Source organism: Lemur catta, chromosome 2 (assembly GCF_020740605.2).
Source record: "Lemur catta isolate mLemCat1 chromosome 2, mLemCat1.pri, whole genome shotgun sequence".
Taxonomy (NCBI): Eukaryota; Metazoa; Chordata; class Mammalia; order Primates; family Lemuridae; genus Lemur; species Lemur catta.
The window spans coordinates 32708147-33280290 of NC_059129.1; the positions used below are offsets into that span (position 1 = coordinate 32708147).

Sequence of the window (572144 nt, forward strand, 5' to 3'; positions counted from 1 at the left end):
TTGTATGAACATACCACAATTTGTTTACCCATTTGCCTGTTGATGGACATTTGAGTGGTTTCCAGTTTGGGGCTATGACAAATAAAGCTGCTGTGTACATTTGTGTACAAGTCTTTGTATGGACATATTCTTTCATTTAGGAATGGAATGACTGGAGCACATGTTGCGTATATGTTTAATTTTTTAAGAAACTGCCAAACTGCTCTCCCTTTTACATTCCTACCAGCAGTATGAGAGATCCAGTTCCCCCATGTCCCCACCAACCCATGGGATGATATGATCAGTCATTTATTTTATTTTAATAATTTTGATAGATGGGTAGTGATATTAATTGAAAGACTACTCTAACATTCATTATAGTGCAGGTCTGCTGGTGATGAATTCTTTCAGCATTTATGTGTCTGAAAACTTTTTTTTTTTTTGCCTTTTTTAAAGACATGTTTTTACTGGGTAAAGAAATCTAGGTTGACATTTCTTTCTTTTCAGTATTTTAAAGATATAGCTCCACTATCTTCTAGACTATTTCCTGATGTCTTCAGTTATTAATATCTTTGGTTCTTTGTATATAATGCCTTTTTCACTGGATATTTAATTTTTTTTCTCTCTGTTACTAGATTTAAGCAACTTAGTGTAATATCTTTCATGTTTCTTGTGTTTGGGATTCATTGAGCTTCTTGGATCTCTGGTCAAGCCATCAAATTTGGAAAACTTTTAGCCACTGTTTCTTTTTTCCCCAGATTTATTCAGGTATAATTCACAAATAAAAATGGTGATTATTAGATGTGTAGCCATTATTAGATGTGTGGATTGCAAATGTTTCCTTCCATTCCATACATTGTCTTTCACTCTGTTAATTATTTCCTCTGCTGTGCAGAATCTTTTTATTTTATTTATTTTTTGTGACAGGGTCTCGCTCTGTAATCTGGGCTAGCATGCAATGGCATCATCATAGCTCACTGCAACCTCAAACTCCTGGGCTTGAGCTATCCTCCTGCCTCAGTCTCCTGAGTAGCTGGGACTACAGGTTCGTGCCACCACATCTGGCTAATTTTTCCAGTGTTTTGTACAGACTGTCTATCTCTTACTCAGCTTGTCTCGAACTCCTGGCCTCAAGCAATCCTTCCACCTTGGCCTCCGAAAGTGGTAGGATTACAGGGGCGAGCCACCACACCTGGTCAGAAGCTTTTTAGTTTGATGCAAACCCACGTGTCTGTTTTTGTTTTTGTGTTTATGGTGTTTTATACAAAAAGAAAAAACATTGCTAATGCCAACATCAAAAAGCTTTTTCCCTACGTTTTCTTCTATTCGTTTTATAATTTGGGGTCTTACATTTAAGTCTTTTATCCAGCAGTCCCCAACCTTTTTGGCACCAAGGACTGTCTCATGGAAGACAATTTTTACGTGGATAGGGTTAGGAGGGGAGGCGGAGCTCAGGTGGTGATGCCAGCAATGGGGAGCAGCTGTAAATGCAGATGAAGCTTTGCCTGCTCACCTGCTGCTCACCTGCTGTGCACCACCCACCCCTTCCTAAGTTTCATGGAAGACAATTTTTCCACAGATGGTGTGGATGGGGTTGGGTACAGCAGAGCTCTGTAACCCGGTCCACAGCCCAGGGGTTGGGGACCACAGCAAGTTTTACCCATATGAATTGATTTTTGTATATGGTAAAAAAGAAGGGCCCAGTTTTATTCTTCTGAATGTGGATATCCAGTTTTCCCAACACCATTTATTGAAGAGTCTGTCCTGTCTCCGTTGTGTGTTCTTGGCACCCTTGTTGAAAGTCAATTGACTGTAATTGTATAGATTTATTTCTAGGATCTCTGTTCTTTTCCATAGGTCGGTATGTCTGTTTTTATGCTAGTATCATGTTGTTTTGATCACAGTAGCTTTGTAATATAGTTTGACATCAGAAAATGTAATGTCTGCAGTATTGTTCTTCCTCAAGATTACTTTGGTTATTCAGGATCTTTTGTGTTTCCACGTGAATTTTTAGGGTTGTTTTTTCTATTTCTGTGAAAAATGAAGTTGGAATTTTGATAGGGATTGTGTTAAATCTTTAGATTGTTTTGGGTAGTATGGACATATTCACTAATTCTTCCAGTGGATGAACATCGGATATCTTTCCATTTATTTGTGTCTTCTTCAATTTCTTTCATCAATATCTTTACAGTCTTCACTATATAGATCTTTCATCTCTTTGGTTTATTCCTAAATATTTTATTATTTTTGATGCTATTGTAAATGGGAATTTTTAAAAATTTCTTTTTTGGATAGTTTGTTGTGAGTGTATAGAAACACAACTGAATTTTGCATGTTGACTTTGAATCCTGCATCTTTACTGAATTTGTTAATTCTAAAATGTTTTGTTGGAGTCTTTAGGTTTTCTATATATAAGATTAGCCATCTGCAAACAGAGATCATTTTACTTCTTTTTTTCTTATCTGGACACCTTTTATTTCTTTTCTTGCCTAATTGCTCAGGCCACAACTTCCAGTACTATGTTGAACAGAAGTGGTGAGAATGGGCATCCTCGTCTTATTCCTGATCTTAGAGGAAAAGCTTTCAGCTTTTCACCATTGAGTATGATGTTAGCTGTGGATTTGTCATATATGGCCTTTATTATGTTGAGATACCTTCCTTCTATATCTAATTAGTTGAGAGGTTTTTTTTTTTATCATGAAAGAATGTTGAATTTTGTCAAATGGTTTTTCTGAAACTATTGAGATAATCATATGCTTTTTATCTTCATTCTGTTAATAGGATGTATCACAGTTATTGGTTTGTGTATGTTGAAACATCCTTGCATCCCAGGGTTAAATCTCATCTGCTTGTGGTATATGATCCATTTGATGTGCTGTTGAATTCAGATGACTAGTATTTGTTGAAGATTTTTGCATCTATGTTCATCAGGGATGTTGGCCTGTAATTTTCTTTTCTTGTAGTGTTCTGTCTGGTTTTGGTAATGTTAACCTCATAAAATGAGTTTGGATGAATTCCCTCATCTTTAATTTTTTGACAGTTTGAGAAAGATTGACATTAATTCTCTTTAAATGTTTGGTAGAATTCACCAGTGAATCCATCTGATCCTGTGCTTTTTTTTTTTTTTGAGAACTTCTGATTACCAATTAAATCTCCTTTACTCATTATTGGTATTGGTTATGTTTAGATTTTCTATTTTTTCATGATTCAGTCTTTGTAAGTTGTATTTTTCATAGGAATTTATCTATTTCTCCTAGGTTATCGAATTTGTTGGTGTATAATTATTCATAGTAGTCTCTTATCACCCTTTGTATTTCTGTGGTATCAGTTGTAATATCTCATTTATAATTTTTTTATTTGAGTCTTCCACTTTGTTTCTTGGTAAGTCTAGTTAAAGGTTTGTAGATTTTGTTTCTCTTTTTAAAAACCCAACTCTTAGGTTTATTGATCTTGTGTATTATTTTTATAGTCTCTATTTACTATTGCTCTAATCTTTATTATTTCCTCTTTTCTGCTGACTTTGGGCTTAGTATATTCCTATTTTTCTAGTTCTTTGAAACATAAAGTTAGGTTATTTATTTGAGAGTTTTCTTTTTTTTAACGTAGGTATTTATCACTATAAACTTCCCTCTTAGAACTGCTCTTGCTGCATCTCATAAGTTTTGGCTTATTTTGTTTCTACTTTTTTTGTCTCAAGGTACTCTTTGATTTCACTTTTGATTTCTTCTTTAACCCATTTGTTGTTCTGGAGTATGTTATATAATTTCCACATATTATTGAATATTCCAATTTTCCTCTTGTTATTAACATCTACTTTCATACAGGAAAAGATACTTGATATAATTTCAATCTTCTTAAATTTATTAAGATTTGTTTTGTGCCTTGGGTTTCCTGAACAATGTTCTGTGTATATTTGAGAAGAATGTATACTACTGTTGGGTGCTACTGCTACTGTTGGATAGAATGTTCTGTATGTGTCTGTTAGGTCCATTTGGTCTATAGTGTTATTCATGTCTGCTGTTTCCTCATTGATTTTCTGTCTGGATGGTTTACACATTGTTCAAAGTTGAGTATTGACATTCCCTATTATTATTGTATTGCTATCTGTTTCTCCCTTTAGTTCTATTAATATTTGCTTTATATATTTATGTGTTCTTATGTTGAGTACATATATACTTATAATTGTTATCACCTCTTGATAAATTGATGCTTTCATTATTACATAATGATCTTCTTTGGTACTTATGACACTTTTGACTTAAAGTCTATTTTTTCTGATATAAGTACAGCCAAACCTGCTCTCTTTTGGTTATCATTTATGTGGTATTTCCTTCACTTTCAGCCTATTTATGTCCCTAAAGGTGAAGTGAATGGCGTGTAGGCAAAGTATTTTTGGATATTGATCTATTAGCAAGTCAGCCACTCTATGGTATTTGATTGGAGAATTTAATCCAATTACATTTGAAGTAATTATTGGTAGATAATTATTGCCTTTTGTGAATTGTCTTCTGTTTTGGAGTTCCATTGTTCCTTTCTTCCTTTCTTGCTGTTTTCCTTTGTGATTTGTTGATTTTTTAATACTGTTATGATTTTATTCCTCTTTATTTTTTGTGTATGTACTAGAGATTTTTTTTTATAGTTACCATGAGGCATATAAAAACATTTTATAGTGATTATTTTAAGCTGATGAAAACTTAATTTTGATTGCATACACAAACCATGTTTATTTCTTGCCCTCCAACATTTTAAGTTATTGGTGTCACAATTTACATCTTTTTATGTTGTGTATCATTGACAAATTATTGTAGCTATAGTTATTTTTAATCCTTTCTCTTTTAACACTTATTCTGGGATTAAAAGTAATTACCACCATTATAGTATTAGAATATTCCGAATTGACTTTATACTTACCTTTATGAGTGGATTTTATACTTTATTATGTTTTCATGTTACTAGTTAGTCTTTTCATTTCAACTTGAAGAATTCCCTTTAGTGTGTCTTGTAAGGCAAGTATAGTGGTAATTAACTTCCTTAGCTTTGGTTTGTCTGGAAAAGTCTTTATCTCTCTTTCATTTCTGAAGTACAGAATTACTGAGTATAATATTCGTGGTTGCCTGTTTTTTCTTTCAGCACTTTGAATATATTATCTCACTCTCTCCAGCCCTGCAGATTTCTGCTGAGAAATCTGCTAATAACCTTACGGAGGTTCCCTTCTATATAAATGAGTCACTTTCCTGTTGCTGGCTGCTTTCAAAATTCTCTGTCTTTGACTTTTGATAATTCATTTTAATGTTCCTCAGTAAACATTCTTTGAATTGATCTAGTTTAATATTCTTTGAGCTTCATAAGCCTGGATGTTCATATTCCTCCCAAGATGTGGGAAGCGTTCAGCTATTATTTCTTTAAATAAGCTTTCGGTCCCTTCCCCTCTCTTCTTAAACTTCCATAATGTGTCTATTGGTTTGTTTGATGGTGTCCTATAAATCTCATAGGCTTTCTTCACTCTTTTTCATTCCTTTTTCTTTTTGTTGAGACAGGGTCTTGCCGTGTCTCCTGGGCTACAGTGCAGTGACATCACCATAGCTCACTGCAACCTCAAATTCCTGAGCTCGAGCAATCCTCCTGCCTCAGCCTCCCCAGTAGCTGGGACTGCAGGCACATGCCACTGCCACCATACCTGGCTAGTTTTTCTCCTTTTTTGTAGAGATGGTACCTCGCTGTTGTTCAGGCTGGTCTTGAACTCCTGGCTTCAAGTGATTATCCTGCCTCAGCCTCCCATAGTGCTAGGATTACAGGCATGAGCCACCATGTCCAGCCCTCTGTTTTCTGTTTTCTCCTCTGACTGGATAATTTTAAATGATTTGGCTTTGAATTCACAGATTCTTTCTTCTTTTTGATTGAGTCTGCTGTTGAAGCTCTCTCTTTAATTTTTCATTTCACTTATTGTATTCTTAAGCTCCAGAACTTCTGTTTGATTCTTTTAAATAATTTTTATCTCTCTGTTGAAATTCTTGTTTTGTTTTTATATTGATTTTCTGATTTCATTGAGTTGTTTATTTGGGTTCTCTTGTGGTTTGCTGAGTTCCTTAAAACAATTATTTTGAATTCTTTCTCAGACAATTATGAGATCTCCATTTCTGTGGGTTCAGTTACTGGAAAACCATCATGTTCCTTTGGTGGTCTTGTTTCCTGGATTTTTCATATTTGTTGAAGTCTTATATTGCTGTCTTGACATTTGAAGAAGTGATCACCTCTTCCTTTCTTTACAGACTGGCTTTGTCAGAGAAAGATCTTCACCACTCACCCAGCTAGAGATTTAGGGGATCTCTCAGACCTTTATTAAAAAAAATTGTTTAGAGACAGGGTCTCATTCTGTCACCCAGGCTGGAGTGCAATGGCACAATCATAACTCACTGCAGCCTTGAACTCCTAGGCTCAAGCAATCCTCCCACCTCAGCCTCCCAAATTGCTGGGATTACAGGTGTGAACCACCACACCTGGCCTCTCAGAACTTTTCTGTTGATGCACCCACTCCATTCTCCTTATTCTCTCTTGAAGAGAAAGTTTTAGTATTGTATGCCTTCTCTCAATTCTGCAAAGGAAATATGGGTGCTGAGAGTATCCTGGTTTTCTCAGGACAGTGCTCAAAAGTGTTCAGGGTTAAGCACCTTTTCCCAATCCAGCAGAGTTGAGCCAGCTGTCTATATGTGCTTGGGCATGATCTGCAGAGGCTTGAGTGTGCTGTCTATAGGAGTGTGCTCAGGGTAGCAGCTATAGGGAGGGAGGAGCATATGAAATGCTAGGTGAGAACATGAACTAGTTGGGGTGATATGCAGGTGATGTGTCCTACTAGGTTCATGAATAGACCTCTTGATGGAGTCAGTGAGCTGTTTAGTAGAAATCACAGCCCTTTGTTGATTTATGTGTCCCCGTTGCTTTTCACCCTGCTCCTTTCTGCCCCCAGACTATTCATCTGTGCCAATCCTTTCAGTGTTCTGGATGGAGTGAGAAAGAAGTGGGCCTCTTGGGAAGCATTCCACATGGTTGAAGAATCCAGGCACTCACTATGCTTTCACTTTCCCCTGTGGGAGAAATTGCTAGCCAAGAGATTCTCTTCGTACTGAGCTGTGCCACCTTGAGGGTATGGTGACATGGGTAAAGTGAAACTGTCCTTCTTGCTCTTTTCAATGCATCTATTTTCAGTTTTTTGTTCCAGTGGGGTGCTGGGGCCTCCCCGCTAGACTTCTAGGCTCCCACAAATGTACTCTTGTCTGTGGGTGGTTGGCAAAATCAGTATTTCTGTGGGAGAATGAGTGCTGAAAACTCCTATTCTGCCATCTTGCTGCTGTCACTCCCCCCACCTCTTTTTTAAAGACATTTTTAAAGAGCCATTTTAAGTGCAAAGCAAAATTGAGTGAATGACACAGGGAATTACCATATACCCCATGCCTCCACATATGCACAGACTTACCCATTATCAACATCTCCCACTAGAGTGGTATATTTCTTACACTTGGTGAACCTACATTAACACAACATTATCATCCAAAGTCCATATTTTACATCAGGGTTCGCTCTTGGTAGTGTATATGCTATGGTTTTGGAAATGTATCCATCATTATAGTATCATGTAGAGTATTGTCACTCCCCTAAAAATCCTCTGTGCTCTCCCTATTCATCCCTCTCTCACCTCTAACCTCTGGTGACCGCTGATCATTTTATGGGTTTCCGTGGTTTTGCCTTCTCTAAAATGTCATATAGTTGGAATAATGCAGTATTTAGTCTTCCAGTTTGGCTTCTTTCACTTAAAATATGTACCCAGAGTTTCTTTATATCTTTTCATGGCTTGATATCTCATTCCTTTTTAACACTGAATAATATTTCATAGACTGAATGTATCAGTTTTATTTATCCACTCACTTACTGAAGGAGATCTTGGTTGCTTCCAAATTTTGCCAACTATGAATGAAGCTTCTATAAACCTCCATGTGCAGATTTCTGGGTGGACATAAGTTTACAAATTAAGAGTATGTTTTGTTTTGTCAGAAACCACCAAACTGTCTTCCAAAGTGGCTGCACAATTTTGCATTCCCACGAGCAGTGAATGAGAATTCCTGTTGTCCCACATTCTTGACAGCATTTGGTGTTGTCAGTGTTCTAGATTTTGGCCATTCTAATAGGTTAGTGGTATCTCGTTGTCATTTTAGTTTGCATTTCCCTAATTACATAAGATGTGGACATCTTTTTAAATGCTTATTTGCCATCTGTATATCTTTTTTGGTGAAGTTGTCTGTTAAGACATTTGTCTCATTTTTTAATTGAGTTGTTTTCTTATTGTTGTGTCTAAGAGTTCTTTGTATGCTTTTGTAACAGTACTTTACCAGATATGTATTTTGAAAATATTTTCTCCTAGTCTATGACTTGTCTTTTCATTCTTTTGACAGTGTCTTTCACAGAGCAGAACATTTTTAAATTTTATCAATTCTTTCTTTCATGGATTGTGCCTATTGTGTTTTGTCTAAAAGGTCATTGCTAAGCCCAAGGTCATCTTGATTTTCTCCTATGTTATCCCCTAGGAGTTTTTTTTTCTTTTTGTGTGTGTGTGTGTGTGTGTGTGTGTGTGTGTGTGTGTGTGCTGTAGTTGTTTTGTTTTTCGTTCCTTTTCTTTTCTTTTCTTTTTCTTTTTTTTTTTGAGAAGAAAAGAGGAGTTTATTAATTTGGTGACAAATGAGGAGGTTGGCAGACTCCCATCTCAAAGTACCAATGTCCTATTTCTAAGCAGAAGTATAGAGTTTTTAAAGGTTCTGATTAATCCCATAATCCCATCTTTGGCTAAGCCAATCTCATGACCTCCACCTGGACATTTCCCCCAAACCATCTCCTGTGACACAAAGGACACTCTCCTGCCCCTCCTGACCACTAGCCTGAGGCAGGGATGTAGGGTTTAATTCTCCAAAAGGGTAAGGGAGTTTTGAAGAGACAGAAAACATTTTTACCCTTTTTTAGGCCACTCTCTGTTACCTATTCCCCACTGTCAATTTTACCCTTCCATGTCTGTGGGAGGAGGAGCAACATAGTCATCAAGCTACTTCCTGCTGAATTGTGATGATGTATTAGACAGAAGGTACAATTATCAGGTGAAAAGGGGCATAAGCAACAATCACAACTGTGAGGACTGACAAGGTGAAACGGACATGATTTCTGAATTTGCAGAAGCCGTCTCTTGGATCACCTACAGGGTACAACTCATAGCTCTGCACTCAGAGGTCCCAAGTTTCCTTTCTAACCCAGCCCTGTACTGGACATTGTGTGCACTTTCTATTCTAGGTGTAGGGCTTTGTTTACTTGCTGGGTTAGCTCTGCTACAAAGGAGAGTCTATTATCACTCTTGCAAAATGTCCAGGGCTCCCCAGAGTGTGCTCCTGGGTCCTGTTGGCAATGGGATGTCTGTTGACATCCTCACTGCAGGAGGAGGAGCTGCTGAGCTGTCTCTGCTGCTGTCTGTCCACAGCGTCCATCACCAGCATGCCGTTCTCTATCTGCTCAGCCTCTTTCCCTGGACTGCTGATGCATGTTATCATGTCATCCTTGGAGGCCTGTCCTTGTTCTGTTCTGGCATATGTGTGCAGGAACTCAGCAAAGGCCCTGTCTTAGGCCAGCAACTCCTGGTAGGAGCCCACCTCGGAACCTCAGACATTCTGTCTGTTTGGGTAGGACAAGCCTCTACCTAGCCTGAAAATGTATCTACTGATATAAGCCCAGGCTTCCAAGTGACGCTGTCAATCATCAAAAGGGTGGACCCCCACATGTTGGGCTCCTTGTGTAGCGGGTCACCTTTCTGTCCTTGGACCACCCCAAGCACATAAACAGTTAGTTATAAATGGGGTCCTCTCAAATGAGGTCCCACCAAATCCATCAAGCCATCCTCCTCCCAATGTGTGTATCCATGTAGGCACCTCATAACAGGCTGAACCAAAGCTTTGAGTAGGAGACAAGTCTATGAGAATTCTGCCTCCATTTAGCTGTGCCATCCCAATGTCAGAACCACCATCTTTCCTTGTAAAGGGGGTCTAAATCTAGCTAGGTTATCAAGGCCCCGAGGAAGAGATCATCTCCAGCAGCCTCGTTAGCAGCTCTGCCAGTTGCCTGATTTTTTTGTCATGCTAGCCGCCCATTTGGGCTCAGCCAAAGCTGTATTAAGGCCATTGTTTTGGTGGAATACTTAATATCCTTACTCACTTATGGTAGCTTTCTTCTTGCCAATGCTGTAACGATGTGCAGGCTTGCTGAGGCCTAAACTTCAAAGCACATGGCAGTCTCCTGTATACTTCACCAGGCCCTGGTATTCACCCAGCAGAAGCTTGGCAGCACTGTCCCATCCTTGCCCTCCCCCCCACCACCCCCCCCACCCCACCCCACCCCTGCCTCGGTCCAGAGGTGAGATTCTGCCACTTCTGAAACAACCCCTGGTGGTGTTCCTGCTGCTCACACAGGTCCACCTCCTGGGCCTGCTGTGATGAGTTTCTCAGCAGCCACTTGTCTACAGCTGCCTCACTGCCACCCAGCCCCTCCCCTGCTGTCCCCTGCCTGGCTTGCAGAGCACTGGGTGCGGCTGGTGCTGGTGATCAGGGTGGCAGCCAGGGGAAGGGGCTCCCTGGACTACTTCTGTCCACACAGCTGATGCCAATCGAATCCCCACTGTCAATTTTGCCCAGAGCTTCCATGGGGATATTTGGAGGCAGGAGGCTCTGGGCCCCCTCCTTCACCACCTGAGTCCTAGACTTAAAAAAACTATTTGCTTTCCTGAAAGCTTGCTGCCACCCGGAGTCCTTTACAATTTTGGGCAATGTTCCTTTCAAGATTCTTCTTCACAAAATGTCAGTTTGGATGGCTTTTTCACCAATTCCTTTTGACTGTCTCAAAGGACACTTTAGCTGTTCTTGCACATTCAAGCCTGCCTATCTGATGTTACCGCAAATTGCCCGCCACAGCTATGGGCTCCCTCTGTCCCAAATCAAGTTTGCTGCTGGGAAAGACCATTCCAAACCCTGAGTCATAATTTACTGGGTGTGGGACTGAAGAGTTAGTTCAGGTGGCACCCTCCCTGGCCCCTCCCATGGTGCCAAGATGGCGGCAGCAGGCGTTCCTTCCCCCGGCTGTGCACTGCTGGGCAGCAGGCTGTGTGCACCGGTCCTTGCTCCTGCCAGGTCTGCCACTGGGCGGTGGCCCTGCCCAGCACCTGGCCCTGGCCGGCTGTGGGTGTTCCGGTGGGTGTGGGAGGACCTCATTTATCAAAGATCATACAAATACAGATCATTTTGTATACCATAAACAATGAGTTTATCTCAAGCAGAGAGCTTGATACTCAACATCTTAACTCTATAGTGGCAAGTTGATCATTTGAGCTCTGAATTTTAAAAGAACCAATAGCTCAGAATAAACCATCAACCACCACTTTTCCTCATACTCCGGACAAGTGGTATCACAGTGATCTTTAGACATAGGTACAAAATCTCACGAAAACTGACAAAAAATCAAACACAAACCATATATGGAATGCCCAGCACAATCTAAAATGCCATGGCCTATCAATGAAATGGGAATTTTCATTTAACAGCCACTTCTGCTCACACTCCAGCACACACATTGGATTACAATAACATCATTCTCTTTACACAGAGGTTCATAGTTACAAGTTAACCATTCAGCCAAAAGTTTTCCCAAGGGACTTTGAGATGGAGCTTCCTTACGTTGCAACAAAACTCACAAATAACAAACAGACAATACAAGGGATACAAAAATGCCAGGGCCTATCAAACAAATGGGAATCCAAAGGGGCCAAACACCACCCCAAATGTCACCTCAACTGGTGCCTCAAATGCCCTAGCACAGGGCTGGAAGGTTCACAAATGGGAATCAAAGGGGATAAATGCCACCCCAGCTGGAAGGTTCAAAACCCTCTCCAAATGGGTGGCCTAATCCCCTTGCTCCCTGGGAAACCCTCCCAAAATTGTGGCCTAGTTCACCTGTTCCCTGGTAACCACAACTGAGCTCCAAATTCAAACCAGCTTCCCTAGTTCAACTCAAACTCATGAAAGCCACCCCCAAAAGGTGACTCAAGACAAATGAAACCAACTAGAATTTCTAGAAATCCCCCAAACAGGTGGAATCAGGGTCTTGGGGTGCACCCCAGGGAACTTATTCAAGAAACAAATGATGAAGGTTGTCTGGAAGTTTCCAAGTCTATTTCTTTCTCCTCAACTCAGTTCAGGTAGTGGGGAGCCATGTCCACTTTGGGGAGACAGAGACGGGTGTTCTCTGGAGCTAAAACGGGCTCTGGCAGCTGCAGGGGCCATCCCTTGCCCTCTCACCTCAAAAAGAAGTTGCTCCTGCCTGCAAGGTGATATTCATAGAATGAGTTAGAAAGTATTCCTCCTATTTCTACCTTCTGAAAGAGATTGTGGAGAATTGGTATAATTTCTTCCTTAAATGTTCGGTAGAATTCACCAATAAATCCATCTCAGTCTTGTGCTTTTTTCTTTAGAAGTTTATTAATTATTGACTCAATTTCTTTACTAGATATAGGCCTATTCAGATTGCCTATTTTTTCTTGTGTCAGTTTTGCCAGACTGTGTCTTTCAAGGAATTGGTCGATTTCCTCTAGGTTATCAAGTGTGGGGCATAGAGTAGTTCATAGCATTCCTGTATGATTCTTTTAATGTCCCTGGGATCTATACTGATGTTCCTTCTTTCATTTCTGACAATAGTAATTTGTGTTCTCTCTTTTTTTATTAATATTAGTTAGTGTGGCTAGAGGCTTATTGATTTATGTATTTCTCCTTCAGTTCTATCAGTTTTTGCCTGATGTAGTTTGATGCTCTGCTGTTAGGTGCATACACATTAAGGATTTTTATGTCTTCTTGAAGGGCTGGCCCCTTTATCATCGTGCCATGCCCCTCTTTCTCCATGATACATTTCATATCTTTAAAGTCTACTCTGTCTGTAATCAATACTTCCACTCTCTTTTGATTTGTATTTGCATAGCCTATCTTACTCTGTCCAATTATTTTTAATCTATATATGTCTGTATACTCAAAGTGGGTTTTTTGTAGACAACATATAGTTGGGTCTTGTTTCTTTGCCCATTATGATAACCTCTGTCTTCTAATTGATGCCTTTAGAGCACTGATGTTCAAAGTGATTATTGATATACTTGGATTAATATCTACCATATTTGTTACTATTTTCTATTTGGTCCCCTCATTATTTGTTTCTGTTTTTGTTTTCTATGCTTTTTCTGCCTTTTGTGGTTTTAACTGAGCATTTTAAATGATTCCATTATCTTTTATTTCTCAGAATATCAATTATACATCTGTTTATGTTTTTAGTGTTTTCCCTAGAGTTTGCAATATACATCTGCAAGAAATCCAAGTCTATTTGCAAATAACACTATACCACTTAATGGGTAGTGTGAGCACCTTCCCCCATCCAAGTACTAACCAGGCATGACCCTGCTTAGCTTCCGAGATCAGATGAGATAGGGTGCGTTCCGGGTGGTGTGGATGTAGATAGCACCCTCTGATAAAAAAAAATCCAAATTCCTTCCTCTTGTCCCCTGCATCATTCCTGTCATTCATTTCACTATAGATAAGCTTACATAAGCATATATATGTGATATATACATAAGCATACATAATTTAATACATTGTTGCTTTATTATTTAGAATAAACTATTATGTTAGATCAGTTGAAAATAAGAGAATTAGAAGTTTTTATTTTACCTTCATTTATTCTTTCTTTGATGCTCTTCCTTTCTTTTTGTAGATACAAGTTTGTGACCTTTGTTAGTTTCCTTCTCTCTAAAGAACTTTTTAAAGTAATTCTTACAAGGAAGGTCTACTAGCAACACATTCTTTCAATTTTTGTTCACATTAGAAAGTCTTTATTTCTCTTTCACATTTGAAGAATAATTTTGAGGGTATAGAATTCTGGGTTGGTGATTTTTTTTCTCAATATTTTATTATATATATTTCACTTTACTCTCTTCTTGCTTCTTGCTTGCATGGTTCTGAGAAGAAGTTGGATATAATTCTTCTCTTTGCTCCTCTTTGGGTAAGGTGTTTTCCCCCTCTGGCTTCTTTCAGGATTTTTTCCTCTATCTTTGTTTGAATATGACATGCCTAGGTGTAGAGGTTTTTTTGTTGTTGTTTTGTTTTCTTGGGTTTTTTTGTTGTTGTTGTTGTTTGTTTGTTTTTTTCATTTATCTTGCTTGGCATTCTCTGAGCTTCCTGGACCTGTGGTGTCAGACATTAATTTTGGGAAATTGTCAGTCATTAGTGCTTCAAATATTGCTTCTTTTCCTTTCTCTTGTTTGCCTCCTTCTGGTATTCTCATTACATGCATTTACACCTTTTATAGATGTCCTACAATTCTTGGAATTCTGTTCTGTTTTATTTTAAAGTCTTCGTTCTTTTTGATTTTCAGTTTTGGAGGTCTTTGTTGATGTATCATCAAGCTCAGAGATTCTTTCCTCATTTGTGTTTAGTCTGCTAACAAGCCCATCAAAGGCATTTTCCATTTCTGTTACAGTGTTTTTGATCACTATTGTTTATTTTTGATTCTTTCTTAGGATTTTCATCTCTCTGCTAATATTGCCTGTCCGTTCTTACATGGTATCTACTTTACTACCCATTAGAGCCCTTATCATCTTGATCATAGTTTTAAATTCCCTGTCTAAAAATTATAACATCCTTGCCATGTCTGATTCTGATGTTTGCTCTGTGTCCTCAAACTGGTTTTTTCATTTTAGTATTCTTGTAATTTTTTCTTGTTAGCTGGACATGACATACCAGGTAAAAAGAACTGCTGTCAGTAGGCCCTTACTAATGTGATGGCAAGGGGTAGGGGGCAGGGAAATCTTCTATAATCCTAGTATTAGGTATCAGCCTTTTAGTAAACGTATCCTCTGGACTGCAAACTTCACAAATATTTCTCAGTGTTTTCCTCCCCCCTTAGGATGGCTAGAATGAGCTAGAGCCGAGCATTTCTCTTCTCCCTCTTGAGTGCCTAGAGTGAGCTGCAGTTGGGTATTCCCTTCCCCCAGATCAGTTGGGCTCTGATAAAACCCCAGCGGTTTAGGTTGTGGTTAACTAGTCTCTCCTGAGGGCAGACCTTGTTAAGCAGAACAGAATGCTCTGGCATATTTCAAGATAGTTCCTTTACCCTCACTCTACCAGAAGCAGGAGGAGACTTATCTCTGATAAGCACTGTGAGAAACTGATGGAGATCCTGGATGTAAAGCTCACAAAGCAAAAGCGTGGGGGCTCCCCTGTGATCTCTGGAGTTTTAACTCTGAGACCTGTTTCTCTGCCTAAGACTCCAGCAATTTATCAATTACAGCTCAGGTTTTCCTACTCCGCAATGGTTCCCTTGGAGGTTGCTGTTCACAAGTTTCTGCTCTGTTAAGTTGTTACTCTCTGTATCTGCCTGTCTTTCTCCTCAATTTTGGGGTCAGCAGTTTGCACTGTGATTTCACTTCTCTTATGGACCTAAGAAGAGTTGTTGATTTTTCAGTTTTTTTCAGCACTGCTTATTAAGACTGAGTGGCAACTTCCAAATCCCTAATCTGAAGAACTGGAACCTATGTGTCTTTTTGTTCTTTAATCCTTCATTATTGCCTTCTTTTGTGTTATATAGTGACTTTCCAGTTGTTGAAAGAAAAACTTGAGACAAATTAAATTTAGCAGAGTTTACCTGGGCAAAGGCTAATTTGTGAATCGTGCAGTCCCCAGAACCAGAATAGGTTGAGAGAAGCTCTGGAGCTGCCACGTGGTTGGATAACATTTATGGACAGAAAAAGGAAAAGCTATGTGCAAAAAATGGAAGTGAGGTACAGACAGCTGGATCGGTTGTAGCTTGGTGTTCACCTTATTTAAACGTGGCTTGAACGGCTGGCTGCCTGGGATCAGCCAAACTCTGTGACTGGTACCAGAGAAGGTTATAGTCTGTTTAAACAGCAAGCTACATTACAATTCGCTATGTATGAAGAAACCTTTAGGATGAACTTAAAATATGTAAGGAGGCAGCTTTAGGCTAAACTTAATTTAACAATTTCTCCCTTTTGGTCAACCTCTTAATTTAGACATTGATACCACTCTGCCACCATCATAAATGGACTTATTTTGTCTCAAATCTCACTGAGAAATAGAACAATAAGTTGTAAGATGGGAACCAAGAAACAAAATAATAGGAAAAAACCTGCTTACTTCAATTTACTTTTTTAGAGCACAGACAGCTTCCTTATTATGTTGGAATCTCATATTTTCAGGAGGAAGAAAATATTGATCTATTTTGGGATCTATCTGCTTCCTTAAAGTTTCAGTTTGATTACATAGAATTTAGCACGAGTAACTCCATTTTGGTCTGGTCTGTCGGGGCCCAGTGAATGAGCTCAGTCCAGACCAATGGCCTCCCATGATTTTGTTGCACACAGTATACCATTTTAATTCCGTGGTCATTTGTTTTACTAACCTTTTCTGAGTTATTTTCTTAATGGCTTCCCTAGGAATTGCAAGTAACATCTTAATTTATAACAATCTAGTTCAGATTAATACCAACATAATTTCAATAATGGATAAAAACTTTGCTCCTTATATGTCTCTGCATATCTCTGTTTCCTCTTGCTGTTATTTTCACAAATCATACCTTTATATTTTGGGTACCCGTTAACATAGGTTTACAGTTCTTGCTTTATGCAGTTGTCTTTTAAGTCAGACAGAAAAAAAGGAGTTACAAGCAAAACATACCATTCATACGGTCTTTAGTTTTGCTGCATATAAAATTCTTGGCTGACAGTTTGTTTTCTCCCTCAGCACTTTAAATGTATCATCGTATTTTTTGGCCTTTATAGTGTCTAATGAGAAATTGGTTATTGGGCCGTTGTCTGTGTTCCCCAGATTAGTTCAAAGAGAGACTAATGGATATCCCTAGGATAGAGAGCTTCTGATTTCCCAAAACTACAGTCGTGGGTGGCAACGGAGTGAAGAGGCCCTTAGCATGTCAGGTAAGGCCAGGCTGCTCTGTGTTAGGCTGGCTGCAGGCCCCCCACCACCTGCAGCTGGGCAGGGTCATCATGGCTCAGAAGGTAGCACAGGTGTTGATCGTCCACTGAATTTCTTCTTCAGTCTTACTGGCTCTGTGGTTTTCAAAAATTTTCCTCTAAACTTTTACCTTTGGTTTCCAGTGTTGATTCTTGCCCCTCTATTTGTACATCTTCAACATTATTTTAATGGAAACTTGGCAGATGGCAAATGAAGCATTATCTTTTAACATTGTTTATATCTTCTTGAATGTTTTTTATACCACAGAAAAATGATAAAGTAAGGAAAAACACAGAGAATGTTACTGTTGACAGGAGAAGAGAAGATGGCTCCCAAGAATAGCTGTGCCTCTTTGCTTTGTGGAATGGCAGACAGGAGGCTTGTCAGGAAGGGCCAGGTACGGAAATACATTTGGAAACTAAGGAGCTTCCAAATAAAACCAGTAGTCATTCCAATAATCAGGTTATGTTGTGAGGATTTCTCATATTTACATAAGTTTTTACACTAAAGGTTTCTATCCTTACAAGTGAGTGTAAACTGAGTCTCAGGCCTTTCAATATGGTGACATGTGTTAATATGTAATTACAGCAAGGACACTTGGAAAATGGCTCAGACTCTCACAAAAATTCTGAAGCCTCCAAGCTTGCTGAGAGAAGGCAAGGACAGTGGTTTTGCAAAAGTGATTCAACTGAAGAAAGTTTGCTTTTTTTTTTTACCCTCTGGTAAGGGAGTTCAAAGCATATTTTATTCTGAAAGCCAAGCAAAGAAAATTCCCTCCAATGATATGGATATTTGATTTTATACTTCTCTGGCAAGATAAACTGTTCTTTTGTGTGGGCTGATGCTCAAACTCTTCCTTCCAACATTCTATTTGGGTTTAATAAGATAGATTACCTTGGAGCTTCCTGGAGTCAAAACAAGCAACCAACAGAGGTTGCTGAAGTCAGAACTGCAAGGTCTTCCAGAAATCACAGGGAAAATTCAAGTTTAAGAGCAAAACCACATGAGTTCAACTTGATTTCAACCCTCACATTTCCTGGAAATCATTTATGAAAACCCAGGTTTGGCAATGAATCTGTTAAATAATTGAGCTCAGGTTGAGATTAGCAATGTGTGTGGTGGGGCGGGGGGTTGTGGCTGAGAGTGTGAGTGGCCTGCCTGCTTAGGTGTGTACATTGTTAAAGGCCTTAAAATGAATCTGTTCCAGGCTGTTCATACACGAAGCAAGCTTTCGGTATGGAGTTCTGATCCCACGGCCACCACCTCTGTCTATTTGGACTTTGGAAATCTCTATAAAGTTTCTTCTTAAATTCTTTGAAAGGTCAATGGATACAAAGGAAACAAAGGCAAAGTCCGCAGTAGGATTTCTTTCAATGCAGGCAACTGAGGCGCTATGCTTTGTCTGCATGTCACCTGCCTGTTTATCCTCTCCGGGACAGCTTTGGTTTTATTCCCACCTTCGAGCCTGCCATTGGCATGAAACTCTCTCATTGGCCCGGTTCCTGCAGGGCCAGGCTGATTGTGGGTCTACATGACACCAGAGAGCAATGCTGGGTGAGTCCCAGTGTGTGAACAGAGGTAAGGATCCAAGATAGGCTGCAATTTTCTCTTATGTCACTTGGATGCCATAAAGGCAGAACTTAAACTGAATTCAATGTCCCCCACCTCTTTTCAAACAGAGGCCCAGAGGTTATGCCTGCGTCATCCTCTCCTTCAAGCCACGTCAGTACCAGGCCCTTCCTCAGTCTCTCTTGGGTCTTCCCTGGACTCTACGTCCCACCCTCACTCTCCGAGTTTGGGCCACCATCACTTCTCCCCTGGATTAATGCAGTCTCATAACTAGTTTCTTAGCCAAGTGGGCCATGCCTTTGGGCCTTTGCACATGCTCATTCCTCTTGCTGGAAGGCACTGTCCCCGTACTTCCTGACTAATTTCCTTTCTGACAGGAGGGGCAGCCTGTCCTGCCCCTCCAAGGATTCCTGTACAAAAACTATAGATGAGGTCTTCCCCTGATGCTTAAGTTTATGCATGTACTTGACTGTACCACACGACCCCCAGATTAAACCTATTTTTTTCTGGTTGTGTCTGCGAGGCTGTTTCCAGATGGGAGGAACATATCAATCCGTGGCTCAGGGAAGCAGGTCACCCTCCCCAGAGTGGGTGGGCAGCATCCAAGCCGTCGAGGCCCTGAATGGAACAAAAAGATGGAAGGAGGGATTGCCCTTTTCTTCCCCCCTGCTGAGATGGGACCTCTCATCTCCTCTTGCCCTTGGACTGAGACTTAGACCATCAGTTCCCCTGGTCCTCAGACCTGCAGACTCAGACTGGAATTTGTACCAAAGCTTTCCTGGGGGTCCAGCTTGCAGGAAACCTATCACGGGACTTCTCAGCCTCCAAAACCTTATGAGCCAATTCTTCATAATAGATCTCACTTTATATAGATAACTATACAGGATCAATTTCAGGAAGGTGGTTACATCAGGAGACAGAGGGGACAGGGAAAGATAGAGTAGGCTGGGGCATTAGCAGCTTCTCTAAGGTTTTATTTCTTAGAAATAGAGACAGAGATGGAAATACAGAAAGAGAGAATGAGAGAGTGCAAGTGTGTGTGAAAAAGAGAGACATCTCAGTCAAAATATTCACATCTGTGAAGTCTGGGTGATAGGTATACTGCTGTCTGCTGTTTTATATGTGCTTGAAATAGTTCATAATTAAAAATGAAAATGTTTCAAAATGAGCAGTGCTCTGTCTTTTGTATCGCTGTGATCTTCTGTGATGAATCCTTCCAGAGGGCTCCCGAGCCTGGGCTGTAATTGCAGGGTTTCTCGTCTCTTCTTTCTATGCAACTGTGAACTGCCTGTGTCTTGTTTATGTCTCTATCTGTGTCCTATCTGTCCCGCAGACACCAGCTAGTGACTTGAATGAGCCTCTAGGCATCTGCGGTACAGGGAAGGCTGCTGCTACTTGGTGGCGTTGGCAGTCGGCAGGTGTGGGTGGAAACCTGCGGGGAGAAACGGGGGGTGGGGGGGCTGTGCAAGGAATCAGGCGGAACCCACCCATCCCAGGCCAGGAGGGGGAAGTGTTGACGCTGTGGAGACCTTGGACCAAGCCAAGGGGACTGACGCTGCGGCTCTCAGGGAGGAGACGGGCGTGCCTCTCAGCCCGAGGACAGCGCAGCTCTGTGGCACCAGGAAGCGGCTGAAGATCACCTCCCAGCTGGCTTATCAGGGAGGACGAAGAATTCTTGGACGGCCAGAAAAGCTAAAACAAAAGCATATAAACACAGGGCATACCTGATTTTGACAAAGGCATGAGAACCAAGGCCAGCAGGGTGGAAGGAGGAGGGAGGTCGCAGAGAGAAGAGAAGGGAGGCACGAGAGCCCCGCACCGCCCGGCAATCTGAATATCCGAGCAATGGGAGGTCATTTGTTTCATTTGCTTATTTATTTATTTAGCAAATATTTACTGAGCACCTACTATGTGCTGGGCACAGTGCTAGGTGCTGGGAACGCAACGATGAGCAGTATAAGCTGTCGTATGGCTAAGGAAGTTTATTTTAGCCACACAGCTGAGGTCATTTGTTCATCCAGGGTCACAGATGGGCACAGCCTGTCCGCACCCCGCACAGCGTGACCCCATTTCCTCCCTTATGTGATGGCACTGCAGACACACCCAGTCCCCCCGACACACACACTCCCCAAGTTCTCTTTTCTAGGCTGGACACTCCACCCTAGAGGAGAAGGCGGTGGAGGGGTTGGAGGCCGGCGCTGGAGGGACACGGACCAAGAAGAAAGCCTTCCATGGGGCTCCCGGACCGCAGGGGCTCAAACGCACAAAAGCCTGGCTGGAGCCTCCTCATTCCGGAAGGCTGGGAAGAGCTGAGGCTGAAGGAGCCCCTGGCTGAGCCCTCCTCCACGTGGCTCCTCCACACACTGTGCCCGGGCCTGGCTGGCATTGCTCTCTGAGGTGCAGGGCTTTCTGCCTGAGGCCCCGGGGGAGAAGCTGGGACCTGCCGGCTGCCCCGGCTGCAAGCTGAGGCTCACATTGCTACAGGAGGCTTGGCCAGCCCCGTCCCTCCACCTCCTGGGGACTCTGGCTGCTTTTCCTTTTTCTGAGGCTACTCTTTGTGCTCATTTTTTTATAACAACTCTATTGAGGTATAATTGACATACCACACAAGTCACTCCTTCTTGGTGCTATTTTTACTCTCCTGTCTCCCAGAGTAATCTTAGGGAAAAGGCGGGGAATGTCATTTATTCTGCAAACTCCACTCCCACCCCTTTGCTTCCTGGGACAGCCTGGTGGCCACGGCTTTGTCAGTGAAAGGCAGGAGGGAAGGTCATCAGGGAGCCGCCTGCTAAGCTGGGGCACCTCCCCGGGAAGGAGGGGGGAGGTGTCTGCAGCCCCACACAGGTCTCTGCTGCTGGGTGTCAGGGACACAGGCTGCAACTGCAGGTGACAGCCAGGGGACCACCTCCAGGAAATGCCTCCTGAGGCCCAGGAGCTGGGAGCACTTCAGAGGGCCCACCCCAGGGAGACGGCCCAGCGCTCCCAACTCAGCCTGCTGAGCTGCCTGAAGCTCATCTTCCCTACTGATGGCGCCCAGGGGCGGCCGCCCCCCACCGGCTGGCCTTTCCTCTGCCATTCTGATTCAGTAAGTCTGGGAGGAGCCCGAGGCATCTGTATATTTACAAAGCAACTGGTGATGTGGTTAACTGTATCAATCCCCATGTCCATCACTGGAACAAAGTGTCACTAAGACAGCGGCCCTCAAACCTGAGGGTGAGTCACAATTACCCGGGGGCTCGTTGCTGTGTCCCCCTCCAGGGTTTCTGACTGCGTAGTCTGTGGCCTGAGGCTGTGCGTCTCTAACAGGCCCTCAGGGTCTAGTTGACGACCACACTCTGAGAGCCACTTTGCTAAGAGGACAGGCCTGCTTCCCTGGAAGTCACCTGAATCGGCAACAGCAGGAACTCACTGCCCTAGTTGCTGACCCTGTCTACAATTAGAATCACCTGTGAGCTTCCACAGCCCCTGACGCCCAGGTGCCTCCAGAACAACGGGTCACCCCAGGGAAAAGGGATCACCCAGAGCAGGCGACTGTCTGGGGGAGGGGCCGAGACAGCGATATACTTTGTAAAGCTCCCCAGGCAGTCCCCAGGTGCCACCAGAGTGGCGAGCCACTGGCTGGGAGAGGCCTTTGAAGCTCAGCTAGCTTTGAGCTGTCTTGAGAGCAGAGAGGAAAGATGGGGAGGGAGGAAGAGACCAAGGTCACAGGAGCCACACTCACAAAGGGTCTGAGCCAGCGTGTCGTCTCAGCACAATCCTGGAGCTCCCCTGTAATCAGCAATTGTGTCTGTCTTCCTGGTCCTAGAAAATTCAGCAATGACAGCAGGGTCCTTGCCCTGCAGGCAGCCAGGTCCCAGCACAGCTGCAGGACTGAGTGCTGAAGACCACCCAAGCCAGCAGAGCCTCTGGCTGCACTTGACCTACACTTGGGCTCTGAAGCGTGGCCCCAAGTGTGCAGTGCCAGACCTAGGGGTGGGCAGCAGGGAGCTTGTAGCCCGGCTGTTTCCTCTGCTCCAGCCACTGCCCAGTGATTGAAGCCCAGGTGTCCTGGCCTGTAAAACCAGGGACATGGCCTCGAGTCCATGACACCCAATCATTTGTCACTCAAAGCCAAGCTCCTTGCTGTGGGCAGACCTGCCAGATTTGGCAGAATTCATGGGCACAACTTTCTAATTGTGCATATGGCTGAACCACAAGCATTAATCTGAAAGAAAAGCTTTTGAAATTCATTTATCTCCAAAACTGTGGAAAAAATTCCAATACGACTCAAAGGTATGTGTACATCATAAGGGAGAGCATTTTTTTTTTTCTACCTTGAATATTATCCAACTTGGGCCAAAGTTGGCCCAAAGCCTGAAGCCTGAAGTCCTCAGGCTTCATTGTCATTATCTCTGTGTGTCAGGGATCGGGGACATTGAGCTTTGTTGTCGGTCCCCAGGTGAGCAGTTTATTGTGCAGAAAACTCCTGGAGTGAGTAGCCTGGGAGAATGAATATTCATAACTAAGTACTGGGTTATAATAAAAAAATCTTAAAACCACAGATCAGAGAGGATAAAATGTAATTCATTAATGCACTGGAATTTGCCAGAGGGCCCCTTTAACAGAGAGAAAAGCATAAAGAAAAGCGTGCTTTATGCCTGGAACACTCTATTTTCAGGATTTTTAAACAATAACAAATGCTTAATGATTTGACCTCCTATGTCACCCCTAAGAAGGTATATAAAATACAACGTTTAAAATAGGTTACCCTAAAAGACTTTGGGAGCGCACACCCAATGCAAACTTCAATTTATGGCTGAGGACAAGCCATTTGGAAAAATGTGTGATAACATTATTGAGACATGAAGAAAATATGAGATGCTTCGTGGAGCTTGGAGACGGGAGGCCAAAGTTTTGGTCCAAATTTGGGTAGGATCTCAGCTAATGCCCTTACCCAAGTCGTATAACTTTTTGGTGCTTTTGTTTTCTCATTTATATAAGAGAATGGGTGTCTTTTTCTATCCTCGAGAAGCTCAAATAACATTAAAAATTCCAAAAGCTTAAGTGAAAGCTATGCGGTGCCTGAACGCTAATGCTGGGAAGAATTTGGCAAAAGGACGCTCGAGAGGATGACACCATTAGCTTGGGTGTCTGCAAAGTTTTTTAAATTATAGCATCTGCTCCTCAGCCAGAAGATATTTCATCTTCCTCACCATATGCTCCCCAGGCCGCTGGTTCCCCCTCTGCGCCAGTCATTGCTCCTCAAAGTCCCACCACCCAGCCACGTCCCCTGGTGGCTTTCACACCTGCTGCTTCCTGGCGATGCCCGCCTGTCATCTGAACAGATCCGCTGCCCGTCAGGGTCACGGGAATGAATCTCATGACCCATTTGTCAATCAAGTCACAGATAATGAACCGAATCTCTCGTCAAAAGCAAAAAAAAAAAGAGAACTTTTATTTTTTTCTATTGCATAAATAATGGTAAATTAGACTCTTTTTATACAGATTATATATTTACAGACAAGTTTGGTTAAAGAAAACATCTGGTTAATATGGCAGTCAGTTTTCTTTTATACACTGAGATAACATATTAATAATATATACTTCATTTGATCAGTAAGTTGCATGCCAAGTTATTTTATATTAATATTTACATTTTATATAAAGATTTTTCTTTTGACTAGTCTGCTGACTCTCTCGCATCACGTAATAGCAGAAATCATCAACTAATACTGAATGGGAAAAAAGGGAATGTGAATGAGGTGGAAGGGAAGGCTGTGATCCGTGATTTCAGTATTAGTGGCCCATTCTGGGTATGAGAGCTGCTGAACTCCCCTCTCCTGGCCGTAATCATCCTGTGCTTCTGTTTACACCCGGCACGTTGGGGGCAAGGATTCCAGTCATTTCCTGCTGTGCTTTGGGAAACTATGCACACACGTCTGAAGTCTAATGACCTCTAGGATCAAAGCGACACTCCCACGCCCACCCACCAGATGACAGTTTGTCAACCCACTGCCCAGTTAGACTTTCTGAGTCTGACTTCCCTCCAAGGGCATTGCCTTTGGTTAGTCCTTGGAGAGATAGTTTCTTCCTGGATTCAGATTTGGGGAACAAACCAAACCCCACTAAGAAGCCATTCAAGGACCCCTGAAAGCTGATTTTCAGGTAAGAAAGAAAGAATATTCTTTGATGTTCCTTGGAGATGCTGGCTAGTGCCAGTCTCCTACAGGAGCCAACAGGGTCCTTTCTTGGCCAATCTAGGTCTTTCCAAGGAAGAACAACAGGGCTTGCTATAAAAACAATCACTGAGACATCAGTCTACTTTAGGAAGAGGGAAAGAAACCCAAGAACCTAGGATTTTATGTTGGCACGGGGCAGAAGGGCTGGAGATTTTTGTGATCCTGCAGCTGCTCTCCTGCTGCCTTCTGCATGCTTGGGCCACACCTAAAGCATGCACCTGTGCTCAGCATCACTTATCCACCATCTAAGGGTGACTGCAGGTGGCCGGTCCCCAGAACTATCCATCTAATTCCCGAAAATCACCAGAGATCATGACTCTCTTCCTTCCTCGAGATACAAATAATTACACACCACTATCGACATATTCTGGAACTGCTGTTGCAGTGGCCAGAGGACAAAAGGAAATAAAGAAATGACTGGAAATTGTGCTCTTTATTCAGTAGCTTTCAGTTGGGCTTTCTCAGATGGAGAAACAAACATGTTTTCCCGGAATCTGGTTTTTTGTTTCATCTGCTTTACTCATGAATTCTGAGTCACGTGACCCGTGGCGAGGTGACTGGATCCCTTTATTTTCACACTGGCTGAGACAAGGACACAAAACCCATCTTTGGGGCTCCCTTGAATCAGCAAGTCCTTAGGGAATAAAGAAAACCTTTTGCCTAAAAGGTGTGACACATTTGACATATAGACCAATGGCGTTGTTTCATCTGCAGACAACGGACACCAAAAGAGATACTTTAATCACAACTGTCTCTTGGGACCTGGGTTTGAAAAAAAGAAGCTGCCAGTCCTTAACACACTTCATGAGGGAAACGGGGCCCTCTCAATAGTGAACATTCACTCCAATGTGTTTCACACGGAATGTCACAACGGGAGGGTTCTTCTGGTTTCTCTTTCCTCTGGCTTTAGAGATGAGAACCCTGAAGCCAGGGAGGAAAGCCACTCAGCAGAACCGGGCTGGTGGGTGGGACAGTCCTTCCCAGCCTGTGCCCTTCCCAGCTGGTAGATCTGACCACACTTCAGGTTCTCTGCTCTGCTCTCCTGGCCTTGGTTCAACAGGTCTGAGAGCCCCGGGAGAGGCATTCTGTGCTTGACAGATGTCAGCATCCTCTGAGGAAATGCACAGAGCATGTCATGTGGACCAGGCTGATGGGCAGCCCCGTGGCACTCAATCCCCTGCATGTTCCCAAAGTAGGCCAGCTATCCAGGGAAGACATTCAGAGACCAGCATCTGCAGCCCTTTAAAAACCTTTTTTTTTTTCCTCTCTCAGATCCAAGGATGGAGCAGCATTACTGCTGAGTTTTGCAGTCCCTGGAATATTCCTTCCTAGTTAGCCCGCTCTTCTATCCAACTGGAAAATTCCAGCCTCTGCATCCTTTTCACTTGGACAGTAACTTCTAACAGTGTGAGCAGCACTGGTTTGAAAGCCTGAGGAAAGGGGTGGATGAGACCATGCCCAGCACAGCTCAGCTGACACACTGCCCGGGGGAGGGTAGGGGCAGGGAACTGGGCAAGTTTTGTCCAGTTTCAAAAGACTGTCTTTGTGGGACTGGAAAAACCTGATTCTGATTTCAAGCCAAATGAATCAAATTAATTTTGCCTTGAAGACTTCTTGAGCATTATTATCATGTCCCTTGGGACCATATGAAGAGGGTCCCAAGCCAATACTGAGTAGAAACCATAGCTGTCAAAATGACCATGTGCCTTAGTAACGAGCATAGGACACTAGGAGAGATGCTTGGCTGGTCGGTGCACTTGACCTCATTCCTCCAAACCAGCTATGTACCACAAGGCCACAAAACTGAGGACAGTCCCCTGAGTGACTCAGTCAAAGCAAGTATGAAGTGAGCTGAACAGTTCTGACACTTAAATTGTCACGAAGACCAGGTCTGTAAGCAGCAGCCCAAATCCTCCTTTACTTTGCCATTGCTTTAAATAATTCTAATTGAAAACCCTAGCTGTTGAATAATGCTTCTGTTCTATTGCAGATAGAATTTTCCCTTCTAGGGGACTTGAGTAATCAGGTGGTGAGGGAAGATGGTTCTGGCAAGGCCTTCAGGTAAGGGACTCTGAGCGCCATGGGGATCTCTGAAAAGGCCAACAAGAATGTTCTCGTCTGAGGTCGTTTCAGACAGATGTTCTCCCGGGATCGCAGCTCTGCAGAACTCCTGGTCATACAACTGGCATGTGCTGAAGTCTAGAAGCTCAATCTCAGCTCATCTGCATCATCACAGTCCCTCCTTGCAGGCGGCTTCGAGACCCGCCCTGTACCTCAGTGGCACAGGATGAAAATCATGATTCCATGAGCGTTTGGAGAACTAGTTGCAGTAATGACCCAGTACGGCTGAAGACCTCCAGTTGGGAGGGGCAGAGCTCAGCAGCTTCCTCGAGGGAGAACAAGGGCTCAGCTGAAATGGGGTTCCAGGGCCTGCAGCCATGAGAGGCCAGGCCAGCCCAACCCGGGGAGCTGTTCTTGGTGGTCACACCCTTCGTTTTCCGGCTGTGCCCTCATAGGGTCCCAGGGAGACTGCCAGCTACAGGTTAAGAGCAACGTGCAAATCTCTCTTTGATTTATGACCTGAGTCTGGACTTAAGCCCAGTAGGAGGCATTTGAAATGAAAGATAAATTTTTCTCTCCAAGTTCTTAGATAACATCACCTTATGATTCTGTGGATGGGAGGATGGGAGGGGCATTATTGTCAAAATGCGCTGCCCATCTTTCATAGGTTCTTTTGGAGAAGCACAAGATAGTAGACCATTTGTCATGTGACATCTGAGACAGGAGCAGGTATCAAGAAAGAAGATTTTTTTTTTCTTTACACACCTTGTTCTCTACAGATAAAACACCTGGACACTTCTGAAACCACTGGGCTTGCCTGAGACCACATGGAAACCCCAGTTCCCTGAAGTTCACATTTCTGGCTTGTGGGGAGCTTCTTAACGTGCAAACAGATGCTTTTAAAGACTGAAGGCTTAAAATATTGTTTGCCTTCCAGATGACATTTCTGCCTATTTGCTTAGATTAAGGGGTCCTTGCTCTGGGCCTTAGGAGGTAAGGCTAGGGCTGGGGTGGAGAGGATACCACTGGGCTTATAAGTAGCTCCTGTTCTACTGAGTAAATAGAAGGACAAATTCAAACCTAAGAGAAAAAGGCAGAGAAACCACCCAGATTCTTTGGGGGTAATTTCTCCTCCCGGCAGGATGTGGATGCAGGGAGTCGGGTTGAAGTCAGGCAGAACTGGAGTGTTCTTTAAGAAAATGTTCCCTATTTTTGTATGCCTTGGCAAACTCAGGGTGGAATGCATGGGTTGTCATGGCAATATCCATTTTTTTTTTCTTTTTAACAGATTGGTCACGTGGGACCCACACACATTCTGGAAGTCACTGCTAATAGTTCTGACACTGGGTCCTGTTCAGGGCTCTGTCTGCGTCTGGAAGCCGGGTGACAGCTTCTTCGAGGGTCAAGGGATCCAGGGCCCACTCCCCTTTCTCTCCCAAGCAAAATGCCTCTGCCTCTCTGATCACTTGTGCTGTCGGGGGCCACCTGCTCTTGCAGCAAGAATGAGCCGAGCTGGGTTTGCCAATCGCTCAGCCACCCCATGGCTGGCAGCCCAGGTCACTGGCTCCTAAGTCTATTATCACCTGGGAAGACAGAGTGAGGGTTGGGCTCCTTCCTCTCAGTTCCTGCAAAGGTCATCTCCAGCTGGGGTCACATGGCACTCCTTGGGCACAAGAGACCTGGACCTTCTGGAACTTTCAGTCATGAGCCTCATAGCCACTGTGATGGGCACATTAGGTGGCATGGGGCCCTGGCATAGGATTTGTGTGAGCAGAGCTGGAAGTGGGATGGCTGACAAAGAAACCTTCCATATATCCAAGACAGATTGTCCAAGCAAAGCAGCTAGGGTGCAAGTCACAGAGACAAACTTTGAGCCCCAAAGTCTAAGGAATGTCACTATCTCAGTGCTGTCTCCACACACTGTGACCTTCAGCCTCTGGGTACCACGTGGGAGGTCACCATGGTGGGAGGTCACCATGGCAGGAGCTTAACTCCTAGGCTGTCAAACAGAATGCTGTGGCTTCCTTCTTCCCCTCTCTCCCTAGCAACACAGAGGAATGCATTACCCTGGATTTTCTCCTGGGCAGGGTGGGCTAGCTTCCAGGTCACTGTGAGAGGGGAAAAGGGTCAGCTTTAGGGAAGGACTGCTGACCTTTGTAGAAAATAAGCTGTGGGCATCTCTCAAGAATTCCTTTCATCCCCACCCCCCTGCACAGTGGCTAATCTCTCTGCCAATAAAACCTAATCCCCACATCCTTTGGGATCTCTGTTCTCCAGCAGGAGGCTGAAAACCTTGCAAAAAAGCAGGTTTTGAAGAAGTCCTTTTTCTGTCCTGAAGTCCAGCTGTGGCTGCAGTATTGCAATCCCCACTCATGGGGCAGGGCTCCTTCCAGAATCATCCCTGGGATTTCTACCCAGCCTACTTAGGGTCCCGCACCCTTGTCCCCAGGAGGACATGGTTAGTGGTTTAGGGGTCAGTGAAAGATAGGGAAATATGGCCCTGCACATTCTGCTGTGCCCTCCCATCCACGTCCCGCTGGGAGAGGGCAAACTGCCCTGGGCCGAAACTAAGGATGAAGTCATCCAATATATTAGTATCATTCTACACGGACCTGCTCTAGTTTAGAATTCTGATCCTAATGGGCCCATGGTGAGTTAGCCAAGGGGAGTGACAGAAGGGGCAGACATGCGGTATACACGGTGGCTGGTGGCCGGGCAGGTAAGGGGGGATGGGCCAGACTCCAGGAAGTTGTGCAGAGGGGCGCTCCATCCCCTGGGCTCTTGGGAACTTACATCTGCTTCCTCCTCCACACTATGGCTCAAACCCTAGTTTTACCTGTGCTCATCAGAAATATTCACACTCTCCCACAGAGGGAAAGTTTCTCCAGCTGCCCCCAGGCTGTGGCTGGAGACACCTGCAGAGGTGGACTAGAAGACCCTAATCGGAGACCTTGGGTGCTCCAAGTCTGAGAAGGCGGTAGGGGGAAAGCTGAGAGGGAAGACGGGAGAGCAGAACACACACTGCACCAGAAAGCCGACCCCCTGCACTGAGACAGGAAAGATTCTGGTGCCTCTATACTGGAAGAAAGGGCAGAAAGGAGAAGGGAAAAAAACATGTAGCTTTAGGATGTAATCAAGAGAAACAGGAGCAAGACATTCCATTACAGAAATAAAGACCTGAGCTTGGAAAAGAGTACAAAGGGAAATATTACATCTAGAGATTACTGGCTAATCTGACTATGCAAGCTTGGCTTAATAGTGGTGGCTGATATGGCATCTACGAGAAATCAGGAAATCACAGACTTGAAATGGTGTTCAGTTCCCTTCCCCAGCGGAAGCCTTCTGCAGGCAGGATAAGTTACCTGTCCAGTTGGCGAAGCTCATTGACATCTTTTTCCCTCCTCTTTCTTGTGAAAATGAGCCAGCTGCAGATCTGAATGCCTGAAAACATTATGTGAAATACAGTCGTTGGAGCCCTCCATCTTTCTGCTTTGGATTGGATTTCTCCTTTTAGCTGGGGAAGACTAACGAAGTAAATTCCAGGACGAAGGAAAGGTAAGATGCACGAGGACCTTAACTTACGGAGGTCGTCCTGCAGAGAGGTGGTGGCTCTCCGGGACTCCAGATAGTGGGTTGTGGGCTGCCAACACCTCACCACCAGTCTCCAGCCCCCTCTCCCCCAACCTGCTTCACCCCTGCCCCAGAGAAGCAGGGATGAGTGTGGGAGGGAAGACAAGCTCATAGCAGGTGTAAGCGATCAGGGAAGAATGACGTCACATATGAAGAAGCCAAGTATATTTGTCTGTCTATGTGTCTATGTTATAGAGATGCCCACGGTTTACGCTTCTTTTTCTCTAGTGGCAGCACAGGCGGGCAAAGCTGGGAGGAAGGCTCTCTGCAGATTCCAAAATGCTGGTGCGGGATGGGCTCTAGGAACAGAAAGCCGAGTGCCGACGGAAACTGAGAGCTCCCCAGCTCTACCAACGGGAGTCCTGCAGAAAAGGCAGTAAGAACGGAAGCAACGGGGGTGCAGCAGCAAACCGCCAGGGGCTGCACCCCGCTTAATGGCTTTCCCCTCATGCCTTGGGGGGGTCTCCAATGGGTGGAGGAAGGAAGCCAGGGCGAGATGGCAAGTCCCCTCTTCTGGGGCAACCCGGAAGTCAGCCTCTTGGGACTGAGGGTTGGCCTCAGTGGGGGGGTCTCCTGTCGCCCCCTGGGTTGAAAGAATGGGGTATGGAGGTGACTGCGTGTTCACTCCTCTCTCTCGCTCTCTCACCATGACACCTGGATGGCCGTTGGAATTCCGAGATGAAGATGATATTTTTTAGAGTTACTACTGGTGGTTGAAGCAAAAATTCGGAACTCCTGGCTATTTATTGCATTAGGAAACGAAAACCATTAAAGCATTGAAGACAGCCCTTTTGTGTCCCTGCCAAGGAGATGAAGTTGATTTGCAACCCCAGCTGCGCTCAAGCTTGGGTTCTTGCCTGCACTGTCCCCGCGTCCGCGTCCGCATCCACCCGTAGGTCCGCGCCCGCCGCGTGCAGGAAGAGTCCAGGGCAGCGCGGGGCCGCGGCCGCTACTCCATCCCGCTCCGGAGGATCTGATTGGCCGCGATCAGCATGACGCTTATGATGAAGGCCATGGCGAAGGCGCAGATGAGGCTCTTCCGCACGCAGGTCTGCCTGTTCTGCTTCTGGGAGTGCACTGGGGTGGGGGCGCACAGGGCGGGGACACAGGGGGGTGACGTGGGGGGAGGGGTGGGGAGGAGAGAGAAGAGAGAAAGGACACAGTGAGACACGGTGGCACCTTCTCCCCAGCCCGAGTCCCGCGGGATGAGACTTGGTCAAATCAAGTCGACAGGCACTTGCGGGACGGCTGTCTCGGAGCCCGCACATCAAGCCTTCTGGTAAAAGGTGTGACATGGGCACATTCTTATTAATGTAACAAAAACCGTGTCTGATGTGATGTTCACAGTAAGGCATAAACTTCCTGATGTAATAGAGCCAGAGTGACTTTCGGAGCCTGCAAGTATGGAACATTCCAGAGTGAGTTTCATACAAGGCACCATCCTGTCATTGCTGTGTCCATTTCTGCAGCGGATACCTACAGTGCCGGTTCGGAAGCTGCCCTGCACGTTTGTGTGGGGCTGGGCACAACTTACCTTTCCTGGGCTTGTTCTTGGGTGGCTGCTTGTCTAAAGGACTCTACTGCAGATATCCACACGGTGGCTCTGGAGTGGGGTCCCTGGGCAAGCAGCATCTCCAGTCACGTGGAGCTTATTAAAAATTCAGATTCTTGGCCAGGCCCCATCCCAGATCTAGTGAATCAGAGGCCCTGAGGCCCAGAGGTCTGTGTTTAACAAGCCCCCGGTGTGATCTTGGGTCCTGTAAAGTTTGAGGGGGGGGACCGTGCACTCTGTGGACAGCACCAACATGAGGACAGGGAGGCACAAACCCTCTCAGATATTCTGGGGCACGGAGTCCTGTCCCCAGAGCCTCCCTGTGGCCCCAGGGGCCGACTGTGGGCCTGGGGGGAGGGGTCGTTCTCTTAATCTTTCTGTTGTGCCACGTCTCACACCCTCATTCTTAAAAGGCCCATAGGAAACCATGCATAGAGCTCAATCAAAAGGCATTAATTAGCGGGTTACCATTAATAATATGGGCCAGAAACAGGAAAACGGAAATAACAAGAAAGAACAGTGTTGATGAAGCTCGTGGAGCTGGAGCAGGTCTCTTCCCCGGCGCTGCTTCTCAGAAGGGAGCCTGAGCTCTACTCCAGCGTCAGAATTTCTTTCCCTTCTTCCTTCCCTCTACACCTCCTCTCTCCCGCTCTGTCCTGCAGAGGCCTCTCCTGGACTCCGGGTTCACCACTTAGCATGCAGAAGATATTTGTGCCCTAGAGGTGGGCAGGAAGCCACCCACCCCAGCGCTACTCACTAGAGCAGCGGCAGTGCCATCTGTGAGTCTGATACAAATGGGTTCTCGGCCCCGCTGCACAGTTGCTGCATCGGATCTCTGGGATGGAGGCCGAGAACGTGTGTTTTAACAAGCTTGCTGGGTGATTAGGCAACGGCTGGGCCCCACATCCAGAGTGTTTGATTCAGTAGGCCTGGGTGGAGTTGCTGGGGACAGGAGAGGTGTGTGTATTTGTGTGTGTGTGTTGGGGACATTGGGTCTTGGGTGCTGCAGAAGATGATTCTTTAGATTTAGCTGTTAAAGAAGATGGGCAAATGAAGATGGTCAAGGTGGTGTCCACGTGCCTTTGAAGAACACAAAAAACATTGAATCTCAAGTACCTCTTGCCCTTGACATTTAGTGGCTCCTCCAAACCCCTGGACGTAACAGGGAAGAAGTAGGAAGGTGGCCGTGTTTCCAAAGGCAAACAGAGCTTTCCCTGGGAGAAGGGGCCCCGGGGCTTGTCACGGGATCTTTGAAAATGGCAGGGAACAGGACGGTTTCTCCAGGAAGCCACACTTCACCGAGAGGCAGGGCCCTGCCCCCCAGCACGCGCTTGTTGATTATTTCTGCCATCATCTCTCAGGTCTTGTCTTGTTATCTTTAATCCTTCCAGATCCCCTGGACTTCTGCTTCCCTTGGGTGATTTAAAGTATCTGTGGCCTAGTTCTCTACTTGCTGATTGGGTGCAGGTCTTAGATGCTCTAAGTTCTTACCTGGAGGAAGAAAACACCCCGAGTGCAGAGATGGGCTTCCTCCCAGGAGGAGGCAAATGTCAAAAGATGCCAAGTCTCAGGAAGGAAAAGGGAGGTGGCGTTTAAGAAGACAAGGACTGAAGCAGAGAACAAGGCGAGGATGTGGAAGTGGCGAATCCTAACACTTTCGGGCCCATGTATTCTGGGAAGCGTCTTGCACAGAAACGCCTCTGAAAGCAGGCCCGTGCCATTCTGTCCCCAGGGCTGCCTGGAAGCTTTGGGGAAACTGAGTGACTGGGCTGAGGGAGACACGTTTTGCTGGAACCCTTCTTTGTGAAGGTCAGTCAGAAAACAAGGTTGCAGGCAACAGGATTACCTCCCAGGAAAGCGGCTGCAACTTTGACCTAAAAATCCCTCAAAGCAGTGGGAGCGGAGAGAAGGGAGGAGGAAGCCCCTGGGGAATCTAGACCCATGTCCCGTAAGCAGAGAGGAGCTTCTAGCTCATTAGCTGGTCACGGTGGCTCCGAAACAGTCTTTCATTTGAGCCTGTAATTCACACCCTGCACCTTGATGACAATAGTTTTACACGGAATTCTGACATCCCCATAAATTGTGTGGCTAAGTAAAAAGCAATGAGTTTGGAGCCAGACCAAAACCTGAATCATGATTATCCCTCATATTAGCTGTGTGACTTAAAGTAAGTTAATTTCCGCTGGCCTCAACTTCCTCGTCTATAAAATGGGGGTAGTAAGATCTACCTTGTTGTGAGGGTTAAGGGCACAGGAAGGTACTGGAAAATTGCTTGTGCCTAACAAATGCTAACTCCCTTGTGTAAACTTTTAAAAAACTCCTGTTTCCTTATTGAACGACCACCTCAGCAGGCTGGGTGCTGTGTTACATGTTTTGGGTTTGTGGGCAGAAACTGCACCGTGGCAGATCTCACGTGTGCTGGGTGTGTTGTCTTCATCTGATAGTGAGGAGCCTGAAGCTCTGAAAAGTGGAGTCAAGGTCATTTGGGAAGTGGTGGAGGAGAGATTTGAGCCCAGAGCGTACTGTAATAACCAGGTTCAAAACTTGTGCACAAATTCTTCTTCCTTCTTTTAGGTAGAGTCTCGCTCTGTTGCCCAGGCTGGAGTGCAGTGGCCCAATCTTAGCTCACTGCGGTAACATCGAAATCCTGGGCTCAAGCAATCCTCCCACCTCAGCCTCCCAAATAGCTGGAACTTGGGATTACAGGTGAGTGCCACCATACCTGGCTAATTAAAAAAAATTTTTTTTGTAGAGACAGGGTCTCACTATGTTGCCCAGGCTGGTCTCAAACTCCTGGCCTCAAGTGATCCTCCTGCCTTGGCCTCCCAAAGTACTGGGATTATAGGTGTGAGCCACTGTGCCAAGCCCACAAACTCTTCTTGATCTGCTTAGCAATAGAAAGATCCAAAGAAAACGCACTTCAGACCTTGGTGTGGTTGACAGAAGAGTAACCTAGCACTAAGTCATGTGTTTCCTCATAATAATTTAAGGCCTGTCTTTGGCTATCATTTGCACTCCACTATATTTTTGCATATTTATTTATTTTTGGTGTTTATTCTTTGTTTCCCCAAGAACACTATAGGTCAGCCTGGGCTACACTGGGAGTCCAAGATCTGACTTCTCCTAATCACCACTTAGGAGCCCTGAGCAAGCGACTGAACTTCTCTGAGCCTCAATTTCTCTCTCTGCAAAAGGAGCTGCTCTGCACAAGAATTATTTCTGGAAGATCGAGGAGCTCATCAAAGTGAAAGCTATAAATTGCTCTAGAAATGCAAGCTTTCGATCTCACATCCCCTGAGGGCAGGAGGAAATGTCTGCGGTTCTTTCCTCAAGTTCTCTGCAGCCTGTACCACAGGGCTGAGCATATCTCAGATGCTCCCAAAACTTTGTTTTTGTCCCTTCCCTCCTTCATTGGTTCTGAACTGCAGCCAGACTCACCTTTCTAAAGCAGCACTTGTAAGCATTCCCGTTCCCCGCAGCCTTCCTGCACAGGCCCCCTTTGCGGGTTGCTGGGAGAAGCCTGTTCGGCCCCTACACTCAGCATGTAGGACCACAGCTCGCTTTTATTCACTTTCCCTCCTCCGCTTCTAGATCTTCTGCCTCCCCTCTCTCAGCCACCTCTGTTCCAGCCAAGCAGGCTCCCTTGCTGTTCCCTCTGACCTTCCCTCTCTTTTTGGGGGGCCCAGCTCAAACCTGACTTTCCCACGAGGTTTCTTCTGAACATGCTGCTCTCTAAGGGCTTGCCGCCTCCTTTTATGTATTCTTTGTAATGGTCTAGCTTTTAGTATTTATTTGTTTTTAATTAAGATATAGTTTCATGCACCATAACATTCACCCTTGTAGAGCATATAATTCACTGGTGTTTAGCACCTTCACAAGGTTGTGTAACCATCACCAGCACCTAATTCCAGAACATTCCCATCACCCCTCAAAAAAACCCCATACACATTAGCAGTCACTCCTCACTCCCCTCTGTCCCCAGCCCCAGGCAAATACTAATCTACTTTTGGTCTCTGTGGATTTGCCTATTCTAGACCTTTTATATGTGGCCTTTTTAGTGTGGCTTCTGTCACGTAGCATAATTTTTCAAGATCCCTGCATGTTATATGTAGCGTGTATCAGTACTGCATTCTTCTTCTATGACTGAATAATATTCCATTGTACGGATATATCACTTTGTTTATCCACACATCAGTTGACAGACAGTGGCTTGTTTCCACTTTCTGGCTATTCTAAATAATGGTGCTGTGAACATTCAGGTACAAGTTTATGTGTGCACATAACGTTTTTAATTCTCTTGGGTACAAACCTAAGAGTTGAATTGTGGGGTCACAATTTATGCTTAGCCTTTTGGGGAACCGACTCCTTGTTGGATCTTACTGGACATGTCCTGCTGCTGGTTATCTTTTGTATGTTTGTCTGCCCACAGGACTTGCATGTTCTTTCCAGCACAGAACTCAACACACGAGGAGCCCAGAAAGTATTTGGGGATGAAACGTGGGTTGGGGAGGCTGCCGCAGAGGACACACAAGTGGGGTTTCCTGTTTCCCTGAAAGCTGGTTAACAGGCTCCGTGCACGACAGATTTGTTAGCGGGACCTGGGTTTGCAAGCTCTAGCGACAGACCGGTTCTTTCCCCTTCTTATTTTAACAGTGATTCACACTGCTGCACTCGGCACATGACAGACAGTGGCTCTTGGATTTTCTCCTGGAGACAGTAGTCTGCACAGACTTTGCCACTGGACCAGCTGGGTGACCCTGGAAATAATGGATTCATCAACCCTCTGGCTTCTATCTCGATGTTTGGAAACCGGGCTGCATGTCTTCCCGGGCACTGGCTCCCAATGCCAGAAATCAGAATCAACCATTCTGATTCGCTGCTCCACGGCAGAGCTAGCGAAGTGATATTTCTGGCAGGGATTTGGGGGCTCAGGAATGTTAAAACACAGAACAGTAGCCATCTCAGCACAGGTGATTCTCCCGCTAAGCCAGAGCTCCCAGCTCGGGGTGCTGTCATTGCTTTGTGATCCTTCCATGTCTAACATTTCATGACTCTACGGAATTGGCTATTGACATAGCCTAAAATGGAACTAATTAAGAGAATTTTCTGTATATCAATCATAGCAGAAATGCCCGGGCGCCCAAATAAGACCTGATGGGAGAGATGGAGGAGGTGGCTTCTGTGGGAACGAGAGTGAGCCTGGTGTGTTCCATGATGCTTCTGTCGAGTGCACGAGGGGCCACTTTGACTTGTGGGCACAGAAGCTGCCCGTTCCCCACCACGGAATCTCACACCCCTTATCCCAGGTGCGCTGGACGCCAGACAGCTGTGTCTTGCTTTGAGGGTCTTGCCATAGACCCTTGCACAGTGGCCAGGCTTTGTTCTGGCTTTTCCAGCAGCCCTTCCCCTTGTCCTAATGACAAAATTTGCCTTTTGTTTTTGGATCTGCCCCACTCCATCCATTGGAGTCCAGCCTAGTCCATGACTTCACCTTCTCTGCTGTCACAAACCAGACTAGGGAAGTGTCGTACCCAAAAGTACGACTTGGTCCAGGGTAGGCACAGGAGCCAAGCAGGTTTGATCGGAGTTCTTCTTGGAACAGAGATAAATCCTAAGAAAGACAGTCCTGTCACGTTATGAAGAGAGAGCCTGCCCAAGACCAAAGCCAACAGGGAGGAATAGAAGGACAGAGAGAGGGAGAAGGAGAGAGCAGGGAAGGAAGAGAGGGCAGGAGAGAGATGTTGCTTGAGCTCTTTTAAGTCTGGGTCACCAGCAGTTCATCCACTTGACTCCCCTATTATCTGAGCCAGTGCTTTTTAGTTTAAGGGAGTCTGTATTGGCTTCCTCTTCCTTGCAACCCAAAGAGTCTTGACAAATATCCTTAATAGCTCCAATGTTGGCAGTGACTTGACTTTAGGAATGAATGTGTCAAGAAGAAGTCTCCAACCCTGTACATCTGGTCCCTGCCCCATGAAGATGTGGCATTCTAGCGGCAGCATGTCCTCGGCAATGTCTCCATGTAAAAAAATAACAAGAAGATAACTAGAGCTGGGGACTGGCTAGTTCTGTTTTTTGTGTGTTTGTTTACCATGCTTACTGATGTGTTAAGCTTTTGCTAAATATGGTCATGTAGGACCCCATTTGATCCTCCTAACAACTGAATGAGGGGGTCATATCATGGTTCCCGATGCACGGATGAAGTCAGCGAGGCTCCCGGTATTTACGTAAGTGCCTTACTCAGGTGAGCACGCGGCAGGCAGGGCTTTATTCCAGGTGGGGCCTGAGTGCAGCACTGGACGCTAACCCAGCTCTGTCTCCGTGTGCTGATCAAAGACAGCTCTGCAGGTCTCTGTCCCGTGTCTCGGAAGCTCATCACTCCTTAGAAAACTTTCCTACAGGTTTGCTGTGAAGGATCCCGCACAGAAGAAAAATTCCTTTTTCATCTGAAGTCCCAAATCTCTTTGAAAATTCTTTCCTGTCTCACCACTGGCTGCTGACCTCAGCTGCAGCTTAACCTCCTGCATCAGCCCGAGGAGAGAGGTGTTATTTCAGGAAGGGCCCCGCACAGGCGAGCTGGGAGCAGATGGCGTGGGTGACACATTGTGCCCTTTTCATTTGGATGGACACGAGATGCTCATCGTGCATGGCCGGGTGAAGGGGCCAGGTCTGCACATCCAGGTGTGCATTTGACGGCCTGGCAGGAACGCTGTGACTTCGGCGGGGGTGACTGAGCTGGGGACCTTGGATTTGACCGCAAAAGCAAAAGTCTTTCTGACCTTCCACTGAGCCCAGAAGTTTTTGTATCTCAATATGACCATCATTGTTCAGTCTGTGAATTGGACAGATGGGAAAAATGAGGCTCAGAGAGGTTAAGAAACATGCCCAGGGCCACACAGCTAGTTGGCACAGAGCTGGGAACCGAACCCACACATCTGGCCCAGTGACCTTTCCAGGGCTACCCGGCCTGCGTCAGTCGCCTCCCTGACATTTGTTTCTCGTGTCTGTCACGTGGAAGCACTCAGTGATTCAGAGCAGCCCTATTTATTCCTCAGTTGATGATGTTGCTTTCCTTCCTTCTCCCGTGCGTGTTGTCAGAATGTCTAGAAAAATCTGACAGCTGGTATTCCATTTAGGGACAACACTTGGGGGATGTGTCTTGAGAGGGCTCACACACAGATCTTGCTGCACTTCTACTCAGCTTCCAAAGATAGTACGATTTCAGTGGCAACACCATGGAAAGCGAGTACGGATGACGAGGTGCCGTTCTGTGTGAAGACTCTGAAATGCCTAAGCCGGATGCACGACCCAGGGTGACAAATGAAGAGGCTGTGGCAGGTAGACCCACCTTCAAAATCCTTAAGCACCATTTGACTTTGGACAAATTACTTCACCTTGCTGAGCCTCAGTTTCACCATTGGTACCACGGGGGCCACAGAACTTATGTCTCAGAGCCATGCTGAGGGGTCGCGCCCACGTGTTGACAAACAACCAGGACGTGGCAGGCACTGTGGACACTCTTCCTCCCCCCCTCTTCCTGGGCTGTATGAGTATGGGGTAAGCAGTAAACACACGGGAGGGACGCACCATCAAAGCTAATGCATAGTCTAATTTGTCATCAGAACACTTGATAAGGACCCCGTGACTGGCAGATGGATGATGCAACCACAAGACCACGACATCCCATATATCCAGCAACTGGAGCCAAATAGCACACATCGGTCTCTTGGTGTCACTGAGCCGATACTCTCCAATAACAAAACGTCTGGTGATTAAAAGTGGTGGAACTGAAGCAAAACATCCTAAAACTCTCTTATTTCTCATGGGTGGTGATGGGCACTCTGGGCAGACACATACTCTAGTGTCTAACATTTTGGTGAATAAATGGTTATTTTTACAAATAATTAGGACACAAAGATTGTCAACTAACACAGACGTACATTGAGCATAATTTATCTTAATAAAGGGATTCAGAAATATCTGAGGGGCTGGGAGTGCATAGAAGTCCTACTTTTAACCAAATATTCTCCTTGGCCTGGGGATGCCTAGGCTTCTAACTCGTAGGTAATGCCAGAGACTCCCGAATTCAGTGGGGTGAGATGACCCCGTGTGCGCAAAGCACCCGACACAGAGGGTGGCACGGGGTCAGCACCAGCCTCCATCTGGGTGATGTCCCCTCTGGGAGGCAGGTGTGAAGGAGGGAAGGGTCCACTGCAGAACCCCTGAGTTATGTTCTTCCAGTCTCTTCCCTCCATAAGGGCCCCGTAGGGCACCTCTTCTAGTGCCCTCGCAAAACAGGTTCTATGCACGATGTGAGCCCCTGATTCGGGGTTTCCTGAAGAAATCAGGAAAGCTTGCCTTCTGTCTAGCTTGGAGTTTCTTCCTCTAGTCTTTGTCTTGGGAGCAAATGGAAAAGTTGTTGCTTATCTACGACTTCAGGGTCCTGCCTCTCATGAAGATCCTAGCAGGCTGCCATGTTGGAGGGGTTCAGTGTGGTGTGTGTGTGTGTATGTGTGTGTATGTGTGTGTGTGTGTGTGTGTTGTTCGTGTTGACCTAAAAATCAAGCAAGTAAAGATAACAAAATCAAACCCAAATAAAGACTAAAAGGAGGATCCCAGTCAAAAACCTTTCCCGTCAAGAGTGTCACACCCTTTGGGATCCTGGTCTATTTTTTTCCTTTATTTTTTATTCTTCTGTTCGTGTAGAAGGAATAATCAATATTGCCTGACTTATTGAAGGGAATCTGAACACCCCTTAGAAGAAAAACTATCAGACCCAAGATTTAGAAAAGTGAAAAATAGAATCATCACTGTAAAATGCTACTGGTGGCATCCGCGCATCCTCTCGTTAATTTCTAATCGAGTCCGTGTCACGTGTGCCGCCCACAGCAGCATTTCCAGCTTTTTCCAGGCTCCAGAGTCTCAGTCCTGAGCCCGACTTTGCCGAGCTCCCAGCGGCTGATGCGGGCATCTGTGACTTCCAGCTCCGCCACCAGACGGGTGCTTCTGTGCCCTGCTCTTTCCTGGCCCAGAGGCAGGCGTGCCCTCCGCCTCCCGAGGGCACCTTCGCCTGCACCTTTGTTCCTTCTTTGTGATGAATGCTTCCTCTCAGACCAAACGGGCAGGGTTCCCACCCCACAGTCACTCAGCTAGGGCTGCAGAGCCCAGCTTGCGGGGGCGCTGCTTGGCATGGTCACCTGCCTTCTCCGACGAGGACGGGAAGGAAGAGCTGCGGGGATAGGCGGGGAATTAGTGAGAGCGGAGGCCTGACTGTGGCGCCGAGGCCAGGGGGAAAGGCCCCACTTGCTCTCTTCCCTCTCGTCGGTCAGTCTGGGGTCACAGGAAGCTTCAGTTTGAAAGAGTTCCATCACGTGAAAGAAATAAAGGAAACCACCTGTCCCTTCACAGTTAGATGCTAGGTTCACCAAGACTTGGGTGGAGGAAGTGGACAGGCAGGGAGGGGGATTCTGAGATGTTGGTGAGGGCGCCGCTGAGGTGGCTGCAGTGTGGGCTGTGGGCAGGATGACAGGGAAGAGGTGACAGTTTGGGGGAGATGTGGAGGCCCCAAAGGGCTTGAGGCTCAGAGGAGGAGGAGATTTAGGAGGCAGAAGTGATGCTACTGTGCAGTCAGGCCTTGATAGAAGGGAGGGGTTCAAGATGCCAACAGGTCTCTGTCTGTGGCCAGTGGACGTGAGAGCAAGATGGAAGTGGGGCGGCCAAGGTCGGCCCAGGGTCTGGGATGGACTCCTTCAGTCCCAAGACATAAGGCCAGGGGACTCAGGGCCTGTGTATTCATCTCTTCCTAGACACTTCTGCCCAAAATACAATCAGGGAGGCCCTTTCCTGAATGTGGAGGGGGCCTAGGGCATTAAATATTGCACCTGTGACTTCTGTCATACCCAAGATTGGAAATTTCTTAAATCTAAACACAGCCAATGAGCTTGCATTTGCAGCCAACCAGCACAGACATAGTATTTTTAAAAAATTTCTCTGACATGAAAATGTGCAAAAGGGAATATGTACTCAAGGTCACAGAGGTCATGCAAGAAAGCAACGTGCTAATTACAAAATGATGTTCCTTTTCTTAAATAAGATAATCAATTTTAAGTCACTTAGTACAGTGCCTGGGACTTATTAATTAACCCCCAAATGGCAGCGATTGGCAATGTCATATGTACTAATATTGAAGCAGACCCAGCAAGACTTCTATTTGGAAGCCCCTTCGTCAGGCATTTATTTTATTAATATATGAGCTTTTGAGAAATAAAAAGGCATTGCTTAGAATTTAGATTATTTCCCAGTATAGTCTGACCTTTCCCAACTTACTAAGACATGTGACATTTCTCTGAGTAAAACACTGAACCACAAACAAAGGCTCTTGTGGACGATGCGAGGATGGGCAGAAACACCCTTTCGCACCCATCTCGAGAGCACTGGCCGACAGTCGGGGCCGGAGCCCCACGTGCTGCGACACAGTCCGTCAGCCGGGAGTGCAAGGGGACTGGGAGGCCAGGCCTGCTGTTTCCCCAGGTTTCAGTCCAACCCCCGCCCTCCTCACCCCTGCTCACCCTCCCAAGCACCCTGCGTGGCCTGCCGGAAATGGCATTGGCTGTGACCATCCGATCCTGTACTTGTATGATTGGTATGCCCCAGCCCTGTCATCACAGCAGGGAGACCAAGGCAGCTTCTGGACCACAACTGGGTTTTGTTTGACGCACACTGAATTTTTGTTTGTTTAAATGTGGATGGCTTTAGAAGGGGCCACTGTTCTCTACTTTGCCCCAATCGTCACTACTTCCCCTTGTTTGTAACCTCGGAGTATAAGCCATCTCTTGTTTCCTCCTGTCATGGCCTGTAATCCCGGCACCCTGTTGCAGTGGCTCACTGGGCCGACGGGGGCCTGAGTCCAAATGAGCTGTCCCGACCCCTGGGACCAGCTTAGCACTGAGCATCCTCCCTGCCACACTGCTCCCGGCTCCAAGGCGGCAGCTCTGAGACCAGTCCACCGAATGTTGTCCTGGTGTCTATGTGACAGTCTTACCAACTATGTATACTGATTTGTTTAAGTGTTCAGAGAAAAGGAAAGAAAAAAATAGTTTGACCTCCTTGAGAAATGTCAGCATTGAACAAAAATGTTGCTGATAGCCTGCTATGATGTTTTAATGTAATTAAAAAAAAAACTTCTGTACATCAAAGCTGTGAAAGCATCTCTGATTTTCAAAGTTGGAAAGAGGGATTGAATTATTTAGCTTCCCGGGAACTCCCTACTGATTAGGAGATAAGGTAGGCTTTTTCCCCCCTTAAGTTTTCTTCCATGAGCCCAGGAAAAATGGCATTTGATCGATCCCCTTTTTGGCTTCAGGAGAATCTTATTTCTTCTGCAACCACTTGGTTGAGTCCTTGCAAGAACTCTGTCCCTGGCCAGTGCATTTGGGAGCACAGCGGTGGGTCACCCAGTCTAAGGATTCTGTGCAGTAGGCGTTAGTGTCCTGATGTTCACAGATGAGGAAACGCGGAGAAGGTACACCCTTGTCCAAGGTCACACAATTAGCCAACGGCCGTGATGTGAGTTTGCCAACAGCCCAAACAAGCTCTTTCCACCACCCCGTGCAGCCCCCACCAAGGAGAGGCAAACACCGTAAAACCACACATCCAACCACAGACCTCAGAGAGTCACTAGAGAAGGGACAGGGTCCATGGAGGTCCTGCAAAAATGCAGAGTTTAGGGGAAAAAAATACAATAAAAAGTACCTATTGCATCTTTTCAAACAGGATCTTTTAACCTCAGGCCTGGATTTTTGGTTTCAGCACAAAGCCACTTCGCCCGGGAGAGCATAAACACGTTTTTCATACGGAAAATCCAGTGTATTGGCCTATCCTAGCCCGGGGAGAAAGCGGAAGCAGGGACACCTACCTCCTTCAAACTCTGTCTGGCAGTTCCCCGAGGTCTCATTCAGGCTTTCTTCCTCATTGATGATGATGTTCTCAATGTCCTTCATCGTGAGGTGGTCCCGGAAGGCGTGGTAGAGAATGTGCTTCAGCTCTTCCAGAGTTACCCTCTGCATGTCAAACTGTGAAGAGAAAGAGCAGTGAGATGGTCGTGGGCATGTGGGGAGGCGAAGTCAGCTTGGGCAGGACTGGCAAGCCCGACAGCTCCTCTGCGGAAACTTGTCTCAGCTTTTCAGGATATCAGATGAGCAGTTTTCCATCCTGTTCCGCTCCAAGCGTACTTGTGAACTTGCAGGGACTTACTGGGAATACAGTGAGTGGAACGTATCCCCCTCAATTTAGACTCTTGAGGAAAAAATGCCACCTGCTGCTTTGGTTTCCTACTGGGCCAGCCATCTGCTGTTAACCCTCCACATCTCATGTCCCTTAGTGTGGTGTCACCCTTCGTACAATGCATATGCTTCTAAAAATTTGATCATCTACCAAGAAACCAGCGATTCCCATCTTGCTTTGAGTATGTGTCTTGTTCTAACAAGACAGAACACAAGTTCAAAGCTATGTTTATGAACAAGAGCTGCTGAAGGGAAGGTGGAGAATTCCCGATTCTATCCTGCCCCTCCCAGGAAGAGGATGTACTTTCTGTGATACCATTTTATCAACCAAGATAGACCCTAAGGTTAAAGATACAAAAGTTACCTAAGGGTCCAGGGTTCTAGGCCTGGCTGGCATGGCAACTTCCCAGATTCCCAGGGCTATAAGAAAAACCACACCCTTGCTAGACTCCCTGACAATAGCAGTTATGAGGGAGCAAATTGTTAGACTCCTCCCAACTCTGATTTACAATCCAGACCACTACAACTCTGCATGGACAGAGGACTGGCCCAAACACTTCTTTCCCCATAAGCAAGTTCCAGCCAGCTAATAGAGGCTGTGTACAAACTGCTTTTGTGTCCTATAGTTCACCTTTTGGTGAAAAGAGCCAACCAAGTTCCACCTCATTTTAATGCTAAAACCCTGCCCCAAAGTGAACACAGGATGTATGTTACATATATGTTTAGTCGTTGTGCATGTGCTTGACTCCCCTCATAAATATGTATAGCTTTGCCCCCAAACCTGCTGAATATGTATGACTCTATTGTGTAATACAGACCCTATGAGGTGTAAAACCAAACCTGACCTTTCCCTCTTTGAGGCGAGAACAGCTTTGGTCCACGCCGGAGACTATCTCTTCCCAGTCTGCAAACTGATAACACTAATACAGCTCTCCTTTCTACTCTTAAGTCATCCTGGTGGTCTTTTGAATGACATCTCCTACTCCATTTATGTCCAGTTTGGTCAAGTCACTTTCTTGGCCAATGAAATACGAGTAGAAGTCACATATGCCACATTCAGTTAAAAGCTTTAGGAGTCACTCTGTGGTTCTATCATTTGTTCTTTTCCCTCTACTATGACAATAGGATGCCCCAGAAGGGGCTGCTCCTTCTGCCTGGGTCCCAGAATGAGAGCACAACGGAGAACACCTGTAGCTATCTGAAAAGGACAGGTCATATGAGGAATAAATACTCTGTTTTGTTAATAACCATAAAGATTTGGGCTTGTTTCTACCGCAGCATAACCTAGACCATTGCTGTCTAAGTCAGAAAGACAGAAATTAGTACATGGACGTTAAATGATCACATGTACCCTAAAACTATGCACGTCAATTATGCATCAATTAAAAAAAAGAAATTAGTACACAGAAGGGAGAGGCTATCATGACAAAAATGCTAAAATATGATGTATTGTTTCCAGAGCCAGGACGTGGAGAATGAGAAAACTGTGACTGGAGGCTGGAAAGGTAGCAATCCGTGTTATACAACAGCAAAACGTTTGGTAAAACTGTTGCCTGTCATTAACTTGGAGGACAGATATATATTGAACCAGTTTGTGGCTTTAGGTAAAAAAAAAAAAAAGTTTGGGGAACAGCATGCTCTGGTTGCAATTAGTTGCATCCAACAGGGTACTACGAGAAAGAGATGAGCTCAGGAAAGAATTGTCTGGTTTGCAAATTTGGAATAAAAACGACCCAGAAATTCCTGGTCTTGCAGGATTGAAAGAAGCAACTGTTTCTCATTTCTGACTAGTAAGAGACAAAGTTAAGACAATGCTTTAAATAATAATACAGGCCTATTAAAACAAATCAGTGCCCCTTGTTAAAACCTCTGAATATGTTGAGTGACTCTCCCTGGAAGCCTGCTATTATGTTTAGAGAGAGGTACGTCTCAAAAGTAATTGTGGACGTAGCTATTAGCATCAACCGATCGGAGTCAGATAAAAATATGACTAAGTTTTTGAGAGAGCTGTACTGGCCAAGAGCCAATGGCCTTGGATTAAAAGACACTATAACGCTTCAAAACTTAAAACGATCCTATGGGCACCAGCAATTATGAGGATAGGCCACCCATGAAGACAGGCCTCAAGGAGGGCATATTGTTCAATGCCCTTGTCTGATGAGGACAAGAAGACTGGAAAGGACAGCTCTTCCAAAGGGTGAAGCTGGAAATCCTGGACAACAAGGATACCAAGAGCAATTTCCAGGAAGCAGAACTAGGGTCTAATCAAGGAACATTCCTCACCACAAGGTCTGTCCAACAGATTTCAGAATTGCTCTGAGCCACCGACTGCTTCGTTTCTCCCATTTTTTGCTTCCCACATGGGAATGTTTTTGGTGGTTGGCCTGACCCTGGTCCACCACCATTATGTTGAGTGTGTGTGTGGGGGGAAATGGGGTAATTTGTCTTTTTTAGTTCCCATGTCTCCAGATCAAGAAGAGCTACACTGAGTTTTGGTGCACATGAGATTCTAATCTTGGATTTGCTGTAATTGGATGGGACTTTTGGGGTGTCTCCCTTGGGGAAAGGATGAGTATATTTTGTAGCTGAAGGGAGGGAAATGAACATTTATGAGCAAGAGTGTGGACTGTAAAAGGGTGCATTGTTTTCCATTATGGTTGACCCTTGAACTGCACGGGTCCACTTATTTCTTCCGCCTCTGACACTCCTGAGACAACAAGGCCAATCCTTCCTCTTCCTCCTCCTCCTCAGCCTACTCAACATTGAAGATCTTTATGATGATCCACTTACACTTAATGAATAGTAAACATATTTTCTCTTCCTTATGATTTTCTTAATGATATTTTCTTTTCTCTGGCTTACTTTATCATAAGAATACACTATATAAAACATATAACATGCAAAACACGTGTCAATCACCTGTTTTTGTTCTCGGTAAGGCTTCCAGCCAACAGCAGACTATTAGTAGTTAAATCTGGGGGAGTCAGAAGTTACATGCAGATTTTCAACTTTACCTCTAACCCCAACTGTATTTGTTTTTCCTCCCTGTGAAGGATTGTATCTCCCTGCCTGTTGACACAAGGCTTTGGCCAATTAAATGAGAGTGAAAGTGATATATGAAAATGATGAAAGTCTAGGGGGATGTTTCAAAGCCACTGTGTATTTTGCCATTTTTTGTTTTCAAAACAGTTACGCCAGAGAGGGGGCTGCTCCTTTGTCCTGGAATGAATTCAGCATGAGCAGACCCTCAGCCAACCCATGAAGAACATGCGATTTGAGTAAGAAATAAACCCTTGTTATTAGCCACTAAGACTTTGGGGTTTCTGCCAAGGATGAAATCAATGTTTAAGTTAGTCTGGACCATGAAGAAAGAAAGTTTTAGACATTTTTTTTCCCTTTGCTTTCTTTATTAAACGATTCCTACCTTGCTTTAAGTAGGCACCTTGTTCTAACCAATTAAACTGGGTCACTGAATCTTGCTGGAACACCTACATGATTCCAGTTTAAAGCCATTTATATGAGTACAAACAACTGAATGGGAGGTGTAATGTGGGCTTGTTTTCTGCATGAGAGTTTAATGACCACAGAAGTGACTTTTGATACAGATTCAGGTGCAGCCCATGGGACAATCGCCCTTACCCTGGGTAAGGGCGCACGGTGGTGTTAGCCTGGCGGCAGGGAGAAGGCTGGCAAAATGCACAGAAAGAATATTGGGACCCCCTGCCACAATTACAGATGAAGAATGACAAATTCAATGAGATTCTGAGAAAATGAGTAACCGTTTCCCGGAAGAATAGTTGCAGATTGTGGTGCCCGGAAAAACTCTGACCAGTTCAGAACTTGCTGTAACTCAGAAATCAGGCAAAAAGACTGGCCAGGGGCTATGAGAAGAGAAGGAAGGATGCAGATTCTAGAAAACTATAGTTTTGGCTATATGGATCACATTTTATTTTATTTTATTTTTAAATTTTTTCTTTTATGGGTCAAGTTTTATTGTTAGGCTGCTAATATCTAAACAAACTTAGGCAGCATTCCATCTGTTTTCTATATTGGTAGAATATCAGTCTCTTAAAAGTTTGAAAGAAATGACCATAAAACCATGTGGACACAATGCCAACAAATATTTCCCCCGTGGCTATCAGTCTATTTAGCTCATTGAGTTTTCTTGAGTCAATTTTGGAATTTTGTATTTTTTTGGAAAACCAGCCAAAAGATATTCATTATCATCAGTAAGTATGTAACTATCCACAGTAGCTCCACAATTTCAAATTCCTCTCAATAGTTATTATAGCCCATTTCTCATTTATAATTTCGTTTCTCTTTTGTAGGTTATGATTTTTGTCTTTTTTCTTCTATTTTTAGTAGAGCATAGAAAATGTGGCCCATATATCTGTTATTTTTAGGAACCTAAGGAATTTTCCACTATAGTAGAATCTCTGTAAGGTCAATTATATAAATATATTTATCTTTATTAATTATATTATGTAACCTCATAATTATAACCTTCTTTTTTCTATAATCTTATTTTTTTGGACGACTTGATTTGTCAAAAACCGTGAGCAGCATATTACAGTCTGTGAAGAGAACCGTATCTCCAGAAATTGTTCTTACAGCCCAAACATTTTGTAAATGACGCTATTCTTTGGTGCAAAAAGATTTATACACCAATTCAGCAAACAGTTATTGGGGCGACTGCGGCAGACACTGGGGCGTGTACGAAGGTGAGCAAGACATGGATCCCGCTCTCGAAAGACAAGGCAATGAGCAATCTTATTTCAGTTGGTACCTGTGGGGGCAGGGGAAGCCCAGGATGGCCTCGCACCACCTGGGGAGGGGAGCAGGACACAGAAGGCTGCCCGGAGAACACGCAAGTGATCAAAGACCTAGAGGAGAAGGAGGCTGAGTTCTCCAGGTGAGTCGGGGAATATGGGAGGAGGACGAGGAGGGAAGAGGGGCACGTGGGGCAGGGGAACAGCCATACCAAGGCCCAGAGGTGCAAAGCTTGGCAGGTAGGTTGAGTGGCAATGTGTTGGGCTCCCCTGAGACTTGGAGCCGTCAGCAGAGGGTGGGAAGGAAAAAGGTGGGTGCTGTGGGATGGGCGCTAATTGATAAAGGCCCTGCCTGCCACAGTGAAGAGCTTGGCTACTTTTTGGTTTGTTTTTATATTTTTATTTTTACTTTTATCTGTAGAGATGGAGTCTCGCTATGTTACCCAGGCTGGTCTCAAACTCCTGGCCTCAAGTGATCCCCCTGCCTGACCTCCTGGGTAGCTGAGACAACCAAGAGTGTGCCACCATGCCTGACTTGTGTTTATTTATTTTTTGTTATGGTAAAATACAAACAACATAAAATTTACTATTTTTATCCTTTTTTAAGCGTAGAGTCCTGTGGCATTAAGCACATTCACGCGGTTGTGCAACCACAACCATCCAACTCCAGAACTTCTTCCGTCTTCCCCAATTGAGACTCTGCTCGCAAAACACTCTCTTTCCATTCCTCCCCCACCACAGCGAGGACCACCACCACTCTACGTTCTGTCTCTAGAAATTTGACTTTTCTAGATCCTTTATGTAAGTGGAATCATATAGTATTGGTCCTTTTGTGACTGTCTTATTTCACTTAGCATAATGTCTTCAAGGTTCATGCATGTTGTGGCATGTATCTGAATTTCCTTCCTTTTTAAGACTGAGCAATACTCCATTTTATGGCTAGACCATATTTTGCTTATCCATCCACCCACCAGTGGATGCTTGTGTTGCTTCTATGAATACCTTGTGGCCGCTGTGACTAATGCTGCCATGAATGTGGCTGTGCAGATATCTGCTCCTGTCACTGCTTTTAACTCTTTAGGGTGAATATGTAGAATTGATTAATCATATGGTAATACTGTGTTTTTGTTTTGTTTTTAAGCAATGGAGCTTGGTTTTATCTTTTGGGTTTTATCTTTATCCCCTCGAAACTCTTCCTCAGAGAAATTACTTACCAAGTTTGAACTTGAGAAAAATTACCCTTTGCTGGTACCAGGGGCAGGACCACCAGACAGGGGCCATCAGTGTAACAGGTTTCGAGACCAAGTGGACCATGGGGGCAGACAGGATCTAAGAGCCATGTAGAAGAGAGGTGGGGAAGACTCTCTGGCTCCTTGTGTGTCATGTAGGAAGGAGAGTGGGCCACTCGCGATGACACCCGAACTTTATGAATGGGAACAGAGAAGGAACAGACTTAGAAAGAAAGGTGACAAGTTAAATTTTGGATGCGTTCCTTGGAGGTCCCTGAGGGACAGCCCAATAGAACAGCCCAGGAGGCAGTAGGATGTACAGATATGGGCTAATGATGTAGATTTGGAATTCATTTCATACACCTGATGAGAAAAGTCATCAGAAGGGAGGATACCACCTGGGTAGAGCGTGTGGAGTATGAAAACTCCCAAGGAAGGCATTCAGAGGACATGAAGATGAACAGGTGTGGACCCCGTTACAGAATGCACAGAGTATGCCTCTTATCCACACACCATCAGTCACTGAAACATAGTTAAGTGGAATTCTGCCACATTTTTGTCTCTTGGTTTTTAAACTTTCTTTTTTTCTTTCTTTTCTTTTTTCTTTTTTTTTTTTTTTTTTTGTTTAGACAAGGTCTCTCTCTGTTGCATGGGCTAGAATGCAGTGGTGCTATCATAGCTCACAGCAACCTCCAACTCCTGGGCTCAAGCGATCCTCCCGCCTCAGCCTCCCAAGTAGCTGGGACTACAGGCACGTGCCATGACACCTGGCTTGGTTTTTAAACTTTCTGTGCTATATTTTAGAGGTGTGTTTCTCACAAGGAAGACAGAGTTGGATTTTTTTTTTAAATCTGATTTGAAATTTTTTGCCTTCCAACGGTGGAGCATAATTCCATTTTCATATATTATTAGAAACATGTTTGCCGGTGCTTTTGTTATTTTATCTCCTGCTTTCTTGTCCTTATGGTTTAACTTTCCTTTTGTCTTTTGTACAAAGAACCTACAGGTGTCCCAGTTTTTATTATACCAGCAGATGTTTTTCCATTTATCAAATGCATTATTCAAGCCACCAATTCTTAAACTGTCAAATTCAAAAAACTAAATTTCATTCTCCCATCTTCCCTTGTATGTGATAAGAAGATTCATTTACCTTTTATTTCTGTACCTCTTAGCCAACACTTTTCAGTCGTTGTAAGTTTAATTTGAGATTTATTATGACACATTTTCTACCATTTGCATCTTTTTCTAGAATAGTATTTGGCTGCTACACAATTTTGTAACAAAATTTCTAACAGTTGCTGCTACTTCATTATATTTAATTGACTTCAATGTTCACTTCCATTTTTCTATGACTGCCCTGACTCTGAATGTCTGTCACCCAAATATCTGCTAGAGAACTTTTAAAACTAGAAGATAATGAAGCACTTGTGAACATTAGATTTTCTGAGTTCTTATAATTCCGACAATACCTTTTTTTCCTTCTCTCATTACGGACAATTTAGTTTGTCATAAAATTCTAGAATCACACAAATTTCCCCCACAAAGCTGTGCTGAAACTTCCCCAGTTGCCTCTGTTGTTTAATGCCGGGGAGGAGAAAAGAGGCTGATGGTGATTCAAGTTTTTTCTCTGAAGATCATTCATTTCTTTCTCGACACTAGTTGGAATATTTCCTTATCCTTGAAATTAAAAAGAAGTCTTCCACACCACGTTCAGGTTCACGTGTTTGCATTCGCCTTGGCCAGAGGTGGCCGAGGGCTTTTAATTTTTACACTGGGGCATTTTCTGCCTCCTGCCTGCTTCTGGGAGACCATTTTGATTATTGCTTTTCTCTTGTTCTATCTAGTTCTTTCCTCTGAAAAACAAATTATTCTTAATTAGGTTTCTATTCTTTGTTTCTATATTTTTCACCTTTCCTTTAATAATTTTCACCTCTTTGCTTTGTATTTCACATCCCTAATGTTTCTCTGCATGGTTAATTCTCCCTACTGTCTCTATTAAAGGTTTGAATTCTGTGGTTTCCTTTTGGTTCATTGGATATTCAGGTTATTTAAGTTCATTCCCTTTGTGCCCCAGACTTCTATTGTTGCTGCTTTAAAAAAAAAAAAAAATCCCAAATCCCTTGCATTACCTTTAAAGATTAAAATATGAAAGAACACCAAGCAGACATCTCCTACCATTTTCACCGGAGTGAATTTTCAGAGGTAATTTCAGAGGTTTCTCCTCCGTGTCTATTTTCCTCAGGCCCCGCTAAGTTTTAATCAATCTAATGCTATCGCTGCTGTTGTTTCTGAAATGAGCAATCCAGATGCAAGATCCATTAGCTGGAGTTGCTGTCCCTTCAGGCATTTCCTCTGGTGCCGCTGGGTTGGGTACAGACGGCCTCTTGCTCAGGTAGCGCGATTCTCTTAAGGTAGGGAGACCGTTGTTCATCCTTGACTAGTTTAGCCTAGTCATCCTCACGGTGTGTTCCCTGGACCAGCAGAACCTAGAAACTGGTCAGAAATGCAATTTCTGCAGCCCCACGCAGACCTACTGACTCAGAGACCTACTGACTCAGGGTGGGTCCCCACACCCTGGACTTGACAAGCCCTCCAGGGGATTCTGATGCTCACCCAGGTTGTACAAAAGAACGTAAAGGGCTAGTGTAGAAAGGGGACCCTCGGCCAGCACATGCCGTCCCCAGGATGCTTCCCACGGCGGTGACAAGCGGAGCCTTCCTGCTCCACTCTCGGCCTGAATGCATGCTGGGACCCACAGCCTCTACGCATTACAGAAACAGAGGGTTGATTAAGGACAGGCGGCGCGGTGGCCCTGACAGGCGAAGATCATTGTCTCAGGGGCCCCTCTGGTTTTCTCTCCTGGGCAGCTACTGTGTCCAGGAGTCAGGTGCAAACGGTGGAGGTGAGTCAAAGGATTTCCCCTGCCTTTCTGGGGTCCCCTGTCCTAGACTGACTCAGAGGGAAGAACACGTGGTGCCAACTGCAAGCTGGCCCCTCTTGGCCCACCCCCCTGCCAGTTCAGGGGAGCCTCTCTGGGGCAGCATCGGCCCTTGTCCCCAGAACTTGCCGTCACTGCTGTTCCCACTGGGAATGACTTTCGCCTGTTTACACGTCCACTCTGCCGGCCCACGCTGAGCCTTCGTGGGCAGCCGCTGCATCTTGCTGTTCCCACCAGGGCCTCACCCCGAGCCTGGGCCCGGGGGGATGCACGACAAATGTTTGCTAAATGAATAAATGTGGGTCCTCCATTGGTTCCGGAGTACAATCCTTCCCACCTGCCTTCCCTCTGCAGTCAATGTCCCCCCAAATCTGTGACAAGGCCCTCTGCAACGGGACTTCTCATGTCCCCAGGCTCTACGGTGTCGCGGTGGAAGAGCAGAGAACTGAAAGTGTTTTCCTGCCATGATAGGAACCTCAGGGGTGCTGAGTCCCCAGGGAAGTCCTGGATTCCTGATAAGATGAAACGTCAGGCTGCTGAAAGGCCAGAGCTCGCTGTCGGCCGCCTAGGGAGGCCTTTGCCTCCATCCCTCGTCCTTGGCTCACACAGAGACCTGCACAGCTGGGGCAACATCTGCCCTGACCAGACTTTCCAGTGAATCCAAACTCATTTCAGCTTTCACAGAAGGTGTGGAATTAATTTGATACCACGGTTCTTTCTCCTCTGGAGAGAAGGATGGATAGAACGAGCCCCAGAGGGTTCCACAGCCCTGTTCTTTTCTCTGCCCTTCTACAAGGGGCACCACCGTCCCTACAGAAAGAGGAAGAGGGAGAGGGGGAGGGGGAAGGGAGGGGGAGGGGAGGGGGAGGGGGAGAGGCAGAGGGGGAGGGGGAGGGGAGGGGAGAGGGAGAGGGGGAGGGGGATGGGGAGAGGGAGGGAGAGGGGGAGAGGGGGAGGGGGATGGGGAGAGAGAAGGCTGCCCGGAAGATCGATGGGTCAGAACTTCTCAACCAGGCAGCGGAATCCGTTACAGTTCACCGCAGTAGAGACCCCTCTAGTCTGGGGCATCGGACAAGACCCTGAGCAGCCGGAGTCCCACCTACACGATTGAGCGATCTCACCCATTTATCGTGGTGCCGCAGAAAAACACAGACATTTTCTAAGTGGACTCTGAGCTCCAAAGTGACAAGGTCAAGCAAAGTCATTAGATCTACATAATTTTCTTCCGGAGCCTTCCGCTGCCCCTTGGCCCCACACCTCAGCACCGCAGTCTCTCCTATCTAACAAGCAGCCAGACCCCTCCCCAGAGGTGTGTCCCGCCATCGGCCTGCCGATGGCACTGTCCAGATGTGCAGTACGGGGACACCGGCGGAACCAGAGACTTCCAGAGCCTTCCTCACTCTGAGATTTTCCCCACACGAAGAATCAAACAGTGAGACTGAAATGAGAGGTCTTGAGACCCCTCCACGCAGAGAACAAAGAGAGACACATCTGGCCCTTTGGCCGAGACTGCCTGGCCAGCTGAGTGGGTGGGCAGAGAAATGGGAGGTGGGCAAGGCCGTGAGAACGTGCACCAGCCATGCAGAAGACAAGCCGGGAACAACAAAACACCAAAACAATCGGTGCCAGGCCGGGGACGAATTCATCTGGACTCCCTCACTGGTGTGGGGTGACAGGAGGACAGCGGGAGAAGGAGCCTCCTGTGTTCCTTAGCCCTGCAAGGGGTCAGCTCGGGTGGGCACGGGCACTGGGCTGTGGCACGTGGCTCAGCCTCCGCAAATTCCCCCAGGAACGCAGCGGCGACTCAGGCAAAGACGGAAACCCGCGATCACACCCAAACTAAGATTGAGCACCTATTTACTGCCACAGTCTGGAGGAAATTTTCCACTCACAACAAGACCTACAGAGCAGACTCAGAAGCCGTGGCTGACTTTGAAAAGCTCTGCCCTCAGAAAGGGAGCCAAACACCGTTCCGAGCAAAGGCAGGGGGCAGGGGTCCGCAGTCTCTGCTCGCGAAGGAGCTCCCGACCCCAGCCACAGCCCCTGGGGCCAGTGGTCCTCCACCCGCTCCTCCTCAAAGGAGGCCACCAGCAGGCCAGGCTGAGGGACACTGAAGGGCCTTACTGCCCACCCAGCATGTGACGAGGTGAGGTGTGAATCTGTGGGTCCCACCTGTGATCTCACTTCCCCCGGCCCCGCGTGCAGGGGCTCACCATGCCGAGGGGCGCTGCAGTGCCCGGAGATACTGATTTCCTATAAAGCACAGCCCCCGGCGCAAGCCACCAGCATCAGCGAGTGCTCAGATGCAGGAGCCTGCCTCCCGCATCCCGGAGGAGACGCTGGCCGTGATGCGTGTACGACAGATGGTGCGGCCAGAGTCCAGGTCACGTCCACTGTGTGTGGCTTTTGCCCTGTCTCAGAGCCTGGGCTCCGTGGAAGACAGTGCTCCACTGCAGGGGGACGGGGGCTGCACTTCAGTTTGGCCTGCCTCTTAATGAAGAGCTGCAGATACAGAGGCCTCACCTGGGAGCTGAGTTCACAGCAGGTGTGAGAAGGGACCCCTGAAGGGCTGGACCATCCGGATGGCAAATCCCTCCTCCCCAGCTAGACTGGCTGATGGCAGGTCAGAGAGGCCAGACGCAGGGAGAGCTTCCTCCGGGCCAGGCACATAGTGGATGCGGCCTCATTTAAGCCTCCCTGGGGAGGTGAAGGCCAGATTATACCCATTTTACAGATGAAGACACTGAAGCTCAGGGAGGTTAAATAACGTAGCCAAGATAAGGCGCGAGGCAGCGAGACAAAAGGCTCAGGACAGCTGTGCGCTCGCATTCCGCTGCCCCTCCCACCGGGTCGCACGCTCGGCTGCTTTAACCTGAACGTGGATTCGGGGTGTGTGCCCCCCTCTCCCCGATGCTGCTGCAGAAACTTGCTGGCCACATTCTCCTGTAGCAGGGAGGGAGCCACAGGCCAACCCCAGGCCCCGACCGGGCTGCGATGTTTGTCTTCTCTTTATGCCTTTCTTCCACGTACTCAGCGACTATATATTGAGGACCCGCGAAAGGCCAGGTGCTGTTCTAGGCACCGAGGACACGTCAGGGAACGAGGCAGAGAGAACCCCCGGTCCTCGTGGAGCTCACAGGACAGGTGGGGAGACAGGAAATACACGCACGGCGAGACGGGATAGGCAGCAACGTGAAGCAGGAAGGAGGCTGGTGAGTTTGGGGGGGCTTGTGATTGTATGATAAACAAGGAGGTCAGGGCAGGTCCCACTGAGAAGGTGGCTTTTGAGAAGAGGCACACAGGAGGGTGAGGGTGGATCCGTGCGGATTTTGGGGAGAGGGCATTCCAGGCACGGGGAAGGGCAAGAGCAGAGGCCAGGGGCGGCAGCCTGCCCAAGGGCACACATGGCCACGGGGAACTTGCATCTCTGTGAGAGGCAGAAAAAATGTTTCTCCTTTTAAAATGGAGATAATCGCTGTGCTGAAGCGCCGTTCCCCCGGGGAAAATTACAGGTATGGTTTTGGAGGACAGGTCAAAGGACAGGCCCATCAGCAGCTCTCTGCTCCCAATTTCAACCGCCGCCCTGGTGGGAGCCTGCGCCACGGTAATGACTCCCTCGAGCCCTGCAGTGCAGGACGTGTGAGGGCTGCGGAGAATGGAGTCGTCCTGGAGTGGGCTTCGTGGTGGGCTGAACGGCGGCCCCAAAGACATCCACATCCTGACCCTGAGAACTGGAAACGTGGTACCTTACGTGGAAAAGGGACCTCACCAGTGTGATTGAGTCGAGGACCTTGAGAAGCCAAGAGTCACCTGGATCACCTGGTGGCCCCAAACGTAACTGCAAGGGCTCCTGAGGGGGTGAAGGCAAAGAAACAGATTCTGCCCTTGAGCCTCCGGGAAGACACCTTGACCTTAGCCCAGTGACACTGATTATGGACCTTTGATCTCCAGAAATGTATGAGAATAACTGTGTGCTGTTTAAGCCACAAGTTTATGATAACTTGTTACAGGAGTAATAGGAATCTAATAGAGGTTTATTTGGATTTCTGTTTATAGAGTAAAAGCCTTTTGCCTGGAGCTCACTCTGTCTGGAAAGAACTCATGCCATTGTCGGGAGTCTGCACACAGGGTCAGCTGTGGTTGGCTGGGGGCGGGTGGCACAGCTACTGGGCTGCCTGGTTTGGGCCGGGGTCAGCTGTGAGTACCCCCATCGTACGGTGGCACGCAGGCAGAGGTCTCAGCAGGGGGCACCGGGGACTGTCTGCAGCGGCAGTGTCTGAGGGTGGTGCAGTGGGAAAATATTCCTGTCCTCACAGCAACTCTTGACAATAAACAGCCACAAAATCCCCCTTTGCACATCCAAAAGGATGCACTGATGGCCCCAAGAAGTTCTCTGTATGAGATTCAACGTTAGCACAGGCACACGTGATAAGTCTGACTGGAGGTGAAGGCTTAAGGAAGAAGCCATTGTCTCCCTGTCTCTCTGTCCGTCTGTCTCTCTCTCTCTGTGAATAAGTTCTTAGTAGGAATAAACAGAGAAAAAAAAAGTCCATGACCTGGGTTCCTGTTCAGATACTATCAGGTAGTGGCTGTGTGACCCACTGAAAAGGTTCTAAACTTTTCTGTTGCTTAGTTTTCCCCTGTGGAAAACAGAGATGATGTTATTAATAACAGACAGTTGTTATGTGGCTAGAACTCTTTTTATTCAGAAATGTGCAGTCCCTTGTACACCACACATTTTGGTTCCCTGACCCTTCATTCTGTCGTGGCCCACACACGAAAAGTTAAGGGGCACCAAAGTCATTCAGTCAGTTATCACAGAGGCAAGAGCCAACTGGTGCCCTGATTCCATGTCCTGACTTCTTTTGTGACACCTTAGCTGGTAACGGTGGCAGTTCCAGAAAAGGGGATGCATCAGAGGAGTCCTCTGCCTCCCCTTGCAAACAAATGCAAATGGGGGTTCAGAGCATTTGAGCAGCTGGTTGATGGAAATGTCCTGAGTTCAGGGACTAATAGACTCATAATCTAGGATGGATTCTGCCACTAACTAACTGGGTGTCCTTAGACAGTCATTTCATAGCTTGGAACCTATTTCCTCATCACTTTAATAGATAATTATAATAATAAAAGAATATGAATAGTAATAATATGATAATAGTGACAATAATAATAAGAATACCTGCCTTATCCACCTCATAGAGATTTGTGAAGATCAAAAAAGAACTGTTAATTGTCTTTAATAAAAAATGCAAAGTAATACAATTATAAGGCATAATTTTGATGGGCCTGTTAATGATGTGATCGCCAATTTCATCTCTGTAGTCAGGTTTGTAGCATCCGTCTCTGCTCCAGGCTGGAGGCTGAAGTTGCCCAATACATAATTTTGTCTGAGAACAGTGAAATTTAAGCTCCTCGTGGCTAAAACATACCTGCTTTTTTCTCATTTAAAGAATGCCATTTAGGCTTTCAGGCTTCTCTTGACAGCTTCCATCTGGCATTCAGCAAAGCAACAGGATGAGATGTCACTGCAGTACTTGTCTCAGTCTGGAGAGTTCCCTTTACCACACCCGTGACCTTAGACAACTCATTCTTAGTGAGTATCTCCAGATAGAGAGGAAGGCCATTTCTGACGGGGGTTTGAAGAGGAGGGAAAAGACAAATAGCAACTGATTGCAAACCCAAACAAGGAAATGTAGATTTGCTCGGGCTGAGCAAATGAATGAGGTTGGATTCACCTTGATTCTGTCTGCAAGGACTGTGCCCTTTCTGGTTAAGGGCTCTTATTCAGAAACAAGGTCCCCAAAGCCAAGGTGACCTGCTGAAAACCCTTCAGTGACTCCAAGTTCTTCCACCATAGAGTCTGAGTTCCAAAACATGGCTTCCCAAGTGCTTCTGTCATCTGGCCTTGCCACTTGGTCCTGTCTCGTCGTGACCCCGACATCTGGATCCCCGCAGGCCTAGCATCCCCAGCTACTCGGCGGCTGCTCCACCCATGAGGTTGTTCCCGCCTGTTCCCTCTGCCTGGATCGCCATTCTCTGACCTGCATCCTCCAAACCAGCTCCTCCTCCAGGCCTCAGCGTTCCTCTGCCAAACCGTCCTGAGCTCCCTGGGATGGAGCGTGCTTCCCTGCACACGTGAGCCACGCTGTTCTAGACAGCTTTGTCATGGCACCTATGGCAGGGTGTGACAACTGCCCACTGACGTCTTTGTTTTGTCCATTAGACTTTACGATCCTTGAGCATCGCAGCCATAATCTGTGGGCAGTTTTCTCTCTAGGGTGCCTGGAAAGCATCAGCCCTTGGTCGATATTTGTGGAATAAAAGAATGAGTGCACATTGTCTTGAGAAATGGGTCAAACAACCAACGCATTGAGGAAAATCCCCACTTACAAAGAAAAACATGTGGCAAATGAAAACACTCAACAAAATGGGCCATGATTACATGCAGACATTAAAGCCAGAAGAGGAATTATATAAAATCCAGTGACAATTACAAGACTTAAAGCATGGAAAATACTGGAAAATATGGGATGTAAAATGGATTAAAAAAATAGGTGACCAAATAGAGGCTAAAGAATGAGAAGACCAAACTCAAATGAGTCAGGCTAAAAGGAGAAGAGAAGAGAAACGAGTGTGCAGGAGTAATCGAAAGGAGCAGCGATGCGGGGAGTATGTCCTTTCTACGCTACAGAAATATTAACATCAGTGGTTAAAAATCAGGAAAACTAAAGCACTTTGTTCTGAGATTTAAAAGTGAAACTAAAGTGGTTGTTTTTTCATTAGAACCCCAAATTAGTGGGAGTATCCTTGCACCAGTTTTGGTTCCCAGAGGAAACCTGGCACAGTTCAGAGACCTCCTCCATCCAGGAGACCACCAGACGGGAGTGTGAGGTCAGGCCCGGGGCCCTCTGCTCGCCAGCCCGATCGCAAACGCAGACTGTGTTTAAGCCGCCTGCCCCTTTGCTGTAGTGCCTGCACCCAGATGTGGTGTGTGGGAGTGTGGGCCAGCGCTCTGTTTTAGCAGCTGATCACAAACGCACATGTGGCTGAGCGGCAGGGCCCTGTGTTTGGTGCCCACATCACTAACGTGGCACTTGGGTAAGTCACGCTCCCTTCTGTCTGCCTTACCAACTCATAAACAAGGCATGCGGTTAGAAACTACAGCCCTCTGTTTTAGAAACCAGATCACAAACACGGCTCATGGTAAGTGGTAGAAATTTTCATTGTAGGAACCAGACTGTGGTGAAGCCGTAGCCTCTCCCTTTTAATAAGCAGATCACAAATACGGCAGGTGGCGTTGCCTCTCAGAGCACAAGTGGAGCACTCGGCTAAGCTGCTGAATGCTGCATCTACTGGATTCAATTACACATTCCCACCTCATCTTTCTAAATTTTATTTGTTGTCTATGAAACTTTAATTAGCTAAAGAAAAACAAACACTATATAGAAATAAGACAACAGAGGCCATAAAATCACTAGCCCCATATAAGCATCTAAAAAAGCAGGTAGAGATCACATCTAGGGAGTTAGGGAGTCAAGGCAAAGAAAATTCTGGAAGAAACACAGCAACCCTACCAGAGTTGGCACTGTGAGGGCATCAGAGCAGGAATGGGGTGGATCAAGGACCTTCCATTTTGAAGCTCTTTGCCACTGCGGATCATCACATTTGGGGAGAGCCGGGAGTTATAATTTGGAATATTGCAAAGTAAATATATACTTTGCCCACTTTGTAATATATTCCTGCCCCTGGGTGTTGGACTTGGCCAGGTGACTTGCTTTGGGCAATAAGATGTTAGCAGAGATGGCATGAGCACAGGCAGTTGGACATACCCTCTTGTCCCAAGTGCATCTCAGTGAGAAAACTTTCCCTGAGTTTCTGTTGCCTGGGTCCAGAGCGAACACATGGAACAGACCTGACCCAGCTTGCTCTAGAAGCAGAGCCACCCAGCTGAGCCCAGCCTGGATCAACCGGGCCTCCACCTACGTGCAGATCCATGAGCACCTGTATAAATGTCTCTTATGGTACGTCACGGAGCTTGGGGGTGGTTTGTGGTGCAGCAGCCATTGTGCAACATTAACCAACACACTTGGCATTTCCAAGGGCAAGAGTAACCACACAGTGAGGGCAGGACACAGCACAAGGGAAGAGGGCACACAGCTGGACCTGGATCTGGAGTAGAGGTCAGGTCCAACAGAAAGCACAGGAAGAAAAGCTGGCCCCAGCTTCACTGTCTCTGCCCTTCATGGAGAAGCCGCCACACAGGGGTGAACCTCCCCCATGGACCAGCCTGCACTCCTGGCTCCCTCAACACTCAGGAATGTTCCTGGCTCCCTGAGACTCTTCCTGTTTTATGGCAAATTCTATCCCATTATTTATCTCTCTTTTGCAAAGGATGGATGCACTGGAAGAAATGAATACACCATTTGAAATTTGTGAAAGAGATTCAAGACATAAAAATTGCAGGAGAACCAAGCACTATGGAGACTGATGGAAAAAAACTTTTGAAAAAGATTTATAGGAAATAAAAGGAAATTTTACACAGCAATTGCTTTGTGTTTCCTATAGTATTCATATATACATATCTTTGCTGATTAGAAGAAAGCTATTTAATACATAAGAAACAATGTTTTAAAAATCAAGTAATACCATCGCAGAAATGACAGAAACAGTGAAAGGCAAAATTTATAGCTGAGAAAATGGACTCAGGGATGCAGACGGCAAAGTAAATGTCATCATTTCTGCCATGCAGAAAGAAGGATTTGGGGATGAAAAGATATGAGAAGAGATGATGATATGAAGAACATAGACTAGAGAGGTACAGAAAATTGTTATTTCTAAAGAGGGGTCATGAAATAGAACAAAAAGATAACCAGAAATGTAATAGATTTAAAAAAAAAACACTTCCTGCAAATTTAGCTTTCCAGATCTATAAGGCTTATTGTTAACCAGGTAACATAATTTAAATGATGTCTATACTTAGGCATATCTTGATGATTGATGTGTATGAAACGCAAGAATAAATTAAAAAGCTGTGCAAACATCTTCGCATAAAAAGTGAGTTAACTGCAAGGTAAGAAAACCCTTCTTGGACATGTCCTTGTACTCCAGCTTCTAGGACACAATGGAGATGTCATTGAGTTTTTAGGGGAAAGGGCTTTTACTTAATAATCTGACACCTGGCAAGGTTATGATTCATCCACAAGGCAACAGAATATAAATCAGCTATGCAAGAGCTCAGAAAGCATAAAATCCACCACCCTTCCTAAATAAATTATTTAAAGTGCATATCAACCCATTAAAGATGAATCAAAATAAGAAGTTCAAGAATGAGGGAAAACAGAGGATAAAGGGACTGTTTCTGAGAACTGAAATCATCCAAATCTAAAATTTAATTTAAAATAAATGCTGTAAAACATGGCTATAGAACAAAATGCAAATAAGGGGGCTACTTCTTGAAAGGAAAGACATAATATGAAAAACCAATAATTTAACCATAATAAATTAGATCTAAATCCCATATTACATAAACAAAGATCAAACCACAGGAGCAGGAAGGAGAACAAGGGGGGGAAAGTGCTAATTTCATTATTTAAATGGGGGCAGAGTTCTCATTTAATTGCACTGATTAGTAGATTAATGTTAAATGACAGTTGTGGTAAAAGGCATATTTATCATGTTTCTGATTTTAATGGATCTGACTTTAGCAGCTGTATAAAATTGTATTATCTCTTCCAGATTTTGGTCTGTAGAAAATAGTTCCAGGAAATAAGTGCTCTTCCAAAGAAAACCAAAACCAAAAAACAAAGCAAAAACAACAACAAAAACCTCCCATGGTAAATGTGAATGAGAAATAATGGCATATGATTTCTCTTACTGGAAAGGAAAAACGTGTATTAGTATAAATGTTTCTGGGCAGTCTTGTAATTAAGAGATCAGTTTGCTTTTTTCAGTCTAGTGTTCACCAGTAATTCAAGCAGGAGAATCTTTTTCATGTGTTAATACTATTGTAGAAGACATCGAGGTTGTCCCCTAAGACTCATCTTGTTCCAGATGGGCATGTGACCCAATTTTGGCCAAAGAGACATGCTTTGGTGCCTGCTGAGGGCCCTTGGGTAGCATTTTGTCATTCTTGGGTGGCGGGGGAGAGTGAGAGAGAGCCACCCTCTTTAAACCCTGGGTATCGCTGCCGAGATGTGATGTCTGGAACTGCTACAACCATGTTGTTCCCATCATGAAAAGAACATTGTTCTGGTTATCGTTCCTAATGACCTACCCATTTTATTACGCACATGATTCTGTGGATCAGGAATTCAGGAAGGACCCAGTGGGGTCAGTCTTTCTCTGCTCTGCAATATCTGGGGCCTCATTTGGAAAGGCTCGAAGGCTGGGGCAGGATCATCCGAAGGCTTGTTCATTCACAAGGCTGGCACCAGGGCTGGAGGATTCTGAGATGAGAATGGCCCACTGTGGCTCCCCTCCATGGCCTCTCTGACTGGCCAAGCTTCCTCCCAGCATGGCGGCCGCAGGGTAGCTGGATTTCCTACATGGCATCTCAGGGCTCCAAGTGCGAGTGTTGCAGCAGACAGGCAGAGGCTGCACGGGCTCTCCTGACCTGGCGTTGGGAGGCTGACAGCATACGTCTGCTGCAGCCCATTGGTTACAACAAAGTCACAAGCCCACCCAGATTCAAAGGCTGGGAAGGTAGACCCTCCTCTCTACAGGAGGACTGTCAAGGTCACATTGCAGGGGAATGTGCGGGTTGCAGCCATCGTTGGGGGACACAATCTGCAAAGAGGTCAGAGGAGGGTCAAAGAACCTCTTGTTGAGCCACTGGCTCACCTCACCCTGAGTTCACCCCAACTCGAGCCTTCCATTTTGTGAGATACCTTCTTATCCCTGATGCCAGTGAGAATTGGTGTTTTTGCAACTTGCTGCAAAAGCATGCTAACAGCAACAGTCGCGTGCTAACACCCCGCAGAGCCAAGCGTATGGAGAAAATTTGTCCACACGGTGGTTCTTCAGACAGTCACGTCAGAGAGACCTGCGACTGCATGGCTGGTCTTCTTGGGCATTGACTGACCCTCTCAGAGCCGAGCCTCAGTTTCCTTATATGTACAATGGGAATAATGTTACTAACTAACAGGATTGTTGTGAGGCAGAAATGAGTCAGCATCTGTAAAACGTTTACTGTTGTGCCTGGCCCAGAGCAAACGCCCTACAGAGGGTGCCTCCCCGAGCACCGTTCAACCATGAAACACGTGATAGCATTTTAGGGGTAAAGTCACATGCAGGATATATCCTTTCTACACTTGTAGGGGTGTGTGTGTGTGCACGTGTGTGTGTTTGTGTGTGATATAGTTATTGAAGTCATCATCCCTCTTTCTTTGGAAAAAAATGCCCTTTTAAAGGTAAAAACATCAGGGAAGGCTGTGTCACAAAATGGTAGCCTAGGCATCTTCATTATCTCAGTGGAGACATTCTGTTTAAAAACAAAACAAACAAACAAACAAACCAGAAATCCTTCCAAACAGTTAGGCAACAAGCAGGGGCTGCATGGGAAGGACACAGGGGCTGCCAAAGCCTTGTAGGAGAGGACGCGAAGGCTAAGGCAGAGCTGTCAGGCCCCAAGGGCAGCCACGCTCCTTGGTACACCTGGAAGCAGAATGCGGGGCCTCCCCAGACGCCACCCCGGGAAGGCAGGCGGCTGTTCTCCATCCTCCTCTCTCTCTGGGACTGTGAGGCCCTCGGCTCTTCCTGCGTCTCTGTTCACTTGGTGGGAAGGATCATCCGGTTCACGCCTGCAAGCAGTGGATGCAGTCACCGAGGACCAGTTCCAACACGATCAGCACATCTCCTGGACCATCCTGGTCAGATGTCCACCCCAGGCTCTGGCGGATTAGCAGGGAGAGTCGCGTGGCTCTCCCTCACTTCGGGACGCTGCAGGGAGCTGGATATATCAAACCCCACGTCTGCCTCTGTCCAAATGACCAAGCCTAGTCCTGGGCTAAGTATCTGAAGGGCAGGATTCGCCTGGTGCGACACTGCAGACGCACAGCCTGGGCACAGGCACCGGTGACTGGCCAGCAATGCCAGGCTGCCCTGCGGGGGCTGCCCTGCGGGGGTCCACGGGGGCTCTGCATTGTCATATGAGCTGCCTCTGACCTACTGGGGCTCCTTCCAGACGTCTCCTCTGATGGTGATCGCTGCCGTGTTGTCTGGGCTCTCAGAGACTCGGGATCCGTCCTCGTGGGGACTCTCAGGCTTGTATCATAAAATCAGGGAATGAGTCTGAGCTGCGGGATTTTGCTCCTGTGGCTTAGCCGATTTCTTCCTGGGATGCTGGCAGCATGGTTGGTGGCAAAGAGCAAGAAGTCCAAGTTTACAGTCAATTCTAAATTAAGAAAACCTCAGCGCAGCCTGGAATCCAGCCAGCGAAATGCGCCGGTACATTAGTTTCTCTGCTTCCATTTGCAGCGCTGGCGGGTGCCTGCAAGCTGTGCTTGTTACGGAGAGCTCTGGTAACACGCTAATACACCCAGCGAGGTGAAAATACATAATGGGGCCTCTTGGGGATTTCCTGGCTTTGAACCCCATCACTATTAGTACTTCTGTCAGTAATTACCCCGAAGAGTCCACAGATCCTTTTCTGCACCCTTAGCATTGCCTAACTTTGGCATTATACCTCCTGTAATTACATTTAGGTTGTAACATAACTACGTTAGATCGTAACTGCATTTTATCCTGATAATACTCTAACTTCTTTATCTGCTTCGAAATGTTTCTTGGAAAAATCAGTGAGGGAAAAATCCTAGACACCCAGAACTCTAGGGTGGTGAGAGGTTGTTTGATTTTTTTCTCTGCGAGGCACTCACTTTTGGTAGAGACGTTGGGAGGGGTATTGGACTGTGACACCCTCAGAGTAAGAACGTGCAGAGTTCTGGGCCAAAGGATTTCCCCATCTTCTTCTTTCTCTCCCTCACCCGTGTTTAATGCGGAGACAGTCCCCTTCCCCTCTTTAAATATTTCTTTCCTATGGCTCCTGGAGACCTCTCAGAAGCTGGGGCGGCTCACAGGCTCACTGCGCCACTGTGCTGGTTCGCAGATACAGAACCAGCAGCCAGCTACACCAGTGCACCCCGCACGAGTAAACAAACAAAAAAAATTTAAAAGATGAGTGTCTTTTTCATTTAAAAATGAGTGTTATAGCAATGTGAATAGTTCACCTTGGTCCTTCTTGGTTGGAGCTGCTCTGGGCTCTCCCATTCCTAGAACCTTGGTCCAAGCCACCTAAGTTGTGAACGCTGCCCAATGGTCCAAGGGCTTTCCAGTGGGCAACAGAGACTTGGCAGTACTGGGATGATGGAGTTGATGACAACTTGTCCTGAGTCACTTGTAGCAGAGATGGCTTGTTATCCACTCTCCCTTTCATCCTGTGTTGTTGAGGATGGCTATGTGCCCGGCCTCACTTATAGATGTATGCCAAGGTAGTGGATAGAGTTTTAGGGGAAGATCTTAAACAGGCATTTACTCAGTTAGTGGGCACCATTTTTCCTCCCTCCTTTTGCTTTCTTCCTCCTACCCCTGATGGCTGGAGCTGCAGCAGCCATATTGAGACAATGAGGGAAAGACCAAGAGAACTGCAAAGACCTGAGCCCTCACAATCTTGAACTGCACAACGAACAGCAAAAACTGCCTCCTCGGATCATCTCATTAGATGAGAAAAATAGATCCTGTGTGTTTCTGTCATTGTAATTAGTCCTCTTTATAGAGAGTCAACTGTGATTTCTATCTCATTCACAATCTGTTGTCCTTTTGTAAGAATCAAAAAACTAGACTTGAATGAGTCCAGCCCCGCTGGCTATTTACTTGAGTATGACCAAGGGGGCTTTATTTTTCCTCCTCTGGTATCATAGCCATGGTCTGGGAGTAAAATATAACCTGCTCAACCCTTATCTCTATTCCTTTTGCTGTCAGTGAGTAGCAACGAGAGGTCTAGCTCCAGAAAGACTTGGAGAGGAAAGGAAAGAAAATCTCAAACTGATTCCTGATAAGGCTCTTTTGGACAGGCCAAGAAGGATCTCATTCTTGGAATCACTAGGGAATCCAGCAACTCTGAATCCAAAGGGTCCTTATTAACTGACTCCTATAACAATTCAGAGCAAACCGGGGAGTGTGCCAATCACCCTTCACTAAACCCTGACCAAAGGCAACAGAGAGCCCCAAACCATGTTCCCTGTCCCCATAAAGCCCACTTCTCAGAATGACAAGGGCTTCCGGAATTTTCCCCTTTGCCAGCTCTTAATTATTGGGTGCAGTAGAAAGATATAACTGAGATACGTTTCTGGCTCCATCACCTGCTATTTTGTGAACATTTAGTCAAGTTAACAGTACGAATTTGTTAAGTAGAAACATGGTATTGTTAACTAGTTACAAGTACAGATTCTTGAGCCAGAATTCCTGGATTCAAATGTTGGCTCTTGTCTCTCTGGCCCTGTGACTCAGGGCAAGGTACTCACTCTCCTGTTCCTCAGCAACAAGACGTGGATAGTAATATTAACAGTAATGCTGCAAGACTGTCACGAGGACGAAGTACACAGTGCCTGACGCTAATATATCATGAGTAATACAAGTCCTGTATCATTTTAATCTGCACCAGAGAGCTAAGCTAAGTGGCTCAGGGTGAAGCCAAGCCTCAGTTTCCTCATTTGTAAAATGGGGCGGAAGTGGAGCCAACACATTATGTGCACGTTATAACCATAGTCACAGGCACGGTGAGAGGCTTGTTCACGGCCCGCACTGCGCTGTGCACAGGGAGGCCCTCCCTAAACGTTAATATACCCCCATGTGTCCCTTTTCTGTCCTGCAAGTGACTGCAACCTGCATGCAGATGGCGTGAGCGATTCTGTGTAGTGCGCTTTATTTTCTGGAGTGGTATTTAAGGGAGAGGAAGTGGGGTAACAGCAGCAGAGAAGCAGCTAGGATGCACGTTACTCAAGAATTGATCTCGGCGACTTTTTAGTCGCTGTGACGTTGCTGGGCATTCTGGCCTTCAGAGAGACGAACCCGGAAGTTGGAGGAGTTGGGTCACTGTTGCTCAAGGAGCACACTGTGACACGTGTTTTCTTTCTTGGTAGGGCAGGCTACAACGGGAGGAGGGCTGACTTTCCTAGGGTGGAAAAGCTGTGTTTCTCAATCTTCGGGATTCTTTTTAGGATGTGATCTACTTCCTCCCCTGTCAGACGCAACTGCCGTCACCGCAGCTGGTATCTGCTCTTCCCAGGGAAACGGTTTCAAGCAAGGCCAATTTCGTCTGACGTAGGCTTACCTGCCTCTTTTGTAATGACTCAAAAATGTGTTGCTGCAGGATAAAACCTGGGTGCTAAGTTTATGCTACACTCATCCTGGAAAAAAACACCCTATGGACAGACAATTTCTCAAGGATAAATTTAGTATCAAGCATTAGAATTTCCTTAAGCAGGTAAATAACAAATGGGGAAATAATTTAGTCATTTAAATTGGAACAAAGTCCCAAAATATCTTCTTGTTATCACTTTGATGAATCAGATTCCAGAGTTCTTAGGGAATATATCAAAGTCGCTAATTAAAGCTTTTAAGATGATGGAAAGGGATTAATATTAAATGGGCTAGAACAACAGAAGGAACTATCACACTTGGTGGGAAGGGCAGAAGGAGAGAAAAGGAAGAAAACCTGTCTCGACTAAGAAACGATTGTGAAATGGCATCGTCGCTGAGAAATTTGTCCAAAGCAGGGAAGAAATAGCATCTTATATCAAATTCTTTCTTAACTGAAGGATCTATAATTTATTGGAAATATTACATGTTCTAAGCCAGAGAGGACACACTCCCCCATCTGAGCTCTGTGATGTGTCTTATCTGTTCGGTTTCACGTGGCTCCTGTCTCCTGAGAAAACGAGCTAAGTCCAAAAAATAATGTCTCATTAACCTCCACGCCCAGAGATTGGCCTCCAGTGCAAACAGGCTCTTGGCATCTTGGCTTTGTCCATGGTCCCCTCCTACCTGCCCTCCGCTGGGGGCTGTCTGGCTCCACCCCTTTCCCGTCTCTGTCTCCCTGAATCCTAATGCAGAGGTTGGTCAGCATCACCGGGGAACTTGTTAGAAATGGACACACTCAGGCCCCGCCCAGAGACTCCCGTGGTGGAGCCCAGCACCCAGACTCCGGGTGATTCTGACACCTCACTTCTGTTGCTCTCCCGGCTTCTCCTGCTGGGTTAAGATGGACACTGTCCTCCTGAAACCCATCTGCTTCTGACTGCCCTGAATGACGCCACCTCACAGGAGGACGTGAGACACCCAGCACCACAGATACCCTGTGAGGTTAAATACCCTTCTCACTGAATAGCCACTGACGCCAGGGTCCAGGAAAGTCAAAACCTCTCAAACGATGTAACTTGCAATTCTGATTCTCCTATTTTATGGAGATCGGCAGACCCGTGGGAGATGCCAGAATAAGCCCTGTCCGTAGTCATGAAGGTAATGACATTGATCCTTCATGAGGAGAGAAGGAGCTGTCAGTGCTCTGCTGAGCAGGAAAGGCATCAAACACTGCTCCTGGGACGCTGTATTGACCAGGGTTCCCCAAAGAACCAGAATGGATATGGTGGAGATAGATGTATGCATATACACACACACATACAGGTATGTGTGTCTCTGTGTGTATATAGTTTTTGTTCTATTTGGGCCTTCAAGTGATTGGATGTTGGTCCACTCAGATGAGGGAGTGCAATCTGCTTCACTGAGTTTATCTCATCCAGAAACAGCCGCACGGACACACCCACACTAATGTCAGACCAAATATCTGGCACCTGTGGCCCCGTCAAGCTAACACATAACATTAACCACTGCAGAGGTGAAATCCGTTTCGGGTATGACAGTTAGGGTAAGTACCCTGGGAGAATGGTACTTTAACCAGTTTTTCTAAATTGTTCTAGTCAAGAAAAGAGTTCAGACTGCATCAGATGAGCCAGAAATGAGCAATCCTCCCACAATCAGAAGATGGGATAATAGAGCATCTTCCTCAGAACTGCAGCAACTCTGAGCTTGCTAATCACATTGGGTGCCAGCAGCCACATTTAAACTGAGTGGCCCCTTTTGCTAAAGAACCAAGTTTGGGATTCGACTGACACCTAGAAGGCCAACGAGGAAGACCAGGAAGCACCGCCCATTCTGTGCCCTGGAGTTCATAACCTAGGACAGAGCTTTCCTCTCTGAAGGATAAACGGGAAAAAAAAACCCTTAGAATATTTCAAAGAAAATTTCTGTACAATAAAAGGAGAGATGCTCTGTAGAGGCAGAGAAAAAGTACAGCACTGAAGAGGGTTTATTACAGAAACAAGCTGGAAACACACTTGCTTTGTGTCCTCAAAGACGTGCCCACACGTACACACAAAATATCATCTATGAAACAAGATCTGTGATAATTGAACACTGGGATGCAACTTTTTTTTAAGTTGAGAAAAAAAAGAGAAGACAAAATTCAAGGATACTAAACAGATCATAGAAAAAACCTTGGCACTGGAGGCAATGAACAGCGGGATCAGTGATGCCAAAACCCAGTGAAGGGTGTAGGAGCCGGACGTGGAAAGCTCACCAGAAACGCCGCCGTGGGGAACAGAGATAAAAATTATGAGGTAGCTAATCTGGTCGGGGGATATTTGTCAATAAAAAGCACAGCTGAAGAAGAAACCAGAGGAGAAGCCGCAGCCAGGAGTCCAGCAGAACACAGAGCAGAGCTTACCACTAGTCACAGAAATTCAGGGAACATGAGGTCCTGCAGGGTGGCCAGACGCGATGTCAACACACAAAAATCCATATTTTTGTTATCATCAATGATAACTCATTAGAACATATAATGGGAAAACACATGCCATTTGTTACAGAAAAAAATTATCAGGTACCTAGGAATCAATCTAAGGAGAAACTATAAAACAGTTCTAAAGATCAGAAAGTCTGCCGCAAAAGGAAAGCAGCAGTGTAGTCAGGGATGAAAAGACTCCGTATTTAAAATACATCCTTTATGAAATTAATAAATAATTCAACTCAATCCCAGTCAAAATCCTAGCAAGATTTTCATGGAATCAGTAAGTTGATCCTAGGACATACATGACAAAGAAAATAGGCAGGAAGAGCCCAGATTTAAAAAGAAAAAAACCCAAAACAAAGGGCAGAGACTTGTGTTATCAGAGAGCAAGACATACATGCACCTATGCGGTACTGTTCAAAAAGAATAGAGTCTCTAGATCAACGGAATGGGCTGGGAGTTCACAAATACTCCCAAGTACATATGGGAAGGTTGCATGAGGGTTGTAGTCAAATCACTTAGGCTAAGGAAAAAACATTCAATACAGTTGGGACAACTGCCTATTTATTTGGGATGTAAAAAAGCTACCTACTTACAAAAATAAATCACAGATAGATTAAACACTCACAGAAACTCTAAAACAGATGTAAATAGAGTAGAATGTATTTATATTGCAGAGCTGAACACCTTAAGACAGCAATAACCAGAAGAAAAAGATGAATAGCTTGGGCTAAATGAAATTTTAAAAGCTCTGCATGAGGAAAGCCACCATAAAAAATTAAGAGACAAGCTACAGACCAGGAGAAAATGTTTTCGACATTCATAATAAAGAATGGATTAACATCTAGCATACATAAAAGGAGTAAACATTTACAAGGAAAGGGATGGACAATCCAAGAGTAAACTGAATAATTGACTGATGAAGAAACACGAGTGGTCAATATAATTACATAATAAATACAACCAGCAAAAAGCTGCTTAACCTTGTTAGTAATCAGGGAAATGCAAGTTAAAACTAGAGGATGCCATTTTTAATCTATCATTTTTAAAGATGATTTGACCTTATCTATTAAAGTCGAAAATGTGTGTGGCCCACAACTTGGCAGTTCTGCTTCCCTGAATCTCCCCTCCAGGTACACCCAATACCTGTGCACTTAGAGGCAGGAACAGGTATGTTTCCTGCAAGATTCTTGTGAAAGGAAAAAACCCTGGAACCAAGTGTCCACCACAAGAAAACTGGCTAAGTAAAATATCCTCAACATGGAATCTATGCCGTAGTTTAAGAGATATGATTGCTTAAAATACTGACATGCTGAGTGAAATGGAAAGCAAGAATTGTTAAATGATTATGGTCCTATTTGTGGAAAAAGAAAAAAAAACATTCAACAAAATAGTACTGCGGTGGGGGGATTATAGATTTGTGAAGGATCCATCCTAAAGTGATAAGAGTCGTTAGTTAGCTCTGGAGAGTACCAAGGTTGGCAGGAAGGTCATGAAAATGAGGTGTACACACGTGTAACAGCACAGTTAACTCTTAAAAGCATTGATTAGCTAACAAAGCACAGAATGAAATCTGTTTTGTCAATTTTGTTTACTACTGTATCTGTGCACTTAGAATAGTGCTTGGCACACAGTGAGTACTCCATATGTATTTGATAAATGAATGCAAAAACACAATACCAGTTGTACGCATCAAAATACACGCACTCAGAACAAAAAGACAAACTTTGGACCAACAGACACACATTAAAATCCTTTGGATGATAGCCCATAGGGGTGGAAGTGGAACAGAAATAAAAAATAGAGAAAAAAGAGAATAAATAAGTAAATAAGGGCTTTGCATGGATCTAAGATTATGTGGTGCCACAAATGAACAGAATTAATTCAATTCTGCACCTGATGCAGAGAAATGAACAAACAAATGTGTCTCTGAACTGGTGGGAAAGTAAGAACTTTTCAGATGGCAAACATTAAGGGCAAGGAGGAATCCAGTTACTTAAGGAGAACTGGGAGCTGGCTTGATTCCTGAGAGGGTCTGCCCAAGACCCACGACGGTTTTAGTGCCCTGCAGAACACCAGGGGTAGACGGCAACCTGTGGACCACACAAGGTGGAATCCCAAACCCAGATGAAATGCTTCTGAAACTCATCCACGTTGTTACAACAGGATTAGTTCATCCCTTTTTGTTGTTGAACAGTATTTCATGGTACACGTTTACCACGATTTTGTTTATCCATTCTCTTCGTGATTGACATTTGGTTGTTCCCAGTTTGTGGCTATTATAATCAAGGTTGCCATGAACAATCTTGTACCCACCATTTCATGGACCTACATTTTCACTTCTCCTGGGAAAACACCTAGGAAAGGAATGCTTGGGTTGTAAGGCAAGTGTGTGTTTAGCTAAGAACTGCCAAGCAGTTTTCCAAAGTGATTGTAACATTTTACATTCCTACCAGAAATGTATGAGATGCCCATGTACTCCACATGCTTGCCAACATTTGGTATTGTCAGTCTTTTAAACTTAGCTTTTTCTCATCGGCAAGAAGTGGGTAACTCGTGGCTATTTTCATTTGTGATTTGTCTGAGACAAATGATGTTGTCTGTCTTTATATTTATTGTGCTTATTGGCCACTTAGATATTTTCTTTTGTGAAGTGGCCAAATATTAGTTCACATTCTTTATTGGATTGTCTTTTTATTACTGAGTTACAAGATTTCAAAAATATATATTCTGCTTATAAGTGTTTCCTTGGGCAGATACATTGAAAATATTTTTTCCTAATCTGTGGCTTGCCTTTTTCATATTCTTAGTGGGTCCTCTTAAAGAGCTGAAGTTTAAAGAAAAAACAGTTTTTTAAGGTAGATCATTTGTAAAATCTGGTTTGACAATCTTTTTTAAGAAAATTATTTCTTTATTTAATTGGCAAGTTAAAAATTATATGTATTTATGGGGTTCAACATGATGTGTGGATATATGTGTACTATGTGAAATGGCTAAATCAAGCTATTTGACATACACATTGTCTTGCAGACTTATTTTTTGTGGCGTTAATATTAAAATCTACTCTTTGCAATTTTCAAGTATACACTTATATTGTTATTAACGAGAATCACCATGATGGACAATAGGGCTATTGGAATTATTCCCCCATCTTAACTGAAATCTTGTGTCCTTCTGAAGTTTTAAATGTTGATGAAGTCCAACAAGTCCATTTTTTCATGGTTTGTGATTTTTGTGTTCTGTCCAGGAAACCTTTGCCTACCTCCAGGTTGTGAAGATATCCTCCTATTTTCTTCTAGACCCTTTATAGTTTCTAGCCTTTTGAGTTTATGAATCACTGTAAATTATTTTGTGTGTGTGTGTAGGGTTTGAGGTAGGGGCCAAACAGATGGTAGAATTTCAACTTAAATTTGGATCCTTGATATTTGCTTTAAAAAGGTCTTCATAAAACATGGGCTAGAAGAAAACACCCCAAACTCATGATAGTGGTTTCCTCTAAAAAGGCATGCAAGGAAAGGGCATACAAAAGGGATATCAAGAAATCAGTAACATGTTATTTATTTTAAGAGTAAAGAAAGGTCAGAAGCCGTTATAGCAAGTTGGTGATGTTTGTTAGTTCTGCATAGTGGCTATGTTGGTGTTTGTTGTAAAGGCACTGTTCTTTTTCCTATTATAAAAAATTGTCATAATTCAAAACAAGAAAAAGAGTACACTACACTATAGCAATAAAAATGTTACTTTGAACAATGCGGATTGGCAGTGTCATGCTAGACAGTGCAATTGGATGCAGTCGAAATTGCCAAACTCTCTCGGAAGATCACAGAAATTTCTAAACTTGGAAGAAGCTATGTGGCTGAATCATTCGCTGTGAATGTCTATCACTTAGGGGGTGATATCTGTCATAAGCTTCAAGAAAAACAATATAATGTGAAGCTAAACTTAATTCCATTAAACTATGAAAAGAGATTAATAAAAAAAGCACAAAACCTCAGAATTTTCTGATAAATCTCAAAATTATGCTGCAATTCAAAACGATGCTGAAGCTGTCATTAGCACAAAAGTTAAACTCAACTTTTGGGCTAATAAAGAAGAAAGTAATATATAATTGTATGCATCCATGTGGGCCCTGTCAGGTAAAAATAAATAGGTGCTCTAGGGCCGTTCCCAAAGTGTGGTCCCTGGGCCACAGCATCACCTGTGCACTGATTACAAATGCAGATTTGCAGGTCTCACACCTGACCGGGATCTCAGGAGCTGCAGCTCAGGAGTCCATGTTTTATGAAGCTTTCCAGGTAATTCTCTGCTAATGTTGGAGAATTACTGCTCTAGTGGAAATTTGATGATTCCTTTTTAGACAGCACCAAAAGTTCCTTTCTGCATTGAGGGGTCCTCTGTCTTATGAACCTTGGCCACCTCCACTTAGAAGCCCCAAAGGCCATAAGTGTCACCAGCTTGCCAGGCAACTGGGATTTAGGCACGTGATCCAGGCTTCGCCATTCAGATGGGCCACCCTAGACTTTTCAATCTGGATCTAGTGCTGCAAAGAAGCTGTTTTGGAGGTTCTGTCTGACTTTGGGCAGCACCCAAAGTATCGTGGTACCGAGCAGACACTCCAAGTCCAGGGAGACAGCAAGGGTCTCACCAGAGCAGTTGTGTGGTGACATTTGGACAGTGGTACTAGCTACCCTCACTTATTTCCTACGCCTTCCCCAAACCTGGCCCACCAGCCTTCCTGTGAACTCTGTGAGCTTCCCAGCTCTTTATAATAAATTCCTTTTCAGCTTGATTGGCCAGAGCTGATTTCCATAGCTGAATACATCCTGACGCCATGTGCATTTAATGCAGGGCTTTCACATTTGTTTTTGCTCCAAAGGCTCTTTCCCAATTGATGTTATATTTTAGGGTCAAAGATGTTTTAGCTTTTAAAAACAATACTTATATATGTATGAACATGTATACATCTGTATGTGGAGGTAAAACATCTGGAAAAAATAGATCAGAGTCTTCACTGGGCTTTATTTTTCACTGATCTGTATTTTTATAACATATTTGTTTTCCCAAGAATATGCCTTAATGTTCAAAATAACAATGTTACAGCTTTAGACAAGATGGTGCGGCGTGCGTGTGTGTGTGTGTGTGTGTGTGTGTGTGTGTGTGTGTGTGTGTATGTGTGTGTGGAGTCTGTTGCAAATTGTAAACTTGTCCAGGCTTAAGTGTAGAAACTACGTGTTATTGAAATGGACTATAGCCTACTTTTAAAAAAAAAGAATCAGAATTCGATTCTGATAGGCCAAAGCTATCTATTACAGTTATTTGTCATTAGTAGAAAGGAAATGAGTTAAATGATCTTAAAACCAGGCAATAGCTACATGTATTTTGGTGCCTCCATACTCTGGAATCTTTTATGGCTATGAAATACAATTTTTGAAGAAACATTCATTACGCATCTTCCTGCCTCTGGCACCATCAAAGCAAATGCCATGTTGCTCCAAGTTAAGAATTCAATATAGGGAACGTGTCAGACTCTTGCAAAATGGAAATTCAGCCTGTGAGTCAAAGAAGTTTCGAAGGAAGGGCTGTAAGTTCTGAGGCTGCTGCTCACCCATTCTGGCTAAGAGCTGCTGCCTCGGGCATCTCCGAGGATGGATCCTCTTGCAAATCAGCAGGGGAGGTTTGCCCACATCCACCCGCTCATTCTGTGTCCAGCCAGCCGGCAGGCGTCCCCTCACCGTCCCTCCCTCTCTCCCTCGCTCTCTCCCTGGAGCTGCCTGCGCTCACTTAATCAGGCCAGCGGCCCAGGCTGAGGCTGACCGCCCCAGGCAAGGGCTCTGCAATCCTTCATTAGTTTTAATGTAAAATAAATTGTTTAATTTACTCCTTCCGAGGGAGACAGGCCCAAGGACCAAGGTATCTTTAACCAAGACGTTTGATGAACATATAAACCAATAATCAGAAAAGGAAAAGGGCAGGATGAGCAGTGGCTTAGCTCCTGGTGGTCCGGGGGCTCGAGTGTGCGCACGGTGTGCATGGGAACCCGGGTGTTCTGTATTTTCTGTTACCGAGGAGGCAGGCCAAGAGTTGCAGGATGCTGGCACATAAGAAATCAGGCAATGGTGAAAGGTTACAAAAAATTTAAACTGAACAAGCTTCCCTGAGTTCCAAGTGGCGGGGCTCCTCTGCTCGGCAGCGCTTTGCATTTGTCTTTTGAGCCCCAGACACCGAGTCAGCCCAACCCACTGTGTGGATGTGCTCCCATCACTCAGCACCGGCTTTGAAAGGAAGGCTTGAGGACTGCTCCATTCAGAGGCTCCTGTGACCTTTGATTTCTGCTTCAACCTCTGACCCCCAGTTTATATTATGACACTTGGCTATATTAACTTGAGACCCAAGCGCAGACTCCTGTATCCAGGTGTACTCCAAATTCATCTGACCCCTGCCTCCTCCTCTCCTACCAGCCTGGAAAGAGTGTGCATCCATGAAGGATGTCAAACCAGAAACCAAGTAAAACATCGCTCTTCCTGGCAACCTGGCCCTGCCACGTGAGTGCATTTGGATGCCCACAAAAAATGACGTTTGCTAAACGGCAATGGATCACAGGTCACCATGGTGTCACCTACCACTGCCAGGAGAGGCAGTTGAAAGTGAAAGAAAGATGGGAAACAGGGAGCGAGAAGAGTCTTCAGAGTAAACTTCCAGGGAGCGCTCCGCCGACGGGGGCGTGATGCTTGAGCCTCGGTGGCACTCCCGTCACTGAAGCTACACATGGCGTTTGCTGAAGGGACATTTACAAGCAGATCATGAGTCCACGGAAAACTCTGTGTGATCAGGAGACCAACAGTGAGCCACAAAGGAAAACATCTAGTTCAAGGTAGCTGGCTGGGTGCGGTGGCTCACCCCTGTAATCCTAGCACTCTGGGAGGCCGAGGCAGGAGGATCACTTAAGCTCAGGAGTTTGAGACCACCCTGAGCAAGAGCGAGACCCCATCTCCACTAAAAATAGAAAAATTAGCTGGGCATTGTGGCACATGCCTATATCCCCAGCACTTTGCAAGGCTGAGGCAGAAGGATTGCTTGAGCCTGGGAGTTTGAGGTTGCTGTGAGCTATCATGATGCCACTGTGCTTTATGTGGGCAATTGAGTGACACTGTGTCCCCCCTACCAAAAAAAAAAAAACCCAAAACACACACACACACACACACACACACACACACACACACACACACACACAAAAGAAACCAACAAGGTAGCCTATGTTATTAGATTAACGTGTGGATCCTGAAAGGACCACTTCCGTCAGGTACACAGAGAGAGGATGAGGGAGGAAGTGCAGGAGGGCTTCTCCAATACCCAGTGCCAGGAGCTGCATGGTCAGCGCTGCACCTGGAACGCCATTTTGCGTGTATGAAGCAAACTGGTGTGTGCGTGCGCACGTGTGTGTGCGTTAAACTTATGCAAGTACAAGTCAGTCAATTCACACTAATTGTGCTCTACTTGTGGGAGGCACCAAACAGTGTGCAAAGAAGAGAGACACCCTCCCTGCCTTTAAGAACATATTGCTACGCCCATGATTTAGAATCAGCTCTCTTCACTTAATTTTCTCATCCTTTCAAAATCTCTTTTTGATTCCCTTCTGGTATTATTCAGAGGAAAGTCAGATTTGGGCCCCTCCCTCAGAAGGATGCTGTAGGCTATCAAATCTGTGTTCGAAAGTAATGTCCGAAAATTTTGATTGGATTTCCTGCCTCAAGGACTTCACTTTAACCTGGTGCGGACCTTTTCAGGTCCTTGATGGCACTGAGGGAAGTTTCCTTAGAGGCTACCAGGGTGGCCAGTCTACGCAGATGGAAATCCTTCCCCTTCCAGGACAGGCAGAAGCAGGGAACGGGCGAGCTTCACCTTCAAGCTGCCGGCTTGTGAGACGTGCCTGGTTTCTCAGCAGTTAGCACTAACTTTCTCTAAGACGTGGCCTTTTGTTCACTCCCTGACCTTTTGGGCTGGACAGAGAGCCCTGAGCCTATTCATAAATCATAAATCAGCAACGGTACCTGCTGTGAGCAACCTGAGACCCAGGGCTTGCTCCCCCTTGAACAATCTAGGGCGGGGCTGAAATAAGATTGGCAGGTGCTGTTAAGGCCCCGGCAGTCTGTGCTAGACTAGACAGACAGATCTACTCCAGATTCCAGATCTCTGGTTGCTAGAAAGAGTCAACCAATCTTGCCACGCTCACATATTTGGATATACTGTCCTGACCAGGATCCACATTCTCCAGTGCATCTCTAAACAGAACAGGAATCTGAAAGTTACGTGACCCAAGTGAGCTCTTTACTTCCACTCCCAGCCTCTTGTTGATCTCAGGAAATGGTACCATCCTCCAACTAATTACTAAAAAAAAGCCAAAATCCTAGTCTATCCTCTGTGCAGCTTCCCGTTGGTTTTGTTCTTCATAGATCCACTACTGAGGTCAGTTTATCTAACGTTTAAATCAGATTCCCCTCAACTCGATTATAATCCTTCTAGTAGCTTCTCATTGCAAATAGAAAAAAATGAATATTTTTTTCCTGTGGTAGGTAGAATTCTGGGATAAGCCCCAATGACCCACACTTTCCTATAATCCCCTTCCATGTGTGTGGGATGCCACCCCCTGACTAGGTTACTAATCAGCCGACTCTGAATTAATCCAAATTAACGTGAAATGTGTTCCTGCTGGCCAGGAAGAAAGCACACGTCCACGCTGTGACATGCCTGTGCACCACGTGGCGAGGAACCGCGGGCAGCCTCTCGGAGCTGAGAGCAGTCCCTGGCCCACAGCTAGTGCGTGACAGGGACATCAGTCCTGGAGCCACAAGGAGCTGAATTCCGACAACAAACTGGAATGAGCTTGGACTGTGGCCCTGAGCTCCAAATGAGTACCGCAGTGGTCGTGTGGCTGACACCTTGACCGCAGCCTTGTGGAAGAAACCCTGGGCAGAGGACCCACCTGAGCCTCCCGGCCAACAGAAACTGTGACATAGTAAGTTGGTGTCGTGTTAAGCTGATAAATTTGCGGCAGTCTATTATGCAGCGACAGAAAACAACCACACCGATATACCTTGGTTCTCAAAGCCCTATCTTAACATCTGGTTCTTTGCTGCCTCCCTGCCTTTATCTGCTCTTACTCTTCCCCCTCTCGTGCCAGGCAGCCATGCAAACAGCGTTTTGTCACAATGCCACCTTGGAGGGGTTACACCTGGCAGGGGCACGGAGGGGGCTTCTGGAGCATTGGTAACATTCCACTGGGTGCTGTCTGGTCAGGTGTATTGAGTTTATGAAGATTCACCGAGCCATACATTTGGGTCTGTGCACTTTTATTTTATGTTAGATTCAATTAAAAGTTTACTTAAAGTTATCTTTGCAGTATAATATTTAATGACATGACAGAATGCTCACAATTTAATATTTCTGTGAAAAAAGTCCAAATCAAAATTACCAATTTTAGAAAGAACAGCAAATAAAACTTCAAGGTATACTAATAACAGTTTTCTGAGAAATGAATAAAGCTTTTACTATTAGGCAATTTTAATTATGTATTAAATATTATATGTGTATTATGCAATACACATATTATATGTGTATTGTGCAATACACATATTATATGTGTATTGTGCAATACACATATATGCATTATATATGTCATATATTTCCCACTTTTTGCTGTATGTTTTTTATTTAGTAACATAAACATGCTACAGGTAAGAAATGTGAATAGATGTTGGAAAGGGATTTGATAAAATGCAATTTTCAGTTTTGAGTTTTAAACCTTCAGCAAGCGAATAACGGCATGAACAGAACACGAAACATGACTGAGAACATCTAACAGAAAACTCCAGCTGGCAACCTCCTGGATGCTCAAGCCCAGTGGTTGTCCAGCTAAAGTCAGGGACAATACAAGATGCCTTTCAACTTCAAACTAATTTAACATTATTCTGGAATTTCTAACCAATATAGTATAGACATAAAGTGGAGGCGGGGGAAGGTATACTGTTTGAAGAAAGGAGAAAAATTTACGTTATTTGCAGATAATTTATCTAGTAGAAAATCTAAGGGCACTTACAGTAACATTACTTGAACTGACAGAGAATGATCTAACACAAAAATAAACATACAAAATCAATAGCTCTCTTACACATAAGGAGGAATTTGTTAGAAAATGTGAGGGAAAAAGAGCCCATTTACAATAACCTAAAAACTACATAATATATCAACATATCCTTAGGAACATAAAAGGCGCTTCAGCCCACCAGAATTTGACTATCTGTGGATCTGAGTCTGTGTGGTGGGTTGTGGGACAGATGGGGACTGCTTTGTCTATTACTCCTTTTGTTTGTTTGTTTGTTTGGCGTTCCTTTAACCATTGAAGATCCACAGTATTCGTGGACAGCTATGTCAGGGCCGTGAGAACAAACAGCTATGCCAAAGGCAGGCTTGCAGGTTTGCAAGTATCTGAACACTTCTCTGATTCAGCTCTTAATGATTTGTGAAAACTATTTACATATTTTAAAAATCCACTTCTGTTTTTAAACATATATAATAGACATTTCTCCTTTTTCATCATTTATTTTAACGTATGGTCTTTTTATGTACAAAAGAGTGTTTTAAATTTTCAAATCTATTACCATTTATTTTTTGCTTTATTTCTGCTTTCAAAGTATTTCTGCTTACGAAGTCTACCCCATTCTAGAATCAGAATAACTAGGAGGAGGTGGAAGGAATTGTTTGCCCTATTAATATTAAAAGAGGATATCAAGTGATAATATTTCAATGTGCTTATAGCCTGAGAACAGATGTACCCACCGAAATCTAAGCTGATTCTAAAAAGGAGACCAGGAGAGGCCAGCTCAGAGGACCAAAGTGTCGTCTGAATCACTTCCTCTTAGCTCTGATCATCTTTTTAAAGACAAGTTGGGTGGGGTGGCGCGGTTCACTTCAGCAACCTCCATGCGTCACCCCCACGAGGGGGGAAGGGGAGAGCAAGTCCCCTGTCTCCTAGAGTGGGAACAGGAAACCCTGCCCAAAGGGTCTAAATATCACAGCTTCTGGAGATCTGCACAGCGAAGAGTTCATCAGACGTTTTTGAGACGTAGGAAAAAGACTCCTTTAAATACTGCCATGTGGGTCAACTTCTGGCCTTGGTTTTTAATGCTGTTATATTTGCCCTTTGATATTTCTTCATATAAAACATAACAGGTAATCGATATTTTTTAATGTGAATTTGAGGTCTGGAAAGCGCAGATGGTACTACTTTGCCACCATCTTAACCTGGAAGTAATTTTATATTCTTGAAACGTCAGCCCTTGTGTACCTGACAGCCCCCGTGCACCTGAATACTCATGAGGCAGTCCATTTGCACTCCACCTCTCAGGTTATTAAAAGTTATTGGAAGGAGAAAATGGAATCGTATAATACGGTTGGAAGATGCCATAGAAAGGTGAGTGAGGGAGACTGCAAGCTGCTCCCAGACAGTGTCCTGGGGACGAGGACGTCACCATGTCCACGGGAGACTCCTGAGGTTGCCCCGCATTGCCAAAACCAAGACACCACACCCAAGTGGGCAGGGGTTAGTGCACCCTAGGCAACATCCCGGGGCAGCAGTTACCTCGGGGGAGAAAAAGGACAAGAAATGGGCATGGGCTTTACTTGGATCTGTAATATTTTATTCCCTAAAAAAACAAAGAGTGCCCCAAAGCACGTACAGCAAAATGTTAACATCCGTTAACCGGGCTGTTTTTAAATTATTTTTTATACCTGTTCTATATGTGTGAAATGACTCATAATGAAAAATTAATTTTTAAGCAAAAAAAGCTAAAAGAAAGATAAAATATTATTAGTGGCTGTCTTTGAATAATAGGATTGTTTTTGCCCTCCTTCCTAATTTTCAATATTTTTCAGAATTTTTATGTTGAGTCTTTGCTACTTTTATAGTTAGGAAAAAACAAAGTCCACTTTCAAAAGTCATGTAACTAATCGACTGCGATAAGTAGAAATGTGACGAGATGGAAAATGGGTCAAGAATGATGCTGATAAGATGGCAAATGGTGAAGCACAAAATGTGGTTAAATCACATTAATTTGTACTTTATTTACTCTGAATTAGTTAGCGGGCAGTTGGCTTGGGCCTGGCACGATTGGTGAAAGAAAAAGCCTTTGCTTAGGATGAGGCGGGATTCTATTTTTAATGCTGATTGTATCTGTTTCCTTGAGGCAGGGGACATGCTTTCTGCACGTTTGGTTTCTGCTTCCACTCCAGGGACTTCTGGGCCCCTGACTGGCTGACAACACACACCTACTGAAGGAATGATTAAGCAAAAAAAGAAAAAAGTGAGCAAGACTGCAGAGAGATTTTCAGTCTACTTAGAACAAACTCTTTTAATAGCTGTTAGCTCATTAAGTGCTGAAATGTAAATATTGTAACTAATTAAATACAGCTTTATTTATTTGTTTTAGCAAGACCCAGCTGAACATCAATTAGAGAATAAATTTTTAATGAATAAAAGATCTTAAAAAAAAACATCCGTGTATTTGCCAACACTGACTGACCTCTTTTTCCCATTAGTGTGAATTATCATCAAGCCTCCTCTCCCCGGTATCTGCTGTCTGTGGGGCTTTCTCAGACCAAAACTGGACACATCCAGCTCCCCCCACTACCCCAGACCTGCACCCACACAGCTGAAAGTGACCGGGGGGAAGCACCCCACCAGGTTGCCTGGTGTTGCCCCACATTCACCACGCCCACCTTCAAGGGCCTCCCCCAGCCCTCACTCCCTGTGCAGGCTCTGTCCCCGCCCCCACAGGCCACACAATCCACAGCTTCCCCCCATCCTTCTTAAGTGACGGCTTGAGCTTTCTGCTTTGCTGAAATACACTAAAGCAGGTAGAAGAGGACCACCCTGCTTCCCTGAGCCGGTACACCTGCCCTCTTCTCCTGCCAGGGTCCCCCTTCCTTGGGGACCATAGTTCAGCCCCACTCATTTCTCCAGGAGTCTTCTCTCTGTCCTGCATCATCAGTTTTCCCATCTGCACACAATCAAGCTGTTATATGTTTCTTACAGGAACAAAAATGAAAACGAGGACCTGGCTTGATCCCATGTCCCTTCCACCCCCCGCCCTACTCTTTGTCTCTCACATACAGGAAAGAGCTGACTGTGCTTATGATCTCCAAAGTCTCTTCCCGCAGCTCTCAGGAACCCCCTTCCACCGCAACACCCCAGTACTCTTGTCAAAGTCACCAACGACCTCCATGCTGCTAAGTCCAGTGGTTCATTTCTCACTTGCCTTATCAGCAGGGCGACAATCTGTTAGAGCTTATTGTAACGTGAACACTGAGAGTGAAAAAAGACGCTATGAATAACTGTGCCGGCGTCACAGGAGCACACCAGAGCTGTGTCCTTCCTGCAGATCAGGAAGGAGGGATGATTAGCTGCCCCATGGGAGTTTTGACACCTTGAAATTCTCCCTTCGTTTGTCATCCAGGACACCACACTGCTGGCATCTGCACCTTCTGTTCCCTCTCCTAGAATGCTTTTCCCTCCAATTTCCCATCATTTACTCTTTCCCTTCTTTTATGTCCTCTCTCTCAAATGTTACCTTAGCAGAGATGTTCTCAGATCTGCCAAACGACAACTCCCTGTTCCCTGCATGGCCCATCACCCTTCCCAGTTTTACTTTCCCCACAGTGTATTTCATCCTGTACCATAATCTATATCCGGACTATCTACACAACTTTCTGTAGTGATGGAAACGTCAATTCTGCGCTGTCCGATATGGTAGCTCCCAGCTACATGTGGCTTTTGAGCACTTGAAAGTGGCTAATGCAATGTAAGAACTAACTTTTAATGCTTTTAATTTTAATTAATTTAAGTTCAGTTTAAATATCCATATGTGGCTTGTGACTACCATCTTGGACATACGCCTGTAATTTATTTATCCCCAACCAGTTTGTTCAGAGCTTGGTCCTGTTAAATATGCTCTTCCTGCAAACTATACCCACGATCGCCTTAGCCCCTCACTAGAATGTAAGCTCCATGAGGGCAGATGTTTTTACTGGGCCTGACATGATAGCTGTTCAAAAACCATTTGCTGAATGAATGTCCTTTACCTCAAGTTTATCATTTTAAGAGCTAAAATTTGTTTTTATTTTAAACATTTTTAGAAATCGTTCTAAGCTCTGTGTAATACAACCTTATTTTAACTTAGGACCCGAATCTATTAAATGTTTCCTTGCTATTCCAATGTCACTTTTCGGTACATAAATTGCTATGTTGTAATAAACTGTGTCCTCAGAGACTGTTAATGTCATCCCTTCATTAACTGCACCAGATTGCCGCGTTTTTATAGCCTGTCTACTAGCCGACTGTTTATCGTTAAGTTTTTCTTGCTGCTGTCTCTACTTTACGCCTTATTTATTTTTCAACAAAAATTACTGGATAAGGTTTGGGGTACTTCCATTCTCCCACAGAGTTAAATGCATGAGGTTTTGTTGTGGAAACATTCACAGTCTGTTCAGAGAGGTGAGTTGCCTCTGTACACGATTGTCCTGAAAATAATATCAGTAACAGCAAAGAGGGCAGTTATTGTGATTCTCCTGTATAGACTAGAATATGAAAATCAAAAACTTGAAACCTAAGACCATTAAGCTGGAATTAAAACCCAAGTGTTTTCCTCCAAAATAAATGTTCTCTCATCTAACTCAATTCTTCTCAAAAGTGTGGTCCAAAATTTATCAATTAAAAATCACCTTTAATGCTTGTTTAAAATGAGCATCCCTGTGCTCCCCACCAGACGTGCTGGGCCCAAATCTTGGGGGGCAGGGCCTAGAAATCTACATAGTATTAAGTTTGAGATCCACTCTGTTGTGTTTACTTTCTGAAGAGAAGTATGATAACTACCATGAGCTTTTATTCTATAGGGGAAAATGATACCAAATCATAAACTTGTAACAGGTTTTCTGTCCCAAATCAGATGAGGATTTTAAGCACCGATATGTAAGTTCAGTGAATCTGACTATACTGTAAGCAGAGAAGTGACCAACAAAAAAATGTTTCAGTCATAGATGATGAGTCAAGAAATGCTTCTAGATTCTTTCACTGGCTCTTGGAAACAGAGAGATCCACCTATCACGTCTTAAGACCTAAGAGGATATCGTTGCCATGAGGTCCAATAACGGAAACTCTGCAAGGTGATTATTCTGTGAGATAAACAAGTTCATCTGCAGCAAAAGCAGATGCACATGCACCATTGCTATGCTCACACTTTCTGGCTTGGGTTCCGGAGCACGGGACGACTTTGTGATTTACAGCCACAGTTGCTGTGTGGGCTGGGATGGCTTTGGGTATTGGTGTTGTATACATTCACCAGTCACTGCAATAATTGGGTTTGGAATACAAGAGAACAACTCTATTTTTCTGTGATTTCCCAGAGCCATTTCTGGTCAGAAGAGATTCTGGCAAAGCTTTTGGTGTCTACAATGATTGCTGAGACTTTGGGTAACGCAAGGCAGGTCTGAGGGAAACAAAGGTACGAGGGGAAGGCTGAGGAGAGAAGAAAGGCCCAGCGTGGGACACAGGAGCCAAGTCCATCAGGGCCAAGCACAGTCAGGAGAGCTGTGTGTTTGGGGTGGGATGGGTGACTGGTACATGAGCTCCCTAGGGACTGGCTGCACCAGCTGAGTCAGCAGATGGGCAAACGCAAGGAGCAATGCAGGAGTCCAGAGACCTAGCAGAACTGGAACAAACCACCCCAGAGTGTGGGCCACGTTCAAGTTTGCCACTGGTACCAGGGATCAGCTTACGGGGAAACCTGGATTCCCAGGCAGGAATTGCAGTCAAGGAAGGTCCTGGGGTGCAAAGCTGTAAATCATTTTGCCTCCGGGAAAACATGGGAGAAAGCCAGCGGATGGCGTGCTGAACTGTGGTATAATGAAGCCAGTAACTGAGGATCTGGGTCACAGGGCACAGTGGTCAACTGAAAGTCTGTGGTGGGAGGTCATGGCAGGAAGCCCAACGCTGGGACGAGAGGTGGAATAACATGCCCCCAGTGCTCTGTTCAGCCATCGAGTGGCGTCTACCCTCAGAAGCTCAGTATCTGGAGAATGGGTCAGTAAGGAGCCACCTGTCCTGTCTTCCTAAGGTGAGAAAGAGGTGGGCTAAGGGAGCCCAGGTAGGTTCTTATACCACACACTGGAAGGGCTCAAATTCCAGGAATTCCATATTGGTTACTGTCATCTGGAGACCCCATGGGGAGAATGTGGTCTCTTGGCACTTTTGTGATTTCCCGCTGAGTCCACTGCGGTAAGGAAAAGGTAGTGCCCAGGGACCCTGGTCAGTAGCATGGGTGTGCCCAGCCATGAGCACAGGCCCAAGGCCAGCAGTCCACAGGAAAGCTCTACCCCAGCCTCCACGAGACCTATTTATCAGATGAGAGGTTTGGGGCATTTGGCCAAGAAACCACATAAGTGACTCACTCTGCTTTATGGGAGGTTAATTTTTGATAGTTAAAAAGGAACAAGAAAAAGAATCTTGCTGTGGTTTGAATATGGTCTGTCTCCACCAAAAGTCATGTTAGATTTTGATTCCCAGTGTAACGGTGTTGGCAGGCAGTGGAACCTTTAAGAGGTGTTTGGGTCCCCAGGGCCCTGTCATGAGGGGGTCAGTGCTGCTCTCGTGGGACTGTGCTAATCTTGAAGGAACGAGTGAGGCCTCGCTCTTGCAGGCCTGGCACAGTGGCCGTGAAAGTGGGCTGCCGTAAAGCGCAGCTGCCCCTCATGTTTGGTCCCTTCTGCACGTGCTCACTCGCCCTCCTGCCCTTCCCCAGGCTGCGGAAGCTTTGCCAGGGCCATCATGCCCTTGGATTTCCCAGCCTCCAGAACCGTGAGCCAAATAAACTTCTGCTCTTTACAAATTACTACTATAGCAACAGAAAATGGACTAAGATAAGTCTTTTTTATAAAAAGTTCCATAAATGAGACTACAGAGCTAACTTTTGGGAACTCCTTGCAATGCATATTACAACCACCCTCCCTGTGAAGCAGATACAAGAACCTCTGCTTAGTAGGGGCAAGGATGTGATTTAGAGACGTAAAGCTGAGCAAGAAACCCAAATGAATCCACACACAGTGTTTAGAAAAACACAGTAAAAAGTTCAATGTTAGCCATTTTTATCACCCAAAGTTGCCCAGTTTGCCAATGACAGAACCAACATCTGGACCCAGATCTCTCTGACAAGGAAACTCCGGCTCTGACTCACCTCGCTAGGACTGTCACCAATTACTACGTTTTATTCATAGTTTTGCTTATTGGGGCTGGTAAAAGATGAAATAGCTCCAAGGATTAGGTGTGTGGGCATTTGCATTTTCGCTTATGAGACATGTTATGTTATACCTTAGCCTCATAGGTTCAGATAACTTATCCAAGCAATCAGTTAGAACCCCAAAACTGAGACAGTAATTTGTGCTTCATTCTTGCTACAGAATGAGAACAACATATTCAAGAAAAAAACCATATAAACATATCAATAGATGCTGAAAAGACATTTGGTAAAAGTCAGCAGCCATTCCTAACAAACATATTAATTAAAATAGGGCTGGAAGAAAACCACTTAAATTTATTAGAGACCACCAGAGTCCGATAGTAAATATTATTTGAAATGTTGAAACGGTGAAGCTATTTCAAATTGAATCAGGCATTGGACAGGTGCATTTGCTTTAGCTATTATTCTTTCAGCATTGTTTGTAGGTTCTAGTGAATGCAGCAACACAAAATAAAGAAGAGTATAAACACAGGAAAAAGAAATAATTTTTTTGTTAAAAATGTCACTGCTAAAAATAACAAATCAGTTGAATAAATAAGAGAACTTAATAAAGTGGCCAACCTACATATAAGATAAGGATTTAGTTTATCGCATTGTTTTTTCCCTATTCTAGAAATAAAAACCTAGAAATGGAGTGGGAAAAGTACTTAACTCAATATAATGACGTCAAACTATAAATTACTAATGAATAAATTTGACAAGAAAGTCAAAGGACCTTTATGAAAATAAAACAATAAAATCAAATTGATGGAGAAATGAAAAGACGTGTCATATTCTCAGATATAAACAATGTCACAAAAATGCCAATTATCCCAATGTTAATATATAATTTATTGCAATTGCCCATTGGAACTGCAGTGTTTTTAATTGAGTGAAATTATTTTAATGTTCATTTGAAAGAACAAATGCCCAAGAATAGACAAGAAAATCTGAAATAAAGCACTAATTAGGGGGCATTTGTTTTATGAGATAGTGCAACGTGTAAGCACATACTAGAAAGCCATTCTACCACGGTGGCTGTCACCCTTTAGAATGTCCCGGAACCTGCAGCTTGTTAGAACACACATGGCTGGGCCCCACTCAGGGTTTCTTATTCAGTAGGTCTGGAGTGGGGCCCAAGTATTTGCATTTCTAACAGATTCCCAGGTGATGCTGGTGTTTCTGGGACAGGGAATACCCTCTGAGGACCACCACGAAAACAAATCAATGTAATGTTGGCAAAAAAAAAAAAAAAAAAGACAAACCAGTGGAATACACTAGAGAAGTCAGAAATTAGCCTAATATATATGAGTATTTAATAAATGACAAAGGATATCCATGAAGTGTGACTGAATAAGAAATGCGAGATGCATAAGTTTGTATAATGTGGTCTCAAAAAGAAAATACAAGATGAGTTTTCGTGGATCAGATGGGCCATATGAGACAGCTGGTATGGGACTGTCCAGAGGACCTAGAGGGGACAAGAAACCTCAGTGCTGAGAAGCTACAGGTACCACCAAGCCCCTAGAGGCTGAAGAAGAGAGAGGTGGCCAGACAGAATGGAGGTGGACTTAAACCTGACTTGGGAACTGCAGGGGCGTGGTCCTGAGCAAAGGAGGGCAGGGGGTGTCCTTGAAAACATGAAAATGCCCAGGTGAGAAAGAGATAGTTTTAACCATCTGCTCAGTCCAGACAGCCAAGACACCAGATAGTCACAACAGTGCCAATCAATAGGAACGACCCTTGTTCTTCCCTCCACCCTGCCCCCAATCCCTGTTAACCCAGAAACCACAGATGAGGCAGGTGAGGAACAGGAGAACCAGCTGAGAAAAGTGGGACAAGTCAGCAAGCCCCTTCCCACGACCTGGGGTGGGGATGGAACAGTGCAAGAAACAGCGACTTCCAATCGGATCTGCAGTTTTGGTCCCGGCACGTTAATGACTGAATAGAGAGCCCATTACGTGAATTTGAGTGACCAGAACATTTTCATTGTCTATGAGTGACCAGAAAAATCTCCCCATGCTTTCACTTGATAGCAGGGGAAGAATAAAACTAAGAGACATTTGGGAGACAGAGTTGCTTTATTTTAAGAGTATTTTTGTTCAATTTCAGAGTTACATAAAATCATAAAATGTTTAAATGAACTGCAGTTGAAAAACAGTTGAGATGCGTTTGTCTCTCCCCATTAGAAGAAGGTTATCAGTGAGCTCTGAGGAGGGGACACCATTTCTTGGGGGCCATTAACATCTGCAGAGTTTTAACACCCTAAATAGACACTAAGGATACAAGAGTGAACAAACAAAATGTGTGTGTGTAGATGGATGGATATAGATATATTAATACATATGTAGATACATAGCTATAGATACCTATTTCACTGTTCTCATAGAACTTAGTGCAGTAGAGAAAAATAATGCACAAATAAATATAATAGGTCAATAATAGGAGCTATAAAATATAGTAGGATGAGAGTATAAAGTATTGGGGGGGTGCTATTCTAAATCGGAGAGGGTAAAAGTCACCTAGAACAAGCTTAATGTATCGAGGATGGGCAAGCTGGCCCGTGTGGCTAACGCGTGAGTGTTGAGTTGCACCTTGGGAGACAAAGTTAGACGTATGCACGTGTGGTGGGCTGAATGACAGCCCCTCAAAGATGTCCCTGTCCTAACCCCTGTGCTCCAGGTACCCCTCTGATTCTCGCATGCTCTAGGGGTAGGAGGAGCACCTCAAACTTGACTCACACAGAGTTTCCCGCCATTCTGGGGAGGGCAGGCTTACAGCTAGATCGCATTTGGCTGTGAAGCGAATTCACAGCCATGCCAGAACACAACGTATTTTGGCTCTGCCCATCTATGCTCTGGACACACATCTATGTACTGTAAGCCAGAGCCTTGAAAAACAGAGGTGAGAGATTTTCACATTTCCCAACAATTGTTCAAGGTTGATTAGTTTGATCTTTAAATTGAGCTCATCAAGCTAAGGTGAGATTGGGGAAGAAATTAACCTGACACGGTGCTAATTCCACATGCTGTAGCATTCTCCCGGGGCTGATTCGATTTCCTCTCCCAGCTTGTGTCCTGGCTCGGGAGGAGCAGAGCGACTTCATCACACTGCCTGCACTTTGCTCAGCCTCTTGCTGGCTGCGCCTCTCAGACTGCCCGGAAATGTGGGAGATGCCCAAGGCCCAGCCCACCTCTGCCCGCATCCTTCCCTTCCCTCTCTTCCTTTTCTCCCTCCCTCCTCCTCCCCTTCTCTTTGTTCCTATGCCTGGGGATCCTTTCCGGTTCCATGTTGATGCCTTTGTATTTATTTCTCCACTCCAATCTTCCCCTGAATTCTACATTTGTATACAAACCGCTTGCTAAACTTCTCCATCTGGGCATCTAAGGACCATTGCAACTGTAAGTCCAAAATACAATTCTTAAACCTCTCACTCTCTAAAAATAGAAAATAAATTGAATGAAATAACCAACTATAAACCCCCCACGCTCCTTCCCTCCCAGCCTTCGTATTTCAGTAATGGCAATTCTGTTCCACCAGTTGCTAGAAGTTATCCTTGCTGTTTTCCTCACACTCCTGCAGTCTAGCTCACCAGCAAGTTCTGTCGTCTCTACCTTTGAACTGTCCCAGATCTGACCCCTCCTGACTGCCTGCCACGCCGGCCCATAGTAAGTTCTCTGACTGGTCTCTACGCTTCAAGTTCTCCCAAGGAGTTGCCTTCCACCTGGGAGCCAACACGACCACGGACACACAGCTGGGTGGCTCTCCTTTGCTCCACACATCACCAGATTACAGTTCACTATCCATCCCTACAAGGACACGAGGCTCTACCCAGCTCTATGTGATTTGGGCCCTGTATCGGTATCTTATGGCTGCTATGGCAAATTATCACACACTTAGTGGCTTAAAACAATGAAAATTTATTCTTTTACAGTTTTGGAGGTTGGAAGTCTAAAATCAAGGTGTCGGTGGGCTGCATCCCCTTTGGAAGTTCCAGGGCAGAATCCATCTCCCGGCCTCTTTCAGTGCCTCAAGGCCACCTGCATTCCTTGGCTCGTGGTCCCTTCTCCCATCTTCAAAGCCAGCAGTGGAGCATCTTCTGTCCTCTCTGACCTCTGCCTTTGTCCTTACCTCTCCATCTGTCTGCCCCTCCTGCCTTCCTCTTACTGAGACCCCTGTGATTACACTGGGCCACCCGGTAATCCAGGGGACTCTCCCCGTCTCAAGGTCTTTAGCTTAGTTACCTACGCAAAGTCCCTTTTCCATGCGAGGCAGCAGGCAGCACTGTCACCGGTTCCAGCGGTTAGGACACGGACATCTTTGAGAGGCTGTCATTCAGCCCACCACACCTGCTGGAGTCTAACTGTCTCCCAATGCCCACCTCAACACCTGGCCTTAGCCACGCTGGTCATCTTGCCCATCCTAGACATTAAGCTTGTTCTAGATGACTTCTAACCTCTCTGATTTAGAATAGCAGCCCCCGATACTTTATACGCTCATCCTACTGTGTTTTACAGCTCCTATTATTGACCTATTGTACATTTATTTGTGCATTATTTTTCTCTACTGCACTAAATTCTATGAGAATAGTGACATGTGTATCTATAGCTATGTATCTATAAGTGTGTATCTCTATCCATCCATCTACACACACACAGTTTATTTGTTCACTGTTGTATCCTCGGTGCCTAGAAAAGTATGGGGTACAAAATAGGTACTCCAGTACTGATGCTGTATGATAACTGAATGAACCCCTGTTTAGCTGACAGTGCAGGATGACAACAGGAATGAGAAGCTACCTTTAAGGGTCTCAGAACCCAGAAGTATTTTAAGTTTCTAAGTTGTAAACATCTCTCTTTCCCTTCCTCCTACTTCTTGGTAGGCATACAACGAGTAAAAAGTAATGTCCCTACGCACTTACCACACACAGCACAGGGGACAGCCAGCATCCTGGGAGGTGTGAGCTCCCTGCTTCCCTTCCCTCCTTCGAGGCCTTGGACAGGGCGGAAGCATTATCCTACCACACCACCAAATGCCACCAAAGTCCATGGAATGCAGAACTGGGCAAAGGCCAGCTGGGGGTGATGTACTGAGTCTGTAAGGTCACCATACTCCAGCTTGGGCCAGGTCAGTGTCTAGGTGGTGGTGGTGGTGTATCCTGGGCACAGTCACTTTTTAAAAATAACATTGTGTTTCTTTTGAAAAGTGAGAACTGTCAGGACAGAATGAACAGCTCAGAGAAGTGCTGAGTTCAGCACATAAACTACAATCAAAACAAATAAACAAGAGTGCGATGCCCTGACTTGGCGCACACAGATCTGCCAAATGTTTTTCACTATTACACATCCCTGGATCCCTCCCTCTAAGACCCTGCTGTATCCTTCCCCCTTCTTTGGGGAGAAATTCCCAGGAGCATTGCAAATACCGCCCTACAGCCTGAAAATCAGGAGGCAACAGCAAAAGTAACAAATCCATTTCCATAGTAACAGGCTCGGGACTGTTCTGACTGCCAGTAGAATGAGTCGATTTGATTCCTTCCAGCAAACTTATCTACAATTTTAAAATGTGAATGGCACAGAAAAGTTAATCTGAGGGGTCAGAGAAATAGCTCACTCAGAAATTTGCAGTGGTTCCAAGTCCTAACAAACAACCCAACACAATTTTAAGACAAATCTAAAAGAAAGTAGTAAGTTTTCTCTGCTCTGTAAGGAGTGATTCATCATTTCACAATGACCTACAAAGCCCTGGCCCCCTGAGGTGAACGTGTCCTTTGAAAGCTTCATTATTAAATCCAACTGGGTCCATAGGACAGCTCAAAGTCATGGCAGCCCAAGTGGAGTAGGCTGGCCTGAAGTGCCCTGGAAGGGATTTTGACAGATCCAGCTTTCACCTTCAGTGTCCTACATTTCAGGCACCCCTGCCTCCCCTTGGCATGCCCCACCCCTGTGCTGAAAGGAATGAAGACAAAGCGTCATGTGTTCGGTCATCCATGCAACTAGTCAACAAGCGGCTACTGCACACCTTCCATTTTGTGGTATAGCCTTCTGCACTGAGGATCCCGGCTGAGAAAACGTGCTCGCTCTTGAAGAATACATATTCCACTAGGGCACAGAGACATGTCACAGAACCATACAAATGTGGACATGCCAAAATGGGGCTAGGTCCAAAGTGCAGTGGGAACTTAGGGGAGAGAGTGTCCAGCTCAGCTAAAGTAACTTTGAGCTGCATGTCAGAGGATGAGTGAGGTTTTGCTAAGGGGAATTCTAGACAGTGTTTCAGATATGTGCAGGTGTAGAGAGGAGGGTGCATCTAGAGAGCGCCGAGGGACTGTGTGTGTGGGGAGGGGTGTGCAGGAGGAGATCTGTGAGGTTGGCAAGATGCATAAGTTTCCGCTCATCAGGATCTTAAAATTCTACTAAAGTGTTTGGCCTTGATCCATCAGGCCTGGGGCACCAGGCACACACCCCCGATGTTTCTTCGGCTGGCAAGTCCATGCTTATGTCTGTAGTCTAGGAAGAGAGTGCTGGAAGGAAATCTGGAGGGAGGGAGACCAGAGTGGGGGCTCTGCCCGAGTAAGAGCAAGAGGTGGGAATGTGTGGACTCAGGCAGCCGCAGTGCAGGGAAGACACACTTGGGGACTTAGTCAGCAGAGCCTGGTGAAGGCTGGAGATGGAGGGTGAGCGGGAGGACAGCGTGAGGGGCTCACCTTGAGTGACACAGTCAGTGCTGCCACCAAGCACGTGTGTGCTAGATGCGTCTCACATCAGATGGCAGAATGGGTGGGTGGGCGTGAAGGCACGCTGGTCCGTTCAGCGTGGGACCTGCCGAGTGTGACGTGTCTGGAGAGACTTGTCTGGTGGATACGTGTGCTGGGAAGGTGCCACGGGGGGCCTGAAGCATAGGACTGAGATCGGGGGCTGTGAACAGGGCTGGAAGGCTCGTATGAATAGAAGCCCAGGTTGAAACCACGGGCTTGGCAAAGCCTCCCTGAGTTTGGGAGCAACATGATATGAGAAGGACGTGAAGGAGCACAGCCTGGGGCATAGAAGCATTTAAGATGCTGGAAGAAGAAGAGAGGACCGAGAAAGAACAGTCAAACAATTTAGGATAATCGGGAGGGAAAGAAAAGCATTTTAAAAGCTAAAGGACTGCTAATGGGTATGGATTTATTCTGGGGGGTGATGAAAATGTTCAAAAGTCAGCCATAGGCCTGGCCGCCCAGCTCTGTCACATCTGGCATACAGGGGTTATCTGTGGACTCACCTATTGTTCTGTTGTCACAGATTTAAATACTGTAACTTTCCATTATGTTTTAATATCCCATTGGTCAAGTCTTACTTATTCTTTTTTATCATCACTCAACCAAATTTTTTTCTTCTTCATATTCTCAAGTTTTTACTCTTTATTCCGGATAGAATTAGACTACATCTGTCATTTCAATAAAAGTTCCACTGGAATTTTGATTCAGAGTACATTTATCTATGCATGAATTTGAAGAGGAAATAATAACCTGTATCTTTATGTATTTTGCTTTCTGAGAGCATAGTATGCTTCTTCATTTAATCAACTCTTATTTTAGTCCTCAGGAGTTTAATTTACATCAGTTCTTCATATTTCTTGTTAAAGTTTTTCCTACATGTTTTACACTTTTATTGTTCCCAGAAATAAAATCTTTTTCCATGTTTCTAACAGGTTATTAATACATACTAGAAACTCACTAATATTTATGTTGTATTCAGCTAACTTGAATTCCAGGATTTTTTTTTTTCTTTTTCTGTTTTTGGTGAGACAGAGTCTCACTCTGTCGTCCAGGCTGGAGTGCAGTGGCACCATCATAGCTCACTGCAGCCTCAAACTCCTGGGCTCGAGCGATCCTCCCGCCCTGGCTTCTCAAAAGTGCTAGGATTCCAGGCATCAGCCACTGCTCCCAGCCTTGAATTCCATTTTTAATTCTAGTATTTAACAGTTGACAGTTTGATCTCATTTTAATTGTTTTTCTTGTTTTGATTTCATCAAATTGCCTACGACCTGCAGAAAATGTTAAATAGTTAGAATGATAAGGATTTTTCATCCATTTGACAAGTGACTTGTTTTATTTCTGGTTTCGGTAGGATCGCCTCCCATGCATTAGCCTTGGCTGGGCTGGTTTTCCCCACTCCCTGGTGAAACTTCCCATTCTCCATCATGAGGTATATATCATTTACCCTCCTGCCAGGTGGCCAATAAAATCCTCTCAAAGAGCTGCGACAGAATGACAAAATAATATGATGGGGAACAAACGACCTTTAAAAGAAGGGACCTGAGAAGAAGAATTCCACCTTCCAGAGACACACAGACTGAGGCCTGGGTTTGTTCCAGCCAAAATATTATTCGAGTTCATGCTTGACTCCAGCTGAGGACAGATGTAGTACGTAAATAGCTCCATTGCATCATTACCTTAGATTCTAAACTAGTTGGAAAGATGCTGCAAATTTCAATTGTTAATAAACTTGGAACCACACTGGCCATAAAAATATCTTAATGTGCTTATTTCCTGAAAATAATCATCTCAGTAAGCTATCTAAAACAGGAGTGGGCTGCCCTATATAATGCCTGCTGTGTCTCAGAACCAGTAGAATGCTACAAAGGGCACCAATTATTCTGAAAATGACACACACAATATCTTTCAACTTTAATAATATATGTCTTAATTTTTTTAATGTCCATTCATTTGGAGCCATTGACCAGATGTGAAGATATGACCTGACTGGCAATGTCACATTTTTTTTGCAGGGCACCAAGCCTCATGCATAATACAATTTCTGAGAATCTGTGACTCTATAAACTCAACAACTGAGGGCTGATTTGTCACAAAATATCAACTCTCTTTATTAATTCAGCATGTCTCTGGAGAACTTCTTTCTCTCTTACAAGCTCAGCACTTCCTAATGTTTAATAAAAGATTAGGTTTCCAAAAAATAGCTGAGCAGGTTGAAATGGAATTGTGCTTGCAAGTCCTAACGCAACAGTTCCCAAACTCTCACTAAAAGACTTGCGAAAGAACAAAAAACAACAAACACTGGAATTAGACCAGAATCCTGAAGGAATTCACAGCTAAAGGCCCATGGCGCTGGATTAACAAATATTACAGAAGACCTTGTGCGGGTCCATTGGGCCTCCTCCCTCAGAGGATGACAGGAAGAAGGAAAAGGCTGTGAGAAACCCTCGGCATCTCCCTCAGGCCCCGAGAGCCACAGACCGGACTGACAGCAATGCTGGGCACACGCCTCTGTTTTGAGGCAGCCAGGGAGCTGTCAGCTTCTGCTCACCTTCACTCCCTCCTTAGCCTCTTTTTCTGCAGAAGCTGCAATTCCCGAATGCTCCCAAGCAGACAGGACTGGCGAGCTTCCTGGAAGGAAAGTCCTCACCTGCAAGCACCATTTGTGTGCCGAAGAGGAGAAAGGTACGTGCTGGAGCAAGGGTTTTCCTGGACTCTACCTTTTTCTGTTCCCAGGAGCCAGGAAATAAGGCTATGAGAAGACCCCATCTCAGTCCAGCAGAAGCTTATAGTATGATCATTTGCTAAAAACAAAACAAAACAAAATAAAAAAAACAGAACCCCTGGAAATGTGCCAGCAGCTCTGAAAAGGAGTTCATCTTCCAGACATGGGTCTTTCAGGGTGATTCTACCAGCACCCACAGGGTCAGTGAGAACTAGGACTTGCCACATGTACCACCTGTTGGCAACCACTAGCTCTGCATACATCTCCTCCTGTTCAAGGATGGAAAAATGGAAAACAAAAACCCCACCTTGAACCCTCTGGAAAATTACTCAGAAAACAGCACTGAGCTTTCACTTCTCATCATCAAGAGGATGTGAGAAGACCCTGCCCTGGGAAATGAGGAGAAGGGCTGGAGAAAGATACTATCTCAGGCCTCAAAATCTTTCTCTAAGTTGTGTTCAAATCCACTGTCCATCAAATAATCAAAAATAGCGTGGCACACGGAGAGACAACACACTATGAGCCAGAACCAGTAGAAACAACAGAGAACAGAAACAGACCCTGAGGGGCCTCCCACAGACTGTAAAACAACACGGCTTACTTACAATGTTCATGGAGGAAGAAACCAAGCTTGAAAATTTTGGCCATCAACTGGAAACTACCAATAGTAACATAGACATTGCAAATTAAAAATATAGAAATGATAGAACTGGAAATATAATAACCCCAAATTAAAAACTCAATGGATAGGTGTGATAGCAAATTAGAAACAGCTGATAAAAAAAATTCAGGAACTTAAATTTAAGTCAGAAGGAATACTCCTGAATGAAACACGTAGAGGTAAGAGAGTGTAAGAGACATAAAGGATACAGTGAGAGGATCTGACATAAGTTGATTCCAGAGTCCCAGAAGGATAGGAGAGAATGAGCTAGAGCCAATCTGTGAGGACTTAAAAGCTGAGATCTACACTCCATGGTTTGAAGAGGCCAAATAAAGCCCAAGGAAGATACATAAAAAGAAATCTACAACTAGACACATCATAGTAAAACTGAAAAATACAAAAACAAAGCAAAACCCCCCAAACAGCCAGATTAAAAACGAGAAGTTATCACGGAAGAAGCAATAGACAGACGGACAACTGACAGATTACCCTCAAGAAATCACATTCAGAAAGAGGTGTCATTTCTGCAACAGTAGAAGCAAGAAGACAATGAAATAATATCGTCTCCTTGTTAATGGGGAGGTGACTATTTCCTGGAAATTTATTTCAGAAATTAGGAGTATAATTATCAGAAATTAGAAGATCAAATTACAGCTATTGAACTCTATATAATCATATATCTATAAAACCTAAGAGTCTCAGATTCGATAGGATGAATAAAATTCAGCAAAACCCACTGGCTTCTCTACAGCCGGGACTAAAATATAAAGAAAAAGAAATGTCACTCACAACACACAACTTCTCTCTCCTGCTGTCTCCCTCCCAGGCCCCCTGTGCACACACCTTTTATAAAATGTCAAGAAATAATGCTAATGAGGAATATATGGGACTCTTATGGAAAATAGTGAAATCACTATTGAAATTTATAGAGGAAAAATAAATATTGAGAGAGCCATTCCACGTTCCTGAACGGCAAGAGCCTATACCTTAAAGGTCCTTAAAGTAATTGAGTAAACATCCCAATGATATTTGTTTTGGAATCAGAAAAAAATTCATTCTAAAGTTCGTATGAATAAATAAACAAGGGAGAATAATGTGAGAGGCCTGGACCTCCAGATATTAAAGCACATAATCTAGTCCAGGATAACTGACACCATGTGGTAACAGCAAAATAATCAACATATGGGTCCAAGCACAGAGTATGTCCTTACACACGTGAGGCACATTAGGATGTTTGGTTCTCTGGGGGAAAAAAAATCATGTGAGACCCTCATCACATAAATAAGGTAAGTTCCAGCAGGATTAAAGAGTTTAGTCTTAATAAATCGAACTATAAACCATAAAAATTAGAAGGATAGGTAACTATTTCACTCATCACTGTAAGGGGAAAGACTTTTTAATCATAAAAGCAATGGATTAAATAAAATAAAAAAATTGCTAGATTTGTCTACTTTAAAATTTACAAACTTTTGTCATGTCAAAAATAAGAGAAACAGGCCGGGCGCGGTGGCTCACGCCTGTAATCCTAGCTCTGGGAGGCCGAGGCGGGTGGATCGCTCGAGGTCAGGAGTTCGAGACCAGCCTGAGCAAGAGTGAGACCCCGTCTCTACTAAAAATAGAAAGAAATTATCTGGCCAACTAAAAATATATATACAAAAAAATTAGCCGGGCATGGTGGCTCATGCCTGTAGTCCCAGCTACTCGGGAGGCTGAGGCAGTAGGATCACTTAAGCCCAGGAGTTTGAGGTTGCTGTGAGCTAGGCTGATGCCACGGCACTCACTCTAGCCCGGGCAACAAAGTGAGACTCTGTCTCAAAAAAAAAAAAAAAAAAAAAAAATAAGAGAAACAAAGCTAAAATATAAAAGAAAACTTACAAAAATGTTTTCCATGATTGTGACAGGCAAACATTAAACACCCAGAGTATTGTAGCTTTTATAGATCAATGAGAAAAACAGTTAAGGTCACAGAAAAAGAAAATTCAAATAGCTATGGTAATTTTTTAAATGGCTAATTTAAATGAGAAACTAATTTTTAAAATCATCAAATTGGCAATACTTTAAAAAAGTTCTAGTGTTTAAAGCTTGATGCATCACTCTACCTGACTTCAAATTATATGACAAAACAGCATGGTACTGGCATAAAAACAGTCACACAGATCAACAGAACAGAATAGAAAGCCCAGAAATAAAATGCATTTACAGCCTGTGATTTTTTCCAAGAGCACACAATGGGGAAAGAACAGTCTCGTCAATAAATGATGTTGGGAAGACTAACTATTCCTATGAAGAAGAATAAAATTAGACCCTTATCTTGTACCATATACAAAAACTAACTCAAAGTAGATTGTGATTTAAATGTAAGAGCCCAAACTATGAAACTACTAGAAGAAAACACAAGAGAAAAGCCCCATGACATTGGTCTGAGCAACGATTTTTTGGGTAAGACCTGAAAGGCACAGGCGACAAAAGCAAAAACAGACACATGGGATGACATCAAACTAAAAAGCTTTTACACAGCAAAGGAGACAATCAACAGTAAAGAGACAACCTACAGAATGAGAGAAAATATTTGCAAATTATGTATCTGATAAAATATATAAGGAACTCAACTCCATAGCTAGAAAACAAATAACCTGATTCAGAAATAGGCAAAAGACCTGAATAGACATTTTTCAAAGGAAGACATATGAATGGACAACAGGTATATGAGAAAATGCTCAGCACAACTAATCATCAGGGAAATGCAAATCAAAACCACAATGAGATATCACTTCGCTCTAGTTAGTGAAGTGATAGCTATTGTCAAAAAGAAAAAGATAAGCGTAGGTGAGGATGTGGAGAAAGGGAAACCCTTACACGCTGCTGGTGGGAATGCAGATGAGTACAGCCATTATGGAAAACAGTATGGAGGTTTTGCCATAAGCTAAGAATACATCTACCCTATGATCCAGCAATCCCACTGCTGGATATGTGTGTGTGTGTGTGTGTGTGTGCGTGTGTGTATACACACACATATATATCCATATACACATATATATCCAAAGAAAATAAAATCAGTATATTAAAGAGAAGTCTTCACTTTCCATGTTTATTGCAGCACTACTCACAATAGTCAAGATATGGAATCAACCTAAGTGTATATCAATGGACAAGTGGATAAAGAAAATGTGGTGTATATTCACAGTGGAATACTACCCAGCCATGAAAAACAAGGAGATCCTATCATTTGCAACAACATGGATGAACCTGGAGGACACTATGTTAAGAGAAATAAGCTGGGAGCAGAAAGACAAACACTACATGTTATCACTCACATGTGGAATCTCAAATAGTTGATCTCACAGAAGTAGAGAGAAGAATGGTGGTTCCCAGGGGCTGGTAGGTTAGGGGCAGAGGCAGCTGGGGCGATGTCGGTGAAAGGGTACATGATTACAGTTACACAGGAGGAATAAATTCAAGAGATCTGTTGTACAGCATGCAGACTGGAGTCGATGATATATTGTATTCTTGAAAAAGAGTTGATGTTTGGTGCTCTCCCTATACAAATAACTATTTGAGGTAATCCATTTGTTAATTAGCTAGATTTAACCATTCCACAATGTCAATATACTTGAAAACATCATGTTGTACAGGATAAATGCAATGCTATCTGTGAATTCTTTTTAAAAAGAGTTCACATTCATGAGGAATGAGTGACATTTACAGTTTTGACTCAGGATTGTATTAACTCCCCTGCCCTCTGTCATAACACTGTCCAAAGAGACCTGGCCTCTCTGGGCACCCCACGGGAACATCTCATTGATCCACTACATCAGCAGTGCGCGGAGCTGACTGATCTGGGTGAGAAATGGCTTAGCAGGGTGGAGATCTTGGCAAGACATCCACACTCCAGAGGTAAACTCCATAAAGATTCCAGAAAAATGTTTAGGAACCCAGTGACCAGAAGTAGCTGGAATGTTTCCTCTAAAGTGAGAAATATAATAAATCACTATAAAAAAATTCTAGTGATGAGTGCCATGACATGGGCACTCCTAAGCACTGCTAGAAGCAGCATTCTTGGTGCCACCTCTCCAGCAAGCTCTGCGATCATTAATATAAATACTTGATGCTGGGGAATCTGGCAGCAGCTGAGCGGAACTTTCCATTTTCCAGGCTTGTGGAAGTGCAATTTAGATGGAGACGATGTATTTCCGGGGCCATGAGCCAGCAGGCACTGAGGAGTTCAGTCGCTGATCCTGAGACTTGGGATGGGTGGGGAGGTGCTAACGAGATTGAGAACTCGGGGAGGAAATCAGTATGGAGTCACCGGAGTTCCAAAGCCCAGGGCAGTAGGCTGGGGGAAAGGTCAGGTCCGGTCAGGCAGCTGGGTCGGGAGCCGGGCAGAAGGCAGAGGGAAGAGCTCGTTCACTGACAGCTACAGAGCAGGGATGGCAGACCAGGCAGCGGGAGGCACTGGGCATCCGACGGTGACAAGCCCGATGTGATCTAGCCCCAACAAACTTACAGTGTGGTGGAGCAGACGGGAGAATGAGTTAAGAAACCAAACAAATGGGCAAACACAAAACAACGCAAGTTTTCATGAGAACGATGAAGGAAACCAGCCAGGCACCCAGACAGACTTAGGGTGGGGACCCTCACTTCCAGAGCTGAACACAAAGCAAGGACGTGAGACTGGCAGTGACCAAGGTTACCGGTGGGTTTGCTCAGGTGGCAAATGGGTCCAGTGTCTGTTTGTGAAAAAAGAATGGCTGTAGCTGCTTTGGGGGCCAGCGGCCCTGCTCCACTTGCTGCCTTCGTGCATCTGGGTCAGGAGGCGTCCCCACCTGGTTTGGGGACCTAGGTGGAGGAGCAGGGCCTGGTGCCACCTGCCACTCGCCGTGTGCTTCCTCCTCCCTTGGGCGTGGTTTGTGCGCGCTTCCTCTGGCCTTCTCTGCTTTGGATAATTGAACATTTAAGTGATTGTTCCACTTCATAAAGAATGGTCTAGGGAGGCACTGTGCAAATTGCTAAATCAATTTATTTTTAAACAGAAATGAGGTTTAAAAAAACCCACACACAACTTAATGAAGGCTTGATGTGTTCCATGCACAGGTCTTCAGAACGCTGAGCTGCTCTCTGTGAAGTCATCGTCACGCACGCTTGGGTGCCAAGCCAGAGGGACAAACCGGGGGCAGTGCGAGCAGCCGCACTGTGTGCAGTAGTTTCTCACTTACAAAGGTCAGTGATTCTCCACGCGTCAACTGTGAAGAGCGCCATGCAGGGCCCCAACGTAAGCAGAATAATGGGGGGAAGAACCAGAGACGAAGTCAGAAAAAGACCTGGACTCCAATTTCAGGTCTTGTCCTGTAAGATTTGGGGGCAAATTATTTAACTTCTGGGCCTCAGTCTTCCCAAGGCTTAAGAATGATAATACTTACTTTGCTGAGAACGAAATGACAATAGTAGATAACCTACATGAAGCACTTATTACACGTCAGGAACAATATTTAGCGCTCTATCTGCAAATTCTCAGATGTGAACATAGCTAGGAGATGAAAACAATTCAATTCCCATTTTGGAGCTGGTATTTGTAATGTGTAGCGTGCATGCTGCTAATTTTTCTACCAGTCTGCAGAATGACTTGTCATGCTCTTATTTTGTGTTCAGAAGTGTTAGATTTGATGATATCCTGTCCCCGGAGATAAAAGATTAACAAAAAGCTGTCCATGTGCGTGTGCACGTGCACCCGCGTGTGGGCAGCGTGAAGCAACTGCTCTTTTGAATCAGAGATGTTCCATACACCAGAGTATCATGGGTTTTAGGTCTAGGTTTGGGATTATTGCTCTAGTCATTTTTGCTTGGTTCTGTTATCCTTCAGAAACATGATTTTTCCTGGCTTCTCACATCTCCATTTAGCTCGGACTGAATCCTATTTTCTCAACCTGACCTTTGACCCGCTCAGTGGTCTCCTCTGACTCCAATCTCTACCCAAAGTTATCCAATTTTTAGCCCTAGTCCTTCACAAATTTGAGCTTCAAGTGTTGCAAAACCTGACTTTTCTCCTATGCTGATACCATATAATTTTTTTAAAAAAATCATGCTGTTTTATTTTGGACTGATCTCTCTTCCAATTTAGACCCAATCACAGAACACAGAGCTTGGTCAAGGATAGCTACTTTCAATGCCAAGTAGAGACAGAACATAAATCAAAAAGTTAACATCGAAAAGTTTCTGAGAATCCTGGAGAAAGACCAAACCTAAAGGTGACCCTGGAAGTTTGGCTGGGAATGGAAGATAAAAATTACTTTGCTTAATTTTCAAAGTTCACCGATTTAGAAGAAAAGCAGGCACATTAAAAGGACATTGCAATGCATTGAAAAATAAATATAACAATGCTTAACTAGGCTGTTTTTATTCAAAACCCTCTCTCCTGGGCCTGAGTTGGTACCTCTACCACGTCCTCAAGAAGTAAGGAAGAGCGAACCCAGAAATGTCCTCCTCGCCATGGAAGGAAACACAGAGGCCCCCAGTGGCCAGCCCCAGACGGCCTGAGCCGGGCAACACCAAGGCGAGTGCGTCATAGCCAGGGACGTCCGTTAGGGGATCCAGCAATGTCTCGTCGGGCACTTTTATGCCTGTTCATATTTCATGTCTGGAAATACTGTAATGACTTCTATATGATATTTAATTTTGAGTTTCTCATCATATCAAACCAGCTTTACTTGTCAGACATAACTTCCTTGAGATAAAATCATGTATGTAGAGAGGGGCATATGTTTCTTATGCAAACACACCACCACTTCCTCCTTCACATAAACACCTACTGGTCTAAACAGTGCACTGCTAATGGACTCATTTTGTGCCTCCCATCCTTGGCACACTGGTTGCCCATCTGGTAATAATCCCCTAAGTCTGGGCCTCTCAGGTTGGCCAGATGCCCCCCTTTCTGGCCATCCTTGCAGTGTTCAGGCTGCCAGGCGGGTTCTCCCCAGGTTACATGGTAGGACATTTGACATCATTGCTTCCCTTTCTACAAACACGCTAGGACGCTGTGTAAAGGGGACGCATTGGTGAGGAGCGTCTAGGCCATGCTATCGGGTTGTAACAACCCCAAGGCTCAGCGGACGACACTACCTTAGAGACACAAGCTGACAGAAATCCCATCATCTTATGATGCTGCCGTATCAACACCAGGCCCGAGAGTTTGTCACAGCAGGAAAAGATGTGTGGAGCAGCACACACCAGCTCTTAAATGCTTCCATCCCCAAACCAGCCCACACCACTTCTGTTCAACTTTCATGAGCCAAATCAAGCCACGTGGCTACGTGTAGCTTCTGGGGTTTGGGAAGGCAAGGCGATTGGGATACACTGGTGAGCACAGCAATGTCCACGCACAGGGCGTCCGGTGCTTCTGGCTGTCCAGCATCCACACCCAACAGGCAGGTGACCCGAGCTGGGCTCACTGGACCCTCTCTCCAGGATTCCAACCCACGGAAAGCTTGATCTAGATAATCCTAAACAATGTTTATTTACCTGCAACACCAAGGAGCTAACTGGATCTGGAGTTCAAAGTCTCTCCAAGGACTTTTGCTCCTGAGTGCAGTACAGGAGAACAGAAAAAAGGGCTCATTAATTCTGGCAGTCTCACCTTGCTAATACTGTCCAGAATGTTCTGCCGCCCAGTCCCCCTGAAGCTGCTCTTGTTTCCTGCCACTTTTTTCTCAGCTTGTTTCTCCAGCTTTCCTATGAGTCTGAGAGCTACTATTACCTTCTCAACATAGCCCAATATAGCCTTCTGCTGAAGAAGACTTGGTTTCTCTTACTTGCATCCCAGATTTTCCCAAACGGAAAACAAAAGCCAAAAACAAAATGCCCAGCTGCTAGGATTTATTCCCTAGGTGCTCCGAAACGGACAGACAGGCCTGGACTTGCTGGGGCCAGCGGGGGTGGGGGCGGGGCAGGGAAGAGTAGCAAGCTTGAAGCCAGGAAAATCAGGTTCCCGTCCCTGCTCTGTCACCTGTCGTGCTGTATGAACTTGAACAAACCCAAACCCAAAAACTCATCTGTAAAACGAGGGTCTGGGATGAGTTGACCTTCGAAGTCCTTTCTGGCTCCAGCGGACCGTGACTGTGCCATTTTGGGATTGCTGAAACAAGCACAAACCCTGTATTTTGGTACCTGATTGAAACCCAAACCAGGTCTCACGCTTTGATAAATAACCTGTCAACCCTCCACGTTCTCTTGGAATCACATTAGGCTGGGAAATCATGGATTGCTTATATTTTACATTTCAAATGTGCAGAGGTCCTGGCATCGATCTGAGGACCTGCCATCACCCTGGGGATTTGTCTTGGCTGCAGGGGTGGCTCGTGCAGCGACCATGCTCACCGCACACCTGAGGCCCGTTTGTCAAGCAGGATGCCACTAGCATGTGGGGATTAGTCGGGGCCCTTTATTTATATGTCAGCTTCATGCCCAAGAGGCAGAAGAACCCGACATTTCCAGAACACTGTGATCTACTAATATCAATAAAAGTAATGATTATTATAAAACCTCAGCTCTCCGTCTCTGATTAGAAGAACTCCAGGAGCTGAGCAGAGAGGAAATCCTAAGTATTGCTCTGCAGGTGGGTGCATGGTTGAAAAATGAGATGACTTTTCCTGTGAATAAGTTTGACCTCTGATGAAAGTTGTGCCTGTAATGAAGGTGATGTGCTGAGACGTGAGAGACTCACTCTGTCAGAAGGGCCACTCTGTACACATTACTCTCCCTGCCCGTAACTGCAATAGACTCTCTCTTATATTTATCGAAAGGAGATTTTTCAGGATACCCTGCCCTGGTAAAGTAAGTCTGGAGACCAGGTTCCCTTGGGGAAAAGGGTGACACTTTGTCTTTTACACATGTGAATGGCCTTCACCAATTTCCTCAACACTGCGGTCCAGGGAGCTTCAGAGGCTCTTGGTTTCACGGGCTGTGGTCCGAGAGCAGCCTGATGTGGATGTTTTTTTACTCTCTGCAAAGCTAACTGGACTGGATGGAAGGGGTTTAACCCTAAGATCTTGGCCTCTTCATTGCGGGACTAAACAAAAAGGCTGACATTTTAAAGTCCGTCCTCTGGGGGAGATGAGAAGAGAAAGGTTTAAGTGGCTGGCCAAGCACAGGAGAGCTGTGGTTGCCCAGAGATTTCAGAAAATCCTTCCCAGCTAAGCTCCCTACTGTGGAATCTGAGACTTTTTGCTGGGCCCAAGGCCTTGTGCGATTCCCTCAGCAAATGCTCCTCTGAGGGTCTCAGCTGAGGATGACAGACACAGCGCCTGTCAAACCCAAGTGCTTGGCAGTTGGAAGGTGTAGTTGCTCTAGGTTCTTCAGTGTTTCAAATGCAGTTTTCCTGTCTAACACAGTGGCAAGTGTTATACTCACAGCAACTTAAAACCAGAGACTCTGCCCACCCAACACTGGTGCATGTTTGTCTTTAGCACCAGAAATGTGCTTGGAACGTCTCCGTCTTTAACACAAGGTAGGGAATTTTTACAACAATCCACTTCTCCCAGTTTTGGCTATTTCCCAGCGAGGACTCACCCAGCAGATAAGCTGAGTTCCTGCTGACCTTGGCAGTAGAGAGTGAAACCAAGAATTTGGCAGAAAGGAAGTTATGTCTGCACAACCGGAGAAGCAACAGGTCCAGCTCAGGACATTGCGGGCTCAGGGGTTGGGATTATCCTCTGGGTCCCGGGAATCCGTGTCCAATGATTCTGTTACAGCCTGAACTATTGATCTGGCAGCTCTGAGTTTGGTTTTCAGCATTGGGTTCCAGGACGTGGGCTTGTAAAAACAATCCGCACACGAGACTCTCAGACTCAGCAGTTTCAGCTGCGACTGACTTGCCAGGCTGAGCCGGAGCTGAGATTGAGCCAGAGCTCCTTGGAGCGGAGCCATGGGGCGCTGAGCTGGTGACAAGCCGGCACCTGTAAAAGGAGGCTGGGGAGGGACATCCGGTACAGACCCGCGCAGGGCAAGTGTTTGTCCACTTTCTCAACATAAATTGGAAAAGAACACTTCCCAGGAAGGATTGATGCAGAAACCAGCATGTGCACGATCACCCAGAGATACTTTATCATGTTTGGATGCTGCTGACAACTTTCCATGAGAAGAGAGAAGAGGTGAGGAGGTAAGGTGAAAAGAGGGGTGAAGGGCATGCCAGGTGGGGCATGGAGGCCAGTTTCCACCAATTCCGAATCCCAGCACTAAGTCACTTAGATGGCAGTGTGGGAGCTCTCAGCACCTTGCTAGGGAAAGCCTTTCGGACACTCCTGGGATGCTATGAGCCGGCTTCCGATAACTCCTCTAGTGGGGAATTGCTCAAGAGATCAGAAGGCCAGCAACCCCCTGGGGTGATATTTCAGCCAGGGAATTAAGAGCGCCCACTGCAGGCGCTAATTACAATCATGGGCAAAAGCTCCTCTTAATACTAAAGAGGAGGAGGATGGTGGCAAACCCCTCCCATTTGCACAGTAATATGAGTTGCAAAAGGTTTCACGGCACATTGTCCACTGGAACGTCATCAGAAGCCTGGACAGGGGGTCAGGAATCAGTGTCCCTGGCCTATCTACAGAAGGCAGAAATGAAGGGCTGAGGTGAAGCAGCCAGCCCAAGGTTACAAGCTTGTAAGCGGCAGAATCGGCATTCTTTAATCAGCCACACCACTTCTCCAACAACAAAGGCTACAAAACACCCCAGCTCTTACCGAGGGCTATAAACCCTGAAACTACAGTGCAGTGGCAGCAGGACGCTGGTGCACGACCACTTCTGCGTGTTGTGTAAGGCAACATGATAAAAGGACTAGAGTCTCTGCAGGACAACTTTCAAGAAGGCCTAAGTTTTCTCCTCTTTGCAACCTTGACTCTCTGTCATAGGCCTAATTCCACCCTTCATGGGTTCACGCTCCTCAGTGCAACAAGAGCCAGGGAGGATGAACTCTCAGCGACACTTGCACTGACTTCCTTGGAAATGAGAAAAGTCACGAGGCCACCTCAGTGGCACTTCCTTTTGAAGAGAGGTGAACCAATTATGTTTCTGACAGCCACCTCCTTCTTCTTGTCCACTCTTTCCTTGCAAGGTAATCACCTAAGGCTCTGAAACCAAATGTCTAGGAATAGGGACACAGCCTGGCGGGTGTCAAGCAACTAGAGAAAAAGTACAGATAAGAAAATCCAGTCTGCCCATGAGGTGGAGCTGGGCCCTGAGGATAAGAAATTACCTTTAGGAGACTCAGCTTGGGATTTCTTGGGAAAGAAGACCCATCCTCCCAACCCCCGGAGACAGGGGACACCGTTGCAACTGCATATCCGCAGCAACACGTGTCTAGTAGCTAAAAAGCCCAAGCAACTCCCACCATGTGTGGGGATGAACTAAAGCGATAGAGCAATGGCACTTTTCCTCTTGTTCTCCCCCTCCAGCCTCACCCCCAGCCCGGCAGATCACAAGATAGTGAACTTCCCTGGAAATCAATGCTAAGAAAGAATTTTGTTTGTTTGTTTGTTTTTAAACATGGGATATGACACTTGAGCCAAGACTGGAGGTGGGCTTTAGAAGCCCAAAGGGTTGTGCCCATCAGGGTTGCATGGGACAGCAGTGTAAGAAAGAGGCCCTTGAGTGTATGCTAGAGAGACAAACATAGCTGGTCATCAGTCACATCCAAGAGAGATGACATGAGAGGTAAAATGTGGATTCCTTCCCCAGAGGAGAGGGTGAGTCACCTGGAGTCAAGCAGAGAACAGGGTGGATGCAAGTGTGAATTTTTAAAGAGTGAACAGAAGAGTGAAGCACAGAGTGGGCGGGGGTGAAGAAGGGCCGAGGTGCAGCAGTGCAGGCTCTGAACAGCCCGGAGGCTCTTGCCTGGGCCACAGGCGGCCTCCTAGAGTGGGGGCTCCCTGCTGCCTGGGGATGGCTGGGACTCAGGAAGCCGGGGACAAAAGGCCCATCTTCCACCTTACACCTAGCAGAGCAGACACACACATCAACACATTTCCTCTACAGATAAGGGACAGCCAGCCTGGGAGAAAGTTAAGGGCTTATTCAGAAGGCATTTCCCTGAGACGTGGAAACCTCGAGCTCAGAGCAGCAGCAGCTCTGTGCTGCGTCTTCCCGGAGCTTTCACTGGACTTGTCTCATGGCCCTGTGGTATGGCTGGGAACGCAACCGAGGGCTGAGGAACTTTAAGAACCCCCAGGACGGAGCAGAGAATGATGGTTGCCTGAAGCTGGGGGGTGGGGGTAGAAATGGGGAGATGTTGGTCAAAGGGAACAAACTTTTAGTTGTAAAATGACTATGTTCTAGAGATCTAATGTACAGAATGGTGATTATAGTTAACAAGAAATGCACTAAGAAAGCAGATTATAAATGTCCTCACACCCCCACGAAATGGTAACTATGAGTGGCAAGGGATGCATTATCCAATTTGATTGTGATGACCATCACAGTGTATGTGCATCAAATCATCACATTGTGCACCTTGAATATGTACAATTTTTATTAATAAAATAATTTTATTTGTCAGTAAAACTGAGGGAAAAAAGGAACCCCCAGGATCAGGAAATACAGACTCATGTGCAAATGTGTTTAGGGTTGACAACACACATTGCAAAACGATTCTCTTCAGTTCCTCATTTTGCCCTGGTTTCCTCATCTATAAAATGAGAATAATAATCTCCGACTTACCGACGAGACAGGAAGGGCATAAGGAACAAATGGAATAACGCATGGACAAGTGCTCTGTGAGGCACACAGGTATGTGCACTTGTCCCCACCCTCCGTGCTATCAACACCATGCGCCTGTGTGTGTGGCCTGGCTGCATGATTTTCACGAGGACCTGAGAACAAAGTGTCTTTTGCCATCTTCATCTAGCGAAGACTCTCAAAGAGCCGTGGGGCAGGTTCCTAACAAAATTTCCGTTTGAAATGCTGTACCTGTGTGAATCAGGATTTCTCCATAATGAACTGACCCAAGACTGAAACTGAGCAAATATGTTACCATCTCCCTGCTTCAACATGCTGCAACTGTAAAATGGGAACAATAACTCAGCCCTCGTAGGGGTTCTGATGATTTAGGAGGTGGTAGAGGCAGTCTGCCTTCTTTCAGGAATAACTAAGGCATGCCAAGGCTTTTGCTTTTATGTTTGTTTTTGCATACAGGCAGGAAATGGGAACACCTGGCAGGATAGATAGTTGGCCTTGGGCCTGAAATTCTTGAAGAGACTGTGGGGAACAAAGATGCCCCCACCTTCTCAGAGAGAAAATGCACATATCCATAAAAAGGAGGGTCAACCTGAACCAGCCTAGACCAAGGACATTTGCTGAGAGCCACTAGGGAAGGGTCATTGTTGGTGTCTCCATCGAGAGCTCAGTCCAGCCCCCAGCCCGTTCAAAGGCCACGCGCAAGTCCCTTGTCCTTTGTGAGATGATCTCAGACCGCCTCCCTTGGAATTTCCATTGTTTTCCTAGTTCTCTCACTTTTTTTGTCCCTTTATATAACGTGCTTACAGTTTGCCATATTTTATTATTTGTGTGCATCTTGGATTGATCTTTCCTAAGAGACTTCGGAGAGCAAAGAGTAGGTATTTTTCATCTTTATGTCCCTACACTGCCCCATAATGGCGTCTGCTCTCTGAAAGAAATATATTTAAAACTCTCACCTCATCATTCATTTAAAACCAATTCTATAAATAAGCGAGGAGGGCGGTCTCCGCTATTACCACCTAATGCCTGGTGCTGCCACACTTAACAGACATCTCGTCTTCAGACTGGCCTCTCCGATTCATCTTCTTTAAATGCCATTTTAAAATACCGTATTCAAATTTTCCACTCAAAATCTTTTAAAGGCTTCACACTGCCTACATGATAAGGTAAAAACGTCAAAGCCTTGAATGTAAGGCTCTCCACCAGCTGGCTGCAGTCCAGCTATCTGAACTCATTTAACCCACGCATTCCCGAGCCAGTGAGGCGGATTGACTCCACCCATTCATTCACTCACCCATCCGCCGAGCATGCTGCGTGCCTACTATGTGCCAGTCATGACGTTAGGTGGTAGGGACCTCTATATAAAGAGACATGGTCCCTGATCTCAACGCAGTTACCATCCAGTGGGCTGGCAGAAAGTGAAGGAAATGTTGCAATTCTAAGCAATAAAAGCCACAACAGAACCAATCAGAAGGGATACTGGGAGTACAGGAAAGCCAGAGCCCAGCTCGGCCTGAGGGAGTCAGAGGAGGGTTAGCAAAACAGCAACAAAATGCAAAAAACAAACAAACAAAACCCTAAAACTCAAACCCACAGGGATGCTGTGAGAACATGGCATAAAGTTACAAGTGGTTCAGGAAGACCTAGTTGAAGCTGAACTCCGACTACAAGGGCCCGTTAGGTCTATGAAGTGGTATTTATTTTCCATGTCAGGATTTCCCAACTGTGTTCTTGAACCTGGTTCTGAGAGGCATGGCAAGCAGCTCCCTGTTAGGGGGAAAAGTGCAGCATTCTGTGGCCAAAAAGTTTGCCAAGTAAACACATGCTCTTCTCCACCTAGGAAAGGTACGTGGTCATAAGTCATTAATGGCTCTGCTAAATCTTGCAATAAAACAAGTGTTTAAAGAGTCTCAAATTTATTTATCCAAAGAGTATCATACCACTCTGTACTTCCTGCAGAATGGGATCCAAGGATGACGGTTTTGGAAACACTGGTCTATACCTGTGCCCCACACATTAGGCACACCTGTACTGGCCTGTGAATGGTTTATGAAGGCATGGCCTTCAAGGACAAACACACATGGTTTTAAATCTTGTCTCCATCACTTAGTTACTGTTTGACTTTGCATAAGTTACTATCTTTGATGGACAGTTTACTCATCTTTAAAATGAGTATAAAATATACTTTTGCCATAGGGTAGTTTAATTGAGCACACATGCCTGACACATAATATCTGCTTAAAGCATTTCCTTTCATTATTATTGGCTAAAATAGAAGCTGAATGGTTGTAAGAACCTTGTAAATTATACAGATTTGTTCCTCCCTCAGCATTCTAACAGAGTTTCTCTGCAGTGGTTCTCAAATGATTCTTGATTACTGATACGCAAACCTCAGCACAAAAGGATTCCCTGAAATATTGCGATTATCAAAATGAGAATAGAAAGAAGAAAAAAGACCAACCTTAATATATGCATTATCAGGATGGACTGATTTTCCTAAGTGAGGTGTTGTAATTTTCAAAGTAACCCAATGCCCTTTAGTGATTGAAAAATAAGCTATTTAAAATGGCAGCCTTGAAAATAGAAATATCTACTATGTTAAAATTAAAATAATGGCATTTAGAATGGAAGGAATCTTAATCTGAAGTTGTGTTTTTTTGTTGTTGCTGTTCTTTTTTTCTCTGAGACAGAGTCCCGCTTTGTCACCGAGGCTGGAGTGCAGTGGTGCAATCACAGCTCCCTGTAGCCTCGAACTCAAGTACTCCTCTTGTCTCAGCCTCTGGAGTAGCTGGGACTACAGGGGCGCACCATTATGCCAGGCTAATTAAAAATTTCTTTTTGTAGGGATGGGGTCTTGCTACATTGCCCAGGCCAGTCTCAAACTCCTGGCCTCAAGCAATCCTCCCACCTAGGCCTTCCAAAGTACTGGGATTACAGGTGTGAGCCACCTTGCCCAGCCAATCTGCAGATTTTTAAAAGTAGGGGAGGAAATGCTTTCTCCTGTGTCTAGCCTGGGTCATATCATTTATCCTTGGCCTTGGAAACTCTTCCTCACTTTTCTCCCCCAGACATATCCTTGACCACTCAACCCCGGCATCACTTCCTCTGTAAAGTTGTTCTTGCACTCCCAGGCTGAGTTACGTAACCCCCCTTGGCACTTGTGGCCTCCTGGCACATTTCCGTGAGGTGATAATCAATGCATTCGTACCAAGTGGCTGCTCCAGCCGGGGAGCTGGAGATGGAAGTGTTGGCCAACAGAGGTGGGCCTGCCCCCAGGAGCTTATCATCTGATGGGGCAGCAGCCCCCCAGCAGGTCAGCAGCCCCCCAGCAGGTCAGCAGGTGAGTAAGGTAGCATCACAAACTGAGAACAATGCTATGAGAAAATAAAGAGATGTTGCAATCAAGACGCGAATGGATTCTGTCGGAATTATTTTCCTTGCTGTCTCTTCAGCAGGCTGTGAAGTATCTGAGTGTAATGTCTGGCTCACATCTGCACGAGTTGGCACGGCGCTGCGCCTGTATACACTGAGCACGCATTAACTGCCTCCTGAATGAACGGATGACTGAATGAATTCGATGACTTAAAACTGAGACCCACAGGGTTTGCCTACAATGACAACTAATTAGTGTCAGTTTCAGGTATTCCCTTCGTTTAAAGTGGAGGGCACTCGTAAAGATATGAGTGTATGTGCGTGTGTGCATATATACACACACACATAATATATATGTGTGTGATGAGAATATATGTATGTATACATAAATATATATGATATGTAGCCAGCATATCCAACAACTTTTACCACTTACTTTCCTGGCCTAAGGAGCGGGTAATTGCTGGTACTCAACACAATTTATTCTGGGTGCAGCCTGGGCTGCTGCTCTCTGTGGGTAAACAAGTGAGAAGCCTCACAGTGGACTTTCTAACCACACGGTGCAGAAAAGACACTCGCTACGCTCATCTGTTCTTTCTGACAGAAAAAGCCCATAGCCAACCTCAGAACAATTACTTCTGTGTTCTGTTCTTGGTTTTATTTGGCTGTAAACACACAGACATAATCAATGGCTTCAGAGGAGAGCTTGCTAGCTTGAAGGAAGACGCATTTTATTTGGGAAATGGTTGGCTCCCCCATGCACTTGTGATTAAAAGGGGAAGGAAACATTTGCGGTTCATCCAATTAACCTCAATGATGTGTCATTCAAGCAAGGTCCAGACAGAAGTCTCACTCTATTATTCCAAATCCTTCATTAAACCAATTCCATCTGCAGCCTTCTGCCTTCCTGGTGCATCCTTGTGATTACTTCATTTAAATAAAAAGCCAGCTCATTGTTTTTCCTGGGTGCCAAGGAAATTTAGAGCAATGACCTGGATCAGTGATAACATTCTCATGTAATTTTCAGAATCTACAAAAAATTAGGAAGTGCTCATAAGGATTTTTCACATCCCTCCTGGAGACGGCTAGACAGAGATGCACACTTTTTTTTAGAGCGTCACAAAAGACAACACTGTCCCCTCCCACAGGTCCCACTGCCACTTGATTTTGTAATAATCCCCACTACTAGCCCTGCCTTTGACGGCTCTGCAGCCGGCAGCGTGCAACACAAGACTGGTTTGCAGTGGCTGGAAGAACACAGCCCCTGCTTCAGACCTGCTTTTCCAGCTATAGAATATATTTCTTTGGTGGGAGGTGTGAAATTAATCTTTACATTGTTAATATAATATTTAATAAATACAAAAGAATGTTTATATCATGCCTGCAAATCTAGGATGCCTAATAAAACAAACACCTCTCAATCCATTATCCATCTTAGGAGCTAGAACATGCTCAAAACTCTTGAACTTGTCGATGGGGTCTTCCCAATCCAAGCTCTCATGTACTGCCTCAGATCAAGTGTGGCTCTAATTTCTTGCCTTTCAATAGCCCTACCTTATTTTGTTTTATCTGCATGTTTTTTCCTCTGTCTGCCTTCATAATATCTCTACCTTGAGTTTGCAGCAGTTTGACTATGATATATCATACCACAGTCATTTGATATAGCATATCAATTTGTATCAAGTCATATATCATTTGAATATTTGACATATTCAAATAACACAATGCTCATTACACATAGTATAAGAGCCTGAAAACAGCATTTTCCCAATTCTTCTCTATCATCTTTTGTTCTATTGTTGTCAAACATTTAACTTTTACATGTGCTAGAAACACACAATACCTTACAACTGTTGTTGCTTTAAAGGGTCGATTATTTTTACAGTGATCAAAAATGAAATAAATTTATACTGACCTGCCTTTCAACTATTCCTACAAATCGCCATTTCTTTATGTAGATCCAAATTTCTCCCATTATCATATTTGTTCTACTTTAAGAATGTCTTTTACAATTTCTTATAGTACAGGTCTGCTGGTAATGAATTCTCAAGCCTTTTTTTTTTTGGTCTGGAAAAGTCATTATTTTGCTTTTAATTAAAAAATATATTTTCCTTGGGAATTCTATAATTCTGAGTTGACAGATTTTTTTTTCTGTGAGCATTTAGAGATTTCACTTTATTATATTCTGATCTGCGTGGTTTCTGACAAGAAGCCTGTTGTAATTCTTATCATTCAAATGATTACCTAGTTGTGTGTGTGCAGGTGTGTGGGGGGGGGGCATTTATTTTGGCATTTATCCTGCTGGGGGTTTGTGTCAATTATGCATTGTTGCATCTCAGCTCTGAATGCACCCTCCAATATATACTCTGTGATAAACAATGGAATTGCTTGGAGCATTTCTCCTTGAAAGTGAGCACAATGCTGCTTTCTCAGTAGAGGGTGCTGAAGCAACATTGGAGAAAAAGGCTTCCTGCAATTTCCAGAGTGGGCCAGGAGGGGTCAGTGGTGTGGCTTTGAGGACAACTGGTAGAAACTAGTCAGTGTGGTCTCTCTGCGACCTTGAAGCCTGGGGTTGGCGATAACCTTTCTGCAGCCCCTCTCAACACAGAAGCCACACTGCTACCTGCCTGCAGGTGGGTGCCTGCCTGGATGCCCGCAGGATGCCCGCACAGCTTGCACACAGCTGCAGGTGTCCCTCATAGCCACCGCTTCTGCAAGTTTCCCAGTCCCCAAGGGTGGCCCGTGAGCTCTGCAGGCCTCTTGCCCCAGTGGGCGCCCAGACTCCAGCTGTGTGCTGCCCCCCCAGCCTCCACTCCAGAAGGTTACCTATTGTTTGCCCAGCAACTCCAGACCAGCTCTGTCCTGGCCAAGCCAATGAACTTGTTTGCTACCCAGCGGCCAGAACACAGCACCTCCAATAGGGCCAAGACCCCTCCACGGTTGTACTTCCTTGGGTATTCTTCCTCAGCCCTAGCATGCCATATAGAGTTCTGTACGTCTTAATATTATCCATTTACCGTAATTAATTCTTCATATTAAACATCCCCCTGCTTAACCTACTGTGTGGTTTCTATCTTCTGATTAGTCCTATTCTGTTAGAGGGTTCTCTGAGCTTCTTGGATCTGTGATTTGATGTCTTACTTTATTTTTAGATGATGTTCTTCTGTTATCTCTTTGAACGGGCCTTGTATCCCTATCTCTTTCTAATCGTCTGGCATTCTGATTGTACATGTTTTAGACTATCTGATATTGTCCGGTTGCACCTGAATGCTCTGTTATTTTTTTATTATTATTAATTTTACTTTTTTTTTCCTCTTTGTGTTTCATCTGGGCAATCTCTATTGCCCAAATTTATGAACCTTCAAGTTCATAATTTTTTTTTTGCTTTGTTAAGTCTACTGATAAGTCCACCAATGGCATTCGTCATCTCTGTTATCTTATTTTATTTCTAAAATTTTCACTAGACTCTTTCTTGTAGCTTCCATCTCACTGTTAAAATTCTCCATCACGCATATTGTCCATCTTTTCCCGTGGAACCTTTAATATATTAACCATAGCAATTTTAAGTTTCCTGTCTGACAGTTCCAACATCTTGGCCATCTCTGAGTCCAGTTCTGTTGATTACTTTGGCTGTTGACAGTGGGTTGTTTTGTCTGGCATTTTTTAATGCCTCACAGCTTTTTATTTATGAGAATGGACACTGTGATGTACGATCGTAGAGACTGAGCTAAACACTATTTATGCTTGGCAGTCAACATAAAGATGAGTCCACGGCTAGCCTGCTAGGATGGGAGATGGAGAAAACTTAGTAAGGTGTTGATTGGGGTTTGGATTTCATTGCCGTTATGGTTATGTTCAGTGCACCGCTGGTTTCAAATTCATTTGGTGTTACCTTGTGCTTTGGGTGCGGGCTGGGTTGCTGGAAGTTGCTCTAATATTCTTGCCTTTCTCTGTGCATCTGTCCCTCGGAGAAGGTCTCTCTTCACACTTACTCTTCTCTCAGTGGTCAACCGCTCTGGTTACCTGGTGTGTGCTGGTGGTGTACAGCAGGGAGAGGGTCTGTTTTCCTAGTCCAGCCTTGGTCTTATGCAGGCCTTGTATCTGTAGGTCTTGGATATCAGGCTTTCTCTGTATTTCTGACCTTCTTCCCTGTATCAGTCCAACTATACTTTGGATCTTTGGTGGTTCTTGTGAGTAGGAGAGCTTCTAGCCCTTCCCCCAGTGGCAGGAGATCTTTAACGATGTGGGTCCAACACAACGGGTGGACCAGCTCCCTGGCCTCAAGGCTTGCTGCCCCTCCCCCGGCATCTGCAGGCCTTTGATACTTAGACGGGTCTTGGTGGGGATTTGTGCTTTTCCCGCAGAGGTGGCCTCTCCTCTCCTCTCAACCTTCAATGCAGAGGAAGGCTTTCTCTCACCTCCTGCCCCATCTTCAATCTTTATTGTGACTGTACAGTGGAGGTCGATGGAGAAGAGTCCGTGAGTGGGTACAAATCTATATTCTCATGCGAGCCCACACTAAGATGTTAGAAATTTGTTGAAAACTTCTGTTGAATTCTTCTTTTCCACTGTGTGGCACCCAGCATCTCTTCCCCCATGGTCTCCCACATACGACTCAGTGCTTATGTCCCATGTCCCCTTGGAAGTTCCTCTCTTTCTATAGATTTCAGGCCACCTGGTTGCCTTGGAGCTTCTGAGGGGTTCAAGAAAAATTGTGATTTTTATAGCTTATCCAGCTTTTTCTTGTTATTAGAGTGGGAGAAAATCTCTTTCCTACTTTCCACATGCTAGGCAGAAGGGTAATTTCAAAAACAATGCAAAAGGTTTTATTCTCTCCCTTCAATCTGCTTCGATGTCTGTAGGTAAATCCTCTGAAGGTTTACTAAGTTTTTGTTTCTTAAACTATTAATGATTTAGAGAGGGGTATTAAAATTTCTTGCTGTAAGTGGTCAATTACTCTTCATATTTTATCAAAGCTTTGTTTTATATAGTTTGAAGCTATCTGAATAGATGCATAGAATTTCTAAAAATTCTAACCTTCTGGTTAATTAAATATTTGATGATCACACAATGTCTCTTTTTATCCTACTAATGCTTTTTTCTTTCAAAGTTTAATCTATCTGGTATTCAGAAGAGGTCACCTCCACTTTCTTTTGGTTAATCTTTGAGTGTTATCTTTTTCTATCTTATTTTAATCTTTCTATATTCTCATACTTTAGATGTGTCATTTAAATAGCATTTAACTGAGCTATCTAAGAAAATATAATCTGATATGCTTGTTTTCCACAACAGATACCAAAGATTTTATTACTGGATTGTTGTAATATCATTAATATTTCTTCTACTGAGTGCACTAGAAAATTCAGACCCATAGCTTCACACTGAACTGTCATTACCTATAACTTCTCTACCTCTCAAATCTTTGATTAAAATAGCTCTCTGACCTTATTTTATAACATCCTCAGTCTCTTATGTGCTACTCCCAGTATATTGTTCCTTTGGTCACAGCAAGATCTCTAGTCTCGGCCGGGTGCAGTGGCTCACACCTGTAATCCTAGCACTCTGGGAGGCCGAGGCAGGAGGATCACTCGAGGTCAGGTGTTCAAGACCAGCCTGAGCAAGAGCAAGACCCCCGTCTCTACTAAAAATAGAAATTATATGGACAGCTAACAATCTATATAGAAAAAATTAGCCAGGCATGGTGATGCATGCCTGTAGTCCCAGCTACTCGGGAGGCTGAGGCAGGAGGATCGCTTCAGCCCACGAGTTTGAGGTTGCTGTGAGCTAGGCTGATGCCATGGTACTCACTCTAGCCGGGGCAACAGAGTGAGACTCTGTCTCAAAAAAAAAAAAAAAAAAAAAAAAAAGATCTCTAGTCTCTTGATACTGCTATTTTCTCTCTTTTTCAAATTTTTTTTTTTTTTTTTTTTGAGATTGAGTCTTGCTCTGTCTCCCAGGCTAGAGTGCAGTGGTGCAATCATAGCTCATTGTAACTTCAAATTCCTGGGCTCAAGTGAGCCTCCTGCCTCAGCCTCTGAGGTAGGTGGGACTACAGATACGCAGATGCGTGCCACCATATCTGGCTAATTTTTTTTTCTTAATCTTTTGTAGAGACAAGGTCTCACTGTGTTTCCCAGGCTTATCTCTAACTCCTGGCCTCAAGGGATCCTCCTACCTCAGCTTCCCAAAGTGCTGGGATTGCAGGTGTGAGCTACCACACCCAGCCTACTCTGCTATTTTCTCTTAATTTCTCTATTTTCTCTTAATTTATTAAGCTCCCTTCTAGCTTAATCACTCCGAGACAAGATGGGTAGAGGAGTCTCCTCCCTCTTCTCTTTGCCTTCAATTTCTTTTTAACGCATCCTCCATACAGTTGCCAGAGTGAGCTAAGACTCAAATCTGATAACAAAATAAGTAACGATAAATCAATCAATAGCATGGTTTAATAAAACTGAGATCACATTGAAGAGCTTATAGTGCCCTGAGTTATCGGGACACTAAGTCTCTGCTCTGGCTGCTCCCCTACTGTGAATTTGCTTTTTTGTTTTTGTTTTTGTTTTTGTTTTTGTTTTTGTTTTTCCCCTATCAGAAAACTCCTCTTGTAGTTCCATGAACTTAATTTTATTTTTTGGAATAGCTTCACTGAGATGTAGTTGGCATACCACATGCTTCGCCTATTTAAAGTGTTCAAGTCAATGGTTTTTAGTATGGTCACCAGCATTACAAAAATAGATTCCACAACCGATTTTAGAGCATTTTCATCACCACAGAAAGAAACACTCCTCCTTTAAGCCACCATCCCATCATTCTGCCAGCCCCTCCTCCCTCCTCTCCCAGAAGGCAACCACCCGTCTACTTTCTGATTCTATGGGCTATTCTGGAATCATACGACATTTGACCTTTTGTGTCTGGTTACTTTCACTTAGCATCATGTTTTTGAGTTCATTCACATTATAGTATGTATCAGTATTTTGTTTGTTTCTATTGATAACTAATACTCCATTGTATGAATATACCACATTTTGTGTATCCTTTCATCAGTTGATGGACATTTGGGTTGTTTCCACTTTTTGGCTATTGTAAATGATGTTGCTAGGGATATCCTTGCATGTGTTTTTTGTGCACATACATTTTTATTCCTCTTGGGTATTACCTAGGAGTAGAATTGCTGGATTGTATGGTAACTGCTCAACTGTTTGAGGGACTGCCAGACAGGTTTCCCAACTGGCTGCAGAATTTGCATTCACAGGAGAAATATATGAGGGTTCCAATTTTTCCACATCCTTTTTAGTACAGTTATCCCTCAGTATATGTGGGGGATTAGTTCTAGGACTCCCATGGATACCAAAATCCATGGATGCTCAAGTCCCTTATATAAAAGGTATAGTATTTGCACATAACCTACACACATGCTCCTGTACACCTTAAATCATTTCTAGATTACTTAAATACCTAATACAATGTAACTACTATGTAAGAAGTTGTTACACTGTATTGTTTAGGGAATAATGACAGGAAAAAATGTCTGTGCATGTTCAGTACAGACACATTTTTATTTTCGGTATTTTTGATCCATGGTTGGTTGAATCTACGGATGTGAAACCCATGATGCAGAGGGCCAACTGCACTTGTTATCTGTCTTTTTCTTTCCTTTTTAAAAATTTTGTGACATATACAATTTATAGGAAATTCACATCTCACTGTCCATAAAGTGTCATTGGAACACAAGCACATCCATTTGTTTGCATAGTGTCTATGCTGCTTCCTCAATACAGCAGTAAAGACAAGCTGTGGCTCAGATCATATGGCTCACAAAGCCTGAAATATTTACTATTTGGCCCTTTATAGAAAAAGTTTGTTGACCCCTGGTATAAACAATTTCTAATTTAGTAAGCTGATCATATGCTTAATGATAAACATCTTTCCATATCAATACATATCTTTTTTTGCTTTTATTATTTTTAATTAGCACATATTGATAATTGTACATACTTATAGAGTACAGTGTGATATTTCAATGCCTGTGTACAATGTCTAAGGATCAAATCAGAATAATTGGCATATCCAACACCTCAAACATTTATCATTTCTTTATCTGGGAACATTTAAGATCTGATGTTCCAACTATTTGAAAATATACATAAATTGTTATTTATTATTGTAACCCTACAGTGCTATACAGAATACTAGAACTTATTCCACCTACCTAGCTGTACTTTTGCATCAGTTAATCAACCTCTTCCCATCCTCCCCACTATGCTTCCCAGCCTCTAGGAACTATCATTCTACTCTCTACTTTTTAGCTTCCACATATGAGTGAGAACATACGGTATTTATCTTTCTGTGCCTGGCTTATCTCACTTAACATAGTGCCCTCCAAGCTCATCCATGTGGCTGTGAATGATAGGATTTCATTCATTTCTATGGTTGAATGTTATTACACTGTGTGTATATACCACATTTTCTTTATTCATTTATCTGTTGATGGACACTTAGGTTGATTCTTTATCTTGGCTATTGTGAATAGTGCTACAATAATCACAGAGTACAGATTTCTCTTTGACACACTGATTTCCTTTCCTTTGGATACATACCAGGTAGTGGGATTGCTGGATCATATGTTATGTATTTTTAGTTTTTTGAGGAATCTCCATGCTGTTTTCCATAATGGCTGTACTAATTTATATTCCCACCAATAGTTTATAAGAGTTCTCTTTTCTCCACATCCTCACCAGCATTTGTTATATTTTGTCTTTTTGATAATAGCCATTCTGATAGGGTGAAATGATATCTAATTGTGGTTTTGATTTGCATTTCCCTGATTAGTGTTGAGTATTTTTTCATATACCTGTTGGCCATTTTTATGTCTTCTTTTGAGAGATTCTATTCAGTTCATTTGTCCATTTTTAAATTGGATTATTTGTGGTGATTTTTGTTCTTGTTGTTGTTTTGCTATTGAGTTGTTTGAGTTCCTTGTATATTCTGGATATTCGTCCCTTGTTGGATGAATAGTTTGCAAATATTTTCTCCTGTCCTTCAGGCTGTCTCTTTGCTCCATTGTTTCCTTTGCTGTGTGGAAGCTTTGTAGTTGGAAACAATCCCATTTGTCTGTTTTTTATTTTGTCACCTGTGTTTTTGAAGTCTTAGCCATAAAACCTTTGCCCAGACCAATGTCCTAAAGTGTTTCCTTATGTTTTTTTCTAGCAATTTCACAGTTTTGGGTCTTACATTTAAGTATTTAATATATTTTGAGTTTGTTTTTATACATGGTGAGAGATAGGGGTCACATTTCATTCTGCTGCTTACGGATATCCAATTTTCCCAGCACCATTTATTGAAGAGATTGTCCTTGCCCCACTGTTATGTTCTGGCTGCCTTTGTTGAAAATCTGTAAATATGTGGATTTATTTCTAGGTACTCTATTCTGTTCCCCTGGCTTATGTGTCTGTTTTATGCCAGTATCATGCTGTTTTGGTTAGTGTAGCTTTGTAATCTACAAAGACAACAGAGAGCTGACTGTAGTTGTTATTATACGTATTTTTCATTGTAGCCATACTAGCAGGATGAAATGGTACGTCATTGTGGTTTTGATTTGCATCACTCTAAAGCCATGATGTTGAACATCTTTTCATGTGATTATTGGCCTTTTGTATACATTCTTTAGAAAAGTGTTTTAAGATCATTTGCTCATTTTTTTTTCCATTGGGTTGTCTCTTTATTATTGAGTTGAAAGAGTTCTCTATACATTCTAGATACTAGTTCTTTATCAGATAAATGATTTACAAATATATTATTCTATTGTATGGGTTGTGTTTTCACTTTTTCGATGGTGTTTTTTAATAAAATTTTTAATTTTGATGAAGTCAAACTTATGTAGTTTATCTTTTCTCCCTTATGTTCTGCGAAGATTTGCTCCTATATTATTTCTAAGAGTTTTATAGTTTCAGATCTCAAATTTAGGTTTTTGATCCATTTTGAGTTACTTGTTGTGTTTGGCATAATGAAGTGGCCATTCTTTTGCATGTGTATATTCTCTTTTTTTCTTTTTTTAAGACAGGGTCTCATTCTGTTGCCTGGGCTAGAGTGCAGTGGTATCAGCATAATTCACTGAAACCTCAAACTACTGGGCTTTCCTTCTGCCTCAGTCTCCCAGGTAGTTGGGACTATAGGCACATACCACCATGCCCAGATAATTTTTGTTATTTTTGTAGAGGCAGCATCTTACAGTTGCCCACACTGGTCTCGCACTCCTGGGCTCAAGCGATCTTCTCACTTCAGCCTCCAAAGTGCTGGATTACAGGCATGAGCCACTGTGCCCAGACTGCATGTGTATATTCTGTTGTCTCAGTTTCAGAAACTCTTTTGTGCTCCTCACATGCTGTTTTCTGTGTCTGTAAACTCCTTCCTTTCTTTCCTTTAAAACTCTTAATTGCATTTCTAGTTAAGCATTACCTAAGCCAAAGTCTTCTCTGACTTCCTGGTCTATTTTGGTTGCCCTTTTTGGTGTTTCTATAACACTGTGCATTCTTACAGATGAGGGGTCTGCAAACTTTTTTGGTAAAGAGCCAGATAAATACTTTAGGCTTTGTGTGCCAAGAGGCAAATTGAGGAAATAATGTAGGTACTTAAAGAGAGAGAAAACAAATTCCTCCCCCCAAAAAAACTTTATTGATAAAAGTTTAAAAAATAATAATAGAGTACTTTTTTGTAATATGGGTTTATGAATGAGAAAAATGGAATTTTTTTAGAGGGGATAACATTTTGCTCGATTGGGATTCAAAGTTAGTTCTCCCTATTGCCAAAATGGTGGCAAATGTTAATCTGTGAAACCCATCCTTAACTCTCGGGCCCTACAAAAGCAGGTGTTGGGCCAGATTTGGCTGATGGGCTGTAGTTTCCTGACTTTGTACAAGATCAATAGTTTCAGCCCTTTTTCAAACCCATCACAGCTGAGGGATGGAGTACAACCCCAATCATAATTGTGAGCTAGACAGAGATTGCCTATGAGGAGGGTGAGGAGGAGGGGCTTACAGTGGCAGACATTATAGGTTAGCTTAATCAGTAGTCATTCCAATGCTCTTCTGATATGTCTCCCTAGAGTGCAGAGCTGAAAACTCATTTCTTAGACCTCCTTGCAGCAGGGTTCTGGCAATCTAATGTACTTGACATAAAACAGTGATTTGGATGAGGAGAGAATTGGGGCATTTGTCACACAGTTTGCTGGTGAATTATGGCACTGGTGGTGTGACTCTGGGCCTGGAAGTTGTGGTGGTAGCTTCTGGATTCAACAAATGGCTCCTGGAATTACCAGCTTCCCTGTCATGCCTGGGGAGGTAGCTTCCTTGGAGGCCCAGGTCTGTAGTGTGATTTGGAGAGTGGTTCTTGGAAGCTGAGCCTTTCCAACAGTCCTGTGAGCTCTCCAAGTCCCCTAATAAAATGTTTTAAACTACATGCACTGGAATCTTTTGTCTACAACCTGATAATAATAAGTGTATATTAGCATCTAGGGAGATATGAGAAATTATTTTGATAAGCTCTTCCCCATTTATAATCACTACTTTTGATTTTGATTCTAGACAGTGCACATATCATGTCCTAAAGACATTGTTGGTTTTGTTTAACAACCATCAGATTGCAAGCTCTTTAGGGGCAGGCACTTTGTCTCACTGAACTCTGAATCACTGGTGCCAAACAGTCAGTAGAAGCTCAGTGAAATGTGCATCTCTAAGTTTTCATGTTCTTGAATCCTCTATATAAACCTTTCCTGGTAAGAATTATAAATTCTTTTATGCTGAGAGATTTTAAAATAAAATATTCTAAGTCACAGTGCTAGGTTCACAGCAGTCTTGGTCATTAATGGTGCTGGCGGAGTCAAGGAATTATCAACTCCAGGGCCAGGCAGGTAACATAAGTGAGTGACATAGGGTGGGTACAAAGCAGTAGGGGAGAAAGGGCCTGAAGAAACTCGAAATGGACATCTGTCCAAAGGTGGCAGCCACTGCTCAGCTACAGCCAGGATGGCCATGCTGGAATGCAGGCCTACTCTTTACAGAACAGACAATCTGAGTTTTTATATGGAATTTCCCGATTTTGAAGCTAACAATTAAAAAGAATTTAATTTGTAGTTTTCAGACAAAATAGGGCTGCAGGCTGGCTCTGGTTTTGGCTCAGGGGCCAGCGGTTTGCAGCTTCTATCTTTTTTTTTTTTTTTTTTTTCCTGAGACAGGGTTTTTTCTGTTGCCCAGGCTATAGTGTAGTGGCATCATCACAGCTCACAGCAACCTCAAACTCCTGGGCTCAAGCCACCCTCCTGCCTCAGCCTCCCGAGTAGCTAAGACTGCAACCACATGCAACTACACCAGGCTAATTTTTGTATTTTTTGTAGATACTGGGTTTTGCTCTTACTTGCTCAGGCTGGTCTTGAACTCCTGGCCTCAAGTGATCCTCCCTCCTTGGCCTCCCAAAGTGCTAGGATTATAGGCATGAGCCACTGTGCCTGACCCTTGCAACTTCTATCTTAAATACTTCTCCAGATGCCCCCAAAGCAAGATCATATTCAATGAAAATTGTTCTTTCTGAGATCTAACGTCCGAAGATGTTCTGTTGACTGGAGCAGTTGGAAACTGTGGAAGATGTGTGAAGTGCAGTCACTGCTGTGGATGTTGTCTTCTTGGGGTCTGGACTGGAGAAAAGGCCTGTGGGGTCCAAGACAAGGCAATGGTGGAGCTGCACTGGAGACCAACTAGACAGAGGGTGACATTGGTATTAATTCACAAAGCTGTTTCAGCTAATCATAGACCAGAGAGTGCTGGGATGAAGAACAGAGAGCGAGGGGCAGGATAACAGTGGCTCATAAGAGTGAAAAAAGGAAAAGGTGGTCATGACCCTAGTGAGGAAGGGCAGGTCTTTCTGCCAGGAGTGAGACTACCTGCAGAACAAAAGCGGCAGCAGCAGAGGAATTAATTAAAAAGCACCCTCCTCTCGTAGCAAAAGGGCACTACTTGTCCTTCTCCCTCTTTTAGCTGTGAGTGGAATACACAGCTGCCCACTGGTAATTAAGGTTTGGGGACGCTTAGCCACTAACTGCAATCCACAGGTTCCAAGTGCCTTTTGCGGCATCCGCTCTCCGCTAAACCTTCTCCTGTAGCCTCGTTCTGACAATGCAGGCAAGTGGGGAGTGTTGACCTGTCAGCGTAGTAGCGACTTCCAGGTGTGCTCGGTGAAGTTATGCAGAGGATTTGGGATGTTCTTAAAATAATACCCTGGAAGTTCTTCTCTGCATGACCAGAAACCATGTCAGGACTCTAATGGCATAGCCTGCTGAGTTAGAAAAAGGCTTCCAGAAACCACAGGTTTAATCTAATAATAAACAGCTTCTCTGGGCCTCTTAGGCATGGCTGCATAAATCTGACTGCTTAAAAATAGAAGTGCATGGGGCCTGGCTTCACTCCCCTGGCATTGTAAGCCGAGCTGGAAGGGTCACTGGTAATACTTGAACCCTCCTCTGGGTTCCCAGGAAGTTCTGGTGGGAGGTCCATGTGGACAGTGGGCTCCAGGGCATGAGGGTGCTCCGTGTCGGGTGTGGGACTGCAACAGAGGCTCAAAGGGGATACGTGGGTCTTGCTGCCGAACTGCTCTTGTTTGTGAAGTCCTCTGCCCTGACCCTGTTATCTACTCTCCTGAAAGCCTTTCCCAACCCCAAACTCCAATAGGCAGCTCTTTAAATCTTGGAAGGCTGTAGCCATGTCTTCTTCCTACCTTGTCTTCTTCAGGAAAAAGAAAAATCCAGGTTCTATCAACCACTAACTCAAGCAAAACCGAGCCCATACTTGCACCGATTTCAGAACCACGTCAGTTTACCCCTGTCTGTGCTTACTCCACACAGATTCATGTAGCATCAGAGAGGCCCCTTGGGGGAGTGAGGGAAGGACTGACATTTTAGGAAACGTCTGAGTTGGGGCTTATAGAAAGAGTTCAGCAGACCAAGAATGGGTAATATCGCCAAGAGCATCATAGAGATAATCACCGAGCGAATCAGGAAATATCACAGAGATGGGGGCTGCATTCTTCCCTGGCACTGACCCTTCATTCTACCTCCACAGCTTCCAGAGGGATGTAAGTCATTGTCCCCACCTGCCCAGAAAGATGTGCGACAATGAGGACAAGGGCATGTGTTGCTCATTTGGTGCTACATCCCCGGTGACTGGAATAGTGCCTGGAACACAGAATGTGCCCAGTAAACACTGGGTAAATAAACGAACAAATGGATGAAGTGGAGTCCATGGTAAGGAGGACAGGATCAGGGAGGGTCATTTATGGGGTTTCCAAGAGCTTCCCATCGGGGGGGGGGGCAGTGACAGCCATAACGTGTGCATGTCTGGGGGACGTGGACTAAGAAGAAGAACCGAGAGGAGCTCTATAAACACACACGGATCCCTGGAGAATAGAGACAGAGCCATGGTGGGATCACAGCAGGACACCAGAAGGCTTGGGGGAGCGGGAGACAGGCAGACATCTGCACTTAATCAATGCTTTCAGGTTGATTGGATAAATGAATGAATGGATCTAAAGCAGAATGTTGGAAGGGGCAAAAAATAATACAAAAGGAAACCAAAGTCTGTCAGCAAAGTTCTAATAAAAGAATAAGAGGACAGAGTAAAGGCAGACAGACACTGCTTCTTGCTACACAGATGACAGGCAAGGGCAAATCAGGTCAGGAATTACAATATTAGGTAATGTCTTTTGTGAACTGGAGACAATTTATTCCATGCTGACCATGCACCAGAGCTGATGCTGGGTGTTTGGGATACAGCAGTGGCCACAGTATTAACACACTTATGTTTACAGATGGTAGTTATGGTAGTTACAACAGTTATAATAATCCCCCTGCCATTTTATAAATGAGAAAATGAAGCAGCTCTGTGCATGAGTTATATGCAATTTGAAATATAGTTCACGTGGCTCCCAAGGTAGAGATGTGTGAGTTACATATGCTTTACAAGGCCCCAGGCTCCAAACTAGTGTGAATTGCACACAACTCACATGGAAGTTAATGTGTTAAATCCTACTGCTTGGAAGTAGCAGAGCTGGGATTGAGATTCACACCCAGTAGTCTGGCTCCGTAGCCCATAGTCTTACTCCGTATAGTCCGTATCTCTAGAGAGCAATAAATTGAGACCCAAAAGGTGAGGTTGTTTTGGCTGCTGCTAATGCAGAACACCAGAATGGGCTGCCAGCTTCCTTCCTGAACCTATCCCGCAGTTTCCCAGGAGCAAGAATGGCATTGGCATCACACTTCTTAAGAGCAATGATGGATTGAAATTATAAATGTACACATCCTTTGACCCAGAAAATGCACCTCTACAACTGGATCCCTCAGTTATACTCGTGTCAATGACAAAAGTGCAAGGTTAATTGTTTCAAAGAGCTTGTGATGGCAAAAGCCTGGAAACCTCTTTTGTGTCCACCGATGGAGCAATGATAATGGGATTAGAGCACAGTCATCCAGGGGAAAAATACTGAATCTGCATCTCACACCATATACTAGTGTCAATTCCAAATAGATGCAGATTTCAATGTAAAAAGAACACACATAAAATAATATAAAAACATGGAGCAGTGATGGCTTTTCTAATGACACAAAATCCAGACACCATGCAAGAAAGATTTATAAATTTGATTGCATAACGTTTTTTAACAAAAACTTTTGGTATGGCTTTAAAAGTCAAAAGCCTCTAACTTACATACCAGAAATAAATGTGCAACTTAAATTACAGAAAAAGCACTAATTTACTTAATGTATTAAAAGAGCCTATAAATTCATGAGAACAAAAGCCAATAGAAAACTATAAACCCACAGTTCACAGAAAAGGAACTGTGAATGGCTTTTGAATATATGGATTTCATATGTTTTGATATGTCATTTTCATTCGGTTTAAAATATTTATAATTCTATTTTGATTTATTTTTATAGGAGTGTACTGGAGATTTTTAAACTCCTCTTTCAGTTATTGTTTTCTAGCTCTATTTTATTGTGATCCAGAGAACACACTTTATTCTTTCACTTTTGAAATTTGTTGAGATTTGCTTTATAGTCCAAAATATGGTCTTTATTGGTAAATGTTCCATATGCACTTAAAAACCAGGTATAATCTGCAGCTGTTGGGTGCTATATTCTTTATCAATTAAGTCATATTTGCTATTCATGATGCTCAGAACTCTTATATACTCATTGATTATGTGCCTGCTTGGTCTCGCAGTTACTGAAAAGCATGTTAAAAGTTTAGAAATATAACTGTGAATTTGTTTATTTACCCTTTCAATTGCATCAGTTTTTATTTTACGCATTTCAAAACTATGCTATTAAGTATATATAAATTTAAGATTGCTATAACCTCCTGTTGAGATGACTCTTTTATGTCTAGTATTACTTCTTAAAGTCCATTCTGATATTAATATAACTGTACCACTTTTCTTTTGGCTCATGTTTGCTGTGTATGCGTATATTTTTGTCTTTAGAATGATTCTACATCTTTTTATTTAACGTGTGTCTCTTATAAGCAGCACACTGTTGAATTTTTATTTTTTTCAGTCTGAAAATCTTTATCTTTTAACCAGAATATTTAGTCCACTTAAAGCTAATGTAATTACCAATATATCTGGGCTTAAAAATACCTTGTAGGTTGCTTCCCTGAGTTTTTAAAGATGTTCTTGAATTAGTGTACTCTGTACTTCTGAGAAAATGCAAGGCTTTACTTTAACCTAACTAAACTCCTTTCCTATTCATACAATTGTCGTCATGCTTTTAATTATGCATGTTTTAAACCTTACAATATATTATTTTATCAACTGTGTTAAACATTCAATATTCATTAATATCTACCATGTTTTTACCCTTGCTAGTTCCCTTGTTTCCTTCCGGGATGAGCATATTTTCATCTGGGATCATTTTCCACCTGTTTGAAGAACTCTGTTTGGTGTCTCTTTGGTTCAGGTTTGCTAGCAACAAAATCTCTCACCATGTGTGTATCTGAAAATATCTTTATTTCACCTTCATTTCTGAAGGATATTTTTTATGGGTCTAGATTTTTATAATGACAATTTTTTCTTTGTGAGCATTTAAAAAATTCCATTCATTGTCTTCTGACTTTTGTAAATCCTTTAATGATAATGTGTCTTTTTTTCTATGACTGGTTTTAAGACTTTTTTCCTTTGTTTTTACTTTTCATCAGTTTTACTATAATGCATCCAGGTGTGATTTCCTTTGTATTTATCCTTATTAAGTTTCATAGAGTTTCACGAATCTGTGGCTTGATATATTTCATCAGTTTAGGAAAATTTTCAGTCAGAAGCTCTTGCATCTGCCCAATTCTCTCTTAACTCTTCTTTGGATACTCCAATTGCATGTATGCTATCGACTTTTTATTATGTCTTTCTGAATTTTCCATTATTTTTCTCTTGCTTCAATCTGGAGATTTTCTCTCATTTGTCTTTCAGTTCAATTATCCTGTTCTCTGCTGTGTCAGATTTGCTGTTAAACCCATTAAATTGCCAATTTTAGTGATTGTGTTTTCCATTTCCAGAATTTCAATTTGAATCTTTCTTTAAAAAAAGATTCCAGGCCTCTGGTAAATTTTTCTATTTTTTCATTGATTTTCTCGAACATTTTTTGGCATGTTTAGTAATTTTTGATTCACAGAGGGTTTAATTTTTGTCTGTCAGACAGATGGAGTATGGGCTGATGCCTTAATCGAATAAAGGACGGATCTCGCGCTTGTCTGCAGCTTCCCCACTTCACCAATGCATCCTTTTAAGGGTCTCAGTGGATGCCCAGGGTGTTTGTCTTTGTAGGCCCTGAGCCCCACTTTTTTGTCTCCTCAGCACTTAGAAAAATACCTGATTTTTTTTTATTCTCTTGGCACCTGGAAACAAAAATGCCTTGGACTTATATATTTATAGCTTTTGAGCTGGTGAATTTTTTGAGGTAAAATTTCGTGGAGTCCTCTCTTCTGGGATGAGGCCTTTCAAGTTCAGGCTGACTCAGTAACCACCAACTCCACATATGTATGTATGTATGTGTGTATGTATGTACGTGTGCATATATGTATGTACATATGTATGTATGTATGTATACTCATCCCAGTGAGAATATCATAATCTCCATGCCACTGCTTTCTCTTCCACTGTTTTATAGCAAATTCTCTGAAAGTAAAATGCTATGGCAAATATCGGCTACTTTGATACTCCCTTCTTTCTGAGTTTTTGGAACCTCAAGTCTTAGTTGTCTTGGTTCCTTTCTAATACCTTCAAATAGATATTTTGTTATTCTTTAGCCAGTTTTTATAGTTCTTTATAGACATTTAGTCTTATACTTTATAGAACTTTAGTCTTATAATTACCCCACTATATCTAGAAGCAGATGTCTAAGGGAATAACTTTCAAAACAAAACTCCAAAGCTCAAATATAAAAGCAAAAAAATAATCAGTGGATATAATTATATCAATATTGGGAATTTCTATTCAACAAAGTACACCACAGATGAAGTTAACTGATGTGTGGAAGACTGAGAGGCAATATTTGAGACCTTTAAAATTGGCAGTTCACAGCTAAAGGTAGGAGTTCCAGCATAAAAAATGGACAAAAGTTATGAATAAGTAATTCACAGGAAGGTGAACCAAATGGCCTACAAGTTTATGAAGAGAGGTTCAATTTAATTAGTGATTAGAGAAATGTAAATGAAAACAACAATGCTGTACCACTTCACAACCACCAAATTGGTAAAAATTAGAAAGTCAGATAAATGTTGATGAGAATTAGGAGAAGAAAGAACCTGTTTTACAGTGCTGGTGAAAGGGTTGGTATCACCATTTCAGAAATCAGTCTGATAGGCAGCTGTCTGATAACCCAGCCATCCCACTCTAAATGGTATATTCTAGAGAAATTTACGTCTGTCTACAGGGGTCATGTATGAGGATGTTTATGTCAGCAATGTTTGGGGATTAGGGATTGGGCGACACTCTGACTGTCCGTGGCTAGAGAAATAAAAGAGTAAACTGAAGTGGATGTGTATGACAGAATGCTATGTGGCAATCAGTGGACTAGAGACACATTTAGCAAATGGTTAGATCTGAAAAATATAATTCAGAATGAAGCAAGTAAGATATAGAAGGATATCTATGGCAGCATGATAATATTCAAATACATGTTTAAAGCATACACAAAACAACACACTGTATTTTAAAATATCTAGTAGACACAGTACTACAGAGAGCTTAGAGATGAGGCTTTGCACAGAGGGTGCCTGGGTGTGAGTCCTCACTCTGCCAAGTACTAAATGGGTGATCTTGGAAAAATTACTTAATGTATCCACATCTTGGTTTCCTCATCTGTTAAATGGGAACAACAAAAGAACTTATCTCATAGTGCTGTTGGGAGGATGCAAGGTGATACTGTATGTAGAAGTACATAGAACAGGGCCCTGGAAAGTTTAATTAGAGTTGGCAATAATATTTATTTTCAAGGACATATATTAAAAATTTTCAATTGAGTATACACAGGTAGGATGGAAATGGGGAATGAGGATGAAGATGAAGAAGAAATAAAATATTAACTCAATAGGGGGTCTTCCATGAGCTGATGATAATGATGGGCCCTGAATCGATAAGAAAAAACAACCCAATTTTCTGAACCTGAGATCCCCCAAATCTGAAAGAGTGAAGCTCAAAACAAAGAGACCACAGCTTTGGGTCGTGGACCCAGCCATTCCTGAGCAGTAAACGTTTGCCGTCTTCCTTCTAAGGAAGAGCTCTGTGGTTGTAGGATGTTTTTGTGGTGTGAAACAGTCCCATGAAGGGAATTCATGTAATAATTTACCTATTGTGTCTGATTAAGTTGTTCTTTTAAAAACTCATTCCTCTTAAAATGCTTCATTAGTCAATTACTAATTATAAATTAGTTAATTGCTTGATAAGTCCTAAGTCAAGAATCCGTTATGTTTACAAACAATTGCTGCCTTCCCTCTGATCTTTGAATTTGCTCATGAACTTTGATCTTTGAACTTGATCACTGAACATGTTCATGATGAAACTGGCTACCCATTTGGTGCCTGCCTCCCTACATCCTCAGAAAAAAGGGGGGGCACATTAACATCTTTCCTTAGAGGCGACTACACTGAAATCTAGCTAAGTAAACAAGATAAACAATGACACGGTTAAGTACCAACGCAGGCAGGATCCAGCGAGGATAAAACAAGGGGCGCAGAGCAGAAGTGCTCTAGAGCCACGGTCCCCAACCCCTGGGCCATGGACTGGTACTGGTCCATGGCCTGTTAGGAACCAGGCAGCACAGCAGGGGGTGAGCAGAGAAGCTTCATCTGTATTTGCAGCTGCTCCCCATGCCCCCAGGTCTGTGAAAAAATTGTCTTCCATGAAACCGGTCCCTGGTGCCAAAAAGCTGGGGACTGCTGCTTAGAGTCCAGATAAGCTAAGACAGGGAGGGGAAGTCCTAAGCAGGCTTCTGAAGGAGCCACTCACAAATGGAACTCTGTGGAGGAGAGGCACAGGGTGAAGGCCACTTTGGGGGTCATGCTTGGCAGAAGCCTGAGTGCCAGCTTTGTAGATCAGTTAGGCAGTTAGGGTTCCAAAAGGACTTTTGGAACTAGTAGACACTAAGGAAATGGTAAACTCTGGGTTCGTTTTCTTTTAATTAGCTGAATAATGTAACAAGAAAAAAAGTCCCTCCAAAGGAGCGGAATCAGGGTATCTTCATACATTTCTATTTCTGTCTGTTTCTAAAGACCTTGAGTAACAAAATCCAAGTGATATAAAAATAGTGACGATGATAAGGTAGCCTGAATTTGTATGTTACCTTACACCCAGAGGGCTGCAAGAAATTTTCACACACACGGAATTTTTCCACCCCTGTCTTACGAGGCAAGTGCTCCAAAGCCTTTTTTCCCTTGAGGTGGAAAACAGGCTGTAGGGGTTGGTATCTGATGCCGACGAGATCCAGGCCTCCTGGCTTTGAATCCAGTGCAGCGTGTGACGGCAAAGAAACCTTCAGTCACCTGAAAGCTGAGGTGAGTGGCTGCAGTCACAAAAGGTAACTGTCCCTTGCTGAGTGTCAACCACGAACGAGGCCTCTGCTGGGACTTTCATGTCTACGATCTCACTTAATGTGACCACATCATGAGCTGAGGCCACTTTACAGATGTGGACTGAGAATCAGAAGGCAACTGGTTTCAGTTAAAATCCAGTACAGGTGAGTGACGATACTGACAATGAGAATGAATTGAAGGAATCGGAGCCCAACACTCTCTCGCCACACCCCTCCCCTACCTTATGGTCTGTTTTTAATTTCTAAAAATATCATTAGATTTAAAAAATAAAGAAAATGATAGTGGAGATTTTTTTTCTTCTGAAAATCTTCACATAAATTGGGCTGCCTTCTAATACTGTTTTCATAATGCAGCTATGACTCAAACAATTACCAGGTGTAAATGGCCCTATCGGTTCCAATTTACCTCTTTTGTGACTTGTGGTACTGCCAGCCCCTTGCTGTTGAATGTCACATGTTCTAAGGACCACTTTTTAGACAGACTAAGCTAAAGAGAGAGCTCTTTGAGAGGTCTAGTCCCAAAGCAAGAAGACATGGGAGCAGATGAGAGGAAGGCCGAAGGAGCTGTGAACAACAGCGACAGAAGAAGCCGCTTCTTCGAGAGGCTGCGCTGTGCTTTCCTCTTTCCTTCTCCCGGGAGGTAGGGATGCCTGCCGACCCGCCGAGGGCGAGGGCATTCGTCGGGGACCGACTCCCAGATTGGGTTCAGGTGATAGCACACCTGCCGGACTCCCCAGTGACACGGCGTGGAGCACGCAGGGAAGGGGTGCACTGAGCTAGCACCACCCCCGGCCCAGGAAGGTGTGGTATTGTGGTGACTCGGCAATGGCCCTAGGGAAGGTCAGCAGAGAAGGAGCTGCTGTCCCGCAAGGACCCTGCGCTGGGGAGAGGGGACCAGGTAGCCTCCTCCCTCGGCTGGGTAGCAGAAGGCCCTTCTTGGGGCTGGTGGCAAATGGCAGCTGACGTGATGTGTCTTCCGAATGCTCCATCTCCGCGTCACTCCCAGGACGCAAGGAAGCCGCGACCGTCTGGGAGAGAGCCGTCATACACCTGATACTCTGCACTCCACTGGGGTTTGTTTCCTATGCCACCAGCCTGTCGTTATGACAGCGTGACCTGGACGGAAGGACCGGCCGTGCATGTCGCGGATGGTCACAGGAAGCTATTTCCAGACCGTCTGGAGAGTACACTGCTTGTGGAGGGAGAATCGTTCACGCTTGTGTTTCCCACTGGGCAGGGTGGAAAGGGGCCTTGGAGGTGATCTGCTCCAACTCCACCATTTTACAGATGAGGAAAGCGAGGCAGGGAGACCAGTCCAAGGTCATACGCGAACATACAGAAGTGCTGAGAATAGGATCTAGGTCTCCGACTCCCACCATGGTGCACTTTTTGCTATTACAGACACTTCTTGCTACAAAACCAGCCCATCACCACCATCCTCTTAACCACTTGCCAGCACGCCCCGAATCGGTCCTCTCCTCCCCGCGCGCTGCTGCTCTGGTCCAGTCGGGTCCCCTGGGGCTACTCCCTGACCCCGAGCAGTCAAGCCAAGCCCCTGTCTTGAGCCTCACGCCCCCATCCGCGAAGCCGCCACAGCCAGCCTTTCTAACCCTGAATCCAACAGGGACACGTGTGTTTAGACTTGCAGGGGCTCGCCGCACACGGAGCTCACACCCGAACCCCCCCCCCCCCCGGCGGCCCGACTGCCGCTATCGGCCCCCGCGACCGTCTGCATGTCCCGTGCTGTCCCGCCTCCTGCACTGTGCCCCTGCCACACCCGCGTCCCCACTGTGCCGGGAACACGCCAGGTTGTTCCCTCCCGGGACTTGGTACGCGCTCCTCCTCCCGCACAGAACGTCATTCCTGCAGTTCTTCAAAAGCCGGTTCTACCTTGTCCTTCCTTCCCCGGCTATTTCGCCCTCCGAGAAGCCTGTTCTAACCAGCCGTTCCCAAGCAGCCCCTGTCTGTATTGTATCGCCCTGTTTTATTTTCACAATAGCACTTCTGCGTAAATAACATTTCTTTTGTTTGTCCATTTATTGTCTGTCTCCCACTAGGCCCGATCTCAGTCCTGCCTGCCACACAGTAGTAGGCTCTTAATCAATATCAGTTCAATTACTTGGCCGCTGCCTCTATGACAGGGCACACCTTTCTTGCATGGCATAATGGACTCAAAGAGCTCTAGCACCGTGTAGTCTCCGGAAAACACTTCCAGTAAAGAAGTAAATAAGAGAAACAAGGCTGTCCAGCCTCTACAAGAACTCAGTGAAGAGTTTAGTCTGTTAGAGCATCTCAAAATACACACTTTGGGCAAGGTGCAATGGCTCACACCTGTAATCCCAACACTCTGGGAGGCTGAGGCGGGGAGATCGCTTGAGCTCAGGAGTTCGAGACCAGCATGAGCAAGAGTGAGACCCCATCTCTACTACAAATAGAAAGAAATTAGCTGGACAACTAAAAATATATAGAAAAAGTAGCTAGGCATGGTGGTGCATTCCTGTAGTCCCAGCTACTTGGGAGGCTGAGGCAGGAGGATCACTTGAGCTCAGAAGTTCGAGACCAGCCTGAGCAAGAGTGAGACCCCATCTCTACTAAAAATAGAAAAAATTAGCCAGGCATCACGGCACATGCCTGTAGTCACAGCTACTCAGGAGGCTGCGGTAGGAGGATCCCTTGAGCCCAGGAGTTAGAGGTTACAGTGAGCTATGATGACGCCACCGCACTCTACCCTGGCTGACAGAGCGAGACGCTCAGGTGTCACATACCATACTGAGACCAAACTGATAGTAACCAGAAAAGTTAGCAGCTTTGGCTCTCTGGCTGGTTCTGACTGGCCCACCCTGAGCCGACATTTGAAATCAAAGCACTTGACTTTGAAATGCACGCAAGTGACCCACACAGAGGTGGATCTTCTTCCTTCTTGGGCTTCTGTGCTCTAGTTTGTCAAACTTGCTGCAGCCGCCTTTTTTTTCCCCCTTCCTGGGAGGCAGACTCAATCCATCCATCACTTGCCCAAACTAACAGATCCTGCTGCGATTGCAGAGCAAGATCCAGGCAGGACCACCCCCAGACCTGAGTGAGTCTGCTTTCTGAGGTGTCTTAAAGGGAAAGAGCTGTTCACTGAAGCATGAAAAAATGATCATCCTGGCCATCCCTGTGGCTTCCTTCTTGTGTTTTAATTAAGCCTCTGGTCTGTTGAATTGGCTACACTCCCTGCAACTGCTGCATTGCAGAAATCAGAGGCAACTTCACGGCGCTTTCCTGAGCCCTGCAATCCTCACGCTCACAGTGTTCCCACTCTTGGCTCCGTCCTCTGATGCCTCCACATCCTCTCAGTGGCTCCCACAGGACACCCCAATCATTTCTTCCTCTGCAAAGTCTGCCCCTTCACTCGTTTCCTCCATCTACCCTAGCACTCTCAGCCCTACCTGGGCAGGTGCAGCCCGGCTGATGCTCAGGCTCCCGGCTGGTCCACTGTGCACATCTGCTGGAATCTTCTTTCTGAACCCAAGTTCCCACCATACTCTTGTCGGTTCAGCCCTGCGGGGTCCCTGCAGCCCTCCCGTCTCCACATTCCGAGCCCATCAGGACTGTCTGGCTTCTACTCACCCCTCGAGTCACCTCCCAGAAGGTCTCCCTTGATTCCTCTCATGGGAGGAAACGCCCCCTCCCTAACCTGTCACAAATGCCTTCCGCATGCCTCGTGTGTCCATGACACTTTCTGTCTTCTCGTGTCGGGCCCTGGCTTACCTCTTCCACTCTGCTGTTCGTCCCTAGGTCCCCCACGGAGCTGTGTGCCCTGCACTGCTTAAGGGATGTGAGCAACACACCCCTGTCTGACGAGAATGGGTTTATCATTTCAAAGGGGTCGAATGATCGCTGTGGGCAACCAACATGGCTGTGTCATTGGCAGGGGAAGATGTAGTCACCTCTTCTCCTTTATACATTGTCAAGGCTTTTGGGAAAGGTCTATTTCATGTTTTAATATATATTCTTTTCCCAGTGCTTCTAGTATTCTAATGTGCTGTCACATGTATTGTGACATCTTCTCTTCATAATAATTCATCTAAGATGTGTGTAAAAGTGTTTTGAATAATTGTCAATGCAATCTGCTGAGATGTAAACATGTACGGAGTGCCATCTATGTGCTAGGCGTGGTGCTGGGCAGCGGAGAGCCAATGGCCGGCAGGGCTGTGCAGGTTATGACAGAGACTGACAAGGAGAGGAGGGACGTCCACACTGTGGGGTGAGCTCTGAAGGGGCTGGACAGGGGTTTCTACAGGGGCACACAGGACGGACCTGTCTCCCGGGGCTGGGGCGGCTAGGAAATGTCCCTGCAGACAGGGGGAGCTACCCGGCAGGATGGGGCTGGAGGCTGGCAGTGCAGGCAAAGATACAACCCTCCTCTCAAAGAGGAGAAGCTGGCTTAGTGGAACAACTGCCATGAATTCATTATTGCCAGAATCAAGGGTAGGACAGGACTGGAGAGTGGTTCCTGTTATTTTTAGGGTAGTTATTATTACTTTCCCATTTACAATGTGAAAACTGAAACTCAAAGAAGGGAGGTAATTTATGAATGTGACTTTGAAGGGCTGAGACACACCCCAAATCCTTTTGGGGAAGACACCCATGAAATCCACAGCTCGAGTCACAGCCGGGGTGCGAGCCAGGCTTATGCGGACACAACCTTCCCATTCGCTCTCACCTGATTCCCGCCGCGCACTCTTCCCTAAGACGGGTCTCAAAGGACATCACGGGAATTCTGACAGACTGAGAGAGAGGTCTGTATATGTATGAGTTAGACTTGGACCATTCATTAGACATCCCTGTAAAGTGCTTTTGTGGGTAGCTAGGAGCCAATAAATATGTGTGCAAACAAAATCCCCTAATCTCTTTAATCACCTTTCATTGGCTCCAGTTAAAAAGAATACACGATAATAAAAAAGAATTGTTTGCATGACACTTCATTCTTTGCTAATAGTAACAACAGTAGGAAGATAACAGTAAAGCTAGGTACCACTTAGTAGGACAGCCAGACGTTACTGTGAGTGCATAACCTCGAGAGATGGGCACTATTATCCCCTCATTTTACATTTTTGGAAACTGAGGCACAGAGAAGTGACTCAGTCCAAGTTTACACAACTAGTAGTGCTGACACCAGCATTCGCACCTACTCACGCTGTTAAATCCTTTGTACAGACCAAGCACCTGCATATCTATTGTTTCTTCTAATCTTACCAACTCTGAAATGCAAGGCAGGGAAATAGCACAAATACCACAGCCTTGTCTATCAGGGAATTTAAGGTTCTGAGAAGCACAGTGGCTTGCTCACAGCCACTCCTCATGGTTCCTTGACCTTCAGAACCCTCAGCTGCCCCTCTGTCAGTATGCAAGGAGGGATCCGGGCTTCCTCTCTAGACAGGAGGAGGGGGAGGGGGACCCAAAGATGGTAGAAGCAAGAACACCCTGAATCTTCTTCAGTGACGATGATGATGGAATTAATGCCGTACATTTGAGCAGCACTTTTCATTCCTGCCAATGCATTTCTGTATCTATTATCATGTTTACTCCTCACACTGTCTTTGGGAGGTGGCTAGAAATGAACTTTTGGACCCATTTGGTTAAATGAGGCAGAACTGAGATGTAGATTCCACAACTTGCTGAGTGACGGGAGATGGACAATAAACTAAAAAAGCAATTGTATATTATGAAAGAATGTGGAACGTGCCATGGAGGAGACTGACGCAGGGCTCGGGAGTAAGAAAGGCCAGGAGAGGGGGAGGAGGGAGGAGTCGCTGACTTTCTGCGGTGCAGTTAGAAAGTCCTCTCTAACAGGTGCGCAGAGGCCTGAAGAGAACAAGGGGGTGAGCCCTTGGGTGTTGGCGAGGGGCTTTCCCCATGAGGGGAAATGACAAGTGCAAAGGCCCTGAGGCAGGTACTGCTTGGTGTGTGAGAAGCAGCAAGGAAGCCAGTGGCTGCAGCTGAGTGAGGGTGAGAGTGGAAGGAAAGGGAGCAGAGGCACGCCATGCAGGGCTTTGGCTTTCAAACATACTGAAAGAGTGACACAATGGTGTGGTCTGTCTCACATTTTTACAGGACAACTCTGGGTGTGCTGAGCATGGGCAAGGACACTGCAGGAAGAACAACATGGGGGCTCCTGCAATAATCCAGGCACGAGACAACAGAGGCTTGTGCCGGGACGAGATAAGGAGAAATGTCCAAATTCTGGATTTGTTTCCATAGGACTTCTGATGAACAGGGGGTGATGTGTGAGAGACAAAGAGGCCACATTCACGTGAGGATGTCATAGGGGTCTGAAATTCAAGGGAAAGGTCTAGAGTATAAATTTGGGAGCCCCCAGCATTTAGAAGTATTTAAATCCATGGACACAAGTGAAGTTTACACTGAAATAAGAGCAGGGCAAGAAGAAGCCAGAGGCACTCCAGGGTTTAGCAGGGAGGGGCCGGGGGACTCAGCAAAGGAGACAGAGAAGCTGATGGAACAGGAGCAGGGGCCAACCTAGAAGTCAAGGGGTGAAAGTGTCTCAAAGAGAAAAACATGAATGACCAAAGGCTATGGGATGTCAAGCTACAGACTGAGGCTGCAGCAACATGGCGGCCATCAGTGACCTTGGCTGGGGCTGTTTTACGGAGTGGTCAGAATGAAAATCCACACAGGCAAGGGTGGATTTGGGAGTCAATGAGAGGAGAGTGGGTGGCAGACAGTGAGTACAGACTACTCTTCAGAGGGTTTATCCACAGCGGGGAGAGGAGGAGGGGCACGGTGCTGAACAGGTTGCATTTGTTGTTTTTTAGGACGAGAGTTGTCTTAGCATGTTTGTGTCCTAACAGGAATGACACAGTGAAGAGGGAAATGTCGATGAACATTTTACAAATGTCCTTTTACTTAAAGTCTCAAATATTCAGTGAGGTTGATACGATTCCTACCGTGTAAGTGAGGACCGTAGGGGTCAGCGAATTTAGAGATTACATAGTTGGTAAATGGCACAGCTGGGGTTCAAATGCAGGTCTGTCAGACCCAAAATGAACTCTTTCCCCACTGCTCTGTGTGGGAGGTAGAACATGCCAAATGGCTTCCCTTAGATTAAAAAAATAATCAACATAGAGGTCATACAGGGGACAGACCTAAGGATTTGCGTGTGCCCAGGCCCCACGGGCCTGTGCTGTGCTGGAAGGCAGGAGAGCCACCCACAGTGCGGTCAGATGCCAGTGCGACCTGGCCATGATGCACTGGCCTAAGGCCCAGTGGGAGGAAGGTTGGAAACAGAACACGTTCCACCAGCGCTGTGGGTTCGAGACTGTTCAGCCGGGCACCTGCACGGTCCCGGGGGTCTGAGAGCTGCCATTGTCACTGAAAGCCCCCAACTGAGAAAGCGTAGACTGAGCCATCTATGTGCTGGAATTTGAATAGCAGAAAAGAATCCCTTTGGTGACGGACGCGGTGATCGGGGCACACGTGTGTGCTGTGGGGAAGGACCCGGAAGCAAAGACTGCAGATATGGCTGCCTGAAAACGTGATGATTCTATGTTGTCCCGACTTAAAGTCTTGGCTGTCCTTAGCGATGCAGACACACAGTGAGCCAGGAGCATTTACATTTTATTTTTCCATAGTCGATCGCTTCATGGGAGCTTTATGAACTGGTGGAGAGTGGTGAAAGCTCGATGAGCTGCCGAAAGAGACTTTGAAATTAATCACCTCGTTTTCATCTCAGTAAAAGATGCGGTCTGGACACAGAAGTAATCTAGCAGCCACTCAGCTTTGATGGACAATTCGCTTTCATTTTCCATGAATGAATTTTGATTTACTTCTTTCAGTAAGATTGATAGGAGGTGGGTGGGACTGTGACTCTGTGATTCATGGTTAAAGCTAATATTTTTCTTGACTGCAAGAATTTATCATTAATGATTCTGGAAAGATGAAAATATGGGAAAATCTGACACAGATGCATAAAAAGGCAAACAAAAGGGTTTAACAAAGAAAACAAAGACGTTCTTTTTGTAATAAGAAACTCAGGAATGAAATACTTCACCCTCCAAAAATTTAAACCCCAAAAATACTCTACTCCCAAACCTTGACACTCTTCTCTACCCCATTTCGGGGTCCTCAGCCTAACACTGTCGCCTCCACTGATCACGGCTAACCGGAGATGCCTGCCTCTGCTTACAAGTGACGAGCCTCTTGTTAAGTAAATGCAGTTCTCAGACATATGAATGCAATTTTTAGGAGGTGAGTCAGAAATGAAGCTAGTTGGTGCTCTGGATTTTTTGTTGTTGATTTTTTTGAACTGGGGGAAATATAGGAGTGTTCTCATTTTAAGACTCAGAAATTTTTCTTTGAATTTAATATGGTGTATCTGGTGTTTGCCGAGGTTACATTGACTGCTGCTTGTACCACTGCACCCTGCACCTCTGCAGTAGCTTGTCTTTTTCATTTCTCTGTAATATTCCACTGTGTGAATACACCACAGTTTATTTCTTCACTCTGTTTTTGATCAATATCTGGCTTGTCCCCAGATTCAGGCTGGGATAGCACTGCGCTGAATTCTAGCACCCTTGGGGCTTGGCACCCCGTGTGCTCTCCTCTGTAAGGTAGACAACGAGAAGTGTTCTCGGGTGTAGATTTGACAGCATTAGAGACGGTAACAGAGAATCTCTGAAAAATCGTATACCCTGACTTGCAGGAAATGATATTCCTAGCTGTTCCATGTCCTCATCTACATCTGGCCTTGTCATCCTTTCTCATTTTAACGATGCAGATGTGCAGTAGTATTTTATCATGATCTGTTTGATTTCTCAATATTTTTATTCAACTTTATTGTAGTATATATTCTTCAAATACAACAAAAATCACAGATTTTAAATGTTCAATGAGGGTTTTTTGCATTTTAAAATGTGTATAAATGTAGGGAGTACAAGTGCAGCTTTGATACATGCATACATTGCGTAGTGGTGAAGTCTGGGCTTTTAGTGTAACACTGTACCTTGTACCCATTCAGTAATTTCTCGCCCTCACCCCCCACACCCTCCCACCCTTCTGAGTCTCCAGCATCTATTATTCCACAGCCTCTGTCCACGTGGACACATTTTTAGCTCCCACTTATAAGTGAGAACCTGCGGTATTTGACTTTCTGCTGTTCAAGATCACTAATTATCAGTGAAATGCAAACAAAATCACAATGAGATATTATCAATGAGTTTTGATGGAATGTATAGACCTGTGTGACTACCACCATAATCAAGATAAACATGCACACACAACACTGTATGGTTCTAGTTTTTTTCCCTTGGCGTCACGTACAATTCTACGCATTGCATACCAGATGTATAATTCTATTTTTAAAACCCATATAGGCTCATATAACCCTCACCACAAATTGTATGTAGAACAGCTCCCTCATCCCCCCAAAACAGTCTCAAGTGTCCCTTTGTAGTGAAACCCCCCCTAACCCCCAGCCTAAACCCTGCCAACCACTCCTCTCTGTTCACCATCCCTATACCCTCATCTTTTCTGGAATATCATTTCTAGAAATGAAATCCTACAATATGTAACTTTTTGAGACAGGCTTCTTTTACTGAGCATACTGCCTCTGAAATTCATTCCAGTTGTTGCATTTATCACTAATTCATTCTTTTTTGTTATTACTTAGTACTATTCCATTGTCTGGAGGTACCAGTTTGTCCATCCACCAGCTGAGAGACATTTAGGTTGTTCCAGCTTTGGGCAATTATGAACAGAGCTGCTATAAACATTTACGTACAGGTCACAACTTCTATGTGAACATAAATTTTCATTCAACTAAGGTAAATACTTAGTGGTATTGTGGAGTCATATGGCAATTGTATGTTTAACTATAAGCAAAAAACCATAAGCAGCATCCTCACCAGAAACATATGGGAGTTCCAGCCTCTGCGCTCTCACCTACATCTGGTGTTACCGGATTTTACCTTAGTTTAGGCGATCTCATAGGTACGCAGTGGTGCCCCACTGTGGCTTTAAATTGCATTTCCCTAGTGACATTAAGCGCCTTTTCATGTGCTTATTTTCCATCCATACATCATCTTTGCTGAAGTGCCTGTTCAAACCTATGGGTTGTGCTTTTAGTGTCACATCTAAGAGCTATTTGCCTAACACTGAAGTCAGTAAGATAGATGTTCAGGCCACATAAATTTCGCACCCCTACCCCCATGTGCTGTGGTCCCAACCTTGGTTCCGTGCACAAAGCCTTTGAGGTGCTATTCGGATCTGTCCTGGGGGTGCACGATCCCATGGCCCGTCTGGAACCTGGGTGATGCTCTACCCTATAAGTCAGTTCTCAAAGACTTCAGTGTGCTTTTCAGGGTCAGAGCTGTGCATGTGCAACTTAGAACTTGGGGGTGAGCCCGGAAGTTCATACAATTTCATGGAACTGCTTTTTTTTTTTTTTTTAAGGTCTCACCTCACTCTGTTGCCCAGGCTGGAGTGCAGTGGCAGGATCATAGCCCACTATGGCCTCTAACTCCTGGGCTCAAACAATCCTCCTGCCTCAGCCTCCTGAGTAGCTGGGACTATAGGCATGTGCCACCATGCCTGGCTAGTTTCTTTAAAAATTTATCTTTAGGGATGAGGTCTCACTGTGTTTCCCAGTAGTCTTGAACTCCTGGCCTCAAGCTAGTCTCCTGCCTCTGCCTCCTGAGTTGCTGGGATTACAGGTGTGAGCCACCACGCCCAGCTCGGAACTGCTTCTTGACAGTCCCCCCTCCGTGTCATCTAAGGGCTCCCCTTCAGACTAGAAAGTTGGAGCTTTCACTTCCACACTGTGCCACATGCTTCCTGCAACTGGTTCTGCCTGCAAGGCAGAGAAGATAAAGAAGATAGAGAGGGAGGAAAAGCAATGGCAAAGAGGATAAAGAGAGGAAAATAGGAAAAATAATAGGGATTTCTCCCATGGTCTTGGCTCACAGAGTGACACCACCACGCGGGTGCTGCTGTCACTCCCCCAGCTGCAGCGTTCGAGTGCTGGGTGCTGGGGTGGGAAAGAATGGGGACTGGTTTCCCATTCCTCGAACCAAAGAAAAGAGGGCTTCTCACTTTCTGCACCTAATGCACACTTTGGGGTTTGGGACTGCCTTTGAGTCTGGGCCTGCTGGCACTTACTTTTCAGAGTGCTCGGACAGCTGCTTCACAGATATTGCTCAGGATTTTTAGTTACATTCTGTGAGCGCCTACTCCATCTCACCCGGAACCAGGACCTCTCTCATTGTGATTTTAACTTGCATTTATCTAATAACTAATGATCTTTCTATCAGATGGTTAAACCATTTGAATCTACTCTTCTGTGAGTGAAGTCCTCATTCAAGTCTTTTGCCTGTCATTCTATTGGGCTGCCTTTATTTGTCTTATTGATTTCTTGGTGCTCTTTACATATTTTGGATATGTCTTTTTGTATATGTATTGTAATTATGTTCTCTCACTCTGTTGCTTGTGTTTCACTTGCCTTGATGTTGTCTATCGATGAACTGATCTTTTACATTTTAATGTAGTCCCAATTGTCCATCTTTTCCTTTACGGTTACTGCTTTTTGTATCCTGTTTTAAAAAAATCTTTGCTTTACCAAAGTCATGAAAATATCTCTCATATTCTTTTCTAGAAGCCTTATTATTTTTTAAATTTTTCAAATTGAGATTTATAAATTTCTTAGAATCGATGTTTGTCTTCAGTATAAGACAGGGGTCAAAATTTATATGTTTATAAGGATAGCCAATTGACCTAGTATCATTTATTGAAAAGGTCTCCTTTCTCCACTCATTGTGGGGTCAATGCTGTCATAAGTGAAGTCACCATATATGGGCATGGGTCTGTTTCTGCACCTTCCATTCTGGGCCATATGCTTTGTTTTGTGCTGGCCTGAAGAGCCTGGACGTGCACGTGGAAGTGGTGACGAAACCGCACTATACAAAAAGGATGCTGAGACATCTCACCCCAGCTCCACTGGCGCACGTGCCAGCTGCTCCTTTACAGGGCTCCACTAGCCCTTTCACGGACACACGTGTAAAAGTACTCAGTCCTTGTGACTTGGGAAATGTGCAAGTTCATTCTCTCAAGGGTAGTAGCCACCCCTTCTGTGCTGATGACACTTCAATGTCAAATTGGGCCCTCCTCCCACCGAGAGCTGCTTATCTCATAATCTGTGGCTTTGGACACATGGATCACTAGATTTGGGGCAAACTCTTTGCAGGAGCCATTAGCCGGGGGAGGACAGTGGTTGGTGGTGAGGTCAGTCCCAGAGTCCTGTACCTCCTAGTGGACTGGGAGTCAGGCTTCTTGCCCTGCTCTCGTATTGGCCTCACTGAAATGAGTTTATTGTTACTTTGATCCACTTCCTGTCCCAACAGGATGCTGGCTCTTGGCTCCCTCCAGCCCCGTCTTCACCATAGAGACATGGCAAGACACAGTGAGGCCCCTTTGGACCATCTTCCTATTTGTCAGGGACTTTACTGGTTGGCCCAGGGATGCCTGGAATGTCCAATTCTTGGGGAGAGGGGAGGCCTATAGATCTGTTCTCAGGAGGACTTGCCTTTCCCACCCATCTTAGGAAAGTTCTCTAAATACATGAGAATAGTATATTCTAGATTCTCCAATCCTACATCTGTGGTCCCCAGGGAAGGACAGAACACACTCCTGAACAACCTGCCCAACCTTCCAAACTGATCACACTGGTGATGTCCACATTACATAGTCCATTCCATTAGATTCCACGGTACTTGTCATTTGAGACCCAGCAGAAAGGCAGCTCCTTCCCCACCATGAGACCAGACCTGTCACTCCCTACCTGGACAGACTGAACCTCCCATCCAGCATCACAAGAGACACCACCCATGGTGTTTCCCCGACTAAGAGACCAGACCCTCAGGTCCTTTCCCTACACGTTGCCTGACTTCTCCATTGGCGCTCCCTATGCTGGGTGACCCGGAGTATCAAGCATTCAGGGCCTCTACTTTGGGCTACTTGTTAGTCGTGGCAGATGAGCATGGACGGCACAAGTAAAGCAAGCACACTGGAAGCTGCGGCATGACCAGGGGTTGAGAGAGACAGTGACCTCAATGGTTGGCCTCTCTCCTTTTTATCACATTTAGTAGCATCCTCGGAACATCGATCAAATGACTGTGAATCCTTTCCCAGAGCACAGAGAGTAGAAGTGTACCAGTTCTTCTGGTGAGTTTTTACATATATGTAGAAGAGAACTGGAGTTTAGAACCCTACCTGTTCCAGGGTTTTGACTTTTTATATTTCCAGCATTTTTTTTTCTTTTGGTGGGTGAGAGATAAGCATGGTGAATACTTTCAGCAAAGGTAAGAGACAACTGCCAGCCCACCCGCATCTCTACCAGCACACGGAGATCAAGGTCAGACTCCACCGCTCACAGGACCAGACTCTATTTCCAGTCCTGATTTCCTTCCCCTCCTTGGCAAACCAAACGTGAGGTGTCTTCACAGTTGCATTCTTCCACTCTACCCCATCATGGTGCAAACTCGTACACCACTATCTGGTCATGATACTAAGATCTTTTGTTTTAAATGAATTTGACATAATTAGCAAAGTCAATATCATTATCTTTGAATGGGATGACAACCCAGTGAGTCCATACCTAGAATACTTAAGGTACCCGAAGAGATTGCTCCTCATGCATTCGTTCACACTGCCAGGCGCTGTGCTAGATGCCGGGTACACAATGGTAAAGACAGACAAGGGATCAGAACCAGAGCTTACATTTCCTCTTCTAAAGACAGATATTTAAATCTTAACAGATATTTGCCTACCAAATGTATTTATAAATAGAACCTGATTGTGTTCAATGTCAGCACACGAGATATATCCGAGGAAAATGTTACCTGTATTTACCTTGGGAGTCAGCCTCATAGACCAGTAATTCCCAATTGCTTTTCTGCCATAAAATCCACAATAGATTATACTCATGTTTGTAATGCACTCCCATGGGTCCATGAGATTTGCAAACTTCTTTTCTCCTTATTATTATTATTTTTAAAAAAAGGAATATAGAAATCCGTGCTGGCACTTCTCCATGTGCCATCTCCCCAACCCATTCTCTGCACCTGTCTGCCCTGGGCCCTGGGCAGCTGATCCCTTTTATCTCCTAGACAAGCTTGCTGCTGGCATCGGGTTGGGTTAGGCCAGTGTAACAACAGCAGGAAACCTGAGGGCAGAAGAGAGAGGTCAGGGTCCATGCTTTCTGATAGGGCTCTGTGACTCTGGGGGTAGCTACGGCCCTTCATAAGCCCAGCCCCCTCTGGGTGGCACCTCTTCCAGCCCTAGTGAGGTTCCAGGAACCCTTCCGCTTCAGCCCTTGGGTGGGAATATCGCGCACCTGCTGCAGTCTCAGGTTGCCTCGCCATCTCGTTTGTTCCTCTAACCCACCGCCGTGCAAACCCTCTCTTCATTAAGTCTCTTCATTTGTTTCTGGGTGTCTTCTGCTTTTCTCATCAAACAAGATGCAAGTGAAGGCAGGGAAATTATTATAGGAATAATCTTGAGCCCACTCACATATACACAAAAAAATGCATGTGAGTAGAAGCAAATCACTTGTAACAAACACCAACACTGACGCCATGTTGGGAACTATGGGCAAACGCCATGTCATATCTGGGCTCTCTGTGTTTGCTATCAACGTTTGAATGGACAATCTAGACTATATAAAGAATGAATATTCACCCGCATTTTAACCCCTCACACTGGTGAGGTCAGGGGGCTCAAAAGTGGGAGATTAAGTAGGAAGATTTCAAATTCCACTGGAAATCTTCAGGGCACTTTGGATGCCTTGAGGAAAAGATTTCTCTTCCACATCTTTCCTACAAGTTGCTGAAAATTTTAAAGCAAATTTTATCTATAATATGTCACAGCAAGTGTGGGTCTTTCCCTTCTAGTGCCTGATCTGTCAGGGATTGCCAGGCCAAAAAAAAAAAAAGACAACCCCTGATGAGATTAACAAGGTGACAAGCAAAAGTGCAACCAGAAGCAGAGATCTCATCAATCCGACACTTAACTCAATTTTCTAGTAACCTTGAAAGACTCAGGTACAATAAATTCTCACATAAGGATCTGAGTTTGGTTTTCAAATACTATAAAGAGGACAGGTCTAGACATAGGTATCCAAGATTTGGAATCTCAGATACCAGGTAAACCTGGAAAGTTTACTCTTCCCAGTGTTACAAATTAAGGTCCCCCACCCCAAACAGTAAGCTCTAAGGAACTTTCTTTTTTCCCATTTTTTTCCTTATCCTTTCATATTTGTTCCCAAATCCCATTGCCTTTCCCTTACTTGCTTGGTCACCCACTTTAATCTGTTTAATATGTGTCTTTAAATTTGCATTCACCTTTGTAATACTTAGAACAATAGGTAACCCTTATGAGCACTCGCTCTATGTTCTAAATGCCTCACATATGTTAATGCATCAAATCTGAACAACAATGCAATGAGATTATCACCATCTTACAAATGAGGAAACTGAGGCACCAAGAAATTAAGTGACTCCACCTAAGATAAAGGGCAGGGAGTGGAACTGGGATTTGGACCCATGAAGTCTGGCTGCAGAATCCATGCTCTTGTCCGCTCTGATACGCTTCCCCCAAATGTGTCCATGTACTTTACATAAATGTCACATGCTATCAATCTCATTCTGTTTCTTTTTTGACCAAAGAGAACATTTTAAAGACTTATCCACATTGCTATGTATGTACATCTGGATTGCTGCAAAGTATTCCATATTATACACCTTTACTAACGCAATCCCCTAGGGATGGACACCTAGGCTACTTCCAAGTCACAGCACCACTAGCAGCCCAGGGCCTGCATCCTCCCACACGCCCCTTCCCAGTCCTGTGTGAGGAGGTCTCTGGAAAGAATTCCCAGACTGGGATTGCAGGGCAGATGTATACTTGATCAATCCTTCAGTACTTGCCAATTGCCCATGCAAATTTCTACCTGGGTCCAGGAAATACCCATTTGCGCACCCACTCACTCATTCATTCATTCATTGCCTACTGTGTGACAGGCACTGAGCTAGGAACTGAGGATATGAACATGAATGAAAAGGATGTGGAGCCCAAGCTCACTGAGTTTAGGGTCTAGCTCCCGCCCAACCTAGGAAAGTTTCCATCAACCCCATAGGTATGGTCCTGTCTAGTTTTACCCTGTGATCATTAACATAATTTTCAAAAGGACAGCCCTTTATTCCATTCCAAAGTATAGGTATATTTAACTTATTGAACACTTCATTAAAAATGTATGCCTGTTTCCCTCTATAGAGATTACAAGTCTGGGCTTCTTAGGCAATATCTGAAATGAGATGGGCTTTAGGTACGGCTCTCCCAGCTGTGACCAGTGTAATATTCTAGCATCCTATGAAGGAATCTATAAGGAGTAAGCTGGTTTTATTGACTTGGGTTGAACTCAGAATCAGTACTTTAAAAACACTGCTAGACTTTGAGTTAGTAGAAACAGTTTTTGAGGATGAATCCTCAAAATAAAATAAAAATGTTTTCTGGCTCACATTTTTTAAAAGTCTGCCTTTAATTGGTCAGATATTACTTTTGAAAAAGCTCAGTCCTTTATGTGTGCCTCAGAAAGAAGCTTCTATAAAGAAAATGAAACACTTCCTCTCATTTGCAGACATGATTTTATGGTCATGAGTCGGGAGTAACTGTAACAGATATCTAATTCATTCTGTTAGTACAAAGAAGGGCTTCAGAGCTACTATTCAGAAAAAACAATGACAACAAAGAAACATGATATGTATTTAAATGGCATATAGCTAACTTCCTACGTAGGGAGCTACCTCATTCACTTTGAGGTGACCCATTTTTCAACTGGTATATCCACAACCAGAAGATACACTGCTCAAAGTTCAAAGCTGGGTGTACGGTAATGACCACTTAAAGTATTTCATAATTTAAAATTATTGCAGCTATGCTCTGGGACATAGAAAGAGGTACCCCAGGATCATTCAATTGAGTAATCACTCTATAATCTGCAAAGATAACTTAGTATTTACAAGCCTAGGTCATCTTTCTTGATCTTCATCCTGTGGAAAAAAGAACTCACCCCAATAACTCAACTGTGGTGTTACAGGGAGAAAGCAGCCATGGCAGGTACAGATTAGCATGGCTATGTAGCAGTAAAACTTACAGAACAAGTGGCAGGCTGGGCTTGGCCTGTGGGCCATGGTGTCTGTGGACCCTTGCTTTAGGTCAATGGTTCTTAACATTTTGGGGAGTAAATGGTGATTACTGTCCCCTTTGAAAGTCTAATGAATATTATAGTTCCTGTCTTTGGAAAAATTCAAAGTTAGATTAATTTTGAGTGCAACTTTGCAAGTTTTAAATCCCCCCAAGTCAAGAAGTTTTCTCTAGAGATGCTATAATCTATCATTGAATTATGTCAGAGCAACAGAGTTATGTCATAGGTTCAGCTCACCCAGTAGAAGCTGTTTCTGGAATATTCTTTGACATCTTTGCCATGATATCATTGGCTTTTATTAAGAATTGTTTAGTAAACATATCTTTGAAACACATTCACTTGCTTATTCCAATAATGTAGTAGACAGTTTAAAATTGACATAACCCTAAAAATTAAACCTAAAAGTAAAAAACGTATAGAAGAAAACACAGAAGGCCCCGAGCAAGGCAAAGAGCTCTTACACAGGACACATAAAGCATGAATCATACAGGGGAGAAGTGACAACTGAACTTAACAAAAATGGAACACTTTTTTTTCAAAAGACACTGTTAGGACAATGAAAACACAAGATATGAACTTGCAGAAAATATCACAAAACAAATACCTGTTAAAGGACTTCTATCCAGAATATGTCCAGAACTCTCAAACTCGATATTAAGAAAACAATCAATACAATAAAGAAAAATGGGCAAGGGATTTGAAAATACATATTACTAAAGAATTTACTAAAATAAACGAAAAGAAAACAAATGAAAACCACAATGAGATACCACTATATACCTATCAGAGTGGCTAAATTTTAAAAGAAAAAAAGCAGAGAATATCAAGTGTTGGCAAGGTTGTGAAGTGACTGGAACTCACACACACTGCTGGTGGGAATGAAAATGGTGTTGCCCCTTTGGAAAACATTTTTGGCAGGTTTTCACAGAATTGAACATATATTTACCATATGATCCAGCAATCCCACACCTAGGTATTCATTCTGGAGAAATGAAAACATATGTCCACACAAATACCTGTATGTGAATATTTATAGAAACTTTATTCATAGTCACTCCAAGCTAGAAACAATCCAAACATCTACTAAGTGACGAAGGGATAAACAAGTGGGTGACAGCTGTAGTAGGATGTCAGAGTACCACAGGGCACTACAAGGGATGGACGAGTGACACCCACACCCACACCCACACCCACGCTGATGGATCTGAAAAGCATTATTCGGAATGAAAGACGCTGGACCAAAAGGTTATCGGCTGTGTGATTCTCTTTATGTGGCATTTTTGAAAAGGCAAAAACTACAGAAAGTGAGACCAAATCAGTAGTTCCTAGGGGCTGGGGCCAGGGGTGCTGACACCAAAGGGACATGAGGAACTTTTTGGGGTGATGGAAATATTCTATGTCTTTATTGTGGTGGTGGTTACATAAATATATGTTTATCAAAATTCACAGAACTGCATCTAAAAGGGTGAATTTTGAAAATCATAGCTGAAAATACTTCATCCAGTATCCCCTTCATATGGAGCCACAGAAGGAATGTTTCAGCACCAAAAATGGTTTGCAGTGGTCCTCAGCCTTTTTGGCACCAGGGACCATTTTTTTGGAAGACAATTTTTCCATGGACCGGGGAGGAGGGGGATGGTTTTAGGATAGTGTATTATATTTATTGTGCACTTTATTTCTATTATTATTACATTGTATTATATAATGAAATAATTACACAGCTCCACATAGACTGGGGATCCCTGTTGTATAGTACAGGTAGGAAGGGGGGTTGTTTTTAACTTTTGCAGCCTGAGAATCATACAACTATTAATAATCAGTTACCCTTTGCTTGGGCTGTTAGCAAGCTGAGCACTGGAGTCTGACATGCATTTTGGGTATTAATCTCCTCTTTGGCGTCATCTTATTTTTCCTACTTTCATTTTGCTTTTGATCTGATTTCTTTCTGAAAAATTGTTTTATCTTAATGTGGTTTATGTATTTTCAGATACTAAATATTTTTATCAAGGTACAGTATACATAACTAAATATGTACATAAATAAATCATGGCTGTGTCCCCTTCTGACACATTAATAAAAGTGCATGCCATAAAATCCTAATTATTAAGGCTTACTAACCTAACATGTTTTATTCATTTTTGGATATTTCTTTCTCTTTATGAGGAATGAGGATCAAACATAGGATTATCAGAAAAATTAACCAGGATGGTATGTAGCAATCAGAGGACTAGGCAAATTTATCCCGGAGAAGAGAAAAGACAGGGAAAACATGATATTATAGCTGCCTTCAAATATTTTACAGGTTGTTGGGTAGAAGAGAAGTAAATTAATCCTGACTTGTCCCATTGCATTCGGAATGGAGCCAACAGGTGAAGGTTATTCCAGGACAATTTGGGGCTTATTTAAGGAATCCATTTCTTGGACTCAATGCACTGTCTAAGGAAGGACAGAGTTTCTGGGCAGTGGATATAACCAAACAAAGGCTGAATAGTCCCTTGAGAATGATCTCCTAGATAAAGAGTTGCTTCCTTCCAATCCCAAGACTTAATAGTTATTTAATCCTATGCAAAAACAGTACCCTTCCAATACAAAACTAACTTATTTTTGACTAAGCAAACACCACTGTTTTCTTACGTATCAATTGACTTCATTACATTAAGTTCTATCACAATCCCAATATGTTAGAACAAGTCAAAAGGCTATAGCAAGGGCACATTCCTATTTTAGCCTTAGGCACTTAAGAAATGAAACACAACATGCATGTAGAGTTTTAGAGACTCGTACTTGCAAAATAGACCCTTTTCTTGTGCAGCCAGCTGCCCTTTTTTGCCCTCTGGAGATGAGCAGGCAATACGACATTCTTTGAATGGAAGTTAAAGCGATTTCCCAGTTTGTCCTTGTGCTTTAACACTTAGGCAATAAAGCTTATGACATTTTCAATAAACAGTAGAGAAGGGAAATGCTCCTTATTCAGAAAAGGGCTCAAGTCATCACCATCCTAGCATTTTCCTACTTGACAAGGCCCAGTTACTGCCAGGCAGCAAGACCTACGATTTAAAAATCACTTCAGTCCGCACCAGGGACCTGAGGTTGATAGGTTCTGCAAAATTGAAAGCCAATTTCAGGCTGGCTTCAACACCTAGATTCCAAGCCTGTGTGGGTTCGCTCAGCATTCCCAATAGACACAAGGAAGATCTCGGAGGCATCTTAGGTATGATAACCAAACTAGGAACTGAGCCCAGGAAAGAGTAAAAGCAATTCTGTAATACGCCTGGGAATTATGGGCACATAGCTACAACAGAAGACTGCCAAAAGGGGAATATTGAGTGGGTCTGCTGGAAGGCACACTATAAAAGAGGCCAAAAAGAGGAGATGATGACATCAAAATGCTCCTGGCTATCCCACCAGGACATCCTCACCAAGCCCCAGAGAAAATCCTCCATAGCAAAGATATTTTACGTCAGTCATTTCATAGAGCTTAGTTAGAAAGTTCAATTGCAGGATTAGTACTTTAGAGCAGTGCAAAGGACTCAAAAGAACAAATATTTATTGAGTACCTATTATGTGCGAAGTATCAAACTAGGAAATTTATATGCATTATCTCATTTGTCCTCACAACAACTGCAGGAAGCAGTGATATATTATTATCCCCATGATACAGGGGAAGCCATAGAGGTTCTGAGAGTGGAGCTACTTATCCAAGTTCAACATCCGATTCTGGAGGTGAATACAAGTTTAATATCCACAAAAGGATCCAACAAATGGACATACAATGGCCTGCAGACATCTGGACCCTGATAAGTTTGAATTTTCATCTCTCTCTGAAACCTTCAGCCTTCTAGGAATACACAGGCCCAAAGCTTAATCATGACATTCAACTAGTGCTGCACGTCCCGTGGATGTTTCAGTGGAGGGTGTCTGCATTTTGTTGCATGCTTAGGGAAAAGAAACTTAGCGTATATCTGACGTGAACGTTGTTGGCCAAAAGAATTGAAGTTATTACGTGGCCTTTGTGAGAAATAATTCTATGGAAGTCTGATCCATTTTTTGTTTGTGTTTATATCTGAAGGGAGAATATTTTTACCTTCTCTTTTATTTTCTTCTGCTAGGAGAGAACACAGTCACTTCTGCACATGCAGAAAGACCAGACCCAAAGTGTGATAATTTGGCCAGAGGTGTGTCCACTTCCTTGTCAGTATTTGGTCACAACTGATAAATGATGTCAGACGAAGCTGTCAGGTGAGGGTTAGAAGGTGAGCAAGGAGACAGCAATCAATTTTCAACTTAGGAAATGTAATGGATTTTAACGAGCCCCTCTGTTGATTACCACACAGCTTGCACGTCCCGCTGCACTGGCATACGTGCTTGGCAGTGATTGATTGGCGTTTAAACTCCCCTAATTCAATTCTTGTATAGCAATCAAGGCTGTCTCCGCTGCAACCAGGAGAGCCTGATTTAGACACCTGCAACGTGTGTGGGCAGATATGATCTCTTGTGATCCTTGGTTTGTTCCCCAGATTTTGCAGCTCAGAACAGCCGTCTGATGCCAGCTTGTGGAAGAGGGACGGTACTTTGAGCACTGAGCCGCAGGAGTGGTCGGCATGTCCCTGGAATGCTTGTCCTCCAAACCCCTCACCCCACCCCCGAAATAGATGCCAATAAATCCCAGGTGATGGTCTCACAGCCCCAACACAAGGAAGTGCTCAATATACATTTGAAAAAAATAATCCCACACTACTTAACAGGCACATTTCCTGAAAATTGAATTCTGCTTTGAGTATATCCTGTTTCTGATGTTTGCACCATAGAAATAATGGCTAAGCCGGAAGATACGCATCTGTGAGCCAATATATGGCAGACTCGCCACTCGGTTAGAGCAGAAATCTGTCTTCCTGCTCAAGATGTAGGCATTAAAACCAGAAATGCATTTGTGAACTATAAACCCTCATGAAGAATTTTGGACTTGGCAAATTAAAATTTTTTGATAATTTGATGTGAGCAGGGCCACAGTAGTCTTCATTAACACTGAAAAAGAGCTCTCTGGGCAAACAAATAGGGTACATAAAATTAGCTATGTTTTAGTAACTCAAGAAAAAAGAAAACTGCTAGAGACCTTGGCAGTTCAATTGAGGATATAAAAGGATACTAATTATCAATGTGTCTCAGAGCTTCCATTTAAAAACACTTTTTAAAAGTAGCAGTTAGTTCTAATTACCTTAGATATACAAAAATGTGGGTAAATACTGTAATAAAACTCCATTTCTCGAAAATGCCTAAATAATAAGATATCTCTAATCCTGGCTGTCCTTCCTTATGTAGTCTGAATTGATGTAATTCAACCAAATACGTAGTAAACAAGGTGATAATCTTGATTAATTTGGATTGTCCTGGCAATAAAGGCAGAGCTACCACTATTATCTTCCTTTCTTGGGAAAGGACGCACAAGCCAGGTTATCCATGGCTTTGGGGCAGCTGCTCTACCAACCCCTTGGGGTGTTTTCTTCTGCTGTTACCTTAACTGATCATTCTGGCCCTAAAGGTTCTAGGAGGAATTTGGTGGACAATAGTGACAATCAGGATACTCTGTGACCTGGATGAGTTGACAAAAATAAGCGGGCAGGTTCTAAGAAACAAGCCGTCAGCAGAGACAGCCGTGACTCAGAAAACGTAGCAGCAGATGTTCTTTTCCCCCAGCCCTGCTGTCAGTTGGAAAGAACTCTCTGGCACTCTGGGAGAGAAGATGGTCACAACCTGGTCCACGGCTCTGCAGCCCCCAAGCCGCCAGTGGAGCAATTCTGCTCAGATTAGCAATTAGGTTAGAAGCCAGCACAGGCTCCGTTTGGGCAGCAGTTCTGGGAGCTGGAGTGAGGCTTCCTGAGATACTGTGCTCTCTGTTCTCATTAACCTTCTGTCTGGGGGAAGAAGGTCCTGTCCTCAAGCCAGGAACCCACAGCAGGGCTTCGCATCAGTCGCCAAAGTCCACCCACCCAGCTGGGGCTTCCCCCGAATTCAATTAGTTGCTGGCTGCATTTCCTCAGCAGCAAGAGGGGTGCTGTGCAAATATACATTTTCGTCTCTGGGTCCAGAGAGAGGTCCTGCAGCCGAGGCACAGTTAGGAAGGAATGTGAACCCCATTCTGGCCTCTTTCCTTCTTGTGCCACCAATTTGACATTAGCTCCTCTGGTTGGTGGCATCTGTGTTCTTAGTCATGAAAAAGAACAAGGTTCAAATCCAGTGGCAGAGTCAATACTTACATTCCTTCTCCTATCCATCACTCCTTGTCAGTTTTCCTGACACAATCCACACCCAACACCCAACCCTGTCCATGTGCTTCACGGGAAACATTTGGGCCCCTTTTTTTTTTTTTTTTATGGACTCATATTGATAATGGCTTTTTTAACCTTGAAGGCCTGTTTTCCTGGCCCCCCCTTCTATGCACTAACTTTCACTCCTTGCCCTTTCATCTTCTCTCCATGGTATCGGTTTCAGTACCAAACACGGCATTATTAGCTATATTAAGGTTTTCTATTTGAGATCTCAAGTACACGCTAATTATGCCAGACTCAGGGTGCGTGAGAGTCGATTTCCAGCTATGCACACCTGACTGAGTGGATCCGCAAGATAAACACTCTGTTTCTGAAATGGGCCTGGGTCCCCCGCTGACTTTGCTGGGACAACGGTTTCGGCCAAGAACAAAGGAGCTTTATAAGTTGGTGTGAAATGTACAAAGGTAAATCTCGAGGCTGCCCACCTGGTCAGGTGACGGCTGAAAGGTCACGGGTAACAGGACGTTCCCGAGCAGGACTGGCTGAGAACCAGAGGAAAAGGCCAACCCGGCCGCCGGACTCGACATCGCGGGAGCCCTTCCTTCCCAGAGGGTGAGTTGTGGGGACGTCCCGGGCCACACATTCCCAGCGCTGAGCGTTGTCTGCTCTTCCTCCCAGAGGTGCAGAAATAGCAGGGCCTTCGTCCTTGAGCAAGGGCCACCGCTACGACGTCTACACGGAGCCCCGGCCCACGGTCTGTCCAGAAGGAGGAGGTTCGGGTGGGAGGAGGGCTGAGGTGTTCCCAGAGTTGGGAGGTGAACCAGGTCCTGCCTTTTTTTTTTTTTTCCGCTTTCTTTCTCGTTTATTTGTATAACTTTATGGCATACAAGTGTAATTTTATTACATGGATAGCTTACATCACAGTCAGGGCTTTTAGGGTCTCCATCACTCACATAATATATACTGTACCCATTAAGTAACTTCTCATCATCCTCCCTCCCACCCCTCACCCTTCCGAGTCCCCACCGTCCGTAGTCCCACACTCTACCCCTATGTGTGCACGTTATTTAGCTCCTACTTCCAAGTGAGAACACCGGCATTTGTCTTTCTGTGTCTGGTTTCATTTAAGATAAGGCCTCCAGGGCCATCCATGCTGCTGCAAAAGACATGATTTCATTCTTTTTATGGCTGAATAGTATTCCTTTGTGTGTTTATCCTACATTTTCTTTGTCCAATCCTCTGTTGATGGACACTTAGGTTGATCCCATATCTTTGCTATGGTGAAAAGTGCTGCAATAAACATACAAGAGCGGCATCTTTTCCTAGGTCTTGCCTTTGATGCTTATCCTAACACGTTAGCTGGATGGGGACTCACGATCAGGCAGTGGTTCCGCCTGCTTCCTGCCACCAGATTTTACAGTCAGAGGGGCTGTAGCTGGCACTCAGCCTGCAGGCCTGTCCCATGTGTGATGGACACCTGCTGGGAGCTTACCTGAGACACATATATGTCCCCACAGTGTTTGCAAAAGCAATGCAAAGAAAAAAAACCACCTCTCTTCCTGCCTGCCAGCTCCTGAAGCAAAAGCAGACTAACACATCAGCTGCTACCAAAGATATGTGCTCCAGCAAAGGGTTGGCTCAGGCTCTGAATTCCCTTCTCATGTCTAGAAACTTCCCTATCACCAGTCTTGGTGGGAATTTCAGCCACTCCTCAGAACAAATCCTCAGGAAAGTCAGCTTCTATGCCTAAGGCTCATCCAACCAGATGCATTCAACCATGATGTTGAATTTTGAGCCAGGGTTGCAAAAACTCAGGGACTCTAGAAAATTCTTTGTGGTGCTGGCAGAGGGAGAACAATGGCCCCAGCACTCTCTGTGGCTCCAAGGGTTTGGTGTCCTCACGGGACCCGTTGTTGACAGGCCTTTGCCTGGTCCTGCTGCCTCCCATTTCTAGTGACTAGTGTGCTTTTACTACATTATTAATACTACTATTATAATACATTTATGCACATAATGGAACTACAGAAAAGACTTTATTGAGCATTTACTTGTTGGGAGACAATTCTCTGTGGGTCTCTCACATTTCTGCATGTCTTACACGCACAGGCACCAAATGCCCTTGCTCAGGACTATCTTTTCAAGGATGTTTGTACAGAGAACAGTCTACGAAGATACAGTGTCTCGATCCAGAGTGAAGGGCAAGTGTGATTACTGCCCAGCATAATAAAGATGGTATGTCCCTCCAGGACAAAAGTCAGACAGGCCACCGCCCATTATAAAAGATTGAGGTTCCTTAGCTCAGGGGTCCTCTCCTATAATCTTATGCAGGTGACGCTGGGTCCTTCTAATGTGGGACCCACCCTTTGGGATCTCAGAGAACCAAGTAAAAATGTCGCTACTTTGCCCACGGCTGTCGCTTGAGCAGTAAAGTCCTTTTTTCTAACCCAGGTGTTTTGTGTCCTCTGTCAGCAATCATGAAACTACGGCGGGTCACTGGTTAGCTCCCAAGGAGTAGTAAACGTGAGACACATCATAGTTCTTGACACTGCTTTATAAACGCGGCGCAGTGCCCCTCGTCGGGACATGCACACGCAACACTATAAATGGTTCCCATCCTGGAGAAACTTAAAATGGAGGAGGAGTGCACCAGTCCAGCGGGCGCGAGAAGGGCCTGCCTTGGGCACCACTTCCGTCCCCGCTCCAGCGTAAACGGGGAAAATGAAAGCCATGGTCCACCCAAAGAACAAAGTCATCATTTCTACGGGCCAAAAACTAAACCAAAATGTAATGCAGAAAATTGCCCTGAAACCAAGGGCCTGCTGAGTTCAGGTTCAGAGACAGACAGAAGCAGCGGGAGCGGCTCCCTTGCTGCGGGAAGAGGACTAAAATCACCGCCTGGGCTGGGCTCTCTGCTTGAAACCAGGCACTGAGAGCAGGTTGCTCCACTCACACACATACACACACACACACACAAAAAGCCACACAGTTCTCTCCACCCCCGGGGTTGATGCAGAGCTAATCCCAAGAGGGCCAAAGGAAGCAGAAAAATCACACCGGGGCAGGGGCCACGCTGCCCTGACTTCCGTGCTGGGCCTGCAGGATCCACAGTGGGGATGCAGACCGCGGGGGGGGGGGGGGGTGTCTCTCGCTTACCCTTTCCCCGCTTTGCAGAGCCTCTCCGGGCTCTCAGCCCTTCCCAGCTGCTTCCTACTCCTTCCTGGCCTTAGGTGTTTCCTGTCACTTCTCTTGTAGGTGATACATTCATACTGAGTATCAGCTCCCTACTGGGTCCTTCTTTGTGGACGAGGCACCTGCCAGCTGCCGCCACTCAGCCATCTGGGAGCCCCTCTGCTCCCTGCGTCTGTGATGTCTTCAGGGTCATGAAAACTGTCGACAATAATCAAGAGCATGAGGGTGCAGTGGTCACAGAGATGCTGAGTAATTATCCTGAACTTCTTTAAAAATGTTAAAACATATATATTGTAGATGTAAGGCTAACCTCCAAAATAACAGGAATACAATTTATAGCTTGAAAACCAAGAAAGAAAATAAAAGGGGAGAGGGGTTCACCTATTCAATAGGTAAGAGAATGCAACCTATCCAATGATAAACAGAAAACATAAAGTAAAGAGAATACAAATGAGTGTGAAAGTGTCTCTAATCACATACACATGCCTACATGCATGCCTGCCACGCACACATACACAGAAGAAGCAGATTAAACTTATCTATTTAAAGACAAAGACTATGGGGGGAGTCAGATGTTTTAAAACACAGCTACATGCTACTTACAAAGACAAACCCAAGTAAAAATGCACAGATGTGTTGAACATAAATAGAATGGAACTGTGTTAAAGAGTATACATTAGTAAATTATGACCTAAAAAACAAGAGAGGTGATAAACCAAACCAAAAGATCATAGTTGGAAAAGATTAATAAAATAGGTGGATCTCTGGCTAATATTCTAAGAAAAATTCTATAAACTATTAAGTATAAACAATGAATCAAAGGGATACTCTCTTGCAAGAAGGGAAGAAAGCATCACAGCTCCCTAGCCGGCGAAGTTAATCCAGGTGAAAAGGCAGAGGTCGGCCGGCCTTGCAGGAAGAGTCGGATAGAAGTGGAGGATGCAGGAAAGGGAGCAAGAGAACAGGCAGAGTGTGAAATGCCTGGGATCCTTTTGAACATATAAATGAGAAGGCCAAGAAAATACTAGGAATCCAGCCAAGTAAAGTTAAATGCCTGATCAGGGTTGCAAGGTGTGAAATCCACGCTGCGTTGCTCTGGCGTCAGGATCCACTCACCCCAAGAAAAATGGCAACTTGAAGAGAGATGTAGTGAGCCCCCCAACCCCCCCGTAAGAGTCCCAATAGTAAAAAATAGCAAGAATGATATTACGAGGGGGGAAGAATTGGAGTTATGGATAGAAGGGTTAACTTGCCCCCAAGAACACCGGGACACTGGCTGGTTCCAGCGTCCAGCGATGCTGGCCGAGCCAGCGTAGGAAATGAATCATGGAGTTGCAAAGGCACGCAATTACATATCCACATCATCTTGACTGTTTCACTCATACACCCCGGCCTAGATTCTTCCACTTGGGAGAGATGGACGTCCTCTCTCTCCTGTGGCTATGGTGAGTTGGCTTGAGTCTGTAGCAGTCTAGGCAGACTGCAGCTTGAATTATTCTCTCTACTCTCGCTATTGCCTGGGAGTACTGAGTCACCCACAGTAGGAGTAGCACAATGAGTCAAAACAAATCGAGAAGAAAAAGACACAACCAAATTGAAAAATTGGCAAAGACCATGAACAGCCAAGCCACAAAAGAGAAAACCCAACTGGCCAATAAATGCTGGGGGTAGGGAATGACCAGCCGTTCCAAGATTAAAGGCAGAACAAAATTGAGACGACTATGAAATACAGTTTCACACTGTGCATCTTGGCAAAGATTAAGTCACCAAGGGTGCAAGTAAACAGGAGCTTTCATACGGTGTGGGAGAGACTGTACATTGAACAAAGCTCTTTAGAAAGCAATTTTGCAATTAATGGAGCTGAAGGCATGCATCCCCTAGAACACAGCAATTCCATTTCCAGCTACACACCCTAGAGAAACTCATGCACAGGCACTTAAAAAGATTTCAATAGCAGCACAACTGGCAATAACAGAAATGTAGAAACAATCTGAGTGACCAATGGCATGAGACTGAATGTATCAATAATAGTACGATGGAACACTTTGCAGCATTTAAAATGATCTATACCGGCACACATCAAAGTGGATAAATCTTAAAAAGCATCTAGAGAGAAAATCAAAACCCAGGTCATTGCAGTATTATGCCATTTAGATAAAATTATGAGACAAGATCTTATACTAGGTGTGCGCAGCGTCGGGGACCCTGGCTGGACGGAACAAAGGTTCTCACTGCAGTGCTGCACTCTGCAGACACCACGCTCCTCGAAGCCTTCATGCAAAGTGGCAAAACTCATCATTATTTACAGTCCAGACCTACAGAGCAAAAGCATCAAAATGTGGACGGCAAAGATAAAACGTCAGCACAGTGGGGGAAAGAGAGGGACAGAGGCTGGGGAAGGCAGCAAACGGGACACAGGTCCACAATATTTCATTTCTCTAGAGATTCTGAAGCCAATATTGCATGACATTAACATTGTTCAAGATGGGTGATTTGTTATACAACACAGTGTTTTTTATATTTGCTCGTACTTTTCTGGATGAGTAAAATATTTTAGTTCTTAAAAGTCACAGGCCTGCCAGGATTCATCTAGGGGTAGAGTGTTGTGACCCAGGCTGGATACCCACGTCTTCAAGAGACAATGGAAGAATGAAAATAAAGTTGTGCTCTGATGCTGTCACAGGTTGTGCTCACTGAGCATCCCGTGAACACAAGGAGACACGGGTTTCGCGACGGTGGCCCACGTGCTGTTGCCTAAGTCCACGAGGGACGCTGTGAGGACACAGGAGCGGGACCTTGGGGGTGGGGGATGGGCGGTCTGCTTCCTCAGTGAGCCCCGAATAGCAAGCAGCCTGCAAGCAGCCGGCCAGGAATGCTAGGGCCGGGGAGGAGGGTGGGAAGGGAGGGGCCATTCGGGCACAGGTGGGAGCCACTGGGAAGGTGTGAGGGTGCCAGGAGACAGGGCGTGGTCGCCACCATGAGTCATTTATTTGGGAGGCCTGTAAGGTAGGCTCGTGAGGGTGCTGCACCCTCCGCCCCCCATGAAGGGCCCCTGGGCCGAAGAGGCAGGTCATAGAGGGTTCTGGAATTCGGACTCTGTCCTAAGGGAGAAGTGGAGTCTTTGCCAGACTTCAAGTGGAGGCATGACCTTGAAGGATCAGGCAGTTCAGCTTCTTGCCTACAGGCAGATAAATGTCTGAATCCTTCCGGACAGCAGGCTTGTCTCTGTTTCAGCGTCTCTAAGGACAGACTTCACAGTCTCCATCCTTCATCTTTTACAGTGTTGGGCAAATACAGCTGGGAGTGGAGAAGGTGACAGCGCAGGGCAGGACAGGTGGGGACGGGAGGGAGACCTCGCTCCTGGGGTCCAGCGGGCACAGGGACACAGAGTGTGGGAGGCAGGGAGGCCGCACCAGGCAGGCAGAACACAGTGTGCCAGGTGCAGCGACAGACATCAGCCAGCAGCACAGGGCCCGATGACAATGTCGATGGTGGCCGTCACCGTCATCACCATCATCGCAGCAAACACTGACACAGTACTTTCCATGTGTCGAGAAACACTCTAGTGCTTTACATGGTTCCAGTAACCCTGGGAGGCAGGTAATCACTGGCCCCATTTTAAAGATGAGGGAAATGAGGCAAAAAGCAGAAGGAGTTGACTGTGTTCCCAAAGCTTGTGAGAGGTGGGTCTGGCACTGAGAAACAGCCACCTGGCTCCCAAGTCTACGACCCTGACCACGACACCACGCTGTCTCTCGACAAGGTGTGAGGGCGCGTCCTGCCGTGGGCAGAGGGGTCTCACCCCCAGCCCACAGTCCACGTGGAATGTGTCTCTAAACACAGCGCCCTAAAAGCAGGGCTCTCGCCACGAGAATGGGGTCCAGGCACAGGTCTCTGACTTGGGCCCTAAGACAGGAGCTGGTTCACACAAAGTCCAATGACTGGGGTTTCCTTGTAGAGCACCAGGAACGGGAGGGAGGAGCGGGATGCACAGTGAGTGTGACAGTGTGCCCAGCACCTCAGATGCGGGCTCCCCTGTCATCCTCACAACAGCCTTGCAACGTGGATGTTCCTGTGAGAGCCGAGGAAGCAGAGGCCCAGAGAGGTACAGTAACGAGCTTACTGTCACACAGCAACCAAGAGGCAGAGCTGGGAGTGAGACTATTTGCCCCAAGCCCTCTGTTTTTTTCTGTTACCCCACCCTGCCTCGCTGGGCATTCTGCAAGGATCTGCCGACGGGGTGCGAGTGCTGGCCCACAGTCAAACTAGATTTCCTTGCTAATTTCCCAGAAGAATACACACGAAAATAAATAAAGAAGAAAAGACTGTCAGCACCAACTGTGAATGGAAGATAAGAGATGACCGCAGGCCGGCATCTGAGAGAGATTTCCACGAATGGCCGTGTTCCCGAGGAGGAATGCAGAAAGAAGCCACCACGGGTACCCTCTGAGCCACAAGAAGTTGGGAAACCAGGCCAACAACCTCTGCACTTGGCGACAAATCCCAGCATGCTGGGGCGATACGATCGCGTGGGGGGAATAGAGTTAACACAGTACTTTCGAAAAGATAGTGAATGATGAAGGAAAATAAACACCCTGATTGGAGGAGAAAAGCCACTCTGGAAATCACTGTTCACAAACGAAGATGTTCCTTTAAAACCTCTCAGTTCAGTGTCTTCTTCAAATAGTCCAAGTGCACTTGGCCACTGTGGACAGAAGCAGGAGGCCAGAGGAGGAGAAAAACGTTGGAAAAGGGAAGAAACAGAAAGGGATTGAAATAGGACAGAGGAGGCTGTTAGGAAACTCAAAACCATGAGCAAAATTAAAATGATGCTGACGGCAGGACACGGCAGAACGTACTTGCCAGAAATTGGGATCACTGATGCTGAGGACCAGGGCTAGGATTTCTCAGAATTTAGACAGAAAAGGAAGGAAACAGGGACAGGGAAGCTGACAAATACAAAGGAAGTGAGCAGAAGCACAACGTGAGACTTTATCTGCTGCACAGGAGAAAACATAACACAGAATGAGAAGAACAGAAGCCATAATTAGAAAGGGAATAAGAGAAAATTGTACTGATGGAAGGAAGCCTGTGCCTGCATATCAGAAGCGCTCTCTGAGACCCAGGCAAAACAAGAAAGAAAACCCATTCTGCCCCATATATGCTTTTAAATAAAAAAGAAAAAAAAAAAAGCACCAGGCAGGTTCTCTGCAAGGAATATAATCAAGCTGTCTTCAAACTTCTTTTCTACACAGAACAGGAAAACAGGGGACAGGTACCTAAGAGTATTTCCAAAGATGCATTCTGCCTGCCGCTTTACTTAGAGGAAGGATGTGGCTGGTACCATTTGGGGGATCGCCAGTGGCCACTCAGTCCCCTCTTCCTTTCTTAAAGAAACCTGATTTGATTCGGGATACCAGTGACGCCAGCCCCAAGGGGGATCACAGCAGATCTAAGCCAGTCGAGCCATCTCACTCCTCTTTTCCTAATTTCTCAGCCTCCCTTGCAGCTAGGAGCAGGCATGCGATTCTGCCTGGGCAATGACACTTAAGGGGAAAACCCGCTAGGAGGCTTCTGAGAAAGAGCGCCCTTCACGGGTAAGCAAGAGAACCATTAGAAGAAAAAAGACTCTTTGTTGCCGCCTCCACCCCATTCCAAATATAGCTCTGGGGTCCAAGCCTGCAGCGGCCACTGCGTAGCCAGAAGGCAACACGGGTGAGGGCGTGTTTCCTACCGGCTGGGGACGGAGGCTGGAAGACGCAGGGGCCGAGACCAGGAAAGACATCACCAGCCTCTGCTCCCGCCTCAACTCCCACTTTTGCTAGATCTGTGCCTTTAATATTTATGTTTCTATTAAGTTCTCTTTTTACATGTACCCAAAGATACAAATATTAATAGAAAAAGCAAAAAAAAAGGAATTCTATCATCACCATATTATCATTTGAGAGATGATATGCTACACAAAATTAAACAGGTTTCTCAAATGAAGGCTTTAATTAAACTAATGTACATTATGAATCTCTGAGAGGTCAATTAGTATGAAGCATTTCTATTATAACAATGCTGGATTATAAAATATTGAAATAAAAATTTTGTGATCCAAGAACTCTATATTCAATCATATTTTATCAGTAAATAGGTGGATATTTTCAAATCTGCAAAGGCCTTAAAAAATATATCTCTTGAGTAATACCCAACCCCCACTATGAAAAATATTTTTAAAATGTTCTCTAGCCAACTGAGAGATGAATTATAATTAACAATTCTAATATAAGAAATTTAGAGTGTAAAGGGATGACAATTTAAATAAAAACTATTTAGAGTTGGTAAAATTAACTGTTGTAAATATAGATACAAAACTAAAGGCAAAGATCAAAAATACTATGGAAAAAGAACACTTAATGATTAAAAGTAGCTGTTTAATAATAATGGGACTTCTGGTCCAGACAAGACAGTGTAGACCTATTTCTCCCTGCTTCTCCCTGCCATGCACAACTATAAACTGAGAAAGTAATGTAAGAGGCAACCAGAGGAAAACTCACAAAGGTAGTAAGAGGAAGGTGAGCGAGCTGGGACCCAGCACTGGAGGAACAAGGCAATGGCAGGATGCCTTAAATCCCTCCACCCAACAAAAGAAGGCAATCAAGATCTAACATTTTCTGCCTTCCCATCTAGCAACAAAAGATAGCCCAGGTAGGTTCATTCTTCCCCAGATTGCATGGGAGTCCCTCACAAAACACTATGCAAACCCTCTACAAGAGGCAGGGGGATCTATTGGGAGCCCACTAACAATAAGCAGCTAATGGAAATGCTCTCCTTCCCTAGAAGGCCTGAAATCCCCCTCCCCACCAAAACACAACAGGGCAGCCCCAGCAAGATGGATCTCCACCAAAACAAACAGCCTGGCCCAGAGACTGGGGGCAACAGCACAGTGGATCCTACACAGCAAGCGCCTGGCCGGGGGAGAACTCACCATCCATGCAGGAAGGGGATAGAATTTTACCACAAAAAGCACCTGGAAGCATCAGGAAGCATCAGGAAGGCTTTTAATTCCTGCTTGAGAGTCTCCTCCCCAAAGGAGAGACACCTGTCATCCTGGCCTAAGGAAATCCTTTTCTGCCCTTTCAAGCAGCATCAGGAGGGACCAGTAGGAGCCCTGGCAGCTGCAGATAAACCCAGCTGACCAAAATATCACTACAAAGATTCTGCAAGGAAGCTGTCATTGCAACCAGTCCACAAAAGTAAGCCAGGATCTGCATGCTAAACCTAAACAAGGTGACTGTCTACTAAACATTAATGAAAGATTTAAATAGAGCCCAGAGTCCACTAACATATTAGAAAGTGTCCAGTATACAATAGAAAATCACCCATCATATAAAGAACCAAGAAATTCACAACTTGAATGAGAAAAGACACTTAACTGACACCAACATTGAAACGAATTTGATGTTGGAATTATCCAAAAATGATTTTAAAGAAACCATCATAAAAATGCTTCAAGAATCAACTACAAATTCTCCTGGAACAAATGAAAAGTAAGAAAATCTCCACAAATAAATAGAAGTTATAAAAAAGAATCAAATGGAAATTATAGAAGTGGAAAATACAATTGCAGAAATAAAAAATACTTGCTGGATGGGATAGTAGAGCAGGGATGAGAGTAGAGTAGTAGTACAGTAGTACAGCAGAGATGACAGAGGTTAAAATCAGTGAACATGACAGATCAATACGATTCATTCGATATGAACAACACAAAGAAAATAGACAAAAATATATTAACAGATCCTCAGGGATGATTAAAATATACAGCATTCATCAGAGTCCCAGGAGAGGAGACACAAAATGGCCCTAAAAGAGTATTCATAGAAGTAATGGCCCAAAATTTCCAAATTTGGTGAAAAATAGAAACCTACAGATTTAAGAAGCTAATCAAACCTCAAATAGGGAAAGTCCAAATAAATAAATCCCTTTAAAGATATATCATAATTAAATTTCTAAAGACTAAAAACTCAGAAAAATTCTCAGAAGCAGCCAAGAGAAATGATACATTATCTATAGCACAAAAACAACTCAAATGACAACAGATTTCTCATCTGAAATCACAGAGGCCAGAAGTAAGTGGCACAATGTTTTTCAAGTTCTGAAAATAAAAAGAACTGTCATCTGTGAATTTTATAATCTGGCAAAATTAGCCTCTAGGAATGAAGGGAAATCAAAACATTCTTGGATGAAGAAAAACTGAATTTGTCACTATCAGACTTACCTTTAAAAACTCCCAAAGGAAGTTCTTCAAACAGAATTAAAATAATAAAAGAATGAATCTTGGAGCACCCAGAAGAAGAAGGAAATAACAGAAAGAGTAGAAATATGGGTATATACAATAAATTATCCTTTTGTCATAATTTTTATGAATTATATTTAATGGTTGAGACAAAAATCATAACACCATCTGATACTTAAGACAATGATATTTAAGAGTGGGAAAGGTAAAGAACCTAAAGAAAATGCTGTTTTCATGCTCCACTTGAAGAGATAAAATGTTGGTATCAGTAAAGTGTGATGTCACAGAGCAGCCATTACAAAAACTATAGAGAGATATACTTAAAAACACTATAAAAAATAAAAATGGAATCCTAAAAACTGTTCAAGTAACCCACAAGAAAAGAAAAACAAAGGAACCAAACATAAAACAAATAATAAAATGGCATATTACATAAACAAGTTAAATGTAAATATTCTAACTACACCAATCAAAAAACAGTTGTCAAAGTGGACAAAAATGCAACCCAATTGTATGCTCTTTACAAGACACTCACTTCAAATTAAGCAACATAAGTAGAATGGGAAATGATATACCCAAAATGTTAATTGTAAGAAGCAGCAGTGGCTATATTAATAGCCAATAAAGTAGACTTCAGAGCAAAGAAAATTATTATAAGCAAAGAGGGACATCATATAATGGTAAAAGGATCAATCCACCAGGAAGATATACAATCTTAAATGTGGACCCACCAAAAAGCCTTAAAATACACAAAGCAAAAACAGTTAACAGGAAAAACAGACAAATTCCACATTATAGTTGGGGATTTGACAACCCACCCTCTCAGCAAATGATATAATGACTAAAGAGGAAATTACTAAGGATATAGAGGATCTACACAACACAACCGACCAGCAGGATCTAACTGGCATATATAGGACACACCAACCAACAGCAGAATATACATGTTTTAAATGAGGATTTTGTTTACTTAAATGAAATAAAAATACTTCCAATATTTTTCCAAAATTAAAGTGCACATAAGAATTTCAGTGCCTGTGTTTTACTCTTTTCCAACACATCACTGACATCTGCACTAAATCTCTTACTGTGGAGTTTAATTTATGGTAGAATGCCACGAACACACAAACAAACCTAATAACAACATGCTGTAGGGAATGTACTTTGAAATGCAATATCACAGAGTTAGTAATAGTTTTATGAATTTCAATGAAGAACACTTAAACATTCACTTATGATTAAATTCTCTGTAAGTGATCTCTGATAACATGTCAGTGATCTGTGTCCTTAACATTTTTTTTTTAGTTTCAGATTATTACAGGGGTACAAACACTCTGGTTATATATATTGCCTTTATACCACCCAAGTCAGAGCTACAAGAATGTCCATCCCCTATAAAATTCCCACTGCCTCCATTAGGTGTGAATTTACCCATCCCCTCCTTCCTCTCCCCCCTGCCCAACAGCCAATGAATGTAACTTCCATATGTGTACATAAGTGTTGACCAATTAATGCCAATTTAACGGTGAGTTCCTGTGGTGTTTATTTTTCCATTCTGTGCCCATGGAACATTCACCACAACAGACCATAAAACAAACCACAAAGATACAAATAATTGAAATCACACAGTGTGTTTTCTGATCATAATAGAATCAAACTAGAAACCAGTAACAGAAAGACACCAGGAAAATCTCTAAATATATGGAAATTTAGCAACACAATTCTAAATCCATGGTTCAAAAAAGTCTCAAAGTAAACAAAAATACAGAGAACTGGAAGACAGTGAAAATGTAACATCAATCAATAATCTAAGTTCCTACCTCAAGAAATTAAAAAAAGCAGAACAAAACAAAACAAGAAACCCCAAAGCAGGCAGAAAAAGAAAATAAGAAAGGTAAGAGCAGGAAACACCGAAATTGGATATAGAGAAAATCAATGAAACATAAAACAGATTTAAAAAAAGAATAAAATTGACAAACCTCTAGCAAGAATTACAGAAAATAAAAAGAGTAAACACAAATCACCATTATCAAGAATGAAATAAGGGATATTACTATAGATTAAAAAGAGAATAGAAGTGAACTATGAACAACTTTACACACATAAATTTAACAACTTAGAAGAATTGAACAAATTCCTAGAAAATCACAAACTACTAAAACTCAAAAAGATGAAACAGATACTCTGAATAGCTCTACAACCATTAAGAAATTTATTTTGTAATTTAAAAGCTCCTAAAAAAAAATCTTCAGTCCCAGATGGTTTCTCTGGAGAATTCTATCACTTAAATATGAATTAACACCAATTTTATAGAATTTCTCCCATAAACAATTTTATACAATTCTTCCATAAAATAGAAAGAGATAGGAACACTTCCAAATTCATTTTATAAAGCCTGATAACAAAAAAAGAAAGAAAAGAAACTACAGACTATATCTCTCATGAACTTAGACGGAAGAATCCTAACAAAAACTAGCAAACTGAATCCAACAATGCTTCAAAAAGAATTATATTCCATGACCAAGACAGATTCATTTCAGGTATGCAAGGCTGGTTCAACAGTCAAAAAGAAATCAATGTAATCTACTGTACCAATAAACTACAAATTGATAGAATCATATCAATTGACACAGAAAGAGCATTTGACAAAGTCTAACACCCATTCATGATATTATTTAAAAAAACTTTCAGAAAGTTAAGAAGATTAATTAACTGAACTTGGTAAAGAACAACTACCAAAATCCCATAGCTAATATCATACTTAATGAGAAAGACTAAAAGAACTGAATACATTCCCTGGAAGACAGGGAACAGGCTAAAAATGTTTACTCTCACCACTGCTATTCAACATCCTACATATGCTCCTTGAGTTATGATTGGATTGCGCCCCAATAAACCCATTGTAAGTTGGAAATATCATAAGTGGAAAATGCATTTAATACACCTAACCTACTGAACTTCATAGCTTAGCCTAGCCTACCTTAAAAATGCTCAGAATACCTATGTGAGCATACAGCTGGGCAAAATCATCTAACAAAAGCCTATTTTATAATAAAATATTGAATATCTCATGTAATTTATTAAATAATGTACTGAAAGGGAAAAAAAGAATGGTTGCATGGGTAATCAAAGTATGATTTCTAGTGAATGTGTATCACTTTTGCAACATTGTAAATGTGAAAAATCATAAGTCAAACCATTGTAAGTCAGGGACTGTTTGTACCAGAAGTACCAGTCAGCTCAGTAAGATAAGAACAGGAAATAAAAGGTATACAGATTGAAAAGGAAGAAATAAAATGGTCTCTATTTGCAGATGACATTATTGTTGATGTAGAAAATTCCAAGAAATTTCCAAATAAAACACCTCTATAACAAATAAGTGAGTTCAGCAATGTTACAGAATACCAGGCAGCCTTAAAAAAAAGGATATCCTGTCACCTGTGACAACATGGATGGAGTTGGAGGACATTATGCTAAAAGAAATAAGCCAGGCACAGAAAGACAGGTACCACGTGGTCTTACTTACATGTAGAACCTAAAAAAGTCAAACTCATACAAACAGTGAGTAGAATGGGGATGATCAGGGACTGAGAGGAGGTTAGTTGGAGAGATATTGGTCAAAGGACACACAATTTCAGTTATACAGGAAGAAAAAGTTCAGGAGGTCTATTACACAACATGGTGACTATACATAATAACAATGTGTTATATACTTGAAAATTGCTAAAAGACTAGATTTTAAATGATCTCACTACAAAAGTGAGATGACTAAGTATCACTAAGTATGTGAGATAATGGATATGTTAATTAGCCATTCTACAATGTAAACATATATCAAAACATCATGTACACCATAAATATATACAATTTTTATCAATTTAAAAATTTAATTTTAAAAATATCAACACACAAAATTAATCACATTTTTATTTACTAACAATAAACATGTTACATTTATTCCAAAGGAGATGAAATACTTAGGTATATACTTGTCAAGACAAGTATAAGATCTTTATTCTCAAAATTATAAAATGTAGATGAGAGAAATCAGAAACCTAAATAAATGGAGAAACACACCACTTTCAATGGACTGGAAGACTCAACATAACAAAGGTGCTAATTCTCCCCAAATTCACCTATAGGTTTAATGCAATTCTTATCAATACTCTAGCAAAGTTTTAGTAGACACAGACAAGCTTATTTTAGAATTTATATGGAAAGACACAGGCCCTAGAATAGCTAAAACTATCTTGACAGGAAAGAATGAAGTGGGAAAAATCACTTACCTGATATTAAAGCTAACTATATAGCTACAGTAATCAAAACAGCATGGTATTGGCAGAGAAACAAACACATAGATCAATGGAACAGAACAGAGAACCCAGAAATAGACCCATATAAATATGCCCAATTGATTTTTGACAAAGTTGTCACAGTGATTCATTGGCAGGAGGGCAGCCTTTTAAACAAATGGGCTGGAAGAAGTGTATATCCAGAGGCAAAAAAAATGAACCTTCACCTAAACCTCATACCTTATCCATAAATTAACTCAATATGGATCATGGACTTAAATGCAAAATATAAAATCATGAAACTTTTAGAAAAAAACAGAATCAAAATCTTTGGGATTTAGGGCTAGGCAAACAGTTCTTGGACTTGACACCAGAAGCTCATACAGTCCATAATGGGAAGAATTGATCAATTGGACCAAAGCAAAATTAAAGACATGTGCTCTGCCAACTCCCATGTGAAGAGAATGAAAAGATTAGCCATATACCGGGAGAAGGACTTTGCAAACTATGTATCTGACAAAGGTGTAGTACCCAGAATATATAAAGAATTCTCAAAACTCAACAGCAAAACAAAACAAAAATAACCGTACAATTATAAAATAGGCAAAAAGACATCAACAAACTTTTCACAGAAGGGGATATACAGATGGTTAATGATCACTGGAAAAGATTATCCATCAATGAAATGCAAATTAAAATCACAGTCAGCTATCACTCCATACCTCTTAGAAGGGTCGAAATTAAAAAAAATAATAATATACCAAAGCTGGTGAGAATATGGAAAAACTAGATCACTCACACATTGCTGGTGAGAATGCAAAATGTTACCATCACTCTGGAAAAATATTGGCAGTTTCTTATATAACAAACCATGTAATTAACACATGAGCCAGCAATTGTACTCAAGGTCATTTATCCTAGAGAATTGAAAACTTATGTTTACATAAAAAACTATATACAAATGTTAATAGCAGCTTTATTCATAATAGCCCAAAACTTGAAAGACCCCAGATGCCCACCAACAGGTGAATCGTTAAATAAATTTCATACCTTGAAATGCTACTCAGCAATAAAAAGGAACAAACTATTGATACAACTTGAATGAATGTCAAGCATATTATGATGGGAGGGAAGCCCACCCTAAAATTACATACTATATGATTCCATTTCTATAAAATTGTTGAAATAAAATTTTAGGAATGGAAAACAGATTAGTAGTTGACAGGGTTAGGGATGGAGGTGTGGTCATAACAGGGCAACATGCAGAACCCGTAAGGTGATGGTGATGAACTTCTAAGTATTATCTCAATTGTGGTGGTGGATACACAAACCTACACATATGATAAAATTGTATAGAAGTAAACATCCACACACATACACACGTATGAGTAAAACTGGGGAACTCTAAAGACAATTGGTAGATTGTATCAATGACAAAATCTCATTTATGACATTGTACTATGGTTTTGCAAAATGTTACCATTAGGGGAAACTGGGTGGAGCACATGGGATCTTTCTGAATTATTTCGTACAACTGTATGTGAATCTACAGCCATTTCAATAATTTTCTTTAAATGCAGAATGCATAACACCAGATTACATTAACAGACATCAGGAAGTGAAAGGAGAAAGAAAATACAAGCCAACTTTTCTTTCAGGAATAGTCTAATTTCCTTTGACTTTGATATTCAGACATGTATCATTTTAAATACATATTTCATAAAGGTAAACACAATCAGGAAAAGGATGATAAGAAGAGGTATCTTTCTGTTTAATTTAGAAGATAAAACATACAAAACAATCAATATAGCAGAAGACAGAACATAAAGGAAATAGCTTACAACCCAAAAGAATAATATAAAGCCACTGAACTGTGAACAAGCACCAGTTATAACAGGATTGCCAATGGGTTAAACCATTCTATTGAAAGACAAATTTCTCAGCCTGGCTTATAAAAATGAATCTGATACTATGATTCCTATAAAGACAGGGACACCTAAAAGTGTAGAATTTTTTAAAAGAAAGGGATGATTAGGATATACCTAGTCAAAACAAATAAAAAGAAAATGAGATGAGGTTAGTATCAGTATTAGAAAAATATTATAATAGAGATGTTGAGCGTTTTTTCATATGTCTGCTGGCCATTAGTCTATCTTCTTTTGAAAAGTTTCTGTTTATGTCTTTTGCCCACTTTTTAATTGGGTTGTTTGATTTTTTCTTGCTAATTTGCTTGTGTTCTATATAGATTCTAGTTATCAGCTCTTTATCGAATAAATATTTTCTCCCATTCTGTAGGTTGTCTATTCACTCTAATGATGTTTCCTTGGCTGTGCAGAAGCTTTTTAATTTGATCTGGTCCCACTTATTTATTTTTGTTGTTGCTGTGATTGCTTATGGGGTCTTCTTCATAAATTCTTTGCCTAGGCTGATGTCTATAAGAGTTTTTCCAACATTTACTTCTAGAATTCTTATAGTTTCATGCCTTACATTTAAGTCTGTTATCCATCCTTCCCCAAAGGCAAAAAAGACATTCTACAAAAAAGACATCTGCACTCGAATGTTTATAGCAGCACAATTCACAATTGCAAAGATGTGGAAACAACTCAAGTGCCCATCAATATATGAGTGGACTAATAAAATGTGGTATATGTATACCATGAAGTACTACTCAGCCATAAAAAGAAATGAATGAATACCTCTTGTATTAACTGGATGGAACTGGAAACCATTCTTCTAACTGAAGTATCAAAAGAATGCAAAAACAAGCACCACGTGTACTCACTATTAAATTGATACTAATTGATCACTTATGTGAACATAAGGAAAAAACATTTATTGGCAATAAAGCAGGTGGCGGGGAGGAGGGGCTGGGTAAAATCACACCTAACGGGCACAATGCACACTATTTGAGTGACAGGCACACTTTTAACTTTGACTCAAATGACACAAAAGCAATTTATGTAACCAAAGCCTTTGTGTCCCCGTAATAATCTGAAATAAAATAAATAAAATGTTATATTAATATTGAATGCTCAAGACAAAAATAGGGAATGAGCCACAAAGGCTGTTTATGGGTATAAATGATAAGTACGGATACATAATGGAAATGCCATATATTTACCTAGTGAATAGCATAAAGCTAGTGTCTGTCCCCTACTTGCCACCTTGACACTTCCCACCCTAGTACCAGCTGTGACCATGTCTCTTGACTCCTGAAATAATTTCCTAACTGGGTTGCCATTTCCATTCTTGCCCCTACACTCCTTCCACAAGGCAGCCAGTGAATGTATTTTGTATGTAAATTAAATCATGCCACTCAAGTTCTTAAAACACTCCAATGAGTACTGCATACACACGAAATTGTATCTAAACTCTGTGCCTCAATGGCACCAGAGACAGAGAATTCTTCCCCAAGTGTCAATTTGCTCTTTCTTAATAGCAATCAAATTCCCAATGTTTAAAATCTGGGACCAGCACCATCCAGAATAAAGACTACATTTCCCAACTCCCCTTGCTGCCGGGTGTGGCAATGTGACCAACTCCTAGCCAACCATGTGACTAACTTCCAGCCACAGGAACATAAGTAGAAGTGATGTTTGCAACTCCTTAAAGGACTTACGAACCCTTCCACTTCCCTCCCTTTCTGCTGGCTATAATGCAGCTACAGAGGTGCCACATAAATAGGGTGACACCCTAGGATTTCATAGCAATGAACAAGATGGAACCCAAGAAACACCACCTCAGATGACCTTGTAGAACAGACTACATGGCAGCTTCCACACGGGTGAGCGTGAAAAAAGCTCTAGCCTGTTTACACCTCTGATAGATTGGTCCTGATCACACACTGCTGGATCTATACCCCAACACAGGGCCCACGACATCCCACAAGAACTGGTGCCTGCCAACATCTTCAACCTCAACTCCTAGCACTCTTCCCCTGCCCACCGAGCTCAGGTCAAGTGTGTGCCCACATCAGGGCCTTGGAAGCTGCTGTTGCTTCAGCCTAGTGGGCACCACTGTCTCCATGCTGGCCCCAGAGCTTGCACAGCTAGAATGTTCTCAAAATTTAGAGATGTCTTAGTCCATTTGGGCTGCTATAACAAAATACCGTAGACTGGGGGATTTATAAACAATAGAAATTTATTTCTCACAGTTCTGGAGGCTGGAAAGTACAAAATTAAGGTTCCAACTGATTTGGTGTCTGGTAAGGGCCCACTTTCTGGTCCAGAGCTGGTGTCTCTCACCATGTCCTCACATGGCAGAACAGGCGACGGGTATCTCTCAGGACTCTTTTATAAGAGCACTGATCCCATTCCTGAGGGCTCTGCTTCCATGATTGAATCACCTCCCAAAGGCCCCAACTTCACATGCCATCATCTTGGGGGTGAACATTTCAACATACGAACTTTGGGAGGACATGAACATTAAGACCATTGCAAGGGCTAAGTTCAAACCTCAAAGAAGCCTTCTCTTCACATTCTGTTTAAAGGTGCGTCGCACCTGCCCTGATTGCCTTCTATTGTATTATCCTGTTTTATGTATTTACAGAACTTAATATTATCTAAAATTATTTATTATATTATCCATTTCTTTAATGCCTATCTCCCTCCTACCCCTTACACTTGAACATAAATTACATGAAAGAAAGACACTTGTCTCCTGTTCACTGCTACTCCATGCTCTATCCAAGAGAATTGCAATATGCCTCTGTGGAATGGATCCATCAATCAAAGAATGAATGACAGTATCAAATACACACAAAGAGAAAATGTCAGAAACAGAATTGAGACAAATTTTAACACTGTCCATCTAAGACAGAGTGAGTAGATACAAAATAAACCAGGACATTCAAGATTCTAACACAATTTTTAGTGGAAAAAGGACATATATCTACGTGGGCAAGTAGACTACTCAACTACCATATTATATTTGCAGAAAATGAACACATATTCAGACACACTACATAGGAGCAATAAGTAGTATGAAAAAGATATTACATACCCAGCATTCTGTGACTACAGTGCAGAAAAATGAGAAATCAATAAGAAGTGTTTAAATAAGATATTCAGTAATATTCTCTCAAATAACTATTGATTGAAGAAAGATATTAACTATAATTATAGACCATATAGTAAATGACAATACTACATATCAAAATCTCCAGGATGAAGATGAAACTATGCTAAAAGGACAATTCAAATCTAAAATTTTTCATTAAGAAAAAAGAGAAAACCTAAATAAATAATAATTTAACACAAGAAGTTTATAAATAATCACAACAACAAGAAGAGTAAGCAACAAAAAGGAAATGAAGATAAAAGCTGAAAATACCAGAATAGAAAACATGGGAAAAAAGATTATTCATTAAATAGAAGAGTTGATTTTCTCCAAGAATCACTAAAACAACAACCGTCTGGCATATTGGATTAATAAAAAATGAGAAACCCAAAAATTAAAATTAAGAGAAGCATTAACAATAAGAGAATAACTGCAAAAGAATTTTTAAACAATATTATGTGCAAGTAAATGCTAATAAACTACATAATTTTGAGAAACTGGTAACTTGCTAAAGATAATGTAAATTTTCAAAATATACTGAACAAAAATTAACTTTTAATGTTTATCAAAGAATTACCTCAAAACTAAAAAATAAACAAAAAGCACTACCACTAGATCAAGGCAGTTTATGAACTAGCCTGTTCAAAGTCATATATAAATTCCCTGCTGTGTAGAATTTATTGTAGATCACAGAAAAGGATAAAAAATTAATTTTCTCATGCTAGGATAACTATGTTTCAAGACCTAACAATGGCACTTACAGTTTTGTATAAACTACAGGCCACTTTTATTTAAGAACATGGATGAAAAAAATCAAAATTAGTGGAAAGTCAAATTTAAAAATTACATTACAAACCCAAATTATATTAAGAAAATGACTTACCTTGACAACTAATATTAACCCTAGGAATGTAAAATTATTTAATATTATGAAATTTATTAATCACTACATTATATAAATAAGTGACAACAAGAACAATCACAGGATCCTATCATTAGACATTCAAAAGACATTTGATAACAGCTATCATGTATTCATGATTTTAATAAACTATTGGTAAGAGGTTAATTTCCTAATATCAAATATCACCCTTATAGTTTATTAGTAATAAATAGGTTTCAGTCCATACAAAGGGAGCTAAGATATATACTGCCGGAAAGGAGGAATCAAAATCGCTGAGATTTGTAGACAAAGCCATGGAACATAATAAAATCAACTGAAAAATCCATGATGGCTGTTTGTGTCCCCAGAATCCATAAACTGGAATCCTAACCCTGTCATGTGACGGTGCTGGGAGGTGAGGGCGTGAGAGTGACGCCACCATGTTTAGTGCCCCTGTAACAGGGACCCCAGAGGGCACCCTGCCCCTTTCCGCAAGGACACGAGGCAATCGGAGGGCAGTCTGCAACCTGGAAGAGCGTCCTCACCAGACCCCGACCGCGCTTCATGCTTCCGGAACCGTGAGAAGTAAGTTTCTGCTGTGGACACGCCACCTGGCCTACAGCATTAGTACCGTGTTAGAGCAGCCCAGACTGGCGAGACTCCGGCTAAGGAAAGAATTCAGTAAGGTAGCCAGATAAAGGCCCAAATTCCAAAATGACTTTCCACCATACTGGCAGAAAGAGGGTAGAAATACGCAATGAAAAACTAAACTCCTATTCACAATGACAAAAATAGGAAAAACAGAGATCCCTCGCAGGACAGCGTGCGGCCTGCAGCCCGGTGGGCGGCCGGGAGAGGGCCAGGGGCTGGGGGAGCAAGACCCGCTCACCCAGGGCTAGGCTGCCGGGTCGCCTCCCCTCTCGCCCCCGTCTCCCCGCCCCACCCCGTCTCCCGGCCCGGCCATGTCCCCGAACCTCGGGGCTCTGTCCTGCGGCCTCCAGCGCACGGAGCCGCGGTCAGAAGGTGTCCCTGGGCCACCGTCCCCGAAGCCCAGGAGGCCCCGACCGCCTTTCAGAGACCTGCCTTTGGTTGCTTCTCCTCCGGGGTCTGAGGGTCCCCACCCGCCTAGCCCCGACGGGTCCCCACCAACTGCAGCTCCGCCTTGACCCCGCGCCCTGTAACGAGCCCCGGGGCAGATTCCACCCTTGCTGGAATGTCCCTGATCATTATTCCTTTTTCTCCTGTCCGCTCCCTTTAGAGAACTCGCAACGAAAATTCTCCACTGAGCACCGACAGTGTTCACACTTACCCTGTGTGTTACATACCTGAGGATAAGACACTAAGTTTAAATAAAACTCGGGAAGATTCTACTGAATATAAGAATTAAACCGCTGGTGCCGGGACCTTCCCGATAACCTGGCCGGTGATTTCCTCCTCTTCCCACCTGAGCTCTCTGCTCAGCTCGGCTCAGCCATGAATTCCTTATGAGGGGATTTTAAATATTACTTTTAATTTGTTTTTTCCTGAGTATGAAATCAATTCAGACATTGTACATAAGATGACTGATCATTGGAGCCACGTCCGCTGCCGCAGCAGGGATCACACACAGCTGTGGGTGGCAGCTGCCACTCAGCCGCCTCCCGTGAGCTCCTGTCCTCCTGGCAGCTGGGGGCCGCGAAGAATTTCGATTTCATGCTTTCGTACTATCACATCGACTTCGTGCTCCATTGCCCATAACGATGGGCACTTGCATTAGGAACTCTTTAAACACCAATCACATTTTTTTGGCCACTGAAAACAATCGTTTGACAGTGCGATTTTGCTAATTGGAGATTTTGTTAACTTTATTGAATAATAACAGAATAGACAAAACAGCCTAATTGTAGAAATTTCACAAAATACAAATAAAGATAAAGAAAAAATTGCATTCGCCTTTATTCTAGACAATAATAAGTATTGGCAGAATTATTAGATTTTCTCCAGTTTTTTCTATGAACATAAACGGATATATGATAGATGAATACAAATGAAGATAAATGGATATATAATAGATGTAGAACAGTAATGTAATTCTACTGAAAATTCAATCTCTAACTTGGCTTTCCCATTGACAATAAAGTGAAAATATTATTTGTAATAATTATACAATATTTTACCTTTACAAGTGCATTTTTCCACCTATGATTTCATATGATAGATTATCAGACATAGGAATCTTTTTAATTATAGGGTTTAAATGTTTAAAATGTTGTGGCAGTATCACCAAATTGTTTCCAGAAAAGTTGTACAATTTATGTTTCTACCAGTAGTGTATGAGTTTGCCCATTATATCTCACTCCTGACACCACTGTGTATTATCATATGATTTATTATTTTCCAATCTGGTAGGTGACAACTGTTTTCCAATTACTATTTTAATTAACACTTAGATTTCTGGTGAGGTGGAACTGTTTTCATGCTTATTGGAAGTATCTGTCAGTTGTCTGCTGTTCCTGTCCCATTCCTCCATTGTCATGTTAAGAGGCTTTCATATTGCTTTAGGAATGCTCTTTACATATGCTTTACTGTATCAATTGCCATATCTTTGCCTGTTTGTTAGTTTTTAAAATAATATTTTAATTTAACAGTTTAAGTTAATAGTTTTATTTATGATTCTTCCATTGCTTTAATAATTAGAAAGTCATTTCCTACATAGAAATTAGTTACATTTGGACATGTAATTTCTCCACCTTTTAAAAACAGTTTAAAACGATAATGTTATATAGACTAAAGCTCCATGGATAAATAAAAGAAAAACCCAAATTACCAAACCTAGAAGGAAGCCACAGTCAGAACCAGACCAGCAAACCTGACTCAATGTCCTGCCTCAAATGTCTGGGTCATTAAAATCCTGTAACTCAGTGGTTCTCAAACTTGAGTGAGCATCAGAGGCACCTACAGGGCTTATTGATACACAGACTGCCGAGCTCCACCCCTGAAGTTTCCGATTCAGTAGGTCTGGGGTGGGCCCCTGTGAATCTGCATTCCTAAGTCCAGGTGATACTGATCCTGTGGTCCGGCAGCCACACTTTGAGAACCACTGTTGACAGGAACGCCTTCCCTACTCCATATTTCACACTCGGTAAAATCACTTTTGGGATTCAGGCACTTGCTGTCAGTCTAACAGGCCTCGTGATGGGCATAGCCACTGAAAGCTATTTAGGTTCCATTAGATGACTAAGAACTGAAGAATGGCAGTTTTGGATCCACATGCTGATAGAGTGGCAGCTGACAAGGTACTGGCAGGAGGACAATCCTGCTGGGGCCAGATCTGATGTCTGGAGAGATCTGCCCACTTGAACGTAAGTTACCCTTAAAATAAGTAAAAAGTGAATGTCCTGGGGTTTCTATGTCCTGGCCCCACACAACACATGCTCTATGTGAATGAAGATGATTTATTCGACTGCGTTTGCTTCCCCTGCAAGTCTGATCAACAGTCAACCTCAAGGGACAGGGAATCTCTAGTTTTACAGATAAAGAAACTGTAGACATTAATATATACTTGACTAGCTGGAGATTGCATTTTTCTTTCCTTTAATTTTTCTTTCTGATTATAGAAGCAACACATGCCCACTATGGAAATTTTGGAAAATACAGAAAGATATGATCACCTGTCATCCTACCACACATAAAAAGTCACTGTCAACATTTTGATGTATTTACTTCCAGCTCCTTTATGCATAACACATTTGGGATCATACTACACCTATGGCTTTGTGTAGTATTGTTTATTTCACATATCATGAACATGGAGCATAAAGTGCTCTCAACTGCCCATAAGTTTTAAGAATGTTAAGCCAAGTTCCCCGCCCATCTAAGCTATGACCCTGGAGCCAGCATATCAAATGTCCCAGGCAGAATCCTGGGCCCTGGGCTGGAAGGACTGGCTTTTGGATCAGAGCCTAGACAGATGTTGTGCATCCAGGACCAAAGTATAAACAAAAAGCCAGGGGAGACATGAGACCAGAGCAAGAACTGGGGATGGACTCCTGAGAGCAGCTGCAGGTGTTTCACTCCACCTGCTGGGTATTCTCCACCACATGGGGGAGGAGTGGGCAGCACCTGGGGCTGAATAATCAGAGGGACAAAGCAAGTCAGTGCTGCAAACAGGCCCTGATCTCTACCAAATCCGGGGACGGGTGCCCTGTGCACTTTTATGTTAGGATAATTTAGTGTCTTGCACATTGCACACAGCTGTGACATAAACTGGCTATTATGAAGACCAGCTTGCAAACTGGCTCCTGGGGCTTGCGTGTGCTCGAGAGAATTGCCTAAATGTCCTGAATGCACACAAAGACCAGGGATCCATTACAGGTTTCTTGTTTACTGACCTTTAGCCCTGGCCTCATTCCAACACGACCAGTGCCATCTGACGAGCAGATCCATTTGCTTACAAAGTAGGAATGTGTTTCATTTCTCAAAGAGAAACTCGAGTGAAGCCTTGATGAATGAGGTTTGATTGTGAATGAGATAAAAATGTAAGCAGAGGATGCCAGCCCCACAGCACCCATTAGATGCTTCCAGCATCCCTCTGGCCGAGGTGTTTTACACGAATTACACAGTACCGACGGGAAGACACACAAAAGGCTCGCCTCTCGCAGCCAAATGTGGGACTCATTTGCTGTCTTTCTTCAGAGGGAAAAGAGCTTAACAGAAGTGTTGGCTGGCCCCCGGAACTGGCAGAGTTATTTAATCTCCCACGGTCCTTGTTGTTATCCTTGCCACTGTTTGCTGTCTGCAAACTCCCCACAGAACACGCTTGCACAGTTCTTGAGGCCAAGGAGGAGAAAATGGAAGAGGCTGCCGCAGTGAGGTCACGCAAACACTGTGATACGGCGGCAGGGCTCTCTCCTCTGCCACCGCGCGTCTACCGTGCTGCCAGCCTCTCGTTCTGGGATACAAGTGGGCTTGTGGTGGGTGCTGTGAATGAGTGGCGGAACAATATGCACTCTGAGGACCCCACTTCTCAGCAGTTGCAATCAATCTGCAGCAGAAAAGCCACCCCCAGTCCCAAGTCCCAGCCCCCTTCAGTCCCTGCCTTCCCTCTTCTCCACCATGACCTTACATCAAAGTCCTAAGCTGACTTCACACACAATTTCACATCTCCTCCCCAAACATATCACTGCAGTCACAGCAAACACACGGAAACTTGGTACAGGAACAGTAAGACCACAATAAAAGTTTCACAAGTTATTATTTACTACATAAGAGAGAAGTTCTGAACTGGCTGCCAACAAATATGTGAGCCCCACACCCACGGGGCTGAGTACCCTGGGAGGACCAGAGACTCCAGGGCACGACCCTCCGACCCTTCCTTCTCCTCCCTGGGAAGGAGGCCGCATCAGTAGCCAACTACATTCCACCTCCACTGATGCCAACTTCCGGCAAAGAGCCAGGTGCTCAACCTTTGGGACTAGCAGTAACTGAAAAACAGTTGTTTTTGCAGAATCCCAGTTGATTTTATTTTACCTTTGGCTGTACAAGCTAGAAAACCAGTAAGAAGAGAGCACTGGAAAACAGATTTAATTAGGAAGATGAGTCTAGTGCCTGGTGAGATGGCCTCACAGTAAAACAGAAAATAGCCTTGGTCACAGGCTTCCTCTAAGGTAGGAAGAAACTAAAGATGGGGGAAATGAAAGTCTGGGACAGTAATGCTGGGTCAGCAGTGGAAGAGCAATGACAGAATCTTTACGCTTTGCAGCATAGCCAGCCCCCAAATGGCCCCAGTGGCCCCTGCCTCCTATTATTCACCAGAGATTGTCCTCTCCCACACTGAACAGGGATGACCTGTGTAACCAAAGAGGACAGCAGAAGTGATGGAGATCGACTCCACAGCTAGGTCATAAGAGACAGTGTAGCTTCTGCCTTGCACTCTCCTGGATCATTTGCTTTGAGGGAAGCAGCTGCCATGTCATGAGGACACTCAAGCAGCATTATGGCGAGCTCCACGGGGTGGGCCTGAGGGTCCTGCCAACAGCCAGCATCACCTTGCCAGCCAGGGAAGCCACCCGGAAGCACGTCCTCCAGCCCAGGTGAGCTTCCAGATGGTCACGGCCCCGGCCAGCATCCTGACTGCAATTGCACGGAGGACCCTGAGCCAGAACCACCCAGCTCAGCTGCTTTCAAATTCCTGACGCACAGACACCACGTGAGCCAGTAAAGGTTTGTTATTGTTTCTCTTCTTATACTTCACAGTCAGGTGTTATACAGCCACAGGTCATGTACATGTACATCCCAGATGTACCCTTATGTCTGTTTCCATGGGAAACTGGCTTTGTCTCTGGTGGGAAACCTTACCCAAGTGTGTGTCTTCACTAGGATGTTCTTCTCCCTTCTAGAATGTCAATACCTCCTGATGCCAATATCCCATGCCCAGGTATCCAGCAGCAGAAACTGAGTTTTCTGCTCCACTTCTGTATGCTATTTTCAACTACTGTGGCAAAGGAAACAGACACACATGTACATATGTGTGTGTACACACATACACACCCATATACACATGTGCACACACACAGAGCTTTTTTTCAAACCTGAAAAACCACTTAAGCACTGGGAATCTGAACTTTCTTCCAGCAAGGACCCGATGCCCGGATGTGTTAAGTGCTATTTTCCCGCTTCGTCTGCACGGGCAGGGAGTAGTGGGCGGGGAGGGAGGGAGCCGGGGAGGCTGATTACTGAGAATCGATAGATGTTTCTGTTCTCACTTGCTACTCTTAAAGCTCTGAGCTGGGGTGGGGCACAAGTGGGACAGAGAAGACACAGCCACCGGCCTGTGCTTTCCAGCATTTGTTTCAGCTTTCAGAATGGAATTTTCCCCTGTTACTCTCTCTTCCCATCCCATTTTTTCACCCTGGGTGAGGAGGAGTGTCTTTGGTAAGACAAAAACACGGAGACTTAGTGAGCAGAACAGCGTGTCTGAATTCTGCTAGGGGCGCTCTATGTGTTGTCAGAAATACTTCCCGGCAGTGCAGATGCTTTGCTGTGATGAAGCTGGAGGACAGGAGACCTCCGGGCGCAGATTAAGTACCCGCAGCTCCTTCCCCTCCAAGAGGAGGGCTGGTGAGAACCTCAGGCTTGGAGGGCCTGGGAGCATTCTTCTAGGCTGGAGTGGGCCCCGTGGGCAGAAGCCAGGGGCGGAAAGCACGTAGGGACACAGGGGGACAACACAGAAGGAGGGGGCCGGGGAGGGAAGCAGCAGGCAGATCCCGACTGGACCTCTGCGGGCTGAAAGATGGCCAGACGGGAATCACAGTTTCTCCACCTTCCTAACTCTGGGCTCATTCCTTGTCCCTGCCAGGAGTGTCCTTCCAAGGGTTGAGGCATAACCGAAGGGTTACATGAGCAGAGAAATGTTCTCATCACATGGTGAGCAGGGCCCAGAGATCTTCCCGATCCTAACATCAGTTCGAGGAGATGTTATTCCCCCCCATGTGCACAGCAGTGTGGAGGTCCAGGGCCCCTGTCCCAGGCTACCCCTGTCCCTGAACATCCTCTAGGACTGTGTCCTGTCTCTGCTCACTCGCATGTACGCAGCTTCCCTCGGTGAGCTCATCCTTGCCTGCGATTTCACGCCCCAGCTCTGGGGAATCTCAAACCTGGTTTCTGGCTCTGCCCTTGCTCCAGCCCCAACTGATTTCAGCTGCACCTGGACTCTCCTCCCCCTCCTGGAGGGCTGACCCTCGCCGGACACTCAGCACATCCAGTTTAGAATCGAGTCCAGAGACGTCTCTCTTACAGCATGATCTCATTCCTGCCAGTGACAGCAAGTCAGGAACTCTGGGGTCAGCCTCACCGTCTCTCTTTCCTCAGGCCCCAAGTCCATTCTGCCAGAGGATCCTGAAGTCTTTCCCACCAGACTGTCATCCTGACTGTGGTCAACGGCTTTCCTGTGACCCACTGCTCCCGTTCCTTGTCAAACTCACATCACGGCAGGCCTGGAATGCCCTGTGCTCTTGCTTTGCACTTAATCCCAGCCATGTTTCAGGGTTCGAACCAAGTGCCCATTGACCCTTCAAGACTATATTTTTCTCTTTTCTTGAACTTCTATTCATTGAAAAAAAGTAGGTATTGTGGGCCTGTAGCGTACAACATGCTGGGGCTGAGGGGGAAGTCCTGGGCTTCGAGGAGATCACAGTCTAGCGACCACCACACACATTAATCACTTCTTTGTTTTGTCTCTCTTAATTGTGTTTCCCAAGCCAAATTCTTCAATAGCCAGTTCTGAGTCCTAAATGCCTTCTGTCAAACCCACAAGGACTGACAGATTACAAGGCACAGAAGTTCTTACTGGGTATGTGTTGGTTATATGCAAGATGGGTACCAGAATAAGACTATAGAGACATGCCAACTGCAATCCTTATCTAGGTTAGAGAAATATCTTTGGTGAAGGAAAAAAAAAATCATGAAATTAAGGAAACCATGCTGTGCTTGAATGGTGTTTTACATGTCTAACCAGAAATTCGATTTGACACTTATTTGAGTCAAATTTTTAAAAGAATGATTGATAACCTGCTTCCCAAATTCCATAATCATGAAATAATGTCACGTTTTAAGAGTAGAGAACTAATATAAAAATGATTTAGTAGCACTTTAATAATTAGAATGTAGACATTTGGAATTTCCTAAGAGATTTTACGAGATAGAAATAGGAGCTAATTGAGAAGCATTGAATATACATTCTTAGATAAAACCATTCAGTCCTATTAGGGGCAACAATATTGACAGGATCGAAACTCACAAGGTAACCATGCCATTCTCTCAGCAAAGATCTCCCAGAAATGGGGTCCAAGGCAGAACTGGCTCAGAGGACACCAATGTGCCCTTTATAAGTACCCCAGGAAAAAGATTTTTAAATCAGAAGTGCAGGAATCTCATTTCTCCAAGATGCAAAATTTTTGCTATAGGGAAAAAAACAGGGAGCTATTTCACTCCTCCAAACCTTAAAGGAGCATAGTTTTGATCCTTTGTTCAGAGGACCTAGTATGGACCTCAACTTAGACATCCAATTCAATGAACATATGTCACCCCAGCCCAGAAGAATCTTCATGTGCTAAACAGAAGCTCAGGAATTCAGTCAAAGTTAGTCCCAGACACATTTTTACTGACAAACTTAATCTTCAAAAATCTTCTTACTCACCTGCCAGAATATGCTGTCTATTGTGTTGCCAAGAAAACCATCACGACCTTCTGAAGACACCAGTTTGGGGCCAAGAATTGTCATGAATTCATCAAAATCCACTTGGCCATCCCCTGGAAAGAGAAGATATAAATATAGGTTAGAAAGTAGCTGAAATTGGCTTGCTGTACCCAATGCAATAAACATCTCTATGCTTTTCTCCTTGGCATGACCTCAATTAATGAAGAGAGCTGGCGGCATTACTGAACGTTGTTCAACATTCTTTAAACACCAAAATTACCATGAGAAATTGGTGATTATTAGTACATCCAATACCAAATCCTCCTAACCATTTGTTGGTATTTCCAATTGGTACCTCCCACTTACCACGGCCACATTGCTCAGCTGTACGTGACACAAGTGGCAGCTTCATCCCAATCTCTTCCCTCATCCTCATCACCCACACGTAAATTTAGTCATCAGGTCATACTGATTTCACCTCTTAAATATCTGTGCCTGTTATATCTTCCTCATTATTTCCAACGACTACAATGGGAAATTGCTTCCAAGAATTAATGTTCCTAGTTATGATTATAATGCTATTAGTAGAATGGCTTTCCTACTTTTATCTCCACACTGTCTTCCATGCAGTTCTGAGTTTACTTCCCCAAGAGCAAATCTGATCACGCTTCATAAACTTCAATGGCATCTTTGACCAAAAATAGGGAAAACACCTCAGCATGGCATTCAAGCCTCACTATCTCTTCTGCACCCTACTGTCCCCTTCTTTTGCATAAAATGCAAGTAAAATGCAAGCTCTTGCACAGCTCCACGTCTATGTACATTCTGTTCCCTCCACCCAGGGTGTGTTCCCCGACTTGTCTGCCTGGTGAACACCACCTCGATCTCTAAGATAGAGCTGAAATGTCAAGTCCTCTTTCTGTTTTTGTTTTTCTTTTTTTATTTCGGCTTATTATGGGGGTACAAAAGCTCAGGTTATATATATTGCCCATGTCCCGTCCATCCCCCTGAGTCAGAGCCTCAACTGTGTCCATTCCCCAGACAGTGCGCCTGGCACTCACCATGTAGTCATACCTCCATCCCCTCCCCCCACCCCCCACCTCCCCGAGTCAGCACCTTCAAGCATGACCATTCCCCAGACGGTGCACAACGCACTCATCATGTAGGCATACACCCATCCCCTCCCCCGAACCCTGCCTCAGTCTGATATCCAGTTGGTATCATTCCCCAATGTGCATTTAGGTGATGATCGGGAAACCAATTTTCTGGTGAGTACATGTGATGCTTGTTTTTCCATTCTTGGGATACTTCACTTAATATAATGGGTTCCAGCTCTCTCCAGGAGAACCAAAGAGATGTCGTATCACCGTTATTTCTTATAGCTGAGTAATACTCCATGGTATACATATACCACAATTTACTAATCCATTCGTGAATTTTCCCAGATCCTTCTTCATCTGGCTAGGTGGAGTTGGTCAAACTTTAATGTGAATCTCCTACTAACTTTATGTGCATCTATTATAGAATTAAAACCTTGTATCCTGGACGTTGATTTGCATGCCTATCTCCCAGCTGGACGGTAAGTTCTGCAAGGTCAAGGACCTGGTCTGAAACATCTTTGTATTTCAACACCAGAGTAGGTACTCAGTAAATACTTGTAGAGTGAACAAATGATATCTCTTGCTTGTTCTTTCTTTGTTCAATTCAGCATCTGTTAGATCTTTCATACTAGAGCTGACACTAACCAACAGGTGGACTTGAGCCAACTTAACAGCCAAAAGTGAACCTTTGAGGCATTGTCTGAGCCTCAGAGAATCCTCAGTGTGGCATTCTACACGCTTCGCGCTTCCCGGGAGGGTGGCTCCACTGAGAGCTCACCACGGCCTTATCTTGGCTGCAGCCAGTGAAGACAGCCCCAGTGTCTGCACACGAGAGCTTGCCAAAATGCAGGCACATAAATCAATCTACTCTCAGACCACATTCACCTTCAGAGATCATTTGTTCAAAACCTATTTCAAAAAGCCAGACAGGTATTGTCACCAAGATGTCAATAATTCAGAACAGATAGCCCAGGAATAGATCCCAATGGAGATAAAACTTTCTAAAGGATTAGGGAGGGGTGGCAAGTGCATGGGATGGGGAGGATTTAACCACCAAATGGGGTGGGGCAGCCAGTAGATTATGGAGAGAAAATTGGTTTATCTCACCATTCAGTAGGATAAAGGAATCTAGAATTTCGCTCTCACTGGTAATCATGAGAAAGCTAAATGAAGCAAAAATGAGTTGCCATCTTGCCTTTCAAATTAGCAAATATTTCTTTAAAAAAAAAAAAAACCACTCAACGTGGCAGAGATACAGAGAGATCTGCCTTCCTGGTGTACTTGTCCTGGAAACCAACCGAAGGTACCCATCAGGATGCCGTCAAATGCTGGTTCCTTTGATCTAGCAACTTCACTTTTTACGACAAAATCAAAACAAGAAAATGATCTTCAATGAGAACAAGACGTTTGTCCATAGATAGTCAGCCAGTATTTATAAAAGTAAAAAATTGAAATCTGGAGGAAGAGGAGAATGTCCCAGTCTTCCTAGCATTTGACACCTCGGAAAGCCAACTCTCCGTGGTCCCAGGTCTTAGACAGACACACTTATCACATATGTGCAATAGCCTCTGCTCACCCCGACTCACCTGCCCTAGTAATAGCTGGGGCTGGATGTCTAAAAGAGTCTCAGACTAGAACATGCATTCTCAGTAGAAACAGTATCACCCCCAAAGTGATGAAAATGTATTCTTAGGGAACAAAAAATCTTATTTATCACAATGGTTTGTGGCTCTGCCAGGGCTACAGTACATAAACAGATATACGGTGTATCTGTGCTATTAAAATTTCATGTGGGTAGGGCAACAAGGGAAACACATGTCTTAAAAGTCACCTTAAAAACAAAAGGAAGAAGGTTAAGAAACACCAGACTAGCAGATGTCCCAAGTACAACAGTTCTTCTCCCCTTGGCCCTCCCTCTGGAATATTGGTCTGTTAGCAGTGGGCATCATCCTATCTGTCGACACGGTCAGGTCTAACAGTCCATAGAGGCTTAGAAGCTGAAGGACTGGATGATTTTTGGCTAAGACATCGTAAGACCTTAACTAAAATATGTCCACCAGGCTGGGTCACTTAAGCCCCTGGCCATGGTGTAGCGGGCACCACTCTCTCCCTCTTGCAAGCCTCGTGGGAGATGGTCTACACTACAGGATGTGGCAAAACCCATGCACGTCAGCACCAGGAGAACGAGGCTGTCTTTGAACAGCCCACCTTCCAGGTAGGAGCAGGAGAGAGACCACCCACCTCTCCAAAACCTCACCCCAGGGTGAGGGGATCACAGCAGTATGGAATTGGTTCGTTTCAACCGTCTACACTGAGCTCCGGTCCAAATCGTCATAGTACCAGACAGTGCTCACAGATGGTGCACTTGGCTGAGAACTACAGACCGAAAGCTGACAAGCAGCAATGAAGCCTCTGAAATGCATCCTGGCCCTGATGGAGGGAGCAGCTTATTCACCATCTAAAACCCTTGGCCAGAGAGGCAGAGCTGTGACAGGGGCGCTCAGGATGCTGTGGGTCATGCCAACAGTGGCGCAAGGATACGCATGGCCTAGCGGAAGAGCTCTGGATCACGGAGGACTTGCTTCTAGCCATTTAGGAGAGGACATTTGGAACCCCAGATTCTTTTATTGGTCAAATAGTATTCCTCCCCCATGCTACTGTTATGTATAGTAAGAAATACATATTTGGTCTTTGTCACCATTTCCTGACACACAGCTCATAAAACCCTTAAGTGCCTAAGTGACAGGAGTGCAAGACAAAGAGCACCTTTTGTTCAAATATCTGGTCTTTGACCCCAGCCCTTCACACAGAACTGCTAAATCCCTTGGAATTTCCTGGTTGATAGGAGGGTCTTTTGCTCTAATGAGGTATCTCTTGGTGGGCTCCTGGGCCGAGATTGGTCACCAGAAAGACCAAACCATGATTAGAAGCTTGGGAATATCAGGTCCATGTCCCCTCCTCCAGGGGAAAAGGAGCTGGAGGCTGGGTTAGTCATCGATCAAGCCTACACAGTGAAGGTGCCATAGAAATCCAAAGTATGGGGTCAGAGAGCTTCCGGGATGAGGGGTGCATGGAGGTGTGTCCAGGGAGGACATGGAAGCTCCACGCCCCTTCCCCATACCTCACGCTGTGCATTTCTTCCATCTCCCGAGTAGTATCCTTTGTAATAAATGCGTATTAGACAGTAGAGCGCTGTCCTGAGTTCCGTGGTTGTTCTGGCAAATGGCTGAACCCGAGGAGGGAACCTCTGCTTTATGGCCGGAAGCGTGGGTGCCAGCTGGACTTCCAACTGCAGTCCTAAGTGGGGCAGCCTGGGACTGAGCCCTTAACCTGTGGGATCTGACACTAACTCCAGGCAGAGAGTCACAGAATGACATCTGGTTGAAGGACAGCCCAGCCAGTGTTTGCAGAGAAGCGGGGAATTGCTCGGTGAGGGAGAGAACCCCACACTTTGGTCACAGAAGTACTGAGTGTTGCGAGTGAGAGCACTGGGAAAATATTATAATAGTTTCCTTTTTGCTCATACTCCCTTTTGTCAGCTCTCACTGAACAAAGGGAGACGGCTCCCGGCCCCAGCTGGAGGGACGGTCAGGGCAGCCACCCGCTTCTCTCTCTGCCTCCTTCACGCTACTTCTCGGCTCTGGTTCCCGAGGATGTGAGGACACAGCGCATTTCTGCAGACCTTCGGATCCTGATGGAGATCCCTCCTTCTAACACACAGCTCTACGACAGCCCTACAGGTGACATGAAGGTTCTACTCACAGTTAGACTGAGCAAAGGGCCTCTCAGCAGATCCTAATTTAACAGACAAACAGGGCTGGAAACACCTCAAACGTTACCAGCGTTGTCCCAGAAGTCCAGCCCCAACACACACCCCTCGAGCCTTGCCCCACCCATCCTGGGGAACTGAGACAAACAGAATCTCAGAGGTAGGTTTTACATTAAGTCCCTCAACCTAAAAACCATCCCCAGGCTTGGGCAAGCTCTGATAAATCTGATGTTGATAGTAATGTTAATATTTACTGAGCACTCACAATGTGGTAGACATTATTTAAAGAAATTTCCATATACGAATTCACTGAAGTCTCCCGGCAGCCCATTTTAGTGATGAGAACACTGAGGCATGTAGACTGGGCTGGTGGCACGTCTGCTTGAGAGGCTGAGTTGGGAGGATTGCTTGAGCTCAGGAGTTCAAGAACAACCTGGGCAACAGAGTAAGACCCTTGTCCCCAAAACAAACAAACAAAAAACAACAAAAACAAAACAAAAAAGGAAACTGAGACACAGAGAGGCCAGGTAGCTTACGGAAGCCTACACAGGGAGCAGGGCTGGGATTCTAGCCCCACCAGTCTGCCTGTGCTTTGGTGGCCTTTCAGGCCGGTCGCTGATGCGATCTGTCTGAAACACTCTGCCCTGCCCCCAGCACCCCTCAGGAGGGGAGTGGGTGCTACAGCTGCTGGCAAACAGCGGCAAACTGAAATGCAAACTGCTGTCTGTGGTCTAGCTGCTGGGTCTCAGAGACGCTGCTAGAGACCTTTCTTAATCATCTAAGGCAGTAATAACAAGTAATAGGAAATACACGTGCCATGTGCCAGGCACCGAGCTTAGGGCTTTACATGAATTACCTTGTTTAATTCCACCTCAAAACCATGAATAGGTTTTCCCCTTCCACATCGTACTGGTGAGAAAACTTAGGCAAGAAGAGGTTGAAAGTAACTGGATCAAGGCCCCTAAGCTAGTGTGTAGCAGAGGCGGGCTCAGCTCAGAACCTGATATTAACCCCACACTGCACCCCCTCCCCTCCATGTCACTGACCCCAGCACTTTGTCCTGGTGCAGGTTCAAATGAGGGTTATAGTGTGTTTTCTTACCTTGGCATTTAGGAAGAAATCCAGTGGGAAATTGGAAGAGATGGCCTCCAGGAGCTTTAATGCAAATGACAATAGACTAAAAGCCAGAAGCTCACCCCAAATCACCACTTTGGCTGCAATTAGGGTCTCAGTAATTCTCCATGGGTGGTCAATTCCAAGAGACTCAGGTCTTGCATGCGGAACTCTCCACGCTTCTGAAAACTCTTCCACCAAAAAATAATTGGCCTGATGAATGAGGCCTGCCCAGGCCCCGCAGAGTCACTTCAAACTGCTATTACAGATTCACAAGCCCCTAAAGACAAAAGAGGACGTCTTCCCCGATCTGCCACCTCGCACAAAGTGCAGAGGGACTCTAAGTGCAAATTTGGTTAAATTGTTTCATGAATCTTGAACGAGCAAGTAACTACAGAAAACAGAAAAGGAATTCACTCCTATCACACCTCATTTTCCCTTCTCCAGCTTCCAAACATCATGATCCACTTAGCATGAAGTACAGGAAGCCAACCTGCTAAGGCCTGCATCATGTTGCTTCCCACTGCTCTGTGAGTCAAAGTAATGAACTTGAACTAGGGCAGGAAGCTGCAGGAGGGCCAGGGCTGTGCCACAGTCATTAAGACCAACCAGCCAAAATTTTCACGAAGAGGTAAAATAATAATAAAAATCACTGCACAATAAAAGGAAAGCACTATACAGCAGAAATAGGCGGGCTTTGAAGGGTAACAAGAAGACAGTTTAAGAGGAAGAAAAAATATCTGTCTGAGACTCCATTCAAATCGGTACACTAAACCCCAAAAGAGTGCCTAGCAAAGGAGCATGTGAGTGGACGATGTTCTCTGGGGCAATAAAAGGATGCACAAGGCACAGGCTTAGGCTCCGGGAGCTCGCAGTCCATTCCCCAGGACAGGAGCAAAGTGAGTGTGGTAACTGACCTAAAAGCTCCGTGCTAAGGTCAGACATAGCGCCACCAACCTCCCTTCACGATGATGGGCTGAGGATCGGATAGCTGCAGGAAGACAGCAGAATGAGACAGGCTCAGAAGGACGGGGCAGGCTAAGGGGCTTGTCCTTGATGCAGAGTCAGTGCAGAGCCCAAGCCTGTGTGGCGTGAGAGCATCAGCACTTTGCTCACCAGAGATCAGTCTGGGGACAGTGCACAGACTGGACTGGCAGGAGCAGAGCTGGCCTGGGAAGGGTCTTAGGTAAGAGGACAGGAAAGGCAGCCAGGGCAGAGTCTGGATCCACGGGAAGGGCATTTCAGGTGGAACTGACAAGGCTCAGCAAAGGACAGGGAGGGCAGGGAGGGGAGGAGGCAAGAGTGGCTCTGAGTGTTTGGGTTTGGGATACTGGAAGAACCATGGAGCTAATTAGGAAGCATGGAGATGTCAGGAGGGGGACACATTGGGGAAATCCTGGTTTTGAGGCAGCAGCAGGAGGGTGACGGTGGCAGGCATCAGGGAGTGCTTAACAGCTAAACGTGGATTGCAGAGTCTCCAGGATCCATCTCACTTTCTCTCTCTGACTGTGACTACTCTAAGTATCTCATACAAGTGCCATCGTGCACTATTTGTCTTTTTGTGTCTGGCTGATTTCACTTCACAGAACGTCCTCCAGATTCACCCAGGTTGTATAGCACGTGTCAGGATTTCCTTCATTTTTTTAGACTGGCTGATAAGGAGGTGCTTCCTTCTGTCATTTTTCTTTTTTTCTCTTTTTTTGCTTTTCTATTTTTTTCCTATATGCCTCATAGTTTTCTGTCCCTTATTTCCTGCATTACTGTCTTCTTTTGTGTGTAATCGATTTTTTTTGTAGTGAAAAGTTTAAATGCCTTTCTCATTTCCTTTTTGTGCACATTTTGTACCTATTTTCTTTGTAGCTATCATGGCAATTACATTTAATGTACTACAGTTATACACTCTAATTGAGATATACACCAGCTTAACTACAATAACATACAAAAATACCGCTCCTTCTCATCTCATCCCTACTCTTCAGTTGTTGACGCCATAAAATTATATCTTTCTATGTTATTTAGCCAAAATCATAAACTAATAATTTTAAAAATGCATTAGCCTCTCAAATTTTGTAGAAAACAAAATGCAAAGTTACAAACAAATGTTCCAATAATACTAGCTTTTATAATTGCCTGTATATTTACATTTACTGTGATCTTTATTTCTTCATGTGGCTTCAAGTTACTGTCTGCCTGGTGTCCTTTCATTTCACCCTGAAGGACTCCCTTTAACATTTCTTACAGGGCAAGTTTAGTGACAGCAAACTCCCTCAGCTTTTGTTTATCTGGGAGTGTCTTCTCTCTCACTCTTGAAGGACAGTTTTGCTGGATATTAGATTCTCGGTTGACAGGTTTTTTTTTCTTTCAGCACTTTGAATATACCATCCTATGGTCTTCTGGCCTCTAAAGTTTCTGATGAAAAATCTGCTGAGAATCTTATTGAGGCTGTCATATGTGATGAAATTTTTCTCTCTTTCTCTGCTTTCAAGATTCTCTCTTTGCCTTTGCTTTTGAAAGTTTGATTATAGTGTGTTTTGGTGTGGTTCTCTTTGAGTTCATCTTACCTGGAATTTGTTGAGCTACTTGGATGTTTCATCAAATTTGGGAAGTTTTCAGCCATTATTTCTTCAAATATTCTCTCTGTCCGTTTCTCTCTCTTCTAATCTGGGACTCGCACACAGGTCTATTGGTCTTCTTGACAGTGTCCCACAGATCCTTTAGGCTTTATTTACTTTCCTTCAATCTTTTTTTTTTTCAGTTCTTCAGTCTTGATAATTTCCTTTGTTCTATCTTCAAGTTTACTGATTCTTTCTTCTGCCTGCTCAACTCTGCCTAGGAACCCTCTAGTGAATTTTTCATTTCAGTTATTGTACTCCAGAATTTCTTTTTGATTTTGTTTTAGGTGTTCTATCTCTTTATTGATATTTACATTTTCTTCAATTGTTATTGACTCTTCTCAAAGTCAAGAGAAAAATGTAGAGGCAAATCTCTAAATATATTGTTTTATTTGGGAAGAAAGAATTGCAACCCAGGGCATACACACAGATGGGTGGTCTTCGGTATGTCTGAAGAACAAAGAGGTTAAGGTTTTATTTAAAAAGAGAAATGTTACTATTACTCTTTGGGAAAGTTCATTGGCTCTAGGAAGGGCTTGGGCAGTTGGCAGGCTCGGATTGGTGAGTGATCATGGTGAGCAAAGTTAGCCCTAGAGTTGCAGCAGGTTATCTCAGAAGCTGTAGATGAAACTGGTTTCCGGTTACAACAAGCAGTTTCAGCAGCCAGACTTGCAGAGAATTACATTCTTGGAGCAATGTTTTGTACCCTGAGTGCTTTTCCCCCCTGGCTTCTTGACTCTGTTTTAGTTGGGTATGACAGGAATGACCCAATTCTTATGATCAACTTTCATATTCTCAAAGAATCCAAAGTCATCCAGTAGCTTTCAGATAATAAAATGTCTAGTCCAAGCTAATAATCACACAACTACAGACTCCCCTTAGTTGAAAATGTCTCCTGTCATTTGATTTGGGCTTGACGCAGAATAGTAAACCAAGACTGGGGAAGAGGAGTAGTAGATCAGGGGTTGTTTTTATTTTCCTGGTCTTTCTTAGCCCACCTCTGTCCCGATTCTCTGGCTGTGGTTTCTGGCCACACCACAGTCGGAACAGGCTTAGGGGGATGAGTAAGGGAAAGGGTGCCCCAGAACTCTCCTCCTTTTGGCTGCCTATAAGCCCCTTCCCCAGACCCCTGGGCTTCTATGCTCTCTCCTGCCACCAGGGTGACATGACTCTCTAGGTGGTCCTCAAGACAACCCCAAACTGGCTCCTCCCTTGGCCCATGTGTCATGGAGAAGGCAGTGCTTCCCAAGGCAGCCCTGGCCTTCTCTGCTTGGCTGCCTCAACCGGAGCACAGCTCCAGCCCAGCCCAGGCCTTTGAACTTTCCACATGTGGTTCAAATGCCAGCCCCTGCATGCTTGATACTCCTGCAGTCATAAGCCAATCCCTACAAATGGCTCTCAGGAAACACTTTTAGCTCTAACTGAATGAGAAACATCCCTTCCCCACCCCAAGAAGGTTAGGGAGAACTCAACTCTCCCCAACAAAGTTCTTTTGCCTCATTCTTCAATGTCAACCCCTTATAAAGTGGTATAGACTCAATGGTACCCCCCGAAAATTCATAGGTAGAAGCCTTAATCCTTAATATGCCTGTAATTAAGGTTAAATAAGATCATAAAGGTGGGTCCCTAATGCAATAGGACTGATGTCCTTATGAGAAGAGGAAGGGACCTCGTGAGTGTGAACAAGCACAAAGAAAAAGTCCATGTGAAGACACAGAGAGAGAGTGGTGTCTGCAAGCCAAGGAGAAAGGCTGCCGCAGAAACCAACCACAGTCCCTGCAGGCACTTTGATGTGGGGCTTCCAGCCTTCAGAACTGTGAGAAAATAACTTTCTGTTGTTTAAGCCACCCGGTGTGTATCTTGGCATGGCAGCCCCAGAAGACTAACATGCAAAGGTAAGAACAACAGGCCAACGCTGGCTGAGACGACACCTTCCCAGCTCGTGGGTGGTCCGGCACACAGGTCTCGGGCTTGGGAGGGAAACTTGGCACCTACTGTACTGCTCTTGAGCTTTAGGGCCTGGAATTGAGCCAACAGAGTGCCATCTTGGTATCCTGTTACACCGTATGTAAGAGGCCGGAGGTGGAGGGAAGAACAGTCTGAGAGGCAAAGTGAGGGGAGAGGTGCCCTAATATCAAGGGATACCTCCAAAAAAAGGCCAGTAATGAGCCTCTAGTAAATGTTAATGCCACAGAGGGCCAAACAGGATGACAACTGAGAAAGGGACATTGTATGGCTGATTACTGGAAGGGGGGGTGGGGCGGCAGGACGAGGTGGCAAAAACCACGTCCTTGTCCTGACAACAGTGCCAGAATTTTTATAAAAGGGGCTCAGGGGCAACACCTTGGTTTGGAGGGGACTGCAGCCTTGCCGTGGGTTATGTGCTGGAGGGATCACACCCTGGGTGGGCAGGTTATGTATTGGAGGGACCGTGTTCGGTGGTTTGCTAAGAGCTTTCCCAGGACTCAGCATATAGGTGTGCTCACAGCTATAACATATTACGGAGAAGGAATACAACACACAATCACCAAAGGGAACAGGAGTATGGGGCAAAGTCTGAGGAAACCAGGCTCAAGATTCTATAATCCTCTCCCAGTGGAGTCAACAGGACATGTTTCATTTCCCCAGCAGTGAACAGTGGCAACACATGTGCAATACTGCCTACCAGGAAAGTTCATGAAAGAACGCATATCCGAAGTTTATACTGGGGGCTGGTCATATAGGCACTCTGTGCCTGGCATGTACAAAAATTCAAGATAAGGAAAGCACGTGCTTAGCATAAACCATATTGTATGCACAAACAGTTCAGGCACAATGAACCACTCTTATCAGTTCTAGGAGTGATGGAAACCCTCCAAAACCCCAATTTTCCAGACACCAGCCAAGGGCCAACCATGCACGTGGGCCTTTCTAAGGAGAGCCTGCCAGACTGTCTTCTGCACACACCTCACTTTCATCCAAAGCTCCTGAGTCACTGAGGCAGGGCCACAGGAATTTACCGAAATCACCATTTTGACCTGGAGCAGGAATAGATGCATGACTTCTCATAGTTCAGAGTTCCTAACACAGATCTTGTAGCTGCTGGTGACACAAGGTGGGGTCTTCCCAGGTATAAGGTGCTTAGCTCTGAGCAGCACCATGGCTCTGCTGTTATTCTGCAAAAGCTAGCACAGTCCTGTTGTGGAATTTTACATACAGCAGGCTCTCCTGGTTCCTGCACTACCCTATCCTCACCCTGCCAGCAAAGGCAAAATAGAGCCCAGGCAACCCACAGCAGGACGCTCCCTCCAGTGACCCAGCAACCCAGAAACTGAGCCTGTCTCCCAAGGGAGCTGAACAACAAGCAGGGCACTTTTAATGTGTTATATAACAGATAGCAGTAAACTGGAGAAGATGCCTTTATTCACACTTTACATTAGAATGGGAAATACCAGTTGACCACAGCAGAATAAGGAAATTAAAGGGCAGTGGGGTGAACACAAGGATCGGGGGAGGCTGATGGCACCTCTTAGTGATGCTGTCACCCTCCCCTTCCTCTCTGATCCAAAGACGAGCAGGAACATATCAGAGGGGTTGGCTCTCAGGATATATTAAAAGTTCGTGCTCAGAGCTGAAGCCCATTCATTCCCTGGGATGTTTCCCGTCTATGTAACAGGTCCACCCAGAGCTGGCCCCCTCAGAGCAAGCCGAGCCATCTTAGGCCCGTCTTCTTTTCTGCACGGGCAGATGGACACGAGCAAGGCAGGACAGAAAGGGGCACTTTGTTCCTCAGCCCAAATGCTCTTAGACACACGTCTCCTTCCGAGGTCCACGCGGAAGAACATCGTCAAGGCAGCACAGACAAGGCGTCTGCATAGCACCAAACTCCACCTTCTCCTCCAAAAGTTGCAAAGCATTTTCTAACCTTCAGAGAACAGTTTCGGCTTAAAAACAGCTGATCTGAAATATGCTAAGCAGTGAGCACATTTTGAGAATACGGATGTGGTGACCGCTGAATAATCCTGACCTCAGGATGAAGAAGAACAAAGACATCAATTTCTAATGTGTCTTCAACTTTCCATTAAAAGACAAAAATTCGCAGCAGTTGTAAAAGCTGAGACTAGCCATCCTCCACGTGAACAATCTAGGGGAAACGTGCACGAACCACAGTGAAGCGGATGCAGAAATAAAACCGGGGGTCTGGGCGAGCTGCGCTCCCGGAAAGCCCTGCCAGGGGCGCAGGGAAGAGGCGCGAAGAGCTCGCACCGTCCTCGCCAACCTCGGACACGCAGGGCCGGAGAAACCCAGGCACCCGGCACTCGGCTCCTGACCGCGTGTGCCCGGGTTGCTAGGAAGTCTGGCATCCTGTCCCCTTCTGCTGTCATCCCTGTCGTCTCCCCGCCCGATGCGCCTCCCTTTGGGCTCAAGCGGTGGGTCCCACCCCGGCACAGTGCAGGGACGGAAGTTCCCGCAGGGCAGTGGAGCAATGAGTGGGCGCCGCAGGCTCCCGTCTCCTTCCGGGGAGCGCGCTAGGCCGGGCGGAGACAGGGGGACCCAGGGTGCGATGTGTGTTGGGAGTTGACATCTTTTTATATACTGCTTATAAATCACGACTACAACCGTAAATTCTTCTCAACAGATTTCAAAAACTGGAGGGTGGAAAGCAGGGAGAACACAAACTGTGTCCCGCACTCTTTACTGAATATTTATTAGCTGCCAGAAACAGCACCAGGTACTGCTCACTTCAACGCAACCGCTGGAATCTTCTGAAACCAAGTCATAAGAAAACGTGGTCAGAGACCCCCACACACGCTGACTGTTGGCCAACACTGGGCCCCTGGGCTCCATGTAAAGAACTGAAAACTAGGGGGAAATAGGGCTTCATCTAAAAGAGCAAAGAAATATTATCCTGAAAAGAAAAATGAAGTCCTGAAAATTATTCACTGTCAGAGCAAGAAGAAAGTTTAAGAAACACGTGCTTTGTGTTAGGTATGACAGATGGAAACAGCCCTCCACGAACAAGAGCTTGTCTGACCGTGTGGGGATGAGGTGGAGAGCGGCTGAGGCAGCCGTGGAAGGACAAAGGCCCTGGCTCCAGCGAGGAGAAAGGCAAGGCCCCCGCAACGCACTGGCAAAGCCACGTCTGCCTGGGATGGGACTGGCAGGGACTGCAGCTTCTAAGCCAAGTCACCCAGTATTTATCCAAACCCATTAAGTGGCAGCCACCATGCGAGGCCCTGGGGATGTTGCAGTGAGGACATGGGCACTGTCCTCTGGGAAGGTAGAGTTCAGACAACCAAGGAGTCACAGCGTATATCTGGTATGAAAAGGAAAGTGCAACAGGAGGAAAGAGCAGGGAAATTTGATATTGTCTAGGACCGTGGTCCCCAAGGTGTGAATAAATAGTGAAAGCTTCATTCATATCTGTTCTTATTCATCCTTTTTATTTTATTTTTATAAAAGATAAAGAAGGCCATTATTTATTGACAAAACAATCAATTCATCAAAAAGATATAACTATTGCAGGCAAACATGCACCAAGCAACAGAACCCCAAACACAACAGAACACCAAAGCACCGACAAACTGAAAGGAGAAATAGTTCTACAATAAAAGTTAGAAACTTTAAAAATCCACTTTCAATCATGGATAGATTATCTGGACAGAATATCAGTAAGGAAAGGGGAGACCTAAAAACCACCATGAACCAGCCAAACACAGTAGCCCCGTAAAGAAATCCCTCCACAGAGCACAATGTGCATTTCTATCGAGCCCACATGGAACGTTCTCCAGGTGAGGCCACATATCAGACCAGAAAGCAAGTGGCAATCAATGTAAAAAGACTGAGGTTGTAAAAATTACCCTCCCTGATCACAATCGAATGAAGCCAGACATCAATAACAGAAGGAAAAACGCAAACTTCATAAATGGGTGGAAATTAAACAGCACATGCATGAGCAATCAATGGAACAAAGGAGATAATACAAAAGAAACTGAGAAATACTGATTAAGTTCTATTTTGGGGGTTTGTGTTATAAGGGCCAAAATGTGTGAGCAGAGGGCAGCCTGCGTGTAATATAAGGAACAGTGTGGGGCAGGACGCAGGCGTCGGGAAGAACAGGGAAGGAGCCCACGGTGTGTTGGAAAAGCTGAAGGCCTGCCTGCTATAAACTTTGTATTAATACTTACACATTTCTACTTAGTACTCCTCTGTTATGTTACTTAAAGATAGCGTATTGGCATATTAATTTTATGGAGGTACACATAACTGCTCTTTGGAAAGTACAATATCATATTATGTGAGAGAAAGAAGCATTTGCAGTGGCATAATAAATAGCAGCAACAGCAGCAGCAGAGAGAATCATATCAATAACCCACAGCCCTGACTTACTCTAAATAAAAACAGAGGGAAAATAAGGAAGAAATAAAATGATGAGAGAGAAAGATAATAGATATGAAAGACAGAAACTGGAGACTTGAATTTCACAAGAAAGGAAAACATAAGTATCCGAGTATACCCAAAGGTACAACAACAAGACATTTTTCTGAGCATAGAGAGATAAGATTTTGATGTGCTATAGGTCAATATCAGATCAAGTAGACAAAAATTAATAATAGTTATCATTTACTGTGATGAACTACAAGCCAGGCACCTTGTTAAGGTACTTTACTTCTCATAACAACAATTGATGTCCCAGTTTCACTAAGGCGTGAGGGAGGGTCAGATATTAGGTGACTTGTATAAGATAATGCCACTAATTGTAATGAAACCCAGATTTGCACCCTGTTTGACCCTGACACTAAAAGATTTGCTTTTTCCATTAAGCCATGTTATCTTCCAAGATGATAATTTAACCAATACAGCTATAATGACTAAATTATTAGCCATATACTGAATGCTGTGGCAAATGAAGACTACAGCTCTTAAGACATTCATGAAACATTTGTAAATATAGGATTATATGCTAGATCACAAGGAAAACAGCAACTCATTTTCCAAAGCTAAAATAAGCAGGCCACGTACTGTACTCCTACTTAAGCCCAAAGAAACTGGGACTTAATAGTAAACATTTAAGCAGAGATCCCTAAATCATTCTGAAATTGAAAACACTCTCCTGATCAATAAATAATATAAATGCAAGACAATAAATTATAAAGAAAATGATAATGAAAACATTCTACAACTCAAAATATCTAGGTATTAATCAAAGTTGTTCTCAGAGGTAATTCAAAGCATTACAAATAATTCCATTATTTTAAAAGATTAGAAAAAAAGGAAAGAACATTCAAAGAAAAGTTTGGAAAAGTTAGACATAAAAGTAATTGGGTAATGACATAATTAGGTTAAAGACAGAATTAGTTAATTGGGAAATAGATAAACAGATATGGTAACCATTGTATCATACAGAGAGAATTCTTTGAAAAAATTATAAAATATATAAATGATTGGCAAATCTAATCGCAAAAGATTCCAATAAAATCACAACTGACAAAAGCTATGTAGCAACAAATATAGAAGAGATAAAAATAATGAAATACTGTACTTTGTATAACTGAAAGTTAACATCTTTTAAATTTGGGGGAAATTAGTGATCTTATTGAAAAAAGACTTATAAGTATTGACTTAAGAAAATGTAGAAAAACAGGCCAGGCATGGTGGCTCATGCCTGTCATAAAAGTACATTGGGAGGATCACTTGAGGCCAGGAGTTCAAAACCAGGCTGGGCAACATAGCCAGACTCTGTTTCAACAAAAAAAAAACCTTTTTATTTTTTAATTCGCTGGATGTGACAGTACGCACTGTAGTCCCAGCTACTCCGGAGGCTGAGGCAGGAGGAGCACTGGAGCCCAGGAGTTTGAAGCTGCAGTGAGCTATGATGACGCCACCGCACTTCAAACTGGGTGACAGAGTGAGACTCTGTCTCTAAAGAAGCAGGCAGGCAGACAGGCAAGATAGAAAAAAAAGTGAAAGAAGATTTAAAAAACTGAAGGACAATTTGTAAAAAATACTTTAAAAGCTTCTCAAATTAGGAAAAAATGACATCTGAATTTTTCATGCTGTTGAGAAATAGACACTTCCCATATTATATAGGTTGTTGCAGAATGAAGAAAAAGAAGGAAAGTCAATATATACTAACTGTGATACCACGATACACAGAAGAAAAATAACTGACACATCTCACATGCAAAAATCCCAAAGCCGGAACTGGTAAATCGAATTTAAGATATACTAAAAACATAGTCTACATGGCCAAGTGCACATCATTCCAGAACATGAGTACAATTTAATATTAGAAAAATCAATTAATATAACAAATCAATAGACGCAATAAAAAACATGGTGATTTCTATGGCTGTTGCAAAGAAGCTGGGCAAAATATAAGATTCCTGCAGGACTTTTTAAGACTAGGAAAAACATAATCCTCGGCAAAGTAAGAGTGATCTACCTCAAGCCAACAGCATATATCCTCACATGCGGGAGGAATTTCCATGAAAATAAGCAATGTCCCAAGGAGACTTGCTATCATTTTTATTCAATGTTGTTCTCGATGTTCCGGCCAATGTTATGACTTGAAATACAAATAAAAAAGATCACTACAGGAATGCAGAAGACAAGATTATCACTATTCAGAGGATAGTATGATTATCTATCTAGCAAAAGACATGACTCAATTGTAATTCTGGGAATTTAGTCACAGTGGCTGGGTACCAGACAAACATTTTAAAAATCAATACTTGTCTTATGTGGCAGCAATAACCATTTAGAAAATTTAACAGAAATGCAAAGTTAAGGGACTGTGAGCATGCAACAGCAAGCTCCCAACTCGCTGTCCCTCCCAGCCTCCAGGAAAGTCCCCTCTGGAGTGGGCACCTGCCAGGCAGGCGGGTCTCCAGAGAGGGGGCAGGAAGAAGGCAGAGGGTCTGCACCTCCTCCAGGGCTGGCAGAAAGGGAGCCTGCCTCACCCGGGAGGTCCTCCAAGAAAGGGCCACACTATTCACTCCAGTAGGCTCTGCGGGGGGTGGGGGATGGGGGTTGGGGGGTCTTGAGCTTACTGACTCCTGACCACCTGGGGAAAATCTGCTCTGTGCCTGGTGTCTCCCCGGCCCTGGGACACCACCGAGGGACGTCCTCCTTGACCTCAGTGGAGCGGGTTCCTGGTTAGCCATAACATGGAAACACAGAGCTTCCCTCAGCCCGTGCGTTTGCCTTTGCCCTGACCCGGGAGAGAAGGACAGAAAACCACGGGCAGGCAGAGAAATGGCACCTCACTTCAGGGCAGGCAGTGACAAGTGACGGGGTGACCAAACTGAGCCTTTGAGGCACTTGGCTCCCACCGAACTACAAGGGAAGGAAAAAGAAGACCCTGATAAGAACTGGGGTGGGGGGAGAAGAAAGAAAAGGAACACATACTGTCAAAGGGTGGACTTAGAGTGCACCAAAGACTTTCAGGAGCTAAAAAGCATGGGGTTTTCAACAAGCAAATTCATAGTCATGCTGAAATAGTGGCTGGTAAGTGGCCCAGAGCAACCACACAGAACAAAATCGCAGAGCTAGGTATTTGGGAAGTAAAAGCTGAGAGACCCGGAGGCCAAGATCTGGGAGCTCTCACCTGTGAAGGCGGGAATTCCAAAACAGGAAAAAGAACAGATGGAGGAGAAATGCTGCTCACAACAGCCAGCATTTATTGAGCATTTTCTATCTCCAGGCATTGTGTTTAGAATGACATGAATTAACTCTTTGAATCTTCACAACACACCAACAAGGAAGGTCTCCTATTAGTTCTTGTCCTAAATCAGGAAGTAGAAATCAGGAGAGGTTCTGCCTGATTTGTGCCTGCCAGGCCAGGGTGCAGGTGGGGTCCCAAGGCCTGAGGTCTGACTCCAGGGTCCATGGTTTTAACCACAAAGCCAGTAATAATTAATTAACCAGCAGTGATGAAATAAATGATAGAAAAAATGACCCCCAAGCAAAGAAATTCTCTAATTTATCATTGCTAAGAAGGAACAAAATAACCTGGAATAAACTTAAAAATGAAATTTAGGACCCATATGAAGAAATCTATATAACTTTAGTGAGATATTTTAAAAGTCTTTGAAAAAACAGAGAAGAATACCATGTCTCTTGGTGGAAGGGTTATTGTAAAGATGTTTATTCTTCCCAAATTAATTGATGCATTTAATGCAATTCCAGTAAAAATCCCTATGGAATTTTTTTTTTTTTGAAGATTTCTCAATGATTCTTAAAGTCATCTGGAAGAATGAGCAGGCAAGAACAACTTCAAAAATAATTAAGAAGAGTAATGCTCTGTCTCGCATTACTACAATATTATAAAACTACAATAATAAAAAAAGCACTGATGAAAGAATTGATAGCAGATAAAACAGGACAGTTCAGAAATAAGCCCTAGTAAATCTATATAATAAACAGAAATAATTGAATGGGAGAAAAGGCAGCTTAGTTGACAAATGGTGCTAGGAAGATAGGTTAAGGCTTTGGAAGGAAAAATCAATTTTGTTCCTCACTTCACATTTTTACTCTAAAACAGAAATTAGTGGATACAAATTTGAGAAATATATAGGTAAAATGAGGAAAAACTTTTCTAAGCTCAAAATCAATAAAAGAATAACAAAAAGGAAAGATTCATAGACTTGATAACACACTCTGCATGTTAAAAACATTAGAGAGTAAATGAACTATTTAGCAACAATCTAGAAAAGCTCTATGCAATGAATATGGCAAAAGGATAACATTCTTCAAATACAAAGGAATTCATTAAAATAGAAATACTAAAAGATGTCAACAGATAATTCACAAAGGAAACATACAAATGTTAAACGTGGAAAATGTTTAACTTCAATAATATGAAAATAGATGCAAATTAAGGCAATAATGAGCTAGCATTTTCCATATCCCCAGTAAGCAAAGGTTTTAGTTCTAAGTGAGGAAACTGAGTGTGCTCACTTTGCTGAGCCTCTTCACTCACACGGATGGGAACAGACCTGGGTGCAGACTTTCTGGATGCTAATTTGGCAATCTGTTTAGATAAAAAACTTCCTTTTTACTGTTCTTTTCCTTTGATTCAGTAATTCCTTTTCTGGAATCTGTCTGAAGGAAGTGATCAGAAATTTGGACAACAATCTCTGCATCATGTTGTTTATCACATTATTTATAACAGTGAAAAATGGAAAAGAAGAAAATATGAATAAGAAATTAAAAATCAACCCACCACCCTGAGATAACATCTGTATATGTTTTTCCCATTTTTTTCTAAGCAAATAAACAAAATCGATAAGATCATATTTTCCCGTCCTTTTTATTTAATATTCTGTTGTAAACATTTCCCATGTTACTAAAACTCTTCACAACAAAATTGGTCATATAACACCTTACAGAAAGCCATGGTTTTCTCAGTTGGTCCCCTATTTTTGGATGATCTTACTGTTTCTATAGCAGCAGGTAATATGTTTGCAATAAAACAGCAAGTTATTTCTCATATTAATGCTTTCAAGTGTCCACATGAAATAGTTTTTGAGAGCAAACCATTCTGCCAAGCCAAGAGTGCAGCCAAAACTTGATGACTTCCTCTGCGGAGCACGTGCCACAGCTTTCCAAGTGGTACAGAAGTAAGATGTCACTTGGCACCGACCCTTATTATATAGAACGTTATACAACCACCATCCAGATCATTTTGTGCAAAATTAGAATTGCATATAAAATTGTTCCCCTGGGGCCTCACCACTATACTACATATTAAAAAAAAAATCATACCACATTAAATATGCTACAAGTCTTATCCAGATGAGACCCTAGACGGTAATTAATTCCATTGTTTCACCTCCAGAAATTATTAACTTGCTCGAGTACCAAGTAAAAGTAAATTTTTTATTTTTTTATTTTTATTTTTTGAGACAAGGTCTTGCTGTCTTGCCTGGGCTAGAGTGCAGTGGTGTCATCATAGCTCACTGTAACCTCAAACTCCTGGGCTCAAGCAATCCTCCTGCCTCAGCCTCCCAAGTAGCTGGGACTACAGGTGTACACCACCACGCCCAGCTAATTTTTCTATTTTTTGTAGAGACTGTGTTACCCAGGCTGGTCTCTAACTCCTGACCTCAAGCAATCCTCCCACCTCAGCCTCCCAAAATGCTAGGATTACAGGTGTGAGCCACCATGCCCAGCCAGAAGTAAATATTTTGTAGTAGCTACTGGGGGCTGATGAAGGCTGAAACAACCTGGAATCTTCAGAAGATACTCACGGGTGTCTCTGTAACCCTATGTCCACACACTGGGCAGAGGGCCAAGGGTGCAGGACTTTGGAAGATGGTAATTTCTGATCTGAAATAGCTGAAAAAAATGACTTCACAAAATCCCCTATGAAAAACATGCCTTTGCCCCACACAGACCACAGGCCTTGGGCACACCTAGATGCAGTGCAGTACAGACAGACAGTGATGTGGAAAAGAGGCCCTGGCATTCTGCATTTAAAAAACAAAAGTGAAAAATAAACAGCTCTGTCTGGCTTTTTAAAACCTAGCTGTCAACAGGGGAAAGTGTAATCATTTTGACAGGTTTCCATTTCACTGAAGATTCAAGGTTTTAAATTTGGACTTAAACCCAAATGTTATGCTTCCTGGATTGTGAATATCCAATTTCATTTATATTTTTAAACTAAAACTTTAGAAGTGGAGTACACAGTTGAAAAATCCTAGGATTCACATGAGACATACAGAATTTATTTTTCTTAAATGGTGTCTTTAAAAAATATTTATCAAGGAAAATGAACAAACCACTCTTAGGAATGTCGACCGATCTGTGGTCTTCAGAGTTAGTCTCTGCTGATTATTTCTTTCCAAGATCTAGACCTCTTAAAGTAGGACAGAGGAATTACTTCCTCCTGCCTCTGCCTTAGCAATGCTACTGGAGGGACAGTATATAAAAGAAATGCATCAGTCACCATAGCAGGGATGATGATTTCTTCAATAACACCTGGCAGGGAAATATTGACAAATTGAACCCTGACGTCCCCCGTACTTAGGGAGCCCCTGCCCTGATTCTTGCCTTGACAAAAGCTTCCTGAAAGAAAAGGCCAGTAAGTCAGTACTTTAAACTCAATTTAAAGGAAACTATTTGGAAATTAGTTTGCTGTGAAATCTTGTTATAAACACACCATTTCCAAAAAGAAATTGAACTGTGATGGATTTCAGAGCTTAGCTATCAAGGTTGAGGATGATTGTCAATTACGAACTCAGATGTGCACAGGTTAGTGACAGGGAAAGACTCATGACAGCTGATACCCTCAGACAGCTGGTGAGTCCTTGGGGCATTCGCTCAGTATTTCATGGACCGCCCCACAGTTCTCCATGACTCAGATATAGTGACCTCATTTGTGGCAGAACACTCAATTAGCCACTTAGGCTGAAGAAAACTGAAAAATTTCCAAGAGTTTCTGGATATGGGTAGATGGAACAACGCTGCATCCCGTTTCTTCCACCGAATGCAGCTGTGCGACCTGCGCAGAGTGCACGGAGCAGCTGTTGGAGAATCCTGAGAAGCGGTAGCAGGTGGCCTGGGGAAGAAGCCCTGAATTTGACGCACCACCGAACCTGCAAAGACTTTACTGCATGGTTTCCTGGCGTGCCCCCAGGCTAGCTGCAATGCGGCATGACGGCCGGCAGTGGGCACTGGCGAGGACGGCGAGAGCTTCCAGAAGCCTCTAGGCCTGGCTTGAAGGATGGGAAAGGGATCAAGCAACATTCAGAGAGAGTGGGGAAAATACCTGACGTTTTTTGATTTCTCCATCCCTTCATGTCTCGACCCATGGTAACCTGCAGGTGCCTAAGAGCTCTGAAGGAGGAGAACCGCACCCTCTGGTCAAGGCAGGCACTGTCTCAGAAGGGACAAACCCCTCATGCGTTTTTCTCTTTCCGTGCTCTCGCTGCTTGCACCGGGAAGCTGGGACAGCCACGGAGTGTGCAGCAGAGCAGGACAAACAAAGTCTGAGCTTGCTGGCTGTAGGAATGACAAGGGGAGCCCCAAGGAACTGGAAAGTGTCAGGGAGATGTTGGACAGTGAAGGACTTGACAAAGCGACCCCCGTAATTTTTTATTTATCAAGTCCTGGGCTCACCTGCAAGCTGCTCAGGCATCAGTGGGACCCTAAACAGCAAGCCATAGACTTTGAAAAGTAGAAAACAGGACAGAGCACTACGCAGCTCCCAGGGGGGCCAGTGGGCAGTGCACTCGCAGAACAGATCTAGAAAGCATCACAGAGGCTTTGAACACCAAGCAGATATTGGAACCACAACCCAAAGAAAGCTGGCCAGAATTTTCAGTCCACATCCAACCAAGTCAATTTTCCCGCTTAACCAAAAATATCAACATTCTCCGTAAGATTTAAAGAAGGCCCAAAGTCTCACAGCATCATATTCAAGATGTCCAGAGTGTAATATAAAATTAATCAGCATGTGAACAACCAGGAAAATTTCAACCTGCACAAGAAATCACAGTCAGCAGGTACCAATGACACAAGTGTTGGAGTCATCCAAAAAAGGCGTTAATGAAACTGTTATGGAAATACTGCACCAAGTGCGAATCCTCCTGAGAGGAATGGAAAGACATAAAATCTCAACAAAGAAACAAATGATACAAATAAGAAAACAATGAAAATTTTAGAACTGAAAAAAAAAAAAAAAACAAACAAAGGGACTCTACTGACAGGCTCAACTATAAAACGGAGATGACAGAAGAGTTAGTGAACTGGAAGACAGGTCAACAGAAATTACTAGTCTTTCTCCTCTCCTGCGATTAACATTCATGCTATCAGAGTCACAGAAGGAGATGGGAAAGGCTGCAGAGAAGAAAAAATACTGAAAGAAACAATGACTGAAAACTTCCCAAATTTGTTAATAGAAATAAACCAATGGATTCAAGAAGCTCGCTCAGTGAGCCCCAAACAGGATAAATCAAAGAAATACATGCCCAGACACATCTTAATCAAACTGATAAAGAATAAAGACAAAGAAAACATCTAGAAATCAGACAGAGACAAAGGATGCTTGAACAACAGGGAAACGATGATTGAAATGAAACATCGAAGCCAGAAGGAGGTGGAATGACATGTTTAAAGTGCCAAGAGAAACGAACGTCAACCCGGAAATCCACATCCAGGGAAAATATCCTTCAAGAATGAATTCAACATAAAGACATTTTCAGATGAAGAGAAACACAGAAATTCATGTCAGCAGACCTGCTCTAGGAACAATTTTAAAGGATGTTCTTCAGAGAGAAAGAAAATGATACCAGAAGGGAACTTAGAACACTAGGAATGGTAAACATCTGGGTAAATACAATAGATTATTCTTATCCTGTATTGTTATTTTAAAAAATGTTTGATGGTTGAAAATGAAAATTATAACATTGTCTGATGGGGTTTTCAATGTAGGTTGATATAATATCTAAACCACTAGCAATAACGACAAAGGAAATGGACTGATTCCTCTGGTAACACAACCAAAAATGAAAGATACAACACGAATAGTTCTATTAAAGATATTGTATTCAAAGTTTAAAACTTTCCAAAAAAGAAATCTTGAGGCCCAGATGGCTTTATTGACAAATTCTACCAAACATTAAATTTTTTTTTCTTTATTGGTAAATAATGCCAATTCTACAAAATCTCTTCTAGAATGTAAAAAAGGAGGAACACTTCTCAGTTTATTTGATGAAGCTAATATTACCCTGATACCAAAACCAAAGACATTACAAGGAAAATTACAAAAAATTAGAGCCCAATATCTCTCATGAACGTAGACACAAAGAGAGAGCATGGGGCAATTTTCAGCATGATCAAGCTGTTCTGTACGTCGAATGTGTTGTCTCATGCATGTACATGAAACTACTTGTGTTAAAATTCATAGAACTGTACACCCAAAAAATGTCAAATGTATGTATGTTAACTTAAAATTAAAATTTTAAAGTGAATTATTTAGGGCCATAACTCTCAGATTTCATTAAGTGGCCAGTTTCAACATCTACAAAACCACATCATAATCTTTCAAAATAGCATGACACATGGTGCGATGTAAGGCAAAGGAGTTGCAAGTCTCTCAGGAAAGTTTTCCTTTCTCTTACAGGGGACACATCTGGCTTTGGATACTGTCCTGTGGAGCTGTGGTCCGCGGCAGCCCCCTTGCATCCATGCGGGGAAGCCAGGAGAGCTGCAGAGCTGTGGGGTGGGCGTCCTGGCATCTCGAAAAGCTGAATTAACCAGCCAGGAACTCCTCCTACCTCCAGGCCCGTCACAAGAGTTAATAAGGTCATATCATTTTGTGTATTGGCAGCTGAAAAACACTGACTCGAATAGTAGGCATGAATGTATACTGGAACTACTTTGTGCAGGTCAAGTATCCCTAATGCAAAAATCTGAAATCTAAAATGCTCCAAAATCTGAAACATTTTGGGGACCAACATGATGTTCAAAGGAAATGCTCACTGAAGCATCTCACATTTTGGATCTTTGAATGAGGGATGCTCAACCGGTAAGTATATTGCAAATAGTTCAAAATCCAAAAAGAAAAAATTCAGAAATCCAAAATGATTCTACTCCCAAGAATTTCAGTTAAGTTCAACCTGTATAACTTTTATAGATGAATTGGGCACATGCCTTCCAGTAATAGCAAATCAGAAAAAAAAATTGTTTTTCTCTATGAAGATTCTATGACCCCTCAAGGTGCAATTGAACTTTTTGAGGAGAAAATTACTCAAAATCAATTAAGGTAATACAAAACTAATCACTTTTGGCAGGCACTCTTTATTAGCCAGATGGACAATTCTAAACAACTCTGTTAGATTGGGTAATTGATCCAGTTAAGTGGGGAAGAGTTTTTTAGCCAACTAATCCTGACAAGCTATGATGCTGTAACCCCACTGAAAATTGTGTATTTTGAGATAACTATATTATTTTAACAAAGACAGGTATCGTTGTAAAATCCTGACATCAACTCTTCTAACTCAAGGTCATCTCTTTCATGCTCCATGATGAAGGCCTTTCAGCTTCCCAGGGAGTCTTGCTCAGGTGTTTAAGCTGATCTCAAACTCACCTTTGAAAAAAAAATCTGGTCCCTGGTTTTATGTGGTTCTGGGGCCACTTTTGTGCAGAAGTTTGGGTGCTTTACACTAGGCACAAACACACATCATGCTGTTAATATTTTAATGATCCTTGTCATCTCTACATTTGGAATCTAAAAAAACATGGGCCACCTTTACATCAACATTTCCTTAAATCCTGGTGAGCAATCTCAGCTTTGAACTTCTAGTTCTACTGCCTGTTCTGACTACAGCCCAATCTGTCTGTTGACTGCTGGAAATTTTATTAATAACAGAACTCTTTACTTTATATCAAATTCTGGCTTCTACCCATTGGCCCTTGTTATCATCTTGAGGGCCACCCCAGAAACAGTTTAATTCTTCTTCCACATGACAACCCTTCCACTATCAAAAGACAACCTAAAATGTCTGAAGACAACTATCGTGTCCTCTCACCTAATCCTCTCTACAAAGCAAGCATTCCCAACCCCATCTATGACTCACGAGAGAACATGATCTGGTGTTCTACCGAGACCCGGGTTCTGCCCTCCATGGGATCTCTGGGTCAGGAGACCAGAACTGAACCCCGTCCTTCATCTGTGGTCTAAACAGCAAGGACAGAGGAGGGTAACTGCTACTCTAGTGCTACAATGCCACTAACAGGGCAGCTGGGAGGTGAAATTTGCACTGTTGACAGTGGCCTCATCCTGTGGATTCGCATGAAAGCTCATGCCCATCGTCCACACCTGTGCTGAAAAGCAGCCCCTCTCTTGTCACACTTTTCTCCTCCCGTTTTTGTGTAGCTCGTTGTTTGGATGCAAGTGCAGGACCCTACAATTGTTTCTGCTAAGTCTCATCTTGTTGGATTCAGGCTAATTGTTCCAGCCTGTCAAGACCTTTTTGGATCCCAGTTCCATCACACACTGGCTACCACAAATTACTGTAACATTTTTGAACAAAATAAACTTGGGGACAAAGCCCTGTGGCATGTTCCTGGGAGCCTTTCCTTGGGCATAGTTATTCATCCAGTTCTAATCCTACCTAATTGTAGTAGCACCCAGCTCACATTTTTCCATCTTATCCACACACATACTAAACTTGTCAATGTAAATTTGTCAAATACTTTGGTTAAATCCAGATAAACTCTGTCTAAGGCACCCGTTTTCCTTATTTTTCAGTACATATAGATATATATATGTATATATATATTTTTATATAAAAGCAAATGCTTTCAGGAACCAACTGTCTTTTTCTGCTTCCTGCTGAATAACCAAATATTAATACAATCGTACATGACTCAGTCTGCCTTTGTAGATAGCTACTGTATCTGTGATTTTTTAAACAAGAATTTCAATCTTCGATAAAAACAATACTAAAATTATCCTGGAATTCGGTGTGATTTGACTTCTGCAAAGTCCAACGAAGGTGCCAGTAGGTCAGTAAGGACCAACCTTTGAGAACCCCCTGCTCTAGGAAATCGGTGTGTCCTGGGAGCCTCATGACTCATAGGAGCTTTCTAAGGGACCCTGGGGATCCTTAAACAATGGATGTGGCACACCGTGGGGGACAGGAATGGGAGGTCTCAGTATCTGAGGAGCTCAGGTTCAAAGCAGTCCGGGCACCTATTTTAGAAGACGGTTCCCCAGCAGCCAGATGGGAGACTTAGGAAGCGTGTCGGCATTCAGTCTATACCTTTATCAGCCATGCTGACAGCAGCAATAACACTGGCTTACTCTTTCTCACCATTGACTATGTGGCAGACACTATTCTAAGAAATTTAAATACATGATTCACTTCTTCCTCATGACAACCCTATAAGGTAGGTACCATTTTTATTCCCAATGTTATAGGTAAGAAAATGAGACATAAAGTAGTTAAAAGCCCCTGAATAAGGAACACTTACGTACTTACTCCCCAAGTAGCCCTGGTCTGATATTGAAGGAGAGGGCGCCACATTTTGGCCACGTGATGGGAAATGGGGAAGTAGGGACGGGTATTTAGGCAGAGTCTGACACCTGCAGAGCCAAAGTGGGTCCCTCCACACCTTTTATGGCTCTCTCAAGCCTGCAGAGCACTCTGGAGAGCGATATTTTGTAGATAAAAATAAAAAAACTGTATCAGGTATCTCTCAAAAAAATGCACAGGGGAATTGGACAATGAATTGCGATGAATTACTTTGCCAAGGAGGAGGCACACAGCTGCTGGTGACGTATTGGATGGTGTGTCCCCGTCCTGTGCCATGGTGGCTGCACCCTGAATGCCGGGCCCGGATCAGAGAGAGCTGACCTCAGACCGCCTGCTACTGTCCCTCCATCCCCATTAAGTGGCAGCCACAAACCCGGAGTCCAGGGCAGGGAGAGTCTGCTGACTCCCTCCCACCTCACAAACTTGTGGAGCATTTTAATTTTTCAAAAGTTATTCCCTCTATCTGTCTCTGCTTCTGTGAGCTTTGTATATTAGTCATTGTTGACATGTCTGGCTCCCCTAATAGACGGTGAGTTAAACTAAACTAATTCAGTAATCTCATTATCACCAACCAATTTGTGTCCACATGTTCGTGCATAAATATCAGCCTGAATTAAAGCTCAAACCATCAGTCTTAGCTGAAAAGAACAATGACTTCATTAAATGAATACACCTGCATCAGGAAAAGATTTTTAAATGTACGTGACATTCATTTATTCATAAATTATATACACAGACTATTGACTTGTCAAACATCAGCAAGGCTCAATGTTTTCTTAATTTTAGATTAAACATAGTGATGAGGAGGTTCTATTCAGAGTATTTTCTTCCTATACCCCTTGAGCTTTCTCACACCCCTCGACTACACTCACACCACTCTGCATCCCAGAGGTAGTGACTGTGGTGACACCGAAAGGACACTGAGTTATACCCATGGCTCGCTGACCTGTGCCCCGTCCTTCTTCCTCTTTGGGCCTTGTGTTCCATGTTTTCATGTTTGACAAAAATACTCACTTAGCTACCTCTCACAAGATAGCTAAAAAAAGAGGGGGCTCCAAAAAGGAAAGACCATGATGTAGATGCAAAATAATGCTACTTTTATTACCATGATTACCGTGTTGACTGATGACGGAAAAGCTGAAGGAAACCGGCCCCTTGAAGACTCTCAGAAGTGGAAGGAGACTGATCCTCAGTTGCAGTATCAGAACCGCTTCTCAGTACAGTAAAAATCACCTGCCCATCAAGGACAGTTTGGCTAGTGAGCCAGAACAGCAGGTGCCAATGCACACAGAGGGGCAGGTGACACTGAGCGGTGGCTGCAGACGGACGTGTGGAATCCCAGACTCATGAAAACCACCCGGACCCTGAGACCTCTTACAGCAGAATGGGCCTTCACAGAAGTGACAGGACCGGGCAGGGGCCGCTCGGGGAGACGTCTGTCCAAGGCCTCGCCAGTGGGACAGCTACCTGGGTGGGCGGCTGTAACACGTGACACCTTGTATTAGTTTCTCGAGGCAGATGTAACAAATTATCATACACTTGGTGGCTTAAGAGACAAAAACCGACCTACTCTAGTTCTCTGACAGTTCCGGAGGCCAGCAGTCTGGAATCGGTGTCGCGGGGTCCAAACCAAGAGCGCCCCCTCCCCCTCCCCCTCCGGCGGCTGCAGGGGAGCGTCCCCTCCTTGGCTCTTCCGCGTCTGGTGTCTGCAGGTGCGCGTCGGTTTGTGGCTGCATCCCTCGAGTCTGCCTCCACCTTCACGTGGCCTTCTTTTCTTCTTCTTTTTCTTTCTTTTTGTTATTTGTATAAATTTATGCAGTACAAGTATAATTTTGTTACTATTGCACCGTGGTGAAGTCAGGGCTCGTAGTCACTGGAGTAATGTACACTGTCCCCATTAAGTAATTTCTCATCATCCAACCCCCTTCTTCAGCCTCCACCCTTTCCAGTGTCCTCTGTCTGTCACTGCACACTCTACTTCCATGCGGACACATTATTTAGCTCCCACTTTTATGTGAAAACATGCAGTATTTGTCTTTCTGGGTCTGAGTTTGTTTCACTTAAGGTAACAGCCTCCAGTCCCATCCATGCTGCTGCAAAAGACATGGTTCATTCTTTTTTATGGCTGAATAGTATTCCACTGCATGTATGTAACACGGTTTCTTTATTCAGTGGTCCACTGATAGACACTTAGTCTGCTTCCATATCTTTGCCATGGTGAATAGTGCTGCAGTAAACGTGGCCTTTCCTGTGTGTGTTCCAAATCTCTCTCTGCCTCCTCTTATATGGAAACATGGGATTGCAATTAGGACCGACTCTTCTTGGTAATCCAAAATAACTTCCCCCTGAATCCTTAACTTAGTCACATCTCCAAAGCCTCCTTTTTCAAATAAGGGGACATTTCCAGGGGTGAGTTGGGGGCCTGCCATTGCTCAGCCTACCACACCTCTCCCCGGTTTCCCTCTGCCCTGAGACCCTGTGATTCTGTGGTTTACGCATATTCAACAGCATGCAGTACAAAGAAAGTAAGCAATTACGTAAGTGGCATAATGAGGGCAAAAGCACTCAGAAAAGGGAGGGAGAGCCCAATTATGACCTCTTGGGGGATGTCCCGAGGCCCCCACTGGGAGTGTCCCCTCCCATGAACACAGCATCTGTCCCCAAACCCTGTGGGGCCCAGAGGAGGGTCCCAGCGCCTGACAGTCTCCAGGCAACTTCTCCTGGTCCTCATCCATCTACCTGATATTTTCCAATTGCTTTAGGAAAAACCGTGTCGCTACAAAGAAAACAGCCTCTCTGTCAAGACTAGTTTGGCCAGTCAACTAGAACAACACACATAAAACGGGAAGGGCAGCTGAAGGTGAAGTGCTGTTAGGCATGCAGAGCAGTTCATCCGTTCTCAGCTTTTTCTCTCCCAAATTCTAGCAGAACGCTTGCACGAGGCCCTCACTTTTACGGTGCCTCCACAGCAGCCCCGGCCAGAATATACGAGGTATGTCCTGGGGCAGAAAATCTGTCCACCTGCCACCAGCCCCTGAGGCTGTACCTGGTCCAGTGTCCTGTTGTTCATGGAGGCCTCGGAAGCTCAGCCAGGTTCTCCTCCCGGAAGGCAACCTTGAGTAGTAAATATATCCCACCTGCTCTTCATGGTTGTTTGTGATTCCTGAATCTGCTTGGACCCCTTGGGAATCCATTTGTATCTCCCACTTCTTTCTTCATCAAGGGGTAAGAGTTCCCTGAGCTTATTGGGGCTCTATGAAATAGGATTTAATTGGTATCCCAAACTTCTCATTTAAAACCAAAGGGACAGACTGCAAGGGATCAATTTCCAAATATGATACATAATCCTGAGTTAATGCTCTATAGTTACAATATTATAGATTTTAATCTTGTCCCCTATTAACCTTTGCCACTTCAGTCTGAGGGGACCAAACTTTGTGGTATGTTTTTGTAAGGCTCCTCCCCGGCCCATGACTCAGTTTCTTGAGTCCTGTTGGACGTTTGGCTCAAGAAGCTTGTTGTGAAATAAAACAGAGGTGCTTCCCAGGTGAAGACCTGGTGGTGCTCACTCCAAAGGTCAAAACAGAACTAGATGGAGAAGAGGGCAAAGTAGGGAGGACAAGGAATCTGTCTCCCCACCTGGGCAGCAATTCCATGGGCAGAATTTGTCCTATGAACTATTTTGGAACTCCAGGCTATTGAAAGCTTGCAACTTCCAGGGAAAGACTTGGATGGTAAATTGCAGTTAATTTCCATCCATTTCAGCTCTGAGCACAGTAGCAGCTATCCATCCCCTACTCCCAGCCCCACAGCAGGAAGTGTTCTTGAAGCAGCTTGCATGCAGCCAGCAGAACCAGGTTGGGCAGAAAGCACCCTCTTCTCCAAATATAGGGGCTGTGTGCTCTGATCACAGAGCTTCAAAGACGCCGGGGCCACTATTGTTGCACCCCGACCCACTGTTGCAAGCTCCTCTTCTTGCAGCTGAAGTGACTTCCAGGGGATTTAAAAGGTCGGCATTATTTTCCCCCCTTTCATTTTTCTCTTTTTCCCTTTTGGAAGCCAGACATTAAAGACTAGAATATTCAAAAGCAATCACACACACAGGAGAAATTAGAAGGAGACCACACATACCTAGGAAAGGCGCCGGCTCAGAAAAGATCTGAGAAGACCTTACGTTTACACCTCGGGCTGATCACTGGCACAGAGACAGCCTAAAACAATAAAAAGAAAACAAACAGGGCCGGGCGCGGTGGCTCACGCCTGTAATCCTAGCCCTCCGGGAGGCCGAGGCGGGTGGATCACTCGAGGTCAGGAGTTCGAGACCAGCCTGAGCGAGACCCTGTCTCTACTAAAAATAGAAATAAACAAATTATCTGGCCAACTACAAATATATATAGAAAAAATTAGCCAGGCATGGTGGCGCATGCCTGTAGTCCCAGCTACTCGGGAGACTGAGGCAGTAGGATCGCTTGAGCCCAGGAGTTTGAGGTTGCTGTGAGCTGGGCTGACGCCACGGCACTCACTCTAGCCCGGGCAACAAAGTGAGACTCTGTCTCAAAAAAAAAAAAAAAAATGAAAACAAACAAACAAGAACCCAATAATACCAAACAAAAAACCCTGGTGAAGGGATAAAAAGCTGATTTCCAGAGGTGCCACATTATTAGATTCAAATGTTTAGTTTTCTAACAAAAAAATCACAAGATATACAAAGAAACAGGAAAGTATGACCCATTCAAAGGAAAAAAATAATCAACAGAAACTGTCTCCAAAAAAGACCTCACGGTGGATCTAACAAACAAGCACTTTAAAACAACTGCCTTAAACACACTTAAAGAAGTAAATAAAGTCATGGAGAAAGTCAAGAAAGCAACTCATGAAGAAGATGAAATTAGTCAATTCACTAGAGGGGTGATTGCAGCAGATCTGAGCAGGCAAAAGAAAAAATTGGTAAACTTGAAGATAGGAAACAGAAATTATCAAGTCTCTGAAACAGGAAGAAAAAGATAAAAGAAAAGTGAACAGAACACAAGGTATCTGCAGGACGTGATCAAGGAGGCCAACACGCTCACTGTGGAAATCCCAGGAGAAGAGACAGAGAGAGGCAGACACAATATTTGAAGAAAGAAGGGCTCAAAACTTTCCAAATTTGGTTAAAGATATCAATATAAACATCCAAGAAGCTCAATGAACTGCATCTATGATGAACTCAAAGACACCCACAGCAAGACACATAATAACCAAACTTTTCAAAGACAAAGAGAAACTTGAAACAATGAGAGAGAAGCATCTTGTCACATATGAGAGCTTCTACAAGATTATCAGATTTCCCATCAGAAACTTTGGAGGCCAGAATGCAGTGGGCTGATATATTCAAAGTGCTAAGAGAAAAAAACCCTGTCTACTAAGAATGTAACATCTAGAAAAACTGTCCTTCAAGAATGAGGAAGACATTAAAACATTCCTAGATAAATAAAGTGAATGGAGTTTGTTATCACTAGACTTGCCCTGCAAGAGATGCTAACAGGAGTCCTTCAGGGTGAAATGGAAAGGACACTAGACAGACAGTAACTTGAGGCCACATGAATAATTAAAAATTGCAGTAAAGGTAAATACATGGACAATTACAAAAGCTAGTATTATTGTAACATTGGTGTGTAACTCTGCATTTTTTTTCTGCATATTCAAAAGGCTAGCACAGTTTTTAAATTATTAGTTTATGATTTTGGCCATATAATGTATAAAGGTGTAATTTTGTGATATTAGCAACTGAAAGGAGTGGCGTGGAAATGTAAAAGAGCAGTATTTGTGAACGTTATTGGAGTTAAGCTGGTATAAATCCAAATTACAGTGTATAACATTCATATATTAAATGTAATCCCCATGATAACTACAAAGAAAATAGATACAAAATATACATAAAAAATGAGAAAGGAATTTAAACATTGCACTATAAAATATCAACTAAACATGAAAGAGGACAGTAATGCAGGAAATAAGGGACAAAAAACTATAAGGCATATAGAAAACAAATAGCAAAATGACAGAAGTGTTACTAAGTACCTCCTTATCAGTTAGTCTGAAAACAGATGGAAAATTCTGACACAGGCTTCAAGGATGAACCCTGAAGACAGTACACTAAGTGAAATAAGCTAGTCACAAAAAGGCAAGCAGTGCATGATTCCATTTATGTGGGGTACAAAGAGTGGTCAAAGTCATAGAGGCAGAAATAATGGTGATTGCCAAGGGCTGAGGGTGAGGGGGCTTGGGGAGTTATTGGGGAAGGGGTACAGAGTTTCAGTTTTCCAAGATGAGAAAAGAGTTATGGAGGTGGATGGTGTTGATGGTTGTAAAACAGTATGTATTTATTTAAAACCAGTAAACTATACACTTACAATTGGCTAAGATAGTAAATTTTATCACAAACACACACAAAAAAAACCTAGAAAAACTCTGAAAAGTCCTGCTTTCTTTCTACTTTCCTATGGCTTCGAAAACCTAAATACCCAGACTACAAGTATGGATGTCAAACATTGCCTGGAAGGGGCAAGGAAGGGTGAAGGGGATCATAAAAGTGTTTCTCTATGAACTTAAGAGGTAGGATTAGCACTGCATCTAGTCCCTCTTTCAATAAATATTTGCTGAGCACCTACAGTGTGCAAGGGATTGGTTAAGAACTCGGAGAATCAAATGTCAATATGCCAGGTCCCTGCCCTGATGAAACTGACCATCCCACAAGTGGGTGAAACGTGAGCACAACTACCACATTAATCTTTCTAGATGACACAGTCAAAGACCAGCCTTTGGTTGGTTACTTGAGAAGATGGACCAGAGAGAAGGTATAAAAGATCATGCTATGTGTTCAGAGAAGGAAAATATCACATTTGCACTCATGCACAAAAATGACACACTCCAAGCCAGGTCTCAGAGGAGAGGCAGTATCCCAGTGATGGGGGCAGGATCCTTCAGGGCCACCTCAATGACTGTCTGAGGCCAGTCCCCCTCTGCCAAAATGGATCCGCCAAGCTACCTGTTTTACAGGAAACCTGGCATCAGACTTGGTACCCTCACAACCTACATGCTCAGTCCATGGACACTCGTTTATTCCATCAATCAACAAATACTGGGGGACGCCTGCCATGTGTAGGGGCCTGTGCTGTAAAACAGTTATCGATTAAATGCCACGAAAATGAACGACAGAGGCATGACTTCCAGCCACGGCTACAAGGAGACCCAGAAGAGCTGATGGTGTCGTTCCAGTTCAAAAGTCTCAGCAGGCTCCAGGCCCAAGAAAAGCCGATGTTTAGGTTTGAGTCCAAAGTCAGGAAAGACTGATGTCCCAGCTCAAACAGTGAGGCAGGAGGAAGTTTCTCCTGCTCAGGGGAAGGTCAGCCTCTCTGTTCTGCTCAGGACTTCACCTGATGGGGTGAGGCCCACCCCCACTGGGGAGGGCAATCGATCTGCTTGGCTCAGTCTGCAATTTAACTGTTGATCTCAGCCCGCAGCACCCTCACAGCGACACCCACAGCAATGACTGACCAAGTATTTCACCAAGTAACCTAGGAACGCTGCGGCCCAGTCAGGTTGATACATACAACTAACTATCGCAAGCAGGGACACAGGCAAGCAGGCTGGTAGCTGAAATGCACACGCCGGAACACCTCACACTTCAGTTCAGCTGAAGCAAAGTTTCCTTATCTTTAGCGAACTCTGGAGCTATTTCCCTGTGGTTTCCTGTCTACCTGTTAAGCCTGTGCCTTATTAGTCTACAGCCCACCTTGAAGGGTGATGCCTCAGAGAAGCGCTCAGTAAACACTGGGTGGGGAATAGTGTCCCCTCCCCAGCCCTGTGCTGGCCTGACAGCTCCAGCCCTGTGTTGCCAGGGTGACCCTGCCCAATCCCAGCCCCCGCCCTGCCCAGCTCCACCCTGCACTGATTTATTCAGACTCCCTGGGACACTGGTAGAGGCTCACTGTCGAGCTGGATCCTTCCATGGGATAGTTTTGATGGGCCCTAAATCTCAAGCCCCAGCCCTGTCCCTGAAGGCCTCAGGCTGTGGGAGGTAGGATTTCTACAGACTGTGTTGAGTCTTAAGTAAAGCCTAAGAGACTCCCAAGCTGTCCTGGCAACAGACTAATGGTATCTGACTTCTCCCCCGATTCCTAATTAAAATGCCCATGAATATCCATAAACAGTCAAAAACTGGCAACAGCAACTTAGAACGAAGACAGGCAAAACCCAGAGCCCAGATTCACAGGCTGTCAAGCAATTCTACTGCCCTGGGGATGAACTGAGAAGGGCGACTGTGTCCTCCTAGCAAGGTGGCCAGCCCTGGGAGGAGACTGCCCCCCTGCACCACAGATGGATTGTTCCCGCGGGACCTTGGGCAATTTACTCAGTTCTCTGAGATTCCGTGCTCGCCTCTGAAAATGAGAACAATAAAAGAACCTACTTCATAGGTTTCCCGTGAGCTAAGATACGTAAAATGAGTATTTTCCTTCTAGAATAGAAGTTCCACAGAGGCAGGGGTTTTGTCTGTGTCATTTGCGGAGCTCTGCCAAGCACCTAGATGGGCACACGGCACATAGAGGGTGCTCGATACCTGTCTGCGGTATGAGCGGGCTGTCTATTAATTCTGAAGGTGGGGTGCAGAGGATGTGAGCAGGATAAGAGAGTCACTGGTGTGCTGTGCCCTGGGGCATTCGACTCAGGAGGAAAGATGTCAGCAGAGGGGTGATGGGAAAGGCGGGTTTCCACTCGTGCTCTGGGCAGGGAGGCACCTCGCAGCTCGTTTGCTCTGATTTGGGTAGAGAACTGGACAGTGGAACCTGGAAGAGGAGCAATCCCCACTCATATCAGCAAACCACTCGGGCGAGCTCTGGCTCCTCCGGGGAGATGAGGGCTGTTCTCCGTGGGTTCCAGAGTGCATTAGCGTGAGCCAAGCACAATTCACATAGCCTCTTTTGGCAATTGATCAGGCTGGCCCTGGCCATTCGTCCCTCATTCAAGGACCCATGTATGGCAGTGGGGGAGCCAAACACAGCAGGGAGAACAAACATGAGGAGGTGGAAGGTGGAAGTGCTCAAGAATCGAGCACAGGGCACAGGCACTTATGGCCAAAGGGGGTTATCACACAGGGTGGGGGTGTCAGGAGGGGAGGAAGGATTAAGCCCAGCAGAGATAAGGCCAATTCATTCATTCCGTAAATACCTCTTAAGCACCTGTGAAATGCCAGGCTTTGTTCTAGGCTACTGTGTAAGCAAGCTCAGTGAAAATCTTCAGGGATGAAAGCTTAAGGCTGATGACCTCACTTCAAAATGCAAAACTGCAGCAGCTTCGGCACCCAAATGAAGCAAAGGCACCTGTTCTGAGCTGTGTCTGTCCAGCTGTCACCCACTTCTCCAGGGCCACCAGGAAGACAGCTCTGGGCAGCTGCCCCTCAAAGGCTATTTCACTATCCCTGGGAAAGCTCTCATCTGCAGAGCTGGAATCATTCATTTCCAGATTGGTGAAGGGAGTTCAAAAAGGTCACTAGAGAGGGCCAGGATCCTGGATCAGCCACGGCCAGGGACAAGTGGAGAACATGCTTCTGAGTGTCTTCAGTCCTTCTCTCTTTCCTCCCTATTTCCAACCCCTGTCTCCCTGCAAAGGAGTCTTGCCTCCCCTGGACTAAGTCTTTAGAAATGTGTGTCGGTGTGTTTGCAAACCAGGATCTCGCACAGATAGGCATGTGTCCAAGGGGACAGGTGACACTAGTGTAACAAGAGCACACCCACTGTGTTTGCATTTAATGATTTTGCCCCCAGGGATAGGTAGGCAGGAAACCAAAGCGATACTTTTGCAGACTTTTCCAGCAAAACGCTTTCCTTCCTGTGCCCAGCACCTGATAATTGCCACTTACAGATTATTGGAAACCTCTAAACTCTTCCTGCCCCCTAAAATTCTCCTCACCTGTCAAGCGCTGAGAGAGCAGCACAAGCCTTCTAGACAGTTTCCAAAATGAAGTTGTACTGGGCCCACAGGTCTATGTCTGGAAGGTACGGTTGCCATGGCAATCCCAGCTAATGAATAGGTATGTAAATGAGGGAAGAATCTATTCATCATTTGCCAGTTGTTCTAAGTGCTTGCCCTTTCAGAGGCTTGGGGGAAGGAGGGGTGGGGTGTTAGAAAAGCATATGTTTAGTAAAAATTTTGGATAAATGTTTGTTTTCAGAGTTCGCCATGAGCAATGATTATTTTTGGTGGATGCTCATAAAGTGGTTTGCTCTGCAGCTACCCTGAGAAGAGAACTGGGATTAAACAAAAGCACATGGCCCAATCCACCTGCACTCTGTGTCCCTCAGGGAAAACTGCAGCAAACATTCCCGTCACAAGCAGGGAGCCCAAATTTTGGTCCACTTGCATAGTTTGAGTCTTAAGTAAAGCCTGGCAACAGACTAATGGTATCTGACTTCTCCCCCGATTCCTAATTAAAATGCCCATGAATATCCATAAACAGTCAAAAATTGGCAACGGCAACTTAGACCGAAGACAGGCAAAACCCAGAGCCCAGATTCACAGGCTGTCAAGCAATTCTACTGCCCTGGGGATGAACTAAGGGCGACTGTGTCCTCCGAGCATGGCGGCCAGGCCTGGGAGGAGACTGCCCCCCTGCACCGCAGATGGATTGTTCCCGAGGACATCGTCCGCATCACGTTGGAGACCTTGGGCAATTTACTCAGTTCTCTGAGATTCTGTGCTCGCCTCTGAAAATGAGAACAATAAAAGAACCTACTTCATAGGTTTCCCGTGAGCTAAGATACATAAAATGAGTATTTTCCTTCTAAAATAGAAGCTCCACAGAGGCAGGGGTTTTGTCTGTGTCATTTGCGGAGCTGTGCCAAGCACCTAGATGGGCACACGGCACATAGAGCATGCTCGATACCTGTCTGCGGCATGATCGGGCTGTCTATTAATTCTGAAGGTGGGGTGCAGAGGATGTGAGCAGGATAAGAGAGTCACTGGTGTGCTGTGCCCTGGGGCATTCGACACAGAAGGAAAGAAGTCAGCAGAGGGGTGAAGGGAAAGGCGAGTTTCCACTCGTGCTCTGGGCAGGGAGGCACCTCGCAGCTCATTTGCTCTGATTTGGGTAGAGAACTGGGCAGCGGAACCTGGAACAGGAACAATCCCCACTCATATCAGCAAACCACTCGGGGCGAGCTATGGCTCCTCGGGGGAGGAGATGAGGGCTGTTCTCTGTGGGTTCCAGAGTGCATTAGCGTGAGCCAAGCACAATTCACATAGCCTCTTTTGGCAATTGATCAGGCTGGCCCCGGCCATTCGTCCCTCATTCAAGGACCCATGTATGGCAGTGGTAAGTGTCACATCAGTAGGGTGTATGAAAAGATTTTGCTATGGGAAAAATGACCTTCAGGAACAGCAAACTCTTCTGATCTGTAGTCAGACGTGTTACCCATTGTGACACTGGCCCCCGTCTGGACAGCATACTCTTGACACAAACTTGACTACAGAAACCACGAGAAATGTTTAGCAAAGATCTACCTTATGTTCACAGAAACTCTTAGAGAACATGAATCAGGAAAGACAAACCAGAAGAAAGCAGGGGAATTTCAGTTATGGTTAGGATGTAGAACGTTCCAAGAGCTGGTTCCCTCACCCTAACAGTAAGGGGGATAAGCCACAAAATCATAGTGTCTTTTCTTTTCTTTCTTTTCTTTTACTCCATCAAAGGGTGAAGGAATCAAAGAAATCTAAATGCGCAAAATTCCAGAAAGTGATGAGCCTTTCCTAGGAGAAAGAGGCTCCCAGTGGGGCTTGCTTGCATGGTAGATGTGGGCTTAGGGAGGAGTTAGCCTAACACTGAGCATGTGCGCTGCTGTGACATTCAAATCTCGAGGTGCCCCAGCCAGGGAACACTCTGTACATGCCATGACTTTAGCCCTGGACCCTAACTGAGTGTGCCGGGTGAAGGAAGGATAGCTGAGAAACCCCTCTGAGGCCCCCATGACTGAGGTTTCCTGGCATGGCTACACCTGCTCTCCAAGGACAAGAAACAGGAGGCAGAAGGGAATGAGAGCTCCTGAAAACCTAGAAATCCATGGTGGAACTGGACAGCAAAGACAGCTCCCCAGCGAGCTAAAAGCCAGCATGGTTCAGAAAGCACAGCAGCTCAGCTGTAAGCCACAAAGACGTGTGCAGTCTTGTCACTGCTCCCATCACAGGCCCTGCGGAATAGGAAGTCCTGACGCTACCCTAAAAGTCTTTGAAGTCACTGTGAACCAAAGCCAAATACAGCTGTAACAGAGCCCCTGTCCAGCTCAACTACAGATCAGATTGCATGAGACCCTGATACTAGTGCCTGGCAGGTGGGTCTTGCCATTCTTTACAGGTAAATTTTCTTTATTTCAGTCTTACAGGTTTTTTTGGTGTTTTTTTTTTTTCCCCACACACAATGTATGGCATTCAATCAATTATGAGAAGCAGCAGGAAAGTGACTGATACTCAAGAGAAAATTCTACAGAAGCAGACTTAAGAGATAGCCCAGATGTTGTAATTATCAGACTTTAAAATAATTATGATAATCATGCTAAAAGATCTAGTGGCAAAAATAGAAAATGTGAACAAATGGGGGACTTCAGCAGAGAGATGGAAATTATAAAAAAAGAAATAAATGAAAATGTTAGGAATAAAAATATATAGAAATGAAGAACTCATAAGAGGGACTTAAAAACAGACTAGACATGGCAAATAAAAGGCCAGCCAATAAAAAGTATTCATTGAAACATAAAAAGGTAAAAGCAAGTGAGGAAAAAAACCAGAACACAGCATTTCAGATCTGAGGGGCAATATCAGACGGTCTGACAAATACGTAACCGAGGGCCAGAAGAAGACAAGAGGGAATAAGGAAGAAATATTTGAAGAGATAATGGCTGAGGATTTTCCAAAATTAAAGAAAGAAATCAACCAACAGATCCAAGAAGCTTGGTACGCATCAAGCAAAATGAATGCAAAGAAAACCATACCTAGACACAGCACAAACCACCAAACCTGCAAAAAATCTTTAAAATACTTAGTGGAAAGACACAGTACGCTACAAAATGTTGTTACTTTAAAAATATTTATAGATGTCTCATCAGAATCTATGAAGGCCAGAAGATGAAATAATATCTTTAAAATACCCAAAGAAAAAACTGTTAACATAGAATCTTCCATCTTTACATATCCTTCAAAAATGAAGGTAAAATAAAGACATTTCTTAAAGGAGATACCTGTACACCAGTGTTAACTGCAGAGTTATTCACAATAGCCAAAAGGTAGAAATAAAACAAGTGTCCACCAACAGGTGAATGGACAAACAATATGTCATATAAACATACAATGGAATGTTATTCAACCATAGAAAGGAAAAAAGTTATGATGCTTGCTACAACACGGATTATCCTTGAGAACATTATGCTAAGTAAAATAAGCCACCCAGAAAAGGACAAATATTGTATGACTACATTTATATGAAATATTTAGAATAGGCAAATCCATAGAGACAGATGAGAGGTTACCAGGGGCTGGTAGAATGAAGGCATGGGGAGTTATTGCTGAATGGCTGCACAGAGTTTCTGTTTGGGGTGATAAAAAGTTTTGGAAATAGATAGTGGTGATGGTTGCTCAACATTGTGAATGTAATTAATGTCACTTAATTGTACATTTAAAAATTGTTAAAATACAAAATTTTGTTTCTATATTATACCACAATGAAAATACAAAAATAATTTTTAAAGAAAGACATTCCTGTCAGTTAAAAGCTCAAAGTATCCTCTCTCCGGTAGAATTGCAGTAAAAGAAATGCTAAAACAAGATCTTTAGGTTGAAGGCAGTTGAAACCAGATGCAAGTCCAGATAACTCAAAAGGGAACAGAGTGCCAGAAAAGGTAAAATGATGATAAATACAAAAGTCTTACTTATCATATAATAAATGACAGCAAATATATATGTGCATTTCTAAATTATTTTAAAAGACTGTCAACTGTTTAAAGCAAAAACAATATCATTAAGTTGCAGGGTTTATAGTATATGGAGAAGTAAAATATATGACAACATATATTTATATGTTGACAGTTATATGCTGTAAGATTCTTAGATTGTTCATGAAGTAGCATAAGATTATTTGAAGCAAAACTGATAAGTTCAAGATGTATATTTTACTCTCTAGAGAAACCACTAAATGCTTATGCACAAAGCAATATAGCGAATAGGAAGGACAAAATGAAATACTCAAACACACTAATTTTACCCAAAAAGTGGCAGAAAAGGAGGAATGGAGGAACACAGAATAGATGGTTCTAACAGAAAATATGTATCAATGGCAGACTTAAATCCAATCCTATCAATAATTTCATACATTATAAATGGACACTATTTTAAAAAGAGTTGGCTGACTGGATCAGTCTAAAAGCAAAGACCCAACTATATTCAGCTTCCAATAAACAGACTTGAAATATAAACACAGTAACAAATTGAAAGTAAAACAGTTTTAACAAAGTAAACCATGCACACCCTAAGCAATATAGGTTTTGTGACTATATTTATATCATACAAAGTAGGCTTTCAAGACAAAGAGTATCAGAGAGAAGAGAGATATTTCATAATGATAAAAGTATCAATTCATAAAGAAAACATAACAATTTAAATGTGTATGACTACAAACAGAATATCAAAATACATGAAACAACAGTTGCAGAACTAAAGGGAGAAACAGACAAACCCACATAGTTGGAGAATTTAATACCTCCTGAAAGTAACTGGTAGAAGAAAAAAAAATTCAGTAAAGATATAGAGTATCTGAACATCACTATCAATCAGCTTGGCCTAATTAACATTTACCGAATACCATACCCAGTAATGCAAAATTCACATTCTTTACAAGTGAGTAAGAAAACAACTAGGCCATAAAACAAGAGTTAGTACAAGTACATTTCAAAGTATCGAACTCATACAGGGAATGTTTTCAGATGGCAATGGTAACAACAGTTATCTAGGTGATATTTAATGATGCCAATAAAGTATTAGGAAAATATTCTATTATATATAAACTAAGCATGATATGTCTAACCAGCCTGTAAGTCAAAAAGAAAGAAAAACATAAGTGGGAAATTAGAAAATATTTCAAACTGAATGATTACATAAAATATCATATGAATATTTACCGAGCGAGAAACACCTTGAATATCTGGAAAAGAGAATGCAGTGTCCCTTATGCACCCTAGAAAAGCAAGCAAGGTCTCCCTCTCTCTCCACAGACCATCTCTGCTGGGGCACACACACCCATACTGATCAGTACAGGGGTGCTATCAGAACAGATGAGGGAGAAGAGGTGAGGACACTGCAAAATTTCAAATACTCTGCAGAGGCAGATAATTGTTATCATTGCTGTCATTCATGTTGCTACCACATTCCAGGGTTTGTCGCTTCTGGGCAGCCACAGGGTAGAGTGGGAGTTCTACCCTGCTTTCTGGGCATTGGAGCCAAAAAGACTAGAGGTGGCTTATTTATTTACTGTGGCTTCTTGCCAAGGCACGAACAAATCTGATTCTCAGCCTCCTCATCTGTAAAATGGGTATATGCCTCCTTCATTAACATGAAGGAAGTCTCCAATCACGGTTGGACTGCCTCACCCCTTCTTCTATTCAGACTAGGTCAAATTCTCTGAATGTGTAATGAAATTTACTATGATTTTTAAAAAGGATTTATGGAATGTGACTAAACCTTTAAACGCTTATATTAGGAAAGAGAAAAGGTTTAAAATCAATGTCTTACGTTCCACTTTAACAAGTTAGAAAAAGAAAAGCAAATTAAACCAATAATTTGAAGAAAATGATATAAAAATAAAAGCATATGTCAATGAAATAAACAATAGAAAAACAATAGAGAAACCAATGAAATAATAAATATATAAATAACAGATAAATAAACAATAGGGAAACAAACAATGAGGTTATCAAAGTTAATTTTTTTTCAAAAATGTTCGAGAGAATTGACAATCCTCTAACAAGGTTGAGGAAGGAAAACCAGAGTGAAAACAATTAACAATAATAGGAATGAAAGAGCCTGTGGATATTAAAAGGATGATTAGGTAGGTGACAGTAAAAAAAATTATGTCAAAAAAATTTGACGACTTACATTTTAAAATGAACAAATTTCTTGAACTGCGAAAGTGACAAGGTAATGCAAGAAAAAAATGGCAAATCTAAATAGCTCTGTGATTCCAAAGTACTTCACACTGAAAAGGCGTCCAGAGAGAGGGGTGAATAAGTACATGATAAAGCAAACACAATATTCTAAACTCAACGTGAGGAGTACCTGGGCGTGCACTGTACTGTTTATTCAACATTTCTGCATGACTGAAAGTTTTATAATATAATTTGAGGAAACAATCCTTCTAATAAAGAAAATTATCAGTCTAAATGGCTTCAAATAAACATTTAAGGAAGAAAAATATGAATCTTAAGCAAACTCTTTCAAAATATTGAGGAGAAAAAAATACTTCCCAACTCATTTTATACGGCCAGCTAAATGGACACTGAAACTTGACAAGGATACTATAAGAAAAGAAAATTACAGACCAACATACTTCATAAAACATAGATGCAAAAATGTTTATCAAAATACTAGCAAATCAAATTCAGCAGTGTCTGAAAAAGAAAACCCATCATGACTAAGTGTGGCATATTCTAGGAATATAAAGTTGGTTTGAAAATGTCAATGTAGTTTACTACATTAACAGAATAAAAAAATGATCGTTTTGATAGCTGCAGAAAAAGCATTTGACAAAAGTCAACACCTGTTCAAGATAAAAAAGCTCAGCAATTTGGAACAGAGGGAATTTAGTCTGATAAAACCATGAAACAAAAAGCTTACAGCTAACTTTATACTAAGTGGTGAAAGAGTTTCCCTAAGATCAAGAAAGAAACAAAAAATATCTCTTATCACTTCAATCAATCCTAGCTGATAGAATAAGGCAAGAAAAGAAATATACAAGGCATAAAAATTAGAAAGGAAGAATTAAAAATGCTATTTACACAGACAACATATTTAAGTATGTAGAAAATCTTATGGGAGCTATTAAACACTACTAGGACTAGCAAGATAACAGAATCTAAAATCAATTTTAAAAACAATTGTATTTCTACATACTAGTAGCAAATGATCTGAAAAGTGAAGTTTAAAAACAATACAATTTACAATGAATGGTATTAAAAATCAAGTCTCTAAGAATGAATCTAATGAAAGATGTGTAAATAATCTGCAAAGGAAAAATACAGAACGTTGTTGAGAGAGTTTCAATAAACCTAAAGAAATAGAGGGACATATCCTTTTTATAGATTGGAAGACTTACTACTATCAGTATTCCATTCTACTAACATTTATCTATAGATTTAATGCACATGGGATCCAAACCCAGGGAGTTCCGTTGATGAAATTTACAAGGTAATTTTACAGTCCCTGTGGAACTGCAAAGGGCCTAGAAGAACTGCAACAATTCTGAAAAAGATGAATACAGTTTCAGGACCTGCACTGTCTGATTTCAGGGTTTAACATAAACCTATTATAATCAAGACAGTACAGTGTTAAGTGTACAAAATAGAGCAAATAGATTCAAAAATAGAACAGAGAATCCAAAAGCAGACTGCCACAATTCAGGCCAATCAATGTCCAAACAAGGTTCTTAATCGATTCAATGAGGGGGAAAAAGGTGTTTTAACAAATTGTTCTTAGAATAACTAAAAACTTGTACAGAGTAAACCAAACCTCAACTTCTACCATACTCCATATACAAAAACTACTTTCACATAGATCCTAGATGTAAATGTAAATGTTATAAATCTTCTAGAAGAAAATGTAGTAAAATATTTTTTATAACATTGATGCAGGCAGAGATTTTTTGACAGCACTGAACATGAAAGAAAAACAGTGATAAATTTGATTTAATCCAAGTTTAAAATGTCTGCTGATGGAAAGACACTGTACAATCCTCCTTATCTGCGGTTTCATTTTGCACGGTTTCAGCTACCTGTGGTCAACTCCAGCCCAAAAATATTAAATGGAAAATTCCAGAAATAAAGGATTCAAAAGTTGTCAGTTGTGTGCCATTCTGAGTAGTGTGATGACTCTCATGCAGTCCTGCTCCATCCCACCAGGGACGTGAATCAGCCCTTTGTCTATGTCTCTGTGCTGCACATTAGTCATGGATGTCATCTGCTCCTGATGGTGTCAAAGCCCAATGATCAGGACCACCCAAAGCAGATGACCCTCCTTCTGACTTACGGTCAGGTCAGTAGTAGCCTAACTCTACGTCACAATGCCTCTGTCACTCACCTCACTCCGTCATGTAGAAACTTTATCATCTCACATCATCACAAGAAGAACAAGGGTGAGTACAATAAGATATTTTGAGAGAGAGATACCACATTCACATAACCACATTCAAGTAAATTATTGTAATTATTCTATTTTATCAGCAGTTATTGCTGTTAATCTCTTACTGTGCCTAATTTATAAATTAAACTTTATCATAGGTATGTACATATAGGAAAAAGCATAGTATATACAGGGCTTGGTATTATCCGAGGTTTCAGGCATCCACTAGGGGTCTTGGAACACATCCCCTGCAGATAACGGGGGTGTACTGTATAAAGAAATGAATATGTAAGCCACAGAGTGGGAAAATCTCTTTGTCAAGGAACTGATTTGAGTAATAGAAATAAATGTTCTGTATTTTACGCTAGAGTATGAGTTACACTTCTGTATATAATTGTCAAAACTCATCAAACTGAACACTCAAGAACTGTATATTTTACAGTATTTGTATTATGGCCTAATTAAAAGTAAAAATCAGGTGGTGCAGGCTGAGATGAAAAGGAAGCAGAAGAAAATAAGAAAAAAATACAACAAAATTAAAAAAACTAATAGCATAATTAAAATCTTCAATGTAAACCCTCCCTCCAAAAACCTGAACTATTAATGCTATTAATCAAGACGGTGATATGATTCTCTGAATAAAAATATATCCATAGGGAAAATCATCTGGAAATCAAATTAAGAAAAAAGAGATAAAACAAAAATATATAAAATTAGAAATGACAAAGACGATATATTTATAGAATTAAATGACATTGAAATATAAAAGAATGACAAATATACACACATGTTAATACCTTTGCAATCAAAAAGAAATGGATGATTTCTGGAACAAACAGATAATCAAATTCACTAAAGAAAATGATCACTTGAATAGTAAACATGATATAAACTAAATACTGTTTAAAAAACTACCCCAAACTGTTTCCTGTTTTACATGATGTTTCAGGAATATGTTTAAATATTCAAAAATGTTAATTATATAATCTCTTCCAGTGCACAAAAAGATAGAAATGTATCAAATAACCTATAAATTTAGCATAATCTTGGTATTAAAAACCTGCAAATGGAAAAGACAATGGATCAATTATTTTTATGGATATATCTGCAAAACCTATATAAAAAAATAAAATAATAGTCAAACACAACAGGATATGGAGAGAGAAACTCATCTTAACAAGGAGACATAATCCTTGAACTGTAGGAGTTTTTTTAAATTTTAATTAATACAGTTAAATAATACACAGTATCAACAAATAAAATAATAAAAACCACGTGATTATCTCAACAGGTGCCAAAAAGGTACTCAAAAACCATTATTGATTTAAAAGCAAAAAAGTTTAACAAAGAATAAGATATTACCTTAACCATAATAATGTCTATTTCAAACAGCAATCAGTGCCATTCTCAAATTTATACTCAAACTCTGGGGACATTTCCATTAAAGTCAGAAACAAAAGAGTGTCTGAAATTACCATCATTACATAATTTTGATCTAAAAGTTCTACCCACCAAAATAAGGCAGAAATGAAAAATAAGAAAGACCCTACAAAGCATAGACCAAGAAACTTCAGGGACCATTTTGAGCATGGATCCCATGCATACCAAAACTACAAGAGACACCTATTCAGCTTCCTCTTCAATATTCCTGGGATGCTGAATAAATTACCCATTTAAAATAACCTCACTCCATCCATTCTTTGCTTGGACTGGAAAGGGATTAAACTGATGTCCCGTGTCCATCTCTGCCAAAGCCTGGCCTCACCTGACCTAAGCCGGCACTAGACACGCTGGATCTGCTTCTACTAGGAAAACCAAGAGACCCATGAAAAGATTTCACAAGTCAAAAGCCACCACCAGTTGTCTGAGTACTCAGCGAAGGCTTGACAGTAAGGATGATCTACCAAAGAATGTTAGAAGAGCATCTGGTTTATGTCCTCAACAACACTGAGAAGACATCACATCAACCAAGTTAGAAAAGTGACGAGAAAGAACTGCACAGAGATGAGAAAGCTTTGTTACAGAAATGAACCAGCCATCAGTAGACCCGTCACTGGAAAACCTCAAAGTACTGAAGTAGAAAATATATATGAGAAAGAGAGAAGGCTAAGGCAGAAGATGGAGAAAGGACAGCCCAGGATCTAACCCACATACAAGACTACACAGAGAGGTTGAAATATACAGTGCAAAAGCAGGAAACAAAAAAGTGTGGAAGAAATGTTTTCTAGGAAGAAAACTCAGTCTTAAACTTGAAAGTGTGAATCATGTTCCAAGTAACCATAACAACGACAGTCATAACATCTAGCACCACAACTACAGCAACACAGAAGAGACTACAGACTGGTGAGATTTTCAAACGTCCTAAATAATGATTACATCCCCCAAATTAGATTATTTACAAGGAAAAAAAAGTAGGTTATCACAAACTTAACATTATTAAACTCCCAAAATAATGGTGTAGCAGTCACAGACCTTTAAAAGAAAAAGGTTGTAGCCCAAGAATTTTATATTTAATCCAGTTGTTGTGTATGTGTAAGTACTGATGGGGGGATATTGTCAGAGTTACAATACTAAGAAGATTAAAGATTGAGGTCAATTTCCTGGGGGAAAAAAAAACAACAATGAAATTTTGGAAATTTTATGCCAGAACAATTGAATATTAATTAAAGATAAGAAACAGAAAATGAGTTAAATATGGCTGGGTGTAAGTGCTAAAGACAGTTAAGTGTGCGGGCAAAATATGTATTGCAAATATGGTTATAAAATTTGATCAGGTCTCATTTATTTATTTTTGTTGTTGCTGTGATTGCCTTTGAGGTCTTCTTCATAAATTCTTTGTCTAGGCCAATGTCTACAAGAGTTTTTCCAACAATAAATTCTAGAATTTCTTCTAGAATTCTTATAGTTTCATGCCTTAGATTTAAGTCTGTTATCCACCATGAGTTGATTTTTGTGAAAGCTGAAAAGTGTAGATCTTGTTTCAGCCTTCTGCTGTGCGGCTATCCAATTTTCCCAGCACCATTTATTGAAAAAGGATTCTTTTTCCCCAGTGTAGGTTTTTGTCTGCTTTGTCAAAGATTAGATGGCTATATGAGGATGGTTTTATATCTGTGTTCTCAGTTCTGTTCCATTGGTCTATGTCTCTGTTCTTGTGCCAGTACCATGATGTTTTAGTTACTATAGCCTTGTACTATAGTTTCAAGTCTGATAAATTGATGCCTCCCAATTTGTTCTTTTTGCTTAAGATTGCTTTTTTATCCCCGTAATGTGCTGAAAAAAAAAATTTAAAAAGAGTAATCAATCATTTTGTCAGGTTAACTGACCTAATGAAGACAGTTGAATTGAATCAATTAAATAAGCAATTGGAAAGAAGCACAAAATCAACATAGTGACTCAATTGGTTGACCTCTGAAAAACTGTTCATGGACATTGGCCAGTTGAAAGACACTAGCCAGCCTGTATGTTAAAGCATTATTCATACGTATCATTCATTATGTATAGTACATGGCATGTGTATGGCCTGGATTTTTCTGGTTTGCTAACTATTCTGTCCCCATAAATAAACTGATTGTCAAAACAAACAAAAAAAAAAGAAGACTTTGGTTATATAATTGATGATATCTTTAAAATTGAAAATAATAAAAATTATTTTAAAAGGAGGGGAAAATAATATAAATTGTAAAAAAACATAAAAAATTAACAAAGAATAGAAAAGGGAAGGAGAGAACATTTAACTTCTCATCTTCCATAGAGAGTATTATTAATTTGCAAGTGATGTTAACTGTTGGAGGTAAGTTCACACAAACGTTAAGGCCACACTAGAGAGAGTAAAAGTAAGATATCTAACTTCCAAACAACTGAGAGGATAATATTTAAAGTCAAACAACACTATAGTCAGAAGAAAAATTTAATAGTAAGTACACACGACAGCCAGCACAAAACAAAATGACAGAATGAAGACTCAATCTAAATGTTCTGAAATAAATATAAATAGGCATAAATAGGCTAGCTAAACTTACCAATAAGAAGGCTCTCTGAGTAATTAAAAATGAAAACATAATGATATAGATTGTGTAAAAGTTTCCCCCTAACAAAATCACAGAAAAGGGTGGTGCATTGAGCGCCGTGTTCCTGGAAGGAGAAGAAACTGAACAATTGTGCAGGCCCTGGTGACCACTGCACGCAACAATACACGCTATGCAAACACAAGCAAAAAGCTTATGCAGCAAAAATCAACAGAAATCAAAAGCATGTAAAGAACATTTACATGGGTAAAAGGTAAAATCCACCATGAGGGCAGACAGAGCATCAAAAATTAAAATAAAAACTGGTGAAGTAAACTTAGGAAGCAACCTAACATTATGTGAGAGACTTCAACACATCACGGTAATTCATCTTGGACAAAATAACCAAAAATAGCGGTGGAAGGGACACAGTTACTGTGAAGATAACTTTTATGCATGTATAAAAACCTTATACCATAGAGGCAGTACCTTCATAAAAGTGGATCTCATTCTTGCTTATAAGAAAATCTTAGCAAACAGCAGGTCATACTTATCTTCCACAATTCAATAAAAATAGAATATTGAAATGTAAACTAGAACTTGAAAAATCCTAGTGACTCAGAAATTATAAAATACTTTCCTATAAAATTTGTAGAGTAGCAGAGGAATTTTTAAAAACTACAATAAAATATTGTAAAGAAAACAAAACTGTCAAAAGCTGGGAGATATTACTGAAGCTCTTCTCAGTGGCCAATTTCTCACCCTAGTTGCCTTAATTACTAAATAATGAAGAATTAAAATAAGTAATCTACTGAAGCAGCTAGAAATGGACAACAAATAAGCAAAACAAAAACAGAAAAAAAAAAAATCAATTCCCTACAATTAAGGAAAATGAAGCCAGGTGCATTGGTTCATGCCTGTAATCTCAGCACTTTGGGAGGCCGAGATGGGAGGATCACCTGAAGCCAGGAATTCAAAACCAGCCTGAGCAACATAGCGAGACCTAGTCAGTCTCTACAAAAAACAAGAAAAATTAGGTGGTGCATGTCTATAGTCCCAGCTACTTGGAAGGCTGGGGCAGGAAAACTACTTGAGCTCAGGAGTTCCAGGTTGCAATGAGCTATGATCGCACCACTGCACTCCAGCCCGGGTGACGGAGTGAGACCCTGTCTCTAAAAAAAGAAAAAAAGAGAGAGGGAGAAATGAAGATGAAAATACAACAGTAAAAGTTTCCCTTATTTCTGGGAAATGTAGGTTAGGGTCCCAAACTCCAAAACCTACAGAGACCAAGCCAGCTCATCAAAAGCAAAGCAGACAGGTTTAAAACAATAATAAACAGTGGAGACTATGACATACGCCTTACCTAGCAGAGATAGCTATTACTCAACTCCACTAAATTACTGCAACAAAGGAATGCAGGTCTAGGCCGGGCGCGGCGCGGTGGCTCACGCCTGTAATCCTAGCCCTCTGGGAGGCCGAGGCGGGTGGATCGCTTGAGGTCAGGAGTTCGAGACCAGCCTGAGCGAGACCCCATCTCTACTAAAAATAGAAATAAAAAATTATCTGGACAACTAAAAATATATATAGAAAAAGTTAGCTGGGCATGGTGGTGCATGCCTGTAGTTCCAGCTACTCGGGAGGCTGAGGCAGTAGGATCCCTTAAGCCCAGGAGTTTGAGGTTGCTGTGAGCTAGGCTGACGCCATGGCACTCACTCTAGCCCGGGTAACAAAGTGAGACTCTGCCTCAAAAAAAAAAAAGGAATGCAGGTCTAATCTTGCCAAATTCTCCAACATTTTAACAGGAGATAAAAATGTGGATTTTTAATGTGAGATTTTCTGCTTTATAAAATGGCATATGGGCCAAATAAAACATGGCTAGGATCTGTACTTGGCTGGTAGGCTGCAAGTATGCAACTTCTGATTTAGACTATTGACTTCAGCTTGAATCAATCTCAATAATTTATATTTTTCCAGAAAAAAATCTCCATTTCACATAGATATTCAAATGCATTAACATGAAACTGTATCCAATATTCTTTTTAAAAATCTCCCACATTTATTTTTCATATCTAGTTTATTTCAGTGATAACACATTCATTCTTAATTAAATATGCTATCTTTGTCAATTTATTGCTTTTCTTTTGCAAAGAATCAACACTTGGATCTGTTCATTAGATTGAGAGGTTTTGAGTTTTTAATTTTTAAATTTCCAAGTGGGTGGGATTCTTATTCAAACTTTGTTATTAATTTCTGGTTTATTGCATTATAGACAAAGAATATGTCGATAATTTTTGTCCTTTGGACTTTAATTAGATTGCCTTTGTGGCCTGATACATAGACATGTTTTTGTTAATTTCTAGAATCGCTTTAAAAAAAGCTACTCTCTTTTTAAGGGTATAAAATTTATATCACTCACACACAGACACACACATTTAATGTCATTCAAATTGTTACTTAGTTTTACTTACTTGACCGATCTGAAAGGAATTTGCAAAATCTCCCATAATAATTGTTTTGCCCTATGCATAATATTTCTAAGGATTCTTCCTGAGATAAACATTTTGCAATGAATATGGCATTCTAATAAAAAAAGAAAAAGCCTAAAATCCTAAAGTCATCATTAGTGGTGTTCACCACATATTTCCTTTCTGGGCATATAGATGGATTGTACTTTCCAACACCCTTTGATATCAGGCACAGCCGTGTGACTTGCTTTAGCCAATGAAATGTGTATAGAAGTGACAAAACTTCCAGAATCAGTGTGATTCACCTGGTCTCTTTCCCTTGCCATAGCTCCCATAGAGGCACATACAGGCTGGAGCCTCTTCCTGCCAGGCCTCCAGAGTTAGGATGACACAGAGAAAAGACTCAGCCAACCCATAATAGACAGACAGCATGAGTGAGAAATTCAATTTTGTGCTTTTAAGCCATTGATATTTGGGGGTATTATTTATTACTGCAGCATGACTCAGCCTATCCTTACTAAAACAGATCTAAAAAGAAAGTAGGCAATCCACAAAAGGAAAAAAATGAGCATATAAAATCAGTCAATATATAAAAAATTCTTCCTCACACTTATAAGTTAAAGCAAAATAAGTCCCAACTTTTCACCAATCATATTAACAATGATTTTTGAAATAATTATGTTCAATACTGGTCAGGGTGTTCTAAGACAGGCACTTCCATACATTCCTTTTGGTAAACCTTGCCTGAGAAAAATGTTACTTATCATGAAGAATTTTGCAGTTTTGTATCTTTCACATAGTGATCTCCCTTCTAGAAAGCCAGCATGGTTTCTGCATTCACGATGGCACAGTATGTGGTACCAGAGAGAAAACAAACTTCCTAAATATGGTTCCAAGACAGGTCTGTGTATCTCTAATCCTCAATGAAGTGCTAACCTCCTTGCCAGTGGAATACGGGATTCTGGCATCTATGGCACGCACCGGCATCATGATTAGTTAAATGTCATCTGTGCTTTCTTGGGATAAAATAATTATTGAAAGCAAGGCTTTGGAAGACCCAAGTGTCTCCTACTGTTGACCTTTATGATAGCAATGATGACAAGGACTGTGGGGTGAGTTGTCTGCTTCCTAACGCCCTTGAAAGAAAAAGCAAGCTCAGGCCATTAAACTCTCAGCTCGAGTCACAGTCAGAGAGCTAGAGTTCTTCCATGATGGCCCCAAAATAGTCATTTATTTCTTATAACTGCAAGGAAGACCCCAAATTTAATTGTGTGGTCTATAGAATTATAAATTGAAATCAAACTCATCGGGTCTCCTATGTGAAATTCCAGGTCCTGATTGGAAAGGAGTGAGACCTCAGACTTGGAATAGGGATTTTTAGGTGGATTTAGAAAACTAAGTCATCCCCAGGGATCCCTGATGTCCCGATAGCTCCCTGCAGTCAGACAAGATAAAGTCAAAGACCTCGAAGACCTGTCATAGGCACAGCTGTCTTGAAAGGGGATGCTTGTTTCTCCAAGATCTATTCCCACCAAGTTTCACTGTCTCTAACGCCATGACTGGAATCAGATCATCACATCCAGGAGGAGAAGTTCCAGGTCTGACATGAGAGAACACAGAGTTGCAAGACGTAGCTCATTTACGTCAGCATAAACCTGGGGGACAGGCGTGACAATGTACCCCAGGGTACTCAACCAGGGAAGACAGCCTGTGACACTGGACACGGCCGTGCTTGCTGACACAGGTGTGCATACCAGAAACTCTGTTTCTAACATGTTGGCTGGAGTAGCTGGAAGTGACTCAGTCTGTTCAGTCACTGGCTGGAATGTGAGTCCAGTGTGGCAAGCTGGCAGTGGATGGAGACGGCCGGCTTTCCCTACCATGCTGCAGAGGAAGGAACTGCTCAGGGAGACGGGCATGTTGGAGTGGGTTTGTCACGAACATCCACCATTGCTACAGATCCCAGGAGGGCCTCAAGGGCTCCCCCTTCGCCAGAACAATGAGAAAGCCAGAGACGCCGTCCTCAGTTCACGCATCCCGCGCTCACATGGGGAAGATCCGGAGCGCGGCCGCGGCCTCTCGCCCAACCAAAGCCGACCTCGGGAGAACCCGTGTTTCTGGACTCGTATTGGCAACAGTAACTGGGAACGCAAACATTCACATACAGATTTGAAATACCAAGGTATTCATGCCCCAGGGGTGTGTGTGTGAGTGTGTGTGTGACTGTGTGTGTTCAGTTACTGCCTTAATGTCCTGTTGTCACCCTAAGTGACCTATAGCCACTAAAATCATAGAAAGAATAATACATCTACAAGACAAGTGGCTAAGATCTCAGATCCATATGGCTCTTACTAGTAGCATGACCCGTGCAAGTTATTTGAAACCTCTGAACTTCACTTTTCTCATCCATGAAATGACGTTCATAGTCGTTAGCACCTAACTCTATTGTGAGGACTAAATAAATTAGCAAATAACGTTTTTAGAACAGTGTTTTGCCCATGATGAAAACTCTGTCTGTATTAGTTAGTATTATTGTCACCCAGTGTTATTATTGGGGGCATGGTGAGCATTGCACAAATGTTTTTATCATTAATTACCCAGTTAAAACTTACCACAGTCAGACTACAGAACATCCAGCAATAACTCACTAACAGAATGAAATACAAAATAGTTTAACACTAATCAGGCTTATTCACAAACACAAGCATTTGGAGACACATTTTCCTTTCATTGTTCTCCACCAAAACAGGTGACTTTGTGAATTACTTTGAGTTTTTAACTTGCAAAGCCCCACACACCACACTACTGGCAAGAGATTGGGGGCAGGGGGGCTTCACTCCACTGGAAAGACCCTCAAAGGAGGAAACGTAATTGGATTCACTTTCCATTTCTCTAAGTGGGCCCTGGACTCGGGCTTCTCATGTTTTAATGTGTATATTGATCACTTGGGAATCTTGTTAGAAGAAAAATTCTGACCCAGCAGGTCTGGGGTGGGGCCTGAGACAGAGCATTTTAAACAAGTTCCCAGGTGATGCTGAGTCTGCTGGTGCCTGGACCACACGTGGAGGCCTCCGCACCTGCAGGCACGTGGAGGCCACCTGCCTGGGGCAGAGGCAACTGAACCCCTGAGGACAGACTGTCTACTTCCTTCATCAGGGTCCAGAGGAAAATCTCCTTGTCGCCTTTCAGCCACTTACCTCCCACTCAGACCTATTTTTTTTTTTTTTTTGAGACAGAGTCTCGCTCTGTCACCTGCGCTAGAGTGCCGTGGCATCAGCCTAGCTCACAGCAACCTCAAACTCCTGGGCTCAAGCCATCCTCCTGCCTCAGCCTCCCAAGTAGCTGGGACTACAGGCATGCGCCACCATGCCCGACTAATTTTTCTGTATATATTTTTAGATGTCCAGATAATTTCTTTCTATTTTTAGTAGAGACAGGGTCTCGCTCTTCCTCAGGCTGGTCTCGATCTCCTGAGCTCAAATGATCCTCCTGCCTCGGCTCCCAGAGTGCTAGGATTACAGGCGTGAGCCACCATGCCCGGCCCCACTCAGGCCTTCTTGTTCATACAAATAGACACAGGCTGGGGGGCTTCTCTTTAGCCAAAGATCTTCCTTTTACCCAGCGATCCCCTAATTGCGTCAACAGATTGCTGCGAGATAACCTGAGCGACTGTTGAAGGATGCAGGCCCCGGGGCTCTGCCCTTGGGATTCTGTTTCTGCAGATCTGGTTTTGTCCGTGTTGTCCCCCACACTGTCCAGGTGTTCCTGACGTGCAGCCGGGGTTGGGAGCTCCACTTTAGGCTAAACCCCACCCGCACTCCCTTCCTGCCGGCTAGCTCCCCTCCACGCAGCCTGCCGGCCAGCACCTCCCTCACACACAGGAAAGCAGTGTGTGTTCTGCGACACAAAATAGACCTCACCCGAGCTCCAGAGTGATCGAGTCAGTACGCTGAAGTGTCTGACGGAGGGGAAGTGAGCCCCGCTTGAAAAGTGGCATTAATATGACTAATCAGCACAGGACGAACACTCTCAGTGAACGGGCAGTTGAAAGAGGGACTATGTGGACACATGGGCTAGCAATGGGGACACTGCAAACCGTCCTTTCCTGTGACTCGGGCCATGATTTTGTTCTTATGCAGCTCAGAGGTTTGTGTCAAAATGAACCAAAAATAAATCTTGTTAACCAAAAAATAAGCACATTCACACATAATGGACACCAGATAAATCCCTTTTAAATTGACCCGAACTGAATTAAATTCACCATCTAGGCAGCAATGAACCAAAAAAAAAAAAAAAACTACAAACATGTTGAGAAATGAGAATGAATTTCAAAACTGCAACACATTTGTTAGAATTGCATGAGATTCTACATCTCTGAGGAGCAGAAGGCAAATAAAGGCGGAAGAGGCCAGGTCTCCCTTTGTTTCCAAGAAGGACTTCGCTCTCCGAGCGCAGGGGAGCCGAGGAGCGTGGAAGAGCAGAGGTGGCGTTAGGAACCGAGTGGGGCATGCAACGGCCGGGCTGCTGATGCCTCCTGCTTAACTGCTTCAGGAAACTATTCGCAGAGCTAGCTGGATTCGCTCCAGCCATGTGGTTGTTGAAACCACTGAAAATGCAGAAAGCAGTCCCAAATTTCCCTCGGGTCTTGACCACACAAAGCCCTTATTCCCCGGTGAATGACGCAGGAAGCTCTGAGCAGCCCAAGCAGCTGCCGTGGGGACCACGGAGCAAATGGAGCATGGCCGAGCCCGTGTGACTTCCAAAGAGCCGTTTGCTACCTGCTTCTATAAAAGAATTCAGCTTTGGAGATAATTTTTTCGGTGACTATTTTATCAATTCTTCCAAAGGGGATACACAACTAATACGCATGGGAGAGAAGTCAATTCCTGAAAAGCAGTGAAGGCCTTGGGAACTGGGCTTAACTGTCTCAAGCAGCCTCGTGGAGCAGAGCTGCAGGTTTCCAGAACTGGGGCTGCTGGATCCTGGCGAAAAGCACCCAGGAAAGGGGAATCCTGGTCCCCAGCTGGGGCTAGTTTAAAAACCACTTTACCTGCAGGGGATGATGAAAGGGGAGGGGAATGAAGAACTGAGTTAAAGTTCCAGGAAGAACCTTTGCAGTAATGGGCCAAAGAGGAAGCCCCCAGGCACTGGGCAGAAGTTTGAGGTTTCTGTTTATTTAACTCTGAGTAGTACTTCAGCCCACTTGGTACCCATGTGTGCACTGGTGCCCGCATGCACACACACACACACACACACACACACACACACACACACAGTCAGTCTCACCACTGTCCCACACTCAGCAATCCCAGACCCTCCTGCCTGTCTTCCGCTCTGTCCTCTGTAACTGTCTGGCTGGGTCTGTGCCCAGGAAATCCAGGCGAGATCTCTCGTCCAGGGAGGTGACTGTTACATGTGTAAGCCGGCGAGGCAGCCCTCTCCCAAGGAGCCACCTAATGAAAACCTCATGTGTCAATTGGGGCTGGACACACGAACTCAGGCTCATTCCAGCTGGGCCTCGCGCCAAAGGTATGACTTCACTGTCGGGCAACCTTGCAGGGACCCCAGAAACAGAAGACTGGTGTGTGGGCCAGACCTGCTCTTAATCGTGGCCAGCTGGGGTGGATGGGGACAGCGCCATCTCCTCTCCTGCTGCTGCTGGACACCAGGGCGTGTGGCCGGGAGGCACAGGATCTCACAGCTAAGAATCCTAAGCCCTGCCTCAAACACTCCTTTTTTTCTTGGCATCATCCCCATGAAATTCTCTGCCATTTCACATGTTCTAAGCCAAAGAGAAACTTAATTAGGTAGGCCCAAATCTCTGTGGAGTATCCCCAGTTACAGAAGCGAGGAAGGAAGGATATAATTAGGACCTGATTTTTTTTTTTTTTTTTAACAGAACAGCTCAAAAGCCCCATTAAGACAAGGACACTGGAAAACACTCAATCCATCCATATCCAGAACCTGGGACCCGAGGAATTTCACTTACTGGCATCTTTTACAAAACACTTTTAAAGACGTGCATTTCAACCTCAGACTGGGCATTTTTCACTTAGCTCTTTTTACACTTGGGGATTTTATAAATGGTGCAGGCGACTCCTTTTGCCTGTACTGCTGCGTTGTTTTCATATACTTTGTGCAAAATCTTTTGTACGCAACAAAACAAAACTTCAAGGAAGCTGTACTTCAAAAATAAATAAATGTGTTTTTATCTGAGGGGTCACCATGAAATAGCTGATGACATGGGCTTTTGTTAAAGGAACTAACAGAAATTCTCTACAAGATTTGCTTGGAGGTTCTGCCGTCAGAATTGGTAGCTGAGTATGAGGAGTTGCAAATAAATTGGTGAAACTTGAAATCTCCTAAACTGCATTCCAAACGGAGTTCTTGGCTGAGTCCTGTCGGGCTCCTTGAATAATATCATCACATTAGCCCTCATGGGATCAGGGAGGATTTGCAATAATGTAGAAATTCCCCCATGAGCTGGGGTCCAACGGGAGAATATACAAAGAACAAGGATGAACTATGATAAAGACCCTTAAGTAATGCAGAAATGACTCTCCCACAACTATAGGGAAAAACTTCTGGACATAACCAGGAATAACTTACAGGAGTAACTCTCTACAACAACCCAGCTCATTTTTATTAAAGTTGCTATTTCCACTTGCATTTAGTGCATTTGACTAGGTTTTATTATAGGAGTTGCATGAGAAGAATCAAAAGCCCAAACCTTGGGGGTTAAGATTTTTACTATTTTAAAGAGGAAACTTTTTACCTGTAAATGTATCACTGAAATGATGATGGAAGCCAATGGAAGAGAGATTTTGCTATAAAGCATGTGCTTTGCTCCAGCTTTTCAGAAATATCTCTAAAATACAAAGCAAGGTCAACTCAGGCCTGCAAAGACATAGTGAGTCACCATCAGTCAGAGTGGGGAGGGCATGCTGGCACGGCTTGTACAACTGAATACCCCGGATAGAACATCTCTGTCCGGAACCAGAAAATAAATGTCTACAGCTGCACTTGGTGTTTGGCACTGGGGTTCCTTCACCATATGGTCACCCTGATTATCATCCACCCAACAAGTCCAGCAAGATAACAGGAGAGAATCGTGCTGTTGCAACTAGGCTGCAGGCCGAGCACACATCTCCCCATCGTGACCTTGGTCTAGTCCTCCAAAGAGACGTTCTGCCCTCTCCTCTGGTTCCCGTTGCTGGGTCTGTACTTCAAGCTCAATCTGAGAGTGCTGGAACCCACCACCCTGGACCCCTGTGCCAGGAATCAAGCTGCTTTTCTGGGGCATGAGAGTGTGTGTGGACAAAACAAAATAAGAAGGTTCCTTCCTGGACCCTTAGCCAGGGCAGGATCTAAATGTCAGAATGGTCACAGGGGTTGGGGTAGAGCTTAGGGTTTTAGAGCAGGAAAGAACCTTAAAGATTATCGAATGCAGTCATTTTTCAAAACTTTTCAAAAACCCTGAAATCCGTTTTCCCAGTGAGACTGTATGCAGAGACTCAGTGTATAAACAACAGACATAAAAGAAGCTGTTATGTCCACGCAATGGAATATGACTTCGCCATAAAAAGAAACAAAGTGGAGGGACATGGTACACAGTACCATTCGGAAAACACTGCACTTAGTGAGAGGAGCCAGTCACGAAGGATCGCACATTACCTGATTCCATTTGCATGAGATGTCCAGAAAAGGCAACTCTATAGAGACAGGAAGTAGGTGAGTGGTTGCCTAAGGCTTGGGGGCTAAGAGGTGCAGGTTTCTTTATGGAGTGAAGAAAACATTCTAAAATTGATGGTGGCATTGGTGGCACATATCTGTGAATCTACTAAAAGCCACGGAATTGCACGATTTAAATGAGTGACTTTTATCGTATGTGAATTCTATCTCAATAAAGCTGTTTTTTTATTTAATAAAAGGCAAGGGGGAGGGGATGCCCTAACTGCTCCACCAGTGGGACCTCCATCTTCACTCCAGTGTAGGTTTCCACTCCGCAAATGGAAAGCAAGACACGAACCCAAGTTTTTTGACTCAAAGTGCAAAGCCCCTGTCACACCCAAGGTCTCTCTGATGAGACAGGGGCTCGTCTCAGGGAACAGGTGGCTCTCTGGGTCTTACCGTCCATGTCCAAGCGCTGCATGATGATGGCCAGCTCCACCTCGCTGGGCATGTACCCCAAGGAGCGCATAGCCATCCCCAGCTCCTGCTTGGAGATGAAGCCGTTCCCATCGCGGTCCAGAACCCGAAAGGCCTCTCGGATTTCTGCAAGGGGAAAGCAAAGAAAGTCCAATGGTCACATGGCCAGGTTTATTGCATTGACGTTACTGGTGATCATCCACGGATGACGCCTAACTGCTGTGCAAACAGTGAGATGTTAAATAAGACAGAGGCCAAAAGAAGGACAAAGAAAAGAAAGGAAGAAAGGAAAAAAGAGAAAAAAGGAAACAGAGGGGAGAGGAAAGGAGGGTAGCACAGGGAGAATAAAAAGAAAGAAAGGAGGCAGGTGAGCATCCTAAGACACTGTAATGAGCACACAGTTTAGACTGTGGTCCCAGCAGAAAACCATGTCAGCCAAGGACACTTTCCGAGCAAAGATAAGGACTAGGTTTCAGCTGCGAGGAGAAAACTGCCTCTTAACTTCGGCCCTTAGGAGGAAAGGAGATTGAGATTTCCCTCTGCTGACATCCTTCAGATCCCTGCTGCTGCAGGAGCTGTGCAGAAAGCTTTTTCAACCTCACAGGAGGACGGGAATTAAGTATCCTGCTGTTTTTATTTCATTCCCCTAATTTACAGGTGTTTTATGGATATAAACAACCTCAGATCAATAAGAGTGTCATGAAAGCTCAAAAGGCATCTTTAATCACTTTGTCTCGGGCTGGCAGAGAAGTTGACTCTGCTATCAGTAAGGGCCCCTTTGCTCGGCAGGAGACGCCCACATCCTCTCATCCCAAACTAGTCTTGCTCTGAATTCCACTCAGAGGCCCCTCCTCCAAAGCCACTGTGGCCGTTAGTCCTGGGTTGGCCAAGCATTTCCTAACATGTCACACCCCTGTGATGCACGGCACAGGGAATTCGAGGTCACAGTTTGCAGATGACAAGTTCATCAGTCGTATCTGAAAACACCAGACCTAGAGTAGCTTCGATTTTCCATCAATAAACCCAGTGCAGGCCCACATACGGCAGCTGCCATTACTCACCGTGCTGTGCCACAAGTATTGACTTCCCATTAGGTACCATACTAATAAACACAGAGAAATAAAAATGACCCACCAGGCGTCATGGTTCTCACCCTCAGCCCTGTGCTCCAATCAGGATGCTAAGACACACGCAAGAACTTCCTGTCACTCCTCAAGCTAATACAAGACACTTGGCTCTAACGGTCCACCCCGTTTACTCACGACCACACTGAACAGCTGACAGGGCTCTTGGCAAATACCTTGCGCTACACACCCTTCCCCAAATAGGCTTTGGGAAAGGCTCTGTCCTCTCTGCATTGGTTTGCTGTGGCTGCCATAACACATTACCACAAACCTGGTGGCTTAAAATGACAGAAATCTATTCTCTCACGGTTGGGAGGCCAGAAGTCCAAAATCAGTATCACTAGATAAAAACCAAGGTGCCAGCAGAGCTGGGCTCCCTCTGCAGGCTCGAGGAGAGAAGCCTTCCTTTGCCTCTCCCGGCCCCTGGTGGCTGCCAGCATGCACTGCCTAGTGGGCACGTCGCTCCAACGTCTGCCTTCTGCCCTTCTGTCTGTAGCCTCCCTCCTGTAAGGACACTTGTGTTAGCTTTTAGGGGCTGGGTACCTAGATAAACCAGGATAATCTCCCCATCTCGAGATCCTTCACTTAATCATAGCCTCAAAGACCTTTTTCGGAGGCAACATTTATAGTTGTCAGAGATTAGGGCCTGATCTCTTTGGGACACTATTTTTCAGATTTCTACACTATCATGTCCAGTACTTGCACCTGAAACATCTTCCCTTCCTCTTTCCCTGCCAAAATCACATATCCATCCTTCAGGTCCAAGTCAGGGGCCATGAGTCCAGAAAAATGTCTTTGCTCACTATAGCCAAGTTCTCTCCCTTTCTGCTGACCATTGGGCAGGTCACCCATTCCTTTCACGAGACACCTGGCACACTCATCTAGAAGCCCCATGACTGGCTCCTCCTCTGAGCTGTCAGCTCCTCCCACACTCCTTCCGTCTTTGTATGTTTCCACCCGCACACTGTAGACAGGTAGCTGTCCAGCGGAAGATGAGTCTGAATGGATAAGGATCATGTATTAGCAGCAAATTCATTATCGATGCTAATCCAGCACGCTGAATGCTTTCTGCGACTGAACGTGGGCTCCGGCAGAGAGGAGACCGGCCTGTGAGCGGGACCCTCGGCTCCGGGCCAGGCGCATTAGCTAATTAGGTCTGCAGCCAAAGCCGGACGCCTCGGTCGCTCGTGTGTGAAATGAGCTGGGTTGGCCATGAGGACCCCTGAGGTCCTCCAGCCCCTCGTCCTGTGGATCCGTGGACATCATTAAAGTGTTTAAGAGAAGAACAGGGAGGCTGTGTTCTCTTACATGCCCTATTAATCTGCTGTTCACCCCCCTTTCTTTCCACTGATGCTACAGAAACCAATTTTAGTCCACTCCAAATTCTGAATCAAGAAGTCTGTCTGCATTTTTAGGCTTTTCCCATCAACAAAATATGCCCAAGATTACCTACAACGGCCATATGTTTTCCTGCCAAGTCCCAGGTGGCCTGAAAATTGCAAAGAGCCGCTGCTCAGCTTGGGGTCATGGTGCACAGCACTCAAAGACACTGGAGTAGAGAGCAAGACCTCATACGCCCTGAGCCCAGATCCCCAGCCGCGGAGGATAGGAGGATGCAGAGGCAGGGCCCCCTGAAGTGGGAGTCAGCCCACGAGGTGGACATACCAGCTCTGCCCTGCAACCCCTCAGCCTCAATTTCCCCACCTGTAAAATGAGTGAGGTTGGATCTCCTTCCAGCATCGGTAGCAGGGTTTGATGCTGGGGCCAGACATACCGTGCAACAGTAGAAAACTCCAGAGGATGACAGGTCTGCGGCTGGGCAGCCGGCAGCCGGCTGGACCCCTCCTTCCCACGACACTGTCTCCACTTCCCATCCCTTCTGATTCAATCCTGAACTCTCGGGGCTGCTCTAGAGTGCTAGATCTCATGAACTTCCACCTGCATCCTTACACTGGACACCCCAGAGGAGCCTAGTTGGGGGTGTTTGAGAAGTTGGCCTGGAAGTGGGGCTTTCGCAGCTGAGCCTTAGGACCCCCGTTTGGCTGCCTCACCCTGGGGCTACTGGATTTAGCAAGTCAGACCTTAGACGGGGGTCACTCCAGAACTGCCCTGCTGGGAAGGGGCCTGCTCCTTCGAGGCCTCCAATGCCCACGGTTTGCTCCATCTGCAGTCTGTGAGCAGGCTGGTGCCTCCAGTCTCGCCCGCCATTTTCTTTCTCTCTTTCTTCCTTCCTTCCTTCCTTCTTTCCTTCCTTCCTTCCTTCCTTCCTTCCTTTCTCTTTCTTTCTTTCTTTCTTTCTGTCTGTCTGTCTATCTTTCATTCTTTCTTTGTTTCTTTCTTTCTTTCAGGATACTATGGGGGTACAAACATTTTGGTTACCTGTTATGACTTTGCCACACCCAAACCATGATTTGAGGTGTGTCCTTTCCCCCCTACAACGCTCACCGTGTCCACTAGTTGTGAGTTTACCCACCGCCAACCCCCTAATCCCTGGAGAATATTACTACCGTGTGAGCACCATAGCGTTGATCAGTTAGTAGCAATTTGATGGTGAGTACATGTGGAGCCTATTCTTCTGATCTTGTGATAACTCACTTCAGAGGATGGGCTCGAGCTCTATCCAGGAAAATATAAGAGGTGCTAGATCACTGTCATTTCTTATAATTGAGTAATATTCCATTGTATACATATACCAAATTTTAATAATCCACTCATGAACTGATGGGCACTTGGGTTGCTTCCACATCCTTGCAATAGTGAATTGTGCTGTGGCCCGTAGGTAAGAAGGACAAAGTTGTCCTTCTCCGTTTGCATGTCATATTGCTCCTGGCTCCCAGGAAGGGAATTTGCGTGGTGTCTGTAGAAGCAGACAAAACTCACTACCTTCATTTTCTTTCAAAATAGCAGGGAGAGGAGGGAAAAAAGCCCAAAACTAGAAATCCATAATGTTAGCCTCCGGAGATTTAATCTTTCCAGAATAGGGAAGCCCAGGCAAACCAGAGGCTTATTAGAAGGAAATGGGTCTTGCAGTCTGAGAGAGACATGTCACGTGTGCCTCATTTTTATTTTTAATAGCAGCACAGGGTGTGAGAAATACGCCCATAAAACCAGTCAGGCAGTGGCAGCGGGCGGACGGCGCGGCGGCAGTGGGCCTGGCCACTTTCCCGTCCTTGACAAGTGGGGACCACAGATCGAGTTCTCAAGAACAACCCGGTCGTGCTGTGTGCTTTTCACTGGAATTTATCCCCTCTTTGAGCTAACGTCCCTTGTGCTTCAGTTACGTGAGCGTGCTGTGCTTTGGGGCTTTAATTAAATTTTCCTCCACAATCTCAAGCAACACGTGCACATGAGGCACAGGTTGGCATTTTAACCACCTCCAAGATGCCTTTGTGGGCCACAAAAGGAGCATGTGTAATGGCGATAGGAACCTGCCCAACTGTCATTGTGTGGAGTATGAAAGGACACGTGGTAAGACACATCTTCTGAAAGAAGGAATGCAGTCACCGCGTACATACGGAATCGCCCAGAACCAGCGTCCACGTTCCCGCAGGGATCTGTGCCCTTCCTCCCTAAAGTGATGCAGGTGGCCTTGAGCCCAGCAAGGCCTTGAAAAGAAATAATCCTGTTCTAGAGCCCGAGAGATTTACTCCTCATTGTGCCAGCAACTCTTTTTTCTTAAAAAAATATCTGCCACCACCACCGGCACTACCTGCGTCTGGACCCAGTGTCCTCTGAGAACCAGGCCTCAGCTCTGCGACACAGCCTGAGGGTACAGCCAACTCATGCAGGGACAGCAGCCACCATAGAGAACAGACTCATTTCTCAGGGATCCGGTGAAGTCCAGACACCAGCCAGGGTCTATATGGCTAATGTTCTGGCCTTGAAGAACCAGCTGAAATTTACAGGACCAATCTGCCACCTCAGATCAGTAGTGAAGGACAACAATGTTTCCTATCTCAATTCTTGTTAGATGCAAATCTGTTTATTCTCCACAGAAATGTATCTTTAGGAAGAATGTGTGTTTCAACTGCATAAAGTGACGGCTCTATTAACAGAGAAGATACATGCTGATGAAATGTGTCATGAAGACATCGCAAAACTGGAGACAGATGCAGTTCAGCAAGGCTAGGCAAGGCAATTATTAAAAACCAATGCAAATGCACCAGAAAATATGAGATATAAACCCAGAGGTCTTTATTCAGAGGAAATAATCGGGCAGGGACTGAGCCAATGACAAAAGAGATTTCCACCTTCTTGAAGAAAAGCAAAAAAAAAAAAAAAAAAAAAAGAAAAGAATATTTAGAGATGATTAATATAGTCATTCATTCCGTAAAGAGCTGATGTTTACTTATTATATACCAGATGCTGTGCTAGGATAGATGAATGGCAAAAGAAATTTTCCAGGCTGCAAGAAGCTTATATTATGGTTCAAGAGGTGACCAGATGTTTATAAGCAAGAATGACAAGTGCAATAATACAAGTCTATACGAACTCCCATGGAAGTCATATGATGAAGGGACAACTCTGCAGAAGGATTGTTGGGGGTCACACTTTAATCTTTTGAATCTTAGGGCTATGGAGAGAAGGGTAAGGAGGCAGAGTGGGGAGAATGTTCCAAGACAAAGGCACGTCTACAATACTGGCTGCACGGTGGGTTGAAGAAACGAGAAGCATTGAGGGACGAGATGAGGGTGAGGAAGAACACTAAGGCAAGGTCACAAAGGGCTTTCAGGTCCATCTGGGCGCTCCTCTGTAGGCCAGGGGTTGGCAAAGGACAGCCTGTGGCCAAGTCTAGCTGATCACCTTTTTTTGTAAATAAAGTTTTATTGGAATGCAACTGTGCTCATTCGTTTCCATATGTCTGTGCCCATTGTCTGTTGTCAACTGCTTTGTGCTATACCGGTAGAATGGAATCACTGATCGGGACTGTTTGGCCCATAAAGACTAAAACATTTACACCACGGCCTTTTAGAGTTGAAGTTTGTGACCCCCAATGCAGGCCACAGGAAGCCCTCAGGGGCTTCAAATTTTTAAAAAAAACCAAAAAGGATCAGATTTTCAAACTAAAGGCTCAGGCATCAGGGGGCTCAGGTTGGAACAAGGGATGAGAAGCTGTCACAGAGTCTACGGGGGAGGTGATGGACTTGGAGCTCAGTCTGCACCCTGGCAGAGGACAGCGTGGAAAGGATGAGGGTCCGGGAGACTATTCTGAGATAGAGTGGACGGTGCTCAGGGAGGACTCAGGTGTCAGGGTTTGGAAGAGGGAGAATTTGAAGACAATGCTGGGGTTTCTAGTATGTGTGGTGGGAAAGCAGTGATGACATTGTCTGAGAGAGGATTCAGGAGGAAGCACAGGCTGTCACAAAGGGACGGGAAGTGGGGTTTTACCACACTGAGCACAGAGGCCTGAGCCATACCCAGGTGGTCGCTTCTAGTGAGCAGCTGCAAACTTGGCTGGAGTTTGGAGACAGGTGATGGTGAAAATATAACAAGAATGCAAAACAGGGATAAAATGACTATAATTGCATATAAAATGCTAGTTTAATCCCAGTAAGGGTTTTTGTGTGAATGAGATCTAATTTAATTATAATCTGTTAGTCTGTAAATACAACCAGTTGATTTCAGTAATTAGGGAACACAGAGGTGATGGGGACAGGGCCCCCCAGAGGCCCTCAGAGAGCAAGGGGACAGGCCCTCAAGGAAGAGGGAAGTGTGCTAGGAGGAGGAAACTGGGAATGGAACAGGAGCTTGGAAGTGTTCCCACATTTACTACTATGGGACATTATATTACATATGTAATATACAATATATAGCACATATGTATATACAATAAATATATAATATGTAATAATACAGGACATTATAATATATTGTATATATGTATTATATAATATGTAACACACAATATGTATATGTTATATAATATATAATAATGTGAGACTCAGAGACAGGCTACATAGACGATGGATAGACTGCTGCTTTGTATAACTCACTTTTTTTAACCTGGCTCTTTTTTTTCTGGGCACACTTTGAAAAGAGTTAAGGGATTCTCAATCCTTAGGATTTTTGTTATTTGAGTGTAACTGCGTCCATTTCAATAAATGCTCCCTTGGGCTTCTACTCCAGACTCAGATCCAGAAGAAGGCTGGAAAGAGGCACCCCTCAGCCACCCCTGAGCCCATCCCAGCCTCAGAGACACCTCCTGCATTTGTCTGTTTGTGGAAATGGAATCTTATTTCACAAAGGACTTTTGGAGGCTTAGAGGACTTAAAATCTACCTGAGGGGAAAAAAGACACAAAGGAGTTGGAGGAGAGAAGGCTGAGCCCGTGAACACTGGGGAGATGTACGGGCAAGAGGTGAGACTGAGCCAATGTGGCAGAGAGGCCTTTTGGAGAGGGCAGGCTGAAAGGGACGGCCTTGCAAAAATAGCAGGAAAATCCTAATCCCACAATTTCCCCAGTAACGGTTAGAGATCAATCCTATGAGTTCTCTCACTAGCAGGCACCCTGCAGGAGTTCTGTCTTGCACAACTTCTGAAAGTAGCTGAACACATGGAAAAGAGATAATAAATCTCTCTTTAAAATTGTTTTTTGAGAATCTGTTTTTTTGCTCTCTAAAGAGCTCCTGAGTGGACAGCAAGGTGTGAGCTCCAGGTCTCAGCCATATTTCCAGGACAGAGTCACATCTCCTGTGATAGTCTTGTCTCCAAGGAAAGGTGGGGAAACCAACGCTTGGACTTTGACACCCTGCCCCACTTTCGTTATCAACTGACAACTGACAGCCATCACTATTTTTTTCCTCTTCATCCCGCTTAAAATCAGCGAGCCACTTGGCCTCAGGGCCAGCACCCCTTCTCTTTCTTTGGGATGCCACAGTCTCCCTGCTCTCTTCTCCCCCCCTTGCTCTCTCTCTTTTTCTCTCTCTTGTTCTCTCTCTCCTCTAAGAAGATAAAATAAACCTTTTTTAACTTTTACATATCCTAATCTCTGCGTGAGAAATCTTTCTCTACCCGCACCCTGAGCACCTATTAAGCTTCCCACCCTAATGCAGGCAACAGCGGCCAACCTTCCCTGCAAGCTAACTGCAGGTGTTAGACCCACGGCCAGTCGCCGCATGTGTGCTGTAAGGTGGGAACCCTGTGCTGAGCAGGGCTCCCGCAAACGCCCACCCAGACTCGCGGTGCCCGGCTGCCATCTTGCCAAAGGGCAGCCCCGTAACCCCTGGAGCGCATAGGAGGCCGTGCTGGGAAAACCACCCACAGGCCCAGTGCTCAAGGCTGAGGGGTTGGTGACAGGATGACACTACTGTGTATCTTAGGTGTCCCTGCACACCACACTCCTGGCCCTTTGTCATTACCTCACGGCCAAAATCACATTTTTAATTAAAAAATAATTCTTCCTTCCCTAGCTGGCATTCCGAAACAGCATCTTGGTAACTTACTAGGTGGTGAAATTCTATTGACAAAGATGAACTATCTCAGGCCATGAAAAAACAATAATTTCTTTCTTAAGCTAGAATGCCACATGACAGTGGGAAAGCGAGGGGCACTTCTAAGGACGAGAACAGAGTTAATCTGTCCCCAAATTTTACGCCCTGACAGATTAAGCTGAATTGGCTTTAGCATGCCTGGTAGGGTAAGGCCAGTGGAAAATCCCCCAGCTGTAAAAGAACAAAGCAAATTAGAACAGGAACCAGCAAGGAAGCCCAGCCTGGTCAGAGACCCTGAATTCTCCTAGGAGGGCTAAAAGGAGAACAGTTAAATTATACCTGAATATGTATGACAGTGAGACTCTCTGGAGGGTGTCTATACAAAATAACTAGAGACAAAATTCTCAGGGCTGACGGCTCTGGAAAGATGACGAGAAGAGAGGAGAGTGTCTAGCGTCTGACGCAGCAGTTCTTTCCGTCTGGGGTGGGTCTGAGTCCCACTGCTAGGTCAGTGATAACTGCATGTCCAGAGGGTCAGCAAGGCATCTGTCCCTCATAAGACTGGAGCAAAACCTGCACAAGACATGCTACATTGCCAAGATATACATAACTGATGCTTCTTATGAAAAATGCCCTTGAAATGTACAAAGAAAAAAATATCTATAATCTACTGGTCAGCATAACCATTGCTAATATATTAGGACATTTAATTCTCAACTTTTTAACATACAAAAATTCTTAAATAAATTGGGATCACACTCTCTATGTAGCATTATATATATTTTTTCACTTAACACACTACTATTTTCAACCTTCTATAGTGTTAACTAGTCTTTAAAACACTCTATATTTTTTTTTAGATATGATCTCACTCTGTTGCCTGGGCTAGAGTGCCACGGCATCATCATAGCTCACAGCAACCTCAAACTCCTGGGCTCAAGCAATTCCCCTGCCCCAGCCTCCCAAGTACCTGGAATTATAGACATGCACCACCACGTCAAGCTAATTTTTCTATTTTTGTAAAGATAGGGTCTTGCTCTTGCTCAGGCTGGTCTCAAACTCCTGGGCTCAAGCGATCCTCCCACTTTGGCCCCCCAGAGTGCTGGGATTATGGGCATGAGCCACCACACCCAGCCTAAAATACTATTTTTGATGGCTAAATAATATTCTATAATATGGCTATAGCAAGATTGATTTCACCAAACTCCTAGTGTGGGGCATTTAGATAACTCCCAATTTTAAATAATGCTACAATGTAATCTTTGTATACAAATTGTCATATGCTTTCATAGTCATTTCCTTAAGATAACTTTCTTGGAATGGAATTATTGGGTCAAAGGGCAGAAACATTTTTAAGGCACTTAATACATGCTGCCAGGTCACCCTCCAAAAAGGCAGTATCGATTACACCACCTCTGTTTCCCATCAATTTCAGGCACAGAAACCCAGTCTCCTATGAGATACACCTTTCATCGAGCTCTCTCTTAGGCTTTCATTCCTGAAGTTCAAGATCCAGATGATTACAAAGGTAAGCTTCAAGGAAAGGTAGACAATTCAGATTATGTCTGGAAAAGAACTGCAGGGTGATTATGGGACTGTGAGTGGACCCCACCCTCAGCATAGGGCCCTAAGGAGGTGCCCAGGAAAGACCCACACCCATGGCTGAGGCATCATGTGGATCCAGGTGAGGTGGCCAGGACTCAGTGGCAGGGAAAAGGCTCCTCTCAAAAGGGACAAGAAAAGGGCCACGTGCGGTGGCTCACACCTGTAATACTAGCACTCTGGGAGGCCAAGATGGAAGGATGGCTTAAACCACCCAGGAGTTCAAGACCAACCTGAGCAAGAGCAAGACCCCATCTATACTAAAAATATAAAAATTAGCCAGGTGTAGTGGTGCATGCCTGTAATCCCAGATACTCAGGAGGCTGAGGCAGGAGGATCTCTTGAGCCCAGGAGTTTAAGGTTGCTGTGAGCTAGGCTGATGCCACGGCACTCTAGCCCGGGCAACAGAGTGAGACTCTGTCTCAATCAATCAATCAATCAATAAAAAGGGACAAGAAAGAGTTTGAGTGGGGAAAAAGCTGCTCTCCTGACTTTCAGGCCAGGACTGTTTCTAGGGCAGGGTGCTGCATGTTTGTCCTGAGAGGAGATGGACCATTGCCCATAGTCCAGAAGACTCCATAGCAACAGGTGAGAATCCTGGTGCCCCTCCCAAAAGGAGGCATTTCCCACATGGCAACAAGCACCTTCTCAGGGAAAACTAGGCCAGTGGCAGAGGACAGAAAGCAGGAATCCCATCATTCAGCACAAGAGGCAATACTGGATGTGTCTGCAAGCAGCAAATTGAGTTGAATTTATCTGAGAACAACATGGCAATAATCGATACAGTTAATTTTTCATTGAATCACTGCTCCTAAGCTGTAAAAGTTAATGTCTGGAGACCAGAGAATAATCAGCACCTGAGAAAACAAAATGACTCTGTGGACTTAGCATTGATAAGCAGGCCAGCAGAACAAAATCCAAGTTCCAGAAAGAACCAGAGACAGACTGAATTGAGCAAAGGCTACCAACCCCTCCCCTTCCCTGGGGTCTTGGGGATCCTTTCAAGAAGGTAAGTTGATCTTTAGATTATCCAATTCAATTCAACAGGTACTTCTTAGGCACCTACTATGTGTCAGGCACCATTCTACATCCTAGGCCAGGCTCCAGGACACCAAGGTAAAATAGCAAACAGAACATCCAAGCAGAGCTAAAGAAAAAAAACTATTCAGAGACACTTGTTAAAGCATAATGAGAAAGCCTTTATTGGGACCGTCACTATAGGTACAGGGACCGTGGCAATGGGATTTTGCAGTGGGGGAGAGAGATTGGGCTCAGCTCGGAACACAGCATGGGCAGGTGCAAATTTATACCAAGGAGCAGCATGGGGGTGAGTGGATGGAAAAGCACTAAGAGGAAACAACAGGGGTGAGGGGGACTCTGGCCAAACCGACCTGGCAGGATTCTTGCTGCAGACAGGCCGGGGTGACCAGACAGCACCCAGAGGGGGAGGAGGATGAGGAGCCTGATCCGACAGAGAGGTGATCAGATCTCGAGGGGGAGGGGTTCTTGCTAAAACTGGATTTCCTGAGGAAGTGCACAGATAGCCACAGGGGAAGGTTCGGGAGCCTGACTAAAGTTTGGTCAAGCAGAGAATCTTTCTCAGCAAGAAAAGGCAGCGCCACGACTGAGCCCGCAGCGGGAACGGTCAGAACTCAGCGCTGAAGCGTTGAGGTAAGTCGGGGGCTGAGACTCACGTTGTTTCTCTGGCCCCTGCAGGGGTGTGTGCTGGAAACCAGGCACTCTCCCGGACCGTCCCTGCTAAGTGAGAAGCGTCGGCACAGCCCGGCATATGGGGCTGATGAGAGCCTGGAAGGAGGCCTGGGGTCCCCCACTTATCTGGGTCAGGTGTCCCCACGTGACCTGGAGTATCGGTACACACTTGGTGAAGGGGGATGATCAGGAAGCCCCCAGCCCACTGACCCTTAAATGATACACAGGAGAAGAGCTAAACAAAGACAGCGAAAGAGCACAGGTCATGAGACCCTTCGGACAAAAGCCCTGGGACAGACGCACAAGCTAGTTACACACGGGTGTGTGTGTGTGTGTGTGTGTGTGTGTGTGTGTGTGTTTGTGTCTGTGTGTGTGTGTGTCTGTGTGTGTTTGTGTCTGTGTGTGTGTGAGGTTGAACCACATGAAACTGATATTTGTGTAGGTTAAAAAAAAAAGGCAAATATCAGCAATTTCTTCTAGTTCCAACCAGAAGAAGAATAGTAGCTAACACTCCTTGTGTGTCGACTACGTATCAGGCACTGTTCTAAGTGCCATTTTTGTATAAATTCATGTGCTCTCCTCAACAACCCATGAAGGAGGTTCGGTTACGACCTTTTACCCAAGGTCATGTGGTTGCATCGAGCAGTGATTCAAACCCAGACTCCTAAACTTCATACTTTACCTCTTCAAACTGATATTATAAAGACTCTCTCCTCGACCCAATTTCAGTCCCAGGTTTAGGGCTCTTCTGGACGAGGCCCCATCCTTGCCAGACCAGCACAGCCCAGTTTGGGCAAGAATCTGTTTCCAGAGAACCCCCTGCCCTCCACATCTGATCAGCCTCCTCCTCCACCACCGCCCCCACGGTGTCTGCCTGTCTTCGGCCAGAATCCCGTCAAGCTAAACGTTTAACCAAAAGCCCCCTGACCCCTGGTGTCTGCTCTCAGTAATTCCCCGTCCGCTGACCCCCACCCCACTCCTTGGCCACAAACCCGCTTGTTCACGCTGTGCTGGGAACTGAGCCCAGGTCTACACTGAGGTCTTCCCCTCGCCGACTGCAATAGTTGCTGAACGAAATGTTTTTGCTGCTCTAACTCCTGTCCAGCTCTGGTCCTTCCTGAACAAAACAAACACTTCTGGAAACACTGTGCATCCTTTCTAGATGTGACACTCTAAGATCTTCTAAGCTATTCCTCCCTTTCTTCTTCTTCCGTTTTTGTAACACACACCCAGCCTGCTCAGCTGAGTTCGCTCCCCAGCGATGGTGCCGGACCCGACGCTCTGAGAAGCCCCTCTCGCCAGCCCCTTAGGACACACGCTCTGTCTCACTGTTACTCTCTGGCGCTCAGCCTTCTTTTTACCACTTGAGACTCTTCCTCAGCAGCCGCCCAGCTTGTCCTAGGACACCTCCAGGCGTGTCTCTGTCCCCCCTGAGTCAACGCCCTCCGACGTCACTGCTCCTGTAGAGAAACCATTGTGTTTCCTGCCTTCTGTGCCGAGCAGTTAGGTCTCACTCGCTGCCATCAGAGCAGCAAACGCCGCCCACCTCTGAGCAACCATCCCCCTTGTGTCCCCGGGGGGATGTCACATTCTCGAAGGACAAGACAAAGGTCTTTGTTTTCGGAACCCCCATAGGCCTACTGATCTTCAAATACAAATACGACATCTGCTGAGTGGCAGATTCAGTCCTTGCAGCTCTAAGACCTCCCGGGTGTGCGCCCCCAGCCCAAGGCCACTGCTTCCCCTGCCCTCTCCCCACCCGCAACAACCCCAGCCCTGGGCTGGGGAGGAAACAGGAGCAGACGGCGTCTTTCTGCCACAGCTACAGAACAAGAGGACAGCGACGATCACACGTGTTCAGCCTGACTTCGCCACTCCTAATTCATCCATTTTGTAGCGTCTTAGACCAAGAGAGCCCCGACGCCCGAAACAGGGCCCAGAAGACTTCCGACTGCTCATGGCAAGCAGAAAACTCCGCTTGAGCAGCTGAGCCCATGGAACAAAAAATTCTCAAAAAGCCACCTGCCGAATAATTCACGGCACCGAGACTCAGGGTGCAATGGCAAACGGTGGGGGTTGGAGGAACTGGCTCTGATCCAGAAAAGAATTCCCCTCCTGTTGTGTGGTTTTTCAGCTGTAACTGGTACCGTCCCTTCCTCGCGTGCAAGGGTCCGGGTCTTGTTTCTAACTCGCTCACAAACAGAATACCCTCTGGAGTCACTGCCTGTGAGAAGGTAGCCAGACGGAACCGAAGACAACTTGAGGGTAAACGTGGAAAGGAAGAGGCACCAGCTGAAACCGATTCTCAGCAGCTCAGGGGAAGCCGAGGGAGCCGCTCCCTCCTGCAGCTCACCAGACTCGCGCCCCGCAGCCTCCTGTCTGTCCCGCGCACCGTCCCCAGCCCGCGCGGCCTTCCTGGTCATCGATGAAGGCCTGCGTGGGAAAGAGATTGTTCTCCACGGGCAGGCTGCATAAACACCCCATTATCCATAGCAGGCAATTTGCTTGCCTGAAACTGCCGACTCTCTCATTTTGTTTCAACATGCTGGTTCTCTATCAAAGTCTTCACCTTTCAAAACACTATCTCCAAAGCCTCACGCTGGCTCCAGTTCGAGAAATAAATCTGAAATCAGCTGAAGCAGAATCACCTCCTCCTGGCCCTCTGATGTGAAAAGGGCAGCTCAGAAAAGGGGAAATGGCTTTAGGAATTCTACCCAGAACTGAATCCTAAGCGAGTCACAAGAGAGGAAGCCAACCGTTCCAGAACACACACACACACACACACACACACACACACAAATCGCTCCCAGTTTCTCCTCAACAGTTGGTGACCCGGTCTGGAGTGGAGGGGAAAGCTGAGGGCCCCGTGTCCATGTGGATTTTTGGATCATGAAGGTAAACTGTGTGGTGAAGGAAACATTGTAAACCCACTGGAGAGAAGAAGGATTACTCAACACAGAGGCTGCCATAATCAGTTAAGAAATTGGAAAAAATTATAACTATATATCATACCATATACCAAAATCCACTTTTGAGAAATTAAAAAGTAGAGGGCATTAAAAAAATAATAATTAGAAGACAAAAGAAGAAGAGCTTTGTAAATAAGAATTGAAAGCAGATTGATACATACTAATTAAAAAAAAACCCACTAAGACAAAAAAGCAACTGAGGGAAGGAAAAGCCAATATGAACTGACATGTGGCCGACAAAGGAACAATCTTTGATATATAAAGTTTTACTGGAATGCTCCAGTAGAACAACAAAGACAGACTTTTCCCCAAAAGGAACAATACAGATAGTCAAAAAATGTATAAAAAAATAATTACAACTCATTATTAATTTTTTTCACTCATGGTATTATTCACTATTAATTTTCTAGTGCAAATGGATATAGCCGTAATATACCATGTTTGTCTATCAGATTCATATTCAGTCAACAAATACTTTTGAGTGTCTGCTACGTGCCAGGCACTGTTCTAGGGGCAGAATACGACAGTGAGCGAAACAACAATCCCTGGCCACTGTGCCTGCAGTCCACTGGGGAACACAGATGACAACAGCAGGCACTTTGTAAAGTAAATGACACGGTGCCAGGAAAGGAAAGTGCTGAGGAAAAGAAGAAACAGAGGAGTAGACAGCTGTGCAGACTTGTGGCGAGGCCTGAAGAGCAGGTCACAGCTTAAATATGGAGGTGACGGCATTGAGTTGCCATGGGAAGACATTTGAGCAAAGACATGCAAGTAAGGGTGGCAGCTATGGGCTGTGTGGGGAAGAGTGTTCCAGACAGAGGGAACAGGCAGTGCTAAATCCCTAGGTGGGCATGTGCCTAGTGTGTTGGAGGAACAGCAAGGAGAATGAGCAGCTGGAGTGGGGTGCAGCAGGGTGGAAGGTGGGGGAGAGAAATAGGTGAGAAGATCCAAGAGAGAATGAGTAGGAAGGCAGATCGTGTACGCTCCGGGTTTTTACTTTCAGTAAGGTGGGAGCCATGGCAGGTTGCAGAGCAGAGGAGTGATAGGGTCTGACTTGTGTATTTAAAGGATTCCTCTGGCCGCTGGGAGAACCTGGGAGCAGAGAGAGGCAGCTGCAGTGGTCCAGGTGAGAAAGGATGACAGCAACAGAGGAAGAGAAAAGTGGGCAGATTCTGGATGGATTTGAGGTTTCAGCGAGTAGGGTGTCCTGAAAGATACAGTGTAGGATGTGAGAGAAGGAGGAAAGTCAGGAGGGCTCCAAGATTTCTGACTCCAGCAAGTGGAAGAAAGATTCACAAGGCTTGTCTGATGATGTATCCAGTATGGGAAAAAATACAGGGTAATAGTGATGCTCACACAGTGCTGGTGGGAGTGTAGATCGGTACAACTGAATGGTAAGTAGCAAAAGCCTCCAAAATATGGATCCTGTTTCGATCCTGATTAGAGCAAATCTTAAATGAACATTTTTGAGATAATCATAAAAATTTAATTTAGAGAAATATGCTGATTTAAGTTATTAAATAGATATACTGATGTGATTATGGGTAAAATGATATGACGTCTGGGCTTTGCTTCACAATATTCCAGGAAAAAATGTTGGGGGTAGGAGACATAGATGAAATATGATTGGTATAATGTTGCAAATCACTGAAGCTCGGTAGTGGCTACTCCAGGGTTTATACTATCCTCTCTGCTTTTGAGTGTATCAGACAATTTCCATAATAAAAATATTCTTGTGTGTACATGCTTTGAGCCAGCAATTCCCTTTGTAGGAACTTATGCTAAAAAATAAGAGGTGCAAACAAAGATTTATTTAAAAGGATATTTATTATAGCCTCATTTGTAATAATTAAAATAGGAAGCCATAAACAATAGGTGATTAGCTAAATAAATGATGTTAAGCCATTCAACTGAAAATGATAGAAAGATTAGAAATTCATCTGGATGCACACAGAAATTTAGTATGTGATGACAGCGACATTTCAAATAATGGGGAAAGATAGATGCAATAGTGCGATGGATTCAATAATCTACAACTAAGTAGATATCTGGAAAAAATAAGAAGGAATTTATATACAAATGCATTCCAGAATAATCAAAGATTAAATATATTAAAAATAACTTAATAATTATAATAGAAAAAAGGAGGAATTTTTTTTTTATAATCTCAAGAGTGAATAAGGCCATACTGAGTATCGAACAGAAGCCAAAAGCCATACAATAAAATACCAATAAATCCTACATAAACCTTAAAAGCTTTTTCATGGCAAAACTCAGGGTAAGCTAAGTGAAACGTCAGAAACAAAGTAAAAATATTTGCAACTTATATCACAAAGAAGGAGCTAATTTCCGTCATTTTTAAATATTCCTATATAGAGTAACAGTATGAAAATAGGCCAAGAAACCAAAAGAAATAGTTCAAAGCACATGAGCAGACAAATTCCCAGGAGAGGAATTACAATTGGCTTTTAAATATATAACACAATGTTCAACCCAACTCATAATAAGAGAAATGCAAATTTAAAGTACATTTGTATAATATATTCTACCTAGAAGGCAGATAAAGATCAAAAGTTTGATAACACACTGTGTGGATAAAATTGCGGGAAAACAGGCCCTCTCAAGCACTGGTGGCAGGAGTGTGAATTAGTATAAACTCTTTGAAGTGCTATTTGGTAATCTGTGTTCAGATTGTAAATGCACACTTTAACCCAAGGGTCCCACCCCTTGAAACACATGCTGCAGGCATCCTTGCACACACGTGGAATGAAGCATGAACCAGTCTAGTGGCTGCAGCATTGCTTTTATATATATATATAATATATATTTTATATGTATATTTAAAAGATCAGATTTAATGATATTAAGGAATTAGTGTCACATTTGTTGTGTGTGATATTGGTATTGTGGGGTTTTCTTAGGTTCCTCATATTTTTGGAGAGATATATACTAAAATAATTAGATGAAATGATATAATGGCTACAATTTAAAATAATAAAGGGAGGAGGAGGGTTGCTAGATGGGAGTATAAATAAAACAAGCTTGGTCCAAGTCAAAGCTGGGTGATGGGCCCATGGGCATTCATGACACTTGAATTTTCCATAATAAAATCTTAAAAATTAAAAAGATGAGAATCGATTCAAATATACATTCACAGAAAGGTTAAATAAAGGATGGTGCACTCAAACAGTGGGAGAGTGTTGCTGTGGTTTGGATGTAGTTTGTTGCCTCCAAACCTAAGGTTAAAATTTGATCCCCAATGTGGAGTGTTGACAGACAGGGCCTGGCGGGAGGTGTCTGGGCTCCATCATGAATAGATGAAAAACCTCCCTTGGGGGTGAGTGAGTTCTTACTCTGTTAGTTCCCCTGGGAGCTGGGTGTTAAAAAGAGCCTTGCACCACACCCCTCCCCAGGCTTCCTCTCTCACCATGGGATCTCTTTGCACATGCTGGCTGCCAGCCCCCCTTCCACCTTCTGCTATGAGTTGAAGCAACCCAAGGCCCTAAACACATGCAGATGCCTAATCTTGAACTTCACAGCCACCAGAATCATGAGCCAAATAAACCTCTTTTCTTTATAAACTACCCATTCTTAGGTATTCTGTTACGGCAACACCAAATGGTCTAAGGCAATTATACAGCTGCAAAAAGATTAAGAAAGTTCCTTCTATCCTGATGTGGAATGACCTGGAAGATGTACTGTTAAAAGAAAAGGCCAGATGCAGAACAGTGTGCACCAAATACTACCATTTATATTTGAACAGAAGAAGGAGGCCCGTACAAATGTGCTTGTATGATAAATACTCAGACTGTCTCTGGACGAATACGTAAGAAGCAGGTATTCCTGGCTGCCCCTGGGGATGGGCAGCTGATGTTAATGGGATGGGGGCAGAGGGGGCAGAGAAGTACGAGGGACACGTTCATATATACTTTTCTACCTTTTGAAATCTGTACTATTAATGTATTATCTATTCAAATAAATACAATTTATGGTCATAAAAATATATACTAGATTATTGCTGAAGGATGGGATTATGGGTGATTATTAATATTTCCCAACTATTCTACATGGAATATGTGTTTCTTAAGTAATCTGGAGGGAGAGAAGGTTATTTTTGAAAAGGCAAAATTCGGGAAATGACTTAATCAAAGAGCTTGTCTCAACCACCAAGCAGAAGGTAGCCCCCCGACTCCCAGTAGCTGCACGTCGCTGTGGCCGTCTTCCCATGAGCACCGCACCTTCCAGCTCGATGAGCACCCGCGGGCTGTAGGGGACCAGGCGGGGCTGAGGACAGGAAGCTGAACGAGGTCTGGCCCTGCCCTTGCAGCACTGGCGATGGGGCAGGGTGGGAGAGAGGCAGCAACGCAAACAGGCCGTTACAGCACTGTGAGATAAGCGCTATAATATCCACAATTAAAGAAACCTAAGGAGGAGGAGGGCTCGGGAGGTCACGGGAGGAAACTGATTTTTCTGTGGGAATGTACAAAATCCTTAAAGACGGATGGTAATTGGATTTGAGATTATTTGGTGATGATTCAGTTTCATGTCAGTGACAAAGTGGCTGACCCCATTTGTTAATTGACCTCCCTTGGTGATTCAGCACTAAAACAGTTCCTAATAATCTGCATTGGTCCTCCAGTGCAGAGCTAAGCTATATTTACTTATCACTCCTCTGCATGCTTTTAAATTTTTACCACGTAGCTCGGCAACAATCATGCGCCATTCACAGACCCCTTCTCCTGGTTCTAAGTGATTCCAGCACCACCATTAACTAACTGCTTCTCTAACAGCTCTATCTCCACTGCACTCAACAAACCCCACACATGGCCACATTCTGGTCCCTTCCCTGACTCAACATCGCTCTCACTCTGAAATCTTGAACTCTCAAATTTCACTCTCATCCTATGACCTCATATTTTTCCAGCTCTGTCATTCCCACCCTCTGCTCTTCAGCCTTCCGAGTCCCTGACCCCTTAGCATTTCTCCAGACTGTCAGTCCTCACTGTCTTTCCTTCCTAATCAGCCCAGCTAAACCAGGCACCCGGAGCCACTCTCCTGCCAAAACCCTAACCCCACCACCTCCTGGCCCTCTGCAAGCCGTCCTGTGCATCCCAGGAGCCTCTGCACTCCTGCAGCCAACCACAGCCTTTCCTCGTCCCGCACGACTGGCGCTCAAGATCTTCATCATTCTTCCCAAATCCCCAATCCTATTTCCCAAATCCACCCCCAAACCCTCAGTGGATAATGTAGTCCTCTGATCATGCGATACACACGGACACACAAATACATATATTCATACATATTGATCAACATAACGCTACAGATGCTCCTTAATGCATGATGGGGCTACATCCCAATAAACCTACTGTAAGTTGAAAATATCATTAAGTCCAAGATGCTTTTAATACACCTAACCTGCAGAACATCATAGCTTAGCCTGGCCTAGCTTAAATGTGCTCAGAACCCTCCCATTAGCCTACACTGGCAAAAGTGATCTAACACGAAGCCCATTTTATGATAAAGTGTTGATATAACATGTAACTTATTGAATACTGTACTGAAAGTGAAAATGGTTGTATGGGTACCCAAAGTATGGTTTCTACTGTATGTGTATCATTTTCACACCATTGTAAAGTGAAAAAAATCATTACATCAAACCATTGTAAGTTGGAGACCATTTGCAGTTAGTTTTAACTACTATAGAATATTCCATCTCCAGTTAATTGATGTATAGGTTGCTGAAAATATTTTATATGAAAGTTACCACCCCAACGAATATCTTTGCATCCTGTGTAGACAGTGTCTACGGCCCCACGGCACCTGCACAGCAAGTTTACAAGGTGGCGGCCAGGAAAAATATTATACCAGAATACACTGGACTTGCTCTTGCTTCATGTACTAACTCTGTTCTGGTAATATTGTGTGTCCCTGGCTAAAGAAATGAGGGCCTTAGTATGTGAGAGGGATCTCTCCCGGACAATCTCGCCCACCAGGAAAGCTGGAGCATTAAGTTCATTTGTTGGACACTACAAAATTACTAAAAATAATGCTGTAGACTCTTAATGACATGGAAAAGGTTAATAACTTATTGTCAAGTGGAAAAACAAATAAGTCATGTGACCATTACTTTGAATGATGAGATCACACCCAAAGGATCCAGGAACCAGCTTGAAGACGCTACTTGCTACCATCAAAATAATGACAGGAGACTATAGTTTATTGAATAAAGTAGAAAGTGAAGAATTCATACTGATAAAAATGAATGAATGAATGAATGAATGAATGAAAATGTAAAAAGGCTCTTGCTTTACAGCGCAATGCCAATAAGTAGAAAAAATGGTGGGCTTAGAAAAACTATCATATGATTATCATATGATTTTATATGGTAGTAATATAGTAATAATTGATTCAGGCAAAAATCACTAATAGATACTAAAACTAGTGGGTGAAATTTTGCTGAGAATTAGATATTTACATACTTTCAAAGCATTTCCACACAAAATACTTATTAATTACAGGGAGGACAGAGTCACTTAACAGGGGAGAGGAAACTCTGCCTTAATTCAGTGATCAGAGTTACCATGACCAGTAACAGGACAAATTGCCATCACACGTCCCCTGATTGGATGCCCTGGGAAGGGTACATCATTATCACTTCTGCGATATTTCTGGCAAAGCTGCTTAACTTAAATCTAACCATGAGGAAACAGACAAATCCAAATGAGGGATGTGTTACAAAATAACTGACCTATAACCTTCAAAAATGACCAGGCGATGAAAGTAAAAAGTTAAATGCTATGATTTGAATATGTCCCTTTTAAAATTCTGTTGAAACTTAATCCCCATTGTGGTGGTATTAAGAGGTGGGGCCTCTGGGGAGGTGATTAAGTTATGAGGGCTCTGCCCTCATGAATAGATCAGTGCAACATGAAAGGGCGGCAGGGAACTAGCTTAGACCCTTCTTCCCTTCCATTCTTCCACCGTCTGAGGACACAGCGCCCCTCCCCTCCAGAGGATGCAACAAGAAAGCGCCATTTTGGAGGCAGAGAGCAGCCCTTACAAGACACCAATCCTACCGGCCCCTTGATCTGGGACTTCCCAGCCTCTAGAACTGTGAGAAATAAATTTCTGTTCTTTATAAATTACCCAGTGTGCAATTTCATTATATCAATATGAACAAACTAAGACACTAAACAAAATACAAAACCTAAGGAACCTTTTCCAAGTGCAGGAAACTAAAGCTGTATCTCAGATAGGTGCTAAATATAGACATAGCTTAGAGATATTGTGGGTTCCCTTCCAGACCATAACCACAAAGCAAATATCGCAATAAAGCAAGTCACACAAAGTGTTGGTTTCCCAGTGCATATAAATAAAAGCTATATCTACACTATACTGTAGTCTATTAAGTTTGCAATAACATCACATCTAAAAAAACAATGTATATACCTTAATTTAAAAATACATTACTGCTAAAAAATGCTAACGATCATCTCAGTCTTCAGCAAGTTATATTCTTTTCACTGGTGGAGGGTGTTGCCTCGACGTTGACAGCTGCTGACTGATCAGGGTGGTGTTGCCGAAGGCTGGGGTGGCTGTGGCAACTGCTTAAATCAGACAACGATGAAGTCTGCCAAATCAATCGACTCTTTCTTTCACAACACATTTCTCTGGAGCACATGATGCTATCTGATAGCACTTTACCCACAGTAGAACTTTGAAAATTAGAGTCAATCTTTTCAAACCCTGTTGCTGCTTTATCAAATAAGTTTATGGAATATTCTAAATCCTGTGTTGTCATTTCAACAACATTCACAGCATCTTCACCAGGAGTACATTTCATCTCAAGAAACCACTTTCTTTGCTCATCCATAAAAAGCAACTCCTCATCCGTTCAAGTTTGATCATGAGATTGCAACAATTCAGTCACATTTTCAAGCTCCGCTTCTAATTCTAGTTCCTTGCTGTTTCCACCACATCTGCAGTTGACGTCCTCCACAGAAGTCTTGAACCCGTCAAAGTCATCCACAAAGACTGGAATCAACGTCTTCCAAACACCTGTTAGTGTTCACAGTTTGACTTCCTCCCATGTCACAAATATTCTTAATGGAATCTAGAACAGCGAATCCTTTCCAAAAGGTTTTCAATTAACTTTGTTCAGATTCCATCAGAGGAATCACTACCTGGCAGCTAGAGCCTTACAAAATGCATTTCTTAAATAACAAGACTTTAAAGTCAAAATTACTCCTTGGTCCATGGGCTTCAGAATGGATGTTGTCTTAGCAGCCATAAAAGCAACATTTATCTCCTCGTACATCTCCATCAGAGCTCTTGGGGGACCAGGTGCATTGCCAATGAGCAGTCATATTTTGAAAGAAATCTTTTTTTTGGAGTAGTAGGTTTCAATAGGGGGCTTAAAATATTCAGTAAATCATGCTATAAACAGATGTGCTGTCATCCAGGCCTTGCTGTTCCATTTCTAGAGCACAGGCAGAGTAGATTTAGCATAATTCTAAAGGGCCCTAGGATTGTCAGAATGGCAAATGAGCATTGGCTTCAACTTAAAGGCACCAGCTGCACTAGCCTCTAACAAGAGAGTCAGCCTGTCCTGTGAGCTTTGAAGCCAGGCATTGGCTTCTCCTCTCTAGCTATGAAAGTTCTCGATGGCATCTTCCTCCAGTGTAAGGCTGCTGTTTCATCTGCATTGAAAATCTGTTGTCTGGCATAGCCACCTTCATCAGTGACCTTAGCTAGATCTCCTGGACAACCTGCTGCAGCTTCTCCATCAGCACCTGCTGCTTCACCTTCACTTCTGTGTTATGGAGACGGCGTCTTTCCCTAAACCTCATGGACCAGCCTTTTCTGGCTTCAAACTTTTCTTATGTAGCTTCCTCACCTCCCTCAAACGTCACAGAATTGATGAGCGTTAGGATATTGCTCTGGGTTAGGCTCTGGCTTAAGGGAACATTGTGGTGACTTTGATCTTCTGTCCAGACCACTAAAACTTTCTCCATGGCAGCAGTAGGGCTGTTTTGCTTTTCCATCATTCGTGTGTTCACTGCAGTAGCACTTTTCATTTCCTTCAAGAACTTTCCCTTTGCATTCACAGCGTGGCTGTCTGTTGGCACAAGAGCCCGAGCTTTTGGCCTGTCTCGGCTTTCAACGTGCCTTTCTCATGAAGCTCAATCATTTCTAGCTTCTGATTTCAAGTAAAAGACATGTGACTCTTCCTTTCACTGAAACACTTAGAGGCCATTGTAGGGTTATTAATTGCCCCAATTTTGAGATTGCTGCATCTCAGTGAGTAGAGAGCCCCAGGGAGAGCGGGAAAGATGAGGGAACAGCTGGTTGGTGGGGCAGTCAGCATACACACATCACTGATTGATTAAGTTTGCCATCCTATACAGACGCAGTTCGTGGTGCCCCCAAACAATTACAATAGTACCATCAAACATCGCTGATCACAGATCACAATAACAGATATAATAATAGTGAAAAACTTTGAAATGCTGTGAGAATTACCAACATGTGACACGGGAGACACAAAGTGAACACACACTGTTGGAAACATGGTGCCTACTTGCTTGATGCAGAGTTACCACAAACCTCCAATTTGTCAAAAATGCAGTATCTGCAAAGCCCAGTGAAGTGAAGTGCAAAACAAGGCATGCCTGCATGATCCTGGAGTGAATGATTTAGTTGTACAGAACATTATTTGAGTAACTCATAAAATTTGAATAGAATCCCTGGATTAGGTGGTGATGCACAATGTTAGTTTCCGGGTGTTAATGGTCATAGTATGGTTATACTGCAAAGCGTCTTTGTGGAAAATATGCTCTAGAACAGTGGTCCCCAACACCCAGGCCATGGACTGATAGTGGTCCATGGCAGGTTAGGGACAAGGCCACAGAGCTCTGCCCCCCAGCCCACCCCCACCCCATGGAAAAATTGTCTCCATGAAACTTAGGAACGGGAGCAGGGAAGGGTGTGACGGGGGCCCAGGGGGCTGACAAAGCAGAAGGTGAGCTGCAGGCAATCAGGTGAAGCTTCACCTATATTTACAGCCGCTCCCCAGCCCTCACATCACTGCCTGAGCTCCACCCACCCCAGCCCCATCCATGGAGATACTGTCTTCTATGAAACTACTCCCTGCTGCCAAAATTGTGGGGACCATTGCTCTAGGGTAGACCGTAGTATTTGTGAACATCATACCTTTTGCTTACTGTACAAGGTTTAGAAAATGAATTATATGTTAATATAAGTAAATATATCATATATATTAGAGAGAGGGAGAATGTTAAAGCAAATGTGGCCAAATGTCCCCCATCAGGGTGAAGAATACACAGGAGTTCTCTGTACTGTTCTTGCAACTTTCTATGTTTGAAATTATTTACAATAAAACAGCAAAAACAAAATAGACCATGAGATGACAACTTCATCACATCCATGTGGTGGAATATTACGTACATTCAAAAACCACATTCACTGAATGACATGACAAAATCTATTTTCTTAAGAAATCAGGATATAAAAGTATATGTTTCATATGATTTTACCTATAAAAACATGTGCCTAGAGGGGAAAAGACAGGAAGGAAATACAGAACATATAAAGGTAAATTATCAAGAATGTGATGATTCTAGAGGACTGTTGGAAGTTGGCGGTGGTTGTATTTTTTTGGTATGGTTTCACCAATGTCTCCACAGGTCTGACTCTTTTAAGAAGGACAAAATGTTATTTTTAAAAATGAAACCAAAGCAATGAATGAACTGACGGCTTGACTACAAGTGTCCTGGGTGCATTTTCCTGAGCCCCGCGGAAGTCTCAGAGTGGAAATCTTGTTTCACAAAATTCAAAGCTTCTCTTCTTGTACCGGATTCCTCTGGAAACTCTTTTTTCCCAACTCGTATTAATCACCTCGGCTATGAGGAGCAGCCCGGTCCCAGTCTGCGCGGAGCCAGCCCAGGCCGAGAGCGGAGCGAGCTCATTTCCAAGCGGGCGCCTGCCGTCCCACTCAACAACGTGAGAAGCCATTTGTTTAGGGGGAGAAAAGCCATTTCAACATGGAAATTGGTTTCACGACAATATGCCTGATAAAAGAGGCACATAAAGGAACCGCTGGCAGGGCCACCCCCACCGCAGGGCCCTCATCACCCTTTCTCTGGGACGTGTCACTCCAACGGAAAATGAGGTCCTCTCAGCGGAAAAACAAGTCGGAACACTTTTTGCCTCCGGAGCAGTGAAGCCGGACTGCTCACGCGTTTTACAAAAAACAGAACAAAACATTTAGTCATTCGCTCTTTCTACCTGAATGCACGCCAGAGGTTCCAGTGTCATCACGCACAGTTCGACCTTGAACCTGCAGCCTGGCCCCCTCTCCTTCCAGGTGCCGCCACCTGCAGCAGCCGCCGCTGCGCGCCTAGGACCTGGCAGCTCGTCGCTCGCACTTCTGCGTCCGTTTCCCGCTCCCGTTCACTCACTCCCGCGTCATGCCACAAGCAGTTACAGGGCCACTACTCCAGGCCAGGCCAGGGCGCACTGCTCCAGGGCAGGGTCACACCCCTCTGCGGTGTCCCAGGCTCTTCCCAAACCGGGCCCTCCGCGCTCCGGGGCGCTGCTCCCCCTGCACCCCGCGCCGGACTCTGCACCCCGGCTGTCACCCCATTCTGCAAACAACGAGCACGCATGTACTCTTCAAGCTGCACAGCTGTCAGTCCTCCGCTAAGCCCCCCTGGGAAGGGAGAGAAGGGCCCCACCCCTGCTCCGGTCCTTCTGGAACGTTCCGCCAGAGCGAAGGGGAAGCAGGGCAGAGCCCACCCCGCCTCTCCCGTCCCGCGGGACGGCCCGAAGGCTCTCGGCGCGCACAGCTCCACGGGGAGGCCCAAATCTCAGTGACGGTATGTCCTCCCGCCGTCTGTCACCGAAGGGCGGGCAAGGGGAGCAGCCCCCACGGAGCCTCCACCTCAGCCCCGGCGGGCAGGACGTGGTCAGTCCAGGCCTGGCCGGCTCTGTCCAGAGCCCGGGCCTCGGGCACTGAAGGCCAACATCCTCCGCCAGGTGGCACTTTGCTCCGTGACACATGTCCCAGTGAAACGCTATCTCTAACAACTGCCCCTATAGCGACTGGTCCACCACCTGCCCGCCCACACAGTGACTTTCAAGAAATGTCTGTCGAATGGCAGAATGAATGGATGAACGCACAGAGGCAGCCCTGGGTGGCTCGAGTGGTGTGAGCTGGCCCTGCATGCAGACAACCGGGGTGGCTTCCGCAGGGCCCCAGAACCACATGGTGTCCCAGGCAGCCTCCTGTCGGAGCTCACCGACTTACAGGACAGGCTGGAGTGTGTCTCTGCCTCTCCCCAGACCGTGAGACCCACAGTGGCAAAGGGGAGAGGACACAGGGCTGTGCGTGGCTGTCCAGCCCTGGGTGCTGGGGCCTCGCCCTGCAGCCCTGTGGCAGCTCGTCCCCAGCTGGGGGGAAGCAGGCAGCCCCACTCTGAATCTGCCCGAAAGGGAGGATGGAGGATGCCAGGCTCCCAGTGCGAACCATGGCGGACCGGACGGTAGCTGCTCCACGGGCTAACCCTGCCTGGCCCAAGGCCATGGTCACTGGCTCCAGTCACCCTGCCTCCTGGGAAGAGCATGGAAAAGCTAATCTCCTTTTCCTTTCCGCTCACAGACCTGGGGAGGAGGTGGGGAAGGCCCAGGGCAAAGCCTCCTCTGCTGTTTAGGCACGGCTAGAAGAGCCAGGAGGACAGACTGCAGCTGCCTTTGGTTTAGCAGAAGATCTTAAGGAATCTTTTGCATATGCAAGATGGAGCCCAAGCTCCAGTTAGGTTGAGAGAGCCTAAATTATCTGAATAAATAAGTCAAGGAAACTGAGTCACAAACATCTTGCATGCCTTAGGAACGATTCCAGCGTCTGGGACAGAGATCCGAAGAAGACAGACAAGGTCCCTGTCCTCACAAAACTTACACTCTAGTAGGTTAAGAGTGACGAAGGAGAAATAAAAATAAAATCTTAAATCCCCCCACTGACTGAACAGACCCCCTTTTGGCCAAGGGCACCCCAGAGAAACCTTAAAAGCTGAAATCCCAGCTCTGAGAGGACGGGAGGCCGGACACGCCTTGTTATGCCCCATCCCTCGCTAGCCGCCACTGGGCTGTCTTCACCAAGGGCTAAACAGACACCAGCCCTCTGCAGAGACTTGCTGCACCGCTAAACTCAGCAGCCCTGGGAGCGCCCTCCCCTCTGTGCTTCCAGCACAGCTGCCCAGCACCCCTTCCCAGTAAGAGACCACCGATCACAGACTGGTTCTGCCCGGGCTGCAGAGGCTGCACACCGGGGGTTTTCGTGTCCTCTCTTCACCTTTGGACGTAAGAGGGCTGAAGACCCCACCCTTGGATCACGCTCACGCCACCATTTTCTATACATGTGACCCATGAAGAGGCATGAAGTTCAACTGCAAGATGACCAGCGCCTGCAGACTGCAAACCTTTATGAGAAATGAAGCTCTCCTTTGCAAATGTACGAACCTCACCAGTCTTCAATTGACAAAAACGACTCGCACGTAAACAAGACAGTTTCAGATGGCTGCAAGTGCTATCAAATAACTAAATAAAGCAGGCACTGTGCGGAGATGACCAGGCGGGGGAGAGGCTCTCCCTAGAGACAAACAGCAGGGCTGAGACCCGAATAGAAAAGGGAGCCAGCCACATGGAATCTAGCAGGAAAGTGGCCCAGGCAGGGGACCTGCCGATGCAAAGACCCCGGGAGGACGAGCCTGACACTGAGGGAGCAGAGAGAACTAAATGGGGCTGAGAAGGGCTGCCTGGACCTCTCCAGCTACCAGCCATACACTCCTGGGCAAGTGACTTCCTTCTTTGTGCCTCAATTTCTTCATTTGCAAAATGGGAATATTACTAACACCAACCTTGTACATTGTAAGGACTCAATGACATAAGACACGTAAAATATATGTGTCAGGCATACAGTGGAAACTTAATAAATATTAGCTGTGATGATGACAGCGATGATGATGATGATGATGATGATGATGACGACGTTGCTGTCAGCAGCCTGCATGGTGAGGCTGGCATTCCCCGTGAGGGAAGCATTAGCCACTGTGTACCCAGCAGGCCATACTGTCTATCACGCTTGGCCCACGCTGCCTTCCGGTCCTTGGCATCCTCCTGGTTGGATTCACACAAGCCCATCACTGTCTGTCAGAGGACCCTGTGGCCATTTGCTAGGGCTGCCGTAACGAAGGACCACTACGTTTATGGTCTCACGGTTCTGGGGGCCAGAAGTCCAAGATCAAGGTATCCACAGTGTCGTTGCCTCTGGGCCATGAGAGACAATCTGTTCCACACCTGTCCCCAGGTCTGGTAGTTTGCTGGCAATCTTTGGTGCTGCTTGGCTTGTAGATCTCTGCCATCATTTTCACATGATGGTCTCCCCATGTGTGTGTTTTTGTCCAAATTTCCCCTTTTTATAAGGACACCAGTTGTATTGGCTTAGCCTGATTTTACCTTGATCACCTCAATAAAGACCCTATCTCCAAATAAGGCCACATTCTGAAGGAATGGGGATTAAGACATCAACATATCTTTTGGGGGGACACAAATTCAACCCCTAACAGACCCATGCCTCACATTCAGGGCTCCCCTGCCAGCGATGCTCCCACCTGCAGGCCCCTGTCCAATGCCATCCCTGCTTGTGCTCAGCCAGAGAACATTCCAAGTGTGACCACAGGACAACCAGGCAGCCTGGACCCACGTGCCTGCCCAGCAGGTAGACGTTCTTTCCAAGCTCAACACTGTGATGGGAATTCATGAATCTCTGCCTCCCTTGTGGGGAGCCCAGTGTCCTCCACGGAGAAAAATGGGGGTCTCTGCTTTTGTCAAGATGGCTGTGGCTTCAGGGCAGTTGCCCTCACATCTGCCACCATGGCTGTTGGTGTCCACTTTCCTGCAGGAGCCCCAGGCTGGACCTTGCACGGCCCAAGAGAGGAACAAATGGACGAGAACTTTCTAGGGGTACTCCAGTCCATTCACTGCCACACCCACATCCAGTGGCCGATGACAGGGTTTGATACAACCTATCTACTTGCCAGGAACCATAGTCTCAGTGGCCCAGGAGCCCAGCCACAGGGACAACACTGAGAAATCCATGTTTACGGTCCTAGAAGCAGATGTCTGAGCTGCTTCCCAGCCAAGGCAAGCATGTGCTGCCTCCGGGAAGCAGGAGATCCCCAGGAAAATCTCGGTCCTCAGGCCTCAACTCCCTGCCACCAGCCACAGGCGGGAGCAGACAGGATTGGAACCTTTGCTAGCTTTTCTTACGGTTCTGGATGTGACAAGAAGCATCCCCAGGGTGTGGACAGACCCGCCCCCCCCAGGCTGTACATAAGCTGATTCAGTCTCTCCAAGCTGGGGAAGGTTATCTGAGGTCAGCTCATGGAGGAGAGGTATAGAAAGAACAAACAAGTCCAAATAAGGCACTGTTTGTCCCCAACTGTCCCTGGCCACTTGGACAAATAGACCCAAATATGCAGCTGTTTTCTCAGTGTGTGAGCTATGTCCCATCATAGCTGAGTATAAATCAAGACCCCCCCAGAGCAGGATAAAGACTCAGTGTTCACACTGGGGTCCTAGGCTAGCAGAATCCAGTCACTTTCCTTACAAATCAGTCTCAGGGTGAATGTTAAGACTGGCACTTCTTGCTTACAGATCCAAATTATGCTCCAAGAAGAATATTTAAGGATCTGCCTCTAACACCCTGGGCTGCAGTGGTCCCACCTGCCAGGGTGTATTACTGCAGGGACACCACATCCCCGTGTGGGCTGCTCCCCCAGGAAATACGCCCACTGTTCCCACAGGAGAGGTCCTGTGTCACTCTGCCCTGGGGCACCTCTGGGGTGGAGGTGGTGGCAAGAGGTGGCTGGCCTGCTGCCAATACTAGGTTTCTGGAAAGTTGTCAGACAGAAGCCATCTCAGGGCAGGGAGATGTCTGCAGCGCATGGGCCATTCATCACAGCCATCGGCTCGCCAGTTCCTGCTGCTGCGCATTTGAGGGAAACTCGCAAGCGCTCTGCCTGGCCACACCCTGGGAGCTTCTGGCTACCCCAGGCTGTGGTGTTCCGAATGCCCTTTCCCAGCGTGCCCAGCTCTCTCGACATGAGACTTAGGTTTCCAAGGCAGCCTGAACCACCAATTCGCATCCCAGCACAGTGGAGTGGACACTGGCCCAGAGTAATCCCCCTGTGAATTAGACACTAGGACAGAGGTCGCTAGGACTGGGTCCCACGACGAGATGCCCCTGGAATCGTGCTGAAGCATCCTTTGACCTGGAAAGCATCAGCCTGGATCACAGCAGGCTGTGGGTTAGGAAAATAGAAAATGGCTTTAACTCCTAGAAAGATGAAATCATAGACAAGGACCAGAAAAACTGATTCCTTTACTAAGGAGGGTAGTAAAAAAAAAAAAAAATTAGAAGCGCACTACAGGATTGCTAACACCCTGCCCTGCATTCTGTGAATTCCCTTGGCCAAACATAACTTTGCCCAAGAACCTGCACCTCAACTCCCAACGCTTTCCATGTTAATTTCCGATGACTGACCCAGAGAGATTACACCTGCCATCAGTGCAGGCCTGCCCAAACGAGCGCCACGAAAAACCCTCAAATAGCCCAAATCAGCCTCCGCAGCCCTGGATTTCAGAAGCAAGAGGTAAGCTCACACGGGACCCCTGAGGACACTGATGTGCCAGCAGTGCTCCCGCAGGCTGTTATTAGCAAAGGGCACTGAGGTCCCAGGACCTAAATGGCCTGAGAGACCTCTGCCCCCTCCATCCTCATAGAACCACGGAGGGCCTCTGTTACAGACCGAACTGTGTCACTCCCACAACTCAGATGTTGAAGCCCTAATTACCCAGTGTGACAGCATTTGGAGATAGGGCCTTAAAGGAGGTTCTCAGGATAAAATGAAGTCGTAAGAGTGACACAGTAGAGCTGGTGTCTTTATAAGAGGAGGAAGAGACGCCAGAGATCTTGCTGTCTCTCTCCCCCCATGCCCAGAGGAAAGGCCATTTGAGGGCACAGCGAGAAGGCAGCTAGGAAGAGAGGCTTCACCAGAAACCAACCTTGCTGACACCTTGAACTTGGACTTCCAGCCTCCAGAACTGTCAGAAAATAAACATCTGTTGTTTAAGCCACCCAGTCTGTGGTATTTTGTTACAGCAGCCCAAGCGGACTAACACAGCTTCATTTGGGGCTCAAAAAATGAATGCCCCCATCTGGCCAGACACAGACCCTTTGTACTAGGGACAGCGATAATGCCAAGGTGGGGGCAATGGCTCATTTCCCATTTCTGCTATAACAAATTACCACAGACTTTCTGCCTCAAAACCACACAAATTTATTCTCTTATAGTTCTGGAGGTCAGTGGTCCAAAATGAGTCTTAGGGGCTAAAATCAAGGTGTTAGCAGAGCGGTTCCTTCCTCCCCCCGGCTGCTAGAGGCTGTTCATGTCCCCTCGTCCACCTGCAAAGCCAGCTGTGCGGCAACTTCTCTTCTCTCTGACCCCCGCCTTCCTCTTCCAAGGACCCTTCTGATTACATGAGACCCACTCAGATAATCCAGGAGAATCTCTTAAACACACCTGCAAAGTCCTTTTTGCCATATAAGGTAACACATTCACAGGATCCCGGGTTAGGACATGAACACCTTTGGCGGGGGCAGGGGAGGGGGAAGCATCATTCAAGTAACACAGGCGACTATGGTCAAAAAGCACCTGCGGAGATTCTCTAGAAGAGGCCAAAGCCAAGGAGAGCAGAGGCCCGTAACACCACCAGCGTCCAGCAAAAGGCTTCCATGTTTTTAAGCAAAGGACATGACAGGGGCTCACCAGGCAGTGGCAGATCAGTTTCCCAGGGAAACCAAGGAACAGAAGGATTGTAGGCAAAACAGCTTGCATAGGACGGTACCGGCTGCTCAGAGAGGTCCCCCGTGTGCAAGATCCCGGGAAGAGCCCCCCGTATCCTCAGACCACGCTGCAGGATGTGCTTTTCAGCAGCATCTGCCCACACGTGGGCCAACTGAGGCACAGTGGGCAGCTGGGCCCGTATCACCAGAACCCAGGCCCCGAAGCTTGACTCCCACTGACGGGCCTGGAGGCAAGACTCCATCGCTGTCTCGGCACCTGGAAGCCAGCAGAGAGCCAGCCGCAGGGACAGGCCCCACTGGGCCCCTTTCTCCCACCCTGGGGACCTGCAGGCAGAGTTTGGTGCAGCTCAAGCCAGGCACCAACCGTGCCACCACCCGGCACATGCCTGCCTGGGGCAAAGTGTTCTCTCTGTGCCATGATCTCCTCGCCCTGGTGGTGTCCTTTTGGGGGACAGAGGCTCAGAAGCCACCAGTTCCTTGTAAAGCTGTGTCGGGAGGATGGAGCTGGACATCACCACCCCACTGGCCACACTGGCCTTGGGGAGGCCGTGCTGGGTGCGGAGAAGACACGGGGCCTGTGAGACACGGCCTGTGCTCACAGAGAGCTGTGATTCCCACGGATGAGACAGATGTTTATGAAATGACAGAAATACCAGCCAAACTGAAAGAAGTGTAAAATAACACACTAATTTGTGAGTAAATACTGGCAGAATGAACAAACAAATGAATCGAGCCCACCTGTCCTAGTGGGAGAGCTTCACTGACGACAGGGAACTAGTGGTCAGAGCTACTTCACACATTCATTTACCCGCTGGGCAAACGTGTTGAGCACACTGCATGCCACGCACGGCACACAGCACAGACACACAGAGAGGAACGAGGCATGGCCCGTGTCCTCAAACACGCCTCATCTAGGAAGATAGACAAGTACATTTAAAAAAAAAAATGTCCATTCAGGCTGATAGAAACAGCAGTAAATATATATAACAATTGTAAATATACAGAAAAGGGAGTGATCAGCTCTGGAGTGTCTAAATTTTCATTTATTCAGTCAGCCAATCATTCAACAAATATTTGTTTTTGAGCCCCAAGCACACATCAGGCTCTCTGCTGCACGCTGAGACTATGGCACGACAGGACCAATCCCGGACACACGGAGGTTAAGTTCCAGTTACACGAAACGTGCAGAGTAGGCGCATCCGCACAGATGGGAGGAAGACGAGCAGCTGCCGAGGGCTGGGGTGGGGGGAGGAATTAGGGAATAACCACTAATGGGTGTGGGTATTTGGGGGTGTGATGAAAATGTCCTAAAACTGATTGTGACAATGACTGCACACCTCTGTGATTATGTTAAAATTAATAAAATTGTACACTTGAAATAGTCAATTGTATGGTATGTGCATTGTAAATAAAGCTGAATTTTTTAAAAGCATGATGGTAGAGAAATACAATTAGGCATCGACAACAGCATGTGATGGCTTCTCAGACAGGGAAGTCCGGGTGCTGTGGGGTGGGGGTGGGACTCAGGGCTTTCAACAACGCCTCGGGAGAGAGGTCTGGAAGATTTCCCGGAGGAGGTGACATTTCCACTGATATGCGCTTCCAGGAAAGGACTTAATCAGCCAAAGTGAGAAGTTGAAACAGTTTTAGGCAAACAGAGGGAAGAAAACACATGGTCTATTTGAATAACTGAAGAAAGTTCCGGAAAACTGGAGCAGAGGGAGGGAAGCGTAGAGGGGAGGGAGGGGAAGCAGAAATGTAGGCACAGACCATTTCACAATCCAACTTCCAGAAGATGTGAATTCATCTTAGCGGCAAAGGGAAACCATCTGAGGGTTTTCAGAAGGCGCTGGCAGAATCGGGTTGGCTTTTCATGCGCTGAGCCAGCCAAGACGTGTGTAAGGAGAGCCCTTGATCGAGAGGCCCTGCTCCAGGGGACACGCCGGAACAGCACAGACAGGTCTCTTCCCTCACGTACTTTACGTTATTGAGAGACACGTTGACACTAAACAACTAAGCATGTAAATTAACAAGGTAATTACCCACTTTGGAAAGACCCCTCTGGCAGCAGTAATGTGGGAGGCAGGGGTTGAACAGGAGCAGGCTGGAAACAAGGAGAAAGAGGGGGAGGCTCTGGCCACGGTCCAGGCAAGAGACGAGTGTGCGTTTCGAAGACCCCACGGAAGGCCTCCCCCAAAACATTCCCTCCGCACTGCACCCCTCCATCCCAGCCTTCATCCTGGCCCACAGCAGAACCTGCCTTCCACAGCACCAGTGTAAAATGCCAGGAACTCACCTTCCCAGACTCCTTCAGCTAGGTCACAGACAAGTGCCTTAACCGTGGCCACCGGGACCCGAGAGTAGGGCTGCGGAGAGACTTCTTAGGAAGGTTTTCCTCCTTCATGAAAAGGGACACAGCGATACATGGTCCCCCTCCTTCGCTTGACACAGTTGTGTCTGCAAGTGATGCCAGGAACTGTCACAGGCACCTTGTGACTCTAAGGGCTGCCACTGCTGGTGCTGTCAGGGTTGTGGAATGGACAGTTTGAAAGCGCCTGAGTCTTGACGCCATTTTTGACTCACTGAATTAGCCCAGGAACTTCCCTCTCTCTTGCTTCTGACTATGTGAGATTTATAAAGAAACAAACAAAAAGCCTCCTACTACAGGTGAAGCTGCTGTTTGTTGAGTATTCCATGTATTGCAACCAAAAACAGCTCCAGTGAATTGATATGCAATGCTAGGACGCCAGCAGTGGAGATTTAAAGAGGTGGGTTGGTGCAAAAAAATATTTAGGAGGAAGAATTGACAGAGCCAGGTGATTAATTGTCACTGGAGGTGAGAGAGACAGATGTCTCTGAAGTCTGTGACCACCAGCTCAACAGGTAGACTGTCAATCACTGTGTCAGCGAACACAGGAAGAAGAGCAGATGTAGACAATTTGGTGGTTCCCTTGAGATTTACAAGTGAAGGCAGGTGAGAATGGACAGAAATAAATGGGCTGGTCTGTGTGACTGACCCAAACAAGTCCAACTGGCATTCCCCATTCCTGTCAGCCTACACGATACGTTACACCATGACGACAGAGAATGACATGGTTCTTCTATGGAGGTGCCAGCAAGAGACGAGGCCACCGTAAAATTTCACTCCCCTCTGAGTTTCCATGATGGACACAGAGAAGAGGGGGCATCATTCTTAATCATCAGCAATAAAGAGAACTGTGTTTTTACGCAACACTATAGTAAGCCTCCAATACTTAGTAGTTGCACGATATGGACATTTCTGGATCGATTCCAACCCTGATAAATAATAAAATGGTTCATGGATCCAAAACGCTGCTATAATAAGGAGCTACTTCTTCTTTCCCTCCTGCCTGAGATCCCAAGGCCTGGGAGGGGCTTGCCATCAGGGAGAAAGGTGGCAGTGCCATGGCTGTGGCAGCACTGTTGCTAGGGTGACCCCATGCCCATTTCCAAGATGCTTCTGCCTAGTCCTGCACCATGGAGCCAGAAGTAACATATTCAATTTCCCAGCCTCCTTTGCATCTAGGGGTAACCCTGGAACCCAGGCCTGGTCAATGAAATGTAACCAAGTTAAACAGAAGCTGGCAGGGGGGCTTCTGAGATAGATTTTGCTTTTCTGATGAAAAGGACAGACAAAATTGGGCCTCTCAATTTCCCTTCTCCTTCCTTCTCTCCCTCTGCAGAGTCAGGTCACCATGCCTAGAGCTTCAATAGCCATCTTGTGACCATGAGGAGAAAAGCAAATACATACATGCATACATACATAATACATGCATGCATGCATACATACATACATACAAGGACAACACAAGGAGGGCGGTGGAGAAGGATGGGAAGGAGCCTGAATGGTGTCACAGAGATGCTGAATCCACATTAGTGACTTTCTGCCCCCAGATTTCTCATGTAAGACAAAAACATCCTATGTTTAAGGTCCTAGTTTTTGTTTACTTACAGCCAAACATACCTTAAAATATCTAGAATTTGGTACTTAAAATGGCGGCTGGAAGGAAAAGAACCTAAAACGTGGAACTAGCTAAATAAGGGAGGTAGACTGATGGGCAGAGAAGACTCAACTGTTCTGAGCTAATGAGTTGGTTATCTTTGTAATGTTGCAGAGACAAAATACAATCTCACACACACACACACACACACTCATAAAATTCAGGATTTTGGTATGCATCAGTTCCTTCTTGAAGTTTTCATTGAAGTTCTGTGAGAGAGGGACAGACTTAAACTAGAGGTAACCGATCTTATAGCAGAGAGAGAATAAATTACATCTTTGCTACTAGTGGCTCTCTCTACCTTCAGCTTGGAAATAAAGTACAATGAGGGTCACATATTAATACATTGCCTTGAGTTTTAAAAGCCAATTTCTGTGCTCTAAGCTAAAATAGTTGGCAGGAAGTACTGGCTCTAGTAATGGCAGCATAGCTTTTATCACACAAACCTTCCCATGGATAACAATAAATTCTAAACAAAATATAGAAAATAAATATTTGAAGGCATAGGATGGTGACCAAAAGCAGATAGAAACTGGAGGAATTAGGCCCTTGGGGCAAAAAAATAAAATAAAATAAAATAAAATAAAATAAAAAAGAAGATATCCGTGTTTATATAGTTTTTATTCTGAAGCCACTCCTGAAGCTATGTGAGTCACAAGGTGGTTAGAACTTAAAGATAACCCAAAGTCTTAATGGATTTACGTGTCACAGACAAAGTTTACAGCTGCCAAAAGAGTTGAAAATGGAAGGGAAATATCCCCAAAAGGAGAAAGCTGCAGAGGGCAAAGTCTCTCAAATCCATGGCTGACCTCTGAACTGCTCAGACACAGGAAAGACTCTAAGGAGCATAAGAGAACACAATTGCTGGAATACTGAAAGGGCTAAGCAAAGATTTCAGCTGCTGGTCTCCACGGGGGATAAGGGACAGATTTTGGAGTTTTAAGTCCTGTCAAATTAAAGGGATTGGCAAAAAGCTTGGAATTTCCTTTGAAACTTTAGAAGTGCTATTCCTATGAAGTAAAAACTAAATCCTAAAACTAAGGGATTCACCTAAAATCAAGGACAAAATTGAAAAAGGAATACCATAAAAGATCATAAAAGCAAACTTCTATAAATTCAAGGTGACTGGACAACAATGTAACTGCCTGCGAGAATAAAGATAACATTACTCAAGGAAAAGAAGATAATTAAAAGTCTTTACAAGGCATTATCCACAATGTACAACAATAAAAAATTATTATAGATGCAAAGAAAGGGAAAAACATGTTCCACATTCAATGGAAAAAGTAGTCAATGAAAACAGACCTCAAGGTGACCCAGATATTGGAATGCCAGATAAGTGCCTTAAAACTACAATTATATTAATAATTAAGTTCAAAGACTCAAAGGAAAATATGTTCTAGTGAGTGATCAGATGGAGAACCTCAAGAGAGAAACAAAAACTATTAAAATGAACCAACTAAAAATTTTAGGACTAAACAATACAATATCAATCATAAAAATTTCACTGGATGGGCTTAACAGAAGATTAGAGATGGCAGAAGAATCTGAATTTGAAGACAGATCAATATAAAGCATTCAATCTGAAGAACAGAAAGGAAAAGATATAGAAAAATAGTGACAGAGCCTCAATGACCTGTGGTACAATGAGAGATTTAACATACATGCAATTGAAATCCAAATGGGTAGAGAACAGAAAAGAAGAAATATTTGAACATATAATGAATGAAAATTTCCCAAGCTTCCTGAAAAGACCAATCCAAGATCAGAATACCAAAAACAAGATAAATGAAAGAGGAAAAAATATAATGTAAAGAAAGTAAAAGATCAAGAAAGAAGATACCTTAGACATATCAAAGACAGAGAAAAAGATATTACATCACTACATATAGGAGAACAAAGATAAGATTTACAATTGATTTCTCCACTGAAAAAATGGAGAAAATAAAAAGAAATAACACTGATAAAGTTCTAAGCAAAAGAAAAATAATCTAAAGAATTGTCAACCAAGAATTCCATATCCTGTGAAACCACCTTTCAAAAATAAAGGCAAATGGAAGACATTTTTAGATAGAAGAAAGCTGGAAGAGTTTGTCTCCTGCATCCCTGAAGGGAAACAACACCAAACAGAAACTCAATTTATAGAAAAAAAATGAATAGCACAGGAAATAATAAATCTGTGAGTAAATAGAAAAGATTACTTTTTGCTTAAATTTTTAAAAGATTGCTGACTTCTTAATGAAAATTTTGTAAAGTTTACTATCAGGGAATTTACAACATGTAGAGGCAAAACTCATGACAACACTAGTAAATAGGGCAGGGAAAATATAATTATGCAGGTTTTTAATAGTCTACATGAAGTATAATCAAACTGAATCTAAATAAACTTAATAAAGGATGTATATTATAATCCCTAGAGCAATCCCCACACAAAAAAAATCAAAGTAATATAGCTAAAACTGTAATAAAAGAATTAAAGCTAAATACCAAAAAAATCATTAACCTAGAAGAAGGCAGGAAAAGAGAAGCAGAGAAGAGTACATATGGATCAACTAAAAGGCAAATAGCAAAAAGGTAGAAATAAAACCAATTAAACAATAATTACATTTTAATGTAAGTGAGCTAAACATTCCAAAATTAAAAAGGCAGGAATTTTCAAATCAAATAAAATGGCAAACCTCAACCATATGTGGTCCACAAGATATACACTTTAAGTATAAAGACTCAAATAGAAGAAAAGTAAAAGAAAGGATAAAGATACAGCATAGAAACAATAAGGATAGAAAAGTGGTGTGTGCCTACTTGCCCACAGACCCTGACAACAGGTCAGTCCACCATGGAATCTGGTAACAGGCCCACATGCCTACAGACCCTACCTATGGACCCTGCCAGCTGACCTACCCAAAATCTCTGGCTGGGCTGCCTGGTGAAGGCTTTTTCTGCCAAAGCAAGTCTGTAAAGACAGGAAGAGGAAATTGATTCTTCAAATGTGCAAACACCAACTCAAGCCTACAAGGATCATAAAGAAGGAGGAAAACATGACACCGACAAAGGAACAAAATAAAGCTCTAGTAACCAACCCTAAAGAAAGATATTTACAAAGTGCCTGACAAAAAATCCAAAGTAATCATCTTAAAGAAGCTCAGTGAGCTAAAGGAGAAAACAGATAGACAACAAAACATAATCAAGAAAACAATACATGAACAAAATTAAAAGTTGAACAAAGAAGTAGAAACTATTAAAAGGAAGCAAACAGAAATTCTGGAGTTGAAGAATATCATGACCAAATTATAATAATCAATAGCAGATTCAATCAAACAGAAGAAAGGGAATTAGCAAAGTCAAAGGTGAGTCGTTTGAAATCATCCAGTCAGAAGAACAAAAATAAAAAATAATAAAAATCAATAAAGAGGGTTTTTTTCTTGCTGATTTGTTTGAGTTCTTTGTAGATTCTGGATAGTAGTCCCTGTTGAATGCATTGTCTCCCATTCTGTACATTGTCTGCTTACTCTGTTGATTATTTTCTTTGCTGTGCAAAAACTTTTTAGCTTAATTAAGTCCCATTTGTTTATTTTTGGTGTTGCTGTATTACCTTTTAGTGTCTCAGTCATAAATTCTTTGCCTAGGCCAATGTCCAGAGAGTTTTTCCTACATTTTTTCTAGAATTTTTATGGTTTTAAGTTTTACATTTAAGTCTTTAATACATCTTGAGATAATCACAGCACAACTCACAATCACAAAGATATGAAATCAACCTAAGTTCCCACCAACTGATGAGTGGATAAAGAAAATGTAGGATACATACTATGGAGTACTACTCAGCCATAAAAAAGGAATGAAATAATGTCTTTTGCAGCAACTTGGATGAAACTGAAGACCAGTATCTTAAGTATCTCAAGAATGGAAAAACAAATACCACATGTTCTCACTTATAAGTGGGAGCTAGACAATGAGCATTTTTGGTCATAAAGTGGTATAATGGACATTGGAAACTAAGAGTGGGGGAGGTGAAGGATAAATGTTACCTATCAGGTACAATGTACACTATTCTGGTGACAGATATGCTAAAAGCCTTGACTTCAGCATTATACAATTCATCCACGTAACAGAAAATGCTTGTAACCCCTAAATCTATTGAAATAAAAAATAGATATGTGAAAGCCTACAGAACGTGTGGTATACCATCAAGCAAACCAATATACGTGCTATGGGAGTCTTAGAAGGAGCACGGAAAGTGAAAGGGAAAGAAAGCTTACTTAAAGAAATAATGGCTGAAACCTTCCCAAATATGGGGAGGGAATTGGACATCTAGATTCATGAAGCCAAAATCACTCCAAATAGGTTGAATCTAAAGAAGTCCACACCAGGACACGTTATAATTAAATCACTGAAAGTCAAAGACAGAGAAATTTGAAAGAAGCAAGAGAAAAAGTGCCCAATCACATTTAAGGGAATATCTATAAGACTACCAGAAGATTTTTCAGTTGATACTCTATAGGCCAAGCAAGAGTAGGATGATATATTCAAAGTACTGACATAAATAACTTCCAATACTCTGGTTTCTCTTGAGATCAAATAAATAACTTCCAATCATGAATAATATGCCCAAGAAATATAACCTTTAAAAATGAAGGAGATATGAAGACTTTTCCACACAAACAAAACCTAAGGGAGTTCATGACCACTAGACCTGCCTCACAGGAAGTGCTAAAGGGAGTTCTTTGAGTTGAAACAAAAAGGTACTAAACACCAATATCAAAGCATATGAAAGTATAAATCTCACTGGTAACGGTAAATATAAAGACAAATATAGAATAATGTAATACTATAATGATGGTGCACAAATCACTTTTAACTACTATAAAAGTTAAAACACAGGTATTAAGAATAACTATCAGAAAATTTGGTACAGAATATAAAAAGAAGCAAATTCTGACATAAATAACAAAGTGTGGGGGGAGTAAAAACATAGAGCTTATGTATGTGATTAAAGTTAATTTCTTATCAGCTTAAAATAAACTGTTACAATGGTAACCACAAAGAAAAAACCTATAGTAGATATGAAATATATATATAAAAAAGAATTGCAGTATATCACTACAAAAAAATCATCAAATCACAATGGAAGATAGTAAGAAAGGAAGAGAAGAACAAAAGATATATAAAATAGAAAACAATTAACTAAAGGACAATAGCAAGTCCTTACCTATCAATAATTACTTTAAATGTATATGGATTAAGCTCACCAATCAAAACAAGTAGAGTGGGTAAACACATGAAAAACAAAAACGATTTGACCATATGCTGCCTGTAAGAGATTATTGATTGATTGATTGATTGGAGACAGAGTCTCATTCTATCACCCAGGCTAGAATGCAATAGCATCATCATAGCTCACTGCAACCTCAAACTCCTGGGCTCAAGTGATCCTCCTGCCTCAGCCTCTGAGTAGCTGGTACTATAGGCGCATGGCACCACACCTGGCTAATTTTTGTATTTTTTGTAGAGACGGGGTCTCACTGTTGCTCAGGCTGTTCTTGAACTCCTGACCTCAAGTGATCCTCCCACCTTGGCCTCTCAAAGTGCTAGGATTACATGCATGAGCCACTGCATCTGGTCAAGAGACTTACTTTAGATTTAAGAACACACAGAAGCTGAAGGTGAAGAGATGGAAAAAGATATTCCTTGCAAGTGGTAACCAAAACAGAGCAGGAGTAGCTATCCTTCTATACTGCTATCTGATGAAACAGACTTTAAGTCTAAAACTGTCACAAGAGACAAAGAAAGTCATTACATAATGATAAAAGGGTCAATTCAACAGGAAGACAGAACAATTATAAACACATATGCACCTAACATCAGAGCATCTAAATATATAAAGGAAACACTGACAGATCTGAAGGGAGAAATAGATAGCAATGCAATAACCATATTAAGACTTTAATATCCAATTTTCAATAGTGTATAAATCATCCAGACAGAAAATCAAAAAGAAAACAGCAGACTTGAACAACACTATAAAACAAAGGACCTAAAAGACATATACAGAACATTCTACCTAATAGCAGCAGGACATGCATTCTTCTCAAGCACAGGACACGTAGAACACTCTCCAGGATAGGTCACATGCTAGGTCACAAACAAATCTTAACAAATTTAAGAAGACTGAAATCATTACAAGTATCTTTTCTGACCACAATGAAATGAAACTAGAATTCAATAATAAAAGGAAAACAGAAAAATTCACAAATACACAGAAATTAAGCAATACATTCTTGAACAACCATTGGCTCAAAGAAGAAATCAAAAGGGAAATTAAAAAATATCTTGAGACAAACAAAAATACAATACACCAAAACTTATGAGATGTGGCAAAAGCAGTTCAAGAGAGACGTTGGTAGCAATAAACAACTAAATTAAAAAAGAAAAGATCTCAAATAACCAACCTAACTTTACACCTCAAGGAACTAGAAAGAGAAAAACAAACTAAGTCCAAAGTTAGCAGAAGGAAAGAAATAATAAAGATTAAAGCAGAAATAAATGTAACAGAGAAGAGAAAAACAATAGAAAAATCAATGAAACAGAAAGAAGACCCAAATAAATGAAATTAGAAATTTAAGAGGAGACATTATAACTGAGGCCACAAAAATATCAAAGGTCATAAGGAACTATTATGAACACTTATACACCAGTAATTAGACAACTTAGAATAAATGGATAAATTCCTAGAAACATAACCTACCAAGACTGAATCAATAAGAAATAAAAAGACTAAACAAATCAATAACAAGGAGATTGAATCAATAATCAGAAATCTCCCAACAAAGAAAACCCCTGGACCAGATTGCTTTACACATGAATTTTACCAGACATTTAAAGAATAATTAATACTAATCCCTCTGAAATGCCTCCAAAAAATAGAAGAGAGAAAACTTCCAGACTCTTTATGAGGACAGCATAACCCTGATACTAAAGCCAGACAATAAAAAACTATAGGCCAATATCCCTGAGGAAAATAATGCAAAAATCTTTAACAAAATATTAGCAAATCAAATTCAACAGCACATTAAAAGAATCATACACCATGAAAAAGTGGAATTTATCCCTGGGATGCAAGCTTGGTTCAGCACATGCAAATCAATCAGTGTGATACACCACATTAAAAGAATGAAGGATAAAAATCACAGATGCAGAAAAAGCATTAGACAAATTCAATACCCTTTTATAATTAAAACTCTCGATGAATTAAGTGTAGAAAAATCTTACCTTAATAAAATAAATGTTGTACATGAAAAGCCCACAGCTAACACAATATTCAATGATGAAAAACTGAAAGCTTTTTCTCTAAGATCTGGAACAAAGCAAGGATACCTACTCCCTCCACTTCTATTCAACATAGTAATGGAAGCCTTAGACAGAGCAATTAAGCAAGAAAAAGAAATAAAAGATATCCAAATTGGAAAGGAAGAAGAAAACTATCTCTGTTTGCAGATGACATGACTTTATATGTAGAAAAGTATAAGATTCCACCAAAAAAAACCCTGCTAAAATTAGTAAATGAATTCTGAAAAGTTGCAGTATAAAAAATCAACATAAAAAAATCAGTTGAATTTCTGTACACTAACAAGGAGCTTATCCAAAAAGGAAATTAAGACAACAATTCCATTTATAATAGCATCAAAAAGAATAAAATATTTGGGAATAAATTAAATATTCTTTAAGCAAAGAATTGAATGACTTGTATAGTGAAAACTACAACACACTGGTCAAAAAAATTAAAGAAGGTACAAATAAATAGTAAGATCTCCTGTTTGTGCACTGCAAGAATTAATATTTTTTAAGTACCCATGCTACTAAAAGCAATCTATAGAGTTAATGCAATCCTAGTCAAAATCTCAATGGCATTTTTTATAGAAACAGAACAAAGTCCTAAAATTCATATGGAACCAGAAAAGACTCTGAATGACCAAAGAAATTTTTAGCAAAAAGAACAAAGCAGGAGGTATCATACTTCCTGATTTCAAAATATATTACAAAGCTACAGTAATTTAAACAGTATGGTACTGGCAGAAAAAAAAAAAACACAGACATATAGATTAATGGAACTGAATAGAGAGCCCAGAAATAAACCAGCTGATCTTTGACAAGGGTGCCAAGAACACATAATGGGGAAAGGTAGTATCTTCAACACATGCTGTTGGGAAAACTGGATTCCCACATGCAAAAGCATGGACTTGGACATTTGTCTTATATCACACACAAAAATCAACTCAAAATGCAATAAAGACCTAAATGTAAGACCTGAAACCTTAAAACTTTTGAAAGAAAACATAGGAAAAAAAGATTCCTAAAAACTGGCCTTGGTAATGATTTCTGTTATATGATACAAAAAGGACTGAACAAAAGCAAAAATAGAAAAGTGAGACAATATCAAACTAAAAACTTCTGCACAGCAAAAGAAACAAGCAATAAAACAAAAAGACAACCTATGGAATGGGAGAAAATATTTGTAAGCCATATATCCAATAATGGGTTAATATCCAAAATATGTAAGGAACTCACACAACTCAATAGCAAAAAAAAAAAAAAAAAAAAAAAGTTAAATAAACAAGAAAAAAATCCCAAATAACCTATTAAAAAATGGGTAAAGAACTTGAATAGAGTTTTCTCCAAAGAAGATATACAAATAGCCAACAGTTACATGAAAAGATGCTCACTGTCCCTAATCAACAGGGAAATGCAAATCAAAACCACAATGAGATATCACCTAACAACTGTTAGGATGGCTATTATTTAAAAAAAAAAAAAAAAAAGGATTGACAAGGATGTGGAGAAAAGGGAACCCTTGTACATTCTTGGTGGGAATGCAGCTATTATAGAAAATAACATGGAGGATCCTCAAAAAAATAAAAATAGAACTATCATATGATCCAGCAATCCCATTTCCGGGTATATATCCAAAGGAACTGAAATTAGGATCTTGAAGAGATACCTGCACTCCCATGTTCCCTGCACCATTATTCATAACAGCCAAGACATGGAAGCTGTCTAAGTGTCCATCAGTGGATGAATGGATAAAGAAAATAGGGTGTATACAGACAATGCAATATTATTCAACCCTGAAAACAAGGAAGGAAATCCTGCCATTTGTGACAGCGAGGTTGAACCTGGAGGACATTGTGTTAAGTGAAATAACCCAGACAAAGAACAAATCTGCATGATATAAGGAACCCAAAATAGTCTAACTCGGAGCAGAGAGTAGAGTGGTGGTTGCTAGGGGCTCACGGGAGGGAGACATGGGAAGTATTAGGCAAAGGTACAAAGTTTTCGTTACCCAAGGTGAATAAGACCTAGAGATCTACCGTACAGCACAGTGCCTATAGTTAACAATACTGTATTGTACACTCAAAATTTTGCTAAGAGGGTAGATCTTTTGTTAAGTGTTCTTATCATATATAATAATAATAGAGAATGCAGAAGAAAACTTTTGGAAGTAATGGATTGTGGTAATGGTCTCATGGGTAATATGCTTATCTCCAAATTCATCAAGTTGTATACCTTAAGTATACACAGCTTTTTATATGTCAATCATACCTCAATAAAGTGGCTTTTTAAAAAAGCTGGTGTGGCTATATTAATATCAGAAAAAAGTTGATTTTAAGACAGGGTGTATTACCAAAGATAAAAAGGGACATTTCATAACACTAAAAACACCAATTAATCAAGAAGTCACAACAATCCTAAATGCATATGCACATAATAGCAAAGTTTCAAAAGACATGAAGCAAAGATTAACAGAATTGAAGAAAGGAATAGACAAACACACAATCACTGTTGGAGATTTTAGCACCCGTCTTTCAGGAATTCATAAGAAATAGAGAAAAAGAGAGAAAGGAAGGGAGGAAGGAAGGAGGGAAGGAAATCAACTAAACATGATTAACCATCATGGAAGTGCAAATTAAAATCACACTGGGATATCAGTATACACCTACAAGATTGGCTACAATTAAAAAGACAGGTAACAAATGCTAATGAGAATGTGGAACAATTGGACCTTTCATAATAGTTGATGAGGGTATAAAATGGAACAACTATTTTTGAGAACTGTTTCTTATAAAAATCAACCAAATACCTATCCAGAAATTTTATTCCAGAGTATTTACCTGGGGGAAACAAGAATATATATCCACAAAATACAAAACAAACAAACAAAAAACTACACAAAAGTGCTCAAAGCCATTTCCTTCATAAGAACCCCAAACTAAAAACATCCTAACTGTCCATCATCGGGGACTGGAGAAATAAATTGCAATATATTCATGCAATGGAATACTACTTGTCAATAAAAAAAAAGAATACAATACTAATGCACATAACAACATGGCTGGATCTTACAGACACTGTGTTGAATGAATAAAGACAGACACAAAAGAGTGCATATAGCAGGATTCCATTTATATGAAATACAAAGACAGGCAAAAGTAATCTACAGTGATAGAAAACTGTAAGTGTTTGCCTATAGGAGGTGAGGACTGAACAGGAACAGAGACTGACAGAACTTTCCAGGATGACGGAAATGTTTTAACACAATGGTCAGCAAACTATGGCTCATGGGCCAAATCCAGCCTGCCTCCTATTTTTGTAAATAAAGTTTTACTGTTACACAGCCATGCTCACTTGGTTACATAGTATCTATGGCTGCTTTTGAGCTACAACAGCAGAGTTGAGTCATTGCAACAGAGACTGTATGGCCCACAAATCCTAAAATGTTTACTGTCTAACCCTTTACAGAAAAAAAATTGTTGATCCCTGTTCCAATATATAACATATTACATGGTGCAACATAGTTACATGGGCATGTACATTTATATGGTGTTATGAGTTAAATGACGTACTCCCCCCACAAAAAAAAAATATATATATATATATATATAGAAGTCCTAACTCCTAGTACCTCAAAATGTGACCTTTTGGAAACAGGAACATTACAGATGTAATCAGTTAAGATGATCTTGTACTGGAGTAGCACAGACCTCTAATCCAACAGGACTGGTACCCTTGTAAGAAGATGGCCATGTGAACACAGAGACACACAGGAGAATGCCATGTGATGACTAGGAATTGGAGTTATACAGTTGCAGGGTAAGGAATGTCTAAGATTGCAGGAAACCACCAGAAGCTAGGAAGAGGAAAAGGAGTCCACAAGTTTCAGAGGGCACATGGCCCAGCTGCCACTTGATTTCGGACATCTGCCTCCAGACTGTGAGACAATACATATCTGTTGTTTTAAGCCACTGGGTTTACGGTGCTTTGTTATGGCAGCCCAGGAAACTAACACACACGGTTACATGAGTATATACATCTAACTGGCTACCTGGGCATACACATTTACCAAAACTCACCAAATTATGCACCAAAAACCTGTGCATTACACTGTTTCTAAATTGGTAATTTTTTTAAAGGATAAACAAGGAAGCAAATGCTTTACCAAGATATACGATTAGAGACCCTGGTAATAAAGAAAGATTCAGCATAGTATATGCCCACCAGAATCTATTGTTTCAAATTTCTTCAAGGCAACTGCATATAAATTTAGGTCTAAGAAGGCTGGAAGAACCCAGAAATAGGAATAGATAAGAATTATCAAATTTAAAAATAGTGTCTACATGATATCTTTAGCTGTGGTACTCACACTTAAAATTGCCTAGAAATAAATAGAACTCCAGCCGTGAGGGTTGCCTTCCTATAGAGGGCTGAGTGTCTGCTAGACAAAGTGCAGGGAAGACGGGCACGCATTGTGCCAGCCACCGTGTTGGACGATGACAGTGTGACAGACCTTTCTAGGTGGCTGACCTAGCAGCCATTCCTAATTTTCTCCTTCACCATCCCTTACCACAGAGGCTGGAAAACTAAACATTCACTTTCCCAGCACTTACAGTTAGGGCTAGTCAGAGGCCGGCTGATAAAAACATTAGAAGGAAGCTTCTATTCTCAAACAAAGAGAGTCTCAGGAGGTGAAGGTGTTTTGCACTGGTCTTTTCTTTGATGCCTGAGATGCTTATGTGATGCCTAGACCAAGGCAGCCATCTTGAGACCATGAAGCAACAAACATGAGGTCCAAAATCCAACAGCTATTAATGGTAGGGTGGAAAGCTGGAAACAGCCTGAAGACTCGAGAGCATCAGTGTATTACTGTGCCTACCATGACCTGTCCACCTTCAGATTTCTTATTAAGTAAACAATAACTGTCTTTGGGACTTAAGCCACTGTTCAAGATTTCTATTACATGCTGTCAAATGCATTCCTAACTGAAAAAACGAATAGCTCTATCCCTCCCACCTAAGAGTTCTAGCAAACAAGAGAGAAAGATGGGAAATAGAGGCATGAAGCAGTTAATAATAAAAGAAGGAGGAGAAGAAGTAAAATAACATTGTTAACTTTTACTGATGGCTTACTAGGCTTTAAGTGATTTATGCGTACTGCATTATCAATTGAAATGGAAACCCTTGTACCATGATGCTGCCAAGAAACAGTACCAGTAGGCATGTCAGGGTCAACCAAGTATTTGGGACTGCTACCCAAATTATATAATAGAAAAAAGAGTACCAGACTGAGAATTGGTAGACTGGCATTCTCGTTTAGACACTTCTAGTCACGTGCTCTGTGAATCTGGCGAATCACTTACTACCTCCAGGTTGGTTCTTCTTCCCTTAAAGGCAGATGTTGCAGAAAATTATCTGTAGGGTCCACTTGATGTCTAACATCCTAATTTCCAACTTATTTAGTCTGGCTCAAGTGATTTGGCTGGATTTGTAAGAATTCATGGGATATTTATGAAATATCACAGTCATGTCAAGGGAGCTACAGCAATTGATTATCCCAAGCTCCAAAAATACTTGGCACAAATGTTCAGGGCAGGATAGAGGGATTCTGTTAATAAAGATAACTTCCTAAGCACTCTCAACATGCTTATACAGTAGCCATGAACTTAGGAAAGGAATTGTTGCCCAGATAAGAGGTGGGTTTGTTGTCACATTTATACAATCTATTAATGGACAGCAGCCATTCTTATTTGACTTGGGAATGCAGTGATGGGTTGTTTTTTTTTTAACAGCAAAATTTCCCTTCAAAATTGTTTCTTGCCTGAAGCTAGCACTAAAATTAGTTTATATTTTCTCAATATGCTTTTTTTTTCCAAACAAACAAAAAAGAAACAGTGACTTGGATCATGAATTGAGAAAAAGGCTTTCGATGAAATGTTCACATAGACAATTCTCAAGATCCATAATCTTCAGGGCAGAGAAGCAAAACTTGATTATTTGTGAAGTAGACTGTGAATAAATTTTTTAAAAAAGTTATTCAAGCTGCAGAAAATTGCAGGGATACATATTTATGTTTAACATCAGTAGTAAAATTACATTTTCTTATAAATCTACAGCTCAGGGCTTTAAAATGTAGATCTTTTAAAATGCACCAAACAAAATTCCAAGGATTACAAGAAATGTTTTATTTATAATGTTTGCATGAAGCTAGAAATGGTGCCCATCTGTCTCTTCCAATATATTTTCACAACCAGATTTATAGACTTTAACTAGAAAAGTAAAAGAGATAGGGTTCTGTCTCCTTCTCAATCTAATTCAGTCCATTATCATATTTTTATTTGTCATAAACTGTCGATACAATTTATCATACTACCCTTCGCTTGACAGTTTCATAGCAGTAAGTTTTGTGTCCCTTTCCTGATAAATTCCTCAAGGATGCAGACAACAATGTCTACTTACTCTTTACCAACCTCTCCCCTACATTTACACGTACTGGATGTGGTGGGAGATAAATAAATAATTACGGAATGAAGAGCCAGAACTCGCGTTCCACTGCATCTCCTTCTCATAAAAAGGGCTTGAAGGAGAAAAATACTCCAAAAAGGGGGAATTTCTCTATGCCCTTCACTTGCCTCTTGTTTATGCCATCACCCTCCTTATAACTCTTCCTTTGCTGCCATTTAGTTCCACTCTCTTGTCTATTTATGGCCTCACTGACTCTGAAGCTAGTTAAGGAAGCATCTCACATTACTTTTGCAATCACCATTCAGTCTTCGATCATCAAGACGTCCACTAGAAGCCGCCCAGATGAGCAGCAGCTGCAATCATTTGCAAAACAACTTCAAATGGATTTTTTAAAAAGTTAATGACCATGTTTATGAAACTCGGTTCAAAGTCTCAGGAATGTCAGGCTGGGTATTAGGCCCAGTGGCGTCGTCCCCATCCTTCCCACGGAGAATGGACAGTAACAGGCACGAGGAAGAGCCCTAGATTCTAAGCTCCAAGATGGGGTCCCTGAGTAATTCTCAGCTAAATTTAACTCTGTCACTGCCATGTCTTGATTAAGGACTCAAAACAACTAAGAAACCATATTTTTTTGAGATAGGTCATTCAGAGAAAGAGAAGAGCTACTCAGTACATTTAGTTACCATAATGAATAACTAAACAAAGGAAGAAGAAATACTGGAAACACATACCTATAGGAACATTTACAGAGACTGGTGAACAATGAACAGGATTTCACAGAGTCAAAATTAGGTACTGATTGGTTTAATCTTGTCACCCCTAGAAGGCAAGTTTGCTTCCAATCAAATCCAACTTGAGAGCCAAGGACTCAGGCACCATCTAGAGCTACAGACCTCCAAATAATTGAAAGTCTCTTAAAATACATTCCTAAAATGCATGGTGACTGACATAGAGATGATTTGTAATAAGTGGCTGATCAAGGAATGAATAAATCCATCAAGGAAAAACATGAAAACCCTTATTATTCAGCCTAGTATGTTCTCAGTACAAATTTGTTGACCTGCAAAACTGATGCTCACTATGGGGCCTAAAAAAGTCAAATAGAAAAGGAGAAAAGAACAGTTTTATGAGGATCTGCTATGTACCAGGCACTGTCACTTCATTTTAGCTTCAAAATAACACTGTGGAAAGGGTGGAATTGGAATGTTCTAACACAAACAAATGATACATGCCTGAGGTGATGGGTACCCCAATTACCCTGATTTGATTAATTCACATTGTACGCCTGTAGCAAAACATCACATGTATCCTAGAAAAATCTACAACTATTATGTGCTCATAATAATTAAAAATTAAATATTAACAAAATAACACTATGAGATTACTCATTTTACATATTATTATATTTATTTTACATATGAGTAAACTAAGGCTAAGAGAGTTTACTGAAGTAGTAATAATATTTACAATTTATACACACACATACATGCATTATCTTTGTTTATTACAACTTTTCAAGGATACGTTGTTAGCCTATTTTAAAGGCAAAGAAACTGAGGTCCAGAAAGATCGAGAACCTTGCCACAGGTCATGCAGCTGCAAACTGGCATGGCCAGACCCAGAGTGAGAATAGGAGGCATCCCAGCAGTGTCCCTGTCTGCTGGCCCTTCCTTGCTACCATCACTCTCTGACATTGTCACAAACAGGCTCATCAACAAAAGGGCAACTTACTGTGAAGAAGACCCGTGGAGTCCAACGTGATTGTGACCAGGCAGAGGACAAGGAACCTATGGAAAAGCTGAACCAAAGAATCTCAGTTTTTACCAGCCATTGTTCAGACTTACTATTCAACTCAGTTTTTCAGGGCTTTTCCCGAGTAAAATAGTCATCTTTGCCTAAGAAAGTGCCACAAAGATGCATGAGATGTCAATCAGGAAAGTGCTTTGATACCCTCTTAGTCACATCAGACCATCTGTCCTTTCCTCCTAGCAACCACTGACGGAGAAGACTCAGAGGTAGAAGGTGCTCCCCGGTCAGACGTGCACGGCCCTTGCACTTTGTGTTCAAAAATGAACTGGACCAAAAGCAGACAAAGAAATTACAAGAAAAGAAAACTAGAGGCCAATAACTCTATTGAAGTAATGAATAAAGATGCTAAAGTCCTCGTCACAATATTAGCAAATTAAACCATCAAGGTATACGGAAATGTATTTAAAAAATGCATCAAGACAAAGTAGGGGTTATCCCAGGAATGCAAGGCTGTTTTAACATTTTTTAATGGTAATTCATCATTTCAATAGATTAAAGCAGAAAGTCCATATGATTATTTTAACAGCTTCAGAAAAAAAAGCACTTGAAAAATTCAAACCATTCATGATAAAAATCTCTTAGTAAATCAGGAATAGTGGGTAATTTCCTCAAACTGATAAAACCTATCATCAATGAAAAACCTACAGCTAACGTTATACTTGATGGTAAAAGACTGAAAACTTTCCCCAGAAAAACTAGGAATAAAGCAAGGATGTTCACGCATCCCACTTCTATTCACCACTATACTATAGGTCTTAGCCATTTCAATAAGGCAAGAAAAAAGAAAGAGAGATAAAGATTTTAAAAGAAGTAAAACTCTCCCTTTTTGCAGATGAGTGACTGTTTATATAGAATTTCATAAGGTATCTACAAAAAATTCTAGAATAAATAAAATTAACAAGGTCATAGAATACAAGGTTATATTAAAAATCCACTGTATTTCTATATAGGAGCAGAAAAAACAAAATGAAGCTATAAAAACCAATCCATTTATAGTAGTACAAAAGAAAAATAAAGCATATATGAATAAAACTAATCAAAACAAATGTAAGTTCTTTTATAGTTGAAAGCTCTAATTTAAGCTTATTTAGGCCTTAAGGAAGGCCTAAATAAAGAGAGATATACACCATGTTTATGGATTAGAATACTCAGCATTAAGAGGTTAATTCTCCCCAAATTGATCTATACATTTAATGCAATTTCTATTAAAATTTCATCAGACCTTTATATAGACATTGACAATGTGGATTCTAAAATTTATATGGAAATGCTAAATATCTGGAAAAAGTCGAAGTATTTTTTTTTTTAATGAACAAAGTCAGAGGACTTACTCTAGCTGATTTCAAGACTCATTTTAAAGGCACAGTAATCAAAAAAGGATAGACTTATAGATAATGGAACAGAAATAGAGCTACATATATGTGGTTAATTGATATTTTACAAAGGTGCTAAGGTAATTCAGTGGCAAAAGAAAGATGTTTTTGTTTGCTTTTAATCAATGACGCTGTAACATCTGAATATCCACATAGAAAAAATTGAACATCAACAATTATCTCATCTCATACATAAAAATGAACTCAAAATTAATCATGGACCTAAGTATAAAAGCTAAAAACTATAAAACATTAGGAAAAATAGGAGGAATCTTTGTGACCAGGGAATAATGATTTCTTAGACCAGACTCAAAAAGCATGAACCATAACAGGAAATAATGATATATTTAGCTTTATGAAAAATAAAAATGTTATCTCTTTAAAGGCCACTGTTGAGAAAATGAAAAGGCAAGCCACAAACTGGGAGAAAATATTTACAACATGCGTGAAGACTAACGACTTATATCTAGAATACATAAAAAAACTCACACAGGTAAATAATAAGAAAACAAATCTAATAAAACAGGAGGCTTCACAAATGAAGCAACACAAATAGCCAATAAACATGAAAAGATGTACATGATTAGTCATTAATAAAATGCAAGTAAAAACAACAATGATTTACCACTACACCCCCAGTAGAATGGATAAAATCAGAAGACTGATAATATTAGGGTTGGCATGGAGGTGGAGCAACTGGAAAACTCATACACTGATGGTGGGGATGTAAAATGGTACAACCACTTTGGAATACAGTTTGGCAATTTCTTATAAAGTTAAACATCCACCTATCATACAACCCACCCATTCCACTCTTAGCTGTTTACTCAAATGAAAACATATGTCTACAGAAAAACTCGTACCCGGATGCTCAAAGGATATTTATTTATAATAGACAAAAAAATTTCCATCAACAGATGAATGAATAAAGTTATAGACTATACAGTGGAAAAATTCCATTGACAAAATTCAAATCATTTATGATACAGTCTCTTAGCAAATTAGGAGTAGTGGGTAAATTCCTCAATTCCATACAATGGAATACCACTCAGCAATAAAAAGAAATGGACTATTGATACATAACAATGTAGATGAATCTCAAAATAATTTATGCTAAGAGAAAGAAGCCAGACCTAAGAATGTATATTATGTTATCACATTTGTATAAAATTTTAGAAAATGAAAAGTAATCTGTAGTGACAGGATGCAGATCAGTTGGGGACAGGGAGGTGGGAGCATGGAGGAAGGGATGGATTGTAAGGGGCATAAGGAAATTTTGGGGTGTGATGGAAATCTCTGATGTCTGGACTGTGGTGGTACCGTAGGTGTATACTTAGTCAAAACTCATCAAATTACACACTTTAAATATGTGAAGTTTATTGTGTATAAACTATACCTCAATATGTTTTTTTAAAAAAATAAGAATAAACCAGAGCAAATTCAGAATAGGGTGAGGAGGAGAGAGCATGCCATCTGAGACACGAGTGAAGATTCTCGGGGAACATAATCAGTGCCCTCAGGTGTTCATGGGCCATCAGACACGAGAGTCAGCATCTGGACAATCTCATTGCACGGACCAGGATAAATTGGCGGAATTTGAAGACAGCAAACTTCATCTGAGGATACAGAATAATTTCTTAACTTGGAAGAATAATCCACAGATAAAACTGGCCGCCATGGTGGAGAGGGTACATGGTACCCTCTTGGCACTGGAGGGATTTGTGGAGAAGTGGGGAAGACCAGGACTTTGCAGAAATACTGTTAGAAAGATAGAGATCAGCTCTTAAGCCCTCTTCCAACCTGAAGATTCTACAATTCTGCAAGACCAGAAGTTCCTTGTTGTTTGCTGTTTGTATAAGAAAGCCCAAAGTTCAAAACAGTATTGCTTGACCAGACAATTCTCTCTTTAAAAAATTAAAATGTCAGGATGGAATTGAAGAGGAATTTTCTACCATCTGTATTTGGCACCTGATCTCCTTCTTTCTCGTGGCCCAGAAACACTTCCACTGAAGATAGATGATTTTTGTTGTTGCTCCTTTCCAAAAGCTCCTGATTTAATGAGTAATTAGTCTGAAGTCAGCACAAACAGCAGTAGCTGAGTAGAAACACCTACTGTAATGTGTGGTGTGCTGGCTCCCGAAGTCATCCTGTTCTCACATCCAGCTCACAACCTTCATCTCCTGCTGAAGCAGGGTGGAGGAGGGATGAGTGGGTGCGATCCTTAAGCACTATCAAAAACCCATAGAGCTGCAAGAGCTCCTTCACTCACTCATTCATTCATTCATTCAGTGAACACGTAAGCACTCTAATGGGCCCTTCTCCTTGTTATTTCAAGTGCTTCACCTGACTTAGGGAGGAAGGTACTCAAAGCAGGAGACAGATTTAAGGGAGATAAACAGAAATGGGCTATGGCGTGACTCTTCATGGAGCCCTGGCCAGAGGGCCAATGTTAGACTGAAAAACAGCTCAGGGTTTCTGTTATTAATTTCTAATTGTGCTTGAAGGGCTTAAGGTTCTTATTCTCTAAGTCAAGCTTTATCTTAAAGCAGGACATACGGTAGAGATTTGGCCCTTCTGTAGAAGAAGCGGACATTCCCCAGGACTCCAGCAACCACAGCAGCCAAGTTATTTGCTCTTTTTTGTCCCCCTTCTAAGATCCCTCCTTTGTGGACAGGCCAATGTCCCTCATCACCTGCACACGGTTCTGGGCCAGGGCAACAGGAAGGAATTCACTCTGGTCCAGTCACCTGTTTTCCAGCCAGCTGCTCTTGCTCAGAGTAAAGGCAGAAGCTCATGTGGTCAGTAGCTCGATCTGAGGCTCATTAGCAATTTCACCAGCCTCAATTTGAAAGAATAATAGGAAGGTGTGTTTGCATTTAGCTCTTCCATATCACATCCTGAAAGTGCAGTGGAAAAATCCATAAACTATTCAGAGGGAGAAGAAGGTCCAATGTGTGCTGAATAAAGGAATGTGACTCCCTAAATTATAGCACTGTCAGGAACAGGAAAGAAGACCCCTTTCCAACAAATCCAGACCAGACAAGGTCAGCATGGAGAATTATTTCAGCTCTACATTAAAGGGAAATTCTGATAAGGAAAGGCAATGGAAAATATAATCATTGTAAAAGGCTGCACTTGTGCAAGAGATAGAATTGAGTAAAGTCCAACACATAATCACTGTGATTGCAAATTTGAAAATGGGTTCTTTGACATAGTCTCACTTTATTTTTCACTTGCTTAGTATTTTTAAGCATATGATAGATGGCTATTTCGATTGGAGACTACAGAACTCATTTTTTCAGATTTAGAGCCCACTGAAAAATAAACGGTAAATTTTGAAGTGCTTTTCTCTTGTATTTTATATCAAATTTATTTCATAAAGTCTAAAGTCTGAGCTTTTCCATTTTCTAAGGTTTTTTGGTTTTTAGGTATCATGCCTTACTTTAAAAAACTGATCCCAAAACAATATTTGGTTTCCTTTGCAACAATCAAGATATTAAATGATAATTGGTGATCTTTATAGACTAAAATTAACAAAGACTAAAATTTAGATATTTTCTCAAGTGCAAGTAAGCTCTTAGCTGAATTCATACCCCAGTTGGACTATTTGGGTGAAAACAGTTGATCTGAATTAGAGATGCTTTAAAATAAATTCAGTATTATGACTTTCAAGGACATTCAATAACAAAAGGAAGTAGATAAGAAAAATATTCTATTAATATTTATATGTCTAACCAGGACAGCTCTGAAGACTAAATAAGTTTCACGGGTAATTAACATCATTTGCATGAAGACTAATATGCCTGAGATTAAAAGTTCTTTTTTAAACGTTATATAATTTTCCCAAATGTCCCTGCTCTGACTCAGAGTAATGGCTGCCCTGGTGAACACATGTCCTCAAAACCAAACAGGCTAAGGCAAGTGTCATTCAACACTCTAATGTCGGCACCCCAGTTCCCACCTACAAAAACTGGCAAGTCTTCTCTAATGAGGAGTCCTGTCTCATTTTACACTTGTTGACTATTTAACTTATAACCATGTTTAAACTGAAAAAGAAAATAAATAAATAAATATATAATCATATATATAAAATATACATGTGTACGTATATGTATGAGTTTATATGTACATGTAATTTTCAAACTTGCTCAGAAGTACAGATAATAATGAAATGAATCCCAATATAACCCACATTCAGCAGTTATCAATATTTTACTACATGTCCTTCATTTTTCCCCTTTATTGCTGAAATATTTTAATGTACTTCTCAGACACTGTATCATTTCACTCCAACATACTGCAGTGCACATCTGTTTAAAAAAAAAAAAAAAGCTTTTTCTTTTTTCTTTCATAACCACATACTGTTACCGAACTAACAAAATGACACAATAATTCTCAGGATGAAAAATTCTCATCTGAGACCCATCCGTGATCCCACGTCCCTGACTGCCTCACAAGTGTCGTTTTACACGATGGGTTAGCATCAGATACAAACACATGTTGCTTGTCTTCATCTAGGGTGCTCCACCCTCCCCAGCCTCCCATTTTTTTCAAGTCGCTGACTTGTTGCAGGAACCAGGTCAGCCGTCCTGTAGACTGTCCCACATTCTGAAGCCCTCGTGGCATCATTTAGCTCGTTCCTCTGCCCCTCGTATTTCCTGTAAGTGGAAATTGTTTCTGGAGGCTTGATTAGATTCATAGTCAGTTTACTTGGAAGACGACGTCACATTCAGCGCTGTGAGCTTCCTGTTGCTCCGGGTCAGGACCCACAACACCTGGATATCCCAACTGTACCTGCCAGCAGGTTCAAGGAGTGACAGCCTGAAATCTCCGTTGTCAAATTCCCCACCAACCTTTCATCTCACGGTTTCCTCCAGTGATGAGCCTTGCTTGATGCAACTACAGTATTTCTTTCTTGGTGGCAAAATGGTGATTTCCAAATTTGATAATTTCCTCCACAGTTATTCGCTGGACTCTTCATGAAAAAGAACTCTCTTTATCAACTTGGGCTACTTGGTTACCCTGAAATACTGTTCATGCTTTGTAAGTGCCAATCTTTGGAGTAAGGATTTGGTACCTTATGAGCTTTTCCTCCTACCATGTAAAAGTATCATGAAAATAATGTATGTTTCTACAAATACATACACATATGTACTGGCAGAAATATATACATATGTATTAGTAGCAACATATTGAAAAAATATATAATATTTAATTTATATAAATATATATACACTATATACATTTTTCAACGTGCTTCTACCCATTGCATTTATTACTCCTTTTACTGCTTAAATCGTCCCATTTTGGGCAGTAAAGATCCTTGTTGTGGCTCCCAATCCTCATGCTGAACGATTAGTCTTGGACTTAGCACACTGCCCAGTTCACAGTAAGGAGGTCTACAACTTTTATCCTTGAATATATGAAAGCTAAACATATCCCCATGTAACGATGATCAATAAGAACACAAGATTCAGCTTATTCAACCTCTATCATGAGAATTTACTGGGTCCCTACTACATACCAGGCACTGAATAAGGTGGCTGGATCACAAAGACAGACAAAGCACATTGCCTGTTCTTAGGGGATTATGGATTTAAGCAGCTGTCTCTAAACAGCACTGCAGTACACCTGCACTTCTGCATCAGGTGAGACGCTCATCATGAATCATTTATCACTTGCCATAGGTAAGAGTAGGGGTAATTGCAAATGACTGCGCTTTTAAAGAAATAAATGAGAACAGATGCAAGGTTAGCCCCAGAACCCTGCCAGTCTCGACGTACCTCGGCCCGCGGAGGAGCAGGGCGCAGACGCGGCTGCAGCGCTCCGCGTTGCACACGGCAGCGTGTCCCGTATCTGGGATCACTGACCAAGTGTGCTGTGGGCTAAAAAAAGCTGGTTTAGGAAGAGCAATGTGTTATCAGAGAACGGTAATACAACGGGATGCATCTCACAATGCTATCAGAATAGAGATGAGCATGTGGTTAAAGAAAATCTCAGTGAGAAGGTAAATATCAGTTGGTCTTTAAACAATAACTGAAATTTCGCCAGTGTTGATGAAGAACAAGAAAAGGCATTCTTGACAGGGAGACTAGTTTCTGCAAAGGCGTAAAGATGTGACGACGATCTGAACAACAGCGATAGATGGTTCTGTGTGGCCAGAAGACAGAGTGTGCTGAAAGGCAGCACAGGAAGGGTGAGTGGGGCCAGGTGGTGAAGGCATTGAATGCCATGACAAGGAGTCTAAATGCTATCACTAGGCTCTAGGGAATGATCCCGTTTCTAAGCAAGAGTAACATGGTCAGATCTATGTTTTTAAAGGATTATGCAAGGGACGTGGGAAGGGGGAGGGGGTGGATGGACCAAAAGGGAGAGAAAGTCAAGACAAAAAGATGAGTTAGAAGTCTACTATGGCCCAGAAGAAAAATTATGAGGCCTAGAAGTATCCCTTGAATCTGTCAGGTAGAGGAAAGGAGGCAGAAATTCATTCAAAAATCTTTTCAAGGGTGAAATTTACAGGACTGGGTGACTGATGAAATGGGAGAAGTCAGGGAGAAGGAGAATAAAGGATGACTCTGAGGTTTCTGAGTGTAAACAGGAAGTCATTGAAATGCAATTCCATTTGCTAACTAGCCAAATCAGAGTGCAAATTGATTAAGAATTAATACTGAGTATATTTGCAAATAGGTAAGTTGCAAAAAACATCTCCGTGAAATAAACCCATCAGGATTTCCATTTTGAAAATACAGGCAGGGAAACTAACATTTATAGCCTCTCCACTTTTAAATGTTAATGTTCCATTGGTAGTAAATTATGAATGTCCAGTATGCTGGGATGCCATTCCTAGAGTCAAAAAAAGAGTCCCAAATTTGAGGTATAAGGTTGCCTAGCAACCAAAGTCCCCTCAAACAGACAAAAAGTGACATTTTTCCCCCTAGTCTTTTCACAGATCTACAGCAGGAGCAGGGAGAAATGACCATTAAAAACTGGCCTTATGACTAGGTTCAGTTAAAGTGAGTTGGATTTACTCACCCAGCAGGGGGCATCCCACCTTCTCCAAGAAACTTCCCTAACCTCCTCCATGCATGTTGGAGCCCATTCCCGCCCTTGACTGATCCCAGCACGTGGTATCTCTCCTTCCTCCAAACTCCTCCCTCACTGATAGAGCCGCGGTGGCACAGCCTGGCAGGGAGGTTCACTGTTCAGCTGTCCTCCCCGGACCTGTCTGGGGCCACAGTCACACACGCCGCTCGCTGGCGCTGGACCAGGCGGCCTGGGTTTGGATCCCACCACTCGCCCTTATTACCTGTGTGGCCTTGAGCAACTGTGTAACGTCTTTGTGCCTCAGTTTCCTCATCCGGAAAATGGAGATGTTAGTACTACCTCCCCTCGTACTGTTGTGAGCATTGTTTGTATGATACATGAGCTTATTTTTTTTGAGACAGAGTCTTGCTCTGTCACCCAGACTGGGGTGCGGTGGCGCGATCACAGCTCACTGTAACCTTGAACTCTTGGCCAAGCAATCCTCCCGCCTCCGTCTCCCAAACTTCTGGATTGCAGGTGTGAGCCACCTTGCCTTACCTATATTTTTATATGTATGATTTATGAGTCCATATTTTATATTTATAATTTATGATATATGAGCAATATGAGTTAATATAGCTAAAGTGCTTGGCACAGCTCTGGCACATGGTAAGCACTCAACAGTGGTAGCTAGGACTAGTATCACATTACGTCACCTGTGTCCTCTGCCATATATGGAGAGGTAAACTCGTAGCATTTATTGTAAAAATAACGGATAATTTTTCTCATTCTTTCCCCACTACTTCCTACCCTTAGGAGGTTCCACTTTGAAAAAAAAATATTCCAACGTGCCTCAGGGTTCCAAAAGGACCTCGAAAATTATCTGGGGATTCTGCAGGTGCTTAGGGGGAGAAAGCAGTTGGGAGGAACCAGGCAGCCCACCCAAAGCATCTGTTTTTAACAAGTGTGAGGGATTTGCAACATGTGTGGAGTAGGCCTAAAAGAGTCCAAGCATAGAGTTTTCTCTCTGGTGAAATGTACATGGAAAGAGATCTCATCAAGACACATAAAAGGAGGGAATTTTTGCTGGAAGATGCTACAGACAGCCTAAAGAAGGAAAAGAAATAGGGGAAGTGGGTAGATGGAGAAAAATCAGAGTTAGACCTGCAAACACGGATTGTTCAGGGAGCTGCCCTGCAAAGGCCCCGGGGGGGAGCAGGGGAGGGCGCACAACCTCCCCTCTCCAGGCCAGCAGCCCAGGTTGTGCCAGGCAGAATCAGGGCCCTCCAAGACGTCTGCGTCTATGAACACATCGCCTTCCGTGGAAAATGGGACTTTGCAGATACGGTGAAGTTAAGGAACTTGGGAAGGAGAAACTATTCTGAATCATCTGGGGCTGCAATGTAATCGCGCGGCCCTCACAGGAGGAAGGCAGGAGAGTCGACCGCGGAAGCAGGGTCAGAATGATGCGCGGCCGTGAGCCACACGGTGGGGGCCCCCACCAGGGCTGGAAAGGCAGGGCGAGGAATTTCCACGAGGGCCTCCGGAAGGAACACTGCCTCGCGGCCCCTCCCTGACTCCTGGCTTTCACAGCTAGAAGACAGTAAATGTGTGTTGGGTTAAGCCACTCGGGTTGTGATCGCTGTTGCAGCCCAAGTGGAAAAGAGGAAAAGCTAGGAGCAAAATCAACATAGGCCCCTTGGCTCTGCAGGGAGAAGCCACGGGCGGTCTGAAGCAGCAAAGCAAACACACAAGTGCCTTATCAGCATTTTCTAAACTATTCAGCAAGATGTTAGTAAGTGTCCCCAGGCAGGGACAAGGCAGGTAGGGTGTTCAGAAGAAGACGAAAGTGGAACCCATTCAAAAATGTGAGTCCGATGGGAAGTTGGCAAAAGAATGCAATGGCTTTAGCCAGCCAGGAGTTGCAAGAAGGGATGACGATGATGATGATGACTGTTCTGCTTTTTTTCCTGGGCTGGGGGGATTGTGATATTTAAAATGGATGAAAAAGATCCCTGGGTGTCTTGTCTTGTCTACCACACTTTTCTGAGTTATCTCAGCCTTTCATCCTATTATACAATCTGTAAGTTGTAGAAAATCCTTAATAATGCAAGGGGTTCTTGTCCATAGAGATGCGGGTTAGTAGCACCCGTGGAATGCTGTCATTGCCCCGTGGGTAGAACTATTTTACATCCATCTGTAAACCCATTTCAGCCTTCCTTCTTTGTGTATGTGTATGTGGTTCTTGGACTTCTCCTTGCAATAAGCTGTATCATCTTACTGGCTCCCTCAATCGATGACAAAATCTCTGATACATGTTCCTTTTATATCTGTGTGGGAGTCATGATTTCACATCCTCAAAAGTTCATCCTGTAATATCTTATTAGGCTAGAGCTGTCGTGTAGCTAACGCAGCCCACAGGTGTGCGTGCCTGTCACCACTGCACCTTCCCAGGAGCTGACTCTGCGGTTCCCACAGGACCAGGTGTCACCAGAGCCAAGACTATAGCAGTAGCCAAAGGACAAGGTTGACACTGGGCTCTCCCCAGGCAGGGGGACTTGGTACAGTGGCATCTCTGCTGCTTTCCAGACTGTAAGTGACGAAAGGCTTGATATAAGAACTGGGTGGTAAACAGTGAGGATCTCTGCAGGAAGCGTTGCTCCTACAAATCCCTTCATCTTGGACCCCCACCACGCACACAAAGTTCTCCCCCAGCCCAGTCTAGGCAACCAAGCCTAGGTCTAGGGAGAGCTAAGCATTCTTAGTACCAGGACCCTCCCTGCCTTCAGGACCGGCTCAGTCCTGCAGTGAGATGGGGGGAGGGGGGAGAAAACCAGGAGGAGGAACAACAAAGTGGTTCTTGTAAGCCACTATATATGATCAGAGCTAAAATTAAGAAAACTTTAACCCCCAAAAGGGTTTAGGTTAAAAACATAAATTTAGCTTCAGAAAGGGTGTGAATGTAGTCATGGACAAGAATCTTCATGGATTATCAGGACAGGAAATCAGCGTGCCTGCTAGCATCCTACCCTTGGGAGCTGATATCAGGGAGCCAAGTAGTTGTGCTATTTCTGCTGTGTCAGAATTGACAAAATAATATTCATAATATTGTTCAGATAGTAGATATTTTTGCTTCACTCCTAGTTTTACAGAAAATGATTTTTTCTCTATCAGATAAACATTTGGTCCCTGGTTTCAAAGAGGACTTTAGAATTATTAGAATTATAAAGCTCTACTTGGGACTTCATCAAATCATTTTACTATGTATTAAGATTGTTTTTCATCTTTATCTTAAGTTATTAATAAGATGTGCCATGTTAACAAATTACTTCCCCGGCACCTACTGGGACCTGGGATGCAATATCTTAAATGCATATAACTGAATTCAGCGCCACGAGTAAATTCTTTTATACTTTTGTGCCTACATCAGCATTTTCTGAACTGTCCAGCAAGATGTTAGTAAATGTGCAATGATTTTTAAAAAGGATTTGTTCTCCAGCTTGAGAAATAAAGGATGGTTTTTCAAAAAAAAAAAAAAATCAGCAGGTCCCTGCTGCATGAACACTCAGAAGATGTAATAGGCCAGTGTGCATTGGGAAAGTCAAGAAAAAGAGAGTGTGTAGCATTTCCCAAACTTATTCAACTTATTTGACAATAGAACTTTCCCCCAACACATCTATAACTGTGTCCCAGCACACTGTTCTGCAGAGCACCAGTTTTCAAAATGCCAGTTAATTAAAGAGTGAGACTTGTTTATTTATTTTTGTTTATTTCTGAAATACCCTTATTGAAGTTTGGATTCAAGATATTTGCCTAGTAAAAGAAATTTAATACATTAATTTGCCCATGTTTCAGAACAAGTTTTGTTTTGTTTTTTAATACAGGATTCCTCTATACCTTAAATATTTGGAAGATGTTGTCATTTTATCAGATGCCTCATGGGACAGGGCAGTATTTGATACATTTTGTAAATTCTTTCTGTCTTACTTGCCCCACCATAATCAAATACCTACTTCCGCAAATTGACATTTTTTTTCAGTTTAAAAATGTGTTCCTATATAACTATTGTGTACCCATAACGATTAAATAATAAGTTTTAAAAAATGTGTTCCTTTATTTAAAGATTAAAACCTAATTAGCATTCAATGGTCTGTTCTCGTGTTTACATTTCCTGCATAGCTATTGTCATATGCACATTCTCATTTCTAATTTTGGTATGTCTTTTGCATTCATTCATTAACCCAAGAACTCAAAGTGACTACTGTAGAGCAGGAACCTGGCACGAAAAATGGCTCAGGTAGTAGCTATTGCTTTTGTGCAAGTCATGGTCTAGTGTGGGAGACAGAAAAATAAACAACAAATTACAATCCCCTATGATAAGGGATGGAATAAAGTCGTGCAAACAGGCTGGGAAGAGAAGAAGGACAAGATTAACAGCCTGGTGACTTCTTCAAAGCTGTCAGGTCCTAAAAGATGAATAGAGAACCACATAGCAATGTGGGAGGAAGCTGCAGATTGTGCAAGAGGAGAAAGAAAGGAAGGGTGGCAGGGGAGGAGAGAAAGGACAGGTGACAGGGGAGGAGAGAAAGGACAGGTTGACAGGGGAGGAGAGAAAGGAAGGGTGCAGCAGGGAGGACATGAGGCTACTCAGGTCCGTTTGAGTCACAGTTTTGAGTCTGTGTCAGTCTCCTGTGGATGTTGTAACAAATTACCATGCACTTAGTGGCTTACAGCAATGCATATTTATTATCCTACAGCTCTGGAGGTGGAAGCCGAGGTGTCAGCGGGGCTGCACTCCCCACCAGAGCCCCTAGGGAGAGTGCTTCCTTGCCTTTTCTAGCTTCCAGCGTCAGCCTGGATTCCTTGGTTTGTGGCTCCTTCTACCTTAAAGCCAGTAGTGTCACATCTCCTCTCCCTTCTGACCTCCTGCCTTCTGCTTCCATCACCCCATTTCCTTCTCTCACTCCGACCCTCCTGCCTCTGTCTTATAAGGAGCCCTGTCATTACCTTGTAAGATAGCATATTCACAGTGCTGCGGATTACGAGGTCAAAATCTCCCGGTGTAAAAGGGCATTAATCTGTCAATCACAAGGTCCTGCCTACTGTCAGCATTTTATACTGCAGGCAGTAAGGAGCAATGGGAATTTTTAAGCAGGAAAGTGAAAGATGGTGATGGCACTCTGGTGGGAATGCAGAGGACAGCAGGGAGCAGGCTGTTGCTGTGAAGACCTGCTACGATGTGACACTGAGGCAAAGCAATGACGGGGGGTAGTGAAGCAGTGCTTCATTACTGCAACACGGGGGACTGGCAGGACTTGATGACCGACTGGATAAGGAGGGCGTGGGAAAAGGAAAAGGAAGGGTAGAAGAAGACCTGGACATTTCTGTAGATAAATAAGCCATTATCCAAGATTGAAAATTCCTTAAAATGATAAAGAATTCCCTAGAAAACCCATCAGGTTCAGATACCATTGCAGGAAGACACAGTCACATGTCACTTAACAATGGGGACACATTCTGAGAAGTGCATTGTTAGGCGATTCTGTCATCATGCAAATGTCACAGAGTGTACCTACACAAATCTAGATGGTGTAGCACAGGTACGGTGCAGTACAGGTAGACTATACGATATGGCCCATTGTTCCCAGGCTACAAACCTAAATACTGTAGGCAACTGAAACACAATGGTAAGCATTTGTGTATCTAAACATATCTAAACATAGAAAAGGTACACTTAAAATACAGTATTACAATCTTATGAGACCACCATCATGTATGCAGACTGTTCCTAACTGAAATGTCATTATGGGGTGCCTGGCAGCCTCTCTTTCACTGGGTAGACAGCTATGCCATTTACCAAGATCAAAGCTCTCCAAGGAAACAGGTTTGGGCAGAGGGGCTCTCCTAACTGGTCTCTCGTCCTCTGTTCCTCCCCTCTATTCTGTGCCCACAATTCTCCCGCACTCTTCCATGGTCCCATATGGTTTAGGTTAAGACCAACTCCTCAGTCTAACACACAAGGCGCTCCATGGTCTGGCTCCTACTCATGTCTCCAGCTGTGTTTCTTGCCACTCAGTCCACTCCCAACCGTCAAATTCAGCCAGATCAAATCACCCTGTCGTTCCTGTTATCTAAAGCAGCACGTTGTTACGTGGCTTCACACATCAGCACATACTCTCACCACTGCCTGGAGTGTCTGTCCGAGCTGTGACTGTACACACATGCTCATCTTTGGAGCCCTTGCTCCTCTGTGCATTCCCTCATGTCCCTCCCAGACAGAATGACCACTGCCTTCTCCACACCAATGAATTAGGTATGGGCTTCCATTATTTAAATACAGGCACATACATAGGTCCATAACTCTTCCTTGGCTGGAAAATGAGCATTCTGAAACCAAGAACAATATCTTATTCATTATCCCATTCCTGGTGACTAACACAGCACCTAACATTTTATAGCCTCTAAATAAATTTTTGGTGAATGAATAAGTCAATAAAGACAGAAGACGATAAAATGAAGTCATTATAAGTTGTAAGATGTCATATTTAGTCCACAAATTGATAAATAGATAAGCAAAATATAGTATAGCCATAAAATGGAATATGATTCAGCCAAAAAAAGAAATGAAATACTGACACATGCTACAATATAAATAAACCTTGAAAACACAACACTAAATGGAAGAACATTTCATACTGCATGATTCCATTTATACGAAATGTCTGGAATAAGCAAACCTAGAGAGACAGAAAGTAGATTTGTGGCTGCAAAGGACTGTGGGGTATGGGGAAATTGGAGGGATGAAGTCTAAGGGTATAGGATTTGTTTATGGGGTGATAAAAGTGTTCTAAAATTGCTTTTGCTGATGGACACATAACTATGTGAATATACCCAAAGTCATTGAATTGCACACAATAAATGGGTGAACTGTAAGCCATGTTAACAGCTCAGTAAAGCTGATACCAAGAAAAAAAAGATGTCATATTTAGAGTCAAATCTAATTCTTTAATGAGTGAAAAGAAAGAGCCAGGGAAGCAGTGGGAGACAGAGCCAACTGATGGTGGTTATTCCTCCAGGGGGCAGGGAGGAAGGGCAAAGCCAATAAGAGTTAACACATATTAAACTCGTACTATGTCCACTCACTATGCGGAGCACCTCACCTGCATTTTCTCATTTCATGCCCATGAGTTAGACATTTTTATTTACAGGTGAGAAAATTCCAATCATTTGCCAAACACCACACAGTTAGTAGGTTGTGAAGCCAGAACTTGCACCCAAGCAGACCAGCTCCAAAATCCCACTCCTGACCTCTTTACTTCGCTATGGACTTGATGGATACCATGGGGTTTTTCCTTTTCATTTTTTTAGAGACAAGATAATCTTGGAAAAGTTCTTTAGTGGAATGAATTGCTTATTTTCTTTAATAATAAAAGCACTTAAATCTATGAAATTACCTCTGAGTAATTCTGAGTGAACTTTAGCTATAAGTCATTTGAATTAACCAATTTTTATTGTCTAATCTGTTTTCCTATATTTAATTGTGTTTTGTTTGTTTTTCATTATCAAACAGTAGGCTTGTGTCTTCAGATTTCTGTTACATTATAGCCAAGACGTGGCCTGCACTTTCTGCATTGAGGGATTTAATATACTTTTCTTTGGTCTGATGTACAATCAAGTCTTATAAAAACTGCATGAACTCTTGAAAAGAAGGTTCATTCCCTCTTCAGAGAGGAGGTGCCTTGTGCTCCCCTGATATATTAAATATGCTTTTCTTGTTTAAAGACTTTCAGAAAAGGAAATTCCAATTTCTTCTTAAATCGTTTTAAAAATAGCAATGGCCTTCTCAATAATACATCCTAATGCAAGCAACACACTTAGAAGTTAAAAGAGGAAGAATATATCTGAGTAATTCAAAAGGCCAGGAAGAGCTGAGCCATTTGTAATCAGATATTTCAATACTTGCAAGCTTTTCACTTGGGCATGATGAATGGCCATAAAAAGATATAAACCTTCATGTAGAAGACTTGGCTTCCTCTGCTTTTTACATAATCAATTTGACATTTGAATTTTGGCAAAGGATCGCAGGTACCTTGCTTTATTTATTACCTGAGATTAGATAAAAACATCACTGTTATCAAACCACACCAGGCTTCTTCCTAAAATAATGTGCAATTTTTCAAGTACGGATCACTTTGTCCTGACATCAAAGTGTCCCAAACAGGATTTCCAAGTGCATTATACATAGAACCCATTTTCCTCCCCTCCCCAACCCCTCCTTTCTCTTGCCTGTCTGCTATAACCCTCTCAAAATAACCCACCTCTACCAATTCCACCTTCCACCAATGGCTACATTTATAGCATCAGACCAACCTGAAAAAGAAAAAGGAATCACAAAATAATTCACCATCAAAATTGGGCCAGAGAAGAGAAGGGTCCCTGGCGCCACCTCTGTCACTACACACTCTGTGTGGCAATAGGGAAACGTAGGTGAGTGCCCTCTGACCTCAGGCATGCTTCCATTCACGGTGGGCAGATTTTTAACGCCAGGGACAGTCCAAGAGGTGCTGCGACCAAAGAAAGTCATCCAAGTCACCAAGCCCTCACCAAACCCTTCAGTGACCTCTGTACTCTCAAAGGCACCCCATGGAAGGATCTTTCCAGAACCATCTGAAGAATGAGTATAAGTTTAAAATGATAAGTTCTAATGTGTACTCTCCCGGCTTCCCATGAAAGGCTTAAATGCAAAAAGGTGGCAGCTCTGCACACCCCCAAAAACTAAGCCAATGGTCAAACTGCAGCCTAAATACAAATGGAACCCCTCTACCCCACTCCCAACTAAGGCTTGTTTGACCAAAAAAAAAACACCTCCCAGGCCTGACTTCGTGGTACCCCTGGCTCTCTCTGCCTCGTAAAACAAAGACAGCAGCTGAGATTATGTAGCAGGATCTTCAGTTGACGTCTGCTATCTACCCTCTTAGTCTTCATATAACAAGAAATATTAGATGTTGAGTCTTCCAGGGCATTCTGCACCCCAATTTTCCCCACCCCACCCCATCCCCACTATATCTCATTATCTTTCTTCAATCTTTCTGATGTTCAGATAAATCAACCCAAAAAGTGCCAAATTAATATGAAACTGGGGGAGTGGAGGGTGTAGCAGTGACACATTTTTGAGGCAGTATTTGTGGTGACATGATGGTTAAGGGCCCAGGCTCTGGAGCCAGAACGCCTTGGGTGAATCCCGGGCTCACCACCTACTAGCTGTGCAACTATGGGTAAGTACCGTAACTTCTCAGAGCCTCGTGCCACCCTGTGAACTGGAAACATTAATAGTGCCTACCTCATATTTTAAGACATGTGAAGTTCTCATAAGAGTGCATGGCCACAGCAAGCACTCAGTAGGCTTATTTTTCCTAAGTTTCAAACACTTTACTAATAGTATCTCATATTGTCTCATTTAATCATGCCAAAGATGCTTGGAGCCCCATTGTATGGATGAACAAACTGAGGCTCAGAGAAGCTATGTAACTAGCCCAAGATAATGGAGCTGGTAGGGGCAGGGCTGGAGCTAGAGCAGAGATCTGGCACTAAAACGGGGGCTCTGCCAATGTACCATGCTACCTCCCTGAGAGGTGCGGGCTCCCTGGGTAAAGGACTACACCTGGGGACAAAGGAAATAGCAACCTGGTAGCAGTAAATGATGATGATGGCTGTTTTTCAAGTGCTCTATTGGTTTAAAACAGGAGAGAACCAGACAGCAGGGACAGAACAAGATGTCACATGTCAAAGCAGCAGCTGTAGTAGGTGAAAGCCTGCTAGAACCTGGGACCTAAATTTGAAGCATCATATATCAAACTTCCCTCCCTAGCCTCAGAAGGAGAGCTGTCACCCAAGTGGACAGAAGGTCTAGCCTGGAGCAGTCTATATTCCCGGTCTGTTGGCAAAAATGACATCTGGACAGACCTTGCTTTGAAATAAAGAGTAAAACTATACCAGAGGCTAGGAAGTATGTGCGGTGGGGAGGGAGGAGTGAGGAATGAAAAGAGGTTGATCAGCGAGCACAAACATACAGTTCGATAGAGGGTGTAAGTTCTAATGTTTGATAGCAGAGTAGGGTGACTATACTTAGCAATAACATATTGTATCTTTCAAAGTAGTTATTAGAGAAAACTTGAAATGTTCCAACACATAGAAATGATAAATACTTGAGGTGATGGACACTCCAAATACCCTAACTTGATCATGATACATTCTATGCATGTAACAAAAGTGTCACATATAACCCATAAACATGTATAAATATTATTTACAAATAAAAAAGTAAAATTGACATGGATATGTGGAAAACCATTTCAGAACCATGTCCCAAGATCCCAGGGGAAAAGCAAGCCTCAAGACAATTCAAGGATATGTGGATTTCATGAAATGGGAGCAAAAAATCCATAGCAAGAACATCCTGAGAGGAAAAACAAAAAGGAAGGCGATGAAAAGGGATACGTATAACATAAGAGTTGCAAAAAATCAGAAAGCACTGAAATATCCACATGGAGGTGAGGCAAGACTGATACAGCAGAAAGATCGAGTCAGTGATATTAAGGATACACTTGAGAAGTTCTCCAAGAATGTAGAGGAAAAGGATAAGAAAATGAAAGTAACGAGAATGATAGATACATGAAAACCAATTTAAAAACTCCAATATAAAGATAATAAATTTTTCAGAATAGAACAAAAACAACAAACTAATGAAAAAAGAAATGAAAAAACATTTTTCCTTTAGAGAAAACATATTCTATAAAAAAAAGATCCTCACATAGACATATCCTGGCAAAAATATTCACTGAAATAATGGAAAACTTTAAACCATTCAAAGATCTGAGAAAAACAAAGTACTTGGTAACAAAACTCAGACTGGCCCTGGCTTCTCCTCTGTGATAGAAAGTTGCAGAAAACTCTAGAATACCCTGTACAAAGAGGAAGGGAAGGATTAGAGGCCCAAAGAGTAACCTAAGATTTTTTGACACATGCTTGTGTAGTCTAACATCTTGAAGACAACATCCTTAGCTATTCCTGCTTTTGAGAAAAAATACTACTAATAACCAAATTAAGAAAAAGATCTCCTTAAATTTATGCCAAACAATGAGTAGGTCGTAGTATAAATAAACCTGTGGTTTTTCCCTTAATTAATGCAGTCCCCAAACTTCTGTATCAAGGTGAATTGAGGATGATCAGGGTATTCCTGGAAATCTGCAATACTTCCCTCGTGGCTGCCCCTCTCTGCTCACTCCCAGGGACCAGAACTACGCTTCTCAGATCCCATCCTGTGTACTACAGTCCACACCAGGTTTTCCAACCATTTACAACAATTGCTGGTGCTTCTCTGTTTCACTCTAATTAGCAAAGGCTAAATTATGTACACTGCTGGACACTATATGACAATTAATACAAGAAGTTTTATTTCTCCTTCCCCAAAACAGGGCAACATAATTGAAAAGGTGTCTTCATTGCCAAGCAACTTGAAGTCTCATTTTCTGTTTCTTTATTACTTAATAACATTTTTTCTAAATGCCAAAGTAACAGATGCACAATGCAGAAACTACAGAAAAGTGTCAAGGTGAAAAAGAGCACCCATAATGCTAATTCCCAAAGAAAAATATTGTTCTCTTTCATACTGTTCATGCAGCATTTGCCATGCATAGCTGTCACATAGGAGTACTATTTTTCATATTAACGATATTTGACTATACAGTTAATAGTCTCCTTTGTTCACAAAGTATAAATTTCCCATATCAAAAAATTCTTCCACAATATTATTTTCAGTGGAGGTAAACATTCCATCCCATGAATAACTGATTCGTAATTAATCAATCTTGGATCATTGAACAATTATTTTTGACATTACAGGAATTATACTACACATCATACATGTACTATGCAATGTAGTAATTAAAAATTTAGCTCACAAGGCAAAACTTCCTCAGATCAAGTCCCTGTTCCACCATTTATTAGCCATGCAATGTTGGGCAAATTAATTAAACAATCTCTGTTTCCTCGTGAGCATAATAGAGATTATTACAGTATTTAACTCACAGAGTTGTGTAGATTAAATGAATTAATACATGCACAGGCTTTAGAACACTCTCTGCAGCATATAAACAGTATATATTTAGGTTGTTTTCAGTTCTTTGCTACAATGTGAAAGGAGCATCTTTCTACATGTATTTTTTAACTAGTACAGTTATTTTTAAGATAATGAATGAAAAACACCCATTTTCACACAGCATTGCCAACACTTTTCTGCCCAACTCTGCTAAGATAGCGGATGAAAACTGACATTTTGTTGCTTTATTTTGAATTTCTCTTACCAAAAAAACTGACCATTCTTCTCTGTAGGTTTATTGATAATTTGATATTTTTTTTCCTTTTGTGCAAAACCTATTCATGTTCTTTGCCTAGTTTTTGTAAGGAGTATTTTTCTACTGATTGGCAAAAAAACTTTATGTATTAGGGATTTATAATATATATGGGAAATATTTTATCTCAGTTTGTCATTAAGCTTTCACGTTTGTTTATAATGTTCGGCGTTTTTTTATGCTTTAATTTATAATAACATCAAATCTACCAAATTTTCCTTTGTAAGTTATGCCTTTGGGGTTATAGTTGTAAAAGCATTCCCAAAACCGAATTTATGTGTATTTCACCTGCAATGCAATCTCTAGTAGTTCTTTGCAATTTTATATTTTATATTTAACTCTTTAATCCAAATCCAATTTATGTATTAACGTAAGGAAAGAAACTTACAGTTTTCTTCCCAAATATTAACAAATTTTCCCAACCATATTTACTGAATCATCTTCTCACTGACTCAGGACATTTGCCATATACTAATCAAATAAACCCAAATATGTATCAACTGCGTCTGTATTGTGTGGTATTGCTTCTCCAATTTTCACATTAGCACCACTTCTCCTTAATGTAGTTTTTTTAAAGTGAATTCTATCTGGAGGAACAAGTGCTCACTCAACATTTTGCTTTTGTTTTTTTTTTAATAACTTAATTGGCTCTTCCCAGAAATTTATTCTTCCAATGAACTTTAGAATAATTTTGTCACGTTCAGAGGGAATTTTGTTGTTGTTGTTATATTTGAAGCACAGCAGCTGTTGTTCTATTTGCTTTGGACTCTTCTCCAAAAATATAAATTATTCCTACGTTGGATCTTTGCCATCTGCCCTCTGTACTCCTGATCTCTCAAACAGCTTTTGGTTTCTTGTCCTTGTCCTATACATTCTAGGGTTTTTCTCAAACTCATCTACCTGATCGCTGAATCGATTCACTGTAATATTAATTCTGCTCCTTACTGTTTCTAGGTGCGACATGGCGACTTCGTGATTTACTTCCTTATATTCTCTTTAAAATTTTGCCAAATTCATTTTATCTTAGTCTGTTGCCATATCGTATAGGCTTATCTATCTTATAGTTTGCTCTTTTGTTTTAGAGCTTGTTTTCTGTTGTTTCACTCCCTTGTTTAGCTTCTTAGTAAGTTTCCTTAAGACTAGAGCAGATGCCGACTAAAAATTGTTTTTGTTTTCTAAGAAAAAAAAATCTTTTTTTAAATATGCCCTTTCTTTACTTCTTGCAGGATATGTTTATCTCTTTCCACATTGCAGATTTGTTTATATGTCCCGTGTTGAAGGTTTTATTGTTCCTGCTTATTCAGCTTTGAATGAGAATCTGTTCCATGGATGGTATTTGTCCCACCTGGCCACCTGGAAGCTGGGAGTCTGCATCATGGAAATTATGTCGAATGAACCAGACTCCTGTATTTGATGAGAAATAAAGACTACTGATCTACCCAAATGCAGATATCATCTGCCATAACGTCCCTCTTCATATCATTGTTAGAAAGCTGTTGAAACAGTCCTTATATTGATATTAGACTATTCCAGAAAGAAAAAGATTCAAATGAACCACTCAAAATGTTGGTAAAATCTGAATTGAGCTGGCCCCTCTGGGGTTTTTCCCTCCCCTTCTCTGACCCATTCACTGTGCTCCACACACCCTGGCCTTCTGTCTCTTCATCAAGTTTGGGGTTGAGGGAAATGCTGTGTCCCTGGTCTTCCCATGGCAGACAAGGTTTTGTTTTTCAAGTCTCCTTTCAAATGTCCCTCCCCTGAACACCTAATTGCCCAACTCCTATGTGGTTCCTATCCCACAAGCCTGCTTTATTTTCTTGGTAGCATTTACAAGTAGCTAAAATCACCTAGTTTATTTGTTTTCTTATGTGTATGTCTCCCCATGTCAAAAATATAAGCCTTGCAAGAAGGACTTTCTCTTTTTGTTGTTGTATCCCCATAATCTAGAACAGTTTCATGTAAATAGCAGATACAATACATGTTTGCTGAGTGAACAATGGTTATATATACTATAATAGGTGGGACTCTGGGTGATTTTAATTTTTCTCTTATTTTTCTTTACTTTCCATATTTTACAATGAATATATATTACTTTTATAGTAAATTTAAAAAGTGTCTATGCAATTTTATCTATACTATTAGTTTTCAAAACTTTTAGCAGCAAATCTTTTCTACAAAATCATTGTGGGACTCCAGTATATAAGAGATAAAAATGGTATTTTATTATTACCAACTTATTGTTAATTTCAGGTTATAACACTTACCCCTTATAAAATTAAACAATAAGGCTTTTTAAATGAAAATTTGAATTTTAAATTGAGGAATATAAATGAAAGTGTCCATTTAATGAAGCTTCAGGTGACACCACTTATTTTAATTTAGCCTGTTCAATATTGAGAAAAATCCTGATTCATGTAGATGGGTAGTTGCAAATGGTAATGGGTTATAAGAAGTCACCTGTTCTTATGATATTCTTAAACATGGATTGTAGGAGGAAAAGTGTTTTTAAGCTTACACAATCACAAGTTAACCAAGCTACATGAAGTTTCACACTCGTGGTTTCTAATAAGTTTGATTTATAATGCATTTGTGTATTATTTTTATTGTAACTCTAAATAGATTCGAATGTATTTAAAATACTAAACATACTAATGCAACCACTCAAGCATGTCCGTGGAAAACTGCAGCTTCATGGAAGATATTTTGAAAACCATGGGGACATGCCTCCTGCTGGTGATTGTGTAACAGTTAATACCCAGGGTAAAAAAAGTGGGAAAAACACACCAGTGTGTTAACAGTGGTTCCACCTGGGTGGCAAAATGCTTGGAGACCTTTGTTCCTTCTTTTGCTTTTCTGTGTTTTCCAGGATTTTCTTGATGGGTGCATATTAATTTGTAATGGGAAAACAACCAATTTTTAAAAAGTCAAAAGGTATGCGCGATGTGGACAAATCTCACAGACACAATGTTGAGCTAAAGAAGTCAAACAAAACAGACCTTCCCTCCCTCCCTCCTTCCCTCCTCTTCCCTTTCCTTCCCTCCCTCCTCTGCAGCCATCAGCTGTTTCTAGTGCATTCGCAGCCATGTGCTGCAGTCACCACTGCAGTCAACAGTCCAACATTTTACCACCTCCAAAAGGAACTCCATAGCCTTTAGCTATCACACCCCTCATCCCCAGCCCTAGGCAACCACTGCTCTACCTTCTGTCTCTGTAGATTTGTCTATTCCAGACATTTCACAGAAATGGAGCCCCGTGTGGCCTTCTGTGTCTGGAGTCTGTCATTTAGCATAATGTTTTCAAGGCTCAGCTTCTGTTTCTTGAACTGAGTGCTGGTCACCCCACTTTGTGAAAATTCTCTGAGTTTTACATTATGCTTTATGCACTTTTCTGTGCATCTGAGATACTTTAATAAAAAGTTCTAAATAATAAAAGTTAAAAACAAAGTCAAAGGAGGGTGTCCCCGGCAGCGTCCACTTGAGACCCTCGTTTCTCAAGGCGCTTGCCCCTCCCTCCATGGCCACCTCTCTGGGCCTTTCCCAGGACTCCCACCAGTTGAGGAGGACACACAGTTTTCTGTTGGGGCCCTCATCTCTCCAGCTTCCAGCCGTGCGCCCCGCCCTGCTGCTGCCAGGCTGACTGGGCTTGTCTGAGAAGACCCTCCCCTCGGTGGTCTGACTGTTCCATTTTTCCTGGTCTCTCCCACCCCCAACTTAATCAAACTTCTCTTTTGTGTATTGTATCCTCTGGGAGTCTTGTTGAATGTGAAGATCAAACTATTTTGTGTTAAGAGATTTTGTGCTATCGGAGTAATCTATCTAAAACGAAAATTTGATTGTGACACCCCTAATGAAATCTTTCCCAAGGCTGTCCCCTACCGACAAGATTAACTCGGGCTCCCTACAGCCTGCCCAGGCTCCCAGGGTGCCCCGACCCCACCCCACCCACCTCTCCTGCCCTCAGTCCCTGCCCCGCGTTTCCGCCCTGCGCAGGCTCCAGACAGGCTGGGCCGGGCAGGGCTGCCCAAATCCATGCCGCTGTTGCGCGCACCCTTGCTTTTGCCGCAGCTGTTCCTTCTGCCTAAAACCCCCTTCCTCTCCATCGCCCTCCTCCTGACCATTTGCGGCTCAGCCAACACACCTGCGCCTGACGCTGACGGCAGCGCTGACCAGCAGCCACCCGTGCCCTGCCTTTGATGTCACCACCTAGGAGAGGCCGCGGGCAAAGCGTCTCTCCTGTGTCTCCAGACTTGAGGCAAGTTAACCGCCCGCACCGTGTGGTGCCCATGAGTAAAATGACGACAATAATAGAAACGACTCAATAGGTCCGTAGCAGGAATCGCATCAGATAGCACACCTAAAGCGTGAAAACCAAAGCCTGGCACATCACAGATGTTCGACGAGCGCCAGCTACTATTATAAAACATCACAATACGCTGGTTCACATTCAGGCCCCGTGCTGCTGCGACGGGAGTCCCTGAGCACCGTCTCACTCCTCCAAGCGGCCGGCTGCCGATGCGGCAGAGTGCGAGGGGGTCAGGCCTGGGCAGAATTAATATTCTGCCACCTATTAGCCGGGCCAGTTTCTACGTCTCTAAAATGGAAATATGATAGTGTTGTTAAGAGGCTTAAAAAAGATAATGACAGAAAGCACTTGGCACATTTTCTGGCCCACATTAAAGGCATAATAAATTACTTATATATTATTTAAGACCGGACTCATAAGAGGTGCTTGACAAATTAACCTTTTTTATGGTTTCCTGGCATCTGATTATTTTATACCCCAGAACGACGTGTGTCGCTTTTTCTCTTAAATCCCAGAGAGGGGCTGACCCACCCAACAGCACTGTGACACGGAGAGCGGAGGGTGTGACCGGGGAGGGCCCGTCCGCCACCGCCACCGCTCCCCCCACACTGGGCTGTCCCGGGAAGACCTGCCTGAATATGAAGGTATTCATTTCTAATGACGGCAGCACGTTAACCAGTCAGTAGTTCTGGTGCAAAACACCTTAACACAAAACCGTGGATCACTTCAGCATCGAGAAAACCCTCGGGGGCAAGGAACTTTTATTTTTGGGAGGGAGCCAGAAAAAATTAAAAAGCCTGAGAAAGCTTCACCCTTGGGACCCTCCTTGCTGTGGGCTCAGCCCTCATCTCACAGGGCGCGTGATCAACCTGCCCGTGAACTTCTGATCGGAATGCAAATCACTCTCAGGGAGCGAAGCTGTGCCGGCGGCCCCCGCGCTCCACTAAGGCCTGTCCCGTCACGCCTCGCCACTGCAATTGTTAACGCATCTCAGTCCTAATTAAAAATAACTAAACTTAGTAACATGTCGTCCTTGTTCTCCACTCCCAACAAGTTGCCCAGGGTGGTCACTCTTGCCTCAAAGTCAGAGAGGCCACGGGGCAGTCCTTGGAGACCACGGAATTTTCTGGATCATGTGCTATGTGTCTTAACCTGGGTTCCCTACACAGCAAAGCCTGAGGCAGAAGCTTACGGGTCAAAACAGGAGAATCTACAGAAGCAGAAAGCAGATCAGTGGTGGCTGGGGCTGGGAGTGGGACCAGGGGAGGACTGCAAACGGGCCCGCGGAGTGCTTTAGGGATGATGGCAATGTTCTAAAATTGGATTTTGGTGGTGGCTGCGCATTGCTGTAAGTTTTATGGTATGTAAATTATACTTAATAAATTATACTTCAATAAAGCTGTTTGGAGAGAAAAAAAGCTTATGAGCTAACACTTATTTGGGGAACGGAATCGCAGAGAGGCAAGAGTGAGGACAAAGGAAGGAGGCAGGAAGGGGCAGCTGCCACCCAGGCCCCAGCCCCGGGCCCAGCTCATCGCGTCAGTAGACCCCCATGCTCCAGGCCAGGACCGCGTGCCCCAGGCAGGGAGGGAGAACGCACCCCCTCCCCCCGGCTCCAGTACCCCTGCACCGCTGGGTCATGCATGAACCCAGAGAGGGTCCAGTAGCTTCTTGCACCTTCCCAGGGGTGTGAGAGGCCAGGGGTATGAGGTGAAGCAATTGGGGCATTTGCTCAGCAAGCTGAGGGTGGAGGAGCTGCTGCCACAAGCCCTGGGTCTAGGGCGGCAGGGGAGGCCGAGGGGACCTGAGGTCACAAGCACAGGAGGGGCTCAGGCCTCGCTAGCCCCGCCTGGTGGGTGGGTCCGGGTGGGTGCACCAGTGGAGTGGGCTTCCACTCCAGAAGCCTGGCTTGGACAGAAAGGCAAACCTGGCCCATCGCCTCTCTCAAAGATTAAGGTCAGGGGAGGGAGAGGACAGGAAGCCCCACCATGAATCACTTTCGTTCCATAATATTGCAAAAGACCTGAAATCAGGAGACAACTCTGCATGGAGAAACTGCCCTCACGTGGCAGCCGTGGACGGACACAGCCAGGATCTCCCTGCCAGAAAGAACCTGCCGTTGCATGAGGCCTTCGGGATCCATTCAGCTTTGAGCCACGGCCTCGCTGTCCCCAGGGGACCGTCAGCCGATGACCGGGCACGACATGGGACCGGGGCCGGCCACTTCCACCCAGCACATGCCCTCTCACGGGCAGTCCTAGCTGCAGAGTTGCCGCTGGTCTGGCCAAGCCTTTGTCAGGTCGGTATCACAGTCTGAGGCTCTCTGCCCAGCCCTGCTTCCAGGCCCTTCTACTTTACAGCCGTAAACTCCCCTCTAACAAACTTTGCAAACTCAATCTCAGCATCTGCTTCTACGGAGACCCAAATGACAAACTTGGTGACCTTAAAAGTCACCAGGATGCTCCCTTTCTATGTGCATCCCAAACAGAAACCAGCAATGGGTCACATTCCAGGCTCTGAGGCGAGGGCTTTTCTCCCAGAGTTCACGAGCCCTCAGGGACACAGTCCACAGGGGACACAGTGTAAGGCCGGAGCCTTTGAGTGCAAGGCCAAAGCTTCTGAGGGGGCCTACGGGTATGTATTGGTTTCCTACTGCTGCTATAACAAATTGCTACAAACTTGGTGGATTAAAGCAACAGGGAAAAGGGATTATCTTACACTTTTGGAGCTCAGACTTGCAATGTGTCTCACTGAGCTAAAGTCAAGGCACCGTCGGGGCTGAGCTCCTCCTGGAGACTCCAGGGCAAAGTCTGTCTCCTTCCCTTTCCCGGATTCTAGAAGCTGCCTATGTCCCTTCTGTCTTCAAAGCCAGCAACACCTGCCACACACCACTCGTCCCGGTTTCCCTGCCTCCCTCCTGCACCTCTAAGGACCCTTGTGATTATACTGGGCCCACCCAGATTACCCAGGATGACGTCCTCATCTTGAGGTCAGTTGACCAGCGACCTTAATTCCATCTGCACTTTAGCTCCCCCTTGCCACGTAACATGACACAGCCACCGGTCTGGGTACTAGGCGGCAGCGTCTTCGGAGGAGCCGTGATTCTGCCTATCACGGGGCACATCCCCACTGCACAGTGCCTTGACCCCGGGAGGCGGAGAAGAATGAGCAGCTTCCTGAGAAAGGAAGCGTGAGGCCAGGGACTCTCTCGCCTTCGCTTTACTCTCTGTCCCCACCTGTCTTCCTGCTCCTGAGGTCTGGGCACAGAGCACAGAAGTTGGGCCAGGTGCACCTCTGATCTCAGAATAAAGCAGGGGACAGTGCAGCTGAGGGGTCCCCTAAGCTCTTTCTCCAAAAGAGGAAACTTTTGGCATTTTTAAAGCAATGCATGAACGTGAGAAGGTGTTAGAGGAAATGGAATGCAAGAGAGGACTCAGGGAAGTGCCTTTTTGGGGTGTTTGCATCCCCACTCACCAAGGTGTGGGCCTTGTCCCAGCTCCAGGCCCCCCTAAGGCTGAGCTCTGCTCCACTGTGGGACACAGCTGAATGGACCAGAGGGTTCCAGGTGACCAAGCACGACACAGCCAGCTACCCTGGGACAGGGAAGGACAGCAGAGTGCCCTGGTGAGTAACAGAGCTCAGGAGCCTGGGGTGGCGGCAGGTCTGGGACTCGGCCTCCGGCCACTTGTCATCTAACATCAGCCCCAAACATTATTATAGAAAACGACTCTATAAAGCCCTGGTCCATGCCAATAAAGTGCCTGGCCCTGATATCACCGCTTCTATGGCAACCAGAGCACTTCAAAGAGCAAAATGTGGGAGACTGAGAAATGGAATCAAAACTGAAGGCACCAAGCCGTGCCAAATGAGGGAGCTGGGGGGACCCGCCTCAGAGTTCGAGAGCATCACCGGGGACGGTCTGGGGGAAGAAGGGGAGAGCTAAGAGGCACCTCCAGGGTCCCAACCAGAGTGTCCCAGAGCAGTGGTGAAGTGCCCAGCACAGCGGCTTGTTGTTATTGTGATTGTCAGTTTTTCTGTTGCGTGGGGTGGGGGATGGGTCGGGAATCTCTCCCAGACCGTGAAGAGAACAGCGAGCTTGGTGAAGAAGTTTCAAAAGACTAAACATCATTTTCATTTTGCTTTAGTACACAATATCTAAATAAACATAACTGTGCTTCAGAGAAGAGAAAACCAATAACCACTCAAGGAGAACATCCGGGAAGAGCAGGGACAACGTGGTCATTAAGTCCGTGTAGGCACTAATGGATGCAGCCCTGTGAAACAGTAACCGGTGAGGCACTGTGTCTACCCTCTGATTTTCCTCCGCAGGAGAATCGGCCTCATCATTCATTCAATAGCACTTTGGCTAAATTCACCTAGTGCAATCTTGCCCACAGGTGGAAAGTTGTGGGGTTCGAGGCGGGGGACAGAGAGGCCGGTTGTGGGGTCCCAAGAGCAGCGAGGTGCAGGGAGCCGCAGCTGCCACAGGCAGCACACCTGCGCCCCACCTGCATCTCCCCACTCCTGACACCGAACACCAACGACAGGTACTCTTTTGGAATACGCATTCATTAAATAATTCTATTTCTTAATTTTTTTTAATCATTCTAAGATCTGACCATGAGCAGAGAACATGAAAAATTCCTCTCTAGCAACAGCCACACAGCCACCTGTAATTAGTCAAATATCCATCATTTAAGAGTCAGCTGACCTGAGTCAGTATGAAAATCAGAGGCGCAGCATGTAGTATACCCTGAGCCAACATTCCACGATAATCCATGAAGGCGCACACACACACACACACACTCACACACACACACACACACACACGCACAGACAACAGAATAGGAAACTACATAAAAGAGAATGTCCCAGGTGAGTGGGAGAAATTCCCATGGCTGAACTGTCAACAGACACGGCATGAGAAACAAAATCTTGGAACAGGCAGGAGCTACCTTGCAACCCAGAACAGCATAGATGACATCAAAGAATGCAGCAAAATACACTGACTACCCCTCATAGAAAAAAATGAAATTCATCCTCGCTAGTAATGAAAGTACAACAAAAAATCCAATATTATTCGAAACTGCTAAATTGACAACGATTTCTAAAACTGTAAACACAACGTTGGTGAGAGTGCGGTGAAATGCAGGTTTTTTTCACACTTGGTTGGTGGGAGTGAAAATTGAGACAACCCATCAGGGAAGCAATTGGGCAGTTTATAACAGAGCCCTGAAAAACGTTCATATGCATTGACCCAGTGTTTTCACTTGGACAAGTCTCAGGTTTAAAAAATAATCACAAGTACAGGCAAAGATTTCTCCTCCAGTAGTTGACCACGGTATTACTTATGATCAGGGAAAATTGAAAATAAAGCCAACTGGCTGACAACAGGGAAGACTAAATGAATGAGGGCGAAGGCATTTCTCCATTAGCTGGTGTTTTCCGGGTGAGCTCTGCCCACTCAGACCTGCCATTAACCTCTGCCTGCCCCACTGGGCAGAAGCTGACCCGCATCAGCTTCCTGCCTGCTGCTCATGCTACAGTGATGAGGAGTTGATTTTATAACAGGGATGAGGAGTTTATTTTCTGAATGTAATATGAATCCGGTAACCTGGAGCAAAACATGCAAGGGGAAATGAATGGGGGAAGGAACATGAGGATGTAGGATATTAAGAAGGCCAATAAATCTTATTTATTTAGGATTTCTATACTTACATTCTTCCCAAAGCCTAAAAAGACTTCATTTTCCCCTGCAAAACTAAACCCCCCCCCCAAAAAAAGGAGAACAATTAAACATAAGAATGGAACCAGGGAAAAGGGATAAAAGAGGCAGAAAAATAACTGTCACCAGACACCAGGGAGGGATTTAATTATTATAATTGGGGACTGGATTTAGCAATGCAATTCCTGACAGCTTCAGCAAAACAGGAAACACTTGGGTAATAAACTTCTTGTTGTCTGATTTAAAAAAAATAAAAAGAACAGTTCCATTGGAGAGATTAATTATTGTCCAGTGTGAGAATAAAATAGTGATTTCATGCTTCCTTCATATGTGGTTTTATATGAGCAAGACTGAGGGATGCGATGGGCCAGGCTCCCTCCGGATCTCCCCGGACAGGAGGACTCGCACCTCGCGCCTTCTCAGCCTTCCTGTGTCTCCTCCACTAGACGGTAAGACCTCTGAGGGCAGGCGCTGTCCCGGGGCCTCGTCATCCCTGTGCCTTCCTAACAGCAGAGGAGAGCCAGGGATGTTGGCTCCAGATTAGAAGGGAATCTGGCTGCTGCCTGAGACGGCATCTCGCGACTTCCCACCGGGTGCCAACGGAGACACACACCGACCACGGCTCCTAACAGACGGGAACTTCTCCTCCCTGCAAGTCAGAAGGCCGCGCGTCGCAAAGCACGGCTGGTGGCACATTTGTGCCGGTCACAGCACACGCAGCCCCGGTTACGCTTGTCCCCAGCACACACTCCCGAATGTCCCACTCATCCCCCCGCCCCCAATGCCTGTCACAGGGAGAAACGTTAGCACTGTACCCACCAAAATGCCACGCAGGCCTGTCTGAAGAACAATGGTGCATTATCAAGCTGCAGCACGGAATCAGTCAAGGCCGTGTTTGGTGTGGCTGGTTGCCTGTCTGCGTATGGGCATCATGCCAATTTCTGTGAGACCCTGAATCAGAACCTCGGGCACGCAGCCAGGCTCACGGATTAGGAAACACTTCCCAGGTAATTCTGGGGTGCCCCTCCCTCAAGAACTTCTGCTCTGCCACACGGGTGCCTAGTTTGGAGAAGCTAGTGCCGATTCCTCACCTCCCCCTCAAGATCTTGCCTGACACAACCCATCGGAGACCCCGTGGCCAGAAAGCACAGGCAGGAAGGGACAGGGCGAGCTAGTCGGCACTAGGACAGAGGCAGGGGGACGGTGGGCTTTCCTTGCTGCCATTTATTTGGTGGGCTGTGGTCAAGCAGAGAACAGAAGTGGCTCCCCTTCTCCGGACAGCAGAGCTGAGCTTAATGTGAAATCGAGGCTGGAGCTGGTACACCCCAGGGAATTAAAATCTGAAGGAATGACTTCCAAATCACTGGAAGAGGTAAAATGCAAAGGAGACATCGTCTACGTACTGAAAACAGGGCACGAGCAGCACGAAGAAACAGTGCGCCTTCAGCCTCTCAGTAGCAGGGAAGGTGACTGGTTTTCTGATGGACATTACAGGGGAAGAAGAAGATAAGTGGCTTCTCCAAATGCTGCTACTCATGCTTAGAATTAAAACCCAGTGAACTGAAGGAAGACCCAGCTCTGCTGCTTAAAAAGAGCGGACATTCCCGTGGGCTTCCCTGAAGTCGGTCTCTCACAGGCCCCCATGGAGGGAAATCATTAGCAAAAGCACCCAAGCTCAGACTTCGATGTCTCCTTCTCATCACGGGAAGGTCCCTTCACCCGGCACTGTGGCTCCCGCCCAAGACTGCAGGGCAAACCTGGGGCAGGGATGTGCCCGTGCGTCCCCAATTCTGCAGCATGCTGCCTCTGGTCTTCCTCCAGCGGCCCTGAACCTTAAGTGCCAATTACCAGTCCCAGGATGGGGTAGGGAAATGACACCCCAAAAAGGCCCTTGACAAAGAAGTGAGCAGGGATTTTAGTCCACAGGAGCAGCCGATCAGCGAAAGAGGTCATTTTCAGTTTTCTGTGCCAAAGACAAGTGGCTCGACAGGAAGATCACACAAAGCTCGATCTCTGAAGGCAGATAATTCCGCGTGTATTCTATTTTAAAGCGAAGCCCTCGGTGCTACCTTGATGATTTTGTAGAATTTACACTGAAAGGGCATAAAATGTCACACCATCTTGTGTGTTCCCCACTTCCATGTGCTCTTTGCAGGAAAATCAAACTCGGCTGTCTCTGAACTCTTAGCAAGCACCCACAATGTCTAAGGCTTACAATTTAAACTGTGCACATTTTCTGCAAGGCAAAAGGGTACAGAGGAAGAAATAGCAGCAGTAAACTGTTCATGTAGCTGGGATTCTTCTCTGAACCATGACTTCCTTATCTGCAAAATAAGGATAATACCCGCTACCTTGCAGGGCTGACATAATGACACAATGCCCTATGCACCCAAAACAGAGCCTAGCACGTGTGGGGGGCCTTTTCCTTCCCCTCTCTGGGCCTCAGTTTCCTCACCTATAAAATTGCAAGGAAGGGTTGGGAAGGAAACTAACTACATGAGATGACCTGGCTTCAACACTCTACATTGTTAGGATTTTCCCTTAGACATAGTATTGAAGGTCAACTTTCATCATCCAAGTGCTTTCAAGTCTTACACGGTCAGGATGAAAGCTCCCATCACCGACCACATCTTCCTGCCCCGTCGAGATTAGAAAGGGCCCTGAAAGTCTGGATCATTATGACGACGAGAAGTGAAGGCACCAGAACCCTGGGGAAGCTTACCATGGGGACACGGTAGGTGCCATGCCAAAGGTCTCCTGCCACCTGGCAAGCACTCTGTCCCAGGACCCGGGTGCTCTCCCCACAACCCCGGCTCTCATTTCTGCTGAGCTCCTCAACGTGAGATTTCGTTCACAGCAAAGCGGAGCAGTACGGAGCAGGTTTTGGAATACCGAGCCAGCCCTGCAGCAAATGCCCATTAATGCGGCTTTGCCTGCCTTTGTCATGGAACCTCTCTCAACACAGCCACTTAATCAGGTTGGTCTCGTATCAGTGAGATGCCTGTGACCCCAGTGTCTATTTTTCTCATCTAATTAGATTGGTCAAGGAGGCAAAGTAGTGTCTCCAGGGACTAGAATGCTTACCTTAATCTTCCCTGCACCCAGCGTCCTGCCCTCTGTGAGCCTACGATGCTCATAACGCTATTCCCGAGCTTAGCACATTCTATGACAATTAGTTCAAACGTCTGGCTTCCCCACTGGGGAATAGATAGATACCCTCTGTACGGATCTTTTGTCAGGGGGATAGGTATGCTCTAAAAGTAGATTGTGGTGATGTGTGCACAGCTCTGTTAATTTATGAAACATCATTGAACTGTACACTTAGCACAGGTGAATTTTATGATATATAAACTACACTGCAATCAAGTTATTTTTTAAAAACCCCAGCATCCATCAGTGCATGGCTTTATGCAAATTACCTCTCTGGGCCTCAGTTTCCTCATCTGTCAACTGGGACAACAATAACTGATGTTATACAATAGAGATGTTGAAATAAAGTTAAGCATGGAAAGAAGGTGCTTAGCACAGTGCTTGGGATGTAGCAAGCACCCCACAAGTGTTGGTGGCCATTTTTATTGTTTATTATTATTATTATTATCATTATTATTATTAGTCCAGCATTAAAGATGCAATTGGGGAAAAGGAAAAACTAACATGGAATAAAGATGGGTGCTGTGGTAGGCACTCTCCAATGTTGCAGGCACCCACGGGGGGCCTGGGAACAGATACCCACGGATAAAGAGAGACAACCGCAGCATGTGAAAAGCCTTGGCTGTCAAGGTAAGAGTGGATTTTAAGGGAAAGAGTGATAAACTGGAGCTACATTTTTGTAAACTTAATTTCCCAGCCGTGCGTAAGAAGCGCTGGGGTGGCAGGAGGGAGGCAGCAGAGTGACCAGGAAGGACACTGCTTTCAGTGCACGAGGTGCTGCGTGGATGCAAAGCCAGGCCGGTGGGGACCCGTGTGCAGAGGACATGCGTATTGGGACACTGGGTGGATAAATCCACGTGACATGGAAATCCTCTGCAGGTTGAGGCCAAAGAAGCAAAGTCGAACGGGACAATAAAGGCTGGCTCTTCAGGAGCACAGTGACACCATCAGTGGGAGTCAGAAGACGCTGGCCCAGCAGGAGGGGCCAGAACGCTGAGAGCAGAGGAGAACATGGATCACCTCCAGCAAGGGGTTTAAATTCGGGGCCAAAAGCTAAGGATTGCAGTCAGGGCTGAAGACACCACTGTGGGACCTCTGAGTGCAGAGGTCAAAGCCAAAGTGACCAAGGTCCAGGAAGAAATCACTGTAGAGAAAGGCACGGAGGAGATGGTTTGAGCAATGGACTCACTGAGGGGCTGGAAGGAGGACAAGCAGGAAGCCCAAGGACACAATAAAAGCCAAAGGAGAAGGGGTCTCAAGGAAGTCACCGTGACCTCAAGGGGGTGGAGAGTGAAGGGTGGGAGGGGAGAGCAGAGGCAGAGTTCACAAAGAGAAGAGACACTTCCTTGCAGAGACAGAAGGAGAGAGGGAACATTGCAATGAACAGGGACACCCACGTTTACAGGGGGAAACTGAGGCTGAAGAGTTTCCACGGACAGCCTCAACCTTCTACGGCAACGAGAGATGCCATCTGCTCACAGTAACAAGGTGAAGGAGGGTTAGAGCCCTACGCAGATGGAGACAAGCCGCAAGCTCTGCTTTGGAAGTCAACAAAACTAGAAAGTTCCCTGAAAACCCAGCCACGGTCAGACTCCACCTAGACTCCTCCAGCCAGCATGTATCTCCGGAATCCCAACCCCCAGGAGGCCAGGGGAGACGCCTCCTGAATGTGTTTCCTTTGTTATTTAAAGTCTGCTCTTCTTATCTTCCCAACCTCTCTTGAGGATGAGACCATCTCTAATTTAATCTTGCTCACACCGCAGAGCTTGGATCTCAGTAGACGCCCAGGAAGTACTCACGGATGGGTGGAAAGGAAGGGAACAGAAGCCATAGCAATAGCTTCAGGTTGCTATTGCTGTAATTTCCCAACATACTGGTTAAAACTTGCTTTAAAGAAAATGCGGTATGTATACATACACACACACACACACACACACACACACACACACACACACACCATGGAGTACTACTCAGCCATAAAAAGGAACAAAATGATGTCCTTTGCAGCAACTTGTATGGAACTGGAGACCATTATGTGCTAAACGAAGTATCTCAGGAATGGAAAAACAAATACAACATGTTCTCACTTATAAAGTGGGAGCTAAACGAGGGGTATATATGGTCCTAAAGTGGTATAATGGACATTGAAAACTAAGATGGGAGGAGGTGGAAGGCAGATGATGGATAAAAATCTACCTATCAGGTACAATGTGCACCATTCTGGTGACAGGTACACTGAGAGCCCTGACTACAGCATTATACAATCCATCCATGTAACAAAAAGCATGTGTACCCCCTAAAGCTATTCAAATTTTTAAAAATTTGCTTGAAAGAAACACAATAGATAAAAACGTATAAAACAAACGAATTACAATGTGTCCATGCCTTATAGAATTCCTTTAAATACTGTGTTAGTATCATCCTTGGTGCATTTTTAAAAGAATTTGCTACACAGATATCTACGTTGAAGGCAACCCTAAAGAAGTAGGTCCACAGTGTAAAAATCATTTAAGTCCTGCACAGACAGGCTTGCAAATGAAACCGTCCACAGCCCCTGCAGGAAGAGCCCCACACTCTGCCGTGAAGCGAAGGAGGTTACAGCAGCCTCACTGACTAGACTGCAAAGTGCTAGAACCCCACTCAGGGGACCTGGCACATTTCCGAACGTGGGGAAAGCTCTCCAGCTCCACACTAACCTTGGACTCCATGACATACAGCTCTCCTTCTGCTGTCTGAGGATGTTATTAAATCTGTCAGTCACATCTCTGCCTCGTCTCCCCAGCTTGGGCATGCAATCTTGGAAGGCCAATTACAACAAATTCTCCCTTTGATGCTCTCCCTCCCCAGCCCCAAACTCTCACACCTGCTCGTGCACCACCTGCAAGGTAAATAACAAGCTCCCAGGTAGGACAGTGTCCTGATCAAGCCCCAGCCCTGGGGTCCAGAGGACCTGCTTTCTCATCCAGGCCCCATCCCTTACAAGCTGCAAATCCTCAGAAAAATCACCTATTCTTAGCTAGTGACCATCGCAACCTTGAGGTTATTTATGCACACAATGCCTCTCACATATGTAAGGACTCATTAAGATTAGGCATTATTATTATTAAGCGCTTAGGGAATAATCAATTGCCTTATAGGGCCAAAAGAGAACCTACAACATGCCCACAGTCAAAATACTCACAAAGCCTTCAGAGTTACCCAGTCAGCCCACCCACCATCCAAATCTACTAGAGAAGAAACCAACAAAATGGGGTGGTCTGTTACCAAGGAAGATCTACTGAAGATGCACAATATGGAGGCTCAAATATTTTGAATAAACCAGGAAAGCAGTAAGAAAAACCTGCCTGTAAGGATAGGAGCAAAGACACAAGGAGCAACCCAAGTCCCATCATTCATCAGCATGCATTGATATGTCAGAGTCGTGGATTTGTTTTCCTCTTGCATAATAGTGGAAAATGCCAGCCTCAGCCCCAAATCAAATCATCCCTACAAGTGGATTATTGAACCAAATGTCCCAAAGCTAACTGTGCTGTTGGAAGGACAAAATGGGAGTGTCATTGGTTTTCAGCTTAAATGATATAGTGCAGGTACTTGTGAGTATCTGTCACATGGAAAAGGCTCAATAAAGGTTAGCTAGTACTATTTCATCAGCAATGTTCATAGGCTTTGCCCGAGGGGCAGGTTTATGTCCCCAGTACTGGCACAGTTTAGCTGGTGTGTGGAAGGAGCCCGCAGCGGGAAGATGAAGTTAGACCTCACTGGGGAATTCTCACTGTGTGGGCAAGAAGAAACCAAGTGCATTGCAGGCATCACTGGAGTGCAGGCTCGTGAACATCTTGCAAACATCTGCTGCTCTGAATCCCACCCTCCCAGACAGAAGCTGAAGTTGGGAAGCCTTGTTTCAGATAAGAGAGACAGGGAGAGGACAGGCCAGGGAAGCAGACTGCCCCTAACACTGAGCAGAGGACGAGTGCAGGCTTCCTCCCCTGTCCTGTAAGGTGTTACACTCCATGATTCCTAAAGCACTTCCTGGTGCTTCCCATTCCAACATTCCATGATGTTCTGCTGTCTTAGCTTCTAAACCTCGTCCACGTGGGGGGATGTATCTTGTTTGTTTCTCTTGTACTCTGCATGCTTGACACAGTAGTAGTATCAATATATAGTAAGAGTTTTAAAGTACTACTCTACTTTATGTGAAGATGGCAAAATCTTTCTAAATTCTCTGAGACTCATTTTTCTAAGGCGTTAACTTTCTAAATCTCCAAGGTAAGTGGGCTTGTAGGTCAGTTAACTCAATAGGCTGACACAGGATGTGACAGTAAAACCAAAAACGTGGCTTTTCTAATGACTCATAATGCGCAGCCCATGCGCCCCCAGTGCTGCAGGGTTGGGAGGAGCCTGTGCGCAGCTTAGAACCCTCCGTCACCTTCACTAAAGCCCACGTCACAGCCCTCAACGCGCCGCTCCTTCTGAAGTTAGGCTACTCTGGTCATGCAGACCGGGAGAGGGAGAGAAATGCAAACTCAAGCCAAGGGGGGCAGTTTCTAACCACCACACTGAAAGCAAGCTTCAAGTTTAAATAGGAGTGACACCCTCTTATAACCAGCTCATTTTGTGGCATAAATAACTAAATAATCTTGGAAAGGATCCTCCCCTCAAGTTCTAACTGTAATGACATGAGACTGATGTGTTTAACAGACACTCCAAGAGTGCGGGGCTCACTTCGGGAAGATTCTCGGGATTTACTGCTATCATTGCTCAGAACACTTGGGGACCCTTCTTCTGAATGTCCTCCAAAGCCAGCGTCCAAGGAATACAGATCAGCTCGTTTCTGGGTAATTACACAAGCAGTGTTGCCAGCTTGATCAATCAACGGGTCCACATGATTTGACTCTAAACAGCCATTAGCTGCTGCTAAACTACACTGGCCCTCAGAAGAGGGAGATTTGTCACTGGTGAGTTTATTCCTGAAGATGTCTCAAGGGCTGGCAAAAGGGAGATCTGGCCATTCATCAAGCATGGGCAGCTTTCTTGGAGGAAGAGTGACAAATGTGTAGGGCCCGTCACTCCCACTGGTCTGAACTGTGACTCTGAGTAACCTGTGTAATCCGAGTGCATCGTGCCCCCCTGCTGTTCCCTCTGCCTGGAGTGCCCTGTCCCATAGCATGTACACTGGGAAAATACCCGGTTCTTTAAAACCCAGCTCTGTGATTCTGGAACCTTCCCTGAGAGCTCCCAGCCACCCCTCTGAAAGCAGTACTTACTCCTCGGGCCTTGTACATACACACTTCTGCTGCACAGATCATGCTTCATAATCTATGAATAATACCATGCATTGGCATCAATTTCTACATTTGCCTCTCCCCGTGGACTGGAGTGGAATTAAACTATTTTAACCCCTTCAGTGCTGGCCTAGTGTTTACTACACTCCCTGGCACATCGTAGATTCTTAGTCAATATGTGCTACATTTAAATATTTTACTGCAAGTAGGTTTGCTTGAAAACCACTCACGTTAGAGTGCACCTTGCACAATGGAAGGGCTCACCACGCAACACGCATTCACCGGGCACCAAACTTACGCCAGGCATGGGACTGGTGGAAGTGGTGGCAACAGTTCTTACACTTGTGCACGGTGGCTTTCTGGTGTCTTTGTTTTGTTCTGTTTTTAATGATTTTAAAAAGTCAAGAAAGAACACATTCCATTGTCCCTCCACACATTTACTTAAATAAGGAAGGCTCAAATACATCTGATACACACTTTCCCGTCTGAAACGACGGAGCCTGTCGCTCAGCCCTGCCTCCCTCCCTCTCCCCACAAAGACAGACTGTGCCGCCTGGACAGTACACGTCACTGTAATGAAAGATTATGTATTTAAACCATTTTAAGTGGACAGTTCAGTGGCCTTAACTATGTTCTCATTCACTGCTGTGCAGCCATGACCCCCACCCATCTCCAAAACTCTTGTTATCCCAAACTGAAACTCGGTACCCATTAGATAACCCATCCCCCTCTCCCAAGCACCTGGCCACCACCTTCCTATTCTACTCTCTATGGATCTGACTACTCTACGTACCTCACATAAGTGAAATCACACAGTATTTGTCCCTTCATGTCTGGCTTGTACACTCAGCATAATCCCTTCAAGGGTCATCCATGCTGCTGCATATGTCAGAATTTCCTTCCTTTTAAGGCTGAATAGTATCCCATTCTATGTATACACCACATTGTTTCCACCTTTGGCTATCACGAACAATACTGTTATGAACATGGACGTAAAATATCTGTTTGAGTCCCTGCTTTCAATTCTTTGGAGTATATATCAGAGTGAAATTGCTGGATCACATAGTAACTCCATGTTTAGGTTTAAAATCTTAAATGTATTTTTAACCTTTGGGAGTAAGAGGAGACAACTCATAATTTTTACACACTGTTGAGAAAATAAAATCCACCATAGTGGAAGATCTGGAAATGTCAGGTTTCATTTATCCATTAAATATCTGAAGAAATTAAATGATCATACCTTCAGTGACTTCTAAGAGCATTGGCTAAATATGTTGAAAATAAATAAATTAACTGGTTCTCAATTATTGCTAGAAAAATGATACTAACATTAGCAAAGGCATTTCATATTATAGATACAGACACAGATATACCCAAAATCCAATTTCACTCGACTGTTTGAACCTAACCAGTAATGCAGAGAAAGGGAAGTGCTACAGACTGAATGTCCGTGCACCTCCAAAATGTACCTGTTGAAGCCCTGATTCCCAGTGTGATGATTTTTAGAAGTGAGGCCTCTGGGGGATGTTAGGTTTGGATGAGATCTCACGGGAGCAGCCCTCGTGATGGGATTAGTGCCCTTATAACAACAGGAAGGACCAGAGCTCTCTCTCCCACGTGAGGACGCAGCAAGAAGGCAGCCCTCTGCGAATCAGGAAGAGAGCCCTTGACAAGCACCGAACTGGCTGCTCCCTTGAGCTTGGACTTCACAGCCTTCAGAACTGTGAGGAATAAACTTCCGTTATTTAAGCCACCCAGGTGATGGTATTTTTTTTAATAGAAGCCCAAATGACTAAGACAGGAAATAAACTTGATTTTTTACCCTATTCCCAGCTGACTAACGTCCACTTGTTTTTCAAATCACTGTTCCTCCCGTACTTAGTACTGATCCAGCAGACCTCAGCCACATGGGGACGCAGTGTTGGAGACCCCGGAGGAGTAGGAGCAGCCGCGGGAAGGGAGAAGGTGCACAGCACCCAGCCTTCCCCACGCACCCCAGAACTCGCCATCAGGACTCTGCTTCTCCTGGCTGGGGAAGTGACCGTGGACAGAGCCCAGGGCCTTTCTGAACCCATAGAACCGACAGACTGAGCTCATGAGATCCCGTCTGTGGACACAGAGTGGGCCACAGAGCTGTGAGTCCTGACTGGCCCATGGGAAAGAACTCATGCCACCTATGTGGATTTTTCTACCTAACTCAAGTCCAGAAACAATTTCCACTTAACAGGTTAGAATGGAAATATTTCTGGAACATATGACATACTTCCATTCCTTCTCTTTAACCTTGATTGGCTGGCCCAAGGTCACTATGAGTGCCCAATGTTCTACCTCCATGTATCACACAGTGGTCTTGTCAGGAGCTACAGAAGAGTCTGGGTCCTGAATTCCCCCACCTTGTTGAACTGAACAAGGCCATTCTGAAGGTTAAATCTTGCTAGAGACCACAGACATGGAAGGTGCGAGAGATGGGCTGAACCTGTATGGAACTTCAGGAGGAACTGAAAGTTACTTTTTTTGAAGAAATCTCTGATTTCTGTTGTGGAGACCTTGACTTTTTCATCACTGCATTCCCAGTGCCTAGAATGTAGTAGACAGATGTTCAGTAAATCTTTACTGGATTCTGATAAAATGATAGATAAAGATCCTTTAAACTCAGATTATTTCCGAATTCTCAGTATCTGGTTTCAATTATTTCAATTCAAAGCTATTCAACAAGTCCACAAATATGTGTTAAGTCCCTACAATGTGCAAGGCTCTGTTGTAAATGCTACAAAGGATTCAAAAATAAATATGTCCCTGCCCTCCAGGATAAAATCCAGTAGAGGAACTAAAATATACAAAAGAAGAAAAAGTTCTACAATTTATTATTGTGATGTAAATGTAGAATAAGCCAAGTTCAAGCAGAGAGAATAAATCTGGTCTAGCTGGGGGGCAGATTTTAGAAGTTTCCACAGAAGGTGTGGCAATTAAAAGAGGGGTTGGACAGGATCTCGGCAGCTAAAGAATGAACAGAAAGGGCTTTGCAGACAAAGAAAACATATTCATAAGTAGCTCAGAGACAGAAAAATGTGGTTTTATTGTGCCATCAATTGATAGAATGATCATTCCCTTTCTCAACTCCACATCTAGCAGTAACTATGAAGCCTAGCACCGAACTTTGAAGACAGCGAAAAATCAAATTCCAATTGATTAAATTATGCCAAATACTCAGACGCTGCTGCCCTTTGACTCTGCGTTTCATTCCAGCTCCCCTAGCCGTGGAGTGGAGAGATGGAAACACTTCTCCAGCCTGCTGCTCCTCACACGAGGAAAACAAAACATGACATTCATCAGTGTCCTCACCCTTCCCCATCCCCAAACACCACCTCTGGTGAGTTCTCTCGGAGGAAGGTGCTCAAATGCGGTAAGGCAGGCAGAACAATTCCCTCCCGATGGGGGGATGGCTTTGCCAGCTCCCTCCGACCTGTTCACGTTGTCACGCATTCTCTGTGTCAGGCAGCCCAGCCCAACCCTGGTAAGGACAGTCGTCATCTTATCCACCGACCACTGGGCACCGCTATGTGCCAGGCTCCACCTACAACCCCATGTGGGGTACCGTGACATGACCCATTTCTAAGTTGAGTAAACCAAGATCAGAGACGGAAGTAACTTGCCAGGCACCGCGCAGTTAGCTAGAGGCAAAGCTGGGATTGTCACCCAGCGGTGTGTGACTCCAGAGCCCGTGGTCTTTGCTATGCCGGTGCCTTAGCAAACCTCGAAAGACCAGTTCTTCTTCCAACAGGGGCTGTGCACGAGTGTTCTGCTGGGCACAGTTTCTGGACTGTCGCAGCAGCCACAGGAAACTGATACAGATGTCTGCTGGGGACTGGCCTGACAGGGCTAAACTTCAGTCACTATTTCTAGAGTTTTTTTTTTTTTTTTCTGGTCCACCAGCAACAAACTGCAAAGAACTGTAGTTGCCCAAGTCGCACAGACTGCGGCAAAGCGGATGCTGTGATGCCTCCCCACACCTCTTAGTTGAGGAAGGGTCGCCATGAAATGAAACTCAGACCGAGGATGTACCCAGACGCCCCTTCTTTCCTCCCCATGGGGTCCCTTCTCTCTTCTCCTGTTCCACAGCGCCCTGTTATCTGACAAAGTAATGCCCAGATAGCTTCCTACTGCGGTGACATCTTCCCGGTCCGCTTCCTGCCTGAGTCTTAGAAGGGAGTCAGTACCTCCTTACGCAATGGGGTCTCTCAACTGCGGAACCCCAACCTCAAAAATGGCCCTCTCCCTTCCTCAGACAGACCTGAAGTTTCTTTCTTTGGCAGAGAGTAAAAGCTCTCATTTCAAAATTAGGGACTGGCCTTAACATGCTGACAGCGCTGGGAGGGGTGAGGTCTCCTGGGGACAGCTCTGGCCTGACTCCGAGTCAGAAGACTTGGACTCTGCGGTGTAAGGGACAAATGGCAGCTCGGTGACGCCCTCGGTTAATGGTGCACTCGTGGAGACCTGCCCTGCCCACAGTGTCACTCACCAGGCTAGCTTTCAGGGAACCTATAATTCCATGACCAAAATTCAAACGAGGTATAAATGACCATCAGCAGATTCTCTCTGGAGAGAATGTTTTGGTGGGAGAGTGATGACAAAAGTAGGATAATACTAAATGCCCCAAAGTGGGCAGGTGAAAAAGACGCAGAACGAGAATGTGGCCCTTTGGCCACCCCCTTGCTCTGCCCAGGACTGTCTGATACCCCCTCCCCACTGCTAGGCCAATGGTCCCCATCCCTACTGAAAACACTTCTGCAAAATCACAGACAGCCCGGGGCATGGCCTGTGGCCGTCTCCCCCACAGCGCCCCCGCAGCACCCCCCGCAGCCCAGATAGTCAGGGCTGAGCCTACATGGTGTTTTAGGAACTTACGAGTGTGATTCACGAGTCCTGGAGCTGGCAGGGGTTTCCACAGACCATTTTCGTATTAAAGATAATTTGTGATTAGCATGCCCCCTTTACAGATGTGGCAACTTAGTCCCCCGGCGAACATCTGTAATAGTTTCCTATGGCTGCTGCACCAAATTATCACAAACATCATGGCCTAAAACAAGACAAATGTTTTCTCTTACGGTTCTACAGGTCAGAAGTCCGAAAGCCAAGGTGTCGGGAGGCCTGTATTCCTTTTGGAAGCTCTAACGTAGAATCTATTTCTTTGCTTTTTCTACCTTCTAGAGACCACCTGCATCCCTTGGCTGGAGGCGCCTTTCTCCATCTTCTGAGCCAACAGCATAGCATCTTCCAGCCTCTCTCTGCGCACCCCCCTCTTTGCAGGGCTTTCTGACTCTGACCCTCCCACCCTTCTCTTACAAGGACCCTTAGGATTACACTGTTCTCCACAATAACCTCACCATCTCAAAATCCTCAATGCTATCACATCTGCAGTGCGCCTTTTGCCATATAAAGTAACATATTCACAGGTTCTAGGAATTAGGACACAGACATCTTTAGGGAGACATTATTCAGCCTCCACAACATCCATTCAATTTCAATCTGAATTTTTTTTTTCAAAAATATAATCTCAATCACATTTTGAGAATCAGGATAGTCTACAATAGATGATGTTTTGTTGCTATGGGAAACATTTTCAAAAGACGATTTAAGTTTTAGGGTGTTCCAATATATAAGAGAAGGGTAAAAAAAATTTTTTAATCAAGAAGATAAAAGGAAAGCTAGGCAAAATAATAAAAAAAAAAATCACACGAGCAGTGGTGGATCACAGATTCCTTCATTAAAGAAATATTGAAAACCCACAAGGGTTGTGCTAAAAAGCAACTAGAAATCATATAGTTCCAAGTGACCTGATTAGACACGGACATGCAGATTCATCATCTGCCCTGAGTGAGGCCTGGCGCAGGCCCCCTGCCCGGCCCAGTGTCGCTGCTGCTGAAAATCCAACACACTCACCAGCCTCTTCACTCGGCATCAGCAGCGGAGGTGTCATGTTCCTGTGCAAAGCATCAGGCACTTGCCCACGCACGGCTCACGAAACCATCACCGCACCACTGCCGAGAGGCCAGGTGAGCACTTCCACCCTGCTTTGTGGGGTCAAGGACTCAGGGCTCAAGGAAGTCCGGAGACTTGCCCAAGGTCACACACTGACTGGCTAAGGCAGAACGAGCCCAGAGGGCCCTCTCCCCGCCAGACCCACCCACCGGACCTCCAACAGCAAGATAAACTTTCAGTGAGCCTTGCTGACCCTGCTAAGAGCTCTCTTTTAATTCAAAGACTTTCACAATTCCGAAATTCCCCCACAGTCTTCATTCCAAATGTTTCCTGCCCACCTTGACCCAACCCCACATCACTCTTTCTCAGACAATCCCTCTCCAAACTTGACTGAAAGATTCAATGCAAATGCACTAAATGTTCCTCTTCTGTACCCACTGGCTCCTCATTTATTAAAAAATAAGCCCACCTTCTAAATAAGATGATTAGGAGAGGGAACTGTGAGAGGTTAAAACTAGGGGCTCAGAAGTCAGACAGCCTGGGTTTGCCACCTGGCTTTGCCTCGCTGGCTGTGTGACTTTGAGAAAGCAGCTCAACCTCTCTGTGCCTTAGTGTCCTCATGTGGAAGTGAGAATAATGACAGCAAAGATCTGGCAGAGCAGCCGTGATAACTGAATGGCACGTGTACAGTGAGGCTCCCGAGCCTACACTCTTACCCACTCGACACATCCCAGGGGCCCATCCCCGGAGCGATCCCCTTCCGCTACTCTCTCACGTCGAAGTCCTGGCTTCCCTTTAGCCTTGGCTGCTGGGCAGGCTCCCTCTGGTCACCCGGTGCTCCCCCTGCCCCAGCCCCCTAAAGACACCGGCTAGAGCTTGGGCTGCGACCCCTAAGCTCAGACACCCCCCAAGGTCCCCGACTGCCTCCCACTACAGTGCCACCTCTTGGCCTGGTGCCCTCGGCCCGAGGACCTGGCCACCCTTTCAGCGCTGCTTTCTGACGTGCCCACCTCTCGCCTCCACTCTGCGCGATGCCCAGCAGCATCCAGGGCCCCCCACACACCCGACTTCCACATGCCAGGAGTTTTCCAGTCTGCCCTTTCTGCTGTAGAGCCCAGTGTACCCCGTCCTTCCAGGCCCATCTCGAGGGCCTCCCTCTGCCGGAAGCCTCTGACCAACCACACCGTCCTCTCTCCCTCCTCTGAACTTCCGTAGCTTATTCTATGCAACGTTTATGGCACTTAATGGATCAGATTAACATGGACTAATCGTGGTGACGGAAACGTTCTGTATACTGACTGTGTGGACATGGATATCCCGGTTGTGATATGGTCCTACAGGTTTGCAAGATGTCACCATTAGGGGAAACTGGGGACAGGGGATGGGGGACCTTCCTGCATTCTGTCTTCCAATTACATATGAATCTACAATATGTCACAATAAGAAGTTTAATTTTAAAAATACAGATTAAGAAGTATTCATAATTAATTGATCAATTGATCAATAATCAAGATCATTCAGCACCCACCTTTGCCACACAGCACACAGGCTATTAATGCATGCAACAATCCTATCCTGAATGCGATTACCCAACGGCCCATTCAGCATCTCCACCCGGATATCTAAGAAGCACCTCAGAGTTAGCATGTCCAATACTGAGCTCCTGGGCTTTCTCCCCTCCAGGGTAATTGCCTCTCCATTTTTCTGGTTGATCAGGCCAAAATCCTTGAAGCCATCCCTGACTCTTCTCTTGCTGTCATACTCCACACCCACCCCATCAGCAAATCCTTATAAATCCACTTGCAAAATAGACCCAGAATCTGACCACTCCTTCCCACCTCCACACCCACCCTGGTCCCAATCCCCACTCTCTCTCATCTGGATTATTCCAAAAGCCTCCACCCCACCCCTGCCATGCTTCCTGTTTATTTTCTATAATTCTCACCACCATATACTATTGCTCCTACCATGAGGGTGAAACCGCTTGAGGGCTGGGAATTCTGCTTTGTTCGTTGCTGCATCCTGAAACGCTGGAGGCACGCAATCGATATTTGTGGAATGAATGTATGATGTTATGACTTTGACACTAAAAAAAGTCTTTGAAGATTTACTTATTATTATTTGCTTGCTATTGTCTCATTTTTACAAGTGAGGAAACCGAGGTTCAGATGAGGGATGAGGGCCAGAGCTCCCCTATTCTGAGACTCACATTCCACCCACCCTGTCCTACCTGGAATTAGTCTCTGGGGCCAGTCCTCAGGGGTAGGATCCACGTCTGAGTGATTGTTCTGACTCTCAGCATCTAGGGGCGGGGCCTGGATATTGCAGGGACACAATGAAAACTTGTAGAATGAATGCAACTTCCTAAGCTTGTTAGTAGAAGTTAACAAATTCAGTTATTCATTTATTTCTCATTTATTTAACACCTCTATGCAACTGTTACCTTACTATCAATCCCATTTTACTGAGAGACAAACCGAGGCTCTGTGTTTGCGCCTCTCCGTGGCTCTGACCACTGGGCGGCACTGCCCACCAGCAAACCAGACCAACCACTCCCTGTGCACAGAATACACGGGGAGCTTTCTCAGCGACGTGCTGCCATTCTTGCCCAGGGCATGGCAGAGTGTTGCAATGAGGTTTTTCCTACTAGATTTCCTCAGCCTGGCCATGGCTAATTTTATAGCTGCCTTCTCTACAAATACTCTGATTCTGTTGCTTTGAATTTGCTTGGGACTGGGTCAAATTTGAAAAGGATACAAAGAGTACGATTGTGAGAGTGTAGCTGATTTGTCTCTGCCTGGTAATTCGTTAAGGCCGTGGAGGGACAACATGATGTATGAGTCCCCTGCCCGGATCTATCATCAGCCGTCCCCACTCACCAGCCTCCCAAGTGACTTGTAACCATCTCGAGCACACACACCGAGTCAGCGCCTCCACGAAGACAAATGTGTTTTTCTGTGAGTGGGCAACGCTTTGGAACCAGAAAACATATTATAATCAAAAACTGTTATCAGAGGCTCAGAGGAGAGCACCTCCCCGCTACAGGTTTCTCGCTGAGGGGACAGTCTGTTTACGAGCTCTCAGCTGTGACATGTGGCACAAGTCAACCCAAAGCCATTAGCACTTACCTTGACGTTTTATCTCACCTCGATAAATATTCTTTAAGGAGGGACATACTGAAGAGATGGGTACATTTCAAGCTTTCACAACTGTGAGGACATGATTAGTATCCTATTAGGTGCAGGCTTTGTCACCTCTGTACTTCAGGACACTCCATCTTGAAGAATTCTCGCCTTAGTCACTAGCAAACCTGGCCCTGGCCACACACAGAAGTGGTGAGACCCAGGCCCTTCCAACCCTGGTTCCCAGCACCCCTACCCACGCAGCCTCCCTCCTGCGGCAGGCCCAGCGTGCCCCTGGGGCTAGAAGAGAGGGAAGGAGGGAAGGAGAGTGGGATGGGGATGGAGAGCAACTCTATGGGGTAACAATTAATAGTAATGACGATGGTGATGAATAACAGTGAAACAGCCTAGTGCATGCACTTGGCACATAATAAACACTCAGTAAATATGGATCCCTCACCCCTGACGTTGCTACATGCCCAGTCCAGTAACATCAGCAAAATTTTGTTGAATTGTAAGTTCATACGACCATGGCATGTCAAGAGTGTAAGGGGGCCAGGCACCGTGGCTCATGCCTGTAATCCCAGCACTTTGGGAGGCTGAGGTGGGAGGATCACTTGAGGCCAGGAGTTCAAGACCAGCCTGGGCAACATAGAGAGACCTCAGCTCTACAACAAATAAAAAAATTAATGGTGTGTGTTGTGTGTACCTGAGGTCCCAGCTACTCAGGAGGCTGAGACAGAAGGATCTATGGAGCCCAGGAGTTTGAGTTTGCAGTGAGCTATAATGACACCACTGCACTGTAATCCAGGCAACAGAGCAAGACTCTGTCTCTAAAATAATTTTAAAAAGAGTATAAGGGCCTCTGTGGTCTGAGAAGTTCCAGACATTTTATGGAGAAGGCTCAGGAAGGAGGCTCTCAGCACCCGTGCTCCCTACACAAACCCACACACGTACACACACACACACACACACACACACACACACACACACACACACAAATCCTAAAAGAGATGACCAAATTCCGCATTTACATATAGGACTTAGTTTTGCTCTTTCACCTTAAAATATCCTTCGCACTTTCCAGTTGTGTTCAATCAACTCCTTTTTAATTGGGCAGACTGGAAAAAGATAAAAGAAATTCAGTATCTCCTACACCCTTCCTCCTTCCCTGGCATGCCAAGCAACAGTACTAACACATGGCTGTCACGGAGCACCTTGCCGTGTGCCAGGTATCATGCTACGCGCTTTTCCCAGGAGGTGGGTGCTAATAGTGTCCCATTTTACAGATGAGGACTCTGAGATGTACGAATGCTTAAAACTTGCCCAAGGGCACAGAGATGATAAACAACAGATCTGGGATTTGAACCAAGTTCAATGTGACTCCACAATGCCTGAAATTCACCACTTGGCAGGCAAGAAGTCAAGCTCTTTACCCACGGGGTAGTCCTAATTATAGGCAGGTGACCTTTGATTTAACACAGTCTCTTTGTAGGTCTATTAAGCAAAGAAAACTACAGCATATTTTTATGATATCCTGAAAAAGGGATTCACATGGCCAGGAGCCAGAGAGGGCTCCTTTTAAAATCTGAGACATCCTATGGGATTAGGGAAGTTTCTCACTCAGACAAGCAGTTTGGAAGAGAAGGACACTGTCCATCAATATAACCCAAGGGCACTGTCAATCAATGAACCAAATTAATTGACAAATAGGTGAATTTTTTTTCAACTTAAAGAGTTCTTCCTTCTGAGAGAGGATTTTGGCTTTGAGGATACCAAGGATAACTGGGGACCAAGCTTAGTATACAAAGCACAGTCAAAGGACATGAAAGAAGACACTTAGCTGCAGAAGTGGTGATTCCCACTTTCCCAGTCACCAGTGGCCAAAACTGAATGGCTGCTGAGCCTTGGGGTCCAGTCTTTGGCCCTCTTCCCTTTATCCATCACTTCAATAAAATGAAGACTCCAAAATCCATATCTCTAGGTGAAATATTTTGAGCCCCAGAATTCAACATTCCAGGGCCCACTGGGCATCTCCAGGCAGTCACCTTCCTACCTGTCCAGGCTCCTGCCTGCATCCGTGGTCTCAGTGACTAGTCCCCTCTGCACCTAGTGATTAATACCTAGTTAGGGCCAGGTGTGGTGGCTCACTCCTGTAATCCTAGCACTCTGGGAGGGGCGAGGTGGGTGGATCATTTGAGCTCAGAAGTTCAAGACAAGCCTGAGCAAGAGCAAGACCCCGTCTCTACCAAAAAAAATAGAAAGAAGTTATCTGGACAATTAAAAATATATAGAAAAAATTAGCCAGGCATGGTGGCACATGCCTGTATCCCCAGCTACTCAGGAGGCTGAGGCAGAAGGATCACTTGAGCCCAGGAGTTCGAGGTTGCTGTGAGCTAGGCTGACGCCATTGCACTCTAGCCCGGGCAACAGAGTGAGACTCTGTCTCAAAAAAAAAAAAAAAAAAAAAACCTAGTTAGGCAGCTGTGTGCCTGCTTCCCCACCCGCCCCCACATCCACACCTCATCAAGACATGCTATGGTGGAAACAGCACAACCTGGTGGTTAATGAAGGGCACAGGCTTTGGAGTCAGATAAAGCTGAGTATGAATCCCAGCCCATCCAATTACATGTTGTGTGACCTGGACAAGTGACTTAATCCACTTTGGCATTATGGGGACAAATCTGTATAATGGGGACAAAAATGCCTCACAACATTATTGTACCATAGTCGTCACCCCTCCTCCCATAGGTATGACGGGAAATACTGAGAGTGGGGAATGGCTGGGAGGGGCAGGGTGAGCCTGTGTTCATTTGTGCGACAGGAGATGGCCCAGCCCACGCCTGGTAAAGGGAGGTCCTGGGCGGAGGTCACAAAATTGTCTTCAGCAGAGATGGGATGATCAGAATCATCAACTGTAGTTGAACAGTAATTGCCTGAAGCTGAGAACCCATCCTTTAAAAGTTCTATATTTCTGTGAATGTTCAGGAAATTTGGATTTTGAGATGAGAAGATCTACCATTTTTTCCTCCTTTGCCAGCAAAGTAATAAAACTTCTCTTTCCTCCTCCCCAAACCACTTGTCCTCGTTCTCCTGATTCGACCTCGTGGACAAGTGCTGAGTTTTTGGTAACATTATTGCAAACATCAAATGGGATAATGCAAACACAGCCAAGCGTGTGTATTTTTAAATTCCCCTGCCCACCTCTCTCCACCTCACTGCTCCTCCCTCACCGTCTCTCCCAGACATGCAGTGGGCTCCCGGTTGTTGCCCCAGCCTTACAGCTCCCCTAAAACCCACTCTCCACATTGCAACCAGCCCAACCTTTTAAAATACAGATAGGACCTCACTGGCAAGCGTCAATACAGCTTGTCCAGTCTTCCACTAAACGCAAAACAAAGCAAACACCTTTGTGTAGTTGCAGGGATAAAAGAAGTCCAGTTCACGAGATGCAGATTAGCAGTTGATGTAGTGTTGAACCCCTTTAAGAATATGACAGAAGTTATGCATCTTCCTCCCAGAAAAATAAAAATCCCTACTCATAAACACACAAAACACTCAGACACTCCACAAGATACACAGACCCCAGGTTAAAGCCTCAGACTCAGGGTATTCTTCAGCCTATCTGTGAGGCCGACCAACTGCGGTCCCCGAGGATCCGAAATTTAATACAACACTTTTCTTAATCTGAATATTCAGGGTCCCCAAAATCTGGCAAGAGAATACAGCATCAGCTCAGGGCACTTTTCCCAGAAATAGATGGCACCTCTGAAGGGCTCTTAAAGAGAGTAGCATAAAACCATGATCAATCACGCACCTGAAACTCTCAGACATTTTTACGGCCCCAGTCGGTGCTGGCTAAGAAATTGCACACGGCCGTCTGAGGGGCGCCACATCGGTTCAGGAGATACTGAGTGCTCGGGTCTCGCTCCATGACTCCCCTCTTCCCACTTCCCCCCACCTGAGCACCAGATGGCGGAGAAGCTAAGCTCTCTAAAGTCTCCTACAAATTGCCCAGGGGCACCAGACCAAGAATTTTATGACCTATCCTCCCCACAATGCTCCTAGGCTCAGAGATGTTAAATTGCCACCCAGACGGTTGAGGTATGCCACACAGCCTGAGGCTCATTTCCCGGGATACCAGCAGAGTAAGTGCAGCAAAGCACACGCCAACTGGCACCAGCCTAGCAACCAATCCTACACCTGAGCGTGCAAATGGTGGCACACACCCAAGGCCAGCGTTGCCTTTGGTCCTGGGACCATCCATTTTAACAGCTTTACAGAATGACAAAAAACCACTCCACTTTTCCTACTATCACCATAAAACTTCAGTGTAACAAACAAACCATTAATATAGAAGTTGATGTTTGGAGTTTGGAAGTACCATTAAACAAAAATGGCCTTGAATTTTAACCCGATGAGGTTAGGGGAACCCTGAGGGGAGTGAGAATAATCTGGGAAAAGGAACACAACTGAAAACAGGGATGCTAATGTACATCTCCAGCAAAACTGATGGTTGGGCTCTTCCATTTCCGGAAATCTTCACTATTAAGATGCAACCTCGTACCTCAGAGAGGAATGAACGGGAATCCTCTTTCTGGTGTGTTCCACTCAAAGAGCTGCCAATGGCCCCTTCCAAAGGGTGGTGAGTTCTGGCCAACCAGCCTTAATTTCAGCCTCCCCATGTCCCACCCCACCTCTGCTCCAACCCACGGGGTAAGTATTGTGGGATATGTCCATTTATTTTAAAATGAGACTTTTCTCCTGATCCTTGGAAACATCACTGTGGACTTGGAAGGCCTGAATTTTCAGCCATCTGCAGATGTTTACCATGTCAAACCCAGGTCTTAGAGGACCCTGGTTCTATCTCTCAGGACAACCCAAGGTTCAGACGCTGGTGTCACTGGCTCTCCTCCCTCTGCTCTTTTTGACAATGTAGACTCTTACTCCAAACCAGTAAGCACAGGGGCGGAAAGACACAGTGCTGAGGTTGAGACGGGGGGAGTAGGACAGGCACCCTATGGGCTTAGAGGCTTCGAGCTAAGACACAAAGACGCATGATGGGGCATCCCAATCCTTCCATACATTGACAGGCCTCTCCAGCTCGGGGCAGTCACATCCTGGAGTGGGCAGGACAATTGCATAGGACCTTGTCTAGCGCTCTGCTTTGTCCTCTAAAGAGCTGCCCAGTGCAGGGGAGCTAATCCTTTGTCTGTCTGAGTTCTGTCATAATAATAAGCATCATCAAAACCATAACAATTACTATTACCACCGCTGCGATTTACTGGGCACTTACTAAATGCCAGATGCACGGTAGTAACTCATTTTGCACACCTGACCTCACTTCATCCCTATGAAGTATATCCCATTATCCACATTGTACCGGTGAGAAAACCCAGACTCACGGGGAGCTGAAGTAGCTCATCTGACTCTAAATGCCATGCAGACTCACCCAGGCTTTGCTGCCACCCATGTCATCCACCCAAGCTACTCTCCCTAGAGAATGAACCACTGGGGACAATCAGCTCACTTTCTGACAAACTTCTCTTATCAGGGGACCTGGTACTCATTTACTCAACAAGTACTGAGCAGGCCCTGTGTGCTACACTGTCACCACACCTGTTCCCAGGGACGAACACGCTGCGCTTAGCCCTGTGCTCGAGGATGAGACAAATTCCTCCAACGTTAATGTCCTCCCGGAGGTCTCCAGGGTCTCCACCCCACTGGCCCTACTCCTTTGTCCTGCTGGGCTGCTTCCCTTCATATTTCAAAAGACAAATTCGAAATATAGTATAAATATTGTTCGGTAAAATTTACAGGAGGCCATTGGTTTGGGCTGAGCCCCTGCACTGGGCCCAACAGACCAGACCAACTGGAGTCACTCGTGCCGAAGCTCCGTGCCACCGGCCCAACCCAGTTGTTTACGGAACCTTCCAGAGAGCAGGGGAGTAGGAGCCAGCAGCCAGATGCCCAAGCAGGCCAGCTTTAGGGAAGGAAGTCCCTCGCTCTGCTTTAACCTTTACAAGGAAAGTCACTTTGAAACCACCAGTCTGCTTTTCTGTGCTGTTTCCTTTCCTGTCTGTGAAACCAACCTCCCGTGCTCAGCTCATCAGAACACTCACTTTATTTTGTAGAATGAGGTGTTGCCCGGTTCAAGAATCCCAAGCCAAATAAAAGCCAATTAAGATCTTTAAATTAAATTTGCTGTAATTTTGTCTTTTGACTGTGTGTGTGTGTGTGTGTGTGTGTGTGTGTGTGTGTGTGTGTGTGTACAAACCTCCAATGCTTAAAACTGCAGATCCATCTATACTTCCTAATCTGCCAGGACACTTCCTCCTCAAAAATAATACGCAGGATATTCTAACAGGAAGTGTTATACACAAGACACTAATTAAAAAAATGGAAAGCAGGTTTGGAGGTTGGATAACTTGTCTGAGGTCGCGGGGCTGCCGCATCAGTGAGTTTAAGCTCAGCTGTGAATGACAAAAACACAGGACAGAAGTTGGTTTCTCTCTGTTCCGCTACCCAGGCTCCTCCCAGCTGCCCACTCTGCCACCCAGGGGTGAGACGCCTTATCTTCAGGGTGTCAGATGGCAACATTCCCACTCCAGTAACAGGAAGAAGAGCGGATGCAGAAGCAGCAAAGTGCACACAGGTTTCTAACGTCACTTCTGCTTGTATCTCATTGGCCAGAACTTACTAACACAGCCACACCTAGCCCTTAAGGAGACCAGAAAATACAATCCAGCTAAAAATGCTCTTACAAGGAAGAAAGGATACTGAGGGAGGCGCTAACCATTTCTGCTGCAGCTGCTAAGTGATACAACAGTGACAGAAACCCAGACTTGGGGACTCCAGAGTCCCTACTCCATGAAGATCATGCAGGCTTTAATTTCAATTTTCACACCCATCCCCTTTGGTGCTCTCTTCCCACTGAATAAAGAAATGCTAAGTATGAATTTAGGACTTTCTGTAACGTTTCTTGACTTATCATTAGCCTTTAAGTCAACAGCTAGAAACTATCTCCAAGCTAATTTGTAGGGTCTTTGGTGGTTTTAAAATATTCTTTGATACTCTTCCCCTCAAAAGGTGGGACCTAATTCCACTTACCTTAGTTGTGGGCTGTACTTGGTGACCCACTGTTAACGAATAGAGGTGGCAGGAGTGATGATGTGTGACATCTGGACAAGGTCACACGACGATCATTTGTTCCAGGGACAGCCAAATCCCATGTCAAGAAGACACTCCAACAGCCCCCGGCAGAGGCCCACATGGCAAGAAGCAGAGGCCTCCGGCCAACAGCCGTGTGAGCAAGCACGGAGCAGATCCCCAGCCCCAGTCCAGCCTTCGATGGCTGCAGTCCCACCAGATGTCTCATCGAGACACGACCAGAACCAGCCATCTACACCCATCCTGAATTCCTGATCCACAGACTAGGAGACACTAGACGTTTCTTGTTTTCAACAAGTAAGCTTTAGAGTAGTTTGTTACGCAGCAATGTAGCAATACAGGTCTTGATGTAAAGTCAATGCCCTTCCTGCCTGAGAATTGAAGAAAGTAGAAATGATCATCTTGATAGAGAAAATCTGCATTTTCAATGGGTGTGTCCTGGCTCATCACCTGCTCATAAGTGATCTGGAGCCATGTTTACATGTCCCGGTGGCCCTGTGAGGAGGGAAGACCAGGGAGTCACCCCTGTTAGGACATGTTGCTAATATCACATCTTTGAACAGCCCCAGGAAACAGCTGGACCTTCTGCTGGCCAGTTAACACAAGGAGCTCAGCATCATATCAAGGAAGCCAACATCATAGTGATGGGTTCTGGCAAATTCTCTTCAGCATCCAGATGGATAATGCCAAACAATCCTGCTCAACAGGTTAACTCATTTAGTCACCTGGGGAAGCGCGATGTGGCTTCATTACCTTGAGAGCTCTATCAGGATGCTTTCTGCTGAAAGAGGAAGGCGCCACGGGAACAATGTCAAGGTTATTTTATGATCAACAGCTGGTAACTCCTGCTCCTCAAATATCTCGGGTCAAGGTCATGCTTTATGATGTACGTTCTTGAACTTTCATGCCAAGATATCACCCTCTGCCTGCTATCTCAAGCAGAGTTCTTAGATGTGAGAGCCAGAGAAACATGTTCTACAGCAAGTACCTAGATAACCTGATGGGGAGACTTTCTAGACTACAACATACCCTCATCTCTGTGTATCCAGAGAGTCTGATATGAACACACTGGGAATCACCACCCTCATAAACTGCTCTTGCTAGTAGAAATACCTAAAAAAAAGTCCTCAGAAATTAGATAGTGAGATAAGTTTGAAAGCCACCAATGTGTATGAAATAACAATACAAAATACTTTGTATATTAGCAATTTTGATTATGAGGGGAAGGGTTTCTATTTAAAACACAGTTGAGAAAATTATTCTTCCAATAGGACATGTCAAGGCTGTCACTGGAATAAGGTAACTTGTGTTTACCTTTTTGCCTCATCCAATTAGAAGCCTGGAGCTAAATTTAATGCTCATTCATGGTAAACATATTCCTTTAAGGGCCTGTCATATTTTTTTCTTCCTCTTTGTGTGTGCATTTCCATTTTCTATTCCTATTCTGACAGCTTTTGCAGTTTTGTTTTTTCTTTTATCCTAGGATGTCTCGATCACTTTTGGAAGCAAGTAGAATATAAATTACAAATTGATAAAATGAAACTGGCAGGGAAGATAGGTACTCAGGTTTCCTTCTTGGCCACAGCTATCAAAATTGCCATTTTCAGAACAAGGTTCAGGAAAGTACTAGAAGACGTAGGCAAATGCCCCTTTAAGGAGTGGGCCCTTGGGGGCAGCTACCATCAGAGAAATCCGTCTTCCGCCCTGCTCACAAAGCTTCACAACTCTCCACAAAAGGCTTCTCTCCCAAGGCTCAAAGGCAGGTCGGGCCACCAGGAGGAAGGTGCCCAGGCAGATAAAAGGCACAGGTTGTAAAGCTAACTCCCTGCTCAGGCGCGGAGCTGTGCATCTGGACTCCCACTCGTGCTGGGACGATGTGGCTCATTGTGTCGGCTTTCTGCCGCCTCTAGAGGAGAGAACTCTGAGCCATCAGATAACAGTTGTGAGCCTCTCTTCTTGTGACAGCAATGTTTCTGCCTCCTTAAAACCCCCTCTTGAAAAACCTGTAGAGGGAAATGTCTCCAAAAAAGGCAAGTAGAGTTTACCTCTGGGATCCTTAAGTCAACCAGCAAAAGTAGAGGAGAAAAAAAGGGGGAGAGAGAGAGACCTTCATTACAAGAAAATCCACGATGGACCAGATGGGGGGTGGGGAGGGCCCTTCTGAGCTCCCAGCACAGGAGCCAGCCCTCCTCTGCCATGAACTCACCCCACGGGCAGCCTCTCCTGGGGGGTGGTGCCCCTCTGCTCTCAGTAAGGAGCGTGCCGGGCTCACATGGAGCTTTAAAAATATCTCTCCACCCACTGAAGGTTTGATTAATCAGCCAAGTTCTCACCCATGTGTCACAGTGGTGGCAGTGACATACATGATAGTGATGTGACGGGTGCAAGGAAGACACAAAAGGTCTGATCTAGCAGGGAGGAGGATTCAGTACATCACAGTTAACAGCATGAGCTCTGAAGCCAGGTGGCTGCATGAATCCCAGGTCCAACAGTTGCGAGTTATATGACCTTGGACAAGGTTATTTAACTTTTTTATTTTTTTCACATTTGCAAAAAATGTGGTTCATATTGATCCCTGCATGCTAGGATTACTGATAGGATTAAGTGAGTTAATTCACATGAAGCACTTTGAACAGCGCCTAGCACATAGTAAGCACTGTGTAAGCTTTAGCTGTGATGATTATGAAGATGACAACCACAGTGACAATGTTGAAATTTAAAAGATTATTAGTTGTTTTCTCAAGTAGGCAAAGACTATGCCTGGTAGAAGCAGCTTAAACAAAGGCAGAGAAGCAGGAGAGAGAATCAGGTGGCAGGAACTATCTGGAAGGCAATCAGAGAGTTGAAGCAGACAAATAAAGGAAGACTCCAGGCCACACAGGACTTTCTGTGCTTTGTTCAGAGTTTAGCTATCGCTAACTCTGCTACGGGCTGTGGAGAGCCATCTAAGAATGATAAGCAGACGCAAAGTGTTAAAGGGTGAAGTGCCACAACCACTGAAAATTACTTCTAACTGGTTAGGTAAAAATACAATATAAAATTAATGGTAATAGACTTCTGGCTATGACAAAGTAACTAGCACAAGAATAACCCTCCAACCATGTACAACAGCGAAAGGGAACAAAGTATATGAGGCAACTGTTTCCAGGCAGCAGACAACAGGCAGCGCCAGATTACAATCACAAGGAGAAGAGAAGTCCACCCGGTGAGCCCCATGTCCACCCTGGCTCTCGGCCTGCGGACAGTTTCCCAACCACAGTTCAGGTGGCAGCTGAAGGGGCTAAAATCTATATACTAGAGTAGGAGAGAGAAGAAAACTACGCAGGGAGGGAACATCAGAAGCCCCTGGGTTGGTTCCGCATGAACACTCAGCTTAAGGCTGGGATATCAAGGTGGAAGTTGAGATTAAAGAAGACTTTCCAGGAAGCAGCTGCTATGAGGTTGAGAACAGAAAACAAATACTAGAACTCAAGCAGCAAATATTGGAAAAACCTCATTAATATCCTAGGCATCTAGCTAAGACACTAGAAAGACCACATCTCAAGAGTAAGGATTACACCCTTGGGATTTCCACTGCTATGTCCTAACAGAGCGTAAAAATAAACCTACACAAGTTTAAGGTGCCATCCAGTAGCTGAACTACCTACTAGAACAAAAATCAGCACTACCCAGAGAAAGAACATGGAGCCTCTATAACATAGCATTCACAGTGTTCACTGTACAGTCAAATACTCACAGGCATATAAAGAAACTAGAAATTTTGACCATAATCTAAAGAAAGTCTATAGACACCAACTCCAAGATGGCCTAGAGCCTAGATGTTGGATTTGGCACATAGACTTCAAAGAGCTACTATATAGGAAAGTATGTTCAAAGAATTAAAGAAAACTATTGTCTTAATGAGTAATCAGACAGGGTATCTAGTGGAGAAATGGAAACTATAATAAAGAACTAAATAAAAATTCTACATCTGAAAGAATTTGCATGCGTGTGTGTGTGTGTGTGTGTGTGTGTGTGTGTGTGTGTGTGTTGAGGGAAAGGGGCAGAGGGAGAAAGCAAATGCTGAAAAATGTTAAAAACTAGATGAAAGATATACTGGTCATCACTGTATTTTTCAAAACCTCTGTTGATTTGAAAATCTTTTTAAAAGATTAAGGAAATATTTAAAATATATTTATATGTATATATAAGTGAAAAGAAAAAGTTATAAGCACGGAATACCTAATTAAGCGTGCGTTTGAGTTGCATCCCTCCAATGACATGGTATTGAAGTGATATGTGGGTGGTATCATGGACGAGACTCCAGGATACCAACCCCCAGGGGAGGCAGCAGTCTGGGAAGTGGGGACCTGGCCTAAGACAACAGCAGTGTGGTCAGAGAGGGAGGAAATGTTACAAAGTAAGTTGAGAGGTCAAGATATACAGGACTGCCAATTATATGTATGGATTAGAAAAACAAGGATCCTGAGAAAAATTCCGGGGGGGGGGGGGGTGCAGTTTTAGAGAATAAAGAAAATCTATTCAGCTTCAGATATCTAGAGTTTAAAGGACCGGTAGACATCTACACAGGACTCTGGGTGCCAGGTCTGAAATTCAAGAGGGAGGCAGGACTGGAGATATATGCCTTAAGGCCATTGGCACCTAGATGCCCATGGGGATGACAACAGATAACCCCCGAGATAAGCACATGTACGGAGAAGGCAGAGGATGAGGCGTGCACAACAGATGTGGAGATGACAAATAGGTAGAGAAGGGGTAGGAAGGGATCCAGCTAATGACACAGGCGCCAAGGCAGTGACAAACTTCAAAAGCAAGGATGTGAACAACAGCACCAGATGCTGCAAGTGTCCAGAATAAATACTAAGACTCATCCAGGAAAATAGGGGGGCATAGGAAAAACCGAGCTGTGGCAGGGCAGAGACTCTGGAATAGTCTAAATGAAGTTGGTCAATGCTAAAATGGAGCCCCGTGTTTGGAGGTTGGCAGCCTGGTATATCTCCCCCAAACTCAAATTAAAATACCTCCCAAAATGTGTGTAAGAGTCTGTCACTAGAAATATTAATTTTCAGACATGTGCATATGTCAGAGAATTTTCACCAATTGCAACACCAATGAAGTTGAAGAAACACAATTTCCACCCACCCCTGGAGCCACGTGGCCCATATGGAAGGAAGACTGCCTCACCACCACCATTTGTCCACCAGGGGTCCACTGGCTACACTCAGACCATCAGTCTCTATACTTCATAGCCACTATCTGCCATGGGGACCTATTCCCCAACCTAAACTCACCTTAGCAGCACCCTTTTTCTAAGCTCATTTGGGGAACACAACTTAACCGTAGCCATGGGTTGGTATGTCCCATCCTGGGTTATTTGTGAGGAGGAGATGAGAACCAGAATGCTCCTGGGATACCTGAATGCTGGATACTAGTTTGGGAACAGGAAGGAGAGAAAGTGAGGGGAAAAAACATAAGAGGGAGATAATTCTGTGGCCTGGGGTACAAAGCCAGCAGCAGGGACAATCAAGACCCCACCTCTGCCCAGGAGCCATGGACTAGACCAATGTCTTCTAGAAACGGGAGGTGACTGTGTCAACCTCCCTCCAGGCTAAGGCTGAAAAGGGGAATGTCATCCCAGGTCTGGGATAAAGTGAAGAAGAGGAAAAACTCCTTACAAACCTTGTTTACTGACAAATGCTGGGCCTACAAAGCACTTTACATTGTTGAGTCATAAAGCAGAATAGAAAAAAGCAAAATGAATCCTATAAAAAATATGCTCTCATACAAGATAAAGGTACCATCATCTGGAAGACTTGGGGAAAAAGACTTTTATTGTAATATATTTAAATAATTCATGGCACAAGGAGATTTTCATAAACTGCATACAAGTCGTTCTCAATGAGACAAACAGTTAGGAGAGAATTCACAAACGTGGCCTCAGTAAAGCAGGAAGAGAGAACCACGAGAGCTACCCAAGACCACAGCTGCAACAAAAGGAGGATATTGTATTACACCCTAATAGCTCCAAACTGGACACAGCCCAAATATCCACTGAAAATAAAATGGGTAAATAAACGGAGGTATATTTACATACAATGGAACACTATATATTAATGAAAATAAGTGAACTTCAGATAGAAGTAAATGTATTGTAAGATTAAGATAGCATCACAAGAATATTCAATAAATGACAGCAAGAAAACTATTTTTCAAACGTTATAATCCATATGTCTAATAAAATTCTGCATGGGGTACTTTAAAAGTATAAGATACTGCTAATAAATCTGGTATTTACATAAACTTCCTGGACAGATGTAAGATCCTTGGAAACAGACAGTGAATATCATGCTTATTTGATTTTCCTCGTCTACCTGGAAAGCATTTAGGTAAATATCCTTGCAACGAATGAATGAATAGGAATGAATGAATGTCTCCATCGATCCGTCTTCGCTGAGTTTGTTTGGTTGGGTGATTATCAGCTTCAATCTGGCCAACTTGATGCAGCTTTGCACGATTCCATCCTGAACTTCTTTTAAAGAGAAGAACTAGAAACTTTGCAGAAGTGAACTGCAGCTGCAAACGGCCTGTGTGGCGAGTGGCTGCTTTCACACCTGCTCTTAGAGGATGACCACTCACAGAATGGGTGCCTTTGACCCTTACATGGAAGGAAAGGAACCGTCCATCACTGGTGATAAACACTAACAGGCGGGGAAACCTCTCCCTGTGGCCATCCACAAGCAGGAGGCTGCTGCTGAGGCGGGGCGGGGAGGTAGGAAGCAGGTAGGGATGGCGTCCTGTTAACGCCTGTGCCCGAGGCAGCCAGAGCACGAACGCCCACCACCTCCGTGTGTGACACCACCCACCCACTGAGGATAAACGAGCGGCCCCAAGTAGAACTTTAGGGTCAGCGTGACAGGAGGTAGCCCGGGAGAAGAGCAGGCAAGCGGTGCCTTGGAAACTTTGCTTCCCCAAGAACTGATCCATGGTCCTCTGAACGGATTCAGGCCAGTTGGTTTTCAGGCCCTGCCTTCCTGCTCTAAACTCAGAACACATCTGCACCGCCCTGCCCAGAGCCCCAAAGATGCTTGTAATAAAGCAGGAGCAGTCATAACTCAGTGTTCACCTTGGCAAAAACTAAATAAATAAGTAGAATGAATCTTCCATCAGAAAACAAATGGCCGTGCTCCAGGCTGAGAGCCTCGATTACCCTCCTGAAGGACAAACACAGCATCTTTACCAGCCAGTCTCAGGCCATAAAGTCCCCACTTCATTCAATCCAGTGCCAAGGCTTCCAAGACTCAGGTGGCCCAGCCCAGGCTTGGAGGGCTCTTAGAATCACCCCCTGCTTATGTCCCTACCGAAAACGTGCATTTCAGCCCTGAACGAGCTGCCTGGGCCTGGTTAAAACAACAAGCTCATCTGCTCTGCTGCTTGTCAGAGAATGTGGTGGGCATTTCAGCAAGGTTCCCAAGTGGGGGGAGAAGGGCTGAAATCCAGCCGGCAGTCCTCTTGAAAAGCCACTCAAACAGCTGCCCTAGCAGCACCCAGCTTTAACAGAGAGAAAAGTCGTGGCTCTGAGGAGTCTCAGAGAAATCATCTCCTGATTATTTATGGCAAAGTTGGGAGGAAAGGGGAAATATGGATGATTTCCAAACTTCATTTGGTTAGTAATCGCAACCTATTCAAGAGTTGCCCAAATGTACAGATGGCATTGCCCAGTTCTCGTGACAAGGGCCACTCAGTGGGCCCCGCATGGGGCACTCCCAGTCCCTCCTGCTAACTGGTGACTGAGCCTGAGGGACCTACTCAAATAAATACAAGCAAAAATCTGCCCCACATCAATGCACCACCTGCCCTGATCTCCATTCAGAGCAGACTCCCAGGGGTAGAGAAAGCCCAGGCCTTGCATTGCCTGCCAGACACACCTGCTAGGGTCTGAATGTTTGTGTCCTCCCGAAATGCATATGTGGAAACCTAATCACCAGTGTGATGACGTTAGGAGCTCAGGCCTTTTGGGAGGTGATCAGGAGGGCAGAGCATTCATGAATGGATTAATGTCATTTATCGCAGGAGGGGGTTCCTTATTATGACAGTGGGTTGTCATAAAAGTGAGTTTGGCTCCCTCTTGCTCTCTCGCTCGTGCCCTCTCTTGCCCTTCTGCCTTCTGCCGCATGCTTCTGACGCAGCATGAAGGACCTCACCAGATGCCAGCACCATGCTATTGGACTTCCCAGCCTCCAGAACCATGAACCAAATACACTTCTTCTCTTTATAAATTGCTCAGTCTGTGGCATGTTGTTATAGCAACACAAAACAGACTAAGACGGCACCCTTAAAAACAAGGCCCAGCAGAGCTCATTCACCCCTTCCCCCACATGAAGACACAGTGAGAAGGTGCCATCTATGAATCAGGAAGCGGCCTTCGCCTGATGTCAAATCTGCTGTCACCTTGATCTTGGACTTCCCAGCCTCCAGAACTGTGGGAAAGAAATTTCTGTTGTTTATGAGCCACTCAGTCCCTGATGTTTTGTTGTATCAACCTGAACAGGCTAAGACACCGCCCAAGCACAGCCTCACCCTGATTTGTTGTCACCAGAGTGGGCTCATTCTAGAGGAAGTCAGGGCTCTATCTTCTGCTTCTGTGTCCTGACTCCATACATCCTTTGGCCAACCAAAGAAAGTCCCCACTCTCCTCTCAGGCCACCAGTCTCTGTCCAGGCCACAGTGAGCAGCTGCTGTCCCTAGGAAGCCAGTTCTGTCCACATCCCTCCTAGTTCTTCTAACATCTCCCATGGACCCAGGCCACCGAGGCCCACATCCTCAGCTGCCTCACTGCCCATTCATGTAAACAGCGTGCACTCAAATAAGCACACAAATAAAAATGGATGACAGAAGGAAAAGTTATCCAACAGCCTGCCCTCTCCACCTTGCTCACACCTCCTGCCCTCTGTAAAGCAAGGTTAGCTTCCCTGTCCCACAGCCGAATGTCCCCACCTTCCTCTTGGGAGAAATGAGACTCGCCAATGTGCACATACAAAGCACACTGGTGTGGACCATCACACGTAAACGCTAACGTGTGGGCCACCTAGGGTAATTTTGACTTCTCTACTTCAGAAAGTAAATTCCAACTTTGTGTTTTAAGATGGGATTATTACAAACAACACAGCTGTTAAGAACACTAAGGAAACCTGATTCTGATTTGGCCTCAGCAGAGGCAGGGCCTGGGCAAAATATCAGGCTGAATCAACCTAATGTTCTCTTCCTTTTTAATTTTTTTTTTAAATCAGGTGGTTGGTTACAGGGATACATGGGACACTGTCCTAGGATGAATTTAGTCACCATATTCTCAGGTTTATTCCCATCCCCACCCCTGCCCTGAACACCCAGGGCTGTACTGTGTTACAAAGGAACAGATGCAATTAAAATAATTGCTTCCCATGGCCACCTGGACACAGCTTCCAGATGACTCTGAGCTGGGCAGGATTCAAAGCTCCATGGCCACAAGTCAAGAGACAGCCATTAACAGGGCTTAAACCTCCCCTGCAGCTGTTGTAAATGGTGACATAGAAACAAGACAATTCCATTGTGGGGAAGACTCCAGAAACTGGACAATAACATTTTAAGAGAGGTGAAGACTATATCCTCCATCAGTATCCAAGGAAACCAAAATATCTGCCACAGGTTATACAGGTCACTAGGTCTGTCCAACAAAAAGAAGTCATTTGGGCAGAATTTTGTCTCCGAACTCTTTCCCACTGCACCGTGGGGAGACTTGGCCACCACTGCCAAGCAGTGACCAGAGCCCAGTGCTTTGGCCTCAGCTTCACAATAGCCACACATGCCTTCAATGTGGGGCTCACCCCCCACCAGGGCGGCTCCTTACCGTCAAGCTCCTCCACGGAGATATTAGCCAGCTGCTCACTGTCGCTGCCAGCAGAGAGTGACCGGTTGAGGTAATTCCCCTTGTACAACAAGCCAGCGGTCACATGGTGGAACGGCATCTTCTCCCTGCTCATGAGAGGATGGGGGAGGGGAAAGAAAGATGCCGTCATTCATTCCTCCTTTCTTTCCTCAAAGGCCCATCCCAACTTTCAGATGCCCAGTGTCATTTTTAAAATAACAATGGCATTTCTAGAGGGAAGTCAGGACATTTCCGGAGTCCCCATGGCACCTGATTTCCAAAGGATCTCAGGTTCTCTCCTTCACTTTACATCTTATTTCATTTTCCCCATGTGATTACGAACATGAACCACATTGTCCTTGTACATTGTGGCACTCCATGTCATCATCTAACTGTCTCTTTATACGAATGAGAATGTCCTTTGCTCCTTTCCTCGGCCTGATAAATTCCCCCTCACAGCTTGTAAGAAGGGACTCAGCTGCCCAGGGGCTGGGCCTCTTGGCTGTGATCAGCAGAGATCCACACGTGTCTCCTCTCTCCCAGGTGAAACAGGAGGTCCACGTGCAGCTCTCAAGCCAGGCAGGAAATGCCCAGGCTGTAAGCGTACATGCAACAGTCTGCATCCCTCAGCAGCCACTCCCACGCCCGGCTGAGACCCAGACGCTGCTTGCATGCGTGGCCCGTGAGCACACACGCTCCGAAACACCAGTCACACCTGCCCTGCTGTCAAGGCGGTGATGCTTCAAGGTGTCCCAGAATGAGATTGCTTCTGACACTCTAACAGGCAGTTAAAGCACCTCCTTAGACCAGACTAACAAACCCTCCAGGCAAAGCTCTGCGCCAGTCGGTCACCACAGGTACTTAGAAGTTCCCACTGGTGCAAGGCGGGACAGAGGCTCCAGGTGAAGGTAAAAGGGAAGCAGAAGACAGATGGTAAGGAGAATGCAAGAACGAGCACAGACAAGCAGGAGGAGAGGCAGTCAGAAAGATGGTCCTGTCTGGAACAGAAAAAGCATGGCCCAACTTGACCAATAATGCTCTGTTGTTGTGAACGAGCCACTGAACACTTCATGTTCTGCTTCCGTGTCTAGAAGAGAGGGCTGGGAGGGCTGAGGAGCCTCTGAACAGAATTAGGGCCCACAGGCAGGAAGCATCAGGAGCCGGTTGCAGGGAGTAGGAAAGAGCTCCTGGGCAGTGAACTGGGCAGTGCTGGACCAATGGGCTCCTGAGAGTTGAAGGCCTTGGCCAGAAGCACAAAGCCAGTTAGTGAAAGGAGAAGTTCTAGAACTCAAGCAGGCTATGTGCTATTTGCACTAAGCAGCCTCAGCTAAGCGCCAGACATTTTCCACCCGGATGTCAAACCCTCATTTCAAACTCAAAATGTCTAAAAATGAATTAATTATCTTCCTACAAAACAGGCTACACTTCCTGACTTCTCTATTTCTCTCAAAGGTACTTTTCGCTCATCATAACTACTGGGACAACTCTCACAAATGCTCTGGGCCCCGAAAAGTAAAACAGACACATGGCTGAGGCAAAATCCAACTGTCAGCTTCCAAACTCCCTCAACTCTTTCCACGGCTAACAAAATGTACATCCACAGGCCAATTGCAAATGGTAGAATGCTCATTACCAAGGATGCCTGCACTTGCAGTTGTGAGGGGTACACCTCCAGCTACCTTGCATACAAATGGAACACAGAATCTCTCTTTGGAAGAGCACCTCAATGACCACCTCCTCTTTCCTCCAAATTAATTTTCAGACCAAACAGGTTTAAAAGGGATAATCAGATGTATGAATTAGGACTACTCTCCCTTTTCTTTAAAGCCAGTCCTGATTTCTTTGGGCCTTGTGCCATGGTCATTTGAGCATAGACTGATGCCCACTGCTATGATATGAATGTGTCCCCCAAAGTTCATGTGTTGGAAACTTAATCCCCAGTGCAACAGTGCCAAGAGGGGGAACCTTTAAGAGATGGTTGGGTCAGAAGGTCTCTGCCTTTATGAATGGATTAATACTGTCAGCACAGGAGTGGGTTACTTATTACAGGAGGTTTTTGATAAAAGGATGAGTTCAGACCCCTCCCATTCATCCTCTCCCTCTCTCTCTTTCTCTCTCTTTCTCTCTCTTTCTTCATCTCTCTCTCTCTCATGCTTTCTTCCCCTTCTGCCTTCCACCACGGATGACACAGCAAGAAGGCCCTCGCCAGATGCAGGCCCCTCAACCTTGGACTTCCCAGCCTCCAGAACTGCAAGAAACAAATCTCTCTTCTTTATAAATTACCCAGTCCTGAGTATTGTCATAGCAGCACAAAACAGACTAAGACGCCTGTGGTCCAGGAGATGAGAGGTCAACCTGTGTGGCTCCAGCTTTGCCCTCGGCACCAGCCCCAGCACCCAGTCAGCCTCCCCAGCTGTTATGTTAACCACTGTTTACGTCTTTGTAAACATGGAAAGACACCTTCCCTGATCTTATATAATTTTGCTACCTGGAGCAAGACTCATTAAGGTCAGTACAAAAGCTAAGAGCCTTCCTTCCCATTCCACCATGCACTGCTCTAGTTTCTCAGAATTTTATAAATATCTTGCCATTATTACCTTTTATCCAGTTGTCTGTAGCTTTGGACCCACCACACACATTTTTACAGACATAATAAGGAGGTTATACTCAAGTGAGCATATCCAACCCACGCCCCAGTTCAGCCCCCGAGTAAATGTTGTGTACTACTTTGCAGAGAAAACTGGTCACAACTGAATCCCACTTGATATACCAACATAGTCTGCTTCTGCAAAAAAGCAGCTTACAAAATTAGGTACACATTCAGTTCATTTAGTCACTGCACCCAAAAAGCTCAAAGTCTAGTGGGGAATAAAACACGTGCAACTGAACCATGCATATAGATAAATAAAGTAGTGTTCAAGAAAGGGAAGAACATTATCCCAAGTAAGCTAAAAACAGCTGCGGCAATTAAGGACTAAATTTCACTCCAAGCTGCCTGGGGAAACCCAAGCTCTAAGATTCTCTCCTTAGCTAAGGAAGAGAAATATACAAGTTCATCAGCAAAGACAAACCTTGTCCTGAAACTAAAACTTAAAGATGGATCCTTATATAGAGGGAAATAAACAAAAATAAATAAATGTTTTCAACAGCAATTTTACTCATTGGCAAATAATAGGTAAGTGACTTTCATCATGTGAACAATCTTTCTGTATATTATACAAGGCAGTGCATGTATGTGTCCCCTTGTAATTCATATGTCAGAAACTAAGACTCAGTGTGATGGTATTAAGAGGTGAGGCCTTTAGAAGGTGATTAGGTCATCAGGGCCCCTCCCTCACAGAAGAGATTAGTGCCTTTACAGAAGGGCTGGGGGGAATCAGCAAGACCCTTTGCCTTTCCACCTTCCACTGTATGAAGACACAGCAACAAAACGGCATCTTGGAAGCAGAGAGCAGCCCTCACCAGACACTGCATCTGCTGGCAACTTGATCTCAGACTTCACAGCCTCTAGAACTGTAAACAATGGATTTCTGTTGTTTACAAATTACCCAGTCTAAAGTATTTTGTTCCAGCAGCAGGAACTAAGACAAGCAGTATGGTTTGACAGCTAAGAATCAGAACCTTCTGGTCAAAAACAGTATTAGATTTGAATCCCACCTCTGTCCTTATTAGCCATGCAAGTAAATTAATCAGCCTCTGGGGTTCTGAGACATACTGAAGAATACTGTCATAAATTTTGAATAAGGTATGGAAAACACTGGATAGCACCAGCTATGCGCTCAGTAATCATTCACTAAGGATTATATAAAGCAGGATGGGGGGACAACAGGAAGTCATGGGCATACTAGGTTGACAATAAAGCTTGCTGGGTTATGAAGCAGGCTCTGTGGGACCTGGTGGGGTGAGCTTCAGGGAGAAGCTGGCTGATGTGTGAACCACTGTGCTAATCAGGTGTGAGCAGCAAAGCACGGGTGGGCTCCAGTGCTGAGTGGCATCAGCAAGCACGGGTTGGACCCTGAGAAGGGGGCTGCTCAAATGGAAACCACCAGCCCTGAAGATGAGTCTTTCCTGGACACTAGGGAGGTGGCTCCATGGTCACATCAAGGAAAAGGTGTTGGCTGGGATTGGTGGCTCACGCCTGTAATCCTAGCACTCTGGGAGGCCAAAGTGGGAGGATCATTTGAGCTCAGGAGTTCAAGACCAGCCTGAGCAAGAGCAAGACCCCGTCTCTACTAAAAATAGAAAGAAATTAGCTGGACAACTAAAAATATATATAGAAAAAAATTATCCGGGCATGGCAGTGCATGCCTGTAGTCCCAGCTACTTGGGAGGCTGAGGCAGTAGGATTACTTGAGCCCGGGAGTTTGAGGTTGCTGTGAGCTAGGCTGACACCATGGCACTCTAGCCCAGGCAACAGTGTGAGACTCTGTCTCAAAAAAAAAAAAAAAAAAAGGAAAAGGTGTTGAGAGGTTAAAAACAAAAGGGGTGGCTCCTGTTGACAGGGTCAAAGAACTGGTCCCTTACTTGACACAGTAATAAGCCCAAGAGCCCCACTCATGTTGGCCTGAGATCATGCCCCTCTCAAATGGTCAGTGTTACATGTCAGCCTGCCTGGGCCATGGGTTGCCCAGATATTTGGTTAAACATCATTCTGCCGTGTTTGTTAGGCTGTTTCTGGTGAGGTTAACTTTTGAATTGGTGGGCTCAGTACAGCAGATGGCCCCCTCAATGTGGGCAGGCCACAGCCAACACGCTGGAGGCCTGAATAGGCTAAACCTGCCAAATGAGGGAGAATTCATTCTCTCTGCCTGTCTTCGAGCTGGGTCATCAGTCTTCCCCAACCTTTGGGCTCAGACTTGGACTGGAGCTTACCAAGCTGGCTCTCCTGGTTCTCAGCCTTTGGACCCAGCCTGGAACTATGCCACTGGCTCTCCTGGGGCTTCAGCTTGCTGACAGCGATCATGGGACTTCTCAAGACTCTACCACTGTGTGAGCCAATTCCTTATAATATTAATAAATCTCTTTATATATGTAAGAAGATATATATATGTATGTGTGTATATATATACCTGAATACACACACACACACACACACACACACACACACATATATGATTTCTCTGGTTTCTCTACAGTACCCAAGACTCAATCACATTGCCCTAGGGTGCTGTTATTATTCAGAGCAAAGTGTGTTCTGCAGGCCTCTAAAGCAACACTACTCACAGTATGGCCTGTGGACCACTACCAGTCACATACCATTTGTTGCTGGTCTGCAGTGAGGGCAGTACAGGAATTGAGAGAAAGCATTGAAACTTTTATAGCAATTTATAGCATTGCCCTAATGTCTACACACATGACTAGTAGACTTGATTGTTGTATATTTTTGCTTTTTTATTTTCTTTTTCCTGCTAATTCTTTCTTACTGTATTTCACAAAAGTATCAATCTACAAAGGACTGAAACTTTAAAAAAACAACAAAACAGGTCCTTCCTGACAAATAGTTTGAGAAGCATGGCTCCAAAGTACTTTATTTAAGTTGCATAGATTTATGGTAATGGACCAGGGAGAGAGGAAGAAAAACATATAAAGAAATGCATTTTAATTTGTCCTAAAACTTTTTCAAAGAACTTAAGGGGTTTTAAAAGTCTTAGATGGACTTTTGAAAGAAGTTGAGAAACCTCAATTGATTCTTGAGCTCTCTGTAGAGTGCTGGAGAGTGCATGCATCTGCTGAGGACTTGGCAGAGATGGCTGTCCTCCAACTACCAGACATACGAGGGGCAACATTGATCTTGCATTCTACAAGTTAAAGAACCTAGCAAGCCCTGATAAGGCCTTTGCCAAATTCCCCTAAAAAATACCCACGAAGGCTCAAAAAAATAATGATATTTCCCACAGCACCAATGGCAGGTTATGGAAGAAGGTTCCATGAAATGAGCACAATTAGGATTAGAATGACATATAGTTGGTGGTGTAGCCTTGAAGTCAGAGACAGAATAATAGAGTCAGATAGTAAAGGGGTAAGAAGAGATTTTTATCTACCCAAATCATCTTCTACTTCAGGGACTCAGAGATGACCAACTATAACAGCAGGCATCCCCCTTTCCAACTGTGGTGGGAATTGCTTTTATAAAGCGGCCAAGGTCAAATCCACCATCCTTACCACCACCGTGAGGCAGCAACTTCCTTCCTCTAGCTACTCATGGATCCTAACTTCCAGTAGGCAAGGTGGCTAGGAATGCATGATCTATGCATGGGCCCTGCACATGAAGATAAGAGATTAGCTGCAGGCACAGGTGGTGGTGAGAGGGACCCCAAAAGTGATGACCTATGGGGATTATGATTTTTCAAGCATTGCTTCTGATTAAGAAAGAACTGCAGAAGGCCTCAGATAACCCGGAAATGTATATCTCCTGCTCAGAGTCCAAGAGCTAAGTTGTGGGGACAAGAAGATCCCATCTCACTCCTGCAAAGATGCCGTACATGAATGCCAACTAGACACTGGGCATTTGGCTAAGCACTTATAAAACAGTTTTGTTCCCTTGTTAAAATCCTGCAGGGGCATGCCAATTGGCAAACACTGGGTTTGGACAGATCTCAAATCAGACAAAAATGAGTAAGCATAAAACACTAATATGGGGATCTCTGTAAAAGTTCTGCAGCATTAAACAAAGAAGTACTTTCAAGAAGGAACAGAGCAAATACCTAATGACAGCAATAATACAAGAAAGAAAAATTTTACAAAGTTTCTGTTTTATGTCCTAAAAAAATAAGCAAGGTGTCTATGAAATAAGAATGCAAATTCATAAAGAAATATCAGAGTGAGGTGAAGAGATAGCAAGATAAAAAAGAAAGACAATAGGCTGAGAGGCAAACTGGTTTGGAAAAGGTGCAGGGGCTTTGCAAACAAAGGAGAAATCCAAAAACACCAGCAGAATGAAAACCAGCATAAATGGCAATAAAGAATATTTCAAACAAACAGAAATTTTAGCACATAATAGGATGCATTCATTTTCCCACCACCATTAGAACATATGCTAATATTTTGCCTTATTTGCTTAGATTTTTTTAAAACAAATAATATACTGAAGTTCTGCCCACCTCCTCTATTCCTCCACCTTCCTCCCTCCACAGTGACAACTCTATTCTGGAGGTGGAATGCATCCTCTGGTCCCTGTTTTTAGATCTGTTTTGATGTAACTGTATATTAGTAGAATATATTGTAGTATTGCTGTGTCTATCTTTAAATGTACATAAATGATATCACACCATACATATGCTTTTGCAACTTGCAGTTTTCACTCTATATTGTACTTTTGGGATTCATCTAAATCCATACTCCATACACCTACACCTTGTTGATCTTTTTTTTTTTTTTTACATCCTGGTCTTGCTCTGTCACCTAGACTACCAGAGTGCAATAGCATAACCACAGCTCACGGCTACCTCAAACTCCAGGGCTCAAGCAATCCTTCCACCTCAGCCTCCCAAGTAGCTGGGACTACAGGTACTTGCCGCCACGCCCAGCTAATTTTTTTTTTTATGATTTTTTGTAGAGACAGGGTCTCACTATGTTGCCCAGGCTGGTCTCAAACTCCTAGCCTCAAGTGATCCTCCTGCTTTGGCCTCCCAAAGTGCTGGGAAGTTAATTCACTTTTAACTACTCAATACAAGTTTTCCATTGCAATTTATCTACCCATTACCCAAATGACAGAAAAGTGTGCTGCAATGAATATCCTCATAAATGCCTTTGCATCTGTTTTCAGGAATGTCTCTAAACTACATACCTAGATAAAATATTACTGGGTTTTTGAGTATGTGAATCTTCACCTTTACTGAGTTTAGCCAAATAGCCCTTCAAAGCGATTGGTTTAGTTGTCTATTTTATCTATTGTTACATAACAAATTACCTCTGAACTTAGAGGCTTTAAAATAACAAATATTTATTATCTCACAGCTTCTGTGGGTCAGGAATCAGGAGCTGCTTAGCTGTGTGGTTTTGGCTCAAGGGTCTCATGTGGCTGCATCAAGACATTGACTGGGGCTGGAGGACCCAGGTCACAAAAGGTCCTGCTTTCTCCGGGCCTCTCCCTAGGCTGCCCAGGTACTCCTGTGCCACGGCAGCTGGCTCCCCCGGCAAGCCATCCGAGGGCTAGAAGGAGGGAGCTCCTGGGCTTCAGAATCGCACACCAGCACTTCCGCCACACCGTGTTCCTTAGAAGTGAGTCAGTGAACATGGCCCACACTTGGGGGAAGTGAATTAGGCCCCACCTTTTGAAACTATCAAAGAATTTTTAAAACCGTCACCATGGCCGTGACAATTTACAGATTCACCATTAGTCTGAGAATATGTATATTTCCCCCATAGCCTTGCCAAAACTTGGCATTATCAGACCGCTCATTTGTTCTTAACTGGATTTCCCTGATTGCCAGCGTAAGCGTCTTCTTATACGGCATTTGGTCATTCTGATTTCCTCATCTATAAATAGGCTTTTCACCCTTATCTACTGAATTGTTTATCACATTCGCATTGATTTGTTCTTCCATGTTATTTTTGTCCCATATTTCAGGTCAATCTTATTTTTACCACCCCCTCACATTAGTCATCATTATTGTTGTTGTTCCTGTTGTTTCTTATGGCCAATGTTTACCTAGACTTTTCCAGAAGTTTACCAATTCTTCTGCTCATCGTTGCTTTTTGCAGGGTACTCTTTCCTTCCAGGTTCAATTCCTTTTTTAAGGGAGGGAATTTAGCAATTCTTTCATAAAGGGACTGCAAATAGCAAGCTTTCTAAGTTTTTATCTGAAGAAAAGTCTTTATTTCAACCTCATTTGAATTATACTTTTAACTTAGAGAATTAAAAATTATTTCTCTGCAAATATTTTGTGGCTGATGAGAAGTCTACTGTTCATGTTCACCTGTTAATGCTCATTCTGAAAAATTCTGTCATTATGTTTTCAGACATAGGCTCCCTCCAAATCTCCTTATTCTCTCTGTTGGAAACTCTTATTAAAGTATGTTGGACCCCTCTCTTGTCATGAGGGTTATGAATAAATATTAACTCCAACATTCAAAAACACTTGCACAAAATTTAGAATGTAGAAGTGAGATCAAAGCAATGGCATACTGATAAATGTTTACCATTCAGTCTCAAAAAAAACAAGTCTTGATCTGTAGGACTTTCTCGTTTTCACGGTGTAAACATTCCCATGATGGCCAATTGCAAGCTCCCAGCATGATGGCGCTAAACACGGAGTTAGAAGCACGTGCAGCGGGAGCCGAGCCGACCACTGTGTGTTTCCACCACACAGACACAACAGACTCAATTAACCACAGAATCACAGATAGTAAAATGTACCAAAATGATTAGGGAGTGGTGAGTTTTAAATATTACTTTTGCTTTTTAATGTATTTTATTGTAAGCATTAAGTTTCATTTAAGAACAGCTGCGTATAACGACCAGCTAACAAAATCCCTGGAAATTTAAAAGTCAGCTCTGACAAGCCAGTATGAGCTGGCTCCAGCATGTCACTGGATAAAGGCCATTTTCCTGCACCTTCTATTTCTACAGGAAAGAAACGTCATGGAAACACACTTTCCTGTAGCAGTGTACCTTTGTGCACTCTCCAGTCTCCCGGCTGTGACAAAGCTGCTATGGTGAAGGCAGCCACAGAAGCGATGGCTTTTCAATCTCAAGGGGACCATTCTCCAACTTTTGGGGAGCCAACACAAAGGTGCAGGGACAGCATACTCCACTGGTAGCCTCTGTGGTAGTAACTTTCCTGGACACTTGACTCTGAATTATTCCGGAAGTAATTCTGAAGGTCTACCTAAAATCCACTCCTCTGACCCTTCAACAATTTTGTAAACATCAAATCCCCTGCATTAAATCCCTTCCTGCTGAAAATACCCAGAGTGGTTACTGGTTCTTGAACTAAACCTTGACCATATATCATTGTATCTTCCATGCTCCTTAAACTCTTTTTCAAATTTTTCATGTTTTTATCTGTGTATCACATAAGCAATTCCTTCAAAATTATTTTCAAGTTCATGAACTCTCTTTTCAGTTTTTGCTTAACTCATGGTTGAATCTGTCTACTCAATTTTTCATTTATATGACTATGTTTTCCATTTCTAGCAGTAAATTTGGCCCTTTTATAAATCTACTTCTTATTTTTCAGTGAGTATGAATCTCGCATTATAATGTTTATTCTTTCTTTCACATTTTAATCATTTTTAACTGACTTATTTCAGATTTTCTTTCAGAATGTTGTTCCATGATCTCTATTTCTTAAGACAGTAATCCTCCTTTCCTACTATGCTGACTTTCCTAGTAGCAAACTGTTTCCTAGTGTGGTCTGTCACTTGTTGTTGGGAGGGACCCAAGCAGCATTTTCAGCAGGTGCTGCTCTTCCCTTCAGAGTTCCAAGTGCACCCAAGGCACAGGTGCCACAGGTATCTCGCCAGTCGAGGGCCAGTGTTTAGAACAACTCCTTGGCTTAGAAACCTGCACCAGATGGGTAGTGTAAATTTGGATTGCACGTCCCCTGGGACACATGCTTAGAGTTTTGATTTGTCACTGGAGCCTTTTTCTTTTGCAGCCATTGCTCTGGGCAGAAATAAGCATGACTGCTACTTTGCTGGTACAGTGGGGAGACAGAATCTAGTCCCCATTTATAGGAGAGTGTTTTAGTCAATTTGAGTCACTATAACAGAGTACCATAAACTAGGTGGCTTAAACAACAAACATTTCTCCCTCACGGTTCTGGAGGCTGGAAGGCAGAAATCAGGGTGCCAGCATGGTTGGGTTCTTGGTGAAGACCCTCTTCCTTGTTTACAGATGGCCATCTTCTGAGAGCAGAGAGAGCTTGGTCTCTTCATCCCCTTACAAGGTCACTGATCCCATTCATGAGGGCTCCACCCTCACAACCTACTTATTACTACCTGCCAAAGGCCTCACCTCCTAATACCATCACATTGGAGTTTAAATGTGACCATATGAATTTGGGGTAGACACAAACATTCATTCCATAACAGAGGGCCAGCAAAGCCAGGGTCTCGCTTCCTGCTTCCCGCCCATGAGAGTCCAAGACCACATCTTTCACCACCGTGTGAACAGTAAAACCCCAAATCACGAGAGCCTTTCCTGTTCAGCAGACGTATCCACTCCTACACTTACCTCCCTGAGCTCTGAGTTCCCCTTTCCTTTCTCTCTTTCCAAACTAAGTCATTTTCTCAGCCAGCATCTAGTAAGGAAAGGAAAACAGAGCCCATACCAGGTAGTTCAACAGAAGAATTTAAAATAGCTACTAAGTTTTTGGAAGGGCGGAAAAGCCAAACAGTTAGCAGAAATGAGCAAGGGCAGAAGCTCATTCCCAACCCCAGTCGGGAAGGACACAGGGAGAGGGTGGTATCATCAGCACCTCCAAGTTCTAGCTCCAAAAGGAGCTAGAACCGCAGTAGGGGCTGCCCAACAGGAATTAGAACCATGGAAGGAGGGGCTTTACTTTGCCAAGACCAAGAGCTGGAATCACTTGAGAGAGAGAGCTGCCACTGCTGAAGACATTTGTCAAAAGCAGATAGAGATGGGGAAAAAGACTCCAGCCTCTCTCTTCTTCCCTCCTCCTCATTTCCTGCTGGTGCCTTCCTTTGGCCAAATCAGCCAGAAGCCTATGGCCAGGGAATCTGGAAATGTAGTTTGCAAGGATCGGTCCGACCATGCAGAGTGGAGCAGGCGGAAGAAGGCAGACAACTCTGCAAGCAAGCAGGCAAACGACAGGCAGAGCTACGTGTTTCGATGTTTGTTATATCTTATCCAGCATTTCTATGTTGATAGCAGGAAAAGAATCCACCTTAGCTTAAGGACCACAGTGACAGAACTAGATACCTTGGTGACATTTTTGAACATCAAAGATGAGAAAAAATTCTCTGAGCATCCAGGTAGCAAATACAGGTTACCCACAAAGAAACAAAGTGAGACTCAGTTTCCTTCAGAGCAACAAGTAGCCACAATAATGACACAGTCTCCACCTGTCGCTGCCCTGAAAGGGTCACTTAAATTAAAATGAGCAGAGACGTTTACAAATCGAATGTTTGGAAGGGATTTTTAGGCAAATGTGATAGAAAACAAAGTTCTTACTTCAAACAATGCAAACTAAAAAGCAATTCTCAACTTTGTTTTGAAGTAAAGGAAAAAAAAACAAACTAAAAGGCATTGCAAGTATTAATACAATAAAGGTCATTTTATGTTTAAGAAGGGCAAAATTCAAAATGATAGCCTAAGTCAAAAACCTCGATGTGCCACATATCATAGCATTATAGAGTAAAAATAATTTAAATATAAGGAAAAACTAATTTTGAAAAAAGTCAAAGACTTTAAAGATACATTTAAGTCCTCTGATAAATTACCTAGACAAAAAATAAAGACAGAAAATAAGAAAAATATAGATATTATTCTATGAATGCTAATTTAGAGTGTGTGTGTGTGTGTGTGTGTGTGTGTGTGTGTGTGTGTCCCCCAGAGACCAGTTTTCAGATGCCAATGAATATTTATAAGAAATTATCAAATATAAGACCACAGAGCAAACTTCAGTACAGATATTTAAAAAACAGGCCTGTCAGTTGAATATAAGTAGAAACAATTTAAAAATCAATATTTTAAAAGCCAAAATGGAGATTTTTAATATACTTTCTTAAATATTTCCTAGGTCAAAGTTTAAATTAAAATCATAATTATAGGCTATCTTTAAGATAACAAAAATGGAAATAATACTTCTAAAATATATCAGATGGAGTGTAGCAAAGTAGTATTCAGATAAAATATTTAAATTATTTAAATGCTTTCATTATCTTAAAGACAAAAAATTAAAACTAAGTGAATTTTCAACACTCACTTCTTACTTAGAAAATAACAACAAAATAAACTGAGAGAACAGGAAATAAGGAAGTCATGAAAGGGATGAATTAGAAAACAGATAAATTGAAAGAGCTAGTTTTCTGAAACAAAGCAATAAGTTAGACAAATCTTTGATAAGTTTATTAAAACAAATAAAGAAAGCACAAATAAGCAGCATTCTAAAAAATGAGAATTCTGCATGCAACTCTAGATTAATAATTTTTAAAACATTGGTTAAATGAATGATTTTCCTCTCAAAATATAAAAATTAAAAGCAATGTGATTTAATATTATTCATGCTTGTTGAAAATTTTGACTTAACACTTTGTTATACAGCAATTTGAGGATCTGGTTTTAGGTTGAGTTTATTTCCAGCCCTGATTTTAATGTCTGCCATAACCAAAAATACACCCCAGAAAGAGACACAGATCCAAATGGAATAAAAATGTCATTGGCAGTATTTACAAAAATCACAATATTCATTCTTCAATTCTATCTGACAAGTATGCCAAGGTTTTTGCTGACATTTGGCTGGTAAAGTTTCATCTTCCCTAATGTCAACAGATGATTTTGCAAACTGATTGAAAGCAGTTTCATTTTCATATTTTTACCAAATGGGTCTAAACACTTGATCGCTTCATTTGGAAGTTTCTTAAACAGTTGACAAAATTCTGTTTCCAGATTTTTGAACTTCATAGATTTGAGTTTGTAGATAGCACACGCAACATCTTTTTTTCTTAGCAACAAAATCACATAATGGTTGAAACATTTCCAAAAACATTCATATTCAAAAATGCTCTTTCCATAGCATGAGTTTCCTTTGAAAAGCAGTTATTTCCTCCATTTTTGTTAAAATGTCATCTTTAAGTGTGTACAGCCAACAGCATCCTGCCATCTCAGAAAAGATCAGAAAATGTGGATCATTTGCCTGTTGATGATAGAAACTGTGTGTCTCATCTTTGTATTTGACAACTCTTTTAAGAACTTTGCCCCAAAATAAGACACACACTTTCTTGGGGCACAAAGCAGCCATCTGTAGCCATTTTCCATTTTATTTCAAAGATGTAGGCCAGATTTCATTAGTCATGAGGGTGATATACATACACATTTTAAATAGTTTTTTTGAGGTTTTTAAATTGTTTGGCCAACTTTTATCCAATCTGATGGGCTCATCAGTGTTTGAACTCATAAAGCAATAGACAAAGAGCTCCTTCAGGGAGCAAAGGAAATGCCATTTTGGCCATTGTCTTGAGGTCCACTTGGGCCTACTGGATCAGCATAATGCAAAAACTGGGGTTTCTCAGTAGGCATCTTTTTAAGTCTCTTGCCCATTTTCTGAGTGTTAGTCTAGTTAGAATGAATGAATATAATCTGAAAATCCCTCTAATCAGGTACTTGTGTCACAAGTCACTAGAAGCAAGCACATGAGGAAAAGTCCCACTATCAATGCCCTCGGATGTGAGATGTCACCCTTCCTTGAACACTTCATCACAACAGACCAGCAGGCGTATGGGCAATTGAGGGTGTCTGTGTCCTCTCCACATATTAGTAAAGTGCGATTTCTTCCTTTCCTTCTTCCACCAGAAAAGACCATCTTACACCCCCCACTTTGAAACTCACTAAGAAGATATTACCATTAAAACAAGGGAAAGGCAAGATGCCCATTATCTCCACTATTAAATAACACTGTACTAGAAATTCTACTTAATGCAGTAAGACATGAACAAAAATAAGATGCTATTTAAAAGGAAGAAACCAAGAAAAAAAATCAAATAATCAAACACCTGGAGTGAAAAATATGGAAATATTTAACTCACCTTTCATGTTAAGGGACATTTAAAGTTTCAATATAATGAAATTACAAAGGAAAAGATTGATAGCCTTGCCAGTATAAAAGTAAAAACTTCTAAACATTGTAAACAGTATAAATGAAAATCATAGGCAAACAGGGAATACAAAGAGGACATGAACGGATAATTCACAAACCTGGGAGACAAAGAACTAACAAAATATGTGAAAACAAAACTTGATCTCACAAGTTACCAAAGAAATATGATTTTTAAAGAGATGCTGTTATCTTTTTTTTCAAGGTGGGAGGGTCTTTGTTTCATGTTGGTTTTGTTTTTAACATGCGGGAGAGGCTGTATTGGGACTGGCACTTTGTAGCCACTGAAACAACAGTTTAGAAAAAGTGATCTGGCAAATTATGCATCAGGAGTCCAAAAAAATACTTCTCACTCTTTGACCCAACAAATCTATTTTTTTAATCTATCCTGAGATGTTGTCAAAGATTTGTGCACTGAAAAATTTTACTGTGTTGTATTTAAAATAAAAAAAAGAAAAGAAGATAAAAACAAGAAAAAAAGAATAGCTAAAAATACAGAATTCGATAAGCAAAGTACATTCATATCAGAGTATGTTGTGGATCAATGATGCTTACTAAAATTTTAATGATGTCTGAAAATCTTTATAATATATTGTTAAGCGTATTTCAAGTGGGAAAACTGAACATGCTTTTCTCTCCTAAAATCCCATTACAATCATGATCTAGAAGAACAAAATGGAATAAATGCATAAATATAGGTGTATATTATATAGAAATATAAATTATATTTATTATATATAAAAATATAAATAAGCATATAATATGCTTCATCATCAGTCCAAAAAATTTGGCAAATGCCCAGAAGGCAGAAACAATTTCATCCACCTTTATGGCTGAGGCTGGGCAGGGTGGGTCCAGGCTGAACGAACTCAAAGGGAACAAGCCCTGGAACCCCAAAGCACACTCCTCCGACTTATCAGGTGCTAAGAGCTGGAACGGAGAGAGGGTGGGCTGTGGGTGACTGATTAAAGTCCTTTACTGGTATCGGCTTGGTGGGTCTCCCACCCCTAGGAGAAGGTCCTCTTTAAAGAACTGATCTGCCTGGTGGTGGGGTGGTCCCAGCTTAAGGCCCTCCTCAATCTGGCATTTACATGGGGCAATCTGTTCACCCCTTCCCAGTATGAGCCTTAAAATGAAGCCTGCTGGCAACGTGCCCCGCCCCTACAAAAGGGTTTGCAGGCGTTCATCTCATTCCGGGGAAAGGCTGGTGCTGAAACCTGCCTCTCACTGGCACGCTGCATTCAGCAATGTCAGGGATGCCAGTGGCCAAACACAGTAAGGATTTCCATACACTTGGAGAAAACCAGTATCACCAACAAAGCAGGACAGAAAAGGTGACCCAGAGATAGCAAAGATGATTCTGGAAAGAGAGGAGACCTTGGAAGAATTTTAATGTAATTCTTCAGGGAGGGAGGTCTGAGAGGCTGCTACAAAAAGTGAACAGTCTGAGATCAAGAATTCAGGAAATTAAGAACTTATGAAATAAGACAGAAAATTTAATTAGCATACACAGAGTTAATGCAGAAGGGCATTAATTCCATCTAATAAGCATTTGTGAATGAGAAAACAGAGAACATGGAAAGGAAATAATAGAAGAAAAATTCCCAGAGCTGACGATACGAACCTTCAGACTGAAAAGGCCTGTCAACCGCTGTGCAGAATAAATGAAAAGACTCACAACGAACCAAAACCTCATAAAATTTCAGAACATCGGCACAAAGGTGGCACTCTAAAGCCCTAGAGGAAAGAAGAGGCAACTTTCTAATGAATGGCATCATGCCCACACCACCCTGCATATCAGCATCATCAGATATGACACGACAATGGAGCAAGTTGTTTAAACCGCAGAGGAAAAATTAATTTATACCCAGTCAAAATCCAATCAAGATAGGAGCTTAGAAAGTTTGTAACTCACAGACACTGCCTAAAAGGATCACTCAGTGAATTATTCCAGCAAAACACAAAAGGAGTCCAAGAAATTAGAGACCTTGGGATCCGATTCACAAATGGAATCTACCGCGGAGGTGAGATCTCCAGAAGACCACTGTGGGAGCGCCATGAATCCATGCCAAGGGCAGGGAGGAAGTGAACTTCCAGCTCCAGTGCGCTAAGGAAACTGCACCGGCTTAGTGAGAAGGAGTAATCAGTGTCAATGTCCAACATCAAACACCGTTAGAGTGGGCGCCCCCTTCTCCCTCCCTTCCAGTTCGCTTTTTTATTTCTCCTACAGACGTCGCAGGATTAATGATACATTATTTGCTTCTGCAGTAATATTTACATAACCCTAGTATTATGAACACAAATTCTTTATTTTTGAATTTGAAACCAAAATAAGAATCATGGAAACTGCAGCTTTACATGGAGAACAGATGTAAGTGCCTGCCACTCTCAGTGCCAGTGACACGTAAGACAGGTTGCAAAGAGGGGAAAGAAATTGGCCGGGCAAGGTGGCTCACGCCTGTAGTCCCAGCACTCTGGGAGGCTGAGATGGGAGGATCGCATGAGGCCAGGAATTTGAGACCAGCCTGAGAAAATAGTGAGACCCCCCCTCTCTGCCAAAAATAGAAAAATCAGCCAGGCTTGGTGGCATGTGCCTGTAGTCCCAGCTACTTGGGAGACTGAGGCAGGAGGATCACTTCAGCCCAGCGCAGGAATTTGAGGTTGCTGTGAGCTACAAAGACACCAATACTCTCTACCCCAGTGACAGAGCAAGACCCTGTCTCAAAAAAAAAAAAAAAAAAAAAAAGAACAATAAAGGAAGAAAGAAATGAAGAGGTGTTAAGTGCCCCGCTTTCACAGTGGGAGGCAAAAGGTCCAGTTTAAAGTTAATAAAGACAGACTTAAGTGCATGAGCTAAAGCAATAAAGCTGTTCAATTCAAGGATTGAAAAATAAAAGGGGGCCCGGCAGAGACTGGGAGGGGAGAAGGGAAGGGCTCTGCAAGGCAGCTCCACATCTCCTTGCCTGTCCCAGGAGAGGATGAAGAAACCCCAGTTAAAGCCGATGCTCAAACTGAACAGGCACGTCACTGGGAGTAACGTCACCCACCAGACAAACTGAAGATGCAGATGGTTACAGACGGTCGCCGCTGACATGGCGGTTTAGCTGCTGAGGACTCTTACATTTTATTTGTATCTACTAACGTTATTTTTTATTGTCCTGTTCTTGTATCACTTTTATTAGGCCGGGCCATAAAATCACGCAGAGCATAATTACAACTATATAATTATAATTACCTAGTCTACCTAGTCACATATATTAATATATTTATATAGATATATAAAGTTCTTGAAAGGAAATAAACCAAAATGTAGATACTACTTACCACTGAGTGATGGATTTACTGTAACTGTATACCTATTTGTCTGAACTCTCCACACTTAGTACCAAGGCTCTATTTCATTTTTATAGCTAGAGCAAAATTAAAATAATTTTACAAACTAAAGAGCCTGCCTGGAATTTCCTCCATGGGGGGGGAGGAGCCCCAGGGAGCCTCCAGGGGGACCATGGCTGGCTCAAGGCCAAGGCTGCAGTGACCCACGGCCCTCACCTGTGAGCCGCGGTCTGCAGCACCTCGGAAGAGAGCCCTGACCACAGCCCTTTAAGGGCCCGTGTTAACCACCGGCTGCATCAGCCAGGACAGATGTGTGTCTTCTCTACCGATTGTGATTTGAGTGGAAACGTCCCCCAGAGAATTGCCAAGGATGGCAGACCTGCAGGTAATTAGACGAATGCACCTGCTGGAAGGAATTCTGCACCAGCATCACAAGAAGGCTGGGGCTCGCCTGCCAACACGAGTGCTTTTGGCAGATGATTTTGAGTTGTTCTTTCTGAAAGCAATTAGACAAAAAGTTCAGCTGCTTGTTACGGCTCCTCCTTAAGGCTATTTTAATCTTTCTTAATTAATAAGATGAATACGAAAGGATTTAATTTGAATGAATTTCTATGTAACTTCCTTCAAGATCCCCACATAGGGTTGTCCTGCTAACTCCAAGAGACATTTCTGGCTGCTCAGGCACCTATATCGAACCGAGAGCCCTAGACAGCTTTCTGCAAAGGTGGGGGATCGGGTTGGCTGAGTCGGGAGGCCTCTCCCAAGACGCTGGGAGGTAAGAGGTTACTGGATCTATGGGAAGTAGCTACACATAGTGCCCAGCATTGATCTTGGAGAGTTCTCCAGATCGGCACTTTCAAGTGTTGACTAACTGTCTTAGTCTGCTCCGGCTACCGTAACAAAACACCACAGACTTCGGGGCTTAAACAACAGAAATTAATTTTCTCACAGTCTGAAAGCTGAAGTCCAAGATCAAGATGCCAGCATGGTCTGTTTCTGGTGAGGTCTCTCTTCCTGGCCTGTGGACACCCACCTGCTCACTGTGTCCCCACGAGGTGGGGGAGAGTGAGAGAGCAGGCTCTCCGGTATCGCCACTTACAAGGCCACTAACCCCATCATGAGGGCCCCACCCTCATGACCTCATCTAAACCCAACTACCTCTCAAAGGCTCCATCTCCAAATTCCATCATGTTGGGGGTTAGAGCTTCAACATACGAATTACGGGGGCGGGGATGGGGGTGGTGGGCACACAATTCAGTCCAAAGCACCAGCCAAGAAAGAGCAAACATAGAGAGGGTGGGCAAAGTCAGGCAGGAGCTGACCCAAACTTGTGCTTTTCGTGTTTTGTAATTTATTAAAAACTTGGATTAGCCCTATCTCACCAGAAGAGGCTTTAAGAGATTCATGCAGAAAGGTGCAGGACCCCCTGGAGATTAGCTTCAATTTGGCTAATGAACATAAAATGAACAGCACGTAAATCAGACTCATTCAATCCGTCATTCAGATGGAGAGTAATTTAAAATTTATCCATTATTTTTTAGTTGACACTATAAGAATGTTTGGAAATAATAATACAGCACTGAGGACAAGGACTTCATTTTTTTTTTTTTTTTTGAGGTTTCTTCTTATTCTGACATAAAACCGAGGGCATGCCCTGGGAAGGCTGATGCCAATCTGGCTAGAAGAGAGGTCAGTTCAGTGGTTTAGTCATTCGGGCTGCAGGCGCTTAATGCATCTAATGTGCTGTGATCCCCGGAAGGTATCACAGCAGAAGTCACAGCCCGTGTCCCCAAAAAGCTTGCAGAACAGCTGTGATACGAGTCCGAGAGATTAAATAATATCTGGGCCGGGAACGACGCACACTTTGAGAGGGCAGAGTGGGGCCCAGAAGCAACCACCTGGCTGAGCCTCTAGTCCAGGTGCCACGGGGAGGTGACGCTGGGCACAGACTTCTCCAGGCAGACCAGACACTGCTGCCCTGCAGACAGCGGCCAGCGTGAGGAATGTCACAAACAGGACACAAGGTCATCCCAAGAGCCAGGCAGAGGACAGTGAACGCAAGCAGGCGGCCGCCTCAGGACATCTGCTGGCAAGAGGAGGGTCCCAGCTGATAGGAGAGGCAAAAGCAGACCAAACAAACAAACAAAGATCACAAGCTAAGACGGGAGTTCACCAGAAGGCATTTCGTGAGGCCTCTCACTCACTAACCTTCACAAAGACACTGTGGTGCAGGTGAATCTGCTACAAGAAATGAGGAACTTTTCTATGCTCAAGATAAATAAAAAACAAAACAACAAAAATCCACAAAGTACAACCAAACTATGAGCTCCTTGGATGCAATATTCTCCCAGCATCGAGCCCAGTGTCAGCCATGTAAGGAACGCTCAAAAATGTTAGCTGAATGCATAAATGCATGAATGAATGAATGATATGTGTGTCCCTGAGAACCACAATGGCAGAGAGGAACTATGACAAGCAATCCCTTGGAGCTACCATTCCTGCACGGTACACATAGAACAAAACACATCCCTGGGGTCAGTGGAGGCAGAAAAGTAAAAATTCAGAGCAAGAGCTTTCATGGAGTCATAATGATGCTAGAACCTTCTCTGGGGACCATGCCCATCTGGCATGCCTGAAAATATGAAAGGAAAATTCCTGAGACTAGGTGATGCATGCAAACAGTGAACATTTTCAGAGGGCTTACTACGTGCTAGGCAGTTCCAGGCAATGTTAAGTAACATCTCAGTTACAGCTTGTGAGGTGGGATTAATATCATCCCCATTTCATAGATGAGGAAATGACGCACGAGCAAATTAAGTAACTGGTCCAGAACTGCAGAGTTAGTGCGTGCTAGAGCGGGAAGTCAAACCCAGGCAGTTTGGCCCCAGAGCAAGACCTCAGACAACCTCTACAGCCTGCCTCTCTCTTTAGGGACACCTTTCTCCTCTCCTTAGGACAGGGACCCGGGGAGAGGCTCTGAGGGAGGAAGAATGGTCTGAGCTGGACAGAGGAGCGACAGAAAAAGGCATCCATTTATCCTAGAAATCGGCCCTGACTGGGGTCCTAGCCATCTTTCTAAAGCTACAACACGACGCAGGGCCTCTTCTCTCCGAAACACACTCATCTGTGCGCACATAAATCCACCAGGGACCAGAAAGAGACATAAAAGGGTCCCGAGGAATTCAGGGACGAACCCCTCTGCTCTGACGGAGCACAGGCCCAGCGAGGTCCCCTGCAGCGGAAACAGGACATGAGCAGGTGTCGAAGGTGCGACAGGAAAGCAGGGATGGGGCGTGCACAGGGGTCTCAAGGAACTCGAGGAACACGGCGGCAGCCGCGACCGAGGGAGGGACGCCACCTTCAAGAGCCCTTGGCGGCGGGCACCGGACAACTGATGAATCAGAAGCGGCAGGCAGGGAAGGGCACTAGGAGGCGAACAGACAAGTGCACGGTCCCCCACCGCGCGCTGTCTTCTGTCCCACAGCCAGCAGGGAAAGACAGCGCTGGATCGCTTCCCGCACTCCGCTCCAAGCCAAAGAGGTACAAAAGCCAACCTAATTTAGTCATCTTCCCCCAACTCTCTCCTGAAATGACCTTAATCACCGGGGCCAGAGAGATGCGCTGACTTTGCCTGCGAAGCTTCACCTGTGCTTCCTGCTTCAAGGCCGCCCGGGGCCAGGGCCAGGCTGGACACGCTCTGCCACCCCCAGAGGGGCACTGCCAGCCCTGTCCCACCTGAGCGCCCCGGCCTGGCACGGCAGTCAGCCGGCACCCCGCCCCGTGACGCCCACGTGCGCCCCCGTGTCTTCGCTCGCTGCCCACTCGTGGCCACGAACCGACGGCTTCAATGTCCAGCTCACAGACTCGCTCAGCAAGGAGGCCGTCCCCAGCCCCGGGCCTCGGATGCACCGCGGAGGGGACCGGCCTTCAAGCCCCGAAGCCCCGACCCGTCCTGCTGTAAAACCCCACACAACACAACTCTTGTCCGTCTTCGTTTTGCCGCCCATAAAACGGGAGTCGCAAGGTATCTGCCTCCTTGAGCAGCCATGCGCATTGACCGAGACTCTCCGCGAGACGCTGTCGCCGTCCGGCCCGCGGTGGGCGACGGGCGCCCCCGCCCTCGGCGTCCCAGATGCTGCCCGGTAACCGCGGCGACGGCCTGCATGTGGCGGCGCTAGCGTCGGTGGGCGAGGAGGGGCGGGCAGAACAAAGGGAATGTGACTTTGGTGCTGTAATGCCGACATCACCCTGCTGCCACGTTAGACAATACCTTGGGCTCAACCGTGAGCTGGCACGGTGGCGGGGCACCGTGACGGGTCTGGTGACCTCAGCACTGAAACACAACAGCAGAGCCGTGAAGATTAAATGCCCGAAAAGGAAAGTGAAGATGGTCTATGAAAGGATTTTAAAATGTGGAATACACACACACACACACACACACACACACACACACACACACACACACACTCACACACAGCTGCAACACGAGTTTGAACTGCATGGGTCCACTTACATGCAGATTTGTTTCAAAAATTACACCAAGTGTGCCTGCCTCTCCTGCCTCCCCCTCCACCTCCTCCACCTGCTCCACCTCGGCCACCGCTGAGACAGCAAGACCAGCCTCCCCTCCTCCTCCTCCTCCTCCGTGAAGACGGTGAGAATGAAGACCTTTTTGATGATCCACTTCCACGTTAATGAATAGTAAATACACTTTCTCTTCCTTGTGAATTTCTTAATAACATTTTCTTTTATTAAAACCATTTTATTAGTAACATTTCATTTACTTTATTATAAGAATACAGTATATAATACATATAACACAAAAAAATATATATTAATTGACTGTTTATATTATCAGTAAGGCTTCCAGTCAACAGTAGGCTACTAGTAGTTGAGTTTTGGGGGAATCAAAAGTTATACGTGGATTTTTGACTGTTCAGGAAGTTGGTGCCCTGCAAGGGTCAGCTGTATTTTAAGAAGAGTAAGGTGATCTGTAAACGTTTTAGATGCCACAGCAAGGCCCAGGCTTTAAAGAAAAATAGGAATAATCCAAGGAACTAGAAAAGCTCCAAGGGATGGGGACAGGAGAGTGCTTAGAAAACAGGGACGGGGCAAAGCAAGGGTGGCTTCCAAGAGCAGGTGACAGGAGCAACGTGCAGCAGGCAGCCTTCTCTGGCCATGTAAGATCTGCTCCCACCCAGGGGGATGCTGTTGACTCCTCTGGGCATTGCCAAAAGCCGCCTGCCCTAGACTACAAGAAGCACTGTGGCTCAAACTGGTCATTCCCACATAATATTCTGTGGATTTTTTCCACCCCAGGTTATACGCTTAAGCTATGTTCCCCTGCTCAGATGGCACCAGGCCATGGTGCAGTTCAGGGGTCAGAAAATCAGGTTATAGCTGAGCCATGCACACCAAGAGATCCCCATGCCAGGGGAGTTTGTTTTCTTTGCAAATTCGAAATGTAACTTTGGAAAAGATGTCTCAAGTTTAGAAGACTCAGGAAGGACAAGTAAGTCAAAGAATGAACGAAACTGCATCATTCAAAACAAAAAAAAAAAAGTTATGACAAGTTGAAAGATCTGGGACATCTGGAAAAACAGTGACCATAAAAGATCATCATTATTTTCCCATTGAAAAAAAATTGGTAACTTAAAAATGTAAAACAGACAAAGGGGTTGTTTGACCTATCATAAATTTTTTTAAGTTACTGTAATTAAACCAGGGTAGCACTGGACAAAGAATGGATGGAACAGTGGAGGAGAAACAAAAGATTGGAAGTCAGCCTGAATGAGCATGGTCGTTTGGAACATAACAAAACCAGCATTTCTACATCAGTGGATGGACTATTCAGTAGGTGATATTGGGAAAATTGAAAAACATTTAGAAAAAAATAACAACAAAGTTAGATCCCTATACCCTACCACAGCCAGATTAACACTAGATGGATTAAAAAATCTAATGATGAGACTATATGTTAGACTTCTGGCTAAAAATTGGCAAATTGATCTCACTCATTTCTCTCCTCTCCTTCCCCAAACTCTGCTGAAATAAGAATGGACGGGGAGGCAGAGGAAATACTCCCCCATGAGCCACAAGGAAGAGGGGAAGAAGGAGAGATCTCAAAGGAGAAGCAGAAGTCAAAAAGCAGAGAGAGCAGTGACCACACCGTATGACAAATTCTGTGCTCATTGTGGGTCTACACCAGGCAGGAGCCAAACACTGGACTCCAGACCCTGAGACACACAAGGGGTCGCCAAGAGTATCTGGGGGCACAGGTGGCCTGGGCCTGAGGCAGCAGGAGTCCTGTCCCTCACCTGCAGAGTCAACACACTGCTCTTGTGTCCTGTGTCCCCAGTCTGCATGTCAGCCTGGGCAGAGAAGAATTCGAGGACACCCAGGCCCAGGACAGGGCCAGGGTGAAGGGCCTGCTGAGGACACGGAGTCTTGGCCAGTCTGTGCTCAGAAGCGAGGGGCCTTCAGCCACCCTCTCCTGGCCTGACGGTGGCATTCCAGCAGCCAAGCACACACCTGACTCTGGCTTCACAGCACACTTTCCCTGGACAGCCAGGGGCTGCCACATTGTGTTAGAAGCCATTTAATATTTGGCTTAGTATTGAACCTATTTGATTTTTAAGCTATATGCAACACACTACATTAATACATACATATATAGCCTAAATTTTTAAAAGAACACAGAGGTAAATATTTATATAATCTTGGAGGTGAGGAAGAATTTTCTAAGCATGACTCCAAAGCTTAAATACTTAAAAGGGGAGGATAAAACATTTAATTAGATTTAAAAAAAAAAAAAAGAAAAGAAACATTAAGTTTAAAAGTATATAAAAGAAATAAAGGGGTAAATAGCAAACTTGGAAAAATTCAGAGCATGTAATAAACAAAGGCTACGATTCTTTCTACTACAGTTCTTACAAATAATTGTTTTAAAAAACCTCCATAGATAAACAGACATAAAACATCAATATGCAATTCACAAAAGAAAAAACTCAAATGACCAAAAAAAATTTGCGTGTTTGCTTATAATCCCAGAAATCTGAAATAAGACAGTACCACAAAACTATTTTGGCTGTCAGATTTCAAAAAACAATTAATGCCAACGGCAGCTCTTGGTCAGGATGTATAGCAATAAGATCTCTTTCCATTCCTGCTGGAAGTGACAACAGGAAAAATCTTGAAGAAAGGTCTCCACATCCTTGACCTGATAATTTCACTTCTAAGAATTCATCCTTAGAAAAATACTTAACAGATGTGCAATATTTTTCAATAGTAAAGACAAAAATAACACATGGCACACCCATTTGTGGACTATAATGAATTCGTTAAAAATGATGAGGTGCGAGGAGATGCGCCAAGGTGGACAGACGTTCACAACACAGTAAGTGAAAAAGCAGGTCATGTAGAAAGAGAACCCGCCTGCAACCCCTTCCGCTGAGCCAAGAGGAACCGCAGCGAAGGCCCGGCAGCCGCACAAACGCAGACTGGGAGACCTCAGCCCCACGCTGTCACCCTGTCTCCGGGTCAGTGGTATTAAGAGTAAATTTTATTTTCTCCTATTTGCTTATTTTTAAAAGTTTAACCACAAACCTTTTACTTAGTGCATTTAAAGGACTATTTCAAAATGAGAAAGCCAGACGGCGGCAGTTTTCTCCTTGAGAAATCCCTGTTGGGTTGTGAGTCTTAGCGGCCACGGTGTCAGAGAAGGGTTCATTCCCGAACACATCTGCAGTCCGGGCTCAGCGCATCTCACGGGGGAGATTCGGTCGACAACTGCTCCCACAACTCTGCCTGCTCTGCGTGGCTGGCCCAACAGCCAGCGTCTGGCAGGACAGGATGGCCGGGCGGCAAACGCTGAAGACAGAGTTGTGACCGCAGGGCAGGCCGAGCAGCTGTCACTCAGAGAGGGGCCCGTGTGGCACCTGGACAGCCCTGGCCTAGGGAGTCCCTCCAGAAGCAAGGAGGAGTCCGAGCCAAGAGGAAAGAAGGGGTGCGGTTGGGGGTGGGGAGAGCATTACTTCCAGCCTCTCTGGCGTAACGGACTCACTGCTCCCTCCAAGACACACCCGTGGTGACAGTGGCCCCAGAGGTGGAGGAAAACATGGGGGAAGCCAAAGAGCTTCCTGGGAAGGGTGAAAAGCGCAGACATGCATGCATCGGAAAGGCAGAAAAAAGGAGAACATTACAGCACTGCACCCCTTCAGAAAAATATTCCACTCTGTGCAAGAGATCAAATCCTATTCCCCGGTAATTTGCGTAACAATGTCTGACCTGCTTGGGGCTCTTTCTGATGGAACATCTATGGCTGCTCCCTTAGACCCTTTTCTCTGCCCTCACCTCCCTCTGTTGATGACCTAAGTATCTAGAAACTTCACTCAAATTCGTGTGGGGAATTCCTATTTCAAAGGACCCTACAGTGAATTCTTTGATTTCAGTGCAAATAACTACTCCCTTATACATCTGTTCAGATTTCCTTAAAGGGTCCCTTTAAGAAACACCTTGATTTTACTTTGTTTCCTCTCCTGCTTCTTCTCCAAAGGTTTCAAGGTATGAAAGAAGTTAATTTAACACACTTCCTTGCCTCCCCTACCACCCACCCTCCAGTGAGAGAAGCGTCTGAACTACTGTCTCCATTTTACACTGGAGGGAACAAATCACAGTGCGAGTGACAGACGACCAGGATTACTTGCAGTGACAACAACTTTGCAAACTAGTCTTCCCACGTTGATGTCCAGGTGTTACAATCACAGAGGGCCAAATGCACAGCTAGGTCCCCACAGTACTGTCCTCCACTGAAACTTAAGAAACATCTCTAAACAAGCCTTATAGGCAAAACACTGTACCAAGAACTGTGGAGAAAAAACAGACACACACACACACACACACACACGCACACACACCATCAAGCCCCTTCCCTCAAAGAGCTTACAGTTGAGAAGAGGAAGAAGAGATATCACTTAGGTTTGCTCAGAGGTTCCTCGTTGAAAAAGATGCCTTCCAAAATCTTAATTTTACATTTCCAGGACTCTGAGATTCTAAATATGATAACCGGCCCAAGCCAGTAAGTGTCAAGAGTAAATGTGTAGATACTTGTTATACAACAGAGACTAAGCAAGGAGATACTAAATTCCACCGTGGGGATCGAGGGTCACTTCACGGAGAAGGTCAGCTTCAACTCTGCCTCCAAATGACAAGGGGCTTCTTGGCTGCACAAGCAAAGACACTAAGGCCTGTCAGTCTAATGGGACTTGGAGGTGGCAAAGGTAGCAGAGGTGGCAGGGGCAGTGACAAAGATGTCCAAACCAAAGCTACTAAGGAGTTGCACTGTGGATCTCAGTGGGTTCCAGCTGCGAGTTTGGCAGACCAGAGCGGCATTGCTCACCTGGTGTTTCCAGCACCTGGATCTGGCAGCAGGGTTTAAAAACTGAGGTAAGAGGCAGGGGAAATGTTTAGGGGCTAGCTCAAGCTCAGGCCAGAACAACAGCAGGGGCAACAGTGTCAGACAGTTGCCGGAACAACTTGACTGACACACTGATCATGCATGGGCAAGGCCAGAGGCCCCGTGATGCACAACAGGGACCCTAATCTCAGCATGGAGCGTGGGGCGGGGGGCTTCTGGCCAGGCTGGAGAACACACCGTGCATCAGGGAGGAAATAGTTCCTTCTGTTTGGGCCAGGTTGAGTTTCAAGTGCTTGTGAGACAATTTACATCTAACACCTGATAAGATTTGATGGTAAAGACACAGTTAAAGCAGGGAAGGAAAGATTATTCAAAGAGAGGAACTAGGAAGAGCACAAAAAGAGGCCATGGAGTGATCTTTGGGGCCACCTACCTATGAGGGGGGTACAGGGACACGTGTAGATAGAAAAGAACCATGGGCCGAACTGTGAATTCATACGCTGAAGTCCTAACCTCAGAACGTATCTCAAAATGTGATCGGATTGGAGACAGATTCCATACAGGGGTCACTAAGCTAAAATGAAGTCTATAGCGTGGGCCCTAACCCGGTGTGACTGGTCCTCACAAGCAGAGATCCGAGCGCACAGGGAGAGGATGCGGACGCAGAGGAGCCCTGTGGCTGCCTTCAGGCCACAACAGCAGAGCTGAGTAGTTGCAGCAGGGACCATACAAGCTACAAAACCTAAAATATTTACTATCTGCCCCTTTACAGAAGTTGGCCAACCCCTAAAAGAACACAGCGTCGTGGGAAACTCAGGTGGCAACACCGGGCAAGCCGGGGGGCGAGGGAGCGCGAGACCAGGCCGAGCTGCCCACCCGGCCCGGGGCCTTGCGAAGGGCAGAGCAATCGCGGCACTGATCAGGCCAGGACCCGTCCTGGGAAACCCAGTCCAGCGAGTCAGGCCTGAAGTGGGGGAGAACCCGGGAGCTCTCTCCACCCCTCAGGGGCAGAGGCTCCAGGAGGGGCTCATACTGGGGGAGACACGACCCGGCAAGAGTGAGGCAGAGACTTCCGGGCCAGAGCCAATGGGTGGCCAGGGAAGGAGGGTGACGCCCCAGGGGACGGCCCAGTGGGAAAGTGAGGTCTGTAACTCAGTGCGATTCGGGTCCCTGGGCCACACCGCACCCACTGCTGCCCCACTGACGTCCCGGCTGATGGCTGTGGATTCTCTTTATGAACTAGGTGAGCCTACAGGTGGGGCCCTCCATAGACGCGTCTATGGAGAACTGAAAGGGCAAAGACTGGGAAAATAGAACAGGCCCACGCCCGCGATATAAGGAAGCAGACATCCACGCAAGGGTACCAGGGTGCGCCGAGAGGGCAAGGTCAGAGATTGCCACCATGTGTTTAAAAATGTTCTATGGAGGTTCTCTGCAGACCCCTCTACCACTGAGTGATTGCGTTAGCATTACAGAGGCAGCCTAGCCTGTAGGTTGGGAGCCTGGCTCCTAACCTCATGAGTCAAACTTCCCTACTCCTTAGCTGTGTGACCTTCAGCAAGTCACTTAACTTCTCTGCAGTTAGATACACTCATCTATGAAAATGTTGTTGAAATGATTAAAGGAGTTAACATACGTGAAGTACTTAGAAAGGAGTACTTACGTAACCATTAGCTATAATTATACTACCTCAATCTTGACGCTAACTTTCCTGTGCCCCCTAAGTCTTCTCCTATTTAAAGATTTCATCTTCTAAGGCAAAACACATCACCCTGAGAAAGCACTGTTCACCTGAGTCCCTGCGTTTCACCCTCCTTGCCTTCATCCCAAGTCACTTTGCAAAACTCAGAGCTGGGCAGGGAACCTTGCCTGTCAACAGTGACATTCTCAAACAGGTGAAAGAGCAGGAGGAAACGATCCAACAAAATACAACTTATTAGTCATCAGGGGCTGAACACGTCACCGCTGGGTGATAAATACCAAGAACATCAAATATGAACCACACTCACCCCAAGTTTAACATATTCACCACGACACCAAGAGACCTATACGTTGGGAGCGTTATTTGTTTCGACGACAGGAGAAAATATTTTGGTTGAAAACGGTAAAAGCAATTATTTTGCATGAAGTAGGGCAGCCTGCGTCAGCGCCCCCTGGCAGGAAGCTTCTGAACATCTGTCAGGGTGTCAACTGCAGCCACAGAAGCAAAGAACTCCGTCAAGCTTCTGCGTAGTTCACTCAAGTTGGCGGGGTGTCTGGAGGGAGGGGACGGAAAATCACAGGTATAATTAACACTGACATCTCTCGGTTCACAGGTGCCTTTAACATGACTGTACCCGCAGTCTTTCTGGAAATCTCTGGCTCCTGTTTCCCCTGTACCGAGAGCAGCGTGGGCACACTTCCTCCTGCTGTGTGTGTCCCCTCCGAGCAGCTCTGCCCTGATGGCCTCTGACTCTGGACTGATTACTCTGGGTCTCAGCTTCCCCCACTGCAAAACTAAGTGATTTAGACTAGACAATTCCGAAGGTCCCTTCCAGCTCTCTGAGCCTCCAGTTCTGACTCTATAAATCCTAACCAGGGACAGGAGAATGTGCTGGATCTGGAAGGATAAATAAGTTTCACCCTGACCGCTGGTTCTGAGAGTGACTCTCAGAGAGGACCTGGAGGCTACTGCTCTGGGCCTCGGGGGTGGGAAAGGCAGGGGCCGGGCACTTTGTTCTCTCCCCCTGCACTGCATGGACCCCAGCTGCCAGGAACCTCAGGAAAAGGCCGTGGTTCCAGAAGCCCATCATGTGAAGCTAAGGAAGTCAGTAAAATGTTTCTCTTGACTAGCACCTTGCTACTGCCAGTGCGGCCCACCATGCAGCGGCAGCCCCTAGAACTTGCTAAAAATGCCTGCTGCTGACCTAATGATCAGAATTTGCAGTTTAACAAGATCCCCAGGCGATGGGTGGCACATCCTTTTGAGAAATGCTGTCCTAGAGCCCTGGTTCTCAAAGTTGGCTGCACAGGGGAGTCACCCGGTGGGCTGGGTCCCATCTGCCACTGGTCTGGGGTGCAGCTATGGCGCTGTAACTTTTTTAAGTCTCCCCGGGAGGGTCTAATGTGCAGCAAAGTTTGAGAACCACTAAACTATAATCTCCACTTCAGATTCTAGCACTCAAATCCAAGGCCAGCTGACCTCCCTCTGGAAAGGTCTGGACCACCTATATCCTAAGCATCACTGATATCCGTCCTTTCCCAAGACCACAGCAGGGTCATCCCCCCCGGGAGTCCTCACGCATGATGGGGTCACTGTCCCGATCAGCACATGCCTCCTGCAGTTACTTTCCCTTCTGAGATCCCTCCTTGCTCGCCTCAGCCTCTTTCCCTAGGAGTGGGAACCAAGCGTCCGCGCTGGCACTGCCGCCTTCTCTCTCCACCCCTCTCTTTCTCTCCTTTTCATTTATGTGATTCTTCCCTGTTGCCTGCTACCCTCTCGGGGCTCCAGTGAGTTCTGTGCAGCGTTTTTGAAAGCCAGATAGAAGCATGTATCTCTTTGGGCATCCAAAATTAGAGAACTTCATTTACTTAAAGAGAATACAGAAGCCAAACTGGAGGCCAGCAGTCCTTGGGATCCACCGGAGCTCAGAGGCAGAGTGGTGACTGTACAATGAACTTGAGGGTTGAGCCTTGGCAGGGAAAGGGAACCACCAGCCTCAGCTGAGGGCAGATGGCCTGTCCGTGACCTGCTACCACCAAGCGACTCATGAAGGGAAAGGATTTAAGGACAACCCACAAAACAGGCTTGAAAATGCAGCACCCTCGCAGAGAACTCTCTCTGCAACTCTGTATGCGGGAGTCTGCCCAAACAAAAAGTGATTTAGCTACTTAAAGTGATTTAGCAAACTCAGATCCTGATCTTTCTTGCAGAAAGTCTGCTTGTCTTTGAGAGGCCCAGAGAAGATGGAGACTTTAGCTAGTGGGTCACGTACCTCTGGAGCGAGACTATCGGGTTTCCATCTACCAAGTACTAACCTGTGACCCTGGCAAGTTGCTGAACCTTGTTGCACCTTTGTTTCTTCATCTGTAAAATGGGGGAAATGCTAGTAACCAGAGAGCTGATGATGCATAGTTAGTACTATGTAAGTTCACTATTATTATTTTTCACTTCCTGCTGGATGCGGAATGTGTGTTTATGTGTATGTGTATAAAATGAATCATCAACCACAGATCAGATCAAAAAACAGAGCAACTGGTTTTCCAAACCAGCAGCAGAAATGCTGGAGGCTGAAATGCTCCATCCATGTGCAGTACAGATGTTTGAGGTTTTCCTACCAAGCTGTAAAAATGTTTACACAGTAATTAGGCCTGTTATCAGCAGATTACAGAATGAATGAACAGCTCAGAACCCCTCCTATTTTTCTTCAGGTTCAGAGTGATTTCCTAATTCTTGGGTTTTCTAAAATAAATTTGGTTTCTCATAGGACAGAGCCATCACTGAGTACGGGGGAAAGGGTGCTGGGGTGGGGAAATGGACCCTGTTTGACAGAACATATGCCCTTTAATCTCTCTGGTCCTCATTTTCCCCATCTGTAAAATGGGGCTAACCAAGGTCTCTGCTCCCCCTTAATTCCATGGGTCTATTCCTTTACAATCATTCTCTTCTAAACCCACATTCACTCTTCTCTTCCCCAGGAAAGGATGAGTTTAATCAAAGTAATGACAGAAAAGATAGGAGTAATTCTGCTGAACCGCGTGATGAGACTCCACTCCAACACTATTCAGTTAACTGAGTCTGTGGCAGTTCATTCCTCACACTTAAGCCCCCAAACCCAGCCTGTACGATGAGACCACGAGGCAGACTTTGCTCCACGTGGGGATCCACCTCTTCCAAAACACAGCAATGGCTCTGGGTAACATTCATTCGATGTTTTTCTTTTCCTGTTTTCAAAGGATAATATTCTGTTGTAATAAATATATCACCAAAAGAATTAGCTAGGCTGCCCAATTTTCACTTCTAAGTTTTCATATTGTCTAACTTTTGTTAATGAAAAAGTGCAATCGTGATACAAACTTTTGGAATCCAGCACTAAAGCAATAATATTTAAATGTTCAGAAAGGAGCTTTTAATGAATATTTAATTGCTCTATTCTTCATAAGTATAAATTATGCTTTCAGTAAACACTCTGAATACTAAAAAGGCAAGATTCGGGTTTTCTTAGCTAACTTCTATGTTCAAGTTTCCTAATAATTTGTTTCAAGGGGAAAAAAGGTCATCACAGTTTTAAGCTCTGCAGGAAGGAATTTGGAGAGTAATTTGGAGGTAGAGTAACTTGTTACAGCAATATCCCAAATTCAACAAAATGTAGATGTATGTATTTGCAATGCATAAGAAAAAAATCCAACAATATACGTACTTGAAATGTTAATGGTCTCGGGAATGAGAGTGCAGAAAGGTGCTATCATTTTTTATGTAACATTTCTGTATTTCTTTTAATTTCTTTTTTTAAAAAAGAATGTTTACTTTCATAACTAAAAAATTTCTTAAATTAAACAGAGCCACTAATTGGACACCTGGTACAAAATGAGCCTCCTATATTCTGACCCAACCAGGACCATGGGTTTTTAACATTAAAATTTCAGAAATAAAACAGTAGGGGAAGAAAGTGTTTAGTAGATACATTCTCCCAACCCTCTATGCAAGACATTTGTGATCATCAGTGTCTGCATTTTAAAACAAGTCTTTTCCAATTATAAAAGAAATGTGTGCTCGTTTTCAAAAAAAATAAAAATTATTCATAATGCCAACACCTTTGGACAAGCAATGTTAACATTTTTGGTCCATTTCTTTTCATTGTTCTTCTGTACCATGTTTTAACAAAACTGAAATCATACTATAATTGCAGTTTTGTCTGTACCCACATTTAATTGGTATGTTGAAAATCACTAAATTAAGGTCACCAAAGCATTTTCTCTCCATCTGTTACTCTTAAACACTACATTTTATTTTACACTGTAATGGATAAAGACTCATTCTATTGTACTAAGGTACTGCATACACAATGCAGAGCTGCCAGAGTATCTTCTGAAAATATAAATTAAATCATGTCACTCACCTGTTTAAAACCTCGCAGTGGCTTCCATCAAACCCAAACTCCACACGGTGACCCCATATGAACCAGCCCTTGTTTCTCTAGACTCATCTCCTGCCATACCAGCCTTCTTCCTATTCCTCTAATGCACCCAGTTCATTCCTACCTCAGGACCTTTGCACTGGCTGCTCCCACTGCCTGAAATTTCTTCCCCAAATCTTCCCCCGACTTCTCCCTTCATGTCATTTTGGTGTTGGCTCAAATACAGCTCCTCAGTGAGATCTTTCTTGACCACTTATCTGAAGTAACCCTCACCTTTGTCTCAATTATACCCTGTAATTTTATTTGTATATTTTTTATTGTGTCTTACGTCACTAGAATATGAGAGGAACATCACTAAGTCACCATTTTCCCCAGTACCTGAACCAGAGATACTCAATATACGTTGGTTGGATGAATGAAAGTGTTTTCAAGTATCCAGATTTGTGGGGCATGAGACAAAGTAACCTACTTACACAGGTCTTATTCACAGCGGCACAGACCCTTAATGAGACTTTTTAAAATAGGTCATCACCTTCTCCTACAGGCTGGTCACTGAGAGCTGCCCACAGCCCTGCCAGTGGGAAAACACACCAGTTATTTAGTCTTGGCCAGACTTTGCCTTTGCTTCCCCATCCTGTTACCTAAACCAGAAACCCAATGGTGACACTGTATTTTTTCCCTTTCTCCTACCCCCACACCAATTAATAAGTCCTGCCAGCTTTCCCTCCTATGGAGGACACGCCCAATATCTATGTCACTGTCTTTTGGCAGGATCATTCCAGTTTCCTTTCAGAAAACGACCTCTCCCCATCCAGATGGCCTTTTGGAAAACTATCCCCAGATATGGGGATCCAAAGCTATGCCATTCATATATGTCCTCTGAGCATTTTTGAAAGCAGCAGAATAATACAATAATAATGATGATGGAAATGCCTGGAGATCATTTACTTCCATAGCATCACCTGGGAGAAACCACAAGGCAATTCCTGCCACCAAGATCCCCTGGATTGCCTACTTCCTGCCTGTGCCAAGCCTGTTTCTTCAGGCATGCCCTCAATCCTGTGAGTTTCCATCAATACTGCTAATACATTCTCTGATTTGCTTTAGCTGTTAGCCAGAGTTAGTTTCTGTTGCTTGCAACCCAAGGACCCTAACTGACAATTCCCCTAAATGTTTGCTGAATCCATCCCTCCTCCTCCATACTCCCCACGATGGCCTTCTCATGTTTGCCCGGCTCTCAGTACCAGCCTCCTCACTAGAATGAAACCTCTGGTCTCTCACTACCAAATCCATTTTCCACACAGGCCCCAGCCAAATCTCACCATGCCCTAACGGAGAAATGCTGAACCCCTGGTTCTGACCAAAGGGCCCACCTACCATCCCAGTCTCTTCTCTTGTCCCTCCCTGTCTCAGCCCTTAATCTCCAAGAACTCCAAACTACAGCTGCTTCCTCATAGGCTCTATGTGTTTTTTTACCTTGCCCACCTTCTCTTCTGCACTGGAATATCCATTCAAAGCTGACCACTTCCTAATCATCCTTTAAACTCAGCCCAGACATCACCGTCATCCTAGCCTAGTGACCTTCCATCTCTGCTCACAAATGTGCAGCCATAACACACAGTCGTCCTCCCCCTAATCTGTGAATTTTCTAATGACGGCCACTGTGTCATCTTCATTCCTCGATCGGTACTGCATAATAGGCCCTGAATAAGTTTTTGTTAGATGTTAAATGATTAAAAACATAATTCGCTTTGAAAACCCCAGGTTAGGTGCCACAGTTGTGTTTTCATTTTCTTCCTTTCTAGCCACATTCAAATTGTGCATTCTGAGCAATCAGCCAGTGCTCTGCTAATCTTGAAGGAGGGTATCATGGCTTAGGAGTCAGTTTTAACAAGCACCAGAGGCTACTGCTGGCTCCACTGCCTACCGGTTCACAATCATGAAAGGACATTTCAGACACTCTGACTATATTAGCTTAAGCCTCAAGTGAAGGGCAAAGACGCTACCTATCCCATATCAACATGGGCACAGAAAGGGAAAGTGGAAAAAAAATCCTATCATCAAACCAGTCTGGGCTCAAACCTACACAGGGCTGCAGTGTGGGCTCGCGGGGGAAGGCAGGGTTTTGGTATGGAGTTCTGCCTCCTCCCAGACCGCTGCACAAGTCACAGCCCTTCTGTGCCCAAGTGTCTCCATCAGGAATGAGGACTGAGATGCTGAGGCTAGACTCACTCAGCAAACAGAGACAGGGCACCCACTATGTGACTCTAAACGAGGCACTGCGGGTCAAAGGTTACTAAAACACTTTTCCTATCATAAGGAAGCAGTCTGGAAAGAGCACTGCATGTAGAATCAGAAACCTCAGCTTAGAATCAAATCATAACCCTGCGTCTGACCTGCAAGCTACAAAGCCCCGGGAAAGTTATTGAACTTCCCTTAGCGTCAGTTTCCAAATATGAAAAACGAGGATTACACAAGCTCAAATGTGTGATAGTGTCTGCTACAAAAGTAAGGTCTCAGATATCTGAATTAAGAGGGTCTCCTCAGGCCTTAAATGTCCAAAGTTCCAGCATTCAGAATTTCTCTCATAATGAGAACTAGCGCCCCCTTCTGACACCCAGCCAGCACTGCACAGGCTGTCAGAACTGGAGAGCTTAGACACACCACTGCACACACAGCAACAGGCTCCCAGATGACCCTTGGGGCTGGCCACCAGGAGCACGCCGTCCCTGCGAAGGCCACTTGCTATGGAAAAGAAATTTCTAAATGGGAGCCCAACCCTTCCCAACAGTTAAGCACTGGTCAGAAGCCTCCCACTGGGAAGATAAATGTCGAACTCAACAAAGAACAGCTGCCACACATACCCCACCCTGTCCCAGTGCCCGCCCCCACCCCTTACAGAGAAAAGGGTGTCATGTGTCTGCATCAAGTCTTGCCCATCAGTTTCTCAACAGACCCAGCTGAATTAAATTATTTTCTTTCTAAAAAGCCCTAATCCTGCACCATCGCTGAAGGCCTGATTACTGGCAGTAGTTACTTTCAGAGTTCAAAGAAAGGTGACATTTTGGTGAATATTTCTAAAAGGATTTAGCTCTCCTCCAACAAAATATCCTAGGGATAGGATTTCCAAAGAGTTTTCTTTTCATTACTCTACTTGGATACACCCAGTAACCAACTTCAGTGTCGCAGACCAGCTTCTCAGTAAACATTCTTCTTCACGCAGCTACTGCCGTGAAAAACTCACACATCTGCAGTGAGCTCAGAAAGCAAAGCCACGCGACTGGGCTGCTGCAAACGCGGCCCGGGGGCACCCATGGGGCATTCACACACACACACACACACACACACCCCACAATTGCCTGAAGAACCAGCAAAGTTATGCAGCTCCTGGAGCCCAGAATGAATCCTAAACTGGGCGTGGTGACAGAGCTGCCGGCACAGGAGACGTCTGAAATGCCACCTAGACTTCAATCAAAGCCTCACACACACAGGTAGCAAATAAAAATCAGGGCCCACCCCACACAAATGAAATAAAAACCACCACCAAGCCAAAGAGGAGAGCTGGAGGCCGGCTTCGACGAGAGACATGTCCTATTCTAGCCTCAAGACAATTTCACACCAAATGGCTTTAAAATCCTTTCCAAAGCTCTGATGCCTGAATTGAAAAATAATTTATCTTTTTGACGGAAAGTCGGCGGTCAAAGCGGCAGTACGAGGATGCGAGTTCTTAGATGAGCACAAACGTGGCGTGTGTCTGGACACACAGGGCAGAAACCCACCCCTTCTTTCTGGGAAGGTCATCTCAACTCCGTGGCAGAGGCTGCTCTGGGTCACTCTAGAGTGTGGCTATTATCACCACTAAACAGACTTCACAGCCGCACACAACCGGCACTAAGCTGCTATTCCCGGAGCGCAGGAAAATCTTTTTTTGCGGAGAACAGGCTCAGGGCCTGGGGATGGCGCCCCAGTCTTGGCACCCAAGGAACTGCAGCCGCCGCTTGGCCCGGGAGCTGCGGGCTTCGACCCAAATGGAAGGAAGGTGCTTTCGGCACGCTGGGCTCGTCCAAGGGACGTGAGCAGTGGGGAAAAACGCTGGGGCGAGGGCCGGGTCGCACGTGGCCCGCGGGCGGGAGACAAGGCCATGTGCCCAAGCCCTCTGTGCACGCTCGGCACCCCCAGCCCGTCGGGGTGGGGCGCCCCTCGCTCGCCCTCGCCCCGAGGCCGGCCCAGAACTACCTGCTGCTGCCTGGGCGCCCTCAGGCCAAGTCTCAGGAAGTTCACTCCCCGCCGCGCTAGTCCGGGGAAGCTGGGCACCCGGGAAACCCAGCCTGCCCTGCAGAGCCAGAGCCCACCCCTGCCTGGGTGCCAAGCCCATCAACCTGCTTGGAGCCCAGGGTCCTGGGTCCACCGGGGCTGCGGGAGGCCTCCCCGGTGACCCCGTGCGCCCCAGGGCCCGCGAACCCGGGGCGGGTGGCGGCGAGAAGGGTGCGCGCCAGGAGGGCTAGCAGCCCGCGCGGGGGGCTGGAGGTGGAGGGAACCGTGCCTCCCGCCTCCCCCGATCGCCATGACTCCGGCTTCCCGAAGACCTGGATGCCGCCGGGCGCTCCCACCTGGGCTGCGGTGCAGCTCCCGGTCCCCTGCCCTCCCTGCCCACTGCCCGGGCGCCGCGTCTCGGCGACCGGCTCCCAGCCTGCAGCCCGCACAGCTCGGGACACCATTCCCCAGCCCCACGCCCCCGGGCGGGCGGCCACCGGCCAAGCCAGCCCAAGGCAGGCAAGGTGGCCCGCGCGGCCCCCAGCCCGCTCGGTGGGTGCCCCGTGCCGGGGCCAACAGGTACGGGAGGGGAGGCGTTGTCGGCCACTCGCCCGCCCACTCCGGACACGGGGGCCCGCGGCAGCCCTGGGGTTTGAGCACCGCGCAGAGGGGCGAGGACCGGGGAGGAGGCGCGGGCAGGGAGCTGCGGGCGGGCGGCGGCGGCACTCACCTCTCGCTGGGCCGGGGCCCCGCAGCCCGGCTGCCGAGGCGCCTCCGCGCGGCGCGGGGGGCTTCCTCCGAGGCCCGCAGGGAGGGGGCGGCGCGGAATGGAGGCGCCGAGCGGGCAGCGCTCAGCCTCTCGCTCACACCCCCAGCCGGCAGCCGCGTCCCCGCGCCGGCATCCTCGCTGCCGCCGGCTCCCTCGGCGCCCCCGGGCCGCTCCCCACGCGCGCGCCGGGGCCGGCGCGAGCCCCTCGTCGGCTCGGAGCGCGATCTGGGCGCGTGCCTCCCTGTCCTTGTCCTCTGCTCCCGTCTGGGGACGCGTGCCCCGCACCCCCGGCACCGCGCGCCGCTCTACCCCTCCCGCGCCCGCTGGCCGCGCGGGCTCAGCCCATGTGCGCGGCTGCCTCGCTGCGCCCCGGAGCCCAGTGGCCAAGGCCCCGCCGGAGTTGCGCGCCCCAGAAACTCCATGCAGCTCGGCCTCCTCCCGGCTCCTCCCCGGCGGGCCCCCCGGGGCCTTGCGATCGCCCGCAGCGCCGCGCCCGCTCTGCCTCCGCCCGCGCGAGCAGCCCGGCTGCAGGGCTCGCCTGGGCCGCCGGCGCCCCGGCTGCTGCGAGGGTCGGGACGCCCCCACCCCCACCCCTGCGCCTCCCCAATGGCTCCCTCGGTTTCCAGGCAGCGCAACCTGAGGAACGCCTCGGCGCGCGCGCACTCACACTCGCGCGCACACACACACACCGCACACACACGCACACACGCACCGCACACACAGGCAGACACGCGGGGGGCCAGCTGGAGCTTGGCAGACGGTGCTCCTTCCTCTCCTCCCCAAAGAAGCTGCCCACGTTAACTCCGGCAAACTGCTGTTCCTCGGTATTGGACAACTCACCCAAGCGCCCCCCACCGTAACTACTTATCCCAGGTGCCCACACCCTCGGGCCACAGTGACACCTGTGCCCAGGGGTAAGGCGGGGGCTGAGGTGGAGGCCGGTGGCTGAAACTGCGGAGAAAGAGGAGAAGGATTCCGCGTGGCCACCCTGTCCCCATCAAGGGAAGCACAGCTGCCGCAGGACATCCGGGCCAACCTCTGATCCCACGCCCCTGGAGCCTGAGAACACGTGGCGTGGCCCCCAGTTCTTCCAAGGTCGTGGAATGGATTTGATGAGGGAGAGAGGGCGCCTGGACACAGGTGTCGGCTAGAAATCTTGCAGACTGTCTGCAACCTGCCTCAGCGCTGACCTCTACGGAGTCCATACCCAGACAGACCCCTTTTCTCCCTGGCCCCACGCCTCAAGGGCAGCACCTTCGCTTCAGGTCTCCAGTAACCTTTCCTGCCCCCACCTGTCTGCCTCCCTTGTGCACAGAAGCTGACAGAATACACAGTACAACCAAGGTTCGTGTTGGCAAGAAAAAGAATCAAAACACCAAGATGGGTCTCAGGCTGTCCCACAGAGACACCCCTGCCAAGGGACAAGGAGCAACCCACTGGCTGGAGCAGGTTGGTCTCTCCTTTGCTGGGTCCCCACCCAGTTTCTTGCCCCTTCTGGGTGGCAGAAAGACCGCTCACCAGTCAGATGCCTCCAATTCCCAGAAATAAAGAAAAGATGTGTGTGAAGATTCTCACAGCAATCGGGAACAAAGGCAACGCCGCTATAAGCCTCTCTTCCAAACAGCTCAGTAATCACCTCTCTGCTGACCGGTTCAGCTGCCAAGGGAGTTCGGGCATTTTCGCTGCCGGCCAGCAGCACAGTCAGGGCCCCCTTTGGGCCTGTGCCTTCTGGCTTGTAGCCTGGGCGTGGGTTCTGAGTCCCCGACGCACTCATGGTGGGTACCACACCTTCGGCGTTTGGCATTTACTACCCTGTATTATTATCTTTCCTTGCACAGACCCCACCTCCCAGATTATCTTATAACCTTCTTGAGCCACTAGCTTTTATATACCTAGTATAGAGATGTACATGGAAGGTATTTGCAGGGATTTCCATAAAGGGTCACAGGTAGGTGAATAGAGTTGGTGGGGTCTCTGTGTGATCATCCCCTTAGTTTGGATGAAAGCTACATCTTCTAACAATCTATTATCTCTGTAAGCAATTGTTTTGTCACCTTCTGGATGACAACTGGGTTACCAAAGGCCCGTGGCATGTGTATATCACATGGAGTTCCTGGTAAAATGTAGGGGTCACCCACATAACCAGAGTGGGACACATCTGGCCAAAGTTCTCATTCTGCCCTCACTTACTGCCTGTGTGAATTTGGGCAAGTAGTTTGTTCTTGCTAAATATCACCATCCCCATCTGTAAAATGGGCAGAATCATAGGATCTACCCCATGAGGTTATTGTAACAGTTCCCTCAATGAACTCAGTTCTAGGCATTAAGTAAGTTTTTGACAAATATTGGCTGTTGTCATTATTAGCGAGTAGTTAACACATCAAAGACATTACCTTGGGTGGGGGACATCAAGGATCTTTTGCCCCAGGGCACTAAGTGCAAAGGACCTCAAGAACTAGAGAAGCAGAATGACACACTCCATTCACCGATTATGCCAACTATACTTCTTGGTCCTCACCAGCTGTGACCATTGTGAGGCATCCAGGGTAAGGGGGTTCAGGTTTACAAGCTTTGATACTCTTGCTCTTTTATTCAATATATGTAGTCAAATGTGTCAGCTCCTGCCTATGCAAATGACAAAGAAAATCTTTCACCAATTACAGAATGGAGGCTAAAGTCAACACAGAACAAAGTGAATGGGAGACACTTCCCTTTATATGCATTTGTGGCTGCATTTGGCAAAAGCACTCCCTCTAACCTAGAATAAGATGGGAAACAGCTAGGAGTAGACTTTGACTTCCTTCTACCACCTGCCTGTAGCTTTGGGACTCAGAGTGACACTAATCAGACACCTGGACAATTGCTACCTCACCAGTGGTAATCACTTTCTGAAGTGGCCAAAGTCATTCTCTCTGCTACCTCTTCCATTCTTCTATCTTTTCTTCTTTTATTTTACTGTCAATAAATACATTCACTTCAAGTTCCCAAAACAGCCAAGAGTAGAGGGTGATACAAGGGTCCACTGTACTCTGAATAGAAATAGGGAGAAATAGGAAAAAATCATTTGGGTAAGTATATGCTGGAGGGTAAAGTTTTTTATGTATTCTATCACAGTGGGGAATATAGAATGCATTGGATTCTTCACAGTACGCATGCTCCACTTTGTGGCTAGAGGTTTTGGAGTGGTTTGTTATGCAGCAACAGATAAACAGAACAAAATTTGGTATCTGGAAGCAGAGTGCTACTGTAACAGAAACTTACAACATTGGATCAGGCAATGGGTGAAAGCTTTCAAGTGCCTTGAAAGACTATTAATGAAAGTTGCAAGAGCCTCCAGAAGACTCTCAGAGAAGACATAAATAACACAGAGAATGAAAACTTATTAGAAGTGCTCTGGAGAGAAGAGCACCTGAGTCATGTCCTTGCAGAACAGTTAGCAAAACTGCTGCCTGAAATAATGTAGTATATGGAGAGGATACCTAACGAACTCTCGGATCTGACTAGGGCAATGTCCAAGTAGAAAATAGAAAGTGCCAGCTGAATTTTTCTAGGTGCCTATGATGAAAGATAAGCAGAAAAAGATTAATTGGAGAAGAAGCTATTCAGGTCTTTTTTTTAGTATAATTGGGAGGAAATAGAAAGGAACCAGGACTTGCTGGGTTAGAAAGGACTACTGCTTCCCATTGTGGTATCTCCAGACAAAATCTTTCAAATCCAAGGTAGTAAATTCTGGTCTCTGGATAAAGTCTAAGTCAAGGATGGGGCTGTAAGATTATCTAGTAAGGCCTCAGACATATTTAAGGGCATGCCTAAAACAGCTTCTAAGTATCTTAAAGACATTGTACCTCAGAAGCCTTGTGGGGGGCTAAAAATACAGACCTGCCTATTCTTAAAGAGGTTTGTGTTTCCCCCATAAAGGGTAACCTTTATGGGGAAAAAACAGGCTGCAAACATGCGTTGTCTCCTATAGGAAAGGAAGAATGACTCAAAGTGGAACCAAGAGCCCAAACGGTGAAGCTAAGAGCCACAGAGAATCATTCCCAAGAAGCAGAACTGGCCCCTAATGAAGAAACTGATGACATGAACTTCACCTGGGGTGGCTCATTCCTACCTGAATCTACTTTAGATGATGCAACCCAAGATCTCAAGCCTGAAACTGATGCCACAATGAAATGAGACTTTCTGAGGTCTGGGAATGTTTGTGGGTATTTTTCATGTTGGAAGTGGTCAATAATTCTTTACCAAAGGTGAATCTTTTACTATGGTGAGTTAAAGATGGCCATAAATTCTTCAACATTCGTCTCATCAAGAGTTGTAGGTCTCCATACATCTCCCTACCCTTGAATCTACACAGGATCCATGACTTCTTTAATAGATAAAGAAGTTATTTTGTGCAAGCTTCTAGGCCTAGGACTTAAGAAACGTGAAACTTCCATTTCCGCTCCTTTGGAACACTGTCTTAGAGCCCTGAGTCATATGAGAAGTCCAATTATCCTGAAGTCACCATGTTGTAAGGCAGCCCAAGCTAGCTATTATACATGGAGAGTTCTGTGAAGGGAGGGAGGGGGTAAAATAGAGATGAGGGGAGAGACAGAGAGGGATTGAGAGGGAAGGAGGGAGAGGGAGGTGCATCTGCCCTGCCCGCAGCTATTGGAGCCCCTACTGTAAGAATCTTCCCAGCTGAGGCCTCAGATATTGTAGAGCAGAAATAAGCCACCCCCACCCTGCTTTGTCTGAATTCCCAACCCGCAGAACTAGAAGAGGCAGTAATAAATTGTTTTTTTACATCACTTAGTTTTGGAGTGATCTGTTATGCAGCAATAAATAACCAGAATGATTTACTAACTTGGAAAGTTGTCAAAAAATATATTGTAGAGTGGGAAAAGCTAATTTCAAAACAACATGTATGACATTTTTGAAAAGGAAAACGTTGTATATGTTTTGCATGTACACATAATATATTTGCACAGAACAGAATTAAAATGTTATCTGTTAACTAACTCTGGAAAAGTAGGTTGGTTGGACTTCTACTTTTTAGGTATGTATTGTATGCATGTTCTTCAACAAAAATTTTTAATATTGGCTTCATTTTTTAAAATGAGAAAAAAATTCTACATAAATTTTATTTCAAAGCAATAAATATATAGTATACACTTACAAAAAGAAAAACACATCACTGCCTTATAAAAACAACTAAGCGTTTACTCCGCTACAGGATTATTAATAGAAAGCGGTTATATTGACACACATGCTGACTTTTTTTTGAAATTTCTAGAATAAAGAAAAATTTAGACAAGAAAAAAACAAGTTATCCACAAAAGAAAAAAAACAAGGTTGGTTTCAGAAGTATATACAACACCAGATAGCAGAATAAAAATGAGCCAATAAACTTAGAGTGCGAAATGGTCCCGTCCAGGGCTTACATATCGAGTTAGGATGTTATCATATATAAAAGAGAAAAATGTTTCCTAATGAAATGGGTAATTAGGTAATAGATGGCTTTTTTAACTATTCATGAAAAAGGTACTCAAAAACATATATTAACAACCAAAAAAAAAATGGCATCAAGATTAAGAACTCAAGAATGGGGCCAGGAACCAGAGAAGGGAAAGGGATTGGTGTGAACCTGATATTCTCTGCTACCTTTACATTAGCTGATTTCCGAGTAGCATTGGCTGAAATGCCAAAAAAAAGTAGTGTCTCTGAGGTTTTGAGAGCATCACATGCAGAGAAAGAAAACAGTCAGGTGCTACCAAGACAGCCAGGACTGGAGAGATTAAACTTCAAGGGAAAGGAAACCTTCGAAAAGTGGAAGAAGCATCATCCTGATCCACTTTCCCCTTAAAGGCATTTGCCTTTTTTGAAGCTGCCTGGGGTGAAAGGCAAAGAAAAGAAACCAAGCAGCAGCTAAGAAGCTAAAGGTGCAGGGGAATTCTCGGGAATTTCATAATGCCAACAGGACGAAAATTGCAGTCTAGAACCTACCAAGGAGGTGGGGCACTGACGAATACCCCAGGGTTTCAGCTGAAGCTCTTGAAAAACTACATGCATTAAGACAAAAGGCAAACCAAAAGCCTTTGGAGAATCAAAGCCAGCCTCAAATTCCCTCAATAATTGATTAGCAAAAAGTGATCTGCACCTACCCTGTCTGCCAGATGAAAATTAAAATCTCTCTGAGGGGAGAGAAAAACATGTAGAGTCACTACCATTTTTCAAATATAACATCTGGCATTTGATCAAAAATTAACAGGCATGCCAGGAGAAAGGACAAAATTAAGGAAAAACGAGAGGAAACAAACATAATTAAAAACATAGGTGATCCAGATATTGGAGTTATATAAAACAGATATTAAAACAGTTGTGATAAATTTTCAAGAAAATAAATGACAAGCTTAAGAAATATATAGAGCATAGTGAAAAGTCACACATGCAATTGAAATCTGAAAAGGAAAGGAGAGAAAGAATGGGCTGGATGCAATATTGGCTGAAAATTTTCTAAAACTGATGAAGATATTAAGCTACAGATTCAGGGAATTCTATGAACTCCAAGCAGGATATGTACCCCAAACAGTCACACAAAGGCAATCATAATTGCATTTCTAAAAACCAAAGGCAAAGTATTAAAAGCAGCCAGGCGCCCTCTCCTTCTTACACACATACACACACACACACACACACACACACCTTTCAAAGGAACAACAATTAACCTGACAGATGACTTCTCAACAAAAATGATAAAAGCTAGTAAAACTCACAATCCTTGGTATAATCTTTGGTGTGCTAAAAAAAAAAAAAATAACTATCCACCTAAATTCTGAAAAGAGTGAAAATACCCACTAAAAACAAAGCTGAGCAATTTTTGCTTCTAAGCCAGTTTCTTTCTAACTGTTAACAATTAGAAACTAAGCAAATACGCAACATAACTGTTTTCAGTAACCGGACAACAGACAGTGCGGGACTGTGATTCCTGTAAGGAAAGAAACAAACTAAGTGAGCCCTGCAATTGCCCAGCTACCTGCAGATATTTTCTGTGTCGGCGTAGAGGGAAAGGAAACCAAAGCAGAACACGGTGGTCTTACTGAATTGAGGAAACAGAGAGCAGAGTACACAGAGGATTACATAGCTGGGATTTGCTGGGCAGAGAACCAGAGAAAAGAGAACTATGCAGATAAAGAAATGGAAAATTTTTCATAGGGATTCCTTTAAATTCCTGGTTGATAACTAAGATGTGCATACAAAGGCAAAGAAGAGTTAGTGGAGTGTTGTAAATTGGACAATTTCTAGATCTAAGAAAGAACTGGAGAAACATTCAAATTCTGATGATGGTGAGTGAGAAAAGCCATTGAATACCTGGGGGATATAGTTGCACTGCCAGGTGGATTGCACCTTAGTAGTAGGACTAAACCAGCTCTAGAGTAAAGGCTATTCCAAGACTTGCCCCAACAAAGCTTAAAATGAAACATCAAATGGATCAAAGTCATTCTCAAATAATTTATCTGCCTAACCAAAAATACTTCAAAATTCTTTAAAGGACAAAAACAAAATCCAGAAACTTAACAACATAACATTCACTGTGTCCATTGAAACAGAAGCAGAAATAACAACAGTGATGGAATTAACAGACAGGGGTTTTCAAACAGCTATTATAAATATGTTCAAAGACTTAAAGGAAAATCTGAAGGTAATTAAAAAATGGAATGGAAATATTAAAAAGAAGAAAATAAAATTCTAGAGCTGAAAAAAGTATATTTAATATGAAAAAGTTATTTGAGGGCTTAACGTCAGATTAAATGTTATAGAAAAAGCATAAGTAAACTTGAAAACATAGTAGAAACTGAGGCAAAAAAAGAAAAATGACTAAAAAAAAAATGAAAGGAGCGTTGGTGACAAGTGGGATGATATCAAGCAACCTAACAAATGTTCGATTTTACTACCGAAAGTGTGTGTGTGTGTTTGTGTGTGTTGGGAAGTTTAGACAGAAAAAAGTATTTGAATAAATAGTAGCTAATATTTTCCAAATTTGATAAAAGTTATAAATACACAGATCCAAGTCACTCAATTTACACCAAGCAAGATAAATACAAGAAAAACCACATGAAGCAAATTTGATTATTTTTTTTGTAATCAAATTGCTGAAAAACAGTGATAAAGAGAAAACTCTTAAAGTATCCAGGGGGAAAAGACACTTTACATTAGGCGAATAAAGAGAAGAAATACTCCTAACTTCTTTTCAGAAATAATGCAAGCCAGAAGAAATGGAATATTTTTAAAATGCTGAAATAAAAAACAAAAATAAAAATTCCTAGAATTCTCCAATCAGCAAGATCTTCTCTAAATTTGAAGGTGAAATCATTTTTGAAATAAACAAAAAGTAAAGAAATTTATGACTGTCCGGCTGAAGTAAATGACAATAAAAACTCAGGAATGATAAATCCTGGGAACCATAACTATGTGAGTAATTATAAAAAGTTTGTCTTATTATTTTTTTACTGTCTTGAGAACGTAGCTGACTGTTTAAGATAAGAATACTGCCATTGAATTTATGAGATTGAGTAAAATGTATATGGCAACAATAGCACAGAGGGAGGGAGAAAATGGAAATTCACTGTTAAAAGGTAATTCATCCATGAAGCAGTAAATATTATTTGACATCAGACTGTGATATTTGAAGGTACATATTGGAAACCCTAGAGTACAAAGAGATATAGCAAATAGATCAATAAAGGAGATTAAATAGAATATTTAAAAAATAATTAGTACCAAAAAGGCATGATAAGGAAAAAGTGAACAAGGAAAAAATGGGACCAATAGAAAAGAAATGGCAAGATTGTAGATTTAAACCTGAACACATTGTGATTTGCATTCATTTAAAGAGTGTAAACCATTATCAAACAACTTGACCAAACTGAATTCATAAAGCACTACATTTACACAATCTTCTCAAGTACACTTGGAATGTACATAGAAGAAAGATCATATCTTGTGCCACAAAACAATTCTTAATAAATATTAAAGAATTTGAAATCATACAGAAAACTTTCTGTAATTTAATTCCATTCTGACAATGAAATTAAATTAGAAATCAATAATAAGAAGATACCTGGAAAATTCCCCAATATTTTAGTTAAAAAATATAGTTCTGCATGATGCATGTGTCAAAGAATAAATCACAAAGGACGCTTAAAAGTATTTTGAAGCATATGAAACGAAAGCACAAGGTACTGAAATTTGTGAGATCACCTAAAGCAGTGTTTACAGGGAAAATTATAGCTTGAAATTCTTATTTTAGAAAAAGATGAAAGGTTTGAAACCAATGTTCTAAGATTCCAACTTAAGAAGCTAGAAGAAGGTCAAATTAAATTGAAAGAAAATGGAAGGAAGGAAATAAAGATAGCAGGAATAAATGAACTAGAAAATGGATAAAGAAAAAAATCAATGAAAATATCAATAAAATTAATAAATCTCTAGCTAAACTGACTTTAAAATAAAGCAAAAACACAAATTACCAAGATCAAGCATGATAGAAGCATCACTATAGATCCTAAAGATATTAAAAAGAATAACAAAAGAATATGTAAAAAACTTTATGCCAAAAAATTGACAATTTAGACAAAATAGAAAAATTATTTGAAAAATACTAATTAACAACATAGATCCAATAAAATATAGAAAATATGAATAGCCTAAATGTTTTTTAAACATTTAATTGATAATGAATGACCTCCTGTCTCCCCAAAACATAAACAAATCACTCTGTGTCCAGATGGCTTTTCTGGTGAATTCTAACAAACTTTTCATGCAGAACTAATACTATTCTTATAAAACTCTTTCATAAAACAGAGAGCAGAAAGCAGCTCAACTCATTTTATGAGGCCACTGTCATCCCCTGTCACCAAAATGAGATAGAAATAATACAAAAAAACCAAATGAGCATATGTGCAAAAAACCTTAATGTATTAAGAAAACTGAATCCAGCACTATGTAAAAAGGCTAATACATTTTAACAAAGTGGAGTTTTTCAAAGTTACCTAAGATTGGCTTAAATTCTAAATTCTAAAAAATGAATCAATGTAATTTATCCTATTCATAGAAGGAAAAAATCACAGTCATCCTAACGCATGCATAGAGTATTTGAAAAAATTTAACACCCATTCATGATGACAACTGTTAGAAAACTGGGACTAGAGGGGGACGTTCTCACCTTGATAAGAGGTACTATAGAAAACTGACAACACCATCCTACTAAATGGTCCGAGATTGAACACCTTCCCTGCAAAAGCAGCAGAAAGGCTTCGATTTAACATTAGTTGAAGGCTGTGAAATCAGGCAATAAAAAAGAAAGAAAATGCATACAGATTGGTAAGTAAGAAGTAAAACTGTTTTATTGAAAGGCAGCATGATTGTGTACATAGAAAACAGCTATTTGAACTAATAAGTGACTTTAACAAGCTCACAGACTATAAGATCAATACGCACAGTAAACAACTGGAAAGTGAAATTTTAAAAGTAGTCCCATTCATGATAACATCAAAAACATGAAATATTAGGGATAAGTTTAATAATATAAGATCCATAGACTAAAAACTGCAAAACGCTGCTGAGAGAAATTATTATAAAGAAGACCAAAAATAAGTGGAGAGATATGACATGTTAATGAATTAGAGTTTTGACATTTTTGAGACGTCAATTCTCCTCAAATTGAGCTATAGTTTCAACATAATCCCAATCAATATCCTAACAAGCTCTTTTGCAAACTTTGACAAGCTGGTTTAAAAATTTACACGTATATAAAATATATAATAGCTAAAATAATTTTTTAAAAGAAGAAAATTGGAAAGGGCTACCTGATTTCAATACAACAGAGTGTGGTTTTGGCACAAAGATAGAAATATAGACCAAAGGAACAAAATAGATTAGAAATAGACCTACATGCCTATGATCAATTGGTTTTTCACGAAGATGCCAAATGGAATTAATTTGAATTATTGAGAGGAAGGGTAGTCTTTTCATTGAATTGTGCCAGAAAAATTGGATATTCATGTGAAACAAATGAACTTTGATATTTACCTTTCCCCATACACAAAAATTAACTGAAAATGGATTATAGACCTAAATGTAAACGTTAAAGCCAGAAAACTTCTAAAGAAAATAAAGGAGGAAATTTTTGCAAACTTCAGTAAGCAAAAATTTCTGAAATAGGACACAACAAGCACAAACCATAAAGAAAAAATTTGATCATTTTGATTTTATCAAATTTAAAATCTTGTGCTCCTCAAAAGACGTCTTTGAAAGAATGAACAGGAAAACAACAGGCGGTGATGAAATATTCATCATATATATTCCATTATTTCATTCTTATGAAATTCTGGAACAAGGAAAACAAATCTATAGTGACAGAAAGTAAATCAATGAATGCCTGGGGCCAAGACCGGGTCGACAGCAAAGGGGCACCAGCGAACATTTTAGGTTGACAAAAACGTCTATGTCTTAATTATAGTGATGGTTACAAAGGTTTATATATTTGTCAAACCTCATCCAACTGTACATTTAAAATGGGTGCATTTCATTGTATGTAAATTATCCTCAAAAAAGTTGATTTCAGAAGAAAAAATAAAGAAAACCATGACATCTCAAAAAAATGTATGACTGTACAAAAAGAGGTGATGAATATACTAATCACCCTGATTTGATCATTACACACTGTGTATATGTATCAAAATATTACACTATACCCCATAAATATGTACACTTATGTGTCAATTAAAAATAATAAGAAGAAAGATAAATAAAAAATTTATGGTTGAAATTTTTTAAAAGGTAAAGTAAATAGATTCTTAAATATATAGACAGAGAATTTGTCATCAGCGTCCATCGTAAAAGAATTTCTATAGTGAGTTATTCAGGCAGAAAAAATATGGTTTCAGATAAAGAAATGGAGACAGAGAATAAAGAGCAGTGGAAATAGTAAATACATGGATACATCGAAATAACAACTATTATATTTTAACCTAATAATAAATGTTAGTAACCTTTGGTAGGTTTTTAAATATTAATACATGAAGAAATAAAATACATGAAAACAATCACGCAAAAGGTGGGTATAGAGCAAACGAAATCAAAGTGTGCTCAGTCCTTGCATTGTAATCGAAATGGTAAATGCACTAACTTGAGATCTATACCAGTGGGTCAAGGGTACACATTGCCGTCCCTAGGGTTATCACTAAAAGAATAATAAAAGAATGTATAACTAATAAGGGGGAAATGGAATAATAAAAACATTTAATTCCATTAAAAGGAAGAAAGGAGAAAAAGGGGAACATAGGACAAATGAAATGAATAGAAATTAGATAGTAAGATTGTAAGTCAAAACCCAAATAAATCAGCAACTGCATTCAATGTTACCTGGCCAAATATATTCTAACCTCAAGACAAAGATTGCTATATGGGATACAAATATAAAAATTTCTAACTAGATTTTGCTGACACTAAAAACATATTCAATATGAGGATGCAGGACTGTCCAATGTGATAGAATGACACACACAAACACTCACTGAGAGATGACACAGCTGTACTGATGCCAAACAAAGCAGTTTTTAAGGTAAAATGGTTTTACTAAAGATAAACATTTCATAATGATATGTGCCAATCTCACTGGATGATATAACATTTCTAAAACTGAATACACCTCATAATGTAGGCTCAAAATATATAAAGCAAAATTTACTAAAATTAAAAGCACAGCTTAGCCCAATCTGATATAGTAAATAATCAAAAAACTAAGAGTAGAACATAAGCCACAAAGTATATTATCTAAAAACTGTAAAAAAATAAGCATATTATTTAGTCTGTGCACATTGAAACAAATCTGGTTAAACTTAGTTGTCTCAGGGCATGTGAGAAAGCTTAGAGCAAGACATTTTTGCTTTTCAACATAAACACTCCTGAGCTTTGGCTTTTTGGATTTTTTTTTTTTTAATTCAGGGAAAGAAATAGAGACTTCCAGGAAAGATGACAGTGTAAGGAGACATTTTTCAAACCTCCTCCCTAAAACCTACAAAAATCAACAAAGGAACTAACAATTAAAATGAAAACTAAGCTGAAACTTCAAGACAACCTTAACCTTGTCCTACAAATGCCAAAGAATAGTTGCCAGGCACAGCACAACTTGAACCAAAAGGAAATAAGATGCTGGGGTTTGACCACAATTCCTGAGCTTGAGAACCAGCGCGGTGAGCTGCCCTGGGCCCCAGAGCCTCCCTCCCAGCACACCCCTCCAGGCTGAGATGGGGGAGGGGCTGGACCTCAGAATGAGCAAAGCTTCTCCTTCACCTCTGATCAGCTTCGGAGGAGAGGCTTCGTGGGACCAGGCACTGCCAATTTTAATTTGTCCCAGCTTTTCTTTTTTTTTTTTTTTTTTGAGACAGAGTCTCACTCTGTTGCCTGGGCTAGAGTGAGCGCCATGGCATCAGCCTAGCTCACAGCAACCTCAAACTCCTGGGCTCAAGCGATCCTCCTGCCTCAGCCTCCCGAGTAGCTGGGACTACAGGCATGCACCACCACGCCCGGCTAATTTTTTCTATATATATATGTTTTTAGCTGTCCATATAATTCCTTTTTTTTCTATTTTTAGTAGAGACGGGGTCTCGCTCTTGCTCAGGCTGGTCTCGAACTCCTGAGCTCAAACAATCTGCCCGCCTCAGCCTCCCAGAGTGCTAGGATTACAGGCGTGAGCCACCGCGCCCGGCCTGTCCCAGCTTTTTGATGGTGGGGGAGTTAGATTATAAATAAAGCCAATTTCCGATCAAAGGTAGAGAAAAGCATTTGTTGACACCAGCAACCAAATGTCAGGGCTGCCTTGATCTTAGCTGTGTGACGTGATTACCAAGAATGAAGGTTTTGAATGATTTTAAACACACAAATGAGACTCACACCAAACCCACTGAATCAAAAGCTACGAAAGTGAGGCCCAGGCTACTGTAGTTGAAAAAAATCTCCATAATGACATAACATTTTTAGCCCAATCAACAGGCAAACTGTAAAAGTATTCACAGCAACCCACTGTTGGCAGAGGTGTAAAGAAATAAACATGTTCACGGGAATTCTGAGGGAAAGGGTAGTGGTAGGAAACCTCCTTTCCCGGATTGCAAATTTTCACCTGGACTTGGTATCAGTTAGGGCGACACTTGATCTCGCCGTACTTCCTCACTCACTTCTCTGACGAGCAAATGGAAAAAGGAAGAGGGCTGAGGGCTCCACACGCCTTGCTCTGTCCCCCAGCTCTCCCTCCCTGCAGAGGGCTCTGTTTGGCCCCAACCTTGTATTTGTCCATCACTCCCTGCAGCTGGCCCACTGGAAAATGACCTAATTCGGGGTGCCTTGTGATAAAGCTGATATTTTGATCCCCATTGGCCTGACCCCGACTTTTGAAAAACGTTCACCTGGGGAGAGAGACGTGCAATTTGCTCTTGCCCCTCCAACCCATCACAGGCAAAGTCTACAAAGACATGTGTGGATGTAAAACTAATGTTTGCTGCCACCCACCACACACCCACCGCCTTCACCCACAGGCATCCCGTCTTCTTCCCGCTCGAAGGCCCTGGGTCTCTCCCTGCCTCCGGCGGGTCTCCTTCTGTGCTTTGGATCACATTCCTCCCCGTTTCCAAGGAACTCCACACTGGATCCGATACCTTTTATTTGTAGATTTTAGTGCAATAATTGGCACAACCCTCTACTGCGGAAGCCAGACCACGTCAGAGTCATTCTTGGCACTGTCCTCTTCCCCAAATTCATTTCCAATCCATCTCTGAGTCCTGTCACATGGTTCAAAATTCCAAAGTGAAAAACAATATTCAATAAAACATCTCCCTCCTTCTTCTGTCTTCCAGATATTTCACTCTCGGGCAAGCATTGTTATTTTCCTGTGTTTCCTCCCAGAGGTATTTTACACGTATCTGCTGCTCATTTATACAAATGGTACCACCACATTGGACACATTGTTCTACACCTTTCTTTTCATTTGACAAGATACTATTTTTAGGTGAAATTTATAGATAGCAAGGTGCCTGGATCTTATGTGTACCAATTTGATGACTTCTAATAAGTGATATGCCCATGTGACCACCTCCCAGTGGGGATATAGAACATTTCCACCTCCCAGAGACACGTTCATTTCGTATCTTGCACATTTCTCTCCACAGCCAATAGAGCACTCTATCTAAGTCACCATCCTCTCTCTACCAGCTTCTCTGGTGGCCTACTGCTGGGTCTCTGGGCATCACACTCATAGGGTGATTTTCTCAAAGGCTCATCTGGCCTGGGTACCACTCCATCTAGAAAATACATTTCCTTGACTTGCCTTTGCTCTCCAAATGAAGATCCAGATTCCTCCACAGAAAACTCCCAGTGGCGCGGTTCTAGTGACTTCTCATCTCACACCATTTTTCACCATAGGTTCTCTCTGTCCTTGCACGCTGACTTCCAGTTTGTCCGTGCCCAGCGGCCACTGCCTCCATGATGTTCCCCTGGGTTCCTTTATGCTCAGGACTCTCCACCCACAGCCCTGTCTTCAAGGAAGTAACGACACTCATCCTCTAGATCTCAGCCCGTCATCACCTCCTTGGGCAGCATCCATTTCTTGGTGACTGCCCTGACCAGCTCATACACCCCGTCAGCTGCTCCCCTTTATAGAACTAATTACATCTGAAAGTTTACATTCATTTATGTGATCATATGATTAATGGCTATTTCCCCACCAGAATGTAAGTTCCATCACATCCCCAGTGACAAGCACAGTTGGCACTCTATAAATTCCAGTTGAATAATGAATTAACACATTCAGAATTTTTTTTGCATTCATTAAAAAATGTAAACAGAATCCATAACTCCATAGTGATTCCAAAAATATTTTTTAAAGGGAGGAAAGGAGTGATAATTCTTTTTTGCAGAGGAATGCCAGCTAATAAATATAGAAGGAATAATAGAAATTTAAAAGTCACCATTTTACAACCGCCAAAGAAATGATTGACATGGGAAAGAATTGGGGGAAATAGGTATTAATCAAAAGATCCCATAAATGAATGTAGTTAATTAGTTCTATAAAGAGGAGCATTTGACGGGGGTATATGAGCTGCTCAGGGCAGTCACCAGGAAACGGATGATGCTCCAAGGAGGTGATGACAGGCTGAGATACAGAGGATAAACACCATTACTCGTGGGAAGATGGGACTGTAGGATGAGAGTCCTGAGGATAAAAGAACCCAGGAAAACATGCCAGAGGTGGTGGGAACTGGGCACACAGGTAGAACAAAATGACAGTCAGCTGTATGGAAGGACAGAGAGAACCCATGGTGAAAAATGCTGTGAGATGAGAAGTCACTGGAACCAGGTGACTGGGAGTTGTTGTCTATGGAGGAATTTGGATCTTGGTCTGGAGAGCAAAGGGAAGTCAAAGAAGTGTATTTTCATTCCTACCAGCAGTGTATGAGAGTTCTAATGGCTTTCCTTTTTCACCAACACTTGGTATGGTCATTTTAACAGATATGTAATGGCATCTCAGTGTAGTTTTGATTTCTGTTTCCCTAAGGATTGATGATGTTGAATATCTTCTTAGGTGCTTATTTATCATCTGTATATCTTTTTTGGTTTGTATTTTTTACCCATTTTTATATTCTGTTCACATCTTTTATTCATTTTTAAATTGGGTTTTCTCCCTTATTATCGACTTTGGAGTGATCTTCATATGTTTTGGATATAAGTCCTTTAGAAGATGTGCAATTTACAAATTTTTTTTCTCAGTCTGTCTTGTATTTTCATTCTCTTAACAGTGTCTTTCAAAAAGAGAGTTCTTACTTTTGATGAAGTCCAAGATACTAATTTGTTCTCTTATTAATCATGCTTTTGGTGTTAGATTTAAAAATATTTGTCCAACCCAAGGTCACAAAGGTTTTCTTCTGTGTTTCCCTCTAGAAGTTTTATAATTTTATGCTTTACATTTATGCCTATGATCCATGTCAAATTAAATTTTATAAATGGTGAGATATATGGATTGAAGTATATAATCTGTATATATGCATATGTGCATTGCATATGGATATCCAGTAGTTTCAGCAGGTTTTGTTGATAAACCTATGCTTTCTCTACTGAATTGCTTGTGCATTTCTGTCCAGAAATCAATTGATTAGGCTTCCACTTCCAGGTAAGATGAAGGAAACATGCTGCACCCTCTCCCCCTGAATGCAGTCACAAAATCAGGACACAATGCATGGGGCAGCTACTTGAGAACTCTAAAAATAAACATTAGCAGGCAGATTGGAGAAGAAGATGAAAATGCAAAGGACAACCAAACTGGTGGTGAGTTTACCATTTCTTTCCTCTGGTATTTCTTGGCACCTGAATACAATGCCCTCTAAAATTTGAATGTGGGTATTAGCAAAACAGAGAAGACTCCAGGAGACACCTCTAGTTCTGGTTTGATGAATAGATGAGCAGTTTCCGAATACTCAGAGTGTGGAAAGCCCCCAGGATTCTTTCTTTCTTTTCCTTTTCTCTATTCTCTGGCACCCCAGCTCCAAACTGTCCATGGCAGCAGAAGCAGTAGGGCAATGAGACCCTAAAACTTTGAGGAAGGAGAACCTTCCTCTCCAATCAGATAATATGTGATCTCAAAAGAATGAGAAGAATTTCTGTTGCTTCTTGTCTCTCTCTGTCTTTCCTTCATTTGTCCCTGCCACAACTGTAGAAATGATATAGCAGACTGGAGTAACTGCAGTTGCAACTTTCTAGTTGGAGGACCAAGAATGGATTACCAAGAAAATGGAAAAGTGCTGACACAATCATGGATAGGGAAAAGTTTGCTAAAACCGCTTCGAGTTGTTTGTAAACTTTTGGGTTTGACTCCGTATGAGTAGATTAATCCAACCTTAAATTGCATCTATAGACTTTGAGAATTGAATAGTAGATTAGACAATGGCCTCAGTGCCAAACTAGTGACTAGTGTCACACATGGGACAGATCTGAATAGTCATGAAACTGAAAACATATCTGAAATTGGAAACACAACCAAAATAAAATTGGTCCAAACTTGAGGCCTGAACCCAAGCAGGCTGACTGCCTGCTAAAACAAAATAAAAAAATCAACACTGTCCACAGTATATAAATAAGACCCTGAGTCACATAACAAAATATTCAAAATGTCAAGAATACAATCCTAAATTCTCAAAATACAAAGAACCAAGAAAATCATATATATATGGGAGAAGGTAACCAACACATGCCAATGCCAAGATGGCATGGAATTATCTGACAAATACTTTAAAAAGTGGCTATCATAAAATGCTCCAAGAAGTAAGGGAGAACACTTTTGAAAAGAATGGAAAGATATAAAGTCTCAGCAAAGAAATAGAAGATATAGAGAATGACCATATGAAAGTTTTTGAACTTAAAAATATAATAATAAAAAAGACACAATGAGTTTTGCATGACATAACAAAGAACCATGGAATCTGAAAAATCTGTATATAAATTTTACATAAATCTATATAAACCATGCAATCTGAACAACACAGAGGAAAAAAAGTTGGAAAAATGAAAACAGAGCCTCAAGGAACTGAGGAACAATACTAATACTATTCGTGTTATTAGAGTCCCAAAGGAGAAGAAAAAAAGTATGGTGCAGAAAAAGTATTTAAAGATGAGATGGCTAAAAACTTACTTCTCAAGTTTTGAAAAATACAAATGGTCCCCAACTTACAATGGTTTGGCTTACATTTTTCCACTTTACAATAGTGCAAAGGCAACATTCATTCAATAGAAACCATTGAGTACCCACACAACCATCCTGGTTTTCACTTTCAGTACAGTATTCAATAAATTTTATGAGCTATTCAACACCTTATTATACATTAGGCTTTGTGTTAAATGATTTTGCCCAATTGTAGGCTAATGTAAGTGCTCTGACCACGTCTAGGGTAGGCTAGGCTAAATTACGATGTTTGGTAGGTTAGATGTATTAAATGCATTTTCAACGTAATGATATTTTCAACTTAGGATGGGTTTATAGGGACGTAACTCCTTGTAAGTCAAAGGGTGTCTGCATTTGTAAACCTACAGATTCTGTAAGCTCTTGATTCACATAACTGTGGGTTTCTCATGAGAAATCATGAAGGCCAGAGGGAAGTGGGAAAATATTTTGAAAGTACTGGAAGAAAAGAATGTTTAACCAAGAATTCTATATCCAGTGGAAATATCCTTCAGGAATTAAGGCAAAATAAAGACATTCTCATATGCAGGGAAACAAAGAGAATTTATTGTCAGCAGATCTGCACTAAAAGAATTGCTAAATGAAGTTTTTCAGACAGAACGTGAATGATACAAAAAGGAAACCTGAAACATTGGGAATGAAGGAAAACAGCATAAAGGTAAATGCACGGGTTTAATGTAATAGACTATTCTTCAATGGAACGTTTAGCAGATGACAGTAAAATTATAACATTACTTGATGGAGATTCGAATATATAAGACAACTACGACATAAGAAGAGAGAATAAAGGGACGTATGTGGTTGTAAGATTTCTACATTCCACCTGAAGTGATTAAATACAGAGTGACATCAGTGAAAACGCCAGATAAGGAACTTCAAAATTCTGCCTTTCCACAAAAACAATAAAACAACTAGAAAAATGGAATTGACTTTTTTGAACTCTGGAAACTAGTCAAAAGCTTGCAACCACCCAGAAAGCACTTATTCAGGGAAAATGGCTGAATCTTGGTGAGAACAAGCAGCTTTGTGGGATGTTAGCTTAGCCTGTACTCTGCTCCCCACATCAGTAATCGTCTCGAAATGATAGGCCACATTCCCAGTGCTGTCCCAGTATGGACCTCACTCACAAAGAAAAATGGCTCCCTTGAAAAATGGCTCAAAAGGTTTGACTCTGTCTCACCTAACTTGGGATTCACCCAGTGCCAAAGCCACTTCCAGGGATTGTTGGTCGAAAACATTTACAGGCAAATGTTTTAGTCCCTGCTTCTTGAGCCAATGGATAACATTTGGGACAAAAGACTAATCAAGAAATTTATGAGGAAAGCCTAGGAAATAAAATGCTTTGAGGGGAAAGGGGGCTTTGAAAATCTCCAACGTATTCCTGGGGATTTAGAGGTCAACACCCATGCCCAGGATGTGAGTCTGCCCAGGAAGGACCTGGGAAGGCCCTAATTGCTTATCTCTGCTGACCTTCAGGATCTACGCAAGCAAGAAGCGAAGACTAAAGCAGACTCATCAGCTTCTTGGCTGAATGTTGAAGAGCCTTACAGAGCTCTTCTGCAAAGACAGGGAAATTCAAGGTTCCAGGAGTTTAAGAAAATCTCTGTTCACTCATTAGCTGACAACTAAGCTAGGAGAACAGGGATGTTAGTGTTCACACATGACAGCAAATGCAAACTTTACAAAATTAGTTCAGCTAAGTTACTAAACAAACAAACAACAACTAAAATAAGCAGCAACAACAAACACTGAGAAGGGGGATCTGCTTTTCTGAATTATTCCTTTATAATAGTCAAAATGTCCAGTATTCAATAAAAAATTGTAAGACATGCAAAGCAACAAGAAAATGTGACCCATATGGCCCACAGAGAAAAAAGCAATCAACAGAAACTATCCTTGAGGAAGCCCAGATGTTGCACAAGCTGATCTTAAAATTCACATGGAAATTCAAGGCACTCTGAATAGCCAAATAACCATGAAAAAGAGATAAAAGTTATGGGCCTCACACTTCCTGACTTCAAAACTTACTACAAAGCTGCAGCAGTCAAAACAATGTGGCATTGGCATAAGGGTAGAAATGTACATTAATGAAATAGAATTGGAAAGAAAAGGCAAAAGTTTAGAAAACCTATTTAGGGGAATAATTGATGAAAACTTCCTTAGTCTAGCAAGAGATTTAGACATCCAGATACAAGAGGCCCAGTGAATACCAGGAAAATAAATTGCAAGATGGACTTTCCCATGACACAGTCCTCACACTGTCTAAAGTCAACATGAAGGAAAAAAATCAGAAAATCAGCAAGAGAGTGTCCAGTCACTAAAGGAAACCCCATCAGGCCAACAGTGTACTTCTCAGCAGAAACCTGAAAACCTACAAGGGATCGGGAACCTATTTTCAAGGTACTTAAAGAAAAAACCCTGCCAACTTCAAATTTATATCCTGAAGGAATAAGCTTTGGAAATGAAGAAGAAATAAAGTCTTTCCCAGACAAGCAAACACTGAGGGAATCTGTCACAAGGAGACTGGCACTACAAGAAATGCTCAAGGGAGTTCTGAATATGGAAATGACAGGCAGAGGTTCACCATCGTAAAAATACATGGAAGTGTCAAACTCACAGGTCTCATAAAACAGTTACTCAAGGCAGGACGAGGAAGAAATCAAAGGGCACCGTGACAGAACTCCACCAAACCACCAAGGCAGACAGAGGGGAAAAAAGAAAGAATATGTAAAACAACCAGATAAAAAACATCATGACAGGAACAAAACCTTATATATCAATATTAACCTTGAACATAAATGGAATAAATGCTCCACTTAAAAGACAGAAAATCAAAAAAGAAACATTGAGCTTTAGACCGAATGGACTTAACAGATATTTATGGAACATTCTACCCAAAAACTACAGAATATATATTCTTCTCATCAGCACATGGAACATTTTCCGAGATAGATGGTATGTTAGGCCAGAAAACAAATATGAATAAAATTTTAAAAATCACAATCATGAGCATATTGTTCTGCAGTTAATGTTTTTGTCTGCTTTTAAAAAATCAGGATAACACTGGCTGCAAGTGATAAGTTGGGAAGTATTCTGTGCTTTTTTGAAGGAGTTCATGTATAAATGGTATTATTGCTTTGACAGAATTTGTTTAGGAGAATTCACCAGGGAAGTTATCTGGCTCTGGAGTTTTCTTTATGGGAAGATTTTTAATTATAAATTTATTTTTTTTTTAATTGAAGTAGGACTATTCAGGTTATAGATTTATTTTTGAATGGGCTCTGGTGGTTTGTGTCTTTTAAGGAATTCATTCATTTCATCTAAGTTATCAAATTTATTGGCATAAAGTTATTCATAATATTCTATTTTTATTATTTTAATATATAGACTCTATAGTGATATCACCTCTCTCATTCCTGATCTTGGTAATTTGTGACTTCACGTTTTTTCCATGATTGATCTATTGGAGGTTTATCAACTTTATTGAACTTCCCAGTGAACTAGCTTTTGGTTTCATTGATTCACCTATTGTTTTTCTATTTTCTATTTTATTGATTTTTGTTCTGATCTTTATTATTTTATTCTTTCCTTTGGATTTATTTTCTGTTATTTTCCAGTTTCTTAAAAGTAGAAGATTATTTTACCAGTTTGAGATCTTTCTTTTTTTCTAATATGGATATTTCGTGCTACAAATTTTTCTTTAAGAACTGGTTTAGCTGCAACCAACAAATTTTGATGTGTTGCATTTTTATTTTCATTCAATTCAATATATTTTCCAGTTTCTCTTTTGAATTCTTCTTTGACTCATAGGTTATATAGGTAGAAGAACATTAGTTATTTCCCAAATGTTTTGGGAATTTTCTAAATATCTGCTGGCCAGAGAACATACCTTGTATGACTTGAATTCTTTTAAAGTTATAGCCACAATATGATCTATCCTGATAAAAAGAATGTGTATTCTGCTGTTGGTGGACGGAGTGTGCCACAAATTCTAATTATGCAAAGTTGAATGCTAGTGTTGTTCAAGTCAAGTTTGTGATAGTGTTGAAATCTCCAGCTATCAGTGTGGCTGTGGCTATTTCTCCTTAAAGTGCTATCGGTTTTCACTGGATGCATTTCGAAGCTGTGCTTTTCTGAGCTCCTCCTCCCTGGGCTGGTGCCTGGAAACTCTCATGAGGCCATAGTCGGGGCAGCCGCCTACTCACTTCACTGTCCCCTGCCTCTCGGGTTGCACTGTTCTTCCTCACCTTGTTGTAGTATCTTGAAAATCATTGTTTCATATACTTTTTCAGTTTCTGTTTTTGTTGGTATTTTTTTAGGTGAGAAGATGAACCCAATTTATGTTATTCCTTCTTGACCAGAAGCAGAAGATTCCTAAAAACCCATTTTTGAATTATTCGCAATTATATTTGAACAGCAGAGCAATCTCAGGGAAGGTAGGGAAGGATTTTTTTTTTTTTTTTTTTTTTTTTTGAGACACAGTCTCACTTTGTTGCCCGGGCTAGAGTGAGTGCCGTGGCGTCAGCCTAGCTCACAGCAACCTCAGACTCCTGGGCTTAAGCGATCCTACTGCCTCAGCCTCCTGAGTAGCTGGGACTACAGGCATGCGCCACCATGCCCGGCTAATTTTTTCTATATATATTTTTAGTTGGCCAGATAATTTTTTTATTTCTATTTTTAGTAGAGACGGGGGTCTTGCTCTTGCTCAGGCTGGTCTTGAACTCCTGACCTCGAGCGACCCACCCGCCTCAGCCTCCCAGAGGGCTGGGATTACAGGCGTGAGCCACCGCGCCCGGCCAGGAAAGGATTTGATTCAGACTGACTATCTACTTCTGTTATAACTCTGGGGAAAGCCGGTTCTAGACTTAAGAGTACCTAGGAAAGCTAATAATTTGATTCCTCTTCAAAATGGTTTTCTTTCTATATTTCTCAATGTTTATTTAGTGGGGAAAACGGGGACTTGCATTTATATTTTAGAATTAAATACCTCTCTACCTTCAATTACAGGTACTGAATGAAAAGAACACTGCAAACTTTTCGCTTTTGAATTATTATTAATTCATGTGTTTTGCCGTCCTACATAGTTGGTTAGAATTAGTAAATCTGAAAAATAGAGAAATACTGTAAATGAAATTGATTTTAAAGTCTTATTCAAAATATGATTTAAAACTAGTGTTTCCTACTCTTTTGGCCTATGGCAGAATCTATTAGGACTCACGATATATCTATGTGTTATATTCTCTTATATTTCCCAACCTCTCTTGCAGTTGGATTGGTGCCAGGTGACTAGCTCTGACCAATGAAATGTGTGCTGAAATAATATATACCACTTCCAGGTCAAAGCAATTAGAAGCTGGTGCATCCTGCCTTTCTCCTCCTCCACCATGTACCTGGGGGGCCCTTTCTTTCACCCCATAGTGTGGCCACAAGATGGGGGGGCGTGTCTCCATTTGTATCAGACTTCACAGGAGTGACACACAGATTTTATCTATTAAGCCACTAAGATTTTAGGCTACTATGACAGATTCTACCCTAATAAATGCAGATTATTCTTATTTTCTCTGATAATACAACAATTTTTAAAGGATGTATTGAAGGGTTAAATCTTAAATAAAGTATATCCAATTGATGACAATGATAACAGGCAACAGTTAGGGGTGCATACCACATGCCAGACATTAGGCCAAATGTGCTCTATGAATTATCTCAATTAATATAACAGATATGCCAGAAAAGTCACTCAACCTCTGTAAATAGCACCACACCGTACATTATGCTGTTTCAAAATTCCGACTGACTAAGGCACCCAGTTCCAGGCAATTATCAGTCACTCCCTGGTCACAGTATTGGTGACATAGACTAAGTTTCACCTTGAAAACACATTCACAAAATATTCAGCAAAGACAGGACACCACCAATGAGGAGTTTTCTTCACACTCCTTGAGGGCACTTCTTGTTTCAACGAGAGCAGGACCCATCGATATTTTATCGGTTATACAAGGTGCCGCTTATGGAAATCTATGTTAACGCTACCATGTTTCTCATTGTTTCAGAAATGTAGCATTCCCTCTGTCCGTCTGTTTACCTGTCTCTGTACCCATCCGTCCATCCCCTGAGCAGCTTTCCAGCCCATTTGTCTCTTCATATGACTCCGACACTAGGAAATGGGGGCTTCGGGGACCTGAAGACCACATGGCCACCTCCCAGGGGCATGAGAATATTTCTGAGACTGCCAGCATCGTGTGCAACTCTCTCTCCACTCACTCAGCCCTTCTTTCTGCTTCAGTTCACTGCAAGTCTCACCATGCAAGAAATCAAGTATGCCCGATGGTATATGCCACGGGGGTGGGGCGGGGGGAGTGCTATAAATAGGATATTTGTTATTGAAATATCGTATGTGAAAAACATCATAGATAGAAAGCTGGGAACCATATGCAAGTTGTTTTTATTAATTTTATACATCCTCCTACAGAGTCAGATAATCCAACAGTCAAAAGAAAAGAAGACCCCACGTGGGTCGCACAGCCCCCTGCCAGATGGTTATCAATTAAATGCCACAAATCAACAAATGCCAAGCTTCGGTGAGGACCAAAAGCAGACGCGGGGCCTATGAGAAGACACTGTAACACGCGGGAAGGGAAACATTGCCCTACAGTCTCAAGGAAAGAGTCTGTCCCTGAGAATGACATCCTAAGAAACAGAATCAAATTTTAGAAACCAAGTCCCTGGGGTCACCCTCAGGATGCAGGAAGGCACAGCCCTTGTGAGCCAGGGGCAGATGCTGCAGGCAGAGCACACACCAAGGTGCAGGGGAGGAGCAACCAGGGAGATGAGGAGAGGAAGGAAACATCCAGCAGCTGAATAAAAACTCACATCAGAGGCGATAAAGAGTAGATGTTGCACTGAAACAGAAACCAAAGCTTTGAATAGGACAAAAACTAGAAGAGTTCTCCCTGAATACAGAAGAAAAGGACAAAGACATGAACATATTGGGGGATTTGTATTAAATATTCGGGGCAAAGAATGGAGCAACAACCTAAGAATGATAGGTGTTCCCAAGAAATAACCAAAACTATAAAACAGAGGTCATGATTTTAAAAAAATAAGGATTTTTTCCCAACTGATTAAAGAATAAGTATGAAAATCAAAGTGGATCACAACTTTCTGGCAAAATAGATGAGACTCACACATAGATATGTGCTGGTAAAGTTTTTGAAATTGAAGCATGAGGGGGAAAAAAAATCACTGAAATGTGTAGGCGAAAAAACCCAAAGCAAAACAAGAGCAAAAACGCAAGCCTCTTGGAAGGACTCTAAGAGAAATCGAAGCTGCGAGCACTGGCGAAAAGCCCTTCCGCTGACTGGAGCGCTGCCCGCGGGCACTGCCCAGCCGTGACCCAGCCACGGCCGCGGCCACGGAGATCAGCAACAGAGAAACTTTCCTGTTGGCATCAGAGGTTTACGGGAGAGGAGGCATCTCCTTAATGATGAAAGATGATAAAGGGGCAAAAATGACAGCCATCGGGCAGGAGTAAAGAGAAACCCGTGCACATAGACATGTGACAAACACCTCTGGAGGGTCTGGGAGGCTTAAGTTCCCAAAGAATGAGTGACAGGTTGTCAGAAAAATGCTGGTTGGTGACTGTTCTTAGAACTGCATTTTTTAACTCAGGTCTGTTTTCAGTTAGAATGTGACCCTGGGAGAGCAGGACCTATGTGATACAGTCTTCGCTTATGTCCCCAGCAGCTGGCACAGATGGTCCTTATATAACTGCAAGTACGTGACCCCATCCTAACCCCCAGGGGATGTTCTGGGAAGGGGCGGAGTGCAGGAGTCTTTATACTGAGAAGGAGAAAAAGCTCTGGCTAAAAATTGGTTCCTGCCCAGTAGAGGGAAAAAACTCATGATTTTACATCTTGTTCCTAATCCATAGTGCAGCTAAGGGTAGGGGTGTACAGCAGTAGGCCTGCTGTCATATTATTGTCACGATAATCCCCCTTCCTTGTGCACAATTACATTCCTGGGTGTGATCTGGAGAAAGAAGGAGGTAAAATGCTTTATCCATTATGGGCAGGGGACATTTTTGCAGATTATGTTCCCTTTAATAAAGTAGTTTTCTTCCTTTACATGGACTTATACTAAACTGCCTCTTTGAATCCTCACTGTCTCTGGGAGGTGAGTGAGTGTTTGCGAGTGTGTGTGTGCTCGCGTGTGTGTTCTCTCCAACACCTACTCCCAGGATGTCAGAAGACCACAGAGAGAAAGAATGAAAAGTACATGTTGATGTCAATAAATGGTGCTTGAACAACTGGATATCCATACATAAAAAATGAACTAAAACAAAGGTAAGAAAGAAAGAGAAAAAATCTGAACCTAGACACAGAACTTATACCTTTCCTAAAAATTAATTCAAAGTGAGGCATAGTGGCGCATGCCTGTAGGCACAGCTTCTCAGGAGGCTGAGGCAGGAGGATCGCTTGAACCGAGAGTTTGAGGCTGCAGTGCGCTTTGATCGCACCTATAAACAGCCATAGCACTCCAGCCTGGGCAACACAGCAAGATCCAATCTCTAAAAGAAACAGAAAATGAATGAAACAAAAACCAAAAACCAAAATAGATCATAGACCTTAGACCTTAATGTAAAACATAAAACTGTAATACTTCTAGAAGAAAATATGGCAGAAAATCTAGATGACCTTGTATTTGGTAATGAGCTTTGAGATAAAACACAAAAAGCATGATCCATAAAAGAAAAAAACTGATATGTTAGACATTATTAAGATTAAAATTTCCTGCTCTACAAAAGACACTGTTAGGAGAATGAAAAGACAAACCACAGATCAGGAGAAAAATATGTGCAGAACACATAGCTGATAAAGGATTTGCAGTCAAAATATACAAAGAAGTCTTAAAACTCAACAATAAAAAACCAAACAACCCAATGGAAAAAAATGGGCTAAAGATTTGAACATACACCTCACCTAAGAAAAATGTACAGACAGCAAGTAAACTATGAAAAGATGCTCAACATCACTTTCCATAGGGAATTGCAAATTAAAACAGCAAGGTATCACTATATACATATTAAAATGGCTAAAAAAAAAGATAATACCAATTGCTAGCAAAAATGTGAAATAACAGGAACTGTTCTCCTTGCTGATGAGAATGCAAAATGGTACAGTCACCTTAGGAGACAGTTTGAAAGTTTCTTACAAAACTGAACATAATCTTATCACACAATCCAGCAATCATGCTCCTAGGTATTTACTCAACTAGTTTGAAAATATAAGTCCACACAAAACTCTTCACACAAATGTTTATAGCAGCTTTATTCACAATCACCAAAAACTGGAAGCTACAAAGATTGTCCTTCAGTAAGTGAATAAATAACAAGCAAACTGTAGTACATCTATAAAAAGGAATATTATTTAGTGATAAAAAGAAATGAGGTATCAAGCCAGGAAAAGACATGGATGGATCTTATATGTATATATTTAAGTGAAAGAAGCCAGTCCAAAAAGGCTACATACTCTATGGTTCCAATTAAGCAACATTCTGGAAAAGGCAAAACTATAGAGATCTAAAAAGATCGGAGGTTGCAAGGAGTTCAGGGAAAAGGGGGGAAGGTCGAATAGGTGAGGCACAGGGTGTTTTTCAGGGCAGTGAAACTATTCTGTATGGCACTGTGATTGTGGATACATGACAACATGTATTTGTCAAAACCCATTGAACTTAAGCACCAAGAGTGAATCTTAATGTATGCAAACTTTTAAAAATAATGTAGGTCAACAAAACCCAGAAAAGAATGCAAAATGTGACAAATCAATCTGTATTACACGTGGTACGAAACGGCCTCAGACCTCACCGAGGAGGGTAGGAGAAAAGTGCTGACTGAAGTAGCTTTGGGAATGAGCGGAGTCTGTAAAACTAAAGCTGACGGAACTACACACACATGCCTCAGCTGATAAGGTTGTCTCCCGCGGGCGTATGGATTAACAGTTCTGATATTACTACACATGTATACTAGACTTAATTAAGTAATTAGGTGGTGGATGGTAGGTGCAGGCTGCTCACTGTTGGAGTGGGAGTTTCCAGTAAGGAAGGCAAGGATGCTAGAATGTTCCATGTGGTATTAGACTAGAGCTTGAGACATCAGTATAAATCCCCCAGTAGCAACAAGCACACTGGTGCCCAGACCTTAGTTTCTAACACCATTCTCTAATAAAAGAAACAGTGAAGGAAACTGGGGCAGGAAGTATACAAGATGAGCTTGGGGCATCTCACAGTGCTAGAAAGGAAGTCGGGTGCTCAACACACAGGAGCCAACAGCTCCCCAGTGGTCAGGGATGCAACGATCTGAACAACAAAATAAAGTTGTATTCGATTATAGCCCAAAGCATAAAATAAATATCCATGAGTCCATACGTATGTCAATACATGATGGAATGAAGGATGGAAAGGAAGGAAGGAAATCTTCCTTACAAAAGAATTCCAAATAAGTCGGCAGGTCCTCTGCCCTCATGGAGCGGGGGCAGAGCTCCCCTTTCCTAAGTGTGGTCCGTGCAAGTGATTTCCTCCCGAAGAACACAGTGTGGAAAGAGCGGAAAGTTATACCTTAAGGTAGAGAAACCTGACAAACACTACCTCAGGCAGGTGATCAAGGTCAAAATCAACGGTGATAGTAGTGCTGATAGGACGTGTACTTCACCTCTGTCATTTTCCTCCCCCAAACCCATAACCGCAGTGTAACCATGAGAAAACCGTCAGCCACGTCCCAGTGGAGAGACACGCTACAGTACACCCAGCCTGTGCTCTTCAGAACTACCAAGGTCGTCAAAAATAAGAACAGTCTGAGAAACTGTCACAGCCAAGAGGAGCCTAAGGAGACATGACAACTAAATGTACTGTCACCAGGTACAGAAAGAAAAATACCACATGATCTCACTCGTGTGGAATCTAAAAAAGTTAAGCCTGGCGTGGTGGCTCACATCTGTAGTCCCAGCTATTCAGGAGGCTGAGGCAGGAGGATCAGGATCGCTTGAGCCCAGGAGTTGGAGGCTGCGGTGAGGTATGATCAGGCCACTGCACTCCAGCTTGGGAGACAGAGTGAGACCCTGTCTCGAAACGAAACAAAATAAAGCAAAAACAAAAATAAAAAATGACATAAAATACAGTAATTTATCTCCTATGAGTAGAGAGTAGAACAGTGGTTCCCAGGAGCTGGGGAGGGTGTTGGGGTACAAGGGCAGGGAGAGGTTAGTCAATGTGTGTAAAGTTACAGGTAGACAGGAAGAATAAGTCCTGGTGTGCTACTGCACAGAAAGGTGACTATAATTAACAATAATGTACTATATATTTCAAAATAGCCAGGAGAGAAGATTTTAAATGTTCTCACCATGAGAAAAATGAGAAATGTTTAAGGTGAGGGATATGTTAATTATGTTGATTTGATCCTTACACAATCTACACATGCATGGAAACATCACATTGTAATCCATAAATATGTACAATTATCATGTGTCAATTAAAAACAAAATAAAACTAAAATAAAGGGCATGTCCTCCCATCTCCCCGTAACACACATACCAGACTTATGCAAAATGCTAATGGGGGGTACTGGATGTTGGGTATGTGGGAACTCTCTGCACTACCTTCACAATTTTTCTGCAAATCCAAAACTGCTGTAAAAAAATTAAGTTCTTTTTTTAAATTTAGTCTCATATTACCTCCCCCATCTGAGGCCTCTCCCTAAAAGACAGACTTCCAAATGTGTAGGAGAGCAACGTGGCTCATATACTCCATGTGCTGATCCTAGGTACATGCAGCAAATACCTGTTGGTCTCCAGGGTGATGTGTCTTGTCACCTGGTCACAGGTGTCCTGCTGGCCTCCAACTCTGAAGTTTACAACTGGCGAGTTTGGCTCCTTCTAGCTGGTGCAGTGTTTTCGGGAGCGCTGGTGTCTGGCGGGACTGCTTGGCTTCCTCCTCCGCGCGGCTGTAGGTCCTGGGTCTCTGCCTTGCCCTCTGTCTAGGCCTGGCCCAGTTGGCTACGCCATCCTCTGTTCTGGGGACACCGTGGCATCTGGCTGTTCGCTCAGTGTCGCTGCTACACAGCGACTGAGTGAGACTCGGGGGCCCTGCCCCGTCCCACTCTCCACACGTTCTCTGGATGGGGAGGCAGCGTGTTGGGCAGGTGCTCTGCCTGGTGGGCACCAGGATCCCCAGTGAGGGGCGAGGCAGGAGTCCCTGTCCTTGGTGCCCACCCATACACCTCCTGGGGACAAAGCCCAGAGAGATGGAGGCAGGAGATCCTTCTAGTTCTCCTACCTCTTTGTCATCGTGTTCGCCCCCCCAAACTTTGGACCAGAAAAGGGATGGAAGTTTCTTCCCCTCTCCTATATCACATCCTCCTCCGTTCTGGCTCCACCCTCACAAGTAAGCCTTAAAGATTGTCAGAGCATCTTCTCTACACAAGGAAAAGAATTCAAAGATCTGAGTCTTCCCTGTTACACTTTAATTTTGCAAGTTTTCTCTGCGCAGGAAGCTTGGCTTTTAAGTCTAATGTTTCCCTAAGAAGTCAAATAACTGTTGTTCTGCTCTGGGGTAAAACGTTTCTTGACGTGAGCCCAGGTTGAAATCAGATATCAATTTAAAAGGAAAATTTACACATTTGTGCTAGTTTAGTATTTGCCAAAATATTATTGCCATGGCCTACGGCCAGAGTGCGTTGAGTTCTGTGGATTGGCCGGGTGGGAGAGGCAGTCAGAGGGAGAGAAGTTCTGCAGCAGGGGATTGAGTTTCCTAGACAGGGACACCTGCCCTGGGCAGCCCTGGAGAAAGTGTCACTGGCTCTGAGCTGTGGGACAGCAGAGCTACCCTAACCCGCCAGCCAGGGGCCCGAAGATAGAATCCGAGGGGTCCACGAATTTGGATGGGAGAGAATACACCTTTATTTTCATTAACCTCTAAATTAAATCTAGCATCTTCTTCAATTATGAATACAAGCCACAGGGCCCAGTGGAATTAACAATACCTGTGACTTGCCACTAATACTTCCTATCATGCTATAGCTTTCTCAATTATTTCCAAATGTTGTTTATGCTTACCACGACAGCACTTCAAAATTATGGTGGTTATTATACCCACTGCGAGATCTTACTATTTAATGCATCAGCAAGGAAGCATATGTATTATTCTATCACACGTTTGTTTTGTTTAATATTCTGATACTATACTTAAATATAATTGATTTCTGTTGTTGTCACCTCAAGTCTTCTATGTTATGCATTTACAGACATAATTCACAAGCCTCAGCGGACTGCCAAAGGGATCCATGCATCAAAAGTACCCTTGAAGTATTTTTTTCTGACCCTAAGAAGATTTCTTCATACATCATAATTTTTCCCTACGTTGAAATTCCCCAGTTATTCCCAAGCCTTTGGTAAAATCTGATTTATATACATCTGCTGTGTGTTAATGGAGTTGTGGAGAATTGAGAGAGGATGAATTCAAGGAAATTTCACCCGCCCCACTCACGACCCGACTCCAGAGGCTGGTCACTCGGCAGCTGCTGCGTGTTGGAAGCAGGTAGTGGTCCCAGCGTCCCAGCTGTCAACCCGAGGTGGGGCTGCAGAGGGCTGAGCCGGGGCTGGCCTGGCTAGGTTAGGATAACATGAAGAGACAAACACTCTTTGAACATAATAATGTTCAAAGGCATCCACAGGCTTCTCAGATCATCGGAAAGGTGTCTTGTCTTGACTTCCCCCAGAATCCTACCCTTTCATGTCTCCCAGCAGGAAACCAGAAGATCCGGAAAGAAGCACATTGCCAGGAGCAGGTAGTAAAAGGATCCAGGATGATGAAGAAGTGTGAAGCTTTAAAACATGGCCTCCAAATTCTTTGCCCATTTCCCATTGAGATGTGGCGTCTATGCCTCCACGCCCTGCATCTGGGAGGATTTGCACAGCTATGATCCCGAGATTATGGCAGAAGCTATGCTTATAAGGTTAAGTCATAAAAGGCCAACCAGGTTCCATCTGGCTCTCTTGGAAGTCTCATCTCTGGATGCTCTCTTTGAGGATGCTCTTCTTAGAACCCACATGCCAAGCTGTCAGAAGCACAAGCCACATGGAGAAGCCATATGTAGATGCTCCTGGCTGAGCTAGTTCTTCAGCCATCCCATCCCAGGCACCACACATGGAAGTGACCAAATCATTCCAGCCCCCAGCCATCTGTGTTTTTCCAACGGAGGTGCCAGACATCATGGAGCAGAGACAAGTACTGAATTCCTGACCCAGAGGCTCTGCGAGCACAAGATGGTGGTTGGTTTATGCTCCTGAGTTTGGGGTGGTTTATTACAAAGCAACAGTAACTAGACTAAGACAAGATAAGAGGTCTAGGAAGAAAAGGCTCCTTTCATGGTCACGTGGATCATGGGTGGAGAACTGGACTTTGTTCCAAGAGGAGAGCCTGGGGGAGGGGCTGCTTGTGTCTCCAGTGTCCTTTGGGCTCTGTGATGAGCAGGAAGGACTTGCACCTGGGGCAGTGCTGCTCCACGAGGTCTCCTGCTGACAGCAGCCTATTTAGGGCATGGACGCCATTGACTCATCCCTCTCCCCGCCCCACTTTCTCAATAGGAACAAAATGATCAAGTCAAAATTTGGTACAAACTAGGAGTGTGTTAGATGAATCTAATCTATCTCAATGATTCTAAATTTTTTCATAAAAGGGCTTCTGATGATAGAAAATTGTGGGATCATAGCCCAAAATAGCCCAGCCACAAGCAAGAAACCACCTTCAAAGTCTAACTTTTTTGCCTTAAAATCTATTAATAGCATTCCACACAATGACGTATCAAGTTTTGTTTTAATAGTACAACGTCTTAAATTAGCTGTCACAAGGTGAAATGGACATTGCATGAACATGTATCTCGTTCACCCTGCAATGTCAGCTACACTCTGTCACATTGCTGAGCGCTCTTCCCCCCCCCACCCCCATGCAGGTGCCAGAAGGACAAGCTTATGAAATCCTGGAAAGAAACCAGGTGCCCAGGGGCCAGTCGATGGCCTTACCGACCACGGAGCACTTTCAAAGTCATACTTATTAACATCGATATCATGACCAGCGAGGGGGCACTGACGAGGGAGGTTAATCATCAACCAATGAATCATTGATGTTAATCATCAATTTTTGGCATGTTTTATTAGAAGAATCACAAAGGAAATAAGTGGATCGTGGGTGAAAGGAGGACTTCCAAGAGATTGGGTCAGAGAATCTCTAGGAGGGTAAAAGAGTGACCAAAATTTCTTAGCTAAGATCATTTGTAATATTTTCTGCAGAGTCCAGGATTTACACTTTGGCTATGCCTATAGAAGTTTTTCTTCACGAAGACTGCGCTCTTGACCCTACGCCCCTCACTCCCTCAGGGACACAACTCTATTAACTCTGGGCTTCCAGTGCGTCCTCTCTGCTGCCTCCTTCCCTCCCACTCCCGTGTCCCCTGTCCTCAAAAGTCCTTCCCTTGGGTGAATTGGTACAGTAATTCTGGAAAGCAATTTGGCAAAATCTAGCAAAAGAAAAAAATATACATTTTTTGACCCAGATGTTTCACTTCTAGAAAATTTGTCTTTACATATGCTTGCACACATGCACAAGGATGAAAGTTGCTGCTCTGTTTGCAAGAGCAAAACCAGAGAGCAACCTAAACAGACATCAGTAGAGGACTTGTTAAACAAATCACAGTGCAATAGAAAACGATGTTGGTAATAAATTGATAATAAATGGAGTTGAGTGAAAATAAAAAGTTCAGAGCAATGTGATCACATTAATAATAATGAACTGTGCATATTTGGGTGTATTTATTTATTCTAACTGTATTGCACAACATCAGAGGGTACCATTTGCATTCTATTCTTGTTTTATATGTAAATGAATGGTGTACTCTGGAGCTGTATACCTGCGTCTGTTTGTGTGTGTGTGTGTGTTTGTATGTGTGTGTGTCTGTTGACATACTCCCGGGCACACCTTGAGCTTGTATGTATCCTAGCACATAAACTCTATAATGAGGACTAATCCCTCTTCCCCATGAGCCTGTAAACTGTGTGAGGAAAGGGATTATTCATTTCTTTATCCCCAACACCCAGCCAGAGCCTAGGCACCAATAAATGGTACTTGAATGAATAAGGGTGTAATATTCACTGGGCCCAGAATATGCCGGTTGTCTATTATTTTACATTGATCTGAGAACTAGGCACATTCCAGAAGAGGACATAAACACTTAGTAAGTGGTTTCTAGGCTTCTACACACACACAGTCTCACTTACCCCCAGTATTCCAGGCTCAAATTGCACTTGGAAAAGCTGAATTAAACAAAGATAAATCATTTTCTTTGGTGCAGGGCACCTCTAAGATTTTAACATGCCTTGATATTCTCCAAGAGGTAGATACAGTATGGAGCATCATTTGAATTTACTGACCATGAAACACCTTTAGAGGAGTATTTATTTACACTGATGTTCTGGGGATCATTAATCTGTAATACGCCGCATTGAAAGAACCACAAAGGAAGTGAATGGATCCTGTGGGAAAGGAAGATTCCCAAGAGATTGGGTCAGAAATCTCCAGAAGGGTGAAAGAGTGATTCAAAGTTTCTTAGCTACGATTATTTGAAATTCCAGTTAGGTGGCTGAAACCAAGAAGGAAGGGAAAGAGACGAGATTTGGCTGATGGACCAGGTGAGCGGAGTGCGCCTGCTGGGCTTGCTTGGTGGCAGCCAAGTCCCTCCCCACTGGGGCTTCTGAGAACCTGGCAAGGCTGTCAGTGAAGGAGCCCAGAGAGCAGATCTCCAGGTTCCACCCAGAAAACTTCTGATTTAGCAGGTAGCGCCTGCAAACATTTTTTTTTAACTCACCGGATAAATTCTGATGATGAGCTAAGCTTCGAGCTGGCCACTGCCTGGCCTTGTAGGCTCAGAATCTGGTCATCGCTGACTGACGGGGGCTGAGGCTGCATTGCCTGACGTGAGGGAGAGAAGGAAATGAAAGGTGCAGAAATAGAGCAAGTTAGGCAACTCTTTCAAGAAGTTTGAAGAAAATAACGTAACTTTTAAAAAAAAATGTGAATGACATCAGAACAAATGTTTATGCCTAGGGGAAGAAAAAGAGCTTGGGGATTAGGATGGAGAGGGTATAATTGATGGAATAAGGTCCCTGAAGAGAGTGTGGCTGGGAATAGATGTCTGAGCACATGTGGCAGGTGGTCCTTGGACTGGTGGAGGGACTGACGGGCAGGGAGGGGCAAAGATGGATGCGGATGCAGAAAAGGTGACAGAAGGGTGGCCAGGGAGCTGAAGACGTATCTGCCTGGAGTCTTTTTTTTTATTTGTGACTGAGGAAGGGACAGCATGCTTAGAAGACTGAGTCAGGTCTAAGCAGCCGTGGAGCCCTGACCACTACTGAACCCCACTGGGGACCGCGTGGGGCAGAAGGTTACGAGCATGGAGGGTCATCTATCCATGTCCCATGCCCGTGCAGAATTTTCTCTTGGAGCACTCCACATCGTGAAGTAGGAGAAGCAACGGAAAACATCCGCCGAGAAGGTTCTGCAGAGAGGAGCGTTGCAGTGCGAGCTCTCAGAGGGGCCACCTTGTAGAGAATGAAAAGATCAAGGTGGAAGCCATAGGAGTGAAAGAGTGGAAAGAAAGTCGCTGGTGTTGAAGTTGAGATGACACAAGGTAAGAAAGTTGCCTGGTCACCCCTGTGCTCCCCTGTCTCCCGGGTATGACACCACAACTCGGGGTGGATGCACGAGCGCACGAGCTGGGGAGGTATGGCAGCAGCGTGGGGTGAGGAGGAGGAAGCAGGTGAGGAACAAGGCGAGGTAGGAGGTGGATTTGCTCCTCAGTGGAGAGAGGTCTTTACACAACGGTAAGGAGCCATGGCGTGCAGGTCTACCAGTAGCCCCTTCAAATGGAGGGTCTCACTGCTCCCCTCAGGGGTCCCGGAGGGCCTCCTCATCCTCCCCCCACACACATGCACCCCCTTTTCCAACCAAAGTGCATCCTCTTTGTACTGGCATTCCCCGTAAGACTTATTTTAGAAAAGATTTTGCAAGCAAAAAAACTGGACACCACCAATTCGGCCCAACCCTCCCACGGCAGGCCAAGGACGAAACCAAGACCGCACGGTGAGCTGGTGGGGGACCCGATGCCGCCGCGTCCTGCTGGGCGCCACGTGGAACACGCGCTCCCCTAGGACGCAGCGCCTGCAGTCAGCGCGCAGCGCGGAAACATCCCGCTAGGGCTGGTGAGTCCCGTACGGCGGCGGCCGGCAGAGCGGAGCACCGCGGGGAGGAAGGAGCACGGGCCAGAGTGGAGCCGTGGACGTCCCTGGACACCTGATAGGGACAGGGACAAGAGCCTGAGGAGGATAAATAAAGATAGGCAGGGAAGGGAGGGAGGCCGGCTCAGCAGCCACGCAATGAAAGTTGAGTTTCTGCAGCCGCTTGCTGTGCGGGACCTTAAGCCACGGAGGAGTGAATGGGTCCTGTTTATGTAGAGACTCTTTTTATAAGCTGTTCAGAACAGGGGTGGGAGGGAGAAGTAGAGAGAGAAAAATTCCCTTTGAATTTCCATTGCTTTCAGAGTCAGCAATTTAATGAGTCATGCATTCTAAATCCTTGCTTTGTCTACACGTTTTCATTTCAATATACTAAAAAACACTTTGTTTGGAACAGTGCTTATTTTTAGATCATATATCAATAGGGCACATCCATTTCTCCCCACATGAGAAAAGCTTCCTTTGGACTGGGCTGGGTGGCACCACAGTAGTAGGGCTGTTTACTTAGCTGCCGTTTGTTGAAGCCACCTGGGCATCTCTCCATTCCCTGGAGACTCTTCTAGGTGGCATCGTGTCGGCCCCACTGGCCATCCATGAGTCAGCTCCAGACCTGGTCCAAGCAGCCCAGATCCCATAGTTTGGACAAAAGGAGAGGGACCTGTTTCCGGCCTCCCGGCCAGGGAACCAGCACTGTGACAGGCTAGGGACAGCCCAGGTCTTCATGGCTTTGCTCGCTTGTGGGACTCCTCAGGGAAAGGAGTAGAAGAGAAGGAAGTCCCCATTGACAGGTCACCTCCTCCAGATACACTGTGACAAAGCCTGGCCACACCTTAGCAAAGACAGGACCGGACAGTCTGGGACTTCTGCCGTGACCGAGGCTGACAAGTGGGAGGAGAACGGTTGGGAGGAAGGCTGGCGGCAGGGAGTGTGGTGTCCTGCCTCTCCTGTCACTGTTCTCTGCATAAGGTCTCTCTCTCCACACTCCTCTGCAGTGTCCTCAAGCCAGCTCTGTCGCCGCTGCTGCTTTTGTTCCACCAGTGACAGTTCACTGACCTGGGTCTTATGGGACCACCTTCTTAAAGGCTCCAACGTAGAGCCTTGATAGCAAACACCTTACTAGCGCTTCAGGCAGTGCCAGCCAACTTCAAGAATGGGATATAAAACCAGTGTCTCCAGGAACCAGGATGAGGAGGCGCCCCACTTCCTGGTCATCGCCTCTCCCCCTTGCCATCCACCTATGTATCGAGGCAGCAGCCAGATTCCTGCACCTGGCCCTCCTCCCCTGCACACTGTTGCCTTGGTCAGGAGAGGGTGGCCATGAGCTGGCTTCCCGGGGCGTTTGGATTTGAGAGCAGGCTGATGCCCCATGGAGGCTGGCTGCCAGCTGGGCAGTTATTTGACAGTGCTCATTTCCATATGGATGAGAAACCAGAGAGATGAAGCTTTCTCGGGTTTTCTACAACCCTCTAGGCCCTCCTTCCACCCTCCCCTGGGGCCCTGCTGCATCTCTGTGCACGAGACCCCCTCTGCCCACCTCCCCCGAAGTCTTCCTGGCACGTTTCCCTTCTCACTTCCGAAAGTCCTGCTGCACTTCTGTCGCTCACAGCCACAGGGCTCTAGGTGGCCATAAAGTCGCCTGGAGAGGGAAGATAGGACACTCCAAGGGGACTCTGCCTGCTGTCTAAGTTTGCCTGCCCCGCCCGTGCCACACGGCCACTCAGGCTACTGTAGCAGGTAAGTGGTGGCAGCTCTTTGAGGCTTTGGGTCTGAGGCGCTCTGCAGGTAACCCCAATACCCATAGACACCCAGGCTGTGCTTTACCTGAAGGAAGGTCCCAGCCAAAGAACTGAAGGGCAGAGGCCATGCACGCCGACAGGCCTCACCACTGGGGCCCGGGTGGGAACACGCTCCCGAGGGTCTAAGTTCCCTCCCTCTCCCTCCGCGTCCAACTCCCCGGTGCTGAGACACTGCCCACAGAACCCCCTCTGTGGCCCCATCTCATCCTTCTGCTTTACAGCTGTCTCTGTCTGCTTGCTGCACAAAAAAAAAAAAAAAAAAAAAAAAAAACAATCTTTGAGAAATGTGTGGGCATGTCCCCAAGGAAGGAATAAGCAAAAGTGTGCTGTGTGTGTTCACGCGTGTGCACAAACGTGTGATGGGAACACAGGCCAGCAGGCCTAGAGACCCTCAGCCCTGGGGGCAGGAAGAGTTCATGTTCACCCCCAGAGGAGAAGCTGATGCCTTAGGAGAAGCAGACTGAGCCACCACTGCCCCCAGGGACAGGTGAAACTAAACTGCCTCACTCATGCTGCTAACAGCTCTGGCCAAAAAATTCGAAATCCCCAAAACACAGGCACAAATGGGGAAACGTTTTTAATGTGGGAGTCTGCCAAGCCAAAAGGGTCTTCTTTGTCTGTTTGCTGTAGGATATCTTCATCTCTACGAAGACAGACAAATGCCCTTTTCCTCTGTGGCATCAGCCATGCCTGCCATTTGCCATGGCCCCCGTGGGGCTTGCAGAACCGTGTCTCTACCCCGGTCCTTACCTCCTTCCCTCAACACGCCCCCACCCCCTTGCCAGGGGGACTGCCCGGCACCCCAACACTTGTCCCAGGCTGGGAGAGTCCAGCCAGGAATTCCACCCTTGGGCTGGACCATGCCTGCTGGGGGGTCCTCTCCTGAATGGATGAGCTGGGATGGGGGCCCCTCCCAGGACGCCCCCTGACCCCTGGCCAGCCTTCCTGAGCAGTACCTCGCCCTGAGCCCGCCCTGCAGTGTATGTCATTTCCAGCTGCACGTTGTCTGTTTCTAGACCTTTCCTCAGAGTCGATAAGAAGGGCTCACCCTACAGGTCAGCATGCCCTTGGCCAGGAGGCTTGTCAGCTCCTACCCTTGGCTTCCCAAACAGTTGTGCTGGAGAAGGTTCTGGATGGTGTCTTGTAGCGTCCTGTGCCTGGCTCTGCAGTCTATCCCCCCCAACTTCTGGTAGACATTGCTGAAAATTAGGAGCTATAGTCCCCGAAAACACTTCCCCTTCCTTTTGTCCCTCATAAGCCTAACTCTAAACTCATTGCCCCCACCACAAACACTTTGAGCTGCTGCCGGGAGCTGGTGGCAGAGAGGGCTGAAGGTCCCCCTCTGCGCAGCCGTGGGGGACAATTTCAGAACATACCCTCTTGCAGGACTCACCACACACCAGCTCCTTGGTACCAGCATCACACAGAGCAAAAGTTCCTTCCAACCAAACCCCAGAGATGAGATTCCTCTTGAGCTCTTACAGTCATGAGTGTCTCCAGGGGACAGAAAAAGAGCAAGATCAAAACCCCAGGAGAGCCTGTGGCTGGGCAGTGTGAAACCCTCCCGCGGGCCTGCCCTCCTGGTCCCTAAGCGGGCAGAGGCCGGACGGCCCAGCGGTCAGAACACGTGCGGGATTCAGAGACTCGGGTAGGAGTCCTGCGTTGGCCTTTGCTGTGTGATCTGGGGCAAGTTGCTTCCTGTTTGTCCTTATTTTCTCCTGTGAAAGTGAGGTTAATAACACCCTTATGGGCTTATTGGAGGATTCATTGAAATTATCTATACGAAGTTCCCATTTCCTTGCTGCTCTAAGTCCAAACCCTGTAAGTTGCATCTGTTGTTATTAATATTTCTAGCAAAAGCACCCCCCTCCCCGCCGATCAGTTCCTGATAGAGTCAGTTTGCAAACCCATCCCCGCGCCCCGTCCGCACATCTCAAATGTAATCGATGGAAACCTAACAGGCTGAAGAAACAGGATAAAATCTCTGTGCCCGGCTGGGACTGCTCCGCCCCCGGGAGCACTTCCCAGGTGCACTGTCCACGGATCCTGCTCTCCTCCCCGGAAGCTCCCAGACCCCGCGCCACCCCCCACCTGAGGGCTGCAAAGCAACCTCGGTCCTGGGGTTCGGGGGAGACTTGCCAGCTGGGGAAGTCGGGGGCCTGGCTCCTCCGCGGCTCCTCTCCCCCTCGGGGGGCTCCTCGGGCCCCCTTTTCCTCATGCTCAGGCTTCCCCTCTCCGGGTTGCTCGGGCAGCCGCATCGGGGGTCCAGGGCGATGGTCTCAGAGAGATTTGGGAGCACATCAAAGGAACGTCAGCGAAGACACTGAGACTCTGCAAGGAGTTGACAGAAACTTACTGCCTGCGCAGCGCTGGGCGATTTTCTCAGTCAGTCGCCTGAATAATTCACACCCTCCCTTCCGTGTTTACACAGGACAATGGTAGAAACACGATCCTGGCACAAGAAATATAATTACAATTGTGACATGTTTAGTTATTAATAAGGCCTCAATGTCACCAGAGGGCATCACACAACAACCCAATAATGTGCCTTTGGAACCAACCCTGATATTTACAGGTAATTTTCCGTCCGCGCTCCCAGGGGCTTTGCCGGGTGCGAGCGAGCGGGGAGCCGCGGCAGCCAGCGGGTTGCAGCTTGCGCGGAAGCCCGGCCCCTCCCCAGCGTCATCGGCACTAGGACAGCCACAGAAACAAAGTGGGGTGCAGAGTTGGAAAGTGCCATCTTACGGAGAGGACTCTTGCTGTCACAAGCCCAGATCAGTGTCATCCTAACTTCCTGAAAGCAGGGAACGTCTGAGAACAGCTCCAGTCCAGACCTGTGGCCCATGCAGGTAGGATCTCTGGGTCTGCTGGATGTCACCAAGTGACAACTTCCTTCTGTCTCCCCCTGACCTCGGGCTGCCCCCTACTTGCCCCTTACAGCTCAGCTCAGGTGGCACCTCCTCTGAAAAGCCGTCCTGGCCCTGGCCCTCTTCCTTGGCAGGGTCAAGACACCCCTCATCTCTGCCCACTTCTGTTGTTTGTCCACAGTCTCTGTCCCCACCCCCAGCGCTGCCTTGAGGCAAACTCCAGACAGAGGGTGATTCACGTACACACTGCGCGCGTTCAGGTTCAGGCAGGGACAACCTTAAAATAATTGGTGCTCAATAAACATTTATTGAACTAACATTTAGTCAACATTAGCTCTCTTTGGTTCCATATTGCAGTTAAAAATAATAATAATAATAAATCAAAGACTCTCCCGAGATGTGAGGTTCAGGGCGTGTAGCAGGAAGAACCTTGGTGACGACACACAGGAGGCCCGGGTCACCGCAGATGAGTCTCCTCCGAGAAAGCTGGGTGTCTGCACCCTGCGGCGGGAGGTGGCATCTCTCAGCAACGGGCGATGAATCTCCAGCTCTCGCTGCTGAACCCCCAGCGGGGCATCCAGGGACGCGTCCCCGCGCGGTCTGCAGCCCACGGTCACGCTCCTGGCGACAGGTGCCCGTCCACGCCTGGGAAGGGGTCAGCCCACGGCGGATGGGGCTCCGACAGTGACGTTAGCGAGCGGGAAGCCTGCAGCCTGCAGCCGTGTGCGAACGTCGTAGTGTTGTAGATGCGGACACACAGCCCCGCTGAATGTCTAGGCCCGGCCCGAGGCCCTCAGCCGCTGGAATGACGGAGTTAAATGACCGCACAGACACTGCCCGGGGGCTTTGTGACTTCCACCTGGACCAGAAACCCCCCTGGCCCAGCTCAGGGCTGGGCCGAATGGCGTCTGGGCACCCCTGACCTAAGGTCTCTGGTTCCCTGCGGGTTCTGGGATGGAGTTGGTCCCTCCCGCAAAGGAAGGGCTCTATCTCCTGTCATTGGGCTGGATCCTCCCACGGGCTGGGGCCGCAGGAACACCCGGCAGAGAGGAGGCTTCTCAAAGCCAGAAGCCGTGTCTCGCCGCACAGCCACACATCCGTGCGACGCCACTCGGCCTCAGACACACCCCCAGCAGCGCTGGTCTGCAGACACACGCTCACAGACCGGTTTTGAAACATTCATAGCTTACGTGTGACCTCAGCCCCCCTCGCTCACCCCCCGCACCCGTACTGCTCCCGCACAGCTGCACACAGCTGCACACCCTGTCCCCCGCAGCACGGCACCTGCACACCGCTCGCTTACACGCCCCGTGACTCACGTTCACACGCCGCAGCACCCACTTCCCCACACGCGCTGCACACCCCGAAACTCTCTGAGTCTTCTCTAGTTATCTCGGTAAGCTAAACAGGAGAAACAAGTTTCCTGTGTCATTACAGTAGAAATGCAAAAAAAAAAAAAGTGACATTTTATTTTCAGATATGCTTTTAGTTGCCATGGCAGTCCCAGCACCGTGAAAGTTGCGATTGGTGGCAAATGTAGATTTCAAAAGAGAATAATTTGCTCCCCATATGTGGAAACTTCTGACTGTGTCACATCCCCTCCCTCATCAGGCAGAATGGACACCAGGGCAGGGACCCAGTGCTACCTGGCTGCCAAGCTGGCCACCAGAACTGCCAGGAGCTCCTGGCAAGGCTGTCCAAGCTGATGGTCACAGGGCTTCAGAGCCCAATCCACTTAATGACTTGGAACTGCCCACAGCTCTGCAGGGCCGTGGCACTGGCGGTGGCAGCTCCCATGAGGAATAGTCGCCCCTGCTGCTCAGCTAGCCTCTGGTGCCCTCACTGCGGCATGCACCACGGCCAGGGAAACACAGAGCCGGGGACCAAAAGTGGCCTTGCTGCCCCCAGGCAGAAGCCATCTCCCCAGAGCCCCCTACCCCAGTCACGGCTGCCTGACGCACTGATGGGGGCAGCCAAGGGCCCTTCACAGCCACCCGCGGCCAACTACGAGGCTCCTACGTTGGCACCTGGACAGAAGACAGACCTGTGCCACCCCCAGTGAGCCAGAAGCTTCTCAAAGGCAGGAGCCTCCTGAGTCCTCGGTGGCCTTAGGACATTGGGACAACAGCATACACCTGCTGAAGATGACTCTTTGGCTCCAAATGAACTGGTTCCCTCATTTCCTGATGAGACTCCTCGGGGCAATTCATTTCCAGAATTTGTCCTCTAGGTCCCTGTGCCAGTTGTCTTTATTACAATCATCTGAAAGGTCAGCTGGGAGTTGCTGGTGTTTGAGCCCAAGCCTTGAGGTTGGAGTTTGGGCTGATTCCTGGACCCACAATGCTGTCCTCCTCAGCTTCTCCTTGCAGCAGGTGACCCACTCACTCCCTTCAGCATCTAAACTGTTCCTTGGACATAGCCAGTCGCACTTTTAGGGCCCAGACCAGCGGGAGGCGCCCTGGACTACTCAAAAAGTGATGCTACCTTGGGTGCGCTCTTTGGGTGCCCCATCAGCTCCATCACTTTTGCCAACCCGTAATATGCAGAGATTGGTGTAGCTGTGTGGTTAAGAACATGGCTAATCAAATCGGACCCTGCAGTTCAAACCCTGGCTCTGCCACCTAAGGGCTGTGTGACTTTGGACAAATATTTAACCTCTCTGGACTCCAGTTCCCTCATGTGCAAAATGGGCCTGATAATAGCAGCACCTACTTTTAGGGTCATTGTGAAGTGTTTGGCACAGAATGAGTGCCATGTACGCCAGCTGCCATTCTCCGCTCCTTCCTTGTGCACCTGGTGGGCAGTGCTGAGCACCCCTCTGCCCGGGTGGGTGCTGGGCTGAGTGTGGGAGGGGTGGGAAGGGCAGAAGCAGCCTCGCAGAGCTCAGAACCGACCTGTGGGCTCAGACACGAGCGCAGGGAACAGAGAAGAGGCTGCCCCGGCTCCTCTAGTCTGAAGGGTCAGTTTGTCCTGAGGGTATGCGAGGGGGAGGTTTTGATTGTCCCCTTCTGTGCCACCACGTATGTTCTTAGATGGGTCCCAGTGCCTGCCCCTGAGGGAGGGAGACAGAGATACAGCCTGAGTGAACTGATCAACCTGGTCATCTCACCATCCGGGGCCCTCAGCAACCACTCAGGTGCACGGGTCACAGGCAGACCCAGCGCGCCGACATCCTCCATGGATTTGGTCCCTTTTGGAGTGTCTAAAATTACAATTACTGGGTGCACGGTATAGCTGAAAATCTATTGTTTATGAACGGAGACTATGAGCCTGCACTGTCGGCAGGTAAAAACAATCATAAGTATGGGTTATGTGGTTTTATTTAACCTCTGGGAACCCCAAGGAACAGTGCATCCCAGACTCAAGCTAGAAGACCCGGTTCAAATGATCACTAAGAAATGGTCCCTCTCTTCCGACCATGTTGGGCATCAGGTTATATTTCTGTGTCTTGTGGCCCCTGCTGGATTTTACATTACTGAGGACCATATTATAATCCTAACTGTATCCTCTGTAATGTTTGACAATGGTTTTGCATATGGGTCTTTCCTCTAAATCCCTCCACAGATATGCTATCAAAAATTCGATCCATGAGTAAAATGCATTTTTGCTACAACTGAATATAATCCTATTCTGAAGCTATCTCTTGGACAAAATGCTGCGTGGAGTGGGTCACGCCCATAGCAGTCAGTGGGGTGCAGCATGGTGAGAGCAGGAGGACGGAGGCAGAGCGTGAGCTCCAGCCTGCCCCAAAGCCAAGCCCTGCATTTACTAGAACATGTGAGCCCTGGAGCGCCTAAGCATGCGGAGAGGTTGTCAAAGAAGGAAACAAAACACTCTGCTCAAGTGCTGATCAACAGCGCAGTCTCATCACACTTGTGTTTACTGACTCCGCACAGGTGACGTTCACTGTCATTTTAAATATTTTAATGCTAAGGAGCATGTATTCAAAAGCACAAATAAAAGGTAACCAAAAATCCAAAACTGCTGGTCTAAAATGCAGGAAATGTCCATTGAGCTCCTGAAAGTTGCAAAAGCACATGCTAAATCCTTAAATGTGATGCAAAAATGAAACTTTGTTTTCTCCCTATCTCTGTCCAAAACCAATGAGATATCATGTAAATAAAATATAGAGCCAGGCAAAGCCAAAATTCTAAGCACATGTCTAAAAACTGGAACTAGTTCCTCAAAAGCACCTGCATACAGTTCTGTGAGTACCACTTCCCAGAAGCCCTAATGTCATTCACATCCCGGCTCAGATGCACATGAGCAAAATATCCTAAACCCTGGTCCTCAACATGGAACCAACAACTACAGATGGCTCATGACAGTTAAATTATAGTTGGAAACCATAATAAAATAGGAAACGATGGATACTTTCTTAACATAAATACAGCCCCCCCCCACATCAGCTCAAAAGCCAGCACCCAGCTTCATACTTTCAAGGACGTATCAGAGACTTTGCTGCTAAAATCAGGAAAAAGACAAGGATGTCCCCTATAACTGCTACTATTAACACTGTATTGTGGGCATTGACCAATGTGGTTAGACAAGCAAGTAGAGGCATATGACAAGAAAGGAAGAAACAAAATAAAACTATCTCTCCTTGAAGACAATATGATTAAATGTCTAAAAAACCTCAAAGAATCCATGAAAAACCTACTACAAATAATAAGAGAATTTAGTGAAGTAGTAGGATATAGGATTGACATATAGAACTTAGTAGAGTTCATATATAGAAACAATACTGAGTTAAAAGAAATAATGTATGAGTAAACCCTATTTGCCACAGCAAAAATAAATAAATTAGAAGTTTAGCATATTTTAACAATGATATCAAAAGGAAAAATTAAAGCAATTCCTAAAAATAGAAAATAAACTAAAATATGCAAACACAATTGTATTGCAGGTTGATAACCACAGAGAGAAGAATTTTTTTCAAGTTACTTTAAAACATAATATTTTGACAGTACTTTCCAAGTGAGACATATCCTAAGGACAAAAAGAACCACAGAGAAATCATAAATAAGAGATTCATGTAATGTCTCTAGGAACCAAGATTTTCTGTTAGAGAAAAGAACTATAAATATAAAAAGCTTAAGGTTAAGTAAAAGCCTTGAAATCTAGTTTGAATAAAAATATCAGTGTAAACTCATCATATATTTTTCTCTTTTTGAAAAATCTGTATGTCCCAGTTCGGTCACTGAAAGCCTTCAAGGTAATAAAACTCAGTAGCAATGAGCACCACTAGCACCCAAACTGTGGTCGCTAAATACCATTTCCAGCTGTAAGTAATCAGTTCCACAGGAGGAAATGCAAACAGTCAGCCTGGGACTTCTGGTCAGGCCTAAAGGCATGTGAGCTCTCACTGGTGTCAAATGATACAGGAACCGACTTAAAGACATGTCCAATGGCCAAATATGGTACAGCTCATTATTCTGAAAATAATATCAATGTAATTGCTAAGGGATCAACTAATTAGTCTCTGAAAAAAATGATAACCAAAGGGAAAGAATCAATTACCCTGCCTTTTCTATATAGACTGTATTATAGGGCAACCAAATAGTTGAGGAGGCAAAGTTCTTCTTTAGAAGAAATCACAACTAATAAATTAGTAAGGAATGAAAGAATTAGAACATCACCATTTTGCCACCCCTAATGACATAATGGATCCAGGCAACGATGGTTAGACATTGTTGCAGCAACTGTTCTCAGACTGGGTGTCTCTGTGCAGTGATGTGTCAGAATCAGTTGCAAGGTAAGTGCCAAGGAAGTTGCTACTAATAATAGCAACCAAATGTAAAAGGAAGTACGTTGTGATCTGATTTCATGTACAAGGATATTAACCAGGGAGTCTTCCGCTGAATAGAAGGAAAGAAGGAAACACCTGCTGCCGCGCCTTGGTCCTCAAAGGCTACGCACAGCCATCAAGCGCCTCCTTCTCGTGGGCCCAGCAGGACATGGGGCTTGATAAAGGTACCAGCCCCAGGCTCCAGGGCTCCATCAACTCTGCTGGGACCCCGTGCTGCCCCTGCCCCCTGAACCTCACCTGGGCCCTCCGTCTCGGCCCCACATCCATCCTCGGACCCAGGATGAGGGGCTGACGTCGGAGGTGTCTTGCTTTGGTACAGGCCACGGGATGAGACTTCCCTTTCATCCTGTTCCTTGATAATGCGTACCCAATAATGCCATGTCTTATCAATTCCAAGACTCTAATTATTTTCATGTTTTAACATCTCTGAAATCAGGGTGCCTTTTACAATCACAAATTTCTTAAATTGGATGAAATACTGTGTAATAGTTAACACAAATTAAGTGCCACTCCACGCCAAGCATATTTCTCAGTACTTTCCGTGGATTTACTCAATGAATCCTCAGAAAAGCCCTAATGTTAATAATATGCCCATTTTGGAGATGAGGAAACTGAGGCACAAGGTCTCAGAGCTGGTGAGCGGCAGAACTGGGCACTCGTAAGCTGTGCCTTCAAACACCACTCCCCACCTGAGCTTCCCACTGACGCCCACGAAGTTGCTGCAAATAGGCTACAGGTGTCCCGAGCTAGTGACGCCCCTCTCAGCCCTCAGGGGGCCACCAGGGCAACTTGGCAGGGACCCTCTGGTCACCAGCTGCCTCTCTCTTTACCTGGAGTCCTGCACAAATGTTATCACTTCCCACATGTGCCATGACCTGAACGTGGTTGTCAACCACGGCACCCCGTGGCCAAAGGCAATATCTTTGCTTTTGGCTGTCAGAATCCTGTCATGAGCCCTGGTGTGGGCCCTGGTCCCCGCCTCTTCCACCATGTTCTCCTCGCAGGCGAGGCACCACCCCCAGGGCAGCCAGGCTACCAGCTGAGGCCACACTGGAGCTCGTCCCCAGACAACAAAAGGTACCCAGGTGGCTCCCAAATAAGGACACAGCATGCTGACTACCGCCTGGCCCTGGCATCAGCAGACAGCTGAGCCCACCGTGTCCTTTAGTTTCTGAGCCCAGCTGCTGGATGAGTTGGCACCAGCCCCACCGACCCTGCTTTGGGAAGACAAACTGGAACAAAAAAATGCCCCCCATTCCAAATCAAGCCCCAACTGTGGGTAAAGTCCCTGTCCCAAGCCCCAGGAAAAGTTTCCAGAACCAGTCAAATCGCAGGGCAGGGAAATTCCCTGTGCCCCCAGATCTCTCAGGAGGTTCCCCCTGACCCCCAAGAGGAAGCTCCCAGCCCACAGAGGCCACAGCCCTGGGCCGGGCATTCCTGGCAGGACAATATTCGGGGTCACACATCAGCCTCCTGGGCACAGATGGTCCTGCCCTGCCAGCTCCCCGAGGATGCTCTCTGAAGGCCCTGCTGCCTGACCCCAGCCCACGGCAGGGGTTCGGGGGCCCACCTGAAACCTGGAGGTCACCCAGGGGCCTTCCCAGAGGCAGATTCTGCTAGAAACGCACATACACACTCATATGCCACACACAGTCACACCCGCTTACACACACACATATAGACACACACTCACTCACACATACACATGTACACTTACACATGCACACACGTACACACACTCATGCACACATGCACACACAGCTGTTACACTAGTGCACAAGCACCTCCCACACCCTCACGTGCAGTCGCTCACACGCACTCCCACACACATGTGCACACTAACTCACACACTCACATAACTCCCCCTTCCTTCTGCTTCCGCGACGTCTCTGCTGTCTCCAAGGCTTTCTGTTTTGAGTCCTCTACTAAAATTACAATACTCCCGAGAGCAATTAAGCTTTGGCAGCGAATAATGTAACTATCAGCTAACACCGTGTCTTCTCCCCAGCCCCGCCAGGCGGGAGCGGTGAGGTGCGAGGTGCACCCCCACACCAGAGTCAGGCTGGGGAAGGGTCCAGGCTCCCAGAGCTTGGCCGGAAGCCCAGGACAGCCAGGAGGGGCCACAGGCCCACGAGGCTCCCCAAGTTCTGGGTCTGGATCCTTCATTTTGGGTGCCCACTGCAGTGCAGTGTCCTCAGCCAGGGCTCAAAATTATGTGGAAAAATGAAAAGTGGCCCACAAAGGAGACCAACCCGATCAATCCCGAAGTCACAGTTGGGCAGAGTGACTTCCAGGGATCACACAGGCCAGGGGCCTTCTGATGCCAGGCCAGGGGCTCCTGTGACGGGAGGTGGCAGGACCCACACCAGTGTCCCTGAGCGCACCCGACTCTGCCCTCACCCCAGTGCGGCAGCACAGGACTCCCCAGAGCTGTGACGGGACAGGAGAGACCGGAAGTGCAGTGCAGGCCGCCAACCTGGATAACTCAAGCAAATGTGTCGGGAGGGCGTCTGAGTGTCTCTCCCCAGACCGAGCGGGGGCAGGAGCTGCAGGCTGGGGACACGGCTCTGTGGCCTCAGCCTTCTCTGTTCCCAAGTGCATCCCTTTCATGGGTTTCTTCCATTTTTGTGACGTGCCTGGATGGCCTGAGACTTCTGCTGGTCACTTAGTGTCTCTTCCCCATTGCCAAATGCACATCCTGGATTCCAGGTGTGCTGTGGGTGGAATCGCAGCCCACCCCAAATTCTGATGTTGAAACCCTAGCCCCTATATGGCTGGATCAGGAAATAGGGTTTTCAGGAGTTAATTAGAGTTAAATGAGACCCTAAGAGTGGGACCTAATCCAGCAGGACCACAGCCTTCCGAGAAGAGCAAGAGAGGGACCCCTACTCGGCCACGTGGGGACCCAGCACAAAGGCGCTGTCTGCAAGCCAGGACGAGGCCGTCACCACAGCCTGACCATGCTGTCACTCCGGTCTTGGACTTCCAGCCTCCAGAGGTGTGAGAAAACAAGCGTCTGTTGTTTAAGCCACCCAGTCCATGGTATTTTGTTACAGTAGCCTGAGCAGACGACCACAGGGTATCTAGATCTTTCTCTCCACTAGGGCACTAGGGTCTGATTCATACTAGGGTGTGATCCTCTGCTGATGTGTCTGTGTCTTCTTCTTATTAAACAGGGTGTGTCAGCTCAAAGCCCTACGGGGACAGGAAGCAAGTCACAAGCGTGTCGAGCCGGGGGTGTGGGGGGATCGTGGACACTGCGGTGAAGTGGCTCTCCTTGTGCAAAGGAGGTGCACGCCCGTCCCACCCGATTCTTGCTACCAGGGGGTGTGGCCCAGCGTTGCCGGATGTCATGTTTACAGAGAAGCTGGACGTCCAGATTGTTAAAATACCAAATCAGCTGGTTGTTAAACGCTGCCAGATACTGTGAAGTGTGAAAACACTTTGTGAGAAAACGACAGCAACAACAACACAACAGACAGCAGCAAACCTGCCTGTGGGCTGAGGCGGGCCTGTGGACCCCAGTTCTCAGTCCCCGCAGAAGAGTCTCCGGGGACAGTGCTGGAAGCCTGAGTCGTGCCTAGGGCGGCGGGGCATGGGCAGTGGGCAGACCCCACGGGTGTGGTGGGTGTGGGGCACAGAACCATCTGACCTTGGCATGGTGACCCAGTCTGGAGGTGCCACCAGGCTCTCTCGCCTGGGGCTTCCTTGACCAGCTGTCATCCAGGTGCCTCTGCTCTGTTCCCGGGGAGCCAGCACCCCACCTCCAGAGGCAGCACAGAAACAAACAGCCCCCACCCCATACTCAGTTTCTTTCATGTTGTAGGGAAGCTGAGCTCCGATGCTCGCCCGGCCCCTTCACCCCACCTTTGACACTTTCCGATCTCCACCTGCAACGCTGGCACCCAGCTGAGGACGGGGCCAGCCTGGGCCTGGAGGCCGAGAAGCGCAGGGCGCAGGGTGGCAGGAAGAAGCCACAGGGAGCCAAGGCCAAGTCCAGGGCAAGCCAGCTGGGGAAAGGCAAGCTCAGCCAAAACATGCCCCAGGCGTCCAGTTCAGCTACCAGAAGGAGGCTCAGCTGCCCAGAGATTCCCAGTAGGGCCTGTCCTCACCCAGGCACAGGCACCAGAGAGGTGCTCAGTCAATACAGCTGGTGGGAGGTCCCAGCCGGGACCCGGAGGCCAGAGTAGTAACACAACGGTGGCGGTGTGGAGGCGCCACGGCTGTCTGGCGTCCTCACCTTCCGAGGGAGGACCTGAGCCTCACATTCGCGCAGTGGGATTGGCCAGGGCCCTCCCGCTCTGTGGGCTCCGGGGCTGGGGGGGCTTTGGCTGCTTCAGCGGGCTGAGGGCTTTGGCCACCAGGCCACCAAAAACATCCCACATCCCCCGCTCTGCCTCTCCATCCCAAATGATGCCAAGATTAAGCACCAGACAAAATCAGGATGCAGGAACCACAGCCGGTGTGTGTAGATGAGCCTGAGTCAGGGTGGGAGGAAGTAACTGAGGACCTAAACCACAAGTGATAGGGAAATCGATCACAAGCCTGCAGTGGCGTCCGCTTCCGGGCTGGCCACCGTGGGCCCACGCTCTCTCCGCATCGCTCTTGGTGACCAGCCAGCAGCCTTTACCAGCAGCGCTGGTTCCTAAGTGACTGTTTAATCAGGCATTGTGTGTTTGGATGTATTCATTATATTTTAATATGATTATGTTCAATCCAGTAGACTGAAACAGATTTGTCCAGATGTATAATTATTTCCTAAATGCCTGTTATTCTTGGTGGCAGAGTTGGCAGTGGCTTGGGGACTGGAGAGGAGTCCATTAGCTCTCCATGCTCAGTAGTCATGGATGTGGGGGCCTCCTCAAGGCATCAAGGTAGTCCTCGCTGCCCAAGGACACTGGGCCTTCGACACCGTCCCAGCGACCTGTGCTCTGAGCCCCCACCCAGCGAATCACTGGGTCTCTGAGTTCCACCTGAGCTTGTCCCTTGCTGGGCTTGTCCTTCGCCAAGTGGTGACTTTGCTTTTTGGTTTGGCAGACCTCCACCCACCGAGAAGCCTAGAGCCTAGAAGTTCTCCAGAAACACTTGGTCTTCCTTCTCTGGTAAGCAGGGAACCCTGGGGCAGGGCATTTGGCTGCCACCTTTTCCTCAGCACTCATGTCTGGGGCTGCTCGGGTAGTCCTCTGCGGCTGGGATCAGCTGGTGCTGGGCATCCCTCTTCACTCTGGCTCCGTGAATACTGGTGTTCCCCAAACCCCGTTTTCCCCAGCTGGCCTTAGAGTCACCCGAGGACCTGCTCTACTTCCCCGGCATCCCCAGGTGGGTATGCGGGTCAGGTGCTCACTGTAACCCTGACCCTAACCCTCACCCTGGGGTCGTACGAAGACGTGAATAGAAAAAAGTTTGGGAAAATAAGGCCAGATGTAGCCAGATGCACAAGATTCACACACGATCTAATGTGGTCCCCAGGGGCTTTGCTGGAGCCCGGCATGAAATAACTACCTGGCCTGGCTGCAAAGCCCACAGGCAGCCCTCCTGTTGCGACTCCAAACAGGTGCGGGACTCGCCAGGGAGCTGCTGGTTAAGAGGCTTCATCATTTCACATGAGCCCTGAACCCGGGGCTCCTTCACCCCAGCCCCCTTGAGGAGGAGGGATGTGCAGAAGGAGGGGAGCCGGCGCTCACCTGAGCACCTGGGCCCCGTGTTAAGGGAACCACCTGTTCTCCCTTTTATTGATATATAATAATTTACATATTTATAGGGTATTTGTGAGTGTTATGTGCGTAGAATCAGTAATGATCAAGTCAGGGTAACTGGGGTATCTATTACCTTGAATGTTTGTCATTTATATGTGCTGGTGTCATTTTGAGTCCTCTCTTCTGGTTACTTTGAAATATACATAGTATTGCTGTAACCCTAGTCTGCTATCAAACATTGGATATTAAAAACAATTGATCTCATAGAGACAGAGAGTAGAATGATGGTTACCAGAGGTTAGGGTAGTGGGGAGGGGGATAATGTGGGGATGGTCAATGGGTACAAAAATACAGCAACTAGTCACCCTAGTCTGCTACCAAACGTGGGAACTTATTTCTTGCATCTAACTGAATGTTTGTACCCATAACCAATCTCTCTTCCTTTTACTCCCTTCCCCCACCCCCACACCAGCCTCTGGCAAGCACCATTCCACTCTCTTCCTCCATGAGATCAACTTCATTAGCTCCCACATGTGGGTGAGAACATGCAATATTTGTCTTTCTGTACCTGGCTTATTTCACTTAGCCTAGTGACCTCCAGTTCCATCCATGTTGCTGCAGAAGACATGATTTTATTCTTTTTTATAGCTGAATAATGTTCTACTGTGTGTATATACCACATTTCTTTATCCATTTGTCTGTTGATGAGCACTTAGGTTGATTCCATATTGTGAATAGTGCTGCAATAAACATGTAAGTGCAGTAATCACTTTGATATATTCATTTCTTTTTGTTTGGATAGATACCCAATAATGGGATTGCTGGGTCATATGATAGTTCTGGTTTTAGTTTTTTGAGATACAGCCATACTATTTTCCATAGTGGTTGTACTAATTTACATTGCACAAATGGTATGCAAGAGTTCTCTTTTCTCCTCTTCCTTGCCAGCATCTATTTTTTTCTTTTTAAGAAATTTTTAATTATTATGGGTACATAATAGTTGTATATCTTTATAGGGTACATGTAACATTTTGATACAGACATACAATGTGAATTAATCAAATCGAGATAATTGGGGTATCCATCACCTCAGCCATTTATCATTTCTTTGTATTAGGAACATTCCAATTCCACTCTTTTTGTTATTTTAAAGTGTACCCTAACTTATTGTTAATTATAGTCACTTTGTTGTGCTATCAAATATTGTTCATTCTAATCTAAATATCTAACTTTATTTTTGTACCCATTAACAACCCCCAGTCTCTCTCCCCCTCTCTGCTCTCCTTCCCAGCCTCTGGTAACCACCATTCTACTCTCTGTCTCCACAAGATCAATTGTTTCTAATATTTAGGTCCCACATATGAGTGAGAACATGCAAGATTTGTCTTTCTGTGCTTGGCTTATTTCACTTAACATAATGTTCTTCAGTTCCATTGATGTCATTGCAAATGGCAGGATTTCATTCTTTTTGTGGCTATATAATATTCTATTGTATATATGTACCACAATTTCTTTATCCATTCATCCATTGATGGACACTTAGATTGATTCCAAATCTTGGCTATTGTGAATAGTGCTGCAATAAACATGGGTGTGCAGATATCTTTTCCATATACTGATTCTCCTTCTTTGGATATTTACCCAGCAGTGGTACTGTTGGGTCATATGGTAGTTCTATTTTTAGTTTTCTGAGGACCCTCCATACTGTTCTCTATAGTGGTTGCACTAATTTACACTTCCACCAACAGCGCACGAAGGTTCCCCTTTCTCCATATCATCAGCAGCATTCGTTATTGCCTGTCTTTTTGATAAAAGCCATTTTAACTGGAGTGAGATGATACCTCATTATAATTTTGATTTGCCTTTCTCTGATGACTAATGATGTTGAGCATTTTTCATATACCTCTTGTCCATTTTTATGTCTTCTTTAGAGAAATGTCTATTCAGATCCTTTGCCCATTTTTTAAATTGGATTATTTGATTTTTTCCTATTTAATTGTTCAATGTCCTTATATATTCTAATTAATCCCTTGTCATATGAGTAGTTTGAAAGTATTTTCTCCCATTCTGCGGGTGTTCTCTTCCTTTTGTTGATTGTTTACTTTGATATGCAGAAGCTTTTTAGCTTGATGTGATCCCATTTGTCCAATTTTGCTTTGGTTGCCTGTGCTTTGGGGTTATTACTCAAGAAATCCTTGCCCAGACCAATGTCCTGAAGCATGAAATAGATCACATCCCTGCCTTGCTTCAAATCCTGCGGTGGGCTCTCATCCTGCTCAGAATAAAATCTCAATGCCTGCCACGTGCCCAGCTGCTGCCCAGTCTCTGCCTGCCTTCTCCCCCGCTCCCTCTGCCTAGGCCCTGCCCCTCCAACAGCAGAGCTCCTTCCTGCAGGAGCACCTTTGCACCTGATGTTCCCCGACCTGGAGTGCTCCTGGCCCAGCCATGCACAGGTGGCCTCCTCGTCGTCCAGGCTCAGTGTCACCTCTGCACTCAGCACAAGCGACCCCTCCACACACACACACACATCAGAGCCTCTCTGCCACGCTGTTCTCCATCACACCATTGGTCACCATCGAGAATGCTCTCGTCTGTTTCCTTATTTATTTGCTAAGTTTTAGGTTCTAATAAACACAGAGTAGCTCATATGTGACCAACTCTCCTACAAAAAATAATCATAAATTCTGGACAATATATAAAAGACAATGCTCGAAAGGCTGGGAAGTGGCCCAAAGCGGGAAGACACTAACAGAAGGGGAGTTGGGTTTTGGAAGAGGGAAAAGCATGGGGTGACTTCCTGTTTTTATGGCTCTCCCTGAGGGCAGCCCCCAAGTCAGCACCGAGTGAGGCCAGAAACCTGAAGTCCCCTGTTGAGGACTCCGAAGAGAGAGCTGAGGGCCACACCAGCAGCTAGAGAGCCAGAGGGACACACCGGAAAGGACAGCATCACAGAGGGGGACCCAAATTTGTGAATGATTCTGCCAAACCTCTGGTTGAGCCTTAAACTACACACATATGGGACAGACTCCAAGCACCCCAGCTAAGCCTAAGGGAACTGAATAGAAATTTCCGCTGCTGTCAGGGTTAACTTCCTGCTAAAACAAGAACCAACAAACGAATCAATACTCTTTGGATGAGTCCGACAGAAACAGGGTCTCCCCAACATATCATTCACGAAGTCCAGGGTATAATGCAAAGTTACTACACATACAAACAAATAACGTAGTCCATCTTCAAGGAAAAAGTCAATAAAGGGACAGCAACCTCAAGTTGATTCAGATATTGGGATTAGCTCAAGGTCCTAAGAGAAAATATTTGCTAAGTTTTTATTGTTTGTTTTTCACCATTAGAATGTGAGCTCTGTCAGAGCAGGAAACTTATTGGTTTTGTTCTTGCTCTATTCTGGCATTTAGAATAGCAAATGGCACCTAGAAAGTGCTCGCAAATATGAATGTGGTGTAAAGCAAGATGACTTGAGGCCCCTCCTAGACAAACTGAACACTGACAGAAAACAGAACGATTACTCTTCTCTTTTCAACAGAGGGTGTGGTTTTACATCATGAATTAGTAGTGGCTGTTATAGACTAGTGGGTTTGCTCTCTAATAACTGCTGAAAAGAAAGCACGTAGTAGATCAGCTATTTGGAAACCCAATGTCATCATTTTGCAAAAAGCATTCTCACATTCTTCATTATTTATGTGCTTTAGAATCCAAAAATATACATACAAAGTTAGCTCATTCTAGGACCTAGATGTTTAATTTGTGGCCAGTTTATATCAGAGAATACACAAGGAAATTGTGATATTTAAGGTTAAATGCAATGGATTTTTATAGGTAGGTTAATTATGTAGATGTTTAGTTCACCTGCTTTACATTTTTTCTAGATGAAGAAAGTTTTTCTGCTACGGTCAAAGTTTGGAACGTTGTTATACACGTTGGTCTTCACATGGGACCCCAAATTCTCTTTGAGGCGCTTCTCAGCCGCTCACAGGCAGGGAGGGACAGGGACAAAATATTTCACTACCTGTGGAGCACAGGTACTGACCAATCAGAATGGAGGTGAGCTGAGCACCAGCCAATCAGAAGAGACGCCCTCTCTACTGAGATGGTCCAGCAGTCGCTGCATCGTGAGTCGCGCTCTGTTCCAGAAGGTGTCCTGGTCACCTCTTCAGTTTTCATAAGAGGATTTCAGTGCCACCTCCAGCTCTACCAACTGTTAAAGCATATGGGGCTGTGCTCCACCCGCAGCCCAGGGCAACTGCCCTCCAAGTGCTTGTCAAGGAGAATTACCTCAAAATTCACTGCCCCGTGTGCACACTGTTGGGAGAACAACCACTGTGAAGTTAAGATGATCCACTTTTCTGAACCATGGGTTTAACGCTATTATTAGTAGTGGAGGACCCTTTCCTTATTTTACTTAGAAGTAAAATCTTATGAGGAACCTCAGTATGAAAATGACAGAAACAAAGCTAAGGGTTTGGGGTACACAAAACCTGCCTGGTCTCTGCACCCCCATCCTTTCCCATCCCCCTGCACACACATGCACATGTGCACACACACACATGTATATGCACCTGCACACACGCACTCACAAATCAATACTGCAGCAGCCTCTGATGCCACTCCACGGAATCACTCATCACGGAGGATGACTTGGAGGAAGGGCCTCATCGTAGGTAATCTGAACTCTAAGATTAAGCCAGACCTTCAGAGAATGTTTTAGGACAGCTCTATCCTGTAACCATCTCCCAACCCTGAGGAATATTACAAGAGGCAGCGCTATTAAACTCCTTCCCATAACGGACTGTAAAGCCATTTAGGACGCTGCCGTGGCATTATTCTGTGGCTTTTCTTTGAGGACCCATGGACAATATTTTTCTCTGCCTCTAGGAACAGGAATAGCTGTGGACTCCTGAGTAGCTGGTTTGCTTTTATTGCATCCATGCTGGGCCTGCAATAAGAGACTGTTTCCCTCTCTGTGTTGGCCTAATGAGCTCAAGGCCATCCCAGAGTTCTACCTCCAGCAAATGCACAGGGTCTGATGTCACGAATTTTGTGTCCTAACCTCATTTCCTGGCTCCATTCTCACTTTCCCAGTCTTGTTTTCCCTTTGTCTTATTTCCTTTGTCCATTTATTTTTCATTTAATTATGTCTTGCAGTTGGATATGCATCTTTGCAAACCGCCTTGCATCCTTTCTGGAACAAGGTGGAGATATATAAATGGATCCTAAATGTTGGGTTTCTGCAGTGCACCACGGCTCTCATAAGTTGGCTACTTTACGATCCACTTCAGCAAGCAGCAGCTCTCACATCAGCAATTTCACTGTCTTTTGAAACTAGGAAGTCACTCCGCCTGGCCAAAGAGACAGTGATGATTAGTTAACTAGATTTCACTTTATTATCTTGTTATCTTCTGTGCATACGGTACCACCATGCCAAGGGGAGGCAGGAAAGAAATGAGGCCATTGCTCTGTTTGAATCTAAACATTTGTTACTCTTCTTACACTCCCCGTGGACTATCTTTAGATTCAAGGGCAGAAAAGGGAAGATTCAGGGTGCTGGGCAATCTCCTTGGAGCTTAGGTGTCTTAAATTTATGCTGGTGTAATTTCATTTTCCTCCAAATCAGTGACTGCAAGAGAGAAAGGAATCTTCACCATCCAGCAGTCTTTAAGATATTGGTTGCCTTCCAGCACCATCCCTCTCAGGTGACAGCCTAAGTGTCTCAGGGTCAGAAAGATAGATTAACTGTTGTCCAAGAAGAGCAGTCTGTCCACAAGAAAGCAGAAACTCAACCAAAGGCTGTCTCCCCAGATCTCAGTGTGCCAATGAGCTCTGAAGTTCAGGCATCAGCTGTGCTGTATAAACAGAAACTAAACAGAAACAGGCTAGAGGAAAATCTCTCCCAGAGGAGACTGTAGAACCAGAGAGTTCTCTCCTACAGGGTTTTCTGTTCACCGAGGACCCCACAGATAGATCACGGCGAGGCTGGGAGCTCCCGGGATCAGAGCCCCGCAGAACCCCATCCCGGTGCCTGTGGCTCCCGGTGCTCCAGTGGACACCCCCGGGCTGTCAGTGGAAACCCCAAGGACGGCTCCACGGCACAGCAGCAGAGACTCAGGAAAACCCTCAGCCTTGGCATTTGGGAAACATTCTGAGCTTTTCTTTCCTACTCCTCAGCAGAGGACTTCAGGTGTATTTACAACCTAGCTGGTCTCAGACTGGCCATAAGGACCCAGGGCCGGTAAACCAATGAGGACGCTGCCATTGGCTCTAAGACAGGTCCCAGGGGATGGGAGCCAAGGCGGCAATCTGGGCCGGTTCAGAATGCACGTCGGAGTCAGGGCCCCTCCATCCTGAGGTGCCTGCAGGGCGTGTCTCTCTGCGACACGGCACCCCCGGCTCCCCCCAGAGAGCAGCAGCGGGGAACACGCTCGCCTCCTTGCTGCGCTGCCTTGGGGACCGCGACAGCACGGGGACCGGCTCCCTGCTGAGGGACCACCCTGGAAACCGCCCTAGTTGAGCTCAGGAAAACTTGGCTCCTTCTTCGGGTTCTCGGAAGGCAGGGTAGGAAGCAGGCCCGCGGGGGGCTGTCGAGGGGAGGACGGTCGCGGGGTGGCGGACGCCTGTCCGCAGCAGCTCTGCGGAGCTGGAACATCCGGCCCAGGCTGAGACAGGGCGAGTGGCCGCCGGGGGCGCGAGCCTCATTCGCCACCCCCGGCTCGGCCTGCGGGGGCCGCTTGCAGGGGACAGATGCGTCTCCCTCCCCTGGGACGGGACTTGCAGCCCCGGAGCAGAGCGCCGTGGGCGGCGCGGGGACAGGCTGCAGCATCCCGAGGCGGCGCCGCTCGGTGATTTGCGAGTTCGCGTCCCGTCCAGGGCTCCCTGGAGGATTCCAGGAGCGACTCCCGGCCTCCTGGTGACAGAGCCACTTTTCATCTTCCTCGGCTTCCGCCGCAGGCAATGCACACGGCGAAAATCAGTTAATAACTACAGGCGTTTTATAATAAATTTTAACAATTTAAGAGCGCGGTACAGCTTTATTATAGTTTTTATTTCACTACACTAATTCAGCGAGTAATAACCTGCCAGAGACACAGAAGTCACTTGACGTATGCTCCGGGCGCCGAGATAATGGAATCAGCTGGGAGGAACCTGGGGTCCCGCCCAGCTGCGCCCCCTTCCCTCGGGGCAGCGCGGGGCGCAGTCCTCGGGCGGCTGCGGGGACGTGAGCTCTGAGAGCCCCCAGCCGGGTCCAGCAGGGCTTCCCCGGGGCCCTGCCCCGCAGGAGGCAGAGAGACAGCACACACCGTGCTGTGTTTGAGGACAGCCGGACTGTCGGGGGCTCAGCCTGCCCCCCGGCATTCCTGGGGTCTCTTGGTGGCTGGAAGGCAGAAGGCTCATCCTCTGGGGACTGGCAGCTGGCCACCCCCGCCTCATTCAGGCCTGACCCAATGGGAATGAGGTCAGGCCGAGGGACACGCTCCTGGCGCCCAGGTCTAGCCTTGTCCCCCCTGCCCCCCACCCTGCCACGGCGCCTCTTGAACACTGGCCTCCCGCGTGGCCCCCAGACCAGCAGCCTCAGCATCACCCGAGGAAGCTGTCACAGGCGCACATTCCCCGCCCTGCGAGTGGGAAACCCAGAGCCGGCGGGGCCCAGCGAATCTGCATCTTAACAAACCCTCTGGGGGAGTTTGGCACTCGCTGAGATTTGAGACACACTCGGGCTTTAGAGGTTAGGAGAGAGACTTTTGGAAATGCCAGTTGATGCTATGGTCAAGTAGTCCAGAGATCTGAGGTTTATATGCTCCTCCACTATCTCACCTTCCCAGGAAAGCTGGGGCCTCAGTTTCCACATTTAGAAAATAAGAACACAGACTGGATACTCACTCAGGCCCCCTGCAGCCTTGACACTCTGGGATGGAAGATTGAAATAAAGTTGACAGACGCCCTACAGTGCCCCTCTCTCTAAAGAGAGGATCAGTCCTAGAGTTCCCCAAGGAGTGTGTTGTTATTGCCAAGGACCATCTTAGTGTCAAAACACAGGAGAATAATGGCCAGGAGCTGGATCTACAACCAGGGAAAGTTAAAGAAGCGGAGAAACCCAGTCAGTTTGAGTGTGGTTGAGCATGTGTACAGGGGAGAATCTATCTGGTTCTTGCCTTTTTTTTTTTCCCCAGAGACAGGGTCTTGCTCTGTTGCCCAGGCTGGAATGCAGTGGTGTCATCATAGCACACTGCAACCTCAGACTCCTGGGCTCAAGTGATCCCCCTGCCTCAGCCCCTGCAAGTAGCTGGGACTACTGGCGTGTGCCACCATGCCTGGCTAATTTTTTCATTTTTTTTATAGAGATGGGGTCTCACTATGTTGCCCAGTCTGGTCTTGAACTTCTGGCCTCAGGCGATCCTCCCACCTCTGCCTCCAAAAATGCTGGTATTATAGGCAGGTCGTTGCTTCTTTAACTATCTTTTCTCTCTCCTTTATTTTTTTGCCTCTATTTCTCGATTACCCATGTCTCTAAGAACATGGCAAAGTCTCTCCCATTCTATTGAGAAATAAACAAAACCCTTCCTCAGGTTTTGCGGTTTCTTCTGCCTGCTGTCTTTTCTCTCCTTCCCACGAGAACCACCCCCTTGAAATAGTGGTCCCCACTCAGAGGCATCGCACCAAACCTCCCATTCCTTCTTTGATCCCTCCCGCAATCTGGCTTCTACCTTCATAGCTCCAGGAACCTGGCTGGCTGCCTCCCGCTTTCCAGCTCCGAGGGACGCTTGCAGACCTTATGCTGCTTGATCTCTCTGGCATTTAACACGCCGTCCTCTCCAGGTTTTACCTCCTGACTGCCCCTTGTCAGGCTTCAAATGATGTGAAATAACTGCCACTCTTTGCCTTTTTCTATCCTAAGTTTACAATTTTATGTTTTATGTTTCATTACATACATACATGTATTTGTATACTATCCAAAATATGTTATGGGAATAGACAAGGGATGGCCACCTAATTTTTTCAGCAATCTTTAAATGAAAGCCCAGAAGAAAATACAGTTGACTCTTGAACAATGCAGGGGTTAGGGGCGGCGACGTCCCATGCAGTCGAAACTCTGAGTATAACTTTGACTCCTCAAAACTTAACTACTAATAGCCTACTGTGGACCGGAAGCCTTACTGATAACAAAAACAGTTGCTTAACACATATTTTGTATGTTATATGTATTATATATTGTATTCTCATAATAAAGTAAGCTAGAGAAAAGGAAATCATATGGAAGGGAAAATATATTCACTATTCATTCAGTGGAAGTGGATCATCATAAAGCTCTTCTTCATCCTCATCGTCTCCACGTTGAGTAGGCTGAGGAGAAGGAGGAGGAGGAGGAGGAGGAGGAAGGGTTGGCCTTGCTGTCTCGGGGTGGCAGAGGTAGAAGAAAATCTGCATGTAAGTGGATCTAGACAGTTCGAGCCCATGTTGTCCAAGTGTCCATTGTACTTCTCTGACTCTGAAGTTTCTGAAGAACTGAGACCACACTTTGCTCACATTCATTCAGTGTCAAACCCTCGCAGTTCAAACCTGTGTCATTCAAGAGTCAACTGTATTCTTTCAGAATTAAATGCCAGAAAACTTTTGTTTTCTTTGAGAAATTAGCATATCATCTCATGGACGATGAAACTCAGGAAGGAATTCCCAAAAAGTTTGAAACGGGCAAATGGAAAATGTCAGTCCCTGGGGACGGTACCAACTGGAAAGGACCCCAGAGGGTGGCCCTGTGGTAGAGATCATGTCCTATTTCTTGATCTGGCTGCAGTTAGACAGGGTGCTCAGTTTGTTAAAGTGTTTTGAGCCATATAATTATGACATGAGAACTTTTTTATCTGTATATTATATTTCAGTAAATTTTTTAAAGGAATTCCCATTTTCCATTTTTTGACTGGGAAGTTCTGATCAGATTAGTGGCTCAATTACAGTCTCACAGAACCTTATGACCTTTATTCCTGCATTCTGTTTGGTTTTTTTCTGTTCTTGTTCTTGTATTCTAAATTCTATTTCAGAGTACAAATACAATTTTTTGGCACAAAATTTTTCATGCTTCGTGTATGGTTATATATTTTAGATTTCATTTTATATACACATCCAAAATGCTATTCCGAATGTTTTATGGAAGTAGACAAGGTATAAATAAATAGATACTCTTTCAAGTATGGTAAAATCTGTCTTTTGTCTCTATGTCCTCTATGCCGGGCATGGAGCAGTTGCTTGATTAATGCTGAAGGAAAGACAAATTTATCGATAAAGAAAAAGAGAAAACCAGGGTGAAAGCTAATGGAGTTTGTAGGGTTAGGGGAGGGTTCTTTGTGAGATGGGAAAGATCTGAGCAGGTCTACAGGGAGGTGGGAAGAAGCCAGAGGAAAGGGACAAGGTGAAAATGGGGAGAATGATCTAGGAGTCCTGGTCCCAGGAAAAGAAAGGACACAGAGAGCAGGAAGGGAGTGAACTGTCTTGAACAAGAGAGACGCCTCTTCCCAGGCTCCTCGGTTGGTTTCTCATCTCCGTAACCCGTAGCTGGCCGTGACGCCTCAGATCTCAGTCCTTGCTTATCGCCACCTCCCGTCCGTCTCCGATGATCTCATCCGAGATGGCTTTCAGCACCATCTGTGCTCCGATGGCTCCCAAGCCTGTCTCCAGCCCAGCTCTCTCCGTCAACCCGGGACTGCCCACTCAACGTCTCCGCCGCGAGGCTCAGCAGACGTCCCCGAGTCAGCACGAGAAACACCCAACCCCTGCTCTTCTCCCAACCCTGCTCCGCCCACAGCCGTCCCCATCTCAGGCCAAAGAAGCTTGAGTCATGCTCGACTCATCGCTTCCCCTCACACAACTGTCCATCGCCTCCATCCGGAAAACAGAAAACAAGTTGAGAATCCCAGAGCTTGTCCGATCTCCACTGGTTCCCCCTTGGCCAGCCACCGTCACCTCTCACGTGCAGTGTATGTTCGCCACCCTGCCCACCCACAGTCTTTCCTCAGCACAGCAGTTAGGAGGATCGTTTACAAATGTTTCTCCTCTGGGCTGGGCATAGTGGTTCATGCCTGTAAAACCAGCACTTTGGGAGGCTGAGGTGGGAGGATCACTTGAGGCCAGGAGTTTGAGACCAGCCTGGGCAACATAGAAAGGACCCATCTACACAACAAATGTAAAAATAGCCAGGCGTGGTAGTACATGCTGGTAGTCCCAACTACTCAGGAGGCTGAGGCAGGAGGATCACTTGAGCCCAGGAGTTCAAGGCTGCAGTGAGCTCTTACTGTGCCGCTGCACTCCAGCCTGGGTGACGGAGCAAGACCGTGTTTCTAAAAAACAAATAATAAAGAGTTTTTCCTCTGCTCAGAGCCCAGTCCTGGCTTCCATGTCACTCAGAGAGAAAGCCAAAGTTCTTACAACGCCTCCAAGAGTCTTCATTCGGATGCCACCTTTGTTTGTTTAGGATTGCACTTTACACAGGACTGCGCACACATGCCCGTGTGCCATCACTGTCCCTAGACCCCGTGCTCCTCCTCTGCTTTGTTTCCTGCGTAGTGTGCACTCCCACCCAGCATGCCACGCATGATACAATCCGCCTTCCTGCTGCTGATTTTGTGTGTTCTCCGCTGCGGGAGAGTCCCCCTAGAGCAGGGGTTTCTGTGTGCTGGGTTCACGGGCACCTCCCCGGGGCCTGGAACCCAGCCTGGGACTGGATCGATGCTCAAGACGGATTTGCTGAGTTCAGTTTTCCCAAGCAGTTCTTTATCTCCTTCAGAGTGAAGGCCCCTCCTCTCAGGCACCCAGGGCCCTTTGGGGTCTGGCCCCTGCCACCTCGCCTTTCTTGTCACGTGGCCCCTGATGGCAGCCAGATGCAAGTGCCACCGCCCCCCCCCCCCCGGCAGGCTCTCACACACGGGTTCTTGGCTTGCACCCCTTCATCACCCTAGAAAGATCTCCCAGAGCCAGCTCTGTTGGGACTCAGTTTAGGGGTCACCTACACGAGACCACGCTGTGGTAGGCCCCCTGCTGTGTCCCAGGGTCCGCTGGTCCCACCGCTCTCCAGCCCATGCGGTCTGCACGGAACCGCTTGTTTGTGCGCCTGACCCCGACGGGAGAGCCGCACCCCAGCCCCGGCCAGGGGGTCCTCAGTGGGTGTTGGGTGGTAGTGGTGGCATCGGTTGTGACGATGGGGATTGTCTTTGACAGATAGTTATGAAATCAATGACTCCCCCCAGCAGTTACTATTTCCACCCGGATCAACGTATTGGCTCATCAGCTGATACAGGGATTGTGTTCTGCACGCCAGGGCGACACACGAAGCGCCTCCTTCCTCCCAGAGCTAGCAGCCCTCTCCACAGCCTCTTCTCTTCTTCCAGAGCAGGTGGCACCTGGCGAGGGGAGGAAGTTGGCCACCATCACGTTCCTCAGCAATGAGGACGGCTCCAGGGACACTCCCGGCACCTGGGACAGGTCCCAATGCAGGAGGCAGGTTTTTATTACAGATCAAATTTGCCCCCAAAATGGATATATTTTAGTCCAAGTTTATTACAGTCACGGGGCTCTTGGATCTGCCTGGCTCAGCTGTATTTCTTAAGTAAACTGAGTGAGGAGCGGTTTTGCTTAGTCATTAAAAATCACCTATGTTGAAGGTTAAATGGCCACAGACCAGCATGTATGCAGTCAATCAACCTTTATGCGGCTTCCGTGCCCAACCAGGCCCTGTGCTGGCCTCCGGGAGGGGGGTGACACAGAAGAGGCCACCCCTGCCCCGAGAAAGGTTCGGTCCAGCGGCCAGTGAAGGAGCCACTGTCACTATTTAATCAGTCCTGTCCCTCGTGTGAACGTTTGCTTAGCTGAAGGCAGCTGCAGTTGAAGGAAGAAATATTTCTCTGTACCCGCTGCAAACACAGCCTTCTGCTCAACGATCCCATTTAATCCCGCCTGTGCCGTGTCACGGATGAAGACACTGAGGCTCACGTGCCCTTACATGGCAGGGTCGGGATGCCACTGAGGGTCTGACCTGCCCGAAGGCCAGGCCTTTCTACCCAGCACCCCAGTGACCCGAAGGCCCACCAGGGCCATAAAAGGAACATCAACGAACCACAAAACTACACACAAAGTTGCCACATCTAAACAAACTCCACTGGGACTTGCTCAAAGCTCCTTGAAAGCTAGCAGCCACCCAGCAGACTAAACACACACACGCGCACACACACACACACACACACACACACACACACACAGCATTAAGTCACAAAGACAATTTGACACAAAGGAACAGTCTACTTAATTACTTGTTGTTAATGGCCCCCTAGCCAGCCCAGAGACACAGTTAGTGGCGTCTATCTCAGGCCTCTGTTGGCCTCCCCCAGAAAGTGGAGGAAGGGGGTTGATCCTTGAGCACGAATGCATGGAGAGGCGGGGGCTATGGCCTTTGAGCCACAAGGCGGTAGAGGAAAAGGCGTCACAGCTGTCTGGCCCCTCTGCCCTCTGTGAACTCAGGGAACCACCCATGGCTAATCATGGCCAACTCCAGGTGAGACCCTGACCCTCAGTGAAGCCATTCACAGACGAGCTGAAAGCAAAACCCTGGAAAAGGCCCCGGACCCCCAGTGCCACCTTCCCACAAGACTCCTCTCCTCATCCCGCATGACCAAAGCCTCCTGCTGACTTTGTGTTGCAGGAAATGGTTCTCCCTGGCTTCCGCCTTTGGAAATCTTCAAATCACCACACAGACCCGCCAAGAGGCACGGTGATTAGGAATCCCATCTAGTGCTTCACTTGCAGGCTTTGAATAGTCTCTCCTAACCAGAGAGTTTCTGCCACGGCTGAGAGTTTTTTATTATTCTGAGAATACGAATTGCACGGCCCCCACAGCGCCTGGGAAGCAGACAGGCTAACTTCCACCACATTTTACCCAGGGAGACTGCCCATCCTTTGCTGGGGCAGTGGAAAGGCTCTAGCTGCACGTGTGATAACTACTGACCATGCAAACAGCTTAGGACTCTGCAGGCAATAACTTTTGGGGAGAAGCCCCGCTCATGTAAGTGGTGTTTTGACTCATCCCTCTCAAGACTTGAAAGATGATGGTAACCACTCAGCATGTTTTACAGCCCCTGCGAAAATCAGCAAGAGTGCCTTCTCTCCTAAGCTCCTCTGGGGCGGAGGACGGAGGGGACTGGAAGCCCTTGGAAGCCCCTCCCGAGCCATGTGGGCCCATGCCCTGGGACCCTAGGGGCTGTCACTCAGAACAATGCAAATGGCTCCCTCTGCCAGGACCTGACTTTCAGGGACATCTGTGAAGTCACGTCAAGATGATTGAAAGGAAACCTTTCCTCTGGGCATGACTCGAGAAGAGTATTTCACCCAGAAGGAAGCCGCAGGGGCGAAAACAAATCAATGAAGGACTTGCAGATAGATGTTCCCTGGGCCCGAGTACAGTTCACACAATGCAATGTACAGAGAAGATAAATCTACTCCCTCTCCCTGCCAGGCTAGAGCAGATTCCTGAATAAAAACAACACTTTGCAACAGAACCTGAGACTCGGCTGGAAGTGAGTTTCCTCAAAAGGCACAAGGGACAGGGTTAGGAATTCCTGAAGTCATACTGCAAGCGTTTGAAGCCAGCAGCATTCAGAGCAAGGGAAGGGGAGGCTGGGGACGGCAGGGGAGACAGGTGCAGGCACGACATTCCTCCGGGACCGTTCTCAGGGAGAAAGTTGTATGGAATGAGTTTTCCAATAACGTAGGAGAGCAGCCGCACAACCATCTTCAGACTGAGTGGCAGGTCATCGATTTGAGAAACAAGTCAAGTCAGGGTTATGCTCTTTTCATTATAACGGGGGGTGGGGGGGAGGGACCTGGCCAGGAGGAAATGGTTTTGCATGGGCCAGAGCTCAAAGAAACACGTTTCCGACTCCTGCAGACCACTTTGGCAGCAGGGTAGAGCCAGGGCCAAAACAAACACATTAGGAGCTACCTCCACATCTCCCACCCCTGCCCGCCCTCCCCAACCCGTGAAAACTTGATTTGTCTCAACTAAACATAAGCTGGGAACTGGAGAGCAGGGAGGGGAGAGGAAAGCAAGGGGAGCCAGGCAGCGTCCATGCAGTCAGTGTGTGATTGATTTAGAGCCACACCAGCCTCAGAGTGCCATCGGCAAGATCATACCTCCTGCTGATCTCGGGGGAAATTCTCCAAGATCCATGGCTGGGAGTTAAGGAGAATCTCTGAGCCTTCAGGAAGGAGCAGAGCTCTGCAGCTCCTCAGAATGATGGACCGGGGCGAGCTTTAATTAACAGGGTCTGATGCCTCTTCTCTTTTGGTAACTGAGCAGATTTAAAGGGCTAGAGCCCCAATTTGAAGGGTGCCGGTGCCGGCGCTGGAGCTGCCGTGCTCTGCCGTGGCTGCTCCGGCTGCTGCTGCCGCTGCTGGAAAAGCTTCCTGCAGACCTCTCGCTTCGGCAAGGAAATGGGCTGCGAAGGTGGGAAAGTTGGAGTGGGAACGCTGGGGTCTCTCGGGCTGTGTGATTTGAATCAAATCAGAACCGCAGGGCTGTGGCCCCAGGCGCTGCCCACGCTAGTGAGTGCCAGCGTCCTGCAGGCTGTCTCCTAGGTCAGGGAGAAAGGGCTGGGCTCAGGGGGCATCGGTGACACCCTCTCCAGATATGGGGCTGGATAGGACGCTGCCCAGGCAAAGCGGAAAGCTGGGTTTCTGCTGTGTGCTTCTCTCCTGAGAGTACTGCTTGGCGACAGCCACCATGTAAGCTGCACACACACACACACACACCTGCCCATGTACACACACCTGCCCATGTACACACACATGCCTGACCATGTACACACACGCCTGACCATGTAAACACACCCCTGTCCATGTACACACACATGCCCATGTACACACACCTGCCCATGTACACACACCCCTGTCCATGTACACACACATGCCCATGTACACACACACACCTGCCCATGTACACACACACCTGCCCATGTACACACACATGCCCATGTACACACACCTGCCCATGTACACACACACACCTGCCCATGTACACACACCCCGTCCATGTACACACACATGCCTGACCATGTACACACACCTGCCCATGTACACACACCGGCCCATGTACACACACCTGCCCATGTACACACACCCCTGTCCATGTACACACATATGCCCATGTACACACACCTGCCCATGTACACACACATGCTTGCCCATGTTCACACACCTGCCCATGTACACACACATGTCTGACCATGTACACACACACACCTGCCTAAGTATACACACAAGCCCATGTACACACACATGCCTGACCATGTACACACACCTGCCCATGTACACACACACTTGTCCATGTAAACACACATGCCTGACCATGTACACACATACCTGCCCATGTACACAAACATGCCTGACCATGTACACACACACCTGCCCATGTACACACACAAGCCCATGTACACACACATGCCTTACCATGTACACATACCTGTCCATGTACACACACCTGACCATGTACACACATGCCTGCCCATGTACACACATACCTGCCCATGTATACACACATGTCCATGTAAACACACATGCCTGACCATGTACACACACATACTTGATGCACACAGACATTCCTGCCCATGTATACACACGTGCCTGCCCACATGTACACATATTCCTGCCCATGCACATACATGCCTGCCCATGTATACACATACTTGCCCATGCACACACATGCCTGCCCATGTACTTATACATGCTTGCCCATGTACATACACATACCTAGCTATGCATACTCATACCTGCTCATGTACACATATGCCTGCCCATGTACACATACATGCCTGCCAATATATATACACATGCCTGCCCATGTACATGTGTCTGCCCACATACACACACACCTGCCGAAGTTCACATACATGCCTGCCCAGGTATGCACACATCTGCCTATGTACACACATATATATGCCCACATACACACACACCTGCCCATGCACAAAGATATGCTTTCCCATGTACACACACATGCCTGCCCATGCATGCACAGGTACCTGCCCATGTACACAGACACACTTGCCCATGTACATGCACATATCTTCCCATGTACACACATGCTTACTCATGTACACACATGCTTTCCCATGTACACTCATACCTGCTCATGTAAACACATGCCTGCCCATGCACACTCATACCTGCCCATGCACACATACTTGCCCACCTTCCAGACATCTGAACACAAAGCCATATGGCCTACACCCAGCCAGACCCCTGCCCATGGCAGGTAGATGACCAAGAAAAATAGTTGTGACACAGCATGGCCAGGAGAGGAACCTGGGGTAAGGTGGCCACAGGGATGAGGGGAAGAGCAGACCCGTGTTGGAAGTTCCCTGCCTCCCTGGCTGTCTCTGACAGAGCACGGATCTGGGGCAGGGAGAGTTCCTATGTCAGGGATAGACCACCACCCTCAGAGGACCCCTTGCCACATGGCCTCATCTACTGGCTGTTGCTCGGACAGCTGCCGGTCTCCCTGTGAGCTCGTCTTGGCTCAGACCTCTGAGACTTTTCCTCAGAGTGGTCTGCTGTGCTTGGCGTCCCAGACCATGAACTTGATTTTTCTGCGATGCTTCCTTAGTGCTCCTTGCGTGACCTTTTTAATACCATTTTCCCCTCCTAAGCCGGCTGGTGCTCAGGAGCCAGAGGCCATCAGGGAGCGTGCTGTGGCTCTGTGCCTGGCAGTGCGTGCCGGGTGTCTGGGAGGGAGCGGGCTGCGGCATGCAGGTGAACCTCAGGTACCACCCCAGCTCTGATCCCGCGAGCCAGGTTTTCTAATTTGTACAACAGAGTTGAATGAAGCCAGTAATGCTCTTAACAGAGAAAGGAGAGAAGGGGATATTCAGGCTTTTAGAAACCTTGTGCCATTATCTGAACACTAAACTTGACAGAACCTTGGCCAAAGGGGACAGCACATTGCAAAGGACATGCCCTAAAAACCTGGAGAAACCCCATGCAGGGTCGTCTCCACTGGCCTCAGAGTTGGGGGAGGATTGAGTGGCCGCAGTCTCTCCAATCCCAGCTGCTCCTTGGAGAAATGGATCCTGCCTGCAGCTGGCTTAGACTGGTAGTGTCAGAAAGAGTTCAGATCCCAGCGGGGCCTCGGGCAAAAAGTTCCGGAACCTTCCTTGCACACCTCTCTCTGTGCCCACCCTACCTCTGCCCAGCCCCCACCTTTGGATGCCCAGAGCCTTCACACCCACTCGCAATAAAATCTTTGTCAGCAAAGAATCTGCTGTCGCCATGCAGACATCAGTTGAATGCCATTTCTCCTCCTCCGTCTTTGGAGAGGTTTGCATATTCCATCCTCTGTCACCCTCAGAGAATGCTAGCAAGGTGAGATCGGCGGGGACAGGCCCCTGGCACGCAGCGTGTCCCTGCAGACTCACAGTCCCAGAGGTCCCCACCCCCAGCACCTCGTGGGGCGTCTCCAGGGAAGGCGGACTCTGTGGTTGAAGGGCGGGCACAGCAGGTGCCCAGCAAGGACCACAGGACAAGGAGGTGGCCGGAGTGGAGTTCCAATCTCTATTCCGCTACCTGCCCCCAAGACCTCAGGTCTCTTTCCTGGTTTTCATTAATAAAATCAAGCCTCCATTTTTTTGAGGTTGGCGACAAGGTGGGGTCTCACTTGGGACAGGAACAGTGGCCTCAGCGCTGCCTTTCCTCCAGGCCCTTGGTGTGCTCTCCCCACCTTCCCGTAGCCGCCACCATGATGGCCTCATGGGCCTCAGTGCCCCGAATGCCACGTCTTCCCTCAACTGTGTCTACAGCCCCTCAGAACAGAACTAAACCCGGGCTGGACGATTAGGATAAAAGTGCCACGAACTCGGACGGTAGCCGGGAGCTGGTCACCTGGGCAGAGACAATGACCCACCTCTACCGGGCCCCCCACTCTCCTGAAGGCTGGGCAGGTGGCCCACAGCGTCCACCCGCGGGGCGTGTTCTCTCAGCTGCCCTGACCTCTCGGCGTCCCCACAGAGGAGACTAAGGCCAGGGAGGAGACGGTGTTCCCTCGACCCCTGCCTGGGGTCCACCGTCTGCACCCTCTGCCCAAATGCTGACCTCCCGGGCCTGGCGACTGACAAATGGAAGGTCCACCTTCTTCCTTGCTGACCTTCCACCTTCTTCCTGTCTGCAGGAACTGAACTCGATCGAGCTTCTTCTACGAGATAAGCTCATCACACCACAACCCGGGAGGCCTCGTCTGTTTCAGGTGGAGAGACTTGGCGCAGGCCGGCCCTTGGCCTGCCCATAAATCTGCTCTGCGCTGGTTAGTCGCGAGCCCCCTCGGCTCCAGGAAACCCACAGAGACTCTGCCGTGCTGGGGCCGAGCTGTCCGGACCCCTCGCCCAGCTCCCGGCCTGCAGAATCCCTGTTAGGTTCAGTCAAAGGAGGACTCGGGCGGGACACGGGAGGGGAGGAGGAAAGAACTCAGCAGAGCGTTGGCCCAGGCCCCCGGGTCGCGTCGGTACCGTTAGCGCCAGCCTCACTGTACCTCTCGGAGCTCCAGCCCCAGCTTCGCCCCCCATAGAGGATCTGGCAGCAACCGTGCCAGGACCCTCGGCAGTGGCAATACTCACTGCCACCTCCCTCCGAGGTCTCAGCGCCAGCCCATGGGGCCCTGCTCAGGCCAGCTGAGACCTTCCCTTTAGTTCTCCGGTCCTAGTGGGAACAGCCACTCTTGCAATTACTAATGTGAGTGTTTTCAGCTCTCTGTTCCTGGGCAACTGATCATCTGAGTGAAATGCCATCTGGTTGAGACATCTCGTGTAGCTTTTGTTTTCCTGACTGGACAAGAATATTCCTTGGCGATCCCAAATTGGAGTGTTCTAATAGTCACGATCGAGCCCCAGTCTGAACATTCTGGCACATAGAACGCACGTTGGAGTATAAATGTCAACATTCACAAATTAAAGGAAATTATCCAGCTTGGGCAACATAGAGAGATCCCATCTCTACAAAAAATGAAAACAAAAATTTAGCTGGGTGTGGTGGCGCATGCCTGTAGTCCCGGCCACTCGGGAGGCTGAGGCAGGAGGATCAATTGAGCCCAGGAGTCAGAGGCTGCAGTGAGCTCTGACAGTAACTGCACTCCAGCCAGGATGACAGCACAAGACCTTGTTTCTAAAAAGAAAATAATTTTTTTTTAAATGAAGGAAGTTATAAGAGGGAGTGAAGTTTTACAGTCATTCCTCGAGTTGGAGCCCGTTGGCACATCCTTTATTACATATTTGTCATTTATTCCACCAAATTTATAGCTGTCAGAAAGAAAAATAATCCTGGTCCAATTGTAGATCCAGTGAATTCAAAACAAAAAAATTAAGAGGCAACTAAGAAACTTGGCTTTGGGAGAATTGAACTGAATGCTCACACGGCAGAGAAGGACGATGGATAATGTGCGTATTATCATTCCGCCTGTTCTTTAGTACACCAGGTGTGTTAGGTAAATGTTGGTGCATTTTACAAATATTTTGGAAACTGAACAGTGTGAGTTATTAGGGAATTGGAGGGTCTGAATTCCGCTCTCAGCTCATCCCTGTGGGATCTCTGCCCTGAGAAGCACACAAAGCTCTGGGCAGAGCCTGCGAAGTTGCCCAGGGCGGGAGGGGAGGGGAGCGCTCTGGTGTCTTCTCCCTCTGCATTGGGAGGAGGGGGAGGGAGGTCACCAAACACGATGAGACCTGGAGAGCAGGCTTGGTCGGACACCCCCCAGACACAGAGAGACGGACAGCACAGAGGGGCTGGCTTCCGGCAACGCCCTGTCACGCGGGGCTGTGTGCGACAGCCAGGAAACTCAACAGGCGCCTGCGTGGCAGTGCAGCTTTGACCACGCAGGCCAGACCCCGCCCCCAACCCAGATCCCGGTCAGGCCAGTGACCCACAAGTCCTCCTTGTAGGGAGGAGCTGGCAGAAAGAAGAGCCTGGAGAGGAAGACGGAAGCATTCCCTCTTTGTGGGCAGGGCTGCGGCCGGGGGGAGAGGGAGCAAAATGTCTTTGGGGGGCAGGTCCTTCTCACCCCGCCCCACTCTCCCGGTGCCCACATGCAACGTGACTTATTTGTGCTGCCCTGGAAATCTGGCCCCGAGCCGTCTCCTCCTCTCCGTCCCGCTGCTGCTGGCTTCCAGCAAGCCCTTTTGATCTCTGGTCTCTTAGAAGAAATTGGTAAATGAATAGCCTGCCTCATCCCGGTGGGCACAGGAGACACAGTGACAAACTAGGAGGACAAAGCCCCAGCCCTCCTGGAGCACAAGAGCTGGCAGAAAAGACAAACATCAAACAATTGCAAAGGCAGCGAGTGTCTAGAGAGGAAATGCACAGAGCGGCTGTGGGTTCTCACGGTGAGGACCAGCTACTCTGGGGCTGGGGGCTCCTGGGGTGGGGGGGACACTGGGACCTGGGATATGACAGGTGTTGGTGAGGTGATGGGGAAGACGGCTCCCCACACACAGGACGGGCTCCAGGGCTCCCGGGCACTGGGCGGGCAGGGCATGGAAGAAAGGCCAACACTGATCCAGCCGGAGACTGGAGAGGTCAGGCTGGAGGGGGGAGCAGGGGGTCTCCAGGAGGCCGCGGACATTGTGACGAGGGAGAGAAGAGGAAGCCGCCACCGGGCCACCGGGATCGTGACATGGCGAGATACTGCTGTAGAAGACCCTTCGGCTGCATGGGATATCCACGGGATCTAGTGCACAATCCAAGCGAGCGATGAAGGAAACTTGGACAAGTCCCAGCAACCGAAGCACGATTGGCTCAACCTTCCCACGGTGTTTGGAATAGAAATCAGACTCCACGATCTGTTGTGAAGGCCCTTCGTAAGCCGCTGGCTCCAAACCACCTTCCACCGCCTTCGTGCCCTTCCAGCTCCAGCCACAGGAAGCCACTCGGAACTCCCAGAAGAGGTCAGCTTGACAGGTCTCTGGGCCTCAGCACATGCTGCTCCGCCAGCTCGGAACGTCCTTCCTGGCGGCCCCAGTGAACTCCTGCCTATCTCTCAAGGCCCTACTCAGATGTCACATTCTCTGGGCCACCTTCTCCCAAGGATCACCTTTCCCTCCCCCTCCCGCCTCCTGCATGCAGAGAGGGCCACCTTTTCTCCCAAACAGGACACTGTGCAGCCGCTTTTCCTGCCACACGACTGTCTCTCACTCTATAAGGGTGATGTCCCTCCATAGGAAATAGGTGTCCTTCCCTAAGAGACAGGTGTCCCTTACCTTCCTATTCTTAGTGCCTAGTACAGGGTGGTCCCACAACAAATTCTGGTTAAAATGAATTGGGGATATATTTCCATATCAATAAGCCAAATGAGCTTAGCCCTCTGGAGTACAGCGCAGAATTTGTAAACCTCACACCTGTGAAATTCTAATAAAATGTCAACATTCTAGCCACTAATAGCCTGTAATCAAGGGACAGTCTGTCCAATAAGTAAATAGTTGTCTTATCTGTTAGAATAATATACAAGTAATGATTTAGTGGCATTTTTCTGGCATTAGCCACGTTTCCTGGAATAGCTTTACTGCATCTGTGCCCGAAGAGGAAGGCCTCAGATGCAGGTTTTCCTCCAGTCTCGCCCAAGAGCTGCCAAATCAAAGGAAGTGTATAGTTCTAAATTAAAGAAAAGGCCCCAAGGTAAAGAAAAAGCAGCCCACACGACACAGTGCCCACGTGTGTGGAACATGGGTGTGCAAATCACAGCCCCCAGCTTGTGCCAGCGCCAAGGTCAAGGCGCCAACTTACAGCCGCCTCCCACGCAGGTGGGAAGACGCCGCCTCACTCTGCAGGAGGGAAAGCGGAGATGGCGATCCACGCCCTCGCTGCCCGGCGAGACCTCTGTGACTACAGACACGGCATCACGGGCGTAGCCTTGGGCGGAGTCTGCTGTTGGCGGCCAGGTCTACGTTCCCGTTCTCTGCCCTATCACGGTCGGCTCTGTGGCCACGTTTACCTGTGAGTGTGGCTTTGGAAGGTGCCCCCGTAGAGGTGTTGCGTTCTCCTGCAGTGGACAGAGAGCCCTTTCTTCCTGAGTCGCCCCGGAGTCTGGGCTCAGCTCCACAGCTCTGAAGTTCAAGTTTTCAGAGGATTCGCAGACCGCAGAAACAGCACCCTGTTTGGGGCTCTCCACCCATCCCTGCTTCCTCTCTCCCCAGCTTTCCCTCTCCTTCCTCCTTCCTCCCATCCATACTGCAGTCCCCAACCGCCGGGCTGTGGACCAGCAGGGTCTGTGGCCTGCTAGGAACCAGGTCGCACAGCAGGCGGTGAGCAGGGGGTGAGTGAAGCTTCATCTGTATTTACAGCCGCTCCCCATCACTCACGTCACCGCCTGAGCTCCGCCCCGTGTCAGATCAGCGGGGGCATTAGATCCTGCATTATGGTGAGTTGCATAATTATTTCATTGTATGGTACAATGCAATAATAATAGAAATAAAGTGCATAATAAATGTGATGTGCTTGAATCATCCAAAACCATCCCCCTCACCCCTCCAGTCTGTGGAAAATTGTCTTCCATGAAACCAGTCCCTGGTGCCAAAAGCTTTGGCGACCACTGCTCTCTCCCACCCCCTGGGCTGGGGGCTGGCACTCCTGCACCATAGAACACCTCCCAGGAGGGCACGACAGATTCAAAGCATGAACTGGAGCGTGAAGGATAAAAGCATCATGGGTGAAATCCCAGAGCACAGGAACCCAGGCCTCGGGAGACCCCTCCAAGCCCAGACACAGCGGCGTGACCCGTGCAGACGCTGGGTTCCCTCGCTGGCCGCCACAGCAGCCCAGGGAGGCCAGGAGGCGTCCCCAGGTGAATTTCTGCAGGTGATGAGCGGCTCACAAGCAGCTTGTTGGATGGTCTTGCTCCACGCACCTGGCCTCTCTGAGCAGAGGCTGCCCCAGCAGGACACGCTGGGTAGTGCATGTTGTGAGTGACAGTGTCATTTCCCTAAAGCAGGTCGCTGTCACTTGGCAAGGCCGTCTCCTGATGCTCAAAGGCCCAACTTCCTCTCCTTATCTAGTAGCCTCAGGAGATGCCAAGCTCGACAGTAACGCCACTGGCTTCTAAGAAAACACCTCGGTCAGACGAGCCTGTGGTGCAGACACCGTGGGGCTCAGGAGGGGTGCGCCAGGGCGACATCCACAGCCCCCGGCATGGTGCGTCCTGCTCTGTGGCAGAAAACGCCGCCGAGAGAGGGCTACCGTCAAGCTGTGAGTGCTGGGGATTTTGAGTGTGAACAGCCCCCAGCCAGCCCTGCCACCGGGCTCCCTCTGTCTGGCTAAGGGTGGGAGCCAAGCAGAGCAGGGTGGGGCCGCACTCGCCCCCTGCCCCTGGCCACAGCCCCCTGTGTAGTTCACACCGGCCCAGCCACGTGTCGTAGTCCGCTCTGAGGCTGGGCTGCATTTCGTTCTTTCCCTGGCTACAGTCCTTGTTAACTTACACACAACTTACACACAACTATGTGTGTGCATCATAGAAAATCAGAAAGCACAGAGAGGTAACCTCCCAAAATGTCACCGCCCAGGACTCACCACTGTTAGAGTTTATTTCCAGTCGTTGCCAACAACAGCATGGCAAAAGCTTCGCTCTCCACTGCCCGTTTCTTTACACAACTGTGACCAACCCCACCACTCGGTGACGCTCTGAGCTCCAAGACTCTCCGGGCCTCTCCTGCAGGGTCCAGCCTGGTGCGGCCCCGCCTGGAGAGCACGCGGGGCAGAGGCTGGGTGACACTATGCTCAGCACCTGCTTTGACAGGCTGTCCTTGGTGGCCGAGACCAAACCTTTCATCTGCCTTCTCAGGCTGGAGAAGTAGCACGTTTTCATGAGGTGAAAACCAGCCTGAGTGAACCACCATTGCTTCCAGCTTCTCAGAGAACTCCAAGAATCCAGCTCAGAGGGGGGTGAGGAATCCGACTATAATATTAGGAAGGCCTAAAGGGCAAAAAAGTGGAAAGACGTGGGATTGCTGAATCTGATTTGATTGGGAACAGGACAGATCTCATCTCTTACCAAGGCCCTACCTTAGCTGCTGGTTCCAGCAGACTCGCCCTCCAACCCCACTACCCCAGGGCGGCTGGCGCAGAAGGAGCAAATGCTCCCATGGTCCCCCGCCACCTAAGAGAGAGGGAGTGGGACACTGATAACGTGATAGGACCCAAGTACAGAAAGACAGCAACGTCAAAGCTCTGATGGGTCTTCGTGTAGCCGTGAACAGGTAGGTATCTCTTTATTGGGTCCCATATGGCGTTGGACTCAGGGACACAGCTAAAAGTCAAGGCAAAGTAGGATGAATACTACTTTGCAAAATAAAGAAGACACTATTCCTACTTTGCATATCATGTTCTATTCCTTATAAGAGTTTTTCTGCAAGAGGCACTATTCGTAGTGGTGCTCCCTGAAGTCGTGCGACATGGCAGCTCTGAATATTGGTTTCTTCATTAATGGCCCTGGAATGCATTGTCTCTGAGAATCAAATGGGTCCTGAGAAGCGTGTGCATATGGGGACACACACGTGTAGCTATGCCTCCCTCCGCAAGATTAGCTGTGATGCAGAAAACCCTTTATTCAGATCCTCACGCTGATGGGAAGATCTCAAAGCCTTTGCACTTGGAGAGCAAAACTCCCTCCTGAGTCATTCTGCTGGACTTCAAATGCCATGGCCCACCCCAGACTGTCCTTTGGGAGTGTCCCTTGGTGCTGCCCAAACTGAGGAGTGCAGACTTTGGGAACGGCTTTGCTGAGGGAGGGATGGGTCCCAGGACAAGACCAGCCTGAGGTTAGAGGGCAGATTTCCCTTTCAAAGGGTGGATATTGGCTTCTAGATGGTTGAAGGAGGTAAGTCTCTGGAGGAAGACCTTGAATGGCAGATTAGCAGCACACAAAAAAAGAAAGCAAGTCCATAGTGGACCTCTCTAAGGGTCTTTTCATGACTTTTCCCTAGCGCTTTGGTGACAGATGGATTGCATGGTTTTAAAATAATCATACCCTTCTCTGTCGTATGTGCTTTTGCTTATCCCCCAGTCTGGTGTGGAGGCAGGGGGAGTGACTAATGGGGTAGGGCAACGGAGAGAAAACTCCACGATACTGTCGAGGAGGCTGGTGACCAGCAGTAAAGGGGACACAGTTCACAGCTGGGTTGGACGGCAGGGAGGAGCTTGCGCCATGAGGTTCACCGGCCGGGTGGGAGATCCAGGTGCAGATGTGGGATGAACTCCCCTTTCCCCAGAGTACTAGAGAATAGTGGCCCTTGAGGAGAAGACTCACACATGGGTTACACACCTGAGTTCACCTGTGACTGTGCCACTCCCTGGCTCCAAACTTGCCGGGCACGTCCTTCTCTCCGTCCAGACCATGACCCCTGCCCAGAAGCCCTCCTTTTACCTCTCAGCTGTTCACATTCCCCATCCATCCGCACTCTGCTCAAGTCCCCATCTTTCATCCATGAGTATGGCCATACCTACGATAACACATACCGATTAGCACCTGGCACACACGCTAGGTGAAGTACATTTAATCCCTAGATCCATGCTATGAGGTAGATACTATAATCTCCATTTTTCAGGTGTAGAAACTGAGGCTCATAGAGCCAGAATGGTCTGCATTTTAAACATTTACATTTTTCTGGGAGCTGGGCTTCGGAGGCACCAACCACTCAGAACACTGTGGTGCCCCGCTGGAGCTCTGCCTGCTGAAAGAAATGGGTTTCTCAGCATGGAACTAGAATGGACTGTCTCTGAGTATCGACACTGCTCTGACTCCAATGCCCCTGGATGATAAGAATCCCTGGATAATACGAATTCATGTTCCAGTGGTGGCCAAATGGCCAATATCAGGTGTATCCACCCAAGGGCAGGTTGCCCACTGCCAGTCCCACATGTTCCTCTTGCCCTCTGTCCCACGTGGTCAAGGTCCCACCAAGCCCTGCATCTAACCCTTCCTTACAGTCACTAAGCCCATCTGGGATCCTTCACTGCCCTTGGAAGAGCAAAGCTCACTCCAGACTCGGGGGTTGCAGCTGCCCCAGGTAAGAACAGTGTGAGCGACTCCAGCTTTGGGAAGTTGGTAAAGTTAAAGCAACATTCCCAGGCTGCTTCCTCAGTCACAGGAGGATCAGGAGCTGCTAGGAGGCTGATGAGTCCCACTTGGACTCCTGTTGTAGTCATGGGAACAGATGCCACATAGCAAAGGTGCTGAAAGCAGAAGCCACCAACGTCGTTTGCCCCAAGATGGGACTCAACCCACACCTGAGAATCTCCCAGACAGAAATCAGGGGTGAAGCCACATATGTCAACCCCATGGCTTTGCAACAACTTCCAGTCCCTCTTGACGTCCCAGCGATGCCCAGGCCCAGCCTCAGGGGACCAGAGCAACCCCCACAGGTACTCTCAGCCCAGCTTGGACTTCAGGGGCCAGAGCATCAAACCCAAGCATCCCGGACAGAGCACAGGAGGGCTCTCATCTCAGATGCACCTCTCTGGTCTCCCCAGAGCCTGAGAGAGAGGAAAGAATTTGGGGGTCAGGGTGCAGGTGGATACACCGCTGAACAGCTTGTACTGCTCATAGCTCGATGCAGACATCACCTCATCTGAGGCGGCTTCCTTCCCGCCAAGGTTAGTTTCCCATTCCCCGTCTCTCCGAGCACCACGCATTCCCCATGCAGACCTATCACACCATGTCGTACATTCCTGGTGCTCTCTGCTCCCAAATGCATGTGGAATGTGCTTTTGAGCTTACAGGCTGTGTCTTTCTCAGCCCTATGGCCGCCTATAGCAGTGGCCTCCTGCATCTGCCAATGTCCTGGGCGCCCCTAACCCCAAACGGGAGCTTTAAGACGTGGTCTGTGTCCATCCGTCCCAGGATTAACATCTTTCCACTCCCCCCTGCCCCCGACGGCTGCAGCCAGGAAAAACGAGAAGCCGGAGTTGACAACAGCTCTCCAAGGCTGAACCAATAGGAGAGGACTTGGTAAGGTCACAGTCAAAGTCGGGAAACAGACAGACACTCTTCCAGCATAATAAAGTCCAAAAATTATGCTAGCGGGAAGACGTGACTCCTTTGCGTAGATCATTGAGGTCCGTGGGCAGGAGATTAACACTTGCAATATCAAATGCCTGGCTTGTTGTTCAAAACAGATTGGGATGATCATAGAGAATCAGAAAGAAAAGCCAATCTTCCACCCAGAGTCTCTTCCCCTACTTCCGGGCTCCAAGCTTCCCCCTCACCCTGAGAAGAAGTAAAATGAATGGGGACTCTCACACTGACAAGGGACTGGGACACCCCACCCAAGAGAAGAAATGAGACCTGGGACAGGAAGAATGAAAAATGGAGTAGAATTAGGACGGGAAGCAAGGTCCACGTGGGAGCTGTGGCCGGCCATGAAGGCGTCCGTGTGCGGCTGACACTCTGAAGGTCTAGGCAGGGAGGCCCGAGCTTGGCATGATGCAAAGGCCACCGTCCCTCTGCACAGCCACGCCCACCACAGTTCTGTGTAGTTTAGACTCCATCACAGGGACCCAACTGGAGAACAGAGAAAGCTCTCCTTGAGGTCATATGTGTGAGTGCACACGCACACACGTGTGAACAGGCACTTGCCTGGCAAAGGAAGGGAAAGGACTAGCCCTCCCTCCCCAAGGTCAACAGGGGCACCTGTAGGGTCGGGAACATGGAGGTAAGTGGAGCCCCCAGAGAAAGGCCCCCCAGCCACAAGGGCATCCACAGTCCAGTGTGTGTGAGGAACCAAGAGGTCATCAGGTATTTACAACACAGGGTAAGAACATGCTCGGTAGGAAGTGGAGGATGTTTTCAGGGCAGAGAGAAAGGGCACTTTAGGGTTCAGGAAGGCTTCCTGGAGGAGGTGATGTCTGTGTTGAGCTCTGAGAATCAAGAAGTTATGCAGAAGCATGTTCCTGGACTCCCTCCCTCCACCATCCTGGAGAAGAGCTGCAGACCACCCCCCCCCATCCCCCGCCATAGGTCTAAGATAAGGAAACTCGCGCTCGGTCACAGTCAAGTCCGAGACAGCCTGTCACCCAGGTGAGTCCCTGGAGCTCTCAGGCCCTCTCACTTACCTGCGTTCCTGGGTGGTTCCAAGTTCCTTCCCTGGAACTGCCGAAGGGGTCCTGATCCTGTTAGTGGGGCTGAGAAGGTGATTTGCAGCATCCACACAGCCGGAGGGCCCCACCCCAGAGCCGGCCCTGGCCTGGCCCCTGGAGCCCGTTGAAGGTGTGCCAGGCCCCGGCCAGGCTGCCTGCTCGGACTGGAAGAGGGCAAAGAGTGCTGCCAGCTCCCTGGAGCCCGGCCAGGCCTCCCCAGCCTGCCAGGCAGGTGGAGGAGGAGCCCGAGAGAGCCTGGTAAAGCCTCCCAATGATCGCATTAACTCCTGACAAGCCACGGACACAGCTGGCTGATGGTGGCCTCTGGGCCCACAGCAGAGCCCCATCCAGGGCTGTGGGGTCCATCCCCCCACTGTAGTCTCTGGACAAGTGCCTGGGTAACTTTGACTTGCCCCTGCGTTTGAAGCTGGCCACCGTGCCACACCCCCACCCCTCGCCCCAGCCACACGGCGTGGGCAGCATCCTCTGCTATGGAACTGTCTGGTGTCTGGCTTGAATCTTTTTTTTAATATATCTTTTATTGAGGCAAAATTCACACGACATAAAATTAACCATCTTAAGGTGAATAACTCAGTGCATTTAGTGCATCCACAATGTTGTGCAACCGCCTCCTCTAGCTGGTTGCAAAACACTTCATCACCACAGAAGGAAACGCTTTGCCCACTGAGAAGTTCTTCCTGTTCCCTCGGCCCTCAGCCCCAGTTTGCGTTCTGTCTCTATGGATTTACCTATCCTGGATATTTCATGTAAACAGAATCATACAATATGTGACCTTTTGTGTCTGGTTTCTTTCCCTTAGTACAATGTTTTCAAGATTCATCTACAGTGTTGCACATATCAGCGCTTCATTCCTTTTTCTGGCTGGTCCATTGCATGTGTACACATCACAGTTTGTTTATGCAGTCATCTGTTGATGGACGTTTGAGTTCTTTCTTCCTTTTGGCCACTGTGAATAGCCCTGGTATGAATGGTTGTGTACGTGTATTTATTTGAGTACTTGTTTTCAATTCTTTCGGGGGGTATTCCTAAGAGTGAAATTGCTGGATCACATGGTAATTCTGTGTTTAACTTTTCAAGCCACCACCAAACTGTTTTCCACAGTCATCGAACTATTTTACATCCCCACCAGCAATGCACAAGGGTTCCAGTTTCTCCACATTCTCACCACATTTTTTTTAAAAGAGCTGTCATCGCAGCTATGAAGTCATAGCTCATTGGGGTTTTGATTTGCATTTCTTTAATGACCAATGCTGTTGAGCATCTTTTCATGTGATTTTTGACAAGTTTTATATCTTCTTTGGAGAAATGCCTGCTCAGATCCTTTGCCCATTTTTAAATTGGGTTGTTTGTCTTTTTGTTGTTGAGTTGTAAGGGTTCTTTCTATATTCTGGATACTAGACCCTTATCAGATATATGACTTGCAAATTTTTTCCCCATTTTGTAGGTTGTCTTTTCACTTCCTTAATAATGTCCTTTGATTCTTAGAGGTTTTTAATTGTGATGAAGTTCAATTTATCTATTTTTTCTTTTGTTTATTGTGCCTTTGGTGTCATATTAAAAAATCCATTGTTTATGAATCATTGATCATGGATATTTACCCCTATCTTTTCTTCTAAGAGTTTCATGGTTTTTACCTCTTATGCTTATGTTTTTGATCCATTTTGAGTTAACTTTTTTATATGACGTAGGGTAGGGATTCAACTTCATTCTTTTTCATGTGAATATCCAGTTGTCTCAGCACCATATGTTGGAAAGACTATTCTTTCTGTATTGTATGATCTAGGCACCCTTGTCAAAATCAATTGGCCATTGGGGTTTGGGTTTATTTCTGGACCCTCAGTTCTATTCCACTGATGAAGCTATCTATCCTATCCCAGTACCACACTGTTTTGATTACTATGGCTTTTTAATAAGTTGTGAAATCTCTTTCCTTAATCTTGCCTGAACCCCTTCGAGGGAAGATGACTTGACTCAGTTCCCCCTTTCCTACCTTGATATCGCATAAGGAGCCCCCTAACTCTCAACTCTCCCTTAAAATTCTGATTCTGATTCTGAATTCAGGCTAGCAGGAAGGAAGGGGCAGTGGGTAGCCTGGAAAGCCAGTGCAAGAACTGGAGCCATCAGTTCTCCATAAAGAGGAGGGGGCAGGATGCAGTGAAAAGAGGACAGGCGTGTGTAGGTTACTAGCCCACTCTGGAGCCCACCAACCGTGTAGTTTGAGCAACTTATCCTCTCTGACCCTCAGCTTTGCCATGTGGAAAATGGGTTGTTGTGAGATCTACATATGTCCAATAATGTACATAGAGCCCAGATGAAGCTGGGCATGCCGGTGCACACGTGTAGTTCAGCTACATGGGAGGCTGGTGAGGGAGGATCACTTGAGCTCAGAAGTTTGGGACCAGCCTGGGCACATAGTGAGACCCTGTCTCTAAAAACAAAAATTAACGCTCAGATGTACCCACATAATGTACATCTGGCCAATAAATAGCACAAAATGGCACTGGGAGATGATCATGGAAAGATGGGATGTCCCGATTACTCCAGGATCAGATACACCTTCTCTGGAAGTGTGTGAATGGAGGATAGATCTCTTGCTTTTAATCAGCCACAGGCACGTGCAGAGCCAGGCCAGGCAGTAGAAGAGACAACAATTAGTCCTTTATATGTCCTTACTTTCTTTGCTGTAAAATGAGTTCCTTGGTTTAAAAAAAAACAAGAGTATGTGTGTTATGCCGGTTACCATAATGGTCAATAAAGCTTTCTGTAAGTCCGCAAATAGTGTAGTTGGCAGAAGCAGAGCAGCAGGGAAGGCAAATCCATATCCAGAATGAGTGTCTATTTCAGGGGCAGCCAATCACAGCTCCCTCCTGATGGAAGAGGGCCAATACAATTAGTCATCCTATACTTCTAGCAAAGGAGCAGGCAAGGCAGAGCTTACAGGGCTTTCCAACTGCTCCTTGGAATTCTTTTTATGTGGGGCATCTCTAGATGTTCCAGTATTGCCGTTGGGTGAGACAGGCATATTCATCTGGGATCTCCTTTGGGGAGACTGGCCTGGCCCAGGCGCTACCTGCATCAGTGGGTCCTCAGCCATGCACCTCCCTGGGGGCCACACCAGCCCCGTCGCCGGCCCCGGCTGCCCCGTGCTGCTTCTGGAAGCGGGTGTCTCTGCACCACCCTCACCAAAGTGGAGTCCATGTGCTCCCTGCCTCTGTGGGTCACTTGCTTCCAAACTGAAGTTTATCCAGGTGCCAGGGACAGGGCAGAGGCTCAGTCACATGCCCACCTCCGGCGGCAAGTGTAGCAGGGGAAGCTTATTTCTGAGCTTTATTTTGGGGAGAAGCTGACACATCAAGTGGGAAATTCTCCCAACACAGACTGGGTGGTCGAAGGAGCCAAGTGGGAACAAGAAAGACAGTTGTCCACCACGTGGGGTGCCCTACTGAGGTCCTATTCAGGCCTGGTAAACAGGATGCTGCCCCTCTGCTTCCAACTCCACCCCATGAAGGCGGGGGAAATTGACATCAAGATGGGACAGTGCCACCTTCTCACCCAGTCACACAGACCTCCCCACCTGCAGCGTCTCTGTTCCTGAGCCTGGCATTTTGCCCGGCAAGGCATCCTCATCAAGCAAGTGAATGAATGCATGGTCGAATGGCACAACATGGCACCTATTAGTTGCCTCGGGTACAATGTCTGGCGTGTCTGGATTGAGACCCACGACCCCACATGTTCCTTCCCACTCTCACCCATTGGCTGGATCTGAAAGGTGGAGCTTTTGCTCTGTTTCTAGTTCCCCAATGGAACGTGTGTCCCTGTGGCCCGAGCACCTTGCTAGCCTCCTGTAGGGGACCGCGTCAGCTGACTGTACCCTTGGATGTCGGCCAGCTGTTGGCTCACGTTCCTCCCTCAGATTTACATCTAGCGATACAGTGCAGTAGGAGGGACGCTGACCATGACATGACCTGCTGCAGAGAAGCCCTCCTGCCTGTCCCATCTGCTGGGCCAGAGCCCACCGGCCCCAAGCAAACTGCGTGCGCCCGTGCTCAGCTGACTCGACTCCCCTGGCTCAGGGGCCGCCCGGCTGTGCCTACCCCCCCCCCACCGTCAGCCAGAGCTCCCGAAGTCCCAGGGTGCCCATCTGAGCAGTGAGCCCTCCTTACCAATCCTCACCGCAACATTTCCAGCTGTCTGTGGTCCCCTGCGCCCTGTCCCCTGTCAGCTACGCTTCCCAAGGCTAAGACAGAAAATGCCCCAGGCTTCCCAGTTCTATCACTAGCTCTTTCACAAGGATTTTTGCCTGAAAAATCACCATCAGAGGAGGATTTTCAAAAAAGTTAATAACATGGCTCTCGTGCAAATACAGAGTGAACACATGGCCAAAGATTTATTTAACTGATTAATTAATGAAACAGTCAGAGGGTTGGGTAAAGCAGTTTCAAAAGTGAATAAGTAGACCGGGCAAGGTGGCTCACGCCTGTAATCCTAGCACTCTGGGTGGCCAAGGCGGGAGGATTGCTCAAGGTCAGGAGTTCTAGACCAGCCTGAGCAAGAGCGAGACCCCGTCTCTACTAAAAATAGAAAGAAATTATATGGACAGCTAAAAATATATAGAGAAAAATTAGCCGGGCATGGTGGCGCATGCCTGTAATCCCAGGTACTCGGGAGGCTGAAGAAGGAGGATCGCTTGAGCCCAGGAGTTTGAGGTTGCTGTGAGCTAGGCTGACGCCACGGTACTCTAGCCCGGGCAACAGAGTGAGACTCTGTCTCGAAATAAAAAAAAATAAAATAAAAACAAATACAAAAAATGAGTAAGTAAAGCTGATTCAAAAAGCATTTGAGGAGCTGGGTAGTTAATGGTTTCTGAAAAATGAATGTTAGAATAAAGTTGCGCCTGGTGCAGTGGCTCACGCCTGTAATCCCAGCCCTCTGGGAGGCCGAGGCGGGTGGATTGCTCAAGGTCAGGAGTTCGAGACCAGCCTGAGTAAGAACAAGACCCTGTCTCTACTAAAAATAGAAAGAAATGATCTGGACAGCTAAAAATATATATAGAGAAAAAAATTAGCCGGGCATGGTGGCGCATGCCTGTAGTCCCAGCTACTCGGGAGGCTGAGGCAGGAGGATTGCTTGAGCCCAGGAGTTTGAGGCTGCTGTGAGCTAGGCTGACACCACGGCACTCTAGCCCGGGCAACAGAGTGAGACTCTGTGTCAAAAAAAAAAAAAAAAAAAAAAGAATAAAGTTGCTAGGTGAGAAACAAAACTAGTTAACGTCCTGACAGGGCAGTAAGACCGTAACATTGGGAGTTATCTTTCTACTAGACAGAAAGCAATTACATCTCCCCGAGGAAAACATCATCAACTTAACATGTAACCCACAACGTCTAGGCTTTTAATCAATAGTGAGTCAAGCAAAGGTTCCTCCCCGTAATTAGTCTGCGGGGACTGTTGAGCAACGCCCCTGTGCAACACCGAAAGAAGATGCTGTTCTTTCTTTCCCTTATTTCTTACTTTTTCTTAGCTCCACGTGGAGTTGTGAACCCAGGCTCCTGCGGAAGTGTCTCTAAGACACAGACGTGCACTGTTTAAATTCTGCAGTGTCACCGCACTGTTCGTCAAAGGCATAAAGCCTGACCCTTGGGCAGGACACACAAAGCCCTGTGTGACTTGAGACCTCTCCAGCCTACCTCTTGCCACTTCTGCACAGGTGCCCGGCACCGTGGCCTTTGCCAGTTGTTCATCTGGCTTACTCGGTGCTCACTTCATGCCATGCCACAAAGGGGTGCTTTCTCTAGAAACCCTTCCTTGACACCCCCCAAACCCTCCTGATACAGTGTCGATAGCAGCAATTGTGGCAATACTGCCAATGGCTGGGATCCTAACTTGCACTGGGCTTTGTCCTGAATCACTGATCCATCCTATGCAATTGAAATCTTTGAACAAAGGTTGAACAAAGATAACTTTATCCCACTTTCCACATAAGGAAAGTGAAATTCAGAGAAACGAAGTCATCTTCGAGAGATCCCACAGCTGGAAAATGGTTGAGGTAGGACTCACACACAGATCTTTCTGATCCATAACTGTATTTGTTCCTGTAATCTAGAGCTCTTTCCTGTTCACAGCAATCTGCAGATTTTCATGAGTTCCTGATGATGAAATGAGTTTCATGGCATCTATCTTCTTGCACAGAATGCCCAAGCCAGGATTAGACAAGCCTGGCTCCCACAAAAAGATATTAAGGATGTCATAGAAGAGCATTCGGTGTGTAGATGGCTGATAGCCCCTGGGAATTCTGGGGTGACCTCAGCTGGCGAAGCCTAGTCCTCAAGCAAAGTGTAGCGGTGTTGAGTCACTCCCAGGTCCTCTGAGATAGTGGAATTCTTCTGGACATGCCCACATCATTTCTCAACCCAAGCCTGCCAGTGCCCTGGGGTCTGGCACAACCCAGCCCCTCAGCCTTCAAACGCCAGCAGCCTACAGTATTCAGGACTGATTTCCAGCTTCAAACTACGCATGCATTCACTCATTCATTTATTCCACACAAAGGTACTGACACGTGCCATGTGCCAGGCACTGTACTAGGTGCTGGAGGTGGCAAAGGTTAGCAAATCAGACAGGGGCAGTCCCCTGCTGGAGATTATGCTGTACTGGGGAGAAGAAAGCAACCAAAGAAATGCATACGTAAATGTGAAATTACAGTTGGGGTAAGTGCTAGAAAGAAAAGGTGCATGTCCTGAGAACGTGGAAGAGAAAGGATCTGTTGGGCTGAGATGGGAAGGGTAGAGTCGTATGGGGGGGTGCAAAGAACAAGCTGGGGGCGAGGGTCAGTGAGGACGCATGAGAAGCAGCCCTAGGAGACTAACTGATGTTGCTGGCGGCCACCACCTTTTTATTGCCTTGCCACTTGGTGTCCCCTGGTTTCTCCCAGGCCAGCTTGCCCTTATTCTCCAAAAATCTCTGCTCTCTAATCTCCCTTATTTCTGTTGAATTCACATCGCACTTTCCTGATGTCCCTACATGACCCACTGTTTACGAGGACCCATTAAGACAGGAACTGTGTGCTCCTCGTCCTTTTATCCTCAGAGCCTAGCACACTGTTCAGATCAGAATGGACATGCAATAAATGAATGAATAAAAATAAATGATGAGAGTACAACTCTGGGACCTCTGTACCCAGTACATACCTGCCATAAGCAGCCCGGTCACTCTGGGCAGAGTCATCCCAATGAGGGTAGCAGCTCAGAGAAGGCCCCTACATCCCAGGGCCTAGTGAAGGGACCCAGTCTGTAAATGACTGATTCTCCTGCCTTCCTCCGTGTCCTGACACCCTGGTGTGCAGGGATGAACTGTGAGTGGGTCATAAATAATTGGATACCCAAGATAAAATCAACATTAGCAAATAATCTAATTAAAATAATTCATTAGAGGGGGGTGTTTTAATTTGCAAGTCTCTAAAGACTGATGTATTGATCACTTTCTGACAAGTTTATTTGCCACGGCTGTGAGTTCTTGGTGAAGTGTGTATTCATATATTATATCCACTTTAATGGGTTATTTATTTTCCTATTATTCAGTTTTGAAAGTTCTTTATATATTCTGGATACGAGACTTGTATAACATATACTTTGCAAATATTTTCCCCCACAAATATGTCTCCCTGCCTTGTCTTTTCATTCTTTTATTGGTACCTTATAGACAGATAAATTTTTTAATTATGATGAACTCTAATTTATGAATTTATACTTACTTTTTTTTTTTTTTTTTGAGACAGAGTGTCACTTTGTTGCCCTGGCTAGAGTGAGTACCGTGGCATCAGCCTAGCTCACAGCAACCTCAAACTCCTGGGCTTAAGCGATCCTACTGCCTCAGCCTCCCGAGTAGCTGGGACTACAGGCATGCACCACCATGCCCGGCTAATTTTTTCTATATATATTTTAGTTGGCCAGATAATTTCTTTCTATTTTTAGTAGAGATGGAGTCTCGCTTTTGCTCAGGCTGGTCTCGAACTCCTGCCCTCAAGCAATCCACCCGCCTCGGCCTCCCAGAGTGCTAGGATTACAGACGTGGGCCACCGCGTCCAGCCTATACTTACTTTTTATCTTGCTTTTGTTTTGTTTTTTATTTTAATAAATTTAGGGGGTAAAAGTGACTTCTTGATACATAGATGAATTGTAGAGAGGTGAAGTCAGGGCTTTTAGTGTACCTGTCACCCACATAGCATGAATAGTACCTGAGAGGTAATTTTTGATCCCTCAGCCCCTCCCACCCTCTCACCTTCTGCGTCTCCAAAGTCTGTTCTACCACTCTGTAGGACCATGTATACCCGTTGCTTGGTTCCTGGGATACTTCACTCAGGATAATGGCTTCCAGTTACATCCAAGTTGCTGCAAAAGATGTTATTTCATTCTTTTTATGGCTGTGCAGTGCTCCATCATGTATATATACTGCATTTTCTTTACCCACTCATCAGTTGATGGGCACTTACGCTGATTCCATATCTTTGCAACTGTGAATTGCATTGTGATAAACATACAAGTGCAGGTGTCTTTTTGATTTCATGACTTCTTTTCCTTTTGGTAAATACCTAGTAGTGGGATTGTTGGGTCAAATGGTAGCTCTACATTTAGTTCTTTGAGGAATCTCCACACTATTTTCATTGAGCTTATATTAATTTACCTTCCCACCAGCACTGTATAAGCATTCCCTTTTCACTGCATCTGCACCAACATCTACTGTTTTTTGACTTTTAATTAATGGCCATTCTGATAGGGGTGAGGTGGTATCTCATTGTAGTTTTAATTTGCATTTCCCTGAGGATTAGCAATGTTGAGCATTTTTTCATGTTTTTTGGCCATTAGTGTATCTCCTTTTGAAAAATGTCTGTTCATGTCTTTTGCCCACTTTTTAATGGGTTATTTATATTTTTCTGGCTGATTTGTTTGAGTTCCTTGTAGATTTTGGATATTAGCCTTTTGTCAGATGTATAGTTTGTGAGTATTTTCTCCCATTCTGTAGATTGTCTGTGTATTCTGTTGGTTATTTCTTTTGTTGTGCAGAAACTTCTTAGCTTAAGTCCCATTTATTCATTTTTGTTTTTGTTGTATTTGCTTTTGAGGTCTGAGTCATAAATTCCTTGCCTAGCCCAATGTCCCAAAAGAGTTTTTCCTATGTTTTCTTCTGGAAGTTTTTATGGTGTCAGGTCTTAATTTAAGTCTTTCATCCACCTCAAGTTAATTTTTTGTGTGTGGTGACAGGTGGGGATCTGGTTTGATTTTTCTGCATGGGGCTCTTCAATTATCCCAGCACCATTTATTGAATAGAGTGTATGTTTTTGTCTACTTTGTCAAAGATCGGTTGGTTGTAGGGTTTGGTTTTATTTCTGGATTCTCTATTCTGTTCCATTCATGTGCATTCTACTTTTATACCAGTACCAGGCTGTTTTGATGACTGGTAGCCTTGTAGTATAATTTGAAGTCAGGAAATGTGATACCTTCAAATTTGGTTTTTTTGCATAGGGTTGCTTTGGCTATTTGGGCTCTTTTTTGATTCCATACGAAATTTAGGATTATTTGTTCTAATTCTGTGAAAAATGACATTAGTATTCTGATGGGAATTGTATTGAATCCATAAATCATTTTGCGCAGAATGGACATTTTAACAATATTGATTCCTTCAATCCACGAGCATGGGGTGTTTTTCCATTTTTTTTTTTTTTTTTTTGTCATCAACGATTTCTTTCATCAGTGTGCTGTAGTTCTCCTTGTAGAGATCTTTCACCTCATTAGTTAAGTATAGTCCTAGGTGGGGTTTTTTTTTTTTTTTGCAGCTATTATAAAAGGTATTGAGCTCTTGATTTGACTCTCAGCATGGCTATCATCAGTGTATAGGAATGCTACTGATTTGTATACATTAATTTTGTAACCTGAAACTTTACTGAATTTATTTATCAATTCTATGAGTCTTTTGGAGGAGTCTTTAGGGTTTTCCAGATATAAGATCATATCATAAGCAAATAGGCATAGTTTGGCCTTCTCTTTTCCAATTTGGATGTCCTTCATTTCTTTCTCTAGGCTGATTACTCTGGCTAGACCTTCCAGTACTATGCTGAATAGAAGTGAGCATCCTTGTCTTGTTCCAGTTCTTAGGAGAAATGCTTTCAACTTTACTCCATTCAGGATGATGCTGGCTATGGGTTTGTCATATACAGTTTTATTATTCTGAGGTATGTTCCTTCTATGCCTAGTTTGTTAAAGGTTTTTTATCATGAAGGGTGCTGGATTTTATCCAACACTTTTTCTGCATCTATTGAGATGTTTTTAATTGTTTTTAATTCTGTTTATGTGGTGAATCATACTTATTGACTTGCACATATTGAACCATGCTTGCATCCCTGGGATGAAGCCCACTTCATCATGGTGAATTTTTTTTTTTTTTGATGTGCTGTTTGATTCTGTTTGTTAATATTTTGTTGAGTATTTTTGCATCTATGTTCATTCTATAGGTTTCCTTTATTTGTTGTGCTGTTTCCTAGCTTTGGTATCAGGGTGACACTGGCTTCACAGAATGAGTTAAGGAGGATTCCCTCCTTCTCAGTGTTATGGAATAGTTTCACTAGGATAAGTACCAGTTCTTCTTTGTAGATCTAGCAGAATTTGGCTGTGAATTCAGCTGGTCCTGGGATTTTTCTTTTTGGGAGGTTTTTTATTACTATTTCAATCTCAATACTCATTATTGGTCTGTTCAGGGTTTCTGCTTCTTCCTGATTCAAGCTCGAGAGATTGTGGTTTTCCAAAAATGTATCCATTTCCTCTAGATTTTCTAGTTTGTGTGCCTACAGTTGCTCTTTGTAGTATCAGATGATCTTTTGTATGTCTTTGATATCAGTTGTAATGTCTCATTTTTCATTTCTGATTGAGCTTATTTGAACTCTCTCTCTTCTTTTTTTGGTTAGTCCAGTCAGTGATCTGTCAGTTTTATCTTTTCAAAGAACAAACTTTTAGTTTCATTCATCCTTTGTAAATTTTTTTATTTCCATTTCATTTAGTTCTACTCCGATCTTTGCTATTTCTTGCTCTCTGCTAGCTTTGGGTTTGATTTGGTCTTGTTTTTCTAGTTCCCTGAGGTGTGACGTTAGGTTGTTAATTTGTGATCTTTTTGTCTTTTGATGTAAGCATTTAGTGCTATTAACTTCCCTCTTACTACTGCTTTTTCTGTATGCCAGAGATTTTGGCAGCTTGTGTCACCATTGTCATTCAATTTGAAAAATTTTTTGGTTTTCATTTTGATTTTTTCATTGACCCAAGGATTGTTCAGCAGCCTGTTGTTTAATTTCCATGCGTTTGTATAGTTTTGAGAGTTCCTCTTGGAATTGGTCTCTAGTTTTATTCCACTGGGGTCTGAGAAGATACATGGTATGATTTCAATTTTTTTAAATTTTCTGAGACTGGTTTTGTGGCCTAATATATCACCTATCTTGGAAAATGTTCCATGTGCTGATGAGAAAAATGTATATTCTGCAATTCTGGGGTAGAAATGTTTTGTAAATGTCTGTTAGTTCCATTTGTTCCAGAGTCCCATTTAAGTCCAGTGTTTCTTTGTTGACTTTCTGCCTTAATGATCTAACTAGTTCTGTCAGTGGAGTTTTGAAGGACCCTACTGTTATTAAGTTGCTGTTTATTTAATTTCTTAAATCTAATATTATAGAATTTGTTTTATGAATCTAGGCACTCTGGTGTTAGATGCATGTATGTTTAGGATTGTTATGTCTTCTTGTTCAATTGATCTCTTTATCATTATGTAATGACCATATTTGTCTTTTTTTTTCTTTTTTTTTACTATTGTTGATTTAAAGTCTGCTTTCTCTGATATAAGAATAACTACTCCTGCTCACTTTTGGCTTCCATTTGTGTGGTCTATTTTTTTCTCACCTCTTTTCCTTGAGTGCATGTGGCTCTTTACAAGTTAAATGAGTTCTTGGAAACAGAAGATATTTGAGTTGTGGCTTTTTTTTAATCCATTCCATCAATCTATATCTTTTAAGTGTTATATTTACACCATTTACATTCAATGTTAATATTGATAAGTGAGATACTATTCAAGTCACGTTGATTGTTACCTATTTGCTTTGTATTCTCCTTTGTGTTACTGTTTTATAAGAGCTGTGATTTTTTTACTTTTGGGTGTTTTTACATGGCTGAATATTAACTGTTCTTTTTGGTGTGTAGAGCACTTTTGAGCATTTCTTGTAGGGCATGTCTAGTGGTGACAAATTCCCTTGGTGTTCACTTGTTGGGGAAAGATATTATTTCTTCCTCATTTATGAAACTTATTTTTTCAGGATATAAAATCCTTGGTTGACAGTTATTCTGTTTAATGCTGAAGATGGGACCCCAATCCCTTCTGGCATGTAAGGTTTCTTTTGAGAAGTTAGCTGTTAGTCTGATGGGATTTCCTTTGTAAGTTGTTTGATGCTTTCATCTTGAAGCTTGTAGGATTTTCTTCTTCACTTTGACTTCTGTCAGACTGACGAGTAGGTGCCTTGGTGGTGTCCTATTTGCAATGAATATTCCAGGAGTTCATCAACCTTTTTGTATCTGGATGTCTAAATCTCTTACAGGACCACAGAAGTTTTCCTTCATTTTTCCCTCAGATAGGTTTTCTATGCTTTTTGCTTTCTCTTCTTCTCCCTTGAGGATACCTAATGATACTTATGTTTGGGCATTTTACATAATCCCATATTTCTCAGAGATTTTGTTCATTTATTTTGATTCTTTTTTCTTTCTTTTTGACTGACTGAGTTAATTTGAAAGCATTGCCTTCAAGCTCTGAAATTCTTTCTTCTGTTTGGTTTAGTCTCTTGTTAAAATTTTCCACTGTGTTTTGAAATTCCCTAAATTAATCTTTCATTTCCAGAAGTTCTGATATTTTTTAAAAATATGTATATATCTCTTTAGTGAATTTTTCATTCCTGTCATCAATTACTTTTTAACTTCTTTGTGTTGGTTTTCAACTTTCTCATTGATCCCATTGAGTTTCCTTGTGATCCATATTTTGAATTCCATATCTGACATTTCAAAATTTCCTTTTGTTGGGAGTCCATTGCTGGAGAGCTAGTGTGATCCTTTGGGGAGGTTTAAGGATCCTATTTTTTTTTCATATTGCCAGAGTTTTTATCCTGATTCCTTCTCATCTGTGACCTCTTTTCTCAATTCAGAACTGATAGCTTTGTGGTTCACCTGTTCTCTTCTGCCAGGAACTCTACTGCTCCATGTAGAGAGGGAGAGATACACTGCCTTTTGCCTCATGCAAATATGGGCCCATGATGGTGTTGCTGGTAATTTGGGTCAGTTGGACCTCAGACCCATGGGAGACTATTTAGGTATTATTAGTTGTGGACTAGGCTAGGTAATCTGCAATTCCCTGGCCTCTGAATGGCACATTTGAGTCCTTGCAACACCAGACTGAGACTAGGATGGCAAACTTGTCCTCCAGCCTCCCTGAATTCAGGCCCTGGATGTGATAGTGAGTGGTTGGGTGATCTCCTGCTCCAGAAGAAGGCTCAGGCAGGAGAAGGGCAGATGCACTCTGATACTGTGACAGAAGGTGTGGGCCCCTCTTGATGAGATTAGTAGTGGCAGCAGCTGTGGGACACACAAGCCACTCACACCTCCCTCTCTCAGCAGTGGTTTCTGTCCTCTGGGGACACAAAAGCACCCAGATTCCCAGCTCCCACCCTGACCCAGCTGAAGCAGAGGTCATGGAGGCAGCTCAACCCACTATGTGCAGGGCTACCAGACTGGCTGTGGGCTGTGGCTGAAATGCTCCATCAGGGAGGTGTGGTTGTGCCAGGGACTTGCCTCCAGGGAGGGTATGTTCCTCCCAGAAGAGACAGGATGCTCAGGGAAAGGCCTGCTAGCCCTACCCTCCCTCACAGGAGGCAGTAGCTTTTGTTCTTGGGGCACACAAAAGCACTCACTGCAGCTTTTTAGAGGGAAAGGAGTGAGCCCCAAGCTCCATGGAATCCTGGGTGTGATAAGTGCTCTGTCCAAGGTGGGCCAGCTGCTCACAAGTGCCCTGGCTTAATTGATCCCTGTGGAAACCTAGCTGGTCCCAAGCAGAAACAGCCACACCTGCCTTGGCAGCAGTGGGTGGTGAAAGGGAGGAAAAGGAGAAGACCCCAATTAGTGATGAGCTGATGCCCTGCTCCCCTTTGTCCTAAGTGGCCCTCTGGCATGCTACACTCTCCTCTCTGCTGAAAGTGGTCTTCCCTGAATACCCAATCTCTATTTCCCTGGCACCCACTGGTCTCCCAAGGATGCCGTGGTCTGATTGGGTGGTGGGGATGCATTGGCTGTGGATCCAGTAGTGTAGAGATCCAGGGGCTGAGATTCTAAGGTTGGGACAGCTACAAAGACACTGCCTATCTGTGAAGGGAGGGAAATGAGCTGCACCCTCCGTGCCCAACCCAGGTGCAGTGAGCAGAGTTCTATTGGGTGTGTACACCACCCCCAGCAAGACTAGAACTGGCTGTCCCACAGTTCACCCACACCAAAAGCTCATGCTTGTGAGCAGGGGCAGCTATGCCTGCAGCATTGTGTGGTTGGAGGAGGGGAGGTCCCTGTCTCCATGTCCCCCCACCCTGAGCTGCCCATCTTTAAACTTCCAAAATGGCACCTTGGGCCTGTGACCCAAGAGGGTGTGGCCTCTTCCAGGCAAAGAGCATAGGCAGGATGCAGTGTGTAGTGCCATCTGCACACGTCTCAGTCTCAGTGCAGCTTATAGCAGGGTGGTGGGAATTGTCCTAGGAGTAGGTAGGAAAAGGAGAACTTGGGCTCCTTTGTCCCTCCTTAGACTCCCAAACTAACACCCTGGGCTTGTGACCAGAGAGGGTGGGCCCCCTTCCAGGCAAATAGTGTACAGAAGATGCGAAGAGGAATGCCATCTTCTCACAACTTGGCCACACAGCAGCCCATAGCAGGGCAGTGGGAATTGTCCTAGGTGTGTGTAGGAGAGCTTGGGATCCCCTGTCCCTCCTCAGCTGAGCAGAGCATCATCAGCCTGGATTCAGCCTGAGGGCAGGATGCTGCCCAGCTTCAAACTCCCAAATTAGTGCCCTGGGCCTGTGACCAGAGAGAGCAGGGCCCTTGTCAGGCAGGCTGCAGTGGTGGGAAACTGTGGGAAGTGCAGTTTGCTTGAGGCTTAGTCCTACAGAAGCATGGGCACTGTCCCAGATGCATGCTGGAAAGCCTGGTTTCTCTGCTACTCCCCAGCCTGGCAAGGGCTACCACTTCAAGCCCACACCAAGTCCAAGGAGGCACAGTGTCAACCCTCAAAATGGCACCTTGGACCTATGACTGAAAAGGCTGGGGCTTCACCTAGGCAGTCAGCATGGGCGAGAAACTGTGGAAAATGCTGTCTGCTCATATCTCAGTTTCAATAAAAGCCCAAATCAGGGTAGTAGAGATCTTCCCAGGGGGTTGTAGGAGCACCTGGGCTCCTCTATTTCTCCTTGGAGCTGCACAGTGGCTGTGGGCACACCCACAGTTCCCTGGTGTCTAGGCTCTTGAAATGGAACCTGGTTCAAGCTGCTCTAGACTCAGATTCCAGGTTAGTTCCCTTTCTGGAACAATGTCTCTGTGCAATCTACAAACAGCTCCCTATGTTAGGCCCAGGACCTGTGTGGACTGGGGGGATTCTCTTGTTGCCAATATTGCAAAAGCTTGTCTCGGAGAGTGGAGCCTGGGGCCTTCTCTCTTACTGTTTCACTGCATCCAGGAGATTGTCCCAGCTGTTAGCCAGCCCCTAGCCAGGCAAGTTGCCCCAAAACCTCTCTTTACCCACTTCTGGTGCTTCCCATCATTTCCCTGGTCTATCTTAGCATAATCTCCTAGATGTACTGTTTGAAATGTGAGAATCTGCTTGCTATTCTTGCTCCTTTCCGTGGAGGAGGCTCATACTCCCTGTGTCTAGTCAGCCATATTGATCCTTCATGGTTTTTGTGTTTAAGAAATTTTTGTTTCACACAAGGTCACAAAGGTTTTCTCTTATGGTTTCTTCTAGAAATGTTATAATTTTAGGTTTTATATTTGGGGCTTTGATTCCTTTTGACTTAATTTTGCATATGATAGAAGGTATGGGTTCAAGTCTCTTTTTTGCCTATGAATATTTAATTGTTTTAGCACAATTATTAAATAGACTAGCCACTGTCCACTGAATTGCCTTTGTACTTTTGTTGAAAATTAATTGTCCATATATGTGTAGTTATATTTCTGGATTTTTTTATTCCAGTCCATTGACTTTTTTGCCTACTTGTATGCAATAATACATTACTTTAATTACTGTAGCATTATAGTAAGTCTTGAAATCACGGAGCATTAGTTTTACAACTTTATTTTTTTTCAATGTGGATGCCTTTTATTTCTTTTTATTTCCTTATTGCCCTGGCAAGAATCTCCAGTTCAATATTAAGTATAATGTTGAGAGTGGACATCCTTATCTTACTTGTAATTGTAGAGGAAAATACAGATGTCCTTTATGAAGTTGAGAACATTACCTTCTATTCCTCAATTTCTGAGTATTTTTCAGAAATGGATGATAGATTTTGTGAAATATTTTACCGCATCTATTGAAATTGAATTACATTGGTTGATTTTCAAATGTTAAACTAACCTCTCATTTTGGGGATAAATGCCAAATGTTTCATTTTCTTAATATTTATATATTTGATTTGCTAAAAATTTGTTTAGAATTTTTGCATCTTTAGTCATATGGGATATTGGGTTATAGTTTTTTTCTTCTTTTTCTTATAATGTCTTTGTCTTCTTTTGGTATTAGAATAATGAGTTCGGACATATCTCTTCCTTTCAATTTTCCAGAAGAATTTGTATGGCATTGGTATTATTTCATCATTAAATGTTTAGTAGGATTCACCAGTGAAGGTGTTTAGGCTTGGAATTTTCTTTGTGTGAATGTTTTAAACTACAAATTCAATTTCTTCACTAGATATAGGGTTTGCAGATTTTCTATTTCTTTTTAAGTGAGCTTTGATAGCTTGTGTCTTTCAGGGAATTTGTTTCATTTACATTGTCAAATTCACTGGCAAAAATTTGTTCATAATATTTTCTGTTGTTCACTTACTATATATAGAATCTTTAATGATGTCACCTCTCCCATTTCTGTTTTTCTCCTGATAAGTCTGTCTAGGTATGTATCAATTTATATTGATCTTATTAAAAAACAAAATTTTGATCTTGTTGATATTCTCATTGGTTTTCTGTTTCCTATTTCACCAATTTTTCACTCTGATCTTATCATTCTTTTTTTAAATACTTATTTTTGGTTTATTTCACTCTTCATTTGCTAGTGTTTTCAGGTGGAAGCTCAGGTTATTTATTTAAGATCTTTTTTCTCTAATATAGGTGTTAGTGCTATAAATGTCCCTCTAAATACTGCTTTCATGGTATCCCACAAATTTTGACATGTTTTATTTTTATTCACTTTTAAATGCTTTTTAATTTCACTTTTGATTACTTCTTTGACCCATAGGTTGTTTAAAAGTGTGTTATTTGTTTTCCAAATACTTGGGGATTTTCAGGAGATCTTTCTGTTACTAATTTACAATTTAATTTGATGTCTAATTTAATTTCATTGTGGTCATATTTTATGATTTGGATACTTTGAAAATTGAGACTTGTATGTTCTATAAATGTCATTTATATCAACTTATTTGATGCTGTTCAAATCTTCTACATATTTATTTATTTTCTGTCTCCTTGTTTTCTCAAATATTCATATAGGGGTATTAAAATCTTCAATTAAAATTGTGGATTTGTTTATTTCTCCTCACAGTTATATCATTTTTTGCTCCAGGTATTTTGAAGCTCCATTATTGGGAGCCTAAACATTTAGAATTATTATGCATTCTTGAGGAATGAACATCTTTGTTATTGTGAAATAAACTTTTTTAATCTATGGAAATATTCTTTACTCTGAAATCTAATTAGTCTGATATTAATATAACACTTCATCTTTATTTTGATTAGTGTCAAAAATCATTTGCTTTTAATCTCTTCAAATTTTTATATTCAAAATGTATTTCTTATAGGCAGCATATAATTGGATCTTGCTTTTTGAGCCATACTGAAATTCTCTGCCTTTTTAGTGTAGCATATAGACCATTGACGTTTAGTGAGATTACTGATATGCTTAGTTTCAAGTCTACTATCTTGTATTTGTTTTCTATTTGTTCTATCTCTTCTTTGGTCACTTTTTCCTCTGTTTCTACCTTCTTTTGAATTGATTAAGTTTTTTTCTCTGATTCCATTTTAATCCTCTTTGTTGGCTTTATTTTGTTACCTTAGTAGTTGATTCATGGTTTATAGAATATATCTATCTTTAACTTATGACAATCTACCTTCAAATGACATTATACCATTTGATATATAAGAACATTATAGTAGTATTCTTCCATTTCTCTACTCCTGACCTTTGTACTATTGCCATATGCTTTACTTTTCCACATGCTATCAACTCAGTACTACATTATTAATATTTTTGTTCAGTCAATACATTTCAGAGAGATATAAATAATAAGAAAAGTATTATATATGTACTTATGTAATTACCATTTCTATTAATATTAATAGTACTCTCCATCCCTTTGTGTAAATCTACATATCTATCCAGTATCATTTTCTTTTAGCCCAAAGGAATTCCTTTTAAACATTTCATGTATGAAGGGTCTGCTGATGATTAATTTTTTCAATTTTCTATGTCCAAATAACTTTCTTTTACTTTCATTTTTGAAAGATTATTTTTGCTGGATATAGACTTCTGACATGAAAGTGTTTTGTGTTTGTTTACTCTTTTAGTATTTTAGAGATGCTATTTTGCTGCCCTGTCACCTACTTTGTTCCTAACAAGAAATCCACTGTCATCTCTATCTTGTTCTTTTATGTATAACATTTCTGTTTACTCTGGCTGCTTTTGAGATTTTTTTCTTTATCACTAGTTTTAAGTAGTTTGATTATGATATAATTTGGTATAGTTCTTTTTCCCCCATGTTTCTGTGCTTTGGGTTTATTGAGTTTCTTGGATCTGTGAGTTTATAGCTTTCATCAAATTTAGGAATTTTCAACCACTATTTCTTCAAATATTTTCTCTGCAATCCCTTCTCTCCTTCCCCTAGTTACACATTTATTAGGCTGCTCGAAGTTTTCTCAATAATTCACTGATTATCTGTTCTTTTTTCTCTCTCTCTTTTATCGCTGTGGTCCCCTTTGGATAATTATTTTTAAGTTTAATTTTTTATTCTGAAATGTTTAATTTACCATTAATCTTATCCACTATATTCAGTGTATGCATCTCAGATATCACAGGTTTTATTTCTGGAAGTTTGATTTAGGCTTTTTATTATTATCCCCCATGTCTCTTTTGAACATGCGGAATATAGTTATTAATACAATACTTGCTTTATGATCCTATCTGCTAATTCTAACAGCATTTGTCAGTTCTGGGTTGGTTTTCATTATTGATTTTTCTTCTTATTGTGGGTTATATTTTCTTGCTTCTTTGAAAGCATGGTAATTTTAGATTGGGTGCCAGACATTGTAAATTTTAGCTTGTTAGGTGCTGGCTATTCTTTAATTCTCATAAATATCCTTGATGGGCTTTTGTTTTGGGATACTACTATTTGAAAATGGTTTTATCCATTTGGGTCTCTTTTTTAGCTATTGTGTTGTTTGCTTGTCTATTTGTTTGTTTGTTTGTTTGTTTGTTTGTTTTAGAGACAGGGTATCACTCTGTCACTTAGGCTGGGATGTAATGGTGCAATCATAGCTCACTGTGACCTTGAACTCTTGGCTCCAGCGATCCTTCTGCCTCAGCCTCCCAAGTAGCTGAGACTACAGGCATGCGCCACCATGCCTGGCTAATTTTTTTATTTTTTATAGAGGTGGAATATCACTGTGTTGCCCAGGCTGGTCTCAAACTCCTGGCCTCAAGCAACCCTCCCACCTGAGCCTCTCAAAGTGCTAGAATTACAGGCATGAGCCACCATGCCCAGCCCATTTGGGTCTTGATTTTAAGATTTGTTATGTGGAAACAGAGCAGCACTAATCTAGTGTTAATTATTATCCTACTGAGGAAAGACCTGTGAACTCTACCTTCTGTCCAATGAATCATGAAATTTTTCTTCTCCAGCTGGTGGGAATAGGCACTATTCCCAGCTCTGTGTTAATGTCCGGCATCGTTACCCCTAACCCCTTCAGGTGGTTCTTTTCACAGCCTTCAGTAATTTCCTCACATCCATGCACTAATCAACATTCAGCTGAATATTTGAGGGCTGCCCTCTGCAGATCTCAGGATTCCTCTGTGCAGCTTTCTTCTCTCTTGTGCTTGGTCCTTAGAATTCTAGCCACCTTTATCTCCCCAGACTGCCAGCTATGCCATCGCAGCTCAAGTTTTCCCATCTCCGCTTGGGTTTCTCATCCCTGTAACACTCACTGCCTCGATACTCTCTGAGGGAAGTAAGCCCGGCAGCTGTAGGGCTCCCCTTAATTGTTTTTCATCTTTTAGGGATAACTGTCCCTTTTTGTGTGTAATATCCAGTGTTTTTAAACTGATTTTTACCTATTTTGTCTGTTTTGTGTGTTCAAGTCTGGGTGGTAAATCTGATCCCTGTAACTCCATCTTGACCAGAAGTGAAAGTTCTACACTATCTAGATTGGGAGAGAAATGAGTGGCCTTATGCCTGTCCTGCAAGACAGGAAAATAACATACAGCCTCTCTTATTTATGCCACAATTTTTGATGTGCCATTAATAGTTGTGATCATGAATCATTACAAAATTTGAGATTTTTTTTGCTATTCCAATTAAATCCATTTTTATTTTATTTATTTATTTTTTTGAGACAGAGTCTCACTCTATTGCCCGGGCTAGAGTGCCGTGACATCAGCCTAGCTCACAGCAATGTCAAACTCCTGGGCTCAAGCGATCCTACTGCCTCAGCCTCCTGAGTAGCTGGGACTACAGGCATGCACCACCATACCTGGCTAATTTTTTTTTTTTGTATATATTTTTAGTTGTTCAGCTAATTTCTTTCTATTTTTTTAGTAGAGATGGGGTCTCGCTCTTGCTCAGGCTGGTCTGGAACTCCTGAGCTCAAATGATCCACCCACATCAGCCTCCCAGAGTGCTAGGATTATAGGCGTGAGCCACCGCTCCTGGCCTAAATCTACTTTTAAAACCTATGCATAAATTTTATTTAGATGTAAGGAATTGGCTGAAGCAAGTTTAAGTGGTTCTGTCTACATACACACTGTGCATAAGCTAGGTAGATCTATGGTTATTTTGTTTAATTAGAAAGTTAACTATTACTGGGCCAAATGTAGATACACAGTCATGTGTTGCTTAATGATGAGGATACATTCTAGAAATGCATTTTTAGGCAGTTTCATCATTGTGCAAACATCATAGAGTTCACCTACACAAACCTAGATGGTACAGCCCACTGCACACCTACGCTAGATGATATGGACTATTGCTGCTATGCTATAAAGCTATACAGCATGTTACTATACTGAATACTGTAGGCAATTGTAACACAATGGTAAGTATCTGTGTATCTAAACATATCTAAGCATAGAAAAGGTGCAGTAGGGCCGGGCGCGGTGGCTCACGCCTGTAATCCTAGCTCTGGGAGGCCGAGGCGGGTGGATCGCTCGAGGTCAGGAGTTCGAGACCAGCCTGAGCAAGAGTGAGACCCCGTCTCTACTAAAAATAGAAAGAAATTATCTGGCCAACTAAAAAATATATATACAAAAAAAATTAGCCGGGCATGGTGGCTCATGCCTGTAGTCCCAGCTACTAGGGAGGCTGAGGCAGTAGGATCGCTTAAGCCCAGGAGTTTGAGGTTGCTGTGAGCTAGGCTGATGCCACGGCACTCACTCTAGCCCGGGCAACAAAGTGACACTCTGTCTCAAAAAAAAAAAAAAAAAAAAAAAGAAAAGGTGCAGTAGAAATATAGTAGTATAATCTTAAGGAACTACCATCATATATGTGGTCCATCACTGACCGAAAAGTTGTTACGTGGCCATGACTGTAGTAACAACGCAAGTGACATTCTCAACAGAGGTACTATAGTAATAACATACATAAATCTGTAAGTCATCTATATATACTGTTTTTTACAATACAAAAAGATTTGGTTATGCTATCTCTTCACTCATATGTAGGTAAAAAAAACTGTTTTAAAAAATAAAATTTAATGTTTTTAAAATTTATATTAAAACACCATTTATTTTTCCAGCAATTCCTTCCTTCCTTCATCCATTCATTACAAATATTCACTGATTGTCTACTATGTATATGCTAGTAGATTTCCTTATAAAACACCAAATTTGATTATTTTTATCAGATACTTTAATTACAAAGTTATAGAGTACATCTGGGCAACATTTATTTTGCTTCCATAAAAAATTTTTGAAGGCTTCAAAATCCGGGCACATCCAGGCGAGTGTTCTGCACACGTGCGCATTATGCATCACGTGTGTATCATGCTTTAGAACCGTCATAGATGTGGGTGTGTCTCCACTTGCCCTTGATATGGGTAAGGGATGGACAACACTTTGCAGGGATAGACAGTTGAGGACAGTGGTATGAAAAAAGAAGGCTCCGGAAGAGGACCAAATTAGGAGATTCTAGAAGTTTGACACATATGACAAAGACTGGGGGAGAAGCTTCATGTGGGTGTCAAGACCAGGAAAGGAAACCCCCAGCTGGGATGAGAAAGTAGAGAGCCGCCCGGAGAGCAGCATTAGCCGGGTTTCAAGGATGGGTACCTTGGAGACTGCTGGAGGGTGAGGGGCTACGGCTCTTTCCCCTTTCCTCCGGGGTTCCAGCTGATAGGAGAACACACACGGAGTGGCCAAATGCATACCAGAGAATCATCTCTATTGATGGGCCAGATGGTACCCAGTGATCCCAAAGACTAGGGCTCTCTGCTAAACTGTATCAGAGCGTGTGCCATGAACCAGATACCTGGGGGGTCTCCTGCTACCCTGCCAACTTCAGGAAGGATCACAGTCCTGTGTCACATACCCAGTTACTTCTTGAAAACTGGTCCCTTCCCTGGCCCAGGTGTGCTTACTCATGGGAGATTAGGAGAGCCCGTGGACTCTCGTACACACAGTGAGACAGACTCTCGAGACAGATAGGGTGGAATATTTTTTGCACCTGACTCAACACCCAGTGATGTGGTTCAAGGATTGCTGGGCTCTGTGTGTCCGTCAGCCACCCTCCACCCACGCGAAGAGGCGAGTAAGCGGTGGGAATGGGTGTGAAGGTTTTCACTGCAATATTCTTCCTCCAGGCCATGATCAGACGGTGTCTCCTCTTTGGAAACATGCAGAAAAGGAGAAATCATTCTCCCTTTATCATCATAGCTTTTCTGAATTCAATTCGAGACATGTGCAAATTACCTGTGATCCCAGCCCTCCTGAACAATCTTATCTGTAAATATTCTTAGCAAAAGTAAGAAAGCAGAATTGGAGGTTTTTTGTCTTTTATACACATTTTCTTTATAGGATTTTTCTCACAGCTTAAGTCTGATGTCCTCTGAGGTGTGCGGGACAAGGCCCAGGACAGTCTGACCTCGGGGAAGAGTCTCTCTGTCGAAGTGACCGAGCCCATGGAGCGGGCTCACCTGCTGCAATGGCAGAGCTCGGCGCTGCCTCTTCCCTGCGCCCCTCCAGTGAGCCTCTTGAAAGAGCCTCTATGTGACGTTCCTAAAAATCGAAAGCAGCAAAAAGAAAAGGTGAGAGGGGTGGGAAGGTGCAATGTTGTGTGCTCCAAGCCTTTGTACAGTGTGTCCCCAAAGGATGGAGACTACAAAGGAAAAATTTTGTAAAATTTTATAGTGAATATTTTGTAAATAAAGGTATGTTTAGTTACAATTTCCCATTTTCCCTGTGTATGGCAACTTTGGGGACACCCTGTATGAGGACAGGAGGGAAAGGAACCACAGGGGAGTGCCATGCTCAGGGGGCAAGTCCTGTGGTACCCCAATCTGCCACCCCATGACCGGGCAAGAGATGGCTGTACGCACTGTCTTCCTCAGGGTGGAGTCTGGCTGCACCCAGAGCCTTCCCTAGCGCTGCCCAGCTGCAGGCTGCGGGACGTTTACCCCACTGTCTTCCTCGTGTAGCTCTGATACCAGGGAGTCCGCACATGGCTGGATGCCTTGAAGTCAGGGCTCCTGACTCCTCGCCAGGGCTCTGGACAGCCCGGCAGAGACCATCCCGGATAATGATCACCCTGTTTGGGGCCTTTGCTTTCTTAGGCAAAGGAATGTCAAGTAAAGCTTTAAGAGATTAGGGCTGAAGAAAGATTGAAATGGAGACCATGCCTCCTCCTTGCCAAGCAGAGAAAGCCCTTCCGCACTGGGCTAAGAGTCTGCAAAAGAGTCCTCCGGAAATGGTTTTGTCCACAGTGTGAATTTTTGTGTAAATTTAACACCCAGGAACCTTTAAAGGCTTGGGGTTCTGGCAAGGGGAAGACCTCTAGAAAACACAATTCTTTGTATCATATGACCTCAGTTATGCAAGGATAAAACAAAACAAAACAAACAAAATCTGTGTGGACAAAAAGGCTGGCGGGAAATACTACAAAGTGTTAAGAGGGAAGGTTAAACATAGTGCAGTGATTCTGGAGTCAGTGAGACAAGGAGTTTCATCTCAGCTCGGCCGCGTCCCAGCTGTGCTGCTGGGACATGTCATCCAGCTTCTCTGAATGTCCCTTTCCTTCTCTACATGGGAATCATAGCGCCTGCCTGAGAGCGCCGTTGTGAAAATTACGTTGCATGATACGTATAATGCTTAGTGCTTAAAATGATGCTCAAATATGGGTGCTCGGCAGCCTGACAAGAGTTCTTTTTTTTTTTTTTTTTTTTTTGCAGTTACATCAATTCATTCATTCATTCACATGACAAAAATTTAACTGAGTGTTTGCTATATGGCAAGCACTGGGTTGGATGATACTAATACAAAATAAATGATACATCTAGCATTTACAAAACTTTATGTATGTTGAGTCTTTTTTGTTGTCGTTTTGTTTTGTTTCTTTTTTTTATTTCAGCATATTATGGGGGTACAAAAGTTTAGGTTATGTATACCTACATAATGAGTGCAATGCGCACTGTCTGGGGAATGGACACGCTTGAAGCTCTGACTCGGGGGGTGGGGGGACATGGGCAATATACATAACCTGAACTTTCGTACCCCCATAATATGCTGAAATAAGAATTCTTTTTTTCCGGCTCATTCAGTGAGGCTCCTCACAGGGGTCTAGCGGCCTGTGGTGTGCAAGCCCCGCCCGCTTCTTCAGGGGGTCTCTGCTCTGCCACTAGCTGCAACGGGGAGGGTGCCGGTGAACTGAGAGCCAGAGTAGGGAGGAAGGCCGCCGCCCACAACTGCACTGTTTCCCTCTCATCAAGTGACCAAAACCCTGAAAGAACACCAAGCATCATTCTTCTGTGCGTGCAGCAAACACAGAGACGCTGCTGCAGGCAGTTTGCAATCAGAGCCGCTGTGAGTTGCATTCGCGCCACAAATGCCGCATAACGGGTAGACTCTTCCCTTTAACTGAGATGTGGTGCAGACCAGGGAGACCAACCGAGAGACTTGAGCTCTCAAAGGCGGCTTCCCCGGTGCCTCTTCATGCTCCCGGCCTCCTCTGCCCCGTCAGGCGCTAAGGATCAGACTCCCCAGCTGGTGGGGGGCGAAGTGAGCACAGCTTTTCAAATTAAGACTATTGCAAACAGCAGACAGGAAAGGCACAGGTGGGAATTTGCAACCTTTTCTGTTGCCCTTCAGTGGGTGAAATACATTTGTTCTCAGGAGTGTGAACCAGTAAATAGCTCATGGAATTGAGAACTGAGAATGACCTAGCAGGTCTCAGCCTTGCTTCGCCGTAAGAGGCCGTATTTACTGACGTAGCCAAGGTCAGAGGGTTCGTGGAGTGATCTTGGTCAATTCAACCGGCAAAGCCAAGTTTGGAAGCCAAGGCTCCTGATTGCCAGCCAAGGGGGTTTCCTCTAAAGGTGGATTTTGCTGTGCCCCATATTTCTGGGAGGATTGGTTCCACCCTCTGGGAGGTGCTCGCTAGAGGGGCTGCCGTGCAAATTGGAAGAAGGCAGATCTTGGATGCAAGTTGAGTGGGAATTGGCCGCACAGCTCTGCCACCTGTGCAGCACTGGGGCTGCTGTTTCTCACAGCCACAGGCTGTCACAGACCCCTGGCGACTGCCAGCAGGGCTGGAGGGCACCGTGCCAACCTCCAGGTCAGCCCTCGTGGCTCTGACAGTGGGACTAGTAATTAGAATGAGAGTGCTGACTCTATCCAGACCTGGTCATTATCTGTGAATGAGGACGGCAGATGAGCCCCTCACAGCACCATGGCAACGATCAGAAAATAGACCGGCTGCCGGGCACCCGAACTGTCGTGTTCCTCCGGTGGATCCCGGCTGGCACGTGCCATCCCGGACGTATGGGCGATGGCATGTTCAGTCCTCAGAAAATCAGCATCTCTATCACAGATGACTAACACATTTGCAGAGACTAAACCATGAGGATAATAAGATAAATGTAAAAATTTAGCTGAACGTGATTAATCTTTCTTACAGCTTTGAGATATAACTCACCCATTTAAATTGTACACCTCAATGGTTTTTCAAATACTCACACAATTTTGCAACTATCACCACAACCTAATTTTAGAACATTTTCATCACCCCAAAAAGAAACTCCACACCCATTAGCTATCAACCTCCAGTCCTCTGTCTTCCCAAGCCCTGGGCAACCCTTTCTGCCTCTACACATTTGCCTATTCTAGATCTTTCATAGAAAAGGTGTCATACACCATGTGGTCCTGTGTGACTGGTCTCTTTCATTTAGCATCACATGTTCAAGGTTTGCCCACGTTACAGACTAATTCTTCTTTTCATAACTCTGTGGCCTCTTCTCTAGACCTTGAAGTGCCTCTGGGACATCCTCAAACATTTTGGTTACTGTTGGAAGTCAGAATGGAAATAAATTCTATCTACCCAAGCGTTCAGTGTACTAATGTAGGTGGCATTGTACTGTCAACGGAAAAGAAGCCAAACTCTGTAAAATAATTTAAAGAGGTTTATTCTGAATGAAATTTGAGGACCATGGCCCGAAGCCACGCCTAAGAAGCCTTGAGCAAGGGGACTCACTGTGGCTGGGTCACAGTTTGGTGTTATGCATTTCAGAGAGACAGGAATTACCCGTAAAGTCGTAAGTCGATACTTGGAAGGTGTACTTTGGTTTGGCCGGGAAAGGTGGAACATCTCAGAGGGAGGTGGGGGCTTACAGGCTATAGGGGAGTTTAAAGACTGTGATTTGTAATTGGTTAAAGACATGAAGCTTTGTCTAAAGGCTTGGAATGTTTTAAGCTGAGATAAGGAAATCTGTACCCAGACTCAAGTGATTTGCTCAATAAACTGAGGACCTGCAGGTGCGGTTTCAGCGTAGTCTTGCACAGCCTTAGGCCATGAGTTAAGGACATCTCCAAGGAGGAAGGAGGACGTGTCTAGGCAAGTCTGACCTCCCATCTCATGGCCAGCAACTCAGCTTTGGGTACTTCTGGGGTCCCCTTGGGCTGAGAGGGGGGTCCATTCAGTCAGCTGGGGAGGTCTTAATATTTTATTTTAGTTCACAATTTTATTACTAAGATGAGGTAAATCAATTTGTTTGTCTGTATCAACAGCCACCAAATGCTTGGCTTAAGAAATATTTAGTTGTGTTTTGCGGGTGTAGTTTTCTGGTCATGTATAAGTCCACGGCTTATTGCAAGAAGCAATTATCCCCCAAATAACAGAGCCATGGAACGTGGAACAGCTCCCTATTTCACCTGATGCATTTCGTGCGTCTGAGGGATGCACAACACTGCCCTCTGCTGAACGGTGCGCCAGGGAGACTGAAAATCAGAAGACTGGAAAGACGCCCGAGGGCGAGGACCTGATTCTGACAAACGCACCTTTATTTGTTCATCACTCAAAGAACGCGGGGAGGGCACCGTGCCAGGCACTGGGCTGCTGGGACCACAAGGATGGGCCAGTGATTCTTGTCCTCCAGGAACTCCTTGATTAGAGGAGAAGTGTTTTCAGTCCCCTGCGGGGACTCCTGCTCAGCACAGCCTTCCCAACTTCAGGAATTCCCTGGGCCTGGACACTGCCCAGAACCCCAGGTGCCACGTCAAAGGCAGCCCAAAGGGAGGTGACAAAATGTAAAAACAGCACGGATCATTAGAGCCGCAGAGAACCAGGATGAGATTCCACAGCCCCCAATCCCAAAGGTTACATGTAACAAATCAGCCTCAGCGTAGTGGCTTAAAGCAGTAATAGTAGTTTACTGTCTCTCGTAGTGTCCGTAGGGCAGCAGCTCGGGAGTGATCAGTGGCTGATTCTGGCGCAGGGTCTCACTGGGCTCACAGTCAGGTGTTGGCTGGGCTGGAGGATCTGCTTCCTGGGTGGCTAGGAAAGAGGGGAAAGCAATCAATAAAGTAGATACACAAAAAAACCCATGTGTTGGAATTAGGAAGAAAGGACTTTAAAATAAGTGATAAATATGTTAAGGAGTTTTACAGAAAAAAAATGGATAGAATGGATGAAGGAGAAAGAATCTCAGAAAAGATGTAGAAACCCTAAAGAAGTAGCAAGTAGAAAGCTTAGAACTGAAAAATACAATATTTAAAATTTAAAAAATCATTGCATGAGATTAACAGAAGATTGGATTTGAGAGGAACAAAGAAAGATTATGCATTTAATGGTAGATAAAGAGATAAATTATCCCAAATGAATTGGAGAGAGTAAAGTATTTTAAAAAGATGAAAGCCTCAATATCATTAAATAATACCAATTATAAAGCCTCCAAAAAGAATCAATACAACAAGCAAACAAAACCCCTACATCTAGCTATATCATAGATAAAAAGCAAAGATAAAGATCTCAAAGGCAGTCAGACAAAAAAGACATGTTACATACAAGGGAACAGTAAAATAACAATTGACTCCTCACCCAATAAACAGAGTCCAGGGACAATGAAATGACATCTTTAAAGTGTGAAAAGAAAAAAACATCAACTATGGCTGCGAGTTATTAGATCCATTATAATATTCTTTAAAAGATCCAAGTAAACATTATAATTACTTTTTAATTGCTGATCATTGTTTCTTTGTCTATGTCCAATAAAACCATTCTTCAAAAAATGAAAGCAAATTAAAAGAGAGATTTTTAGACAAATCAAAGTGGAGATCATTTATTTTGCCAGCAGACCTACATTTCAAGAAATGCTAAAGGAAAGTCTTTAGGCTGAGGGGAAATAACACTATTTGGAAATCTACAAAAAAGGAATAAGGAGTATTGGAGATGGCTAATATATGGACAAATAAAAAGAATAATTGTCTAAAAATAATGATTTTTTTTGAGTTCACCATTAATTATGATTTTAATTATGATTTTGGCCACACATTTCTAGCTAGAACTTTCTGTGCCTCTCTTTTCTGGGTCTTGTGGACTCCTGCCCCTCCCTGCCTTGCCTTCTTTGTCGACCCCTCTCCACTGCTCATATAACCTGTCGAACTCCTGTGACTACTGGTGTTTATTTGTTTAATTTAATATGTAACATCTTAGTTCTTAAAATTTAAAAAATGCCTAAAGCAAATATGAAAACACATTCCCATAATTTTGAGTGGTAAGGCGCTGGTTGTATTATCTTATTCTTTGTCCATTTCTACTTTTAAATATTTTGTTTTAAAATATCCAGTTATTTTCATTCCAGATCCACTGTTTGAGTCAAATTATCTTAAACTGATTTTTGAAAAATAATAATTTATATGAATAATTTATGAGAATGTTTATATGAAAACATTCAACGTGATAGTACCTAAATTATCATTTTATTTATTTATCATAATGAAGAATTAGTTAATAAAATTCTGCATTTATGACAAGAACAAAACTCATTAATTAATGAATATTCCCAGGAGTCTTCTCTTTTTTTAACCCACTGAGAACAATTCTGTCTTTCTCTCTACTGATATCCTCCAAGACGAGCATTAGTGATACAAAGTCAGGAGAATGGGTAAAAATGCACCAGAATTGAAGGTTAAAAGCTGAGAGATAAATCGGGGTAAAGAGTGAATAATAGTGGGAATGTAAATTAGTGCAACCACTATGGAAAATAGTATGGAGGTTCCTCAAAAAACTAAAACTGGAACTACCACCTGACCCAGCAAGCCCACTGACAGGTATATATCTCCAAAAGAAGAGAATGTGTTATATCTCATGTTTATTGCAGCACTGTTCACAATAGCCAAGATTTGGAATCAATCTAAGTGTCCATCAACAGATGAGTGGATAAAGAAATCGTTGTACATAACACAATGGAATATCGTGCAGCCAAAAAAAGAATGAAATTCTGCCATTTGCAACAACATGGATGGAACTGGAGGATATTATGTTAAGTGAAATAACCCAAGCACAGAAAGACAAATCTCTCATGTTCTCACTCATGTGTGGGAACTAAATATTAAAAACAATTGATTTCATGGAAACAGAGAGTAGAATCATGGTTACCAGAGGCTGGGAAGGGTAGCAAGGAGGGGGGGTATAAAGAAGGGTGTGTAATGGGTGCACAAATATAGTTAGATACTGAATGAGCGATATTTGATAGCACAATAAAGTGACCATAATCAGCAATAAGTTAGGGTATACTTTAAAAGAGTGGAATTGGAATGTTCCTAACACAGAGAAATGGTAAATGCCTGAGGTGATGGATACCCCAGTTACTCTGATTTGAATAATTCACACTGTATGCCTGTCTCAAAACATCACATGTACCCTATAAATACATACAACTCTTACATACCCATAATAATTAAAATTTAAAAAAATTTTAAAAGAGTGAATAATAGTTTCAAGAATGGGTGGCTTCAGAGGAGCTAAAGGTATGAGAAAACTGCAGAGGAGGAGAAAGAACATTCTCAGAACTGTGGCTCAGAGCTATTATTAGATCCATTACAATATTCTTTAAAAGATCTAAGTAAACATTAGAATTACTTTTTAATTGCTGGCCATTGTTTCTTTGTCAGTCCTTAGGGCCCCAAGCTTTATTTAAGTTACATATTCATAAATTACTGAAATTTATTTTCCTGCTCTATTATTAAAAGAAACCTTAGGAGGGGAGAGGTCAGGATATTACATTCTCATTGCTGAATTGCTTAGGGGGAAAATTATTTCATTTAAATACAGTGATAGTAGAAGAGATTGGCTTTAGAATCTTTAGAAAATTTTATGATTGAATTCTGAAAATAGAAAGTATAATTTCTTAAACATCTGAGCATTTTGACCTATGTTTCACACTGTGACATTTTCTCCAACTCTACTACATATAGACATACTAGTGTGTATCTATAATATGTATTGGATAATAATTTATATATTATTAAGACACCCTATCATGCCTCTGTTTACCATTATAGACATTTAAAAATTTAAAATAAACCCGCCTGTCCCCCATTCTCAGAGTAGTCACTGTCACCATTGGTAGCTGTCTGCAGACATGTGCTCATCTTCACATTATAGGATTTCATAGTCACACTACTGTTTCTAGATTTTTCAGTTTTGGGTATTAACTATTGACTTCCTAATATGGAAGACAAGGATTTAACTTTCCTATACCCCTTCCCTCATCCTTCCAGTATAGTTATATTATAATTTTTGGTTAAATAAATATTCAGTGCCTACAACAATATTATTCATGGCTGAGTGATGTACTGTGAAAGCCATTTCTCCCTTATATGGCATTGTCTTTACCTGGGAGTTCATAGCTGTCTCATTCCATGTGCTGGTTTTCCATGCCAGGTGTACATAACTGTGCAAATCCGGCTGTGAGTGGTTCTGAGCCTCAAATGGGTTTCAGGGACTCGGACGCTGGCACCATCCAGTGCGTTCATTTTTACCTGATCCCCTGTTTTCATTGCAGCGCCCTGGCCCTCCACTGTGTCCAGGGTCCCTGAGTCCAGATTCCATGCAGATCAAGACCCCCAAAGAGGACTCTTTCAATGTTCTGCAAAGGTGGACCGTCACCTTACGTCGTGGGCTTGGGCTTCCAGGGTCCTGTTTTGAACCCAGGCTGTATCCCCACTTTCAGAACTGCCTGCAGCCCTCTGGGGTCCAGACATGCAATTCAGCTGGCCTTCAGCTTTTGCCCCCTGCAAGCTGCAGTCTCTCCAGCTTGCTGTTCATTCCATTTCCATTCATTCTTCTTATTTCCAGCTTCCCAAATTTTGTTTCTGTCCTAACTTTTCCTGAAAACCTATTAAGCTCGTGCCAGCACCCTTCTCCGAGTCTGTTCCCCCACCTATCGAACCAGACAGCCCGGCCTCGAATCCGCAGCATCCTCGGTTCGCGCACGTCCCGGCCCCCGCGTGCTGCGGGTCCCCGAGGCGCTCGGGCCGAGGGAGGGTCTGCCGGAAACGCTAATACCCCCCCCCCCCGGGCTGTCAGTCAAGGCAAGGATGCTTTGGTTTATTAATGACTCGCGGGAATTTCACGAAGACATCATCGTTTCATATTTTTATGACTGCTCCTATTTCTAAGACCTATCGAAATAAATCCGGTCACCCACGGAGGGGTGAGGGTGGAGAAGGGGCGAGCGCCCCGTCCCGACCCTCACAGACGTGCCCGTGTCCCCGCGGGTAGACCCCGCAGCAGCGCGGGCGCAGCAGAGGCTGAGGATCCTGAAGCACGAAGGTGAAGGTCGTGAAGGCAAACTGATCGCGCCGCCTGGGCTGGTGGGCAATAAATCCCACGTGTCTTTGATCCTTCTTCCTCTGTCCCTGGTGAGTCTATTTTCATGATGAAATGTCATTCCACAAGCCCAGCCGGCTGATGGATTATGCAACGTACAAGACTAACTCCGGGGAGTCCTTTGAAGTGGATTGAAACACGGGCTTTGCAAAAACGGATGTTATCCGGGCCCCGTATTTCAAGGTTGGCAGCATAATTTTCTTTCCTCTGTGGAGGTCTTCCCTCCGTACTTCAGACGACTTGGCCCCTGTCTGCACGTGGCCTCCCGCTCCCGCCCCGCAGCTCGCAGCTCCCCCTTCTCTGCCTCGTCCCAGCCGGGGACTGAGCAGGGGCCGGTCCCGCAGCCCTGAGGTCACGCAGGGAGAGTAGGGGGCATTATCTCAGGCTGCCCCGATGTGGAATTCGGGGGAGAAGTTCACAAAAGACACCTTGAAGAAGAAAAAGAGTAATAAGGAGGCAGTAGGAGCTGAGAAGGGGGAGGAAGGCAAGTGCCCCCAGATCTGTGGTCTTCTGGGCCATCTAGAGTCAGGCTTCCTCATCAGTCTCCGCCGACTCCTGAGCAGAGGGACCCTAGGGGGCCTGGGCACGGGCATCCCCTCAAATAGCCACGCTGGGGCCACTCTGCCACCCTCTGGCGTGGCTTCCAGAGGTCTCCCTGGAGCCAGATGTACCAAAGGCAAACTGGAGGAACAGAAAGAGGAGGGCTAGAAGTTAACCTGAGTTCTGTTACTGAGGTTACAGAATTCGTCCAACATTTTCCAGGTCACCCTTGTACCCAGAGCCTCTGAGATACAGCCCCACCATCTTGCCAAGACCACACCCAGCATCCTTGGAACAAAACAGAGCCTCAGTTCCACATCCCGAGAGATTCCATCCTTCCCAGATCCATGTGTACACCAGAAAACGATTGTAAAAAAAATTGCATTAAACCATTACTTAGGATCACTACACATTTTTTTTTGGCCTGAAAAATAAGCTTACAACTAATTGATGGGAGTGAGGAAAGAAAGACAGGACAACCTTCACACTGTTATTAATAATCTAAAAAAAATAATAAAGAAAAAAACCCCACAAGTGTAGCAGGTAGCTGCATGAGCAGTGTATCCAGGGGAAGTTGTCCAAAACACAGTGTGAACCAGTGGAAATCTCTCTCTCACTGAGGAAGCAAAAGCCGAAACCCCAAAGTCGTCAGGATTGAGGTGTGCCTTAGACAAGTCTCACTTGCTCAATGGCATTGGATAAGTGGACAAAAAATAAGTAAGGATATAGAAGAAATGAACCTTATAATAATTTTAAAAACATAGACCTTATGCATATGCATTGAACCTCATCCCTGATGAGAGCGAATCCGTCTTCTCAAGCACACATGGAACAGTCGTAAGACTTGATCATATACGAGGTCACAAGGAAAATATCATTAAATGATAATGAACTTCATGTGGAAAAATGAGCATTCAAGAATAGCTGGGAAGACACTACAGGTAGGGCAGTGAGGGGAAACTAGCCCTTTTAGCCCCAAACTACAAATCTGTGGTAATTAAAAACGTGTAGTGCTGATACATGAAACATAGACAAACAGATCAATGGAATAGAATAGAATACTCAGAAATAGATGCAAGTAATGTGGAATTTTAGTGTCTGATAAAGGTGACATCTCAAATCATTGGGGCAAAAATGGATTTTTTATATAAATTGTGCTAGAACAACTGGTTAGCCACTTGACAAAAGATAAAATTAGATCTATACTTCATGCCATATATAAAAATACATTCCAATGGATCAGGGATTTAGTTTTAACCTGTCCAGCTTCATTAAAAAGCTTATTAGTATTTTTCATTCAGATTGCATTGAATTTATAAATTTGTTTGTGTGTGCATACATATATGTCCATGTTGAGAAAGTAGTCATCAATTTCTATTTTCTTGAGTGTGTTTCTTAGGAAAGGCTGATGAATGTTGTTGAAGGTATTTTCAGCACTTATGGAAAAGGTCATGTAATATTTTCCCTTATATTTCTTAATATGGTACATCGTGGTATGGATTTTCCAATACTGGATTCCAGGAATTTGTGGTGAAATTGTATTTGTATTCCTGGGATAAATCATGCTCGGTCATGGTGTATCATTTTCTTAATGTGGTGTTGAATTCTTTCTGCAAATATTTTATAGAGAATATTTAAAGAAATATTTGCAAGTGAAGATAGGTATACAATTTTCTTATTTGTACTGTCTTTATCAAGTTTTGGTACCAATGTTATACTTGCTTCATAAAAATAATTATAAAAAGTAAAAAAAGAAAAAAAAGACAAACGCCAAATGTTCTCCCTAAATTTCTCTTTCTCTTTCTAGAATGGCTAATAGAGGGATACTGGACTTCCTGGATTGTCTCTTTATGTCTGAAATGTATCTCATGTTTTTAATTCTCTCATTCCTTTTCTTGGCAGACTGTTCTAATTTTAGGTTCTTACCCCATGCAATATCTCCTCTTGTCTCTCTGACGATATTAATAAGAATTATGTAATTTCTCCTTTCACCAGATCATCCATTTATCCTGGGTTTACTTATTCTGTTTATTCATCGTGGTCTTTGCCGTTAATGATGCTGATCTTCAGACACGTGGAGATCCTTGGCCATCATTCCCATTTGCAGAGAAAGGCCTAGGTTGCTTGACAAAGGAAGCTGATCTGACCTCTTTGGACATTGGTTGGTTTATTGCCTTTTGGCCAACTTTCCCCCTGTGACTCACAAATATGAGCAACAGAATACACTACAGCCTTCACTGGAAATGCATGGGTATGTCACAGGCAGGCGGGCCGGGGCCTTCCAGGAGCCACCAAAAAGAGGGTTTTACACCAAGATTGTGAGACTGTGACTCCAGGCTAGTTTGATCATACAGCTTACACAGCCTCAGCATATGTGCATTAGTTATTTGTAAATCACATGTACAATTGTACTAGTTTATTATGTATGTGATGAAAATACACAAATAGAAATTATAAACAGATTTGCCAAAGATTAGACAAATATGACTAATTTTTGAATGTGTATGTATAATATAAAATCTGTTTCTTTGCTACTTGTCATAAATGATCACAGCAAAGGAACTGAATGTATCAAATCCGACGTGATTGTTATTATTCTTACTCGGTATTAAGTACCGGTTCTGCCATTTTGTTGTGGGGGATATTCCTCGTATTTTTAGTATCATCTTCAGTCTGCAGTTTCTTTGAAGAACATTTTTGAAGCCACTTGTCCATTTAGTGAAGGTTGCAGGAGCTTAAATGAGACCGTATAATCCACCTGTCCACCCAGCCAGCCCACGTGCACACGGCAGAATGCCACCGTGTTCCGAAGTGAGTAACTGAGGGAGGATCCGAAGGCCTTTGAGGATCTGATCTTCTTTCTCCCCTCGGGAGTCCTTGCGTGGTGCCCACGGCCCACGGCCGTCAGACACACGCAGCTACTGAGGGTGCCAGGGTCAATCTGTATTGTAATTATCAGTAGAGTCTACTTTTGTATTTTTATAAAAATGGATATAAATAAAGGCCCTAGTACTCCCTTCTCACAAGCTGGTGGGTGGCCTTGAACTGTGCCTGGGATGCGTCTTCTCCTCTCTGGTGATCAGAGCTCCAGGGTGCCAACACCCTCATGAGGAACCTTGTAGTTCCCCAGAAAGTCATTCCATTTTATTTCAATTTGGATTGAAAGTCTGCTTCTGCTCCCTCCAGTGCCTGCCCACCCATACACACTAAGCCAGATAGAGCCACAAACATGCTGTTGGGAAAAAGCTAATAATAGGAGCCCTCTTTGGCCTATACTCTCCAGCTTTCCACAGTCCCCACTGCTCTCTAACGTCTTATGCCCACTCATATGTTTGAGTTTTCCACCCCTGCTTCAAAGTCTGGTTGATCCAGTTTGTAGCCAGGAGGTAAACATCATTGTTTCCAAGTGCTCTGCACATGGATTCCCTTATTCAGCAAAAGCAAATTGAGCGTCTACTACATGCTGGTCCTTCTAAACACAGGGTACAGCAGCTAATAAAACCAGTGTCTCTGCTGTCACAGAGCTTGCACTCTAGATGGGGCAGAAGGTGATGTTGGTGGTGATAGTATTAAACTGAAAAATTCAGAAAGAAAGGAGACAGAGGGAGAGTTGGGACAGAGGGAAACTCTTCCAGACCAGCTGGGCAAAAAGCTCTTTCCAAGAAGTGCTGTTTGAGCAGAGACCTGTACAAAGTGAGGGAGGGAGTCCTGTAGGTGCCTGGAGAAGAACACCCCCAGCAAAGGGGCCACAAGTGCAAAAGCTCTGAAGGGGGAATGTGCCTGGAGTGTTTGAAGAGTGGAAGGAGAGTGGCCAGAGGGAGAGCTGTAGGAAATGCCACCCAAAGGAATCAGATCCCACATAGGCTTGAATATGCTAAGGGGTGTGGATTTTATGGCGACTGAGATGGGAAGTGAGCAGAAGGTCTTGGGCAAAGAAGCAACATGATAGACTTTCTGAGAAGTTCACTGTGGCTGGGTGCAGTGGCTCACACCTGTAACCCCAGCACTTTGGGAGGTTGAGGTGGGAGGATCACTTGAGCCCAGGAGTTTGAGGCTGTAGGAGGTGGAGCTATGATGGCACCACCACACTCCAGCCTGGGCAACAGAGTGAGACCTGTCTCTAAAAAAAAAAAAAGGAAAAGTTTACTGTGATTGCTATGCAGAAAGTATACTTCCAAGCAAGTATTGAAAAAGGAAAAGGAAACCAGGTGCCATTCTAAGATATTCATTCTTTTCACATTTTAAGTTCTCTAAAATCAATGTGCATCTATAGTTGAAGGCTCACAGTCACTCTCAGCGAGTGGCACACATGGCCTAGTTGTCCTGCCCTGAACACACTGAGACGTTAAAAGTGCCTACAGCAAAACTTTCAAGACAGGTGTCAACAGCATATAAGAAAATTCTGACAACATGACAATGGAGTACTGTCTCAAGCCATAGGTAGCAAAGGACTGAGGACAAAGCAGGTATGAAGGGAAGCAGAGGTGAGTGACAGCATGCCCAAGCAGGAGTCAAGCGGGGGCAAACTCAGCTGGCTTTTTTGCAGAAATTGACAACCTGATCTTAAAATTCATATGAAAGTGCAAAGGGACCCAAAATATGTAAATAATCTTGAAAAAGAACAAAGTTGGAGGACTCACAGCTCCTGATTTGAAAACTTACTACAGTGCTGGAGTAGTATGTTTTGCCAGTAAGTGATACTGGCATAAAGGTAGACAGATCAATGGAATAGAATAGAGATCCCCAAGATAAATCTAAGGATCTAAAATGTAAACATTTACAGTCAATTGATTTTAAACAAAGATGTCAAAAAAAATTTCAATGAGAAAAGAATAGTCTTTTCAACAAATAGTACTGGGAAAATTATATGTCACATGAAAAAAAGATAAATTTGGTCAACTAGCTAACACTGTATACAAAAGTAAACTCAAATGGATCAAAGATCCAAAGGTAAGAACCGAAACTCAAAACTCTTAGAATGAAACATAGGAGAAAATCTTCATGATCTTGGGCTCAGCAATGGTTTCTTAGACACGACACCAAAAGCACAAGCAAACCAAAGAAAAAGTAGATAATCTGACCTTTGTTGAAATTAAAAACTTTTGTGCTATAAATGGTACCATCAATAAAGTGAAAATGCAACCCATAAAATTGGAGAAGTTTTTGTAAACCATATATCTGTTAAGGGATTTGTATCCAGAATAAATAACAAACTCTTACAACTCAGTAAGAAAAAACAACCTAATTTAAAAATGGGCAAAGGATCTGAACAGTATTTCTTCAAAGAAGAGATACAAATAGCCAATAAGTACACAGAAAGATACTCAACATCATTAGTCATCAGGGAAGTGCAAATCAAAATCACAATGAGAAACTACTTCACACCCACTAGGATGTTTATGATGCAAAATATACAAGCATTGGCCTGGATGTGGAGAAATCGGATCCCTCATGAATTGTACGTGGGAACATAAAATGGTGCAGTTACTTTGGCAAACAATTTGGCAATTCCTCAAAATACTAAACATAGAGTTACCATATCACCCAGTGATTACACTCCTCATTTTACACCCAAGAGGAATGAAAATATATGTCTACACAGACCTGTAGTTGAATGTTCATAGCAGCATTATTCTTAACAGCCAAAAACTGTGAAAAACCCCACATGTCTATCGACTGGTGCATGGATAAGCAAAACATGACATATTCATATATTAGAACACTATTCAGAAATAAAAAGGATCGAAGTAATGATACATGCTATAACATGAATGAAGCTCAAAAATACTACGCTCAATGAAAAAGCCAGACACGTAAAGAACACATATTTATTTTATAGTTCTATTTATCTTGGATGTCCAGCAAAGGCAAATCTATAGCGACAGAACGTAGATTAGAGGTTGCGTAGCGCTGAGCGTGGAAATGAAGGGAGATTGTAAATGAGCATGAGGTTTCTTTTTGGGGTGATGGGAATGTTCTAAAATTAGATTGTGGCAATGGTTGCATAATTCTGTAAATGTACTAAAACTCATCGAATTATGTACTTAACATGAGTGGACTTTTATGGTATGTAAGTTAAATCTTAATAAAGTTGTTTTTAAGAAGTGGACTGGCTCTATAACTTCAAAGGCAGCTGAAGAGCCAGCATCAGCGGCCCTCATCCTTTTATGAGCAATTGTAAAGAGTCCTGCATCACCTACACTCTTAATGGTTCACAAAATTGGGTAAAAAACAGGCACATCAATGACTCTGAGTTAAAAGGGACTTCAGTAGAGTGAACTGTGACTGTTAAGAAATATTAGCCACACCTTAATCCAGTGGCTCCCAAAGTGTGGTCCCAGACTAGCAGCGCCGGTATCAACTGGGAGTTTCTGAAAAATCCAAATTCTTGGGCCCCACTGCATCAGACCTAAATCAGAAACCCTGGGGGCGGGGCCCAACAGTCTGTGTTTTAACAAACCATGCGGGTGATTCCGATGCACGCTCAAGTTTGATAATCAGTGATGTATCCAATTAGTCCACTTATAGTTTTCTTCTCATATATGTGTAAGAATAAGATAGGATTTTAAAAATCTATATCTAAAAGCTCTAATAAATCTTTGTATAAGTATAAAAATAAGAATTCTAAATCCTAAGAAAGCACTATGACATCTCTAATCTTTTTCTTTTTCTTTTTTCTTTCTTTTTTTTTTTTTGAGACAAGTTCTTGCTCTGTGGCCCAGGCTGGAGTACTATAGTGGCATAATCATAGCTCACTGCAGCCTTGAACTCCTGAGCTCAAGTGATCCTGCCTTAGCCTCCCAAGTAGCTGGGACTACAGGCACACACCATCACACTCGGCTAATTTTTAAAAATTTTCTTTGTAGAGATGGGGGTCTCACTGTGTTGCCCAGGGTGGTCTCCTCCTGCCTCGACCTCCCAAAGTGTTGGGATACAGGCATGAGCCACAGCACCTGGCCATAATGTCATTTAATTAATGCTACCTGAGGGGATGGTAGATCTGACCATCAGTGAAGTCTCGGGCTGGTGAAACCACAGGCATGAGGGGCAGGGATGGGCAGAAGGGCTGGCAGGCCACTGTGCTGCACATCCACAAATGGACCTTCAGGTAGCACCTGGATTTGCTCACCACCTGCACTCTGGGCTCGGGACTTCTGTGGGGCCCGGTGAGCAGAAGGGCACCCCGGCCCAGCACCTCCCAGACCAAGGCTGAGAAATCCCCCAGCGGCTCCTCCACGTGTCTGATCAGCTAAGGCTTCTCTCCGCCCCTGCGCCCCGACCCCAGTGTCTGCATCTCCTCGCACTTCTTTACTCTCATTTCAAGAAAAATTAAGTGACAGGAAAGGAAAACGTGAGCTCAGTCTATCATCTTGAACAAGAAAGCCTTATACTTTTCAAGAATAAATGGTTGTGAGCCTATACAAACTCTTTCAAAGAAAAGGAGGGGAGAAAAAAGCTAGAAGCCTGATATCAAAATCTGAATAAAAGTATGCAGAAAGAAAGAAAACTCTACCTAGACCCCACTGAAAAATGTAGAATAAAAAATACCCGCAAACCAAATCAACAATACGTGAAAAGAATCATGGCCACCGAGAGCTTACCCCAGGTATGCAAGACAGTTGAATAGTAAGATGTCTAATTTTATGAAATGAGACAGAAGTTAGGTCCAATAAAAAAATTCATATCACAATTGCAAAAGAAGCTTTGAAAGACCTATGCTACTTAATAGTTTTTCTTGATAAAATATAACAACTAGAACTAAAAGGATTCTTCTCCAGAATGATAAAGATTTTACATCTTAATCCGACAGCCAACGGTATAAATTACAGTAGAGAACCCTTTTGACCGGGGCATTTCCACAAAATCAAGAATTAATCCAAGGGTCCCAGCAATCATATGATTGCTATTCCACAGGGTTGTGGAAATTCTGACTGATGCAAAAAGATTTGAAACAGACACAAAATATACAACAATTGGAGAAAATAAAATAATAAATATGCATACATATTATCAAATACCTAAAAAAATCTAAGTGTGTCAAAAACAAATTCTGAAAATTAACAAAAAAATTCAGTAAAGGGGGATGAACTTGTAAATTTCATAGCTTTTCCGTTTAGGAGAAACAGAGGGTGAGGAGAGACTCTATTCAAAATGATAACAAGAAAATATCTAAAATAAAACAAAAAGGAATTTCTCTGAGATATTGAAGAGCATTGAGGTTGAATGTTTTTTAATTTTTATTTATTTATGTATGTATGTATGTATGTATTTATTTATTTGAGAGACAGGATGTTGCTCTGTCTTCCAGGCTGGAGTGCATTTGTGCAATCATAGCTCACTGCAGCCTCGAACTCCCGGGCTCCAGTGATCCTCCTGCCTCAGTCTCCCAAGTAGCTGGGACCACAGATGCACCATCACATACCACACCAGGCTAATTGTTTTCTATTTTTTTGTAGAGATGAGGTCTTGCTATGTTGCCCAGGCTGGTCTCAAACTCCTCGGCTCAAGCGATCCTCCTGCCTCAGCCTATAGGCCGAATATATTTTTGATGTTGAATTGTGTTTAAACGTTTTATTTTTACTAAAAAAGTGTTATACGTACTGCTTAAAAAGTCAAATAGTTTTACAAGGTCCTACCTCATCCTCTCTTCCCAGACACATAATGACTTCTTGGCTTTTTCAGTTTTAGGTGTTTTTAGGGATTTCCCACCATGAAATCTGATTATTTGCTTTTTATGCCCCACCCCACAATGCTCTCAATGTGGTTATATCATAATTGGGGTTAAATCACCATTCCATTTGCACAGGTATTCCCTGCCATAAATTATGAATCCTTTTCCCTATAGAAACAACTTCTGTTTCCCCCAGAGTTAACATATTGCTTGATTTTTTTTTCATTACACTTTTTCTTTAATTAATAGACTTTATTTTTTAGAGAACTTTTAGAGTTTTGGAAAAATTGAGTGGAAAGTACAGAGAGTCCCCATATGGCACCCCTCTTCCCACCCTGCCCCGCCCCCCATACACACACAGTTCCCTCTCTATTAACATCTTGCATTACATTTGTTATATTGATGAGCAAATATTAATACTTCATTATTAACTAACTTCCATAGTTTACATTAGGGTTCATTCTTGGTGTTGTACATTCTGTGGGTTAGGACAACTGTATAAGGACGAATATCTACTATTGCAGTAGTAGGTGCATGTGAATAGTTTCACACCCTAGATATCCCCTGTGCTCTATTTTATCCTTCCTCCCCTCCTTGAACTCCTGGAAACCACTGATCTTTTTACTGACTCATTGCACTTTTTTATCTACTTAGCAATGATTCAAAACTAAACACTCCTCTAATTGTCTAAAACTCGTCTCATATTGTGGTGCAACAGATACTTACCAGTTTCACATTATTGAAAATAGAAGACAGATTAATGGCCAATAAACATATGAAAAAATGCTCTACGTCTCTAATCATGAGGAAATGCAAATCAAAACCACAATGAGATATCACCTAACTCCAGTGAGAATGGCTTTTATCAAAAAGTCCTAAAACAACAGATGCTGGCATGGCTGTGGAGAGAAAAGAACACTTACACACTGTTGGTGGGATTGCAAACTAGTACAACCTCTATGGAAAGTAATACGAAGATACCTCAAAGTAGAACCACCATTTGATACAGCAATCCCAATACTGTGTATTTACCCAAGAGAAAAAAAGACATTTTATAAAAAAGACATCTGCACTCAAATGTTTATAGCAGCACAACTCACAATTGCAAAGATGTGGAAACAACCCAAGTGCCCATCAATACATGAGTGGATCAATAAAATGTGGTATACGTATACCATGGAGTACTACTCAGCCATAAAAAAATGGTGAACTAATACCTTTTGTAACAACCTGAGTAGAACTGGAGACCATACTCCTAAGTGAAATATCTCAAGAATGGAAAAACAAACACCACACGTACTCACTATTAAATTGGAACTAAATGATCAACACTCATGTGCACACATAATAGCAAAATTCAATGGAAATCAAGCAGGTGGGAGGGGGAGGAGGGGAAGGGTAAACTCACACCTAACGGGTACAATGCGCACTATCTGGGTGATGGACACACTTATAACTTTGGCTCAAAGTGTACAAAAGAAAGTCATGTAACCAAAACATTTGTATCTCCATAATATTCCTAAATTTAAAAAAAAAAAGTTAAGAAAAAGAAAAACTCTCTCCGAGTGTCTTGTGACCTGCTCTGCTCAGGACGGGTTGCCTCTGGCCCCTGGGCGCAGCCATCCATGCGGGGTCTCCCAGCACCATCATTCTGGACAGTTCCTCCACCTCTCCTGTGGGATCCCCTATTTTCTGGGTGCCACGTCCTCTTATTTGTTGGTTTTCTCCCTCATGTTATTGGAGTGCACTCCCTGGCAGCACTACGAAAGAGGGCCCATGAGCTTGTGTTCAGAGAACTTTGCATGAAACAAATATCTTTATTCCCCCCTCACTGTAACTGGTTGCTTATGGAACGCACGGCTGCTGTTTCACAGTGTGGTGGACGTTCTGACCAGTGCAAAAGGACTTCACACAGACTCCAAATACACAACAACAGGAGCAGATAAAATGATAAATAGTGGCTCATATTATACATCTTAAAAATCCAATGGATCACTGTTTAGCAATTTGAAAAGAAGGAAATTCTATCATTCATGGCAATGTGAATGAGCTTGGAGGACATTCAGTGAAATTAGCCAGGTGCAGAAGGATGGATACCACATGTTCTCTCTCACACGGGAGAGGTAAAAAAGGGATCTCGTGGAAGCAGAGAGTAAACTAGTGGTCACAGAGGCTGGGCAGGGTGGGGGGCTGGTGTGGGCATGAAAGTGCAGCCAGAGAGGAGGAGTAAACTCTAGTGTTCTGTGGCACTGCAGGGTGACTCTAATAAACAATTTATTGTATATTTTCAAATCACTTGAAAAGCGGATTTTTAATGTTCCCAACACAAAGAAATGATAAATGCTCGAGGTGATGGACACGCCGGTTACCCTGACTGACGCCTTACACCTTGTATATGTGTATTGAAATATCTCACTGTACCCCATAAATAAAGTTATTATGGATCAATTAAATTTTTTTTAAAAGTCCAAGCATATCAAAAATAAATCTTGCTACAAAATTCTATATTGAGAGTTGTTATAGACTAAATTGTGTCACCCCAAAACTTATATGTTGAACCCCTAGCCCCCGTGTGACTGTATGTGGAGACAGGGCCTGTGAGGGGTAATTAAGATTAATGAGGTCACATAAAGGTGAGGCCTAATCCAACAGGGCCGGTGCCCTTATAAAAAGAGGAAGAGACCCCGGATCTCTTTCTCTTCTTCTCTCCCTTCCTCCCCCCTCCGTCCCTCTCCTTCCCTCTCGCCACACACTCACGGAGAAAAGGCTGCTGTCCCCAAGCCAAGGAGAGAAGCCTCGGGAGAAAGCAACCCTGCGGGCACCTTGATCGCAGACTCTCAGCACTCGAACTGTGAGGAAACACACGTCTAAGCGCCAAGTCTGTGGTATCTGGCGACAGCAGCCTGAGCTGACAGATCCAGCAGTCATGCCAAGTTTTCAAAGGCGTCTTCCACTTGTTTCCCAGTAGCTAGTTTTACTACAGAGAAATCCACAGCCATTTCCTTTTCTCTGAAAACCTCTGGGATCTTATTGTCATTTTCAATGTCCCACAATTCCACAGTCAAAAGGTAGCCTTCCCTGTCCACTCATCTAAAATTTCCGCCCCTTCCTGCCACTTGAGGCTCCCTTTCGTCTTCATTTTATTTGCTTATCGTGTTGATGCTGTTCTATGCTTTCCGCGAGGGCAGGGACACGGGTCTGCCCTGCAGCCTCTGCTCCCTGCAGCCGGACTTGTGGATGAAAGGTGACAGGGGCCTGCTTTCATGTGTGTCTCAGTTACAGAAGATGCGCTGGAGTTGTCTCTCTCCTTGTACGTGCCCTCATTTCTCTGTGCTTTATCCCTGGAACTTCCATCATTTGGATATCGGCCCTCTTCAAGCAGTCCTTGAATTTTATCTTTTCTCTCTTATTTTCCATCTCCTTTGGCTCTGTCTTATGGAAATGTCTTCAATTTTATCTTCCAAGCATTCTATTAAGTTTATTTCTTCTATCATGCTTTTTAATTTTCCAGGAGTTCCTTTTTGTTCTCTGAGTGCTCCTATACTTTTATTTAACAGCACATCCTGTTCTGTTCTTTTTTATGAATGTATCGTGTTCTCTTATTTCTCTGAGATTATTAATGGCTATTCTTTTTAATGTTTCCTTTTTCCTGAATTCTCTGTTTCCTCCCAGGTGCCGGCTGTCTGTTTGAGTCATAATTTTCCATGTTAGAGCATTTTCTTAGCGATCTGATTCTCGTTGGTTTTCTACTCATGTTTGGGGTTAGGGCCTAAGAGGCTGGCTGGCACCCATGAACCCTCAGACCGTGGCCTTGCATGGAAGGTGGCCCGACTGGGTCACTGTGAGCCAGGGAACTGGCAGGTACTGCTTTGGGTACGGCATTACTGCAGGCGATGTCTGGGGCACTGCTTTGGGCATTGCCTGACTGAGTCTGGAAGCCTCCAAAGTTTCAAATTGCCCCGATCAAAAGAGGACTGGGTCATGGCAAGTTCCAACTGGTGAGAACCAAGATGGTGGAGAAACACCCCTGCCATGAATATCCCTCCCCTGTTTAGCCTGCTGCTTAAATAGAAAGACAGCAGGAGCCAGGGGCTGGTTCTCCTCTGCAGGGCCAGCCTCTACTCTTTGTGGGGTAGACTTTCTAGAGTTTCCACAGGGGGTGGGTTCTCTTCTGCAGGGAGAACTTGCATCTGCTCTGTCTGTGGAGTAGACTTTCTAACTTTCTAAAGTTTCTGAATAAGTCTCGCTTTCACTTTATTTTATTGGCTGCTCCTGAATCCTTTCTTGTGCGAAGCCCAGGATCCCCTTGGATATCATGTGGCTCCCAGCATCAGTTGCCTTGAAAATACCCAGGTGCGGGACCCTTAAGTCTTTTCTCTGGGCTGCTCAGGGTCACTGGCAGGAGTTTGCCTGTAATATCCGGACTTAGGTAGAGGGCTGGGTGGGTCTCCGCTATCAGAATGTAAATGTTTGCTTTATTTCTATTTATTTATTTTGAGACAGGGTCTTGCTCTATCGCCCGAGCTAGAGTGCAGTAGTGTCATTACAGCTCACTGCAGCTCCTGGACTCAAGTGATCCTCCTGCCTCAGCCTCCCGAGTAGCTGCGAGTACAGGTGCACAGCACCACACCAGCTAATTTTTCTGTTTTTTGTAGAGATGGGGTCTCATTCTCGCCCAGGCTGTAAATGTTTGTTTTATTTCAGCAGAGTTCACCAGCCTTCAACTGGGCTAGTGTCCCCCACCCACCCAATTCACACTCACTTTTCAGATAATAAACCTTGGTCTTCTGCTGGGGTGCGGGAAGGAAGTTTCGGGATGCTCAGGGTGGGAGTGGGGAGACGAGAATCCAATTGTTGTACTGTATACATTTTTAAAAATTACTATTTTGACATAACATTAGATTTCATATTCGAGGTGTTAAGTGGTAGAATTAACCAATTATAATTGTATGTATTAATGTGGTACAAAGTGATACTATGCTAGATGTACAGAGTATTAACATATTATTAATTAACATATCCAGCACCTCAAATACTTATCCTCTTGTCTAAGTGAGACTTTGTATCCTTTGACTAATCTCCTCCCCACTCCACCACCTCTGGTAACCACCATTCTGCTCTCTGCTTCTATATGTTTGATTGTTTAAATTCCACATATAAGTGAGAACATGCGGTATTTGTCTTTCTGTGCCTGGCTTATTTCAATTGGCTTAATATCCTCCAGGTTCATCCGTATTGTAATAAATGACAGAATTTCCTTCTTTTTTTAAGGCCAAGTGATACTCCACTGTGTGCACATACCACAGTTTCTTTATCCATTCATCTGTTGATAAACACTTCTGTTGATTCCATATCTTGGCCGTTGTGGATGATGTTGCACTGAACATGGGCATGCAGATGTCTCTTCAACATACTCATTTCAGTTCCTTTGGACATACACCCAGAAGCGGGATCACTGGATCATGCGGTAATTCTATTTTTAGTTGTTTGAAAAACCTCTACACTGTTTTCCATAATGGCTGTATTAGTCTACATTTTCACCAACAGTGTACAAGGGTTCCCTTTTCTTCAAGTCCTCACCAAGACTTTTTATATTTGATCTTTTTGATGGTAGTGATTCTAACAGATGTGAGGTGATATGTCACCATGGTTTTAATTTGCATTTCCCCAATGATTAGTGATATTGATATATATGTTTGCCATTTGTATGTCTTCCTTTTAGAAACATCTAGTCAGTTCCTTTGCCCACTTTTTAAATTGTGTTATTTGTTTTCTTGCTATTGAGTTGAAGATCCTTATGTATTTTAGATAGTAACCCCTCAGCAGATGTATGACTTGCAAATATTTTCTCGCATTCCATAAGATGCTTCTTTACTCTGTTAATTATTTCCTTTACTGTGCAGAAGCTTTTTAGTTTGATGTAATCCCGTTACCTATTTTTGTTTTTGTTGCTTGAGTTTTTGGGGTCAAATCCACAAATTCATTGCCCAGACCAATGTCAGATAGTTTTACCCCTATTGATATGGAACTTCAGATTATAGTTTTAAAATCTTTCACCTTTTCTGATATAAGCATTTACTGCTATAAATTTCCTTCTCTACTTTGCGTTAGCTGCATTTCACAAATATTAATGTGTTCATTTTTAATTCAGTTCAAAAATACATTCTGCTTTCTCTTTTAATTTCTTCTTTGACCTGTACCTTATTCAGAAATGTGTTTAGTTTCCAAATATTTGGGGTTTTCCAGATATCTTTCTGTAATTAATTTCTAATATAATTCCAGTTTAATCAGAGGCTATATTTTGTATGATTTGCATCTTTTTGAACTTATTAAGACTTCTCAACCAGAATATGGTCTATCCTGAAAAAGATGTATAGTTTTGTTATTTGATGGAGTGCTCTATAAATATCAATTAAATCAAGTTGATTAATAGTGTTAAGTTCTTCTACATCCTTACTGATTTTCTGTGTACTTGTTTTTTCAGTTATTGGGAGGATTGTTGAAATATTCAACTACATTTGTGACTATAGCTATTTCTGCTTGCATTGCTATTAGTTTTTGCTTTATATTAGGTCATTAAATATGAAATGTCCAATTTTGAATCAAAACTGTAGTTTATTATATCTCAAACAAGAAGCAGTACAATTAATCAAAGTATGTGCCTAAACTATCAACACAGTTTTGCCATCTTAATGGTAGCTTGTATATGCCAGCAGTGAAGAAGCCTGGAGAGCAAGTGGCAATGAAATTGCAAATGGTGTTTTCCACAGCTTGTTGAGAATTGAGTATTTTTCCTTGCAAGAAGTGGTCCAAAGCCTGGAAGAAGTGGTAGTCAGCTGGTGCAAGGTCTGGTGAATACGGTGGATGGCAGAGAGTTTCCAAGTCCAGCCTCTGTAGTTTGAGCAGCGTTGTTTGTGCAACACGTAGTCTAGCGTTGTCTTGCCTGTCTCTAGTGACCAATCTCGGCTGCTTAATTGCAAGCATCCTTATCATTTTGTCCAGTTGGTTGCAGTAGACATCCGCTGTAATCAGCTAACCAGGTTTCATGAAGCTGTAGTGCATAGTACCAGCGCTGAACCACTAAATAGACACCCTTAGCTTTTTTTGATGAATATTCAGTTTTGGACCATGTTTTGGCACTTCATCTTTATCCGACCATCACGCCGAATGCTTGAGATCATCATAACCAATCCATTTTCATCACATGTAGCAATATGGTATAGAAATGGTTTACCTTTATGTCATGACAGCAAAGAAAGGCAAGCTTTGAGACGACTTCTCTTCTGGTGCTTGTTTAATTCAGGCAGTACCCATCTATCCAGCCTCTTTACCTTGCCCATTTGTTTCAAATGGTCCAATATTTTTCGAATAGTAATTTCAGACCTTGCTGCTAATTCACGTGTAGGTTGAGATGGATTTGCTTCCTCCACAGCTTTCAGTTCATCATTATCCACATTGGTCTCAGGTATCCCACGTGGCTCATTTTCAACATTAAAGTCACCAGAACGGAACTTCTCAAACCATCAACATACTGTGCATTCATTAGCCACATCCTTCCCAAACACCTTGTTAATATTTTGAACTATCTGCATTGCGTTGCTTCCATAATGTAACTCATATTTTAAAATAACACAAATTTTTTACTTATCCATGGTTTCACAAAAATTGCTCTAAAAATTTTTTTGAAAGATAATCACAAGGCTGGGTGTCGTGGCTCACGCCTGTAATCCTAGCACTTTGAGAGGCCGAGGCAGGTGGATCATTTGAGCTCAGGAGTTTGAAACCAGCCTGAGCAAGAGCAAGACCCCGTTTCTACTAAACATAGAAAGAAATTAGCTGGACAACTAAAAACATATAGGAAAAATTAGCCGGGCATGGTGGCACATGCCTGTAGTCCCAGCTACTCAGGAGGCTGAGGCAGGAGGATTCCTTGAGCCCAGGAGTTTGAGGTTGCTGTGAGCTAGGCTGACGCCACAGCACTCTGGCCCAGACAACAGAGTGAGACTCTGTCTCAAAAAAAAAAAAAAGAAAGAAAGATAATCACAAGCCAAAATATGTGTTTGAAAGAATGAGGATGTACCTTCACAATAAAAAAAAAAAGCCCAAGAAGTGTCACAGTGAAATGTCAGAGAAATCAACTGTCAAACTTAGTATTTAAGGAAATCAGACATTTCATACCTAATAACCTAAGTATTATATATTTGAAGCTCTTTTCCCAGATGCATAAATGTTTAGGATTGTTGTGTCCTTCTAATTAATTGAACTCTTTATCATTACGAAATGACCTTTTCATCTCTAGTAATATTCTCTAGTCTGAAATCTACTTTGATGTTAATACAGCTACTGCAGCTTTCTCTTTAAAATTAGAGTTGACGTGGTACATTTCTTTTTTTTTTTTTTTCACTTTTACCCTATTTGTGTCTTTATACTTCAGTTGAGTTTCTTGAAGTCAGTATAAAGTTGGGTCATATTATTTTTGTCCAGTCTGATAATCTCTTTTAATTGAAAGCATGTTTATACAGGCTGCTATGAACTGAATGTATCCCCTTAAAATTCATATGTTGAAACCCTCTCTCCCGTGTGATGGCATTAAGAGGTAGGGACTCTCGGAGGAGATTAGGTCATGAGTGTGGAGCCCACATGAATGGGACTTGTGCCCTTAGAAGAAGAGATGCAAGAGAGCTTGCCCTCCTCCCGCGCCACGTGAGGACACAGCAAGAAGACACTGTCTGCAAACCGGGAAGAAGGCCCTCCCTGACCACATCTGTCAGCACCTTGATCTTGGACTTCCCAGCCTCCAAAACAGAAGGAAATATATGTTTGTTGTCTTAACCACCCAGTCTGTGGTACTCTGTTACAGCAGCCTACATTGATTAAGACACGTACCTTTTAATTAAGCAGTTATTTATACTATTTACGTTCAATGTGATGAATAGTATGGTAGAATTTAATTTTATCATTTTGCTGCTTGTTTTCTATTCATCCCATGTACTCTTTGCTCCATTCTTCCTCTCCACTTAGGTCTAACCCTTCTTAGTACTGTATCCGATGTTTTCATGGCCAGTGGGAAGAGGAATTATTCCTGGTCCTGTTTGAACTCTGAGGATTGTTCCCACAGATCTTTCCAGAATCAGGTAGTTTCTCGTATGTACACAGTGATCGGTTCTCAACTAAAGGCTGGTTTCCCTCTGCAGGTCTTGGGGGTTCTTTCCGCAGCTCTCTTCTGCCCAGTGCTCTGCCCCTAAACTCTGGACACCTCGGCTTCCCCTCCCAGCCCTATACCCTCAGCTCAAGGAGCCTGGAAACTTGCCTTAGGCAGGAGTTGGGCAAGCCCTGGCTCATCGCGTGTCCTGCCTCAGGGATCTCCTGGGTGCTCCATTGCCTGGTGTCCCCGGTCTCGAAAGACATCACTTCATATATTTTGTCTGATATTCTGTCCAATGTTTGGTTGTTTCAATAAAGTGGGTAAATGCAGCCCCTGTTACTCCTCCTTGACTGATATCGAAAGTCTGCAAGTCAGGCACATACAAATTTAATCTATGATAAAGGGAGCAGTTCAAATCCAAGATAAAGTGTTACTATGTCGTGAATGGTTTTAGAGAAAGCAGCAAAACATACGAGAAAATATCAAATTTCATCTTAATTTTATTCCAAACACCAAAACAAGCTATAGCTAGACAAAGGAGTAAAATACAAAATCTTAAAATATAAAAAAATTAGGGGAAAATACCAATGAATGTATTCATAATCTCTATACGGACAAAACTTTCTAAGTATAAAAAATGGAAAGAAGTAGAAGTAAAAAATTTAAAGACTGAGTTTTTGTTTTTAATAAACTTTTTACTTTGGAATAATTTTAGATTTGCAAGAAAGTTACAAAGATAGTACACAGAGACCCCATAGGCCCTTCACTTACCTACCCCAAACGTTATCATCTCACGTTACCTCAGACGTTTTGCCAAAACTGAGAAATCAGCATTAGCATGTCACTATTAACTAGATTCCGTACTTTATTCCAATTTCACCAGATCTGCTGCTAATGTCCTTTTTCTGTTCAATGTATTCAATCCAAGACATACTTGTGTTTAGAAGACATACTTTGTGTAAAAATTCTTCAATTATTTATTTGAAAATGCAAAAGCAAAATAGGAAACTAACAAACTGACAAAAAATTCTAAGAAAACAAAAAATCAATTAGTTCTTAGAAATCAATAGATAAAATACTAACCTACCAATAGAAAAATAGGCAAAGGATGTTGTCGCGCCCGCCTCGCCAGCAAGGAAGACGCGGCAACAGGAGTTCTTCTACAGCGCTTTATTGGGGATCCCTCTAAGCTTCAAGATGTGGAAGACCCTGAGCACAAGCTCTCACACAGTAATATACCCTCAGGGAAACAGGAAGTAACAGAGATAGGTCAAAGTCAATCACAAGCGGTCACCAATAGGCCAAGCCAGAAAACCTCATATGCATACTTATATAACAGATCTACAGACGTACTACGCATGCGCCACACTTGTTTACCTCAGCCAGGCCACCGGAAATCGGCGCCATCTTGCAATGGCGTCCGCGCTCCCCACATCTCCCCCTGCTTTATTAATTAAGAAGGCCTGCCAGACTTGAAACCACCTCGCCTCGTGCAATGAGCGAACTCGGAGGCGTGCAGAGGCTGGTTATAAAGGCGGCCGTGGGTAAGGCCTCTGTCTTAGGCTACGTGGGCTGCTCCCCGGCCTGGCACCAACCGGTGTGCCTCCAGGCTCGGGACCCACGCATTCCCGTCATGGAGGTACCTTACAGCCGAGAAAGGGGGGAGAGCAGGCAAGTCGCGGAACGCCTATAACCTGGCCATCCACACGTGGGGGTCCTGGCCGAGTTGCAGTGCGGCAAAGGCTTGTTGCAGCAACATTTGGTTGCGCCGATTGCGACGCGCCATACGGGTAAGGGCCACAAATCCTATCAGGGCCACAGTCGCGAGCAAGGCTAACAAACAGCCCATTCCCGCCCACTCTTTCACATGGTTAGCCACTTGCCACACCCAATCCGACAGCCCCTGGGCAAAGTTCACGTCGACTCGCGTAGAGTTGATGTGAACTATACTAGCCTGCAGCTGTTCCAGCAGAGTCTCAAACTCACTGGACCATGTACCCAACAACTGCTGCGACAGGGTTTGTGATAGGTTAGCTGCCCGGGAAGCGTTCTGAAAAGGGATAGAGGGGACACACATGCCAGGCAGGCGCCACTCGCATCCGAGCTGCATGACCTGCATCAACAAGTCCACTTGTTCTTGAACCAAGTCCACTCTTTGATTGAGGATCATGATGCCCCCTTTCAGCTGAGCGTTGACGTTGGATTGGGTCGCCAGGGCGGTCACCACCCCCGACGATAAGTTGTTCAAGGTGGTGGCCGTATGCACCGAAGTGGTGAGCGCAACTGCAGCCGTCGCCGCGGCAGCCACCGCGGCCGCTATGGCGGCAACTATGGCTGCGGTGACGCCAAAGTCGCGTCGCTGCCGATACAGCGCCGCGGCCGAGGGAGCCTCCACGGGGACTGGAACAAAGCGGGGTAAGCGGGTTACAATAGCAGTGGTATGCCGGCTAGCGTTCCAGCAGGTGGTGTACAGGCAAGAACTGGCCATTAGCACCACACAGAAGCCATAAGGCAAAGGGGTTGGCGGTGCCCTCTATGTAGGGGCTCTGCCCGGTGAAATTGACTGCTGGGTCAGTCTCATTACAAAAGACACTCATACGGGGAGAAAATGTAAAGAGGCCCTGCACTGCGTAACTGGCGTATCTGCTCTGGCAACCCGTCCAAGGGAGCAAGCCGTCACGCTTCCCTCGGCACCGAGGTGCCCACTTAGGTTGCGTGACAATACTCCCGTCCGCTGCAGCGGGCCAGAAGGCCACCACGCCAGTGCCATTGGAGGAGTTAGTAGATCCCTGGGGCTTATCTAGCCAAACCCCGGCATGCTTGCGCAGGCGGATGCATTCGGGTACCTGCGTCATGTTACAAGTCCGGTTAACCTCAGATACATGCAGAAGGGTGAAACACAAGGTACCCAAGACAGTGATATTGGCCACATGTGAAAAATTGGCCTCCTCACTATCAAACGGGAGGAAAGGTAAGTCTAGAGACGCATTGGTGGTGAAGAAGCGAGGGAAAACTGTGGCGTCATGCCGGACGGGCATCGGCAGAGGGAAGACATCCATCAGGGCCCAGCGCGCTTCCGGTACCGCCGTCGCCGTCGTCAGGGCTCCCGCCAGCATCAGCATTTGCAGTAGCGCCATCTCGGTCCGCAGGACGCTCGTCCTCCTCAGCCGTGGGGTGCACCGAGCGGGTCAATCGCGCCGGAACCCAAATAGGGTCCTCACGATCCTGCGGGAAAACACAAACAGCTCCCCTGGATCTGGCTATAACTGGATCCGGGCCTCTCCACTGGCTCGTTAAGACGTCCTTCCATTTTACCACCTCGCGGCGAGCCACCGGGGGGGACGTGTGTCTCTCTGCCGCAGAGCGGCCGGTCACGTCCAAAGTCAAAAAGTTTAAAGTAAAAAGGACAAGGGAAATGGTACCTTTAGGGGACCTCTGTATGGCCTCCAGGGCATCTCCCCCTTTCTGTTTTTGTAGATAAGCCTTGAGCGTGCCATGGGCACGCTCCACAATGCCTTGTGCCTGAGGATTGTAGGGGAGGCCAGTGAGGTGTTTGACTCCGAGGCGAGCACAAAATTGTTGGAAAACTCTGGAGGTATAAGCGGGGCCATTGTCTGTTTTAATAGTACTTGGCTTGCCCCAGGCAGCCCAAGCCTCCAAGCAATGGATGATGACATGACTGGCTTTTTCCCCCGTTAGTGGCGTGGCGTGGAGGACACCAGAACAGGTATCTATGGAGACATGAACAAACTGAGTTTTTCCCAGAGAGGGAATATGAGTGACGTCCATTTGCCACAATTGTAATGGTCGCAGACCCCTGGGATTTACTCCCGTATGCGCGACATTGCGAAAAGGAGCACAAGCGTGGCACTGCAAGACAATCTCACGCGCCTCGGCACGCGAGATGTGAAATCGGAGACGCAAGGTCTCAGCTGGCACATGGTAAAGTGTATGAAAATCTTTGGCGGCAGCAAGATTATCGGCCACCCAAAGAGCGCGGGTGGCCCGGTCTGCCATTGCATTTCCCGCCGCCATGGGTCCAGGCAAGAGAGAGTGTGCTCTGATGTGTTGAATAGAGAATGGGCTGGTCCTACTCAGGATGATGTTCCTGAGGTCCGTGAATAAGGAGAAAACTGTACTTCTAAGGAGGATACAAGGGGAAGTTTCCAAAACCTTCACCGCGTTAACCACATAATGAGAGTCTGAGATGATATTAATGGGACCGGTGATGGTGCTAAGGACCAGACCAACTATAGCACACTCCACCAGCTGAGGGGAAGTGTAAGGAAATTGCTTAGTAAACACCTGGTCCTGGATAACATAACTCCCAATGCCTGTTTTAGAGCCATCAGTATAGACATCCAGGGCATTAGGCAGTGGGTGTGCCGAAGTCACCTTCGGGAAAATGAGGTCATTCCTCATAGCAAATTGCAATAGGGGATGTTTGGGGTAGTGATTATCAATGCCTCCTGGGAAAGCGCACCGCAGCACTGCCCATGCATCAAGAGTGGCACATAAGGTGTCTATCTGGTTAGAAGTGTATGGACAGATGAGGCTCTCTGGGTAGCGCCCGAAGTGGGAGAGAGCCATGTGAAGGCCCTTTAATGCGAGGTCAGCTACACAGGTCGGGTAGTGATCAATCACCTTTCCCGGAGAGGCTTGAGGATGTACCCAGAGAAGGGGACCATCCTGCCAAAGCACTGCTGTAGGAAGTGTAGGAGAGGGGAGCAGGCAGAGAAGAAAAGGGTCCTGGTGACGAATGCGTACCAGATGCGCATTCTTAATGGCTTCCTCAACCCTATGCAAGACCTTTAGGGCTTCCGGAGTCAAGGTTCTAGGGGATGTGATATGAGGGTCTCCCTCAAGAATCTGAAATAAAGGCTTTAGTTCAGCGGTGGTAAGACCCAGAAAAGGCCGAAGCCAATTGATGTCTCCTAATAATCGCTGGAAATCATTTAAAGTTCTCAAAGCATCTCTTCGAATGGACAGCCTTTGAGGTACAATTTTATCGGGAAGGATGCTACTGCCAAGAAATGAGCCCACCGCCCCTTCCTGCACTTTATCGGGAGCTATGGACAGCCCCCTTTCCTTTAACTGAGCGTGAAGGAAGGCAAAGACCTGAAGCAACAACTGGGCATCCCGATGGCATAGTAGAATGTCATCCATGTAATGGATGATTCTTACCTTAGGGTACCTCTGTCGAACAGGCTGGAGAGCCGCGCTCACGTAAATCTGGCATAGAGTGGGACTGTTAGCCATGCCCTGAGGCAGGACCCGCCAGTGGTACCTTTCATCAGGCTGCTCATGGTTCATGGAAGGGAGTGTAAATGCAAATCTAATTTTGTCAGATGAGTGAAGGGGAATAGAGAAAAAACAGTCTTTAATATCCAAAATGATCAGATTCCAATGCTTGGGCAAGGCAGAAAGAAGGGGCAACCCTCGCTGGACAGGCCCCATTAGGCGCATCTGGGCGTTGACTGCCCTTAGGTCCTGCAGTAAGCGCCACTTTCCTGACCTTTTCTTAATCACAAAAATAGGGGTGTTCCAAGGCGAGTGAGAGGGTTCAAGGTGCCCAAGAGTGAGCTGTTCCTGTACCAACTCACGGGCTGCAAGCAGTTTGTCGGAGGGTAATGGCCACTGAGACACCCACACCGGGTCCTCCGAAACCCAGGGAATGGGCAAGGCAGTGTCAGCGGCCCCTAGGAAAAACCCAGTCCCTGTCTACCGGGATTGTGACTAGGCCTAAGTGGTGTTGTCCTGCCTTGCAAATTCTTTCCTAATCCTTTACCTGGGACCCATCCCATGTTACTCATCATGCCTTGGCTCTGAGCAGAATACTCATTTGTCAGCTTAAGGTTTAACTGTCTCAGGACGTCTCTGCCCCAGAGATTCACTGGTAAGGGGAGAACAAAAGGCTTAAAACTACCCCTACCGCCTTCAAGATCACTCCAAGACAGAGTTTGGGCACTCACGGCTGGGGCCGAAGCGTAACCCAGGCCCTGTAAAGTTGCCTCTGAGCGGGTGAGTGGCCAGCCTTTAGGCCACCACCGCTCAGATATGATACTAGTGTCTGCTCCCGTATCCAGCAAACCCTCAAATTTCATTCCCTGAACAGTCAATACAAGGGTCGGACGGGTGTTTAAATCCAAAGACAGAAAGGTACAAGTGCCTCCGGACGACCCGAACGCCTTACTACCACGTGGCTCCTGCTTGCTGGGGAACCAAGCGTGAAGGCTAGGGAGGAGCAGAAGCTGAGCAAATCGGTCTCCGGGGTGGATGGAGATAATTCCCCGAGGTGATGAGCACATGACCTTTATTGGCCCCTGGAAGTCTGAGTCTATAACCCCCGGGTGGACAATCAGCCCTTTTAAGGTAGCCGATGACCTCCCAAGCACTAATCCCACAGTATGATTGGGCAGAGGTCCTTTAAAGTCTGAAGGGATAGGTTGACATCCTAACCCAGGTGTCAAAACTGTGAGGGTGGTGGCACGGAGGTCCAATCCTGCGGAACCGGGGGTGGCCCTCCTAGGTTCCCCCCCGGTAGCGCCGGATTCAAGGAGGGACGAGTCCCCGGGGTCAGCAGAGACGGGCCCGGGGGCCCCTGGGGGCTGTCCTGCGCCAGCATCGCCCCATATGTTTGCGGGCCCTGGAGTCGTGGGCCCCGCCTCCCGTTTTTTGGCAGTGCAACCATGCTGCCGCTAGGCCCTCGGGAGATGGGCCGGCCTTCCTTGTCTTTAACGGATCGGCACTCTGCGGCCCAGTGCCGACCTTTCTGGCACACGGGGCAAACCCCCGGCTGTGAAGATGATTGCTTCACCTTACTTGGCGCTCGGCACTGTCTTCTCAAGTGACCGGGCTTGCCGCAGTTGTAGCAACAGCGTTGTTGCTGGGCTTGTGCCGCTATGACCGCGGCCGCCAGGCCTTGATTAGTCAGAGGACCCCCAATCTCCCTGCAAGCCTTCAGCCATGCATTTAATCCTTTACTTTTCCATGGCGTAATAGCATTCCGACATTCCGAAGTGGCCTGCTCAAAAACCAGTTGCTCAACCAACGGCAAGGCCGTGTCTACGTCCTCAAAAATCTTTCCTGCGGCATCCATCATGCGAGCCACAAAATCCGAAAACGGCTCTGCCGGAGCCTGGACAATTTTTGTCAGATTGCCACGCACCTCCCCCCGTTTGGGCAAACACTTCCAAGCCTTAATGGCTATCTGATTTACCTGGACATACACCTCCTCCGGGTAGGCCGTTTGATTATTGGCCCACTGTCCCTGTCCGGTGAGCATGTCAAAAGTCCACGCTGCTCTGCCGCCTCCCTGGGCTGCATTCGCACGGGCCTGCGCGGCACACCCGTCATGATACATGGACTTCCAGTCTAGATATTGGCCCGTGGATAGCGCCGCGCGCACCACCTGCTGCCAATCCGTGGGCGTTAGGGCACTAGCGGCAAGCCTCTCCAGCAGTACTAAAGTGTAGGCTGCGCTATGCCCCCAGTTGCGGACCACCTCTGCAAGGTCCTTTAATTCCTTATGGTCCACGGGTTGCCAATATCTCTGCTGATTATTGTCCACATACACAGGGAAAGCAAATCCTAGCTCTCTCCGTGCTTCTGGGGGGAGGAGAGACGCTCCACCCCCCGGTGCGGGCCCAACGAGGGGCGCTGTAGGTGGGGGCAGGGAATACGGGGGAGGCCAGGTCTCTATATCGAGCCTGGGCGGGGCCTGCCTTCTCGGCTGGACCACATCCTGTTTTTTAAGTCCCCGTATTTCCTTTCTCAACTGCTGAAAAGAGGGGGTAGCTTCTTCCTCCTCCGAGGCGGACGATTCACCTTCCGCCTCGGACAAATGCAAATCTGCAAATTCTGGCAACAGCGGGTCGTCACCCGTTCGCCGGTTCTCTACCTGACATGACTGATCGTCCTTAACCGTTGCAACTCCTTCCCCTCTCCCTCCTTCTGAGAGCTGAGACTGCACTTCCGCAAGCTGTTCTGCTGCACTCTGCGAACCCTGCGGATCGCACTTTAGGCAATCCATAACTAACCTATGAAGTATCAAGATGCCAGGCCTTAAATCTAACGCCTCGTGTAGATCATGGCCCACCTTCCTCCAAGATGGTATGGTGAGCGAGCCGGAGGCTAGGAACCAAGGGGATACCCGGTCCACCTCCCTCAACAATCTCTTTAGGTCATGATCGTCAACATGGATTTTATTTTCAGCAAGCAGAGTTTTCAGAGGCCACAGAAACCGGCGTAGTGGTATGTTGCCCATGTCTCTCTTGGGGGCGGGGAAGTTGGCCGTCCCACACTGTAGTTCTGAACTCACCTCACAAGAGGTCGTCTCCGCTGGTGCCCTGGTGGTACAGTTCCCGGGTTTCGGCACCACTTGTCGCGCCCGCCTCGCCAGCAAGGAAGACGCGGCAACAGGAGTTCTTCTACAGTGCTTTATTGGGGATCCCTCTAAGCTTCAAGATGCGGAAGACCCTGAGCACAAGCTCTCACACAGTAATATACCCTCAGGGAAACAGGAAGTAACAGAGATAGGTCAAAGTCAATCACAAGCGGTCACCAATAGGCCAAGCCAGAAAACCTCATATGCATACTTATATAACAGATCTACAGACGTACTACGCATGCGCCACACTTGTTTACCTCAGCCAGGCCACCGGAAATCGGCGCCATCTTGCAATGGCGTCCGCGCTCCCCACAGGATGTGAACAGATAACTTTATTTTAATATAAAGGGGAGGGAGTGAGGAGAGGGGTTCAATTTCTTTTTTCTTTTTTTGAGACAGACTCTTACCCTGTTGCCCCAGTGTCACTGTAACTCACTGCAGCCTCAAACTCCTGGGCTCAAAGGATCCTCCTGCTTCAGCCTCCAGAATAGCTGAAACTACAGGCACATACCACAATGCCCAGCTGATTTTTTCTATTTTTAGTAGAGACAGGGTCTCACTCTTGCTCAGGCTGGTCTCGAACTCCTGAGCTGAAGCGATCCTCCCGCCTTGGCCTCCCAGAGTGCTAGGATTATAGGCATGAGCCACCATGCCTGGCCCAGATAATTCTTTTTGAAGAATTACTATTTATTGCCTAATGAATGTAACTTTGAACCTTACTAGTAATTAAAGATTTTTTTTAGCTATCACACTGGCAATTAGTTAAGGAATGATACTAGTCAGGTGTTATTAGACAGGTCTCCTAATACGCTGATAGTGGGAGTACGATGTCACACAACTGTTCTGAAAAGCCTTAAAAACACCCACTGGACCATTAAATCTATATCCAAGAATTAATCAAAATTGTGGGCAAAAGTGACTGGGCACACTGCTACCAAGCCCCCGGTGGCCCCCAACTTTCTTGCCTGCTTCCACAGCCACTGGGGACACCCCACTAATGCACTGCATGTCCCCTACGCCCTTGTCGATTCTGCTTCCCCAGGAGAGGAGGGGAAGGGACACGAGAAAAAAAAAGAGAAGGGAACACAGGAAGGAAAGAGAACATGAAAAGAAAAGAGAAAAAGGGAAATGAAGAACAGCATTCACATTTAATGAAGAAAAGTCAGAAATAATCTAGAAATCCACCAACAGGCAGATGTTAGATATATTTTACATATATCTCATACAGAGTCATCAAAAATAGGTTTTTAAAGAATACTTGCTGTCATGAAAAAAATGTTCATAATAAATTTAAGTGGAAAATATAGGCCAAAATTTATCATTCCATCTGTGTACATTGGGTTATGAGGAAAAAAGAAAATAAAAATTATCATTCCAATTTTTTAAGAGTTAAAAAGTGTATGTCATATAAGCATAGAAACTATGCATGGTTATATCTAGATAATTGAATTTATTGACTTTTTTGTGTTTTTACATATTACCCAAATATTGTACAATAAATATGATTTTAAAAAACACTGAGTATTCCCTTTTAACAAGTTCTAATTTCTGCATAATTTGCATGTGGCTTATGGGACTGGAAATATGTTTTTCTTGGTTCAATACCACATTTTTGGTCTCAATGTTCCTGTCTGTCAGGAGCTTTCCTGCTGTGCGGATGATTAAGTACATAGATTTTCTTTTGAACCAAAAGGAAATGTTTTTGAAAGGTCTTAGGAGATCAATCCAGAAGAACAGAACTAACTCTCCAAAGAAGAAAGAGACGTAAGGGACCGTCTGTATTTGCTGGTCTGTCCAGCCCGTGTCTCAGACGCGGAGCAAAGCTCGGGCGGAGGCCGGCAGGCTGCTCTGCGGGCCTGTTCGGTGGGGGATGGCGTACGCAGGGCCCCGGCAGGGACACGGCAGGGTCCCCGGCAAGGACACGGCAGGGACACGCCGGGGCCACGGCGGGGCCACGGCAGGGTCACGGCAGGGTCCCCGGCGGGGCCACGGCAGGGCCACGGCAGGGGCCACGGCAGGGCCACCGCAGGGCCCACGGCAGGGCCCCCGGAGACCGGGAAAAGGCAGGGGGTCGGTTTCAGAGCTATGAAAAAGAGCAGGCAGAAACAAGACCTCAGAGCGCCATCTGAGGACACGTGCTGTCCCAGGAACCAGGCTGGCGTGGGCTGGCCTCCGTCTTTACGGCATCCTGGAGAAGAGACCCTGCCCTACCTCACTTGAAGTCACAAAGAGCCTTCCCCGACACCCAGGCGGTCTGGGGAGACGCCCGCGCACGCCTGTCCGCAGCCCTTGGCTGTCTGAACCCGCGTTTCTCTAGGTGGCCTGCGGGCCACCATTCCGGGTGCTGGCGCGAAACCCCAGCTCCAGAGCCTCATCCCAGTCAGATCTGCCAAAGGGGCATTTCCGGGCGGGGGAGCCCGGGGACCTGCACTTTAATGACGCCGAGGAGTCGGACACGCGTCGCCCTGCGCTCCGGCCTCCGCATCCTGCCGCTGCCGGCGGCGGGGGAGAGTGGGCGGGACTAGTCGTACGAGCAGAGAATTCATTTTTCCAGGCATCGGTCAGTATGTGCGCATAGTCCCTATGATGTCAGCGAGCTCAGTGCCGCCAGTCCTAGTCCGGGGGGACGGCTGTGTCTGCTCAGAGTGGGGGCAATTAATTTTGTTTGGGAAGGTTGCGCCAGTGCAGACGTATTCAGCCGCAAGTCACAGAATAGCCAACCAAACGCAGCTTCAGATCACAGATTTCTAATTATCTATTAAATGAAAAAGTACAGAGGGCAAGCGTTCTGGATTTGCTGCGCGGATCAACAGCAAGGCTCTTGCCCCTGGCCGCCATCCTCGGCAGCTGCCAGAGCGGAGCAGATCTCACCTCCTTTGTCCTAGACATAATATTTCTTTTAATTCAGCCTGAAGTCACAAGTCACATTAGCACTTTTCTGTTTTTTTAATTTCCTTTTTTTTTTTTTTTGGCAGCCATATCCACTCTGACTCATTTGGAGTCAACTAATACTCTCACTTTTTTTTTTTTTTAACATGTGCTGCTGCTAAGCTATTTCACACTGTCTTTATTTTGCACAGACTTTGCTTTATTTTGCTGTGTTGTTTTTGAAGGTAAAGATAAGCTTTTCCCAGACCGATCCCTTGCATGGTGGCTTTGCAGAGAAGGAGTCAGTCTCCGGCAAAGCTGCGGGAGAACATAGCACAGCGCAGTACTCACGGCAATCAATCCGGTTCAGCCGCGCGGCTTGGGGCGGAAGCCCTGGGCGTTCAGTAGGGGAGGAGGTGCCCTTTCAGCTATGAGCTGTAAATCCCACAGAGGTTCAATCGGCCTCCTGATTATGCCAGCGCAGGGCCTGATGCCCACCCCCCAAACACACATCCCAGGCTGGAAGGCGGGGGCTGAACCCAAGATTCCGTCATGTCATGGTTATTTTATCCTGGCCCCTGAGTACATAAAGTGTGTGCTGGTACCTAACGTTTTTCTAATTACGTAGCTTAAAAATTCCTCAGACTGAGAGTGTGGGGAGCTGAAGGCAGGGCAGAGTGCAGGAAAGGAGAGCTGCAGAGAGAGAGAGCCCCGAGGGCCGCAGACAGTTCCCCTGCAGAATTCAGCCACGTGTGGATCAGCACGTTAGTGTGAGGAAAGCTGCCCAAGGCTGGGAAAGAACTACCCAGAACGATTAGACTGAGCAGTGCCCAGAGCTCACACCGGGCCAGTTCCCACTAGTCAGACTAGAAAAAACTCATAATGCACCTGGCGTGGGGTAGTGTTTGGGAAAGGTCTTGCCCTATGGAATAGTGTTCTGGCTCCACTTAACAAATCCTAAAAGCAAGACCCTAAAGTATAGAAATGTTTTTAGTTACTTAACTATACGCCAGAAGAAAGGTCACAAATGTATGATTATAAAAACACCCAGTATCCACTGAGATGAAATTGCATCCAATCAAAGACTACAAAGCATGCAAAGAAGCAGGAAAACAGGATCCCTAGTGAGACGAAAAGGCAATGAAATGAAAATGACCCAGAACGGACAGAAGTATTAGAATTAGCAGATGGGGAAATTAAAACAGTTACTATAATCGTATGCTCTAAGTTCAAAATGTTAAGTAGAGACATGGGAGATATAAGAAGATTCTAGAGCTGAACACTGCCATGTCTGAGATGGAAACTACAGTATCTAAGATGAAAAGCATAGTGGATGGGATTAAAGGAAGGTTAGATATGGCAGGAGGAAAGAACAGTCAGCTTGAAGATGTAGGGAGAGAAATTATCCAAAATGAAACATGTGAGAAAAAAGAATTTTAATAAATGACAAGAGCATCAGTGACCTGTGGGACAACTTCAAGTGACTGATAACACATGTAATTGTAGTCCCGAAAGGGGGAAGGGACAAAAAAATTATCTGAAGAAATAATAGCTAAGAATTTTCCAACTGTGATTAAAATTCTAAACAAGAAACATAGAGAATGACACCAAAGCATACCATGATCAAGTTGCTCAAAACCATGGATAAAAAAGAAAAACGTAAAAGCTGCTGCCAGAAGGAAAAAAAGACATGTTACATATACAGGAACAAAGATAAGAATGTCATTGGCATCATGATGATGTAAAAAGTGTACATAATGACCAAGTGATGATTAATCCAGGAATGCAGGGTTGGTTTAAGAATTTGGAAAATTCTTAGCAATCTTGCAGAATACAAGATCAATATACAAAAAACAATTGTGTGTCTGTATACTAGCAATGAACAGTTGGAAACTGAAATTAATAAAATACAATTCCATGTACATCCAAAAATATGAACTAAGGGGTAAATCTGACAAGACATGTGAAAGGCCTTGTCTGTTGCAGGCTACAAAGCACTGCTGAGAGAAGTTAAAGAATATGTAATAAATGGAGAGGTATATCTCATTCAGGGGTCAAACCTCAATATTATTAGTATGTCAATTCTCCCCAAATTGATTTATAGATTCAATGCAATCCCCGTCAAAGCTACATTTTTTGCAGAAACGGAAAAGATGATTTTCAAATTTATATGGAATTGCAAGAGGCCCTGTATAGCCAAAACAATATTGAGAAAGAAGGAAAAAGCTGGAGGAATCACGTGTCCTTGATTTCAAAACTTATTATAAATACACCATAACCCAGATAACATGACACTGGAGCAAAGACATACAGATAGGTCAATGGAACAGCAAAGAGTCTGGAAACAGACTCACATACATATGGACAGCTTATTTTTTTAAAGACAGTTTTTTTAGAGCAGTTTTAGGTTCATACAAAATTGTGTGGAAGGTACAGAGATTTCTTATATACCCCTGCCTCCAGGCATGCACAGCTGCCCCGTTGTCAACATTTCCCACCAGAGTGGTACAGTTGTTACAACTGATGAACCTGCACTGACACATCATCATCACCCCAGAGTCCACGGTTTACATTGGCGCTCCCTGTTGGTGTTGTACATTCTTTGGGTTTAGACAAATGTAGAATGACATGTATCCACCATTATAGCATCATACAGGGTATTTTCAATGCCTCAAAAATCCTCTGTGCTCCACCTATTCATTCCCCTCCAACCCCCAGCAACCACTGATATTTTTACTGTCTTCAAGTTGCCTTTTCCAGAATGTCATATAGTTGAAATGTACATATGTAGCCTTTTCAGCTTGGCTTCTTTCACTTAGTAATATGCATTTATGTTTTCTCCATGCCTTTTCGTGGCTCAATAGATCATTTCTTTTCAGTGTTGAATAATATTCTATTAGCTGGATGTATCACAGTTTGTTTATTCAACCACCAACATTTTGGTTACTTCTAAGTTTTGGCAATTATGAATAAAACTGCTGTAAATATCTGTGTGTGCAGGTTTTTGTGTGGACATAAGTTCTCAACTCCTTCGGGTAAATACCAAGCAATGCAGTGGCTGGATCATATGGTCAGAGTATGTTTAGTTATGTCAGAAACTGCCAAACTTTCCTCCAAAGTGGCTGTACCATTTGCATTCCCGTCAGCAATGAGTCAGAGTTCCTGTTGCTCCACATCCCTGCCAGCATTTGGTGGTGTCAATGTTTCCAATTTTGGCCATTCTAATAGCTGCATAGTGGCATTTCATGGTTGTTTTAATTTGTATTTCCTTGATGACTCATGATGTGGATCATTCTTTCACATGATTCTTTGCCATCTGTATAGCTTCTTCGGTGAGATGTCTGTTAGAGTCTTTGGCCCATTTTTTAATAGAGTTGTTTGTTTTCTTATTGTTGAGTTTTAAGAGTTCTTTGTATATTTTGGATAACAGTTCTTTATCAGATATGTCTTTTGCAAATATTTTCTTCCAATCTATGGCTTATCTTCTCATTTTTCTGAGAAAACTGGCTATTTATAAAGGTACAAAGGCAGTTCAGGGAAGAAAAGATAGTCTTTTCAACAAATGGTGCTGGAACTACTGGATACCTATATGCAGAGGTGGGAGAGGAAAGAGAGAAAGAGAAAGGAGGAGAGAGTTTGATCCATACCTTGCCCTATATGCAAAAATTAATTTAAAATGAATCAGAGACCTAAATGTAAGACCTAAACTATAAAAATTCTAAGAGAAAACATTGGAGAAAATTCTTTGTGACCTTGAGTTAGGCAAAGATTTCTTAAATACAATACCAACAGCACGATCTATTTAAAAAAATTAATAAATTAAACTATCAAAATTTAAAACTTCTGCCCAAAAGCCATTATTAAAAGAATAAAAAAAAAATCCATAGACTGGGAGACAATATTTCCAAAGCATATATCTTACAAGAGACTTGTATCTAGATATATAAAAAAAACTCTCAAAACTCAACTATAGGCCAGCAAACCCAATTTTAAAAACTGGTGAAATATTTGAACTTGACCAAAGAAGAGCTATGAGTATACAAATAAGCAAATGAAAAGATACTCAACATCATTAATCATTACAGAAATTCCAGTTAAAACTACAGTGAGATACCACTACATACCTATTAAAATGACTAAAACATAACACGTGTGGGCAAGGCTGTGGAGGAACCAGAACTCTCACACACCAGGGGTAGAAATGTCAAATGGTGCAAACACTTTGCAAAGGAGTTTGGCAATACACCTTCCTTAAGATATAGCCATTCCATTTCTCGGGATTTTTCCCAAAAGGAAAGAAAATATATGTCCATAGAAAAGCTTGTACGTAAATGTTCATAACAGCTTTATTTGTTATAGGCCCAAATTGGAAACATCCCAAATATCCATTAACAAGTAAAAGGAAAAAAAAAACTGATATATCCATACAATGGATTGCTACTCAGCAATCACAAAGAACTGTTGATATACACAACACGTATGAATCTCAGAATAAATACTCTGCATGAAAGAAAGTAGACCAAAAAAAAAAAAGAGCACATAGGATATGATTCCATTTACCATAGGCTATGACAGCGCCATGTGTATGTTTGCCCCTGAAGACCTTCCCTGGGACGAGAGGTGGAGGTTGAAGACAGTGACATTGATGATTCTGACCCCGTGCAGGCCTAGGCTGTGGGTGTGTTTATGTCTTAGTTTGTAACAAAAAAGTTAAAAAGTAAAAAATTTAAAAATAGAAAAAATGTTACAGGATAAGGATATAAAGAAATTATGTTTGTATAGCTGTATGTGTTTGCATTTTATTCTAAATGTTATTATAAAAGGTTAAAAAATGAAAATGTTTATAAAGTAGAAAAGTTACAGTAAGCTAAGGTTAATTTACTATTGAAGAAGGAAAATAATTTTTTATAAATTTGGTGTAGCCTGGTGTGCAGCGTTGGGAAAGTCTACAGCAGGCGACAGCGATGTCCGAGGCTTCACATCCACTGGCCACCCACCCGCTGGCTCACCCAGAGCAAAATCCATGGGAAGTGCCCTAGACAGGTGTACCATTTTTATCTTTTAGGCTGTATTTTTATTTTACCTTTTCTATGTTTAGATATGTTTAGGTACATAAATATTTGTCACTGTGTTACGGTTGCCTATGGTATCCAGTACAGTAACATGCAGGTTTGTAGCCTGGGAGCGACGGACTGTCCCGTCTAGCGGAGGTGTGCGGGAGGCTTCCATCGAGCTCTGTGCAGGGCACTCTGTGATGGGCACAACGATGGACTCTCCCAGCAAGGCATTCTAAGAACGATCCTGTCGTTAAGTGATGCATGACTATTCAATTTGTTGAATGCCTCACTTCCAACCCAGTTCAGAAAATTAGGTCATTATTAACCCTCATCATGCTGTCTCCCATTAGAAATCCGGAAAGCTGTTTTGGCAACGATGTACCTGCCGTCCAACCAGACCCTCAGCAGCGGGCTCTTTCCACGGTCACAGCGAGAAACCAAGTAAACCAGCATTGTGGTGCCCAGCCCAGGTCCTCGTTCTCCATGGAAGAGAGACGAGAATGTTCCCTTGGATTCCTAAGACGGAACCACATTGCCCATCTCGGGATGGGAAAAACACCCTGGACATCTCGGAACGGTCGACGCCCCACGATCCCGGTGACTTGACTGACGCCTCCCCCCGGGAAAACAGACAGGAAGACACTGATTGAAACTGATCCCAAACGGGAACACAATTCTCTTGGTTTTCCTTTAGAAATAACTCAACGCCTGTCAATGAATTTACGGAATCCGTCTATTTGTGACAAAGTGGGAAAGGCTCCCTCAAGGCCGTGCTTGGGTGTTTGTGATGAGGAAGGCCCGGGACCAAATCCCCGCTAACGTTTTCACGTTTTGTTCTGCGCCAATGACGAGAGGATCCGACTCGGAGGGCTGCGGGGAATCAAGTAGAAAAACGCCAGATAACCCCAGGGCGCCTCACCCCATCCAGTTTCCATCTGCGCCGGCCGGAACGTGTCCGCACCCCGGGCGAGCGCAGCCTCAGAGAGGGGAGCGGGGGCCTTCCGGGTCCCCGGCAGCGGCAGGCTGCGTCCCCGCGTCGGTGGCCGTGGAAGGGCCTCCCGGGCCGCGTGACAGCCGGGCAGCCCTGGGAGGCTGGAAGGGAGAGTCCGCCAGCGCCTCCGTCTGCGTTTGCTGGGCAGCCTCGGGCCTCCCCCGGCTTCTCTGCCCCGCGGGCCCCGTGGCCGAGCCCTGCGCTCGCCAAAGCCAAGCTGGCAGAACCGGACGCGTCCGCACCGCACCGCTGCGCGTCATCGCTCCCACCCGCCCTGGTTCTGTTCCGAGTCAGGTGTGCGCGTGGAGAGGTATAAGGCCATTGACTTCCAATGCCCAGGATCAAATCTTCTCTTTTAAAAAATTTAGGTCCATCTCTTTGGTGAAAAAGAATCGACCACCTAAACCAAGGCTTCGATGCGAGAAGGGAAGGGCGAGGGACGAGCCCTGACAGACAGGTGGGCTGTGGGCGCTGGTTTCGGGTCAGCGCAAGTGAGTTGTCAGAACGTTCGGGGGCTGCTGGTTCAAGGATGTGGGTGATCCCAGTGCCATGCAGGGAACACCCCCATCAAGCCCCACACCCAACAGGGCACCACCTCGAGGGGGACCACCAACCACCGGCGGAGCTGCTGCTCTGTGCACAGTGGTGGCTCAGCTGGACTTGGGGAGCCCCCCACAGATGCAATCCCCTCCCAGTCGAGCCTGCTCTGGGGGACCCTTCCCCCCTTCTCCCCCAGCTGCAGCACAGGAACGCCTGACACCCCACATTTCCTCCCATGGCGGTGGATCCCCGTCTACACACCCCTTGGTTTTGGAGCATTTCACTTCCTCCTACCACAGACAGCGAAGTTACAGAGGAGGAAGTGAAAATTGTTTCCTCCATCCCTTTGAGGATATTGTAGCTCCTGTCCCAGAAGGTGCGTTGCTATGGTGATGGGAGGACTAGATGCTGAAACTGGGAGATGGTGACAGGGTGCAATGGGAAAGTGGAGTTTTGGGGGGTTGAATGAGTCATCTTCACAATGTAGGCCCTTTTAGCAGTCTGCCCAGGGTCCTGTGACTCAGTGGGCTAGTAAGAAAACCTCCTAGAGTCTCCAAGACACATAAAGGTCTGTCTTTCCTGCAAGACCCTAACAACCCGTATCGGTCAGCTTTGCCAGGTTCTGCTGTGGCAACAAACAGTTCCCACATCTTGGGAGCCCATAACCACAGAGTGTTATTCTTAGTCATGTTCTGTGTTGGCTTGGCAGTGGCTCTGGCCCAGGTGTCTTGCTCCTTCTAGAGAGACAAGCTGAAGTAGTCCCAATCTGGGATGGCCCATTTTCTCGGCAAAGAGCAGAGATAACTGGCAGAAACACTCACTGGTTCTTAAAACTTTCTCGGGGGTGTGATGTCTGTCGTGTCTGTCCACACACCATGGGCCACAGTAAGCTGGACAGCCAGGCCTGACGCCAGCGCGGCACGAAGAAACTGTACCCCTCCCTGAGGGGAGGCGCCAGGGAGGACACGGAAGTGACTGGTCCAGAGAGGGTCAGTGACTACTAGGACAAACAACGTGAACTGCCGCACGTCCCAGGGGGCCCCCTGAAAGGGGCCCTTGTCTGCCGACACCACAGAGCAGACAGAAACGTCAAAGATCCTGAAATATTTTGAATCCACCTGAAGAAAGCTGCACTATAGATGTCGTGACTCATTCAGAAGTGTCCTCGTGGCGGGGCGGTGTACCTTACAGGGATAATTTGGTCCTGCTCAAACTCAGAAAACCACTTAGGGCCTTTCGAAACCGGAAGAGGTGCCAAGGCACTTTGAGAGGGGCCATTAGTGAGCGACGTGGCAAGGCACCTCCGACTTATTAAAAAAGAAAATGATTCTATAAATGAGTCCATTACGAAGTATTCATGAGATATTAGGGCTCTGAGAACTGGGTGAATAGGCGGGAAGGGAAGATAATTAGGGCAGTTAGAAACCTGCTATTTGGTGAGCTTGCCAAAGGAAATAATTCCAGCGTTTGCTCTTCAGCAGACATCACGCTGGTGCTGCATGGGGCCTGCGCAAAGCCGGGCACTGCGAGAAACAAGGCGATGGGGACACCACCCTGGCTTGGGGACTCACGTCTGGGTGTGGGGGGGAGGCAAACATTTAAACATAGCAATGCATAGCAATACGTGCGCTATGCACGATACCAGAAATACTACAAAGCACAGAGGTAGCCGAGAAAGATAGCGTCCCCCCAGAGGATACGGAGGGTTCCTTAGGGGCTGTGATGTCTCAGCTGTGTATTGAAGCTGCCTAAGCAAGCAAGGAAAGGGGAAAGCCGGAAGGGAATTCAAGGTGAAGGGAACAGCAAGTGCAAAGTCAGGGATGTACGAAACTGCACAGTGTGTATACATATCTGAATCAGAAATGACACCAGCTTTATATAATTTTAAAAATTTAGTTAGGAATATTACCATGGGCTCTCCTCAGCGTGCGCCTGTGAAGGTTTATGTGGAAGGTCTGCCTCTGTGCTCTGGTATAAATCAGTGTATGTCCATAATGTGAACCTCTTTACATGTAGCTCCCTTGTTTGGTGCACATCCTGAACACCTGTACACACAGGGCCTTGTTGGCAGGACTCTAAGCATTTGGTATTGCTAGAACATAAAGTAAAACCAGAGGTGGCTGGGGCCTTGCGTGTAGGGGAGTGGTGAGGCAGAGAAGAGAAAAGAGTGGTGGGAAATCACTAGATGTGGCTAGAAAGGCGGGTGAGTGAGAGCGTGAAGGGACTTGCGTGCTTGCTGATAGTTGACGGTGGAGAACCAGGGAGAAGAGGTGTCCAAGAGCCATGTTCAGAAGCTCAACCCGGCTGCAGGGAGGGCGTGGGAGGCTGACTATGGCCCCCTTCAAACACCCGGGTCTGAATCCTTGAAACCCTACCTTATGTGGCCAGAGGGGCTTTGCAGATGTCCGTGCATTAGGGAGGGATATTGAGACGGGAAGATTCCCCTGGATCATCTGTGTGGCCCAAAGTAATCAGGAATGTCCCTATAAAAGGGGGGTAGAGGGGGATCAGGGTGCAGAACGAGGACAGGGACAGAGAGGGATGTGAAGATGCTTCGCTGGGGCTGTGAACGGGGAAGAGGATCCAGGAGCCAGGGAGTGCAGGGAGTGCAGCTCTAGAAATGCCCCCCCTAGAGCCCCCAGGGCCCCCAGAGGGAGTGTGGCCCTGCTGACACCTCCGGCTGGGCTCAGTGAACCCGTTTCAGACTCCAACCTCTAGCACAGTTAGAGAATAAATTTGTGCTGTTTTACGGCTCTGTGTGGTGCTTTGCTGCAGCAGCCGCAGGGAACGAGCACGAGGGCAGGTCTCAGGGCAGCCGTCCCAGCCTTCGGGCACCAGGGACCGGTTTCATGGAAGACAATTTTTCCATGGGGGGTTGGGGGGCAGGCAGCAGGGCTTTGTGGCCCGCTACCTGGTCCCTGGCTCGGGGGTCAGGGACCACAGTCTTAGAGCAGCACCAGAGGATTCCAGGCAGTGTGAGAACCCCAGCGCTGCCAGAGAAAATTCTAGAACTTGTATTTTTATCTATTTTGTACTGCATCCTTTTAAATGTCTATTTGGCGAATGCTTCATAGTATTAGTAAAGCGTTTATGCACATTATGTACAAACACACAGATATGTCCTGGGAGTGCCTGCTAGAATTTTTTTTTCTGATACAGATGCACAACCAGCAACACTGTGGGGGCCCCTGGCCCAGAGGCAGGGAGGGCAGGCCCAGCCGGGGCGGGATGGGGCTGCACCTGAGGTGGCGGCCGTGGTCATGAGGGCCGGGAAGGGCACGAGATCAGATTTGCTGGGCGTGAGGAGCCCAGGGCAGCTAAGGCAGTTGGATACACAGGTCTGCAGTTCAGAGGAAAATCGGGCTTGGGGACATCCATTTGAGAGTGATCAGGACCTGGGAGGGCCAGGGTGGGAAGCTGAGGTCACAGCGTGCAGGGGTGGGAGAGAGAGGGAGACAGCCGGGGAGGGGCAAGCGATGCCTGTCACCGGGCAGGAGAGGGCAGGGCGGGGCACGAAGACCGGGGAGGGGAGGGCAGGCACGCAGAGTCCCTTAGTGTCAAACGCTGTGGAGAATCTCGTGGGCTGCTCTGTGGCTTTGGGCTTGGGGAGTCCACGGGGACCTTGACCAAGGTGGCTTCATGCAGTGGCTGGGATGGAAACCAGGCAGGAACGGACTCAGCAGGGGAGCGACCCGAGCTGAGAAAGGGCTACCGAACTTTGCCTGCCTTTTTGTTGGTCCGAATGGAAACAACGAAGTTCTCATTAGAGAAAACCATCCAGTTGTTATTTGGAGGAAATCTGAAGCGCTGAGTGAGGGCCGGGGCCGGGGCTCCGGGAGTGGGGATGCTGTTTGAAAGCCCTTTTGCAGCAGAGGGAGGGACGTGGGGCCCCAGGGAGAAGGGGGCACAGGCCCACCCGCGCCGGCCTCCTCCGCCCGCTGCGCCCTGAAGCTGCTGTCCGGGCCCCATCAGGCTGGGGAAGTGGCCCCTTAACGAGACAAAGTGTACAAGCCTCAGAAACACACCCTTTACTTTATCGTAGGCATGTTCGTGTGAGGCGGTGATTTTTGTGTGTGTGGCGTCTTGTTATTTTCTGGTAAAGTTAAATAAACACACTGATTCGCTTCCGTAGATACAGCACAGTGGAATGAGTGTGCAGGGGAGAGGGGCTGTTCTGATGAAGTAAACTTTGGTCCTTCCCCCGCCCCACTGCAAACAGCACTGAGATCCCACCCCCCACAGTAACATTAAATATTTGTAACACCATGAATGACATCAGCACCCCCCGTTTCTGGAACCACAGGCTAACTCTTTCGGAGGGGTCACTGGGACGAGTGGGACAGGATGCAGGGGCCAAAGAAACGACCCATTTGAGATTCTGAGTCATGAGCTGTCATAATTAGGAGGCAGACAGAGTGTATTGCTGTTGCTGTATTTGCTGCCCATTCCCTGTAAAAAGCTTCGGGAATTAAAACAATAGGCCTTTAAAAGAAGGCCCGAGTAGGGCTCTGTGTAGTGGCCTGTACGTGGCATGTTAGCTGCAGACAAACCCAGACAGACCAGACCAGTGGCCAGACTGAAATGTCGCCCCCAGCAGCCTCGCCCAGGGCAGGGGAGGAAGGAGGAACCCAAGCCAGGGGACCCTCATTATTCGCCGGAACAGGCTGGGAAGGGGTCCCAGGGAACCTGCCTGCAAGGGTTAAGCACTCAGGGTGAGGTGTGCAGAGAAGTGTAACTTTGCAGTTACAAAGAGACGGCCGGCACTCAGGACAAGCACACAGAGCCCACTCTGACCACCGCTGTCAGAGGAGGGCGTTAGGGTGGGACTCGTAGCTCAGGATGAGAAAGAATTCTCCACACGAGGATTAGGATAGAAAGAAGCAAAGGGTTTATTTTACTTTCCCAGAGAGAGGAAAGGGCAGGGCACGAAAGAAGGAAAAGAAGTGCCGGTGGCGAGGGTAAGGGGTTCGGGGTTTTTACTGGGGTAAAGGGAAAGAGAAAACAAAGAGCAGTTATTGCTGCTGCGGGTAGCAGAAGGCAGCTGTGAAGCGGCTGCATTTGCTTTTCCTTTTGTCCCCCCCCCCACGAGGCTGTATCAGCGCCTGGGGGTGGGGGAGGGGCTCGCACCCCTACTGTCTGCTTGGGGACTCTTCAAGTGCTGTTAAGACAAACTCTCAAAGGCAACAAGTTAAGTTAAGCCACAGGTGGTGAATCAAACAGTTACCTTTTCTCTCTTTTTTCTGTTTGTTAGCTAGTTTATTAGCAGTGCTGTCCTTTTGCAGGGCTTGTGGAGACAAGGCACAGAACGTTGGTAAGAGGTTGCCACGGTGGCCCCAAAGACACCCTGGCCCAAGGTCGCAGTTAGTTTCCTGAGTCTCCCTAGCAAGGCAGAAACACGGCTGGCCCATGAAGTTAGGGGACACAGGCCTTTCTTCACGGAGCCAGCCAGGGACAGCCTCCAGGGCACGCCTCGGCCGGGGCACAGGGGAGAGCAATGCTGCAGGAGTGGCAGCCGCCCCGTGGCTGCCATGGGGTCGGCCACTGCATCTGAAGCACGCAGCGATGCGTGTCGTGATCTGAAGGGCTCAGAGGCCCACCTCACCCCAAAGAAGTCCCGCAGGGGTGTCTGACATTCCAGCACCGTCCGTTAATTCCTTAGAGTAAGCAGTGTCCTCTTTCTGTGTCCCCTTTAAACTCTACCAACCCACACAGGAGCAGTACAGTGAGTGCGCCTGCCTCCTGGGAGGTTTGTGTGGAAGAGAAGTCACCAGAAAGCTAAAGAGAGAAGGTGGAGCAGGGTCTGTAACTTTTCTGCAAAGGGCCGTGTGGTCTGTGTCCCAGCTGTTTGTGCTCGGCCACCGTGGCATGCACACAGCCACAGAGGGCTCACAGATAAACGGGTGTGGCCGTGTGCCAATAAATCTTTAGATATGGCCACTGGAATGTGAATTTCATGTAATTTTCACACGTCATGAAATAGTATTCTTCTAATTTTGGGGGGGCCACTTAAAAACGACTACTGTGAGTCACACAGAAACAGGTTGCAGGCTGGGTTTGACTCGTGGGCTGTCCCTTGCTGGTGCTGGCACAGGAACCTCGGGCGGGGGGGTGGTCGCATGCAGGAGAAGAAAACGTGGAGCGAGTGGTCGTTTCTCTGAGTGTGGGATAATCTCCGTGATGAAGGCTCCGAAAGCCCCCGCTGGGCCGGGCTGCCCGGGGGAGGGAGCCTGCGGGTCCCTGGGGGGTGGGAAGCTGCAGCGTGCCTGCCCTCTGTGCCCCGGCCCAGAGCACTCCTCCCAAGGGACCAAAAACGTGGAGGGAATTTATTGCCCACCACCGCTCCAGCAGCCTCTGGGGGCATGGAACGGCGGCGTTGGCACCGCGATGTAGCTGTAGGCGGGAAGGTCGCTGCCCCACGTCCCCGGCTGCTGGAACCAGAGGAGCCACGTGATGGTGTGAAGCGAAGGCAGCCACGGAGGAAGGTGCTGGAGAGACGAGAAGGGACGCCGCGGCTCCAGGCTTCCCCAGGAGCCGTTTCCTTCCTCCAACCAGCCTGGGCAGGGCAGAGGGAAGGTACCACTGTGACGGGGACACGCTCAGAGGGTGGCAGGGGCAGCCAGTGGGCTTTGCTGAGGATGTGCGATTATATTACATTAGTCAAGACCATTGCAAGTGATAAATCCAGTTCCATGAGCCCCCAGTGAGAAAGGCGATGTCTCCCCGTGACTGGCGTGTGTGGCAAAGCTGTGCTCAGGGCCACCTGGTAGGGGATGGCGACCTCACAGGCCCCCGCTCCACCTCCAGTCCAGCCTCTGCGCACAGCCAGGGACAGGGAGTTGGCTCTGACCTCCCGTCCTTACATTTGTGTCCAGATGGGGAGAGAAGCCCTTCCTCTCTGTTTGACTTGAAGGGACCGAAGGAGGGTGCCCAGCCAGCTCACCTGAGTCCTGCGCACGTCTGCACCCCCCAGGACAGGGTGGCGTGGCCAGCGTCAGGGCCAGGACGCGCCAGGGAGGCTGAGAGCGCTGTCCCCACCGGCCCCGCGGCAGTGAGTGAGCGAGTGTAGCCCCCTAAGGGCCTCTGTGGTCTGAACAAAGCATGAATGTCCCCACAGCCGCCCGTCCCCCCGCTGCAGCTCTGAAGGACTTGAGGCATCCCTGGGCGCCGTGAGCAGCTCTCTGCCGCTCTGACAGCAGCCAAAGCAGGCCGGGAAGCTGGGCGCTGACACCCGCACAGCCCGTGCAGAGCGGGGTGTGACGGAGGTGGCAGAAAACTCAGCGGGGTGGTGGCGTCGTCCAAACCAGAAACAGGCTTTCTGGAGCTCTGAATCCGCCCTGCCTGGCTGCGGGCCTTACGTGGCCTTTCCTTGCTTTCCTCCTCTGGCGATCTCCTATTCCTTCAAGACACGGCGCGACTGTCCCCTCCTCTGGGAAGCTGCCTCCGTTCTCCAGGACAAAGCTGTTTCTCATTCCATTCGCCTCACCGGATTTCAGTCTCTGGCTCGTGGGCCCTGCCTCCCTCCCCAGCAGCGCAGGGACTGAGTCTCACCATGGGAAGTTTTCCTTTCAGCACCTGGGGCGGGAACCTGGCCTCAGCGGGGGCTCTGGCCTGTTTGCTGGGTGGATGAACTACACAGCAAGGTGTATATTCTCCGTGGCAACTGGTGTTGGTTGCCCACCTGTTTCTCTCCCAGTAGAACCCACCTCCCATGATAGAGGCTGAAAGTGCCAGATACTTGCGCTCCCAGCCTCCCTTGCAGCTGGGGATTGGCAAGAGACCCATTTATGGTTAATAAAACTTAAGAAGTCTTCAAGGGGCTTTTCCTCCTCCTTGATATAAAGAGCACCTCAAGAGAGAAGAGCTCTCTGTCCTGTCCTCTTCCTCCCTGTCTTGGAACACAACTGTGAGAGAATGTGATGCCTGGAGCTGTGGCAGCCATCTTGAGACCATGAGGCAACAGCCTGAAGACAAAGGCCAATGTGTTCAAAATGATGCAGTGGAAAGACAGAAACATGCCTGATCTTTTATTATTCACCCTTAGATCCAACCTGGGAAATATCTACTTCCAAATTGCTTCTAAGGTACAATAAAAAACCCTTTTGTTTAAAGCCACTTTTAGTGGAGAATTCTGTTACTGGCAGCAGAGAGCATGCTGACACATGCTTTCCTGCCCATGACACCAGGTAGGGACTCTACAGTAGAAACAACATCTTTTCCCATCTAGTACCGGTTTAGAAAAGTAAGGGCACAAAACCACCTCAAAATTTAAAATTATGAAGGCATTGTCCAACTCTCAATTTATTTAAATTAAGTACAAAGTGAATAGTAATGTGCTATGGCTTGAGCTCAAACCCAGAAGTCAGGCCTCCCGGTCGGCCACCTGAGTACGTGTGGCTGAGTCACTGACCTGTTTTGTCCTGCTTCTCTCGCTTGTGAAGCATCACAGCCCTCCCCAGGGCTCTGACCCTGAAGATGGGGCACCATGAATAAGGATGCTCTGCCACCAGGGTGACATTTCACTCAATAATAGACTCAAATCTATGAATTATGCAAATATGTTGAAAAGCTGTGTGCTGAGTTGCCTTAGGTGAAAAAAAATCAAGGCAAATGTGCATTTCAACAACCCCGTCACACGACGGTCCGAATAACTCCAAACTTTGCATCTGGAAGCCCAGTAGAAGCCACGGAGGCCCCGCGTGGGCCGGGCCGCAGGACGGGGAGTGAGGTGTGGCCGAGGGCGGAGGTCGGAGTGCGAGGGCCGTGGGTCATGCTGAGGGGTCTGGCCCTGCCGGGTTGGAGCAGACACCGGAGCGTTCGGTGGAAGAGCCACGATCGAACACGCGCTGCAGAGCCACCAGGCAGCGGCCTGGCTGGGCGAAGGGAGGAGACGGGCTTTGGGCCACAGAGTCGCAGAGATACGGCTCTGATCGTCGCCTGCCATTCAAGCGCTGAGCCCACGGGACGCGGGTCATGCCTGACGCAGGCTTTACCAGGGGCCTGTCTTGGCCCGTGTAGCTACCATGACGGAACACCTGAAACCAGGTAATTTATAATGAACAAAAATGAATTTCCGACAGTTCTGGGGGCTGGGAAATCCAAGATCAAGGCAGGGGCATCTTGCCAGGGCTTTCCTGCTGTGTCATCCGGCGGCTGACGGTGGCAGGGCCGAGAGAGGGTGCGAGAGAGAGTGAAAGGGGGCTGAGCCCCTTATAATGAGCCCACTCAGGCCAGGGCAGCATTAACCACTCATGCCACCTCCCAGCACTGCTGCACTGGGGACCACGTTGCCAACACGTGCTTTTTGGGGGGGACACATTCTGACCACAGCAGGCCCCGTGTCCCCTGTGCTCATGTCTTCAGGATTCCTGCTCCGCTGCTCTGAGTGAACTCGACGCACTAACGCTCCCGGGCCCTCCTGTCTCTCTGCTCCTCAAGGAAGGAAGAGGTTTAATACTGCTGAGACGGGCGCTTCCCAATCCCCACCTGAGCAGGGGTGAGGCCGGCACTTCCCAGTCCCCACCTGAGCAGGGGTGAGGCCGGCGCTTCCCAATCCCCACCTGAGCAGGGGAGAGGCCGGCGCTTCCCGATCCCCACCTGAGCAGGGGTGAGGCCGGCGCTTCCCGATCCCCACCTGAGCAGGGGTGAGGCCGGCGCTTCCCGATCCCCACCTGAGCAGGGGTGAGGCCGGAGCTTCCCGATCCCCACCTGAGCAGGGGTGAGGCCGGCGCTTCCCGATCCCCACCTGAGCAGGGGTGAGGCCGGCGCTTCCCGATCCCCACCTGAGCAGGGGTGAGGCCGGCGCTTCCCGATCCCCACCTGAGCAGGGGTGAGGCCGGCACTTCCCAATCCCCACCTGAGCAGGGGTGAGGCTGGCACTTCCCAATCCCCACCTGAGCAGGGGTGAATTTGCTGAAGGGCAACTCAAGCCCTCTCACCTCCCAAGTCACAGGCACAGGGAAACTGCAGGCTCCTCCTTGCAGGTCGGGCTGGGGAGGGAACTGTTGGTTGGAAAAAACCATTTTGACTTTTCAACAGTCCCACCTGTTTTATCCAACTTCTCTGCAACCAATAATCAGAGTATAAATTTCTAGTTGTCCTGAGTAAGAGACAATTAGCTACTTAATTAATTAGCATCCTCAGTAGGGAGAAAGGTGAAGACATTGTCTGGGGCTTCAGTGGCTTTGATAAGAATTTGCAAAAACTAGAGGAACCCCAGAGAATCGCAGAATTTGAATTGTTGAGATGGCAAAATTGCAGTCAAACAACTGCAGAATTGTGGAGATTTTCTGCAAACGCACTGTCTTTGCTGCCCCAGAAGCGGCCATTTCTCCGGCATCACGTGCATCCCTGCATCCCTTACACAAAGGTCTGGGGTCACTTCCTCTAACGTCACAGTCAGAATTCCTGAAATCCACGGGTATAAATCTGAACACTACAGGCTTCCTTCCAATCAGGAGGGGGTTTTTCCCTCCAGAAAATGCAATGAATTTACAACACTGTACCAAACATCTTGAAAACCGAGTCGTGAAAGTCATATGCTTTATTATATTACATAAAAAGAAGTCACTGCGGCACAAAAGCACCAGGCAGGCTAACAGCCAACAAGATCAGTCACTGCTAAGTTGCATTAAGTCAACGGTGCCCTGGGAAGAGTTCATCAATTTATATTTAAATAAAAAGTGGGAAAACAACCCAGTGCACTGAAAGTACAAACAAAAAGATGAAATAATCTTTCAGCTGACAAAATATGTTATTTTGAATATATTTTGACTCCAATGGTAGGCTGAATGCCAGTTTCCAATCTTAAGGAAAAAGCTTGGGGGCTTGCTGGTGTCTTGGCCCTTTGCTCAGGTGGGGCAGCTCCAAGCCCGCCGTGCAAAGTGAACTCAAGCCCTCCCCCCGCAAGCCTGGGGACCGCACTGTCCTCCCTCCGTCCTGTTCTCGGGCCAGAACCCAGCAGTCAGCCTTAACATTTTATTTCTCCCCCCGTCTCACCAATGTGTGGCCAAATCCATTAAGGGTTCCCTCCTAGGTCTCTCCCAAATCCGTCCACTGCTCTCCGCCCCAACCACCAGGGCCAGCACAGGTGGCTGCGCACTGTGCAAATGCCACCACCCAGGTCATTACTGTTGCCTGTTCTATGAGAATACTCACCAATGCTCTCCTTCCCTTTGGGCCTCTCCAAGCCATTTTCCAACCTACAGCCGGAAAGTGCTCCTCTAAAATGCAGATCTAATCATGTTGTTCCTTTGCATAATTGCTCTTAGGGCCTGGCCTGGCCTTCTCTCTCTGAGTCACCACCCATCATGTTCCCAGGCGTCCCTGTGTGGCCTGGTCCTCTCCTCACCTCTGCCCTGTCCTCAGCTCCAGCCGCTGGGGCTTCCCACGGCCACTCAAGCCTGCCGGCACAGTCCGCACCCGCCGCCTCCGACAGGCCCATCGTGCCCTCACCCTGGGACTGTCTCTCTCCTTGTGGCACTTGCCGTCACGGTGTGTTCCAAGTATCCCATTTATTTCTGCGGATCTGTCTTTGATGAGTGTCAGCACCATACGACAGGAACTATGTCCTCTCTGTTTTTACTTGTAAATAAATCCCCCATAACTAGAACAAAGTCCATGTTCAATAAACATTTGTTCAATGACTGAATTATCCAAACAATACGGTGTAATATAATAATTGTGGCATCCTTTCAAGAACTATTAAATGCCTACTCAATTTTACATTAAGGTTTCCCGGTGTTTGCTATTATTAAATGCTTTAATAAATGATTTTAAACATAAAACTGTTTCTTTCAATCAGTAAACCCAAAGTTAAAGATAAAGGCTCTTAGTATATATTGCCAAACTGCTTTTGAAATACCTATATTCTACCTTAATATAATAATTTTCTGTCAATTTTGCTAATTTGATGAAAAATATTAATTTACATTTCCTTGGTAAAGTGAATAGTTCATATTTTGTAGCCATCTACATATCCTTATTGATAACATTTTATTTATGTCCTGTGTCCTTTGTGCATTTAACCAGTGGAGTCTTAACATTTTTTTAATTCAACTATATGAACTTTTCAGGTAAGAATTTGTCTATCACACTTCCAATTATTTTTCCCGATTTTTGCCTTTTTAGCTTATGTGATGTTTGATATATTAGATACTTAAACATATTCTACAATCAAAGGTTTTTTTGCCAATGTGTTCTTACCTTGTGTTTAGATCTGCAAGTGGCACTCAGAGTGTGGTCTGTGGGCTAGTCACAGTACGGTCACCCAGGAGCACGTCAGAAATGCAGATTCTGCTCACTGTAGACCTAGGACTTCAGACACTCTGCGGTGTGGCCCAGCAGTCGTTTTAGCAGCTCTCTAGGTGACTGATCCAGGGGGAAATCTGGGAGCCACTGCTTGAGAAAGACCTTCCTCACTGCCTCACCGAAGCCTTCCTCTGACCGTTATGTTCCACTTGACTCCTTTTGGTATACAATATAACAGAAAGGAGGAAATGAGTTTTTCTCCCAAACCCCCATTGATTTAGGAGGCTTCCTTTAAGTTTTATAAACATTCAAATTTCCCTCTTGACTTTTTCCTTTTTTTAAATTGCTTTATTGAGATATGTTTCACACACCATAAAATTCACCCATTTAAAGTATACAGTTCAAGGGTTTTTGGTATCTTCAGAGTTATGCAAACATCCCATTATCCCCACATTCATATCTGATTTATTTTCATCTTCTATTTTTTTCTCGGTGAGTCTAGCTTAAAGGTTTGCCAATTTTGTTGATCTTTCAAAGAACCAACTTATGGTTTCACTGATTTTTCTCTTTTTTTTTTTTTTGAGACAGAGTCTTGCTCTGTTGTCCAGGCTAGAGTGCCGTGGCATCAGCCTAGCTCATAGCAACCTCAAACTCCTGGGCTCAAGCGATCCTCCTGCCTCAGCCTCCCGAGTAGCTGGGACTACAGGTGCAAGCCACCACGCCGGGATAATTTTTTGTTTCTATTTTTAGTTGACTGGCTAATTTTTTCTATTTTTAGTAGAGACGGGGTCTCGCTCTTGCTCAGAGCTGGTCTCGAACTCCTGACCTCAAGCAATCCTCCCACCTCAGCCTCCCAAAGTGCTAGGATTACAGGCGTGAGCCACCGCAACTGGCCTTCTCTATTGTTACTTAACGATTATTATTTTTTTCCTTCTGTTTGCTTTGGGTTTAGTTTGCTCTTCTTTTTTTAGCTTTTGCTTTTTTTTTTGTTTTTGGAAATTTATTTATTTATTTTTTATTGG

At 44.6% G+C, this 572144-nt stretch overlaps 1 protein-coding gene across 3 annotated transcripts; it reads right to left on the minus strand.

Annotated features, from left to right (window-relative positions):
* Positions 1-31284: 31284 nt before the first annotated feature.
* Positions 31285-475915, minus strand: CALN1 (calneuron 1). 3 transcript variants are annotated; one of them, XM_045543181.1, is made up of 6 exons: positions 448389-448550; positions 368678-368798; positions 250845-250988; positions 190219-190331; positions 44020-44176; positions 31285-31633 (listed from the first exon to the last, which is right to left on the minus strand). In XM_045543181.1, exons 1-6 carry the CDS (start codon positions 448509-448511, stop codon positions 31506-31508), a joined length of 786 nt encoding a protein of 261 aa, XP_045399137.1. In that variant the 5' UTR covers positions 448512-448550; the 3' UTR covers positions 31285-31505. The 3 variants fall into 3 exon arrangements, with proteins under 3 accessions (XP_045399137.1, XP_045399138.1, XP_045399139.1); XM_045543182.1 differs by lacking the exon at positions 448389-448550 and adding an exon at positions 407324-407608 and having other exon boundaries at positions 368678-368802; XM_045543183.1 differs by lacking the exon at positions 448389-448550 and adding an exon at positions 475806-475915 and having other exon boundaries at positions 31506-31633; positions 368678-368802.
* Positions 475916-572144: the final 96229 nt, after the last annotated feature.

What these genes read in the sequence shown, in the direction of transcription:
- CALN1 (XM_045543181.1), bottom strand. Translation starts at nt 448,511, where the DNA reads ATGCGGCTGCCCGAGCAACCCGGAGAGGGGAAGCCTGAGCATGAGGAA. An exon ending in TAGACAGCATATTCTGGCAG is followed by an intron (nt 44,177 to 190,218) that starts GTGAGTAAGAAG and finishes TTCTCTTCACAG; the next exon opens with TTTGACATGCAGAGGGTAAC. An exon ending in CCAGACAGAGTTTGAAGGAG is followed by an intron (nt 31,634 to 44,019) that starts GTAGGTGTCCCT and finishes CCCCCACCCCAG; the next exon opens with TGCACTCCCAGAAGCAGAAC.